Genomic DNA, 576,716 nt, shown 5'->3' with positions numbered 1-576,716 from the left:
TTATGTGCATTTATTTGCAATTTTAAAAATACAGTTTTAAATTAAACCTCATAGCAATCAAAAGATTTTTACTAATTTATTTTGCGGTAGAATTAATATGTGTGCACCACAATCTAGTTGTATGAATCTTTCATTATTAATAGAAGGCAAATATTATATTATTAAACAACTGAATCTATATTTTAAAGAAGAAGAAATAACCTTTTATCACATGAGAAACGTTTAATATATTTAAGGTCATTTTATGTTGTAGACTTCTAATAACTAAGTTTCGAGAACAGTTGCAAATATATATATATATATATATATATATATATATATATATATATTTGGGCCAAATTAAAGTGACTAAGAGCGATGCCGAAAATAATTCGCTATAAAGTCTGATAGAATTAAAAACACATTTGTTTTCAGTCTGAAAAAAAAAGAAGCAAGACAGTAAGAAAAGCATTCATTCATATGCATTGAAAATATTTTATTATTCTATTCTGTCCTCGGTCAAAAACGTGTCAGTTTCACCTCAGATATCGGCAATAAAATGTCAATGTTCACATTCCACATAGACAAGAATCTCCTCTTGTTAGTAAAATGTAATGCATAAAATGCATGTTCAATTAATCAGCTATATTAAGGCTTTAACGACTTATTACTACAGCACTGATTGTGTTGCTTATTTCAAGTATAGGATCTGCTGTAAAATGCCTTATACACAATTTGTTTTCTTGGTAAACAGTAAATATTATTGCATCCTAAGTAAACATTTATACCGCGGGATACATATACTAAAATAAAACAAGCTGCCTGGTGACTGGATAGTTTGAACTTTATAAATAAGGACCTGATAATCATCTGACACGGAAAGGAAAAACAGTCACCTTAACCAAGAAGAGATTATATATCAGAGGCTCTTCATGCAGGTCCCTACATGGACACTCCTCTAATCTCTTTTTACAAGGAAAACTAAACAGATCTAAATTTGTTTGTGTGCTGCGGCTATAAAAGTAACAAGTTGTTTCACAGTTGTGTCTAGCTAATCGGTTTTACACAAACAGCAAATGGTGCATGATTTGTGCAACACACGCAGAGGTTATTTCTATATTTAGCTGATACCCCTGGGAAAAGAGAAAGGAGGCTCTTCTTGAATTCACTTTTAGGCTCAAGAAGCTGCTGATCCAGAGCTTCTAACTGACATTGGATAACAGGGGGCTCATTCCATTCCTGATCCTTTGTTACTTATAAAATTACTCCCTCATATTTCCGTACATAGCAATAATACCTCCCGGCCCTGCATGTGTGTTCAGAACAAGCAGCAGCCTTTAAACTGGAAGGCCTTTTCGTACTATTTATTAGGCAGACGGGGGTGGGAAGAAGGCAAAATAGCCGGCAACTTTCTTCCCAACTAGTTTCCTTTGACACGGAGATTGGAGACATTTCTCTTTCTTTTCTTTCCCCCCCATGATCTGCATAACAGGCCAGCAGAGCTATCGCAGTAGTGGCGGGGGGGGGGGGGGGCGCTCGGGAGAACTGTCGTTTCTCTAACGCTGCTGAATAGTTCTCTTTAGATTCCAGAGACCAGCTACTTCTTTGAGAGAGAAACGTAAATATCATTACAGTGTAAACGTTTTAGGCGCAGCAAGAAAATGTGCAAATCGAATTAGAAAAACAAACATGGTAGAGGGAAGCCCAAGTATATTCCCCACTGCTTGGAACATTACAGTAATTTAAATTAATAGGTTATAAAATAATACGGAGTTGATCAATTGTTCTCCTAGGTTCTTTATTACATTAAGAGTGGATTCATTTTAATCGCGTTTGGTTTGCTTGTAATGATGGGATACGTTATGTAATTATTACGTGGATTTTTTTTCCGAAGGGTTTATTATAGCGTCTTTGTCTCTCGGCCCCTATGATCCGCTACACACGCCGCTGACTCAGACCTTGCTATTCTAGCTTCTGCTGTTGCCGTCTCTGCAAAGCCAACGCCAAATGTCCCGTTGTCCTGTATTACACAGGCAAGAGGCACAAGGATATTGCAGGGCAAAGAACCCATCACCTAAAAGTAGGACGGGAAGAGAAATCATTAATTCAAACAGAAAGGAATTAGGGAGCATTGCAAAATGAACCCAGAGGCCGCAGGTGAAATGTCACTTTGGGGCTCCCAGAGGGTCACAGAATTGTAATAGCGGAGTGCGACCTGTAGGGGGCGTTAGGTAGATAACGAATTTCCCAGATGTCTGGAGCAGCTCCAGACCCCCGCAGTCTATCTAGCTGCTTCTCTAGGCTTCTTTCCCCTCCCTCCCCCCAGTGATATACAGAGGGACTCCTCGGGGAAAGGACTGTGAGAGGCACACTCCAGTGTTGTAACTTGGGAATGGGACAGATTTCTATAGAGGTCTGGAGGAGGTAAGCGGGTTAACGCGGACGATGAGAAACGGACGACTTTGAAGTGAGGTGTGCAGAAAAGGGAGATCCTTTATTTTGATAGTCCCGTGAATAGCCATAATATTTTGGGAAGATCCACAAATAACACATAGGCAGACAGGTCCACACATCACTGAGTTCAGCAGCTGTGTTTTTTGCATGCATTGTACAGTATTTCCAAAAAGCACTTTCTGATCTTGCTCCCTCTCAAGTCAGCGGGAACATTACCATTAACTCGGATACCAGCCGGATCGGGCCCTTCCTTTGTATATTTGTCCTTTCGAGTGGCTTGAAAGAAAATAAAATTTCTGGGCACTGATGCAGCTGGATGCCAGAGAAATATATAGCATTCCTTTATTAAACAGGGTTTAAAAGAATCCCACGAAGAACAGACAGGGAGGAGAAGAAACATTCCTAACCCATTGCCATAGATTTTCTCCAAGATGTTCGGCAAAAAGAAAATCTTTCGATTGCTGAGTCAAAAAGCAATTTGAAACGTGGGGGATCTCCTATGACTTCTCGCACTTCTTTAACTGCACCGTTTTACATTGGTGGAAGCCCTGACACAGCTATGAACCCCATCTCCCTGACCCCTGCACATAACCATCCCAGCAGAGTAGGAAAGTTTCCACAATGGACAGCAAAACCACGCAACTCAACCAAGCAACGAAAGTCTTATTTGCTGGGGTTCCCCATCCTCCCCCCATTTCTACAAACCGTCCGACACATATGGCAAAACTTGACACGGTTGGTGACAGATGCCTGTTAGTGTAAGACATGTCATGCTGGCCTCTGGGGTGTATTAAAAGTAACCAGATCCTAAACACTGGGAAAATGACCACGCTCTGCAGTTGCTGTAGTTATCCAGAGCCAATTTTTTCTCTCACTTTGGTTATTTATTAAACATGCAGTAACATTCTTCATTCGCCACAGGGGAGGTTTAGTGGAATATACAAGCCGCTAGCAATAACACTTTAATAATACTAGTACTTTAAATCGTTTACATGGATGGAAATTGGGAACACACCGTCTAAGGAACGCCCTATTTCCTCCATTGCTGTCAATCGGTGTAGCGCTGCGATTGACACCAGCTGAGGATCTGGCCCTTACTTTTACAGCCGGTTTTATTTAGAAAGAAAAATCCTCGGGCACTCTTTTGAGTTCTGGCACTAAAGCGGAAATGGCTCGCTGCAGACCCAAGCGCTGTTTTCCTCCCTCGATACGGTCTCGGCGCATCGGAGTTACATAATAATTGATCTGCCACCGGGCATGACGGCAGAGGCGAGAATCCCAGCGCTAGGGTCATTCAAACGGACCCCCGGCGGGCTATTCCTCGCCACTGAAATCAGAACCCCCACAAGGTCTAGGCCTTGCACGGGGAATCTCCCCTCTCGTGCGGTGCTTTCACGGAGGTGACTCCCATCCTCAGCGGGAACCGGAGGAAAGCGCCCGTCTTAAGGTGCTTCTATAAATCGGGCTTTGCATTTTCCCACCGTGGGGTGCGGCCCCTCGAGCTTCCCCTCTGTCTGGCTACACTGCAAAGGCGAGGCTGCCAGCTTCAAAGTCTCACCGCACACACCAGGCTGCCCATCTCTGGGGACGCAGGATCGGGTCCCAGAAAGGAAAAGCACGAAAGAGGCTTATATGTTTGTGTCTGTATTTTATATGGGTCCAACTACTCCAGCAATTACAACTCTCCAAAGAAAGGGTCCCCTGATCTCTCTTTTCTCCCAAACTCCTGTATATGGGAGGAGGCCCCTTTGAACCTTGTTAATGAAATAGTGGCTGGCTAACGCACTCAGCCGGAAGGGAACCGATTACTACATTTATTTTACACATCAAAGTCAGGCAACTAAAGGTTTAAGATGAATAACTCCTATCCAAATCCCAAAGGACTTGGATCCTGAAGTTTCTCCCTTGGCAGGGTGGTGGGGAGGTGGAGTTTGCACGGCACCTTTGATAGATGTGGAGTCCTTTCTTCGTGTCCTTGTCCTCCCCATGCAGACTCTACGTTTAATCAGACCATGTATTTTTATCAGCTTTTCCTTTCTGTGAGCAGTGTCGCCTAGTCGTTGGAAGGGGTTTTGTCAATTGGAAGAGCGTGCGGCACGCGTTGGCGAGCAAACCTGGGAGCAAAGATCACGGCTGGCAAAAGCTGCTTTCAGCTGGGTACAGAAGGGGGAGGTAGGGGTGAGTGGGAATTACCCTACAAAGGGCGCGAAGCCAGGACGTTCAAAAGCGGGGCTCCCTTGCGGTCCTCGACTCACCCAGTGATCGATCAAAAGGGGCATGTGATAAAGGCCCAGGAGCGAATGAAAAGGTGGGCGAAGTCCGGAGCTATGAGCCCCTCACCACGAATTTTAAGGGGGGGGGCGGACTATCTTGCTTATACGTCTTCTATATTTGTACTATAGTTCATGGCAGGCTTTGCCTTTCCAACGCTATAAGAACACAAGACTCTTCCCTTGGATGATGGAGTAGGAGAATATCATTTACTAAGGCGACTGGGAAATATCCGGTCTCAGTGAAATCTCTAGTTAGGTTTGTGCAGTGGCTAGTGTTTAGGGAGCGCTACAGCTGCAGGGATTTTTAAAAATCTACCTTATTTACACAATAAAATACATGCTTTGGGGCGGGGGTGTGTGTGTGTGTGTATATAGACCGTGCTGTGCATGATTACTGAAGTATTTTATGAAAGGGCCATTTGGTAGTGATAGACCATGGCTCCTGTGTAAGTTTTGTGTAAGGAAGGTCTGCAGGAATGGCTTCTATAAAGTACTGACTCAGCTGCATAGTCTTCTTTACAGGCATTTATCCGCTATCACGTTAATAAGCCATATTCACTAAATTAAAGTGCTAAAAGCCTTTAAAATTGTAGTTGAAAAACTTTTCTTCCCCTCATCATATTTCTTAATATAATCCATAGGTCACTCTTTATTTTTCTCCCATGTTCTGGTTTGAGAGCTCTCAAAAGTAATATCAAACCTTCACCTTCTAGTTGCTTAAGGCAGAATTCTTGGTAGCACTCCTGCAACTGAAAAAAATATTGTAAACTCCTGCACTCTTCTGATACCTTTCTGGAAATAGCAGCACAGGACATTTTTAGAGGAAACCTCAGACCAGGCCCTGATCCCTCTTGCCCTTCCAAAACTCCCATTGGTACACGATAGAGCCCATGACCGCTGAATATCCAAGTGCACTTGCTGCAAATACAGGGCATTGGCCCCTGGGTAATTCCTTAATCTAGTAATTTTCCAATTACCTAGACTGGGTAATTAAATTATGCCTACCTAATTTCCTCTGTTTTAATTCATCTCTTAAAATTAGCTGTTTGGCGTTACTGTGCTCTGTTACCCTCAGAGATATGGCCCAGAGAGAGCTGGATTTATGTTAGTGTGCAGTGATTTCCATATACTTACATGGCCACATCCAGCTGGCTTTACTAACTTCTGTTCCTTCCATTGACTTCAGTTGGACCACTGGCAGGAGCTAGACATGCAGGATTTGACCTACAGACCTTGAAGCAATTTGGATACTTCCAGACAAAAGGTGCTTTAGTATATATATGGAATGTATTATGCATATATTTATCCATGGCCACCTTATAAACCTCAAAACAGCATTTTGTGAGGAGAAGTTAGCACTAAAGGTGCCCAGTAGTATCACGCTAGTTAAGGGGGCTTGCCAGGCTCCTTATAGTGCAACAATCTGTCAGTGTTCCCAATGCAATAGTATTTCCTATTTTCAGAATTGCTCCTGGGACAGAGTAGACAAATATCCTTTGGCCTGCACAAAATCTCAGGCTGACCCAGGATTTTAAAACGTATTTGGAGCCATTCACTACCTTCAGTCTGCACACACATCTCATTGGCATCAACCAAAAGTTCCACAGCAGATGGAGGACAGTGGGTTTATGTCATTTTGGTCATTTTTAGGCTACAGTAATGCAAAGGAGAGGGGGGGAAAGGAAATTGGGTGCTTTGTTTTTAGTTCCTTATTCAAAATGGTCTAGAGTTTAAAAAGCACATTGTGCATGTTGTTGCTGGCAGGGCAGGTTCATTAGAGAGGCCCCGGGTGCAATGAATAGCTAGAGGGGAGGCTAAACCACCATCTCTCTACCTAGGTACTGATACAGCTTCAGATTTCTGGTACATACAGGTGATCATTGTGAAGAAGATCGTGCACCTGCTGCTAATCCCCTAGCCTTCTGTGAATCAAGGACATTGACCTTAAAATTAATCACAGGGGGAGTCATTCTGGCGTCTAGCATGAGACTGGAGGATGGAGTTATAAAGTGGGATTTTCAAAGGAATAAGGCACCCAGTTCCCATCAAAATTTCCCAGTTCCCATCCGCTCTTTGGAAAATCTCATCCATAAGCAAAAACTTTCTCTTGTTTATTTGTGGCATACAGTGGACCTACTCCTACTCCTACAGGGAAGTGAATAGGAAGCCATTGGCTTCAATAGGTGCAGGAGCAAGCATTATGTCTTTAGGGTATATTTTAAAATATTTTAGATAGACCAGATAGTGAAATCTGAAAATGATGCACTGCAATTACTTCATCAAACATCTCTTGAGTGCACAGATTGGAGAGATGCAGTTTAGTTTATCCATTAATTATAACGATGTTTGTATGCAAGCTCTTTTGGTACACTCTAATATTAAAGTGCATGAAAACACAACATATCACATTTACTTGAACCAGTTGATAGTCTGCTAGCGCTTCACAGGTTATGTTTAACACACTCCGACCTAATTTTCCCCTCTGGTTTCAAAACCACCATTGAAAACAAACCCTGAACTGACAAACTCACAGCATCAAGGAGATTGCTAGGTAAAATCTCTACTCTGTTCAGACTGGAGCATTTAACCTAGTGATCTTAGAGCCATGCCAGGAGAATTCAGGTGGGAATGGGAGCCTTACCTCTGATCCATTTGCTTTGTTAGTTTAAGACAGACTGACAACCTTACTTTACCATAGTTTGTGTGTTGATTTTCAAAATCTGGTCATCTTGAGATACCAACATCTGTTAATGGAGCAAGGAATGTATATAATTGGCCAAATATGAACAATATATTTTTCTTGAGAGACCATACTTACATTCTAGGGACTTTTATTGAGTTACGTTTTACTAGTCCTAAAACATTTAGCGTTATGCACTTAAAAGATACAGATCATAGGTATTACATCCACAGAAAGTATTTTAGTCAGTGAATGTTCAATGTAGCAGGTAGAGATGAACTTAGCACGTCTTTGAGACTGAACTGGGAACAGACTCTTCAGCCATAAAATGCACTTAACAGTCTATTTAATAGTGGCGAGGTCCTTGAAAATGCAATATCCATGCTAATCTTGCCTTTTTCTAAATCAGAAATAAAAAATAGGTCAGTAAGGAAGAGCCTTCCCCTTCCATTTAAAATGTGACATTTAATCTATTTAAATAACTAAGTAAACTTTATAAATTCAGAATTTGGTAAGCAAGCTGAGAAAGGAGGCACTCCGCAACTTTATTAAGATCACAAAATGTGAGAAGGAGTGTCCTTGGACTCAAGGTTTAATACAATCCCTGCTTACTTAAGCTTCAACAAGATGGGAAAAGCCAGGGCATATGAAAACAACTCAGCCTCTCCTCTCAATTAAGCAGTGAAATGGCTGAACGTCAAACATACTTTCTTTTACAGAGGTAACAATGTATCCACAATGGAACAGAGTATGAAAGAAGAAATATATTTCCAGTTCAGGAATCCCTCCCCCAAATTAAAGTTCAAGTTCTAGAAGCACATGGAGTTGTAGCATTAATGTCAAACAGGAATAGCAGCAGCAGGCCGGCTGTGCTTACATACAACTCACAGCGAATGGTTAAACCCATCGGCACTGGTTTTAATTTGGAGTTTGAGAATTATTTGAATTTAATTACAAAATAGTAGTAGGTCAACCATGCCCTTCTAACTAGTTTATTTATTTAACTAGTAATTATTATAGCACAATACCAATCATCTCTCAGGTGGATTATGGTAAAGATTAAAAAGGAGAAATAAGAGAAATTATAAAAGTCAAGATGCAAAATAACTGTGGCTAAACCGCTGTTTAAAACGAAACAATCAGTGTGGTGGTTTTCAGTGTTCCAGCTTTTTTGACCAAACGCGTGTCACATAAGGACAAATACTTACAATTTTGACAGGGTTGAGGGCCCAGTAAAAGGTCCAACTGAAAATGTCTCTACAGTGTGTTTTCCCACTCCCTCCTGCGTCCCAGCTCAGTTCAGGAATTAAATCCTACATGAGCTGGAAAGCAACTTTTTATAGCTGCAGCTTCGTCCAAGCCTCTTTCCCTCCTATCCACTAAAGGAAGGACTTTTCCATCATTCAGATTGCATTTCATTCTAGAGTTATGGAACACACTAGCGATATTTGTGTTTCGACTGTGCAGGTTTACGTCAATTGTAATAGCTGTAATTAAAAAAAACAAAACAAAAAAACCCCAAAAAACCACCCAGCAAACTCATTCAAACGTCATGAGGACGTGAAAAGGGTTAATAGAAACGATCTTTCTGATCATTATTCGTTTCTCTCTCCTGGTAAGAACCAAAATCAAACCCCGCTTGTAACAACCCCGTTGTTACGATGTGTCCTTAATGCCTTTTCCAGTCATTGATCTGGTCAAAGTCACGGCAGAAGTACTAGTGACAGAGACTCGATTTCAGGCAACGTGGCCAATACAAGTATTTAGAAAGCATTCAATAAAAAGCTTTCCTGGGGAAGTGAATGATTTCACCTTGCAACAAAGGGAGCTTAGCTAATTGAACTAATGCACTTGAACTTACAGCAATATAGCCTAACACTCAAATACAGAGCCCTAAGAATTCTCTCTCAAATGTACACGTGAAGATAGAGTGCCCCAAAATGAAGAAGAGTTAGGGAATAATATCAATAACCTAAAGGATATAGCTTTATTGCTTTCACTGCTGAATTAGGAAGTTACTAACTCAGATACTATGAAGGATGCATGCCATTCTTGGATTTGTTTAACATTGCTCTGCTTTATTTGAGCATAAGCTTTGTTATTCTAAATAAGGAATAGCTATCAGGTAATTGTAGAGGCAAAACCATGAATCATAGAATCATAGAATCATAGAATATCAGGGTTGGAAGGGACCTCAGGAGGTCATCTAGTCCAACCCCCTGCTCAAAGCAGGACCAATCCCCAATTAAATCATCCCAGCCAGGGCTTTGTCAAGCCTGACCTTAAAAACTTCTAAGGAAGGAGATTCTACCACCTCCCTAGGTAACCCATTCCAGTGTTTCACCACCCTCCTAGTGAAAAAGTTTTTCCTAATATCCAACCTAAACCTCCCTCACTGCAACTTGAGACCATTACTCCTTGTCCTGTCATCTTCTTCCACTGAGAATAGTCTAGAACCATCCTCTTTGGAACCACCTCTCAGGTAGTTGAAAGCAGCGATCAAATCCCCCCTCATTCTTCTCTTCTGCAGACTAAACAATCCCAGTTCCCTCAGCCTCTCCTCATAAGTCATGTGTTCCAGACCCCTAATCATTTTTGTTGCCCTTCGCTGGACTCTCTCCAATTTATCCACATCCTTCTTGTAGTGTGGGGCCCAAAACTGGACACAGTACTCCAGATGAGGCCTCACCAATGTCGAATAGAGGGGAACGATCACGTCCCTCGATCTGCTCGCTATGCCCCTACTTATACATCCCAAAATGCCATTGGCCTTCTTGGCAACAAGGGCACACTGCTGACTCATATCCAGCTTCTCGTCCACTGTAACCCCTAGGTCCTTTTCCGCAGAACTGCTGCCTAGCCATTCGGTCCCTAGTCTGTAGCTGTGCATTGGGTTCTTCCGTCCTAAGTGCAGGACCCTGCACTTATCCTTATTGAACCTCATCAGGTTTCTTTTGGCCCAATCCTCCAATTTGTCTAGGTCCCTCTGTATCCTATCTCTGCCCTCCAACGTATCTACCACTCCTCCCAGTTTAGTATCATCCGCAAATTTGCTAAGAGTGTAATCCACACCATCCTCCAGATCATTTATGAAGATATTGAACAAAACCGGCCCCAGGACCGACCCCTGGGGCACTCCACTTGACACCAGCTGCCAACTAGACATGGAGCCATTGATCACTACCCGTTGAGCCCGACAATCTAGCCAACTTTCTACCCACCTTATAGTACATTCATCCAGCCCATACGTCTTTAACTTGCTGACAAGAATACTGTGGGAGACCGTGTCAAAAGCTTTGCTAAAGTCAAGAAACAATACATCCACTGCTTTCCCTTCATCCACAGAACCAGTAATCTCATCATAGAAGGCGATTAGATTAGTCAGGCATGACCTTCCCTTGGTGAATCCATGCTGACTGTTCCTGATCACTTTCCTCTCGTGTAAGTGCTTCAGGATTGATTCCTTGAGGACCTGCTCCATGATTTTTCCAGGGACTGAGGTGAGGCTGACTGGCCTGTAGTTCCCAGGATCCTCCTTCTTCCCTTTTTTAAAGATTGGCACTACATTAGCCTTTTTCCAGTCATCTGGGACTTCCCCCGTTCGCCACGAGTTTTCAAAGATAATGGCCAATGGCTCTGCAATCACATCCGCCAATTCCTTTAGCACTCTCGGATGCAACTCGTCCGGCCCCATGGACTTGTGCACGTCCAGCATGAAGAAAACAGAAAAAGGAACAGCCAAAAGGAGGAAGAGCTGGCTGGCTGGCTAGCTAGCTAGATTAAAATAGTGCTTTGGCCTATCTATTTATTTGCAGGCTCTGCCTCCTACTTTGCTAAATTTGGATCCAAACAGGCAATAGGCAAAATTTCCATTGACATCAACCAGAGCTGTTTTTGAAAACTGTATCAGAATTGATAGCATTGTGGCACAGTCTTGCTGGATCAGTAATCTCAGGGAGTGGTGGCTATGGAGATCTCAGATAGATTTGAAATTACAGTTTTGTTTAACTCACCGATTTCCAACTGCTATGTACTATGTTAAAGAAACTATAACATCTGTGGGGATTAACTCTTCACACAGAATTAAAATAATTTTAAAAAGGGGACTGCAAGTTAAATAGCTATTGTTGTTAGTGGTCTTTATACTTCGTAGCATCTAATACCATTCCACTTCTAATTTATTTGTTCTTGTAACCAATATATTTTTGAGTCTGAGTTTGTTATAGATTCATGTATTTAGGACCCAGTCAGACATTCCTTAGAGTCCTGGTTCATCTCTTGCACAACTGATTATTTAATTATCAATATGAGTCCATAAAGTTAGCTGTTTTATTAGCTTTTATTGTAAAAATCTGATGCTCTGATAATGTTATGATGTTCTTATCTATATCTACTATCTTCAGCTAGATTCAGAGATCCAAAGGTGCTCAGAGTTCTCGTGGTTTAGAAACCAATAAGTGGTTTATATGTTCATCTGTAAAAGATCCTATAGTTTCCATCTTCTAATACTTTAAGAACACACTGAGTGGGATGATACGCGAAGAGCAGAAATTGCTTCAAATGGCTAAATAACTACAATTTGGTGATATGTTTGTTGCTGAATTCATTTACCCTCGGAAGATATATGACTAGGAATGGAAGCTATATCCTGTCCTATATATTGCATTAGAAAATACTTTTGGGAAGTAGTCAAAAGGTATTTCTGCTGGTGGATAAGAGTAGACTAGTTAAAATACTATTATCACATGTCAAAATTTTTCCAAATTTTGCTTTTTTTGACAAAAAAATGAATTTTGGGGGGAGGGTTTCCCAGCAGATCTATTTATGTTTATTGTTATTAAGTATTAATTATTATTATTAATTAGTAATTAATTTACATTATAGTACCATCCAAAGGCCTTATTTGGGTGTGGAGCTCCATTGAACTGTGCTCCAGAGGGATTACATTCTAGAAGACATAAAATAGATATAGGATTGAGGCTGGAGTTACAACATATGGCCAAATGAATATGGTGAAAAATTGGCATAGCTTGTTAGTTACAAGCTTTTTGCTGGTTTTTAATGTTTTTTAAATTGGGGGTAGAGGTAGGGTGAGGAATGACAGGAATGAGGAGATTAGTGAGAGTAAGGAAATGTCCTACAGGTTGCATGTATGTCCTTGAAAGATTCTCTCCCTCCTCCCCACACTGCCACCTAAGGCCCTGATACTGCAAAGACTTAAGCAGCTGCTTAATTTTACCACCATGAGTACTTCCAATGAGTCTTCACTATGATAACAAAGTTAACTATGTGCATAAGTCTTTGCAGGATTGCCGTTTAAAATTTTAATATTTTATAGTTGTAAATTAAATAAATGAGTTCCAGGTAATATTTTCCTGAAAAAGTGGTTAAGGAAGTGTGTCATCACATTGATAGTTTTACCTGTAGGTCAGGAAAAATGAAGTCTTATATATTTCTTAAAATGTATACGCTGCTCATAAGAGGGTAATTGCCAATATAAATATCTACCTTCTGCAGCATTCAGGCTCAAATCCTATAAAACTCCTCAATTTGGAACTCCATTTCAGTGAGAGTTCTGTGCCTGGAAGGCTTGTAGGGTTGGGCCCTGAAAATCTTACTATCTGTGCCTTGTATTATTAGAAGAAATAATCTCTGTTCTGCTAAAACCACTGTCCCAGGAATGAACACACACACAAAAGACAAAAACCATTAATCAAGGAAGAAACTTGGAAAACAGATCAATTCGTATTACTGTGTTGGAAATAGGTAATAGTCATGTGAATCTTGTCTACGACTATCCACTGAGTAATGTTCTTTAGGTTAAGTTGTCAGGTCCCTCAACAGTATTAGTGAGGGTAAAGAAATAACTAGAGTATGAAAAATTTGAAAGAGATGGTTGATGGTAGGTCTCTACTTTGCTCCCAAACTGCTCCCTAGATCCTTTCTCTCTGATGCACACAGATCCTCAAGCTGCTACCTTCCTTTGGCAAAGAACAGGACTCCAGACTGCTCCCAGGAAGGAAGCCAGGACCAGATCTCTGGGAATTGGATGCCTAAATACCTTTGAGGATCTGCACCCCAGTCCCTAGTTGTGTCTACCCCACCAGGCGTTTTGCCAGTAATTTCCCACCATTGTAACATTTCGTCCCCACTAGTTGTGGCAACAGGAGCAGCACTACAGCAGACCAAGTTTCAGGTGGGCATCGGTTTTTTAAGTACCGTCATAAAGATCTGAGTATGATAAAACAACAAGGTGCATAAATAGCTGGCAGCTGCCTGAAGCCATAGCTGCACTAGTGCTGCCACTAGAAGAGCTGAATGCTCGGTGAATGACAGGTCCTGGTTTTGGCAGTAGACAAGGCCTGTGTGTCGTGCCTGAGGCAGCATTAATGTTATTCTGAGTGTGAATTTTGGCACCTTCTGACATGTACAACCTGCGTACCTTCAGGCCAGGATGCTGTGTGCTCACGTAGATGTTTTGCCTTGAGGAGGTGCCGGGGTAACAAGCCCAGACTAGGGCAAGAGGTGCCTTGCTAGCACCGGTTAGCTAATACGATGCAACCGGCTAGCGCAGAAGAGGAGCACATGATAACCTGGTAAGTTAAAGCCCTGGTGGAGCCTCCTCACCTGGTTAAGAGGAGGCCACAGGAGAGCCGCCTGTAGTGCCCCACGCACTGGGCCTTGTAGTGCTTAGGGCTGGTGGGGCTCTGCTTGGCAGGTCATGTGTTTACCCTTGACTCCCCATTCCTCTGGCTGCCCCTTATTGTCCCCCCATGTTTCTGACCCCCATTCCCCCGGCTGCCTCCCTCCTACGGTCCCTGTTCTCTCTCTGGTTTCAGAGTGGTAGCCGTGTTAGTCTGTATTCGCAAAAAGAACAGGAGGACTTGTGGCACCTTAGCGACTAACCAATTTATTTGAGCATAAGCTTTCCAGAGCTACAGCTCACTGCATCTCCCCCTCTTCGCCATTCTCAGCCCTACGTCCTCGCGCCCGCGTGCACCGGACTACTACGTGCGCGCCCCTGTCTGCCAGAACCGGAAACAGCTCGACTCGAGCGCGGAATCGCCGGGGGACGCGCGCGTCAGGGTGAGTCCGTCGGTCCAGTGGGAGCCGCGGGCTCGCGCAGGAGTTGCGTGCTCCCGCAGGAGGGAAGGTGGGGGGAGGCGGGAGCGTGCTCCCGTGCTGAGGGAGCGGGAAGCAGGAAGCAGCGCTTCCTGGTGCCCCGCGGGGGCGGGAAACCCGCGCGGGGCGCTTCCTGGATTCCCAGTGGGTGCGCGTGAGGCGGACCGCACTCCACGCGTGTCACCAGGGGGCGGGACCTCCGGAGTCGCGGCGGGGGGTTAACGGGGGGCGTGGAGGGTGCCCGAGCTGCCATACGTGAAGGGGGCGCGCGTGGGGCCCGCTGCTGTGTGACGGGCAGGGGAGGAGGGGCCCTCCGCAGGGTCCCGGGGACGAAGGGCTGGCTGGGCGGGCACGATCCTGTCCGGTGGGGCGCACGCCCCGCAGTGCAGAGCCCTGAAGGGGAAGGGGGGTGACAGGAGGAGCGTGTGGGCAGGGCGGGCTGCCGTTGGGCTCAAAGAGGAGTCCCCTCACTGCGCTGAGAAGCGGGTGTGGGCCTGTCCTGGTGGGTGTGGTGGGGACGGGGTCCTCTGCACACCGAGTAGATAGAAAATCGACCCATCATCGGAGAAATCAACAGATGGAAACATATTATTGGTAGCCTTTTCCTCTGGCCATGCTGAGCAGCCCTTGGATTTCATCACAGTGCTCATTGCATGCCCGATGATGACATCACACACAAACATATGGGGGGCCCGCTCATTAGAGGCCATTAGTCTAGGGATTGTGTCCGAGGCTTTTTCTTCCTTTGCCTTTTTTATTAAAAAATATTTGTCTGAAACTGCCATCTTTGTTCAAGTGCATCAGCGGCTTCTTCCTCTCCTTTCTCCTCGTACCTTTATTTAGGGAGTCACAATGGGAAAGGACTGGAAATGGCTCATACAAAATTATAACTGTAGTTGAACAAAACTCATCCATTTCTGTTTACGAGGGTCCAAGCCAATAGATTTTCTTGGGATAGATCCCAGAGGCTTGCTGTCTTGACCTGTGATTTTGCCTGGTCCATTTATAAATGAACAGTATTTCATAAGATAGCACAGAGAGAAATTAATAATTCATCACTAGCAAAATACAACCCTAATTTGGCAATGTTGCTTAATTTTTTCAGTCATGGTGGTTTGTGAGATATCAGCACTAAAAAAACATCACTGTGATTCCATTTTGCCCTTTGACCCCTCCGCTACATTGTAATGTGATTTTAGTGGCTGCAATATCAAGAACAGAGATCTAGAACTAACACATTATACTATGAGACCTTGTAATCATAGCCTGACTGCAGAGAGTATAAAACATGGGTCTATAAAACCATGCTGGTATTGAAATGAGGGTCAGGATAAGGAAAATGATAATCAGAATGACTAGATTTGATAAGTTGGGTGTCACCTATTTTGTCATGTATGTTCAGTTTTTTTGGTGGTATTGAATGTGGTTGAATGATTTCACAAAATGTTAAAAAATGCTAACTATTGCACCTCAGCTACAATTTCCTCTCTGGTCAAGGGTTTAGAGACTTTTGGTGCTGCTGCTGACATTTAAAGTATTTCCTTTTCTACATTTGACAGGAGCTTCAACAGTCTAATGAAGTTAAAATTTTACTTAACATTCAGTAACAATAAAAATATTAATGACAACAAACTGAGGTGTAAAGTTTCATGGCTTGGCAAAACAGAGAAACACTGTGGTGGAACAGTGCAAGTGCTTTCAGGACTAGTACCTTTTCTTAAGCACTCGTCCTGAACTGGTAATCAGAAAGGAATTAATTTTTTTTCTGAGTCACAACAGCATTATGCACCTGCACCCAGTCAGGTGGCAGATTCCTGTTCAAATTCTGTCTCCTCATCAGGCAGAGGGGGGACTTAAACCAGGAGTCTCCCACATCCCAGGTGAGGATCTTTAGCCCAGTGGTTAGGGTAATAAGTGAGGTCCTCCTTTCTCCCTTCCCTCCAGTCATTTTGTGAAGTTAGGTTGTCTCTGAGCACACTTACTGGATTGGGCCCGATACACAGTTTAGGCAGAGGAACACCTATCTTCCCCCTGATTTGTGGATCACTTAGTTGGGAGATTTGCCTCTAAATGTTCAGAGGCAGGAATGTAGATGCCTAGGGAACTTTTACTGCAAAAACTTAGGTGCTGGGTGAGTTTAGGTACCTATAGGGTTAGACTGAAGCTGAGTGGGAGTTGTGTGGATTGCAGTGGTGCCTAAAAATGGGACTTCGGTGCCTGAGTATATTTGTGGCTCCCACCATAGGTGTTTTGTATTGTTATTACTACTATTTATTTTGCCTCCTATACCTATGCAGCACTTTCCTTATCAAAGTATGATGTGTTCTGTGCTTCAAGGAGCTTAGAGTCTAGCACAGTCAAAACACAGGGTAACAGTTTAGGTAAAGGAAGATATGGAGCGATTATTAACAAGGAAGATAAAGCAGTATGGAATTCTTTAAGAACTGGGTTTTAAGAAGAGAGAAAGAGGGAACTTGATAAACAAGAAAAGGGAGATTGTTCTAATAATAGGGAATTGTACGAAGGACCACGAAGGCAAGAGTGGCAGCAGAAGATGAAAGGAGCAGGAGAAAATGAGAGTCTAGATATACGCTAGGATGGGGTTATTTAGGACTTTACAAATATCTTAAATTTGATGGGATAAAAGAGAGGAAGCCAGAAAAGGGATTCATGATGGGGGCAGTTGTACAGCATGGATGGAGGTGAAGATTACTTGAGCAGTGGTGTTTTGACTAGATTGGACCGAGGGCACATTACGGAGGAGAAGCTCATTGTTATCCATGGCAAGGTGAGAAAAGTAAAGATGGGTTTTAGCTGGGATATAGAGATTTTGGTGTAGAAAGTTTCACTCTGCATATCTTCTGTGGAAGGGGAGTATGATGGGTAGAGTGCCTTAAGTGGGAGGCGTGGTCCCTAGTTCATTTTAGAATTTAAAACTGGTGTAAAAGAAGAACTGTTACACTCTGCAGGTAACATTTGTAATCCCTGTTTATAGAAATGGGCTTCAAGTTTTAATGAAACTTTAGAGCCTGAGGGCCTAGTGCAGCCCTGGTCAGTGTCAGACTCGTGGGGCCAAAAGTACGTTGGCTTCAGAGTATTAGTACCCACATATACCAGGACTGAATTTAATCCTGTGTTTCCAGGATATTAAAGATTTATTTATTTTGTTTGCTATAAAAAAGGTGAGGAATCTTAGACTGAAATGAAAGGCCTGGAAATTAAGGAATAGTTTCTTAGTTGGGGCAATGCTTTTCACACCGTTGCCTGATGGGATACACTGTGGAGTGTATATAAGAACCCAAACTAAAGCCAGAGGCTTCTCATTGTCATGGCTTTCCTGTGCTGTGTGGAGCTTACCTCTCAGGGAGACTGCAGAAAGACTTGAGTTCTCATCCTCATAATTGGGTAAAAGAAAAAAATATATAATACTTTTTCTTTCATGTTCTCTTTAATAAATGTCTTATGTAGCAAACTTCATAATTTGTCTCAGAACTTTGGAATTAAACAGGGTACTCAACATAAGTCATCAGTAGCTGTTAAAATTTTTCTCTCTTTTAACTCTGTGGGGGAAGAGAAGGAACAAACAAATGGGAACATTGCTGACGTTTAAAGATGAAGTGTTTTTAAATAAAAAATACTTGAACTTGTTGGGATCTTAAATATTTTTCCAAATACGTAGATCGGCTAAAACTCAGCATTTTGTAGTCAAATCCTCTTTGCTTAGTAGGATCTCAGGTTAGTTTTCTTCTGGTAGAATCAATTATGTTATAAATACCTAGTAAAGGGCAAGGGATGCAGCCTCTTGCTTAAATTTAGACTTTAATGGATATCATCAACCAAGTAAAAATCCTTTTGACTTCTAAAATGTGTTTATTTGTAACTTTAAGGCTTCAGGTGTATCTGAAATCCTGACTTTTTTGTATATGTATATTTAAAAAAAATAGGATTTATTTATTTTAGTGAAAGTCTCAGTTTTTAAAATATTTTTGTAAGAGACTAGAGCCTGATCCTGAAAACAATTAGTACCTAGTTGTGTAGAGTTTGCTGCAGCTAGTAGTCCTGTTAATGTAAATGGGACTACTCATTTCAGTAAACGCTACTTCTGGGCATAAGTGTTTGCAGAATCAGGCCTGTATTGAGTACTGGCGCAGTGACATTAATCAAACATCCGTTCTTAGCCTATGTCGTCATGTAAGCAAAAGATAATGCAGTAGAAAAAGTGGTTAAATGTCACACTATCAATTCTGTGTTTGCTATTGCTAATTGATTGATAGTCAAGGAATTGTATAGAAATCTTTGAATATTTTTGCAGGATTTCAGTAGTAAGTAAGTTATTGAGCTGCTTATGGATATGAGCAGCCTCAGTATTTTCCCTCCTCAAACTAAAACACTGTAACAGGAAGTTTTTCAAATAACAATAATCATGCATAAAGAAAGAACACTCCACCTGTATGTATTACATATACAGTCCCCAACATACTAAGGACATGGAGTCTAATAATGTGTATGTGTGTACAACATAATGTTGGTTTGAGATCTAGGTTCCTCTCAGTAGTTTGAAATCTTACACTCTTTCTTTTTCTTTTGCCAGAACCCTAGTGAGCTTGTGGCTCAGAAATGGGAGAAGATATTTCTGTGTAGTGTTTGGTTTTATGCATAGAAACTTTTCAGTGCTTGGAATAAACTGTCTAATCGCAGCATGCAGAAAGAAGCAATATTGCAACATCACATTTATAGTGTGGGGCAGAGTGAGACTATCATCAGTGTCACTAAATTATGATAGGACTCCAAATGCAAAAAGGAACAGAAACATAGGCAGAGCTATAATAGACTTTGTTTTCTTGTTTTCAGGTACCTTTGACTTGGTTTGAAGATCAGCTATGGAAAAATGGAGCTTAATAACAATTACTGTCTTACTAGGACTTATTGTACGCTGGTCGGTATCATTTGGTTCTTATTCAGGTAATGTATATTCACAGTCTACAAAACAAATATATAAAGGTGAATTGCAAAGCTTTTGTTAAGAGTTAAAAACTGGTTTGTAAGGTCTCATACAACAGAAGTAGTATAAGGCCATATTATAATAGCCACTGTGCCTCCCTAAGGTTCTTCCATGGCAGCGCTTTAACGTACCTTGTGTGGTCGTGGTGCAGCGCTGGGTGAGCTCTCTCCCAGCACTCTTAAAAATCCACCTCAACGGGGGGCGTAGTTCCCAGCACTGGGGTACTGTCTACACTGGCACTTTACAGCGCTGAAACTTGCTGCGCTCGGGGGTGATTTTTCACACCGCCGAGCGAGAAAGTTTCAGTGCTGTAAATTGCCAGTGAAGATAAGCCCTTGAGACTCTTGAGCTGCCATTTTCTCTGTATTTAGCAATGAGCAACATCACAGTCACCACAACCACAGTGCTGAAAAAGCTATTCCATTCTAATCCCCCTATTTCTGTTAATCCTATTTTACAATGTCCCCCACTAAAATATGCTAGAAGGAATAAAAGAACAGCCAGCTTTCCTTTCCTACACCTTAGATAGTATAGTAGTTGCAGAGTAGCAATACAGCCTCATAGTACAGTTGGTCAATATTGCTCCTCAAGCCTTACCACAAGTAAATTGTTCATTTAGTTAAAGCTGAACTGGTAGTAGTGAAGGAAGGGTTAGATTTTTACACCCAACATCCATATTTGCCTGAATGTGTTATGAGATAAATCACAGTTGTATCATTTATTGGATCCATTTCTTCCCTCCACCCCCACCTCGTGCTGCCTGCAAAAGAACTAACATAAGTCTTTTCAAGATCTTCTGATGGCTCTTCTAAATTGGCTGTTGGAAGCGTCAGTCAGTTTGTACAAAGCTTGCTCTTTACTCCTTTGGTTAAATGCATAACACTTCCAATCCCTGCCTGCCAGGAGAACCACAGGGCAAGTCTGGGATCAACCCGTAATTTCTTTTAAGGTAGCTCAGAGCCTCACATTAAAATCACAAGAATTGTCCAGTATTTTTTTGTGACTAAATTGATGGATGACTTTTTGGTTTCATTTACTTGGAGTGATCACTTGAAGTTAAACTGAAAATTTTCAAGCATGATTGTTTGATTTCATAATTTTTAGTAAAGATAGTTGACTTGAGTGCCTTCTAAAGATCTAAATTTGAAACCTTTCTGTTTTGTAGATAGCTTAGGTCTTTGAGAATTCATCTATTTAAACATTTCTATTGCCACCATTGTATTAACTTTTTATGTTGCTGTGCTGGATGCACTCACCCCTGTTAAAGGGACGCTGTTAATTAGATTTTTTTTAAAATGGACTAATTCCAGAATGATCCAAGTTCTGAGAGAGTACCCTTTAAATACTGTTTTGAGTTTTAAAAATTTCCTTAAATTTTTTCATAAGGATTTTGTTGTTCCATAATTTATCCTTACGAAAGGATTTTGAGCAAGGGAGCAACTGAGTAAGGCCTAAATCCAGGAAAGTATGTGCTTTACTTGAATCATGTGAGTAGTACCATTGATTTTACTGGGACTATTTGTGTACTTGTTGGATCAAGGCCTAACTGACTATTCAGGGGAAACAGTAAACCTGATTATAAACCAGTGCTGTCAAATGCATAAAGTACATTGGAAAAAATAGATGTTTTTACGGAATGTAATTTTCAGGATGACGGAGTCCCTTTACTTTGCTTTGTCACTGTTGCTCAGTGTGCTCACACATTTGATCAAGAGATTAAAAGTAGTTCTTTGTTGCTCTCTGAAGCAGACTATTAATGCTGATTCAGCATAGTTCAGAATTGTGTGGCATGAATGACCAGACACAAGGAGGTTATTTCCACTCCCATTAACTATACTAGTGTTCTGTTGCTACATCGTTTTATTTATCTTGTTGTTTGTCTTGTGATGCCTTTTTGAGGCATTGCTAACCTTGTTGAGTTAGGGTTATGTTTGGGAGAGGACAGATAACTAATGCATGGCAGTGAAGGTCACCATCCAAGGCAGCATGGTCAAGGCTAGTTGGTTTTAGACGATTAATCAGAAAAAGTCGTTTATAGTACATTTAGAGTCTAAGGACCAGATTTTGTCTTCTGATACATTTGCAAAGCTGCCATTAAGTGAGTAGAAGCCAACTGCGTGTACCTGAAGGCAGAATTAGGCCCTTGAAACCTCAAACTTCCGGGCAGCAATAAAACTGAACAAAGCAAGGGTTGATTTAAAGTACCTGTATCTAGTATCTGGTGCACTTCTTATAAGAATGGAAAATTGGAATGCATGTGAACAACAATATATTTTTCTTAAATTCTAAATCCTAGTTGGCTATATATCTGCTGCCAGCTTCAGAAAGGTGCATTAATTACTGTGGTAGGATTCCTTTTGCCTTTCTTGAGTAAAGATCCCTTAGGTATAGTTGACTTGTTCTTCTGGGCTGGCTTTAGAGCATGCTAGTATTTAACAAAATGTGAGTACCAGTTCCTGAACTAGCAAATTACTTAATTCACCAGCTAGCTGAATATAGAAAGTGGGTCAGACTATGGATTAGGAACTAGTTTGCCATTTCTAAAATGATCTAATTCCCTTTCTTCACCTCTTTTGAAAATTCCTGCACATCCACAAAAATCTTGAGATGGTTAGAAAAATCTGGTTAATACCATTCCTTATATTTAGTAAATTCTGTGACAGATTCTTTCTGTCCAATAGATTTGTCATTCCAGGGTGGGCATTGATGAGGTTTTTAGTCCCTGATGACCTGACCTGTTTGGGATCTGAATGTCTCTTATTATAGAAATAATGTACTCTCTTTTTGTGACCACAAACAAATCACATATATCTGTGCTTGTGTGAATCCCACAAACATAGATCATGTGAAAGAATTATAGATGGATTTCCTATATCTAAAGGAAACTCTTCAATCTCCATGAGGTTAGAGTCAATATCTCAGTGGAAGAAACTGTCTGCCTAGTTTCTGTTCTCAATAGGTAATCACAAGATAAAGGCAGTGAATAGTATGCACACAATGGCTGCATAATGTGGGACTACCACAGTTAGATCACTTTGAGGAACTTGTTTGTGAACAAACCTATGAAGACTGCATTGATAAAGATTTTTCATGGCATACTGAACTAACTTCCCAAGAGCCTTGTAAATGGTGTATGTGTGTAAGAAGCTTCCTTTGACTTTGGTCATCACTCAGAGCTACTACATAACAATCATTCAATTGAAAGATGTGGGGAAAAAAAGATTCTAGTAAACAAAAATGGAGCATAGACAGTCTGGTAATTCAGAAAGCTTTGTAAAAATGAATTTTTCTTCTCAACCCACTCCATATATGGTGCCGTTTTAATAGAATGATATTACATCGTATATTAGAAATAGGTAAACTACTTACAATGTTAATTCTCTGTTAAGAACTGTGGGGGAAGGGCAATTTGTACAAAGGCGAAGGACAACTCATTTGCTCTTTTATTTCTGAAAAAGTAGTAGGCATATTCACACACAACAAATGTGTAAGAATGCAGTAATCCTACCTGGTCTTATTTCTGAAAAAATGCAACACTTTTCATGCTATACTTGATAACATTACCAATGACTTTATGAAATGATCAGGCTACTGTATCTGTTTCTTGAAAATTGTATAAGTTGATAACTACTCCTCTCAGAAATATTCATAACACCAAAAGAATACTTGTACTATGTTACATATGTATGTTTTTTATAGGAAACATGATCCATTGCTTTATTACTATCTAAAATTGGGACAGAACGAACAATGTACCCAGAATAAATATGATATTAATTTCCAGATGCATTCTTGGAGGAAAAGCAGTGTCAGAAACAAAAAATAAATGTGTAGGCACTTTTTGCCATCTCTTGCTTTCTTAGGTGCAGGAAAACCACCTATGTATGGAGACTATGAAGCTCAGAGGCATTGGCAAGAAGTTACTTACAATCTACCCATCAAGGAATGGTATGTATCACTTTTAAGCTTCAGCCTACGATGTGTAATGAAAAAAATCAACTTTAAGGTGCATAAAAGTAAGACTTGAGATTTTTAAATCTATTCAAAAGCTTTTTACCATTCTCTGAACTACTCTAAACAACCTGCTTCTCCCTATTCTTAGACTAAGATATTATTTTTGCTTAAGAAATGTGCAAGTGTTCAGAACTTAAATTTGATTTTTTAGATTTTTGTATATAAAACAGAAAAGTTTGAAAAGCAATAGTCTAAGAATGCAGTAAAGATGCAAAGAATGTGCTATGTCTTAGCTCATCCTGTGTAAAAGTAATAATATGAGCAACTGCCACTGGAACTACAGGAGACCATAGTCTTCAAGTTTAAAATATACAGTCTTCTATATCTGTTGAATGAGGGTTTTCTGTTAAACAAAACAGGCCCTTGGGTACTGATGATATTTCAGAAAGTGTATACTTTACATTATCTGGCTCATAGCTTCATGTATTATGGCAGAGTCTGTTGTTAGTAGGTAATTAACAATCGTTAGAATTATGAAGAATATCATACCTCTGGAATCTGCACCCTTGCAAAGACAGCCCACTTGTATTAATTTTTGGGGACACCAGGAGACTAGTATCTCAACTGATATGTTCAATGGCTGAGTCTTGGAAGATTAAGCCTTGTTTTGGATAGGAGGGAAATGTCCAATATGGAAGGTTGCTACACTCCAACGTGTAAAAGAACTGTTAAACTACAAAGGTTAAGAATCTGAGTAATTTTGGTAGCACTCATTTAAGTTTGCTATCTAATAGAACTGTCCATGCAGCAACAAATGAGTTGCAATATAAATTTGTTTTGCCTAGCTACAGGGAGACGTTCTCTGAAGTTGCCGAGCTCCTAAAATATCTCTTGATATTTTCATAGACTTAAATCCTAATTTAATATTAGATATGCATGTACATGTAATTTTGCTGTGTTCCATGTTTATTCCTTTTGTTCAGAAACAAAGTATATTTAAAAAATTGCTGCAGTAAACTACAATATGATTTGTATATAGTTTCCTTGCATGAGATTTCTCTGAGCCAGAGGCTAGAATTTAAATCTTTGTGTTTTTTTTCTGTCTTTCTCTAGAACTCATGCATATTTATCCAAGGCTACGTTAATGACCTCCTGTCTTCTTGTATTACTAATTAAAAATGTGGCAATTGTTACCTTGTGCTAAGTATCAGCTGATACATGTACTGTTTTCCCATTGAAATACAAGTTTAGGGAAGGATAAGAGTAAAATACACAAAGTAACTGGGAAGCTTACTAGTGAATTGCGGAATATTAAAATCCATGTGAAAGAGCTGAACTGTCTTGGCATGAGAAATCTTGAGAGGTAGGAGAAGAAGCAGAGATGCATCTTAAAGAAATACGATTTATCATCAATTGTTCATAAGATACTCCAGGCAGCTCATAAGGAATTCAAGAAATATCATTTACTGTAATAAATGTCAAAAATTGGCTGCATTGGAGTGGGTAGTCTGGAAAAGCCAAGAACTTGCCCCTTGGCAATTATAAAAGACTAGTCAGTCTGTTTCATTCTGAGATTTAAAGAGTCGATGTCTTATTTTTATAACTTTTATTTTCCTTGAATTAAAACTTCCTCCTTGCATCTGGAAGATGTGGCTAAATTCTAACGGCTGCCAGCCTTCCACAGAAACATTGAAAAAACAGAATTGTAGGCAGGAAAACCCTTTCCTTGTGTACCCTCACATATTATCCTCCAGAGTTTTCTTTCTGAGGTAGAACTAGGTGAAATGGTTATTGCTGACATCTCTGATCTAGGTTCATGACCTTGTGTCAGCTATTTAGAAGGTATTACTTTAATAACTCAGTTATATCTGCTGTCAATTTTCCTTTAGGCCTTTGTTTCTTCTACATACGGGTAGAATTACCCAGATGTGAGTGTGAACTCCCTCTGTATGAAACTCCAGTTTGTGTGTATATATGTTCTTGTATGTCTGTCTGCCCCAATTGCTTATGGTATACTTTTTAACATAAAAGCATGGGTTACAAGGTTCAAATTTCTCTAACAGTTGCTGTCATGCTTCACAAAACGCAATATAATATCAAAATCCCACTTCATTTGTCATTTACTCATTCCTGTCACTGATGATGAAAGGCAAGAATCTGCCCTCAGACTTTAACAGCAACTCAGGACTAGGGTATTACTCTCTGCCTCTGTGTGAGGAATACCTGTTGATGTCCCTAAGATTTCCTTGAGTAGAGGAAAGCAGAACTGGACCCAAGATCCCGCATGTGAGTCAGAGAAGGTGGACTCTTTCTTACAATAGTTCTGTGTAAGCTCTCTACCTCCTTGTTTCACTCAGTGATGAGATAGTCCAGCGTTGGGGACATAATGTTTTCTGCTAAAGTAACCAATTGTGATGTCACAAAAATGGACATTGCAAAATGAATGTGTCAGGAGAAGCAGTCTTGATCACAAAAAGGTTTCTTCACACCTATATCATGCTGGGGCTCATCAGTGAAATAGAGTGCTGCACCTGACTATTCAATGAGATTTAGGTACTATATTTTAACAAACTAGTACATATGTCTGTGTCATAAATATAAAAGGAAGGGTAATCACCTTTCTGTATACAGTGCTATGAAATCCCTCCTGGCCAGAGGCAAAATCCTTTCATCTGTAAAGGGGTAAGAAGCTAAGGTAACCCAGCTGGCACCTGAGCCAAAATGGCCAATGAGGGGACAAGGGTCTTTCAAATCTAGAGGTGGAGGGAACAAAGGGTTTGGTCTGCCTGTGTGATGCTTTTTCCGGGAACAGATCAGGAATGCAGCCTTACAACTCCTTTAAAGTTAGTAAGTAATCTAGCTAGAAAATGCGTTGATTTTCTTTTGTTTAATGGCTTGTAAAATAAGCTGTGCTGGAGGGAATGTATATTCCTGTTTTTGTGTCTTTTTGTAACTTAAGGTTTTGCCTAGAGTGATTCTCTAGGTTTTGAATCTGATTACCCTGTAAGGTATTTACCATCCTGATTTTACAGAGGTGATTCTTTTACCTTTTCTTTAATTAAAATTCTTCTTCTAAGAACCTGATTGATTTTTCATTGTTCTTAAGACCCAAGGGTTTGGGTCTGTGTTCACCTGTACCAATTGGTAAGGATTATTATCAAGCCTTCCCCAGGAAAGGGGGTGTAGGGGTTGGGGGACATATTTTGGGGGAAGATGTCTCCAAGTGGTCTCTTTCCCTGTTCTTTGTTTAAAATGCTTGGTGGTGGCAGCATACTGTTCAAGGACAAGGCAAAGCTTGTACCTTGGGGAAGCTTTTAACCTAAGCTGGTAAGAATAAGCTTAGGGGGTCTTTCATGCAGGTCCCCACATCTGTACCCTAGAGTTCAGAGTGTGGAAGGAACCTTGACGGTCTGTGTAGGCAAACATTGGGTATTGTATTGAAGAAAACATATACATTTCCTTTATAGGATCTGTTTAAATAATTAATTGGCTCTTTGGCTGCTTGTCTGCAAATGTTTTGCTGCTTTGGCTCTGCCAGTTATTGAGCCTTCTACTAATGTGTGACTTTGCCCATCATGGAGCTAAATATGACAGTTGTGCAATATGTGAATTCAGCATGGTTCACAAAGCATGTGAAAGGTGGCTGCATACATCTTTATGAAGTAGGAGGGTTCTCCTGTCTCCAGTCAGGAACAAAACAGGTGAGCTGAAGAGTCCTCTAAAGGTATAAATGGGCTACCTAAGTCCAAAGAATAGAAATTGAGAACCTTAATATAAGGAAAACCTCTCTATAGCTGAGGTCAAATCAATACTCTTTAAAAACTGCCTTTTCTTTGAGCTCTGCTAAGTCTGTGTTCTCTTTTTGTGGTTGGGCAAACTTTCTATTTCAGCCTTCTGCTGGAATAGCTCCTGGATCTGAAAAATGTAGTTCATGACTGTGGATGGAGTTGGGGATGATCCTATCAAATCGGGAATTGTGGGCTTTGGCGGATGTGGGGAGCTCATTTTGTACAAGCATCCTATGGCTCAGTAGGCTCTGGATCCCTCCAGCTTGGCTCCATGTAAAGGAATTTTATTCCTCGATGAATATGCTTAGTTGGGTATAGAGCCAACATCTCTTGCAGCTTCTTACAGTCTTCACAGTTGCCAGCAAATGTATATTGAATCCTTTGTTGGTTTTGTTTTAGTGTTTGCAGTTATTTCTAGTAAAACAAAACAAAAATCCCAATGGGCAATATTTAGTTCCTATGAATGTTTGACTATATAGTAGAGACACGGTTGGCTTAATATGCAAACTCTTTAGGTTGAAATGAAGTTACAATGCTGGAATCCTAGATCCATTTTTAAGTTTTCTTTTGTTTTTCAGGTACTTCAATACCAGTGACAATAATCTGCAATACTGGGGCCTTGATTATCCACCTCTTACTGCTTATCACAGTCTCTTGTGTGCTTATGTGTAAGTTAATCATTTTAGGATTATTTTAAATGTTTGCTATTGGTGGAGAATGAAAGAAAAAACAAATGCATTCTCCCCCTCCTCTCAGAGGAGAGGAACAAAACAAATGGCAGGGATTTGCCTCTTTGGTATAGTTCACTTATTATGTGCAATTATGGAGCCGGAGAAACAATAGAATAGATGTGGCATTATTACTTCAACCCTCTTGCTTCAAACCTGATCCTGCATTTGTTCCACATTGAAATCAGTTACAGGGCTTTGCCTATAACAGGACTGCAGGATCAGTTCCTCTTGTATTCCAGTGCCTCCAGTGGGTGCAGATTACATTTTAGCCAATGGGTCATAGTTATAGCTTCCTGAATAAGTCATTTAGGGTTAGCGATGCACATAGTAAGGCACGTCAGAGGTTGTTTCCAGCAAATGGAAAATTAATCTTGTATTGAGAACCCAAGTGGCATTTGATGAGTGGATCCTACGTGATATCTTGTAAATATAATTCTGTTATTGGGATGTTCTTCCTGTATGGCCTTTAACCATAGAAAATTTTTAGAAAATTGGAGTGTTCTGTTCAGGGGCAGACAGAAAAAGGGTGCTGCAGGTCAGGTTATGATGCACTGGCAGAGCTATGTGGGGAAAGTTTGCTTCACATCTGGCTGCACTATGCCTACTTTCTGTTAACACTTAAAAAAAAATCATAATCACAAGTTTGAGAAGTGCCAAATGACAGTAATAGAATTAAATTATAGTAATAGAATTAAATCTTTATAAGCACAAGATAACTATTTTCAGTTTTTGTATTGCTGATTAGCAGCTAAATACGATAAAATAAACTGGTCTAGTGGTGAGGAAACCCCTTCCCTGGTCACTATTGCTTTTGATAAAGTTTGCCTCATTTATCTTAATCCTCTGAATATGTCCCTGTGCATATCATTTTTATTGCTGAAAAGAACGTAAAGGGAAATGAGAACTGTCTACATTTTGATGTGTCTATACTTTGTTTTACAGTGCAAAGTTAATAAATCCCGATTGGATTGCTCTCCACACATCCCGTGGGTATGAGAGTCAGCCACATAAGTTATTCATGCGTGCAACAGGTAGAAAAATTGCATTTCCTTGACATGATCTTCTACGTTTTTCTAGCTCACTAATTTAGCACATTTAATTTGGCATCCCTTGGTGTGTTTTTTTTGTTTGTTTGTTTGTTTTTGTTTTGGTCAATTTCTGCTGCAAAACTGACTGATTTGAGGGTATTGCAGGTCTGGCACTGTTAACTAAGCCTCTGTGTCTTCAGTTCTGCTCACACTTGTGAAAGTAGCAGAATCCTTACATTGAACTGGTTTTAGTAACAACTTTAAAAGGATACTTTCCAGTAGTTTGGGTCTCAAATTTAAATTTTAAAGGTGACCTGCAAAGGATTTTTTAAAATGGATTTGCAACCTTTCTCGTTCTTTATGATGCCTAAAGAAGGCCTGAAGGTTTTATTTTTTTAAATTCTGCTTGCTTTTTATCTTGGAAGTATCAAGTGTATCAAGACTGGCCTTTAATGAATTTGGAGAAGGAACTCTAAAGGGTTTCAAGGATATTTACTGTGACTTTTCATATCTTAATTGGAGGGGCAGGTATTTAATCTTTATAACTAAGACAACCTTTCTCCAAAATGGCAGGTTTCAGAGTAGCAGCCGTGTTAGTCTGTATCCGCAAAAAGAAAAGGAGGACTTGTGGCATCTTAGAGACTAACAAATTTATTTGAGCATAAGCTTTCATGAAATGAGTTGTAGCTCACGAAAGCTTATGCTCAGATAAATTTGTTAGTCTCTAAGGTGCCACAAGTCCTCCTTTTCTTTCTCCAAAATGTTTATCGGCCGCTGGAATTAAATAGCTGTTAACAAAAACATGCAAAATCAAAATGTTTTAAACAGTGTGATTAAAAATCTCAAAATCACTTTTCTGACCATATCAGGCCTTTGAACAGCCTCTATAATGAAAACGTAATGTAATATATTCGGACTCCATTAAGATAGCAAATAATTTCATTTCTTCTCATGGACATGTTAGTGGAACAGCTGCTGATGTGGCCAGTGGCTTCTAGCAAGTGAAGAATACTGGGAGTAGTGATGTGACAGTAGCCATAAGGCAGCCAAATCACCCCATTATTTTTTAAAGTTTAGTTATACCTTTTGCTTCACATGGCAGTGCAGAGTCCTATAAAATAACTGTGCTGGGTGAGTATCCTTATTTGCTGATTATATTGAGCAGAATCTGATGTTCATCAATAGCACTTTCTTGTGTTGCCCACAAACCTTTCAGTGTGGTTTCTAGTAATTGATTATATTTAGAAAAAAATCACTAGGACGAAATTACCCTTGAAATGGTCTTTAATAATGTTCAAATCAACACGCTTGACAAAACATTGATGTACAAACTAAGAAAACTGGTATACGTTCTTTTAACAATAGCCATTCAACTTGTGCATCAGGATTACAAAATTCAGTACCGTTGAATGTTGACCATTGGTGTTATACTTTTGTTTTAAATTTTGAACATGTACATTTGAAAACATTTTCTTTATGAAGTGACAAGTTGATAATGTTTCAAAGACTGTGTTAGCCCTGTGGACTTGCTCATTTTGGGTTTGTTCCTTCAGGGTGCTGAGCACTAGGCCCCAGATCCAGCAGAGCACTTAGCAGAGTCTTAACTCTAAGCACAAGTAGTCGCATTGAATTTAATGGACTGTTCACATGCCTAAGTGCTTTGCTGGATTGGGGCCTTAGTGCAGGATCAATCCTTTGTTCATTCTAGATTGAAAATAATGCAGCAAGGCAATTATGTTTTTGTAGAGAAACAGGCCAAGATTTTCAAAAGTGACTAGTGATTTTGGGTGCCTCAATTTCTTGGTGCCCAACATGAGACACCTTAAAGGAGCATGATGGTCAGAAAGTGCTGAGACAAGCACTCTGAAAAATAGGTCCCTTCAAGTTCTCTCAGGTTCACCACCCCAAATCACTAGTGAATTTTTAAAATTTAGACCCCAATATTTGAAATTTCAAGTCCCAACGCTTCAATAATTGAATCACAGAAATGTTGGACTGGAAGGGACCTTGAAAGGTCATCAAGTCCAGCTCACTGCACTGGGGCAGGACCAAGCAAACCTAAACCATCCCTGACAGGTTTGTCCAACCTGTTATTAAAAACTGTTCCATAACTTAACTACCTTTCAGTTAGAAAGTTTCCTCTAATATCTAGCCTAAATGTCCTTTGCTGCAGATTAAGCCGGTTACTTCTTGTCATATCTTCAATGGACATGGAGAACAACTGACCACCGTCCTCTTTATAACAGCCCTTAATGTGTTCTAGAGAAACAAGTCACAAAACTGGGATCTTTATTCTGCTGGTCTCACACCTTTCTTTCCTTAAAAGAATGAAATCTATTCTTCAAAGTCAGTTTTTCTTTAAACTTTATTTCCTTTGAATATCTTGTTTTGCAATATTGCTTCCTCTCATCAGAAGGGTAAAGGCTCAAACAAGATATTACTAGAATATTTGTAAATATACTCTTACTTATATGAAAGGAAATTTTGGGATGCAAAAGTTTTGAAGAATGAGTCACTTTTAGAAATATTTCCAACTGTATATAGGGCTGTATGGAAAAACAAAAGAATTAAGAAAGAATAAGTATTATCCATAATGACAGAAATACTGAGACATTTTAATCGTACAATACAGATGATGTTTAAATAAGTGCTTCCAAAAACACCAACCTTCCCCCATTTATGCAAAGTTTGAACTAACTTATAGATGGTACCACTAAGTTGTACTTTCAAGTATATGAATGCTTTATGAATTAGTACAACTTATTTGCATAGGCCATATCGCCTCTTTTTTGTATGTGTTATGTCTGTTTTAGGCTGCTATTTACATCATGATATGTATGTGCACATGGATGTAATTCCAAACAAATTGAATTGAGATGTGTGGTTAAAACTTTTCCCCCCTCTCTCATGTGATAATTATACTATGTAAATAGTAGGTAGTGAGAACAAGGTGAGGTATATGTTTTTTGATTTTGGAAGAGATACAGTAAAACCTGCCAAGAGCTACCACTTATGGAAGTTAGCAAAAGTGGTTGCTTTGAAGAGAAACTACCTCTTACAAGGTTTGCTGTAAAATTGGCACTTTTACTATGTACAGAAAGGCTAAAATTGTTACCAGTGTTTCATGTTTAATTTTAATTGTCTTTTAAATGAACATTACATACAGTATACAATTCAGTACTGAATTTAAAATCTCTTGGTGGGTTTATTAATACAGTAGTACAATGTTTGTTCCTCAAAAGAGGAAATTCAGTACACTAATACAAGTGCTTATTTTCTAGACTGAAGCTGAAAGAAAATTAGAGGTACCTGTGTTATCAAAAAGTCCTGGTTTCAATCTACAGTAGCCTGCTTTTATTTGAAAAAGTTCACTTATTCTTGTCTGCCTCTGCAACGATAGGAGCATGTTTACTATTTCTTCTGCATTGTTGAACAGCTCTAAAAGTTGGTTGCTGCCCTTTAGAATGGCAAACACTTTCATGTCTTTAATCATATTCTTGGCTTCAGGCACAAATGATTCTTCCTGGGAGTTCAGAAGCACCATTGCTATCCCCTTCATCATCATTAGTTTTTGTGTCACTGTGTTAGTCGTCACATGGCTTGAAATTTTCTAGGAGTTTTTAACTGACTGTGACCAGTCTGTGACTTCTTCAGTTGTTGCAAGGTTCTCATCAATCTGGTAGGTCTTCTCAATCAGCACACCAAAAAGACTTAGCAACATGTTAACTACTGCAAGAGGGAGCTCACGTTCATCTTCTGGATGAACATCTTCATTTGATGAATCCGCAGTTGACTTGGCAATGGTGAATCCACATTTAGCAAAACATTTTTTTTGATGGTGCTTGGCTCAATCTCACTTGATGCTCAATGACCCCAGTGTACTGCATTCAAGAGTGAAACCCTTTTCAGAAGCATTGGGCCCAATTAAGTTAAGTCAGATTTCAATTATTCTTCATCAAATTGATTTTCCTTTTCCGAAATTTCAGTTTTAGGGTTTGAATAACCCCAGCATCCATAGGTTGTAACATGGAGGTGCTGTTTGGGGAAAAGATGCAGAGTTTAATGTTTGTATGTTTAACAGGGCAGTGGCATGGCGTGTTATCCACAAACAGAATTTAATGTCCCTGTAGTAGCAATTTGCTATCAAATCTTTGTAATCATTTTTCAAAAAACGAGTTTATTCATGCTTTTTTGTTGAATTCATATTTCACAGGCAACTCCTTGATATTCAACTTGCCAGAGCATTGTGTGCATTGGGATTTACTGATCAGTATAGGCTTTTCTTTATCTCCATTCATGTTGGTGCATAAAGCAAGCATGATTCTTTCCTTTGAATGTTTCCCATTTGAACGTTGCTCACCTTTGACAAGGAGGGTTTTGCTGTTGCTGCTGTCTAAAAAACAGTCCAGTTTCATCCATGTTGTGGATTTCAGACAGTTCATCATCTTGTATGAGTTCAGGTAATTTTTGCTTCCAGTCTGAAACCACACTTTGGTTAATGTCTCCACTCTCACTGCATACTGTACAAAAGGCAAGGTTGTGCCTCCTCTTAAACAATTCAGGTCAGTGATTGCTGGCTTTAAACTCCCTGTTTTCCAAGTCCTCTGCAAATTTCATAGCTTGTGCTTTTAACATTGGACCACCAAAGATATTTACATGACCAACGACAGTGGATTTAAACCACTCGGAAGTGAGAAAATTGACGACTTAATTTCCAGTTTTGGCATGTTTTAATTTTCATTGAAGAATTTATACTTGACTCATAATCAGCGAGGATTTCTGCCTCTGTTTTAATGGGTTTTGGATTTGTGTGTTTTCCAATTCCAAACTGTTCGGCAATTTGACAACTGGTATCTAGCAGTGATATTGCTTTAAAATGTTACTCCATTGTAAGAAACACTTCAGATTTGCATTTCTCTTTTGCTTCCATTTTGACTTCTTTTAGTTTTAAACTGTAACTTACAATAGTGTAGACCTTTCATTTCAACACGTTCATGTCTTCCTTTCAAGTTCAACTTCTGGTTCATACACAGACTGATAAGTAGGGCCCTATCAAATTTGCGGCCATGAATCATGGAGCATGAAATCTGGTTTTGGTAAACTTTTACCCTATACTATAAGGTAAACATTTACAAAAATATACAGTGTTTCTCAAACTGGGGGTCCCGACCCAGAAGGGGGTCACAAGCCTATTGTAGTGGGGTTGTGGAATTGCCACCCTTACTTCCGCGCTGCCTTCAGAGCTAAAGGGCTTGAGATTGGTGGCTGCTGGCCGGGCGCCCAGCTCTGAAGGGAGTGCCGCCTCTAGCAGCAGTGGAGAAGTAATGGTGGCATCAGCAGTTCCCACTCTCTGCTTTGCCTTCAGAGCTGAGTGGACAGAAAGCGGCAGCTGCTGGCCGGCTGCGCTGTTGCCAGTAGCAGTGCAGAGGTGAAGAAGATCAGTTTCTCCGACGGGTTTGTTTTTACGGATAGGAGTAAGAAAATGTCGTTGCTGGTCACAGATGACTTGTTCAGTTTTTTCACAGTTAAATTATAGGGGAAAAACGTTCTGTGGCCTCTGCAAGTAGTCGCTCGAGACAGGTGGTCTCTCTTCAGAGGTGATCATTAAGGCAGGTTTTACTGTCCATATATATGAGAGAGACAAAATTCTAGGTTTAAAACTAGACTGGCTGCATAAGAACAGTCTCTGAACAATTTCTCTAGCACCTTAAGCATAAGTAGGGCTTTATCCAACACATAGTAGGCAGCCCTCCTTGTTCCAGCTCTTCTTTTGTCCCCCTCCAGACCACCTTTACAAATATTTACTGTGGGCAGAGCAAAGAACACCTCACTTCTGTTTGTCTCCTAGTGTTTCTTCTGTGAAATATTAATGCTTTGGCAAAGTACAGGACTGTGTTTATGAATCCAGACATGCTTCTCTCTCTTTAATCTGCCTTCATCCCCCCCCAATTCCTTAGAACAACTTGCAAGAATTTATTTGTAGGTGATGTCTTCTGAAAGTTGAGAATGTCTTTTCTCTAGCATGTAACGATCTAGAGCATTGCTCATTTACTGAGTGAGGCTATGCTGGGGCCTAAACAGTCTAATGCATGCAAGTTGCAGATTTTGGGGTATATTTGGAAACATTAACATTTCAAATTCTGTACAGCCATTTTTCGTAAGCTTTAAAGTTGAACTAACCCGTTTCTATATCAGACCTTATGTTTATGTATTTCCTTTCTTCCCAAACACTTTACAAACTAGATACACATAATGTGATTTGTAAAGCCAGAGCCCTCTCTGGAGTCAAATGCTGAAGAACAAAACAACACTACATGACAATTTAAGACAGAAAATGAAGACTACTGTGGCCAGCTGAAACTGTAGGGAAACTTCAGAAGACATGAATTTGATGAGGAAATAGGTTTCCACTGTAGGGGGTAGATACAAAATATACATTAAAAAATTTGTGGACAGCTGGACCTACCCATCCATGTATGTGGCTATATAGTTTGTGGGTTGTGTTTGGGCTAAACAATGTGCAGGCATTGCAGCCATCTTGCAGGTGCATGTGAGACTTAATCCTTCCTTTTCTTACTTGGTTCCACAAAACATCAGATGCAAGCCATGTAGGTTGGAAGGGAAAAATGGAGAATAAAGTCACATATTGACCATCCAAAGACAAATTATAAATGGAAATAGGTAATTTCAGTGAATTCTGATGAGCTATACTTGTTTGGGGAGATTCTTATGCATAGTTAATCTTTCTGTTTTTCAGTTCTTATTGCTGATTTGCTGGTTTACATACCTGCAGTTATCTTGTATTGTTGTTGTTTAAAAGAAACATCAACTAAGAAAAAGGCAAGTATAACTCTATGGTGTGTGTGTGTGTGTGTGTGTGTGAGAGAGAGAGAGAGCGAGAATAAAAATATTATTAACTGGAATATAAATTTAAAAAGCTGAAAAGAAAGTTAATTAATGTTACAAAACCACACAGTGCTTTCCGTTTACATAAAATGGACGCCAATCAGTATATCTTGCATTAAAGACTTTTCAGTAAGAAAACATGAAGTTATTTTACAGCAATTATTTTAATGCCCTTCAATAGCAATAACAAGGTGCACTGGAGTTTAGTAACCATGAACTACTGAATTACACTTCTTGTCAAATTTATTGCTTGGGTAGTAAAAAAAAGATTTGTGCTGTGACGTGGGGGAATCAAGGAACAGCCTTGGGTCTTGCACACCTCTTTAGACAGCAGAACTGAAATGCGTTGTGAAAGTGACACCATGCTCAGGGTTTTTAATGCTCACTGGTCTCAAGCATCTGTGGTCTGTCAAGTCATGGAGCAGTTCCCAGGGTTAAACTGAGCACAGTCATCTTTGTGAATTGGCTGGCAGAAGACACCCTGATGCTCCTTTTAATACTCTTTCCCACTAGGGCTCATTCGTCCCTTCCCACATCACTGGGGGAGGAATAATTAGAGGAAAAGAGTGTTCCCCAGATGAATGAGGAAGGGATCCACAGGAGTTTGGCCGGGCTTGTTAAAGGAGAACGAATCATGTTCTGGTTCCAGGGTGAAATGAATTGCTATAAAATGAAGTGCCTTGTTTTTGTGTGTTTAAAGATTTTTCTCTTTCTCTTTCTCCCAGATTGCCAGTGCTCTCTGTATATTGCTTTATCCAGGCCTCATTCTCATTGACTATGGACATTTTCAGTATCCTTCCATTTTCTTTAAAACAAAAGAATTTCAGTTCTAAAATAACATGAGTCCCTCCTACAATAACTTTTACTGGGAAGGAAGTTAGATTTGTTAGCTGAAAGTTGAGGGCCGCCCCCTCCCCCTGCAAAAGTTTTGAAAGGAAACAGTAAGCCTTAAATGGACTTGGAGCAAAAGATTGATGTGAGGCAAATCAATCCAACATGGCATAGCTTTTCTTTGCATCCCAAGTTCACCTTTATGCCACTCTGCCTTGTTTGAATAAATATTGATGGCAATCTGGCTGTGGGGAAAAAATGGATACTCGTGTGATTTCTGCCTGGATAAGAGAACCATCGTAGCTCTTGTTGGGAGGTGGTGAGGAGTGTCAGACACAGCCATGCTGTTCTGTTCTATAAAATGTGACCTTGTCTCTAGCTTTTGCAACCACTATCTGACTACAAAGAATGGGAGGAGATCATTAACATTTATTGAGTGTCTCAGATGCTTCTGTCCAATTTCTAGCAGCCATGATGCTTCACAATGAGATATATCTGTACACCTGACTCACTATACAACATCAATAGTAAATTAGAGTAGACTCTGCTTCTTGTGTCCTCTAATAGCCTTTGAGCCACTGACTCCCATGTTTATAGGTACCTTTGAAACAAATGGTGAATTTGTAAGTTATAGGTAGAGCTGAGTGAGTTATTTCCAAAGAATAACTTATCTAACCGGTATAGCGGATTGACTCAAAAATGTTCGTATTTCAAAATGCATTCAACACTTTTAAAACTCTGAATTGATTGAGTATTCATAATTAGAGCTCTTTGTTAGTGTTTCTGTCCCCAGATCAGAGGAGTTCACAAGTACTTCTGTTGAGAATACCTATATTTAAGATTTGTTTTCTGCTAACATGTGTACAACTTTCACATTAATGGCAACAAAAGTTGGTATTGTGAGTGTTCATAGGGAAACTCACATGATTTGGATTTTGGCTTTTAGCTGACCTGAATTTGTAACAGTTAACTTATCGCCTTGTAACATTGAAACACAGATGTATTTGTATGTTGGTACGCTCCATTACAGCACACATGACTATATTATGTTTTTTGAAATTCATTCTGGACCTTCTGACCTCCTGAGTTTTATGTCCTGTTATCCTTGCCACCTGGAATATTCCTTGCTCTGTATTGTCAGTTGAGCCATTGCTTGCTTGCATATCATATTAAATGTATAAAGTTTCAGAAGTCTTTTAAAGCAGGGGTGGGCAAACTACGTTTTAATCTGGCCCTCGAACTTCTGCCGGGGAGCAGAGTCTGGGGTTTGCTGCATTCCATGTGTGCTGTGGCTCCCGGAAGCAGCAGCATGTCCCCTCTCCCGCTCTTATGTGTAGGGGCAGCCAGGGGGCTCCGCATGCTGCCCCCCCAGCCGCCACCCCTGCAGCTTCCATTGGCCAGCAACCATGGCCAATGGGAGCTGCAGGGGCAGCACCTGCGGATGGGGTAGCGTGCAGAGCGGCCTGGCTGTGCCTCTGTGTAGGAGCCAGAGTGGGGACATGCCGCTGCTTTTGGGAGCTGCTTGAGGTAAGCCTGCACCCCTGACCTCCCTCCAGTGCCCCATCCCACTCCCACCCTCCTGCACCCCAGAGCTCGCACCCACGGCTGGAGCCCTCTCATTCGCACCCCAACCTCCTGCCCCAGCCGGGAGCTCCCTCCCGCACCGTGATCTTCTCATTTTTGGCCCCACCTCAGCGCCCGCACCCCCAGCCGGAGCCCGCACACCCTTCCACACCCCAACCCCCAATTTCATGAGCATTCATGACCCGCCATACAATTTCCATACCTAGATGTGGCCCTTGGGCCAAAAAGTTTGCCTGCCCCTGTTTTAAAGCCTCCATATCAATGTTGATATACCCACAGTCTAGGCTGAGATTTTCAAAGCCACCAAGGGAAGTTGGAAGCCAAATTCCCATTAATTTTAATGAGAATTGGGCATGTCAGATTCCTATGGCAGGTTTGAAAATCCAACCCCTAATGGTATTCATGCAGGTGTGTATACTTTTTTAGCATTAGTTTACAATGAAATATTCACATTTAGGTCTTGGTTGCAGCTTATATTAGAAAATTAGCTATTGTGCATATCCATAAGCAAGTGCAGTAGTTGTTCAGTCCAAGCTGTAGGAAGGTGCACCAGGTAGCCGAGATGTGCGGAAATCCTTGGGCTGTGATAAATGTGGACACTTTAAAATACGCTGTTGGGTCAAAACTAGGCATATGAAAAATCAAATTTTGTTAATTCATCTCTAATAACATACTAATTGTGGTGTTCCCTCTAGAACAGTGGTCCCCAAACTGGGGGGGAGGGCACAGAAGAACATTTAGGGGAGGTGCGGCGGAACCTGGGGCAGCCCCCATGGGGGGCAAGGAGGGTGCACCACCGAGGCCCACTCTGCTCCCAGCTCCGCCCCGCCCCCAGCTATGTTCATGGCCTCAGCGCCTGGGCCTGGCCCCGGCCCCCAACTGCGGCCCAGCTTGCTGCTCCCAGGGTCCGGCCCTGCTCCCAGCCGCAGCCCTGGCTGTAGCACTGGTGCTGGCCTCGGTCCCCTGGCCCCCAACAGCAGACTGGCTCCCAACCCCAACTCCTGACTGCAGCTCCCAGGGGAGGGGCGTGTATAGATTACATTATGAGTAAGGGGGGGAATGCAACATAAAAAGTTTGGGGACCACTGCTCTAGAAAATGCAGCTGTCAGGTGAGAGGCAGCAGCAGAAACCAAACTTCTAAGAAACACTCTACTTTCATAAAAGATTTTCACTATATTTTGCTGCTTCGATTTATCCTGAAATCATAGTTTTGGCACTGATTCTGCAAAGACTTATGCATGTGCATAACTTTATACATTGTGACTAGTTCAACTGAAGTCATTTGAGGTACTTAGAATGCAGAAAGTTAACTGCTTGTGTAAGTCTTTGTAGGATCATGGCCTTTTGGCATCATAGTTAGTGCTATGAAAGTGATAGTATCACAAATACAATTATGATTTTTGATTGGGGAATAAATAGCAGGTTGAGAAATGATTTATAAAACCCAAATGTGTTGTCATGTAGCTATCTCTACTGGCCAACACAGAGTAGGGAGAGAGACATACATTGTTTCAGTATTTCTTAGGATATCTGTGGCATCTCTCTAATTCAGTTTCTTTTATTACACGTTAATTGCTGCTTGTGATGCATTTAGGTAGAGCCTGAACAATAGCACATCAAAGTCAATGAGAGTCTCTTCATTGACTTCTCTGGGTTTTGGATCAGGCCTCAAGTGTCAAAAGTAAATAACAGATTTTTTTTTTTTTGGTTGTAACTATTATTTGTTTTGCAGTAGTGTCTAAGGGTCCTAATCATGGATTGGGGCCCCTTTGTGCCAGACGTTGTATAGACACATAACAAGAAGACAGTCCCTGCCCTGAAAAGAGTATAGTCTAAATATGAGCATGTTTAAATATTCCATACAAAGCTGTACTGCAAAAAAGATTTAGGGCTTTTGATAATTTTATCCATAACCCTGGAAAATATGAGCACAAGAAAATGTGGAATTGCCACTAGTTGTATCCTACTAAGTCCTACTATGTCAGTGTAGATTTTTTATTAACTCTGGTTAAATGATTGTACTATACTATTGTAATAACAATCTGTGCAACCACAAAACTCTCTTTAAGAAGTCTTTCCTTCTGACTCTATGGACTTTTGATCAGGCCCCCAAATGCAAAGTTACAGTTGGCTAACCTGTTTAAATAGAATTTAAAATATGTCTGTGTGAACTAAATAGTTGCATATTTGGCACTAGATTTTTAAAAATGAAGACTAACTTATAAAACATCTGTTTTGAATATATTTTACACTAATCACCGGTGGCTTTAGTTCACTGTTAACTTGTCACAATGCTCCGCATGTTCCCTGTCTTGTACATCTTGTCCTTAACATAAAAAAACATATATAACTCTGTGAGCCTGGGCTTTGCTTTGTGGGGTGTACTTTCTCTCTCTTACGATTGGGACCTTTTAGGATCACTGGCATTTTGCTTGGCCATAAATTATAAACAAATGGAACTCTACCATTCACTGCCATTCTTTTGCTACCTACTTGGAAAATGCTTCCAAAAAGGCCTTACAGGAAAGGGGTGAGTATCTTTAAAATTTAGTATCCAAACACTAGCTCAAGAATGCACTTAGGCAGCCTAGCCTTGGGAATTTGATTCAACCTATTTGTGTTTTCATTGTTTCTCTATGAAGGGAAGGGAAGGTACTGATGTTATAATTTCCTCTGTTCTTGGAGAACAAGTCTCTTTTTAGCCGTTAAATGATACACTAAATATCTAACTACTTTTAAGGCATTAGAAAGTAAAATATATCAAACTTAGAGCTGGGTGAAATTTTTAGACCAAATCTGTTTTCAGCAAAAAATGCAGATGTGGTGACACTGAAACGTTTCATGAATTTGTCTGTTTTCCCAAATTGTTGATTTTCTTTTTCTTGGAGGGGGGGAAGGAGGAGGAGGGAGAAAAACCTTTAAAAAATACTGAAAGGCAAAAATTTTGTTTTGACATTTTTCAAAATGTCACATTTCAATTTTTTGGTTCAAAACAACTTTTTGTTTAGAAATTTGCTTTAATTTTATTTTAAAAAATTCAAAAATGATAAATGCTCAAAATAGAAACAGTTTCATTTTTGGATGAAGGAAATATTTTGTTCAACCTAAAGTGGATGTTAAAACTAAGTTGCCTGAAATTTTGAAATATTTCATTTTTGGTTTGACCTGAAAATGTGTGAGTTCCAATATTTTGGAATTGCCAGTGAACCGAAAAAACTCTTATTTTGCACAGCTGTCATTAACCATCCTTTTTCTGCACACCTTCATCATGCTGGAATCAAAGTTAAATATGGGCCAAAAGTAGACATCCAGATTAATGAGACAAATGCCAGTAGAAGTGACACAGTCCTAGTGGTTTTCTTGTGACTGATCTAGAGATGATGACATACCTTTTCTCTAGTACTGGTAGCTCTTCTCAAATTTGTCACATTTGGCGATCTTATGCACATTCAGTTGTGTCCTGTAAATACACTCTACGTTTTAAGCCCCAAGTGCCTGATATTTTTTAATATATAATCAACTGAGTTTTTGCCTCTTAAATATCTCAATGTAAACTCTTCTCTGTATTTCAGGTTAGTGTTGTTAATTAAAATAGCATTTACGGTGGTTGCTTCTTTTGCGATTTGCTGGCTCCCATTCTGCACAGAAGTGGAACAAATCCTGCAAGTACTCAGAAGACTCTTTCCCATTGATCGAGGCTTATTTGAGGTATGTGGGTTGTTTTGTTTTGTTTGTGTAAATGTTCTGTATTCTTAGATCCCTTGAGAAACCTTCATCATGACCTTTAGGGATTTCATGTGGAAGACACACCACAGAACTAGTAATCTGATCTGCCTTCATTGGCAGTCATTTCTTGCCAGTTATTTAATCCAGTATTTAACCCCTAGCTCAGCTGGCATCTTCCAGGATATTATATGAGTAGACAACACTTATCCCATCATCAAACCCATACTTCAGTCGTACATTTTTCCATTGACATAGATTCCATAGTAATTGACAGTATCAGAAGATACAATGTAAAAGTTAACAGCTTCAGAATCTCCCCTTTGGTTAGTATAATACTCAGCTTTATTGAAAAGAATTATTTTTACAACTAGTAATGGTTGTAGTGTTTCAGGTATAAATTAAAGCCTGCTTTGTGTCCTAGCTGATATTCTCAGTAACCACTTTCTACAAAAGTTGATTTAGACCAGTTGTGCTTTTACTATTCCTAAGTAGTAGTTTGATTCAGCACAATGCTCTTGAGGCTTGATCCTGCAAGATGCTGAGCACTGTCACCCCAATCCAGCAAAGCAATTAAGCACATACTTAAATCTAAGCACACAAGTAGCCTCACAGATGCCAGTGCATCTACTACTTATATGCTTAAAAAGGCACTTCAATGCTTTGATAGATTGGGGTCAGAGTGCTTAGCTCCTGGCAAGATTGGCTCAAGTTTAAGAGCAAGTTCTATACCACAGGCTTCCCCACAGTAGAAACTAAAGGGCTTTATTCAGTAATGCTTCAGTGCTTTGCTGAATCTGGGCCTCAGTGACTGTTAGTGTAAATGGTTTGCCTTATATATGTGGCTTCTGTTAGCAGTCCTTCAGTTGATACAAATGATACCACAACCTGCAATATCTTTGCCCTGAAAAACTAACATTATGGATACACTGAGGGTGGCATTTAATTTAGATGCAGCCATAGGAATATTTTCAGAACATAGTCTCCAGATGCTTGTTAAAAAATAATTGAAGCTTGGGAGATAAAGATATTTACAAACCAAAATACCTTTTGTCACTTTGCATTTTTTACCCTTTGCTAAGTTTAAAAATAAAAGCTGTAAATGTCAACAAACAATGAATCCAAAAGAGCCCAAGGATTTTAGTCTAATATTAGACCAAATATTTTCAGACTCAATAGGGGAGTGACTTACTTGGATACTAATCTGGATAAACTGAGAAATTGTCTATGTAAGCAATGCACAGTAAGTTTATACTCTGTTGCCTGTAACAGGTTCTTTGAATTGATTCCCATTTACAGAAACAGCAACAAATGCTGATGGTTGTAAAATCTTATTGGCTATGAAGTAGGCATCTTATATGTTTGCTGGTGCTGCGAAACCCTCTGTTCACTTGTAGTCCTCAGCAAATTTGAAGAGCATATTCTGTATTGCTAGTAAGCATACAAGAAAGATGGCTTAGTAGTTGGTGCTAGTAGCTTTCTTGTTATGTCTACACAGCTGTGATTCTAGCAGCTGTTTAGGGATGAGTTTCATGGGCATGATAGCTGTGGTTACAAATGTAATTTTGAAAGTGATCCTAGCACAACTGCTAATGTCTTTAGACTTCTTGATTTATTAGTGGTTAACTCTGTCATTGCTAGTAAGCAGAGCTAAATACATTCAGGTATGTAATAAATGTGAGAATATATTGAATGTAGCGCTGTCAAGCGATTAAAAAAACTACTGCAATTAATCGCACTGTTAAACAATAATACCATTTATTTAAATATTTTTGGAGGTTTTCTACATTTTCAAATATATAGATTTCAATTACAACACAGAATACAAAGTGCACAGTGCTCACTTCATATTTATTTTTGATTACAAGTATTTGCACTGTAAAAAAAACCAGAAATAGTATTTTTCAATTCACCTCATACAAGTACTGTACTGTAATCTCTTTATCATTAAAGTTGAACTTACAAATGTAGAATTATGTACAAAAAAAATGCATTCAAAATTAAAACAATGTAAAATTTTAGAGCCTGCAAATCCACTCAGTCCTACTTCTTGTTAAGCCAATCGCTCAGACAAACAAGTTTGTTTACATTTGCAGGAGATAATACTGCGCAGTTCTTGTTTACAGTGTCACCTGCCAGTGAGAAGAGGCTGGAATCCCAAGATATTTATGTGCCAGATGCACTAAAGATTCATATGTCCCTTCATGCTTCAACCACCATTCCAGGGGACATGCGTCCATGCTGATGACTGGGTTCTGCTCGATAACAATCCAAAGCAGTGCGAACCGACACATGTTCATTTTCATTATCTGAGTCAGTTGCCACCAGCACAAGGTCGATTTTCTTTTTTGGTGGTTCGGGTTCTGTAGTTTCTGCATTGGAGTGTGGCTCTTTTAAGACTTCTATGCTCTACACCTCGTCCCTCTCAGATTTTGGAAGGCACTTCAAGTTCTTAAACCTTGGGTCGAGTGCTGTAGCTATCTTTAGAAATCTCATATCGGTACCTTCTTTGCGTTTTGTCATATCTGCCGTGAAAGTGTTCTTAAAATGAACAACGTGCTGGGTCATCATCCAAGACTGCTATAACATGAAATATATGGCAGTATGCGGGTAAAACCACATAGCAGGGAACATACAATTCTCCCCCAAGGAGTTCAGTCACAAATTTAATTAACTCATTATTTGTTCAACGAGCATCCTCAGCATGGAAGCATGTCCTCTGGAATGGTGGCCGAAGCATGAAGGGGGCATATGAATGTTTAGCATATCTGGCACGTAATACCTTGCAATTCCGGCTACACAGGTGCAATGCTAATGCCTGTTCTCACTTTCTGGTGACATTGTAAATAGGAAGAGGGCAGCATTATCTCCTGTAAACAAACTTGTTTGTCTTAGCAATTGATTGAACAAGAAGTAGGACTGAGTGGACTTGTAGGCTCTGAAGTTTTACATTGTTTTGTTTTTGAGTGCAGTTATGTAACAAAAAAAAGAAATCTACATTTGTAAGTTGCACTTTCATGACAGAGATTGCACTACAATACTTGTAGGAGGTGAACTGAAAAATACTATTTCTTTTGTTTATAATTTTTACAGTGCATATATTTGTAATAAAAATAATATACGCTTTGATTTCAGTTACAGCACAGAAGACAATATATATGAATGCAGAAAAACATCCAAAATATTAAACAATAGAATACCAATTCAATTTTAGAAACAGCGCAATTAAAACCGGAATTAATCGCAATTGATTTTTTTTATCGCAATTAATTTTTTTGAGTTAATCGCATGAGTTAAATGCGATTCATCGACAGCCCTAATTGAATGTCTTCACATTTGAAAAAAGTTTCACAGGTGCTATCATTTTGATGTAAATTTTCCTAGAGATGAATGGTTTCAGAGCTTTATTTTCACAAAATGTGTGGTCTTGACTTAAGACTGATGGTGTCTTGTGTTCGAGAAAGAAACTGTATTAAAACAACTGAGAAATACTTTCAGATTATAATTTTCTATGTTTGAGCCAAGGTCACACTGACCCAGTATTGCCTTTCATTATAGCATATGACATTTGTGTGTCAAAATGTATTTTTCAGTGAAATATTAAATAATCCTCATATTATTTGAACAGCAAACTAACATAGATACAACTCATTAAATATCTTTTCAGGATAAAGTAGCCAATATTTGGTGTAGTCTAAATGTCCTTATAAAGATAAAGAATGTGCTGTCACCTCAAACCCAGCTTAAACTCAGGTAAGAGAACTGAAGGCTTTTAGGTAACTTTTACTTTTATTCATATCATGGGGGATTTTCAAAAGCACCTAAGTGATTTAGGAGCACAAATCCTATTGAAAGTCAAAGGGACTTGTGCTCCTAAGTCACAAAGATGCTTTTGAAAATCCCATCCATTAATTTTTGGGAAGAATTGAGAGAGGAAATTTTCAGAGTTCTTAAAAAGACTTTTGTTCATAGTGTATTTTTTAGTTCCAAGTAATACAAATAAAATTTAAAGATTTTCCCCAGGTGTGTATGTATGTTTAGAATGTTACGAAACTTTTTTCTGTGTGATCTGAGCTGAATAATTAGTTAAAATTGGGATGCTAGATAAAAATAACAAACACATGTATTTGACTTTTTCCATTATATCTTCTAGATGTTTTAAGTTTGCATAATCCAAAATATTTCAAATAAGCAAGTAGTTCAAGATGAGGCTTTCAGTATGGAAAATGGATAAAAAGTTACTGAAGAGTAAAATTTTCAAAAGCACCTAAGTCAATTAGGAGCATACACCACACTGACGCAGGCTCCTACCTGATTTGTGCTTTTGAAAATGGGACATGGGTCCCTTAGTCACCTTATAGCTTTTGAAAATATTATCTGAAAACATAAGTGGTTATCTATACATTAAAGAATAAACTTAATATTTTTTAAAAATAATCTTTTAGCTTTGGTTTTACATTTCTGACCCTGCTTCCGGCTTGTATAAAACTAACCCTCCAGCCCTCTCTCCGAGGATTTAAATTTGCTCTGGTAAGTGAATTTTTGTAATTGTTTCTTATTTAAAATCTGTCATTGAATGTTGGAGAATGGCCAACAGTTCTCCTTAAAATTGTCCCACTGTGTAGAGTTATGTATGTTGTTAAATGTCATTTGGTATCTGCTGAAGAGACTGTTTGTTTAAAAAGCATATCACCAATAGAATTGAATATCAAAATTGTATCGGAGGACCTAACTAATGTCTTTTAAATCTCAGGTTTTCCCCTTGTCTATACTTCTTTATTTCTCTTATCCTCGGTTTTCTTTATTTTAATTCTGTATTTTTATTATTTTCCTCTGAAAAGCCGTTTGAAGATTCTCCACACAATAAAGCTTTGTATGGGTTTGAGATTTCCTTTCTCTTTCGTTTTGTTTCCAGAGTGATAGTTTTTTTTTTTAATGCACTGGCTGCCAAATTCAATAAAAATTCCCACAATAGTCATTGCAGGCTCATTAGTGGTTTGAAAAGGAATGATCCTTTTTTTTGTTTTTAACAAATGTTTGCTTTTCTCTCTGTAGTGTAATATCATTGAACATAAATTTTAGGCATATTTACATGACATGAATTTAAAATATTCCTTTTAAACTAAAAGCACTTTTATATCAAGACAGATATCACTAAAATTTAAACAGTAGTTGATGTATATGGTTTAAAATATACAATAATTTCTAAGTATTATTTGAGTTTATAATAGTGATGCCTATAACTAGGATTAATCCTTCCCGAGAATTGTCTTGTAGTTTAATTCTTGCTCAATATACTTTTAGTTCAGTAAAAAGAATGAGACCTTTTGTTGTTACTTCTGAGGCGCGGGTTGTTCATGAGTACGGTTGACCCAGCATAATACAGCGTACCTCAGGTATGGTAGTTACATAGTTCTGACTTTATATGGTGGGGCCCCAATCCTGCAATCACTTATAAATGTGAGTAATTCAGTTTACTTTGATGGGATTACTCATGTGAGGCCAGTTAAGCACATGTGTAAGTGTTTGCAAGATAGGGGTCTTATTACATGAGTCATGTTCTGAATACTCTGGGTCAAACTTTCAAAAGGCTCCTTTTTGCAGCCACAGTCTGTTACAGGTGCAGCTCAGTGTACTTGTCCCTCTAACTATATTGAAAATGCAAATTGCTCTGGAATTGAATATATTTAGTACAAATTAGATACTTTAATTTATACTGGACACTTCATACTGATGCCAGCCTTTACATAAAATTAGGCCAACTAAAAAACTAAAACCTACACTTTGCATTGGGGAGATATATATTAACCTCTTCTACTTGAATCTTTTTAGATTAGTTGTGCATTGTCATTTTTCCTGTTCTCCTTCCAAGTACACGAAAAATCCATTCTTCTAGTATCAATGTAAGTAATTTATTTTTAGAAAATATTTTGATACCCTTTTCCCCAATTTGCATGATGCCACAGGCTTCTTCCTCACTTAGAAATTATGTATGTATTGGAAACAGACTTTTTAAAAAAATTGTGCATATCATTTTCATTCCGTAAGAACTTCTGAATGATAGGTAATTTGAGGCTATGAAAGTAGAAATTTCCTTTTGGACCACTTTCATTATCTAAACAAGATGTACTAATGGGGTTAACTAGGGTCCACTCAGCACAAAATATGCGTGACTGTCCAGGTGGGGGTTGACTGATTCTGGGGTGGGAAGGGTGACACTGCCATGGAAACCAAAGAAAAGCCCCAGACATGTAGTTGTCCAGCAAGGTAAGAAACTATATATAAAGTAAGAAATAACGATGAGTGAAATAGGGTGAATTCTCCCTCATTTCTCAATAACTAGATGGCAAGGGGCCTCCTGTCTTGGAAATAATGTATATATTCCCCTTCTCTTTCCTTTGTTGGGAGATGAGTCTTAAGGCTGAAGGTCATCTTCTTCCCCTTGGATGAAGCATAGCCATCATGTGGGAGGAATCTGAACACTGGCATGGTAGCACCTTTAATATTCCTCTCCTAAGTTTACATTAGAAAGCTCACATAGAGGCCCACAGGGGACAATTTTATCTAGATTGGCCACTAAGCTATTGTTTCTAGCTTCCTGGCTGAACACGCAACTTTACCATTCTTCCTAATGTGACTAGGGACGGATGCTTATAAACTGTAACTGTTCCTTTTGAATGCATATTGTGCTGCAAATCAACACACAGGGCAGAATATCTCTTGTACCAGAGCTCTGCTTGGTGTGGTCACAGCTTCTTTGGTTCTTGAGGTCAGCCTGTCACTGCGTTAGGGCATGTTTACACAAACACCCGATGCGTGGCAGCTACCGTGTTCCAACGTGTAGCACACTAACTGTCTGTGTGGACCCTGCTGCTACGTACTAAAAGTTCTCTAGTGTACACACACATACTGCAGTTTGAATCAGCAGTAGGTCAGTGCACACTAGGGAACTTTTAGTGCACAGCAGCAGGATCCATAGGGACAGTTAGTGCATGGCATGTGAGGGCACTGCAGATTTACACCTCAGCTTCTGTGCACTGAGTCTTCATGTACACATACCCTACGGCAGTGAAAGGCTGATGCCAAGGATCAAAGAAGCTGTAACCAGGTGCTACATCAAGCATAGCTCTGGTGCAGGAGATATTCTGCCCTGGTATATTCTTAATGGATCCTGTGCCAGTGGAGGATAGACAGAGGGAAGTTCTGCCATGTCTCCTATGCTGAGTGAGAGGGTGGTGGGCCCAGTACTGGCACTCTTGCCCCAGGAGGGAGTTCTACCATTTTCAGCTAGTGTCTGGTTCCAGATGGCAAAAAAGTGGCCAGATCACAATAGAGTCTCTGGCCCAGAATAAGTAAAACTTGTGTATAACAAAAGTCTAGCGAGAACCAGCAAAGCTGTTGTCATGACAGTGTTTGTACACCTATTTTTTTTTTTAATCGTAGACCAGTCTGCTTAATGATAAATGAAATTCCGTTGATGTCTACATGGTTTTTACTTGTGTCAACCTTCAGGTGAGTCAGACACTATTAACTTCAATACAGTATTTTTCCTGCCTTGATTCTCCTACATCTTTCTAAGCATATTATTTTTTTTCTCACCTTTTAATGTGTTACTTAAAATGTAAATTTGTTGGAATGTAGACTAATGCTTTTCTGTTTTAACAGCTTGCTGCCTCTTCTGTTGAAGGATGGCCTGCTTCTGGCCTATGTGGTGACCACACTGGCGTTTCTGATCGTATGTTTGACTTCTTTTTCGATATTTGAAAAGACTTCAGAGGAGGACTTGCAGCTGAAGTCACTCTCCCTTTCTAATAGGGGATACATTCCTTCATTTAAGGCATTCTCAAAGATTATTAAGAGTCTGGTAAGAAACTTTTAACTGTTCATAATATGTTGTTTTTTAAAGTCATGATAAACCAGCTTTATGCCCACAATTATGTACATTTGTGTGGCCACAGGATTTATATACTGTTTATAGAATATACTCTTGTTTGCACATTTGTTCTTAGTAGAAGTTTCATGTGAACAACTTCGTGTTGAAAACCACACAAGAGACCCATCTGTCTTCTTCCAAGATGTTTCGATATATGTAATGCTTTCCCAGTTCCAGTGTGAGCCCCTCCCCCGCCAAATCTGCTCATTCAAATCCCTCCTAAAAGCCCAGAATAAGTAAGTTATGAAGAAAGGAGAGAGCGAGAAATCCCAGCCTCTCCTCTTTTAATGACAGTATTGTCGAACCTTTTAGTTTCAAGCCTTTGGGGCCGGGACTGTCTTCACACTTCCCTTAAACAGTTGCATACGCTATCAGTGCTTAATAGTAATGAGATCATCCTTACTTGGCAGCAACATGTCAAAAGACCCTGTTCCAAAATACTCCTTAATGTATTGAATATATAGTAGGAAACTGTCTAATCTCTGGGGGGCGTTTTGCGGTGATTAGCGTGACTGTATTTATATCCGCTTAGAGAATGGCACACAAGATGTTCGTATAGATGCACACGGTATTTTATAAGAGGTCATCCATATAGAGGATGAGGAACACAAAGCACCTAAGCAATGAAAGTAACTACTTAGTCATTTGACACTGTAAATCAATGTTAACTAATGTATTATTCTTTATCTTGCAGTTTATTGTCTCAGTAACTCTGATGGGCATCCTCACTTTAATGAGTGCCACACTGACTCCTCCACAGAAGCTACCAGATTTATTTCCTGTATCTGTGTCTGTTGTTTCCTGCCTACACTTCTTATTCTTCTTGATGTATTTTAATGCTGTTGTACTGTTGGACTCAAGAAATGGTAGAAATCAGAAGAAAATCAACTAGTTAAATCCTAACCTGTGAAAACTCAAGACTAAACTGGAAAGAGAATATTTTCAGTGAAAATATCAGTTACAATAGGCAGCTCTAAATCACTGTCTTATTTAGTATATTTCCCGTGATCTAATGAAAACCAGGAAACAAGCAGTTTTACATTTAAACACAAAGAATAAGTTAATGACTTTTATTTTAAGGAGGAAGAGTAGCTACTATCAAACAGTGTTTGAAATTTAACTTGACTTGTTATATTCTCAAGAACTTCTGATATGGTTTTGCAATATGAAAAGGCTATTTGTAAACTGAAAATAATTAAATGCAGGAAGTCTTGACCCTTAACTAGCAGTGCCAGTTTAATTTAGCAAAGCCATGAATATAATTTGCTAGTGTCGAGTCATACATTTCCCAGCATGAAATGTGGAAGAGATACAAAGTAATATGGGTTAAACAATAACTCTTGGTTGCTGCTTCTAAGTGGCATCTCTTGCTGGCCTCTTTTGATTACATAAATTAAACTGCCTTGTATACTATTTCACTGTCATCATGTTTTCATATGATATACTTAAAATCATCAAGGCCACTGCACTAATATCCATGACTCACTATCATAGTTCATGGTAACATCAACATCTTACTCTGGCAATAACCCATTTACCAGCTGAAGTCCATTTTTATTCTAAGAGTTTCAGGGTGCTGTGGTTGCTGCTATTGTTTTTCCTACATCTTTTTTCATATGGGTAATATAAGTTACAAACTACACAGCTCTGTAGATAATTGTCAATTTTATGACCTAAATGGAATGGTCAGTTTTTAAATTAAAATCTGGTTAAACTGCATTTTCTTCTCCAGAATGTTCAAAATGTATTGTAGGCCAAAGTCCTGTTTCATCAGCCACAAGCTGAACTGTAGGGTTTTGCTGAAATAATATGAAAATGACTAAATGGGCAGAGTAGTCCTTGCATTATTTATGCTGTCCCAACATTCTGGGTCACAGAACTTTTGTACTGAAAAATGTAGAAATGCAATGTAGAAGTTGATAGACGGGGGAGAGAACTGGAGTTTTGGACAGCTGGCTATGAGAGAGTTGATGCTGCTTGCACATGGGAGAGACTGTATCTCTCTCTACTGCTCCCTTCTCGTTCCTGGTAGTAGCTACCTCACTTACTTCCCTATGAACAGCCAGAACTGCATCAAGCAATACTGGATAATCCCATTTACAGAAAATCTGTTACAATGTTCAATAGCAAAAGCTAATTTTGACATGTATTCTGTTAATATTAGGTTTCAGATTTAATGCTCTACTGAGATGAACTGAACCAGTCTATACTTCTATACAAGTTATTGTTACAAACGGTCAGCAGATGCAGGAAGACAACACTGCCTAAGTTTACACTGTTCACCTTTAGCTGAGTTCCTGTTCAAGTGATTAATACATCTAGGATTTTATTGCATTAATGTTGTGTTAAGGCACCAAGAGCCTTGGGTAAGTGTCTTTTAAATTAGTATTTGAAAAATAAAAAGGTTTTATATAACCAAAATAACAGCTGAGATACTACAGCATATTTCTGAAACAAGGAGTGAGTGGATTCTGTTGCAAATCCTATTGATGTGGAATAAATTCCAGACGGAGCTACTTGTTTGTTAACTTTATCTGAATGGCACTCTGCATAGTATATTAGTAGCTCAGAGAACACAAACTAATTAATGTAATTTATACAGCACAAAAGCAGAAAGCATGAGAACCCATATAAAAGGGCTGAATGGGGGGGAAAAGAGCCCTTGAACTGGTATCATTGGAGATAGGTACAGCCTAGAAGCCGAAATCAGATTGGGCACATGTGAAAGGATGAGCCATCCTTGTTTAAGAGCATTCTCATATTAACCTGATTACTCTGAGCACAATATCATAGTGTCATTGACATTAAAGTATTCTAGAGCTGTCACTGGTGTGTAGCATAAGACATGAATGTATGCAGCAGGTGTTTTATGAACTAACTTCCCCATGTATGAATTATGAGGTCACTTAAAAGAAGTGTCTACCCACTGAGTTTACATTTCTTTAATTAAAAGAGGCAGTTTACGTGTTGGTGCAACAACTTGTCTTAATCTTTTCAACAAGTAATTACCAACACTTTTAGCAGCTTTATTTTATACAAGGTAAAACATTCCACTTAACATATAAGGCATTACTGAACTGCAATTATATATGTAGACAGACAGCACTTGACCTAGCGTATGACAGTTTATTCCAAGCTGTAACTGTAACCTTTCCATAAACATTTAACATTCTTCTGAGAGGGTGCTACCATGATAATTATCCATGTGTAAGGCATGCAGTATTTCCATCCACAATAAAGTCTTTTCTTTCTTTTAAAAAAGGAGTGGGTAATTTATGTGCATCAACCATAGAAAGAGGAATCATTGTCCACAGTGACTTTGAGAAACACCTACAGAATTCTGCACAAATAAACTTAGTGAAACACTACCAAAAGTTAAAGCAGTGTGACGAACCTCTACTCTCAATAAAAGAATGTGTAAAACATCCAACTAAGATGGAAGAAAGTGGAATGGTTTCACATTTCAGTTAGTCTCTTCTGTCTTGTGTTCATCACAAGATTAGGGACAAGTGCTTCCCACCATATAAAAACATTAGTTTTGTGTGTATCTCTTTTCTTTGTCCTTCAGGTGGCCTCTAAGGGTGATAAAGCATGCAGAATGTAGAATTGGGAAATGGTTCTTACCAGACCCAGCTGTTTCTGAAAGGCAAAAGCTCAGTATACCAAGAGGTCAAAGAAACAGTAAGTGCTTTAATAGCATTAAGGTACACATAGAGTAATATCTGGAGCAACATCTTAACATATATAGTCTGGCATTTTCTGTTTTCCTTAATAAAAAAAAATTGCTATCCTTTGTTGTTCTGACATTATGAGGTCAAGGTAAAAATCATTTACTAACTTGACATCAGTTGCTGACTGTCCCTTCTCTAACTTAAGACATTCTGTGTTCTCTTTGCACACTAAATGCCTTTTTGAATCAGGTTGCATACCCATTAAAAAGGGATGTTTCTGCTATTTCAAAAATATCTACATTTCCAGAGTGGTTGTAGAGTATACAAAGCTGGCAACATCTCTGCACCACTCATCATTTTAGTTTTATCTAACTCAAAACTTCAGTTGTAAAATGCTAGTTGCCTCCTGGTTTGAGAAGCACTACTCTACAATGGTGGAAAGGAATAATATTCAGACTCCTGCACCTTTTTTGTACATCTCCTGTACTTGTTACCCAGCACACAAGAGAGGCCACAGCTGCCTTTACAAATTTGGCAACTCTGCCTGAAGGTGGAGAGTTTTCAGGGTAATCAGAAATATGTAAAGGATGGCGCAAACAACAGCAAACCCATTTTTACACCAACTCTTCCCTTATGTTACTAAGTATGTACACTAGACTAAAGTAAGCACTTCATCATTCTCTAAGTACATGCATGTAAACAGTGAGGGCCTGCCTCGGATACCTTTACTAATGTTCAGTTATGCCTTACTCTACATACATTCTCATTGAAGTCAATAGCATCCACTTGTGCAGTATAAATATGGCCGTGGGTTAGGGAACCTGTCTGAAAACAAATTGGACTTGTTGAATATACAGAATTAACCCTACCATAATGTAATTTCCCAGGTTATATGATCACAATCAACCAAATATATATAATTTTGCAAACACCCAGTTTGGAGTATGTCCGCATTTGCTGAAAATGTCATGGAACTGCTGCAACTTATCTTATATAGCATCTCATTAACTTTTGGGTGAGCTGATGAACTGCATAAGCAAAGCCCTACAAATTGTCACGCAGTCGTTGCTACTCATGGTAAAACCGGCACCCACTGCTAGAGATGGAGCATATCATTACTGTGAAATTTTCAGTCTCTCTGAAGGCCTGGGAATCAGTATTCATCCTTAAACATGCAGCTTCTTCCTGCTCAATGCTAAAAACATATTACAGTCTTTACACCAAGGCAGCACAACTACTGTTTGTAATAACGCTACATGGCAAACGTAGTTTATACTCTGTACAGCAGTAACTCTACATCAGCTTGTGGTACATAAACATGCATAAAAGAGCCATGAAGAAATGAATTATTTACATTGAGATCATCTGGTTGTGCACACTGTAAAGTTTAAATTAGATACCAGAAATTTTATCTAGATGTGCACCTGCCTAGTGCAACGAGCAATCCTTCATTGGTATTTGCTGGGGAAGATAGATTTACAGGCATTTCTTCTCTCCTTTTAAGTACAATAAAGCAGATGTAGAACTTTGTGTTGATCCGGTATGCACTTTTCCCATAATGCCTGTGGGGTTAAAAGAATGACTGAAATAAGACTTAATTAGACAACTTTACCATATGCATATTCTGTTCACAATAACGTATCTGCCTAACCCTAACTCATTATGTAAAAACACATAATGCAACAAAAAATGAACAATTCTCTGTTTCTCTTACATTGGAGTAAAATGTTTTTGATGTTAGAAGATAAAAGGGTGTTTTTTATTCATAATTCATTCTCCTGGTACTGTTGAAAGTCAAAGTGGACAATCTAATACTGCCAACTGCAGAAAGCTTTTTCACCATTACCAGATTTACTATTTGCTTTTTTATAGTAAGAACATTAATGGACTGTATGTTTGTCACTTACACAAGAACACAATAAAAGCAGGAAAAGGTACATGTCTTTAGTAGGCACAATTGACAGAGGTTGATATCACTGACTACCTATTAGAAAGCTTCAACAGTGTCCTGTCTTGAAGACATGATTAAAAGTTGCACTGTAGATTTGTGGCATTTTATTTTTTTAAATATACACATTCTGTGAATATCTGTGAGCCAGCTCCCCCTTCTTCATACTATATTATGAATATTCAGAATAACCTGACTTTATAAAGAGGGGTATATGCTCATACCTTCCATCAATCCCCATTAATCTGCAGATAAGTCTCTATATCTAAAGATGAAAATATGTCTGAAAAGAATTTGTGAAACATGATACCCTGAGCAGACAGTTTTCTTATGCGTAAGTGGTGTTTTGCTGATTGACAGGGTCAGTCTCTAGTTGGGCTTTTGCTTATGTCACTGGAACAGGGAGAAGAAGCCAATGGAATAACAGAAATTGAGCACCCCCAAAGCTTGCCTTGTGGCTTCTGTTAGCTCACCAGTGTGATTGGCAAAAAATAGAGTATAAAAAATAGGTGAGCGGCTGGGTGATGTGACATATCTGGCTTAAATTAAATTAGAGAAAGAAAGGAACTTTGTTAAAAGGAAATTTTGTCCAGAAAGTGCAAACAGTAAATCATTAACACACTGTCCACAAACAAGAGAATTCAAAAATAGGCTAGCAGCAAACCCAGGACATTGCTAAAACATGTGAGGGTGGAGCATAAGGAAGTGGCATTATCAGGTGGAAATGGTTCCCTACACAAACCCTCCCATTGCCCTTTTGAGCCGAGGAGATGGCATCACTACTCAAACAATGGCCAGCAATGTCTCCCGAGCAGCATAGGCCTCAGGAATAGAATAGAATAGTAAATTTATTTGTCCAGGACAGGGGCAGGCAGTCCTCTTTGAAGTACCTCATTAGGAGAGTCACTCATAATTTCTAAGAAGGTATAACCTGTTCTAACACTCAAATTCTCTTATTCCTTTGGTCACATGTGCCTATTCAAGTGTGGAATATTTGAAAAACCTTCTAGTTATCACCTGACCTTGGTGACTTGGAGAAATCCTCCTATAAGAGTCTCCAGTAAGATTGGTTCTTATTGAACCTACAGAAATCTATTTGCACAGCAAATCAGCAGAAATTTTAAGAAGTAGATTAGTTTTTTATTATTGAGGTATTGCATTCATGAGCAGCAATTTTCTTCAAATCAAAATACGACAATTTGATCATGCACATTTGTACCTACTATGATCGTTTGCAAATGCTTAAATAAATTCAGTCCTTATAATTACCATTAATTGTAAACATTAGTTTGTGTAGTCAAACACTAAAGTGAGAAAGCTTGCTTACCTCAGTTAATGAGCGATTTAAGGAATTCATAGCTGTTACCAGATTGTACATATTCTGTGGATGAAACAAAGCCAAATTTTCACAAACAGAATGATGTTTTATTTGTAAAATAGAAATCTCAAAATCAACATGCTGCTGAAGTAAGATTTCCAGAGTTCATAATTTGTCAATATTGTAAACTGCAGTTTTTAGAATGTATGTTTTGCTATTTACATTTTCATGATTCCATTACTTAACTCTGACCACTTAAAAATACATTAAGATTTTAAATATATAAAGGTTTGGATAAACACCAGGAAATATAAAATTAAGAGTTACAGTAATTTAATGTGTATTCTATCAGGGCTTGAATGGAAATATTGACAGATAAAGAGAGACTAGAACTGCTCATTTGTTTACATGCTTCTGCAATCTAGGATTAAGTTGTTTGGGGTGGAATCTTAAATTAAATGCAGATGCACAGACAATATTAAGCGAAGTCTTATAGCCTATGGACATTTTACATATGGGGCACGGTGGGCAAGGTTTCCTGTTCATTGGAAGGGTGGAGTTACCAGTTTCTTGGGGATTCTCTTACTTTAAGGGAATCCCACAATAGGGTAGGGCTAGCACAGGTGGCCTTATGGAAAAGATGTATCAGAGGCAGGGCTTGGGGCCTAAGAATGGTCTGGAATGCTGCTGTATACTTGCAATCTGGAATGGCCACTTAGTGGTCTGTGGGAATGTCTGCATTGCTGCCAGCTCAGGTCATACCCGCACTCACTGATTTGTATTTGCATGCTAAAACTAGAAGTGTAGCCGTGACAGCATGAGCCTCAGGCCGGGCTAGCAGTGTACATATGTGCCTTGGACAGAATTGTACTCTGGGCAGTTCACTTGTGCCGCCACAGCTACCCTTCTGTTTTTAGAAGCTAGCTCAGTCAGAACTTGCATAGGTATGGCTACCTGAGCTGGATATTACACCTCCAGCGCTAGTGTAGACACACCTTGTGATGGGGTATACAAACCCTGCTCTAGACAAGAATGGGTTAAAGAGCAGCTATGTGCTCAGCCCAACCCAACCCACCCCACCCCACCTGAGAAGCATGCCAGACGTAGAGGAGGAGTCTTAAAAGGGAGAAACCCAGCTTAGAACTTCCTAGCCCCAGTGGGGGACGGACCTCTCATTCTCAGCTCCAAGAGGAACAAGCTGCCTTTGGTAGCCTGTGAACATGGAGCAGTCATACAGATGGCTGAAGGACCATGCAGGATAGAAGGGCTGATGCTGCTCTCTATTTCTGTTAGTTTAATATACTTTCTTTTGTTACACTGGGAATTGGGAGAGGGGTCTGGCCCCAGGGCAGACCCTTACTGAGAATGCAAGCTCCCCGAGGAGATAGGCTAATGTAAGAAGTAGCCTAGGGAAGAAGCAAGAGGTCTGACAAGACAGACCTTAACTGCTTGTTAGAGGGCGCCTGGGCCTGGGTTCCTCTACAGTGTCACTGAAGAGGCGAGCATGAAGAGCCCAGACACAGGGGCACAGTAGCTCTATTGGGCCTAGATCTGGGCCACTGACCTGACGTGAGGTTGTGGGACTTTGAGTGTACTCCAAAAGGGGTGAGACTACACATGACCTTGCCAGAGGGCTGAGTCACAAGATGAAGGAAACCAGCTGTGGACCTGGCCAGCTAAGCTACGAAGACAAAAAAATCCTACAAGGCCACACTCAGGCCCAGTGCAGCGCTTTGAGTCACTTTGTCACAGAATCACTGCAGCTGAGCAAGGGTTAGAGCAGCTCTGAGGCCCGTAACAGGATCGCTGCATTTTATGTGCTAATGATTCTGCAGATTTTGTTTCTGTCCTTATTTTGGGCAATGAGCCAGTCAGAGTGAGCTCAAGATCATGTATGGCTGGAACATCTGGCTATCACTCACGCTGTGTGAGAACAAAAAGGGAGGGAAGAAGGGGAAATGCAGATATCATGAGTGGAAGGCTGTTAGGCCTTCATGGTCTGTTTTAGCCAAACTGGGTGAGAATTGATGGAACCTGATTGTATTAGCTTCAGAAACGCACAAGATTAGATATGACCACATTCACACTCAGGAGAGAATTTTCCCCTATATTTTCCACCATACTTTGGCCTGCATAAAGTAGTTTTTGCTTTCAGTGGATTTCTACCTTACTCTAGGTTTCAGTAGCACCAGCCACTTGTATATTTACTGCACAGTTTAAGTATTTTCTTTTCTGTTTACATCCAGTTGCGTAGGCTTTGGTGATACATGGTCTAGGGGAGTAGGGAAGTAGCTGGTCCCTGCATGACTGAGAGGAGTAGCTCAATCAAGTGACTCCATCCTTAGTGTGCATATGCTTACACCTACCATCTTTCACAGACCAAGGCTTCACCTTTACGAAGGGTGCGGGGGAAGAGTGCACACGTATGAAGGTCCCACATTCCCAGTTTGGCTGTTGTCCGCAAGGCTCAGGATGCCTGTCCCAGCAGCCCAGTGAAAGAGTACAAGCAATGGACTCACAGTTTCCAAAATAGTGCCTGGGTCTGGGCCAAACCTGAGAAGGAATTCTGGCCTAGTCTAGGTTTGATAAAGTTATTTCATAAAAAATACATCCAGTGTGATTTACACCATGTGTATCTTTATTTATAGCCTTCTACCTACTAAACAAATTTTCCTGTTTACACAAGGAGCCATTAAAAAGAAAATTCTACTGACAGTTGCCTGTATTTAGAATAGGGAAATAACTGACATCACAGATTGTATGGTGTGGTAACTGACAGTAACAGACTGATTTAATAGTGATCACTGTATTTCCAAACTGCTGGTTTCTTTGTGCTAACTGTGATTTCTGAATAAAAAAATCCTTACTTGTAATAACTCTTTACTTGCCCAAGTGCAAGTAATTGCATAAGAAATCCACCAGTGCAAAGAGATACAAGTTACACAGTCTGAAAAAGTATCTTGATAAAATATCTCACTCACCCTGGGTTAGACTCAAACTGCATTCATTAAGTGAGGTTTTTCTAAGAACTTTCAGTCTAGCATCTTTGAAGAAATATCTGTATTTATAGTTTTCTTTATACACATAGTATTAAGGGTTACGTATTTAAATAACCAACAAAGAATATGACCTATTATAAACCCCATAGATGCTCACATGACTTACTATACCTGTCCTAAGTTTGCATTTTTCTTCTTTGTGATGCTAAAAGGACGATCAGGTCCATCCTATTCTCTGCCTGTGGAACATAATAGTCTAGTCTCCTGTGGGCCTCATTTACTTTACTCTCATTTCTGTTGCTGGGTTTTGTGTGCGGGTGTGGGGTGGTGCTGGTAGCCTGTGACACACAAGAGGTCAGGCTAGATGATCTAGTGGTCCCCTTTGGCCTTAAAAGCTATGACTCAAAACATAACAATGAAGCAGCATTTTCATAATTGTCAACACCTCTACAGACATACATCTTAATTATGATCCTCTCCCCCCCCCCCATTTTAATAAATACAAACCTAGCAAAATTTACTTAACTTTCACTAAGGTCAAATCCTGTCTTGGTCACTGCAGCTAGAAGAAATGTTACCCAGTGCATCCCCTGCAGCTGAAAACCCATACACCAGCGCAGAATTCTCTGATGTTGGCCAGAAATGCAGAGGTGGGAGGATTATCACATTCTTTGCTCCAGTAATAGCCCCCAGCTAGCAGATGCTGCTCTCTGCAGCACACACACCAGCTGGATAACAGGGCTGGATATGATACCCTAAACTAAAGTCCTTGGAGTTTCAGTGCACAGACATGCATGGTAGTTGCCTGACTACTAGGTACAAATCCTGCCCTGCTGCTTCTGTGGTATGGCAGAAGTTCCCAGGTGCCGTTCCCTCCCAATCCACATGTATAGCAAAAGGGCAGGATCTTCCCAAGGTCCGTCTCCCGTTCCTCCCTCTATCTCTCCCCCACCACTAAATTGGACATTTACACATCTAAAAAGGAGAGAGAAAAAAATGTTCACCTGTCAGGTGCTATAAAACCAATCTTCTCCTAAATGTGCCAGAATAATTTTTCTCTACCTCAACCACAGTTAAAACCTTCACTCTATTCATTACTGTCTTTTTATAGTATTTTTATTTAATAAAACCTATTAAGACTACCATACAAATCTCTTTACTTATGCTTTTATCTTTTAACTGATCAATTTTTATATTGCTGACATCCCTTCTTCACCATTTGCTCATTTAAAAATTCATAGTATATGAGCTATGTCTCTGGAGAAAATGTCTATAAAATTTGTTACAGCTGGCAAATGTGTATGAGTCAGTGATAGCACATGACTAAATGCTTCACAGAAAATAAAATTTGTTTCTGTAGTAAGCAGAACTGTTTAAATGTTATTTATTTTTATGTTTCAAAGAAAATATATTGTGAAGTGCTGCATTGATTTAATACACAACAATGTCTGTGTACACGCTGTACAGGGAAAATTTATGAAACCTTTGCACAACTCCTTTAATTGAATTTTCCAAATCTCTCACCACACACAAATAATCAATATCTTCTGCAGAGAAAACCAGTCAGAATTATTACAGTCTTTCTTTTCAATTTTGTTGTCATCAGCACATATAGAGCACCTGGATATTTGTAATGTCTGGGTAGCAAGTTATTTACACCTCTTAAACATAAGATTGCTATTAAGTGAGTTCAAACTGTTTCTTTATTTAAAATAATTATATTCCCAGGAGAATACAGATAGAGTATTTATAGTCATGTAGGAGTTGCTATACATATTCATGTTGTAATGAAGCAGTAGTTCTTTTTAATTTTTCATTAAGCTTCATACTCTAAAGCCTTGATCTGTCAGATTATTTTTTTTAAATTGATTCTGAAAAAAGTAGATAGGAATATAGGGAATAAACAAAGGTGTGAAAGTTCATGAATCAATGTGGTTGATACCCACACAGAGAAGGTAAGTTGACAGTCCAGTATATACATATGTCTGAAGTCTATAGCCGTGTATCTCATGTGCATTTCTGTCAGCCAACAGTTAATAGCTTAATATTTCATCTGCATAGCATAGGATGTTAAATCATTGGAGAGGTTTGTAACTTACTCCCCAAAAAGCTCATGTCTCTGACCTCAGACACTTTCCAAATTTCAAAATGTATTTTATATTTACACTCTAAGGTGCACATGCAACACAGTAAAACCAGAGCCTGCTGGGAAAGATTAAAAAAAAAAAAAAAAACAACGAAGAGAGAAAAAATAGTACACTCTGAGTCAAAAGAAACGGTCTACAATCCTCTTACCCATCAATGGTAGTTCTCAAATGGACAAAGTTAGTCTCTCACTTCAACCAGGACAACCACGTGAACCTAACTAAAAATTCAATGGCATTGCAGAAGTTGGGCACTGGTCAAGGCACTTTTTGCTTTCTCCAGCCTGTAAGGCCATCGAATTTTCCGTAAGTACAATTCCGAGCTTGGGGGAGGACACTTGGATGGAATGAGAAAAGAGCTCTATTCAAGCTTAGCCAAAGGAACAGCTTTTATCCAGACAGTGCAAGCTACAATGAAGCAAAAATCTCTGAACAGCATTAATGACTCAACTATACAAACAAACAACAAAACGAAGGGGAAGCTGATCTTTGTCTACTAAAGAAATCCCTTTTACAGTTTGCTTGTTCTTAATTGTCTGTCATGAAAGTGGAGGATAATGTCCAACTAGTTTAGGTTTGTAAACACTCCCTAAATACAAGAGGGTGGGATTATTTCTTGAAAAGAGAAGGTTGGACAACTCTGCCACAGGCTGTTTGTGCAGAAATACAAGGGTCAAATTCTTTCCTGCATCAAGGTGAAGGCAGTCAAGGGGCTGGTTTTGGCTCCTTAATTCTCAAACTGTTCAATGAAGGTCATAGTTTGTAGCTGAGTTCACGCTCTGAGACTCTCTTTCATTGAACAGTGACCTGAGAGTATTTAAAGACAAGCTTTAGATGAGACAGGGATCTGAGACAATTTAGCTTGACTGGTGGTAAAGGTGAGGTTTTAACTATAGGTCTCTCTCCAACCCAAGAGGCTTTTTAGGTTTAACAAAAATTATCTAGCCACATTCTTAGCCTCCACAAAGGTGATGGCCAATACATCTGGGAAGACAACAGCATGTCTCCTGATGTAAATCTTGTTTGGGTATAATTGCAGGCTACTTGAGTACCTTGGGTTGCTAGAGGCAACTTCTTGCTGGCTGATGTTGAGGCAGTGAGTTTGAGCAGCCGTAGTCTAGTAGCAACTGATGGTTGAGAGCAACTGATGTTTGAGAATTTTTGCATGAGTGACCGAAAGACTCAGTTGGAGCAGGGTGCACTGCTTGCATAGAGGAGTAGTTATTTGTCTTTTTCTCAGCCTCCTCTGGTATACCAGGTATAACCAACTAGAGCCAAGAAAACTGCACCATCCATCCTGTGAGGCACAGCAAGACTGTGGAGGCTAACAGGAACCTTGAAACCCCCTAGACTGATGTCTCATACAGCTGTAACTTCATTAGTTGCACATGCCTGTTCCCATGTGATTGAGTGAAAACTCATCTGGTTAAAGACTGACTTGTTCACCTGAAAACCAACATTGTTAAAGACTGTGTGCAAGGAGAGGCAGAAATTGGTTCCATTACGCTGTACAAAAAGAGGTAGGAAGAAAAACTTCCTTATTGGTGCTGAGGAAGAGTAATTGTAATACAAATATGAAATTTACCCAACTTTTTGCAAGGATGAGTATCTGGAAAATGGGCTCATTTTCCTATTTTAATATAGCCTGGAACTTAAGGCTCTGAATATATTTTTTCTTGATACTGTAAATATATGATCATTTGAGAATCTTTAGCCAGAAGACTCTCTATTGCGCCTTGCAGAACACAACAGACTCATTCATGGGCATGGTTCATGCTCATTTTAGTGCTACACTGTTTTTCTTTACAGGAAATGTAGAGAAACTATTAATATTTTGTAACTGCCAGCTGAAGTTGCTTCACTGTTTAGAATTGTATCATCGTCAATCCTCTAAATGCTCAAACTGTTAAGCGTTCTTTAAAATATGCATAGTGCAACCTATATATTTATTCTCAACACACAAAGCATGTTTTGGACTGCAGCAAACTGACTAGATTTCATCTCTTGGCAGCTGCTCTAGAGTTTGCTTACATTTTATTCAAAAACATTTTGTTTACTGTAAATGCTAGTCATGGACAAACAATGATGCCATTTTTTATGCTGATCACACAAAATGATATACTGAGTTCTACATAATGCTGCCCATTGACTAAGGAATTTTCTGTATTAAGTTGTTTTAAGCAGAGGTTGTTTATGTAAAGTAAATAAATTTCATGCCTCACCATGTGATGATAATGTGACATTCCATCTGTATCAAGCCACAGAATAGTCATAGGTTTCAAGTTTTGAGCGTAACTAATTAAAAATAATTATGAAAAAAAACCACATCCAAAACTAAAAGGGTAAAGTAAAAAAATCTCCAAATACTTTCTTGTATCACACTTTTTCTTTGCTCCTCTTTTTCCCATATTTTTAAAGAAAGCAAAATGAAGCTCAGTCCTTGTTGAAGCAGAATTAAAATAGATAAAGTTGTAACAAAGTTGATAAACTTATTAAAGTGGTAACTATGCTTCTGCCCTACTTTCAGACAATGAATTCAGATTCAGGGTGAAAATCTCATCTAACAAGCATGACAGTTGGCATGGGCTAGTTTCTGTAGCACAAATGGGCCTATACATTTGCTTCACTGTGGCAGCTAGAAAGCATTTCACAAGAGATGTTTCAGAGTAACAGCCGTGTTAGTCTGTATTCGCAAAAAGAAAAGGAGTACTTGTGGCACCTTAGAGACTAACCAATTTATTTGAGCATAAGCTTTCGTGAGCTACAGCTCACTTCATCGGATGCAAGAGAGGCACCAGCTGCCTGCCAGCAATGCTCCAAGATGCTCTCCATTGGTTTTCACTGGCCAAGAGGCTCAGGAGTCCATTGTGAAGATAGCAGCGCAGACTTCCCCTCACGCTTTTCAAAACCTCAGCTTACACAAATGATCAAATTCCACCATAAAAGATGGTGCAACTTGTTCCTTTTCTCTCTGTCATAGTCTCCTCTGAGCCAGCAAGACTGTCTTGAATTTCATTTTTTTTTTCCACTGTAGGAGGAGAATTCCCCACAGCAGGAGGTATAGGGAGGGATTTGCAGCTGGGCAGAGGCAATCCACGTTGATTTGATGGCTTGCTATCTGGAACAGTTTCTGTTGGTTGGAACTTATGGTGGACAAAAAGTTCATCTTCCTTTTGCCGTTACAACATAGGATAGTAGAAATTCCCTCCTTTTTATTTTTTTCAATTACACGTATCTACATTTTAAATTAATTGATGGGCCTTAGAGCACGTCTCTTACCCTCACATTTATCTGTCATCAGAGAATAATGGGTACTTGATAGGGGGTGTGGGGGGGAAAGCACGAAGAACACATGTAGGGGTTAGTGAGTCAATGGTAGTGGACTGACTACTAATGGCTACAGTGTTTCATCGGATTATTTCTTCACCAGGGAATTTCAGAAGTCCATGAAAACTCAAAGAACCTGTGTTCTTATCCAGCTTTACCCTTCATGTTATTAGAAATTACTACTCCCCTAGTGAGACTCCGATCATACCTGTCTGTTATATGTCTCCCTAAATTCCATCAGGTAAAACAGAGAGGGAAGTTTGTTTACATCTGAAAGAAACTTTGTAATGACAACATACTTGAGTTATGAAATGAACAGAGGCACTAGAAGCTCTAACTTAGTATGCGATGCACGTCAAATATTTTATTGGATATGGATCAACTATTGTCCAGATTCATGATGGTTGTTTACACCTTTGCTACAGAAAGATGGACTTTTTTTTTAAAGTTTAGAATTTGCAGAACATTGTAGAGATTTGGGGGGGAGGGATTGAAAGGCCTGTTGCTAGGAATTTAGTTTTGCTTGTTGTATACATTAGAAGATATTCATTATTATTTATTAAACACAGTAAAAGAAAGGAGAAAAAGGCAAAAAAAATGTAGCTTTAAAAAACCAAGTCAGTCTTCATATTAAATTCCTTTATAGTCTCTTCTCCCTCTCTCTATATTGACAGATTTTAAAACAAAAAATTCTTTCTTGGATGGTTTTTTAAAATGACATTAAATATTTTTGTTGGGGGGAAAAAAGTATTAATTATATACTGTAGCTCTCAGGTTTTGCAGTTTAAGTCTGATCCTGTTTCTTCCTAAAATAAACCAACTGCACAAGAGAACAGAATAACAAGAGACGGGAAAAGGCATCTCTGTCTCTGTGGCTTGCAGGTTGGCTGATTGAAGACTACAGATACATGACCCAGTTAGCTCCTCTTGGACACCAGCTCTACTTACCTGGGCCTGGTAAATGGTTGGCTAGGATCGTCTTATTTCCCTTTGGCCAGTATAGGGGAGGCACAAATTTTAATTTTGATCAGCCCACTCAGGAATCATTTTTATGACCTTGCCAAACTGGATATGCCCAAGAGTGGCAAGGTTATATTTACCTTGGCTGGCTAAGCAAGACTCTTTTTAGAGAGCAAGCAAACAGAGAAAGAGGACAGGAATAATAATACCAGCTAGCTCTTATACAGGGCTTTCCATCAAAGTGCTTAAATAGCAGGTCAGTATCATTATCCCCATTTTATAGATATGAAAATAAGGCACAGAGAGGGGAAGTGACTTGCCTAAGGTCACCCAGCCAATCAGTGGCAGAGCTGGAGCCGGAACCCAGATCTGCGATTTCCAATCCAGTGTTCTATTCACTAGGCCACACTGATGCCTAACAAAGACAGGAGTGGAAACTGACATGAAGGAGGGGGTTTGCATCTTGGGAGTTGCTTAGGGTACAGCCTTGGAAATGGATACTGTTGTTTTGGTTCCCTTTCCTCACTTGATCCAGTCACAACATCTTTCAGGATCAGCAAAAAGGCCCAGTGATGAGATGGTAAATCTCTGGTTCCCAGAGTGCAGTGGAGTGGAGTGCAGGTTACTTTGATGGTGATGCTGCTGCTCCAAAGCTTCCTGCTACAGTAAGTGCCATGCGCTTTCCAGAAAAGAAGTTTCCTTAAATGGTGTCAATCTCATCTCATCAAAGTTGTGCAGTCAGAACAAATTTACAATAGTTATATATTGACACTTCTTCTTGTCTTAAAGATGACACTGGTCTGCTGCTGTAACAATTCACCAGAAAGTTTGGAAGCCCCCAATCAACAATACATTACACTAACTCAGTTCGCACCATTTCTTTGTTTTGTACTCGCCATTTGTTGTAGTTAGAAACTTCTTAGCACGTCTCTTTCTCTACCCTACAAAGGTATTCATTCTAGTGTCCTAGGGCACGCACATTCTTTTTCCACTGCAGTTTCAATTGAGTTTTTAATCAATTCTATAAGGATTTGTATCTGTCAGAATAAGTTATGAAATGATGTAATATTTAGTATTTCAGTGTCCTCAGGAGTGTACTAGTCACCTCACAATTTAGATAAGGTGAGATGGTCTCTGACTCAAAAAGATGCAAAGAAAGTTGTGTGCGAGGGAAGACAGGATGAACATGAGCAACTGCTGGATGATATGTTTATAAAGAAAAAGGCTAAAGGGCCTGATTGACTTCAATGGCCTTTGGATCAGGCCCCAATACACTACTAATATGTAAATGCCCTCCTTATGCATTGTTTTTGCAATAAGAACTTCTGTATATAACTAATCAGGCTAAAAAGAAACGAAGTTTCAAAGAACTTAAAAGAAAAATTAATTTAGTCTATATATAGGAAGGAAACACAAATCTGATATGGTTCTTTGCTAAAGGTTATTTGAAGACTTTCAAAAGGAAGTCACTGAAAGGAACCCAGTGATGGATATTAACCATCAAAGCAGATGCTAGATAAATTAAAAAATAAATATTACCTCGGGCAGAATGTTTTGCATTACTCCTCCTCAGCAGCTTTTGTTTTTCTGCTTGAGCCACTAATGAATAAAACACATTTAAAGGTCAAGAAAACTTTACTCTAACGATTTTAATGAAAGCAGATAAAGACAAGTTACCTCGTCTTTACCCGCCTCCGCCCCCCAAGCAGATGGATTTTTTAAAAGGATAATAAAAACAGCACACATTGTTGGCTAAAAGCCATTATAAAAAACAATCTGCAAAGCCCAAGCACGTCGTCTCAAATTAGTGCTTATGTCCCACCCATTATTTTTCTTCCAGTCTTTCCCTCTGATCACAACATGGCACTTTGTCTCAAGTTCAGAGGTGAGAGGAATGGTTCTTCTCCCTGTTACGGTCAGCAGAAATGCGTGCATGCCCCCAGACAAAGGGTTCTGTAGGTTCATGTAGGTTTGACATCTTGTTTACATCAGTCTCCTGGACCTGGCAATCTCATGCCCTATCCTGAATGGAGTTGCTCTGGTTAGTAATGTAAGCATAAAGACAGTATCGAACACTAGCATTCTATTTACAAAAACTTCTGTTTGTATTACAGTAGCACCTAGTATTAGTGATTGTATTCATGCAAAATTTAAAATTAGCATATTTGGAATAAAATCTGATAAGTGTTAGTTGTCAAATTATAGTAAAGAGATAAAAATTGTTGAAGCTTACGTAGAACTTTGGTCTTCTGCACTTCAGCTTTCAAGTTACAGGATGAGTCTGAGATGCCAAAAATATTTTCAAGCTCTCTACTGCCCTCTAAAGCCTGAAAGCAGAATTAAAAACAATATTAATTTTATTCCTAAACCAACAAATTGCTATATAGACTGACAGAGAGACAAGGTAGGTGAGGTAATATCTTCTATTGGATCAACTTCTGTTCATGAGAGAGACAAGCTTTTGAGCTTACACAGAGCTCTTCTTCAGGTATTACCTCACCCACCTTGTCTCGCTGAAGTCCAGCGACCAACACAGTTACAACACTGCATAAACAGTCTAACAAACATTTTCAATGCAACTTATAATTAACAACCCACTCTAGCAAAGGGTAAAATTTTCACAAACATCTAAGTAACTTAAGTAAATGAAAGACACTAGGACTTAGGCTCCTAAGTAAGTAGGTCACTTTTGAAAATGGAACTTGTGTGTTTCTGAAAACATTATTTGAAAACTCTTGTTATGGTTTGCTTCATTTATATATCTTCAGCTTTTTAAACAAAGAGATTCACACCTGATCCCCACAAAAACCAATTCTGGTACTTGTATAAATTTGCCTTAATATGTTACTAAAGAAAGAAAATCTATCAGCTTTTAAGATTCTCTTGCATATGGTCTTCAACAATAAATCTAAAAATCCCCACTGTATCAATTTCATTAGCAAGGCCAAGATTTTATTTTTAAATGTATTTGTAAAAGCCAAATTGAAAATCTTTAATTGAAGAATTTCAAAAATAGTGCCAGGGTGTCAATCTAAATAAGTCTTTTTGAAACAACAGTGTGTGTGTAACAGCATGAGTAAGTAAAATAAAACAATTTGAATAGGCTGAATTATTTCTGAGGACTTTGAAGTACACAAGAGAACTCTGTCATGAATTTATTCAGTACAGAGAATATGAATAAACCACATTGTGTGTGATAAACGGACTCCATCAAAAGTTGACACATTAACAATGAATTGAATAGTATGACGACTTCAACACAAATAGATGTTTAATTTTCAAGTCCTTACATACAAGAGTAGGACTGACAGAAGCTAGGACTGGATGACAAGGGCTGAATCACTTGATAATTGCTCAGTTCGGTTCATTCTCCCTGAACCACTGGCCACTGTCAGAAGACAAGCAAGATGGACCATTCTTATGTTCTAATGAAATCTATGCAGCAATAATTTATAACTCTGTCAATACTACTTAGTAATGACCTTACATAGTATAATTTCTATACAACTTAGACACAGGGATAAAAGTTAAAAACAGATCTTTTGGCTAACTGGTTTAGAGGTATAAATTTTGCTCTGGCTGCAGGATTTGTTCAAGATTCAAATCCTGGACAAGCAAAGATGTTCCCATGCAGGGGGTCAGACCAGATGATCACAATGGTCTCTTCTGGCCTTGGAATCTATGAATAAAAAACCTATTGTGCCAATGTACTTTGAAAAGTGACTTGGGAAAAAAAATTAAATGGTATGGTGAGCTTCTATATTTGTCTCTCAATGATTTTCAGGTCAAAAGCTTTGTTTTCTTGCCTTTAAATCTCAAAGAATACTGTATATAAGATTTTATTTTCTTCAAGTTTATTTTTCAAGTACATTAAGAAAATTAATGCCACTAGAAGACAGACCTGTAAACTTGTTAAGCTTTGTCTCATTTTCAGAAATCTCACCAATGAATATTCAACTTCAGACTGCAACACCATAAACCTACATAAAAGAGAAATGATTTAAATCAATGATGTCAGGATCTATTGGGAATAATTATTTTAAGTCTTTCTTAGAGGCCCCCCCAACAACAGTATGGTCTCAGCACTAAGTAAACAATAGTTAGTTTATCCTGATAACACTACTGTGAAGTAGGAAAATATCATCTTTGTTTTAAAAATGGGGAACTCAGGCCCAGAGAAATTAAGGCTATGTCTACACTACAGCTGAACAAGCCTCCAAGCCCAGGCAGACGGACACATGCTAGCGGGCCTTGAGCTAGTGTGCTAAAAATAGTAATGTGGATGTTGCAGCTCAAGCTCTCAAGCCTAGGGGGTCAGGTGAGCTTGAGAGCCTGAGCCGCAATCTCCATACTTTAAACAAAAAAAAAATTTTTTAACCTGTTTACTCGAGCCTCTCTAGCGCGAGTTTCAGAGTAACAGCCGTGTTAGTCTGTATTCGCAAAAAGAAAAGGAGTACTTGTGGCACCTTAGAGACTAACCAATTTATTTGAACATAATCATGCATCCGATGAAGTGAGCTGTAGCTCACAAAAGCTTATGCTCAAATAAATTGGTTAGTTTCTAAGGTGCCACAAGTACTCCTTTTCTAGTGCGAGTCTATCTACTGGAGTTGGGAGGCTTGCTCCCACTTCCAGTGTAGACATACCCAATCCGACTTGCCCATGATCACATAAAAAGGCTGTGGCACAACCAGGAATTGAACCCATGCAGTCTCATTTCAGTGACTTAACCAATAGACCATTTTTCAGTCCACACACTTGTTCTAATACTAATGTAAAGATTAGTCAGTTTTTAGAGGTTGATGAGTTTAGTAAGAAAAGCAAAGTAGTACACAATTGGATCAGGTTCTAAATGGCAGATTATTCAGTGTACGATTGAGGATTTGCACTAAATACTTATGAGGGAAAACTGTCAAATGTTCTTCTAACAAAGACTTAGAACAGGTTCTCTTTGTAGCATGTCAGCATAGAAATCAAATATGGACAAATGGGAAAACATCCATTCACTTTTTTTTCCCCAACAAAAGGAAGGATCTCATTGTCATACTGAGCCTTATGGAAAAAGAAAGTTATTATTATTGCATTTTTACACAGCAACAGATGGTTAGACAGAAGAGGAAATGCCAATGTCAGTGTATCATACAATATATTTTTCCCCTCAGAACATAAAGCGTATGGAAGTTCACATAAAATATTACTATGTAGGTGTTTGTTTGTACATGTGCTTTATTGACATGTCACTAACTGCTGTTCGCAAATTTTGCAGTTATTTTTGAACATATTGAATACAAACATTTACATGTCGAAAGTGACTATGCTTACTTGAATGGGTTTGCATTTGCAAGGTTACCACCACTTGGAAACAATGGTATATACATTGACCAGAGATTTCCTGTATCATGGGATTAAGAGTACTGTATTTGCGGGGATTAACAGTTTTTCACACTAAAAACAAGACATTTGTAAATATTTGCCTAAAGAGATTATGACTATTCAAAGATCATTTTTTTTAAGGTCCAAAGGGAGCCATTATGATCATCAAGCCTGGCCATACAACCTCGCTCAAAAGTTTCTGCATCAAGCCCATAATTTCTTTTTGAGCTACAACATACCTTTTAGACCATACCTTGACTTAAAATCTTCCAGTGATGGAGAGTCAACCATGTCCCTAGGTTAATTATTCCAATTGTTAATTACTCTCTTGGGGTTTTAGTTTAAGCATGAAGAAAAAAAAAACCTGTTTCATATGAAGGCACTGTAGTGAATTCTTCCATAATTGAAAGCATTTTAGTTGATTAACTTTGACATTCATTTGTGACTTCCCCACAAATTCCATGTACCCAGTGGTGAGCTGGAGCCGGTTCCCAGCGGTTTGCTAGAACCGGTTGTTAAATTTAGAAGCCCTTTTAGAACCGGTTGTTCCGCGAGGGACAACCAGTTCTAAAAGGGCTTCTAAATTTAACCGGCCCAAACTGGCGCCTTAGGCGCCGACTTCATGGGTGCTCCAGCCCTGGAGCACCCAAGGGGAAAATTTGGTGGGTGCAGAGCACCCACCGGCAGCTCCCTGCCCCACCCCCGGCCCCAGCTCCCCTCACCTCCGCTCTGCCTCCTCCCCTGAACGCGCCACCCTGCTCTGCTTCTCCCCCCCCCCCCATTTCCCGCGAATCAGGTGTTCGCGCGGGAAGCTGGGGCGGGCTGAGAAGCAGGTGGCAGCTTTGTGCTCAGGCCCAGGGAGGCAGAGCAGAGGTGAGCTGGGGCAGGGGGGCACGAGGAGGGCCACCCGCACCGCAGCAGGTAACCCGGGGGGGGGGGGGAGTGGGGGCGCGCAGGGGAACCGCTCCCCGCCCCAGCTCACCGCCACCCTCAGCCTGAGCGGGAAGCCGCGGCCTGCTTCTCAGCCTTCCCCGGCTTCCCGCCGAACAGCTAATTCACGGGAAGTGGGGGGGGGGGGGGAGCGGAGAAGCAGAGTGGGGCGGTGGGGTTCAGGGGTGGAGGCGGAGCGGAGGTGAGGTGAGCTGGGGCCGGGCACAGGGTGGGGAGCTGCCGGTGGGGGTTCTGCACCCACCAATTTTCCCTGTGGGTGCTCTGGGGGCTGGATTGGTGGGTGCAGGGAGTCGGTGCCTAAGGCGCCACTTTTGGTGTGATCAGTGGGGGAGCGGCCGCTCCCCCGCAGCTACACTCCCACGTCCCTAGGAGCCAGAGGGACCTGCCGGATGCTTCCTGGGAGCTGCCCCAGGTAAGCATCGCCTGGACTCCCCACCTCGCCCCCCAGCAGGTGCCTCTGACTCTTAGGGGTGGGGTGGGCACCCACTACGGTGGCCCACGAGACCCTCCTGCCCGGTTCTGGGGGCAGTCAGGGGACAGGGGAGGGGGGTGGATGGAGCAGGAGGCCCCGGGGGGCGGGGGTGGGCAATGACCCCCTTGTCAGGTGAGGAGGGAACCTGTTGTTAAGATTTTGGCAGCTCATCACTGCATGTACCTTTAGTAATACATGTATGCAGTGTAATTGTAACCATGTAGGTTCCAGAATATGAGAGAGATAAGGTGGGTGACGCAAAGTCTTTTATGATACCAACTTCTGTTGGTGAGAACAATAAAAGATCCAATAAAGGATATTACTCACCCATCTTGTCACTTTAGTAAAATGTTTTCCAAAAATTAATAAAACCTACAAGTAAACCCACAGCTTGTAGTTTAAAAAAATTAACTATTCATTAAAGAGGATTTAAATGCCATGCTCAAAATGAAAAAGATCAAGGTAAATTTTAAAATTGGTGTCCCTTTATCATAAGTCAAAGCAGGTTAAGTTCCAGATCTGTATGGGAATCTACTAGCATGGTCCCCTGAGTTTGTGCAGATTGAGATGAAAGGTCAGGACATAAGACACTTTTCTGGCATTCTTAAATTGTAAGGTAGGTATCAGGGTCAGTGTATGTGGATCTCTTTGCAGGACTGCGTCCGTAGTTTTCAATGATCACTTAATGAATTACAGTCACTGATATAGCTGAAGGATTTGAATTCCAAACAACTAGAGTGCTGCTTACTGTTCTAGTGGGCTCCACCACTCAAATGATATTTAGTATCCTGCAATAAAGGAATCCCACACTTAAGCAAAAAGATGAAGCATCTAGTAAAATAAAAAGAACCTTCTGAAATACCTTTATCAAAAGGAAGAGCTCTAACTCCAAGCATAAGAAAAAAAAATAATGCTTATTTAAATAAACATTGCATTTTCTGAAAAATGATAGAAACTACTTAAGATTTGGAGGAAGTGAATAAAAATTCCTGTTTGACTGAAGCTGCTAAACTTTCAGTTATAGGCAGGGCTGATAGAGCCGCCTATTATTAAAGTTGCCTGACAATTATCAGACCCTTTTTTTCAATTGCTTATAACTTTACCAGACTTTAGATTGAAATTTTTCATGCCAGGTGTCGGCCTCACACTGAACTTTTTAGGAAACTTTCAGACAGAATGGTTCTGCTGTTTCCAAGAATGAGGCTAGGAAAAAATAAATTTTGCCCATTTAAAAAAATTCTCATGATCTTTTCTTTGAAAAGCTCGAGTATCCCCATGCTTTGGAGCAAGTCCTTGAAAAATTGGCAGAGGGCGGCCTTTGTGTCACCTTATGCCTTTTGTCACCCCTATGAAAATCCACCCAGATCTGGCTGCATTATAAATCTTTGAAAAAAAAATCACAATTTGCACATGCTCAGTAGAGCCTACTTAGATTTTAGCATCTAAAATCTCTGAAAATTCTATCCTTAGCGAGCATGCTTGAGCCTCGCAGATCTCCTAATGCTGACCAGACTGCACATACACCATCCACAGGATTCTTGCCTCATTCAGTGCACAGGATGGGTGGACCAGCTCTGGAGATGAGTCAAGGTTGTATAATGAAGGAGACCATTGTCTACAGGACAAATTGAACAATGAGGAAAAAAACAAAATATTGAATAGCTGCTCAGTAAGCAAGCACTGTCCATCCTGTGCACTGTATGAGGCAAGGGTGCAGTGGAAAAAATAGTATGCAATCATGTAATTAAATACTGTATCAATGCATATGCCCAAGGGGAATAAATTATATTTGCACAGGCATTGACTTGGCAACCTCACTAGTGTTTTTTAATGGTGTTTTTTTGTAATTTTCTAGGTTTTTGTTTTTATTTTAAACAAACTGGAAAAATAGATTCCCTCAAGGCATCATGACACCCACATGGTTCATCAGCAGGATGGAAACTTGAGATCCACCACATAGACTTTTCCCAATTGAGTTAACAGAGTAACTGACAGCAGCAGTAGATTGTCATTCTTTATGTGGACCAGCACGGGAGGGAGAAAAGACACACCCTTGACAGTAGGTTTCACAGATATTTGCTGACAGCAGAGGAATGATGAGACTCAGAAATCTTTGGTTTTGTTCCAGGCTCTTGAGGGGAGCATACTCTAGAGAGCAGACTCTTCTGCCCATTCCCCACAAACCAGACATCTTCTGTACCTTCCCCTCCTAATTGTCCCTGTCCCAGTCTCATTCTCCTAGTCAGTCCCAGTTTTCACTCCTCAGGTTTCTCATCTAGGCCCTATCCCCTTTGCTCAGACAGTCCTAGTCTCTCCCCTCCAGGCTTGCTCTGAGTCCTAATCTTCCTCCCTACGCCCAATCTCTCCCTGTCCCCACATCCAATCCCAGTTCTCCCCTACCTATCCCAATTCTTTGTCCCCAATTTCCTTGCACAGCTAGTCCTAGTTCCCTCGTTCCAGCTCCTCATCTGACCTCTCTCCTTCCCCCCTGCTGACTCCTAGTCCTACTCTCCTCATTCAGTCTCCCCTCCCTTACCTCCTCGCTGGCTCCTCATCCCAGTCTCTCTGCCCAGCCAGTTCTAGTTCTTCCTCTGCACCCGAACTCCCCATCCAATCTCAGTGTTCTCTGCCACTGCAGCCAACTGGTTCCTAGTCCATGTTTCTCTAACCAACTTCCAGTAGCTTCTCTCCCCTCTCCCCATTCCAGTCCCAGTCTCACCAAACTCCTTGTTCCAATCTATTCTTTTTCCTCCCCCTCTGCATTTCAGAGCTTTTGTCCCCTCTGTATTTCAGGTGGCTTCCTCCTCCATGCTGCCAGGGTGGTAGCAGAGGGGCGCTTAGAGCACAGGATCCCTGCTTTCAGTTCCAATGCCCAGCCCCAAGCAGCTGGGGGCAGCAATAACAGGGAAAGTCCAGCTTGACCCCTGTAGCCCTGGCTGGAAAATGGTTAGTTGCTCTGTACATGCACAGTCTGGTCACACACAGGAGCAAGGAGGGGAGAGAGCATGATCAATGGGAATGGAATCCACCAAGTCTATTCAAACTGCAATTTTTCAAAGGCTTATACCTTGGCAAAATCTGGATAGATTTTCAAAGGGATAGCAAAAATCACATTGCTGACACAAAGGCCATTACCTGCCAAATTTCAAGGCCCTGCTCCAAAGCAAGGGGCAATAGAGATTTTCAAAGAAAAGTTCACCCAGCATTTAACATAGGCACAAACAACATGTGTCTTCCCTAGCTTCATTCTTGGAAACAGTGGAACCATTTTGGATGAAATTTCCCCCCAAAATTCAACCTCAAGCAGATACCTGGCATGGAAAATTTCAACCAAACTGTTAAAGTTTGGTAAAATTATAAGCAACAGAAAACAGAGTCTCATAATTAAGGCTAAGATTTTGTCAAGGACATTGTTAGTAAAAGTCACAGACAGGTCATGGGCAAAAAAAAGAAAATTTCAGGGAAGCTGTGACCTGTCCATGACATTTACTAAAAATAGATCTCACAAAATGGGGATGTTCAGGTGCCCGAAGCAGGGCAGATGCGCAGGGGCTAGGAGCTGCCTGCAGCAGCTAGGGGTTGCGGGGCACCCCTGTCGCATGCAGCTCTGGGGGCCCCCCGCTGCCTGTGGGGGTCAGGAGCTGTGGGATGCCCCCATCTCCCATGTCGGCTGGGAGCTGCGGGGTAACCCCATCGGCAGCAGGCCAGGAGCTGCGGGGGTTCCCCTACCGTGGCTAGGAGCTGCAGGGCTCCCTGCCGGTGGCGGCGCCTGCAGGCTCAGGGATTCTCCCAGCCCTGTGGCAGCTGGGGGTTTGGGGGTCCTGTACCAGGGGCTCTGGGATTCCCCAGTTGCCCATGGAGGCTGGGAGCTGGGGGTTCCCCTGCTGCCTGCGGCGGCTTGGAGCTCCAGGGGCCACCAGAGGCACCAGGCATACCCTGCAGTTCCCTGCCCCCGCTGGAGACGGGGGAACCCTGCAGCTCCCGACCACCACAGGCTGAAGTCACAGAGGTTGCTGCAAGTCACGGATTCCATGACTTCCGTGACCTACATGACTAAATCACAGCCTTACTTATAATGGGCAGTACCAGACAACCTTAATATGTATCACGCTACCACCCCACCTATAATATATTTTACCAACTCTGACTCCTATTCAGCACAATACTTAAGCATTCCTTCTTTATGCACACCTTATGTCCATCCCTGTTTAACAAAGCACCTGAGCAGCCACCTAACTTGATGTACCCGCTTAAGTGCTTTGTTGAATTGAGGCCTATAAATGTCCATCACTGTCAGAAGGCTTATGTACTAAAGTCAGCAAGAAAAACAAGATTCTTATGGGAACGTTTTAGCAAAACAAATATACATTTGAAGTCAGAATCATGACCCATTGTGATGAGAGGTATCAAAATCAACCACTAGAATTTGGCAATGCATCTTTACCACAAGCAATGCTTCCAGCAAAATCTAAAGAGCGTGCACATGTGAAACAGTTTGGAAAAACAAAACACATTCCTTAATTAGAATATTGCCATTATGGGTGGGATTTCTAATAATGGGTACGGGAGTTAGGTTACCAAATCCCATGGAAAAATCAGAGTTGGGTGTCCAACTCCCTTAGCTGCTTTAGAAAACCCCACCCTGGATAATCTCGAAGTATAAAAGAACAATCATTCCAAGCTTTATTTCTCTAAGGAAATAGTCACTTCCCTCATAACTGAAAATGATGCCATTTTATCACCACAGACTGGTATACATACTTATCATACTCTTCTGTTTGAGATTGCCCTCTTCTGGATAAACCGATTTCTGAGTCGTTCAGCTCATTTCTGTCTCCTAAGAAGCCCATATTAAAGAAAGAAACAAAAATACAGATAAAAATGAAACAGGTGTACTGTATGTAGTTGGAAGCAGTAGAAAAAAAAGAGGCGTTAGCATGCATCCTGACTACAGAGAAATCTCTTAAAAACAGCTTGCTTATGAAACAAGGATCACGGTCCCACTAACAAACACACAAACTTTTTTTTTTTTTTAATTTGTCACCTCAGTGGCTTCTGTAGCTTTTAGATGTAAACAATTTGGAACTACAGTGTCAGTGACTGGAATTTGGTATCATTCTGTCAGAAATTAGAAGATCAAAAACTGTTGAACATCTTGTTTAAGAATATTTTTCAAAATGCAGCATGTTGGAGAAAAATCTTTATCTATAAAGCACTTCTATGACTGAGAAGTAAAACCTCCATTTTCTTTAACAAAAAGAAAGCCTGTGCCTCTACCCTGAACCCCATCTTGTATGAGACTAAAAGGAGACAGTGCAACTTCTTTCCAAATGCTCTGACATAGTACATTGATATTACAGTATTCAAGCCAAGTGCCTGTCACAGGACAGGATGTGAACAAGTCATATTTCTGTATTTCAATGTACAGATTCTTAGAGCAGTTGCATGTTTCTGTCAGGAAATGGGATGAGGGAGGGAATCACCACAAAACTCCACTGCTATAGTTTTGCTAATTAAACTTGAATTCAGATGTGGTGCAAAGAAAATAAACTGCCTTTTGGATAAGAAATCTGTATGGCCTACAGTGATTACAGCTGAGCAATTATAGATCACAAGCTTTAGATTGGTGTATGTTCAGATCAATTTAACTGGGAAAAAGTTTTTCAGTTGAACAATCAAATGGACAAGAATTTAGAAAGCTATTGTAGTACTAAACTAAATCTACAGCTTCTTGAGTCGTATCTGCTGGGGCTATTCTGATAGCCCTATATAAATGTCAAGAAACATACAGCATACTTATATTGAGGAACAAAAAAACAACCTTAATCAAATACTATATGTAAAGTTCCTTTCCGTGTATATTCACAATATATCTACCAATACCACTTTAGGAAAAAAATTACATTTGAACAAAATTAGGTACACGCCTTATACTATATATCAATTTCTATATTGGCTTTCTAAGGAAATACAACACTAGCCTGAGCCCCAGGAATCACTGTAAAAGATATTTCCCGTGAGATTTTATTATAGCGATGGCAAAATATACAGTCTATCTTTACTGTGTTTAAACTTCACTTCCATGCACTTCAGGTGCACAGCAAGCGAGGAGCTGTATGATTATTCTCTCCCCCTCAACAATGATTTATTCTGAAGATTTTATAGAAATCCACCATGATGTTTTCATAACAAAGAAATAATTGCATGAGGATCAAAAGTTCTCAAAGCCAGAAAGCTCTCCAATAACCACACCCAATATAATGTTGTCTTTGAGTGAGAGTCCCTACAAAAATGAAATTCTATCCAGATAAAACAGTGATTGTTCTCTGACAGGTGATGGGGGGATGGTGCTCCAAGAGAAAAATTGTACTAAATGGCAACAGTAGGGTGACCAGATGTCCCGATTTTATAGGGATAGTCCCGATAATTGGGGCTTTTTTTAATATGGGCTCCTATTACCCCCCACCCGTCCCGATTTTTCACACTTGCTATCTGGTCAACCTAGGCAACAGAGATCTCTCTTCCCCGCCATTCACGTTCTTATGTCAGCTGACCTGACCGCTCCAACAGTGAATACATTATTTAAAATATAAATATGGCTTAAAGCACATTTACAAAAGGATAAAAAGTGAGACCTAGCTTTTTGTCATATCTTCAACCATATTAGTGACTATCATCACTATGAACCACAGAATTAACTTTTAGTTCAGAGATTTAGTTTTGTTATTTACATAGTGCCTTAGAAGTACACAGCATTTTACATATGTGCAGGAAAAAAGTCCCCACTCAAAGGATCTTATAGTGTAAAACAGATTGATACAACACAGATTATAAAAGGATTAGTATGAGGGTGGCAGCAGACAGCCCTGGAAAGGATACTAGTGATGAAAGAATAAGTGGAAGGATCAAGTTTTAAGGAAGGATCTGACAGTGGAGAGGAAAAAGCCATAAAAATTAGGGCTGTCAAGCGATTAAAAAAATTCATCGAGATTAATCGCACTGTAAAACAATAATAGAATACAATTTATTTAAATATTTTTGGAGGTTTTCTACATTTTCAAATATATTGATTTCAATTACAACACAGAATACAAAGTGTATAGTGCTCACATTATATTTATTTTTGATTACAACTATTTGCACTGTAAAAAAAAAAATAGTATTTTTCAATTCACCCAATACAAGTACTGTAGTGAAATCTCTTTATCATGAAAGTTGGACTTAAAAATGTAGAATTATGCACAAAAAAAACTGCATTCAAAAATAAAACAATGTAAAATTTTAGAGTCTGCAAGTACACTCAGTCCTACTTTTTGTTCAGCCAATCACTCAGACAAAAAAGTTTTTTTACATTTGCAGGAGATAATGCTGCCATCTTCTTGTTTATAATGTCACCTGAAAGTGAGAACAGGAGTTCTCATGGCACTGTTGTAGCCAGTGTCACAAGATATTTACGTGACAGATGCGCTAAAGATTCATGTGTCCTTTCATGCTTCATCCACCATTCCAGGGGAAACGCGTCCATGCTGATGACGGGTTCTGCTTGATAACAATCTGTGACAAAGTTCCTCCTCTGCCTTGGTGGGTCCTGCGCTTATTGGCGGATTTGCTTGCCTCAGAGATTCACGGCATCCCTCAGTTTGGCCACTTTTGCTAGTGGCTCAAACCTGCCATTCACTCAGCTAACCTCATCACTGGCCAGCATGGGGAAAAGGAAGGGGAACAATCCCCACAGTCTTGCTGGTCCACCTAGTAGGTTGGGGGACAGGCCAGGGACCTTCCCCTCTGGTGGGACCCACAGTCCAGGTCAACTCCTCCTGTATCCTATAGGGAGTTGGGGGGAACCCAGGCCCATCCTCTACTCCGGGTTCCAGCCCAGGGTCCTGTGGATCACAGCTGTCTACAGTGTTTCGTGTAACACCTGTGTGACAGCTACAACTCCTTGGGCTACTTCCCCATGGCCTCCTCCCAACACCTTCTGTATCCTCACCACAGGACCTTCCTCCTGATGCCAGATAGCATTTGTACTCCTCAGTCCTCCAGCAGCACACCCTCTCACTCTCAGCTCCTTGCGTGCCCCTCACTGACTGAAATGAGGTCCTTTTTAAACTAGGTGCCCTGATTAGCCTGTGTACCTTAATTGGTTCCAGCAAGTTCCTGACTGTTCTGGAACTGCCCCTGTTACCTTACCCAGGGAAAAGGGACCTGCTTAACCTGGGGCTAATACATCTGCCTTCTATCACTCTCCTGTAGCCATCTGGCCCAACCCTGTCACAAATCCAAAGCAGTGCGGACCAATGTATGTTCATTTTCATTATCTGAGTCAGATGCCACCAGCACAAGGTTGATTTTCTCATTTGGTTATTCGGGTTCTGTAGTTTCTGCATCAGAGTGTTGCTCTTTTAAGACTTCTGAAAGCATGCTCCACACCGCGTCCCTTCAGATTTTGGAAGGCACTTCAGATTCTTAAACCTTGGGTCAAGTGCTGTAGCTATTTTTAGAAATCTCACATTGGTACCTTCTTTGCGTTTTGCAAATCTGCAATAAAAGTGTTCTTAAAATGAACAACGTGCTGGGTCATCATCCGAGACTGCTATAACATAAAATATATGGCAGAATGTGGGTAAAACACAGAGCGGGGACATACAATTCTCCCCCAAGGAGTTCAGTCACAAATTTAATTAACGCCTTATTTTGTTAATGAGCATCATCAGCATGGAAGCATGTCCTCTGGAATGGTGGCTGAAGCATGATGGGACATACAAATGTTTGGCATATCTGGCACGTAAATACCTTGCAGTGCCGGCTACAAAAAGTGCCATGCAAATGCCTGTTCTCGCTTTCTGGTGACATTGTAAAGAAGAAGAGGGCAGCATTATCTCCTGTAAATGTAATAATCTTGTTTATCTTAGCAATTGGCTGAACAAGCAGGAGGACTGAGTTGACTTGTAGGCTCTGAAGTTTTGCACTGTTTTGTTTTTGAGTGCAGTTACGTAATGAAAAAAAAATCTACATTTGTAAGATGCACTTTCATGACAAAGAGATTGCACTACAGTACTTGTATGAGCTAAACTGAAAAATACTATTTCTTTGGTTTGTTATTTTTACAATGCAAATATTTATAATAAAAATAATATACTCTTTGATTTTAATTACCACACAGAATAATATATATATAAAAATATAGAAAAACATCCAAAATATTTAATAAATTTCCATTGGTATTTTATTGTTTAAGAGTGTGACTAAAACTGCAATTAATTTTTTAATCATGATTAATTTTTTTTAGTAAATCGCGTGAGTTAACTGTAATTAATCGACAGCCCTAATAAAAATATAAGAAAATTTAAGCTAGATTTAAGTTCAGGAAAAACAAGTTCAAATCCATATGACTTCAATAGGTTTTGCTTCATGTACAAATTCAGATCTTCTATTTATAGACTCAAATCCTCTCTTCTCTTTTTCTATTTGACTGGGTTTTGTTGTTGTTTTTTCTGGGGGGAGAGGGAGGATAATAAGTTTATAGTGACTTGTGGCCCAAGAGCAAAGAGTTTTTTCTTATTGAATATAACAAGTCCATTCAGGCTCTCTTCTAATTATTGGACTTTCTTTTCCAAATCAGTTGGTCCCCTTATTAAATTATCCCTTGGATCTGCCATTTGTTATGAGGAGATGATGCAAGGGTGATGCATGGTATTGTTCTCCGATATAGGATAGCGGGTTTTTTTTTAAACTTGGTTATGTCAATGGATGCCTTAGAAGCCCCTGTAACATGTCAGTCAAGTTTAGTGTTCACAGCACTTTCAGGTCAGCAGACCCGATCAAATACAATGCCTAGTTCTTCTATTTTCAAAAATAGTAAAGATCAGTATTATTTTTACCAGAACAATTTCATACAGAAGCATTTTCACTTAGTTCTTAAAATACCTACCCCTACCTCAACACACACAGCTTCATTCCCAAAACATATTACAGTGTCTCATTGCCTCTGTAAGGTGGAATACATCCTAGGGCGGAGGGCTTGCAGCAAGCCGTGGGCCCTTAATGTGGGGTTTAAGAGGTGCATAGGTACCAATGCAGGCCCACTGCACTGGGGTGGATTTCACCCTTAGCTATTATATATCACCTTTTTGACATGAGAAATGGCCCCACCTTCCCCTTGATTCAGTGTAAATGTTAAGTGCTTTCACTTCTTTTCACTGACTTTTAAATTATTGCATGTAAGTATTAGCTCTGTAGGATGGATTAAGTTTTAATTTTAATGTTTTGTAAAGCGTTTTGAGATTCCTCAGCATGACAAAGTGCTATAAAAGTTTAAGTTGTTCCACAATAGCTGAGGGCCCTATCCCCAAGTTATTTAAAATTTAAATTTAAGTACTTGTAGCAAATTGGCTATCATTTATGAGACTGAAATTACCACGGGACTAGTGACGTACAAGAGCTGAAGTGCATTTGAAAATTAGTAAATTAATTTAAAAATGAATCTTAAAAATATACTAGCCATTAAGGAAGAGGAACTGAAGAAGGGATCATATCATTTATTTAGAATGTAATAAATGGGACATGCACTTCAAGGTAGTCTGCCAATGCACACGTAAGTTATCATGCAGCTCACCAGAGCATTGCAACAATGAATTCTTGACATCATAAATGTGTACTTACATCAGGGTGTTTAGATTCTGAAAAATACAGTATACTTTTAACCAACAGTAGCATGCTCTAGGCACTTAGACTTCTTGAGGGGCTTACTTAGTCACTCCTATTCAAAGGAAAAACAATATTTACAGTGTTCTTAAATGGACAGCATTTATATATGGAACTTCTTATACTTTGTATAGTGTAAATAGGAAAGTCTTTAAAGCTAATAAAATACATTTTGTAACACAATTCTCTATTGTTGTATTCTTACATTACTTAGTAAAATCCTAAGACATTTAAAATAAAATTTAAAATGTCTTTAGGGAGAGATTTCAGAGTAGCAGCCGTGTTAGTTTGTATTCGCAAAAAGAAAAGGAGTACTTGTGGCACCTTAGAGACTAACAAATTTATTTGAGCATAAGCTTTAGTGAGCTAGAGATCAATCCGATGAAGTGAGCTGTAGCTCACGAAAGCTTATGCTCAAATAAATTTGTTAGTCTCTAAGGTGCCACAAGTACTCCTTTTCTTTTAGGGAGAGAGAAGCACTCTGTTGAAAGGATGTGATGCAGCAGTCAGTCTTTGCCACCATTTTGTAGCAATATGAATGTAGAAAAAGGTAGTTAGTGCTCCATTACTGAATAATTATCCATCTAAATGTCAGCTGTGAACATGTGATCAGTCTTTTTATGAGCCAAAAGAATGTTCCCTTATGTCCATATTTAATTTCAGTATGGAAATATAGTACATGCTCACCTTTCCCATTGACATCTCAATACACAAGCATTTTAGCCCTCAAGGCATTTTTTCCTTTTTATTAAAAAATCCCATATAACGCAAACCTAGAGTTGTGCAGCTCTGCAGAAAATTGTTTAACACCTGCAGTACAGACACATTTATGTATGACTTGATGAAGGTATTTGCCAACATCCAAATGAAAGAGCTGTTCAAAAATGTACATGCATACACAATGGGCTAGTCACTAATATTGCATATTTTAAAAGCCCCAGCCTGTTAAATTTTTGAAAGATTTTAAAGCTGCATATAATGCTAACATCAGGTATAAAATGTATGTATTAACCTTCTGGGGTATAAATCCAACAAGGCTGAGGCACAGCTTCATTATCTGCAGGCACCCACAAAATCTGCAACTGCATTTCTGTGCTCACAAGAACAAATTCCTTTTTGTTAGTTGCTTTCTAAGACATGGCAACACTGGAAACAGATGAGTCCTCCTCATCTATCAGTCTGTCAAGATGTAGCCATTAGGTTACAGGATTTCTAGCCCATTTCCTTTTCCTTCCAGGGTGCAGGCAAGTTTCCCGTGTTAAGAACACCAAAGCCTGAGCACAATTATGATTAGTATACACTGCCCTATCTAGTCATTTTGCCCAAGCCTGATTCCCGACTGGGTTACTGTACATACCAGTGCCGCCACATTATGGAAAACAATTACCAAGGTATGAGAAATCTGCATTTCCATGAAATGACTACTGCCATTATGGACAAACTAATCTGACTAGCAATGACCACATTCAGGGAGAGAAGGAGTAACTAGCCTAGCCCAATTTAGCTTCGCCATAAAGTGGCAAGAAGGAAGAAACTGACAGAAGGAAGTGGGTAAAGAACACCAGACAGAGCCGGTTGGGGTAAGTAGACCTCCCAAGAGCTGCTTTGGAAGGACCCCTCTGAAAACTTGCCGGTCAAAGGCCTAGTAAAATCCTAAAACATTTAAAATAAATGTAAAATGTCTAGGGAGAAAGAGAAGTGGTCGGTTGAAAGGATGGGATGTAGCAGTCAGTATCTGACAGCATTTTGTAGCTATATGAATGTAGAAAAAGGTAGTTACGGCTCCTTTTACACATCAGCTAAAACGTACAAAACTTTTCATAGAACCATGTCAGTTTGGGAGAAACTTCATCGGGAAGGTTTCTCAGGTCCAGGATGGGATTTCTGGTCAAATAGAGAGAGACCCACCCTAGAATTGCCAATAGCCTGGTGGTTAGGGTACTCATCTGGCTGTGAGACACCCTTTGCTTGGTTCGAAGCAGGGGCTTGAACCTGGGTCTACCACCTGGGCTACTGGCGATTCAGGGGGGTGTCTGTGTCTCATTTTTTTGGTGAAATTTCAAAAGGTCTCAGTTTCATCCTGATGAATGGGAAGGAGAAACATTTTCGAAATCTCAAAAACTTTCATGGGATGGGAAAAGATTTCCACTTAACTCTAACATGGAGATTACAAACCAAGGCTGGGAACTCCCAAACTCTCTGGCCCAAGTCCTGGCCACTAGAAAGGCTACTTTCCACCACAGGGAAGAGAAAGAAGAATAGTGAGGGTGGATTCAAAAGGGTCCAAGCAGAGAGCATTTAGAACTAAGTTTAGGCTTCAAGGAGAATCAAGTAGTTAACAAAGGGACAAGGTAACTGCCTTGAGGAACCAATTGGGTTACAATGGAGTAGAATTCCACAGGAAAACCTCCTACAGACCCCCTGAGAGGGACCTGTATTTTACAGGGCTAGCAGATATTTTTCATAGGAATTTTGGAAGAACTGCAGAATGGAAGGGATAGTGGAGATTCTGTGGGATCTATATCAAGAAGACAGGCTATTCCCCATAGTAAGCAGAGAAGTATCTTTTCAGGTATTGAGATCCCTGACTTAGTTTTGACAGGAGGGAATGTTCATGAAGTTAAGGAGGATAAAGGTCAAGGTGAAGGGCAGGGATCCTGATGTTGGCAGCCTTTGTTTCTAGTAAGTGGAGGCCGAGACCTCAGGACAGCTAGAGATCTATGAAATAGGCCCACCTTGGCTACTCAAGCTATGAGAGGTACTGATGCCTTTCTGTTTTCTTCAAAACCCACCATGTCAGGGGTGGGGAAAGAAGGCATAAGCTACATCCCTTTCCTAGGACATGGAGAAGTTATCTTGTGGCCTGGGGGTCTAGGTATTGGCTCTCTGTACCTGAAAACTAGGGAGCTACATTTCGGCATGAAGTAGTTAGCTAAGGGAGGCCAACTGCTTTGTTGAAGACCTCCCAGTAATGAGCTCATTCTCCCACAAAGAGAGGGCTCTGGCATAGACACTTCGCTTCAAGCATGACAACTCAGTACATGTGGATGTGGAGCTTTTATTCCCACAGGGACAGTGTTCCGTGTACAGACTGATGAATACTTGGCTCCACACCCCCAATCTGCAGATGGCATTTGTAGTTTTGTAGAGGTAGAGGGGTCCTGAAGTAGACCCTCATAGTGTGAGACCTGCACAGCCAATTGAGAGATGAATTCAGTCATTGAGGGGAAGGAATTGAGCACTCTGCCTGCTCCTCTGTTGAGTATAGGGAGGATAATAAAGGCTTCCTGCCTCATGCAGCTCACAGTTATTTTCAGGAAGTTCTTTAATGCCAATGACAGACTGATGGGTAGAGTGCAGAGAACCTGTGGGTATGAAAAATAGGGATGGGAGGGTTATCACCCTTCCAGTTCTTGAGCCACTACCATTGAGTGGAGAAAACCAGAGCACGGTCACCCAGTTAGGAGCTGCTCCTACCATTGCTTAGACCTGGATTCAACACAAGCCTGTGGGGAGTGGGAGGGCAAGATGGGTAGGAGGGAGAATATTTTTTCGCCTTCCTCTGGCTTTTTCCGGGAGGATGTTTCCTTTAATTTCCTGTTCCATGTTGTTCTGGAGTTCCACTGAGACTTTAAAGAAAGATGGTGCTTCATCACAAAGGCATCAGCGTTAGCTGCTTCCGTTAAGGCAGGAGGACAACTGGGGATGCCCAGCAGCAAGTTGAGAGGAAGACCTGGACACAAAAATCAAACAGCTGGACTGGCTTCTGCCTGCCTGCCTGATATTTCTGTGAGGAGGACTCAAACACTTGTCCATGCTAATGGCAGCACATAAAGGGAAATAAACTCGGTCCAAATAGAGTAATTGTGTTTCTGTCTCATTTGCTATCAAAAAAGTTTAGAGGAACTAGTAACCACAAAAAGGAGGCTGGCCTTCTGAAAATATACCTTAAGAGTATTTAACTCTACAAGAATCTTGGAAGTGAATGGCTATACCTTCTAGGGCTAATTGGTAAAACTTATATACGCAAAATATAAAGTAAAGACAACTATTCTGATAGCTAATGATCTTTGGGTATGTATTAGCATAATTAAAACACAGTTAGTTAATATGCCTGACTATGGAAACAATGATAAACATGAACAGATTCATAGATTCCAAGGCCAGAAGTGACCATTGTGATCATCTCGTCTGACTTCCTGTATAACACAGACTATAGAACTTCTTCAAATAATTCCTAGAGCAGATCTTTAAGAAAAACATCCAATCTTCATTTAAAAATGGTCAGTGATGGAGACTCCAGGGAGGGTTAGACTAGATGACACCTTGTAGTCCCTGCTAACCCTGGTAGATTCATAGAATTCACAGAATCTACCAGGACCCTTGTAATGGCTAACAAAACAACAAGAAGGGGTTCTTCAAATATGTCAGACAAAAAAGAAAGATCAAGGCTGGTGTGGGTCCACTACTCAATGGAGAAGGTGAGCTGGTAACGGAAGTTGATAGGAAGGCAAAGCTGCTTAATGCCTACTTTGCTTCAGTCTTCTGACAAAAAATAACATGTGATCGGACGACTAGCGAAGTTACCATAGACAATAAAGAGGAAGAGATGCAGATCAGGATAAGTACAGAATACGTCAGATCTTCTGATCAATTTGAATGAATTCAAATCAGCGGCACCGGATGCTATTCACCTAAGGATACTGAAGGAATTAGCTGAAGAAATCTCTGAGCTACTGGCAATAATATTTGCAAACTCATGGATACGAGGAGAGGTCCCGGAAGACTGGAGAAGGTTAACATAGTGCACATCTTTGAAAAGGGGGAAAAGGAGCTGGGGAACTATAGACCAGTCAGCCTGACTTCGATACCTGGGAAGCTACTAGAGCAGTGTATAAAACATTCAATTTGCGAATACCTGGAGGATGAAGGGGCAATCACTGGCAACCAGCATGGATTTATCAAGAACAAATCAGTATCATATACTGAGGTAAAAGAACCTCTCTTCTTCTCCTTGAGATTCCTGTTTATGCATCCCAGGATCACGTCAGCTCTTTTGTCCACAGCATCAAGTTGGGAACTCACATTCCACTGATTATCCACCACAACGCCCAAATCTTTTTCAGAGTAGCAGCCGTGCTAGTCTGTATCCGCAAAAAGAAAAGGAGTACTTGTGGCACCTTAGAGACTAACAAATTTATTTGAGCATAAGCATCAGATGAAGTGAGCTGTAGCTCACGAAAGCTTATGCTCAAATAAATTTGTTAGTCTCTAGGGTGCCACAAGTACTCCTTTTCTTTTTGCAAATCTTTTTCAAGTCACTGCTCCCCAGAATAGCGTCTCCCATCTTGTAAGGATGGTCTACACTCTTTGTTCCTAGACATATACATTTACTTTTAGCAGTGTTAAAACACATATAGTTTGCTTTTGTCCAGTTTACCAGGTGATCCAGATCGCTCTGAATCAGTGACCTGTCCTCTTCATTATTTACCATTCTCCCAATTTTGTGTCATCTGCAAACTTTATCAGTGATGATTTTCTTTTAACAATGTTAAATAGCATCGGGCCAAGAACAGATTCCTGCAGGACCTCACTGGAAACACATCCACTTGATGACCCCCCATTTACAATTACATTTTGAGATCTATCAGTTTGCCAGTTTTTAATCCATTTACTGTGTGCCATATTAATTTTATATCATTCTAATTTTTGAATCAAAATGTCATGTGGTACTAAGTCAAACGCCTTACAGAGGTCTAAGTATATTATATCAACACTATTACCTTTATTGACCAAACTTGTAATCTCATGAAAAAAAGATATCAAATTATTTTGACAGGAACTATTTTCCATAAACCCATGTTGATTTGCATAAATTACATTAATCTCCTTTAATTCCTTCTTAATCAAGTCTCATATCAGCTGCTCCATTATCCTGCTCAAATCAATGTCAGGCTGACAGCCCTATAATTATGTGGGTCATCCTGTTTATCCTTTTAAAAAATTGGCACAACATTAGCTTTCTTCCAGTCTTCTGGAACTTCCTCAGTGCTCCAAGACTTAAGGAAAATCAATGTTAATAGTCCGTGAGCTCCTCTGCCAGCTCTTTTAAAACTCTTGGATGCATGTTATCAGGACCTGCTGATTTAAAAATGTCTAACTTTAGTAGCTTCTGTTTAACACCCTCCAGAGATGCTAGTGGAATGGAAAGAGTATTATATCACCATATGATGAGACTACAAATATGGAACAGAAATATTGATTGAAAACTTCTGCCTTTTCTGCATTATTATTGTTAATTCTACCATTTGCATCTAATAATGGACCAATACCATTCTTTTTATTCCTAATATATTTTAAAAACTCCTTATTGTCCTTAACTCTGCTCGACATAGATTTTTCCATGTGTCCCTTTTCTTTCCTTAGCAATTTTCTACAATTCCTAACTTCTGATTTATATTCATTACTATCAACTTTCCCTTTCTTCCATTTGTTGTTTTATATTTTACAGCTGCCTTCACTTCCACTCTAAACCAGGTTGTTTTTTTAAACCAGCACAGCCTTCTTCCTCCATTGTGGGATTGTGGCTTTTTAGGCATCTAGTAAGGTGTTCTGAAATGATTCCCAAGTATCATACAAATTTTGTCTGATTAAACCCTCTCTCCTAGCTGACCAGGCTCATAATTGTTTTCAGCTTTGTGAAACTGGTCCTATTAAAGCACCAAGTATAGATATTACCAGTCTGGATTGTATTCTGCATGCACAGCTTAAATGTTATCAAGTCATGATCACTCATACCTAAGCTATCATTAATTTTTAGTTCTATGATCAGTTCCTTTCGATCTGTAAGGACAAGGTCTAATAAAGAATTCCCCCATGTTGGCTGCAACACTTTTAGAGTTAAGAAACATCTATAATGTTTAGAAATTCCAAAGATGCTTTAGTAATTGCAGCATGAGATTTCCAAAATATGTCACTCAAATTCAAAGTCCCCTTTGATCACGCAGTTTCCCCCCTGTACGTTATAGATAGGTGCATAAGGAGGTGGTCATCCTATTCCCTAGTGTGATCTGATGGTTGGTAGCAGACACCAACTAATTCCTCATCTTGTACATGATCTGTTAGGGAATCGATCCATAAGCAGTCAAGATCATTTTCTTCCGCGTTACCAGTGACTCAGAAACAGGTAATGCCATTTCTGACGTACAGTGCCACTCCCCTTCCCCTTTTGCCTACTCGATCCTTCCTAAATGGGTGATAACCATTGATTTTAACTTTCCATTCATGCAAATAATCCCACCAGGTTTCAGTAATACCAACTAGATCAAATTTATGCTAGTAAATGAGCAATTCCAGTTCCTCTTGTTGTTACCCATTGCTCTTAGCATAGGCAATTCAAGAATTTCTTCTCTTTATGTCCGAAGGCTCCTTGATTTTGTTCTGAGCATCTCGATTTTTTGCTGAGTGCTCACATCTTCTCTCTTTTTATCCTTCCCTTTTGCTACTAGTTTAACACTCTCCTGAATACTCTAGTCTGCCTGCCCCCAAGGAGATTGGTCCCTGTTCTACTGAGGTGGAGGCCATCCAAACTATACAGCCCCTACTCCCCATAGAAGGTGGCCCAATCTACCACAAAACCAAAACCCTACACCACTTACCTAGCCAGCACATACATGAAAGAAAGCACAGGAGTAGAGTTAACTAACTGTACTTCTATATCATCTTTGATCAGAGAATACCAAAGCACCTTTCAAATATTCATAAAGACTCAAAACCCCCACAAGAGAAGCACACACTACACCCATTTTACTGACAGGTAAACTGACATACAGAAAAGGTTAAATGACTTGCTCAAGGTCAGTGGTAGAACTGGGAATACAGCTCCTCTATTCTAATCACTAGATTACACTGCCTTCCAAATTATTAAAACATGATTTCTTTTATAACATTCTCAGGTAATATGCAGCAACTCCAAAATATATGCTCCCTTTCATTCACAAAAGTAGTACCCACTGTCACTGTAAATGAAAGCTGGGAGTTGGAGAGAGAGAGAATGGGCAAAAGTTCATTGTGGGCAAAAGTTGGTCTAATTCCAGGAAGGAATGGAGTTGCCCCCACACATGCTAGTGGTTCTATATTGAAGAAAAGAAAAGAAAAGCCTACTACAGGATGGTCATCATAATTACCTCAAAAGCTTACATTTATGTGATGAGAGCCCTAAAAATGTTGGATTTCACCATAAAGATCAAAACTCCTTAAGAGAAAAAAGAAATCAGACATACCAGATGAGACATAAATTACTAAATCAAGACCCTGATTTAACCAATAACAAGAAATTTTTTGCAATAAGTAAAAGAGAATGTTCAACTAACCATTTGATAGACCATTTCCGAGCTTTTGTACATTATGACTTGTGGGAGATGAAAATGCACTGATTTGGCATGTTCCCGTTGTTGGTGAATATGAGCTTAAATTTTTCTTTCTGGTCTTCGAAGGTGTTGCTTCATGTGGCTAAACAAAGTTTAAAAAAAGAATAAATAAATGTTGGTTCATAGGGAGGTCCTTCCATATCCCTTATGTAACCCTGACAATTCCAATTCCTCCCTCCAATTTCCATTCTCAATGCTTCACAATTACAGCCTCCACACTTCCTGTTAAGGTGGACCACACAGTGCTCCCAGAACCAGTCAGCATACAGTCTCTTAAAATGGCCCAATTTACTAATGTTTAATCAAGCAGTAGAGGCCAAGTTGTAACTGTATTTTCAAAGAGATTCCTAATTTTGAGTGTCCCTGTTCACGAACATCCCCAAATGTACACGCAAACAGCACTGAAACATGCAAATTGAGCTGTTAGATGTCAACCTCTCAGCTTTCATACACAAATCCAACTTGCAAGGTACCTAGAGATATAGATGCCTAAACTGAGTGCCAAGTCCTCTTTTGAGCAGTTAGTCTAAAGGTTAATTTTACTGGGAAAAATAAGTTAATTTGATGTTACTATGGCATGCGCTTTCCTTTCTAATCAGAATTCGTTATGGTTAAAAATCATGGTCAGAATTTTTAGACTTTTTATTTCACTAAAGATTCATCTTATTTTTATCCATTTTTATCAAGTGTTTGATTTCCTAAAAACAAAAGAAAAATCAGTGTTAAGACAGCAGAGGTCAATTAAAACCAAAATTAACTCTCTAGTTTAAAGTAATATGATTACTAACCTAAAGGGAAAGGAGTACTTGTGGCACCTTAGAGACTAAAAAATTTATTTGAGCATAAGCTTTCGTGAGCTACAGCTCACTTCATCGGATGCATGCAGTGGAAAATACAGTGGGGAGATTTTATATACACAAAGAACATGACACAATGGGTGTTACCATACACACTGTAAGGAGAGTGATCAGGTAAGGTGAGCTATTACCAACAGGAGAGAAAAAAAACCTTTTGTAGGGATAATCAAGGTGGGCCATTTCCAGCAGTTGACAAGAACGTGTGAGGAACAGTAGGGCGGAACAATAAACATGGGGAAATAGTTTTACTTTGTGTAATGACCTATCCACTCCCAGTCTTTATTCAAGCCTAATGTAATGATGTCCAGTTTGCAAATTAATTCCAATTCAGCAGTCTCTCGTTGGAATCTGTTTTTGAAGTTTTTTTGTTGAAGAATTGCCACTTTTAGGTCTGTAATCGAGTGACCAGAGAGATTGAAGTGTTCTCCGACTGGTTTTTGAATGTTATAATTCTTGACGTCTGATTTGTGTCAATTTATTCTTTTACGTAGAGACTGTCCGGTTTGGCCAATGTACATGGCAGAGGGGCATTGCTGGCACATGACGGCATCTATCACATTGGTAGATGTGCTGGTGAACAAGCCTCTGATAGTGTGGCTGACGTGATCAGGCCCTATGATAGTGTCCCCTGAATAGATATGTGGACACAGTTGGCAACGGGCTTTGTTGCAAAGATAGGTTCCTGAGTTAGTGGTTTTGTTGTGTGGTGTGTGGTTGCTGGTGAGTATTTGCTTCAGGTTGGGGGGCTGTTTGTAAGCAAGGACGGGCCTGTCTCCCAAGATCTGTGAGAGTAATGGGTCATCCTTCAGGATAGGTTGTAGATCCTTGATGATGCGCTGGAGAGGTTTTAGTTGGCAGCTGAAGGTGTGGCTAGTGGCATTTTGTTATTTTCTTTGTTGGGCCTGTCCTGTAGTAGGTAACTTCTGGGTACTCTTCTGGCTCTGTCAATCTGTTTCTTCACTTCACCAGGTGGGTATTGTAGTTGTAAGAATGCTTGATAGAGATCTTGTAGGTGTTTGTCTCTGTCTGAGGTGTTGGAGCAAATGCGGTTGTATCGTAGAGCTTGGCTGTAAACAATGAATCGTGTGGTGTGGTCTGGATGAAAGCTGGAGGCATGTAGGTAAGTATAGCGGTCAGTAGGTTTCCAGTATAGGGTGGTGTTTATGTGACCATCGCTTATTAGCACCGTAGTATCCAGGAAGTGGATCTCTTGTGTGGACTGGTCCAGGCTGAGGTTGATGGTGGGATGGAAATTGTTGAAATCATGGTGGAATTCCACAAGGGCTTCTTTTCCTTGGGTCCAGATGATGAAGATGTCATCAATGTAGCACAAGTAGAGTAGGGGCATTGGGGACGAGAGCTGAGGAAGCGTTGTTCTAAGTCAGCCATAAAAATGTTGTTGTTTACCAAACTAGTAGTCAATATTTTTACATGTGTTAGAAGAAAACACATTGACTGGAATTCACTGGTACAGTAGAATCTCAGAGTTACACAGCTCGGGAATGGAGGTTCTACTGTATACATTTTGCTTCCTGGACCAGATGTTAAACTGTAACCCTGAAAAAATTGAGCTCCACTGCATTACCACTACACAAGAAATTAGGAATCTGCCTGTACATCAAGGACCTAAGTTCTGATGATGACTTGCATCCTACTAAGGAAGAAAATAGCAGCTTCAAGTAACACCAGTAATGATTAGGTCAAAAACGAAACACACGAAGACACCATTAAACCCAAACAACACTAAAAAGAAAGCCTCCCACTTCACTGAAGCCAGGATTTCACCCTTATATCCTTAGGGGTGATATAAAGCCCCCAGACACTTTCAAATGGTATAGCGACCACCAGTTTTTACCTCTGACTGAATTTTAAGTATTAAGCAACATGTGTAACAGTCAACACACAATCGTATATTGACAGCTTCAAAGTAAAATAAGCAACCAGATGACCCAGCAATTGAACAAGGGGCCATAAGAATGAAACACTGAACCAATTGGAAGTCCCAGCTTCAAGATTTGCATAATAATGTTTCCCTTATGTCTAGCAGATATCTAGCAGCTATCATACCAAAGGACCTCAAGTCACCAGGCAATATATCTCTACCATACACATTGCTGGCATAGAAGATGGAAGCAGACTGGTGCACAACAGGTGCTCGCACAGTGAAGAGAAAGGGACATTTTGGCTAAGGACATTTTTTCCCTGAAGATATTTTACTGAAAAAGTTTTTCATATTAAATTTTTAAGCCATTAAATATACCACATCTAGGTATTTGACAACTTTTTCCTCTCCTTGGAAACAAGAGCTTTCAGAAAGAAACCCTCACAGACAAGCAGAATAAAAACAAAAAGTGCTTTTTGTCATTTTTGTTGTTTTAATTGTTAAATTTGGTTTAGAAAGTTAGGCAGCAACTTAATTTAATTGATAATCCACACTTTCACAAATATAAAAACAGCTCACAAAACAGGAAGCAGCCTTCTCTCCTGTCACTACAATGTACTGTACACCACAAAACTCAATATCTATAACCTGTGTTTTTTCTGTGTATTACTCATACCATTTCTTCAATTTCACACATTAGTTTACAGCAATGTTACTAATCATGTTTATAATCTCTTCAATTAAGCACCATACATTAATGATAGAAAAAATAATTACAGGGCTTTATGCATATTACACAGTTTTGACACCATGAATAAAATGTAAAATCAGTCTTCCCCATTTTTGCTCATTAAAGATCCTCTGATACTTTACGCAGTATTCTAGCTGATTTCAACTTGATTATCTGTATTTTGCTTACCTAAGTTTCCCTGCAGTTTCAAATGAATATAGTATTCCTTACTTTTTATTCTGAATTTGTTCAACGTTGCTATGCACAAATGTTCTTCTGGGGCAAGAACCTCACCTCACCCTGACTCCTTGAAACAAAGAGCCAGAGCAGCGTAAAGGGCTCCAGAGATACGTCTACACTGCACCTGGGTGTGAGCCTCCCAGCCAAGGTAGACAGACTCGTGCTAGGGTGCTAAAAACAGCTGTATGGACATTGTGGCTCCAGCAAAGACTTGAGCTAGCCACCCAAACTAAAGCCCCCCCCAATCCTCTAGACTTGAGCTCAGGTGGCTAGTTTGAGTCTCCACCAGAGCTTCAACGTCCACATGACTATTTTAGCATGCTAGCTCAAGTCCCTCAAGTCTGTCTACCAGGGCTGTGAGTTTCTCTCCTAGCTGCAGTGTAGGCATACCCTGAAAGCCCATGACCCAGCCAAGGGAGAATTCCCCAGTGCAGGAACGTCTTGCATGCTCTGGCATAGGAGCATGGGGCAAGGCTGGGAGCAGGAAGGTTGTGTTGGGGGCAGGGCTGCTACACAAAAATCTAAGGAGAAAGTACTGAGTCTAAGTTATGCATGGGGCCTCTTCAGCCTTCAAGCAGCCCAAGATCAGGAGGGCACAAAGGTGGCTTCAAGACACTTTTGCTGCTCCCTGCCTCCCCCGTGTGGGAATTCAGTGTTGCTACTTTTAAAGAAGAGGCTACATTTCAGCAGTGGGTAGAATAATGTGTACTATAAACTAGTTAATATTTATTTATTTACAGGATTCTAAATGTTTTTCAGACAAGGATACGTTCTTATGGGGAGCATCCTTGTTGTCACAAGTCTACAGAGACGATAAACATGAAAAAAGGAGGATGGGTGTGTACCAAAATGCCTAATGGTCAATTATGTAACAACCTGCCCATAGGAGAAGTTTCTTCCTAACTCCAGGCAATCAGTGGTTGGTTTATGTCACATATGGGTTTATGTCCCTATTTTTTCCTCTGTGTAGCTTTTTATGAGTATTCTCATTATGCATATTAATGTCTATTTATTTATTTATTTCTAAGTTCTTTGCCCGCAGCTGTTGGTGAGGCTAGGAGTTCCACAGGTTAATTATGTGTGGGGTAAGAAAAAAAAAATCCTTTTCAGTTTTAAATATGCCACCTTTTAATTTCATTCACTGTCCTCATGTTCTTGTATTATAGAAAAGGATAAATAGGAACGCTCAATTTACCTTCCCAATAACACTCATTATATTTTTATACCTCTATCCTATCCCCTCGTCTTCATTTTCTTAAAATAAACAGTCCCAATCTTTTAATCTATCTCTATACAAAAGCCTTTCCATGCCTCTCATCATTTTCACTATCTGGATCTGGAACCCTTCTCTTTCTGCAATTCCTTTTTTAACAGGGTGACTAAACGATGGAACATTGTTTTATAGAATAGCCTTATATTTTAAGTAGTGCTTTCTATCTCAGTCCTTGCGCATTATAACATTTTGTTTGCTTTTTTTTTTTTTGACCGCCTTTGCAGACTGAGCTGAAGTTTTCTCTGAACTACCCACAGTGATACACAGGGTTTCTGAGCAGTTACTGTGGGTTTATAACAAAGCAATGTTTATGAGTTGATCTAATTCATTCTTCCAATTTGCATTATCTTGTATATATTAACACTGAATTTTGATTTGGTGCTCATTCATCTAGCTTTCCTATATATCTCTGAATTACTCAATCTTCTCCATTGTTTTGAGTAGCCTAAATAATTTTGTATCATCTGCAGATTTAATAATTTTATATCATCTTTGCATCCTTTTTTTCCAGTTCATTAATATTTTAAACAACCCCTGTCCTAGTAGGAAACCTTGGGCTACCCTACTGCTAACCTTTTGCCACATTAAGATGAACTGAGCCCATCACTGCCAGTAAAGACAGTTTTTCAGAGAAATATTAGTTACAAAATGCTATCAATGGTACATTACGCATTTAACCTACATCCACTCTGTTTTGCAAGATGGAGATCCTGTGCGGCCCCACTGAAGCCTCAAGGAGCCCTCTCTGTTTAACCTTGAATGCCTGACATTGCAGCCACCATATTTCTGGACATGAAGGAAGTCTCCTTTGAGCATCTACCTTGGAACAGAGTTACTGCAGCACACAACCTCTGTGGCAATCAGAGTTTCTCTTCAGGGAAAGAGAGTCCAGATCTGTTGCACAGCTGGGCAAATCCTTATGATGTCATACCAAAATGACACAGCTTTAACCACTCATTCCTGACTTTTTAAATACAGAAGCAGAGGTCACATCAGGTGAGGGCATAGTGGGAGAAGTTTGGCATTTTGTGGCCATGGAGATGGTCCTGGGAGACAAAGGAGAAGCAGCAGTATGGGATGGGGATGCAATCTGTGCAAGAGGAGAAGTGCCATATAAATTAAAACTTTATTGTAGTCACGTTACAGTTCATAGCCCCCCAATATATAAACGACTTCAAGTGAATATTTTAACCCATCATATTCTGAAAAGCTGATGTAAACAAGGGCTTTTATTATAGTCATTTTACTGCAGAAGGAAAGTCTAATCTGAAATGCAATTCTTCTCTGTTAAACCATTTTTGTTGCCATCTCAGAAAATAACAGCTTTAGGGTAGGAAAAAACTGTGTTTAATTTCAGGCTGGACCACTCATCCACAACAATGCTACTCCGACCCAAGAAACAGATGCAAAATTACAGTCACAGCTGCATTCTCCGCAGAACAAGTTGGGTAATGGTACACTAAACTGCTAATTAAATTGCTAATGATTTTTTTTAGTGCCACTGCGGTATTTTGCCACCTTTATTTAAATAAAAAAGTATCCAGCAAATTTTTAAAATTGCAAGTTTCTATTTTGCAAAATACCAATGAGACTTCTAAATATGTATCACATATAAACAAATCTCTCTAAAATGACATAGCCATGTGGAGATTTACCAGAGGCTCATTTACGGACCAGCTATTTTTTCTAATACACTTTTCCACTAATTTTCCTTCCCTTTAAGGCTACCATCCTCAGGAACTCCTCCGTGATAGCGTTTGTAGCAACACCCACTGTTGGTACAGGTAGATAATAAACCGACATATGTCATGACATGCTGGCACTGAGAATATACAATGGCTGCATTTACAAAAAATAATAGCAACAGTACAATTTTATTTTTATTGTGATAACTGTGGTGAAATTTATTGCAGCGTTAGTATTTTATTGTTTCATTATGCCAGATTAGCTGAGGGATGTAATTATATCCTTGACATAAAAATGCTTTTAATGTTTTCATTTCAATTTCGCAGCTTATAATATGAAGATTATAGCATTATCATAATTCCATATTGTTACATGTACAATTAGATGGCAGAACATTTGCTACCATAATTATGGAGCTAATTTCTAATAAATGCTTTCAACAAGGTTCCTAATTCATTCAGCTCTTGGACAAGTAGCAAAGATAACCAAAAATATGCCTATTTCTCCAGTTATAGCCAATATCTTCATGCAGATAAATACTTCACTTATTGACAGGCAATGTATACAAAAACAATAATTTCATGCCAAAGATTTTTAGCAATCACTTCTCCTTAGTGAGACTTTTGTAGACTGTCAGCCAATCCGCTATAACATAACCCTAATGAAATGCTGTGTATTTATGTAAATTCCATATAATTCCAATCATAAAAGTGAATACAGTACTTACGTTATCTTTCGCAAGGGTCTCCAACTTCAGTGCTCTCTTAACTCTGCAAGCAAAAGACAGACAAGTTTTACAACTCCTTCAAATACAAAATGTATAGTAACAAGATCAATCATCTGTGGTCTTAAAATAATTATTTTTTCTTAGTTATGAATGCATTAAATCTTCTATGCATTAAATGCTACTTGAGGGAAAGTAATCTCAGATACAGCAAATTTATTAACTGATTCAAAGAACGTGTAAAAAAGGTTGCTTTTTTGGAAGCTGGAACACAAGTGTTTGTACTAAAAAACATCCACCTCTCCATTATTTACCAGTTTAAACCAAGAGACTGAATTATATATTAAAAAACAGGCATTTGTCTCTTTCAGACAAAATGCCAATTATTAAAATAACTGTACACAAGTGCACTCCAACTTACATACCTTCTGGGTAGGTGTTATAATTATTTTGCCATTAGTAGAAATAATGTATTAAGTATTTAAACATGGATACAGCAAGGTGAAAAAAGTAGTTCTTCCCATCATTTTAGCTCTTAACATGATTCAATGCTACCAGACTATGACTTAACTGGGGAACAGATGCTCTATGTCTTTACAAGTCCCCAAACCATAAGAAACTATTTTCTAGTCTTCTTCACTATACTGATTCAGGAACATGCCAAGCTCTCTCTGCAAAATTTGCTCTGCTGAACTGAATGCCCAGCTGTTAATGGCAACACTAGGAAAGGAAAGCTGAATATTTATAATTCTTATATCGTACAGCTGTCTTCTAAAGAGCAGTCATCAAAATTTTATTGAATGCAGGCTAAATACTCAAAGGAAAGAAAGGTCAACATAAATTAAGACTATTTTACCCAGAGACAACTGCAACTTAAGTACTTTCTTAAATCTTAAACAAAGCTTAAAGCATTATATAAAGTAACTAAAAAATTACGAAAATCTTTATAAAGTCATTCTATAAGAACTTTACACATTCATTTCAGATTAAACAAGCTTTGGAAAATGCACTTTACTTCAAAATGTAACTGCACAGACTTCATCTTCGAAAAGATTGTTTTGACTCATTAGCAAGTAAGATGACCTCATTTAAAATATACCGTTGTTTAGAGTGTGCCACTATTTCTGTGTTTCAAATGTGAAGGCATTCAAAAATGAATTAAAAATGCATCTTTGAAATATTATTCATGTAATATGACTGTATGAGATAACACTGGTTTACAATTATCTGTATTTTAAAAAGATAATAGAAAAAATACTATATTAAAAAAGCCAAACATGTAAGATTTACATTTTCTGTATTAAAAAACCCCAACAAACTCTTGCCAAGGGACAGTCAAAGGTGTAACAGTTTGATGGAATTCTTTGTGTGTGGGTTGTTTTTTTTTGTTTTAATATAGTGACCCATGTTGCTTAAGGAATGCAGACTCCATTATATCTTCCACCCCAATGGCAGCAGAAAAACATTATATACATTAATACATTCTCTCGGTTAGGGTGCTCTGGGGGCCAATGCATTTGCATGTTATACTAAGGTATCCCTTCCAGCCCTACATTTCTGATTCTATGTTATGATGGAAGTTTTTATGATGGACTTCAAAAGGAGCTGGAAGCCAAAGTACAGCAGAATCTGGACTTGAGATAGCTTTATGATGAGGACAAATGAAAAACTGCATGAAAATCCTAAATTATACGGATTTGGGAAATTTCTCGGAGAAAAAGTTGTAGAGTGGTCAGCCCCACGTTATTTAAAATCTGTCAGATATTGCATAGAGCAAGAGTTCCAGTTGGCCCAAATTTGCCTCTGTTGGCCTGTGGAACCTCTATATGCCCCTTGAGCTATGCAGCTGTAGAGGCAGATTCTCAGGTAAGTACTTCTACATCAGAAGGGGCTGTGTAATGATAATTTTGGCCTTGCTCTTTCCAGTGAAAGCATTAGATTCTATCTCACCTGACAGTATCCCCTCTGATGCCCTAATGAGGGGCAAGTAAATCACTAGTCAACTATCATTCAATCAGGATCATGTAAGACTGGAGGTGTTAAAGTCCAAACCACTGTCCTTGGCTAAAAGCTCTGAAAAAAGTTTATTCGGAAAACTAAAAAGGAGCCCCATTGGGCCACAGGTATCTCCCTCCCTCCCATGTACATGCAAAAAGGTGCATATGGGGGAGAGGAGAAAAAGCTCAACACAATCTAAACTGTGGAAATGAGAACCCCACACTACTTTACGATATAGAGGGCAGTGGGATCACCTCTGTTAGTTCCCGCTCTCTTCCTCCCATGGCTGGACAAAGTTACTACAATACCAGGACAGTAGTAAATGTCACAGTCTGCACAAGTAGGGAAGAGGAAGGAAAAACCAAGCACATTAAGGTGCAGTGTACAAGAGCTCATTTACCTGAGTCCCCTACCCTCAAGTGATCTAAAATCTCCAGGGACAGAGCTCATTTTGTTTTCTTAATTGTGCACAGTAGATGGTGGTGTATGTTTATTTAAGTATATGCATTTTGGTAATTGGTACTTTACACATAATATTTACCCATCTAGAAAAAAAGTCATAACTATCGTTTGTTATAACATATTGGAAAATCCCTTTAGGCCAGATTGAGAGTCTCTTGTTAACACTGGTGAGCATTTACTTACAAAAGTACTCCTATTTACCTCAATGAAACTATTCATGAGAGTAATTGCTCATCAGAGAGAGTATGGGTTTCACCATCTAGCCCTTGATAAGGAGTGAGATTTTACAGTCTCCTGGTACACTACGATTTTTTTTTTTAACTTTCCATGTATTTAAGCAAATTGTATAAGAAATAAATTGAAGATGAGTGGGGAAAGGTATTTGCAAGAGGCGCTAATAAATAAAGAAGGAGTATATGGCATGATGAAGTGGCTGTATCGCTTAATGGAAAATTTATTCTGAAGAAATCACAATGCATTTTTGGGTGTTATATAGACTCCATTGACACAATGCATTTTTGGGTGTTATATAGACTTTCAACCTTACTATTTTCTAACTCACTTTGTAGACAGACATTAAATTTTAGAAAAACCTGGTATGGTAAGTGATTAATATTGCAAGGAACTAACTATACAGAAGTCACTCAGGAGGTCACTGATTGAATCACAAGCCTCAAGTCCCACTATACCAGTGGTTCTCAACTTATTTATCATTGTGGGCTGCATATGCGGCACACAATGTATTACCTGGGCTGCAGGGGCTGGATGGCAGGGCAGCAGCAGCCCAGACCCCGACCCCGACCCAGGGCCCCTGCCATGCAGGGCCGGGTGGCTGCCTGACCTCAACCCCGGAGCTTGCGGGGCCAGGCAACTGCCCGGATGCCACCGTGCTGGGCAGCCGGGAACCCCACGGGCCAGCCGTTAGTGCACAGCTGAGGTGGGCCGCAGCTGCGTGCTAACTGGGCTATGGGTTGAGAACCGCTACACTATACCATAATCCTATTCTAAGTAATGACAGCATGAAGACTAATAAGGAAGGTACATTTTTAGTTTAAATACACCTCTCTCATTATTAGTGGAAATAAAAGATTATTTTGGGGGTATGCTTTTGTATTTAGTTTCCACCCTGAGTACCAGTGTGAAAACAGCATTTAAACTGAGGAAATCTGTATGTCATATTTTTCTTACAATGTGGGTTATAAAATTTTCAGCCCAATGCATTCTAGTGTAACAGTAAGACAACATAATAAGACTTCACAAAGTTTTTAGTTGTAATTGACTTTTCAACTGGCCACATTGCTAACATCTATTTGGCTCTTAGTAGAGAAATAATTAGATAGTATTTACATATATTAGTGAAACAGGAAGAACTAAAGGAAAAAATGGTGTAACGGCTGGGAAAGCTTGAAGAAAAAACATTACTATTTTCCAGGTTCAAAGTGAAATGTAAAAGACAACGTGCAAGAAATAAAATGAGGAATGCACTCAAGTACTGCAATCCAAGGTTAGTACATTTCGTAAAAAGTTTAGAATGATTATTGTCTGAGATCACAAATTATTTAAGCCACACTTGTCATTCTTCTCTCTTCTTTCAGGTTCTAGAATAGAATCATAATTTGGGCTTGAAGAAGTCTACTTCCAGTGGTCGACAGGAAGCTTTGACTTGACTAACAAACATTGGGGCCTAAGTCATCAATTACTGAAGAATTTAAGCTTTCATTAAATATGAAATCTAATGTAAAGAAAATCTATAGTTGCTACGATAACTATCTGTGAACAGACTGTGAATAGATGCAGTGTTGCCTGCCCCAGTCTGCAGGCAGACTGCTGCAGAGCCTCTATTGCTAGTCACAGCCTTGCTAAGCAGCAAAATGAAATTATGAAGACTTGATTCACTTTCTCCACTGGTATTCAGAAGCCTCTGCTGTTGGTTGGGAAGTTACCAACAACAGGAGAGGTAGGAACTATAGCTACTCAAACAGAAAGGATTTAGAAAAAAGTCTGTGGAAGCATAGTATAGTGGAGATCAACCCTTATAACGGCAGCCAGGAAGAGCCCAGAGCAGCTGTCCACTAGAATCTGAAGAACCAATAGTGGATGTCACAGCCCAACAGCTACCACTATTACATCTCAAGCAGCTGCTGTCGGTTTCTCACTTTCATGGGCATGAAAAAGTCACACACGCTTTACCACCATGTTCTTCTACATCACCATTTATCCAAGGATTAATCATGCAATAGAACACATTTTGGAGGTAGATAAGTAGTAGCTTCATCTGGGGTACAAAGAAGTTAACTGACTCAAGGTGACTTGGTGAGAAGACTGGTAATAAAACCCACGAGTCCTCTCTTTCATTCCAACTACTAAAATACCCTTGCCTTAAAAAATAAAAAAAAAAATCTTGCCTTCGGGCTAACATTATATACAAAACTGATATTTGTAGGAAAACATTAGTCAAATAAAAATTCAGAGATTCCTGTTTGTTGTGGCAGAATTGTTTAACTATGTTTTAAATCTGTTCCACATTGACGTGAAATATCCCACACGCTTTCCAAGTAAGGGATTTGCTCTAGTGTTCCTAATCAAAATCTCCTCTTCTACCCCTACTACTGTGCAGTGAGATGTGGGCTGGTTAGCAGTCCTCGTGGCTGAATTCTGGGGGCACTCTATGTAGAAACACTAACGTTTTCAAATTTAAGCACTTCAGTAAGTGGCCTGCTTCTCAGAGGCGCTGAGGACTCACTTCACTGCCGTGGGTGCTACAGGGAATAACCATTTGTTTAGGTGCTGAACTTTTAAGGCACCCATAATTGAAAGTGTTGTCTTCACACACACACTGGCATCTGTGTGGGGCTCAGAGACGCCAGGAGAACCCGACCCTCACCCCTCCAAAGGGGCAACTTATTTAGCTGGTAACTTTAAGCAGCCAAGTTTGAAAGTTTTGGCCGCAGCCTGTACAGCCCTTTCCAAGCTGACGTGGAGATGGAAGGGAGACGGGGCTTGATTTCAGGGCAGTGTTCGTGTCTCCCAGCTCCTGCCCCCCAGCTCTTGTCCCCTGGCTCCCAGACCCTGTCCCCAGCCCTTGTCCCCTCCCACCCCCAACTCCTGCTGTTCCCTCCCGCCCCTCAGCTCCTGTCCTCGCGCCCCCCCACACCTGCCCCCTTTCTCACCGCCCGTGCCCGCTACCTACGGCATGATTGCAGCGCCGGCAGCCGCTCCGGCACCCCCCGGGCTTGCTCGGTTCCCGCCCGCCGTGCACCACCCAAACCTCACCGGCTGGAAACACCGTCCACAGGAGGCGGCCGGTTCCGTTCAGGCCGGGGCGGCCGGTACCCGACGCCCGAGGCGCAGGGCGCACGGCGGCGGCGGCGGCAGGCCCGGGCCGGGGCAGGGGCAAGGGCAAGGTCCAGGTCCGGGTCCGAAACAAGGAGTCCCCAAGGTCAGCACAGGAGGGGTCACTCCATCCCCTCCCCATTCCTTTCTGCTCTCTGCCCCTTCCCATGCGCGGTCTCTGGGGGAGCCCCCGGCCCTTCTCCCTTCCTCCCTCCCTCCTTTTAGGGCCTGGGCATGTTCGTTTACAAATTAAACCGGGAGAAAGGAGAAAAACAACCCCAGCTGGAAAGAGAACGCGTCCGCCACTGCCCCTTGGTAACAGCCTCGGGACCCCGGGTGCTGCCTAGAGCTAGTCAGTGAAACATTGGGAGGGGGGTTAAATTGCCCCAAACTGGGCTTGAAATCTCACTGAAACACACAGAACCAGGATTCCGTGGGCAGAAGGGGAGATGTTTCGGAAGTGGCTTAACATAATGTCGTAAGAGAGAGCTTCTTGCTTCCAAATGCGTGAGATCTGGTAGGTTTGCCTTTCCTGTGATGAAATGGTAGACACTAGAATTTTCATCAGAGAACTCATCATAGAAATGTAGAGCTGGAAAGGGCTTGGAGAGGTCATGTAGTCCAGCCCCCTGCCCTAAGGCAGGAAAAAGTAAACCTACACCATCCCTGATAGGTGTTTGGCCGGGGGCATGCCACAACCTCCCTTGGAAGCCTATTTCAATGCTTAACTACCCTTGTAATTAGAACGTTTATCTTAATATCCAACCTACATCTCCCTTACTGCAGATTAAACCGATTATTTCTTGTCCAACTTTTGGTGGACCCGGAGGACAATTAATCACAGGTTTTAGCCCACGAAAGCTAATGCCCAAATAAATTTGTTAGTCTCTAAAGTGCCACAAGGACTCCTCATTGTTTTTGCTGATACAGACTAACACAGCTACCACTCTGAAACCCATCCTCTTTGTAACAGCTCTTAACATAGTTGAAGGCTGTTATCAGCTCCCACATCAGTCTTCTTTTCTCAAGAATCTTGGGGAGAGCTGTTAGGTCATATAGTCCCTCTCCTTTCCTCTGATGCACAGTTATTCCTTACTATATATATATTTTAGTGCTTCATCATCTGTCCAGTTGAGATTTTAATGACCCAAGCCATGGAGCTTCCACCAGTTCCCTTGGAAAACTATTGCACACTAGACTTCAAATAACATTGGCAGCACCTTTGTGCTGCACAAATTGGCAGCACCACCTGCTGCACAAATAATAAATCGGTTGGTAATGAGTGGGCTGAGGCGCATAAACAACAGTTCATATTTTATAAAGCTAGTTACTGGAAAATTAACATTTATTCTCCTTTTCCTCCTTGACTTTAACCCACTTCCATTTTGTGAGTGTAACACTGGTGCTTAATTATAGTGACACCCGTTTGCAGTACCAGACTGAATCACTGTGTCCCTGTGGGGTCTTTCTAATGCCAGTGTAATATGAAAGTGTCAGGCAGGCGGTCTGTGTATTATAAATAGGGTACTTCATCCATGATAAGCGATTATTATCTTTCTTTCCCAAGTGGAAAAGACCTATATAACTCAGGAAAGTGCGAGTGATTTAGCCCTCTTGAGTAAGAATCCAATGAGTCCTGAAGGGGACCCTACCTATGCCGTTATCTTGTTGTTGAACTTGAGATATTCAATTTATTATACGGGAATATATTTTCAGAAGTCAAAGCTGGGTAAAATAATGTAAGAGGCTGTTAGGCCAACAGTACAGCACAATTTAGTGTACCTCTGTGGTGGCCTTCTAAAAACCTTAATCACCTTTGGTAAAGAAGAAAACCACTGTTAAAGTTCACTGCCGTTTATGAGCAAAAGGTGTTATTGTCTTGAATTATTTCAATTATTGAAAAAAAATCCGGATTTTTCCCCACTCTGTTTTGTGTAGTTTTATGGTGGTATGGTGGTTTAAGGTCCTAAATGCTGCAAACGCTTATGCCATGCTTAATTTTAAACATCCGAATAGTTCCATCAATTTGAATGCATATGCTTAACTTTACGTGTTTGAAGGATAGGTGTGTAAAATTTTGACAGTGTTTCCACTGTTAGACATGCTTTTAAAGAAATTATAGCTAGGAAAAAAATTCTTCTAAATATGGGCTTTAAACCAGATAAATTACTTTATTAACTTAAATTTTTTTATCTTGAATGGAAAAAAGATTTTTTTCCAGTAGGTTTTCCCTGCTGAAACAATGTGGAACTGATCAGCCTAATGGTTTCTAAATCTGCTGGATTTTTAGATTTGGGAGGATGAATAAAACCCAATAGTAAAAGCAACAAAGTATAATCTTTCAGTGCACAGTTACTCTTACTAAATATGTCTCTGGATACAGCAAGTCTCTAGTAATAAGAAGCTTGCAAAACAGCCAACATATATGCCATACATGAGGACTTTTAACACGTACATTTAATTACAATGCTTATCTTGTTATCATTGTTCTCCTTTTCCTGCGTCCCCCGACCTTTCCAAATATGTGTTACACCTACATGTTGCATTTTGTGCTAAATCTGTAAGCTTTTTGAGTTTGAGACTGTCTTACTCTGTTTGTATGGAACCTAACATAATTGTGGGGGTTCATCCCTGATTGGGGCCTCTTGATGTTACCCTTACAGCTGTGCAGTGTCACTCAGGTCAGTCAGACTCTGGGCATAAAGACTGCCCTGATCACTTTGTATGAGCTCTGTATCTCTGTGGCTAAAATTCTGATCAGCTCTGAAAACTCAGACTCCCAAAATTCCATTTTTCCTCAGGACACTAGTATTTGGGTACTCATTTGTTTCAGAATAGTTGAGCAAATACTCCATGCTGGATCTCTATATCAGTCGATCTCTGGAAATATGTTGCCTGTTTCTTTATGTTTTAAGCAGTCATTTACAGAGTGGTGAAAAACCGCATTCCACACACTTTCCACTTCCACTAGGGTGTATCCACATCAGCATCTTTCCCCAAAAGTATTCCATCTTTACTACTACCGACTAAGTTCAACCAGTAGCACTAATAATGAGAGTGCCAGTATGGACGAGGTGGCTGCTGGCCTGCCGGTGGTTTTTTTTACCACTGTTCTGAATAACTCTGCCCACAGCAAGCCTAGACAACAGTGGTTAAAACACTAGAGGACACTAGTACCTTGTCCATACAAGTGCTCCCACTGTTGCTATTCACAGATGAGTTGAGCCAGTGATAGCAACAGTAGGACATTTTAGGAAAAAAGTGTAGTGTAGACAATCCCTAGAGGCTTAATTCTAATTTTGGCTAAGGTATGCATCACCTCGTATGGTATCTTGGAAAATTTGCTACAGTGTAGATAAATAAATAATAATGAATAATACTTAGCACCTACATAGTTTAAATTCATGGATTTCAAAGCACTTTACAAAGGCAGTTAAGTAGCATTACCCTCATTTTACAGCAGAGAAACAGATTCACAGAGAGTTTAAGTGAATCTGTGCCTGAGGGGACAGAGCAGAGACATACTTACGCACTATGAAAGCAAAAGCAAAAGACTTTAAATATGTTTGTATTATTCACAGAATGGCCAGCAGTCCTGGAAGTAATGCATCCCTCTCCCGTGAGAAAACCATACTCTCAGAAAGTTCTCAAGCAAAGAAATCACAGTATTCTGAAGAGGAGTCCTTTTATATGAACTGCAGAGCAGCCTACCTAGCTGTTTTTAAAAGCAGCTTAGAAAATATTAAATCAAAAGAACAACTATGTTTAGGTAATGGGTAGGAGATAATTTTCTTTACTTGAATTTTGTGTGTGAAGATTACAGTAGTTGATTTTCAAACCAACAGCCAGCATTTCACTGGTGGAAATACCCCAGCACATAATGGAGCTTGGTCACAATAGCTTCTTTTAAGGATTCAGGCAGTTCTTGGTGGGGTTTGGGTTTTCAAGCATCAGTGGCTGTATCTATAAAGACACTTCCAAGGTTTATACCTATTATAAAATATATCATCGTTTTTCAAATAGTTTACTGAAAGTATTTTTTCTCAATATTTTTCATTTTCCTTAAATTCTTAATCTATATTACTAGGTATTGGATAGTTCGTGGAAGTGGGAATGATATACAGAGCCTTTCACCTCTAAATCACCACTCTGAATGAGCAAAAGTCAATACCACCTAACAACTATTGGGGGGCCTAAGTGAGTTATTTAACAGCACCACATTTGATGGTGGCATCGTTGCCTACTTGAGGTGGGCCTGGATACTGCTTTGTGGTGGTGACATTTTTCAATAAAGTGTTTCCCTCTCTCTGACAAGTGATAAATTACAATGAGTTATTCTCAGTTCAGTTTCTAGTGGACAAGTGTCCCTAGCACAGAAAATCGCCATGGCAACCGGCATTAATTGTCACAGGGGTTTGCAGTCTCATCAGAAAAGTTGTTAAATGAGAAATGGAGATTGACCTACCCTTTCAACCCAAGACATGGTCCCCCAGAACAGGGTTGAGAAACACTGACTATGTGGTACATGAAAATCTTTCCCTGCCTATGCTGAATGTGTTTTGTGCATAAATGGATGACTTCAGTGTTTCATAAGAACTGCATTAATTTGTAAAAAATGTAAATGTACCTTAAGTTAAAGCACTTCTCAATTTCCTAAATTTCAAGCCAGATGTTTTATTCTTTTATCAGTATTATTTTGGGCTGTCGATTAATCGCAGTTAACTCATGCGATTAACTCAAAAAAATTAAACGCGATTAAAAAAATTAATTGTGATTAATCGCAGATTTAAGTGCACAGTTAAACAATAGAATACCAATTGAAATTTATTAAATATTTTGGATGTTTTTCTACATTTTCATATATCTTGTATTATGTGTTGTAATTGAAATCAAAGTGTATATTATTTTTGATTACAAATATTTGCACTGTAAAAATAACAAACTAAAGAAATAGTACGTTTCAATTCACCTAATACAAGTACTGTAGTGCAATCTTTGTCGTGAAAGTGCAATTTACAAATGTAGATTTTTTTTGTTACATAACTGCACTCAAAAACAAAACAATGTAAAACTTCAGAGCCTACAAGTCCACTCAGTCCTATTTCTTGTTCGGCCAGTTGCTAAGACAAACAAGTTTGTTTACATTTACAGGAGATAATGCTGCCCGCTTCTTATTTACATTAATAGTTTAGAAAGTTTAGTGTTCTTTTTCTTTTGTAGAGAAGCAAAGTGTGTGTTGTAAATGGCTTATCTAGTTTTAGTAAAGTCCAGCCACGAGGAAGTTTGTGTGGAAGGTTTTTTTTTATGAGAGTATCCATTTTTGAGAGCTCATTCTTAATCTTTCCCTGTTTGCTGTAGAGGATGTTGATCAGCATGGAAGCTTGTCCTCTGGAATGGTAGTTGAAACATGAAGGGATATATGAATGTTTAGCACATCTGACATGTAAATACCTTGCGACGTCAGCTACAACAGTCGGTTACAAATACCTGTTCTCACTTTCTGGTGACATTGTAAATAAGAAGATGGCAGCATTATCTCCTGTAAATGTAAACAAATGTGTGTGTCTAAGCGATTGTCTGAACAAGAAGTAGGACTGAGTGGACCTGTAGGCTCTGAAGTTTTGCATATTTTTGTTTTTGAGTGCCGTTACGTAACAAAAAAAAAATTTGTAAATTGCACTTTCACGACAAAGAGATTGCACTACAGTACTTGTATGATGTGAATTGAAAAATACTGGTTCTTTTGTTTATCATTTTTACAGGTCTCACTTTCAGGTGACATTGTAAACAAGTAGCGGGCAGCATTATTTCCTGCAAATGTAAACAAACTTGTTTTGTCTGAGCAATTGGCTGAACGAGAAGTAGGAATGGATTGAGCAGACTTGCAGGCTCTAAAATTTTACATTGTTTTATTTTTGAATGCAGGGTTGTTTTTTTTTTTTACATAATTCTACATTTGTAAGTTCAACTTTCATGATAAAGAGATTGCACTACAGTACTTCTATTAGGTGAATTGAAAAATACAATTTCTTTTGCTTTTTTACAGTGCAAATACTTGTAATCAAAAATAAATATAAAGTGAGTGCTGTATACTTTGTATTCTGTGTTGTAATTGAAATCAATATATTCGAAAATGTAGAAAGCATCCAAATATATTTAAATGTATTCTCTTATTGTTTGACAGTGCGATTAATCACGATTAATTTTTTTAAACACTTGACAGCCCTAGTATTATTCTACTTCATTGTGTGATTAGGTGACATCCGCAACAGTCCAACAATGTATCTTTTTTGTTGGGTAAATGCAGTTAGTAGTAGTAAGTATAAATACTTGATTGAAAATTATGATGCTTAGAAAAAGTACAAAAATAACTCGAAGTTCCACAGCTAATTGTGTGGAACTATGAAAACGACCAGTTTACACAGTAAGTTAGTGAAAAAAATGGTTTCTAAATTGGGCTAGGGACTGGGAATTGGTTTACTTAAAATGTTTTAATTAGTTATTCTGTTAAATGGATATTTGGAATAGGTTTCATAGTTCCATCTAGAAATCTGTTCAGCTTCAGTGTTGCCAACTCTTGCAAGTTTATCATGTATCACAGTATTTGGTGTTTTTCTTAAAGCCGCAGCACCTGGAGTCCTATGATTAAGAGAAAAATTTAGCTTACTTTTAAAAAAAAATAAAAGTTTCTAGGCCTCATGGTTGCAGAGAAAAGCTTGAAAACATGAACTGTAAAAAGGATAAAAACCAGAAGGCATATAAAAAGAACACAAATCTATGTTTTTTTAAAAAACCCTCATGATTTTGAAGCTAATATGATTTTTGAACACTTGGAATTGTCAGTGCTGCAGTGTTGCTTGCTAAGGGTTTATCAGTAGTAGATTATGGTGTCAGGGAATAGCATCTTTGTAGAAGACTGTAGAGGTTATGTAATCACAGAACAAACAAAAAGTAAATAGAAAAGCATTCTGACACTATGGTCAGTCATAATATTTAGGGGCACTGTATTCCTTTTCCTCAGCTTAAAATTCATTACCTCCAGACTTTCATTCTCTTTAATCGTAGTCCATACCTACAACATGTGAGCTGTTTACCAGGAAGCCAGTTAGCATGTAAATCTGATGGTTTTAGATTGACAGCTTCTCTCCAAATACCAGTACTTGAAATACCATTCTCTAACAAGCATACTCTTTCAGCATATGACTCAGTCTTCTGCAGACTGACAGGGTTAAGATAGAAGCCCCTGTATAACATCATAATTATGGTTTTAAAATAAGAGTGGTGTGAACAAATGTCATCTCTTTTATATATGTGCTGTGCCTTTCATCTCTATCCATATGCCACTTGGGCACATAGCAAGTGTTTAGGCATTTTGGTTTCAAGGTCAGCTAATAAAGGGCAATTACTGGTTCAGGCTCCCAGTCTTCTCAGAGCTGCGTGTGAACTTTTTTTCCCTTTTAAACTTGTAAGTGTTAAGAGTCATTATAGGCTTGTGTAAAAGCTTAGCATAAATCCTGGCAAAGAATCAAATCAGTGGTGTTGAAGCATCTGTAGTTACATGATGTTTGGTTAATAACACAAACTGTGCTATTAATTTAGAGCCTGCTCCGACAAAACCTTAGAGGAGTCATAGTTGCTCACTGAATGTACTATAATATAATGTTCTATCTTGTAACTCAGGTATTTAGCAGAATCCAGTTAAAGAAACAAAAATAAAAGATGCGATTTAAACAATCTTTCAAAAATATAGTCTTGGGAGATATGTTTGTAGCAATCACTGATCTCCCTGGAATGATAAATGATACAGGTAGCAGCATCTTGCAGTATATTTATCAAAAAACATTTATTTAAATACAAGTGAATAATCAGCTCATGAAGGGTGCTAGATTGACAGCCCGTGAGACTGGGTTATCCACATAACAACACACATTGAGAATGATTGCCCTTCCTTAGCTGACCTTGAAACAGAAATGCCAAAGCAGTTGCTATGTGCCCAAGAGGTACATGAATAAAGACGCAAGCTATCCCATATTCACCAGCCGACACTCTGTGCCCATTTGGTCCTGGGGGGGGACTCACACCTTAGATTAGGAATAAAGGTGCCAATTATGGAAAGGGGTTCTTTGGAGATTCTTTCTTTATACTGCCCACCTACTAAGAATTGTGATGATACCACCAGTTTATTTCAGACAGGCTACTGAACAGCTCTGAGCTGGTAAAGACTTAGTTATTACAGATGTGGATAAAAATCAAACTACTGACCTACCTAGAGAGTTTTCCTAAACCATCTAATTCTCTGAAGTGGGTGGGGGTTATGACATCGTATTAACTAGACAGCATATTTGAGTTTAGCTTGAATTTAAGATAATACCGTCTTCACATTATAAACTGATGAAAGCCTAATGTAAGTGAAGATTTTTCAGAAGCTAGCTAGAAGTAGCAAATCCAACTTCTGCAACTACCATGTACAGGAGCAGTGGGACTTGTTGCAGACATGTTATCGGCTTTATTTTATTATTAATTTTACTATCTAACAGTTTACTGGGAATTATTTTTTTTTTTTTACATTTGAAATTCATGTTGTACAATCTGAACTATTTGGTTGATACAGAAATAATTCTACAGCTCATTTATGGTAGGCTGTGCACTGAGAGCCTGACCCAATTTCTATTAAAGTAAACGGAAAGACTCTCATTGACCTCAGTAGATGGATCTGGCCCAGAATTTGTGGCTTTACAAATAACAGGTTGTTATATTAAATCCTGCGGATTACACACAGTGGGCCAAATCCTACATTTACTACTGGGAGTGGGGGGTTAGGGAGGAATTTCCCTTTCAGGTCAGTGGGTATTTTGCCTGATTGAGTGTCTGATCTTGCAGGTCTTACTTTTGTGAATAGTCCCATTGAGTTAAGTGGTTCTACGTACACAAGTAAGAGACAGCTGCTGACCAGATCCTATGGGCTAAATTGTGGCTTTGCCACACCCCTGTGTATGAGGCAACACATAGTTCTAGTAGCACTTACACCCAGTCTGTGACTCTTTAGGTGGGAGGAGGAGTACTCTGTGCTAACCCTGTACCTGGCACAGTGTACTTCCTCAGTATGCCAATGAGTGCATTGGGAGGGAAAGAAACCAAGGCACTACCTATTCTCACCAACATGTACAGTGGGGATGTAGTACCCATCAGAGGCTTAAGCTTCTCTTGCACCCTCTTCCTTCCCAGTGCGGATGTGCAGGATGGTCCACCGTGTAGCATTAAATCAGGAACACAGGATTGAGTCTACATCCATGTCCCAGCTACTGCAGTTAAGCAAAGGTTTATCATTCATGCCTACTTTTGCCTTTGATTGATTGGATTAAAAAAACCTGTCTTAACCTATGAACTGATTAAAGGATAGTTTGAAAAAATCATATATATTTTGGCTGTCAGTGTCAATGAAGAGTTGATATTATATTTTATTATGCAGTGCTTCAACAGGCTGGAAGAAATCCATCTCAGAAGACGGTTAATCAGTACTGGACTCCCCAGACCACCACACTGAATTTTGATGATTTTTGCAATATCTTAAAAAAAGAAAAACCAGCTACAAAAGCAGAACTGCTCAAAGCATTTTTAAAAGTGGATACAAATAATGATGAATATATTTTGCACACTGAACTTTATAAAATTCTTACAATGGTAAGTATCTTGGAAGGTAAATTACAAATTTTGATATAGAGCTATAATTTTGAAAATTGGTATAGTAGAAGAACCAATCTTTTTAAATTTTAAAAATCATAGAAACAATCCTGAATATTCAAAAATTGATTTTTAGGGGGAAACAATCTATATCTGAAATATTTTAATGATTTCTTTTTAAGTGTCATACTCCCTTGGCTATCTTTCTCTCCCTCTTTCTTATTTTTTTCCCCTTACAGTCCTGAAATTGTATGGTCAACCCAACTGCTTCTCTCAGTTCCAGCCCATAATGAATGAAGATCAACTGAAAAATAATTAAATTACTTTTTTATAAGAAAACACTACCTATCTGTCCCGCACTGATGCAGCAGGATTGGAAGCATATAGCCCTTGCTAAGTTCAGTGCCTAGTTCTGTTTTGTTCCAGCAACTTCTATGCAAATCCCTTGCTTTTGAAAGGGCCTTTTGCAGTCCTATGGGACAGTTTCATTAGCTTAGTAAAGTTTATTCAGTTATTATCCTCCCTTCACACATTTTGTCTCATTCCTGCATGCTCAGAAATAACTTCCCCCGACCCTTAACATAATGATGGGGTCCATGATCCCTTTACAGCCATGACAAAAATACCACATTACTGCAGCCATACCTCTGAGCTCAGGCTCTTACCTCATCAAGTTGCACAATGTAAACTGTGATAGGGCTAGAAACATAGTGCATAGCAAGGTTGTGTGTGAATTACAGTGTAATAGCTTGTTGCACACTAAGTGGCCAGGCCATGTGGACCGGGCTGCTGCTCACTAAAAGTTCCATAGTATACTTCGATGTGTGCACTATGGAGCATTTAGTGCGAAGCAGCAGGGTCCAATTGGACAGATGGCAGGACCCTTAACAATCAGGTGCTGTATGGGTACAAATATCGATAGTAGCAACAACAGGGAAATGATCTTTGTGTAGTACAAGGTGAAAGGAGCAGGTCTTGAATGTAGCTATAGCCAACACCATGAAGGGCTATAAAATCAGTAGGTCTAATTTAAAGTAAATCCACCATTTTATAAGGAACCGGTGTAAAAGAACTCAGCATGGGCTAAATAAGTGACTAAAATATAGAATATTTTTAAATTAGCTCTTGGTTGTAATACATTAATTAGAGTATATGTAACAGTGGGATTGAACCTAGGACCTCTGGAGCTAAATGCATGAGCCTCTACTGCATGAGCTAAAAGCCACCTGTCTGTTAGTTAAGATGGTAGGAGACTCATTAATCTCTAATGGTCTAGTTGCCACTAGTGGGGGACAGAGCACCACACCCAACAGGCATGGGTTACATATAAATATTAATTTAATTGACTGGGAATTGCTATGCTACAAATCCTCAGTGCCTGGTACACCAACTAAAGTCAACGTTAGTTCCACACATGGAGGCTTGTAGAATGGGACCTTGAAATTGCATGAGCTTAGTTATTAATCTTCCAAGTATTTAGTAGTGTTTCAAATACATTAAAATATCATTTACAATGCTGATCACTATTTTGAGGATTTAAACTCAGACCAATGTAAATGTGCTGCAGATAAGATTTCTGGAAAAAATGTTAAAGTATTCCTATTTCCTTTGTATAATCTTCAAACCAGTGATGTCGGTGAACAATGTTCTTTAGTAGGAACTGATATTTATACTGTTTATCACAGAGAGGTGAGAAGATGACTGTAGAGGAAGTGAATGCCATCACTAAATTGGCTGATGTAAACAGCAATGGCAAGCTTGATTATAACCAGGTATGGTAAACAAGGTGACAATACTTTTGTATATGATGTTGGATTAATCAAATTCTATAGCTATTTCCTAAGACACACTAACAGGTTTTAGTGCAGATATTTTAAGGTTTGCAGATTACTAAGTGCTGGGGGGAGGGCTAGTTTAGGTGATATGGTTCCCAAAGGACTTAATATTGTTATTATTTATTTATTATTAGTATTGCCATAGTGCCTAGGAACCCTTGTCATAGACCAGGACCCCATTGTGCTAGGAGCTATACAGATAATATGGGAGCACCATTTCCCTGGCGTACAATGCGCTTCCTTTGATAATATCCTCCAACAAAGGTCACTTTGTACTGGGGAACCTAGCTATGCTCAAGGATGCAACCTGGTTCCAGGGGTGGGACTGGCAGCAGTAGCAGGTCAAGAGTGGCAAATGAGAGCAAATCTGGATATTCAGCATGGATTAGCACTGTAATGCCTTTTTATTCTATATTATAAGTACTTTCTTGGATAATATGCAATTTCTTTTGTGGGTGAGGTTATCGCATGTACTCGGCATCTATTTTTCAAAGTAAAATATCTCTTCAGTTTTATGTTATTTCAAACTGCACCTCTAAGCAATGTCTAAATTTTAAACAGTCAAAGTCCACAAAAGACTTGCACCATAAAAACAGTTTCACAGAAAAACAGCAACCCTCCATTAAAAATTAGACATAAAAACAAGTCCGCAAATGTCTAGCAGATAATATAAATCATCTGTTGGGGTGAAATTCATATTTCATTTTCACTTTATAGTGTGACCTCTCTACTGAATCATGGCTCCATTTTTACTATGTCACTTGAGAGTGGTCATTCTGATTCATGAAAATAAAATGAGCATTGTTCTTCAAGAGAAACTAGATTCCATCTATTGATTTATCCTGTGCTTACTAATGTGTGTGTTTTCCCCTAAAACTGTATTAAAGAATGTTTCACTTTTTCATTGTGCAAAGTTTTGTAAATTATACATGACAACCAATGAGCAATGTCGTAAGACTGCACTAGAGAAACTAGAAGTTGACAGTAGACTGAGGCGTCAGCAGTTTGGAAGTCAAGTTGAAACCTCCTCTGAAAGGGCAACATCACCAATATCAAAACCATCATCAAGGACCACGAGGAAAACTGATCACAAGCCAGCACCAAAGAGAGGTATTACTTTTTATGCGGGGAGGCTGCATTCCAGGAGACAGGGCCCATTCTCCCAAGTGAATCAGCAGATTGAGTAACTTTTTTTTTTTTTACTTTTCTCATACTAGCACAGACTTGACTAATAATCATTTTGACTGTGGCAACCACAGAAAATCCCCACTTGGATTTCAGAGCCCCTTGCTCAAACAGACTTTGGCTGCATCTCTTATCTAAGACCATCAAATTTTTCTTAGGACTAAAATCAGTTGATTCTTGTGTGACACGGTCCAGAGCAAAGAGAGAAAATGAGCCTACAGATGTTGCAGTATGTCAGGGTATTTATCTCATATCCTGATAAGAAGTGAATCCTAAAACATTTATCAACAGGAAAGATATTAGCTTTCATTTATAAAGTAAGGTATTTAAACATGTGAGTGGTCTTATTGACTTCAATATGTCTACTCGTGCTTAAAGTTACACAAAGGCTTAAGTACCTTACCGAAGCAGGGCCAAGATTACAGGAATATAATGACAGTATATGAAATATCTACACTTGTACATAGAGTATATCGGTCACTTTTGGTTTCAATTCAAGGAAAAATCATGCTGAAATTGAAAAAATGCAAAGAAATGTGACGAGAGGAAATGAAAAGACTGGGACTGTGTGGTCTAGAAGGTTAAGAATACTTGCTTGACGTGTACAAGGAGGGAGATGGTAGTGGGACTAGCCCACGGTCATGTGATTAAAAAATCATAAGGGAATTCTGTTCATTAACATAAAGTTTTGTCATGTAGTTCTTTGTGTGTGACTTTGAATGCAAAGATATACAAATAAATACCATTTGTAACATTCTGAAACAATGGAAAACAGCCAGTGTAAATAAATAAATATCTATGTTATAGGTGACAACAGAACTTCTTCAAGGCCATCATCAGCCCAAAGTTGCAAAGCATCTGTTTCTTCCACTATCAGCATGGGCACCAGCAGTAACACAAATTCAGAGCTAATTGAGCCAAACACAGTAAAGGTACTCTGTATGTTAGTTAGTTCTGTTTAAATTATGCTGTTTTAGTTTAAGCACACACACTGTTGCATTTTAAATAGAAAGAGTTTTGCTCTGAATTTTGTCTCTTGTGTTAGTAGTTTGTCAAGGACAGCTATACACTACAGAGATTTCATGATGCAAAATATTATTAATATTTTTATATATTGTTGGTTTTGCTGACATCCAGTTACTGAAAATAATTTTTCAGGTGTGAAGGTTTAATAGAACAAAGTATGTTTTTATAAATGAAACCACTGTTGGATAAAACATATAATGACTTTTTGAGAAATTTAAAATTGAATAATTTATTAGATTGGTGAGAACTTTAAATGCTTAAGTAGTCTGAAAGATTTGTATCATAAACCTTTATAAGAATGGTAATTGGAAATAAATAACAGATCTCCAAACATATTCAGTTCAATGAACATTAATTTGTAAATATATCCTGTAGCCTGGAAATATTGATTTTATATTTAGACTAATATGTTCTATAAGTATTTTTGTTTAAATAAATCACTCATTCAATATAAATTCCTGTGGGAGAAGGACAACAAAGTCACTTTGTTAAGTCAATATTTGTAGAGTGTTAATATTGATCTTTTTCCTTTGTTTTCCCTTTCTTGACTCAACCTTTACTAGTTTTCTTTCAACAGAAAATAATAGCTACAGAAATATAAAACATTACCTGGAAACTGCTAGGGTACATTAAAAATGTGCATCTTGAGACCTCTGTGTAAAAGGGAAAAAATGGTTATGACCACATAGTATAACTACTGCTGGAAAACGCAACTGATTGTTCTCATGAGGTACATTTTGTTTCAAATAACAACTCTGTATTTGTTATTGAACTCTGAAGTCCTTTATATCTTTAACATTGCTGGATAGTGACATTTGTTCTATATTAAAATTTAAAAACATGATCTCTGAGGAATTTTTTTCAATCTGTTTAGGTACCTGCACCCCCATGCAATTTAACCTCACTTCCAGCATGTTCAAACATGATCTGCAGTGTGCAAAATCATATAGTTTTCTGATATTGGATCCCTCTTTATTTTCACAACCAAATAAAGTTTTGATGAAAAGCAGTTTTAGAAAGTGACCATTAGTGATTAGCAGCATATCTTTCCTCAGAAATTAAACCAAATATTGGTCAATAAAAATAAACAGATGTCAGTGGTACTGCTAATTTGTTGCATCCATACTACCTAAGGGCCCTAGCCAAAGCCCACCGAAATGAATAGACAGACACCCAATGATTTCTTGGGCCTTGTATCAGGGCCTAAGAGCATACATTGTTCTCATTCATTTTATATACACATTTATTTTTCTCCAGAGTTCATCTGTTTTCTGGGACAATTAGAAAGTGTTGTTTTGGTGGACTTGGACCAACACTGGTGTTACTGGTCTGATAGCTGAACATAGTGTAATTAGAACATTTTGAACCTTTATACATTAAAATTGCCATGGACAAATGTAGCATATTGTACCCTATGCACAATATAACCCTTCCAACTATTCTTTATTCAGTGGAGCTGTGAGACAAATTCAAAGAAAGGCACGTCCAATATTTTAAGGATCTAACAAACTGTTTTAAGGAACACCACAGACTCCCAGCCATTTATCATCTGTGTCCACAAAAAACTTTAAAAGGGGCCTCTTTTATCAAAAGCAAACTGTATAGATAATCTTCTCCTCCCTGCAGTCTGCACAGATCATGTTCTATGTGACTCCCACTCAGGAAAGAATAACAATAATCAGGCATCAAGTATATCCAGGTAAAAACAGTTTGCAAAAAATTAAATATTGTTAAGTCTTATGAGGGCTGAGGATGGTCACTTGGGTCAATTCAGGCACCAGTTTGGAGTCAGGAGATCTGTGTTCTGTTCTCAGCTCTTCCAAAGACTACCTGTGTGACCTTGGGCAACTCACTTCAGCTCTGTGTGTCTTAGCTTCTCAACTGTAAAACAAGGATAAAGATGCTACTAATTCACAGGGGTGTTGTGAAGCTGGTCACATTAAGGTTCCATTTCTAAATAGTTTGTAAAGGGTACATTCATAATCTGTCATGAGCATGTTCCAGACATGAATAGTATTATATATGGTTATGATCCTAGTAGTGGAAGGTGTATAGATGGTGTTAAACAACCTGTTGGACTCTATCTGTATGTGTACACGGCCTGTGGGAAGTGTGATTCCCAGTGCGGGTAGACAGACTTGAGCTAGTGCACTACAAATAGCAGTGTGGACTTTGCCGCACTGACGGCGGTTCAGGCTAGCCACCCGAGCTCAAACCTCAGGGGACTGGGCAGGCTTGTATTTAGGTGGCTAGCCCAAGCCAAGAGTAATGCCATGACGTCTGCACTGCTATTTTTAGTGCGCTAGCTCCAGCTGAGCTAGCACAAGTCTGTCTACCCGCGGTGGGAATCACACCTCCCAACTGCAGTGTAGACACACAACAACAAACTGTAACAACAACAATGTAAAACATTTCTTTATTTCTACGGACCATTATTATTTAGTTAGTTCTCCATGCAGATTTAAAGCAAGACTAAATAAAAAGCCTTTTTTTAAAAAAAATGAAAGCATTGTATCCTGTTTGCATATTGTACTGGTGTATCTGGCAAGTGAATCACTGAGAACAAGCTTCTCCCGCCAAGAACGCGCACCTTCAACATTCTGCTCTCTGTGTACGTGAGAAGCTCTCCACTGACATCAACAGGAGACCTGGGCACAGAGCAGAATACTGAAAAAGAGATCTGAGAGAAGCCTTCTGCCCCAAAGCAACATAGTTATATACTTTTTTTATGCAGTTCATGTCCTTCATTGAAATGTAATGGAGAAAACAAAAAATAAGCACAACCAACTCAATTCTTAGTGAAGTGTGTGCCAAGATACTGCTGTGACCTATTCCTGAAGGGATAAATCCTACTTCCTCCGTGTGGCAGGGCCTCTTGCAGTGGAACTAGTCAGATTCTGTTTTGCAAGAGGACAGTAGGAATAGGATAGGTGTTGGCAGATCAGGGCCGGGTACTGATCTAAAGATTTGGCTTGAAGTGTATGAATAGTCCCTTGCACTAAAGATGGCTTTTATTTGCATTTATGTGTAAGTAACTAGACATTTCCTATAATCCCCGTAATGCTTTAGAATTGGAATGCCAATATATAAGATTTACATAAAATTAAGTATTCTACAGTGATGGGTATTGAAAGCAATAAACACTTTTCTGATGTCTTCTCACTGATTAAAGTAAATATAAGTGTATGTTTTCCAGTTTACCTTATATTTTGTGCTTTTCCATTTCACATTCTCCATTATGAATTGAAATAAAATACACTGTATGTAGGCTGAAAATCAAGCCGGGAAGGTATTCTTTAAGCGTTTATAATGCACATGTTTTTGCAATGTGATATTATTGATAAGTTAAAGAGAGTATAGCACCACCTCATGCTCTGTTTAAGCATAACAAGCCAGTATTTGAATTCTCAAGGGCTCTCAAACTATTTCATAGTGTTGACTGCATCTGAATGGAGAAAAATTGTCTCAAGACCCACTTAATTCCTACATTTTGGGATTATAGCACATCCTTGTGATAACTACCTAAATTACTTAACATGAAAAAGTAATGGTAGGAAAGTAGTAGCTGCCTTCCATGTGATGTTACAGTTGGAAACAAGGAGAACCACCAGATATGTAGTGAGGTGGCTTCCCACAGATCAGCAATGGTCTATGGATCAGTTTGTGAACCTCTGTCCTAGTAAGAAAGGGGAGGTAGGAAATTATTTTTAAAGAGGCATTTTTGTACATGATAATTTATTGTATCATTTTGAAAGGATACAACACTTTTGGGCTGCTCTTTAAACAATTTACTGTGTACCTTGAAATCTCTTAAAACCCAGTCCTACTATTTCATTAGTTTAACCCTTGAATTTCATCTCGCCTGAAATGTTGATTGTTTGTTTTTCAAACATTTGTGTAAGCTATTAAGTTTAGAGACTTAAGTGAGTTAACTGAAGGCCTGTGTTTCATTTCCTCAGCTGTGTCAAATTTCAAGGACAAATCTCATTTTGCGGCATAAGGATTTTAGGGTAAATAGAAGTTATGTGCGTACAGCAGTTCACCTGGGGAGGAATATTCTCCTCAGTAATGATATAGGGGGCTAACTTGCACATTCTTCCTTTAGCACTGATTTATGTTAACACTAATCTTAGAAAAAAAAGAAAAAAAAACCAGGAGTACTTCTGGCACCTTAGAGACTAACACATTTATTTGGGCATAAGCTTTTGTGAGTTAAAACCCCACTTCATCGGATGCAAGTGGGTTTTAGCCCATGAAAGCTTATGCCAAAATAAATGTGTTAGTCTCTAAAGTGCCACAAGTACCCTTCGTTTGTTTTTGGTTTTTTTGCTGATACAGACTAACAAGGCTACCACTCTGAAACCTGTCACTAATCTTAGTATAATTTTAAAATGTTGACCCTAACTTCTTTTATAGGTTTATGGAACTCCATCTTCCACTCAACCTCAGCCCCTTCACCGTTGATCTCCAGTTGTTTTTCACCGCTCTTTCTCTCTCTGTCCTTCTCTGTCTTTCTGCCATTTGTTCTTCCCCATCACATTTCTAGGGGGCAGGGTTTGTTTGGCAAAGGTCAGCGTAAAACGTTGAACAGACTCTATTCACGGGTCTCATTAAGATCAGGTCTTTTTCTTTCTACAGGTAAAAACCAAATAATTAACTACCTCTCTTAGTTCCTGTTAAAATGATTTTAAAAATATGAAGAACTCTAGAATGTTAGTCTTTTATATGGGTAGAACTTTGCAGTAAAGATGGTAGGTAAGAGAAGGGACTTGGATACCTAGTTCCCATTAGGGATTGCATGTCCAGATACCTATGTAACTTTGCATATCTGAGCTTAGAGGTTTTGGTACAGTGTAGGTTGAGGAATTCTGTTTAAATGGAAAAAAGGATCTGTAAGAATTCTAAAACATACAGTTTGTTAGCTTCTTTTCAAGGGCTAAAAAAAAAAAGTGAATTGAGCATAGTCTCAGTTACCACTAAAAAGTGATCTACGTTACAAACTGTAAGTTATCAGATTTTGGCATGATTGGCAGGCTGAAATGAAGATAATGTATATCCTACCAAAGACTCTGGATGATGAGGCTGAAATAATTGTCACTGGGGTCAAGTTTGAGGTCATTGACATGGCAGTGTCAACATGCTTGCATCACAGATGTACAATAATAAAGTACTTAGAGTTTACAATAGTTTCCAGATGCTTCCAGTATCATAAGATTCAGAATGATCAGTATTCACCCATATTAGCTTATAAAAATAAAGCTGTTTCCAAAATTTTGTTAAGAATATTTTTCTTCCTATAGTTTTAAGTTATTGTTTCAGTTGGATTTGTTTCTCTGGTTTCTTTTTGGGGTGGTTCTATTATTTTGTATAATTGTTTCTTAAAAAATGAATGATTCAGAGGCTGTATGTGGAAGTAGAAAAGTGTTTTTGATAGGATCTGCAGAACTTTTTTTCTCCCAATAGCTGTGATGGAAATTTTACTTCTCTGTACTTTTATATTCTTTTTACAGATAATTAAAGCAAATGTACTTATCTCAAAGTGATATTGTGAGTCTTAATTTGTTTGTAACATACTATTAGATCCTCAAATGAAAGATGCTAGCTATAAAAGAGCTTGATCCTGCTTCCATTGTCTTTGTGGTACAGTATTGGGTCCCAAAGGAAGACTTATGTTACTCAGTGACTGATTAGAGATATGCAGTTATGAATGGGCAGATCTACATATAGGGCCCAATCCTGCAAACACTTCCAAGTGTTGTACTTGGTGCCATGAGTCTACTTAGGGTAGCAAATGCTGTGGGCCCAATTCTGTGTTGCCCCTCACTTCGTGTAGTCATTACATCAGTGCAAAACACTATCTAGTCAGAATGGCTATAAATGGGTATGAAACACTATCTAGTCAGAACGGCTGCATTTTACACTCACTTTTCACTGATTGTAAATAGTTACATAAGGTGCAAATAATTTACTGAGAGAAAAGCATTAAAGACCAAGATGAACTTCTAATATACATTTTTGGTTTTGTTTCCAGGATTGGCAGTGTGCACAGTCCAAAGGATGCTTCTTCTTAGAGGAAGATGGTGAAATCATTACTCATAAATATAGGTTGTACTTACCTCAGAGGTCAACAGTATATATCACCATTAAACCTTTAAACCTTAGCCAGTTAGAAGGTAAGCATATTTATATTTTGTTTGGAGAATCACCAGGGAGGTCTGAGAAACTGACATGTCTTGCAGAATACCCTATGGAACTGGAATTGCTCTGAGACAAGGTGGATGAGGTAATATCTTTTAGTGGACCAGCTTAAAGTTCAAAAGCTTGTCTCTCTCACCAACAGAAGTTCGTCCAATAAAAGATATTACCTCACCCACCTTGTCTCTCTAATATCCTGGGGCGAACACAGCTACAACAACCCTGCATAAAGGGCCAGATCTCCCTACAAAAGATCTAGTATCTCCAGTAATGCAGTAGTGGACACCAGTGGTTGATGGTCATGGTCTAGCCTCGGATTTACAGGAATGTTATTACCTTTTTACCTAGCAGCATGGAAAAATGTGGGTGGCATCTGGTCATGGGTGAGTTGAGTCCTCCACTGTCCCTCTATCAAGTTATGACGTTAGGACTTCTGCCCCTGAGTTTATAGTCTCCTGTTTAATCAATAAGGATATGATCTGAAGTCACTGGGTAGGCACCTGTTACTTCAGTGTGCTTTGGATCAGGCCCTAAATTTGTAGCTTTTTCTGATCTGTCCCTGTTGCCTGTGTCTTTTTCATACACTGGATAAGGAAAGGTTTGTGTGTGTTTATATATATCACCCATATATATCTATAGCTAATGTGGGTGATCAGTTTGATGCATCTTAAAGTATCCTAATTTTCAGAAAGTGCTGAACACCCATCCTCTGAAAATCAGGCTCCTTTAAAGTGTCTGAATTTGGGCACCCAAAATCACTGGTTACTTCTGAGTTGTCCCACCAGTTGTAAGCAAGCACATTTATTTACCTAGGTTATTAATAACACATTAAGAATATTAAAAACACATGAGATGAACACCATCAACTTGAAGTCTCATCAATTTCAAAATATGAGTTTATGGTAGCTTCAGTTACTGCATCTGTCCCCTCCCAATTTCTTGGGCTTTTACAACCACATTTTTCTGTTTACATTTTTTCTCTCTCCTCTGTTGTTGTATGAAGAGCTCCAATATAAACTGACTATCATGAAACTGATTATGTGCTGACAGATGCACAAAATAAACAGGAAAAAAATAGAGAAAAATATTTTTCTCTGATCTCTTTCAGTAATAGCTGTCTTAGGTGTTACTTGTAACAATAGTTGGCTAAAACTTTTCAGACAGGTGTGATTTTTGTGTTGACCATGTCCCTTTAAAATACAGTTTGCTTGTCACTATTTATGCTCTTTGTTTACTGTGTGCATTTCTCTTTGCTTAGTCAGTGAACATCACTGAAGTTAGGTATACTTCTGTTCATAGTCACCTTCGCTCTTAGGTTCTTAGTATTGCAGTGTTGCTGTCCCAGACACTTGAGCAGTGTGTTTATTTGCTTAAAATTTGCTTTCAGTGGAATTTAAAAAAAATTCTGTAGACCTCAGATTTGATAAAAGCTTGTTATTTTAAAATTTAACTATTAGCAACAAATTTGATAATATCCCTTTAATTGTTTTTTATTTTATTTTGCATGTTTTCTGGGAAACAAAGATACAAAACTCAGTTAGTGCTTCTTGTTTGTGCAGAATGTCTTGTACTCCCAAATGACTGTGGTAAGAGCTAAAATGTATGATAGCATTTTATGATATTAAGGGTCTCTTCATGTTTCTATTATAAACCTTGTCTGAAGGGTTTGTAGCTTGTCCATTTAAATTTTCATCTGTCTGAAGGTAAGGGTCGGAACTGGGCAAAGCTGGAATATTTGACCCCTCTACAAGCATTCTGCGCTCTATTCCTCCTACTAGCTCACCCAGCAGTGCATCCAGTCCCCTGGCTTGGACATTTTTCTCCAAAAAGCTGTCACTTTTTCCTGCTCTGTCATTTGTAACGGATGCTATTGCGTCCCAAACATGCCTGAGAAACTTCTGTAGTGGCGGCTGCTATGCTGCAGATGATTCTGAGACATAGCTGAGAATCGAAAGCTTCTATTGCATCTGACAGAGAAAAAGGAGGTGGTGTATTGACTACATTTGAAGCAGGAATATGTCTAGTAGCACAGCAATTACTTTTTTATGAGAACTTCAAAAAAATCTTTGAGGTTTTAACAAAGGAGAGGGCAGTGCTTGTGGTATGTAGCAACAACCTAACATTAACTCACACAGAATTGCTAGGTGGGAGGGAAACTAAAGCCTATACTGTGGTTTTGCTTTTGTTGTTAATTTGAAGACCACTAAGTAGCTAATTTGTTTGAGTGCACCAGGGCTTGAGAAATTGCACAAAATCATATGGAATAAAATGGAATTATGCATAGTAGCATATGTAGGATCAGACCTCCATTCAAACTGGACCTAGTACAAATCAAATAGAAGTTTTGACTGTGTGCGTGTCAGGTGCTTGCAAGGTAAATCTCAACAATTATTGTGTCATATCCTTCAGAGACTTCTGCACCCCCAGAATGGTAACTCCAGGTATGTGATCCATTGTACAGTAGCTGAGTATATGTTGCAATTGTGAGTTATTTGAGGACAATCATGCTGATTTGGCATTCCACTACCCAGGGATCTTCACTGACAGTGTATAGTACGAATACACATTGTGCTGTTTATTAAGATATTTTCTGCTCTATTAAATAAACAAAAGCTAGATTTCTAATCAAGGTAAATTGTAACAACATTTACAGACCCTCAGAAGATGGACTTTCAATTGCTGACATAACTTTAATTGCAAATGCTAGGAATGTCTTGTTCAATAACAAAAGTAATAAACTGTGTTATTATTTATTGGTAGAAAGGAACTAGTGCAACTTCTATAGCTACCAAAACACTTGGTGTTTGAGACCTTTTAACAGTAATCACTATGTGTCAAAAACTAAGGGCAAATTCTCTACTCTGATATACCCTGGGGATCTCAAAAGCATATTATAAACTCATTCTGTGTGCAGCTCTTCCATTGAGGTCAACAGGAGTTCTGCATGTGAAAGGAACACAGAATATATAATAGAAAGGTCCACAGTGTAGAACAGAAGTGAGAATTATGCCCAAAATTTATGCAGTTATCAAATATTTGGCTTTTTTGGAAAGGAGAGGGGTGTTGGGTTTTGGGGGCGGGACACGGGGAGGCTGGCTGGTTGGTTAAGGGTTTTTTGTTTTGTAGGAAAAACTTCTCCATGGTTATCAGTGGACACGGCTTTGTATGTTCTCAAGGAAAATGAAAGCCAAGAAAACCTACAGCTCATGAGCTTTACTGAAGCACGAAATAAAGAGGTCAGACATTTTCCCTACTTTTCTCATGTTGATTTAAAAAAAATCTTTATGTGTCAACACAGCACAGTTTGGGGCTGCACAGATTTGGGAGGGCGACATGCTGGGGTGTGAGAAGGCAGAAATGAGGAGCAACTGCTCTGTGCATTCCTGTGCAAAACTGTCAGGACTGTTGCCACAGAAGTCAGCAGAAGCTAATGTTACTCCTAGCAATATTACCTTCAAACCCCAACACCTGAGTTGCAGGGAATTGCAGTGCACAGGTAAAGAAGAGTTGAGGTTTCTCCTGGAAGAGCTGTGTTCCCATGGGGTAGGCCAGGGAGAAATGTTGAGTTGCTGGTTCTCTGTACAGATGTTCCAAGATTCAAGGGATTTGCCTGGGGAAGCTCAGTTTCACCCTCAAAAGCCACCTTCCCTCTGTCTGCAAGAGGTCAAAACGCCACAAGGTCAGCTCAAGGACTTTCCCTTCACTCCTCTTTCCCTCTGCCATGGGTATGAGTCCAGCCATAGTTATGCACTGGTACGTGCTCTTCTCCTGTGTAAAACCAACAGAGGGAGAAATGTTAGTGTGAAATCATCTCCTCAGCTATCAAGCCACAGGGAAATGAGTTTGGGGCAGGGTTGTGCTAGGGGGTGTCCAGTAACAGGCATATACCAAGCAACACTCTCTGACCTGGAGAATTTACGATCTAATAAAGAAGAGAGAACCATTATGTCCACTTTACAAATGGGGATCTGAGCCAGAGAAAGACTAAGTGACTTGCACAAGGTCACACTGGGAGACTTTAGCGGAACTAGGAATTGAACCTAGGTCTCCTGAATCCCAGCCCTGATTCTTAATCACGTGGCAAGCCTGTCTCTTGCACCCCTTGTCGCTTGTGAACATTTACAAGGAACCACGCAAAACTTGTGTTGCAAATTTGATGCAGGTTGATGAATCAGGGCCAGATTGTGAGCCAGTCTGCAGCTGATTTACGCTCTGAGGGGGAAACAGTGAGAAAGTCGGTGGGGTTTTGTCAACCTGCGTCCGCTGGCAGGAAAAGTGTTTTTGTTTTGTTTTGTTTTTATTTTCAAGCTTAAAATTTTAAATGGGTTAAAAATCTGTGGGGCAGCAGAAATGTTGAACAGTTCCAGTCAGGCTGCTTGTAGGCCTACACAGCTGTGTAAATATTACTACAACTAGCAGATCCATCAGTTCTCGTGTCTATATATTGGCATGAAATGCATCTTGTTGGGATTTGCCATCTCTAAGGAAAGAAAATATAGGGGCTCTAACAGTGAGTACCTTCTGTTAATTGATCATTATTGTGTAAATATTAATAATGAAGGCAGTCTTTGGATAAACAGTGGCTCACAGATTTCTCCATTTTCCATTGAGAATAGATGTTTAGGTGGAAAGGTGAACTGGGATCTGGAATTTATTGGCTAATTCCATTCACAACTGGCTGTAGGCTCAAGAAGATAAAAAAGCAAATTACTGGAGAAGCCAAACTGGTTTATAGAAATGAAGATGGAGAGCTGGCCCTTACCAAAGAGTTCAAGTGAGTCATGTTTGCAAGGAGGCATGCTAGCTGTCATAAAAGTATATATTCTCAGTATTCTTTATGCTGCTGAATTCATTTCTGTCTGGATGCCATTGCTTTGGAAAAGCATTTTTCAACGTATTAGATCATTCACTGCAATGGTGTGGGGAAGGAAGCTGAAGCATTTCAAAACTGTCTTGTCTTCTCCGTCTTTCAGAGCAGCTTTATCCGACATATTTGAAATGATTGATTTAGATGGAAATGGCCTTCTGAGCCTGGAAGAATACAATTTCTTTGAACTGAGGACAAGTGGTGAGAAATGTGAGGAGGAAGCCTGGGCCGTATGCAAGGGTAAGCTTGTTACTCTGCTTAATTAAACTGACCAGGAATGTTGAACTTTTGGTGAGAAGTTACCTACATTCATATACAACATTATTCTTAATATAGATTCATGCATAGATATATATATGTACACTAATTACTGGGAAGCCCAAAGCAAGATAGTGTGATAAGATACTGTTCTCCTTCCCCATTGTTTTCTGTCCACCACCACCTGTCTTCTCTCCGTGTTTTCCTTCCCTCCAGTCTCCTATCACTTTATTTTTCTTCTGTCCTGTTTGCTTGCACTAATCGTGTTTAATAGTCCATCTATAGAAAAATGCTTCTCATGGCTATTTGTGCATTTCAAGTTTTGTGCGTGAGGGACATGTTCTGAGTAGAGAACTGAGTGCCAAGAACTATAAAGTTCTAATTGTGGGTCTTATACTAAATCCACCTGCTGCAGTTACTCTCTGTCACAGTTTACTTGACTGTAAAATAGAGATGGTAATCCCTTCCTACCTCACAGGGTTTTGTAAGGGTCAGTTAATCAATGGTGTGTGAAAAACAGGACATTTAGTGCATATTATTATTGTTTCCACTAAAAAATATCAATTGGAGCAATGCTTCTCAGATGTAGGTATTTTCCACTGGAAATCAATCTTTTAAAACTTCATAAACAGTACATAAAATTGTCCATATTGTCCTTCTCACAGCTGTAAACATGCTTTCTGAGACTTCTGTGCCTGGTGTTAAAAACCTGCCAGATTTTTAGGACTCTTACAGCCATATATTGCCCTTGATCTGTAGGCACAGTTCTAATTAATGTCAGTGAGAGTCCTGCACCTTTTGAGGGCAGTATTTGGCCTTAAACATCAATTGGGGGGGGGGGAAGAACCCACATTTTTGTGGCATTGTTTAACATTCAAAATCAGTTATATTTCAAAGCCCTGATGACACACAGCTCTGCCACATAGGGATAAATGCATTAATGATTTTGTGGTGCTCAGACACTACAGTGATGGGGCGGCATAAGTGACTAGATAGAAAGATAGGTCAGAGTTAGTTGACAGTGGTGATTTGGCTACAACCCCCTCTTAACCTATGACACACTGCTTAATTCTGGCCACCACATTTTAAATTTTGCAGGTCCTATTGAATATGTCTGTCTAACAGTCCCACAGTGTGTCTGGAACTTTTTCTGAATGATAGAGAGGTCATTCAAATACTGTTCTCCTGTAAATCAGTTTTTCTCCTCCTGTTTCTTTCCCCTAGATTCTGCACCACCTTTTATACCTTTATTTATATTTGTGTGTGTCTGTGAGCGAGGAAGTGTCAGTGAACATGGTGGATGGATTACCAGACATTAATCAGTCGAAGGATTCAGATGAATATCATAAATCTTGAGAGCAAAGTTCAAGCAGTTTGTAATAGCATCTCAACCCTGAGATAGATTTATTAAATTGGTAATCCCTTTTTAATAATATACAGTCAAGATTTAACATTGTTATGATGAGAGAACCATTTTTAAAATTCTCTGACATAGGAACATTTCAATTATATGTTTGCTGACGCTAGAGAAGTTGATCTGCCATGTTCTATCAAGAGTGCTCCCAAAGCACTACAGCTCCACTGGACTTTCATTTCCTGTTCCCAGTACTCTCTTTTCTTAAAATCTTACTCCACTGCAGATATTGCCATGGGGGGAAATATCATACAAGCCAGACTCTACATTTTGAGACCTCCCCCTCTCTTGGGCCAATGAGCCTGCGGCCTCTGTCATTCCCTAAAATCCTAGGGGAAGCCCTGTAAACAACACACATTTCACTCAAGGGAATCTTTTACCATTTCAGCATCTTATAATGAAATTTGGAGAAGTAGAGGCTGCAAGACTAATGGCCAAATCTTGCAGCCCTCACTTAAGTCAATGGGAGCTTTGCCTAAGGAAGGCCAGGGTGCAGACTGCTTGATTGTATGCCTGAGGAAGAAGTAATTTAAGAGCTACCTTGTTTCCTTTTATACAGAGAATTTTGACACAAAGAAGAATGAGCTAACAAGACAGGGATTTATGGACTTGAATCTCATGGAGGCCAATGACCGTGAAGGGGATCCTAGTGACCTCTGGGTCACTTTACTGTCACTGGGCTACAATAAAGCACTGGAAATGACAGCGGTATGATTGTTGTGTATCAAAAATACACAACTTCCCATATAACTTGTTGCATGTTTAACAGCAACACTGCTTCTGTCCTTCATAAATTGATTTCAGTGGGCCAGCAATTTAGCTCAAAAGGTTTCCACTGTGCATTTCAGGTCTGGCATTCTGTTCCCTGGGCTAGCACTGTTGAGGGGGACAGAGGAGGACGCAGAGATCGGAGCTGCTGCAGTGACAACCCTCAGTGTTTAAAGAGAGAACTAGACTATCTTGCAGAGGCTGGATACCAGTATTTTACAGGGCCAGTTAGAGAAGGGGACTAGGGACCAGGGCCAGCTCCAAGCACCAACGTTCCAAGCAGGTCTTGGGGCGGCAGTTAGAAAGGGGCGGCAGTGTTTCCGCGGTGCTGGCAATTCAGCAGCAGCTCCTCTGTTCCGCCAGCCGCGGCGGCAAATCAGCGGCAGTTTCTCCCTTTTGCCGGCCGCGGCGGCAGTTTTTTCACTGCTTGGGGCGGCAAAAACTGTAGAGCCAGCCCTGCTAGGGACATACCTGCTGGAGGGCTTGGTGTGACCTGCTGGGGAGAAGCAGTTCAGTTCTCAGTGAGGTGGTGGGTGGGAAGATAGAGGCAGAAAACTGTGGCCTGTCAACGCACCCAAAGGTGCAGGGCTCTCACTGTCCAAGCTCTGAATCTGGTTTCCAACATGGCCTGGCTAACTGGGAAAGAATCCCACCCCTAGTCCAAACTACAAGGGAAGCCAAAAAGCATCTGTGTGTTGCTGTGGAAAGTATCCCTTAAAAACAAATAAATGGCTGCCACTTGTATTCATTCCAAAATTAGCCATGAAGGTGTCAGGTGCAGAATGAGGTATCAAGGATGGAAGCAGGGGATGTGGGAGGGTGTTTGCACTGAGCAGGACAAGGAGAATCTACCCACAGGTGAAAACAATAACAAATACACCTTTCAGGTAATGTGTTTTTACATGGACTCAGAGGTCAAACTCTCCAGACAGGATTAACTAGCTATTTTAGGGTTTTTACTGCTGCCTCTCACCATAGTGTCATAGCAAAGTAATCTGTGTCTATTGTAGGATCAGGAATTCTCTTCCCCATGCACCCATGTGCCAAAGTGGCATTGAGGTTGGTTTTAAAGGCCCACTCTTTCTTACCACTGTGTCAACAGAAGATGTTTTCAAAGGGTAACTCTAACAAAGGATTGGGGAAGAAAAGCAAAGCTAGAAAGACACAAAAAACCCTCCATCAAATATTCAGGAAAGTCCAGTATTTATATCTTATTCCCAAGAAAAGCTGTTTTTTTACCACCCCGTGATCATTTTCTTTTCTTTGTTTACTTTCTCTTAAACCAAAGCAACTCAGGGCCATGAGACTATGTAATTGCCAAAAAAAACCCAATCCCATTCTGTGCACATGAAACAAAAATATACTAACACAAAAACACTGATGTGGTAGTGTTTTGGGATTTGGGAGGCTAGAATTAGCCATTCTCATATCAATGAGAAGATTTAAAAAATTAGCAAATGATTGTGAGCAATTTCTCACTGGGTTACACTTCACCACTTGTCCTACATAAATATCCCTAACAAAGCTGGAAAGATGTGATGCTCTGTCTTTCTGCAGTTTGGACACTAGAGAGAGCTGTTCTCTAACAAAGAAGGGTTCTCTGCCTTGCACAACTGTGGTTTGTGGTTAGAAGCTTTGTTTCCCAAAGGATAAGTACAAACTATATATTGTGTGCTTGAACCGTTTGCTTCAGTAGCACATATAATTTAACCCCTCGGTTCCTGAATGACCCTTTCAGCAGCACTTTCAACAGCAACTACAGTAGAACCTCAGAGTTACAAACACCAGAGTTACGAACTGATGAGTCAACCACACACCTCCTCTGGAACCGGAAGAACACAAACAGGCAGCAGCAGAGACCAAAAAAAAAGGCAAAGTACAGTACTGTGTTAAATGTAAACTACTAAAAAAATAAAGGGAAAGCAGCATTTTTCTTCTGCCTAGTAAAGTTTCAAAGCTGTATTAAGTCAATGTTCAGCTGTAAACTTTTGAAAGAACAACCGTAACGTTTGGTTCAGAGTTACAAACATTTCAGAGTTGCGAACAATTCCTGAGGTGTTCGTAACTCTGAGGTTCTACTGTATAAAGTAAAAATGGCAGTAAAAATGTGTTGGTGCTAACAGGCAGCAGATCCTGATGGTCATTTGAAAAGCAGATGTACTCTTACTGTACTCCTACTAAAAGTAACGGAAAATCTCATCTCCTTGTTGGCACGCATACTAATCCTAACCAACAAAATAGAAGCGCAAGGAGTGTTTCCTGTCACAAAATTTCAACTATTTTAAATCTGTATGCAAAAAACACTCATTTGAATGGCAAGAGTTTGCCAAAATACTGAAGAGGAAAGGGTTCTTTCTGGTGCTCAAATACCCTAGTACTTCATCTTCGGTGCCTGATGCATGTTGTGATCTGAGAAGATGAATGGTACAGTATATTTGACTGCATCAAGGCTTGCACGATCAGTGATGGCTGTGTGCTGTGTTGATTTATCCTAATCTCTGAATTACCAAGAAAGGTTACAAAGAACAGGAGATCTAGAGTTTTCTAAATCTATTTTTTTATACCCAATGGTGAACATATATTTGGATAATTCTGCATCAGAGCATCTGTGAAAACAGAGCTGGGGATAAAAATCCGAGGAATAATTTCAGCATAAAGTAACAAGAACTAAACAATATGCTGTATTTTTCTTCTATAACAGGCATTACTGTATTTTTCTTCTATAACAGGCATGCCCTTTTGTCATTAACATCTATGCAGAAAAGTGCAAACCCAGAATTAAAGCCATTTATCTGGAAGCAGGCAGCAGGCAACTTAACAGGGCAATTTGCAAGTCTGTTGTTAACAAAGGAGATGCTAAAGTACTGGATAGTGGTGAAAGCATAATTGTCTATACCTACAAAAGTGATACACGGATCACTTCTGTTATTGAAAATAAGGTATTGTGTGATATTTCTCTTATGCACATTACACAAAATAATTTACATGCTAATGTACATCATTGTTGTTACTCCCTTCTCATTAAGCTTTCTATAGTAACATTTTTTGATATATAGATTCTGTACCTACTTAATAAAAAAAAGCCCCTTTTTTAAGGGATTGATCCAAAGTCCATTGAAAACAATGGGAGTTTGTCCATCTACTCCAATGGACATTGGATCAGGCCTAAAGAAAACACTCATTTACTAAAGTAATTTTCCCTCTGCTGATACTCACACCTTCTTTTAGAGTAACAGCCGTGTTAGTCTGTATTTGCAAAAAGAAAAGGAGTACTTGTGGCACCTTAGAGACTAACCAATTTATTTGAGCATAAGCTTTCATGAGCTACAGCTCACTTCATCGGATGCACACCTTCTTGTCAGCAGTTTGAAATGGGCCACCCTGATTGCATTGGCCTCGGTAGCACTACAGAAGTAATTTTCCCTCCCTTGGTATTCACCCCTTCTTGTCAGCTGTTGAGAATAGGCCACTTCCACCTTAATTGAATTGGCTCGTTAGCACTGACCCCCCACTTGGTAAGGCAACTCCCATCTTTTCATGTGCTATGATATATATTCTGCTTACTGTATTTTTCACTCCATGCATCTGATGTGAAGTGGGTTTTAGCCCACAAAAACTTATGCCCAAATAAATTTGTTAGTCTCTAAGGTGCCACAGGGGCTCCTCGTTATTCATTTACTAAGAAGATGTAGGGTATTTGCATACTGTTTCATCAGCTGAATTCCTATCTGTATTTACAAAGGCATTGCAAGTTTGTAGTGTAAAAGATGAGCAACATTATGTCTTCATGATTAGAACTGATCAGGAATTTTTCAATAAAGAGTTTTTGTCACTGGAAAATGCTGATCAGTTCAAAGCAAAACTGTTCCCAGAAAAGGATCAGTTTCTACAAATTTTGCATTTAGAAAAAATGTTGTATCCTAAGAGTAAACAGTGATATGCACAGATTTTGGTTTTAGGGCCTTATTATGGATGAAGCATTAAACTATTAGCTTTAAAGGTATCTTTTTTTCTGTATCCTCCAGCCAGAGTCGGATTAGGGGTTTGGGGGGGTCCTGGGCCAGAGCAAGTGGGAGCCCCACCCCACCCCTTCCGCCTGCAGTCCCCCCTGCACACACACCCCTGGCGCTCCTGCTGGGAAGCTAGGTCAGGACTTGGGGACTTCCCCCGCCTGCCAGGGACTCCTGCCAGGGAGCAGGGTCAGGGCATGGGGCTTGCCCTACTCCATCCATCTGGCACTCCTGCCTGAGAACAGGATTGGGGTGGAGGGATTTCCCCCGCCCACCTGGCACTCCAGCTGGGGAGTGGGGGCTTCCCCCACTCCCTGGTAGGCATGCCGGGCAGGCGGCATGGGTCAGGGCATGGGGCCACCCCAATTGGCCAGGGCCCATGCCAAGTATAATGGAAATAATGTTTTGTTATTTCTAAAGTTAATTATATGCTAGTATAATTAATATGCTAGTAAGTAACGGATCGATTCTGTCTGGCCCTTCCCAGCAGCGATAGGTGGAGTAAAAGGCCTATCTCCCATCTTTCTGTGGTCTGTGTCAGAGCTTGGCAGATTTTCTGTCCCTGCACACACAGCCACAAAGGGCATAGAGAGTTGGTGGAGCCATGGTTCTTTCCTGCCCATATATGCCCTAAAATCAACTCTGTTATGAGGTCATAGCCTGCAATTTGAAATAAACATTTACTAAATATTCCCTGCACCTGTTTCCATGTCCACATGTTATTCGCACATAGTACAGAATACTTTCTCTACGAACCATCTTCATCTCGCTTCCCATGTAGAAATGTAGACACCTCCCAAAGAAAAGATCAGGACATAATAATAATAGTAATAATGAAAAGATAAACACAGAGTGGTGTTTCTGTTTTTACAGCCTCAGGATATTTCAAACATAATTATATTTGCATTCTAATCTAGATAGACCTTTTGTACTGTGAGAATCACAGACAGCATTTCTGCCAATCCTTATCTTTATAGAGTCATAGGTAGCCTTTAAGTAGGAGGAGGAGGCTGCTGTCTGATATAATCGTATTTCTATTCCCTTTCACAATAAGGAGCAGCAATTGTTTGTTAGCATTCTTCTAAGAATCTCTAGCATTTCTCAATGCCCACGTTAAATCCAAATTTATCTAAACATGAGTGAATGACAATACACACTAGCATGGCTTTAATTTAAGTCTTGCTTTCCAGTTTGAAATAGTTACTTTGATTGTTTTTCTGAGAGCATGTAACATGTTAGATCAGCAATATGGGTCCAGTCTGAGCTATTTTGTATAGCAATAAGTAGCATGTTGAATATACCAGCTCTGCACTGGGCCAGTTGATGATTAGGCTCAACCCATAGGGGCTTTGTAATTTGATTGCTATCCATAGAAAAGCTTAAAGTTTCTTCTTATCCATAAGCTTTCCTATGTAGATTTTGACCATCTCTACTCCCCACTGGGATGCAGAGGTTACAGAGGAGGGCAGGAGAGAGAGTTGGAGATGAGGTCTTACAAGTTATGGGTTACCTCTCCCCATTCTCTGAGTGGAGTCAGGAGGGATCTTCAGCCTGGTTGACTGACAACTCCATTCCAGAGTCATTCACTGGAAGTCGGGAGCAGCATGGCCTGTTCAGTCAGACCCAACCGCACTGTTGCTCCAGTGTCCAGAAGTCACTGTGTCCCTGACACGGTGCCTTGACTGTCAGAGGTGGCATTTGGGGTCGTAATCCTCCCCCTGTGGAGTTGGACAGTCACTTAGCCTCTACCCAGAAGTGGGGGCCTGCTCTCCCAGGGTTTGCAAACATTCCTGTCTTTGGAGCTAAGTGGCACCACAGAGCTCCTTGAGGTTCTGTGCGGTGGTTGGGCCATAGCATCCATTTATTAAAAACCAGTTGGACTCACTGTCTCCTGTTGTATTTCATTCACAGAAGTGTGTGCACAGCTTCAGTGAGTGCCATGGACACACACATCAAAGGGCAGGATTTAGCTCATTATTTAAACTGTTTTATTTACATTAATTTTGTTGAATATTTAAGAATTATTTCATATGAAGGCAAGTTGTATTTTGGAAGAGATTGTTTGTAATGAATCCATGATCTGCAGATAATGAACATAATTACCACAAATCTGTGTGTGTCTGTCTGTCTCTTTCTCTCTCTCTCTCTCTTTCACACACACACACACACACACACACTCCAACTCTCTCTCTCTCTGTCTTTGACTTGTATCTTGCTCCTTCAACTCCCAAATCAGTCCTCTACTGCTTGAGCTAGAGATCTCCTGTAGTACATCCAATATCTTGGATATAGGGCTGGCACCAAAGCATAGCATTGTTTACTCATGTATGCCAAACAAGTACATTGTGCACCAAATTCTCTGGTGTGAATTGGTAGAGCTTCAATGAAGTTAGGGCCTGTGCCAGTTTACACTAGCAGAGAATCCAGCACTGTGGGTAAAATTTTCAAAAGCAATTGTGTCGCATAGGAGCTCAGGTCCCATTGACTTTTAATCAGACTTGAGGTCCTAAGTGACACAGGCACTTTTGAAAAAGGACTTAGGTCCCAGGTTACTTAGGTGCATTTTAAAATTTTGCCCTACATATTTAAAACTTTCCATCCCATTATAATAGCAATTTCAGATGAAATAACCAGCATCATTAAGTTGTCTTATAAGAAGCAGCCATTTAATCATGAAGACTAATGAGATCTCTAACATTTTTCCACTTACAGTCTGAAAACAAAGTGGTTATTCATGTCAACAATGAGCAGAGTAAGAACTGTGTAAATAACAGGGGACTCAACATTTTTGCTGTTGAAGTGGCACCAAAATCCATGATGGTAATGTTATTATTTCCCTAATTTAAAATCCTAGTAAAAATATCATATGTGACACTTTTAGAGTTTGTTTTTGCAAATCTTTCTGTATTAATACTGAGTATGTGGACATGAAGCAAAAGGAGAAATGTCCATCTACATGAGAAATGTAGTTAAGATGATGGGCCTGATTTTCAAAATTGTGCACCTACCTTGTATGTGCAGGTATTTTCGAGTGCAGATGACCAGATAAATGTGTAACTAGCCAGTTTTTGCATGCAAATGTCTGATTCACTTGCCCTTTCACTGTAACTGTACATACTAATTATGAATACCTTTCAGCATTCACTCCTATTTAAAAAGCAAGCCCCTATGTCAATAAAAGAGAGTTGTCATAGCAGATTGGTCACCAATTAATAAATATTGTAAATGCTAATGCAAATCTAACAGACTTATTTTCAAAGCAGGAGATGTTTTGCCTGTATGAACCGTCAATTATAATGACTATACTTCTTAAATGATTAGTGTAAATTAAATTATGTTTTATTATGTGTGCTGTTGCAGTAGAGTGATGTATGTTCGTTATACTATGGTTAAAGAGAGACAGTTAACCTAACATCCATGTGCTGCAAATGAATAATGTTGTTTATATTATTAGTGACACCTTAGATTATTAAAAATGAAAAACTTAAAAATCCAATTTACTGTAACTAGGCATTTTCACTTTCAGATTTACTTCTAACACCTGCAGTGGCATGTTTATTTGTTTGCAGTGGCATTATCATCTTAGGTTTGTTTTTAAAAGAAGCAGCTCTTAAACATTTTAATTTTGGGCCAAATTTAAGTTTCTCTTCATCTGATGCATTCCATGATCATGAAGCACAGACTTAATGTGTGCTTTAACTAGTCCCACACAAAAATACGTGTATATGATGTATGTTATGAACAATATAATTTCCAACAGGCAGAAAAACGTAATTTATGGACAGTGCTTAAGCCAATTGGCAATTTGATTGGCTGACTCCCATTCTAGAAGTTGTACTGTTTTTAGTAAAAGTTGAAATAAATATACAAGTTAAAATAACCTACTCTATATAGTGCAAAAAGTGCAGTGTCTCTCTTTCAAATGCAGCTCATTCAAACGATATTACTCTGTATTTCGTCATTATCCAACCTATGGCCCCAATCCTGGCATGTGCAGATGGAGTGCAGGATTGGGGTTATTCTAACACTGCTGCTGCTACCTTTGATCAGATAGAGTAGGCTCCATGCTGCAAGGTGTTTTATTACCTTCATTTTCCACTGGAATCAATGAGAATTGTAGGCTTAGAGCCCCTTGAAGGATTTTACCCATAATGTAGTTAAATGCAGTAATAATACCTATCATTACACAACTTCAGTTTTGCATCAGCTAACTTTTCCAATATGGGTATTAGAAATGAAATGATTAATGTTTTCTAGGTGGCATTTTAAGTAGTAAATGTTCAGTTGGGTAGGAATTAAGGAAAGAATGGTAACTAAAGATAGTTCATTATATTGTCCCTCTTTTTACATGCAGGTTTGTCAGCATGTGATGCCTTTGAAAGAGCAAGAAGAATGGATATATAATTGTGTGCATTCTCTCATACCTTAAACACCATGTTTAGAAAAAAGTCCACTCTTGGAGCTACTAAAACAAGAACTAAATCAGGACTGTCCTGTGATTAATAGATAAATTGATTAATCTTGTCCACTTCAGAACCAAGACTGATACAGATCATTTATTTCAGATCTATGCTTTGCTTCCATGATTTCAGCTATTCAAGCCAATGAATCACAAGGCCTGACTTCAATCCTGTCCAGTCCCTCAGATCTGACTGCCAGATATGGCTTTTTGTGACTGCAAAGCCTGCAGCCACAAGCCCCTGCACGCACTCTGCCGATTTGAGGGAATTTGAAATATATATGCTTTCCCTTGTTGGAGGGGAAGACAGCCTTAAAAGCATAAATCAGGGTTGAAAGGAATAATCATCTGCAGAAAGAACACACACACTTTTTACATAAAATGAATCATTTATGTTTTGAATGTATCCCAAAGAACCAGCTTGCTACACCCTCTCTCACATCCTTAGCTGGTCCTGGGCATAATGGTAAATAGGAGTCATTGACATGTAGTGGAAGTGCAAGTTATGATTTCTCAGCTGTGCCTCACAAATGCCAAGACTGGCTCAGCCAGCAGTCTTTCCTATAGCTTTCTGTGCTGTCCTACATATGCAACTGTCTCTCCATCCAACTGCTCTCTCCTTTTGGATATCCCACCACTATCCCAAACTCCTTGTGTCAAAAACTGAGCTTCTCTCTCTCCTCTTTGCCTCATTGGTACCATTGACACCTTCACTCCATCCATGTCACGCCACTTCTAATTTTGATGTCAGTTTTGACTCCTCTCCTTTATATCCAGGTTTTTCACATACCCAATTTCTTCTTCCTCTATATCTCTAAAATCTGTCCCTTCCTGTCGCTGACACTGTGTTAAAAATCTGACCAGTTATCTTTTACCCTAATTAATGTAACTTCCACCTCCAGGCTTCTCTCCTCTCTACTCTATCCAGAATCCTGCAACTAAAATCCTCCTCTCTCTTGAGCTAACACTCCGTTGAATCCCTTCACTGGCTTCCACACTTTCCACAGCTCAGACTCCCTGTACTCCACTTTCAGTGCTATGCTTCTCCACTCCTGCCTTCGTCTCTGCTCCGATTCCCAGCTGCACCCCTTCCACACACTCTGCTCAGTTCTTTCTTCTTCGAGCTTCCTTTAGTCTCCTACTTCCCACATGGACGTCATGCCTTTTTTTCATGTTCCAGTCTGTGTACGCCTACACTACAAAGACTATACCAACAAAGCGGTGTAGCCGTAGCTATGCCAGTAGAACCCTGTAGCGTAGATGCAGCTTACACTAACAGAAGGGATTTTTCTGTCCAAATTCCACCTCCCCAAATGACGGTAGCTACATCAATGGAAGCACTCTTCTGTCAGCATAGCTGTGTCTACACTGGGGGTTAGGCCCTTCTTCCTCCAGGGCCTCTGACAGACTCTCTTTATTATGAACAACATTTGCTTTCCTAACAGAACAAATGCGTAGTTATTCCTATGCAGTCTCTTTCTGAAAAATTACTAGTGTGCAGAGTGAGCCATACCGGAGGAATGTTGAAAGTTGTATAGAATTATGTAATCATGTGTATTCCTCTCTCACTTTCACCACTTCTACACTCTTGACTTTATTATGCAGCTGGCCAACATAGCTATGTTGAGCTACCTTTTAAGTGTAGACCAGGCTGTATTTCATATAGCTTCCGCTTTTTTGTGTGCCAGATGCCATCCCTTTGCTCCTTCTTATGCTGCCCTCTTCCCACCCACACCTGATCCTTAGCTGTTTGCATTGTGTTTAATTGACATGATCAGAAACTTCTTGAGGCAGGTCCTTGTTTTCCGACATGGCTGTAAAACGTCACTGGCGCCACAATCATCATAATGCGTATTTCCATTTTTGGTGCTGTACACTTTACAATTAAAATATGAAGCCTTTTTACATTTGTGACGTTGTTTCTCTACTTTTGGTGTGTGTCTGTAAAGCAGGTTCCGTGCTACAAATACTGCTGCGCTCAGTAATAAGAACAGAAGATTGCAATATATCGTTTATAAAATATTGCGGCCAAGGCACTGCATTCAGTTGATTTCATCTGCCTTAGTGGTTACGCTTGGAAATATTGAAAAGGAGCCATTCCTTATAATTACACTATTGTGTTTTTACAAAGACTGGGTTCTGTAAAGACGATAGTGCAATCTGAAAATCTGTGCTGCTTTTCCATCTGTTTGTAAACACGTCCCTGAGGAAGAGCTTGCTATCTCAATTGGGCCTAGGGGCTCTTGGGGTTTAATATGCACATTTGTGGTTTTGATTATGTGTGGGACTGTTATCTTAGGTCTGGTCTACACAACAGACCTATGTTGGTATAACTACATTGTCAGGTGTGAAGAATCCACATCCCTGAGCAACATAGTTATACCAACCGTAACCCCCCGTGTAGACAAAGCTTCTCCTAGGACATAGCTACTGCCTCTTAGGGAGGTGGATTAACTGTGTCGATGGGAGAGCTCTCTCCCATTGGCGTGAGAGCATCTTCACTTAAGCGCTACAGCAGCGCAGCTGCACCGATGCAGTATTTTAATTGTAGACGTGCCCTAAGTCTTGGAAATATTAAGAGCTGGGACTCTTGGTTTTATTTTTCCGATCTATCAGTGATTTTATTTTTCCCCTTTAGTGTTTGATGCTGTTAGTACTTAACTTACACTTGCTCTAATTGATTAAGCCACTGCTTGTTTTTTTATTCCTTTACATTTTAATAAAAAATCTGGCTATAAAGTGTCACAGTTAAGCTCCACCTGCTGGACGCTTACAAAACTGTTGAATATGGGGCCCAACTTGCTGGACCAGTGTGCTTTTAAGCTCCCCTTTGTCACTGGGTGAGCTCCAGCCACTGTCTCACACTTCAGCCTCTCTGGCACACTTCCTGGGTGTAAAAAAAACCAAGGAGTACTTGTGGCACCTTAGAGACTAACAAATTTATCTGGGCATAAGCTTTCGTGGGCTAAAACCCACTTCATTGGATGCATACAGTGGAAAATACAGTAGGAAGATATATATATACAGAGAACATGAAAAAATGGGTGTTGCCATACACACTGTAAAGGGACCAATCAATTAAGGTGGGCTATTATCAGCAGGAGAAAAAAAACTTTTGTAGTGATAATCAGGATGGCCCATTTCAAACAGTTGACAAGAAGGTGTGAGTAACAGTAGGGGGGAAATTAGCATGGGGAAATAGTTTTTACTTTGTGTAATGACCCATCCACTCCCAGTCTTTATTCAAGCCTAATTTAATGGTGTCCAGTTTGCAAATTAATTCCAATTTTGCAGTTTCTTGTTGGAGTCTGTTTTTGAAGTTTTTTTGTTGGAGAATTGCGACTTTTAGGTCTGAAATTGAGTGACCAGGGAACTTGAAGTGTTCTTTGAATGGTTTTTGAATGTTATCATTCTTGATGTCTGATTTGTGTCCATTTATTCTTTTGCATAGAGATTGTCCAGTTTGGCCAATGTGCATGGCAGAGGGGCATTTTTGGCACATGATGGCATATATCACATTGGTAGATGTGCAGGTGAACGAGCCTCTGATAGTGTGGCTGATGTGATTAGGTCCTATGATGGTGTCCCTTGAATAGATATGTAGACAGAGTTGGCAACGGGCTTTGTTGCAAGGATAGGTTCCTGGGTTAGTGTTTTTGTTGTGTGGTGTGTGGTTGCTGGTGAATATTTGCTTCAGGTTGTGGGGCTGTCTATAGGCAAGGACTGGCCTGTCTCCCAAGATCTGTGAGAGTGAGGGATCGTCCTTCAGGATAGGTTGTAGATCCTTGATGATGCGCTGGAGAGGTTTTAGTTGGGGGCTGAAGGTGACGGCTAGTGGCATTCTGTTACTTTCTTAATTGGGCCTGTCCTGGAGTAGGTAACTTCTGGGTACTCTTCTGGCTCTGTCAATCTGTTTCTTCACTTCAGCAGGTGGGTATTGTAGTTGTAAAAACACTTGATAGAGATCTTGTAGGTGTCTGTCTCTGTCTGATGGGTTGGAGCAAATGCGGTTGTATCGTAGAGCTTGGCTGTAGACAATGGATCGTGTGATGTGGTCTGAATGAAAGCTGGAGGCGTGTAGGTAAGTATAGTGGTCAGTAGGTTTCCGGTATAGGGTGGTGTTTATGTGGCCATCGCTTATTAGCATGGTAGTGTCCAGAAAGTGGATCTCTTGTGTGGACTGGTCCAGGCTGAGATTGATGGTGGGATGGAAATTGTTGAAATCATGGTGGAATTCCTCAAGGGCTTCTTTTCCATGGGTCCAGATGATAAAGATGTCAACAACATAGCGTAGGTAGAGTAGGGGCGTTAGTGGACAAGCGCTGAGGAAGCATTGTTTTAAGTCAGCCATAAAAATGTTGGCATACTGTGGGGCCATGCGGGTACCCATAGCAGTGCCGCTGATTTGAAGGTACACATTGTCCCCAAATGTGAAATAGTTATGGGTGAGGACAAAATCACAAAGTTCAGTCTCCAGGTTTGCCATGATATTATTGGGGATACTACTCCTGACGGCTTATAGTCCATCTTTGTGTGGAATGTTGGTGCAGAGGGCTTCTACATCCATAATGGCTAGGATGGTGTTTTCAGGAAGATCACTGATGGATTGTAGTTTCCTCAGGAAGTCAGTGGTGTCTCGAAGATAGCTAGGAGTGCTGGTAGCGTAGGGCCTGAGGAGGGAGTCTACATAGCCAGACAATCCTGCTGTCAGGGTGCCAATGCCTGAGATGATGGGGCGCCCAGGATTTCCAGGTTTATGGATCTTGGGTAGCAGCTAGAATACTCCTGGTCGGGGTTCTAGGGGTGTGTCTGTGCAGATTTGTTCCTGTGCTTTTTCAGGGAGTTTCTTGAGCAAATGCTGTAGTTTCTTTTGATAACCCTCAGTAGGATCAGAGGGTAATGGCCTGTAGAATGTGGTGTTGGAGAGCTGCCTGGCAGCCTCCTGTTCATATTCCGACCTATTCATGATGACGACAGCACTTCCTTTGTCAGCCTTTTTGATTATGATGTCAGATTTGTTTCTGAGGCTGTGGATGGCTTTGTGTTCTGCATGGCTGAGGTTATGGAGCAAGTGATGCTGCTCTTCCACAATTTCAGCCCGTGCACGTCAGCGGAAGCACTCTATGTAGAAGTCCAGTCTGTTGTTTCAACCTTCAGGAGGAGTCCACGCAGAATCCTTCTTTTTGTAGTGTTGGTAGGAAGGTTTCTGTGGGTCAGTATGCTGTTCAGAGGTGTGTTGGAAATATTCCTTGTGTCAGAGACGTCGGAAGTAGGACTCCAGGTCACCGCAGAACTGTATCATGTTCGTGGGGGTGGAGGGGCAGAAGGAGACTCTCTTATATCCCTTCTGGAACTTGAATCACATAGTTCAGCTACTGTAGGCCCTCAGGACCAGGCCAGACCCCCGAAGACATCCCAGTAGCTTAAAAACAGCCACTCCCAGAGATCCCTCCTTGTGGGCACTCTGATTTATAGTTTACCCCTTCAGGGATACATGGTACTTGAAGTAAATAGGCACCGATTTTGCATAGGGTTTCTAACATAATTACTCTTACTTCAAACAGCATAAGAGATATACAGATCTAAGCAAAACAAACACCTATATGCCATTCCTTGCCTCAGTTTCCTCACCACTCTTGAGTGTTTTTCAGGATTTGGATCAGTGTCCTTTCAGGGTTCCAGGTCCCCACATCATTAGTCCTCCAGGTCTGGCACCTCTTCCAAATCATGGAGTGTCTCTCTCTCTGTGCCCTGCGTCAGTGACAGTGTCCTTCACCTCTGGCTGGCTGCAGTCAAAAAGGTTCCCTTACTCATGATACATGCCCCCCCTTTGTCACTCTCCCTTGAACTTCTCCACCTTTGCATTTTTAAACACCTGCACTAACACCTGATTTCTTTGTTCCCCTTCTGGGGATTTTCCATTCCTCCAAATCCCCCTCCCAGCAGATCACCCAGAGGTGAAAGTAAGCCGGTACGCCCCGGTACAGTGTACTGGTAAGAGCCGGTGCGCCGTACCAGGACCGGCTTTCCGAGACGGCAATTTAAAGCCACTACCACAGCTGGAGCCCCGGGCCCTTTAAATCTTCCGGTTAAGGTCATGTCTCTTCCAGTTGAGGCCACGCTCCCTGCTCAGGACTCCGGCATACCAGTAAGTCCTGTAACTTACTTTCACCCCTGAGACCACCTGTAATGATGACTGCATTCTTCCGATTTAGGCACCCTCCCCCTTATCACACTCATTTTCCTTCCAGTCATTAACAACTTCTTTTGTTTGTTCTGTAGCTTCTTCCAGACAGGGGGATACATGATAAGCCCTTATCAACCTATGTCTGATTTGCTACATGTAGAGTATTGGAGTTATCCATAGAGTTCACAAAATCATCCATAATTCATAGGTTTTGTCACATAAGGTCATAAAGTAATCAGCCCTGTAAGAAAGATGAAGGCTTTTCTCTGCGTTCTTAGCTGCTGACTTTAACCAACTGTCCTCAGGGTGAGCTGGAATAAAGAAGCTGGATGTGACACCCAGAAACAAGCTGAAACAGAAATTACACAAAAAATTCCGAGGCTGTCGGACATTTTGTCTATTGCAGTTTTTATGGTTATGCTAAGTGTCAACATAAAGAACTGTGACACCAGCGACTGGCTTCTTAAAAGGCGTCTGTTTAAATAGGTATTAAATTTATGTGACCTTGTCTGACTGGGTAGCAAGTAGTCTTGAAAAGCTATATTTATCCACCAGCAACTCTTGTACTCTGACTTATTCTGCGGTAACTGTATATTAGGCAGGGAAAGGTCAGTTCTGAAATGAGAGCACTGTTACAGGCCTGCCCAATTTACATACTGTAGGTACCAGTGCTTAGACAGATCTTACTGTGATCTGGTTTTCTTTAACCTGTAGGACAGACAATAAAGGTCCATTTTCAGTATCATTTGGAAAAAGTATAAGTTGTAACAACATGCATTGTAAATATTTAACCTCTTGGGCCTGACAAGCTAAACCAGCCAACATTTAGAACCCTTCTGTAAGGGCACTGTGAAAAGATGGCAACTGGACACATCTTTGAAAGGCTGCCCCAGGGTTTTGATAGTACATAAACAGTTGCTGAAAGTTTCATATCACTAAAAAAAAAGCCGGTAGATTGGCTGGGAAACAATAACAAGACTTTGCTAGATAAAATGGTATAAAATGCATTACTCCTGTCATTGCATTCCCCATGCTTATAAAATCAAAGTCCAGCTGGTTGTAGCAAGAATCTGATACTCCTTGTATTCTCATTTCAAGACTGTTGTTAAAAAAACGTATGGACAAATTTTCTCCCAATTTTGCAGAAACCATCTCCTTTGTCTTTGGAGAGTAAATCTGCCAATTTTCTGGCCATGGTAGTTTTCCAAACCAAAGTTACAAAGAAGCTGAAATGGGCTTGGACAATGGTAGTAGATTGCCAGCTTAGCTATAGACGGGGACCTATGAAATCCCCATGATAAATGGAGGAACCGGTATAGCTCGTGCCCATCCAGGCACTGACATCTTCAGAGGCTACTGACTGATATGGACAGCGCTAGGTCGATGGGAGAATTCTTCCGTCGACCTAGCTGCCACCTCTCGGAGAGGTGGATTAACTAGCAATGGGAGAACCCCTCCCGTCACTGTAGTGAGCATCTAAGTGCTACAAGCAGTGTAGCTGCCGTGCTGCGGCTGTGCACTGTAGCATTTTAAGTTTAGACATAGCCTGAGAACCTCATTTCATCTGAAGAACTTCCTTGCAGCGTTGACTCCCCGCTATCATAGCATCGGCCGGATTTGCGGGTTGGCCAGTACGATCGTGTCTTATGTCCAGCAGGTTGCGGGTCTCCAGAGTTGATGATTGTATCTGGAAATCTGTGACAGACACGGCTTGGCTCGGTGTTGTTTCTGTAATGGAAAGCATTTTTGCGTGGACAGGTTGTTAGCCTGACTCACAGTCCCCTAGGGGGACTGGTGGGACTGCCTTGAGTCTGGCTCCTACCCTTCGACCCATCTGGCTTGGGTGACCCTACCAGGACTAATACTCCAGCAGGGATAGCTCTCAGGGTCATCGGAGCATTCAAACCTTTCCACCCCATCAAGGCGCAGTCCTTGAGGAGCTGCAGGAGAAAATGGAGGATCCTGGACACCCTAGAGGACTCTGACTTAGGCCCAGAGAACACACAAGGGTGGCAAGAAAACTGAAGCAGGGAAGGTCGGGTAGGTGTTGTACTGTTTTGTCCAGATCTGTGTATCTCTTGTGCTGTGTACAGTGAAGAGTAACTCTTTTAGAAACGCTTTTGCAGAGACTGTGTATTATGTGTTTCAGTCATTATGTGTCCCTGGAGAGAGAAACTACAAACCAGTGCCCACAAGGATGTGCTTAAGCAACTGGAGTTTGGGGGTGCTGGGTGATCAGCATGAATCAGGGGGCCTACGGCAGCTGGACTGCAAGGTCCCATTTCAGTGAAGGGGTGACTGAGAGTCTGTGCCCAGGAAGTGGGCCAGAGAGGCCAAAGAAAGAGAACGTAAGAACCTATTCAGACCAAGAGAAGCTTAAAAGGACCCAAACACTACAGCCTGGTGATTGTCTAGCTGGGGAAGCTTAACCAGGGGTGTGACTGGGTAAAATGCTGTTTCCATTTAAGTCAATGACAAACTCCACTGACTTCAGTAGGGTCAGGACTTCACCCAAGAGCTATAATCTCAAAGCACGCATAGGAAACAAATAGCAATATGTATCGTCCTTAGCTCTTGTGGCTTCGTTGTCTCCCTTTGCCCACCCCTTTTCACCCCAGCCCCCAATCTTTCTCTCTTGGAGACTGGTTCCTTTGCCAGAGCCTGATATTTAACCATTGAGGCCCAAATCCTGCAAAGACTTATGCATATGCGTACCTCTGCAGCCACCTCTGGGGGGACTGGATGAATTAAATTAATTCCTTGATTTCAGAATGAAAATTAGAGCCTTCCTGCTCATGAGACAGAAGCACATTCTAAGTGCTGCTTCACCATTCAGAAAGTTAAGAGTAATGCTATAAATAGCTGTAGATTGAGCTTCCACTATGTTCATTTCCCCTCGAGAACAATAATAATAAAACATGGCACATCTATAGTGCCTTGCACCTGAGAATTTCAAAATACTTTGCAAACAATTAAATATTCTCATGATGTAGGTATTATTTTAGCTGTTTTACCCGGAGAACCAGAGCTGTTAAGTCACTTTCCTAAGGTCACATAGTGAATCAACTGAAGAACCAGGAACTGAATTTAGGAGTCCTGGCTTGCAATCCCCCTGGTCTAGTCTTTAGACTTACTGGGTGAAATCTTGGCCCTTCGGAAAACAATGATAAAGCTCCCAGTGACTTCAAAGGGGTCAGGCTTTCACACACTGCCTACATACATCGTGCTTATAGTGCTTATAGTAAGCTTATAGTGTATTTTCAGAAAATAAATAGTTACTCAAATGCATATTGCACAAAAAAATGTGTAATACAACTGGTACAGTAGGCATACCTAAGCTCAAAAGTAACGTGTATGTTGCAATAACACTGATTGTTGGTATCCATTTAAAAGAAAGAAAAACAGACCCATTGTTGCCCAGCCTTAGGTTAACAATGGCCACTGACTTTGGCAACACGCTGTAAGAATAGGAAGAAATTAATCAGAGGAGTTAAAATAAATACTTTACCTTTTAATGTAAGCTCTGGTAGTGCTGCTCCCTTTTCCAAATCTACATTTTAAAAAAAAATCACCTTCAACTTTCATTTGAAAGAATCCTGTTCCATTTGGGTGCTGTAGTGCTTTAAAAACTGGTATTGATAAAAGTATTGATAAAAGGTCCCACAGAAGGGTAGTGTAATAGACCCCTTGCCATCTAGGAGCTTCTTGATTGTCATTGTTTATGGGTTGGATTAAACCTCACTGTAACTGGGGGTTGTAACTGTTGCCGGCACCCAGTGCCAAGAGGCTGAACAACAGCTTGAGTTGGTTCGCTACCAGGTGTTCTACACCCAATAATCACAACGGGGTGGAGAAGCAGAAAAGTTTATTTGAAGCTTCAAAAAGGTACAGGGAGATTAGAATCTCAAATCCTGTACACAGAGCAGGACGTTACACAGGCTTTTATACATCCTTTTCCCCAGCATACTTATCCAATAGCAAGCTGCCCTGAGTATCCATATAGCCAGCCAATCCAGTTCCCAGCTAGTTCCCTGGTTCTCTGTATCATTTGTTAAACTATACATAAAGCTGCTTTATTCAGCATTGTTCTTCCATATCTGCCCTGTTTGGCCTTGCTTAGTTTCAGGCAGTCTGACTCTGCAACATATTGTTGCAGATTCTCAGCATAACTGCTGCGAGTGCCTCCAGGCGGGAGGGGGGCCAAGGACACCTGGGCCTAGTGCGAGGGAGCTTCATCGACACTCGTGGTCTTCCATCCCCTCAAGTTACCTAGTGGCCATGCCCCAGTGTCCCCAACAACTCCCCCCTTTGAGAACACTCAACAACCTTGGCTCTGAGTTTTCTCACTTGGGCTACTTATTTCTTTACAATAGGACTTTGCATAAGCACTTTGTGATAGCCCTGAAGAGAATGACTTATTAACTTCTGCAAAAGGGCCCTAACACATGATACTGGACAGCATAATACCAGTAATACAAGCAATACAGGAAAGAGAAGTTTCAATAGCAGGGTAAATAAACCACCAAGCCAAAACGACAAACCCCAGCCTGAAAACAAGGTTTGCAACCAATCGCACTTGGGGGCAGTATAGGCAACCTGTGCTCCGGCTCGGGCATGGGCCTCAGCCTGTACCACCTTTTCATAGATTTCATAACTGCTATCATTTACATATACACAACATCGGGGCCCGACGAGGGCACAAACCCCTCCTTGGGATGCCAAGAGATAGTCCAAAGCCAGCCTGTTTTGGAGGGAAAACGTCCTGAGCTGCTGTACCTCTTTATTTAATGTTTTTACTGCCGACCCTACATCACTAACCGAGTCCTCTAACTCTAAGGCAACTTTCTCAAGTACCATTTGCAGCCTTACAGTATAGCGGCCTATGCATGCCATGGCTGGCCCGGAAAACAGTGGCGCTATTCCCAGTACAGAGCACCCTACAAGCGTCTCGGTTGTGAGGGAATTCTTCATATTGCCCTCCAGTGCTGTAGTCAGTCGCCGCAGGGTCTTTTCTCGTAACTCAACAGAGGTGTCTCGGGCATTTCTAATCTTCCCTTTGGGCAGTGTGGCAGTTACTGACAGATGAGGAACTCCGTGAGCTATATAACAGCTACCTGTCCAGTTGGCTGGCAGCACCTTTTAAGCCTTTCGGCCACATACAAAATAGTGACCCGATAGGGCCCAGTAAGGACTGTTTCTTAAGGGGATTCCTGGGATATTTAAAGCTGCTTTGGCTGCTTTTCCAAACAGTTCATATGCCCCTAAGGGGGCATCCCATCCTCCTGATTGGGTACAAGTGGGGGCGTTTCTAATTGTGCCGTTCAAATCACACTCGCCATAGGGACCACTACAAACCCACCATTGGCTTGCTACATTGGAGATATTAACTGGACGGCAAGTTATATTTCCAAACCCCTCTTTTGTGGTAAGATTATTTGTAAGAGTTTCCCTAAAAGGGGAGGAACCATTACACCCACACTGTTGGCCTCCCCTGTTGGTCTTTATCCAATACCCATCAGCCCACTGTGTAATAACACAGGAGCTTTTTCCCACAGGACGCCCATAGTGATCAGATTGGTTTTGGGTAAAACATAACACTCCCTCAGTGAGTACTGCAACTGAATACTCCTGGTCCTGATAGGTGGCCTGCTGTAAAGAGGTCTTATTCCAGAACGGCGAGTCCGTTCTTTCCTGCTCTTTGGTGGCAGCTAATTCTGCTAGGGTCAGGGGCAGCATGTCAAGGGGCATTCCCGTTTGGGGGGACAGTGGAGTTGGAGCACATACCCAGCAATCAGTCTGGTTTGTTAAAGTTGCAACATGGTGCGCAAGCGAAACAAAGGAGTTATGCTCCCAATATGCACAGTTTGGAAATAACAATACAGAGAATAACAATGTTACCCAATTAATTGTCACCAGAGTCTTCCCAACCCAGGGCCTTCAGTACCTGGGTGGGCCCATTTTAGCATTAAGGTGCCCGCTATTTGTGTCTTTTAAACAGTAGCTTCAGCCCGAGATCGTCACTAGATGAGGAGTCAGCAGGTTGGACGGTCCACTGTTCTGCTGACGAGGGGGCGGGTACTGCCTTCAGACGAGAGTGATGGATCCAGTTCTTGTGTCCCTCGATCTTTGCCACTGTATGGGAGACCAGCAGGACGGCATAGGGTCCTTTCCACTTTTCCTGGAGAGGCTCGTCTTTCCAGGTACGAACAAGCACAGAGTCACTGGGCTGTAAGGATTGGACGGGAGTGTCCAAGGGGAGAGGCTGGGAATCCTTGGTATACCTGTGAAGAGACAAGAGAACAGCAGACAGGGAACACATACACTGTGACAAAAAACCATTACCCAACTCCCATTCCCCTGACAGAACCGGGGTGCCATTCATAGGCCATGCCCTTCCAAACATAATTTTAAAGGGACTGAGCCCTAATCTACCCTTTGGGAGAACGCGGATACGGAGTAGGACGAGGGGCAAAGCATCAGGCTATCGCAGTGAGGCTTCTTGGCACACTTTTGAGAGATGCCCTTAAGGGTCTGATTGGTACGCTCCACTACACCACTGGCTTGCGGTCTCCAGGGCGTATGGAGTTTCCAGGGGATCTGTAAGGCATGTGAGATGCTTTGAATGATTTTTGACGTGAAGTGTGTCCCGTTGTCAGATTCCATCCACAGGGGGAATCCAAAGCGAGGAATGATCTCCTTAACAAACTTGAGGGCCACTGTTCTGGCAGTGCAGTTACGGCATGGGAAGGCTTCTGGCCATCCGCTGTACCGATCCACTATAACAAGGAGATATTTGAACCCTTGGGTCCGGGGAAACTCAGTAAAGTCTATTTGCCACACTTGTCCGGGGCCCGGAGTGGGTTCTAGGGCAGCTGGTGGCACAGGATGTCCCGATCGGGGGTTATTCTTTTGGCAGACTAAGCAGTCCGCTTGTACCTGGGCAGCCAGGGGTCGGAGTCCGGAAGTGATAAAGTATTTTCCCATTAGTTGGATAAGTGCTTCCCTGCCAGCATGAGTGGTTTGATGTAGTTTCTGCAGCACTGGCCAGATTAGGCCCTTTGGTAAGAGGACCTTCCCTTCTGCGGAATGGAGCCATCCCTCCTTTTCCCGGAGACCGAGTTTGTCAGTTAGCTGTCTCTCCTCCCCAGAGTACTGAGGGGTTGGAAGCTCCCCTACTGATGGGATAAGGGCATGCATATGGGCGTTCTCAGTCTGAGGGGATGGCAGGGTGGCAGCATGCTTAGCCTCTCTATCTGCCCGGGCGTTACCTCTGGCCACATCTTGATCTCCCCTTTGATGGGCTTTACAGTGTACCACCGCCACTTCCGAGGGAAGTTGTACGGCTTCTAGGAGCCGGAGGATTTGGGGCCCGTACTTGACTGGGGAGCCTTGGGCTGTCAGCATTCCCCTTTGCTTCCATAGGCCAGCATGAGCATGCAGCACACCAAAAGCATACTTTGAATCAGTAAAAATGTTGACCCGCTTTCCTTTTGACAGTTCAAGTGCACGGGTCAGGGCTATTAGTTCGGCAAGCTGGGCAGAGGTCCCAGCAGGCAAACCTTCAGCTTCCACAGTGTCATGGAGGGTCACAACAGCATAACCCGCCCTCCTTTGCCCATCTATTACAGTACTGCTACCATCAGTGTACCACTCATAATCTGCATTTGGGAGGGGTACATCCTTTAAATCCGGACGGCTGGAGTACTGGACATCTATGATCTCTAAACAGTCATGTTTCTGTTCCTCTGTTTCTGGCAAGAGAGTGGCTGGGTTAAGGGAGGGGCAAGGCTGTAAGGTGACTTCAGAGTTCTCTAACAGCTTAGCCTGGTACCGAGCAACCCGAGCCTGGGTGAGCCAAAGCCCTCCCTTTGCATCCAATAAGGCTCGGACCATATGGGGAGTATAGATTTGCATAACCCCTCCCAATGTTAGCTTCTCGGCTTCCTCAAGCACTAGGGCTGTAGCTGTGACTGCCTGTAAACATGCTGGCCAGCCCTTTGCAACCTGATCCAATTGCTTAGAAAAATAAGCCACGGGACGTCTCCATGCTCCTAACAGCTGTGTAAGCACTCCTAGGGCCACCCCGCTTCGTTCATGTACATACAACTGAAACGGCTTAGAGAGATCCGGCAGGCCCAGAGCCGGGGCTTCCATCAATTTTTTTTTCAGGATTTTAAATGCCCTGTCAGCCTCTGGGGTCCAATAGAAGGGGTCATGATCTGCTCCTTTTACACAGTCCTACAGGGATTTAGCCCACAGTCCAGACTCTGGGATCCAGATCCTGCAAAAGCCTGCCATACCCAGAAATGCCCTGAGCCGCTTACGAGTGCTTGGGGTAGGAACTTGACAGATAGCTTCCTTTCCTTTTTTTTTTTTTTTTTCTTCGCTTGAACGCTGACGCTCCCCTTGCCTTAGCTGTAACCTGATTCCTTTACCTCAGACAACAGAGTTCTTAGGAGGATATTACAGTCGTCTCAATCCGGCTTGTGACTACTGAGGCACCCCTCAAAGACTGATATAAACCTGCTTGGGTTCATTGAGAATTCCCCAGCCTGTGTTTTAAAAGCTGCTAAGTCTATTGGATTGAATGGCACATGAGTGTAAACTTGCATAGTGGTAGCCTGACGTCCGTCTGCCCCTGGGCAAGCCACAACAGTCTCGGTAAGCAAAGGATAGAGTCCCACCGAGGGGACAATCTCTGTAACCCGAGGCATCCTACCCTTATAAGGTGGGGGTGTGGGGGCCGAAGGGGACACCGGCTCTGCCATTACAGTGGGGGTGGGGGTCTGGGGACTAACATTAGCTGCTACCGAACCAGTCGGAGTCAGATTACAGTGCTGTAAAATATCTGGTCGAGTACATAAAGTCAGAAACAAATGCGCATACATATGTTCATTCCATTTCCTTGTTCTCTGACAGAACAAGAGTAACTGAAGGATCGTGTTGTAATTAATTGACCCTCCTGGTGGCCACCACTCCTGGTCCTCTAGTTGATTTTGAGGCCAGTCAACTGTACAGAATCGTTTTAATTGGCTCTTAGTCATCGGATCCGCACCAAATACCTTTCAGTTTGCTAGAATGCACTCTAGGGGCGTACACCGTGCCCTAACCCCGAGCTCTGTCCCTGTCCCATACCTACAGGGTAACTCTGGGCGTCCCCAGGTTCCAACAGAGCATACAATCCGGATTTCAAAAGGTTCCTACCTTATCCAAGGGACCAGCTCTTCACCATCGTCCACAACTGCAAGGGACCAGTTCTTCACCGTCGTCCACCACAACTGCTTCTCCACTATACGAGTGCGTTGCACCGTTGTGCCCTCCGGGGTCGATCAAATCGCGTCTCCTCCGAGGCCCCCGATGAACTCACCAGTGTGCGCTGGGCGTCGGTTCTCGCCGCAATCCTCGACCTCCAGGAGGGGTCTGGGCAAGGCTAAATTGCAGCCTCCGCCCACCCAGGGACGCCAAAAGCTGTTGCCAGCACCCAGTGCCGAGAGGCTGAACAACAGCTTGAGTTGGTTCGCTACCAGGTGTGCTACACCCAATAATCACAACGGGGTGGAGAAGCAGAAAAGTTTATTTGAAGCTTCAAAAAGGTACAGGGAGATTTGAATCTCAAATCCTGTACACAGAGCAGGAAGTTATACAGGCTTTTATACATCCTTTTTCCCAGCATACTTATCCAATAGCAAGCTGCCCTGAGTATCCATATAGCCAGCCAATCCAGTTCCCAGCTAGTTCCCTGGTTCTCTGTATCATTTGTTAAACTATACATAAAGCTGCTTTATTCAGCATTGTTCTTCCATATCTGCCCTGTTTGGCCTTGCTTAGTTTCAGGCAGTCTGACTCTGCAACATATTGTTGCAGATCCTCAGCATAACTGCTGTGTGTGCCTCCAGGCGGGAGGGGGGGCCAAGGACACTTGGGCCTAATACGCAGAGCTGCTGCGAGTGCCTCCAGGCGGGAGGGGGGGCCAAGGACACCTGGGCCTAGTGCGAGGGAGCTTCATCGACACTCGTGGTCTTCCATCCCCTCGAGTTACCTAGTGGCCATGCCCCAGTGTCCCCAGCATAACCACTGTCCATCATTTAATAGTTATAAGAAGCCCTTAATGTCCTTAATAGAACCCGGTGGCTTACACAACAGGGGCCCCAAATCAAACCACAGGCCACCTAGGAATTTGAATGATGTGGGCAGATGGCTGTAAACGATCTCCTGTTTGATTCCTGCTGTGCTGTATTCAAGGAAGCAGGACTGTGTATATTCTTTGTAAGGAAATAGGTGTTTCTTTGGTGCAATCCTATCACCAATTTCTCCCCCTAAATGGAGCTACAGTACCTACAAGACCTTGAATTTTCAGCTAACTGCTCAGGTCACCATGGCTACTCAGAACTTGATGAGCTAGATAGCAGAACCTTGTACTCCAAATGCTCAGCTCTGTTCCCCATGAGCTAAAAGAGAATTGGCTCTAGATGTTACAGCATAGGGCCTATGTTACAGTTGTGCAGTTCTGATTTCAGCAATAGAGGGCAGTGGTGCACCTACCTACACACAAACAAACCTTTTTATTAATTAATAGAAGCAGAAAGATGGGGGCATCATGGACCTGGTGCTATTTACTGTACTCAGACACAGAAATACATGGGGTGTGCCCTAAAGAGTTTCCAATCTAATATATAATAATATGTTGTCCTTATGTAATGCTTCACATCTTTTAATTGCTTCACAGCCTTCACTGAATTAGTGCTCACTTTCACGCCACTTTGGAGGGAAGCATTATACAGATAGGGAAGAGAGGTGGGTAGGTGATTTATCCAGGATCTCAGAGAATCAGGGGCAAAGCATGTGGTTGTGGTATAAATATATGTTTTTCACTGAACAACACTACATTCAGACAGTAGAGGTCCATAGTGCCAAGTGTCCATGCCCACACTGTATGCCTTTATTTGAAGAGCTCCACAGTGTTATTACTGATTGGTACAGGCAGGTTAATCACAGGTGTGGTGACTGTTGCCAGTCCATGACTGGGCAGCATCCCCTCCTGACCTCAAGTCCAGTCTTCAGAGCTTGATATACAAGGTCTTTGTCTCTGAGGCAGGCAATGTGACCTAAAAGGACCAGCCAACGGTGGCCAACGATGACTTCCGTCTGCTCGAGGTCAATTCTCAAAACTATATCCTTATTACTGATCAAGTCAAACCATCTTATACCCACCAGTCGCTGCTGGCAACACATATGAAATGCCTCTCACCTTCCTGATGTCTTGTTCAAGCAACGTCCATGTTTCACATCCATATGAGATCCATGCTTTTGGATATCATTTCATCTTTGTTTGGTTCCAGACCCTATGCAGGTCCTTCATGACTGAGGCTGCTAAACCAGTACTCCTTAGGACGTCTGGCTGGCTGCGTCTGTTTGCTGACAGTTTACAGCCTAAATAGATTAATGAAATCATACGCTACACATGGTTTGTCCAGAAGCACAGAGGTCTGATATCACAACTTTGGGCCAACCCTCTGGATTCTTGTTTTTGCCCAAGAAACTCTCAGCCCAGAGTAGCTGGGTCTTGCTGGAAGCTCTCTAGTGCAGTGGCTCTCAAACTTTCCAGACTACTGTACCCCTTTCAGAGTCTGATTTGTCTTGCGTACCCCAAATTTCACCTCACTTAAAAACTACTTCCTTACAAAATCAGACATCAAAATACAAAAGTGTCACAGCACGCTATTACTGACACGTTGCTTAGTTTCTCATTTTTACCATATAATTATAAAATAAATCTATTGGAACACAAATATTGTACTTACATCGCAGTGAGTATAAACAAGTCATTGTATGAAATTTTAGTTTGTACTGACTTCGCTAGTGCTTTTTATGTTGCCAGTTGTAAAACTAGGCAAGTATCAGAATGAGTTGATGTACCCCCTGAGAACCATTGCTCTAGTGCATCTCTGAGGGCTTGTCTTCACAACTGCACTAAATCAGCACTGCTGCACCAATGTGGTGGCGCCGATTTAGTGCTTCTGGTGAAGAGGCACTTTGTGGACCGTCGAGGTAATTACTCCACCTCCATGAGAGCATCTCCCCTTGAAATAGCACAGTGTAGACGCGGCTTTAAGTCAATGTAAGTTACCTCGCTCAGGGGGGTGGTTTGCGTCCTGACCAAAGCGTGCGATCACCCGCATAATCCAGGTCAGCAAAAGAGGCTGCATATCAGTTATACATAGGGTGACCAGATGTCCTGATTTCATATGGACAGTGCTGATATTCAGGGCTTTGTCTTATATCGGTGCCTATTACTCCCCACTCACTGTCCCGATTTTTCACCCTTGCTGTCTGGTCACCCTAGTTACACAGTTCTGCAGGGACTATAGAGGATCAGTGCCAAAGATCACCCAGGGGAGATCACCCAGTGGCCTGATCTCATCCCCCTGTAGCTCCTCCAGGGGTCGCCCTTCCCCACTCAGCGCAGACATGGGGCCCAGGCCACGGGGCGCCGCCAGGAGGCCTCGGCTCCGGTGTCTGTAAGAGGGCGGAGGAGAGGGCTGCGTGCCGGAGGCTGATGACAGCGGCAAGCTCCGCCCAGCGGCTGCTCCGGGAGGAGGCAGGGAGCCGCGCCGCCGCCCGCAACCCGGACGCGCTCGGCCGCCCCAGCCCGGCAGCATGGTGCAGATCGTGACGGTCCGGACCCAGGCCTACGCCGACCAGAAGCCCGGCACCAGCGGGCTCCGCAAGCGGGTCCGGGTGTTCCAGGACAACGCGCACTACGCCGAGAACTTCATCCAGAGCATCCTGGCCACGGTGCCGCCGGCCGAGCGGCAGGAGGCCGCGCTGGTGGTGGGGGGCGACGGCCGGTTCTACATGACCGAGGCCATCCAGCTGATCATCCGGATCGCCGCCGCCAACGGGGTAGGGGGGCCCGGCCCGCGCCCGACGTGCCCGCCGCAGCCGCTGCGCCCAGGCACGCCCGGGGCAACACCCCGTGCAGCCCCCCCCCCCCGCTGCCCTCCCCTTGGACTGTGCATCGTGGGGGGCAACGTGACCCTGAGTTGTGCCCCCCCCCAGCCGGCGAGGGCTGCCCTGCCGCGGTCCCCACTCCCCGTGCCTGGCATGCACGGCGGCAGCGGGCGGTGCAGCTTCTAGCCGGAGCCGAGTCACGGTGACAGCGGGGGCTTGATTCCCCTTTTCCCCATCGCACGTCTCCCTCCCTTCCCGCCCCGCCGTCCGGCCGGCCTAGCGAGACTGAGAGCAACAATCTGCAGTTGATGGGGCGGGGGGAGGCTGCAGGGGGCAAACAGTGGCTGGGGGGACGAAAGCCCTTGTTATCTTGAGGGTTGGAATCGCTGTGCCCTTCAGACACCGCCTGTCGGCGGACAGGGTCTGATTGCGCATTGCCTAGGTGTGGATGGGTGAGTTACTGAGGGGGTTTGGTTTGGTTTGGTTTTGGTTTTTTTGCACTGAGATCCCTGCTCGCGGGGGGAGGGGTGGCACTGCTCTTGCATTCACCTTGGGGGAAAGCCTTAGGTCTGATGCTCTTTGACATTTAAGTTAACCTTTCAGGCATTACAGATACAGTTTCCCTAGCTTGCTTCAGCAGTGCATGCTGCCCTTACTTAGACTGGCCAAAGGTTATTCTTATTGACTTTATAGGGCTTCTGTAACATTGCAAGGCAGGACTGCCTAGCGCCTTGGAATCCATCTGATCTGCATGGCAGAAACTTTTCTTGTTAGACACAATGGTTTGTTTACCCAGTTGCAAGCTCACACTATGGCCTGGATGTGCAAAGGCTACAATGTTCCCACCCCACCTGCATTTAAGGAAACAGCTCTGGTCTTGTTATGCTGCTAGTTCCTCACCCGCATTAGTTAGTACATCAGCCTTGCACTAGAAAACAGGGCCTCAGGGCCCGTTGGCTTGGTATGATTGTGGCAGAAGGCAGGAATTGTCTGTCCCCAGCAGTGAAACTGGCTCCTAACTGCTCACGAAACTAAAGTAGTAATTGTTATTAGGCTGTGAAGAAAGTTCTGTCCAGGCTTGCACTTTACACAAGTGCTAATGGCAGAAGCAGGAAACTGATGAAATTTTCTGCACCAATACAATGGAAGTAAATTGACTTATACAGCAGGCATTGTTACTAAAACTGTGAAACTGGGCGTATGGATTCTAATTAATGATCTCTAAGATAACTGGAAATTGTAGTCTATTGATGTGGATATGCATAGAGATTCAGAATTTTAGTTTCATTGCTGAACTGTAGAAGCAATCAGACATCTGTAATTAAAGATGGATGTATAACTTTGTTAGCAGCGTTCCCTCTAATTTTTCCCACCCGTGTGTGGAATGAATTTTGCTACGTGCACCAATGTGGAGGTGATGTGTGACACATGACCTTCATATTGGTGCACATAACAAAATTCATGTGGTGGGGGTGGGGCCGTGGGGTTCAGACTGTGGAAGGGGGCTCAGGGCTGGGGCAGAGGGTTGGAGTGCAAGGGTGTGGGGGTCCAACTGGGGGTGCGACTCTGGGGTGGGGATGAGGGATTTGGGGTGCAGGAGGGTGCTCCAGTGGTGAGAGAGGACTCTCCCCAGCAGCACCTGGGCTGGGGGGGAGAAGCACCTCTCCCCGCTGCGACACCTCCGGGGCAGGATAGGCACCCCGGCCCTGGCAGGTCCGGCTGGGTTTGGGCCGGGGGAGGGGCGCTGCAGCCGGTCCAGGCTGGAAAAGAGTTGGACATTTGAATTCAGAATGTGGGACTGCTTGATCAATGTTAATTGTGCCCCTTGGCATCTTTCTTTGCCTGCCAGGTGTGGATGTGATGCTGCTAGGATAACTCAGTAGATGCTAAATCTGCGGAGATGAGCCTTGCCTCAGCCGGCTAGTTACATGTAACCTGACAAATGGACCATGTCATGCTGTTCTGGGCCTCCTGGTTGTTCAGATGCCTCTCATCAGCAAGAGACGCTTTCCTTTGTAGAGTGGTGTGTAGGGTGAGCTGAAGATACTGGCTAGTTGCAGACTGTCACTGCAGCAGTGTAGGAGCATGGGCAGTTAAATCCACTTGAAGCCAATAACATCTCACAGGGTAAAAATGTAATTTACAAGAAAAGTCAGATAGAACTTTGTCTTTTATATTCCCCTCATGGCAGCTGCTCACTTTGTAACCTTCAGTCGGTGCCTAAGCCTGTCATTCCTTAACCGCTTATTTTAATTTAAAAAAGAAAAGAAAACCGCTATGGTAGAGCCGAAATTTTTTTAGAAAAGGGGTAGAGCAGGAATGTAAACCTCACATGTGTACGGAGCTGCACTGGCAGCAGGGAGCACTTCAGAGCCTCATGAATAAACAAATAATGGAATTAGTTTTAGGAGGATAAAGGACTGGTTTGTTCAAGTTTTTGGAAGCACACCCAGGCGTCCAGTGGGATCTGGCGCTTTTCCAGGAGTCTGATCACCACACCATTGGTGATGCTTCCGCCCACTCCAGGGCCCACAAGAGGTATGGGGAGAGGGATGGAAGCTAGGCCAGCCTGCATCCTAAACGGTCCTTTCGTTAGTGTGTGGCTAGCGCTCTTACACTTCCCAGTAACTACTGCATCTCTGAGTCTAGGGATAGCTTTTTATCTAGGGAAAGGGACCCTCCTTAGAAAAAGTATTTCTGTAGTTTGTGGTTAGAGGGTTTTCCTTGTAATGTGCTTTCTGGGGGACTGGGGAGAAAAAGCCGGTGTGTTGTTCTTGCACCCTGGTCCTGCAAACACTTATATGCATGTGTAACTTTGTGCACACGAGTAATTCCTTTTAGTTCACTGTGTGTGTAAAGTTATGTGTGTCCAAGTGTTTGCAGGAGCAGGGTCCAAGTGTTTGCAGGAGTAGGGTCCAGGATTAAAGCAGTCATCAGCCTGTGCTTCCCATCCCCAAAAAGCACATTAGAAGGGTAAAACTATAACCCCAACTACAGAAATATTTATTTTAAGGAGGGTCCCTTTTCCTAGGTAAACTGACACTACAGTACACATAGCTGGAGCAGTTATTTGGAACCTTTAGTCAGACACAGTTGCATGTCTTGAGGGGCCTGTTTGCCAAGGGATGTTTACTTTGCTTAGTAATTGGTCTGAGTAGGTTAAAACTGTTTGTTAGGGCAGAATAGGGCTCTGAGAAAGAAACAGGGAAACACGAAGCAAAGGAGGAAGAAAATAACTGATACAGATTGTGTGGGCTAGGAGGCTAACGGCTGATTATGTGCAGAAAAAAGGTTTACTTTATACAGAGCAAGGAAAGGTATTAACTAACTTAAAAACCAAACAGCTACTGCCAAAGACATCAGCAGGCTGATCATCGCTGAAGATTTCAAGCAGGAATATTGTGGTGGTGCAGCTCCTTGAAACTTCTACTGGGGCAAGCTCTGTATACTTTCCTTTGTGAAGGAACTGAAAAAGAAAACCACCAAGGAGAAATTTTTTTGTCATACTGAAAAGGAGAACTAAATTTCACACTAGCAGACCAGGTCTTCACTACAGACTTAAGGCAGCTTCTGTCAACCTACCTCCATCTAATAATGTATGCATCTTACACTACCAGGTCCCTTCTGCCGACCTAACTCACTGTAACGTTGACTTAATTACTCCACCTCTGCGAGAGGTGTAGTGCCTGATTCACTGTTGATGGGTCGACAGAGAGGCTATATAGATGCAGCGTTGTGTATGTTGATTGAATTGGACTCCAGGAAGTGTCCCACAATGCTCTGTTGTGACCGCTCTGGAGATCGTTTTCAACTCTGCTGCATAGCAGCCAGGTACGCAGGAAACAGCCCAGGAACTTTTGAGTTCTCATTTCCTGTTTCATCAGCGTGGAGAGCTCGCCAGCCCAGCTAATCATGGCAACTCAATGCTCCAAATGCACCTGGAGTACACTGGAAGTGGTGGATCTTACTGGTCTGTGGGGAGAAGAGTCTGGGCAGGCACAGCTCCGATCCAGCCAAAGAAACATAGACATGTATGAAAAGATCACATGGGACATGGGGGAGAAGGTCTACAGCAAGGACACGCAGTAGTGCTCCATGAAAATCAAAGACATTCCAGGAGGCAGGGGGTGGGTGGGAGGTGCACTATTCCTTCCACTCAATACCGGGAGAGGGTACTCAGAACAAAAGGCAGCCATTCAAAGACCTTTGATGGGCAAAACTATTTTGCTTTTACAGACAAGCTGACTTGGTTTCTTCCCTCCCAATTTTATCCCACCATTTTTCCAAGGTTAAATTATTTTCCTGTTCTTTCAGTTTCCTTGTTTGTGCAATAAAAGTCAACGTTTCAAGAATGAAATGCTCTATTTATTCCAGTCATGGGGGTTGAGAGGAAGAGGGGTACAGGGAAACTGATGCAACGGAAGGGATGGTATGGGAAGGCACAACACAGATAAGCATCACTCATTACTGTGGCTCATTACTGAAATGGGTTTTCAAAGCCTTGTGGAGACACAGAGCTCTTCACTGTGCTCTTCTTATTGCCCTGGTATCTGGCTGCTCAAAATTAGCTGTCAACCTATCTGCCTCCACCGCTGGAGAAACTTTTCTCCCTTTGCCTCACAGGTATTATGGAGCCCACAGCAGGCAGCGATAACAATGGGGATATTGCTTTCACTGAGGTCTAACTTAGTAAGCAAACTGTGCGAACAACCCTTTAAACGTCCAAAGGCACATTCCACCATCATTCTGCACATGCTCAGCCTATTGTTGAACTGCTCCTTACTGCTGTCCAGGTGGACGGGTATGGCTTCATGAGGCTGGGTCTCCCAGGATCACTCTTGGCATTTCAACATAGTCAATGGTTGCATTGTTGCCCAGAATTACAACCCATCTTAGCAGAAGTCGATTAATGGCCCTGCACACTTGGATCACAACAGCTTCCATGGTGGATTTACCAACTTGGAATTGATTCCCCACTGACTGGTAGCAGTCTGGCATTGTTTGCTACTCGCTTCTGCATTGTCAGAGCAGCTCTCATTTTAGTGTTGCTGTGCTTCAGGGCCAGGGAAAGCTCCACACAAAGTTCCTGGAAAGTGGCCTTCCACATTCGAAAGTTTTGCAGCCACTCCTCGTTATCCCATAGCTACATAATGATGCAATCCCATCAGTCAGTGCTTATTTCCTGGGACCGGAAATAGAGCTCTACCGTGTTGCTGCTGCGTGACTGCCAAGAGCAACCGGGAATTGTTTCATATTATGGCTTGCCTCAGGGCTGCTCGAAGGAAATCACAGTGTTCCATGCAGCGGCTCCTGTCTCAGCTCTGGAAATACTGCAGGATAAGGCGCCAAGGTGTTTGTAATGATCACAGCAAGAGTGCACAGCTCTGCAGAGTCCATGCTTCTCGGGCTATGGCTAAGGCTAAGATTTAGTCACCGGTATTTTTGGTAAAAGTCATGGACAGGTAACTGGCAATAAATAAAAATTCACGGCCTATTTCCTGTCCATGACTTTTACCAAAAATACCCCTGACTAAATCTCTACTTGTGGGCCCCGCTGCTCTGGAGGGCTGCTGCTCTGGGGGGACCCTGCTCCAGTGCTGGGGGTTGATTGCCCCGGCTGCAGCTCCCTGGGGACAGCTCTCCAGACGGCCTCTGGGTGCCCCTGAGGCCACTGCTCTAGCCACCCTGGGACTGCTGCTGCTCGGGCGGGCCCTATGGCGCCCTCAGGACCGCTGCTCAGGTGCTCCCTGGAGCCAGCCGCACCGGCCAGTTCTTGAGCGGTCCTCGGAACCAGCTGCCCGGGGCCGCCTGAGCAGCGGCCGGTGCAGCTGACCCCAGGGACCACCCGAACAGCTGTCCCTGGGTCACTCCAGCAACGGCTGGTGGAGCTGACTGTGGGGTGCCCTGGAGTCAGCCGCATCAGTTGCTGTGGAAGTCAGAGAGAATCTCAGCCTTAGTTATGAATGCATAGCAGGGCTTATGGGCCTGCTGTATGTGTGCTAACAAATTAGAGAAAATTGCTAGAAATTAGAGCGGGGAACACACTGAACATTTCATGTTCCCATGCTGTAGATACTCATAGTCATCTTGTGTGTAAATGTGGAGCTATATAGACTGTAATTCACTTGGAATTCTTGTAGTTAATTAATCTTAAGATAATTTCATTCCATCTGATCTAGAAAGAAAGGCAGGTTCATTTGTTCTTCTTTCTCTGGGCTTTCCCAAAACCGTTATTTGATTCCAAAATGATTCTTTCACTTTAGAACCGATTGTTGTAAGTCTACTTTATACAGTAACTTATGCTCAGGTCTCTCATCTCAAAAGATTCTCTGCCAGAAGGTAAATGTCTTTTATAGTACAGGGTAAGATTCACTGTCACTGGTCATATAGAACTTATGGAAAGGTGACTTTGAGAATCTTAGTACAGAAGGCTAATGGCAGAATTTGGTTCTCTGCGTTTTTCAGAATCACACAGGCTTAGTTTGATACAGTTTGTGGTACTAAAAGCCAATATGTAGAAATAGCAGGAAAATGACCTTTTGACTAAGACTCACAGTCTAAAGTTTAAATTTTCTGAAAACACAATCTTGTTTTGTCTTTTTTATCATTAACCAAAGTCAGCTCTTAGCAGGAAAAAGTGCATAGTCCTGGCCACGTTCTTGCATGTCCAGTTCCTCTTGGTAGCAAACTAGAAAACTGCACCAGGAAATACTCCACAGCTTTTCTATCTTTAAAAACCAGGGGTGAAATCCAGGATTTTGTGAGAGGTGCCCTTCCTCCCCACCCCCATTCATCCTCAGAACAAGGATGGCATGGGCAGTAGCAGGGGAAGCTTTCCCACCCAATCTCCACTCTGCTAAGGTGGAGACATTGGGCAAAATCCTGGGCCCATTGAAGCCAGTGGCAGAACACCCACTGAGCAGAATGGGCTCAGGATTTCGTCCTTCATCTCTAGTTCAGCTTCAGACCTTTTTTCTTTCTTCTGGGTCTGTCCGAAGAGGTACTGATTTTAATGGTGGTATTTTTTTTTTCATACAGACACTTGCCCATTAAGGGATAAGCTGTGAAACAGCCGTCAGGTGAAAAATAAAGGTAAAAGGTCTTGTATTCCATGCCCAACCCCAACCAGTCACTGTTGATCGGCACTAACATCAAAGTAAAGTAAAAGGTTGATTCCTGTTATCTGGAAACTTCTAAAGTACCTGGTCTAATTTCAGGATGAGAACTCTGCTGGGGCGGCCTGAGATGCCTCTGAAACTTTGTGGTAGAAAGTCAAACTAAATGATGCCACGGGAGATGTATTAGACTTTGGTAGCTGAATTCCACTGCTGCTTAATTATACGTGCATGGGGGGGGGGGGGAGGAGGTTGTTGTACAAATATAAATCACTGGGTTCATAGTGGCCTTTCCCCCCTGCTAATGGGTGCGTAGTTTCATGTAAATCTCCCCCATCCAATAAAAGGGGAACTTGTTCTAAGAGTTTACTTTTTGCATGTGCTTGAATAATGAGGCATTTCAAGGGGTTGGACATCCTACAGTAAGTTGAACTTACAGTGCCACCTGGGAGCGAGAAGGGAAACTGCTTGCCTAGGTGTTTTAATAAATACCAATGGGAATTTCCGATGTAAATCCTCCTGCAGTGATCAGAAAGCAGACCTGCTGTGTGAACTGAGTACAAGTAGAACCTTGTTAGTTAACCTTGGGAATTGTTTTTCCACTTCTGTACCACAAGAGGGAAACCTCTACCTAAGAACTTAACCACAGTGCCTATGCATTTCAGGACACCAAAGTAAAGATGAGTTAGTTAATACTAATCCAGAGCTTTAAAGATGAAAAAATATTTTATTTGGCTTCTTAGCCTGTTTGTTCTCTCCAGTTGCAGAGCTGAGACCTCAAGAAATCATCCCCATAGAACACTTTGCAAATGGTCACAACAATCAAATTGTATTAAAAATTATGACTTTTTTTTTTTTTTTTTTTTTTTGCTTTAATAGCAAGTAGGCTGGACTGTAATGAAGTGTGGCTTCATAAATTGCTCAATTAATGTTTGTTAAATGTTTAGAGATACTTGGATAAAAGACTCCACAGAAGCACAAAGTATTATTCAAAAGCATTGTTGGTTATTTTTAACCAACATGTTAACTTCCCAGAATTCAGAAGGATGGTACTGCATGCATTTTAAGAAAGTTGGCATCTCGCCAGTCCAGATGACATTTTCTTGGGATTTCAAATAATTTGGCTGCCATACTCTTCTGCCAGAGTTAATCATGTTTCAATATTCACAGCTTTATACAAATGTAGTTTTTCCAAAATAATAGTATTTTGTAAAGACCCTAGGGGTAAATTCTGTTCCTAGTTGGACTGTGGTTAATCTGGAGTAACTCCATAGAAACCATTGCAGTTACTCTGGATTTTCCAAGTGGACTTTGGCCCATAGTGCCCAGCAGGTAACTCCAATGTTTATTAGAGGAAAGCCATTCAATTAAGCACTATAGAATACTGGCAATGGAGAAGTTATTGGCTGTCAATGACAGTAATATAAGGAAACTGTAGGTAATGGAGATCTTCTGATTGCCATTTTAAGAGTGACCTTTAAGTTGCTGGTCTCCACAAAATAACTTTAGCTGTGTACAGCCGTGCTTCCTGAACACTTACCTTCTCAGTATTCACTTCCCAATGAGGACTGAGTGACAGTGGGAGTTACAACTGGCAGACCTGGCAGAACTTTATGAATCTGCTTGTCTGTCTAAAACGGTTCCAGCTCTGCATTGGTTTAGAAAGCAGAGCCTGGCAACAAATCAATGCTTTTGACTGAAAGGCTGACCTACTAAACAGCCTCTCTTGCTATCCCCATCCTAACAGATAATTGGACAGAATTAACACTGTTGTGGTCTAGTGTGTGATAATACAAGAACTGCACAGAACTACTGCTTCACAATCAGAAGACCTAGAGAAGACAAATCTCCTTTTTCTTTCCGTTTTCATGAGGGATTGCAGTGTGGAATTATATGTATTCTCTCTGACAGTGATCTTGCAGAACAAGTGCAAGAAAACTTCTTCAGTTACCGAAACCACATTCAGCACAAGGTTCAAGGAGCTATTTTTGGGCACTTGACTGCTTCACAGAACTTCTAACTAGTAGATGTGTCATTGCTGGTGTCAAGACTGAGTTTTCTTTTATTTTCACCATAATTTATTTTAAATGTATTTATATGAAAAAGGAACATGGAAGACCGTCCTCTGCTTATATTGACTTTGCCAACAGCAGCTTATTATGACCAGAAACCGGGAACCAGTGGATTACGGAAGAAAAGCTATTATTTTGAGACCAAGACAAACTATCTGCAGAATTTTGTCCAGAGTATATTTTTTTCCATAGATCTAAGAGATCGACAAGGATCTACTATGGTAGTTGGAGGAGATGGGAGATATTTTAATAAATTGGCAATAGAATTGATAGTTCAAATGGCAGCTGCCAACGGGGTTGGTATATGATAAATATGACTAAATTCCTAGTACTGTAGCTGATCTAAGCAGAAGTATAAAGTCATAGTAGTTAAGAGGTGTTCTAAGTTTTAATTAACTAATTTCCCATTGCCTTTTAAATGACTGCTATTGGTTAACTGAGAATTATGGATCATTGTTAAGTGTTTTAATGAAAAATTACCTTTAGTGATCTTGAAATTACCCAATTTAATTTTTTAAAAGCAATTTTGTCATTTAGCTTTGAAGAGAAGTGAAAATACATTTGCAATCAGGTAGAAACATGTAGAAATACCAGTGTGAAAATAAATATTGTTAGTTTCTCATTAATGCTCATTTTGTTGGTTTGCAGCAAATTATTGGCATTTGTGCTTATCATAACTATCTTCATCAGCTCACAATGCCATTGTTAGTAAGTAAGTGATTGGTAAAGAGATGGGCTCTTTGTGCTCAGAGACAACTCTGCTTTGCTTTGCAAAAACAGTTTCATTATGGTCTGAGCTGCTCAACAAATGAAAAGGCAAAACACAATGTTTGCAGTTTCTCAATAGATATAAATAGCTATGTCATGAATGTCGCCAGAGCATTTGAAAATAAGGATATCATGTGTTTTAGCAATACAGCTGGACCCCTTTATAGTGAACTCCAGTTGTGGTGACATTCCACATGTTGGCGTTAGAACGAAAGTCCTAACACCTTTAATGCAATGCAGCTCGCTTCAGTTTTTAATGGATTTCTGGGTATGAAGTTTTTCTGTGAAAAAGGCAAAGATTCCACTGAAGATTTTATTTTATTTCTAAGGCAGAGAGAAAATAATACTAGCTGCCTCTACTGCTATTAAAATCGCTCATGGGGAATTTATGTGACCAAACCACTGATCTGATAGTATCATAGTTCATAGCAAACAGGTAGAGAGAGTTCAGTCCCATCCCCCCCGATCTCTTGATCAACAAAATAATTTGTGGGGAGGGGGAGAGGTGGGTTTAAAAAATTAGAAATAGCAGTCCACCTCATCTGCCATTGTAAATCAGTGTAGCTCCATTGAAGTCAATACATGGTCCAAACAGAAGATCTGTAGGATGCAAATTTACATCAGGTAATGATCAGGCCCACTGTTTGGACCATAAATATTATGTCAAGTGTCTTTGATTTCCAGTTTCTTTGTAGCTCATTCACTATTTTAATAAGAAATGCTAAGTCTCAAAAAGTATAAAGCTGTATCTCAGCTCATCTCCCGTGAAGATGAAGCAGTACCCATTTACAGTAGCTGAGGATCTGGCTCTATATTTATTTCCAGTAAAATAGCCCACACATGTCTCTTAAATTTGATTTTATTGTAGTTTTTATATTTTCAGTAATATTTTTACATTCTGTCCTTTCTGTCACTGGTTAGCAATGCCGCTTGGTTTATTTATCAACTTCATGCTAACCCCAGTGTGTAGAATATAAAGTATAATTCTGAGATAATTTTCAAGTGTAAAATTATTATAACGCACGCATAGCTCATCTTAAAAGTGTAAAAGGCAGTTCTGTTAGTATGTCATGTAGGTGGGTACTGTCACCTCTATGAATGTGTGATCAGAAGGATTTCCAAATAAGACCCCCACACACTTGGTATCCCAGTAGTCTAATTTATATTGCACACTTTAAATGTGATTTATTTAATTAAAGGAAATGACTAAGCTAGTAGTCCACTAAACCTGGCGTGTATAAATAAAGCCATCTATATTTAGAGGTCATAATTATGGCATGGTGTAAAGGATTGGTGAGTCTGCATTTAGTCCCCTTCCTGTTGGATAGATGTACTGAAGATGGGGAGGGTGGTGCAGACAGCCACCTGTTTTACTGAGAGAACAAGTCCTTGCTATTTTAGAGCCATAAAGAGCATCCACCTGTATTGTCAGTGAAGAGGAGAATAAGAGCTGGATTCTAGCATTTATCTAATTTTTTTTTTTATTATAAAGGACTTGCATCCTATAGATTTTTCTGTATAACAAGAGGGGGTGTGTTTGTGTGTGGCGTGGGGGGGGGCAGGGGAGTTACATGGTATTCCTTTAAAATGTTGTGATCCAACACTGGCCTCTCAACAAGTTTAACTGGTGTATTTGAAATTCAACTCTGAGCATTGTGGGGAGGGGATTCCTATATTATGTACAATATCGTTCCCTTGTAACAAGAAACTCAGTAAGTTAAGGCTTTATATGCAACTTACACAGTAGCCTTCCACAAAGAAACAACTTTCACATTGGGGAGTGCACAGTAACTGCTTGGTTATTAAGTGGGGAATGGATGATATTTTGGCATGGGGTCAAAATCAGAGGTGAATCTAGATGGTGTACCTTTTTTCCACCCTCTCCCTTCCGATGTGTACATTACACAAATGTAGACTCTCTAGACTTACTTTGACTCGGATACATTTATCAGTATGTAGCTTACACTCTCCCTTACACATTGCTTCCGAATTTGGCCTGCTGAGCTTAAGAATCTAAGGGAATGTCTACACTGCAATAAAACACTCAATGCTGACTCATGTCAGCTGACTCGGGCTCATGAGGCTCACGCTGCGGGCTATAAAGTCGCAATGTAGACATCCGGGCTCAGGCCGGTGCCTGGGCTTTAGGATCCTGCAAGGAGCTGGGATTCTAGAGTCCAGGCTCCAGCCTAAGCCTGGATGTGTGCACTGCAGTTTTATAACCCCACAGCCTAAGCCTAGCGAGCCCAAATCAGCTGATATGGGCCAGCCCATGGGTGTTTTATTGCAGAGTACACGTACCCCAAGGGCATATTGCTATTCACACTCCTGTAGTCCAACCTGTGGGGTAGAGTGTTCCACGGTAACTCCCTCGTGTGGACGTGGTGGGAGCGAACTAAGGTCTCATTTTCAGTATGGGGAGATCGATGCTGCTGCAACGGATGCAGCAGGGATCGATCTTAGTGAGTCTAGTGAAGACCTGCTAAATCGATGGCAGAGCGCTCTCCGGTCGACCCCAGTACTCCACCTCTCCAAGAAGAGTAAGGTTAAGTCGACCGGAGAGCATCTCCTGTCGGCACAGCGCAATGAAGACACCAAGGTAAGTCGACCTAAGCTCTGTCAACTCCAGCTACATTATTCGCATATATGGAGTAGTGTAACTTAAGTCAAAATACCCCAGTAGTGAAGACAAGCCCTAAAAGTAGGCTTGGAAGGATTAGGTTTTTATTGGTAAATGTCAGTAAATGTTGATTTCACGCACAAACAGATGAAAAAATGTTTCCATCGATAATAATCGAAATTTCCAGATAGGCAAATAAGAAAAATGTGGCTTGAGAACTTATTAGAGTTTGATTTAAGGATATCTTCTTTGTATATTTTGACATTGGCAATTTGTGTTTTTAATAGTTGTTGAGATTCAAAAAGTTAAATCTTTATAACTATTGTCATTAAATAATTACTTGCCTCTCCCCCCCCACATAATTTCCCTCCACTATGAAAATTTGTCTATAAAAATAGAAAAAATGCTTAAAAATAAATATTGATATCATGTTTCAAAATTATGTATATAAAATAATTCTGCCAAGTCTAAAATTTACACACAACTATGTGAGAGTTCTATAAATATTTGCATCTGTAAAGTTGCCATTTCTAACTTCCATGCTCTAGCAGTCTTTAAAATTGTGAATTTTTTTGATAGTTTGTTTTAAATCTTTGTTTTAGATTGGTCGTTTAGTGATTGGACAGAATGGAATTCTCTCCACCCCAGCGGTCTCCTGTATTATTAGAAAAATCAAAGCCATTGGTGGCATCATTTTGACAGCCAGTCACAACCCTGGTGGCCCAAATGGAGACTTCGGAATTAAATTTAATATTTCCAACGGAGGTAAAGTTTTCCCTGGTGGCCAACATTTCTTACATCAGTGAATATACCGTCAGTATTGTCAGAAGTATATTTCACTAAACGAAACAAGCGATCTACTTCCCTTGTAAAATCATACTGTTCCCAAGAGAAACATTCTCATCCCTTGTCTTCTGATGTACCTATGGAATGCATACTTGTAGCACACTCTAAAAACTTTCCTTTCTTTTTTACTTGTAGGTCCTGCTCCTGAAGGTATTACTGATAAAATTTTCCAAATTAGCAAGACTATTGAAGAGTATGCTATCTGCCCAGATCTGAAGGTGGACCTTGGTACCATTGGAAAGCAGCAATTTGACTTGGAGAACAAGTTTAAACCATTTACAGGCAAGTGACACATTTATTCTTGTATAAATGTAATTTTTACTTTCATGGGGCAATTACATAGTATCTTAGTGCCTTCATTTGGCAAGGTCATTTAATAGATTTTTAAGGCCAAAAGGGATATGATCTGCCAGTCTGGCCTCCTGTATAACACAGACAACAGAATTTCACCCAGTGATTCCTGCATCGAGTACAACAACTTGTGGATGAACCAGAGCATGTGTTAAATTTTCAGACGTGCCTAAGTGCATTAGGGCCCTAAGTCCCACTTTCAAAAGTGACATAGGCACTTAGGAGATTACATCCTATTGACTTCCAGTGAAAACTAGGTTCCCAAGAGCCAGATTTTCAGAGGTATTTAGGTGCCAAGTGAGATTTTCAGAAGAACCTAGGTGCCTTAATACTGTTGAAAATCTGACCTAAGTGCCTGTCACTTTGAAAATGTGACTTCTGAAAATTTACCCCCATACCTTTTTGTAAAGGCATCTGATCTTAATTTAAAGGCTCCAAGTGATAGAGAATGCACCACATCCAATCTTTGCAATTTAAAATGTCTTATCATAGAAGATTAGATTTGGAAGAGACCACAGGAGGTCATCTAGTCCAACCCCCTGCTCAAAACAGGACCAACCCCAACTAAATCATCCCAGCCAGAGCTTTGTCAAGCTGGGCCTTAAAAACCTCTAAGGATGGAGATTCCATCACCTCCCTAGGTAACCCATTCCAGTGCTTCACCACCCTCCTAGTGAAATAGTGTTTCCTAATATCCAACCTAGACCTCCCCCTCTGCAACTTGAGACCATTGCTCCTTGTTCTGTCATCTGCCACCACTCAGAACAGCCGAGCTCCATCCTCTTTGGAACCCCTTTAAGGTAGTTGAAGGCTCCTATCAAATCCCCTCTCACTCTTCTCTTCTGCAGACTAGATAACCCCAGTTCCCTCAGCCTCTCCTCGTAAGTCATGTGCCCCAGCCCCCTAATCATTTTAGTTGCCCTCTGCTGGACTCTCTCCAGTTTATCCACATCCTTTCTGTAGTGAGGGACCCAAAACTGGATGCAGTACTCCAGATGTGGCCTCACCAGTGCCAAACAGAGGGGAATAATCACTTTTCTCGGTCTGCTGGCAATGCTCCTACTAATGCAGCCCAATATGCTGTTAGCCTTCTTGGCAACAAGGGCACACTGTTGACTCATATCCAGCTTCTCGTCCTCTGTAATCCCCTGGTCCTTTTCCGCAGAACTGCCGCTTAGCCAGTCGGTGTCCAGCCTATAGCAGTGCATGGGATTCTTCCATCTTAAGTGCAGGACTCTGCACTTGTCCTTCTTGAACCTCGTCAGATTTCTTTTGGCCCAATCACTCTGGACCCTATTTCTACCCTCCAGCATATCAACCTCTCCTCCCAGCTTAGTGTCATCCACGAACTTGCTGAGGGTGCAATCCATCCCATCATCCAGATCATTAATGAAGATGTTGAACAAAACCGGCCCCAGGACCGACCCCGGGGCGCTTCGCTTGATACCGGCTGCCAACCAGACATCGAGTTGTTGATCACTACCCATTGAGCCTGATGATCTAGCCAGCTTTCTATCCCCCTTATAGTCCATTCATCCAATCCATACTTCTTTAACTTACTGGCAAGAATACTGTGGGAGACATATCAAAAGCACTGCTAAAGTCAAGGTATCACGTCCACTGCTTTCCCCATATCCGCAGAGCCAGTTATCTCATCATAGAAGGCAGTCAGGTTGGTCAGGCATGACTTGCCCTTTGTGAATCCATTTGACTGTTCCTGATCACCTTCCTCTCCTCCAAGTGCTTCAAAATGGATTCCTTGAGGACCTGCTCCATGATTTTTCCAGGGACTGATGGGAGGCTGGCCAGTTTGTAGTTCTCCGGATTCTTCTTCTTCCCTTTTTAAAAGATTGGCACTGTATTTGCCTTTTTCCAATCGTCCGGGACCTTCCCCGATCGCCACGAGTTTTCAAAGATAGTGGCAGATGGCTCTGCGATCACATCAGCCAACTCCCTCAGCACCCTTGGATGCATTGCATCTGGCCCCATGGATTTGTGCATGTCTAGCTTTTCTAAATAGTCCTTAACCTGTTCTTTCGCCAGTAAGGGCTGCTCAACTTCTCCCCATACTGTGTTGCCAAGTGCAGCAGTCTGGGAGGTGACATTGTCTGTGAAGACTGAGACAAAAAAAGCATTGAGTACTTCAGCATTTTCCCCATCATCTGTTACTAGGTTGCCTCCCCCATTCAGTAAGGATCCTACACATTTCCTCATCTTCTTGTTACTAACATACCTGTAGAAACCCTTATTTCCAGTTTGAACTTTTCTGGATTCTATTTATTCAGTCTTCTTGTGGCTTTGTATGCTAGCTTAAAGCATTCTCTAGTATCTGATATCTTCTCCCTGTATAGGTATTTATAGAACCATGATTGAATCACTTCTTTGCCCTCCAGCAGGCACTCTTTTCATGTATTGCATATAGTTCATAACGAAAAATGTTCACTTTAATTTAAATGAGACTGTTGGGCCCTACTAAAATGGATATGAATATTATCATTCCATTTGTGCTACAGTATGATGGTACCTTTTGAAAATGTTAGGAAAACATAGGCAATTTGGTACTTATTTTTTTCCCACAAAAAAATCTAAAATTTTTCCAGGTGTTCTTTAAAATTTTGAATTGATTTTTATCTCTGCATTTGCACTTTAAAAAAAAATCCGGTATGTTACAGGTTTTCTGTAAAATCAGACCATTTTTGCAAACTAGCAATGAAATGTTAATTTTTTTTCAGATTTAATTGCACATCGTTCACACTGTGTGTGGGGGGGGAGAAACAATTTGAATATTTTTATAACAAGGAACCTGGTAGAATTCCTACTTCCTTCAACCCCCAGTGTTAGCACACTGGGACTTTGCAATAATACATTTTCCACCACATTGCCTTTATGTGAACCAAATTCCGTTCTCAGTTACACGGGTGCAACCTTTTTCAAAGGTACAAATGAGAGTTAGGTGTCTGATTCCCACTGACTTTTAGTGGAAGTTGTTGTCTAACTTTGGTAAATGCTTTTGCAAGTTCCACCCTCACTGTAACTGAGAGCTGAATTTAACCCTCTGGAATGAAGAACAGAGAGATTAAGTTGTACTGGGAGCTACTTTTACCTTCAGGTTTCTGGCTGTGTTGATTAGGCTGCAAACCAATAGGGAATGGTAGTATATAGTAATATTGAGAATCTTCTAGAAAGTAGGACTGTAACGTGTGCTGTTACCTCAGACGGTTTTCTCCATTGCCATTATTAGGAACTGATGCTATGGGATGTTCAAAGACCTTCTTATTTTGAATGGCAGGCCTTTGCGCTCAGGAATGTCATCATGTTGTCATAAGTAGCAAAGTTACCGTTTTGAACAGGATTTTAGTCTATTTGATCAGTCTGGTCATTGCTAGTCTCTTAGTGTATTGGGTTGTTTGTTTTTTTTGGCTCTGCAGTTGAAATTGTGGACTCGGTGGAAGCTTATGCGAACATGTTGAGGAACATCTTTGATTTCAGTGCGCTAAAAGAACTACTTTCAGGACAAAACCACCTAAAGATTCGCATAGATGCTATGCATGGAGGTATGAAATAATTACTGTCTCTTTTTTTTTTTTTTTTAGCTATTTCTTGGAGGGAGAAACTTTAATTTAAGGACTAGCTCACTCTCTTTTTTTGCTATCTTTTATTTTCCTCTGTTTGAGAAGTGCATTGCACCGTCTTTCGTCACCATGAATCCTCATTTATTCCAGCAGAGCTTTTGGGAAAAATTTTCAAAAGTGCCCGAGTGACTTAGAATCCGGAATGTAATTGACTTTCCTTCCCCCTCCCCCAACCTCCCACATGCTAATTTTCAGTATTTTATTTGTAATGGTGGCAAAAGGGAAGTAGGTAGCTTTAGAGGGGCTCTTATAAACCGAGCTACTTACCACATCAAGTGGAAGACTCACTTCTTGCCTTCTCTAACATAAACACAGAGCAACATGTTCATTTAAATGCAAAACCCTACACTACACAAACAAGTCTCCCTGTGGGGAGAGGATGAGAATGAACCACACATGACAGATCTTAGTCACATTGCTTAATGCCCTATGGGAAGGTGCTCAGATACCACAGTGATGAAGTCAGTGTGAGAACCTGTGTAATACAATAGATATAGTTGTAGGTATGTCATGGGGGGGAAATCTTATTTAATGAGATTTGTGTTTTTGCCTTCCTCCCCCTCGTTTGGCATACTGGATGGAAGAGTTGGAGACAAAGAATTGAACATCCAGTTGGTCAATGCTGTGGCTGACTGATAACCTCAGAACCCTGGGACAAAAACATATTGCATATAACATGGAGTAACGCCTCCTAGCAGTCTAGAGCTGTATTTCAGAGGGAGATTGTTGGTTTTTTCTCTCTCTGCTCTAGAGAGATGAGCCAAATTCTGGGGAGATGGAAACATCTGTGTAAATTACACCTCTGTGTAAGGAGGGGGGGGCAAGTTCTGCACTGTGGAGGAGGAAGGGCAAATGGCAGCAGGGAAAACAACCAAGAGGAGAGTATGATGAGGTGAAAGATTAAAGAAGGGGCTTTGTTCCACCTATTCAGAACTTGCCCCTGCTTGTTGAGGTGAAATTTACGGCATCACTTACATCACTACTGAATTTGGCCCCTTCTCACTCAGGCTGCGTCCCTGACGACAATGGCATCACTATGGTCTAATGGCAAAATTTGGCCCATAGTATAGAGAACAAATTTTAACTTTCTGCGTTTCAAGACAGTGTGCAGAAAGCAGCAAAAGCTAACTGGGGTCTTCAGGCCTGTCAAAACTGCAGAATCAGCTACATAGTTGCTGGACCAATCTCAGTTGATGGCGAATTGACAGCTGCTGCTGTAAAGAGAGTGTCATGATATTAGACCCGGACAGACTTCAAAAGAATCTTGCTGCTAATCTCATGGTAAATAGAATACGTCCCCTAATAGCAAGGTTACTTCCGAACTGCACTGAAAAAATTTAAGTTAGGGATGTCAGATATGTTGAATCTTTCAGATTTAATTTTTCAAACTTTTGTGTCTGATTTGAGTATTTAACATAATAAAAATACTGTGATCCAAGAAATGAGTGAGGGGGAACTTTATGGTGGCCAGTGGAAATGCTGCATTGCTCAGGTGTGTCGCTCTCATTAAAACGTGAGGCTTTATTTTCTTGAGAGCGAAACAAGGGCGTAGCCCAACCTGCAACCAGATCCATGCAGGAGGAATTTTAAATCCAGGTAAAGTCAATTGAGCTCCACAAAGTGTCTGTCCATCTCAATCTGATTGCAGGATTGGAGCCTTAGACTGTAACTATATAGTATAGAGAGAAATATTTGCTTTAGAAGGCTTGTGTGCCTAGAGCCCTAGTAGATAACCTGCTCATGACGTTGCTACAGTAAAGCTTATTCTGTGGGGCATTCTTAGCACCCTTATTCCATCTTCTTCGCACCACAATCATGCTAACTCTGAAATTCCATGCTAACTTTTTTTTAAAATTGCTTTGCGTACTGGTGTGTGAAACACAGAATATCATGCTACATTGTTAGATGTTTAGGGCCAGCCTTCCCATTTTCTCTCCTGTTCCACGGAGCCATCACAGTGACCTGTATAGATTGTGAGCTTTTGGGAAGCAGGAAACCTCTTTTTGTTGTGTTTTTGTACAGCATGTAGGACTGTGAGGTCCTGGTCCAGGACTTGGACACCCAGGAGCTACCACAATATAAATAACACATTGAGTAACTAAGTGCTTGATCTTGTCAGTGTAGCCCCAATCCAGCAAAACACTTAAGCTCTTATTTGACGTTGAGCACATGAGTAGTTTCATTGAACACTTTGGGCAACTTGTGTTTAAGTTCCTCAGGATCACAGTGCTCAGCACATTGCAGGATCAGGCCTAAGCGTTGCTCTACAGTCAAAAAACCCATATGCTCCCAGTGTATTAAAACGGAAAGATCTTTTGATAGTAGACGAGCAGCCTCTGGCTGAATCATAGTGTGAACAGAATGTGCCACTGGTTGAAGTTTAATTTAAAAAATAAAATGTTTCGTCGTTTCCCTTTTTTTCCTCTGTTAGTTATGGGCCCCTATGTGAAGAAGATCCTGTGTGAGGAGCTTGGAGCTCCTGCAAATTCTGCTGTGAACTGTATACCTTTAGAGGACTTCGGTGGCCACCACCCAGACCCAAACTTAACCTATGCTGCTGACTTGGTCCAGTCTATGAAGACAGGAGAGTATGACTTTGGAGCTGCCTTTGATGGAGATGGGGTAAATGAGCATGTGGCTGTTCTACAGAACCTCCCACCCCCACCGCACTGTCTAGCTACAAACACTAGGGCACGAGCCTTAAAAGGCAGTGCTTTAATTGGAATAATGATTGTTGGATTCATTGATGCATAGTCTGCACTGGATTTATCCTGGGCATAAGCTGATAGAATTCCCATGGATGTCAAAGCTGAATAGGTTGTTGCAGTCTAGTGATACTTGGCAAATGGTAGCTCATCCACATGTTATGCAACGATGCCAAGACTAGACATTTAATAATGAGGCTCCTGTGGGTGATTGGGAGTTTTGCCTTTGATTTCAGTGAGAGCAGAATAGGACCAAAATGGGTTACAGCAGCACTGCACTAATGCCTATAGTCAGATGCTCAAACAGTGCAATTGATAGGAGATCAGGGATTTCCCTCCCATTCTATAGTTATGTATGAACAAAAATTGCTTGCTCTCATTTGTCACTATGACAATAGTTGGTTACAAAGTTCAGATGATACTTAACAAGCTTTGGAGGTTATGAAAAAACCAAGATGTTGATGAAAATACCATCGATACAATGCTGCTTAAATGATTAAAAACTCCACGCTCACTTTAATCCAGTAGAAAGTAACTCTGTGGTGCTGTGTGGTTTTTACATCGTGTGCCTGAAAAATAATGTTTACTCTGATACCTGTGTGCAGACAGTCGTAGCTAGAACTGAATTGTCCTCCTTTGTCTCCTTCGTTAGGATCGGAACATGATTCTAGGGAAGCATGGGTTCTTTGTTAACCCTTCGGACTCTGTTGCTGTCATCGCTGCCAATATTTTCAGTATTCCTTACTTTCAGCACACCGGCGTTCGTGGCTTCGCGCGAAGCATGCCTACCAGTGGAGCAATTGATAGGTAGGACTCAGGGTATGGGGGTTGACAACTGTTCGTGTCATTTTTAAACCTTTTCGTGGTGGGTGAATTGTGCTGTCCCCCAGCAGTGACCATATTAAAACATGCCTGAAACAATATCTTTAGTGGGAATAATGTTTACAAGCCATTTTCATACGATACTGTTTCAAAAGCTATTGAGATCTTGCAGTTGGGTTTTTTTTCAGCTTAGACCCTGGTCCTGAGAGATGCTAAGTGCCATCAACACCCATTGAGGCCAGTAGGGACTGAGGACACTAACCACCAGAAAGGGGGGCTGGAACGATTTGTGTAGTGGGGGTGCTGAGAGCCATTGAACCAAACTGTAAACCCTGTATATAATGGAAACTACTTCAAGCCAGAGGGGAGCAGCATCCCCAGCCCCCTAGTTCCAGCACCTGTGCCACCAGAGAAGAGAGGGTCAGCAGTTTGCACTCAAATGATCAGCTGAAACCTATTCACTAGGGGAAGCAGCACTGGACTGGGACTTGCGGGAACTAGGTTCTGTTTCCAGGTCTGCCGAGTGGTAAATCATTTAACCTCCCTGTGCCTCAGTTTCCTCATCTGTAAAATGGAGATAATGATACTGGCCTCCTTTGTAAAGTAATGTGAGCTCCGCTGATGAAAAGTACTACATAGGAGCTAGGTGGTTTCTTTTCTTCTTCTTCTTCTGCATTTCCCGATCAGTCGCCTCACCCCAAGGTAACACAAGAATAAAGTAAGGGACAAATATACAAAGAGTTGTTGTTTAAAAAAAAGCGGACTGACTTGCCTTCACTGTTACGTTAAATGAGATGCTTGATAACAACTAATGATAACAACTAATGTTACTGTTGCAGCATTTCACAAGGGTGTGCTAACAATCCAGCTGTGATATAACTTACCTTCCTTGCCTTTGAAGGGTGGCCAAAGCTACAAAGATCGCTTTGTTTGAAACTCCAACAGGCTGGAAGTTCTTTGGAAACTTAATGGATGCAAACAAACTGTCTCTGTGTGGAGAGGAAAGTTTTGGTACTGGTAAGTTTTTGTTCCTAATCTCGATGATGATGATATTCCTCGCATTTAAATGCAGTTTAGCTCTTTCTGGAGAGGTGGGATTTATCTTTCACGTATAGGAGTTAATGTTTCCTGAATCATAAAAACAAAATTTGTTTACAAAAATTACTGATGAAAATATACACAACTGTAAAAGTTCCTTGATAAGTTGAGTCAGGGGAAAGCTAGTTTTCCTTTCAGGAAGGCCTATTCAGGAAGTTTAAGGGCCCCTTTACTAGCCGGTCATTGGGTCTGTGGGGATTAAATGCAATGCTAAATGTATTTTTTCAACTCTTGGTGGTCAGGAAAACCTTCTAAATGTTTTCATTTCTCGGAAGAAACATGGTTTGGTGAATGTGGTTTTATTAGGGGAGGTTTCAGATTGCTATTAAATCTCTGAGCTTAATAGGACCCTGGTTTTCCTATTCTAAAAACAAAGTTTGATTTATAAAGGTTAAATTAACACTTGCCTTTGAACTGTCGAAGCAAGGTGAATTGAGATACAAAATGAATATCTTAGTAAATCTATTGGGGGTGGACATGTGACTTAATACTGCCATTTGCATAGGGAAATTAAAATGTATAGAATTCTCTTTGCATAAGATAACGTGCTGCAAAGTGTGTGGTATTCCAAGAGAAGTTTCAAGGCTAACTATGTATGTTCTTCTGCATCCATCACATAACATCTGAGTCCTCCTCCTTGCTCTAGCAATGCTGATCTTCAGGGTCTTCATTGCTATGCAGGAGATCAGCATCCGAGTCACATAAAAGATATCTTGCTCTCCCTGATTCAGCAAAGCACTTAACCATGTGCTTAGAGGGTTCGCTGAATAAGGATGGACTTAATCGTGTACTTAATGTCAAGCAACATATGGTTGGGACTTGTAGTGGCAGCTGTTTGACTGAAGTGCCATCAGCCTCTGATGTGAACACATCACAATTGTCTGGCCGTGACTTCTGGTGGCTGAACAAGCTGCATCGTGGATGAGCCTCTGGTTGAAGGGTGTTTGCTGCAGTTCTGGGTCTGTCTGTACTGATGATGATGTTTTTGGAGGGCTAGTGCTATTCTCTGGATGAGAGGGAGGAGGACAGTTTTGGAAAAATCAGGGCCTTTCTATAAAAGGTGCAAAGAAATCTTGGCCATTATCAGAAGTAAAATGTTTGAGTCATTGCCCTGGGTACCTATATGCAAATGCCCTAGTGTGTGGGTAATGTATGAGAGAGCACCAGAATTGAAGTAAATGACAGTACCTAGAAAGGAAGAGAACTGGATGGCCTAGGGAGTTGCTGGTAGGCTGTGGGATGGTCTCCAGATCAGCGATTTTCAGGTGGTGTCGGATGAATAGTGTCCTAAAATTGTTGTCATCAGATGCCCCATGTGAAATGGCTTGGTGGTTTCCATCCAACCCAGGAAAGTGCGCGCCACACTATAACTGGCATCTTTTGAGAGCAGGCAAGAGAGTGAAAGGTTTATGATTCTATGACTCAATGGCCATGAAGCCTCTCCTCCCTACAGAGTGACATGCTGGCAGGGTTGATGCAGAAAGCAGGATCGCATGGGTTGCACTAACACGGCCTGCGTTGTATCTGCTTTGTGGATAAAAAGAGGATACATGCCCAGGGTTGCCAATCTAGCACATAATTCACTTCAAAGAATTAAAAAGGAATGAAATACTCTTTATTGTAAGTTACTAGGGGAATATGGAGCTTGAGGGAGCATGTGGGTCATGTATAACTGCTGAGGGAATGTTACATATGGCAATTATATAGTCCAATAAAATGGAAACAAACATGTACCTTCTTAAATCAATCAGAATCTAGACACGACCTAAAAAATTCTGCATAATGCAAGATGACAGAATTTCAGACTTCGTACTTGAGCACTTTATTCCAGGGATGAGTGGATACATTATATAGGACCTTTATTTGGATGTGTGCACCTGCTGGAAAAGGGTGCCTGTCTACATGCTCTAGGCTGTCTTGTTGTAACTGTAAAGTACCATCAGAATAAAACCCCAGTGTAACTAAAGTGCAGCAGTGCAATTCAGTATAACTCCTCAATAGTAAACCAGCCAGTTTAAGGAGCTACAGGACAGAGTTTTAAAGGTATTCAGGCACCTAGTGGGATTTTTTAGGTATTTTGAAGGTATTTAGGTGCACTAGGTACTTTTGAAAATCCCACTAGGCACCTAAATACCTGTTTTAAAAATCTGTCCCTATATGTCTAATTCATAGATTCCAAAGCCAGAAGGGATCACTGTGATCATCTAATCTGACCTCCTGTATAACATATGCCATAGACCTTTCCCAAAATGTGTGTGTTTTGGCAGAGGAATTAATTTGTCTTCTGTTTTTTAACTGTTGTTTAAATACATGATGAGCTCTGTAAATATTATAATCCAGAGGGAGTAGTTCTTAAAATTTGTCATATGTGTTGGTTTAAATTTGTGTGGTTGGCAGCTTGATGGACAAGAGCTTTAACGCAAACTCTCAAGTGAAGGAAATTGTTCAGTTTGTTTCTGCTTTTGCACGTTGTTAGGGGGCTTATTCCTTCACCCACTTACTTCCCTGGTCCTTCTCGCATGAACAGAGAGCAACAATACCCGAAGTCCAAAGGTGCAAACGATTCAATGTTTATTGGGGTGAACTTCCAGCAAGCATGATTCCAGTTTCCTTCCTTAGTATCCTCCTTCCCAGCTCTGACACCACAGAGCCTTACACCTGTGTCCCTGTTCCCATTCCTGCCCTTAGCCAAACATTATTCCAATTTCCTTACTCCCATTCCCTGTTCCCATTTCCCCCTTTAGCCAAACAGGATTCCAGTTTCCCCACTCCCATTCCCTGTTCCCATCTCCCCCCCACACACACACACCCCCTCCCACCCATGCCCACTCACTTCCTCATTGACTACAGATTATATAGTAAAACTTGAGTTCTGCTTAACTATACCTTAACCAATCATTTTCCTGAAATTTAACTGACCAATCCTAACATATTGTAACATGATTATGTAACCAATTATATCCCACCACCTTAATTAGTTTACACCCAGCAAAATTAATTATACAGCAGACAGGAACAATCACAGAACCAGACAGAGATTATACAGACAAACAATAGCAAAGTGGGAACTATAATGACAAAACAATACAGAAGTGAGGATTTCACATCCCAGTATTGATAAGTGAGTTCTTGCCAGACAGGATGCTGTTTCCTTTTACATTTTCTAGGCACTTCCCTTTCTCTGGAGGTGATAGGCATTATCAGGACAGGATTGTATTCCTAACAGCCCAATAGCACCTTCTTTCAATGTGACTAGTTTGGAATGTGAGGATGTGACCGGTCGCTTCCTAGCTTATGGCTGCCTCTGCTGCTTAGCCAAAGGCCTTAGCCTAAGAACAGGGCCTCAGACTGTCACAGTAAGAGAAGGCCCTTACACCAGCAGACAGTGATTTTGATTCTTTCTTTTATACCTCTATAACTAGCCAAGTGATAAGAATACACCTAAATTCTTAGAGTATAGGCCTTTACAGACAGGCCTGAATATCTATATTCTAACACACGTTGCAGGCTCTGATCATATCCGTGAAAAGGACGGGCTGTGGGCTGTCCTGGCGTGGCTGTCTATAATAGCTGTCCGCAAACAGAGCGTGGAGGACATCCTGAAAGATCACTGGCAGAAATATGGGCGGAACTTCTTCACAAGGTGAGGGAAGAGCCAGGTGATGGCTCACCATGATGAAGCAGGACCCTTTGCGGAGAGCAGAACGTGCTCAGTCCCCAGCCCTGGGACAGAAGGGAGGGAATGCTAAGAAGGGTCAAGTGCCCTGACTGCTAAATACTGAAAACTTCTTCAAAACCCTGTGAAGTGTGTTACTTACACTGGGAGAACCTTGACCTCCACAACTAGGATGGCTTCTCTGTCCTTAACTCAGCTTTGTTATTTCTAGGGCATTGTCAATGTCTCAGCAGTTCAGTTTTACGTGCCATGAATATCAAAGCATCTCTGGGTAAATTTAAAATGCAGGACTGTTAGTCTTAACTCCGCTTTCTGCCCAGTTTAAATTGACGCCTGTATGTTGTTTCAACACAGTCTTTTGGGTATTGATCTTTAGGCAGGATTTTTATCTTCTATTAGACTAGCATCTGCATTGAGACCACAAATGGCAAATTAATTTGTAACCTCTTCAGTGATAGAGCTGTACAGGGTGTGCAGCTTGTAGCACATCTTGTTCCCAGTGCGGGGGCCTCTGGCAGCACTGACATACCAATAACCGATATACCTGAAGCCAGTGCTGTGCTGTGTTTTACTTCTATAACTGCTAAATTTACCCGCTCCAGCGTATTCCTTTGGTACTGTTTGTGGGATTTGCTTAACCAGCTCTAAGACTCTTGGGTGCCTGGAACTGCAGAGGCCATTTATAAGGGACTAAACCCAACCTTTAAATCAAACAAGATATTTTTAAACGGGTGGCTCCCGAAACATTGTTTGTCACCACAAAAAAGCCTCCCTAACTTTTCATTCTACTGTGGCTGGTTCTAGATATGACTATGAGGAAGTGGACGCAGACGGAGCTAACAAAATGATGAAGGATCTAGAAACCATGATGTTCGACCGTTCCTTTGTGGGGAAGCAGCTGTCAGCTGGTGATAAAGTTTACACTGTTGAGAAAGCTGATAACTTTGAATACAGCGATCCAGTGGATGGAAGCATCTCCAGAAACCAGGTGAGACTGGGAAACTACTTTGTCTATAACTTGCAGTGCTGTTTTTGAAGAATATGTGGTTCTGACTAGATATTTCCAGTTAAAATTTCAACAAGGTTATCCTTGCCTTTGTGCCAAAAGCTTTATCCCGCTATTAAAAACCTCCCCCCCCGCCCCTAATTACATGCGTTTTATAACTATAGGCCAGACCCTGGCTTCTGGTTGGTGCTGCCGAGGAGGGATTGAAGGAAGAGAGGGCCTGAAGGCTGTTCTAACCTGACCCAACTGACAGTGGCCCCAACACATTGTCAGGGCAGCCAGGGATCACCACAGTGCAATGGTGACCTGTTCTGGCCTTGCCCCATTCCGCCAGCTCGATGGAAGATGGTATAAGAACTATGATGATGACTTTGCCCTACCTAAGGATTTTTCTGTGCAGGGGAGATCCTTCAGGAGTTGGATTTGCTGGGCTTAGGGCTGCTTTGCACAGAAAGAGTGGCACAAACTAGATGAAGCATGGCTCAGGTCCATAATCTTTAGTTATAGGTTAGTGATTCCAAAGGGCAAAAACGTTTGTTTTATATCCTGATCCTGTTGCTTTGTTGCCATCTTGCAGAACGCAGGCAGCGCTGCAGCAGCTGTCAGAGAGCAGCGGTAGCTAAGGACTGAATTCCAGCATTTTAAAGTCAAGGAGCTATTGAATATATACAAGATGAGTTACCCGGTACTATGCAAGTTATTTAAATAAAATTGTCCTGTAGATGGGTCTGGTTTGCAGCATACTGGGGAAAGAGGCATACTAACTGGAAAGGAATCATGGACAAAGGCACTGAGAATTGTTACTTTGCATTTAAAATGTTTGAATTATTTTCTTTAAATGGAGTTTGCCCGGAAGTGCAGTGGTAGCATGACAGGCTGGTATGCAGAGAATCAGAGTTGGTCTCTTGCTCCCAAGCCAGTAATAGGACTCGGGTCTTCATGATACTTTGGATTCAAAAGCTGTCATAATCTAGGAAATGCTCAAGTGTGGCTCAGGAGGGACACATAGTCAGTCGGGGTAAGAGGAACAAACAGGGTGCTATTGGCAACTTCTGTTGCCCTCTGATGAAGAATGACCGGAGAAATGACATGACAGGTTTGCTGGAAGGTACATCAGGTATTTGAAGAGGCAGATAAATGAGTGTGTATGTATTTTGTTCTCATTTGCACTTGCTAGGGTTTAAGGCTCATCTTCACTGATGGTTCTCGCATCGTCTTCAGACTAAGCGGTACCGGCAGTGCTGGAGCGACCGTGCGACTATACATTGATAGCTATGAGAAAGATGCTCCAAAAATATATGAAGATCCACAGGTAACTGTCGTATCCAGACTTTTGGTACCACTCTGTTCTCCCTTTTCCAAAAAGTTCCCTTTGAGGGGAGCATGACTGAGAGAGCCACTATGAGCATAGGTGCTGGAACTGGGGGTGCTGCCTCACCCCTTGGCTTGAAGTGGTTTCCATCATGTACAGGGTTTACAGTTTGGTTCAGTGGTTCTCCCACTGTGCAGATTGTTCCAGCCCCTCTGACTATGAGGTGATAACTATTCCAGAAACAGATGTCTCAGTTCCTTAAATCTCTCTACTCCATATGGAACAAGTAGTTTATTATTCAGAATTCATCACAATTTCCTCCACAACTGCATTTTATTTTGTCTACCTATCTAAGTGGTACATAGCATGGTTGAGTATTTGGTTACAAGTTGGGGAAGGCACTGCTTCAAAGCTGAATTATACTTTTGGTTGGAGAATTGAATCCCCAAGGATCAGAACAACATTGAGGATTTGTTTTGAAATATGTATTTCCCAAAAAATCCCTGGGGCATGGAAGACTGCGGCCCTGAGATAACAGAATCTGTTGTCATGTTCTGCACTAGTTTTAATGTACCTTCTCCAAGGTTCCATTAAAAAAATGGTGGTAACCTCTCTTGTGCGCCTTCTTAACATCTCCCGTCAATGTCTCTGAACTCTTTTAGACAACCTGTTAAGCCAGAAAAAAGGAAACAATGTGGTTATATTGGGGATGGGGTATTGTGGTTGAGTGAGTATCATTTGCCATTTGCGGAATATAAGAAAATCATGATTTCAGAACAGCATAGAACTGAGAAGTATAGAAGTCACCAAAGTAGCAATATTTGTTAGTTCACTTTGTAAAGTTCCATAGAATTACTACATCTATCTTCCTATCTGGGGCCGAATTCACAGTTTGTCTTGGTTGTGTAGCAGCTACGTTTCACAACGTTGAAATAATAGTACTCCAATCTGTTGTGAATGAGTGTTCAGACTTTTGTGTTTTAGGGCCTCAGATCAAACGTCCAACAATCCGTTAGAAGAGAATGAGCCCTAAAGGTTCAAGCGATAACATGCCATTGGTCAGTGGTTTTGATCTCTCTTTCTCCTTTCGGCAGGTCATGTTGGCTCCTCTCATTGGCATTGCACTGAAGCTTTCACAGCTCCATGAAAGAACTGGCCGCACCGGCCCCACAGTCATCACATGAAAAGGCTAGGACCTGATGCTAACTGTGTGCAGTGCTGAAACGGCTGGCTGTCCTGAATGAGTCAAACAAAATCGTCCAGTCCTCCTTTTAATCAAATTGGTCACTAAAAGCAATGTTAACTCTATTTAAAAGTATTATTTAAACTGATAAAAGGCTAGATGTTGTTAATAAACCAAAATCACCCATGTTTACACTGTGTATACTGATGCATTGCCTGTTTATGTCACATGGCACTGTTATAATTTGGGTATAGTCCTCACTTAGCATAGCCTTTTGGTTTAGCATATGTAATTTTTCTTTCTCTTGCTAAAACAAAAAGCTGTGAAGAGAACAATGAAGCTAAATTCTTCTGTGATAATGGCCTTGTTTTCTGTCTCATGATAGTGCAAGTACCTTTTCTTGATTATACAAAATTTCTTTTACATTTTATGTCTCAGGGCTTGTCTACCTGGCTCCAGCAAAGCGCACCAGACAGGTGTGATTTGTAAACCTCTCTAACATGTTACACTCTAGCTGCTCTATGTAGACCCCCCACTCTAAAAGATACCTAGTTTGTGTTAATACATTCCTGTTTCAAACAGAGCACACCAGAAGGGTTTACATGAGTGCAACAGGTTAGTTGATCTTTACAAGTCACACCCTTCTGGCGCACTTTGCCATGCCATGTAGACAGGTCCTCAGAAAGTGCAATTGTATTGCTGTTTGGTACTCCCCACCCAGGCCCCGCCTGATAGCTTTCTTTTTTAAAGAAAGAATTTATATAAATTGATCTTTCTTTGCCACATTTGGTGATACAATAACCCTTCTATACAATGCTAATAACAAGCATGAGAGGCTATTAAAGTGAAATGGACCGGTATTACTGTTCAGTGCTTTTTTTTTTTTTTAAATTGCTTAAAATTGTAATAGGTTTGTTTTTTGAAGAAGAAGAGAGACACCCTGAATGTAACTCATCAGAATGTAGTATAGCGATAAGAGAGTTGAAATAATAAGATTTCAGACACTAATAACTACTTTTATACTGTTGAAGCCATTAAGCCCAAAATGGTTGCTCTGTGGATGGGGATGTCTTGAATTGCTTTTCCACCTGTGACTCATATGCTCATGTAACCTACACTCAGACAATATGGTGCTCTGCCCCTTCTCGTGGTGGCGAGGCCATATACAGAGGTTGATGAGCTTGCTACTGCCCCAGTTAACAGACCTGGATCCCATAGCTCAGGCTGTAGAAGCTCATGCTTCAAGATCCTGAGGTTCCAGGTTCAATTTCAGCTGCGGATGATCCATGCAAAGGTGTGGTATTACACAAGCATCGGGAATTCTTTTTAAAAACTGCTATGAGACTCTGAAGTGGATGAAAACTGAGAAGAGATTCCCCTGGTTTCTGGCTATGAAAGTGAGAGAACCCAACTACAGCCAGCTCAGAAAGATGATAGGGGATCTGAGATCTAGTCAGCAGTTCCCCCAAATAGTCACCTTTAACACCCTCGGATACAATTTAGCCTCTTAGGAACCAGCCAAGGACTGTGTCTTGAATATATTCAGCTCAGCAACACTTAACAATGCCAAGTGACAATCTCCCCTTTCCTCTGGTCTGATGAGGTGATGCACCTCCATTACCTAATATAGTCTGTGGCAAAATCCTTAACAAGAGTCCCTGTTTACTATGAAAACCGCTGTCAAGAATATACATGTTCCTCCGCAGCTTTCCGTTTTTCTTCCCCAAGGAACAAAAATCCAAATTCATGGTGTCAGACCAGGCTTTCAGTCTGCTTGGGGCTTTTTGTTTGGTTGGTGGGTGTTTTGCAAACTTCATCAGAAACAGGTATCTAAAGCTAGGTTTCAGAGTAACAGCCGTGTTAGTCTGTATTTGCAAAAAGAAAAGGAGGACTTGTGGCACCTTAGAGACTAACCAATTTATTTGAGCATAAGCTTTCGTGAGCTACAGCTCACTTCATCGGATGCATACAAGCCTAAGTTGAATAGAGACTGGGAGTGGCTAAGTCATTATGCAAGGTAACCTATTTCCCCTTGTTTTTTCCTACCCCACCCCCCTTCCTCAGACGTTCTTGTTAAACCCTGGATTTGTGCTGGAGATGGCCCACCTTGATTATCATACACATTGTAAGGAGAGTGATCACTTTACATATGCTATTACCAGCAGGAGAGTGGGGTGGGGGGAGAGAAAACCTTTTGTAGTGATAATCACCCATTTTTTTTCATGGTTTGTGTGTATAAAAACGTCTTCTGTACTTTCCACAGTATGCATCCGATGAAGTGAGCTGTAGCTCACTAAAGCTTATGCTCAAATAAATTGGTTAGTCTCTAAGGTGCCACAAGTACTCCTTTTCTTTTATCTAAAGCTAGGCTCCAAAATCCATATTTAGGTATCTCGATAGTTATTCAAAAAAATCAAGCAGCCAGCAACTCCCATTGTGGCCAATGATTTTAATACAGCTCCACACTGGTGCAGGTACTTGCAAATATGAATTGCTTGCAGGAGTGAGACCTTAGTTCATAATAAGACTGACTTACTTCTGGTACATTCTGAATTATAATTTACTATATGTTGGGACACTATTGACCTTTACCTTAGTTTTACAGTGCATATTATAAGTAGTATCTCAAAGGGGGTTTTGCAGTGGTGAAAAGGGTCTGCATACCTGTACTTGTTGGAAAGAACAGAAAAAAACTTTAACCAAATAAGACTGTGCCACAGTCATTTAAAGAAGTACAATTGCCTTGAATCTAAAAGCCAAGCAAAGTGTATAATTTCTTCCAAAGCAATTACAGAAAATACATGCTGCATGTGTCAAACCCAGCAATTAAAAGTTGCAAATGAATGTGGTCCAACCCATTCTTAGGTTTTGGGTTTATATTATCAAAGCAAATAAAATCACAGTCCAAGTGCAGTTACCCCATTGTATCAAAGAGATGCAACTATTTGGCTCAGGAGATTGTTTCAAATCTTGCTCAGGTTGGTAACTGAAAGTAATCCTCTGATGGCTGTTCAGTGGCTTATGTGGAATGAGTTGGTAGGCTCAATCTAGCTCCTAAGGGACAGATGTCCACAGTATGGAGATCCCCATCACAACTTTACACAATTTTGACATAGGACTATGGTAAAGAACTATGAATCCATTTACTCATGGCCTGTGCTCTACAGGAAGTCTGACTAGATGATCACAGTGGTCCCTTATGGCCAGGGCCGTCCTTACCCATACACAAAGTATGCAGCTGCGTAGGGCACCAGGAAATTCAAATTTCCTGGTGCCTTGCGCAGCTGCGTGCTGCTCCAGCCCCTGCTCCACCTCTTCCCCTTGGCCCCAGCCCCTGCTCCACCCCAGCCCCACCCCCATTCCCCTGAGGACTCTAGAAGCGCTCGGGCCTGCACTACCTGGCCCCAGCCTGCTCCGCTCCCCTGGCTCCCAGCCATGCTGCCGGCAAGTGCTGGGAAACGGTTTCCCCCGCCCCCCAAGCCTGGGAGCCAAGGGAGCAGAGCAGGCTGGGGCCAGGTCACTCCACTTCCCACAGGAAGTGGCCAGCCCCCGTCCCCCACGGAGGCCTGCGGCCAGCTCCCTCCCCTTGCTCCCCTTCATGGAAGCCTGGGGTGGGGGGCTGCCTAGGGCACCAAAATAGCTAGGGACGGCCCTGCTTATGGCCTTAGAATTTTATGAAAATTAGCACTTATGAAAATTGTAAAGTCATGCCCGTGCTGCAACTCACACGATGAAGTTTGCACTCCGTTTGAAATTTGTACAACTGTCTCTCCTGGTTGCCAACTTAGCTACTTTGTCACTAGATTTAGCGACTTTTTGGTTTCACTAGCAAGAAAATGAGTATCAAAGTGACCAGTGACAAATTTAGCGACTTCTACTGCCAATTACAGTGACATTCAGAGAAAGAAGTCACCAATATGTATAGTCACAAAATCATTCACAAGCAGCTCAGTAGTGTTAATGAAATCCATGCTCTTCTTACTACTCTCCCTGCACACCCTGTGATAAACGGAAAGCTGGCTAATGAAGCGGACAGGGCAGAGGGGACGGGTTAGCCAGCGAGGAGAACCACACAATGGAAAGTGGGGTGGGATGAGACAGGGGCACCCAGGTTGGCTGCGGTTGCCAGTCTGGGTTTGAGCCGACAGGTTAGTGAAAGGGAGGGCCTGGAGCCAGAGAGGAGAGGGCATTCGCCTGACCTGAGCTCGGCGCTGACGGGAGCCAAGAAAGTAGATTTAAAAACAAGAAGCTGCTAGCCAGATCCCTACCCCCTGCTTCCAGGGTTTGATTTCTGAAAACAGCTGGGCAGCTAACCCCAGGCCAAGCCAGGGAAAGTAATAAAGGGGAGCCAAAATCAAGCTAGCTTCTCCTTTGATCTTGTAGTAAGGAGACACGTTGCTCCCCACCCCCTTTGGGCACATGGCATCCGACCCCACCTTCAATCCATGTGGCTCTCCTCACTGGCTAGCCTGCCTCCCCAACCCTGCCTGCTTCATTAGTCATCTTTCCCTGCATCACAAGGTGTGCTACCTATTACAATACATAGCAGCGCAATTTGGCTAAAAACAAGCCCTGGTTAATGTGTTGCTCTCTCCAAAGTGCACCTGGCTTTAGCAAAATATTTAATAGCCTCTACAAACTTCTTTTCCTCGCCTGCAGATTATAGTGATCCCAGCCCAACAAGCCCTGGAATGCAGTTCCTTCCGAGGAGATGCTCAATTGAGATGTAATGATATTGACTTGGTGTCCAGCAGAATGTAGTAAGAAGAACATGGAATGGATTTTATTAACACTATTGCGCTGCTTGTGAATGATTTTGTGATTATACTTGCCTGGTTTTGTATGTGTGTGTGTATAATTCTCCGTTGAGTTCTCTAGAAATTTTGTTTAGTGACATTTTTGACTCCTTTTGAGCGCTTAAACAGCTACATCTAGCGACTTTTCAGAGTTTGTCTGGTGACTTTCTGCTAAGTGGAGTAGGCAACACTGTGTCCCGCCCTCTGCATAATCTGTGAAAGTGGGGGGGGGGGCAGTATCTGACACACTATGATCAGTGATGCAGCAGGTGCAGTTCAATAGAGAGATCAGCATCGTGTTTGTTTTTTTAAAGCTTAAAGAACAAAAACAAAGCCCTACCCATCAACAAGAAAAGCTGACCCCAGAAAATTAACCATTTTAAGCTGTTGTGTATGTGGCATGTGCCCATCTCTGCCCACAGGCTTACTTGTACTAACAGCTGATCAACAGTTGTTATACATGTGTGCTCAGCATTGTCATCCAGCTACCAGGCATTCCGCTGATACCGCAGAAGCTTATATCTCAGTATGGGAGAATATTATTCCCTATGCCACAGGTATATACATGTTACTGTTGAGTTCAATCCTTTAGTTTCCGGCCTTGGTCTCTGATCTTAAAGGGAGGGTTGCAACTTGGACCGCAAAATAAAAAACTAGAAATGAAGTTACATTGCTGAGGCTACTGGGGAAAAACAATTCAGCCTCATCTCTCAGCCTGATCTGTTTTTTTACGTTCTTTGTTACCAAGTGACCCTACAGTTTATGGCTGGCCTCTTTTAGAAGCAGATCAGTCTTGAGTTCCTTTTCATGAAACTGGTGCCAGTTTCAATAAAATACTACTTATTAAAAGCTGTTCTCTTTTAAAGAGCCTAGCCTAGTGGAAGTGTGATCCAATCATCTGAAGGGACTCCAGAATTATTATAAACATATCCAGAACTTGATTCACAGCTTGCTTCATTGCTGTTGCTTTATTTGAGAGGCAATACAAATAGCTGTGAGGTGATTCCAGTTGTTTCTTTCCAGTTCACCTTGTTGTATTACAAAGTAAAAATTGAAATGTTCCCCTCTGTCATTACCCCTCCCCCACAGTGGCAATTTGTCATTTGTGCTTGTTCTGAATATGGCAATTTAGGTCAGTTGCTTTGGATATATGAATGGGACAAGGAAAATGCTTTAGGCAAAAGTGGATCAATAACAATTCCATGCTAGCTGCATATATATAACCACCCAAAGGTACCTTATGAGTGTTTGCTGTTGGTGGATGCTTTAGAGCAGTCACCCTTGCAAATTTGCCCATTTGGTCTTAGAAAAAGACTTTGTACCTCAGTATTTCTATTAGTGCCAAAAACTCCTCTTACTGTAGGGAATCCCTATAATGCTGCAAATACAGAGGTACAGTCATGGTACTCAGATTAATCAGCTGGCCTGGTACTAGGGGTAACTGGTCTAGCCCAGAGTGAGTGGGGACAGCTTTTCTAAACCATTATGCTCAGTTATTCAGAATTTCCTCAGGGGAAAAAAATGGGCTAGAATTCTCTGGTCTTAGTCCAAAAGTGGATTTTTCGGAAGGTTTGAGCTAAATCCATTCAACTGCTTTTAAATTATGTTTATGCAATGCAGTATATATTTCCTGGATTCTCTTGAGCATTAGTAATAGTAATATGAATATTACAAACTGAAAAATCTGTATGCCAAACTTCACGTGTATTCCTGTTACTAAGTTTTCTTATACAAAATGCTGATCAAGTTCATAAAAAAGTAGAGTTCTTGACATCACGTGACCCTTCTGCGTCCTGGAAAATGAAGAATTAGAATTTTCAGACCGAGTCTTGTACCACAGAGTGAAAGTCGTTAAAGAACACAGTGATATGTCAAGGACTACGGATAGATCATGGACCTTAATTTCTTGCAGACATAGAAAACAAATGCCAGCTGGATACAGGCAGGGGTTTGTGTGGTGAGTAGAGTGTGTCTTCCACATGGAATCATTCTCTGCCAATTATGTGGAAGCCCTGTTGGCCTCACAGGCTCCATGGATTGGAAGGGAACCACTGTCTAAGGCTGGCCCAGGCCTACAATATTATCTCCCTCAATCCTGTAGGAGTTCAGTGAGTAAGTTAATGCTGATTCAGCATCTAATTACCAGATTCCTCCTCCATCTTAGGGAAGTTCTGGGACAGTAGCCCACGGAAGAGACTCTGTCAACATGGTTCCTGCAGGAAATGTGATGCCCATAGTCCAATAGGTGCCAGGAGACAAAGGCCTCTGCACAGACGGCCCAGACTACCATCTCCCACCGTTGTCAATGGAACTGAAAAGCAACAGCCATGTGCATTACTTTGCATTTATCAACACTGAATTTCATCTCCACTGTGTTGCCCAGTCACCAAGTTTTGTGAGATCCCTTTGTAACTCTTTGCAGTCTGCTTTGGACTTAACTATCTTGAGTAATTTTGTATCATCTGCAAATTTTGCCACCTCACTGTTTACCCCCTTTTCCAGATCATTTATAAATATGTTGAACAGCACTGGTCCCAGTACAGACTCCTGAGGGACACCACTATTTACCTCTCTCCATTCTCACCATTTATTCCTACCCTTTGTTTCCTATCTTTTAACTGGAGTGCCTGCCAATGCTTTCAGGATCATTTAACGATCCTTAATTTACTTTAATGATCAGCCTTTTGTTATCTTAATCACCCTGCCTCTGTTTATAAACAAACTCCCTGCCCCAAAGGTTGTGCTGCTCCCAGCTTCCAAACTCATCACATTTAAAAATTTTATTAAAGCTAACGTTAAAAAATTATATAGTACACAGGTTAAGAAAAGAGTGTCTGTACATCTGGGTATAGTGTTTAGATTATCCATAAATACAAGGTTTGGTTTTAAAATCATAAGATACATATAGTGCATAATCAGCAATAGCCCAAATGTAGGTGAATAAATTTAAGAATACAATTTAGATATTAGCATCCAAGTATTCGGGTACATCACTCATGAAAAATTATACAGAGAGTTGGTTGTGGAAAGCAAATATAGCAATGAGTGAGGAAAGTCCCTAGTAATTGGAAATATAGACAGGTTTCAGAGTAGCAGCCGTGTTAGTCTGTATTCGCAAAAAGAAAAGGCGTACTTGTGGCACCTTAGAGACTAACAAATTTATTTGAGCATAAGCTTTCGTGAGTCTCTAAGATGCCACAAGTACTCCTTTTCTTTTTGAAAATATAGAGTAGGTTGTCCATTTTCAATCCATGAGGAAAGTATTTCAGTTACTTTCCCTACTGCGCTTCTCATCGGCACTCCAGCTCATCCCTCCTGGTATTGCCGATGTCCGGTGATGCATTCTATGTAGATGACCCTCGACCACCTGATGGCATCCAACACCATGAGTTGCCGCATCAGCTGAGCGTAGCATTCTGTCAACACTCACTTGTTACTGGGGTCCCATGCGCCCAGAGCTCTGACAATCCGTGTGTCTGAGTCTGGTAACCCTAGCTCTCAAGGTTTCGGCCAGAGGAGGATATTTCTCTACCTTTCGAGCTCGGGTGTTGTGGAAGACTGGAGTTCTGTTCTTGAAGGGCACTGTGACATCCACCATCATGATCTTTTTCTGGTCCTCACTGTTGATGAGGATGTCCGGTCGCAGTTGGCTGTCAGTTCCAGGGATGGTGGAGTTCACGGCCACTTTCCCCCTGGGTGGTGGTATGGCTCTGACTAGGCGAACTTGGATGGCATTATGTCGGAGCTGCCAAGCTCTTGAATGGGGCTTGCAGCTACACAGAACGTGGGGTAGCGTCTTGTTGGCGTAGCCACACTTGCTGCATCGGTTGTCCCGATTCCCGTGGTGGACGACTCCATTCAGCAGAACGCAGATGAGCCAGGCCCTGTGAATGAACTTCCAGTTGGCAAATTGGGTGAATCTGCCCTCAAGGAGGAAGTGGTTGCTGGCGTCCCACTTGCATGTCACCCCGAACGCCTTGCCCTCGTCTGGCTTCCGTTTCAGGTTTTCCACATACTGGCAGCGGATTGCATCCTTCAGGGTCCTCTCCAGCATGGTTCTAGCTTTCGGAGTGAGGATTGTGTGCTCTGCATTCTTCACCCGTGGCACCAGGTTTCCCGCCTCCTGGCGTTCCTTGCACCACGTCTAGTGGCAGCCGATACGCTTCTCCAGTCGTCGCATAGCATTGTAGGCATGAGTCCAGAGTGAAGCAAAGTCTCCCCCATCTCTTCCAAATTCACCTTCCAGCAAACCACTCAGGTAGGTGTCAACATCTTGGTTGGAGGGGATCCTGGCAATTTGCTTCTTGATGACATCCCACATAGCACTTTCTGTGATGTTCCTCACCATGGCACGGACATGTCAGAAGGCAGAAGGTGTGAGTGATCACAGCAACGTTGCATAGATCACCCATATGAGGGACTTTGATGCCACCCTGCCTATGCAAGATGTACACCATTTCATTGCTGGTTCTCGGGGGAAGAAACATCCACTTCTTCACCAGCTGCCTGATGGTGTTGTCTGCTTTGTTCAGAGCTACCTTCGCCATGGCAAATCCCCTCAGGACGAATGAGATACGGGGGATCAGGAGGGAGTTCAAGGCATTGATCTTCTGCCATGGTGCCAGTAGGGAGGAGTCGCTCCTGGCCGTGTGAATGGCGGTCTGAAGGACAAAGTTGTGTTCATAGCAGCCTTTGCATGACATGAAGCCTTTCTGGATGGAGCTGATGGCTCCTCCATTCACAGACCACCCTGCTATCCTAGCCGTGAGGCAGCTGGCATACAGTTTGTACGTGGTGGAGCAGAGAGAGATGGGTCTCCACTTGCTGGGTCATCTCACTCACTTTTCTTGTAGACGAGCACTGTCATAGACTTCTTCCAGGAGCTGGCAGAATTGTTTGCATTTGTTGAAAAGGGCAGTTAATACCAGGAAACTGGGGTCTCATTTTTGCAGGAAGTTATAGCGAATGCCATCCTTTCCTGGGGCTGTGCTTTTGGTTTTTGTAAGTTTGATCATTACTTCTTGTGATGTAAAGTCTTGTTCCAGGTCCCCTGCACAGGCAATGTGGGGTAGAGAATGAAGGCACCCTGGATGCTGCATGACGTTCTCAGCTACATGCTCAAATACCCCCTTGAAGTATGAGAATGGTCTCTCGGATGGGATTGCACAGTAAGATGAGGGCCCATCGAGGATCTCTCTCATAGCCTTATGACAGTTCTTATCTAGTTCTTATTGGAACCATGTTATGGTTTTGACCATCACAACTCCCCTAGCATCACAACTCCCCTAGTTTGACCGGTAGAGCTTCTGGATCCTGGATGCTGCTGCTGGATTGTAGTGGGGATTGATGTTCCTTCTCCTGGCTTCTCTCCTGTTATTGTATTACACTCAGGCTTAGCTGTGTTGCAGTTAAAAGCTCCTTCTGGGGCTAGGGTGAGTAGACCTCTGGTATGAAACTCAGGGGAGAGCTAGAGCCCCCCCCCCCGGCCCCCTAAATGGTGCCCCTGCTTCAGCCCTTTTGAGAACAATGGGAGATGGTGGCCATTTTGAAAGGGAGCAATTCTTCGTGACAGATAAACTTTCTGTTATGAAAAATAAGCAAACAATGACCAGGGACCCTAAATATCTTTTCAAAATCTGCCCATTGCAACAGATCTGCTCAACAGGTAGGCAGAGCAGAAAGGGGGACACCAGGTGTATGTGTGAGTGTGTGTGTGCGTGTGCAGTGGAATGTAGCAGGCTAGGAAGGACGGGGACTGCTGTATGTGTGTGCGCGGACACATGCACTGCACAGGGCTGCTTCTAGGGTGGGCAAGAAGGGTGGCTGTCCAGGACACCAGCTTCCAGGGAGCATCATATGGCTGCGCTAGTCAGATGCTTTCCCCCCAGCTGTTTGGCCAGCTGTGGTGGGGTTTTGTGCTCTGCTGCTTGTGTGTGTGTTGAAAACATTTCCCGCCCTGGCCAGCAAAATACCTACAGGCATTCATAGAATCATAGAATATCAGAGTTGGAAGGGACCTCTGGAGGTCATCTAGTCCAACCCCCTGCCCAGAGCAGGACCAATCCCCAACTAAATCATCCCAGCCGGGGCTTTGTCAAGCCTGACCTTAAAAACTTCTAAGGAAGGAGATTCTACCACCTCCCTAGGTAACGCATTCCAGTGTTTCACCACCCTCCTAGTGAAAAAGTTTTTCCTAATATCCAACCTAAATCTCCCCCACTGCAACTTGAGACCATTACTCCTTGTCCTGTCATCTGCTATCACTGAGAATAGTCTGGATCCATCCTCTTTGGATCCACCTTTCAGGTAGTTAAAAGCACCTATCAAATCCCCCCCTCATTCTTCTCTTCTGTAGACTAAACAATCCCAGTTCCCTCAGCCTCTCCTCATAAGTCATGTCTTCCAGACCCCTAATCATTTTTGTTGCCCTTCGCTGGACTCTCTCCAATTTTTCCACACAATTCTTTTGTGTGCGTGTGCGCATGCACGCATGTCTGTATCATGCACAGTGCCGGGGGATATAGGGAGGTGCTGGAGGTAGAGGGAATTTGGGAGATATGTACAGGGTGATGTAGGAAGGTGCAAGAGGCAGGGAGAATTTGGGGGACAGGAAGGAAGGGGAAACCATAGTGCACACTCTGGCTGTTCTCCACTGCTCTGGGAGTTTAACTGGCTGCTTTGCGCTGTTCCAGAATATGGTTAACTGCCAGAGTGTAGTGGTGAATCTGGCAATAAAAGTTTAAAATTTTAAAAATAATTTAAAGTTGATACTGCATAGTTCAGCCAGTGATTGATTGCACAAGAGCAGAAAAGTTTAGTTAACCTCAAAGACCCTTAACAGGCCAAATTTGCCAAGCACGTAGCAATAGAGGTGCTCACTGAGACCCAGTGTCCTGGAACATAAGAGTATTCACATGAGCAATTAGTTTTCCTCCTCCTCTGCTTCCTCCCCAACTAATGCTGTAGACTCACTTCCCTCAGGAACCCACTTAGATCCAGATGCCTTGCTAATTGTGTTAATCTCTGTCCCAGATTTACATAATACACTGATGTCTGCAGGCAGTTTTCACCATCCAGAAACTAAAATAGCAAAGATCTCACCTGTGAAAACAAACACAAAGGAAGGCAAAGGCCATTGCACAGCCCGTCCCACTTCTGCTCCACTCCTGCCCTTCTCATCCCCACCCATGGGGCATTACATGAGATTATTGCCCAGAATGACGGCAATGGGATCTGTGACATTGGTAGACCCCCTACAGGAGATGTAATGCTTTAGCTGAAAATTCCAGGATCTTGTATCTTAGAGCCTAGGTAACACAGCAGGGCAGCATTCTTGTCCAAGCGGTGGAATGGCTTTGAAATCCCTTGGTTTTCTATGAGCTGGTAAGTGTGTAATACTTAATATTGCTCTCTAGGTGGCAGCATTGGTAAAGAGTCCCTGCCAAGCCAACCTGTGGAAAACAGATTCAACCCCCTCTCCACCCCCATATATTTCTGTGAAATTTAATCTGTAAACAGTGAGTTTATTCAGATTTTAAAATTACCGTATATCTTTGAAGTGCCTAAATGACTACATAAACTGTGAAGCCAACTACTAGCTTTTCATATTGAAGTGTGGTCTCCCGATAATTTTGTTTTCAAGCCTGTTAAGTGTTTGTACAAAACCAAAACCGAGCCTGTTAAATCAAAGGTCACTTTTATGCCTGTTAAAACATTTAAGGAAAATGAAGTGTCATGCCATTTACACAGCACGTTGCCACATGGTAAGTGCAAAATGTCAAAAAGACTACCACATGCGACATTTCTAGTTACCAGTGGGGAAAACTGTGTTCATCCACACTAGCCATGAAATATGCAGGGTATTTAGCATGTTTCACTTGGAATTATGGAGAATTGCTGTATATTTTGTTTAATGGCTTTAAATTGTAGTTCTGTTTGCACAGGCTGCTCATAGCATTCCTCCTGCATTTTAATTCTGTAAATTCTGAGTTCTTCCAAGGTCTAAATTGTCAAGCATATACATGTTAACTTTGATCATAGGTGACTAATTAAGTGTTTATGAGGAAGAAGGCTCATGAAAAGTACCAGTATTCTCTAGTATATATTAAATATTGCAATCTAGCCTTGAGTACCTACAGTAGAGATGAACCAAAGCAACTGTAAAGTGAGATTGGTTTTATCCAGTAAAGTGATGTTATTAAACATCCATTCTCACACTATTTTGAATATGTTGCAATTCATAGATTTTTGTGTCTACATGTTAAATAAAACCCTGATTATCTACATGAAAAACAGCCACATGCTTAGATTCTGGGGTGCACTATCAACCACAAAGCAAAGAAATAAGCAGGCCTGTTGGGGACTGACAGGATTCTCTGACCATTTGTTTCTGGAGCATCTCTCTAATGATGTTGTGGGCTAATTATTAATGTTGAACCTGTGGAGGTGAGACGCTATCATGGAACCATGAGACATCACACAATCTAACTGGCTTATGGACAAATCACAAATTCACTATACATACCCACTGAAATTGCATCAACTCAAAGCTTATGGGTGAAATCCTGCCCCACTGAAGTCAATGGGAATTTTGCCATTGATGTCATGGGGCCAGGATTTCACCCTATATATATCCTTGTGTATTTTCATCTCACGGTAGCAATGTAATAGGTAATGACTTCAGTACAGGGCATTTCCTGGGGACTAATGACCAGCCAGAGTTAAATGTCCCAGCTGAATCAACTCCGATGAAGTGAGCTGTAGCTCACGAAAGCTTATGCTCAAATAAATTTGTTAGTCTGTAAGGTGCCACAAGTACTCCTTTCCTACTGGCTAATCATTCATTAACAGGAAATCACATAGCGGTTTTTACACACACACCCCTAGGGAGAAGAGTTCATCAACCCCAAAACATCCCCCCCTAACCACACCATATAAAAGGTTATCACAATAAATAAACGAATAAATAAATAAAAAAACATTGTCAGAGTCAGAGTCTTAGTGAATGACAGGAACCTCATGGCCAACTTTGTTCTCAGCCTTTTAGCTCCTCAGACCCTTCTTTATTCTGAGGAGGACTGAGCTCCCCTTCATTCTTCTTAACTGAATGCATCAAATTTCTGTCTTAAAAACATGGTCCTTTGAGCATGTGGATGTTTATGTCACTTCAATTGGTGCTTGAACTATGACATCATGCGAAGAATTCCCACATGGCTGGAGAGACTGTGTTCCAAGCTTGTGGGCTTGTGCAACCATTGACAGGTTTGGCCCTTTTTTGTGTAGGTTAGACATGGTATCTCCCACATTAAATTCACACCAATTTAAGATGAATTCAGAACTGTTTCAAAGACATCTTGGAGACGTTAAAACTTTTTCAGGCTACGTGAACCAAATACCCTATAATGTTTTGACACCACACAGGGCCAGATTTTTAAATGTGTTTAAGACTAAAGATGTAGATAGGCATCTAATGGGATTTCCAAAAGCGCCTAGGTGCCTAACTCCTTAGACTTGGCACCAATCTGCATCTTTAGGTACCTAAATACCTTTAAACATCTGGCCCATAATACTTGTTTGCTTGTGCAGGATAAAACCTGTAGGCAGAAGCTCTACACCTTGACTTATACTTAGATTGTAAACTCTTTATAGCAGGGATTGTCTTTTTGTTCTGATGTTTGTACAGTGCTAGCACGATGGAGGCCTGGTCCATGACTGAGGCTCTTAGGCACTATAACACAAATAGTAATAAGAAGAAATGAATTCAGTCAGAGAAAGATTAAGGCAGACTACATTATACTGGTGCCAGGATCTAAAAAGAAGTGCCTCACAGCTAACAATAAGCATTTTTTTCAAGAGCTAACTCCTATACAATCAGACAAAACAGAACTTGTAACACTATCTGTAATAGCACCTCTGGTGACTTCCAAGCATATTACAGTCCCCATGTTGCCCAACTATTCTCTGGGGTAGCAAATTCCCACATGTGCAGCCTGTCATTTTAGCTGCAATTACATTTCAATGTGTTAATGTCTTATAGCAGGGTAAAAATAATTACCAGTTGAGGGGGGAAAACATCCAGGGAAGAGTCATGTGTCACTGTTAGTGAGTATGCAAAGCTCTGAATCATTTGATTCTGTTTATCTACTGTTCCTTTGAGAGCTAGAAGAGTTTAGGAAGTTAGCAAGCAGAGTGCTGAGGTTGTTCCTGGCATAAAATCACTCTGTACTGGTCATCTGTGTCCATTCACAATGCCTTTAACCTCCCATGGTTAGTCTTATAGAACTTCAGAATATGATAAACTCAGCTGTTGTTTTTAAATACTAGGCACTTGACTCTGGCAGCAGTAGTGGAAGAGGTGTTGCGGGGTGAAGTTATTCAGAATAAATCTGATAAATGCAGGTTAAAATGTTAACGTTTGAGGTGGCTGCTACTGAAATGAGAAATGGCTCTCTCTCTCTCCAAACAATGCCAGACTTATGGAATTACAAGTTAGTAGGAAGGAATAGAATCCATCCAATTCAATATAGAAGCATCAGAAATGAAAGAGCTGGTTTGGATAAAGAAATTTCTTGTGTAATGAAACAATAATATGCTGAAGCTGAGTGTGGACTGTCTTTAGAGCAGCATCCAATGTGCAGTGTTTCACTCTGAGATTGTCTGTGTGTAACAGTTGTAGGGTAATGCACAGATGACTCTAATTAGGGCACATTATCTGCATGATGACCCTTTACAACTAGATAAGAGGAGGCAGAGTGCCATTATTTAAGTGAAGTCTAGAGCAGAAGCAGCTTATTCTCTGTCAGTTAAACAAGCTCCTGGGTTGAGGGATTGACCAAGCAGGTAATGTTCTGCCGTTTAGGAGCAGGATAAAAGTTGCTAATATTTACCTTTTACATGTAGAAAGTTTGCTGTTTTATGTGTGAGTAAAACCAGCTACAACAATACAGAGAGAGAGAGACAAAGGCTGGGCGAGGGCAGTGGGCTAAAGATTTATCCTCCCTCTAGAAAATTGCCCAAACCCCCATCTTCTTTTATTGTCACTCTCCTCTCTTTTCTTATTTGGTTTTTCTCCATGGTTGCTGGAGTGTACTGTAAAGATAAAAGCATTAAACTGCAATGTAATTGTAGTTAGCTTCAGAGGAAAGTTTATGATGGCAGTTTTGAGATTCTTTGCTTTTAAGGTCTGTGGCACAAAATGAAAGAATGTAATTCTAAACAACCTTGGGCGCTTAATTCTGCTTAGCAGCATTTTAAAAATCATTCTACTTTGGGTAGAAATTTGAAGTGGCTGAAAGATTCAAACCACTTGAGGGACAGCTAAAGTACCTTTTTTTTTTTTTTTTTTTTATAATTCATGACCTCTATCTAGGCCTGAATAAACAGGTGCCTACATCACAAGAAGCACATCATTTAGGGAGGAACACACCCCTTTGCAAGAAGGCTGGAACAGGGCTAATGCATTAGTTAAATCCCACTTAAATCTATGCACCACTTAAGTTCCCAGACGTTGTGTTGGCAATCTGAAAAGGGGTGAATTTCACCCTTAGTTTACTAAAACTAATGTACAAGTACTGCACGCTTAAGGTCTGATTGTGGTTTTTTTTTTTTTTTTTGTTCTCCCCAAAGGTGGGGGGCACTTGGACTCCCATTGACTCCACTGAGATTTTTGTGTGCTCAACACCACCACAAATCAGCCCACTAAGTTTTTTAAGACAAAATTCTGAGTTGAAAAGAAGCTACCATTTTGGAGGTTGGAATCATGGATTATTGAGTTTCTAAAATCCACTCTTATCCAGTTAGTTTATAGAATTTAAATGTAGGTTTCCATTTATATAAGATTGCAATGTTAAGCATGCTTTAATTACCCAAAACTTCTTTTCTTTCTGTGTTCTACGGTGCCATTTTCAAAACAAACAAAACCTATTGTCCCTGATTACATGATCTCATTAGATGACCTGAACTTGATTCACCAACCAAAAAAAACTTCAAAAACAGACTCCAGTGAGAAACCCCAGAATTGGAATTAATTTGCAAACTGGACACCATTAAATTAGGCTTGAATAAAGACTGGGAGTGGATGGGTCATTACACAAAGTAAAAACTATTTCCCCATGCTAATTTTTTCTCCCCCTACTGTTACTCTCACCTTCTTGTCAGCTGTTTGAAATGGGCCATCCTGATTATCACTACAAAAGGTTGGGGTTTTTTCTCCTGCTGATAATAGCTCACCTTAATTAATTGGTCTTGTTACAGTTGGTATGGCAACACCCATTTTTTCCTACTATATTTTCCACTGCATGCATCTGATAAAGTGGGTTTTAGCCCACGAAAGCTTATGTCCAAATATATTTGTTAGTCTCTATGGTGCCACAAGTACTCCTTGTTTTTTTTTTTCTAAAGCAGCTAGGAACTCAGGGACATGTAGTGTTCCTTTCATAACTAAAGCATCACGTCAACAGTCTTTGAAGCTTCAGTTTAGAAGAAGACTTTTATTTTACTATCTTCACATACTTTGGTTTATACAAGTGCTGTATTGAGCAACAGGAATCTATGAAATTTAGAAATAAGAGTAGTAATAACAATACCCAGCTCTTACATTATGCTTTTCACTGGTAGAACTCAAAGTGCTTCACAAAGGAGGTCGGTATCATTATCTCCATTTTTACGGCTCTGGAAACAGAGGCACAGAGAGTGAGGGAATCTGAATGGGTTTATTTTCCAGATTTATCATCTTATAGAGATAAGCAGGTGAGCCACACATCTTCCTTCACTATCAACTCAAGTGTCCTGATTTTTTTTTTTATAAACACCCTTAAAAATGGTGTAAGGGTTTTGCTGCTTCCCATATGAACATAAGAATGGCCACAGTGGGCCAGACCAATGGTCAGTCAAGCCTAGTATCCTGTCCTTTGACAGTGGCCAGTGCCAGATGCTTCAGAGGGAATGAACAGAACAGGGCAATTATTAAATGATCCAGTCCTGTCGTCCAGTCCCAGCATCTGGCAGTCAGAGGTTTAGGGACACCTAGAACATGGGGTTGCATCACTGACCCTCTGGGCTAATAGCCACTGATGGACCTAATCTACACAAACTTCTCTAATTCTTTCTTAAATCCAGTTGTACTTTTGGCCTACACAAGATTCTCTGGCCACAAGATCCACAGGTTCACTGTGTGTTGTGTGAAGCAGTACTTCCTTGTTTGTTTCAGACTTGCTACCTTTTCATTTAAAGAACTCCTGATTCTTATGTTATGTGAAGCGGTAAATAACACTTACTTTCTCCACACCATTTATGATATTAAAGACCTCGGTCATATCCCCCTTAGTCATCTCTTTTCTAAACTGAACAGTCCCAATCTTATTAATCTCTCTCCATATGGAAGCTGTTCCATAATCGTAGTCATTTTTGTTGCCCCCTAAGTACTTTTTCCAATTCTAATGTATCTTTTTTGAGATGAGTTGACCAGCATAGGCACACAGTTGTCAAGGTGGGGAGTATTGTGAATTTATATAGTGGCTTTATGATATTTTCTGTCTTCTTATCTATCCCTTTCCTAATGGTTCCTAACATTGTTAGTTTTCCTTTGACTACCCCAGGACATTGAGCAGATGTTTTCAAAGAACTATCCACAATGACTCCAAGATCTGTTTCTTGAGTGGTAACAGCTAATTGAGACCATCATTTTGTATGTATAGTTGAGATTGTTTTCCAATGTGCATAACTTTTGCATTTATCAACATTGAATTTCATCTGTCATTTTGTTGCTGAGTCACTCAGTTTTGTGAGACCCTTTTATAACTCTTCACAGTCTGGTCCCAGTACAGATTCTTGGGGGACTCTTCCCCCCCCCCCCCCGAACTATTTACCTCTCTCCTCTGTGAAAATTGACCATTTATTCGTACTCTTTGTTTCCTAGCTTTTAACCAGTTACTGATCCATTCGAGGCCCTTCCTTCTTATCCCATGCCTGCCTTCTTTGGTTAAGAGCCTTTGGTGAGGTACTTCATCAAAAACTTTCTGAAACTCCAAATACACTCTATCCATTGGCTCACCCTTGTCCGCATGTTTGTTGACCATCCCCTCAGAGAATTATTGATGAGTCATGATTTCCCTTTACAAAAGCCTTGGACTCTTCTCCAACATATCGTGTCCATCTGAGTGTTTGATAATTCTGTTTTTTTACAGACAGCTGCAGCAGCACAGGAGCCAGCAAACAGAACTGTAAACAAGGGAGTTTGAGGGGGAGTTTGTATTGCGGTGCTTGTTTGGGGTGGGTTTTTGCTGTGGGTTTTGGTGTGGTTTGTGTTTCCCAGATTAACAGGATTAAGGTGGGAAGGCTATGACAGATACAGAGGCAGCAGTGGGAGTGACCCATGTAGTGGAAGACACAATGAAGATGACTGGATGTGGAAGTTGTGGTATGTACATGATCCTGGAGGGGGTATCTGGAAAGAGTTTTGTCTGCATGAAGTGCCGTCTGATCAAGTTGATGGAAGAAAATATCCGAGGATTGGAGATGCAGGTGGAAAGTCTGGTTGAGTTTAGAAGGGGGTTTGAGTGGATTATGGAGCAAAGACATGAGGCAACTGAAGGGAAAAGCTCAGACTTGCAGATGGACACGGGACTGAAGAATTCTGAGGGGAGACTGCTGGGAGAAGAAAATGGACAGTGGAAGCATGTGACTAAGAGAACCAGGCAGAGGAAACGATGGGCTAGTGAAGGAGAAATAGAGCTCAAGAACAGGTTTGCAGAGTTGGAAAATGAAGGGGCTCAGCAGGTGGTCACTGAAGGTGAAAGGGCAAGGAAGAAGAGAAGAGCGGCTAGTCCTGTAGGAAAAGGGGAAAAGTCAATGGAGACTACACCAAATATGAGCCCCAAGAGGATTCAGGATGTGTTGAAGAGGATTACAAGGGAGAATAGGAATTGAAAGAACTTGCAGCCAGAGGGAACAGGGGATAGACCGGAGAATCTCACAGTCACCAGGAAAAGGCAGGTCTACGTGATCAGGGACTCCTTACTGAGAAGAATGGACAGGCCTGTAACCAGAACTGATCCAGAGAGTAGAAGGGTGTGCTGTCCTCCAGGTGCTAAGATACGGGATGTGGTCCTGAGGTTGAAAAGGATCCTAAAGAGAGTGGAAAAGAATCCACTGATTATCCTTCATGTGGGAACAAATGATACCGGTAGATTCTTGCGGGAATGTATCAAGGGAGACTATGCCAGGCTGGGGAAGACGCTTAAGGAAATCGAGGCTCAGGTGATCTTCAGTGGGATTCTGCCTGTTCCTAGAGAAGGGCAACAAAGGTGTGACAAGATTATGACTATCAACAGATGGCTAAGGCAGTGGTGCTGTAAGGCGGGTTTTGGGATGTATGGCCACTGGGAGGCATTCATGGACAGAGGACAGTTCTCTTGGGATGGACTTCATCTGAGTAGGGAAGGAAATAGACTTCTAGGATGGAGGCTGGCACAACTGATTAAGAGAGCTTTAAACTAGAAATTGGGGGGAGATAGTTGGGACATGTCCAGGTAATCTCCACGCCGGATTTTAGCATTGAGAGGGAAGAAAACAAAGTAAGAAAAGATACAGCCGTGGATAGGAGAATGGACATAAGGAGGAAGGGCAGTGTGGCTACCAGTCTAATAGGTCATACTGGCTGTAGAATGTCCGTGCCTAATCAGGTAAAGGCCAAACAACAAAAATTAAGATGTTTGTACACCAATGCAAGGAGCCTAGGTAACAAAATGGAGGAACTAGAGCTACTGGTGCAGGAAGTGAAACCAGATATTATAGGGATAGCAGAAACATGGTGGAATAGTAGTCATGACTGGACTACAGGTATTGAAGGGTATGTGCTGTTTAGGAAAGACAGAAATAAAGGTAAAGGTGGTGGAGTAGCATTGTATTATCAATGATGAGGTAGACTGTAAAGAAATAAGAAGCAATGGAATGGATAAGACAGTCCATCTGGGCAAAAATCACACTGGGGAAGAAAACTACTAGAGCCTCCCCTGTGATAGTGCTTGGGGCGTGCTATAGATGGCCGGGATCTAATTTGGATATGGATAGAGCCCTCTTTAATGTTTTTAATGAAGTAAATACTAATGGAAACTGAGTGATCATGAGAGACTTTAACTTCCCAGATATAGACTGGAGGACAAGTGCTAGTAATAATAATAGGGCTCAGATTTTCCTAGATGCGATACCTGATGGATTCCTTCATCAAGTAGTTGCTGAACCGACTAGAGGGGATGCCATTTTAGATTTGGTTTTGGTGAGTAGTGAGGACCTCATAGAAGAAATGGTTGTAGGGGACAACCTTGGTTCAAGTGATCATGAGCTAATTCAGTTCAAACTGAACGGAAGGATAAACAAAAATAAATCTGCGACTAGAGATTTTTATTTCAAAAGGGCTAACTTTCAAAAATTAAGGAAATTAGTTAGGGAAGTAGATTGGACTGAAGAATTTATGGATCTAAAGGCAGAGGAGGCCTGGGATTACTTCAAGTCAAAGCTGCAGAAGCCTGCATCCCAAGAAAGGGGAAAAAATTCATAGGCAGGAGTTGTAGACCAAGCTGGATGAGCAAGCATCTCAGAGAGGTGATTAAGAAAAAGCAGAAAGCATACAGGGAGTGGAAGATGGGAGAGATCAGCAAGGAAAGCTACCTTATTGAGGTCAGAACATGTAGGGATAAAATGAGAGAGGCTAAAAGTCAAGTAAAGTTGGACCTTGCAAAGGGAATTAAAACCAATAGTAAAAAGTTCTATGGCCATATAAATAAGAAGAAAACAAAGAAAGAAGAAGTGGAACCGCTAAACACTGAGGATGGAGTGGAGATTAAGGCTAATCTAGGCATGGCCCAATATCTAAACAAATTCTTTGCCTCAGTCTTTAATGAGGATATTAGGGATAATGGTAGCATGACAAATGGGAATGAGGATATGGAGGTAGATATTACCATATCAGAGGCAGAAGCGAAACTCAAACAGCTTAATGGGACTAAATCGGGGGGCCCAGATAATCTTCATCCAAGAATATTAAAGGAATTGGCACACGAAATTGCAAGCCCATTAGCAGGAATTTTTAATGAATTGGTAAACTCAGGGGTTATACTGTATGACTGGAGAATTGCTAACATAGTTCCTATTTTTAAGAAAGGGAAAAAAAGTGCTCCAGGTAACTACAGGCCTGTTAGTTTGACATCTGTAGTATGCAAGGTCTTGGAAAAAATTTTGAAGGAGAAAGTACTTAAGGACATTGAGGTCAATGGCAAATGGGACAAAATACAACATGCTTTTACAAAAGATAGATCATGCCAAACCAACCTGATCTCCCTCTTTTGAGAAAGTAACAGATTTTTTTAGACAAAGGAAACGCAGAGAATCTAATTTACCTAGATTTCAGTAAGGCGTTTGATACGGTGCCACATGTGGAATTATTAGTTAAATTGGAAAAGATGCGGATCAATATGAAAATTGAAAGGCGGATAAGGAATTGGTTAAAGGGGAGACTACAGCGGGTCATACTGAAAGGTGAACTGTCAGGCTGGAGGGAGGTTACCAGTGGAGTTCCTCAGGGATCGGTTTTGGGACCAATCTTATTTAATCTTTTTATTACTGACCTTTGCACAAAAAGTGGGAGTGTGCTAATAAAGTTTGCAGATGATACAAAGCTGGGAGGTATTGCCAATTTAGAGAAGGACCAGGATATCATACAGGAGGATCTGGATGACCTTGTAAACTGGAGTAATAGTAATAGGATGAAATTTAATAGTGAAAAGTGTAAGGTCATGCATTTAGGGATTAATAACAAGAATTTTAGTTATAAGCTGGGGATGCATCAGTTAGAAGTAACAGAGGAGGAGAAGGACCTTGGGGTATTGGTTGATCACAGGATGACTATGAGCCGCCAATGTGATATGGCTGTGGAAAAAGCTAATGCGGTCTTGGGATGCATCAGGTGAGGTATTTCCAGTAGAGATAAGGAGGTGTTAGTACCATTATACAAGGCACTGGTGACACCTCATCTGGAATACTGTGTGCAGTTCTGGTGTCCCATGTTTAAGAAGGATGAATTCAAACTGGAACAGGTACAGAGAAGGGTTACTAGGATGATCTGAGGAGTGGAAAACCTGTCTTATGAAAGGAGACTCAAGGAGCTTGGCTTGTTTAGCCTAACCAAAAGAAGGCTGAGGGGAGATATGATTGCTCTCTATAAATATATCAGAGGGATAAATACCAGAGAGGGAGAGGAATTATTTAAGCTCAGTACCAATGTGGACACAAGAACAAATGAATATAAACTGGCCATCGGGAAGTTTAGACTTGAAATTAGATGAAGGTTTCTAACCATCAGAGGAGTGAAGTTCTGGAATAGCCTTCCAAGGGAAGCAGTGGGGGCAAAAGACCTATCTGGCTTCAAGATTAAACTCGATAAAGTATGTGGAGGAGATGGTATGATGGGATAACATGATTTTGGCAATTAATTGATCTTTAAATATTCATGGTAAATAGGCCCAATGACCTGTGATGGGATGTTAGATGGGGTGGGATCTGAGCTACTACAGAGAATTCTTTCCTGGGTATCTGGCTAGTGAATCTTGCCCACATGCTCAGGTTCAGCTGTTCATCATATTTGGGGTCAGGAAGGAATTTTTCTCCAGGGCAGATTGGAAGAGGGCCTGGGGGTTTTTCGCCTTCCTCTGTAGCATGGGGCATGGGTCACTTGCTGGAGGATTCTCTGCACCTTGAAGTCTTTAAACCAGGATTTGAGGACTTCAATAGCTCAGACATAGGTGAGAGGTTTATTGCAGGAGTGGGTGGGTGAGATTCCGTGGCCTGCGTTGTGCAGGAGGTCAGACTAGATGATCATAATGGTCCCTTCTGACCTTAATATCTATGAATCTATGAATTTGCCTGGGACTGACATTAGGCTTGCCTCTGGAGCTTTTTTAAAAAATTGGCATTACATAGCAATCTGCTGGTCGTCTGGTACAGAGTGTGATTTAAGCAATAGGTTAATAGTAGTTCTGCAATTTCATATTTGCATTCCTTCGGAACTGTTGGTTGAATACGATCTGGGCCTGGTGACTTCTTATTGTTTAATTTATCAATTTGTTCCAATGTCTCCTCTATTGACACCTCAATCTGGGGCAGTTCTTTGGATTTGTCACCTAACCCTTTCCCACCAAAAATTTGGGTTTTGGTGAACTGGCATTTTTTGCGCCCCCCCCCCCCCCGCTCCCCAAAATCACCTAGAAATTCCAGCCGCTTCTTTTCTTTGACACCAGATCTGGCTTAGCTCCTGCCATGGCTCACCACCCCCAGAAAGATTTTTTTTTTTTTTTTTTTTTTAAAGATAGTTCCTTTGGCCTCAGGATCTGGGATTTACAGTCAAGGTAATTCATCTTCTAGCCCCTAAGTACCTCACACAGGGAAGATGTGAAGTTATGAGATAGAAGGAAATCTGGCAGAGCAGAGTGGAAAAGGATAGAGGAGGGAGGATAAAACAAAAGGGCATCTTATCAGGTTGGAAAGAGTTTACTATACAAGTACAACAAGGGTCTGTGTTAGAACTCTGATAATATACCAGGTTATTTTTATAAATCATTTAGATTACAGTAACAACGTGGCATCGTATGCAAGATTTCCATATTTGCAGATGATTCTTTGTAATTAAAATCCCCATGTACGGAGGCAATGTGTGATCCCTGGTAAACAAAGGAGACAAAGCTGGAACTCTAGCTGTGTGATAGCCTCTTTGATTGTCTGTGGTTGGAAACTATTTTCTTTAAAAAGCATCTCCTGTTTAAGGAGGATTGTGATTCCATCTATCGTGGCACTCCACGTCCAAATTTCTAAGGGCAATCTCTTTTTATGTTGTTTTTTACAGGTGAGAGGCCATCACCTCTAGTTTAAGTAGGTGTTTCTAGACATGAATTGAATGAAGAATGTGCATTAGAATTTTTGAATGCATCTGTGATGAGGATGTAAGTGAGAGGTTGCAGAGCCCTAAACCTTGAAATCGGGTTTGTTAAATTAAAGTATTACCGTTTAAGGGTCCAGTCCTACACTTACTGCTTGTGCTTAATACCCCAAATGGTCCTCACCTGCCAATTTGCAGAATTCAGTCCTTAATTAGCATCAGGGCTTTGGCTCACCATAATAGCATCTGCAACAGAGTTTCTGGCAGTGTTTCAGATATAAATTTTCATTTTAATACTTCATCTGTTTCCAAGCATACAGAGCTGATAATTTTTGTACTACCTTCCAGGCAATGTAAGATTTTTTAAATTGACTTTTATAAAACAATGGTGATGGATTAAATCATTCCAAACTAAAGAGCAGCAAATGAAACTACATGTTGGTGGTTTCAAATTCCCAAACCATGCTTGGGAAAAGTTCTCATTCCTCCCATCCAGAAGGGAACAAAAAGTCAGTGCTCAATCTGCTATCATGACTTCTACTTCATCCTGATTATTATAAATGTTTTATAAAAAGTAGCTGAGCGGCATTTTTCAATGTTATAGTGAGGGTTTGAAAGCCACTAACTAGCTAAATATGTGTGTGCATGTGAAACTTATCGCATGATGGATAATAAGGAAACAGGACTTTCATATCTTGCAATATCCCTCCTAGGAGAATGGATTTCGGCTCAGACACATAAATAAAATAAAAATATTTTTAGACAGAACTGAAAATGTTGTTAGGTTTTTCTCATGACATTGCAAAGCGAGAGATCTGGGGTTCCTGGTGCTATGTGCTGCTGGCAATTGTAGCAAAACTACCTTTTGGGCTGTAGTGAAGGGTCCTAGATTTTTCTCTCTCTGCTTCCCACTCACGAAGAATCATGTGCAGTGATTTTACAGCACAGTGACTACATGTTTCTTCTATCAGACTCTGTTTTCCTGTATCTCTCTCCCTCCTTTGTTTCCAGCCTTCTCCCCACTTAGTTTAAAATATTTCCCCAGTCACTTCCTTACATCAATCCATACTGTGGATCACCACTCCCACCCTCCCCATGTGATAAGCAGTCTGTTCGTTCATAAGTACATTACATGGCAATCACCTCCCACCCTCCACAAGCACATTCATAAAGCTACTATTCCCCTTTGCCATTGGCCCATGCAAGTCCCTAATGTGGCTGCACAAAGCATCTCCGATTTCTGTTGCCAGGGTGCATCCAGCTCCAGCTGTGGTAGGTGCGCTTTCTGGCTGAGTGTACTGGCTCAGCAGCCTCTCGCTGTCATAGGTCCATTCAGGGGGAAATGGCTTACCTCTGGATTCAGACAGATTGGGAAGAGCACAACAAGCCACAGTAACATACACAGCACTGATGACACTGGCATCCAAACGGGTCTGTAGACATCTCCAATGGGATTTCAATCTGCCAAACGCTCATTCAACCACCATTCTACATCGCCTGAGCGAGTAATTAAACCACCTTTTGCCAGGGCCTCTGATATCGGGGCACAGCTTCATAAGCCCAGGCAACAGGGACCCCTGAATAACAGAAAGGGCGGTAACTCTGTTTATGACAACGTTATTTGGCAGAAATAGTGTCCCAGTCTGTCTGGGAATGTAGACTCTTGATTGGCGGAAAACTCTGGCAGCATGAACTTTTCCAGTGCAATCCATGTTGACATTCATAAATTGACCTCTGCGGCCATGAGAGCCTGATAACAATGGAGCAGTATTCTCTGTGGTTTATGTACTTGTGCTCCTTGAGGAGGGAAAACTATGGGTGCATGAGTCCCACTGATGGCCCCTTGCGCAGTTTAGAAACCTCATTCTCTCAAAGCCAACAATTGCTTCAGGAATATCTTTTACTACCAGCACGTGGGGTAAACGACACACCTGACTGCCTCTGAAACCTCCACCACCACTTTACCCAGAGTCGACTTTCCAATACCAAACTGGCCGGCAACAGACCTGTAGCAGTCTGTGGTAGCCAGCTTCCAGACAACTGTAGCAACCGGCTTCTGGACCAGCATGACTTCCCTCATGCATGTGTGTTTGTGCTGGAGGGTTGGGGTAAGCTGCTCACAGAGCTCCAGAAATGTAATTTCCTTCATGAAAAAGTTCTGGACCCACTGCTGGTCATCTCGAGTCTGCATGACAATGTGATCCTTCCCAGCACTCTGTGCTGGTGGTCCTGGTACAGAAGCACTGGTTTTCATAGGTGGCATCAGTGGCTATACTGAGTATCATGAGCTGCATCAGACAGTTCGAGTCTGCCACGTTTAAGTCCTCATCCGGCTCCATCAGAAGCTCTGCCGAAATGGCCACCAGCGTCACTGTCCATTTCCTGACAGGAGTGAAAGTGCGAATGAGAGAACTTCTTCAAACGATGCCTTCGCCATATTACTGGTTTCAGATGCTGAGCACACAGACCAAAAGGACAACTTGGCAGGATGAGTTGGCAGCCTGTTCAAACTTTCCTGTAATGTGCAGGTGGGGCAGTCACTATTTCCCAGGCTGCACCACGGTGAAAGGGTTGCAGCAACCACGTTTTGGGTAGGTCATAGGGAATCTGGGCTCTGGTTGGTTGGACTCAGTTCTGTGTACTGCAGTGTGTAGGCCAGAGCCCAGGGTTCAAGCCTGGATTAGAAAATTCTTAACTGAGGATTGACAATCAGTCTAGACGCTCAAGCCCTGGGCTCTCTAACCTGGGTCAGCTGACTCAAGTCCCACTAACCATGGGCTTACATTGCAGTTAGATATATCCACAGGGTATGTCTGGGCTGCAGTAAAACACCGCAGCTGGCCTGTGTCAGTTGACTCAGGCTTACGGAGCTCGGACTGCAGGGCTATAAAACTGTAGTGTAGATGTTTGGGCTTGAGCCAGAGACCAGGCTCTGGGACCCTGGACTCCAGCCTGAGCTTGAATGTCTACACTGCAGTTCTATAGCTATGCAAGCCTGAGTCAGCTGATGTGAGCGGGTGTTTTACTGCAGTGTAGACATACTTGAGGAGACTATGCTTTTCTGACTGCACGTGTGGTTGCGCCGATTCAAAGCTCTGCAGTAAGGACCTTGTGAACTGGGTACAGCAGCTCCTTGGCTGAGCTGACCCTAAGAGAATGGGAGAAAGCCTGCCCGCTTCCTAAAGCAGCCCGAGAACTAGGAACACTTCTGCTTGGGGTCAGTTTGGAGGCTTTCTTAAAGGGGACATTTTTGTATTAGTTTGGTTTTGGTCTGACCCCTTTAGGATCCTGTTTACCCTGGCTGGGAGCTTCTTCTTCAACTCTGTGTAAGCTCAAAAGCTTGTCTCTCTCACCAACAGAAGCTGGCCCAATAAAAGATATTACCTCACCCACCTTGTCTCTCTAATATGCTAGTGGGATTTTCAAAAGCACCTAGGTGCCTAAAACTCATTGATTTCAATAAGTGTGAGGCACCTAAATGCTGTTGAAAAACACGCTAGGCACCTAAATACCTTTAAAATATGGCTTTAAGGAACTGTCAAGTCCCCAAAACTTATCCATATGTGTTGCTAAGATTTGTGGGTGTCCTTCTCTAGTTCTCCAAAGGAGTGGGAAAAGGATGAATTGGAGAAATTAATTCTAGTTTATAAAACTAATGGAATGTTTTTATTCCTTAGGCAGAGGCTGGCTCAAGTGACTGACTGTGTTTCCCAACAGCAAAGCCAACTTCAACTTTCACAGGCTGACAAATGGTTGCATAAATTACCAAAAATCCAAGACTTCCAGCTTAAACTTCTCCAATTGTTTTCACATTATGCAACTTTAAATCTCTCTTTTGAACAGTATTACATTTCCTTTCATTCCCATAAACTTCACAACAAGTTGACTGTTCCCACATTTCAGACTGTGACCTAGCTAGCTTGCACTTCCCAACTCCACTAGTCTGGAGAAGGGTACAATGAAATTCAGATAACAGTGACCAAATGTGCTTTGTAGAACTTTCCTCTTACAAAACAAATGAATGCTCCTGGGGTCCAAAACACTGCAGGGAACAAAACTTTCAAATCTTGTAGATACAAAATAGTGAGCCTAAGTGGTGACTTCATCTCTTTTATCAGATCAGAAATGTTTTGACAGGCATTGAAATGAAAACCATTTTTTAAAATGATAAATAAGATAAATGAATTTAAAATTCCCATTAAAACAAGTAATTATTAAAATAAAGTCTGCTTTCCAGAAACACTGTTGCAAGAGTGGAAAATGCATTTCAGAGCACTACAGAGAAGAAAATCTTTATGTTCATAAAAAGAAAAGGAGTACTTCGAAAGCTTATACTCAAATAAATTGGTTGGTCTCTAAGGTGCCACAAGTACTCCTTTTCCTTTTCTTTTTGCGAATACAGACTAACACGGCTGTTACTCTGAAACCTGTCTTTATGTTCATAGTCATAACTTACAGAACTGATGTTGCTGAATATAAATTTGCTTTTATAATGACCAGAAAAATAAGTGACTTGACTTGACAGCAGAGAAATGTACTTTATGCTCCGATTCTGACAAGGGCCTATAGAAAATTACTATGGCTATGCTCAGTGATGGGCTGATCCTGCAAGATTTGGAGTACTTCTTGCAAGGTGCTGAGCACCCTCAACTCCCATGGAAGTCTGTAGGAGTTAAGATAGTCAGTACTTTGCCAGATTGTCCTCTACACTTACGCAGCAGGAAATATCCACTTTGCTCCAACATCACTGCTGGTGCAATTCCAGTGAAGTCTACTGTAAATTTAGCTATTTGAGTCAAAACTAAAGAAGCCAAAATGTATAAACCAACAGAGAGAGTTTATGGAGATCTAAACTAAACACTCTGCCTACAGGATTTAGTGTTGCTAAATTATTATAATTAAATGGGGTACCTATATCATATTGTCTCCTTGGGGCCTATTCTCTACTCGAGGTATGCTGAACTCGCATTGATATCAGCAAGAGGTGTATGTGCAGAATGAGTGGAAAGTATGAGATGTTAGATAGCATGCTACAGATCTATAAAGCTATCTGATACCTAAAACCTGCCACTTTTTTTGCCGCCCCACCACTAACTTCCACGCAAGCTCTGCTCATGGCTCTATGGCACAGTTTGTCTTAATTTAGCATCTGAAAGGAGAACTGAAATACCATTGGAATAAATACTTGTTTGAGGTGCCAACTCCTTGACTGGATCTCTGTGTAGATTACATTTTAAAGGTGAATGTAAAGAAAGGCCTTTTTATTAACCTGCCAAGACACAAATTCAGGAATCTTTATTTCTTCTGCAAGCGTTGTGATGTTCCTGCTCCCCTACGTACCGAAGCATTGTACTATTTCTGTTCCTGATGGTAAATCCTTTGAGATGTACCGATGAAGTGCTAGATAAAGGATAGGTATTAATTATTCTTGCTTACGAAGGTGTTGAGACACTGCAGTGGCACTTCACTAATGACTGGAAAAATCCATTGCCAGTGATGGCATTTTGTGAATTGCAAAGCTCAGATGCCTCAGCCCATACTGTCCTGGGTGATCCCACTGACTTTGTGAGCTAGAGCTACTTTCAAAATCTTCTAGCACAGTATCATTTCATCAATCAAGATATTAGACAACATTAGTTCAGTCTCCTAAAAGATTATCTCAGTAACTTACTCCTCTCTGTGCTGAATTGTTGAGGGTTTAGATGCATGTTTTTTTAAACAAGTAAGATGACACATTGGCTCCATTGATGTCAGTAGGCATATTGCCATTGGCTTCAGTGGGGGTCAGGATTTTGCACCATATGTTTTGCAACAGTGTAAACCCAATATTTTAGTTTAGGCAAGGCCGCCTTCTTAAAGCCATTACCACCATCTTTTCAAGCTCCACTTCTGCTGATCATAGGAAGGTCAGAGGCAAAACAGCAACAAAATACACACAACATTTGCCTCCCAAGACATCACTAAAAAGCCAGATACTTATAATTGCACATAGGCTAGCTAGGCGAACATTTGAAAGTATTACCCACATCTTCCTTCCCCCTTTCACGCCCCTAGCCTGTCGCGCTCACTTGCCATGTCTTGTCTTAAGTTAGTGTTTGTCAAGCGCCCAGCACAACGGGGAACCAGTCCTGAGCGGGGCCCTAGGGCACCACCACAATACAAAAAACAAATAAGAATAATGAATGATGTGCATGTGTTACAGGAATGCAAACTTGCTAATGAGGTAGCCTCAGCTTCCATTTCTTGACTCTCATTTCATCCCTGTATTAATACCATATATTTTTGAGATATTTATAAAATGTAGAGCATAGAGTCCATGTGCTATACATAAAATTCCAGTATAGTATAATTTATCACACATACCTATGAGGGGGAGAGAGCTGTGATCTAATTTTGTCTGTTGTGTTTTCTGTAGTTTCTTGCCAATTTTCAAAATATTCAGGATCACAGACTGAAGTGAGCTAAAGTCCAGGATTATACTGAATACTCTAAATGTGGTTTGTTTAGGGCTAGATCCTGCCCTCTCTCTTCTGGTACAGGGCAAGGGTCCAATCTAGCTGTGAAGGAAGTACCTGTCGCCCTGCCCCATTTCCCTCCACGTATACATGCACCCACCTAGCCCACTCCATAGGATCCTGCCTGTCCATAATGATTCAGACAGGGAAGGGTGGTATCATCAGCCAGCATCTGAGCACTGACCATGCATGACTTGGCTCTCAACAGTGGCGGATCAGCCACTGGGCCAAAGCCCCCAGTGCCCCCCCCCATCCCGGCCCTGGCAGAAGCTGGGCGGGGACAGCAGAGGAAGTCCTCAGTGCCACCCTGACCCCATCCCCGGCAGAAGCCAGAGGGCAGCAGGGCAAGCCCCAGCCCCAGGACCCCTGCTGTGACCCTGGGATTGGAGGAGCTCTTGCTACCTGATGCAGCCTCAGGGCTGGGGGAACTCTCACTGCACGCTGCAGCCTGGGGCCATGGTGGGGGACAGAGCTTCTCTGGTCTTGGGGCCACAGTGGGGGGCGGAATGGGGGGGACCCTGGGTGGAAGAGGGCAGGGCCCTGGGGAAGGGACAGAAAGGGGTGGGGCCGTGGATGGGGTCACATGTAGCGGGGGTGGAACAGGGGTGGGACCACAGGTGGAAGGGGTAGGGAGGGGCCCTTCACTTGCTCTGGCCCAGGGCCCCAGGAAACCTTAATCTGCCTCTGGCCTTCAAGTTCAACTACAAAACAGTAAATCAAGTATAATTCATTGTCTGCAAAAAGAAAAGGAGTACTTGTGGCACCTTAGAGACTAAGAAATTTATTTGAGCATAAGCTTTCATGAGCTACAGCTCACTTCATTGGATGCATTGTCTGTCTTTCAACACCTGCTCCTATTAAAAACACCAGCATTGATGCCAATGGCTAAATGAAGGCATTTGATTAAACAAGGGATATTAAATATATGAGGTTAGATGCCTTAATAGTACGGAAAGCGAAAGGAAAGTCTCTGGAATATTGTGTTTTATCATGATAGCCAGTTTGAACATTGTACTCAAACAATAACAACAAACTGATAAACACAGTGCTATAATGTTTTACTATAAAAACAATGTACTCTCATTTCTCAGATTGGTCATCTGTATTTGTTTTCTTAAACACTGTCTACATCCAACACTCACAAGAAATTTAACTTGCTGAAAAAGAAAACATAGTAATACGTAAACTTTTATTGTCTGAGTCTAGTCTAGACGTGGTTGATATTTTCAAAACAATCTAGAGGATCTAGACCTATAGTTTCCACTAATTTTAATGGGATAAATTATTCTTATTGTTTGTGATGCAGTAGTGCCTAGATGCTTCAATTGGATCCTTTTTGCTAGACACTTTGTGTATATATAATTATAAAAGATAGTCCCTGTCCCAAAGTGTTTACAGTCTAAGCAACGATCCTCAGACTGTTTGGAAAATGTCAACCATTGTTTTGAATCTTATACTAGGATTTACAAATCCAAGTAAAGGCCTTGGATTAATACTGCACATATTTTCTCTCCCTTAATCTTTGGCATTTCCAGAAGCAGAATGAACCTTATCCTAAAATTCTAGCTTATGTAAATGGGAGTTTTGAATGAGCAAAGAACGCTGGATCTGGCCCCAAATGATTGAAACATACCAATAAAATATGGTTTTATTAGTGAGATAAGGAACTATGAAGTGGACAATGGATTTGGGAAAGGAAAACAAGGACATTTTTGTAATGTGACATGATCCTAAGAACCAGCTTTGCCAGTATCTTTGTAATGTTGCTCTTTTAATGTGTTGTACTTCTGAGAACATTCTCTTACAACATTTTTCTTAGCATCCCCTTGTTAGCTTTATTGTGCTTACAAATCATTCCCAGACAGTGGGCTTCTTCACTCTCTTTTCATTTAAAAAAAAAGTGTGTAATGCTTTTTCTCTGCGGGAACCAATTCTGCAACGATATCAACTACAAGCATTTTGTTGTTTTAAAAACATGTAGACGTGCATAAAACAGTTGCTTCTGCTCCCCAGAGTGACCCTTCTGAAGTTTTATCTGAGCATTACATCACCATGGAATCCAGTGGATTAGGAAGGAGAAATCTAATCTAATCACTATAGCCAAGCAGTGGGTTTATGTTTGCCTTGGTTATTCTTTGCCATTATGTACTTATGAATACTCTGTGCTATTGGTTTTTCTTTTTTAATATTCAGAGTCTTGTGTTTTGCTTATCTAGTTTAGTTTTTGTCTTTAATATATTTTTAGTTCTTCCACTGTGGCACATTTCAGATTTCCTGACTGCGAAATGTTAAGGGAAAAATAGGAAAAATATTTGTATTGACTTTGGAATGCTTCAGATTAAGAGCAGATGTATTCTGTATTCCCAAAACGTCATTTTAACTTTCATTTCTGTGCTGTGCTGAACTGTCTTCAAGCCAGGAAGTGATTTATATTTGCTAATAGAATGCAGTTTGGTAGACATGCAGCTAAAAATAAGTGTTTTTATGTTTTATTGCTATACATTTATTTGTTCCTCCCTTCACATTGAATATATCTGATCTATTTACTTCATAGATCTCTTTCATATTAAATGCACTGCAGTGATTCCCAACACAATGGCTGAGAAGAAGGGTTGTCCAGAGCTGACCTGTAGTTCAGTTCCCTGCTCTGCACAGACTTCCTGTGTAATCTTTGGCAAGTCACTTAGTCTAATTTACCTCTGTGCCTCAGCTTACCATCTGCAAAATGGGAATAAAAATACTTCAATACCTCACAGGGGTGTTGATATTAGCATAAATACATTAAAAGACTGTTAGGTGCTCAGATACAGCGGTAATGGCAACCCTATAATTACTTGAAAATAGATAGTGATCATCAACGTTTTATATGCTCATGCAGCCTCAGTATTGTCTTCTTATTAAGAAGGCTGATATGGTTTGAGCTAGTCTTTAAATGCCCATTGCAGATAATGAAGATATATTATTGTTACTCCTTTTGACCTGCATGGTTAGCCAATATTCGGGTCTTGTGTTGTTTCTGTTAGGAGCAGAAATTGATGATGGAGTCAGGTATTTATTTGATGCAGTCCTGTTTATTTACAAAGTATGTACACAAAGTTCTGTTTACAGTAACACAGTAGGAAGCAAGCAACAGGAGCCAGTATTTTTGCTCAATATTCCAAGCCTCTTGTTCCAGACAGCATTCCACCCAAACAGCTCTCTGACTTAGTTTTTTTCTCAGAATCATACTACAGGTCCTTCTCTGCCTGTCTCTGATGCTTCCTTCCTGCATCCCCTGTGTGTGACTCTGGCGTTTCTGACTGCATCTGTCCACACAGAGCTCTAACAAAACAATACCCAGCCCTCTGCATTTGCATTCAGCCCCCATAACTCAGCTCCTGACCAGCCTTGCCAACTTCATGGTTATAAACAATGATGCAAATCATGGACCCTTGGAATTTTATGTTGGCAACTGTGATAAAACTAAAGGAGTACTTGTGGCACCTTAGAGACTAACAAGTACTCCTTTTCTTTTTGCGGATACAGACTAACACGGCTGCTACTCTGAAACCTGTGATAAAACTCTAACCTTCCTGGTCTAGGAGCACAGGCCCCCAGCCTGAGATAAAGGAGAATCACCATTAGAGTACAGGCACAAAGTCACATTGTGATTGGTTGGCTAGCCCCTTTTTATCATGTGCACAAACTTCCACTGGTGCACAGCTGGAGTCTCATCACAAATACCCAAAGAACACCTCCGCCCATTATATTAAGTGTGTGTGTGTGAGGCAGGGTTCGATCGGTGGTGGGGAGGAAGGGGAGAGTAAAAAGTGTGTTAAAATGTCACTCCCCATTCCCAAAGTGTAGGGTGACCATATGTCTCATCTTGCCGGAACAGTCCCCTTTTTGAGCCCTGTTCCAGATGTCCCGATTTGTTTGGCAAAACTGGGCATTTGTTCTGTTTGCTCTTGCTAGCTGATCATCAGTTGTCAAAAGCAAATGGGACAAATGCCCTGTTTTGCCAAAAAAGTAGGGCGCTCCCTCCTAGGGGGATGATGAGGAACATTCGGTGGGGCAAGCAGCGATGCCAGGCAGCAGGACTCGGGTCGTCAGTGCCAGCCCCAGGCGGTGGGGCTCAGGCAAGCAGCAACGACAGGTGGCTCGAGCCAACCCCATGTGCGTGGGGTGCTCGGGTGAGCAGTGACACCAGGTGACTTGGGTGAGCCCCATGCGGAAGGGAGTGGAGGGCCTTGGGCCAGCCCCTCATAGTGTCCCATTTTCACTTTGGGAAATATGGTCACCTTACCGAAGTATAAGGCAGCACTTTGTTTTCCTTTCACGAACATTTAACTCACTTTTTAGTCTAAAAGCTAAATTGGAAGATATTGAATACATTACTTTTTTTTTTTTTTTTAAATAAAATGAGTTGAAAATGGCTGCTGGGCTGCAATCTGATGCTGAAAAGGCAGTGGGCCCTCCAGGGACCTTTAGGTTGGATATTAGGAAAAACTTTTTCACTAGGAGGGTGGTGAAACACTGGAATGTGTTACCTAGGGAGGTGGTAGAATCTCCTTCCTTTGAGGTTTTTGAGGTCAGGCTTGACAAAGCCCTGGCTGGGATGATTTAGTTGGGGATTGGTCCTGCTTTGCGCAGGGCGTTGGACTAGATGACCTCCTGAGGTCCCTGCCAAACCTGATATTCTATGGTTTTATGATGACATGACTGTGGGGACAGAGAGAAGGGGCCCAAATAGTCTAGGAAACCTAAAAAAAACAAAAAAAGAGAGTTAGAAAAATTAACACACAAATATATTCAAATTAGCAGAGAAAAAGTATTTATAGCGTTCTCCTAACTACTAATCCTGCTTTTTCTTTTTACTATAAACTATTTTTAAGTGTGGGAGAATACACCTGTACAGCCCCAGCAGACTATTTTTAAAAGAATTTTTTAAAAAGATGTAACATTAACCAGCCATGCTGCATTAGCTCTCAGCCACTCCAAGATGTACATTGTAGCAAATGGTGTACTTTTCAGGTATGGAAAAGCAGTCAGCTTTCTGTGTTGTTTTCTCATACATGCCCAAACTATACACTAATAGCCTCTGAACACACATCATCTCATGGATTATTGCTACACTATTAGCTATATAGGACCCATGATCCACAACTGAATACTGCTTATTCTATTTAGAGCATTGTAGGTGTGGTTTTCCATATACACAGTAGCCAGCTTGTCCTAGCACACTAAAGCCTGCTATACCATAATACTGTGAAACTGCTTAACAGTTTCTAGATAATGCATTGTCAGTATTGTTTTGATGTAGGGGTTTTGAGATTCGTTCTTCTAAAAACACCAAGAGATCTGTAGAAGTGATTTTTGTCTGTCAGTTTGGAGTTGTTCTGGGTCAATTAGGAGATAAAGGTGAAATATCCAGATGGATGCTGCAAGGTTCAATAAAGTAGAAATTCTTCCTCAGGGCAGGCAGAGTTGAACCCACGTTGTTTAGGGTCAGAGACAAAATAACCTTTTCCTGCAGTTGTGAATTAGCTCAGAGAAGATCTTTGTGTCAATTTTGCCTCCTCACTTTCAGATAAAACAGCATCCACTGGATCACTAACAGAGCCAGTTTTATTTAACATTTTAATTAATAAGCTGGAAGAGGGAGTAAACAGCTGCCTCAGTGAAATTTGCAGATGATAATACAGGTGTTCCAGATAGGTGTTATACAGATAAATTTTATATAAATATAAAATACAGATAGGTGTTCCTAAACCCATCAAGGTCAGAGAAATAATAAAAAAAGGTGCCTGGAAAGATTAGGAATATTGTCAGCAATAACAAAATAAAATTCAGCCTGGAAAAATATAAATTAATACATCTTGGGAAAATAATCTGGAACATGGATATTTAATGGGAGGGAGATGCTTAGAAAGATGAATGGATTGCAAGCTTGCATTGAATTTGCTACGAGTTATCATGACAGCAAGAAAAAAGCTAATGCAACTTTGGGTTGCAAGTGCAGAGTACTACTGAATACAGAGGCAGCAGTCCCTTTCTATTTGGCTACTGAGACCTACAAATGTGTATTTAATTCTGGGCACCTCAAGTGCCAGAAAGATGTTGACAAATGGGAGTGAATTTTGAGAAAGCAACCAAAAAGAAGGAGATGGATCTGGAGAGAAGATTAAAAGAACTAAATACACAGCTTTATTAATAACTAAGGAGGATGCAACAGACACAAGTATCTGAATGTGTAAAACAGACAGGAAGAGTCAGAGTTGTGCAGGGTAATATAGTGGAGTCTAGCTGGGAGTAGTGAGATTAAATTTAATCAAGGGACATTTTGGCTGCATATGGGGAGAAGGTGGGATCTATTAGACTTAAGGCCATGCTGGCACTGATACCCTAAGCAATGATGGGACTGAACCTCTCTCCATCATTTCCCACTCCCTTCCGACCAAATCACCCCAGTCAGCAAGCTACCACATCTCCTATTGTTGCTATTTCTTCTCCTTGAAAGTTCTCCTTGCCTTGGCTCAGTTGTGTGCAGGGCTTGCATTTAGATCCCAAACATATACCAGAATCCTTTGCCTTAGGATCCTTAGCTTTGAATAGAGGTGACATGTAACTGTTGATAATGAGAGGGAGGGCATAATTTAAAGGTTCTGGAGGTATGCAGCAGAATTCAGGGCCGGCCATATAAACCCTGGCAGAAATCTGGGAGGGGGATGTGACCCCATGTGCCCCCCGCACATGAGATGCTCTTGGCTTTGAAGTGGATATTGCAGCAGCTGGTGCAAAGGATTCTAAGGCATATTTGGGCATTAAAGTTTACTGATGTACATGACTAATAGAGGAAACAGGAACCAGATGGCAAACCATCCACAGAAAAACAATTTGGGACTAGTTTTGAGTGAGTGATCCTGGGAGTCCCAGTGACATTTTAGTAGTGCCTTAGGTGGACAACTGCTTAACCTATAGTCATCTATGATTAGAGCAATCTCTCCAGAAAGGAAGTACTGGAAACTCCCGAGACATTAGAGGGGACAAGGAACAAGAAAGTGGCCAAAAGAAACAATTCTGTACTGGATTGGGGCTCCTTATCCTATGGAGTGTGACCCCCCAGGGGTGCCTGGAAGGAATTCCCAAGGATCACACCAGTTGCTTGGGGAAAGCAGCATGTGGTAGGACTGGGGTGGGGCCAGGTCCTTCCTGCTGCTGTAACCACCCTTCCCTGCCCGATCCACCCCACTGCACTACTCTTCTCCCCCTCCTCAGCGCAGCCTTCAGCGGGGGCCAAGGTGAGTGCTCCCAGAGGGGCGGAGTTGCCCCAGAGCTGAGTGCTATAAGGGAGAGTAAACCCACGCCATTCCTTCACACAGCCACCCCCACCCCCCTGCTGGCAATCAGCCCCTGGCTCCTCGCCAGGATCCCAATTTGGGTGGCTCCTGGCCCTGGCAAGAAACCCGGGATGGTTTGAAGTCCTGGGGGGCACAGAGACTCACTGGACCAGATGACCCTATAGGTTTATTCCCTCTCTCATGGCGGGGGGAGCGATCCAAGGGGAGGAGGCTCCCAGGCACCCCAAGTTCTCCCTCTCCCCAGGGGGGCTGGAACAGTGTTTATAGCGGGGCTGCTGGGAGCCATTGACCCAAACTGTCAACCCCATATGTGATGGAAACCACTTCAAGCCAGGGGGTGCGGCAGCTCCCCTACTTCCAGCCCCCGCGCCTTCCCTTTCCCCGCTCCTGCCCGCCGGGGCTGACCCTGGGGCTGTGGGGAGAGGCTGGCTGAGGCGCAGGCGGAGGCTCAGCCGGGCCGAGGTTGGGCAGGGGCTCGGAGTGACTCGGCAGGGCCGGCAGGGGGCGCTGCTGGGCCAGGCTGGGCCGCCCGCCGGCAGGGGGGTGCCGGGGCCGGGCTCTGAGGGGAGGTTTTGGAAAGTGACAAGCGAGGGGCTGAGGGAGGGAAGCCGCCGCCCCCGCTCAGTGCCCAGCCGGCGTGGGGAAGGGCTGGGAGGGCAGAGCCCCCCCCCCCTCCTCCGGCACAGCGCGGCGGGGAGAGCTGGCCCGGGCTCCGAGCGCTGTCTTGCGGATGTCGGAGTAGCGCGAGCCGGCTCAGGAATGCCCCGGCCGGGCGGCTGGGAGCGGAGCCTCCCGCTGCTGCTGCTGCTGCTGCTGCGCGCGGGGAGCCTGGCGGAGCTCGGGGGCGCAGCCCGAGGTAAGACGCGCCGCGCTCCCCGGCGCCACCTCGGGCGGGCCCTTGGGACAGTTACCCGCCGCCGCGCCTCCCCTGAGCCTTCCCCAGCGCTCCCCGCTCCTCCATCCCCTGCGCCCGGTGCCCCAGCCCGGCCCCCCGCGGGGCGCCCTGCCGCTTTGCGCGGGGCAGGGGGCGCGGGCGCCGGCCGGGGCGCGCTCCGCTGTCATCTGGGCGGAAAGAAGGTGTTTGGCTTCGCTCTCCCCTCCCCGCCGAAGAGCCGCAGCCGGCTTGGCTTGGCCCCGCGCCGGGGCCGGGGAGTGCGGGAGTCTTTCCGCCGGGCTTTGCCTTTTTGTGAATGAAACTGGGTGACCCACGAGCGGAGGCGACCCCAGACAAAGCCCCGATTCACCAATTGTTCCCTTGTCGCTTCCAGCCCGGAGAGGTTGGAGGAGGAGGAGCAGCAGCTGTGTGTGTGTGTGTGAGTTGTGCACTCTTGCATTTGCAAAGTACGGTAAAAACGGGGTGCATCTGGGCAGTGGGGCTGAATGTGGTTTCTAAGCCGTAATCTGGTGCATACTTCATTTGGACCCTCTTTAAAGACAATGGCAACATTTCGAGTAAAGCTAATAAGAAAGGCAAAGCGTATTACCTTCCCCTGCGGGAAGCCGTCAGTGCTTCCCTCTCCTCTCTGTGCTGGGACACAATGAAAGGGAAGATGGGCTGCTCCTGTGGATACAACTGATCCTTTCTTTGAGGAGGGGTGAAAAGTTGATTCAAGCCGTCAGGGTGTTGCGCTTCGCTTTAATATGCAATCTGCAAGAGGCAACCCAGTTTGAGTCTCCTTGGCAGGATACCTGTGTCTGGTTAAGACGCCAGAAAGAAACCCCTTTTTGATTTTGTTTTTAAGCTGTATTTAGAAAAGCACCGACACAGCATAAGGGTACCAAGGAGAAGGAGAATATCTTTTCAAGGGGCAACACTGAACAAGAGGCCTTTTCAACAATCCATAGACATTAGAATGTAATTTTTTTTATTAACCAAGACTAACCTGGAAGCTGCTTATAACAGAAATTGTATATATCTTTGGGACAGATTCTGATATCTTTACTCCTTTACTGCATGAATAGTCCCATTGATGTCAGTGAGGCTATTTACATAGTACGGAGGTATTCATCATAACTAAGGGTACTAGAATCTGGCTGTCTATGATTAAATGTGTATCAGTTGATAATTTATTAACTGGGTTTTGGAATGAAGGGGAGAGTATAACCAGGAAGCAGACAGAAGTAAAAGCTTTAACATCAATTTGTTCATCCTGAAGAATATCCTCTGAGGAATTTTAAATCTACAATTTACCTTTCCCGAATTGCAAACATTTTAATCCAGTAGTTAGACAAAGTTCTGTTAGGATTTTAAATTTCACATCAGTATTCTTCTTGAAAAATAGAGTAACCAGGCTCTTTCTTAAGAAACATATTTGGCTTATTTTCCTCTGATTCCAAGCATTCCTATATTCCAGTTAATGAAGTCAAGTTTTATACTTGATCTGTACTTAATTGCTTTATAAAAACATTTTGCAAGAGTTTGACTGAGTTAGCTAAATGTAACTATTCTTAGGCATTTCATTCTGCTTTTGATATTTGACTTAAGGTCTGTAAGGTAATATTGTCGATGATGATTTGTCTTTTTAGTTCCAGCAATGTGGAATGCTTTGCCATCTTACTGCATATATATAGTTCAAGGGCAAATTGTTAACAATGACCTTAAAGCAAATCTCTTGTTTAGTTTTAACCAACAATATTTGTGATCCTTTCATTTTAATATTGTTTTGTTTTATTTTTAATTGTAGCCATTTCAAGAATTTTAGATATGAGTCATCATATAACATATACATAAAAGAAATGGAGGCTGATAGCCTGGATTGGCATTTGGTAAAGTTTGCATATTTAGGCTAAGATATTTAAAATGACTAGCGATTTTGCGTGATTTTTGAAAGGCTTCAAAAAATGCTGAGCACGCATAACCTAAAACCAGGCCCCTGGAAAGTGTGTCAAGTTGGTCAAGTCACTTTTGAAAATCTTGGCCATAATGTATATTCAAAAAAGAAAAATGTACAGTAATGCCATGTTAAATACTCAGAGGTCAAGCAATGAAAAAGTTAAGGTTTTAATAAAGAGACAAGGTGGATGAGGTAATATCTTTTATTGGACCAACTTCTGTTGGTGAAAGATACTAACTTTTGAGCTACAGAGAGCTCTTCTTCAGGTTTTAGGGCCAACATGGCTACCACAATGCTGGAATCAAGGTTTTAATAACACCGACGGCCATATTGCACATGTTATGGAATGGTTGCCATTAAGAAGTCAACTGTTATCAACAGTTACCACACAGTAGTCTGAGATTATCCCTATCTTTCACTATGGCCCTGATTCTGCTGTTGGATCCGTGTAGATGGATCCTATTGATGTCAATGTGACTGTGTGGGTACAAGGGTCTAATCGTACACATTTAATTGCTGGCCTACACATTTCATTGGTCTAGCCTTAGAAAAGGAGTTCTCTGACATCTGTGTGGTGACAGCTGGTAATGTTGAATTTGAATGTCTTCTGTGGAATATTTTATGTATATTTAACAACATAAACTTTAAAAAGGCTAAATTAATGTTACTTTTTCATTTCCTGACCTTTTAATGTTTAAATTAATAACCTTAATGTTACCTTAACATGAGGGTTTTTTTTAAATAAAGTAAAAGTTAAAAAAAAACCAAATCCAAACCTTATGATGATCGATCAGCAGAGTTTAAGCCCACAATTTGCTCTCTTGGATTTACTATAAATTCTGTAGGAGAGAGGCTCTATTTGTACTACTTACAAGCTGTGTAGGATCATAAGGATTTAAATACAGAATCAATGTCTGCATTGAAATATTGTCTGTAGAAATATTTGCTATATTGTAAACTTTTCTCCTAGATATTAATTAGTGTTAACTTGGTGCCAGATTAAGTATTGTATTGCCTCAGATTGGAAAACATTATCATCATGCAATGAGAAATTTTTTAATACATGTAATTAATTTTTGTTCTGAACATGTAAGGATCTAGACCGCAGTGAAGATTTGCTAACCTGAAAATCTTGAATGATAAAAATTTAGCAGATTTTGAGTTGTGTAAGCAAAAAGATATATTACCATTTACTTAAACTAAGTGTATAAAACTAAGTGTAGAAGTGTATAATTTAATTTTTCCATAATTCAAAAATGGGTGAATGGATTTCTCCACTCCTCACCCCTGACTACCACCACCAAAAAAAGTCCATGTGATTTGACTGAGACCAAACATGGACATTTCAGATGTAAGGGAGGATATTTTTTCAGACCTGTGAAAATAAGACCTTTAATGAACATGCTTATATACTGGTAATTTTAACAACTGTAAAACTTTCACTATCAGGAAAGCTTTAATATTGATTGATTGGGAATCCAAGGTCCACCTGCCCATTCATCTACATGATTATTATTTAATATTCACATTACAATAAAACCAGAACCCCCAACGTGTACAGAAGCTACCATAATAAATCCTGTTCAAATATTTATAAAGACATGGTTTTTGCTCCAAAGAGTTTATAATCTGACATCCTGATCCTGCAAGCTCTTCAGGATGAGTGTAAATTAATTCATGTCAGTAGTCAGTTCACTAGGACAACTCATATGAGTAAAAATAAGTGAGTCTTCAAGCATATGTAGGACAGGGGCCTAAAAGTCCACTCATGTCCACTTTGGGTTACCAAATAATCTAGTTGAGACATGATCATGTGATGTAAACTAGCTTGCATAGTTGTCTTTCTAGCCATGCTGTCTAATTGTTTTAAAAATCAACTGTCTGGTTATTGACTGAGAGAGGGTCACATGATCTTGTGAGCTAAAATAGAAGCATTTTGGCACATCATAAGCCTGCTGCATCATATTTAGTACAAAATCATCTTTGTGACATTTAAATGTAACTCAAGCTCCCTGCAGAATTCGAACAAAGTTTCTTTGCTCTTCTGGTTTTTGTTTTTGAAGGGTTGGCAGCCACAGTGCAGGAAACAAAACATAGAAAAAGCAAATTAAAAGCAGCATGCACATAAACGTAAATAATTTATTTTTAAATGCTCTTCCCAAGTGCACTGAGAGGTTGGCCCAACAATGAGTAAAACCACAAAGTTAGTGTGAATATGAGGAACAGGAATTCTATAACTTGGCTTTTTCCCCTCTCTCGTCACAGTATCTGTGATGGCTATTGTTATTACAGCTCCAGCTTTATTATTGTTGAATATCATGTAGCTCTGTGAGCTAAAGTAGAATCATGGCAGAAGCACCATGAATAGGGTAATACAATTTTTATGTATAAAAACATAGATCCATAGACTGCGTATTTTAGATAATAGGAAAAACTGTTGCCCTTTTTGAAAATTACCTCTAGTGGATTAGCATTCCTCCACCTTTGATTAGGAGTGCTATACCGCAGTTTTTCATCCATAGGGCAATAGTTTTCTATTTCAGTCAGTATGCATTATATGTTTACAAACAAATAAAATGTTTCTATCATTGACTAACAGTGAATGGAAAGATGGAAATACGTTTTGGAGCTGTTTGACTGACTGATTTTGGTATCTGGCACGTCTATTCAAAAGTTGCGCTAACTACAAATGAATGATTAGAATAATAGTTTGTGTATTACTGTAATTATGTCCACAGAGAATGGCGTGCTAATTATATACACATAGGACATTTTATTTAACTTAAGCCTTTGCAAATGAGATCTAGGCAGAGGTCTACTTAAAGATTCCTTATAGCTCTTAAATACAAATATCTAAAGCTGGACAAAAAACCTTCCCTGAGGTGTGACACTAGATACTGTTCTTCAGAGACATGCACAGAAATGCAACAGCTTTCTGAGACACTAAAAAGCACCTCAGAGTAGAAAATTCTTCAAAAATCTCTAACTAAATGCAGCTGCTTGTAACATATAAGCTATCTTGCATGCCAGAAATATCCAAAAAGGTAACTAATACAAAATAAAAAATAAATAGTGTATCCCTTCCAGGTCCTGTCCCACACTTTCATCTTGCCGTAGTGAGCTCAGTTATGAATTTTATGTTTAGAAATGTGTGTGATTTTTAGAAACATTGTTTCTAAATTTACAGATTTAAACAATGTTGTTTAGAAATCTGGTAAACTGTGGTCTACTTATAAGCCAGTTATTTTATGCTGCTAAAAAATGTGTATTATTTATTTTGTCAGTGTAATGTACCAATCTTGCTATAACTATTAGAATAAAGCTGAGCAGAAAATACCCACCAGTGTTTTATTGGTGAAACTGCTATGTGAACCATAGATAAACTAGGCAGATCATATCATGGTCTGATCTTGGCAAAGGTAGTAAATTTCACACCTTGTCATTCATTAATAAAAAGAACAATACAGTGATAAAATAGTTCACTTTTAAAAAATGATTCCTACATGTTAAAAGTTCTCTTAAACGAATATATTAAATATACAGTCATATTTATAGAATTATATTTTTATTTGGTTAAAGTAGCAGCATTGAAAAACTAGCAAATCAGGCCTTACTTTTTTATGTTGTCTTTTGTATTGAAGGCAGTCATACTATTTATGTGATTAAGTACAAGCACAACTCTCACAAGTAAGGGTTTGAAAGACTAGATCCATACTTAGTATTATTAGAGCACTGTACAAATGTTAATTATCAAATACCAGCTCTTTAGAGCAGAGATTGTCATCTTTGTTACTTGTTGGCATTGTGCCTGTAATATTCACAGACATTTAACTCAATCATTTATAATATAAACAATACAGATCTGAATAGATTAGAGCAATTTTCAGTGACGTATAAATTATAGCACAATATTTTGATTAACTGAAGTACATCTCTCTAGTTCCTGTGAGAACAATTTTACGTGATAAATAAGAAACATTTCAAAGTTTCAGTGATTATTTTGATGTTTTGGTGTCTACAGCATGATCCAGGAAAAGAAATCACACCTTTTGCTATATAGTTACTAACAATATTACTTTCATTGTGAGTACTGGTGTAATGTTACATAGGGGAGACTTTGTCTTTGGTTTTATTAAATTTCTTTTATATGTCCATTTTGAACTATATTTGCACAACTTTAAATATGAAAAGCACATAGGAAAGTGAGAGAGTCTGCTCAGCTCTGAAATGGGGATACTTTTGGCTCACATAGGTACTATTAAAGTATGTTTATAAAGCTTTTTGAGACCCTCTTGTGAAAGGCACTGTAATAAGTATATTTCAGATCTGCAATGCAGTGATGTTAGATTCCCATTCCATTCAGCCAGATTTGTAAAGCTTTGAAACAAAAGCTATTTAAGAAAAGCAAGCCCTTTATAATGACAGAAAGCAATAATGCAGGGTCCTCAATATTCTCCTTGGGTTTTGTAGTAAAATTCCTTCCTGAAATGGAGCCAGTTGAGCTCCCCTGCCTCCAAATAATTTTGCAGAGTAATATTTGAAAGGAAATGGCTAGCGACTTGCAAAAAGAATCCCAAGGTGCATACTGGTAAGACAGACACACAAATCTGGGGAATGATTAAATGTTGTCACTTGAAAACAATCAGTTAAATCCAGGAAAAGCACTAACAGTGATGCAAGATGCCACTGTCAGTACTGAGGAGTTGCATCCTATCTGACACATGAGAGGAGTAGAGGTTTCAGAGTAACAGCCGTGTTAGTCTGTATTCGCAAAAAGAAAAGGAGTACTTGTGGCACCTTAGAGACTAACCAATTTATTTGAGCATAAGCTTTCGTGAAGTGGGCTGTAGCTCACGAAAGCTTATGCTCAAATAAATTGGTTAGTCTCTAAGGTGCCACAAGTACTCCTTTTCTTTATGAGAGGAGTAGAAATTCAACGTGGCTCCAATATCCCTTTTTTTTTTAACCAATGACTATATTGCTAAATCTGGGCAAAAATAGGGGGAAATCACCAATATTTTATTTTTAAAACACAAAATTCCAATATTGGCTTAGTGCTGTATGCTGGGAGTGACATTTACCTTGCAGAGGGGGCTGAGCAAGGGCTATGCACCACTTAAGCCTTGCTGTGTGCTGGCCTAGAACTGAATTTCATGCTAGCTGAGTCATGTGGAAAATAAATATGCTTTGTGCAGTTTATTCCAACACAAAATGTTTAAATAATATTCAAATAATTTATCCATCAGCTGTAGTTCATACAGCTGCATCTTAGCTATGTTAATGAACATATTGAAAAAATTGAACAACCCTTTGCATATATGTTCTCTGTTTTTTCTCAAATGTACATGTACATCTGTGTGACACTGTAAACTATGGGTTGTATTCTCGTCTTAGCCTCTGTAATGTTTAACTTCCACTACTGTTAATTGGAGTTGGGTATGTGAATGCATTAAGGGGAGTAATGACCCTTAATTTAGATAGTGTGTTATTACCTGAATTCCTACTTAAAAGTAGAAATCATTTTCTGCTACTGATCTGTTTTTGCAGTATGTTGCTATTAAGATATGATTTTAGTCCTCTTCAGCACTTGCCCTGCTGGTAACTCCATGCTGGAGATCCCAGCAATTTGAGTGCTCAGTATTAGCGCTTCTTGACAGGATCAGCTCCTCTTATGCAGCAGGTTCATATAGCAGCTACTAGAGACCATGGCATAAACCTGCATTTTATTAAAAGGGTTTTCCAAACCTGCCGGGTCATGTGTTGAAACTGATACTTTACAATAGCTTCCTGCGACCTACTGCTCTGATCCTTCGAGGGATGTCAGTGAACTGTACTTCTGTCTCTTTCCCAGATGCTCTACTTTTTCTGCTGCTCAGGTCTAAACATCTGCTCCAGGAGTAGTGAAGTAGCTGGGAAAGAGACAGAATGGTGTAGTCCTGTGTCAGAGCACAGCAGCAGGCCATGGGAAATCAGAAGCTCAGAGATAAGAAAGGAAAAATGTTAAGTAACTTTATAACCTCATCACATATTCCCTCCAGAGAGTGGAAATATATTAGAAGACACTTTGTCACTCCTAGCACTCAGGATTGACTTTGGAGGGATATACTCTTTCACATTCACAGCATGGGAATTCCTCTCTGGAGATAAACATCTTGGTTTCATCTACAGGCAGCGTTTTCTCTTATTGCTGTGAAACCTTATTCTCAAAGGCTGGAGATGTAAGTGTAACATGCTGGCTAAGAGTGTCATGCTCCTGCCCATCTAGTGGTTGACCCACACATTGTGTAAGGACACTACTACCTAAAGTACTCTTTTGACTCAAGTGGTAGAGGTCTGTGCTTTTAGTGCTGAAGGTGCCAGGATCAGTCCCCACTAGTAAGCCATGATGGGGAGGGGCATTTTGATAGCTGTTAGTGAACCTCAAAGGCCTGACTTTCAGAGGTGTTGAGTATCTGTAGCTCCCATTGACTTCACTTTCAATGGTGGGTGCTCAGTACTTCTGAAGATCTGGCCTCAACAAGGTTGGAGGCTTGGTTCAGCAGTGAGAATTCAGACCATTATTCTCACTAATCAAACTGCCAGAGATGGTAATGCTGGGCTGGAAATATCAGAACAATAACCTTTTTATGAGATATCTGGTACTTCCTATCTGCTGGTGCTGGTTGGCTTAATATTACTCTGCAAAGAGCCTTTTGTATGTCAGTGCACCTGGCCAGAACCAGAAAAATGTCTGACAAATAATGGTGCTGCTTCTAGTGGAAAATATCTGGATCTGGCTCAGTTTGTGTTTTGGGCAAAGGTTTGGGTAAATTCTTCATTTGCCTGAACTTTTCCCCCAGCCATAACTGCTATGAAGAGTTCACTGTGAAAGTTTTAACACAATCCGGCTCTCAGATTACAATATCCTAGTCAAGACAATGAAGATATTTGCAGCAAAACTGGAAACCATGGATATATAACCTGCCTTGTTTTTGCTTCTTGTAACATACTTAAAATTCATACCAGGATTGTCAGAACATTTGTTAAGGTTCTTGAACCTATTCAAATAACCTGGGACCAGTTTTAAATGAACCAGGTTGGTTTATGGTTTCATATTACATCTGTGCAAAACATGCTGTTTGTGCTGGTTTCAGATGAGTTTCACTTTGAGTTATTGGTTATGTTTGAACACCAAACATACAGGAGTGTGGCGGTTCAATGATGAGACAGAACACAGCTTTTAGCAAGCAAGCAGGCTGGTCTCTGCTAACGGGCTTCTGCCTGTCAGCTTTCCACCTTCCCCTTTATTCTCTCTCTCTCCCCCCGTGCATTACATTCTCCAACAGATAAAAGGAATACACTGGCTTTGTTTAACATTCTTATTTACCAATTTCTATCTACCGCATTCCTTGCTCTCGGGCCTTGAGCCCAGTCCTGGGAGGCTTCCCATGGTTCATATCATCTTGGCGAGATTCCAAGGTTGATGCCCTTGAAAGAAGCTGTGTGTGCACTACTCCTACACAACACTCCGGGTGTGCCCTGAATGTTGCCAAGCGCATAAACCTTTATGAATCCTACATCCCCTCCTTTTTTGTTTATTTGTGCTCGGCCATCTCATGGTAGCCATCAATTTGCATTTGCAAGCCAATTAACTCCCGGACAGACAAGGTCATAACTCGTGGAGCCTGCCAGGGCGGGTCTCAACAAAGCCTTAACAAAAAGGAATACATTGTACACAGCAGCAGCAAAAAATAAGCTTAAGAAGGTAAAGTGTGATTGGCCTGGCCCCGATTAGCCATGCTAGAGTACTGGGAAGAGAGGTTTGAGTAAGCGGCAAGCATCATCTCATTCCCAATTTCCTCAGGGTGATGACATACTGGAATAAGGCACGTACCTAACAATTCTTCAGCTGCTACAAAATCAAATAAACAAAAGTGGGTAACATTTGCTATTAAAGCCAATCTTTCCCATAGGTTATATGTCATTCGGGCCTGTAACGGAGAAAGCGCTCCCGAATCAACCCCTCCAGGAAATAGCAGGTACAAAAGGCATACAATCAGTACAGAATTAGCAGTAATTTGGGCGAGAATTGCCACAAACAAAGTCTCAAGAGTCTCTGGCTGTTGGTTTGCTGCCAGTCTTCGTTGAGCCGCGGCGACCAATGCTTTTACTGCTCCCCATGTCACGGGCTGGCTTGGGACGCTACGCCTCTTCTGTTTCCGTCCCGCCGTTGTCGACCCGGGAGGCACTGCGGTCTCCTCCAAGGTCAGCTGAAAATCCGGTATGGGGTTTGACAGCCCTGGTGCCACGCCATGCTGTTTCAGTGCCGGTCGCACACACCAGGCCGGAGCCCACAACGGTCCTGCAGGGAGAAACACAGCAGCATATCCCCGACCCCAAGTGATTAGAGGTACTGGGCCCAACCATTGCGGATCGGGCAGCTGATGGTAATAGACACGCGGTCTTTCCATTTGTGAAAATGCCGATCCGCGGGGGTCTGCTGATCTGCGTTCAGCGTTAAATTATTTAAAGGAAACAAAAGGATATGCAGTTGTTGCTGAATGTCTCCTAAGGTTCGGAGACGCAGCTCCCCTTGTTTTAATAGTTTGTCAAGCAAGGTTTTTAGCGTGCGATTTGCACGTTCAACAATGGCTTGGCCTGTGGAATTATAAGGGATCCCGTGTTTGAGATGGACGTCCCATTGGGCACAAAAGGTGAAAAGTGCTGTGGAGCAATAGGCTGGGGCATTATCCATTTTAATCTGGCTTGGGTGACCCATAACAGCAAAACAGGCTAGCAAATGGTGAATAACTTTGGGAGTGGCTTCCCCACGCTCTGGGGTCGCCCAAAGGAATCCCAAATAGGTATCAATGAAAACATGTAAAAACGAATAGGGGTGGAATTGTGGCACGTGAGTGACGTCCATTTGCCACAGCTGATTCGCTGCGGTACCTCTAGAGTTAACGGCATAAAAAAAGGTAGGGGCAGCAGCGGCACAGTGGGGGCAGGAATGAACAATAGAACGCGCATGATCAGCAGGAATATGAAACTGTCGGGCCAAAACAGAGGCAGACTGATGAAAAAAGGAATGGCTTTCAATGGGGTCAGAAAAAAGGGAATTTACCTGACCACGTAACGCGCGATCGGCGCGTGCATTGCCTTCAATGAGTAGCCCAGGCAGAGGGGTATGACTGCAAATATGAGCAACAAAATAAGGGAAATTACGAGTGGTGATGAAATACTGTAAGGACAAAAACAGGCGAAGAAGGTCCGCATCGACCTGAGGGGTAATGAGGGCAAGGGGTAAATGATCAATTACCTGATAAACATAATGCATGTCCATGATCAAATTAAAGGGACAATCAGCAAAAAATTGAAAGGCCAAAATAACAGCAGCTAATTCCAAGGACTAGTAAAGCTCTCCAAGCGCTGTGCATGCAAATATTGTTGTACAAGTGAATGAAGCGCTTTCAGCTTTTCTAGAGGGAGCGGCCACTGGTCAATCCATACGGGCTCTAAGGATTGCCATACCAATGGTAATGCGGATGGCAAGGTGGGTGAGGGAGGATTTTGGGCGGATTTGGGATTTTGGGAGGATTATATATTAATATCGAGGGTGGTGTCCAGCTTTGTAAGTAAATCGCGGCCCCAAATATTGAGGTGGACAGGGAGTACAAAAGGGCGGATTGTAGCAAGGGCACAGCCTCCTGGTTTAGAGACCGTGACCCAAGACAAACTTTGGCGCCCAGGTTTGCTACCCCCGATCCCCCACAACTCTTTAGAAGGAACTGTTGGCCAACCGACTGGCCACTCCGGATCACGAATCACCGTAACGTCAGCTCCAGTGTCCACCAACCCTGTAAAAGGAACATTATTTAAGAGAAGTGTTAACTGAGGTTTTGAGGGGCGGACTGACATTGTCAGAGCAACAAGTGGAGAGGACGTATTGTGAGACGGTGACTGAGACAGCGTCGATCCAAAGCCGTTCCCGCCCCGGGTTCGATCCTCTGCGGCTGGCACCTGATAGGGGACTAAAATCAATTGTGCAATTGACCATCCACGCGGGAGCGATTGCGGAAGATGGGTCCACACCTGAACCTTAATAACACCAGTGTAATCAGCATCGATGACTCCTGGGATGACAAAAAAACCCTGTTTCCCAGCGTGTGAGCGAGGGAGAACCAGACCCACAAATCCGGCAGGGAGAGGTCCCGTCACCTGTGTAGGTATGGCGCAAACCTCCCCTGGCAACTGAAAATCAGCGTCCTCCTGCATAATCAAATCAAGCCCTGCACTTCCAGCAGTCGCCGCCCTCATGGAATCTATGGATTGTAAGGCAGAGGAACAGTTGTCTGAGTGGGAAACACCCCCGTTTGGCCCTGGGTTCGGGGGGGACCCGTTGTGCGGTTTCCCGACCCGCTACGACACTGATTAGCCCAGTGATAGCCCTTCCGACACTTGGGGCACTTCTTTGAGGGGCGGGCGGGCGCCGTCGATGAGCGGCACTCCCGCTGAAAGTGACCCTCCTTACCACAGCGGTAACAACGCTTCCCCTCCTTCCCAGTTTTTCGCAGGGCGGCAGCCAGAACTCCAGCCTTATGTGCTTGGGTTCCGATGTTTTGGCACGCCCGCAGCATGTCCGACAGCTCTAGAATTCCAGAGGCTTGTGCAGCCTGGAGAGCACGGCGGCAATCCTCGTTCGCATTTTCAACCGCCATTTTTAACAGGATCTCCTGAGCTGCCACAGGGTTATCCACCTGTCGGAGGATAGCCTCCTGCAATCTGTTGGTAAAATCCATAAAGGACTCTGATGCACCCTGACGGATACTGGCAAAGCTTTTGGTAGGCTTGCCCGAATCCGGGACCTTCCGGAAAGCATGCTGGGCGCAGGTGGAAATAATGGGGAAGACGGCCTGAGGGAGTTGAGACTGCAGCTGAACAGTAGCAAACTGGCCCTCCCCTGCCAAGTGCTCATAAATGATACCTTGCTCTCTATATACCTGGGCTTGGCGTTCCGCCATCTGCCGATACTCACTAAGCCAAATAACATACTGACTGGGTGTCAGCATCATGCGCAACAGCGCCTTCCAGTCTTCAGGGATCAGGAAGTACCCACTACCTAGCCCTTCAATGAGACCACGCACATACGTGCTAGTCAGGCCGAACTCGCGAATCGCTTTCTTTACCTCTCTGATCACCGAGTAAGGCAAACTGACCCAGTCTGCAACCTGGTTGCCCTGGCCATCATCCTGCCAGGTCACCGGACAAACTGAGACCAGATCAGCCAGCTCCTCTGCTGTAAGATCTGAGCGAGTCTTCGCTGCGTGAACCATTTGTTGCACCAGCGAAAGCCTCTGAGCAGACGCAGACGACCCCCGGGGGGGCCCCGGAGCATGGGGCCCCACGGGCGGAGAGCGATCACACACCGGCTCCGGTGGGGAAGGCCAGGGAGGCGGTGGTAATAGAGGCACTGGGGGCGAAGCAGGGGGAGGGATGGTTGCAGGAGCGGACAGGGGTGGCGGGATCGGCAGCCCCTCTGTTGGCGCGGGAGAGGGTCTTTCTGAGGTGACACACCGTGTTGCATCGGTAGGAGGGGGGTGGCTGCAGGAGCGGACGGGCGTGGCGAGATCACCAGCCTCGCGAGGGAGGGCCTGTCCGGGGCGACACGCTGTATCGCGTCGCGGCAGAGGTGCCAGGCATGTAAAGCCTGCACGGACGCCCGAGGCTCTTTGTGCAATGTCTGGCCCAACCGCTCCCAGTCCGCTAGCTTAAGGGTTCTGGCTTCAGGGTACCACGGGCATTGGGCACTCACCTCCTGTAGCAGGAGAGTGAGTTCTCGAGTGGGGCAGTCATGCTGAGCCTTACGCAGCAAATACTGTAGCTCATTGCGGTGTTGCACTTGCAAAGCAGAGAGGGAGCTTCCCATACTTACCACAACGAAAAATACTCACCGGGATCCACGAAGCGGATGAGTGACGCGTCTGAAACCCTTGCCGGGCGAGGTGAGTGCTGAGGGCCCCATGTTTGGGCGCCAGTTGTGGCGGTTCAATGATGAGACAGAACACAGCTTTTAGCAAGCAAGCAGGCTGGTCTCTGCTAACGGGCTTCTGCCTGTCAGCTTTCCACCTTCCCCTTTATTCTCTCTCTCTCCCCCCGTGCATTACATTCTCCAACAGATAAAAGGAATACACTGGCTTTGTTTAACATTCTTATTTACCAATTTCTATCTACCGCATTCCTTGCTCTCGGGCCTTGAGCCCAGTCCTGGGAGGCTTCCCATGGTTCATATCATCTTGGCGAGATTCCAAGGTTGATGCCCTTGAAAGAAGCTGTGTGTGCACTACTCCTACACAACACTCCGGGTGTGCCCTGAATGTTGCCAAGCGCATAAACCTTTATGAATCCTACACAGGAGGTACAAACCAAAGCTTATTGGAAACCATCTCAATCAGCCACTGCATAGAAAAACCTAAGTTTCACAGAGCCCTAAACTTATAAAAGAGAATACTACCTTTTGAAGTGCATTATGGTGTTTCAGTATGGTCTTGGTATTTTTTCTCACAGTAGCACCTAGAGGTCCCACTGAGATCAGGGCTTCCTTGTGCTAGGTGCAGTATATTACCATGGTATCAGCAAGACCCTGTCCAAAAGCATTTAACAATCTAAAGAGACCAGACAAAGGAAGCATTATCTGTATTTCACAGTAGGGAAACTTAGCCACAGGAGGGCCAAGTGACTTCTCCAAGCTCACACAGGAAGTCTTTGGGAGAGCTGTGAATTGAAACCAGCCCTCCTGAGTCACAGTTGAGTGCCTTAAATACAAGACCACCTTTCTAGTCTGCTTTGGTTGAAAGGCAGTGGCGTACCTGTGATGTTCCTTGACCGTAAAAAATACAAGGAGGAAAGAACGGGTGCTGAATACCTGTGTAATGACGCAGGGCTTCTGCTGAACTCTGTAAAGAGGTGGGGAACCACAGAACTTTAAGGGCTCTAGATCTTAGTGTTCACCATACGAACAGATTCTTGTTTGTTATTAAACAGATTGTTTTTATTCTGTCTTAGTTTCAGTCCCAGCCATTGTTACGAAACATTATACAGTGGGTATGTTTGGTTAATCTAAACCAGTTTGCAAACTGCATTTTTATGCAAATATGAACATATTATGGAATTGCTAATCATTGAAGTCTTTCAGATATCCAGACATCTGGCTAGAGCCAGAATGGATTAACCAGGGCTGAGTGTAGTCCCTTGGGGGTAAGTGGGTGGCATTCCAGTCTCTCTATTACAACAAATTGAAACTATTTTGAGTTTTTTGGTATTATTTTTTTAAAGATTTGATGAAGCTTTTAAGTGTTTTTGCCCCTCCACAGAAAAAAATGTCTATACCAGTGCTGTGTACACACAGCCTGTTTTCGTATGCTTCTTAAGAGCAGTAAAATCCTTAGTCTTTTCACTTGATCTGTAAAGAAAAATACTGAGTAGAGGTGGTTTGATGTTGTAGCTACCACCATATACTGGAATGACTATGGCACACAAGCTGTTTTTACTCTTTTTTTAATAAAAACCCCCAAGCCAGTCCTTTGAACCTGTTTTAATCTGACTCTTCAAATAATGTATTATTCTGAATATTTGTAATCTCAGTAACTATTATTACTGTGAAGATATTTATAATCTAAGACTATTTTCCTAATCTCATCTCATCTCATCTCTGGTATGTATACAATGTTATTGAACTATCTGAGTGCATCACAGCCTTTAATATATGTTTATTCCCATTTATTGCCTCTACAACTTTTCTCTTAAGAATGTCTTTTTCATGTGTACTTCAGAAAATTTGATCTAGAGCTAGCAACTAGTGCCAGCCAGATGGTGGCTTTAGTGATGTGGACACTTGTCCATTAGGAGTTGGACTGAGATAATTACATGTAGGCCACAGAAAAGCACCATCTGGGTCCCTTGATTTCAACCAGTGACCAAGAAGGAGGGCTTGGCATTCTAATGCCTTCAGCCATTTTCTCCTTCTCCTTTTATCATTTTCTGAAAAACAAATTTTGATTTGCTGTTAATGATAAACTGAAGGGCACACGAAAGCACCCCATGACCTCAAGACCTATAGATTTCTGGTGGCTTAATAATAATCAACCAATACTGAGAGAACCAAAAAACAAAGGTGAAGACCCTGTCATTCTAAAGCTTCTGCTAGTTGGTTACAGTGAATGGTTATATATGGCGTGAGGCTGTGGGCGCTCTTCTCTACTATGATTATCTATTCCTGTGTTACTGCCAGGCTTGACCCTTGAAATATGTTCTGATAGGGCTGTGTCTGAAGCCCACTCAGGATCTGAAGCTAGTACAGAATGCAGCTGCCTGCCTTCAAGTGGCACAGACTGGTATGATGCTCAGTTCTCTTCACTAGCTTTCTGTTAAAATCATGGGGCAAATCAAGCTGTTGCTGATCCGAATGGTCTGGTATCTGTTCTGGAGAGCAAAATTGCCTTTTACCTCAGATACCATGAAAACAGTTATGATCAGCTGGGAAACGCTTGCTGTCGGCACTTTTAAGTTTGAAACCCTTCACATCCAGTGATGGCTCTTTCTGAATTGAAGTCTCCCCTCCTTTGAAACTTATTCTTCTTGGCATCTTCTCAGAGCCCAAGGCTACAGCCTCCATGGGCAAGATGCAAGCAACACTTGTTTTGCTTAGCATGTGGTTAACTGTTGGGCCTCGTCTTTGTGGTTTTAATTTACTATCACTTAATTTAGTAGCCAACACAATGGTAGAGTAAATTAATATGCTGTGAACATTTGGATAGGCTTTGGAGGTCCATCTCAGTGCAAGCTCAGATGGACCTCCAAACTTTAACTCACACCCTCTGTGAGATTTAGTTGCATCCTTTAAAATAAGTACAGCCGAAGTTGAATAGGCCATGGAATAATTGAAACCTGGTGTGGGATAACAGAGCACACTATGGAGTGCAGTGGTAAGATACATGCTGCTTACCCAGGAGAGTGGAGGGCCATCATCACTTGGAGTTCTGCCTCTCATAAGTTATGGGTCTTTCCACTGGTCATAAATTGAATTATACCACCATTATTTATGTTATCCCTTTATTTTTCATTCACACTGTATGCTGTGGAAAACGTGTGAAGAACACAGGCTCTTTGCCGCATTAGGAGAGGGAATATCTTACATCTATATAAGCCAGATTTTAGTACATCCCAGAGCTGTGACTAAGATATAAATGGGCCATCTGAAAAAAAAATTGTCAAAGACTCTTTTCTTTGCTCTTTCCCACCTCTTCTATTAGGTGAGATCTTATAGAAAAAGATCCTGGGCAAGGGAAATATTCACAAAGGTCCATTCTCATTATAGAGGATCTGTCTGTTCATTAGTGAACTTCTAATTTCAAAAGAAGTTTCTGTAACTTTTTTTTTTTTTAAATGTATGGGCAGATGGTATCTGGTTTGCTCTTGTTACTGGTGAGAGTCTTTTCCTGGGGTATGACAGACTCTTACGTCATGATTGTAAACATGTTTTCTTCAACATGTTTGTGTTTCAGTATCCCCTGCTCCCATGACAATGGTGAGAAATGTGAAAATACAATTTTGTGGACTTTCCAATGAGAGAAACTAGGTCAATTTTTCACACAGTCAAGGGCTGACTGTCAAAATATTAGGAGGGTTGCTTTCTTGACATCTCTTTCTGCCAGGTGACTTACATTTCATTCTATGCAAGCTCCACTCGGGGTTGATCTTTAGTTTGCCACTCCTAACAACAATAAAGAAAAATCTTCTTGTCATGTGGCTAAGCCAAAACTTCAGCTTGAAAGCTACAGCCCTAGGGCAAATAGACCAGGTGGAAATGTCAAAGTGGAAGGTGCTAAAAACAGTAAATAGTAATCAATAATTTGCTATTGGCTCTCTAGTGCTGTACGGGACATGTTCGGTTAACTTACCAGTTTTTTCTGCTGGGGCTGGCATTAAAAGGGAGTGCTGCAAAGGAGATAAGATTAGATGGTCCCTTCTGATTTTAATATCTATGAATCTGTGAAGATCATGATGTTTTTGTGGAAGTTCCTTGACCACTCTGGAAAGTTAAAGGGACTCGATTGCTGGCATCAGAGGGAACACCTGTGAGTTTTCCCCAGCCAGAGGATTAATGGCTTGGATGGGGAATCTCATGGGTCAGTGGTATAAAAGCCAAGTAGAAGGCGGGGATATAAATGTGAGAATCCAGAGTTCTGGCAGCAACCTAGAGGACCCTGGAGTGTGTAGGAATGCTTTCTTTTCACTGGAGTAGTTCATAGGATGTTCACCACCCCCAGGTAATTCTGTTCTTAGTGAGATCATTATGAAGGCCTTCGACTTGATGAATTCTTATGCACTGGGAGAGCCCTTGAACACTGGGTGAAAGTCTATGGTCTGCTTTATGCTGAAGGGCCCATTAGATAGTCTTCTGGCCTTAAGATCTATAAATGAATTTAAGCCACTTGCTTTTTCAACAAGTGTGTGACTAAGTCCAGTGGGAGGCCTTGACTTGGCGGTTGCAAGTGGGCTCTTCCAGATTGCTGTAGTAAATGACTGAGTGGCTGCATGAGGCACCATGGATGTCATGGGAAGAGCAAGGCTGGCACTGCAGGGGACTTTGGAAAATAGCACTAGGGAAGCGTACCTACATGGTTTTCCATTTTTTGTTGGATTTTTGGCCAGCTCTATAGCAGTCCCATTTTCAAATCACTCAGTTGTCAGTTCTGTGTATACTCCCCCCCTCCAAATTATTATCTCTAATGATTATCTGCGGTAATGTCACATGGACTGATTGTAATAACTGAAAAGGCCTAAGGGGAAGAATTCCATCTCAGCTCCTCAAGCAGGGGATTAAGTGCGTACACATTCAATACAATTTGTTAAGAGGTACTTATATATGTATTTGTTAAAGAAACTGTAAAATCATTTGGAACAGTTCAGAGAATAGTTATATAATGATAGCGAAGCTCCAATTTTCTTTTACTTTTCTATGGATTACCTCCTTGCAGTTATTTTTGTATCGTAATCCTTCTTTCCTCCCGCCAAAGCTACATGACTGTTGTAAGATTCCATAAGAAAATGCTTATATTCTTGAAGGATTATTGCAGCTAATTTTGCTCTGCTTCCTTCTGTTTGCATGAGGTGTTATCCTGCAGTTTGATACTGTAAATTACTGACCCCAGAAATGTTGACTCATAAAAATTAAAATCCCACAGGGAAGGGGAATATTAGTTTTCAAATTTTCTCCTTTACTGACTCTGTTGCATTTCTGATTTTTTTTCACATCTTAAAGATCTCACATCGAAATCGGGCTCTTTGAGAGATGGGGCTGAATGATCACTTATGCAAGGTAGCCTATCTCCCCTTGTTTTTTTCCTACAATCCCCCCCCCCCCCCCAAGACGTTCTGGTTAAACTTGGATTATTGCTGTGCACATTGTAAGATGAGCTATTGCCAGCAGGAGAGTGAGTTTGTGTGTGTGTGGTTTTTGGAGGGGGGGTGTGTGTGTGGGGGGGGTGAGAAAACCTGGATTAGTGCTGGAAATGACCCACCTTGATTATCATGCGCATTATAAAGAGAGGTTTCAAAGAGGGATGGGCTATTACCAGCAGGAGAGTGAGTTTGTATGTGTGTCTGTGTGTGTGTGTGTGTGGGGGGGGAGATTGAGAAAACCTTGATTTGTGCTGGAAATGGCCTTCCTTGATGATCACTTGATGATCACTTTAGATAAGCTGTTAGCAGCAGGACAGTGGGGTGGGAGGAAGTTTTGTTTCATGGTCTCTGTGTGTATATAATGTCTTCTGCAGTTTCCACGATATGCTATGCATCCGATGAAGTGAGCTGTAGCTCACGAAAGCTCATGCTCAAATAAACTGGTTAGTCTCTAAGGTGCCACAAGTACTCCTTTTCTTTTTTCTTTTCACTTAATGAGGATTACTCATACTGATGGTATCAATAGGATTTGATGGACTTGCTGCTTGAGTACATTCACAAATATATGACCCCCTTTTTTAGGATGTTTGATTGCATTTTAGCAGTTATCAACCAGAATCTTCCCTGTACGGGGGCACTTCCATGCTGGACACATAGTGAGGGTGCTCTTCTGCAGAAAAGATCCCAGTTGACTGCATTTTACAAGCTAGCCTACCTTAAAGACATATTTAATATTTTCTGTGATCTTGTCTGGGCTTCTGTTGAAGCCTGAATAGTCATTTGTTTTAAATTGTATCTTCCTTTAAAGACATCATTGAATTTTCAAGTGTTTAAATGACTTAGGAGTCCAAGTCCAATAGGACTTAGACTTAGAAGTCACTTAAACACCTTTGAAAATTTGACCCATCATCTTTCCATCCTCTATCTTGGATATCCCAAGAACTAGGTCCAATGACCTAGCTAAACTTAGAAGCCCTGCCTTGGCTGAGGTAATTGAATAAATGGTAGTTAGTAATAAACTTACACACTTTTCAGTACCCACAATCTATAAAAATATTTTATTTAAAATCTGTTAAATAAATGAAGGTGATTACCTTGCTAGCAATGTTGGTTTTTCGAATGGTTAAAATTATTTTTTAACAAATATATTCTGTTGTACAGAAAGCTACATAAGTATGTTCCTTTTGAACTGGAACTGTAGGTGCTACAAGGGGCAGAAGCTATTAGTGTGCCCTTTTAATACTGCTAAGAACTAAAGTACACATTAAACAGTTAAAAAGACTTAATGGGACAAATTTTGCCCTCTCATGCACCCCCTACAACTTCAGTGAGATCAGTCTCAAAGCTCATTTGATGGGGTTTTGTGAGCATAATTGAGAGCAGAATTTTATTCAGCCTTTGAATAAAATTCATCCTGTGCAATATAAATCCATGATTTTAGTATGCTGATGATATCTTTACAAGAGCTGGTTCTTTATTCAGTTGACAAATATTGACTTAAATTAGTGACAGTTTTATTACTACTGCATTTGGGGAGCTAGTTTAGAAGTTATTTTGCTGTTTATATGTCTGCCAACAGAACTTGGTCATTTATAGATCATTAATTTTTGTACAAAGAAAACATAGTATGCAAATAATAGTCTATCTGTGGAAGTCCGAACAATCCTCTGGTCTCCCTTTCTCCATAGCTATCAAGTAAATTTTTGCAAAAGTAAATTTTTTTTTCATACAAATAGAGTACAGTGCAATTTCTGCTTCCTGCACTGAGTACCATGGCAGCAAACATGGTTTTAATCAATACAAGGGTCATACCATTAAGCACAACTTTCTCATCCCCAGGATGAATCACACTTGAAGCACATAACATAATGGAAAGGATGTGCAGCTTCTGTTTATGCATAGCGGCCTGGGGACAGGATCAAAGGCAGTACTTTTCATACAGTAATATATATGCACAGAGACTATTCAGTTTCCTTAATTAAAATATTACCTATTATCATTGTGTGCCCTTTTATACCACAGTGGACATCATCTTTCTCATTCTGGGTGTGCCTTCGCCACATTCCGAAACACAGTGTTCTATCTGTTTTTCTGAAAGAAAAATGTGCTAATGAAATGAAACTTCATTTGCATAATCCAGAATAGTTCAAATTGAATACAGATCCTAATGAATGTACAGTATATGTTTCTAATAAAAAGTGTACATAAAACACTTAAAATCTTTCCCAGATTTAATGTTTGACTTGAAATAAGCATTTTCATTTCCAATTTTTAAATCACACTGTACCTCAGGGATAGCATTGGTAGCATTTGACGAAAGCAGTTGTTATTAGATGTAATCCTTTTGATTGAATACTACATTATATAGTTGCATAAACCACATAAGGCCAGGCAACAAATAACAGTCCTCTAGGCGCTAGCTTATGGTTCACCATTTAGAGGAAGAAAATATAAAACAAACCAGAGATTCTAATTTATTTTATTTAAATTGAGTATTCACTCTTTTTTTTCCATTTCCTGTGTGGCCTCTTTGTTTTTATTGGCTTACTCACAACTTCAGGGCTAAGTGAAATGATTTATTTTTTAGAAAAAGGGGTTTGTTAAGTAGGGTTCTGAATTCTGTTCATTTTTTGGCTTTATAAGGCTTTGTTCAAGTAAGTCAAAAGGGAAAGGATCTTAGTGCATTGTTTATATTTAGGCTTGGCAGAATTCAGTTTTTAGTTTTTATAATTTTAACAGATAATATCATTGGTTATTTTAAAGCATTTTATATTTTTTATCAATGTTAATTTTTCATAGTTGTGCAAAATTATCAATTTTAAGATTTTCTAATTTTAATTGGTTAAAATGTTTGTAGGTGGGGGAAATTATTGGGCACAGGCAATAATTGTGTAATGACGATAGGTGTTGAGATTAAAAAAAATAAAGCTTTATAACTGTTAAAACACAAATTTTCAACATCACATGTCAAAATATACGAAGTAAATATCCTTAAGTCAGACTCTGAGTTCTCAAGCAGCATTTTTATTACTTTATCTATCTGTGAATTTCAATGATCATCGATGGAAAACTTTTTTTTGGTCAGTTTGTATGTGTATGGTGAAAATGACGTGTACCAACATTTACCAATAAAACCTGTTTACCATTCGGATGCACAAGACACAGCCCCTTTTGGAGGATCTTACAGCCTTGCAAAATTTGGTGGTTTTGACCCCAAACCAGGAGGAACTTGGCAGCTTCAGATGAGTTTTCTTGGAACAATCTGGTAGGTCTGATTTAATCCAAGATTTTAAGGTGCTTATCCCCATAGTATCTAGATTTTCGTGTGTCCAGAGTTCTCTTCTGCAATTGGTTTTGCAAATGAACTGTGGGGGCCTTTCCTCTACACCCCCACTGGTGAGCTCTATGCCATTTTCTTAGTGAGGATTTGAAAATGGAACCCGATACAACATACATTGTAGTTTAGAACTTTTTTGGTAGCAGCTTGCTGATGGATGCTAAGACTACTGGGAAACTTCATCTGGTCCAGAATGCAGCCATCCTTTTGCTTAGCAGTGCTTCTAAAGCATTACACTTTGGTTCTGTACCATATTCTATCCTGGCTTCCAGTCCATTTCTGTGGGCAATTCAAAGAGAGGGTTTTTTGACCTAGTTGGCTCATGTGACACTGATAGCTGCTGATATGTTTGAGTTAACATCATCTTAATGTTGATTGGGATAAGGTTTGAGGCAAGATATTTTCACTGAAGAGTCCATGCTTCAAGAACTCACTGTTCCTTTGGTTCAATAGAGCTCAAGTCTGTTGGCCTTCAAAGTGTGCTGCAAGGTTTACCTGTTCTCCCAGGCTGTTAAGTCAGGTACGTCTTTGGATTAGGGTAGCTATTACAAATAATGAATGGGGGTGAGGTGGAATTTGTCAGTAATACTGGTCCAAAATTGTTGCATATTCTGTGTTTTCAAATCAGTTATTTGTACATGTGCCTAAAACATGGGATAAGTGCATTTTTATAAATCAACACTAAACTTTCACCCTGATCTGGTGCTTAAAAACCTGCTATGTGTCAGTTCTCATGTGCACATGATAAACAACAGAAAAGCATAATGTAGCGTGTTATCGTCCAGCAGTGCCAGCTCCTCAGTTGTTTATATGTATAAGCAGATGCTTATGCGTGGGGATCATTGACGTATTATCCACAGGGTGACTTGATTTACCAAGAGGTGACATTGATTTGGTTCCAAGCACAGAGATATCTGTAATAAAGATAGGCTGGAGACAAAGGAGTTTCAAATGTTTTTTTTTCTTATTTTCCATTTTTTAGCCATTAGGGTTATTAAAAAAAATTCATCTGCAGCTATTTATTTCAAAAGCGACCCTAACAAAATGCACTGGGAAGCAGGAATACAGATGTCCATATAGCCATGTCCTGTAATGATTTTAGCAAGTGATAGGTAGGACTGCAGCTCAGTGTTGGCTGGTAAGCTAAAATCAGTGACCTGTATGTCTTAAATCTAATCCGTTGAGTATTTTTTTTCCAGCACTTATCCTCCTTTTATTTTCTTTTTAAGAATTCTGTTATGTGTCATGATTTTATTGCAACAGCAATTATATTTCTATCTAATTTTGAAAAGTGATATTCATTTCACAAAAGATTTCTGGTCACCACTTTACAATATCATAGAAAACCTTTTCTTGAGGCTGGATAATGTCTCAGTGTGACTTTTATTGCAGCACACAAATAGGAGTGTCTTGACGACTTCCAAGCCATTAATATCTAACTTACGTTTAAATATATGAATAAAAGCACAGGTTTTCTAGAGTTTCATCTTTTTTGTAATGTATTTAGTTCTATAACATACTATAGCCAGATGAGCATTAATCCTTTAGTATTTTGAAGAATGGGAATTTCTCCTTTTTGAAGATTTTGTTTCCCTCTATCAGGGAATACTTTATTCAGCCAGAATTATTTTCTTTTGGCTTACAAGGGCGGCAGTTAATGGAGCACATGGCACGTCTTCCTCCTTTCCCATCCTCGTTCTGATGCTTTTGTTTTTCCTAGCCTCTCCTGCATCTGTATCTCCCCTTTTTAAAGTCCCTGCAGGCCTCATATTTCCAAAATGATCTTCCTCTTGACTGTTTGGGATCTCTCTCTGAGGAGCTACTCCATCTATAACTTCAGAGAGGCTGTTCCTTTTGTCCACTTCTATGTAATTTCATTGCTTTCCATGTGACCAGCTCCTCTTAAACTGAAGAGTTCTGGGAAGAACTGGAACCTGGGAAGACTGACAACTATTTGGGACAGTTATAGTGCTGCAGTGTCACCCCACCAGATGTTTTTGTAAATCCATGCAGTTCAATTAACTAGTTAAAGAGTCAAGTAACTAGTTGGCACCAGGATTGCTCATGGTCAAGGGCAGTAATTCTGTGCAGCCTGGTACTTCTGATGCTGCGGTACTCTGCTGCTGGTGTCTCTGTAACCTCTTGGTGTATGAGACCAGAGGCAAATTCTGTTTTGTTTTGTGTTGGTTTTTTCCTTACTTGAACATTCCCCCACCATTCCATTCATAGGTGCAGCTGATAAGGAAATGCTGATAAGGAAATGCCCCAAACTTATTGTTACCCTGTGGTTATCTCCTTTATCACAGCTGCATGTCTTATGCATTCTTCCGCTTTGACTCTCTCCTCCCTTCGTCTGCCTCACTCACTCACTCACTGTGGAGGTTGAACCTCTGTTTCTATTGATGTAGAAAGTCACTTAGTTTCTCTTGTGCCTTAAGAGAAAATCTACTGAAAATAATCCTCTGCTCTTAAACTTAGTAGCTATTAGACCCCATGGTACTACAAGTGGAGAATTTGAGATGTTTAGACATTGACAATGACTGGGAATGTCCTTGCCTTTGCTACAGTTAGGCTATGTCTACACTACACAACTTTTAGCAACATGGCTGTGTCACGACAGCCGCGCTGCTAAAAGTTGCACCGTATAGCCGCTGTGTGTCGGAGCTGACAAAAAACTTCCACCCCCAACGAGTGGCGCTTGCATTGACGGCAGGAGAGTGCTCCTGCCGATAAAGCGCTGTTCAAACTGGCGCTTGTCGTTGGCAAGACTTTTGTCTTTCAGGGTTTTTTTCTTTCTTTTTTTTTTTTTAACACCTCTGAAAGACAAAAGTTTTGTCATTCACTTGCCAGTGTAGACATAGCCCTAGTGTGTTTGCTCAAGGAACAATGGGGTATACAGCAGAGAGAAACTGAAAAGATACATTCTTGATGCTGAGACATATCATGTTAGTTTCTGATACACTGGAGAAAGTGTTCAGAAATAGCTAAATGTCACTTCAGGCCCCAATCTAGCAAAGCACTTTAAGCACACATCTTAACTGTAAGCACTGATGTAGTACAGTTGATTCCAATCAGAGTATTCACGTTTGTGCTTGAAATTAGGCATGTGTTTGAGTGCCTTCCTGGATCCAGGGGCTAAGCCCTGGTCTACACTAGGACTTTAGGTCGAATTTAGCAGCGTTAAATCGATGTAAACCTGCACCCGTCCACACGATGAAGCCCTTTATTTTGACTTAAAGGGCTCTTAAAATCGAGTTCCTTACTCCAACCCTGACAAGTGGATTAGCGCTTAAATCGGCCTTGCCGGGTCGAATTTGGGGTACTGTGGACACAATTCAACGGTATTGGCCTCCGGGAGCTATCCCAGAGTGCTCCATTGTGTCTGCTCTGGACAGCACTCTCAACTCAGATGCACGATTGTCTGCCGTTGCTCTGATGCAGGGAGGGGCAACTGATGACATGGCTTACAGGGTTGGCTTACAGGGAGTTAAAATCAACAACGGGGGTGGCTTTACATCAAGGAGTATTTCAGGCAGGACTTCACGGAGGGTTCCAATAAGAAATGGTGCACCTAAGTTATTGTTCTTATTGGAACAAGCAGGTTGGTCTGGCCTCTGATTGATACATGGCTAGATTTACCTCGCTGCACTTTCTCTGTGAGTGACTGCAGTGTGACCTAGAGGAGTGAGTCCCCTAGACGGGGGGCGAGCGGGGGTTGCAAATGAGTACAAAACAAATCAGGTCTATTTCTTGTTTTGATACACTCCATCTATCTTTTACATCTTTGGCTGGCAGCAGACGGTGCAGAAGGACTGCATGCCATCCACATCTCATGGCTGCTCGGCAGAAGATGGTACAATAGGACTGCTAGCCATTCTCATCTCTTGCCTGCCTGGCAGAAGATGGTACAAGAGGACTGCTTGCAATCCGTATCGCCTGCCTGCTCACCATAAGATGGTTCAATAGGACTGACTGCAGGACTAAAGAGAATGACCTGATCAGGTCACTCCAAATTTAGTCCCTGCACCCATGTCTGCCCAGGCGCTCCTGATCGACCTCACAGAGGCGACCAGGAGCACCTCGGACACGACGATGACGGCTATCAGTCCTACTGTACCGTCTGCTGCCATAAGGCAATGGGTTGCTGCTGCTGTGTAGCAATGCCGTACCATGTCTGCCAGCACCCAGGAGACATACGGTGACGGCGAGCTGAGCGGGCTCCATGCTTGCCGTGGTATGGCGTCTGCACGGGTGACCCAGGAAAAAAGGCGCAAAACAATTGTCTGCCCTTTCTTTTACGGAGGGAGGGAGGGAAGGGGGGCCTGACGACATGTACCCAGAACCACCCACGACAATGTTTTAGCCCCATCAGGCATTGGGATCTCAACCCAGAATTCCAATGGGCAGCGGAGACTGCGGAACTGTGGGATAGCTACCCACAGTGCAACACTCCGGAAGTTGACGCTTGCCTTGGTACTGTGGAAGCATTCCGCCCAGTTAATGCACTTAATGCACTTAGAGCATTTTCTGTGGGGACACACACACTCGAATATATAAAACCGATTTCAAAAAAACCGACTTCTATAAATTCGACCTAATTTCGTAGTGTAGACATACCCTAAGTGAGGGCAGTCTTGGGTTGCTTTCCCTTAAGAGATTGACAAGTAAGTGAGACCTGGTCAAGGGTTCATAGTCTAACTTGAATATTAAGAAAACCTTTTTGGAGCTGTCTACCTGAATCTTACTTCTCTTACTCAGATTTGCAAGTTCTTTTCCTCATTCTCTGTCCCATTTATTTTATCCTTCTTCCCAGGGACTGAATGATTTTGGTGAAACTTGAGTATAAAAGATGTGCAAGTAATTTATCATTGAAGACATTGATGTTAGTATGATCAATCACATTTTAAAATAGACTTCAGTGCAACTGTCAGTGCTGGGGGTGCAAGTGCTGAAGTTTAGAGGTCTGTCTGATTTGTTGGCATAGATTTGCATACCTAAAACTGAAGGTCAACTTTTTTAAGATGTATGTATGCTATATGGGCAACTCATCCCTCAGTTACCCTCACTGATACATGTTTTAAGCCCAAATCTCACAAGCCCAGTCTCCTTTTTGGGGGTTCATTTTCACCTGCAAATGTTATACCCACATGTTTTGCACCACTAGGCAGCTCAGTTCTTGATCTATGCCTGGATTCAGGCATTTAGCCGGGTAAGTGGTAAGATTTGTTCCTTGATTTACCTGTGGGCATGAACAAAAAGGTACAAAACTGTGCCCTCAGCACCACTAAAACTTGCCTGAATAGCCTGCTTCTAAGAGAGACTTTTGAAGTGAGAAGCCCTTAGAACCAGAACAGCAAGTACAGGAAACCAAGTTCAAGCTGAGAAGAATCTCTTAGAATATGCAGCCTATTCCACTACTAACATGTTCTCTAACTTTTCAGCATGAATTTACCTTGATCAGAGTCACTGTACTGGATTTCAGTTACTCCCCCGTCTGAATATCTAATCCATTCCACACAAACTGCTGAAAAGGATCAGGAGTTTTTCAAACAGTTATCCCCATTGGACTTTTGTTATTAGGAGGATCTCTGTTAAGCAGCTCTGTCCCTCAGACCCTTACTCCTGTGAGTCCCCTTTATTCCTGGGGAGTAGACTATCTGTCTCAGTAGGGATTGGAAGCCATGAAAATGCCATTTACTCCCACTTCTGCCACTGGCTTGCTGTGTGTGACCGGGGAAAAGTCTCTAATTTCTACCTGCTTCTCAATTTGTAAAAAGTAGGTCAATAACTTTTACCCACCTGTGTAATGCATGTCCAGATCCTTGAATGAAAAGCGCCACTGTATAGAAATAAAAGGTGGCATTATTGTTTTTTTTAAATAGTTGAACATTTTGACTGGTAGATAAAAGTTTTCTTGTACAAATAGGTAAGATATTAGTGGTTTGAGAAGGTAAGTTCTGTTACTAAGGCACTCTTCTTGTAATAGGGAATAACACTAAAGCCTGAAACATTTTACTTACTGGTAAAAGACAACTTTCTAATTGTGCCCACTGATGGAAATACAGCTTCCTACTGGACAAGTCTATTTCAGTTAAAGCCACTGTCAAACCCCACCCTTCATCTTTATTGTGTGTGTGATTTTGACTCAGTGTCAGGATGGTTCACTCTTCCAAGGAGAAAGCAGAATATATTTGCTCATTTTGTCACAATTTTGTTTATTTAGTGACTTTAGTGTTCACAAAATGGGCTGGGCTGACACCTGTGGGCCCCACCAAGACTTGTGCTCCGGTGTAGGCACAGTACAAACACATAGTAGAAGACAATCTTTGCTCCTTAAGAGCTTAGGGCCAGGTTTTTAAAGGATTCAGGTATTCATCTGCTCAGAGTTACAAGGCCTAACTCACGCAGAAGCTTATGTCTCTCTCTTTCAAAATTGACTTCATGAGCTAAATCTCACCAACTTGCAGGTTCCTAAGCATGTTAGGCATTGCAGCGATGAGTAGAGCAACATCTAGGTACCTTTAAACTCTGAGCCTTTAAGTCTAAGGGTAAATTCCTGGTGACACTGAAGTCAATAGCAAAACTTCCATTGACTTCAGTGAGGCCAGGAGTTTGCCTTAAATATACAAGACAGAGGTGGGAGGAGAAACAGAGGCATAGAATAGTGACTTGCCCAAGGTCACACAACTTGTAGTGGCAGAGCCAGGACTACACGCAGCTCTCCTGAGCCCCAGCCCAGCCCTCTGTCTGCAGACTATGCTGCTTCTCAAGAAACACATGGTGAAATAAGTGACTCTACTGCTAATCTTTCATCACCAGTCCTGGTTCTGTGTGTGTGTGTGTGTCCAGCATACTCTGTAAAGGATCATATAAATGTTGATAAACAAACACGAGGTCAAGAAATGCACCTGACAAAGCTACGATTTGTAGAGCAGCGCCGGGTGCCTTTTCATAAGGTGGTGTTGTGTATTAATTTGAATTTCTCTGTCTTCCTGCAAATTTTCCTACAGCATTATGTGCTCAAACTATGTCTGTATTTTGGAAGATTCAAGTTTGACCACTGTAAATGGGTTTATATTTCCAACAGGGCAGTTATTTAATTTCCTGTTGGAAGTCTACAAATATTGGCTCTGTTCACTACTTGGGAGGAAGCCAAAAGAGAGTACAGTATCATTAACATGCTCTATTCTATTGGAGATTTTGCTTAATAAGAGTTTCATCCATACTTAGGACTGGAACATAATAAAACATATCTTTCTAATTAAGCCCCATAAGTGTAGTTAATAGCATTAACTTAGAAGAGATGGAGATGGAAAGGTTAGCATGAGGACAAGTATTTTTCATTTTTTCTTAGTCCTGATTTTACTCACTTTTATTTTGCTGTGGACTTTGTTGTTGCCTTTTGCAAATAAAATACCAGAACTAAGGTACCAATCCTGAAATTGGATGCATAAGGATAGACATATATTGGCCCTCAGGCCATTGACTTTGGGATACACTTGCATGGTTTTGATTGAAGGATTGGTGCCTAAAAATGTATTGGTGATATTTTGGATAAAATTATCAGAAGTGTCTAAGTCATTTAGGTATTTTCAAAAATGTCACTTAGGCCGTTAAGTGACTTAGATGTGTTTTGAAAATTTTACCCTTAGAGGAACAAAAAAGCATAGAATTTTTTTGCAAGCGAATACTATTGCAAAAAAATATCTTTTGTTTAATGATCAGATGAAATAAATTTTCTTTAACTGTTTTTAAAACTGGAAAAAAGGAAACAAGTTCTTCTTTCATTTACTGATTTTTAGCAGTGAGGGTAACTAAGCATTGGAACAGATTACCTAGCAATATGGTAAAATTCTCCGTCACTTTGAGTCTGATCCTGAGTAACTATGCTGGCTTTGGTACAGTTATTCTGGATTTGCACTGGTCTAACTGAAGGTAGAATTTCCCCAAGGAACCTATTTGACCTATGATAACTGCAGAATGCAATGTATGCTGGATCTACTGCCTGCTGACCTATTCTGCACAAAGGAAGACCTGCTATGGTGGGGGAAAAACCCAAATGCTGTGTGCCTGGGAATTCTGAATCCGCTTGGGTGTCAGGATGGCGAGGAACTCATGGAAAAACACATGAAACTTGCACATTTTTGTAGATATTTGTGATCATTTACTTCTGGCTCATTTACAACCTCATCAGAAGTAAGGTTACATGACAGATGTGATGCCAAGAGCAGGAAGGAAAAGGCATGTTATGCATAGCTGTCATGCCCCGTATCACATTCTTCAAGGCCCCTATTGGCTGATGACAATACGCAGTTTAGGACAGTGGTTTGGATTGAATCAAAATTGGGTGTTGAATAACTTGCATGTGTCAAATGATCAAGATTAAGTTCTTTTTCCTTGGCCCCCCCCCAAATGAAATTAAAAATTCCTTTACATAGAAAATGCACATAAAAATCCACATATATAATAAAGTGGTATGTGGGACAAAAATTCATCAAACATATAGAAATATACTGCTTTATTAGGTCCAGTTTGGGTGGATTCTCCATCACTGACAATTGGTAAATGAAGGTTGGATGTTTTTCTAAAAGACATGCTCTAGGAATTATTTTGGGGAAGTTCTTTGGCATGTGTTATACAGGAGGTCAGACTAAATGATTGCAATGGTCCCTTCTGGCCTTGGAATCTATGAATCCCTGCTACCTTCATATTTTTATGAATGATTTTTAGTAACATTTGTATCTGTTATACAGCATACAGGTGAAGACTATTACATGCATTTACTTCTAGGTAGACAAATGTGAGTCTGGTTTCCTTCCCCCGGCCCCCCATGTGCCCACTTAATTCCCATTGTTAATAGCAGTTACATTTGCATATGGACAGTAGACACTCTGGTCCTTATAGTTATTTTCCAAATGTTAGGGAATATGGTTCTTATTCCAGTTCAGGAAGCTTTGCGAAAAATCTTTTGGATGGGTCATAGGAATAAATATGGCTCTTTCAACTTTATTTCTCTGACGTCTGAGTGATAACATCCAGTCGTTTGAATTTCTACATTAGGTTTCATCCAAGGATCTCAAAGTGCTTTATAAGAATGCTATTATTTAATTACCACAATACCCTGTGAGTCAATTAAGTCTTTGAGATCTGGTGATAAAAAGCGCTACATAAGAAGTAGGGATTATTATATTGGCTACATATCAGCATCCCCATTTTAGAGAGGGGTAAAGTATGCAACACAGGTTAAATGGCTTGCTCAAGGTCACACAAGTGAGTCAGTAGCAGAACTTGGAATAACACCTAGGAGTCCTGATTTCTATAGCCCTGTGTTTTACCATTAGACCACACTCCTTCACCTATAATAAAGAAACGTGCCATAAAATAACATTTTGCCTTTTAAAATGCATGTAATAGGGTTTTAGGGCGGGAAGAAACCCATACTAGTTCCTCTAGACCAGTGCTACTCAAAGTGGTGGTCCACAGACCATCGGCTGCTGGTCTGCGCACACACTGGAAAAAAAACTTGCTGGTCCCCCACATCAGATAGCTTCAGATGCACTGATCTAGACCATAAGACTACAATAGGCATTTATCTAGATGTGACCTGATATTTTCAAGGGGTTTTGATTCCACAAGCTCTTTCAGAAGTAGGCTCTTTTACCATGTAAATATGTGTGCTAATGTTTTTTGGACTTGTGCAGCATGTGAAAATGGGCTGAAGTGCTGTTTTTAATGTAATATTGTACTCTGATCCAACAGAATATAGTATAGTTCAAATTAAGGTGACCAGATAGCAAGCATGAAAAATCGGAATAGAGGGTGGGGAGTAATAGATGCCTATAAACACTCAGAATATTGGGACTTTCCCTATAAAATTGGGACATCTGGTTAACCTAGTTCAAATTAATACAGTGTACTACTGTAATGAGCTAGTATGTATGTGTGCCACTGCCCACTGCTGGACAGAATTGGAACTACTCAGCAATGTGCCCTAAACTGCTAACAGCTAATGGAGATTGTCCTGCACTTCTGAGTTCTATCCCAACTATTGTGAAGAAGTTTGAAGGGATCATGTTGTGCAGCAAAGTGACAGCCATGGAGTCCTATGTGGTCCTGGATTTGTGCTATACAAACCAAACTAGTAAGAGATGGAGAAAGCGGGGAGTTAGTCTACTAAATCCAAATTTAACCAACTTCTGTTGGTGAGAGAGAGAAGCTTTCACACTTACACAGAGTTCTTCTTTGGGTCTGGGAAATATACTCAGAGAAACATTTTTCCTAGACCTAAAGGAGAGCTCTGTGTAAGCTCAAAAGCTTGTATCTCTTACCAACAAAAGTTGGTCCAATAAAAGATATTACCTCACCCACCTTGTCTCTCTCATATCCTAGGACCAACACGGCTGAAACAACACTGCGTACATAAATCCATGTTTAGGCACTTAAATAATTAGGCCTGTTTGACCAAGGCTGGGGGAGGGGGTTGGGATGACATCTCACGTATAAACTCTCATTTACTGCTAAAAAAATAGAGGGCCTTGTCATACTATCTGTAGGGCGTAGCTGGCTTTGTTTCCTGGTGCTCAATGTAAAGAATAAGGTGCTGTGTAAGAACTACTCAGTGTATATCTGCCTAGTCAACAACTTGAACTATGTCTTTACTTCTAGACACGGGTTTTCCTGTGAAGCTGGGAAAATTTATTTTTGTATCAATTTTAGCCTTTTTTTGCATAACCAAGAGGTATAATCAATTTGGATTAGAGCCTGAATGCTTAAGTTCTGTTGGGGTCAGACCTAACTTAATTTTGTAAAGTATTTCAGCCTTCGTATAGTCTGTGATCTTCTTGTCTGCAAGAAGAAGAAAAAAAATCAAATTCCAAATCTAGGAGAAAAAGCCTTGTGTGCTTTTTGAAAACTATATATATTTCTTCATATATGACAATTATAATATGTAAATAAAATAAACTTGTATCCACAGAACAGTAAAAGTACAAATATACTACCCTCCATTTAAAACTGGAGGTTTGGATTTTCAAAAGTATTCAGTGCACAGCATAGTACAAAGCAAAGAGGGAAGACCCAGTCTCTTCCCTAAGGTATTTACAATCGATACAGGATCCTGCAGAGTACAGCACTCATGTTGGAATAATACCTAAATTATTTTTCACGTAGGATCTGCCTGTGTTCCGTATAAATATATGGGTATTTGCCTTTGGGTAGCTCCAGGCTCAGGTCCACAGCCTACGTACATTACTCAGACATAGACTGTAAGGTATGACCCTGAAACCCTTATTCACATAAGCAGTCCTTACTCATGAGAGTATTCAAGTATTTGCAGATGTGTGGGTTCGATGTCTGAGCTCATACACACCAGATTTTTACTGTTGTTTTTTTTGACTGATGTGCTAATATTCACCCATGGTGGTTCTTTAAAAGCCAGTTAAGTCTCTCTTCATTACAAAGTACATTTTTAGTTCTGTCCAAGGAGATGACAAGTATTGTCTACTTCAGTAATCACATAAGTCACTTAAGAACCAAAACTTGAAACATTGTGAAAATGTGAAACATCAGAATTTTTACTGTTTTTTATTTATCTGTGTAATGGACTTCCATGCACTTCTCACTTCCCGAGTGGTTCAAGTCTTCCAAGAAACTTAATCAGCCTGCCCCCCAAGACTGTATCTACTTGAGTTGACTATTGTTTTGAGGTAATATATCATTGAGTCTGGTCCAAATGGAAAAAAACTTGTCTTTTAAAACCAGTGTGAGCCATCAGGAGGGTGAGCTCAGCAGGGACTAGTTCATGTATAAGTTAAATACCAGCCATGAGGGGTTTCCGATGCTGAAAAATAAGCAAAATCTGCAGTTATGTAGAAAACAGAGGCCCGTTTCTCCATGTACATATGTCTAACTCAAAGTTTAGCCTCTAAGGGATTTGTCTGCTGAAAAGAGGAGGCCAAGGTGGCCAAGAAAGAAATACATGCCCTGCTCAAATAACTGGAGTATACAAGAACAATCATCAACTCTCTTTTCTTCATTCAAATGAGCAATTTCCCCAAGGGCACCTGTTCTAATCCTGTACTGTTTAACCTTTATTCCTTCCATTGCCAATCCAAAAATGGTTTTGCTAGAGTGACTCCCAAGTAAAATGACACATGCTTTCTGAAGTGCAGTGGTTTTTATCATTCTACAAAGAGCAGATTCTTATTTAGCCTTTTAATACAGATTCATCAGACTTTAAGGATTCTGTGTCATACCTTATGGTACAAGTCCATGGGCTTGACACATGCTCTTTTCTACAATGTAAAATATCCATGTTTTGCATGCAGTAACTTTATACACCATCTGTTCATTCTAATTCTCTCTTCTTCCTGTCAGGCTTCAGGTATTATCTAATCTATTTTATCTATCTTCCTTCTAGTGGCTCCTGGAGGCCCCACTGTACAAGGTATGATGTAAACACATTTTAACAGGCTGTTTAATGCCCTGGTGAGCTAACAGCCTAAATAAAAAAGATAGGCAAAGGTGGGAGAGGAAACAGCCACAAAAAGGTGAAGGAACTTGCCCAAGCTCAAAGTGCCGGCCAGTGGCCACAAATAGAACCCACAGTTGCTGCTTCCCCAGTCAGTACCATGATCCCTGGATTGCACTGACTGTTAACACATGTAGGGCCCATTAACAAAGAAATTGCACATGCCTCATTCAAAAACACTGTTGATCTCCTTTAGAGGTAAACATTGGATAGGTATTTGTTTTGGTCATGGTATTCCACTGTTTATTTCCCAACATTTGTCTTTCCCATTTTGAGTCCTCTTCTCTCTCCTCTGCCTGGTGCAGGGAGGCCAGATCATCTATAACGTAAACTCATCCCAGGGGACCTCTGATAAAAAGAGTCAGTGGAAAGGCTAGCTTTCCCTTACCATTTTTTTGTTGGTTTATAAAAACATGTTTAATTATTATGTGCTGGTAGAATTCAGTTCATTTGGGCATATTGTATTCTTACACTGTGCATCTCGTTAAACTGATGATAGTGAGGATAGTGAATAAACCTTCAGATTTCAGAGTAACAGCCGTGTTAGTCTGTATTCGCAAAAAGAAAAGGAGTACTTGTGGCACCTTAGAGACTAACCAATTTATTTGAGCATGAGCTTTCGTGAGCTACAGCTCACTTCATCGGATGCATACTACAGAGGAGTGTTGCCTCCTGGCCACATGTGATTTCTGCATCTAAGCTCCATTAAAATAACATGAACCACAGCTAGTCACTGGGAGTGATGTACGTGGCATGGTGTAATACCAAAAGAGGAGCTAATGGGTGATAGTGAACTGTTAATATTGATTTGCAACACCCTACAGTGGCAGAAAAGCCTGTGTGATTTCATTGTTGGGGCTGAAGAGGAACTGCAAACAGATGCATTAAGTTATAGACTATCAAGGTGATTCCTCCTCCTTTATGGCTTTTGTGGGATGCACTTAAAATATTGTATTCAGTTCTGGGAAATTCAATTCTGTACTACACACGTTTTGGGGTGGGGACTCAGAAGAGCAATCAAAATGACCGAGGGATTGTGTTTCAAGGAAAAATAATTATATAGAACCTGGTCAAACAACAACTAAGAGAGACGATATAACTATGTATGGAATGGAAATATCTGATGGGTGTTAACAGGGAGAAGGGTGGGGTGATGCAGTGAGGTATAAGTAGAAGTAATGGGAAGAAAATAAAGCAAATGGAAACTTAGGCTAAATTTCAGGAGCAGTTTCCTAACAATGATATCTATTGAACTGTGAACAGTTTTTCAAAGTAAGTCATGGAAGCCACATTGCTTGAGATGTTTAAACTGGATTGGACCAAACTGTTGGAAACCATATTGCTGGGAGCAGGCCTTCCTTGGCAGAGGTCTGAACAAATAGGCTGATCCAACTTCCAGAGAAGTCGATGAGAGTCTCTGCTGATCATGGTGAACTTTGGATCAGGACCTAAAGGACATAAGGTGTGTCTTCTGTTTCTGTGATTCAGACTGTGTTAAATGCCAGGTTTCATGTTTCTTGGTGAATTGTGCATAGAATTCCAGTGAAACAGAAAAGCCATGGAAACAAACTTGTCAGTGTTTTTTTCATTAACTCAGACTGCTGGCCAATAAACTCTTTGCTTTTAAAGTTTCTTTTATTGGAATGAGAGTAAAATATATCTCCTCAGCCAATTCTTCTTTTTTCTGTGCTCTATTCCGGCCCCCCCCCCCCCAGATTCTCAAACTTTTTTTTAGCTATATCTGTTCTATTGACTTTAAAGTTACAATAATTTTATTTTTGCTTAAAAGAAAAAAACACATTTAATGTACATTCCTTGTAACTTGAGCCTTGGTGGTCTTGGAAGAAACCTAAAAAATAGTTTTGGTTGATAATGTGTAATATGAATGCAATTAGCTGGGGGCTTTTTCTCCTTTTCAAAAAATTGTAGAAAAATAATGCATGGCAAATTTAGATCGGAGCTAGGTACTCTCTAAATCTTTATTTTTGTTACCCCAAAATGTATGGAAATTTGTAATTATTAAATTCCAGGCTATCATGCACACATTTACTGTATATCAGAAATCTTGTTTGGAGGTCACAGTGCTATCTTTATATATGGGAAAGGGCCGTCACATATTGTGTGTTTCTTCTCTCATTTCCCCACCATATGTAGTCAACAGAAAAAAAATAACGTGGTGAAGGGCTCTTCTTGGATGTACATTAATGGAAAATAAGGAAGAATAGAGGAGGCCTTTGGCTTCAGTAGTTAAGCTGTCTCAACAATCAGCTGCTGAAACAACGGAGCAACTTCATTATAGATAGGTAATCTCATTATACTGGCACGTGGCAGCCTGGCTGCAGTCTAGCCTGTGGGCATAGTCTGCTTTTTAGGTTTTTATAACTTTCCAATTTCAAACTGCATTATGCTGAAACTTATTAAGCTTTTGGCTTTAATGCAATTTTTTGTCCTTCTAGGAAACTTGCTCACATCTACAAATCCTAATCTTTATTTGTAGAAGGGTTTTTTGGGGGGGAAAAAGCAAGAGGTTTTTGGTGGTTTATTAGTTGTGCTCAGGGTTCTGGGATCTCTGTGACAGTTCAGTGCTTAGTTCTGTGGCATGGGTGAGAGACTTCTGCTGCTGCAGCCATTTCATGGGGTGCTCACAGCATCCACTGCTACTTAAAGAAGTGCAGACAACCTAAATCCATCCATCCTATCTTGTGTGATCCATGAAGTCCACAGCTCAGATCTGTGGCCACCATTTTGGACTCTCTCCTCAGAGCGCAAATCCCCACACGCCATTTAAACCTTTGCAAACTCCTGTACACGTCACTTCCTCACCACTGCTGATTGCATCTGATGCATTGGCACTCAAGATGCTAGCCTGGGGGCAGCAGTAATTCTACAGAAGGCCTTTGAATTGTTGGAATCAGATGCAAAAATTTTACCAGGGTCAGAGTTAGGAAGACCAACGACTGTTAGGAGTGGTAGCACAGTGAGGCAGTATCACATTGTTACAGGGAGAATTCTGCAGCCTGGGGAGAGTCATTTGCTGTCAGCTAAAGTAGGAAAGAGAATTATTAATTAACCATTATCTTCAATATTGTTGTTGACTGAGTCACATTTCTCTTTCCTTTATCTTTGGCACTTACATGGCCTCCATCACTGTAATTTCTGAGCACCTCACAATATTTAATGCATTGTGCAGGAGGTCAGACTAGACTATCATAATGGTCCTTTCTGACCTTAAAGTCTATGATTCTATGATTCCACTTATCCTCACAGCACCCAGGTAAGGTAGGGAAATGCTATTATCCCCATAGTACAGCGGCTAAGTGACCTGTCCAGAGTCATGCAAAAAGGAGGGACTTGAACCCCAGTCTCTCATTGGCCAGGCTAGCACCCTAACCACTGGACAACCCTTCCTGTCTTTCTTGTGTGGGAGAAGGCACAAGTTCAGAATTGGAAGGGGATGGTAACACTGGAGGGACAGATTGGCACAACATACTGTGAGAAAGTAGGGTGCTAGTAACAGTTGCTAATATTTGAAAATTTGTTTCCAGGGACAGTTTCCCCAGTAAACCTGGTGTCTGGGAGCCAAAGGGCAGTGTACATCTTGGTGAGTTTTAGCTTTATTTGGGTGGCCTCAAAATTGTGAGACAGCTTTCAGCCTGCTCTACTACAAGCTCCCAAACCTGCTAGATCCTCCATCATCAACTTTGTATTTTGCACTGGCACTGATGTTTGGTGATTCGTTGCAAAAACATTTCAGAGTAGGAAAACTCTGCCTTTGTAGCCAAAGTGCAGCGAGGGGTGAAGGCCAAAGGTTCAGAGCGGGATTAGGCATCCTCCCCTCAATCCAATTTATGGGGTGCTTCCACCTGGCCTCATGACTCTTCCTCACACAGTCACCTCTCATCTATCCAGCCCCTGGTTCCACCAGTCTGATGTCATCTTCCCAAAGGAAGCCGAATGGCTTGTTACCCCACCCAGTGTGATATTTGGGGGTGGACAGGCCTGCTCTGTATTCTAGCATCTTTCTAAGGTGTATGGTATTTCTCCTTCCTTCCTCTGTTCCCCTGAGCTTTCTCCTTGTCAATTTTTTCCTATAGTGTCCCCCACACTTTCTCCTTTCCCTGTGCTGCCTTTGGTGTGTTCCCTTTCCCCCTCTTCCCTATTCTTCTACCTTCTGTGGAGTTCTTTTTCCTTTCCATCCTAAGAGGGGCTGAGCTGAGGCTATTGCCTCGGTGATGGTTTCTTTGGCTGTGGAAGCTGGCAACAGAACTGGAGATGGGCAGCCTTTGGCAGCTGTAGAAAGTGGTAGGTGTGCAAAGGTGGGGGTGGGGGGATGACACACGAGTACAACATGAGAGGGAGGAAGAAAACAGATTATGGGATGGCCCCTGTGCTTCCCAGGCAATGCTATCTCCTCCTTCTGGTGCCCTCTCTTACAGGCTTGCAATGCAAAGAGCTCTACTTCGTCCCATCTTGGGTGTGACTGTTGGGCTGGTGGAACATTTTCAGTCTAAACTGTTTTTCAATGGAAAAGTGGAGTTTTGGGCTGTACAGAATTTTTCACGAAAAGTGTCTGCTTTCAGTTGGAAACTTGGAGTTTTGACTGGAAATTTTTTAATTAAAATTTGAAATTTGCCAAAATTTGAAATTTTCTACTGGGGGGTGGCATGCCAGTATCTGTTTTCTGACTACCTCTAGTGCATATGTTAATTTTAGTTATTTGGCATTTAGATGCCAGATTATATACACCATAGTCACAGTATAGCTGGGTAGAGAGATACTAATTAATTCAGAACTGCAAATTTTGCAGTGTGGGGAGGTTGGTTGGTTAGTTTAATAAAACCCAAGAAACCCCTTTTAAAACCATTCATTCATTCATTCATTCCCCCAAAAGATTGCTCTTTCACACCTGGGACTGTAGATTTGCAGGTAGTTAAGGCAGGTTCCAGATTTGTCCCACCAAAGATCTCTAAAGTTAAAGAATGAGTATTGACAAGGGAATTTTCAGAGAGCTAATATTTGCAAAGTGCTTTGAGTCTGGCAACTGCTGTGGATTTTAATAATCTGCTTTTTCTTAAAGCAGTTACACAATATACAAGATAAAGTGCAGATACCCAGTTCCTTTGTCTGTAGGTAGCATGCAAAAGCAATTTTCTAGACAGATAGAGCAAACCACTAATATTTCAAGTATTCTGTGTCTTACCTGTGCAGCTCTAAGATCTTATTTTATTAAAATAACATCATAGTGTATAGTATCAGGGGATAGCCGTGTTAGTCTGTGTCCACAAAAACCACAAGGAGTCCGGTGGCACCTTAAAGACTAACAGATTTATTTGGGCATAAGCTTTCGTGGGTAAAAAACCCGTCTGAAGAAGTGGTTTTTTTACCCATGAAAGCTTATGCCCAAATAAATCTGTTAGTCTTTAAGGTGCCATCAGGCTCCCTGTTGTTTTCATAGTGTCTATGAGCTTTAGTACTGTGTAATCTGCAAACAATACAATTACAGCACTAAATTAATGCAGTATAAGTACAAGCTATTACTCTGTCAGCACAGGAATACAGCACAGAAATACAGGTCTTCCATACTGTATGAGTATAACACAAATTGTACTTAGAGATGTATGGCACATTGCAAACGTGGCTTATGATCAGTTTTCCTGTACAAGATCTCAGTCTATGCAATTGAACTGATGATTTAGAACAGGGGTTGGCAACCTTTCAGAAGTGGTGTGCCGCGTCTTCATTTATTCACTCTAATGTAAGGTTTCGCGTGCCAGTGATACATTTTAATGTTTTTAGAAGGTCTCTTTCTAGAATTCTATAATATATAACTAAACTATTGTTGTATGTAAAGTAAATAAGGTTTTTAAAATGTTTAAGAAGCTTCATTTAAAATTAAATTAAAATGCAGAGCCCCCCCGGACCGGTGGCCAGGACCCGGGCCATGTGAGTGCCACTGAAAATCAGCTCGTGTGCCGCCTTTGGCATGCGTGCCATAGGTTGCCTACCCCGATTTAGAATAATTCTTTAAGTAATTGGCTTTCACAAATTGTTGTTTTGGAAACTTAGTGCTTTCAGGAAGGTAGTAATACTGGATGGTATTACTGTACATACAGCCAGGTATGGCAGCTTGCTATGAAGAGTGTGTGGTGTCAGTGAGCCAGTTCTGTTGTACAGCATGAAGAGGGTTAATGCTGATAACACTGGAAAAGTCTCTTCACTGAGTGGCAATGGGAATCGACCTACCCTGGCTGGAACAGCAGGAAACTAATAGAACTTTTCTGCTCTATTCAAAGCAGGGTAGTCAAGCATCTTAACTTCCCATCAAACTCTGTTTTCTGTTGTGCTTTTTAAATTCCAGTTTTCTGCAGCATTTGGAGCTGGAAGACAAACAATTGCAACTGTATATGGAACTGTAATGTTAGTTCTAAAAATTGTACCAATATTTATCTTGCTTCAAAGGACTATCTTTGTTTAGGAAAATTGGTTTTATAAGGCATTAGTAAATATATATCATACATTTTCAGTGTATGTACAAAGAAAGCACGTAAACATTTGTGTTCAGTGATTTTACTTAGGCTGGATTTAATAGTGCATCAAAAGAACCTTGACTAATGTTTTAAAATGTAAAACTTTTTGATATAGGATGAATGTCATTTTTATTTGTCTCTTAAGTGCCTATCATACTACTTATGCTGAATAAATAACAAAGAAAAAGGGCCAAATTCTGCTGTCAGCTACCCCAGTTTAAACCTAACATAGCTCCATTGACTTCAGTTGGAAGTACTCTAGATTTACATCACTGTAACTAAGAACAAAATGTCACTCTTAATTTATGGTGCCCAAACTATTCTGTTTTTCCTGAACTTTGTTACATCACACACTCACAATGTTTTCTCTTGCAACTGTATGTGAATTAAACGTTAGTTTAAGGTACCCAAAGAAAATGTATATAGACAGGTATGTGGATAATTTGTTTCAGTAGCAGAAATAGTGTAAATACTCTTCAGGTGAATCACTAAACATATAGGTCACACGTTTGAGCTATAAAAAAATCTTGTATATTCTGTGAACTGTGTGTTTTCGTGTGTAATGTTGTCTAGACCATCAAAGTTCAAGCATTTTCTGAATGCATGCGGAGGACTGCTAAAAGTGAGCCACATCGTCAAAGGTATGTTGCATTTGGATCATATGAATAACTCTTGACACAGACAACTGATTGACATAATGAACAGGGGGTATACCCTGAGCTCAAATAGTTGGCAGAAACAAAACTGCCTTGTCCTGACTTTCTGTGATCCCTCAGTTGGAGTCTTTTTGGAAATCATAAGAATGGAGATCCTGTGTTGAAAGACTGTTGGGTGCAGTTTTTTTGAGGTGGGAGGGGAGAGCACGGGTTTTGGTGAATTTAGAGCCCTTGTTGATCTACTAACCATATTGAAAGGACTAGTTGAAGCAGAAAGCCCCAAAATGGGTAAGTGGAAGCAGGTGTGCAGTGGACATGATAAGCTATATCCCTCTCTGCAAATGTCTTATTTCTTCTCTGGAAAGAAGAAAGAAATGAGTCTAAAAACTTCTTTATATCTAATCACTTTCTTAAGGCTGCTTAAGGTGTCCTGAAGCCTGTTGTAAATATTTGCATTGTAAGAGAAAATCTAACTAGCTTCAAGGTAGGTGAATATTTACTGACTAAATAGTGGTGGGATTTTAAAATGAAAAGTAAATCATTCGATAGGAGTGGAGTATGAGTAAACGGATTCATTTTATCCGACAAATGACCCGCAGTGCTTGCACATCTCCTGCTCTAATTAAGGGCAGTTCATGTTTCGTGCTGCAATCCATTTCAGCTCTGTAGTGTTTTCTCTGTGAAATGCTTAGTATGAAGCACTACACTAAATCTACTACACAGATGTATCCCTTCCAGAGGAGAGATACCAACAGGCTAATTCTCAGTGTTTGAAACCATATAAACAAGAATGGCTATTCTAGTCTACAAGGAGCCTGTCTTAAATGCTTTACTGAAAGTTTGTTATAATAAGCATGCTAGAAAATATTCCCTTCGATTCTCCCAGTTCACATTCTTGTGTTGTGCTTCCTGCCTGGGACAACATGCAGGAGCGAGTCCCAAAGCCAAAGCTTTGCACTCTTCATCCTGCAAGGCTCCCCCATTCACCTGGACTCTGGACTTATTTTACACACAAATCCTTCTCCTTTCCTTCCTCACCCTCCTGTTTTATTTCCACCATTGTTTACCAGGTGTGGCAGGCTGACTGAGGGGCTTTGCTCCCAGCACTCAAGTCTCAAGACTTTTCCTATGCTCTGTTTTGGCTTTATCTGTGTATCCAGCAGCACTAACACCTCCCTGCTGGTTCTGCTGCTTTTCTCCCTAGGGCTCCCAGAGCCTCTCCCTCAAAGCTGAGCCCAGCACTGCACTTTGAGTCTGTAGGTGATGGCTGAAAACACTTAACACTTATTGTGGTGTTATTCCCTACATATGAGGATCTTATTGAACCTGGTGAAACTCCTTATGTATCCCAGAGGCAGGACAGTGGGCTCTGCAGATTACATCTGGTTTCACATACATAGTATGAGAAATAAATTCCTATTTGTGCTAGAAGAAAAGGAGTACTTGTGGCACCTTAGAGACTAACCAATTTATTTGAGCATGAGCTTTCGAAAGCTCATGCTCAAATAAATTGGTTAGTCTCTAAGGTGCCACAAGTACTCCTTTTCTTTTTGCGAATAAAGACTAACACGGCTGTTACTCTGAAACCTATTTGTGCTAGGTTACCTAGTGTCTCAATAGTCCTCCTCTTGTCTCCTAATACTACAGCATTTTCAGTGTGGGTACTCTAGGTGTTCTTTATTTTTAGTAGAGCTGGTAGAATTTAAAAAAAAATCAAGAAATTATCAGAGTTCTGAAGCTTTTTCCATTGTGTAGGATTCCACCTATTTGTCACTTGGTGACATTTTTAATTGAAAATGTTATTGTGCGTGTTGTTGAAACCATTGTCAAAATCATCCTAGACATTTTTCATTTTGCAGAAAATAGATTTTCATTGATCAGAAACTTTAGTCATTTTTAGGAAAGCACAATGGGTGCCCTGTGTTTGATTCTACTGCTAGCTCCCTGCCATGACGCTGTTGTGAAGGATTGGTTTTACATGAAGCCTCTTGTAGTTGGGGAAAATGAATCTCTTGAAATACAAAACTCATTAGCCTGGAGGCATGTCCATCTTCAGAAACTTCAAACCCCACTCCCTGCCTTTCACGGATTTGGCTGTAAGGCAAGCTAGTCATAAGGGAAGAACCCTTATTTTATTGGGGAAAACAACACAAACCTACCAAATCAACCAACCCCTAAAACACTCACGCTATAAAGATGCTTCCTCCTGCTGGAGGCCTACTGAGCTGGAGCACTCTGAGATTTTTCCCATGGGTCAGGAACATCAGGGTAGCTGTCTGAAAAGATGTGGCTTTCAAACATTGTGGCCATTGTTTAAAGAACCCCAGGAGGGTAGTGGTGTGTTTCTTAACACTATGGTTCTATTGCGGGAGCGGGGGAACTGGTGATATTCAGGCATTGTTTTTCCTCTTGTAGTTATTACAGTATTTGCTGTATTTTTTTCACTAGGATAAATCAGTCAATGCGAATTTGTGCAGATTAATCAGTGGGAGTAAGGGTGGTAGGTTCTGGCCCTTAAGGAATCAGTGGAGACGTAGGAGATTTGTTGCACGCTGTTTCAGGTGGGACAGGCTTGCTGTAGCAGCAGTTTGGAGTACTTGGGGTAGTAGGTTATATATACTAATTACTCCCCCCTTCACACATGTACACTTCTGATTTTCAGAGATGATTTAATAAAGGTTCCTGTTTAAGCATTTTAAGTTCTACCAGGTTATTGTTTGGGAAGCATTGTTGCCCTGCATAGGCAGTCAGGTATCCTACTGAAGGACTTCAAGACCTTATTAGTTTGGAGATAATTTGCAGTTTGGTCTCTTTCCACCAGCTGCCTTAGAGGAAACATAACCCGTTTGAATTGGGTGGTCAGAAACCAGCAACTAAGAAATATACTGTTTCCGTGTTGAACTAAATGGTATTTTGTCCAGTAAATCTTTCATATAAAATGTGATGTCTGAAGTAATATTCGTAGTAATATGCTATATTAAAGTATTCCCCAGTATACACATTTTACAGCTGTAAACATACCAGAAATGAAATCCTGCCCCCGACCCCCAAAGTCAGTGGCAAAACCATTGACTTCAGTGGAGCCAGGATTTTACCCCAGATCTCTCAAGTTACTTGCTTATCTAGTCTTTGTTGTAGATCAGGGATAGACTATGACACAGGAGCCATTTGGCGCATGTGTTAGAAAAAGGGGTTAAACAAAACTCTCCCCAAAGAACTCCTGATGTATTAGTGTAAATGCAGAGTACTGTCTAATAGGAACTGCCATTTATTGAATTGTTGATCTTTTAATCATAATTTGAGGAGACTTGGATGATAGTTAATAGTGGCTCTGCTTTTCAGAGGTGCAGAGCACGCACAACTGCCACTAAACTCATTGGGAGCTAAAGATGCAAAACATTCTCTTCTGCAAAACGGGCCACAAATACTTTGTAAAGCTTGTCTGGAATGTTATGTACATAGTGTCATGTCCTGTGGGGGAAAGGAAGATTTTCTTTCTCATTACTCTGCAGGAGAGCTGAACTGGAGAGTATGACACTTGCAACTTTTAGGTGGGACTGTTCGCTCTCTTGCTTCGTACACACAGAGCAGAACTCCACGATAGATTTAATTGAAGGATTTTGGCTTAAAAACTGATGGCACGATATGGCCCTTGATCAGGTAGGACTTGCTGTGATCTCTGCCTTGCTTTAGGTTTAGCATTGCTCTTCCTAATTCTTCCCATTAGAGTTACTAAAAGAGTTGATTGAAGTAGCATGCTGGGGAGGAACAACTGACTGCGATTGGGCCTACTTCCTCTCAACCATGTCGCAGTAGTGCCCTAAACTAGGGTGGCCAGGTGACCGGTTTTCGACCAGAATACCCAGGTGAAAAGGGATCCTGGTGGCTCCTGTCAGCACTGCTGATCGGGCTGTTGACTGTGCGGTTGGCAGCACCGTGTAGTGGGGCTGGCAGGCTCCCTGCTAGCCTCCACTCTGTGCAGCTCCTGGGAAGCAGCCGGCATGTCCCCCCTCTGGCTCCTAGGTGTAGGTCAGGGGTGGGGAACCTAGGGCCCACAGGTTAATTTAATCTGGCCCGTGGCGCCCCCCTGCCCCTGCGGGGCTGGAGCCACAAGCGCCAGCTCACCATGCTGTGGGGGGAAGCCCCGAGCCTCCTCACTCCCTTCTCCCCCCCCCCCCCCCCGAGCAGGTGAGTAGCTCACAATTGATTTTTTTTTTTCTGTGGATCAGTGACCCACGACAGAAAAAAGGTTCCCCACCCCAGAGTCTGCACCCCCAGCCGGAGCCCTCACTCCCCCGCCCCATGCCCCTTCCCCAGCCCTGATCTCCCTCCTGCCCTCTGAACCCCTCAGTCCCAGTCCGGAGCACCCTCCTGCACCCCTAACCCCTCATCCCTGGCCCCACCCCAGAGCCTGCTCCCCCAGTCGGAGCCCTCACCCTCTCTCGCATCCCAACCCACTGCCTCAGCCTGGAGCCCCCTCCCACACTCTGAACTCCTAAGGAAGGAGTGAGCAGGGACAGGGCCTCGGAGAAGGGGTGGAGCATGGGTGGGGCCTTGGAGGAGTGCGGAGCAAGGATGTTCGGTTTTATTTGAGTGGAAAGTTGGCAACCCTAGCCCTAACCACTTTAGATTGGGGTTGGTCATACCATCCTATGCCAGAATCTGTGGAACCTGAGTTATTGTGGGTAGAATGGTAGAAAGAATTTTGCAGAAATTGCAGTTCCAATAGTAGCCCAGGATTTTCTCCAAATACCAGGAAACCCTCACTTAAAGGCAACCTCCAACAGATAACCCTAAAATGTTACCAGTACATATTTGTTGGACCTTTAGTTAAAGACCAAGACTGATAGGTAATTGATTTATTTTTCATTGCTGGTCTCTGAGGTGGTCTCTCCAATTCCAGACTAGAACTGGTTGGGAATTTTTTTATGAACCAGTAACTTTTTGCAGGAACTTTAATTGGGAAATCTTTCAGGTGAAAAAGAGAGAGACCCTACAATAGCCAATAGCTCTGTGGTTAAGGCACTCACTTGGCTGATAGGAGTCCCAAGTTCAAGTCCTTATTCTGCCTGATTCAGATCAGGGACTTAAATTGGTTTTCTGTCATGCCATTTGAGTGCCTAAACTATTGGGCTATTCTGAGGGGAAGGATGTGTGTCGTAATTTTTGTGAAACTTTGAAAGGCTGTGGGTTTGCTCCAATGCAGGATGGGAAAATATTTTGAAATCTTGAAAAGTTTAACAGGACAGAAAATCTGTTTTCTGCTCAGCTCTACTCCAGACTGATTTCACTGTACCTACGTACTGGGTCACTGACGCGCTTAATGCTACTTAGTATTTTCCAGGAATAGCATCTCACAGTGGCAGCCAGTCACAATTTTCCTTTCTGCCCCCTCATTTCCACAAGGTGGATGTGGTGGGTGGCTGAGAAAAACAAAATGTAGTGTCAGTAATAGGATAAAAAGAAAACAAGTGGTGGCCATCACTTTGCTGACAAAGTGAAGTAGGTGGGCAATTTCATGTGGCCTTTTAAGCACTACTTCTTCCTTCCCATGTGTAAATGTTTCAAAACTGGTTTAGCCCATCTGTAAAAACTGGTTTAGCCCATCTGTAAAAACTGATTATTAACTGCATCCGATGAAGTGAGCTGTAGCTCACGAAAGCTCATGCTCAAATAAATTGGTTAGTCTCTAAGGTGCCACAAGTACTCCTTTTCTTTTTGATTATTAGTAGTAATTCATAACACTTACACAGTGATTTTGAAGTTTCAAAGTACTTTATAAACATTAATTATCCACACAAGCCTGTTGGCAAGGTAGGACTGGCAGCAGTAGAAACTAGGGGTTCCTGGTTCCTAAGTCAGTGCTCAGACCACTGGGCATACTGCAGCATTTACCAATTTGTAGAATGATTTTTAATAGTTTAGGATCTCCTCACTTTGTAATAAGAAGTTTGTCATAATTAGTCTTACTCTAGCAGCTTATGTATTTTCCTACTTTTTCTTTCCTGAAGGCCATGAATAGTTCTTATAATTCCTGATATTTAATATATTATCAATGTAAGCATGTCATTAAAAACATGATGTATCATCAGAGCTTTGTCTGAGGGCTTTAATTTATTTATTTATTTGATCTTTAACGTAAATGTATCGCAATTGTGACAGAGAACTTGACATTATTCTATCTGTTCCTTATTAATCATATTTGGACTTGCACTCTTCTTAAACTTCCTTGGAAGTAAAAGTTAAATCCAGGTTGACCTGCCTCCCAAAATGTTGGGCTGCATTAATTTAAACCCTCCTCCATGTTGGCTAAGAACAACTTAACAAATATTAACACACAGGATTTTGAAATAGGACAAGTGACACAGCTCCCTGCACCATCTGACACAGGAAATGCACTAGATAAACTCAGTATGTGGCCAGTTCTGCACCTTGGAAGTCTGCAGGCAGGCAGAAGTGGCTGTATCGTACTTTCTATCCAGATGCACAAAAAGCAGATGAGGCACATTCCTATCATTACTTGGCAATGAAAAGATCCATTAAGCTAATAGAACAATCATTGTTTATTATGCTGATTCATAGGTGCATTTTGAAGCAGTTCATTGATTTGATATGTTCAGGTAATTATATGGTAGAAAGTGTTCTGTTAAAAGAACCAGTAAATACATTTTCTTCATGCATAACTCAGATAACTTTGAAGTATAAAGTAAGTATGTCTCATTCATTCCCATGGTCGAATAGTCAGTTTCTATTTCTAATTACTCTGTTCTAGTAACTATTACAGTAAGGCTTTGTTTTATACAATTATAAATTAAAGCATGCACCATGCCACCTAATAATATTGTGCCTGTGGACAAATATATTACACCTGTTGAAAGGCAGTAGAAGCTAAACGTATTTCAACAGGACACCATCAATGTAAAAAACACACGTTATTCTGAACATTTTTATTTATTTATTCTTAAAATTAGCACCAAAGATCACTAGAACTGAATGGCAGTTCAGAAAAATAAGTGGTTTTCTTTCATTTTTCAATTTGTTTACTTTGTGCATTTGACAGCCCTTTGTATAGTAAATTTCCCCTGTTCTTGATGAGGAACTTTTACAAAAAAGTGGGGAGAGAAATGTTTTTTCTAAAACATGCACCCCACAAAAATAAAATAAAATAAAATAAAATTGCAAAACCACAAAAAAAGGCAGGGGCAGTCAGGCAGCTGCAATACCTGAAACTGTTTATAACGCCTTTGAAAACAGACTCTTTCAGATTGACAGTTTCTCTTTAAATCCTATATAAATTGAGATTTTTATTTATAAAACTGTGTAGGTGTTTTAGTCCATTGTATCACTTACACTGTTGAGTTTGTTGTCACAAATATTCATATTTTACACGAAACTCTTGTGTGTAATTTGCTTGTAGGTTGTTCAGGCAAATAAGTTGACTAAAAGAGAGACAATATTTTAAATAATAAATCCAAATCTATTATTGATAGTAATATTATACCGAACATATAAAGCACATCTATATCATCCAAGAACCTCAAAAGGCTATATGGACATGTTACTCCAGTATTATCCCTATCTGACTTTGGGGAAACTGAGGCACAGAGGTTATGTGATTTTTCCCAAGGCCATACAGTGAATAATTTTGCAGAAAGGTGAGAACGGAATGGCTCTCCCTGATTCTTATTCCTTGTTCCTAACCACATCCTTTCTGTATAATTTATAATGAAAGTGCTGGGCCTTGTCTACTTGCACTTCTTGTAAATATAACAAGAGATGAGGTATAGAAAAAAGATGGGTTTTTAATATCCAACAATTACTCATCTACATTAGAAACCAAAAAAAAAATTTTTTTTTATAGTTCAAGCTTTTGATTAGAAACAAGCTTCCTAAGCAAGAGAAGAATTGTAAGGCACAACAATGTGCATAGAGCCTACCCATTTGATAAACATCCATCTCAGCCTTGGAATTGTCAGGTTATTTCGCCTAACTACCTGTGCAAGAAAAGAAATAAAATGATGTGTTTACATCAAGCTTCAAATCCTAGTTGCAGTAACTTTCTGTGAGCAGTTTAAAGAGGATGATGGTAAATGTTGAATACTTCGGATGTTAAAAATCATCTTATTGGTAAAATAAGATATGATGGGAAGGAAAATGATGCTTTATTTTATTACAGTCAATAGCACAGAAATGTTTCGCAGTCTCCTCCCCTTTATGTGTAGTTTTCTGTTGAGGAATTGCAATGAGATCCTATTACTGATCTGAAATAAAGGAAAACCTAGTTAAATCCACTCTCTGATTATTCAGCTTTAAAGGGGTGCTATAAAGCAAATGGTTGGATTACATTTAAGTCAATTAATGGAATTTTATGAGCTTGCAAAAGATAAACCGAAATCGTGCATCACTTGGGGAAGTAGGGTTCTTGTGCTGTGTTTTTTTTATGTGGACAGTAATTAACCACAAATTATATATCAGCATGAGCTTAGTAAATGTAATTTTTGTTATCAGATATTTTTAAAATAACCCATGTTATGGTTTTAAAAAAACCCCTCAGAATACTACACAATAAATACACATGGCAGGGAATTCCATGCATTCACTGAAGAGCAAACAAGCACGAATGAATCCTAGATGCTAGTTTCTGACAAATGCAGATCTTGGTGGTGTTATACAGTGGTCAGGATTTTGAAATTGCAGCCGTTATTCAGTATACCCTTTGTCACAACTAGGATTGTCAGCTTGGTAATATTTAAAAAACGGACACTCCAGCAGGAGTGCTGGAACCTCCCCTGCCCTGCCTCTTCCCCCAAGGCCTTACCCCTGCCCCACCTATTCCCCCCCCCCCCCCAAGCCTTGCCTCTGCCTGCCTTTTTCCCCTGAGACCCTGCCCTGCCTCTTTCCCCTGAAGCCCTGCCCCCATCTACTCATCTTTCCTCCTCCCTCCTGTCCCTCCCACCCCCCAGCTCGGGTCAGGAGAGACTGACTTGTAGAGCCAGGGGTGGGAGTTGCAGCTGTCCGACACAGGTAGGGGGCGGCCCGCCTGAGTAGGGGCTGGCGCAGGTGATGACCCGGTGCCTCCCTGACACCCCCGCCTGCAGTAACTGGACATTGGGTGTCCGGTCAGTAGATCTGACCACACTGTCTGGTCCAGGCACCTGGCCACTCTAGTCACAACATGCTAGATTCTGTTATTTTTTGTCAGGTTGGGAATTACAGTTCAAATCGAATGTGGTTTTAAAATCCCAAAGCACCCAATAGACACAAGTGTGTGGTGCTGTGGGAATGCTTCATCTAAAGAAAGAATTAAACATCAGAAGAACTGTTGACTTATTTAACTCTACCAGGGATCATTGCTACTCCAAGGGGAGCAGGATCAAGCCAAATGCCAGTCAATGTTTTGTCATTGACTTAAATGGGAGTATGACTTAGGTCTTCAAGAGTGGAGAGCAGTGGTCTATCTGCCTGTCTGCATAGGTGGCCCCCATTATTGTAGTATCTGAGCACCTGAACATTGAAGTTTGTAGGATCCTGTATTTGGGTCTGGCAGTAAGCAGCCATTGTAGGCACCCGTACTCTTCAATACTATAGGACGCATATGGATAAACCGAGAGGAAAAGAAGGCACATGAGCACTCTGAAAAATATCTTCTTACAATTCAGTGTTATAGTGGAGACTTAACAGATAAGAAACTAATCTGGTTTTCCCACTTATTGTTTCCAGAGTTGTTAAATGAGGATACAGTGGAAAAAAGCAGCCCAATAATTATTATAGTGGCCTCAGACCAGCTCCTACTGGGACAGGTGTTTATATCACAACACCCACCAAAGTGGGTGCTAATTAGCACCTTTGTGGGCTGTCTAAGGAGAAGCACCAAGGAATAAACAATGTTAAGACTGAGGCCATGTCTGCACTACAGGTGCAATTCTGCTGCAGTGCCACAGCGTAAATACTTCCTACAGTGGCAGAAGGGGTTTTTCTGTTGCTGTGGTTAATACCTCCTCTCTCTGGGTGACAGTAGCTGGGTCAATGGAAGAATTCTTCTGTCAGCCTAGTTGTTTACACACCAGGGGTTTGGTCAGCTTAACTATGGTGCTCGGGATAGGGTGGGGGGTTGTGTATGCATTGTCCACACCCCTGAGCGAGGTAGCTAGGGTGATCTAAATTTTAATGTAGGCCAGGTCTGAACTATTCTCTCATCTCCAGAGGTGGTCCCTCCAGAAGTGAGGGCACTGTGGGGAAGCTTGCAGTGTTGCTGCTTGTGCTGTATCCCTGTTTTATAATTAAAATAGGTGACTTTAATCTCAACAGTTCTGCACATGTGCTTAAAGTTAGGTACTTGTGTAAGTGCCTTGGTGAATCGGGGACTTTGCTATTAACAGCAAAAAGCAAAATTCATTTTTAAATATTCGGAGGAACCACAGTATCCAACAAATAGTACAGAAATCAATGAAAACTTCCATTGACCACAGCAGAGCTAGGTTTTTATCTATGGTTTCTAGCTAGAATTTATTTTCTCTGTTTTCTGTAATGTCTGGCAGACTTTTGAATGTTAACGGAGTCCAAGTGCACCTATTGCCGTCTGTTCATTTTTTTGGGGTACTGAACTTGATTCTTCTCTGCCTCAAAATCCTTCTACTAGTTTGCTCTAGCTTTCGCTCTTTTCTTTCATGATGCCCCAGCACCAGCTAAGTTGCGAGTTGCTCTATTGGGTGGACCAAAAATAAAAAATTAACTGTCGTGGATCCAGCTGTGTTTTGAGTTAGGGGGAGATGATGAATTTTGCAACCCCTCACTTAAAAACATACTATTTAAAAGTTCTAAAGTAGAGACATAGGACTAAACTGTGACTAGGCGTGCGTGGCATGGCGTGTGGGAGGCAGAGAAGAAGGTGCACGAAGTGCTTCTTCTCCCCACAATGGGCCTGCAGTATTGCTGATCCCACACAGTGAAAAATCATGTCAGAAAATCAGAAATTTGACTTGAAAATCTTGACATTTAAAAAAAAGTTGGACTTTCTGGAGTTGGAACCTTCAGGATTCACTTTCTCAAGCTTTTCTTGGCAAACATGGGGGATAGAAATATACATTATTTTTCCTTTAAATGAACGTTGAGATTCTCACATAATCACATGACTTCAGCTGGGCCTTAAAGAAAAACACCAAACATCACAAGTCTCGCGATAAAATTGTGAAAGTTGGCAACACAACCACCAGTGCCATAGTCAGTCCTTACACTCCCATCACATAAGATCTAGAACCACATTGCACCAACCAGCAGAGAAGGTTGTTGCGGAGGAAGGTGTATGCTGAATGTCCCATTTTCAGCTCTGGTTTTCACGGCGCTAGTTAAAACATGTTCCTCCCTTACCCCTACTCCAGCACAGACAGCATGCTTCTCATACCCATTCTCCAGTGCAAATAGTATGCCTCCCCATTGAAGATTCTGGCTGTAAAGATCAGAACAGAGAACTATTTTGAACTTAGTCTTGTTGAAGAGTAGGGCGTGTTGATCTACTTTATCTGGATGGTCCAACCAGTGGGCCAAATTCGGTGATGAATTCTGGTCATGTGCTGGGACACATTGTGTGTATGCTAAGAGTCTCTTAATCACGAGAATGAAAGCAATATTTGACCTACCCTTGGCCCATATAGATTTTTGAAGTGGTTATTACATATTCGTCTCTTGTAAATGTAAAAACAGTTTCTTAACTCTGTGCGACTCAGATGATACTGATCAAATACGCTGTTGATCATTTTAGTCTTCCCTACATTTCTGTTAGTGGTGGTCCTTGGCTGCCCAGAGTGGCCATCTCTATACTCTCCTCTGGATTATTTCATTGTTGTTAATTCAGGAGAGCTATGATTTATGAGCTGTGAGTTGTGTTCATGAGTACTGAATTCCCTCTTTTCTTGTACTGAGCTTGTCCAGATGTATCAATATTTGTTTTATATAATAGAAAATAATAAATTGTTGAAGGTAGTTGATCTTAAATGTGAGGTAGAGATTTATTCCTATCTTGGGAGGACTTTATTATTTTTAAATAACCCAGATATTAAAGTTGGCAAAATGGCTGTACAGCATGTGCACAAGTTACTTTCTGTCACGCTTTTGCACATCTCTTTGTCATCACCATTACACTGTGAGAGGACCATGGGGAATCCTGTTGTGATTCCATTGTGATAAAGACCTCAGATTATGTAATGATGATGTAAGTGTGAGATGACATGGTAAAACTTTTTCAGTGTTTGCCTATGGACAGTCCGCTATTACAATATGTTATCTGGGAAACAATTTGGAGACTCTGGTGAGAATGGAAAAAGGGATTAAACTGTAGTGTAATTTTTATTGCCATTACTAATGCTGGTTCTAGCAGAGTAATTCTGATAAGGCTGCCCCACGATCTTTACTTTAGTCTATTGTGCATATGTACAGTAATTGCCGCTGTTGTTTGTTATGGTAGTTCCCCTATGTACTAAGTGCTTTCCATGCAGATAAGAAAGAGTCATCCCTGCCTCAAGATTCTCACAATCCACAGGATACTCTCAGACAAACAGACAAAGATTAGAGAGAATAGGAAGCATTATATATATATTTCAATTATCATTATAGGCAGCACGACAGAAGCTAGTCTTAAAAACAGACTTGGAAATCTACAGTGTCTTTTGCCACAGTGAAATGTACAATATCTTACTGGAAACCACTAAGTGAATAAAGCTTATCTCCAAGGCTGCTCTTGATACTCATAGCAGGATTGTATGCAGATGGACACTGATGTATTTTAACTTGGGTCTCATTTTTATTCACATTTCCCAGGTTCATGCTACCAAATCCCTCGTGTTTGCTGGTTTTCTCAAGTTCTTTGCCCCATTTGGTCAGCTTTATAGTCCACAAGTGATAGTTTGCGTCTTGGTTTTGTTTGGGGAATTTGTTTTTCGTACAAACTTAGGTATGGGAGAAATGGTATATTAATATATTCTGGAACTCCCTACAATGATTTAAATATATACACTATTAAACTAAGGACCACCCAGCATTGCTCTGACACACTCATGGGACTTATTCTTGATTCCTAAGAGCTATATCCTGCGCTCAGGTATGTGTGCTGCTCCTGTGTACCACACATGCATATCCCAGGGTGTAATGGGGCCTTAGACAGGAAGTTTGTTTAGTATGGTCTGGATTCCTATGTCACTTGGTAGAGCCTCTTTAAAATGACCATTTTACTTGGTTTTTCATATGATGTCCCAGGAATTTCTCCCAGGACACCCAAAATCACCTGATTTACGTTTCATCAATCAAATTTTTTTTTTTTTTTATAATTACAAGGTGTCTGTTCAAGATATACTTGTGTTGACCAAGAACAGCCCAGCAATATAAGTATTCAATGTTGTGAACAGTGTTTGGAGTAAAGGGAGTGGATGGAATGAGTGCAGACTCTTCTTTTGCTCAAAGCAAATATTAACTTTTGTTAAGTATTTCATGATAAACTAATTCAAACACTGCAATACTGGCAAAAACCCTCCATTCTGAGAAATGTGCACATCTTGCTGTTGAGTCAGGAACTGGCAGTAGTTATACCAGCATTTTTATTTCTGAAGTAAATTTTTGTCTTTTGTTTAAGTATTTTCTGACCTTAAAATTGTCACCACAAAAGCATCCTGGTTTATTTTGAAAACATGGTCAGTTTAATCCTTCTAAATGTATCCTTTGCCGTGTACTACCTGCACTATTGGTGATCTGTTGTAATCTTTCACAGGAAAAGTATAAGCCAAAGGTGTGGGGTTGTTTTGTTTTTTAAAGGAGCAGTTATGTGATTTACAAGGGTATCATTACAGTGAGAAGCTGCATCTTGAGTTTGAAACAGATTATTTAAATACAAGTGTTTGAAAATTGAACATATTTGCCTGAACTTTTGCAGTCTGTTTTACTTTATTTTGTTAGGTTTACTAGGTCTTCCTATACATTTGACAATAGTTTAATTGAGAAATTCAGTTTGTGTTTATGGGAAGTGTCCACATGCTGTTTTTTGTGAATGACAAAAGAATTCAAGAAGGAAATACAATGCATCCCACAAACCCTGTCCCTCCATAATTCCACGGCCTCTCAGCAGCTGTAATAGAAAGCTCTTAAGAGGAGTTGTGTTTAATTACTGAAGAGAATCTTGCCAGTTCTCCTAGCTTACAGTTCATGTTAATGCCTTTTGAGAACCAGTCATTCAGTGGAACAGTCATACACAAATTAAAAATTCCTTTTATTCCATTTGGCCAAGATATGTTCTCTAGTTTTCTTCTTGCATCTCCCCAGACAGATTACACAGGGAAGTCACTTCAATGAGAGATACCCCATTGGAACTTGACTTCTGCATTCTCATGGTCTCCTAAAAGCCCCTGCTGTACTGTGCCCCACCTCCAGTTCCTGGGAAAGACAACTCCATCATAACCATGCTGCCTAGCAATCCTGTATAGGCAGCTGCCACTAGACACTCTCCTTAGAGGACGTTGCCCAGTTCATAGGGTGCTTTTACACTGATTCCTTGTAGGGCTTGGGAGGTGCAAAGCACATCCTCACCCCGACCCCTTCTTGACCCTGTGGAGACCTATCCATGGGGATCCCAGGAATGGGAGGTGCTGCTACAGAAAAAGCTGAGCTCCCGTGTGCTGAGAGATATTCATGCACAGAAGGTCCTGTCCATGCCTGCATCAGGAGGAACAATCGAGCCCTTGTAGCTTTTTAGCCTTATTCTCCTAAAAAAAAAAAAAAAAAAAAGATTGAGGTCAGATAATGGAATTCTGATCTTTTTTTTTAAATAGAGTTGATTGCAGTGAGGACCAATGAAATGAGAATTTTTTCCATGCAAGGAACAGAAATTGCCCAGTGATTCGTTTTCAGTGACTCTAGCTGTTCTTGGAGATGCTTAAAAAAATATCAGGAAAGCACATATTGCTTCAAGCTGACTGGAATATCTTCAATGTCTACAGGCTCAAAGGTCCGGTGGCCTTGAGAGCAGGTGATATAATATGGCAAGCGGGATTAAAAACAGTGCCTTTTCCCCTTCTTTTCAGGGTATATGGGTAGCACATCACCAGTCTGAGTGATCCGTATTTTTACTTTAGACTCTAGGAGGTTCCGAGGGGTTGCAAGGTTACCAGCCCCATTCAATAATTTCCTTTCAAGAACCGCCCTGTGTCACTATTCTGCTGCAAGGCACCATTGCTGTTTGGCTGTCTCCTCTTCTCCCTCAAGAAGGCAACATGTTAAATTGGTAGAGCTTACTAGATCTGACAGAGAAATTCTTCATGTGTGGACTGGATGTCTAACTAAATTTGATGTGTTTTTTGCGGGCTAGGGCAAGTGCTGGAAGCTATTAGAAGGCTGAACAAAAAGCTCCATTCAAGGACTGCTAGCTTCCCGCTGGGCTAATCCAGTATCAAAAATTTTAAAATATGGGGTAGAAGACTGTGGTCTCCACAAACAAGAACTTTTAAAGGTGTCTAGAACATCTGCTCATTTTAATTTAAAATGTAACTTCTGTGGCGTAACAAAGAAACCATATATGTAAACACACACCCACTTTATTAAAAGTCTTTGATTTGATTTTTTAAAGTATAGTTGCAAGCTGGTAAAAATCTTCTCTTGTCACTCAGAGTTAGGATAGGAAAACTTTTCTTTCCCTTGAAATAGCTGTATTTATTATATCTGTATAATATTATATATTATGTTCTAACATCTCTGGTTTGACTTGGGAACCAGAAAGAAACAAATGCTTTTCATTGTTTGATGCCTTTACGTAGCATGAAAATGAAAATGGTTTCCAAAACAAATGAGAAACTACTTGTGGAACATTTGAAAAAAAACCAAACTCAACTGCTTTATGTTAATGAACTATTTGAATAAGTTATAAACTGTTTACTTTCTGGACAGCAATTTTTTTTACTAAAAATGGCAAGTGTTTTGGAGTGACTTTTTTGTGTATAAGGATTTGTTCAGAGCAGATGAAAAGTTCATTTAATAAATGCTTTTTGTAGTTAGAGAATACCCATTAAAACAGATCACAAACTGATTCATCTCCTAGTCAGATTATATTGTATAATAAAATAAAGTGATGACTGTTGTTTGCAGGTGAAAATGTTATGGACAGTTTGAGAAACAGTGAGGTCTGCTCTGTGCTCAGTTTACTTTCAGACCATATTATTGACAAACGATGTCTCTCTTCCATCTTCAAAGGTGAGAATTCTATTTGTTTCAGAGTAGCAGCTGTGTTAGTCTGTATCCGCAAAAAGAAAAGGAGGACTTGTGGCACCTTAGAGACTAACAAATTTATTTGAGCATAAGCTTTCGTGAGCTGCAGCTCACTTCATCGGATGCATTCAGTAGAAAATACAGTGGGGAGATTTATATACACAGAGAACATGAAACAATGGGTGTTACCATACACACTGTAACGAGAGTGATCAAGTAAGGTGAGCTATTACCAGCAGCAGAGCGGGGGGTGGGGGGAACCTTCTGTAGTGATAATCAAGGTGGGCCATTTCCAGCAGTTGACAAGAAAGTCTGAGGAACAGCGGGGGGAAGGGGGGAGGATAAACATGGGGAAATAGTTTACTTTGTGTAATGACCCATCCACTCCCAGTCTTTATTCAAGCCTAAGTTAATTGTATCCAGTTTGCAAATTAATTCCAATTCAGCAGTCTCTTGTTGGAGTCTGTTTTTGAAGTTTTGTTGTTGAAGAATTGCCACTTTTAGGTCTGTAATCGAGTGTCCAAAGAAATTGGAGTGTTCTCCAACTGGTTTTTGAATGTTATAATTCTTGACATCTGATTTGTGTCCATTTATTCTTTTATGTAGAGACTGTCCGGTTTGGCCAATGTACATGGCAGAGGGGCATCGCTGGCACATGATGGCATATATCACATTGGTAGATCGTGCAGGTGAACGAGACTCTGATAGTGTGGCTGATGTGATTAGGCCCTATGACGGTGTCTCCTGAATAGATATTTTTGGACACAGTTGGCAACGGGCTTTGTTGCAAGGATAGGTTCCTGGGTTAGTGGTTCTGTTGTGTGGTGTGTGGTTGCTGGTGAGTATTTGCTTCAGGTTGGGGGGCTGTCTGTAAGCAAGGACTGGCCTGTCTCCCAAGATCTATAAGAGTGATGGGATAGGTTCTATTCAGGATAGGTTGTAGATCGTTGATGATGCGTTGGAGAGGTTTTAGTTGGGGGCTGAAGGTGATGGCTATTGGCGTTCTGTTATTTTCTTTGTTGCGCCTGTCCTGTAGTAGGTAACTTCTGGGTACTCTTCTAGCTCTGTCAGTCTGTTTCTTCACTTCAGCAGGTGGGTATTGTAGTTGTAAGAATGCTTGATAGAGATCTTGTAGGTGTTTGTCTCTGTCTGAGGTGTTGGAGCAAATGCAGTTGTATCATAGAGCTTGGCTGTAGACAATGGATCGTGTGGTGTGGTCTGGATGAAAGCTGGAGGCATGTAGGTAGGCATAGCGGTCAGTAGGTTTCCGGTATAGGGTGGTGTTTATGTGACCATCGCTTATTAGCACCGTAGTGTCCAGGAAGTGGATCTCTTGTGTGGACTGGTCCAGGCTGAGATTGATGGTGGGATGGAAATTGTTGAAATCATGGTGGAATTCCTCAAGGGCTTTTTTCCATGGGTCCAGATGATGAAGATGTCATCAATGTAGCGTGAGTAGAGTAGGGGCATTAGGGGATGAGAACTGAGGAAGCGTTGTTCTAAGTCAGCCAAAAAAAGATGTTGGCATACTGTGGGGTCATGCGAGTATCCATGGCAGTGCCGCTGATTTGTAGGTATACATTGTCCCCAAATGCGAAGTAGTTATGGTTGAGGACAAAGTCACAAAGTTCAGCCACCAGGTTTGCTGTGACATTATCGGGGATACTGTTCCTGATGGCTTGCAGTCCATCTTTGTGTGGAATGTTGGTGTAGAGGGCTTCTACATCCATAGTGGCTAGGATGGTGTTTTCAGGAAGATCACCAGTGGATTGTAGTTTCCTCAGGAATTCAGTGGTGTCTCAAAGATAGCTGGGAGTGCTGGTAGCATAGGGCCTGAGGAGGGAGTCTACATAGCCAGACAATCCTGCTGTCAGGGTGCCAATGCCTGAGATGATGGGGCACCCAGGATTTCCAGGTTTATGGATCTTGGGTAGCAGCTAGAATACTCCTGGTCGGGGTTCTAGGGGTGTGTCTGTGCGGATTTGTTCTTGTGCTTTTTCAGGTAGTTTCTTGAGCAAATGCTGTAGTTTCTTTTGGTAACCCACAGTGGGATCAGAGGGTAATGGCCTGTAGAAAGTGGTGTTGGAGAGCTGCCTAGCAGCCTCTTGTTCATTTTCCGACCTATTCAGGATGATGACAGCACCTCCTTTGTCAGCCTTTTTGATTATGATGTCAGAGTTGTTTCTGAGGCTGTGGATGGCATTGTGTTCTGCACGGCTGAGGTTGTGGGGCAAGTGATGCTGCTTTTCCACAATCTCAGCCTGTGCACATCGGCGGAAGCACTCTATGTAGAAGTCCAGTCTGTTGTTTCGACCTTCAGGAGGAGTCCACCCAGAATCCTTTTTGTAGTCTTGGTAGGAAGGTCTCTGTGGGTTAGTAATATGTTCAGAGGTGTGTTGGAAATATTCCTTGAGTCGGAGACATCGAAAATAGGATTTTAGCTCACCACAGAACTGTCTCATGTTCATGGGGGTGAGGGGCAGAAGGAGAGGCCCTGAGATAGGACAGCTGCTTCTGCTGGGCTGAGAGTATAGTTGGATAGATTAACAATATTGCTGGGTGGGTTAAGGGAACCACTGTTGTGGACCCTTGTGGCATGTAGTAGTTTAGATAGTTTAGTGTCCTTTTTCTTTTGTTCCTCAGATGTTCTTGTCAACTGCTGGAAATGGCCCACCTTGATTATCACTACAAAAAGTCCCCCCCCCCCCCCCGCTCTCCTGCTGGTAATAGCTCACCTTACCTGATCACTCTTGTTACAGTGTGTATGGTAACACCCATTGTTTCATGTTCTCTGTGTATATAAATCTCCCCAGGGTATTTGCCACTAAATGCATCCGATGAAGTGAGCTGTAGCTCACGAAAGCTTATGCTCAAATAAATTGGTTAGTCTCTAAGGTGCCAGAAGGCCTCCAGTTCTATTTGTGTATATACTGTAATAGGCTTGCACAGATTTGACCTGTCACATGCCATGATTAAACATTTTAGTCACTCCACAGCCAGAAGCACGGTTAGTTTAGATTTTTTGCATTTCACTTGATTTTAACTGCCTAAGTGTCAGCCAGCCAGCTATAAAACTGACACCCAAGCAGGGCTGGGGAAAATCACTATTACTGTGGTTATATGGGCCAAATTTTGGTGCCACTGGAGTAAACTGGGAGCAGCTCTGTTGGAGCCAGTGGAGTTATACAGATATAAAGGAATCAAGTCCTCTTCTGGGAGGCTGTTTTCTTCACACAAATTGAAAATCACACCCAATGGTATTGGACAAGTGCAAGAGAATGTTGTTTCCCACAATTTTTGAACGTGCTGCTCATAACACTACTCCTCTCCCCATATCAAATAATGGGCCTGGTCCAAAGTGCAAATGAGTCTTCCCATTGATTTCAGTGAATGTTGGGTCCGGCTGAAGTCACCTTCCCCTTCCAGTTTGGAACAGACTTTTAAACTATTATGTATAAAAAAAAGTTCTTATACTTTCAAATTGCACGTTAGTTGAGTGTGTTCATGAGAACCTATGTCTGTCTTATTGAGGCAACACAGTTATACAGGAGTTACTCCTGTCTCTAAGGGTATGTGTACACTGCATATTAAGCCCGTCTCTGTCAGATCCAGGCTTGTGGACTTGGTGTTTCCAAGCCCTCACTTAAGCATCCACACTACATTGTAAGCCTGGGTTTACAATTGCTGGACCTGGGTCTTACAGTTGTATTAACACATCCATACATCACTACACAGACTTTCTGATTCAGGTCTGCCTTTGGCCACTTGGCCCTGTTTATTTTCTTGTAACCATTTAGTAAGGTTCATAGGGACAACATACACCCTGGGTATAGGGCAGCTCCTTTGTTTTAGCTCGGGTCTGTTCAAGCTTGATCCAAAGCCCACTGAAGTCAACAGTCTTTCCATTGACTTCAGCAGGTCTTGAATTAGACCCTTAGTATAGATGTTGAGATTGGCTGTCACTGAAGACATTGATAATTCCATTTAATAAATTTTTCTTCCAAAAGTAGGGATTCTGCCCATGGGTCAAAAGTGCCACAAAGTGTCACAGTTCAGCACAGCTACTTGCCTTTACTTAGAAGAAACGTGGCAATGAAATGGAAAAGGTGAACTAGGTTAGGACTAAAGTAATAATATAACAATACCACGCTCTTGTCTAGCACCTTTTATCTGCAGACCTCCTAGTGCTGTAAATAGTGACTCTGGAATATATATCATTGCCCCCATTTCACAGATGGGAAAACTGAGGCACAGAAAAATGACGTTACTTGTCAAGGGCAACACAATGAAAAATAAGCAAGTTGGGAATGGAACCCAGGGATAATTTTCATAGATGCAGAGTAACCTCAGCTCTTATTGACTCTGTTTGGAGCTTGGTGTGCTCACTACTTCTAAAAATTAGGCTCCAGCTCTCCTGAATTCCCTGTTCGTAACCTATTGACATTGCCTTTCAAGAGGTACTGGTAGGGATGAGGTTGTGAATCAAAGTCCTGCACAGAAGTTAATAATTTTACCTTTCCATAAAAATACTAGAAGAGGTGATTGGTTGATATCCATATTGAGTATGTATCTATGCTCAGTGTGTAACACATAGTTTGAGCAATACTAAAGACGTATGTCTAATGGTGTATTAAATCTATTTTTACCATTAAGATTCAAAACCTTTTCCCTCTGTCCCCTCCTTTCTTGTCTGCTTTTCCATTGGTCCCCTATTTACCTCTCCTGAAATTTGTGTCACTGTCCCTGTTTTTGAGGCATTTGTCCCATGTCCTGCATCCATGTATAGGTAAAGTCAGAAATGTGTTTTAGCGTTTGCATTGTTGCAGTCATAAATGTTGAGGATATCCTGTCATGATGAGAGAATATAAACAACATATGTAACTTAATAGTTTTGCTTTGTGTGATTAAAACCCTCCTCCTGATTAAAAAAAAAATTAATATTAAATCTTCTTACCTCTCTGCTGCTGCTGCCTTTCGCCCTTTTTCCTCATTTGGAAATTTTTTAATGACTAGAAGATTTTCTGGCTTTGTTCCTGCTGCTATTTTGCTGGGCCTGCGTGGTGCAAACAGACCCTTGCGCTGGCTTGGATTTGTTTCAGTGGTTGATGATGATCCAGGCACTACAATGTTGTAACCCTTTGGGCAGAATAAGAGTCATAGGTTGAGATAATTTTGCAAGCCGCTTTTGCACTGGTATGTTGCCAGTGTAGGTTTTTGGGATCTGTTTTGTTTCAATTTAAAAAGAGAATATAAAGTCATGGGACGGGTGGAGGGGTGTGAGTGCAGTTAGAGGTTAGTTTTTTCCTTCTTGTAAATAAAACTGTGTTTCTGGTTTGTTGGAAACTTTATGAATCATTTACCCCATCCCTAAAAACTCAAAGCAACTCTGAGTGGACGTTTGTATGGATAATGATAAAGTTCCCTGGCACATTAGAAAAGATTAAAAATAAGGGATATAAACCCCTATGCTTCAGGGAATAACCCAACTGCCTTTGTTTAGGAAGACGCTTCCCCTTTGGACAGGCTATTCTATAATCATCCATTATAGGGTTTCTTGACCCTTCCTCTGAAGTCTCTGGTACTGGCCACTGTCAGAGACAGGATACTGAGTTAGATGGATTGCTGGGCTGATCTGGTATGACAATTCCTACATTCCTGTAGTCTGTAACACTGCCACATTATGTCTAGGTAGTTGCAGTTCCTTTCTGTGTATGAAACCCAGTGCTGCAAACCTTCAGTAAAAGGACTGTACATCCTGCAGCAAATAGGACAAAAAGACAAATTAGGTATAATGGTAGCCTTAGTTCAGAATTTATTTATTGTTTGGTGAGGCAATGGCAAAATGTTAGTTATGAGTTTTTTCCAACTCTCTCTATGAGAGATCAGATGATCCCTTCTGCATTTTCCCTGGTGTTATATTCATATACACACTTCCTGATCACATAAAAATGATAAACAAAAGAAATAGTATTTTTCAATTCACGTCATTCAAGTACTGTAGTGCATTCTCTTTATCATGAAAGTGCAACTTACAAATGTAGTTTGTTTTTTTGTGTGACATAACTGCACTCAAAAACAAAACAATGTAAAACTTTAGAGCCTACACCTCCACTCAGTCCTACTTCTTGTTCAGCCAATCATTAAGAGAAACAAGTTTGTTTACATTTACAGGACTTAACGCTGCCCACTTTTTAATTGCAATGTCACCTGAAAGTGAGAACAGGCATTCACGTGGGAGTGTTGTAGCTGGGGATCGCAAGATATTTACGTGCCACATGCGCTAAAGATTCATATGCCTCTTCATGCTTGGGCCATCATTCCAGAGGACATGCTTCCATGTTGATAATGCTCATTTAAAAAAAATGCATTAATTAAATTTGTTATGAACTCCTTGGGGGAGAATTGTATGTTGTCTGCTCTGTTTTGCTCACATTCTGCCTTATATTTCATGTTATAGAAGTGTCAGATGATGACCCAGCACATGTTGTTCGTTTTAAGAACACTCACTGCAAATTTGACAAAATGCGAAGAAACTCTCAATGTGAGATTTCTAAAGATAGCTACAGCACTCGACCAGGGTTAAAGAATCTGAAGTGCCTTCCAAAATCTGAGAAGGATGAGGTGTGGAGCATGCTTTCAGAGTCTTAAAAGAGCAACATTCTGATACGGAAACTACAGAACTCAAACTACCAAAACAGAAAATCAACTTTCTGCTGGTGGCATCTGACTCAGATGATAAAAATGAACATGCGTTGGTCCTCATTGTTTTGGATCATTATCAAGCGGAACCCGTCATCAGCATGGATGCGTGTCCTCTGGAATGGTGGTTGAAGCATCAAGGGACATATGAATATTTAGCGCATCTGGCATGTAAATATCTTGCGACATGGGCTACAACAGTGCCATGCAAACGCCTGTTCTCACTTTCAGGTGACTTTTTAAACAAGAAGCAGGCAGCATTATCTCCTGCAAATGTAAACAAACTTGTTTGAGTGATTGGCTGAACAAGAAGTAGGACTGATTGGACTTGTAGGCTTTAAAGTTTTACATTGTTTTGTTTTTGAATGCAGGTTTTTTGATACATAATTCTACATTTGTAAGTTGCACTTTCATGATAGATTGCACTACAGTACTTGTATTAGGTGAATTAAAAACACTATTTGTTTTGTTTTTTTACAGTGCAAATATTTAGTCAAAAAAAGTGAGCACTGTACACTTTGTATTCTGTGTTATAATTGAAATCAATGTATTTGAAAATGTAGAAATCATCCATAAATATTTAAATAAATGGTATTCTATTATTGTTTAACAGTGTGATTAATAGTGATTAATTTTTTTAATCGCTTGACAGCCCTAATACTAATACATATGAAAATGACACTCTTAAAATAAAAATAATGTATTTACCTGGTACTAATCCTTTAGATTATTAAAATTTAAAATAAAAAAAATCTAAATTACTTTAAATTAATTATACTGTTTTCTATCCAAGCTGAGCAAAATGCAAGAAGTAAGATGACTTGATAATTTCAGTGTGCTCACAGTGGGTTTTATTTGTACCCATGTTGGGAGATAGTTGTATTCGGTGTCTTTTCACCATTGTCAGAACTGGCACTCTAGCCTCACTGTTGAGGTTTTCAACAAAAGCTTGAATAGGCCATGAAACATTAAATGCTTTGGCTGTTCATGGAGACACACATCTATCTGTAGAGTTTTGATATAATATCCAATTATGATTGCTACCTTTGCCTTAACTGGCAATGAAAGAAGGGAATCTGAAGTAGCTGGTACTTGTTTAGGGTTAAAATATTGGCTGATTATATATGGACCAGAAAACAATGCATAGTCCTATGAACATCCACACAGATGCATACTCCAGAACACAGACACAAAGTGATATAGGAGAAACTTTGAGCTTCTGTTACTCATGCTGAATCTGGACTGTGGAGTAATAGACATCTTGTTTGTCCAATGTTGTCGGCCCAGCTATTCTTACCAACACTAAACTCAGCATCATCAATACATATAAAAATCTAATTTGTATACATAAAATGTGTGTGTGCGTATATACATATCTCTTACACACATTACTGCATGCTCTCTCTCGATGGATAGACACATTCTATACAATTGCAGTACTGTTTAATCCAGAGTAACTCCACTGGCTTCAGTTTATCCCAGTGCTCTATAGCAGGGGTTCTCCCAACTAATTTGTTAGTGGCCTCAGAGTGAGTTGGTGGCTGCTCTGACAGTTTTTCCTAAAATACTCAGTGGCATTTGTAGACTTGGGCCCCTTCTTCTGTACGTGTTGAAAAGGAGCAAACCCCTTCCTGTAAGTGGCAGCAAGGAAGGATTCCCCTGCACTCAGGCTCACCCCACATCACCCATGGTGCTCTTGATGCTAATGAGAAGGGGTGATCTCAGCAGGTTGCATGCACCCCACAGAAACTTAGGTGAGAGCCCATTGGTGGGGCATGGCCTCCCTGCAGTGGGGCTGCTCCGGGACTAAAGCCTGAGCCCTGCTGCCCTAGGGAAGGATCCCTGTGCCCAGCTAGGTGGGAGCGAGGAGCTACCCAGGGGAGTGCCCCAGTAAACCAATGCCGCAGCCTCCTGCACTGACAAGAGCTGTCTCCGGTGGCACACACACCAGCCCCACATGTCTCTAGAGGCGCTTCCAGAGCCCCTGAAGAGGCTGTGCGGTGTAGGGTGCCAAACACTGCTGGGGTGCAAACACCAAGGCTACTCATCTTGCTGCCCTTGGTAACAGCTATTCAGGAGCAACAGCTGGGCGCTGCAGGGACGATTGCTGCTTTGCCCCCCAATCTCTGCCCATGCTGTGGAGGGTGTCATGGCCACAAAAAATCTGCTGGTGGCTGCATTTGAAGAACACTGCTCTATAACCTGTTACATGCTATGGCTTCAACTCTGCAGACACTTATTCACTGACATGTAAGCATTTGCAGGATTGGGCCCATCTAGTGTTGAGAATGTATTTAAATATAAAACAGTTGTATAGGATCAACATAATGTTGAGCACCTGAGATGCATTTTGAGCCTACACTTATTTTGACTGGGGAAATTTTATGAGTTAATTTAAAAATGAACAAAGTTCAAGAAACATCATTGCTTCAGAGCTAATTTTATACCTAAAACATTGACAGTTGAAGAGTTGCAATAACTCACTGTTATTGACTGCTATACTAAACTGATAGCAGCCTGTCATAGCTTGAGGAGGTAATGTTTCTTATGGGACAAGCAACAGGATTTCTCAGATATGATCTAATTCTTGAGTGATGGTACATGAACAGTAGTTGTTTTGTTGTTTTTATCAGATTTGTTGGATTCTTTTCCATAACTATTTTTCTTTTGGTTGGCATTATGTTTGACATAGGGCCAAATTATCTCATAGCATGAATTGGCACAACTCCACTGACGTCAACAGAGCAACAACAATTTACATCACCAGGGAGCTGAACCTACAGATTCTTATTTAGCCAACATAGAGGTAAATGTTTGGCAATTACCACAAACTTTGATGGGAGCAGAATTAGGCCAATATTGAGTGCTTTTGAAAATTCCATTCTTATTAATTGTATGTGTTTTTCATGGTTTGTAGAAAGACTAGGAAAAATTTTAACCTCCCCCACACATTGGACAGAAAATCCAAGTTTCCCTTTGGATTTACACATAAATTGATTATTTATTGCTCTCTATTTCTGAGTGTAGAACACGTTACCAGGATGTGTGGTAAAGATATGATTGATTTTATAAATCTACCACAATTTCTTTCCCTTGTATGGCATATTTCTATAATACTCTATGTAAGCAACAATGAGATTCTTTGACTGTAAATCACGCATATGAACTTATGAGTTAAAAATTCAAACAGAACTCTCAGATCCTTTGTAACACAGGGCAATACTTTAAGCTTCTCTAGTGGAATTTTTCCCAAGCAAGTACAGCATGTTGTTTTACGATGATGCATTGGGAGCAGTTTGATCCAGTTCTGAATCAGGTTTCCAGATTTCACTTCTCCTGAGAGCAGCATTCCAGGATTTTCTCTGTTTTTTCCATTTGAAAAGAAATGTATTTTTCTTACCAATTTTCATTCTCCTTTCCTCCCCCCACAAAATGTAAAACTAAGATGCCTCTGAGGTTCAGATCAAATCCAATCAAATGTCAGAAATCTGGCATTCTGGCCTTTATGATCACACCAAAAAAGAAGCTGTTTCAAACTCTACTCTTAATGAACTGTATTTATTTAAAGGTCTGATCCAAAGTTCACTGAGGTCAATGGAAAGACTCCCATTGATTTCAGTGAGCTTTGGATCAGGCCCTAAAATCTTGACCATTCTGAAATGTAGCAACTTATTTCCCCATTATTCTTTTCATGAAGGAAAGAGGTGTTTTTTTTTTTAAGTGACAAGAATAAATCTGAAAGATGAATGGAGGTCGGAAGTATTCACAGGTTGAGGGATTGATTCTACCATCAGCAATACAGGTGTGGGTCTGTGTATCTTGTAAAATCAGATAGTTGCAAGGCTAGGGTACTGATTTTACAAGATATGTGATGATTTACACCTATGTACCTTGAGGACAGGGTCAGCCAAGTGATGCACACCTGTGTACCTGAGAAGGAAGTCAGTCCCCCGTTGATTGAAGCTATGTATATCTCACTTTGCCAGCATTAAAGTAGTGCTAATATAAAGAATGTGCAAAGGAGGGAGAGACATTTGACAAGAAGAACCCATAAAGGGGACATGTCTGGAGAGAATAAATAATTAAAGATATCCATTGCCAAAGGACTGAAACAGAGATCAGACTGTCTTTCCTAAATCACATGGAATTACAGGTTCTGGAACAATCAGATATACAGTGGAAATTCTTCATTCAAGGCAAAATCAAGAGAATCATTTTCCGTTAGGCTGCATTACAAGAGTTCTGTATATGATGGAGATTATAATAGTGCATTCACATAGATGCCATTGTAGTGTTTTATCCCACAAGACCTGACACTGTAGCTGTCTTATTTACAAAGTCCTGAAATCAGGTAAATGCCAAAGTAAATATTCAAACAGGAAGTCTGAAATGCTGTGGGGTCCTTTTTTGTTTAATACATACCAAGTTTTCAAGGTTTTTTGTATTTCTGATAACTCACTGCCATTTCCTGTAAGTATTGATGGCAGATCTTTGTGGGGCCTGGAATTCACTGTGCGTCTAAAATGAGTGATGGATGTACCTGATAATGTTGAAGGCATGGGCTCCATGATGGATAGATCAGTGATGTCCATTTATATAACTGCCCAGAAGTAGGACTGGATGGAAAATGCTCCCATTTCACAGAATATTTTAAAGTTTTGGAATTTCATTTTCTCTATCTCCTTTTTGTATTGAAGCTGTTCCAGATTGTGTTAATAATTAAATATTTATTAGGTCAATGGCGAGACTGGCTCTCTTTAGTCTGGCAGTTAGGATGCACACCTGGGATGAGGGAAACCTATGTTCAAGTCCCTACTTTGCCTGACTCAGAGCAGGAACTTGAAACCTTGGTCTCCTACCTCCCAAGTGAGTGCCCTAGCTACAGGGTTATTGGCTATTCAGGGCTGGATTTCTTTCTCTCAGGTTTTGGTTTCCATGAAAAAATGTTTAGTTGAAGAACTGTTGACCAGCTCTACCTATCTCTCTCTCTTACTCACTCTCACACACACACTTACTTACTTGCTTACTTATAAGAAAGAATCCAGCTTAGGGGCATGGCCCTGGAATCCCAAATTTTGCCATTTCCCCCCATTTCACAATGGAGAAATGGGTCTGACACACTACAGGTTGGGTTGAGGTGTGGCTCCACTATGCCATTTGCACTGAGTCCTTTTAACTAATCCATGAATTCTGTAGATTTGTCCCATGACTGAAGCTGACCCTTGAGTATCTAGGGAAACAAAGAAAAAAGAATTTCAAGGACTTGCTCCTTTTCCATATAACGGGACAAGCAGGTGTTTATTATGGGGATTCTGTAGCAAAATGCATCCTTGAGTCCTACATTGATTTCAAAGGTGGGGAGGATGCAGGAGGAGGGGAAAACCTTCTGAATCCAAAAGACAGCTTACACAATAAATTACACTGTCCTGGATCCAACACCCAATTCTGTAGTTAGAGCTTACTCCATCTCCCCTCCTGGCAGTAGAGAGGTTGGACCCAGCAGAGCCAAACCAGAAAAGTGTGGAGTGGAGATATAGATACCAGGTATCTTACCGTTTTTTCACTTACTTGGTGAGGCGCGGGGGCAAGCCCCAAGGGGCTCTCGCTTCTGGCTCCAAGCACCCAGCGCATGCCGGGCACGACCCGCTCCAAGGATAGTGTCAGGTGGGGAGTTTGACTGGGGTGGTACACCTGTCAAACCGTAACACAGGTGTCCCGTGGAGCAGAAGGGCAAAAGCTCACTTGATCTTGATTTTCAGTATGAATACAGACCGTGAAAGTGGGGCCTCACGATCCTTCTGACTTTTTGGGTTTTAAGCAGGAGGTGTCAGAAAAGTTACCACAAGGATTACTGGCTTGTAGGTGGCCAAGCGTTCATAGCGACATCGCTTTTTGATCCTTCGAAGTCGGCTCTTCCTATCATTGTGAAGCAGAATTCACCAAGTGTTGGATTGTTCACCCACTAATAGGGAATGTGAGCTGGGATTGGACCGTCGTGAGAGAGGTTAGTTTTACCCTACTGATGATGTGTTGTTGCAATAGTACAGGCCATCCCGCTTTGTATGTTGCAGACCTCTGCTCCTTTGGGGGACAATCTGCCTCCAGCATGCAGGCAAGATTATGAACAGGGCAGGCTGGGTAAGAGGTGGGGAACCATCACTGGTGATTCTGCCCTATTGGGATGGAGTGTACCAGCGCTGGGGGCTATCACAGCCTTGAGGCTGCACATTAAAAATATCAAAAGTGCTTTTCCTGGTCTGTGCTGTTAGTCAACTTCTAGACTTTTTTTTTCCTGCTTGGACCTTTGGAAATTGACCAGTTTCACTTTAGTCAAAAGTGCCATGTGATTTTTTGTATTTGATTTTTTTTTTTAATGACCCAAGTGGTCAAGACTGATCTCCTTTGGCAAACAGCATGTGCAAGAGCATGGTAACTCCTTACATTATTGGCCTAGCTCTCCACTATCTTCATGAATTCATTTACACTCACATTGCTTACTCAGAGGGGTTTGAGATACTTGCACTGAACTACCAACACATTTCCTGCAGCACTTTGGTTTTCTTTGGAGGTCTTCATCAATGCACTGATCTAGTCTGACCCCTATCACCTTGTGTGACCATACCAAATCCCCGCCTGTGATGTTATGATTGCGAGAACACCTGTGACACTTTTTTTTTTCCAGTGGAGAAATAGCTCTTTTGGATCCAGACCATGAAATAAAATAATCATATTTCCCTTATTTCTGTAGTTATGACCTGAAATTGCTTGATGCTCCCAATCAAGACAGCACTTAGAATTTAATAAAGAGTAAATTGGCTGAATAATAATTAATAACAATAATCTCATGTTAGGACTGTTAACAAAAGAGGAACCTGTTGGTCTGTTTACCTGCTTCAGGAAGCACTAGGCCTTCTGCCTGCTTTTTTAAAGACATGGAATGTTTTATCTTTGTTCAAACTTGTTAAGTCCTGGATGAGTTTAAAGCCCACTTAAACTTTTTTCTTGTTGTTCCTCCTTGCCTCTTGAGGTTGAGAGAGAGAGACCTTTTTGGTTTGGGTATAAGATACGTATATGGTGCACATGATTAATAGATATAACTAGATTGTTTATATGATGAGATTTGTTATATTTCCAGTTTTTGTTTATTTAACCCCTTCAATACTGTATCTTAAGCTCACCCATTGAGCCATCTTTAGAAAGGATAGCTGTGTACTGAGCATCCGCAGGGGTGTATAATGCCCAATTGTAGTCTAGGCACAGGGTATTTCCTGAGGATTAATGATCAATTCAGAGATTTGATGGCTTATGGTGAAACCTTCAGAAAATGTCTCTTGTTTCCATTCAAGTCTGTACTGTCACTGACTGGCTGTCAGTAATGGGACATGTTCTTCTGAGGATGAATGAAGAAAGACTGCACTATTCTCAATGCTTAAGAAAAATCTACACCTGTGTCCCCTTACTCAGGCAATTCTCCCATTGGAAAAGGGCGTTTGTCCAAGTGCAGAGCACAGGGTTGGTCTCTGTATGTCTAAACTACAGCAAAACACCTGTGGCTGGCCCAGGTCAGCTGACTCAGGTTGCAGGGCTATAAAATTGCAATGTAGATGTTTGAACTCAGGGGACCCCGCAGGGGGAGGGTCTCAAAGCCGAGGCTCCAGCGGAAGCCTGAACGTCTACACTGCAATTGTATAGCCCGAGTCAGCTGCCCAGCCCTGAGTCTATTATTGCAGTATAGACATACCTTACTAAAGTGTACTTTACAGTAGCCTCCAGGTGACCTTTTTTTTTTTTTTAAACAAAAAAAGACTTTAATCAAAACAGAAATTTCTGTGGGAAATGCCCACTTTCAATAATTTTTTCCTCTGGTTCTTCAAAAAGAAAAAAAATCAGCTGAAATGTTTTCGTTTTTGTCTGCAATCTTTTTGGTTTTGGAGGTGGACAAAAATCTGAAAAGTTTTGAAGGAAAAAATTCAGTGATCATTGACATCCTTTGTGGGGACAAAAAACATTTCCTGACCAGCTGTACTTATAACACATACCCACTCAACTATTAATATTAATCTCTCTCTCTCTAGATCTCACTCCCTGGGAATTTTCACAGAGGGCCAGATTTTTAATTAGGCATTCATATGTGCACAGAAGTTTGCGCCAGCAAGTGCGTTTCACCCCATTCATATGTAAACGTGCCTCTTTGAACATGCATTTTTGTGGGTAGGTTTATTCCACACATGTTAGAAAGTTTGGCCCATGCTGTAGTTTCCTTTTGAGTACTGGAGCCATAATCTCCTAAGGGAGATATGCTGCAACAATTGCTCTGATCTGACTGCGAGTACAGTGATTGCAGTTAGAGATAGCTGGCAGTGTCTTTTTAAATTAAAGGTCTGATGGAGAACAAAAAACACTATGCGAATTGCCATAAAAACTATTACTGCTGAGAAATTATAAAATTATATGCTTTGGCACAAATAGTATGTGCCCGCTTACAATCTTCCCTCTAATAGTTTACATCTATGTGTGGAATGAATTTTGTTATGTGCACCAATATGGAGGTGATGTGTGATGGGGGTGGGGCCGAGGGGTTCAGAGTGTGGGAGGGGGCTCTGGGCTGGGGCAGGGGGTTGGAGTGTGTGTGGGGGGTGAAGGCTCTGGCTGGGGGTTCGGGCTCTGGGGTGGGGCCAGGGATGAGGGAGAGGCACCTCTCCCCACTGTGCACCTGCACGGCCATGCAGCTTAGAGGGAACTTAGCACCTACATCCATGCTTTCAGGTGTTTGTTCTGCCTCATCATCGTTTAATTGTTTGTGTTTGCAAATGATGGGGTAGTTTTTTTTTTCTTTCTCATGTGATTTTCTTTCCGCTGTACTTATTGTTTCTAGGGATTTTAAGCCTCATGTACCAGGCAGCAAGAATTCTTGCTTTAGTGTATAATGTTCTCTCAGACTTGTGACCATACATAATACATGGAGTAGCAGTGATTGCAGTACATTTTTCTGGGAGCTGCAGCCTACCTCTTACTGGACATATACTTATTGCATGTCCTAGGGAATTCAAGTGATTCTAATTTTCAAGTTATTTAAATAGTTTTGATGGACTATTTTTATATTAGTTATATATAACACAACTACAGGTCATTTATAAAAATAGTTATTAAATATATATAATTTATATATAAATGTATTTAAATATTGTATTGATTTAAAGATAGGATTAGCTCTTTAAAGGGGTTGCAAATTAAAACCAGTTAAGTGAGGAATTTGTATCCAGTATAGCTTTGGAACACTTCAGAATCCTAAGTTTATGGCTTTCAAAGCACTTGCCTACTTTCAAATGTTTCTAATAAGATAGTGTGGTGATTTACACCTCTTGGGATATTGAACTCTGATCCAAGAATGCTGCTTGGCTCTTAAATAAAGAAAGCACTGATGGGCCTGATTCAAAAAAAGCCTATCTCTGATTTCCTTGTGACACACGCATTATGCAAAAGCATTTGGTATTTAACACTTTCTCTGCATACTGTACATGTATTTGCAATTCGTTGGGTGTTAATTTCTTCAGAGGGAGCAAGAGGGGAGGAGACAGGAGGAAAAAGCTGCAAATTACCTCATTTACACTGGTCTCAACAGGGAGCACTGCATCAGAGAGAGAAAATTAGGCCATGTTCCTGCAATGGGCTTATTGTTTGTGGACTCCTAAGCTTGTGTGTCCACTGTTGACTTCAGTAGTAGTTTGTATTAACACAGAAGTTCACTTTTTGTGCAGGATAAGTTGCCTTTAATTGTAAGATCCGGGACAGGGTCTGTCTCTGACCTGTGTTTGTATAGCACCCAGTACAATGAGACCTACATTGCGATTGGAGCTGCATGCTGCTACTCTAACACTAATAATGATAACAGTAACGATCTGTGGTTTGACACAGATGATTCACAGTTATGGGAGAAAAAATTGGAAACGTTTTTTATAAAATAGGATGTGTTCGCTCTTGCATGCTCAAGGGTGTGTATCAGCCTAGAGGCAAAGAAATTAAGCAATGCTAAGGGAAGGAGAGAAAAAGAAAAAGCATTGCTCACTTTGTGGCTCATAAAATGTACTTGTTGGAATGGTTGCCAGCAAGAAGAAACTATATGTCTTGGCTTGGAAACCTGTGACACATTTCTCAAGTTTGTTTTTGTGGGGGGTGGAAGGCTTTCTGTATAAAATATGAGAATATGTAAATGAAGAGTTCTGGAGCTGATTTTTGTGGGTTTGCTCACGTGCCATCCCTATGGACCAGACTGCTTCCTTTATAGCCTGTGCCCTTGCTGCCTTTCATTAGAGGTTATCCAATTACATGTGTGAACCTAGTTACATATTATATCAATCCGTTCAGTTGGTTAGAAGAAAGAAGGGAGGGGGAGGAGGAGCCCAGGTCTGTCTTGGCTAGTATGGTTCAAGTTTTAATCAGTATGGTATTTCCTCTTCCTGAAGGCCAGAGGGAACACCTGTGTTTTTCTTTAAGTATCACAAGAGACAGTAGACGGAATCTATCGTTTTGAGAAACGGATGGTTCCCCAGTTCAGAGGGGAAATGAATTAGAGTCCATCTGCATACATTGTCTTCAAAGAGCACACACAACACTGACTAACAATTTACAAAAATTAGAGAGTGAGAGTGAAACCCTCTGACAGTGCTAATAAGATGTCTGGTAAATTTCTTTTATGAAGCATCCAGCCTGTACAGGAGGCCTGAGGGTTTCTATTAAAGGTCAGGGAGGTTTTGTGTAACACAATTTTAAAGCATTTTTGAACCATCAAGGCAGATTTCTTGTGTCAGGGATATGCTCTTTACTTCAAAGGACATTTTCATTCTTAAATTCGTTCTGTGTTTTGTGTAAATCCACCTTAGAACCTGAGAAAAATGTATATTTTTTTCCTTTCTGATTTCCTCCCCCATCCCCCACACACTCTTTTTACACTTGGCAAATGTTCTCTTCCTTGCAACACCACCCCAGAAATTTGAACGAAGCTGTGATTAACATGGCTGTTTTGCAGCTTCACAGTTAAGTGTAGCAATGGATCTTGCCAAAATCTCTTCAGCATCTTTGATGTCAGCACATCTCTGGTTTGATCAGTGTTAGTGCAGGGAGAACACACACACTGTGGGCCAAGTACTCAGGGAAAAACAAGTCCATGAAAACCATTGGAATTGCACTGGTATAACAGAGAGGAGAATTTGGTGCCATGTGTTCACAAGCTACAAAACTGGTGACTGTTTTAGTTTCTTGTCCATGATTTAGTAATTTTTTTTTAAGGTATTTAAAACGAGCTGTGGGGAGAAAGGTAATTTTGTGGAGGATTTTGATATTTTGAAATTCTCTGCAAAAGGGAATAGAGCCCACCTTCTGGAGCAGTCCACCAGGTATGCCGTCCTGGAGCTGTGAACCCTGGAAGGAATACCTGGGAGCCCAGTCCGCCAAAGAGTGGAACATGGGAGCCATAGTTGCCGGAGCTTCCCAGCTCTCATCATCGCTTGCTGTGAACTGAAAGGGCTCAGAGCCTTTGGAGCCGGAGCTCCTAGTGTTTCCAGACTCTTGGTTCCCTGTCAGCCAACATGGCAGGCTGAAGGGGAGATGGGAGTCTGCAAGCCCTGCTTCCCAGTGGCCTACTAGACAAGCTGCAGAGAGACCTGGGAGCCTCAGAACTTGGGAGCAGGAACTTCCAGGCTCTCGAATCCTTGTCAGGCAGGCTGCTGAAGAGTCAGGAAGCCTGGGATGCCGAGGAACTGGGAGAGCTGGCAGGAAACCGAGCAACTCTACTGAAATGAACAGTCTTCACAAAATGTTTTATTCTGGTGAACTGGCATTCTCCAATGCAAAAATATTCCATTGGAGAATTTCCAGCCAGCTCTATTTATAAATCAAAGCTTTTCCCTAACATCTAACAACTTGAGGGTAGACTGGGTTTGAGGCCCAGACCCCGGTCTTGACTTTTTCTTTTAGAAACATGCCTGAACCAGAACTTTGCCTTTTAGAATCATCTTTAAGTTAAAAAAAATATGGAGAAGAAATGGAAATTCCCCAGAGGTTTTTTATTACTTTATCTCCATTTATTGTTTGTATATCTGTTTTTAGTTCTTCATCGCCAAATATCCAAGTGGCAGATAAATATTTTTCAGTCTGCCAGAGGAATTGATTGTGTTCTTCCATTAGTCTGAATAACTGAGCCACGCTGACAGGTTAATTCCAGTCTCTCTGTTTCTATGACACCAACTAGAACAACAGTGAGTAGGACTGTCTGGAAACCATGGGTGGAATCCTGGCCCCCTTGAAGTCAATGGGAGTTTTGCCATTGACTTCATTGGGGCCAGGATTTATCTCAACTTGCCATAACTGGTGATTTAGGCCCTGATCCTCTCACTGGCTCTCTAGTAGCGTGGGGCCTTGGACCTACCCAGAACCTCCGATTCAGTCCTTTAAAAATATTTTGATCTAATCTTACAGAAAACATAGCTTTTCTGAGCTCCTCAGGTGAGAAGCACAGTGAATATTATTATCCATCATTATAGTATTAAATATATAGAGCACCGGCAGGCTTTTCAGTGGAGAATGCAGAAAGGCAGGGCCACAGTATGTCTTCTAAGCCTACAGAAAACTCGTAGCTGAGAACTCCGTATGTTAGTTGCAGTCAAACACATTCTCCTAGGTTTTGCTGGGTGCCATATCCATCAAGCCTGTTGTGCTTACGCACAGGGCGGAGATGAGTAGAAAGGTATCCAGCATTGCATGAACATGCTTACATAGAGAAGTGTTGAGAATTTTATTGGATAGTAAATCTCTCTAGGGTGGTTGGTTTCCTTTTCCAGAGTCAAAATTATGGCTCTCGTTACTGATGCCTTTAGCGTTTGTTGTTTCTGCCTTCATTTTTTCCACTTACTTGCCTGAAAAATCAAGCCCCTTAAAGAGATGTTGCTCCATTGTTATATGCAGATCCTCAGCATTCTATAATCTTCTCACCATGGAATTTTCCATTTGGGCCAGGATCTGGCCAATGAATGAGTGGAGACTCACACTCACACTCACACCCACACCCACACAAAATTATATGGATGAAACATTCCCCCGTCCCTCCCCATTTCCCTTCTTGGGATTTGTCTTGATTTTTTTTTTTAAAGGAAGTAACAAAAGCCTTACATGATGATTGTGCATACAAACATGAGAGGGCTTCCCTGGTCCTTCCTCCAGCTCTTGTCTTCTAGGGGCTACTTAGCTTGTTACATTCCTGAGTTGGAGTTCATGAGACCAGAACACTGACTCTCCCCACAGGGACATAGTCAGCTATCTGACCTGTTTTTTTTTTTTTTTTTCAAAAAGGGCGTGGGTGAAATCCTGGCTCCACTGAAGTCAATGGGAATTTTCCCATTGATGTCAATGTGGTCAATATTTTCCCCTGTGTTTTCTGTGTTGGAGAAGTTACTGCCTATTGTACATTCTAAGCAGAGAAGCATCTTACCAGGTAGGCAATTAGCCTGGAAGCTTAACTTGCCAAAAGCTTTCAACATAGCCTACAACAGCCTTTCTGAACCATTTTAGAGTGTCTTGCGTTCTTCTCTCCTGCTCCCTTCTCAACTTCCTCCTTTCCTTCCCCTGTCAATGTTCCCCCAGTTGGAGTGCCCATCAAATAAAGGCCCCTTCATGGAGCTGATCCATCACTGTGTTTTTACTCTTTGCTCCTTTCTATAATCCTTGCTCTTTCAAGCGGACAGTTTCCCGTCAGATGGTTTGCCAACAACAGTTCTGAGCCTAATATCTTATGCCAGGCTCATCTTGTTGTCCTTGCTGAACAAATGAGGCTTATGTACCCTCCAAAGAGTACTTCTTACCTCTTACAAGGCTACAGTTTACCGCAATTAAACTGCCAGCCTGAGAGTGATAATTAATATTATTATTATTGCTACAATATAAAAATGTGACGGCTTTTAGAACACCTGAGTAACGAGGGAAGAGCAAATCCAAAATGCAGCTTTCTGATTACTGTCTTTAAAAATAATCTATTTTAATCACCTGTTTGCCCTGGCAAAAATGTTTGTTTTAGATAATGAAATCAGTGGAAAGTATACCAATAGGTTTGCCTAAAATGTAATCAGCCATCTGTTCCATTCTTCTCCTCTCTTTCAGTCCTCCCATTTTCCCAGATATGTTACATTGCACCCTATATATGAAATTATAATTTGAAAAATATGGATTTCAAGAAGATTTTAGCTTTTTTATGAAATTTTTCTGTTGTGTTTTTGTTCTTATTGTCTTGGGATCTAATCCTACAACAACTTACACGTGTGAATAACTTTGCTCGTATGAGTAACTCCACTCTGCTGAGTTACCCATAAGCATGTTCCCAGAATCTGGCTCTGTGTGTGGGTGGTGTATGTATAACATCATGTGTGCATGTGTTTTAGTCAATGTGCACACGTTTCCTGCCATATTTTAAATAAATTGTTTAGAATGTAAAGTTTTGTTTTGGTAGTTTTCATGTATCTCTCTAGTAAAGCCAAGTTCTCTTAGTTTCCAGGTCCCAGCCTTGCTGTGAGAGGAAGAAGTACAAAATAATAAAAAAAGAAGCCCTTTAAACAATGATCTGAAATAACTTTTCTGAGAATTAGGATATTGTGATCTCAGCATTCATGGGGTATTGTGGCCATGTAATCTTTTATACCATATGTTCATTATATTTTCTGTCTCTCTCTCTGTAAACACATACATACACATGTTCTGACACAGTGTGTAATGCATATTGGTGGAGATTTGCAAAGCCATCTAGGGAATTTGGATATCCAGTTTCTATTAATTAATTAATGGGGCTTGGACATCCAAATCACTAAGTCAGATTTTCACATCTCAGCCGTAAAATATAACAACTTAATCATGTAAAGCCATTTTGGTTCCTTCAAATCTACTAGCCTTTTTTTCATTCCATTTGACTGGCATCTCAATCAATGAAATAGCAGCCAAACTTATCACTCCATTATGAGCTATATCTTCCCCTCTCTCACGAGTGTGGTCTCTGTATCAGGTCCTGACAGTGACAGAATTTCTTCCAGTCATTTTCCCTTTGGCTTTCAGGGTTTCTTCACTGGAAAAGATAGCTGTTTGTTGTATTGCAGGGCCTTATTTTCCCAGCTTGCTGGATATATTGTGTGTAAATATAAATTCAGTGTAACCAGCATCCATAGGCATCTTCTTACCCACTTTGTTTCATTATTATGGCATGCTGTGACGTTCTGTACCTCGGGAGAACACCCAGCACCCCCATCTTCATCCTTATAATATGACTGTGTGGTATCTAATGCAAAGTTTGTCATGTCAGGTGTCTTCGGAAGGCTCATGATGCACTGAGCATTGTTATAGTAATGTTAGAGTAATCGTTGTTATAGTAATGTTATAGGTTGTAATTTCATGTATATAGTTATGATACTGAGAATGTGTCCTCATGGCTTAAAGCAAGCCCAAGCAAAAACTCTCCAAGAGCGGAGGGGAGTTCACACCTCATCAGGGCATGTTTGGGACAGACCCAGCCCAGCCTCACAGGAACAAAGGACACTGGCCTAGGTAGCAACAAAAGGATCTGTTGGACTCTCAAGTGAGTCACCCCCCTTCCCTTGATCAGTTAGGGACTACAGTGAGGTAATGCTCACCTGACCCTTAAGGGGGGTGGGGTGCAAAGCCAAGAGGAAAGAAAGAGCATGATAAAAGGGAGAGATGTTTGCCATGCTCTTCCCCTCTCTTCCACCTACATCTACAGACACCACCACCACCAAGCGACTGAAGCGCTGATCAAAGGCGAGAGCCTGGCTGGAGGGCAACCAGCCAGTCTGTGGAGAGAAGCATCTAAGTTTATAAGGGCACTGAAAGTGTTAAAATCAGCTTAGAATGCGTTTTGCTTTTATTTCATTTGACAAAATTTGACTTGTTGTGTTTTGACTTATAATCACTTAAAATCTATCTTTGTAGTTAATAAATTTGATTGTTTATTCTACCCGAAGCAGTGTGTTTGGTTGGAAGCATGTCAGAGACTTCCCTTGGGATAACAAGCCTGGTATATATCAATTTCTTTGTTAAATTGACAAACTTATATAAGCTTTCAGCGTCCAGTGGGCATAAGTGGACGCTGCAAGACAGAGGTTCCTAGTGTTGTGTCTGGGACTGGAGATATTGGCTAGTGTCATTCGGTTGCACAATCCAAGGAGCAGCTTCCATGCCAGAGGCTGTGCGTGAACAGCCCAGGGGTGGGGGTTCTCACAGCAGAGCAGGGTAAGGCTGGCTCCCAGAGTCAAGGATTGGAGTGACCTAGCAGATCACCGGTCCAGATAACACCAGAAGAGAACGTCACCAGATTAAACAAAAAGAAAGTCATAAATAAAGTGCCAATCATAATTTGCCCAGTTTGTCTTAGATGCAGCAACCTTCTTGCTCACTCTGAAAGCACAGATGGGCTATGGGGGAAACTTCATCTCGCTACTAAGTTCTTGATCAGAGAAGGTTCCTGGCATGGAAACTGGGATGGCCCATCAGAAGGAGACTGCAGTGCAATGAAGGAAGTAGCTATAGTTTTCACTCTCACCTCTTCTTCCCCATGAAATCTCTGTATATTTTGAGTGATGTGTGACAAGTTCTTGATGTGAGGTTTTATATACCTAGTCAGTTCAGCAAACTTTATAGTCTTTCACCTGAGAACATTCAACTGTAATTTACTATTCCAAAGGTGGACTGAGCCACAGCCTGCTAACTGATCCTCTTTGCCTTGCAGCTATACAGGGTCCTGACCATACTGGAACCAATGTTTCCTCTGTGCTAAGGAAGTGAGAGAAGATGACAGGACTCTGTTAAGGGATTCTACCTCCCCTCCTGTGCATAGCAGAACATAGCTCTGTGGGGCAGAAATTAGTTTGGGGCTTGCAGGGGCAGGCTTGGAAAATAGTGGGGACAGGGCTGGTAGATCCATGAGCAGAGAGACCCACTGAAACTGTCTTCCTGAACGCCTTATGTAGAGATGGCAGGATTTCATCTTCCAAAGATATGTGTAGACCTCCTTGCACACAGCACAAGTGACCAGGCTCTACGAAGCTCCATAATAAATAAAGACCATTTGTAATCTTGCTTAATGAATATTGAGCACTGCAGGGATGTGGTGTTGGTTGAACCATGTGTTTGAATAGAAGAAGAGATTTTATTTCTTTATTTTAATCGTGGGCCAGTCTCTCTGCTTAATGGTTTAAGCAATAGGGTTCTCTGAGGATGTAAATTCTGTTCCTAATTTAGTGTCCCCGTTGAAACAAATTGAGTGTTGCCATCCTGTTCCCAAACGGCTATAATCTCCCTTTCAATAAAGCCTGACTTAATTCCCCTCCCACACCTACACTCCCCTGCTCTGGAAATCATCTTTGTTTAGGAAGAAAAGCCTACAAATAACATGGAGACTGCAGTCCCTCTTCTCTCCAGGTTATGAATGTGTTCAGGCTGGAGGTCACGAATGTAGCTGAGGAGGCTGAGTTCTTTGCCTAGGCTGGGGATAAAGAGCGAATTTCAGTTCCTCTCATGACTGGTTCCTAATGTTTCACAAGTACACATTTTTCTTTCAGAACTTAAGAGAAGAAAAACTGTGTTTTGACTAAGGAATGCAATTCCCTCTCCCCCAAAAGAGACATTTATTCAAAAGTTGGAGCAGGTCCAGCTGAAATATTGAATAGTGAGCCAGCACAGAGACATATAGCACATGTTCATCCCCATGCAGGTGTGAGGGGAAAGGGAGTTAGGCTTGAGCAGTCTTGAAATATTATATTTACCTACATGTTTGATGTTTTCTGGCACTTTTATAAGGAGTGATGGTAGGCTACGTTTTTCCTCCTTGAATAAAATGAATTTCTTGCTCATTAAAGGTGCTAGATTGACAATCCTGGAGACTAAATTCTTCTGTTTACCCATAGAATGAGCACAGCATGGGAAGCAGCAGTGCTAGCCAAATTTGCCTCAATCCTGACCTGGAGGGACACTCTGACAGCGTGTGAGAGTCATGCATTCTCTATGCTTGTTAAATACTTAGCTTCCGTGGTCAGGGAACAATGGAGTCAGATCAGTTCCAGTTCTGTCGTTGTTTCTTACAGAACTTTATTATAATTAAAGCAGACCACGTGACATGCTATCTCACAAACATTATCAATAAGCAGAATATCATTGTCCTCTTCCTTTTCACTTGCACTTCAAAAACAACACAAAACCTTTTAAACATGACAGGCTAAACTGCACACACTGAAACAAAAGACAAGTGCCAGGAGAAGCTGAACTGAACACATCTAGTGAGGAAATCCAAGAGCACTTTCCCTTGTTTTTCACCTCTGGTATTAATCATTACTATATCAATTCCTTCATAGTTACAGAACTACTGAGGGGCCCACATATGCAGTCTGAGTAACAGTAAATAACATCACTGTGGGACGAGAGGAATGGCCTAATGCCACAAAGTACAACTTTTCAAAAGAAAATTAAGTAAAAGAAAAATACACCCCAGGACAAAATTAAGAAACTGAGATGTGTACAAATGAGTCATTGCAATCCCTTGTTTCACTTCCATGTAATATTTGGTTAGAGGTGCTCAGACAATCCTGCTTCGGAAAAGGATCTGATGTATAATTTAATAGGTCTTCTCTATCAGTGGTTTTATAATCACAGAGTACTGCTACTCTCAACGGCCCTGATTCAGCAAGTTACTTAAGCAAGTTAGTTTCTTAAGCCTAACTTTAAGTATGGCAGTAGTGCAGTTGATTTCACGTGCTTAAAAACTTGCTGAAGCAATGGCATGGATTCTCAATATGGTTACACACTAAGTTCATTTAAAATAAGGAGTTATTCTCAAAATGGTCTACTTAACTTCGTAGCGTCTACAGAGTTAAAACAATTTACTACATATATTTAGGTTTTTTCTTTTTTAAAAAATGTCTTGAGTAATGGTTTCATTACAATGCACCCCTAGAGGCCTGATTCTGATCTATAGTATTAATTTTCCAACAACAAAATTCCCATTGACTTCTGACTTACACTGGTAAAAATGAGATCTAAATCTGACCCTTAATCTATAGACTTTTTTGGATCTAATAGACTTATATCTTCAGAGGAATTTTCTTTCTCTGGTAGGAATTGTTCATTTAGTGGGGTTGTGATTAAAATTTCCATTCACTCGGTGCTTTTTGCACTACTAGTGGAGAAATTGTAAGCAGAGAAGACAGTCATCCAAATTTTGGAAGCTGTGTCCCCCAACTTATAGACTTCCTGTGCAGTGCTTGCCCAGACAATTCTCAAAGAAGCTTAGTTTACCACCCTCCAGTAAGGAGAAGATTTAACCACGGAGACAAATCTTGCTGACGTTATCTACTTCAGTGAATGTTGTCTTGGAGCCAGAATTAAGGGTGATAATTTGTTCCGGCACTAACCCTTAGGCTGTGATTATGCTAGACTTTTTGGAGAAATCTCCCATTGTTGCACTACAACCAGTACAGCTCCACTGGTGATAGCGACAGTAGAAGTGCTGTCGTCAAAAGAACCATAACATCTTTGCCCAAAAGACCCAGCGCAAAGGGAAAGAATCTCACAGCACAAGGTAGTATTGTAAAATAACAGAATTACTTGCTTCTGTAGGAACAAATAATATAATTCCCATTAAAGAGGGGGAAATATGTTCTTGTTAAGGCACTGGACAGGAACACAGGAAATCTGGATTTAATTTGAGCTTCCCCACTAACTTCCTAATTAAGTGACCTAGGGTAAGTCACTTAATTTTCCGTGCCTCAGTTCCCCCTCTGTAAAACGGGAATTATTTTTAAAATAATCTTTGTTTTATCTGTTTTGCCTGGAATAGTTTGGGGCAGGGACTGTCTCTTGCTATTTGTTTGTACAGTGCCTAGCACAATGGCACTGTATTATAGTACATTTCATATTTCACTCATCTCTTTCTGCAGAAGTCATTTAGGTGTAAGCCTTAGAAGCTGTCGAAACATTGTCACCTTCCTTCCAGCATAAAAGAAAGTGATGGAGCAAATGTCCTGAAGCCCATAAGATCCATATAGGACACTATTCTGGGGATGATAGGATAATCAAGGTTATATAGAACACGCTGGGGGGCGGGGGAGAGGAACCATGACTAAGCTCCTGGAGGATGATGGAACGTCTATTAATACATGAACTCATGAGTAACCAACGGTGAGGAAGGATGGTCTTTTGGTAAGATGCTAGCCTGATACTTGAAGATCTAAGTTCAGTTCCTGGTTTTACTACAGGATTCACATGTGACCTTGGGGGAAAAAGATCTCTTTATCTCTCTATGTCCCAGTAATATATGTAAAACAGGGGTGAAAATACCTTCTTTTTTTCTCCCTTTGTGTATCTTGTCTCTAGATTATAAGCTGTTTGCACAATGCCTAGCAAAATGAAGGCTGGTAAGTGCTACCATAATACAGATAATCAAATAAATAATTTAGCCATTGACAAAGCATCACCTCCCCATACGTGAAATCCTAGACCCTGAAACCTCCCTTTGACTTCAGTGGGGCCAGGACTTCAATTATATTTTTAAACCAACAAAGACCTATGCTCCTATTGATTTTCATTGGGATTTTTGTATAAGGATATCAGGATTTGGTACATGGTGGGAAAATGAGAAACTAGGAACCCTCAGAGGTGTTCTTCATTAGGAAACAGCATTCAGCATGTGTATTACTTCCAGCGTTAAGAATGACCTTTTACTGATGGAGCACCATACTTATGCTGTTACGTTAATGGTTTTCCAATAAGGTTTCCAGACATGAGTTCCGTGTCAGGTTTGCCTAGTACAAACAATCGTATGCATAAATTTATTTTTATATTATGTAGATAAGTGGTGTTATAAATGTACCTTTTAATTTTGCATGTCAGAGTGAATAAGACACATTTGGACTAATACTACTGTGAACTTGCTGAGATTATGAACTTTTAGATGGGCAGTTTTACATGTCAAACCAAAAAGAACGAGGAGTACTTGTGGCACCTTAGAGACTAACAAATTTATTTGAGCATAAGCTTTCGTGGGCTAAAGCCCACTTTATGCTCAAATAAATTTGTTAGTCGCTAAGGTGCCACAAGTACTCCTCGTTCTTTTTGCTGATACAGACTAACACAGCTACCACTCTGAAACATGTCAAACCAAGAAAGGGAAAAGCAACCAAATGCCAGGGACGGGAAAACACTTAAAGGCCATTATAGCTACCATATGGGAAAATTACCTTTTTGACAAGTTTAAAAAGATAGACTGATATGATCTTGCACCTTCTAAATTGCAGTAAACATCTATCATCACATCATAAGGAGTTGAGAAAAGTATTGGGAGATTTGAGATTCAGGCTGTATTTATACTATGGAGACTAGCTATGTTGACATCACTATGCCAGTGTAACCTTGTAGCGTAGATACAGCCTATACCAACGAAAGGAGATTTTCCATCACCTGTACAAACACTACCTCCCCGAATGAAGTTATCTTCATTGACTGAAGAATTCTTCCATTAACATAGCTGCATTTACAATTGAGGTTAGGTCAGCATATGTATATTGGCCAGAGGTCTGTTTTTTTCATACCCCTTACCGACGTAGCTATGACATAACTTTAAGCGTAGACCAAGCCTCGGTTACTGCAAGTGTCTGACTACTAAATTCAGCACCACAATAAATTTTCTTAATCTTACACTTTTTATTATTGCCATTAGGTTCAGTTGGGTTTGAAGAAATATTCAAAGGAAAAAATCATGTTTTTTTCTTTGCCTGATTTTGTAAGGTTTTCTTTCAATACAGGGTAGCTGTGTTACTGGTATTTATTATTGTTAGAATTTTTGAAACTAAAGGAATGATGCTGTCATTTCTTTTCAGATGTACTGGTTACTTTTTCCCTTTGAATTAAGTTTGTATTACCATATAGTAATTTGGTAAGATCCACAAATCTCTAAAACTCTTATTCATCAAAACGTTCACCCTAGCATCTGTTAGTGTTGTTGACTGAAAGGAAAAATAAAAATGGGAATGAGTTTCCTTTAATTAGACTGGATCTGAAGTCATAATGATTTTTGTAAATTGTTCAAATCTCTGTAAAATCCATATATTTTGATAACTGGATCATTGGAAGTCCTCTGGAACCCCTACATCGATTACTTTGCAACACCAATGTTACCATTTAACCACGTGTGCTCTTAGCTGGTACAGCGCTGCTGTTATGTTACAAAATAAGCTATGGCTTAGGATTTGCAGAAAACTATTAATTATCAAGTATGAAATTCATACTTGTGACCCACAAACCCTACTTTGAGTGCTTAAGTAGGATACAAGTATACATGACACTAGTGCTGGCCATCTGGATGGGACAAATTCCATCCCATATGTCAGAAACTGGCAAGTCTGTATTAATGATGATATTTCCAGTTAACTAATAATACTTCAGATCATAGCTATATTCAATCTCAATTCTATAGTTACTGTGTTTGTCCTGATTTCCATTATCCCTATTATCCAGGATATGCTTTAAGCTTTCACATTAGAGTGCAGTATGGTATAAAAGGTATCAGTCACGGAATGTGCATTTTTGTGCTACACCAATTAGAAATAATAAAAATGGCACTGTCTATTTCTTAATGTACAAGGATAAAACAAGTAGATCCTGGCTGTTGTTTTACACTTTTATATATAATTTGACAGTCTCTAAGGGGGATGCTTTTCTGGCATTGTGCTGGCTTTTATGCTCATAACTCCCATTTTGATTAACTGGTGATAAGCATCTAAGATCCTTCACTCTACTATGAAACTTTAAAGATAAATACAGAATTTTCACAGTGAAATAGCAGTGGTTTATTTGCATATTTTAGAAAATGGATGTATTTCCATAATGTCAAACCATCATTGCGGGGGGTGGGGGAATCCATGGAAATGATGATCATATTCTGAGGTTTATTTTGGGCACAGTGTCCTAGGAATCAGATGCTCAGTTTCCATTAACTGGAGCTATATGTCTGACTCCTTGTACACTGCATCAAGAACATACCCTTCAGTGCCTGAGACATATCTGCAAAAGATCACAGTTAATAAAGCATCTGTAATCATCAGCATTTTGTGTTTCATTGAAGATAGGTTATAGACTTCTAACTCTTGATTTCTTGGCTGTGCAGGTGTGTCTGATATTTTTAAGGTAACGTTTTCAGTTAAGGGTTCTCAGCTCACACCCATTGTGCCTGCAAATCCCACCTTAGCTTGAGTAGACAGGTGTTTATACACATATGCAGTAAGAGTAAGCTTGTGTACACAGTTAACAGGTTTATGTGCCCTAAATGTCTGTTGTGCATAAGATATGTGCACACACAATTTTGCAGACTCTGTATGATAACTTGGCTCTTAATAATGTAGTAGCATAATATTGCTTTGTAAGGGAAAGTTACTGTTCTTCAGTCAGCATGGTGGATCTTTACTGCATATGTATAAAAAACAAGGTTTTATATGCTATAGTGATTCCTACTGTATACAGGAGAGTTATATCCTAAAATAATATCAATACTGCACAGTGGACTTGTAATTCTTTGATTTAACTTACACACTTCCATGATTTGACTTAAACTGTGAGGGCCTGATCCTGCACCATTTAAGTCAATGAGTGCTTTACCACTGACTCCAATGAATGTAAGATCAAGCCCTAAACAAACAGATACATAAAGCAAGATGACTGAGAATATTAATAGGACAAGTGTAGAATGTATATATTTTATACTGTGAATTTTTATAATAACCTTTGCATCAGTTTCCACTCTACTATTTATGGTTCATAGTTCTCACAAGATCCGTTTTTAGAACACTTTCAATAAATTTGATCCACTACCGCTGTACTACTTGCTGGGGAGGGACAATTAGAATATTCAGAAAAACAAACGGAGTCTCCTGAGCATAAGTCTAACGGCTTAGAAGTGAGTTGAGCTGCTATGCTGGCACTTACTAATTATTCTCTAAGTCAGCAAATTGATTTCTCCAAAGGTTATACAAGAATGCAGTAAGGAAAAGTGATAGTGTTATTAGTGTATAAAGTACTATTTTGGTACTTAGAAGGCCACAGCGCTAATTTTGTATTTTCTCCCTATTTGTTTAGTGCCTTTATTCAACACTCTTTCTTAAAGGGTTTTAGCCCCAGTTTTGTACCTTGGCAAAACTTATTTCTTTCTAAATCTAAATATAGGAATTGTTGATGGTTTATGGACATCCTCAGTGGTTAACTTTTTAGAGAGGAGAATTAATCATAATGTCTCCAGTATAATGAAGCTTACTTCCTTATTTATAGAAGTAATAGGTACCATAAAATGTTGAACAGTTTCATTGTTTGTTTTTTTCATGTTTGTTTATTATTACCTTAGCATTGGTTACTTTTAACCAGACTCTTTGTATGTGATCTTCTTTTATAATACTTTCCATAGCCCCATATAGCAAAGCAATTAAGGGACATGTGTAAAGTTACAGTGCTTTTCTGGGTGGATTTACACACATGCTTAAAGTTAAGCATGTAGATAAGTGCTTTATTGAATTGGTACCTCTTACACCATATATGACTGGAAATTGCTATTTACAGTGCCCCTAAAGGTGCATGTGCAAATGTTACAGATTGCAGTGAATTATGCATATACCAAAAAAAATTAAAAGCCAGTAATATATAAATATACTATAAAGGAGTGGGACTCAGTCAGGTCTGCCTTTAAAAAATCTTTTCGATTGTGATTTTCCTTAATGAAATAAAAGTCACAAAAAGGCTAAGCAAGAACTATTAGAGGGAGGCATAGTACGTAATGCAGGGGTTAATCATTAACATAATTCCTATATGTGATCTGAGGACTCAGTATGATAGAACATAAATGTGTCCAAGAAAGAAGGTAAAATAAACAAACAAAAGGACCTGCTCCCATTTCAGTTGAAGTTCCATTGACTGCAGTTGTAGTAGAAACAGGCCCAAAAGACATTCCCATTTCCTACAACATTGCTCCTTAATCTGACTAGATTTATATAATTGCTCCTGTAGTCTAATTCTTTTACCCTATCTTCCATCTCCTGGATCTAAGCCTTCCCACCTTGTTTTCTAGGGAAGATACAGGGGATTAGTCCAATCTCTTTTTTTCCCTCTCTTTTTAGTTTTTCTTCAAACAGAATTCATCAAGAGTTCTTTGAATGTATTGGCTCTGTTTTTATGTTAATAAAGAAATGCTAGAACTCTGAAAACCACAAGTATATTTCCAGTGTTTGAGACTATATAGAATAGGATAACGGACCTGTAAATTTTACTCATGACCTGGCTACCAAACATTCTTTCACTCATAGACCAATGTCTTTATTAATCCCTCAATCTCTCCTATATGTTGTTTTTATTTTCAAATTGGAATGGGGGGAAGCCTTTTCATGCTCGATCTGTAATTCTCCTGAGCAAATGTGTGAGGCAAAGTGCTTAGATGCATTTTGCCTTACAGAGTAACCTTTCAAAGAATTTCATACACATTCTGGATACTCAGTCACTTTCCATGGGCTTATCCTTAAGCGCAGAGCCATATGTGTTATGTAAGCAATCAACAAGCTAGCTGTATGCTTAACCCTTGAGTGCCGTACCTGTGACAGATACCTTAGTTACACTTCTGACAGTCAGTGTATTGCCATGCTGTACAGTGACCCTATCCTGCCAGGTGTGTTATGCCTCTGGACAGCTTCTAAGAATGCTTCACACCTATTAAAGTAAATGGAAGACTAAATGGATTAACATTGCAGGATAAGGCCCTATTTTATAGAATTGTTGTTGTTTAGCTTTGTTTTATTTGTTAGAGCAGACCAGAGGCTGCTCTAAATTATACCAGCTGCCAACATTCTCCTAGGAACTATGCACCAGCTGAAAATTGGCTTGTAACATCCACTCCCACCTCCTATGATGGGAGGGACAGGAGCCTGGTACTAGCTCTGAGCTCCCCAGGCCAGCAGAATTCTCAGGTGCTCAGATCCAGCTGTTTTCTAGCTTCACTGTATCACTTGAACATCAAAAAGAGACTGGAATGCACTAGGCAATCTAGCTCATAGGCAGCATGTGGGATAGCCTTCTAAATATAGCCGATATAAAATGATCATCTGGTAGTAATAAACGTTGTTTTCTAGAGAGAGAGGTTGAGTAGAGAGTTATTTGTGTGAAGAAAATTTGGAATGCTCAAAATGTGATAATTTGTTGGGAATGTAAAATTGGTCCCTGTACCTCATGTCTATGGATGGAAAGTTCTATATCTGTGCAAAGTAATAGTATTATGATTACATATCATGTGTCTGCAAAGCAGAGACATAAGCAGATGAACTGCAGAGCCTAATATGGGTTCACTGGTGACCATGAGGGACACATTTTTTTAAAAGGCCTCTGCAGTTGAGCCTTGCTTTACAGACTTTCTCATGGTTTGAGGCTGTTAAGAATGCATAACTTTTTTTTCGTTCTCTCAAAGTTTAAGGTGGTTGAACAATTAAATGTAACCATCATACATCAGGCAAAAACCAAAACTGTAAACAGCTTCCTTGTTCTTTTAAATAACAGCTCTTAATATGAGTAACAGAATAATACAGAGCCTCATTTGGCCTCTTGTGTAACAGGATGTGGGGAGGGAAGAGGGCAAAACTGAAGGAGGCAGTTTTCAGCCAAGGCCAGATCCTCAGCTGACGGATGGAAATTGTCATCGCTCCATTGAATTTAATGGGGCTATGCTAATGTATACCAGCTGAGGATCTGTCCATGAACTTCTAATTACATCCCTGAAAATACTCCCCACCAAGCTTGCTTCCCATTTCATAGCAGCTGCTAATCACAAACTTTCACATGTCACCAAGGGGTAAGACACCAATACTTATTGTCTATAATAAAAAAAAAAAAGTGGGAGGGAAGACAGAAAATACTGGGAACAGTTGTCCCATATCAGTTCTGTGACCCAGCCGGAGTGAGGATATATATAAACTGAAAATGTTTGCCTTTGACTGGACAGAGCAAATACAACACACCTTGAACATTAGTAGCCCTGTCTAGCTCTGTTGTACCTGAGAAAGCAAACGAGTTTTTGTGCTAAAGAAAATTTTTGGATAGACTTGAAAAAAAAAAAAAGTCAAGACCATTTTTCAATACTAGGCCAGAGGCACATATGGATCTGTTTTATACCTATTTCATTACTAAATCAGCAGGAATCATGCTACAGTGTGTGAGACTTGGATGTTGAATGTCATTAAGCTATTTCCTCACTTCCCCACTTAATATATTAACTTTTCTGACATTCCCAGCAGTCTCTGAGATAAGAAACTTCAAATGGAAGAAGGTTTCAGGCATTTTATAATACCAAGACACTGACCTGTTCAGTTTGACTTGGGCTGTGTTTTGAAAGGAGCATCAGCAAGCTGCATAACTGATGCTTGCTTTTGTATTCATGCTCATAAATTCACGGGGCACGCCCAAGTATTGGGAACAGTATAAGGACCTAGAGTGAGAGCGCCTTAGTTTTCCCATGCTCAAAACAGAATTAATACTATGTACGTGCTACAGCGTATGTTGTATGTCACTCAGGGCTGTGAATAAGCCACCCCCTTGAGCGACATAAGTTACACTGACCTAAGCGCCAGAGTGAATAGTGTTATGTTGGTAGGAGAGCTTCTCCTGCCAACATAGCTACCGCCGCTCACGGGGGCTGGAGTAATTAAGTTGACGGGAGAGCGTTCTCTCTCTTAGAACATCTGCACTAGCAGTGCTACAGTGGTGCAGCTGTAAGCTTTGTAGTGTAGCCATAGCCTTAGTGATATTTGGTTAACCTGCTGCTGGACTTCACGCTTAAAAGAAAACCACGCAAGTGCATTTTTCCCCGTTGAAGTCTGACTGAGGAGTAGGATAGTGCCTCTATATTAACATGTGCATAACTTAAAATGGCTTTTCTTTTTCTAATAGAAGATTTTCTCTTACTAATGCTACTGTGGTTAAAGGTCTGTCAGCTTTTCCATTATAAATTCCTATTTTCAGGGTTTTGTATTTTGACTACAAAAATGTTTAGTGTGTGGAAAAAGCAGAAATTGTTTCGCATGCTTTTTCTCCCCGTCTCTAACTCCTATAATACTGGTTTTGTTTCTAATATTGGAATTATTCAGGTAATTAACTCACTATATGGACTCGAGTCTTTGGGTAATTTGAGGAGGAAAACAACATGAGACTAAGTTACTCTCTTACTTTTCAACCTGCTTTTCAACCAACATTTAATAAGGATTCATGGCACTTGGGAATCATACGCATGCATGACGGCCAAATAAATCATGGATTTAAGACTCCCTAAATAATCATTGGCACAATACACTGTAACTGCTTCAACTCCATGAAACCCAAAGGTCACAAACTGCCTTTTAAATAAGTCCCTGAATACAGATTTACACTTCAGAGTTTTTAAAGTCTATTGGGTACATAATACGTGTTAGGAAAGCTCTCTTAATGCAGCATGGACTTGACTGAACCTTTCAGCTCAGTGCTGAGTGAGGAGCTGTGTTGAACTAAGGTGACCAGATGGGGTTTTGTCTTATATAGGTGCCTATTGCCCCCTATTCCTTGTCCCGATTTTTCACATTTGCTATCTGGTCACCCTATGTGTAATGGCTCTGCCCAAAGATCAGTTCTGGGAAGCAACTGACTTGGAGAGTTACAATTCCTCCCCTGTTCTCATCTTGCCTGGGCAGCAGGGGGAGCAGCCAACAAAGGATCCTTCTTACTTTCCGCTTTGCACCTGGCCAACTACTTCCACCCCTACCCACCTGTCCACAGAGTATCTGGCCATCCTTTATGAAACCTAATATCTGGGTGAACTAAGCAAATGGGTAGTCTCTCTTTGGATTATGATACATGAGCCAGGAACAATGCAGCTTGTCTTTCAAATCCTAGGTTGAATTTGCTGGACTGTCAATTTTTTTTAAAAGACGTGTAGGGATGGGTCAAGTGCAGTTGAGGGTCATTTTAAAAAGAAAGAGAAATAAAGAGTAAACAACAAAGTGAATTAGTGCATGTGCATGCACTGATGTGCATGCTTGTGTGTTCTCTCTCTCTTAGAATTGAGATTTTGGCTAAAATGGCGTTGCTGAAATGGCATCCCTGCCTTGCTGAAGATATGATCTTCCTACCAGCCATCTCAGATCAGGAGGTGATCATACGAACAGTGTGAGTTGCAAAGACAAGGCACACTGCTGGGGAAGTGAAAGGATTGAATTTCAGCCTTCACTGCAAATTCTCTGGCTTCTTGGGGTTTCATTGGGCCCTGCAATGTTATTGTAACATTGCGTTCTGTGTCAATTCATTGCATAATACTAGGATCTCAGAGGACACTTGGCATTCTTGTGCTCAGAGTTGGATATAAAAACTTTTATGATATTATTAAAAAGGAATGAGTTTAATTGTAGTTCTTTCTAAACTGATTTTTAAAACTGTTTAATAGCAGCTTTTTCTTTTCAACTACACAATCCCATGCTAAACAGTATAAGTGAAATTCTGGCCCCCTTGAATCAGTGGCAGAAATCCTTATGACTTCAGTAGGGCTAGGATTTCACCTCTGTTTACTGGTGCATTTCAACAACGGATTTTAAAAAAAAAGTAAAGGGCCAAGTCACTTTACCATTTCCCAGCAGGTGGTTTGGATGAATAGTATTAATGAATAAGCCCATTGGGAAAAAGTATAAGGGGCTTTTTGTGTAGGGTGTTAGTGTTTGTTTTTATGTTTTTCAGTAGACATGGGGATCCTAATTTTAAAACCTGCTTTCTTAATTTTTCAACTCTACACTAGGGAAACAGAATCTTTGTCCATGGTATTTTTAAGACCTGCACCTGCTCTAAGTTCCAATGGATATTTGGACATTGAAATGCCAGTTTGGGCATTCTAAACTGGAATTTGAGTATCTAAGTACTTGCCTACTTCAGGGATTTTTGCACCCATAGAACTACACTGATGGAACCCCCTCCCCGCCAAATCTAGATGTGTTGAACTAATGTAAAGTAGAGCTTGCACCAGTGCAAAATTCTCTAATGTTGACACACCCTGAATTTAAGCAGCCATGTATGCAAATTGGGCCAATTATGTTTATTAGAGAATGAATGCAAGTTTTGGTTGCCACATTCTTTGGCCTAAAAGAGAGCTGTACAGATACAAAGGAGAAGAGACAGTGTTGAGTGAAAATAAATGTCAAAAAAGAAGGAATGGAAATAGGAAATGTGCCTTTAATGAACCTCTTTTTCAGTCATCTCTCTCCTGGGTTTGTGTATCATCTCTTGCTCTCCACAGAATGACGAAGATATCAGACATATTGAACACCCATACCGTAAGCATTAGTTATAGTACATTCCTGTGAAATGCACCTAGACTGAGAGCTGTAATTCTACCCTGAACCAGCCCCAAGTAATAACTGTTAGAATTACATTCCATTGTGGGGACTGGATGCCTCAGGGTGTGTGCAAGTAACTGAATCTAGCCTAGGCTGGTTGTGACTCAGAGTTCCTTCAGGTGGCTATCGGGAGGTATATCTGAAATGAGTTTGGTCTCAGTCCAGTTTCTAATTGACAGGTGTCTCCATTAAAAAAAACCCAAAAACTCAGTCACCACAATTGTCATTTAACAGTCCATGTTGTTGAGTAGGTATGGAAATTAAACCAGCTTACATCCTCCTGAGTGCTTCCTCTGAGTTCAGGATGAGGACATTAACGAAGTAGTGTGAGAGACACTGCACCTTTGCTGCTCGTCCTGTTGTTCTGTTGATAGAGAATTTCATTTTCCAAGACTGTGAATCTGACACCCTCTACAAGCATCCAAATTATTAGGTGTAGTGTGTGGGTGGTGCCAGTGGCCCGTGTTACACAGGAGGTCAGAGTAGATGATCTGGTCTTAAACTCTGTGACTCTGACACGAAACTATATTTTTGCTTTAATAGAGCATTAGAATGAAGTTATGAGATCCATGTGGGACAGGGCTTGGATGGATTTTTGTACTGATGAGTTGATACGTTTTCTGATGTAGCACAGTCATCAAACTGCCAGGCTGTTGCATGTCTTTACATTTCCAGTAAAATAATTCTAAAAAAAAAAGAAAAAGAAAAAAAGGAAGCTCAACCGCTAAAGAAAATTTAGTTTAATTCCACTACGTGTGAACTCAGCCATCTCCGTCTGGGATTTTTTTAAAGTGCTAACTGTAACTACTAATACCCTGTGATTCTGTCATCGCCACACTTTGTGTAGGTAGACCTACGCAGAGTTCTCAATAAACAAGCAGTCAGGGTTGTTTGGATAAGAGCTGGGAAAGGGACAATTATAAAAAAAAACATGTAGAAGAAGATTGGAAATGCTGAGGTGGGAAGGCCATTTATTACAAATGTTTATTTCACAAACACAAAGTACTTTATTTTCTGTGTTTCAAATAAATATCCAGAAGAGTGCAGGTCTGTAACAACTGCTGATCCTTAGAAGTTCAGCCATTTATGACAGCTCCTTGAGTTCTTACGAAGGGTGCAGCATGGTGTAGAAGAAAATGACTTCTACACTTGTCCATTTAAAATGTAAATAAAAGCTGTAGGTCCTGGTTGTCTTAGAAGGTGCAGGTAAAATATTGCATTTTACAGAGGAGAAGGGATTTTGATGTCACATACGTATGGGACAGGGGCTATTCGTAAAGTGTACAACTGCCGCATTTGAAACTGAGTAAAGTCCACTCTTTAAAAAACAAAAAAAAAAAAACTTTGTCAGGTCTGTTTTTTATCATTTTCCTACATAGACTAAATAGAAAGAAACCCAAAATGAACACCATATTATTCAACAGGGTCAGTAACAAGTTTGTAGTTTTATTAGAAACAGACCTTCCTGTTGTGACAAATCACCTGCAAACTCTGTTTAAAGGCCTATATGAAACTCTGATGCTTTCAAGAAATTTGGACTGCAGATGGTGAGGGGGAAGGCTCCGGAACAATGTATTTTTCATGACTACTTTGAACAGAGGATCTTTAGAGATCATTTGAAGGAGCTGTGTCCTACCACTTCAGTTCCTATCAGAGGTGATGGAACTGGAGGTTAATGGAAATATTGTGGGGGCTGATCTATGTTTCCACCCCCATGTGTCGTTCCACTGCACATTCTGGGAACCAACGTTCCCAGTAAACTGCACGTAAGTGGGGGTGGTGATAGCAAGAGTGGGACCCAAAGGGCCTGGAGTGGCCATCACGGCAGCTGGGATTGGCGCAGGGAGCAGGTAGGAATCAGGGTAATCAGGCCGAGACCCACTGAGAGAGATGCAAATAGCTGAGACCCCGAACCCTAGTGTCAGTAGCTCCCCTCATTCTCCTATACCTCCACCCTCCCATTCGGAGTGACTTTCTGCCACCTCTGGTCTCTATTCTGGCAAACGATTCTTCTGCAGATGTTTAGAACTATTTTTGTACTGGTCAATTACTCTCCACGTACAGTATGTCTTTGGCTTATTCCTGTTTTTACCATAACATTTAATGGATGTTGCCAAAGGTAGATTTGAATGACTGAACTATAAATGTACTTCTCTGAATCAAATGTAACACACAAAACAGAAGTCACAGCACACTGCTACAATATTAGTGTATTTGAATGTGCTGTTTTTCTGTGTATGTTCTCTCTCTCTCTCTCTCTCTCTCTCTCTCTCTTTCTCTGAGTGTGTGTGTATAATATACACGCATCCAATATACCACATATAAAAGACTGGTTTCATTATTCTTATCCTGAGCTGCCAAACACAGTTAATCATTGTCATGTTTTAAGCAGGTACCTGTGTGACATTTCTCTTTATTTGGAACAAGTCACTGAATTCCCATATTGGGGTCCCCCGGAGAAGTGGGAGCCTGCTGTCCCAGTGGCCAGGAGGAGGACCTGCCAGGAAACCCTTCTGGGTGTTGCAGATGTGGTCCACAGGCATGACTCACATGAGAAGCCAGACTCCTGACAGGTTTCTTGGAATTAAAGATTTATGTATTCTATCAAACATGATCTGGCTTTTAAAGAGCATTCCCTCATGTTTGTTTTTACCATCAGTAGGTTTGTTGACATTAGAACATAAGAAAGGCCACACTGTGTCAGACCAAAAATCCATCTAGCCCAGTATCCTGGCTTCCGACAGTGGCCAATGCCAGGTGCCCCAGAGGGAATGAACAGAACAGGTAATCATCCTCTCTCGCCCATTCCCTTCTGGCAAACACAGGCTAGGGACACCATCCCTGCCCACCCTGGCTAATAGCCATTGATGGACCTATCGTCCATGAGCTTATTTAGTTCTTTTTTGAGCAATGCACCACAAACTGTAAAATGGAGCAGAGTGGCTGTATTCATCAGAGTGGATAACTGATAAACAGTTTTCCTCTTTGTCAGGCAATGCTGATTCTCTCCATTCACATTAATTCTTCACAGTGCTAGCTACAGAAATCCCCAGGTGGCCTTTGGCAAGAAGGATGCAGTAGAGCGACTTAACTAGTATTGCGAATCAGTCACTGCTGATGTCTAAGCCTAGATCTGGACTTGGACTGAAAAAATTCTTTTGTTAAGTGAGTAAAGATGATCTTGTGGATAAAGCACTGGACTTTGACTGTAGTGATTTGGGTTCAGTTCTCAGCTCTAACACCTACCTCCTGTGTGATATTGGACAAGTCTCCTAATCGCTCTCTGCCTCAGTTCTCCATCTGTAAAATGGGGATAATAATACTTCTTTTGTCCGGCTTATCTGTTTAGATAGTGAACTCTTTGGAGGCAGGGCTGTCTCTTACTACTTGTTTATATTGAGCCTTGCACAGTGGGACCCTGATCTCTGTTGGGCCCTGTAGGCAATACTCGAATACAAATAATAGGTAACGTGTCCCTTTGGAGGTGATAGGATGCATGGCATAGCCCAAAAGTGAGTGCTCTTCTGGGTTACCTTATCCATTGGGGGGGATAGTGCAGACAGAAATGACTATTGATTCTGCATGCTCCCATGTTGTGAATTGTAGGTTATTTTTCATAGTCCTGGGTAGCAGGATATTGTATATCCCATCTCATCACTCCACCTTTTCCTACTCTTTGCATAGAAGTCAGGATTGTCTGAGGGAGAGATTTTTCCTGCAATACCATATGGCCCCTTGATGAGCTTTACTGGCAGTTGTGTTAGAGACTTTGAAGTTTGCTCAGAGTCCTGTCTAGACTCCTTTCCTTCAAAACACTCTCTTTTCTTTTGACTAACGTTTTGATTTTCATAGATTTTTTTTCATACTTTTGTTCACTGAGAAATCACTTTGCATAACCAGCCCTGGCCAAAATTTGTCTTAAGGCCACGTTATCACGTAAAAGAAAGGTGCAGTAGTGACTCTTGGTGCAAAACATTTGTTGTTGAAATCCATACAGTGGGTTTCAGTTATGCTTGTGCTAGAGTCATGGATTCCTCTTGCATGACTTGCTTGGTCAAGCAGAAGTATCTGTGTTTAGATATTCTGTTCTAGTCAAGCTATCCATTCTGCACAGTGGCATTTTAAAGGGACAACATCTCAATTCTGTCTAAACAGTTTTTGCCTATTATTGTTACAGATAACACTTATGATTGCCATAACTGAAAGAGATTAGCGGGAACATATTTCTCAATTTAAAAAATGTGCTTATGCACTTAGCAGCACACTGTATATAGTCAATTTCATTGTTTTTTCTCTGTTTCCCCCTTTTTCTTGGTGAGGTTTGTTCCCGTGGCATAAGGAAATTGGGGTTGGGGGGGGTGGGAAAAGTGGTGGAGACATTTTTTAAAAAAGGAAAACAGGCAGTGGGATTCAGAGGCAGGTATAGTACCTTAAAATTTTTTTGTTTTTTAATTGGTCAGATTTCATGTTGTTCGTGTCCCTTTTAATATTTTTAGCATGTATGTGCAGCCATTATTTCCTGGTGGTTACAGTTGCTAGTGTTTGTTCTAGATTTAAGTTTGCTATTTATTCTTGGTTTCAGAGAATACATGTCTATATTATTAATACTTTTTTCAACTAAGGTTTTCATCCATGAAGCACTGGTAGGTTTTTTAGGAAACACTGTGGTTTACTCAAGTTGATCTATACAACAACACAGTGTCTTACGGTGAATATCTTATTTTAAGAGTGCTTGTTAGCAAGCTTGTACAAGTTTAGCACACTAGAACAAAGCCGAAACAATAGGAAATTGTGTTATAGCTTTTGGCAGACTAATATGCACATTCCCCGGGGCTCTCGATTACTTCTGGGAGACTTGGATCTTCATTGTGAGTGGAGTTCTTCGGTCAGTTTCTGATGTTAATGCTTGAATGGAGTCACGAACTCTTTCTGACCCTTCAAAGTGATACTTGAAACTTGCACAAATTTCATCTCTCATAAGAGAGTAAAACATCTTTCCTTTTTCTTTCCCCCCAGCCTGAAACTTTTCACAGTTCCAGGTACAATGTGACTTGAGTCAAACATGTGTACCAGGTTAGAGGATAATAGGAATTGGATGCCAAAAGCACATTTAGGATTAATAATAGATTAGCACTGATTTCTGTTTCATGTGCAAAACTCCAAAAGGCAATGACGAATTTGTTGACATTTCTATTAACTTAGAAGGCTCTTGAATGATTGTGACCACCTCTAGCCTTAATTTATTTTGGAAGCAAGGGGAGAAGTAGAGGAAAGTCAGTGGAGCTCCTAGGATTATAATGGATATTGTCATCCTGACCCAAAAGACTCATGAGAAAAGAGTTCCCTTCAGATTTAAACAGGAAACGTGTAAAAGAATGCTTTGTACCTGTGCAATTTCACTGCATGGTAGAAAGCACAGTCCTGGTAATATAATGCTGCTCTGGATTGTTTGGAATGTAATGTGCAAAGTTCTGTTAAATTAGAATAATCTTCACCTCTAGTCTGTTTCTTGTCCTCTAGCTCATCACTCACGCAGTTTTAGTGGGTGGCCAAAGAGGACTCTGTTGAATAAATGAAGGGAGAATAAAAATAGGAACCAGGCAACCAGAGGATATGAATATGTGCTGTTCTCTTCTACTGCTGTGAATCTGAATCCCTCCTCAAAGGACCGCAGTTCTACAGAGGTGCTCCTTTTCCACTTATTTATTATAATTATTGGTATTGCAGTGGTGCCTGAAAGTGGTACCTCAGTCAGGCACCATATGAACACATAGTTCCTGCCCATCAGAACTTACAATCTAAATGGATGAGAAATGGGAGAAACAAAGTATAAATGCCCCAATTTCACAGATGGGGGAGCTAACACAGAGAGACCACTGACCAGTGTAGACATACCCTTAAACCTGGGTCCGTGTTACCTGCACTTGCAAATCCGTTGTTTCCAAGCTTTTAGCGTCCACACTGCAGTGGAGCTCCCAGTGCTTCCTGTTGCTGGAAGTTTGGAGAGAGAAGAGCTGGGATGCACAGGCCCAGGGGATTGTAGGACAGCACAATTGTGGGATAAGCTCCATACATGGACTTCTGCTATGTCCTCACAGCAAAGTGAGCAGACTTGGAGCTATGCTACAGCGGGATGTGAGCTCGATCCATATCCCTGGATGAGTCAGCAGGCCCACATTCTGAGAGAGTTCTGGCGTGTATCGGATGGCTTTATGTATGGATGGTAGGGGGTTGAGCCTTAAACATGAGTCAGAGCCCAGGTTACTATGGAGTGCAGACATATCCACAGAACTTGGCCACACAAGAAGTCTGTGGCAGAGCTGGGAAATGAATGCATATCTTGTGAGCCCCAGTCCACTTTCCTTTCCATGCTGCAGTTCATTTCCCTTTGTCACCTTCTGCATTATTTTATGTTGCTGAGGGTTTGTCCTATTAATATGAGCTAAGCATGGACTGGAAGACCAGTCCATGTGGTCTTTCAGGAAATGGGCAAGCTGTGCTGTGGGTTGTACCTCTTTCGGAAACTTTAAAAAGAGAAAAGGAGTACTTGTGGCACCTTAGAGACTAACAAATTTATTTGAGCATAAGCTTTTGTGAGCTACAGCTCACTTCATCGGATGCGAGAGAGAGAGAGAAAGAGAGAGAGAGAATTTGAAAGGAAAACATAACAAGGAGAAAAAGAATGAAATCAGGGAGAAGCAGGTGTAGAACAAATGTTCATACTTCATAATATGTCTTAAAACTCTTTGGAAGAATATTGCAGTTAACTGAGAATGTTTTCCCCTTAAATGTTTTCAAATTTAAACTTTCACAAAGGTTGCTTCTGGTGAGCTGTATCTTCCTCTTGATTATCTTTGCAGATAGGGTCTGTAGCCAGACTGCAAATGAGAGCTCTATCTTCTATACAAATAAATACAGGGATAGGACATGTTTTTAATTAGGACAATTGACTTTTGTCTTGCTTTTTTGGATGTAATAAAGACCTTATTTCTGTAAAGAGAAGAGGGCTTCAGGGACTACAAATAGAAATGACACCTACTCATTTTGATGTCTTCTTTTAAAATCCATAAAGGTAGTTTTAGTATAAAGAGCATGTATCTCTCTGACAGCCCTCTGATTCTGTTTTAAAGTGTATTGGGAGATGTAGTATAATGGGCCCAATCTTGCTCCCATTGAAGTTAATTTTATCCTTGACTTCATTCGGTACAAGATTAGGCCCTGTATCTCACTGACCAAATGTAAATATAAAATACCAAGTTGCTACAGGCTGACCATGAAACACACACACCAGTTAGTGCTGCTGATTCAGAGAGTAGTGGCTTGCTAACCTGCTTGTAGCATTTTGCTGAACCCAACACTACTGTAATTAAACAGAAAGGGTTTTGGATAGCAAACACGTAGACTGAACCTTTTCTGAATGTCAAATACAATCTGTTTTACATCAATCGCTCTGGGTTATTTTGGTCATGTGGTGTCACACCCACAGTGACATGATGTGTTTTGACAGCCAACCCGATCGTGTTGCATGTTACGGAAGGACATGACAACTTTTTAAGGTGGATTCTTTGTTTTTTAAAGGAAAGCATGAGCTGTGCACAAAAAAAGTTTGGCAGTATATTTGCTGTTGAAAACTTTGTGGGATTTTAGCCCCAGAGGTTCCATTTAAACTGATGTTATGATACCAGCAAAGTAGCATTTCTGACATGGAAATATATTTTCTGGAAATGCTATATCTATGGACAATGCAATCCTGCAAATTATGATTAGTGGGGTTTGCGGGAAAGTCATTGACTCATGAGTATTTAGCAAAACACCCAAACCTCCAGCCAGTCACAGCTGCCCCTTTGTTCAGAGTACACCATTTTATGTAGTGTCTCTCGCATGGCTGGGTGGGTTACCTACATTGACTGCTAACTGAGCGGTCAACCATGCCAAATTCTTGGCACTTTTCTGTCAACATGTTTAAAGAAAATTGAGAGATGGTGACAGCAAAAATGTCTCATTGTTTGACCATCATTTTATATAAGCTTTTATTTCTGTCTTGGATGGAAACATAGTGAGATGAAGCTTGAAAGGGAGCAGGAGGATGGCCTTGTGGCTAATGAATTAGCCTAGGACTGAGAAGACCTGTGTTCAATTCCAGATGAAGCCATAGACTGGGCAAATGACTTAATCTCCTTGTGCCTAATTTTCCCATCTGTAAAAATGGAATAGTAATCTTTCATTTCCCCACCCTTTGTGTGTCTTGCCTGTTAGGCTATAAACTCTTCACGGCAGGGACTCTCACTTACTATGTTTCTGTACTGTGCCCTACATAATGAAGTCCTCATACCTGGGGCTTTCAGGTATTACCATAATAGTAATAATTAAAGAGACAGCAGAAAGAAGCAGAAACCAAGGCAAAGAGCTATAGAAAGATTTCTGATAATATCCAGAATTGTCCTGATTCCTTTAACAATGACACAGGCAAGTACCAGAGTAGCATTTTTTTTTATTGAACCTGAGTTGGCATAGTTATTTCCTATTAATCTGTACTGTAGGTAAGGAGATCTGAATCTTATGTGGCATGTATGAGAAGCTATATCTCTTTAGTAACTGTTCACTAGTGTAAAGCTTTCTTGGTCCTTTGCTAGCCCTTCAAGCATAACATATCATAGGTGGGTTTACATATAGTATTATAGCATATCATAACATATCATAGGGGCAAGAAAGGGAGGAATACATTTAACCTCCATTTCATGCTAATACAATAGTATGTAACTCTAGTATACCTTTATATAATGAACTGCTAATTGGATACTAGAAACTGCTAACTTTATAGTCTTGTAAAACTGCAATAAGAGAGGGAGACACATTTGTTTAGAGCTACCAAGGAGAAAAAATTGTTATTCTTGTAAATAAAGGTAAAAACTGTTGAAGGAGCTGTTGTGTTTTGATGTTGGGGTGGGTTCTTTCGTTATAAAATTTCTAGATGTCAGACTGTGTGTTTTAAATAACAATATTGTCTGACAGAAATGTCATGCAGTTGGTTTCATAAAATGGGCATAATTGTACGTGTGTTAAGGAGAATGTAAATATAATTTTAAAGTTGCGTGTTAATTAATTAGTTAATATTTATAATGCTAGAGTGAACAGGGCTTTGGAGCGGAGCCCGTGGAGCAGCTCTGGAGCAGTGGAGCTGCAGGTTTTTGCCTGGAGCTGGAGCACAGCTCCAAAGCCCTGGTAGTGAACAAGGGCCCTGATCAGGATGGGAACCCTGTTGCCAGGTTCTGTACAAATACATAGGAAGACATGGTCCCTGCCTAAGAAGACCTCACAATATAAGAAGACCAGTAAGACAAAAGGTGGAGGAAAGGGCATCAACATGCAAACAGAGTGATGGTTGGCAAAATTCATGTTAGTTCCATTAACCTATTCTGTGAAAGAAAGCAGGAGAAGGAAGGAAGGAAGGGAAAGAGGGGAAATAGAAAGGGAGAGGAATGAGGGAAAAGAGATGGAGGGACAAAGAGTAGGAAACAAAGGAGAGAAGCATGAAGGTCAGAGAGAAGGGAGGCCGAAAACAGAGGGAACATGAGGGAGAGTGCAGGAAGAGATTGGAGCTAATAGCTAACCAGCAGGAAGGAGAAGTCTAGTGTTTACGCTGTAGAAAGTGATCTGGGACCATCAGTTGTGTCCAGAACTGGCAGTAAGGATAAAGGAGGTGTTTGCTATTCTTTTAAAATGTAAGCAAAATCTGGAAGGAAGTATGGTCTCATGGCTAACGTCCAGGCCTGGGAGTCAGGAGATTTACTTTTATAGATCCATGCTTCTACTATTGGCTTTTTATCAGACCTTGGACAAATCATTTTATCTCTCTGTTCTTAAGTTTCTCTGCCTACAAAATTGTGCTCGTAATGCTTATCTGCCTGCTAGGTGTAACCCAGTAGTGTTGACGAGCACTTGGAAAGGTGAAATGGAAGATGGTATAGATGTGCAACTTACTGTTTGTTAAAAGCGATCTTTACAGTACTGCTAAAAACAGGTGAAAAGTGTTGGATTTCCATTCCCTCTGCTCAGTTTGGAAGATTCCTGCAAGAGAGAGTGGGTTCTGTACAAAACATGGACCAGCAGATGCAAAAGTACAGTCATCTTGTTTTAAAAAAATAAGAATAAGATTAAATAAGATTCGAAAATGAACAAAACCTCTTTCACTACAATTCTACAGGTTTTGGATCTCCTCAGTCTCCTAAAAATTGCAGGGAAAATCCCCTATGGATATTGTCCCTGGCCTGGTAAAGATGATCAAAACCTAATTTTCCCATTTAAGGAACTTATTCAGCTTCCTGTCCATAAAATTAGTTTTTCCTATTTCTGCACTAAATGTGGTATGTGCTGGATCACAAGGAAAAACCACAAATGTTCTCTCTGGACATTATCCAGAAAGAGAACAGCTCTGTTTGTGTCCACTTCCAGTACCCATCCTGCTGCTCGTTCAATTCATTCTTCTGAGCCTTACTACCCTGGGGAAGGGATTAGTGCAAATACTGCTTATAAGCCCCATCCCACCTCGCCCCAGGGCACAGCTAACCACACTAACACAGAGAGGTGCAGTGTTACTGATGTGGGCCATCGTGAGTGAAAAGAGTCCATTGTGTTCAGAAAAGTGCAAGTATTCACGTTCTGCACTTTACCTTAGGGTTGCCAACTGTCTAATCGCACAATCCCAAACACCCTTGCCTCGCCCCCCGCCCCACCCCTTCTCCTAGGCCACGCCCCTGCCTGCCCTTTCTCTAAGGCCCCGCCCCCACCCACTCCATCCCCATTCTTCCGTTGCTTGGTCTCCCCCACCCTCACTCACTTTCACCAGGTTGGGGCAGGGGGTTGGGTGTGGGACGGGCTGTGGGCTCTGGGCTGGGGGGTGGGGCCGAGGGGTTCAGAGTGTGGGAGGGGGCTCCGGGCTGAGCCTGGGGAAGGCAGGTGGGGTGCAGGAAAGGGGGTGGGGTGCAGGCTTCAGCCAGGCAGCGCTTACCTCAGGCGGCTCCTGGAAGCGACCGGTATGTCCAGCTCCTAGGCTCAGGGGTGGCTCGGGGGCTCTGAGTGCTGCCCCTGCCTGCAGGCACAACCCTCGCAGCTACCATTGGCAGTGGTTCCTGGCCAATGGGAGCTGCGGAGTTGGTGCTCGGGGCAGGGGCAGCGCGCAGAGACCCCCTGGCAATCCCTGTGCCTACGAGCCAGAAGGACATGCCAGTCGCTTCCAGGAGCCGCGGGGAGCCAGGGCAGGTAGGGAGCCTGCCATAGCCCCACTGCACCGCCGACTGGACTTCTAGTGCCTATTAAAACCTCCCAGATTTCTTTCAATAGCCACCGGGAGATCGAGGCTGATTCCAGGAGACTCCCAGTCAATCTGGGACGGTTGGCAACCTTCCTTTACCTGTATAAATAACGAAAGTGACAGTGAAACAGCCCTTACGATTTTTATAAATCAAATCCCTTGGAGAGAAAATATATCATTTCCTTAACTTTTAAGATGTGTTAAGCGTATATAAATCTGTATATTGGGCCTTGAGGGACTGCTCTCCTGGACTCATACAGGTGCACACAGTAGTAAAAGCAATAAAACACATTAAGGGCTTGGTGTAGTTTTGTTTCATTCAAATCAATTAGCTTGTCTTTACGTGCAGAAACCTCCATGCTAAAGATGACCTAGTTCCTTATAAAAAATAAAATAAAACGCTGTGTTTCTGAAGAGTGTAGGAGGGTTAGAAAGTTGCCATTTCTAGCTGTCTGATTTGTCCTTCAGGTTCTTCTCAGGTAAAAGGCAGGTGTAACTTTTATAAATAAAGTAGCGTGACTGTTTTTAGTTTGGAGTACATTGCTCCCATGCCCATCCTGTTTATTGGGACTCTCTAACGGCTGCAGTCAGTTGTGGTTTTAAACGGAATGGCTAATACTTTGGAGCGGCATGGGGAGTTTTATTTATTCAAAGAGACATGGTCAAGTATCTTGAACTCAAAATAGGATGCGCCATGAGGAAAGGGGTGTAATATGATGAAGAACATTCTCCAGATTACAAATATGTGTGTTCCTTTAAATCAGTCACTCTGTAAATGAGGAAATAAAAACAAATAAATGATGTTTTTGTGGGTTTAACTTTTCTTGTTCTCTGCTGATTGTTTAACAAGCACACGTATCCACATGTGCTTGCTGACATTATTGATTCTGGTAGATAAAGAAGTAAAGCAAGGAAAGCCATGTTGGCTTCCTTTTTATTAGAAACCTTCAGGAAAAAAAAAATCCAACATACGTCAAATGGAAAAAGGTGACATCAGGGAAAGACATATTAATTAAAAAATTCTTCGCATTTTCGAAACTGTGGGCAAGATTCATTCCTGCACCTCAGGCATGATGCAATTTAGACAGGCAGCTCTAAATTATGCCAAGTACACAGTGTCCCTTAAAGACCCCAGACAGTGGAGGATAGGCACAACAGAGCACACACCTGAATTGCAGGTCTGGTGCTAAGTTCCTCTACACAAGGGGAACTTTCTGCTGGGCATATGCTGCTAGATTACAGTCCAGATGGTGCAAAGAGACCTTAAATTCAGCAGTGTGTGGTCATTTCATACCCATTCACGTAGGTGCTGGAACTAGGGGTGCTGTGAGTGCTACTGTACCCCCTGGCTTGAAATGGTTTCCATCATATACAGTTTGGTTCAATGATTCTCAGCACCCCCACTATGCAAATTGTTCCAGCACTCCTGCCCATGCACTTTATGTACATATAAAAAAGTAGGTAAGGCTTAATAAATATAAACCTTTAGTTTGCTATAGATAGTGTAAATGCTTTGATGTGACACTCTAAGAGTATTGCCTTGGTTACGTGATCATATATTCCTTCCTTGCGGTTCTTCACCTGTAATTACTAATCATCTGCCCTGCCTTGAGTAGTTTGTTATAATTTTATTTATATTTCAGAAAGCTTATTTTTTAATTATTTGGCAGCATCCATATAAGTCATGATCATTCTGTATGCATGCAAGACTGTACATAGGCAAGCCCACTATCAAAAACCCCATGCAGAAGAGTTAAGGAACAGGTGACTTTGCATTTAGAAGGCACCAACTGAAATGCATTCTTGTAGGTATAATATTTCCTTTCATGGAAAGTAAAGGCAATATTGTGCCTTTCACCATAGGCTAACTGTAAGGGTGTAGAGACCACAGCCACAGTACTTCCTAGGTGAGCTTGCTACAGCTATCCTTGGAGATGGTGTAGAGTACTCCTTGCTCCATACTCAACCAGCTCCTTAGGCTAGAGCAAAGGGACCTTGGGGCCATGGCTTCATCCTCACCATTCCCCTTCCTGTCCCCACTTCAGCATCTAGCACATATGGGGGTGCCAAGAGGCATCAGGACCAGTGTTCCCCAGTAAGATTCTGGCAGGCTCCCACATGAGGGTGCCCTCCTGTCCCCAGCTTACAGGTTGCCCAGAATCTGCCCCAACTGTGTTTTCAGTACTTCCAGCATGTTTATTTTGTATAGCTGAATTGGGGGAAGAGGATGATCTTACATTTAGGGTACTAAGCAAAGAGACTTGAGGGAGGACTCGAGAGTTCTGTTCCCAGCTCTACCACATGCTTCCTTTCTGGCCTTGGGCAAGTGCCTTAATCTATTGGTAATTTTGTTCTCCATGTATAAACAGGGGGACAAGTTGCTTTGCTAATGTGATGGTTCTTGGGGTACCCAGGACCGTGAGTCATCTTGTTACCCCCTGCCACCAGTATGAGGAAGTCTTGCTTGTGTCAGCTCCCTAACAACACCAGCCTGTTAGTTATTCAAGTACTTTCCTCTGGGCCATACCAGCCCTTATTTGCCTTGCAGGTTAATGATAGGTGCATCCAAGTCTCTTTGAAGCATTCCCCTTTGATATCCAGCTCCTAACAAATGGTTACACATAAAACAAAATCATGACAGGCTTTCCAGAGACTAAGTTTAACTGTCAGATTAACCTCTCATCTAAAGAAGTTAATCTCACCCAAAGTCTTTTGCAGCGTTTTCTACCAAGGTTGGTAGAGATCCCATTTTCATGACTGGTTTCAGAGTAGCAGCCATGTTAGTCTGTATTCGCAAAAAGAAAAGGAGTACTTGTGGCACCTTAGAGACTAACCAATTTTAAAAGTTAGAAATGGTTGCAAGCAAATGAAAGTGAAAACATACATCTAAAAGTCTAAAATTTAATTGAGCACATTTTGTATTCACAAAGGCCTCTCTCACCCACTGTCTTCCACCAAGACGGCGATAGACCACGCTCCCCCTCACCTCTGGTCAGGGCCTCAGGCTCTCTTCGAGGGGCCCAAAGGTGCTGATGCATTTGTCTTCTTAGGTGAAAGAGGTAACTTGGGGCTTTCTGCCCCTTTCTTTCATAGTCCAGTGAACCTGTGAAGTGGATTCTTCTGAAGGTTATCTCTGAAAGCAAAGTTCTTTCAAGCAGTAAGGAAGGCGAAATGGAGTCTGGTGGTGGAGGACGCTCCATGCTCTTTTGCTGCCTCACCCCCAAAATTTGTGTTTGCTGAATTGCAAATTGTTCTGTTTCTGCCATCTCCTCCCTCTGCTGTCTCGATGATCCTGTTTGCTACTTATATGTAAACTGAGGTAAACAAACATTTATTTGTTTAGGATAGACCTATTTAACAACTTTTACCTAGCCAGGGCTATGTGATTTTGAACATGTGATAATAATTTCAAACAGGGGGAATTCATAACTTAACATATTATATTGCTACATACCATGATATTATTGACCAGCGAGGTATTAGTTTTCAAATGATACCTCACAAGGCAGATTTTGTATGAAGATTATTACAATATGCTTCATCTCCTACCTATACCCCCAATACCTATACCTCACTGTCAGTACTGAGAGACAGGATAACCAACTGTGGCTTGTTTTTTCTTGTGTGCTGCTTCCCTGTTGACTGCAGAGCCCTTCATTAACATTTGATTTTGTATGTCAATGGGCATCCATTGTGTTAGTATACAATGCTTACTTTACATCACAACACAGAGAGAGAGAGATGCATTCCTTACCTCCTGTCTGGAGGAAACCTGTTTTTTCACCTCTGCTCTCGACTAGTGCCTTGGCACAGACTTCAAAAACATATTGTGTGTGTGTGTGTGTGTGTGTGTGTGTGTATAAAACTCCTTACATAGTATCTGTATATACATTTCACAATGATATTAAGGACCGCAGTGTGACCCCCAGCTTTCATATAAGATCTTGTGATATTTTTTGGTAAAGCAGAATGTACATACCAGAATCAAAATATTCCTGTAATTCACTCCCCAGCTGGCATCTAGGGTCCCAGCTACCACACAGGTATGTTGTGGGTTAAATACATTGACGTATTTATAGATAGTTAGATACCACAGTGACGAGCATCATAGAAACGCCCATAATAAAAATGTGTCAGTGCAGTGCACAAAGTCACAAGACTGTCTGTCTGTCTGTCTCTCTAAAGGCTTTTAGATTGCTGCTCATCATTACAGTATCTGAGTGCCTTCCAGGTAAATCAATAGGAATGGCAAAGTCCCTAGGGGACTGCATGGAGTCTCTGGCTGGCACTTCAGTGAGTTACAGTAATCCACCCTGGAGTGACTAATGCATGGATTACTGTGACCAGGTCCTCATCTGGGAGGAAGGGACAGAGTTTCCTAGCAAGCCAGAGGTAAAAGAAGGCATTTTTGGAAATTGAGGCTATAGGTCATCCAGGTTTAGTGAGGAGTCAAACAGGATCCAAAGGTTTCATGGTAGACAAATGGGGTCTGTCTACCTTCAATGGAAGGTGGAGACAACATGTTGGCCAGCTCACTAGAGGCATATTCAAACTGCATGCATAGCTCCTCAAATACCCACGATTTTAAAGCAAATAGATATCTTACAGCTCCTCTAGGTAACTGATGGGAAGAATTCAAGAAGAGCCCTCAGTCCCTTCTCTGCCCCATCCTCCCCACGGCCCTGCACAAAAGGCTGGTGCACTCAGCTTCATAAGAGTGCCATTTTTTTGGACGTAAGCCAGATGTCTTGGAGGACGTAAAGGTCTAAGCCATAGTAAATCATGCCAAAAATTATTCTTAGTCAATGAAGGAAATGAATGATTAAGTGTACATGGGATTCATGAGTGGCTAACATGTTATCAGTGCTGGTATTTAAACTATGTACGGCATATCAGAGAGAAGTAAAGCATTTCCTTATATCTGTGTCTGCCTTTCTTCTTGGCTTTGATTTGAAGATAAGACTTGGACTATAATGAGTACTATTACTAGAGATAATATGATTGATTAGGCCTATTACTGAACAAGTAGGCAAGATACTTGCAGCACAAAGTTTGACTTAAACTTTGATAACTATAGGGCTGTGGTTTCTTTTAAAGTTAGCTTTTCCATCTGTAAAGTAGGATTTTTAACTCCTTAAACCTGTCTGGTTGTCTGCAGAGTAAAGAAAGGCAATATAACCAAATACACTAAATGTTCTGATCATTTTAGACTTTTTGTGTTAAGCTTAGTTACATATTCTGTGGATATTTGACACCAAGAATATGTCTACACAGAATTTGAGACCAAGCTCGATCAAGCCTCTGAGCTTGGGCTGACAGACTCGGGCTAGTGGAGCTCATGTTAGCACCCTTAGAATAGCTGTATAGGTAGCACTTTGAAGTTGTGGCTTGTGTTGGAGCTCAGGCTCTGCAGCCCATCCTTGTTGCCAGGCTTTAGAGCCCAAGCTCCAGACCAAGCTGCAACTTCAAAGAAATGTCTGTGCAGCTATTTTTAGAGCACTAGCATGAACCCCACTAGTCTGAGTTTGGGAGGCTTGGTCCCACCCGGTCCAAAATGCTGTATAGACATATCGCCAGGTGACAGAGGCCAGGTAAATATCTAAAATAGATTCCTTTGTTAAGTGACATTCTTTCCTCTCCATTTCCATTTCATTCAGAATGTGGTGAAGCTTAAATGTTTACATGGTATAAAACTATATACTGATATAGAAGCTATATTTTAAAGGTGTAATTCCCTGAAGGAGGTGATCGGATTAGGTAGATATTTCTGCTCTGCTCACCTTTCAAAACATCAGGGATTGCCCCTTTGAAAGTGTGTACAGGGGATGGGCAAGAACGAATGAGATGCCTTCCCTTGCTTTACTGGTGATTCTGTCATACCCAAAGGACCAGATCCTGCAACACCTACTAGTTCGGGTAGTTCCTACTCCCATGATTAGACCCAGTGTGGTTAAAGGGATACTTGCACATGTAATGGATCAAGCCCTCAGTCTTTGCATTTCTGAGAAGGACTGTTCCAAGTCTAGCACCAACAGTAGCTGTCATCCCCACACTTGTCATTGTGGTTGGGCAGCACAGGAAGAGCAAACACTGGAGCCTTTCAGAGCCTTTCATAAAACTCACTTGTATCTGTATTTTCCAGACACACTCAGATGTCCTGTGAGGTACAATGTCTCTGGAAGCTCCTGCTGGAGATGGTGCATCTCTGCAACCTAACACTATCACCAGGTGGTGGTTCTACTACATTGGCCTAATTGTTCTGATGTTTCTTGTGTCCTGTAGCAATTAATCCTCAGGAAAATATAACCCAACACTCAGGCTTGAAAACACTCTCTCAAACTTGTCTTGCAACATGCAGGGAATCCAGGAGCAAATTACTATTGCCCATTGTAAAAAACGCCCATGGTGACTCTTAAAATGATAGACTGAAGACCTGCTTCAAGCAAATAAAGTTGTGTCAAAAATGTCCTGGAAGAGTTTGGGGGTAGCCCAACCAAATAAGGTGAGACAGGCAATTAATAAGCTACATCAAGGAATCAGTGGAGGCAGGCGTAGCTGACCTCCAGTGCATCCATACTGGGGATACTCAATTGCTTTTGCCAAATTGAAGTATTCTTTTTTTTTTCCATCCTGTCCAAGTTGCTTTAGGCCTGAGATCCCAAGCTGATTGAGAAGTCTTTCCAGTGAGCTTTGGGTTATGCCCCAAAGGAAGATAATACTTCAATTATAGGTTTGAGGAATGTAATATACTTTATAAAACAGGCAGTATATTTCTGAGTCATACTGGAAATACACTCTTGGCGTGAGGCCATAGGTTTCCCAATACAGAATCAAACATAAATCTTATTGAACTGCTGTATGTCTCCACCTACATACAATTTATGACATTTTGGTGCGGGCATAATTTGCAGCAGTAGTGGTTCCCTGATGCATTTGCTTTAGGGATATGTCAGGGTACAGCTCATCTGAAAGAGATTACAAGTACAACAGCCAGAATTAATCAAGTCTCACAAGAGAATCTTCATTTTGATTTCATGTCACTGATTCTCGGAGATGCTAGGCAATTCCAGAACATGTTTCAGTCATGGCAAATGATGTTTTTTGTGAACTAACTTGGCTGTAAAGATCCTTATTCTACCTGAATGGCAAAAGTAATGTATTATCCTGACTCTAACTCTCTGCTGCAATATGGATTTGGATATTGCTGAATTTGAAGGGATGCACATAGTGGTAACTTTTTCTAGACAACAAAAGTAGGACAGATTTGTCTAACTTTAGCTGCACTTATGTGACGTAGATAGTAATAATATGGAACTCTGAAGTTGTTACATTTTTGTTGGCTTAGATTCCTACTGGGGTAGGGATGGAGTTCCTTTCACGTTACCTGTCTCAGGAATTCTAGCAACGCCTTCGTAATTTTACATTTCCATTTATTATTGAGCATTTGTTTTGTCCGTGGTTTGTTCTGTCTTGTCTGCCTAGCTGCTTCTGTAAGATATGTGGTTGTTTGACTTGATTGTCTGATAATATTAATCAAGGGATGTTTCTGTTCAAATTTGTTAATGCATAAATACAGGAAGCTGTTATTTGTAGAACCTTTGTGATCTGTGTTCTATGTGGTATTGAGATGCTAGTATCATTCCTATTATGGAGCAAAATTGCATGCCCCTCTCTTTATAAACTTGATATAAGTGATTTGTATAATTGTGCCTTTAAAATAAAATTTTAATTATAAAAAAATTAAATTATGCAAGTAAAATTGAGGCATTTACCATTTGGGGCCTTTTTTATGCTCATGTAAATCTAAAGTGAGTTTTATAAAAAGTAAAATTTCTCAAGTGATTAGAGACTCATTCGTACTCATGGATAAGAGGGCAAGATATGGCCATGAATGCGCTCCTCATGGAATGTAGCAGGCTTTGGAAGAGTTTAAGTCTCTTGGGTAGGTGCTCACAACTCCTCGCTGTTGTGGACCCAAGAGCCAACCAGCATAATCCCCAAAGTGGTGGTTGTAACCCTGAAGAAGGCGTGGCCAGGATGCCTGAGAGAGATGCTGAACGGAAATATATCTTTAGGCAGTCTCTGCCAGTGGGATTCCTATTAGGTGTGTTACAACAATCTATGGCCACATTCAAACAAACAAAAAAAGTAAATTAAAAACTTAATACATAGAAAGACATTCTTGTTGGTCTGTTTAAAGCAAAGTGAATTCTAGGGTCCAATCTTGTGATCCTTACTCACCAAATTTTTCCTTATTTACCCAATTACGTTGTCTTATTTCAGTGAGATTACTCACACGGGTAAATGTTACTTATCTATATAAAGCTTAAAGGATTGGGTCCTAAGTTTTCACGGCTGTACTGCTGTTAAATAACAGTTTCATTTCATGCTACTCCATTAAATGTAGCTTTGTTACAACATGTTAAATTGCTTTAAGTGTAATCATCCTCCACATCATGCTTTGAGTTGATCATTGCCATATTTGTAAAAGTTGTGGTATAAGTACTGTTGAAAGAATTTTCTTGGCATGTTGCAGCCTATGTAGTACAATGCATAATGCAGCCATGTACTGGAAGGGCGTCGGTTCTTTTAATAAAACGATTACAGTGCTGGAAGTCTGTGTGAAGATGCTGAAATGGGTAAGTCTGGAATTAGCAATGATGTAAGGACTTCTAAAACTGAATCTTAGGAAAGTAAACCAACTTCACTGAGCTAGATTTAGACCATTTTATTTCCAAGATCTTATTAGCTATTGTTCTAATTACTTAAAATGTCCCGTGTCACACAATCTAGATAAAGCTAAGTGACTATAGTTTACTCTTGTTACTATGCTCTGGATTTTAAAGGATGTTTTGAGGATGGGATATGTTTTTTCCTCGGAGCGCAGCAGCACAAAAAAATGCATTACCTTGATAAAGGCAGAATGTCTGAGGTAGCTATGAACTCCAAAGTGGGTCAGAGCTGTTTTTCATAAATCCTTAACAGACTTTGAAAAGGGTGAACTCCAGCTGGCTATGAAAGTTCAAGTCATAAAGAAAGCTCTGAAATGAGCACACAAGATTATTGTGCTTATCCTGTAAACCTCAAATCTCATTTACCAGCTCAGATTTTTAAACATATTTTTAAATCTCATTGTGGGCAAGAGATCTCAAGGCCAAATTCTGGCTTTCTTCAGATTTTAACCGAAGACAACTTCACTTGAACGTGCATCAAATTCTGGCTAACTGAGGTGAATAAATGAAAAGAGGCAGATGCCATTTTCTGTTCAGATGAAGCTAGCGATAGAGAGGAGATGCTGTGCACTCTTGTGGAGACCTTACCTTTGTTCTTCTTTGTTTTCTTGATAGAAAAATAAAGGTCTGCTAGACTTGAAAGTATATGATAGGGTCATAATCTTTGTGTATGGGCAGACATAACACATAATTATCTGACTTGTCCAGCATACAGATAGAACTAGTATTTGCAAAAGCAGCTGGTGGTTATTCATTAACCAAAGCTCGGAAATAACTAGCAGATATCTATTATTTTAAACTCCATGAAAATTAGCAAAACCCAAGAAGAGTTTTTGGTCTGTTCCACTGTGGATAGTAGTTTCTGAAAGCAGTGAAGCTATAGAATTGCTTTATCTGTGTTCAGAATGAAGATGAGGCACTTGGTATTTAAAATCACATTTTGTTTAAACCAGCTGAAGAAAAACATCTCCAAGGTGTCAAAGAACTTATTAAAAGTCCACTATTCATATATCTTTTCAAAAGTGAATGAATGTCCATGGAACTCCATAAAGGACTAATTCACCACAATCAGCATTTAAGTCTATCCCCAAGTCAGGACATATCAAAAATGTTTTATGATACTTACCCACCATCCTGGCCTGTAGTGCAAAAATTAATTTCATTTCTAAACTGGAAAACCTGTACTATAGAGAAACACTATAAGAATGTTTAAAGACAGATATATTTATTTTGAACAATGAATTTGTTCATTCCCATCAGCAACTTCTGAGATGCCATGGTTTCCAGCCATGACAGTATTATATAGGTAGCTATCACGTTTGAGTGTATTAAACATTTGTCAGACTGCCTCCCTTTCAGATTCTCTCAACGAGCATGTGCCGCTCTATAGTCTGACTTTATTGGACTCTGTTGAGATATGTGTGGATGAATGCTCTTTTTGTATTCTATTCTACTGTAATACAGCACATGGGAAGGTAGGAATGAGGGATCATTTTTGCCTCAGCAGGTTATTGTTAGTTCTGTGACTCCTTAGATTGTGCTAATATATGAGTTCCGCATTTTCTTTTGTGTTGTGATGGACTCTCATATATCAGGGTGAGAGGATAGCTATTCGGCTGGTAATTAATCTAGCTTTTGATTCTTGTCTCTTTAAGAATTTACTTCTTTCCCCTAAATATACACTTAAACCATGATATTAGGGGTTTTGTCTTGTATATGGAACTATACCCCTTCCCTCCCGAAAAAACAGCATCTTGATTTTTCACACTTGCTACCTGGTCATCCTACTTTCAGTACCTCTTAGAAATTCTTCTGCATAACTGTTATGCAGCTGAGACTGGTGGGAGCATGCTGGGTTGTGAGAGAGTAAGCCATTTACATTGAATGCTTTCCTGGAGTGCTTGGATTACTCACAGAGAATGTAAAGGTGCTAAAAACAACTGTAGTTTGGAGCCCACAACTTCAACTCCCCACAAGGGAAGGGGACCATAGTTTGGGGAGCCTATGCCTGTCTACTCAGGGGCTGTACTATCAGCTGAGGAATGGAAAGCTTGGCTGGACATTGAGAGAGTGACTGTTTGTGTCCACATTTCACAATATGTATGGATTGTGATGAATTTCTCCCAGGATCATTGGGGGGGAGCGTGCTCTCAGCCCCCCATGATGAGAAGATACCTAGGAGTATCTGTGGCTTCAAAGCCACCAATACTTTGCATAGTTTCTCTCCTCCTGTGAGATTCTGAATGGTGAGTTTTTTGTCAGAAGAGTGCATGGAGACTCTTCTGAACTCAATCAGGAGGAAAGGAGAATGAAAAGGAAATCCTGCCCTAATTCATACACAGTCAAGGCACCTTAGAAATGCTGAAGATAAGCGTATAGATTCTTTAGATAAAGGCAGGCCATGTGTGATGTTGGTGACAAAGAATAGCATGGACCTTGAGTCCTTCTCCTGTCCCTTGAACGCACCATGATTGCTAAAGGAATTCTTAGAGCAGTATGAAACATGACTGAAGGGCGGGAGGGAATTGAATTAGGTGGAAAAATCTGAATACGTACAACTTGCTTAAACAGCAATGACAAAGTGAGACGAAAGGAATGTGTTACATAAAACTTCAGTTGTCCCTATTAAAAGTTCAGCATTGCTAATAGTTACCATGCAGCATTGTCTCAACACCACATATTTCCCCTACGTTTAGCATAGGAAAGAACTATTTGGGAAATAACTTTTGAAGTGGGCAGTATTGGATATAAAAGGCAAACCCCAAGAAGCTAAACTCTTGAGACATTTCAGTAGGAAACAGTCCTGCATAGTTAAGAGAATGGAGTAGATGACCTCCCATGTTTTTTCCATTTCTAACTCTTTGATTTCCCAGCATAAAGTGTCCCAAGTTTGATGCTCACTGGTCTACGTGAGTCTCAACATTATTTAATGTTACAACTGTTTAACCAAATAAAAAACATTTTTTGGCCTGGTCTGGCCTGGCCTACCAGGGTTGCAATTTTTGTCTTTTAAAAAAAAAAGTTAAACAAGACACTGACTTACATCCTGTGTCTAGGACAGAGATATACTGATCTGAAAGGACTGGAGGCCTTGAGGCTCTGTTCTGCCTTATTGGCACTATCAGCATAGGCTGTGTGGTCATATCTCCTTTAGGCATTTTGACAATTTAAAGGGCAGTTAGAACAGCCCACATAGTTCATTTTACGTTTTTTTTTAAATTTCAAAGGGAAGGGAGAGCGCCAAGGGATAATTTATTAGAGCACAGAGTGCCCCCCTTTTTTAAAGTAACCCCCCCACCCCACCCCAAACATACTGGGTTAACTCAGAATGATTTTTGTTAAAGTAGGTAACCTGTTACTTTCCCACACTGAAATGGGCACAATTTACTCAAAATGGTTAACTGTTAGAGAAAGGAGGTAAAAGAAAGGAGGTAAAAATTGCTGGTTTTAACCAAAAAGAATCATAGTAATAAGGTTGCAACAGTCAAAAAGCACCACTGAAAAGCAGAAGAGTTCTTTAGGCATGAAAAAACAATCATCAAAGAAGCTCCAAATTGGACTACCCCGCTGTAGCTGCTGGAGGCTGCAGAGACCTCCTGACCCCCAGATCAAAGGCTAATTGAAAATTCTTTCCCATGCCATGCTGAGAAATTAAAAGTCAGCACCTATGCTGTGGTTGCAAAAGCAAAATACAGTAGTAGGAAAAACATAGGATGATACCTTTTGGCCTGAAGAACAGAGAATTTCCATTGTAGAAAAATAAAATAAACAGCTTTTACTAAAACAGCTCAACTGCTCTTCCATCAGCCCGGTGAAATAATAGTGAAGCAATGTTATATACATATTTATCATTTCAGTCCAAATATGAAGCTCAGGGCACACATTCTTTAACTAATTTTTTTATCATCAGGCAGGGCAAGTGTATAGCAGTTTACTAGATGTAAAATGCAAACAGACAGAAGGTAGGAAAAAACAAATATGTTAAGGTCTCTAGGCTAGCACCTGAGCTGCATCAGAACTACATCTCCTGTCTTCCACTCCCAAATCCCAGAGCTAACTGGAAGCTTGTTTGGCCCCCGAATGACTGAGAGCAGCCTTGAGTTAGTTCAAAATTGTGCCAAGCTGCAACTGCCCACCAGGAGCCATTCTAGCAGCTGGGGATCACCAGAGCACAGCAGTGCTCCAGCCACACTTCCCTGGCCATAACTCTGAAATACCCCCTACAGTGGGTAGCCAGCTGAGCAATTCTAAGGGCATGTCTACACTTACCTCCGGAGCAATCGATCCAGCGGGGGTTGATTTATCACGTCTAGTGAAGACACGATAAATCTACCGCTGAGTGCTCTCCTGTCGACTCTGGTACTTCACCAAAGCGAGAAGCGCAGGCGGAGTTGCAGGGGGAGCATCAGCAGTTGACCTACCTATGTAAGTAGATCTAAGTATGTTGACTTCAGCTACGTTATTCACGTAGCTGAAGTTGCGTAACTTAGATCGATCTCCTCCCCCCCCCAATGTAGACCAGGCCTTAGTGTGTTTTATGCAACTGGAGCAGTGCCAAGCAACCTTAAAAAAAGCCATGGTCTGGCCTGTGTGTCTACGTTTTAAAAAACCCAAACAAACACAGCTGAAAATAAGCTAACTATGTGTTCTTGGAAAGTCTGACATACTGCAAGTAATGTTTGAAAACAGCAGCGTCAGTACTTCTGACAAAATGAGTTCTTAGGATGCAGTGGGTAATTGCAACATAGAAGTAATTCCCTATATGTAGGGATTAAAATGAAGCCATGTACATTGAGAGAAAGTTTTGGTAACATGACCAATATGGATATTGTTCACCTTTCTGAGAGGGATAAAAGAAGATTAACAAAGAATACATAGGACACTTAATTAGACATATTACTAGAAATCCCATTTAGTACTTGCTAATAGAAAGTGATGGTGAGAAAGAGATGTTACAAACCATCCTGCAAAGAGTATCAGTAATGTGCTTTCTGATGGATTTCACCTTGTTTCATTGCCGTGGAAAACACCCCTGGTATTTGTACAAAAGTTTAAGTTTGGGGGGTGTAATTGGTTTCACGGTAGACAGAATATTTTACATATTTGTTTCTTGCCTTTTCTCTAGTTAAAACTTCTCAAGTAATTGGTGTCTGGCTGAGAGGCAATATGCCTAGAAATAAAGTTCTTTGGTCCATATTCATTTTGGGTAATATACAACCCCTGCAGATAGCCAGCACCAGTTCCAGGGGGTGGAAGTGGGGTTTAAGCAGTGCATAGGTATTGTGCTATCTCTCTGCAGTGGAAGTGAATTTCACCCTTAATGTTGAACTTAGACTGAATATTGTTCTTACAGCCTCACTGTATAAGGACTGAATAAGGACCTATGGACTTGGCCCAAGTTTTGGTTGCCTGAAACAGCACCTCCTAAAATAGTTGTGACCTCGCCCCATATATCTCAATCATTCTAAGCTCTGAAACCTGATGATGCCACTCTCCGGTTCAGGTTATCACACCAGTAAGGCAAACAAGAGACCACCTATTTTGCCCAGGCATGTACCACAAATGAAGTAATTCCACAAACCAATGGACACATAAACAAATACAGAAATAGTGGCATTCCTAAAAAGGCCTTGAATCACTTTTTCCTTTAAATAATGCTGAATGCAAATGCTAAATACTGGAATATATGACCTCTTGAGGTCCCTTCCAGTCCTACAATTCTCCGAGTCTATGAATACGACAGTACTTTTCCTAACTAAGCTAAAATATAATAATAAGCTTCTTATAATAATCTAAAAGTTTAGTCACTACAGAAAGACAGACTCTGTTTTCTTCCCATGATATTTCATAGAATCATACAAATGTAGGACTAGAAGGGACCTCGAGGTCATCTAGTCCTGTCCCCTGCACTAAGGCATGACTAAGAATTATCTAGACCAGTGGTTCTTCACCTGGGGTGCACGCACCCCCTGGGGATGCGAGTTGCCCTTTCTGGGGGTGCGAGACATGCCAGATTTTTTTAGAAGGTAAATCATCGAAAACACAAATTAAGCACAGGCACGTAAGTACAACTACTTTGTTTCATCAAACCTATGTATTTATTAACATTATACATTATGAAATATCGAGGTTTAAAGAACTGACCTACTTCAACGATTTTTGATAAGGGGCGCGAGAACATATTCTGAGAGCCAAAGGGGTGCAGGCTGCAGTAAAGGTTAAGAACCACTGATCTAGACCATCCCTGACAGGTGTGTGTTCCTTTAATTGTCACAAGTGGGAGATGAGTGTGGATTCAGGGTAGTATATAACCATAACTTTGTATACAGACTGTAATTAAAAATGTAATAAAGCTCTGTCTACAGAGTGGGTCTGATACTCTTGATTGAACCATAGTTCCAAATTTGTTTTTCTCCTTAGAATTCTTTTTCAGATCTTTCCCACCATCACTGAGTGTACTTATGATGATGAATCTTTTGTATATCCCTTATTATGCTAGAAAGTATAAATAGAGGGTCAAATTTAGCTCTGGCATAAACACTGACTTCACTGGAGTTGTAGTTACTAGTGCCAGGTCTAAATTTGGCCCTCTGTATCAAACTCTTACTTAAATTTCCCTCCAGCAGTCCCTTTTCCATCTCTATTAAAATGTGACTTAAGATAGAAGTTATACATGTAATTTCATAGTTGTATTGAAAAAATGTGGAAATCCTTTCCCATTATCTCTCTCCTCTGCTGCATAGAAATTCTCAGCCTTGAGGAACCTGTTTCATAGGCATGATCTCCTTTTTTCCTGCAAACTTCTAATTCCCCAGATTGATTTTGTCATTGTAATTCTTGAGAGTTTACTGAAGATAAATGAGGCAACCCCTTAATGTGACTCCAGAAAATAGTTTAACTAGTGGTTCCAAGCTGTGGCCTGTGATGGTGTGGCCTGTGGAGAGCTGTCCTAATCCAAAGCCAATCCAAAATCAATGGAAAGATTCCCATTAACTTCAGTGGGTTTTGGATGGGAGCCATGGTGCTGGCTCTCAACTTGTTTCCAGCTGATAAATTGCATTTAAAGCTGCTAAAAATATATCAAATACTTTCCTAACATTACTTTTCCATGTAAGTAGTTGCTGTAGTTGGCACATTCTGTATATTGCAGAAAACAACAGTTAGCATTATACTTATCAAATGCCATCTTGATTTCTGAGGGCACAGGCTGCTCTTGGAACCCTCACTGTTGCACATATTGAATGCTACTCTTTCACTGATCCACTCTCATTTTGTCCAGCATCCCCTCCTCCAAGTGGTTTCCATTACTAAATGATATAATGATATCTACCCAAAATATTGATGATAATGGGTGATCACTCGTTACCGAGTATGATCATCTTCCATGGGAGTTATGGATCCTCAGGTGGCTAATAAGGCCAATCCTTGAACCACAAGTTCTATTGCAATGAGGGCAGATGTTTTCAGGCTCAGCAGGAGGCTGTTGACCATGACTGGAAGTCAGTCTCTCTTTCCTTCTGCGCCTCTTGTCCTCTTCAGCTTGTTGGCAAACAAGTTCAAAATACAGGGGACCATCACGTAGGACTTCATTCCATTTTAAGCTATCCTGGGCAAGTGTCTCCCAAGTGTCAATGTCAATATTACACTTTTTTAGGTTGTCCTTCAGTAAGTCCTTATATTGCTTCCATTGTCCACCCACGTTACGGTACCCATCTTTCAGCTGAGAGAACAGGACCTGTTTTGGGAGGCGATGGTCTGGAATCTGAACAATGTGACCAGTCCAGCGGAATTGCTGATGGATTATCATTGCCTCGGTACTGGTGGTCTTTGCCTCTTCCAGGACACTAATGTGCGCCTGTCTTCCCATTTGATCTTCAGAATCTTACGAAGGCAGCATTGATGGTGCCTCTCAAGGGCTTTCAAGTGGTGTCTATAGGTTGTCCAAGTTTTGGACCCATACAATAGTGCTGGGAGAATAATAGCTTGATAAACAAGAAGCTTGGTGTCTCTTCGAATGTCGTGATCTTCAAAAACCCTCTGCCATAAACGAGAAAAAGCCACACTGGCACAGCTCAGGTGATGCTGAATTTCTGCAACAATATCTGCCTTGGATGAAAGATGACTTCCAAGGTAAAGGAAATGATCAACATTCTCCAGTGCCACTCCATTGATTTTGATAGATGGGGCATGTAATACCCCATTTGGAGGAGGCTGATGAAGCACTTTAGTCTTCTTGATATTAAGAGTGAGACCAAGACAGGCATAAGCATCGGCAAACACATTCAAGGTAGTTTGAAGATCTTTCTCAGAGTGGGCAAAGATTGCGTTGTCATCAGCATACTGAAGTTCCACAATAGATGATGTGGAGATCTTACTCTTGGCTTTCAGCCTGCTAAGCCTGAACAGCTTTCCATCCATTCTGTAAGTGATTTCAATGTCAGCTGTAAACTTCCGAACAACTAGGTAAAGAATGACGGTGATAAAAACTGCAAACACGGTTGGAGCGATGATATAGCCTTGTTTTACTCCTGTTTGTACTTTGAAAGGTTTGCTCTCGGAGCAGTGCTGCTCAGAACAGTCGCTTTCATGTTATCATGAAGCAATTTTAGGACATTGATGTATTTATCAGGACATCCAATCTTAGAGAGTAGAGTCCAGAGGGCACGGCGATTCACTGAATCAAAGGCTTTAGTTAAATCAATAAAAGCCATATACAGTGGTTGGTTTTGCTCCCGACACTTTTCTTGCAGCTGCCGTGCTGTGAAGATCATATCCATGGTTCCACGACATGGTTGGAAACCACTCTGTGACTCCGGTAAAATTTCTTCTGACAGAGGTAGAAAGCGAGTTGCAAGGATCCACGCCAGAACTTTGCCTGTAATGGCTAGGAGGGAGATACCATGATAATTTCCACAATCTGCTTTATCCCCTTTCTTGAAGAGGGTGACAATCAGGGCATCCCTCATTTCACTGGGTATCTCCTCCTTTATCCAGATTTTAAGGATAAGCAGGTAAAATTGCCGAATTAGCTCTGGTCCACCGTCTTTAAAGATTTCAGTGGGGATCCCATCTAGACCTGCTGCCTTGTTGTTCTTCATCTGCTTGCTGGCATTGTGTACCTCATACAAATTAGGAGGGTCTCCAAGCTCATCCCTAAATGGTCGTTGAGGGATTTGCTCACGGACTTCATCTGCAACCATAGCATTACAGTTAAGGAGATCTTTAAAATGTTGTTGTCAGTGAGAATTGATGGCTTCGTTGTCCTTCAGAAGTGTGGTTCTATCCTTAGAGAGAAGAGGATTCATACCATGGCAAATTGGCCCATAAACAGCCTTGGTGGCACTAAAGAAACCACATCTATTGTGGATGTCCTCGAGATGTTGGAGTTCTTGCGCTTTCTCAGTCCACCATTTGTTCCTGAGTTCTCTGGTTTTACTCTGGACTTCCATCCTCACCTTGGCATGGGCTTCTCTCTTTATATTACAATTTATGTCATTCTGCCAGCATGAAATGCCATTCTCTTCTCATTAATGAGTTGCTCAATTTCAGCATCATTATCATCAAACCAGTCCTGATGTTTTCTGGTTTGGTAGCCTATGGTTTCCTCACAGGCATTGGTGATTACTGCTTTCAACTGGCTCCAGTGTTCCTCAGTTTCTTCCGGAAACTCTGATGGGAGCTTTTCTTCTAAGACTGCTTGGAAGTGGTCACGCTTAATAGGGTCCTTCAAATCTAGAATCTTCATCTTGCGCCTGACCTGCTTCTTTTGCAGCCTCCATTTGGGAGTGATCTTAATTTTCATTGTGGATCGAATAAGGCGATGATCAGTCCAACAGTCATCAGCACTTGTCATTGCTCTTGTGAGAAGTACGTCACTGTGATCTTGGGCATGAGCTATAACGTAGTAGAGGAGATGCCAGTGCTTTGGCCGGGGATGTCTCCAAGATGTTTTGAACTTTTCCTTTTGTCGGAAGAGAGTGTTCGTAATAATAAGTTCATGATCAGCACACTTGGTCAGGAGCAGAATTCCATTTGAATTGCTTTTGCCAATTCCTTCTTTCCCGATTGTTCCCTTCCACAGGTCTGAGTCTTTTCCCACATGTGCATTGAAATCCCCCAGAAGGATGATCTTGTCTTCTGTAGGGGTCGCCAATAAAATGCTTTCCAACTGAGAACGAAAATCTTCCTTTACATTCTCATCGGCATCTAGTGTTGGTGCATAGGTGCTCACAATAGTTGCCTATTGATTTTTGGTGAGCCTCAATTGGAGTGTCATAAACTGCTCATTGATGCCAACGGGTACCTCAGAGAGGCACCTTATGAGCTTGTTCTTTATAGCAAAGCCCACTCCATGCAATCGGGGTTCATCTTTAGATTTTCCCTTCCAGAAATAGGTGTATCCTCCTTTCTCCTCCCTCACCTGTCCTTCATCAGTTCTTCTAGTTTCGGACAAAGCAGCAATATCAATGTTAAACTGACTCAATTCACGAGCAATAATGGCTGTATGTCGCTCTGGTCAGTCGCAGTTTGAGTTGTCCATCAGGGTACGTAGGTTCCAAGTTCCAAAGTTGAATGGTTTCTTACATTTTCGACCGCTGAGGTGGTGATCCTGCTGGATGCAGCTATCCAGACAGGAAAAACAGAGGCAAGACTATTTTTAGGGTACCCTTTCCAACCCCCTCCCCATGTGGGGTGAGCAGAGTGGATCCTAAAAAGGACTGCTCAGTTGTGGGTGCAGCTGCCGAGATGCTCGACCCGCCTCAGTCCTTGAGCAAGATGATTGTATCACACACGCACCGCCTGTGTGTTGGTCTGTAACTAGGAACTTCCGGATTTCACTATCCTGTTCCCATCGCCACTTGCCGATCGCCACCAGACTTTTGACTTGTGCAATATTATTTTTCCCAAAAACTGAAAGATTCCTGTGCGGGACTTCTTTTAAAGTGGGGAGACTGGTGCACAACAGTCACCACACTATCCTTGACAGATAGAGAACTTGAAACCAACGGCATGGGCACCATGACGATTGGAGATCCTCTATTTGCTGCAGCCTTCATCCACCTTCACAGTCGTTGTAACATTACACAACAGTTTCACCTCCATTGTGCAGTTATCCTCCATCTGTTCTGCTGTTAGGGACTTCTTGGTCCTTCTTGGATCACACTTTTTCTGGAACCTCGCCCTTGACTGTTCTGCCATGGGTAGCCCTAAGGGAGTACATGACTCCAGGCAGCATCGCTCTCGGGGTCATTGAGACACGCAAGCCACTACAAGGTGGTGAGTTTCAGAGTAACAGCTGTGTTAGTCTGTATTCGCAAAAAGAAAAGGAGTACTTGTGGCACCTTAGAGACTAACGAGAGACTGCTGAATTGGAATTCATTTGCAAATTGGATACAATTAACTTAGGCTTGAATAGAGACTGGGAGTGGCTAAGTCATTATGCAAGGTAACCTATTTCCCCTTGTTTTCCTACCTCCCCCCCCCCTTCCTCAGACATTCTTGTTAAACCCTGGATTTCTGCTGGAAATGGCCCACCTTGATTATCATACACATTGTAAGGAGAGCGATCACTTTAGATAAGCTATTACCAACAAGAGAGTGGGTTTGTGGAAGGGGGGGGGGAGAAAACCTGGATTTGTGCTGGAAATGGCCCACCTTGATTATCATACACATTGTAAGGAGAATGATCACTTTACATAAGCTATTACCAGCAGGAGAGTGGGGTGGGGGGAGAGAAAACCTTTTGTAGTGATAAACACCCATTTTTTCATGATTTGTGTATATAAAAACAAACATCTTCTGTATTTTCCACAGTATGCATCCGATGAAGTGAGCTGTAGCTCACGAAAGCTTATGCTCAAATAAATTGGTTAGTCTCTAAGGTGCCACAAGTACTCCTTTTCTTTTTACAAGGTGGTGATCCATGGAGAGGACCCAAAATATTACAACCACATTAACTTCATTATCTACAGCAATGCACAACATCCCTTTGTCCATGATATTCCCTCTCAGTACTTGTCATAATGATCCAGCTGTCATGGCAATACATAGCAGTAGGCCAAAATGGTCTTAGCAGAAGCAACCAGTGCTGTTTTCTCTCCCCATCAAAATCCACTGAAGTCAATAGAGTTTCTCTGTGGACTTTGGATTAGGCCCCACATGACCTTTAATTTCATGAGTGGTACACAGTTCATAGTAAACCTCCTTAGCCTTTGGATACTGTAGACAGACAGAGACATTTTTCAAAGCAAGCATCTGGCAGTTTGGAAAATGCATTGTTCTAATGGTTAATGTGCATGATAGTGATTAACTTCCCCATTATTGTTGTTCTATATAGTGTCAGAAATTTCCATGGCACACACAAGCTACGGAGTCCATGTAGCAGCTCCCCTTCCTTTTTTAACCTAATAGTTACCAACTTTTATGCTGTTTGGGATATGTGACTTCTTATGTACCAAATGGGTTTCTTTGTATCTTCAGATGTTGTCCAAAACTTATACCAGCTTTAGCTACTTGTTGTAAGAGCTTCTGAAGTAATTTCTCGGATCTGCTGATAAGGACATCAAGCAAGATACAGTAGATTGCAGCACTTGCTTCCACCAGTGCTAATGCCGTCATTGTTTCCATCAAGAGTAAAATGTAAAGGTTAAGAACTGCTGTAGCGAACTAAGAAGTGGTTTTCTGAACTCATTCTCTCCATTTAACAGTGGTCTCTTGTTTTTTCTAAGTTCTTTTCAGTTGTGACTAAACCTGCACACCAGGAGGAGTAAATCCCATTCTGGTAAAGTGGTGCGGGGCTTAACCTGTCCTGCTGAATGAAAAGATATTATGTATATGATAAAACACATCCACTATTTCTTCTGTCTGCGATTCATCCTTTGAGTCATGTTCTAATATTGCCCCCTGGCAGAAGTAAAATCGTAGCTCTTGTGAAATGGTGATGTGCAGCGTATTTGCAGCTCCCTCTTGAAATCTGGCCTTTCAAGATCACCTGATCATGTGTTTCCACAAATCAGTCTGTGTGTGTGTTATTGTGACAGTTTCTTATACAATGATCCATTTCTCACATGATCGACAACGTCATTCTAGGTCTCATGCTGATCCCCTTTCCTTGACAGAGCAATCAGTCATTCAAGCCATTTCCTGATCTTCTGTCTTGTCCCACAAACCTAATGTAAGATGTCAGCACCTTTCTCACCAGCAATTACTATGAATTCAGCAGGAATAGCATTATATTCAGAGGCTTTCCTTTTTCTTCTCTTTGACTGTGTTCATTGCATTTTCAATCTGACTTCTTGTGAGTGACGTTTCTAATCCAGCAGTAGCTCAGACTTCTAACTATATAGAAATGACAGGTTTCAGAGTAGCAGCCGTGTTAGTCTGTATCCACAAAAAGAACAGGAGTACTTGTGGCACTTTAGAGACTAACAAATTTATTAGAGCATAAGCTTTGTAGGCTACAGCCCACTTCATCGGATGCATAGAATGGAATATAGTAAGAAGATATCTATACACATACAGATAAGTTGGAAGTTGCCATACAAACTGTGAGAGGCTAATTAGTTAAGATGAGCTATTATCAGCAGGAGAAAAAAACTTTTGTAGTGATAATCAAGATGGCCCATTTAGACAGTTGACAAGAAGGTGTGAGGATAGTTAACTTAGGGAAATAGATTCAATATGTGTAATGACCCAGCCACTCCCAGTCTCTATTCAAACCCAAGTTAATGGTATCTAGTTTGCGTATTAATTCAAGCTCAGCAGTTTCTCGTTGGAGTCTGTTTTTGAAGCTTTTCTGTTGCAAAATTGCCACCCTTAAATCTTTTACTGAGTGGCCAGAGAGGTTGAAGGTTGAACCTCTTAATGTATTAGGCTTAGACTTGAGTGTTTTTGCTTTATTTTGCTTGGTGACTTACTTTGTTCTGTCTGTTATTACTTGAAATCACTTAAATCCTACTTTTTATACTTAATAAAGTCACTTTTGTTTATTAATAAACCCAAAGTAAGTGATTAATACCTGGGAGAGTAAACAGCTGTGCATATCTCTCTATCAGTGATATAGAGGGCGAACAATTTACGAATTTACCCTGTATAAGCGTTTTACAGAGTAAAACGGATTTATTTGGGGTTTGGATCCCATTGGGAACTGGGTGTCTGTGTGCTGGAGACAGGTAACCTGCTAAGCTTTTTTCACTTGAAGCCTGCAGCTTTGGGGGCGTGGTCCAGACCCTGGGTCTGTATTGTAGCAGGCTAGTGTGTCTGGCTCAACAAGGCAGGTTCTAGAGTCCCAAGCTGGCAGAGAAAATGGGCTCAGAGGTAATTTCAGCACATCAGGTGACAGTCCCAAGGTGATCTCTGTGACTAAACCCGTCACATGGGGATTCTGGCTTTTTCCCTAGCTGTACTCATTTCTCTTGCAGGGATACCTACTCTTCCTTCATGATCTTTGTATGCAATTAAATATGGTTTGTTGCACATGCTCAGTGAGGGATACACAAATGTCATACTGTATAATGAAGACATATGTATGACTTGTCACTTTTTCCTGTCTGCAGTCCTTGTTATGTAACACAGAAGACATTCAGCATCTTTTCTGTAGTCCAAGGAGAGAAATAACATATACATTTTACCCCTTTATTCACCCGTGAATCCTGAAATACTTTCTCAAGGTTAGTCACAGGATTGTGAGATGCGCTGGAATTCATTCAATAAGTGAATGAGCTTTGCTGGTCCACTCCACTGACTTACAATCAAATGTGGAACCATTAAAACATTAATGCTTTTAATGTCATTCTGATTTAAGCTGGCAAATATTCAACTCCAATGTTTTCAGCATTGTCACCTTCATAAGTGTCTACGATTAAATGAGGTAAATCCTGCTTGGCTTAATCAAATGTATAGTCCCATAGTAAGAACTAAGGCTAAGATTTCTAAATGTATTTAAACATTGTGGCACTCAGTGGTGCAATGCTTACATTTCATTTTCAAAAGGGATTTTAGGCACTTAGAAGCCTAAATCCCATTGACTATTGCTCCCATTGCCAATCATTCCATCCAACTCCAGCTAGAATGTTTACCCATTTTTAGATGCTTTGGGCCAACAAAGGTATTGGATAATCACTTTTTTGGCTTGGCCTCTAAAATTGTATTCCTTTTACACTCAGTCCAAAGTCTATGATGGGGAAGGAGTACAGGGAGACTGAGTTATTGGAGATAAGGGCACTGTTGGGGATGGGAAGGCTGGCTGGCTTAAAGACACATGACAGGTTAGAATTGGTGAGAGACTAAATTTCAGAAACATTTTTGTCTCTGCCCTACTCACCTTTCCCCTTTTTCTGATCACCTGTCATTGCAAGAGAGGGCAGATCATGATGAAAGGGGGTGGTGGTGGTGAAGGGAGCATTGAATAAGATGTGCCAAACTTCACCTCAATCATTTTGCTTCTGTACTCTTTCCTTTTCCCTTCTCCTTTGTCTGTTTTATCAATTTAGACTGTGAACCAGTGGTGGGGAACCTGTGGGCCGCATGCAGCCCATCAGGGTAATCTGATTGTGGGCTGCAAGACATTTTGCTGATGTTGACCATCTGCAGGCACAGCCCCATGCAGCTCCCAGCCAATGGGAGCTGCAGGGGGGCCATGTCTGAGTATGGTCAACGTCCGCAAAATGTCTCACGGCCTGCAATCAGATTACCCTGATAGGCCGCAGGTTGCCCACCACTGCATGAACTCTTTCAGGTAGGGATATGTATTGTTTTTTATTAGTGAAGCATCTGGCTGTCTTCTGGGCACTCAGTAAATAATACTAGCGCTAACGTTTTCTCACACAGTGTCTGCAATGAATGCATAACCAAAGCCCAGAGTGTCAGGTTCCTGCTGTAATATGAGCATGGTTAAATAACAGTAGAGACCTGGCAGTATTTCTGATTCATTCTAGAGATGGGCCAGACCCAAAACCAAGGATAGGGCCAGCCCTGAGCCTTGAAAAAGTTTTGATTCCACTCTGAACTCGCAGCTGGAGCCTCTCTCTGGGCTGAACACAAGCCCTGGTTCTGGGAACTGTGGAAAAAGTTCAAAAACCAGATATGCACTTTGTGACTCAGGCCTGGCTCATTTCTAAAGTATTTTATGGCCTTGGTTATCTGGCTGCTTCCTGATGCCTTTAACAGCTTCCTGATTGCGAGTGAAGTTAGTAAATTTACAATCACTGTTCTTGTGGAAGCCCCAAGTCAACATGGATTAATCACTTTCTAAAATAATCTTTTAACTTAATGGGCTAGTCGTTCTGCCATCTGACCCATGGCCCTAGCGAGGGATAAGCATTCACACGGGTATTGGTAACTTTTTAAAATTGTAGCTGCTGAAATGCAAAAGGAGAAAAATTGACAGTTGGGAAGAGTATATCCTCCAGGATGCTGAGTGTATCAGTCATTGAAACATTCCCAAATCCCAAGGCTTGGGAACCCATATTCCTGAGACTATTCCCAACCAGAGGCCCCTGTGTGATAGTACAACTTGTTAATCATCACACCATTGGACTAGCCAGAATGCAGCTATTTAACTTAGTCTTTTGTGTTATGGTGGATGCTGTCTGAGCGTTCCTGGAACAGTAATTTCCTTTTTGACCTCCATGGACATTACTTATAGAAAACAGTCATAAAACAATTCTTAAAACGTCAAGAAAAATTGCATCTAATGGTGGTAGTTTAGCCAAAGAAAACATACTTTAGTTTTGAAGCAGTCCCACCAAAACGTTGAAATCTTAAAGCTACTAATAGGCCATGCATCAGTGCCTGAGCACTTTACCATGACAGTTAATAAAGTATAATTCATATACCAGGTTTACTGAAATCATAATATTCACCAAGCCATACGAAAGGCTTTTTCAGAAGAGATCAGAAAAGAGATAAACCCACGTTAGAGCAGGGCCAATTGGAATGCCTGCCTTAATGATAGAGATATATGTGTACTATCAACAAATCCAATTTATTGTAACTATAGATGTCATGAAGAGAAGATGTGGTGCCTTGTTTCACTGTTATAACCCTCAGATAGTTGGACTGAACTTATATACATGATGTGCTATGTATTGTTTTTCTAACTGCTATTTGAAAAAAATAAATAAAATTATTCTTACAGTCTTGCTGATCAGCTGTATCACCACATTTTAGAAAATTTGGGAAGAGAGGAAATAGTTTCTCACATGTATTGCAAATTTTCACCTTGAAAGTCCTTTCTATTTTAGTGAATTTAATGCTGGTGAAACATGCCAGATAAGTAATCACAGCTCATTTTGCATCTAACCTAAATTTTGTTTCCCTGAACAGTCATTGGATAATAATCTTGCATCATTACTGATCAATATCAGATTTGAACCAGCAACTCATATCCCCTTGCTAATACTCTGAACCCTACAGTTCTCCAAGAATGCCGAGGAAGAAGTATGCGAGTCCTCTGGCCCATAAGGCACACTGACCTCTTCTGGTCAATATATAGTGCAAAATAGGAAGGAAGAAGGAACCTTGATCAGTCAGGACTCATTTATACCCATAATAGGCCAGATATTGCAATATACCAAGAGATGCTATTCTTCATCAGCTTCCATTGAAGTTGAAGATAGGGCTGTTGGTGCAATTTCATTTCTGCAGATGTATGTTTATACAATGCCAGGAAAATATGTCAACTATTTTGGAGAAAGCGACATCTACTGTACTCTGAGCAGCTGGCAAGCCTCCTGCTGTAATGAATGGTAATGCATATGAAGCCGTGATGGGACAAACTTCAAAAGGTTCAGAGATTGGTTCATACAAGTACACAAAGGTCTCAGATGCTTATGAGAAGCCTATCCAACCATATCAAACTCTTTTGGTCTGGAACTTGGGCTGGGCATCTTTCAGAAATAGGCTTTTGTGAGAAGAACAGTAATTCCTGTTTTCAGAGAGGCTGGAGGAATACCTTGAGAATACACTTCCTTGCAGTGTTTTGGAAGTTGAATTTCCATTACAGAGGATCCTTGATTGAAATCAAATAGTATTGATGGATGTGAGAATTAAAAGAAAAAAACATTTCACCAAACTTCTTCACATCTCAGCCATGACTCAGGTGTATTTCAAGTTTTAGGTGAAAAGAGTAGGCTTACTCTTTTTTCAAAGTCGGCTCCCCAGTGTCAAGGTTCTGTGAATATCTTGTGGGCTCTTGGCTTTTACACTTTTTTTGCTTTATCTTGCAGTGGTCTTTAGGCTGCCCCCTTGTTCTTTTTTTAATTATGTAAAATACTCTATTGTACCAAACAGAATCTGGAAAGCTTAAAAAAAATCAACATATCACTCTTGTGTAATATTTTAAAATATTGTTGGCTATTTTAAATAATTGATTTTGTGAGTTTTTATTTTCCCCTTTTAAATATCTGCTGCATAGTAATATCTGCCACAAATTTTAGATATGATACTTAACCATTTACATTTGTTTTCTTTGCTTAAAAAAATCTGAAAATTGGAACTGAACTACTTATTTCAGTTTCAGTGTAGCTGATGTGGGTGTAAACTTTTACTCCTGAGCAATTAAAAACATTTATATTCCTCTTATCTACTCTGTGGATCCAGAGACCCTGGTTGTATGTTTTCTGGAGAGAATGATTTCATAATGGATGGATCTTTTCCATTTGGATTTGTTTATTTTTAAGAACAGAAGTTATCTTTCTTTTCACTGGCGAGACAGCTTAAAAATATCTGCAATTATTAGATGGAAAATGGGGTAACTCAAAGTGGTTAAAATAATAGATCCGATCCATTTTCTCTTTGCTGGGTGTCATAGGAATGTAAATGATTAAATATATGAGAAAACTCATGAACATGTGAAATATTAACAATAGCAATAAAGGGACATGAAAGAGGAAAGAAGGACTAAATTGCATTGCAAGAAAAATGAAATATGTAATTAATATATCTTTTCCTCTCTCGAGTTACCAACTTGATATTTCACTGGAGTAATTAGGTTTTGTTTAGAGCAACTAATCTGTTAGAAAATTACAACATGATTGATAAACTAATATGTGTGTACTTCCCGTTGATCCTTCCAGAGTGAGGTTGTAAGTTCCTTAGCAACTGGCTTTCACTGTCTCATGGCCTAGAACAGAAGTCCTAGTAGAACATATGTGTCCCAGTGCGGGGAGGGGACAAGTAAAAAGCCAAGAATGGGTCACTAGCAGGAGCTGATTCCCTGGAAGCCCATGTTTGGGCATGGGGAGGATACTGGGCTCATTGGAGAAAAGTCACAGAGAAGCCTGCAGTTGAGTGTGGGGAAGGAGGTAGTTTCTCTTTCAGAAGTCTGAAGGTGGGAACATGGTGTTGGCCCTGGGGAAAGCCATCACGGGAAGCCCAAGGCTCTTGAGGCTGGTAGTGTGGAAGCCCAGAGTAGAGGAGTTGACTGCTGGGGTGGAAACGCTGGAAGTGAGAAGGAGTTGGGGCTGTTTGGCAAGCCAGGCTGGAGTCGGTCTCACAATGTTTGGCAGGATCATGGGTTGATACATATGTGCCTCCACAGCAACTGAAAGGAAAAGGTAACTGTCATCTAAGGCTAGCGGTGTCAGCTGAGGGAACATAGTTAAAATTCAGATCTGAGAAAGGATGAAGTCTTCGATTTTAGAATTTGCTTCTCTTGGGTGGAAAAAACAGCAGTTGATTGGCATTCAGGGCATAGCTCAGGTCATTGCCTGAGAAGGTGACGGGAGAAGTGTATGTGTACTAAGATAAGGAGTACTTGTGGCACCTTAGAGACTAACCAATTTATTTGAGCATGAGCTTTTGTGAGCTACAGCTCACTTCATCGGATGCTGTAGCTCACGAAAGCTCATGCTCAAATAAATTGGTTAGTCTCTAAGGTGCCACAAGTACTCCTTTTCTTTTTGCGAATACAGACTAACACGGCTGTTACTCTGAAACCTGTATGTGTACTGTTACTGCTATGATCTGAAGAAGTTGTTTTTGAGCCCTTTCAAGGTGACAGTGTCAATTAGCACTCATTCAAAAACAAACTGAAAACTTGAAATGTTGAAAAAATTCAAGGAAACCTGAATTTTTAACCAGCTCCTATTAGTTCTGCTATAAATATTGTTTTTATAAGTGATATGCATGGGTCTGGGAGTAGCTATATCCCATTATATAAATATGAAAATTATTTAAATCAATACGTTCTCTATTTGTGACATTGCAAATGCCACGTACAGAGGCTTTCAAGTGAGGAGTTTGCAGCAATGGCCAGCAAACTCTCCAAAACAAAGCTCATGTGTTTAGTACCAATGTCCCTAGGAAAGAAACGAAAAAGAGTGCAAAGAAATACTGAAAATGTATCAGCAGGAGTGTCTCTAGTTTCAAACCTCACTGAGCTCTGATATTTAAAGCATCTCTTTCACTCCACAGAGTCGTCCCCAGTTAGCAATCTTGATGAGAGCAGTGTGCGATGTGTTTTAGAACAGCCTTGCAAAATTCTGTTCTTTCTCACTGGTAATATTTTTTGATGTCCGAGTGATTTATTTTTAGTAAATGAGTAAAAAAACTTTATATTCACTTTTTCATTATCATCTTTATTGTGCAAGGCACGGGCAAGTAAACTTTGTGCATGGGCTGCTAAATTTTTAGACTGTTTTCAAGGTTGCTGTTAGACGCTGATAAAATGAGTGCTGAGACTGATAACTATAACTATGGACAACTATCCCTACAGTATCCATGGCATGGACAAAGTGCCACACTGAATACTTTTTACTTCAGAATGTGTATTCCTTTCTATTTATTTCTTCTAATGTTTTAATCATTGAAGTCCTGATTCAGCAGACCACTTAAGCACATGCTTAAGTCGTGTTGAGGTCAAGTTTGCTTAATCAGGGCTTGAATTCTGTTCAGCGGAAAGTTGAGTCTTAGAGAGTAGCTTTGTTTTATTGTTAAAGTTTTACCAGGCGCTTGGTGTTAATTGTGCGTCATGCATGACTTTGACTGAGTAATTAAAATTCCTACTAAGCTTCCTTTAAGAGTTCAAAAAAACCTGTTTAAACCTTTGACCTGTCAGAATATTTCCAATTAATTACAAGGTTAGATATGTATAAATTTAATTCTTCTAAATTGCTCTTTCCCCTCCCACTCCCAATAAAATATTGTACAGATCTGTGTGGGGCAGTAATTTCCCCTCTTCAAGTAGATTCATTGGGAATGAAGAAAGGATTCATTGGGAATGGGGACTCTCTGAGGGTCTCTTAGCAGTCCCTTCCTAGGGGCAACATTTGCAAGGTTTTCTACCCATCCACTGGGCGGAAAAGTCTCCTCGCTCCCCACCCAAACCCGGTAAGTTATATATTCCAACAAATAAATGAGATCGGATGAGGTCCCTCATGTGGAAACCTCACACCATAGAAAGTATTTATCCTCAATGGAGCTAGAGAAGAAAATGTCACTTTATTGAATATTAATGACAGCAAGACACATTTCAAAGAGTTATCAAATTATGCTCATAGTTATGACCTAATAGGTGCACATGAAATTAACTGTATGTATCTGCACAATAGCATGTATGGGCTTTTAGTGGTAAGGCTCAGATGGATAGAAATATACTGTAAAATAGCCAAACCACCATGATAGAAAAACTTAGCTTTGCCCACAGAAGAACAGCCAGCTTCTTTATTGCTTCAAATTGCATACAATTTTTTGCTTCGAAAAGTGCTGGAGGGGCCACAATTTCATGACATCTGACAGACACAAACACAGAAAGAACAACAGAGAGATATTTTACTCTTTTTGGCTAATCCTCTAATAGTTGAGGTAATTTAGTATTTTGTTTCAGATGACTGAAATTTTTGTTTCCTTTTCTGAGTGAGTGGATTGTCATTCTCTTAAATATTGACGTTAATCTCCCAATTTGGAAGCAAACCAAGCTCCTGTATTTCTAATCCTCCCAAATAGTCTATACTTCAGATCAGTTTACCAGACCAGACTATATCACCTTCCCATAAATGCCTTAAGTCATGTTTGCTATGATATTTATTTATTAGGATTAGAGAGACCAGATGTCCCGAATTTATAGGGACAGTCCCAATATTTGGAGCTTTTTCTTATATAGGCACCTATTTCCCCCCACCCCCATCCTGATTTTTCACACTTGCTATCTGGTCACCCTAATTAGGATGCAGCCATTTTCTACATCACTTATGCTACGTCTCAGCAGACAGAATTCTCTTTTTCAAAGGAGATTGAGTTCTTTGGACTTCTTATGTAAAAAAAAATCTTGAGAGCCTCTATATCGAGTATTCTGCAAAACTTTTCTCAAATATGAAATATTTAGGGAATCTTTTCGCTCAAAACATTTTGGGCCATATCCTGACATCGGTTTCCCATTACCACTTATGGACTAACAGCAGTGTATGGCCCAAACTGCTGCAGTATAAAGTTTTTATGTATAAAAATGGGTCATGTAGGCATTTTAACCCATTCCCCCATTGAACACCTTATATTGGGTTTTATGTGCTCATTTAAAGTCTCTGCTGTGCCTTTCAATGCTGCGTACTGCGGTGGATCTGCACTGCACCACCAGGAGCTCTAGGAGGCATTGGGCCTGCTGCAGGACACTTCTCTTGGCAGCACAAGGGGACCGTGGTAGCTGCCCAAGTCTAGAGCAGGGTGCCAGTGTCCACTCTTCTCTGCACCCAGCGGCCTCTGTTAGCCAGTGTTGGGAGGGACAGGACATTTTCATGTCTCCCCCCACTTTGGAGTGGTCAGTACCAGCCATATCAGTGGCCTCATCTTGTCCTCACTTTTCAAGGAGGGCAGGGACCACTTTGTGCTCAGCACCTTTGTCTATGAAATTGCAGACCCTATAATCTGGATATGTACTAGTTCAACCACAGGTTACTGGACTCATGGCAGGAATCACTGGGTGAACTTCTATGAGCCTGTGTTTCTTCAGGACAGACTATTTACAGTGTTGCCAACTCTACAGTTTCATTGTGGGTCTTATGATATTTATTGTTATTGTCTTCTGATTACATGAGTCTTTCAGCTTTCATTAAAAAGAAAAGGAAGCCTCTAGCCTTCATGATTGTGGAGAAAAGCTAGCAAACATGACCCCAGTGCACCCTAAAGGCTCAAACCCCAAGTAAACAAGAACCCTGTTACAGGAGGGCTGAGCCTCAGCCCCACCTGTGACAAGCTTACCTCATCTCCCCAAATGGGGAGTATAAGTAGTAATCAAGGCAGCCATGTGATTGAGTAAAGCAAGGTCTGGGGAGATAAGCAAAGACAGGCTCTAAGGGTAGTCCCTGTGGAAGGGAGCTCAAGTTGGACCCTAACACTGCAGTTAGGCATGGTTTGATGAGTGCACCAGGCAGGTCAGAAGCTGGGAAGCAGTGCTGGCTGGAGAAAGCAGCTGAAGGTGAGTGCTGCAGGGAGCAAGATGGGCTCCTGCAAAAAGTGGAAGGATCTATCTGATTATATCCCAGCTCTGGGAAAGAGGGCTGGGGCTCCTCATTCCAGGAAAGAGACTGAAATGAATCCAGACTCCTGATTCAAAGAGGAGCTTGAGTGAGAGCCAGAGTCTCGAGAAGGGAGAAGGCAAGTTGTTTGCATTGCAACACCTGTAGCAAAATAGCAACAAATAAGAAAATTGCTTCATTAATGAGAAGGACGGTTAACTTCACCTATTTGTGCCTTGGGCTATGCTGAATGTGCATGGTTTCTTGCAGAACCGTGGAAAATAACATCACTTTTAGGTGGCTGAAACCATTTTTGGTTTTAAAAAGGAACAGCCTGAGAAATGCCTGCCAGTTGCTGTTACCAGCTGATAGGAGAAAATAAGATGCCAAGGGGGATTTTGGTCAGGGAATTCTACACACTAGTTAGCTCCAAAAATTAGGGTCATAGGCATACCTAGTCTAGCTCTTTCCTCAGATAGCTGGACTTCTATTATTTGTTTTTGTTGTGGAGTTTAACTGGAAATAGAACATCTGCTTTTGTTCCACACCCCACTTCCCCACCAAATTACAGTTCCTGGAGATGGCCTAAAAATGGGAATATATTTCATGTACATTTTTGCCAAAAAATGCCCCTCTTTTTCATTGATAACTTGTGAAATTAAGGAAATGTCAGCTAGGTCGAATAGTTACATTAATGGCCTGATCCTCTTCCCACTGGTGTTCATGACAAAACTTTGGGAAAGCAGCATTAGCTCCCAAATGGTGAAACTAGCTTCCTCTCATGGTGAAACTAGCAAGAGTGGTTAGGAAACTAAGAGGGGGAAGGAAATTCTTAGGATTTCTTTGCTGTTTTTCTTCAATGGCTCGGCTAGGTATTGGATGGGTTCTGAAACCCTCAGAATGAACAAAGGTTCAGTTTGTGACACCTGGGATCCCCCCATGTTTATCCTCTGCATCAACTATGGAACCCCGGTGTCATCTTCCTTTTTGTTTCCTGGCCATATAGCTCCAGTGATGGCTGAGAAGGACAATAGGGGTATGTCTACACTACGGAATAAGGTCGAATTTATAGAAGTCGGTTTTTTAGAAATCGGTTTTATATATTCGAGTGTGTGTGTCCCCACAGAAGTGCATTAAGTGCATTAACTCGGCGGAGTGCTTCCACAGTACCGAGGCTAGAGTCGACTTCCAGAGCGTTGCACTGTGGGTAGCTATCCCACAGTTCCCGCAGTCTCCGCTGCCCATTGGAATTCTGGGTTGAGATCCCAATGCCTGATGGGGCTGAAACATTGTCGCGGGTGGTTCTGGGTACATATCGTCAGTCCCCCCTTCCCTCCCTCCCTCCCTCCCTCCCTGAAAGCAAGGGCAGACAATCGTTTCGCGCCTTTTTTCCTGAGTTACCTGTGCGGACGCCATACCACCGCAAGCATGGAGCCCGCTCAGGTAACCGTCACCGTATGTCTCCTGGGTGCTGGCAGACGCGGCACGGCATTGCTACACAGTAGCAGCAACCCATTGCCTTGTGGCAGCAGACGGTACAATACGACTGGTAGCCGTCCTCGACATGTCCGAGGTACTCCTGGTCGCCTGTGTGAGGTCGATCAGGAGCGCCTGGGCAGACATGGGCGCAGGGACTAAATTTTTAGTGACTTGACCAGGTCATTCTCTTAAGTCCGGCAGTCAGTCCTATTGAACCGTCTTATGGTGAGCAGGCAGGCAATATGTCCTTCTGCACCGTCTGCTGCCAGCCAAAGATGTAAAAGATAGATGGAGTGGATCAAAACAAGAAATAGACCAGATTTGTTTTGTACTCATTTGCCTCCTCCCCTGTCTAGGGGACTCATTCCTCTAGGTCACACTGCACTCACTCACAGAGAAGGTGCAGCGAGGTAAATCTAGCCACGTATCAATCAGAGGCCAGGCTAACCTCCTTGTTCCAATAAGAACAATAACTTAGGTGCACCATTTCTTATTGGAACCCTCCGTGAAGTCAACCCTGTAAGCCGTGTCCTCAGTCGCCCCTCCCTGCGTCAGAGCAACGGCAAACAATCGTGCATCTGAGTTGAGAGTGCTGTCCAGAGCAGTCACAATGGAGCACTCTGATTGGGCTAAAACATTGTCGCGGGTGATTCTGGGTACATATTGTCCGGCCCCCGTTCCCTCCCTCCCTCCGTGAAGGCAAGGGCAGACAATCGTTTCGTGCCTTTTTTCCTGAGTTACCTGTGCGGACGCCATACCACCGCAAGCATGGAGCCCGCTCAGGTAACCGTCACCGTATGTCTCCTGGGTGCTGGCAGACGCAATACGGCATTGCTACACAGTAGCAGCAACCCATTGCCTTCTGGCAGCAGACGGTGCAGTATGACTGATAGCCGTCCTCGTCATGTCCGAGGTGCTCCTGGCCACGTCGGCTGGGAGCGCCTGGGCAGACATGGGCGCAGGGACTAAATTTTTGGTGACTTGACTAGGTCATTCTCTTTAGTCCTGCAGTCAGTCGTATTGAACCGTCTAATGGTGAGCAGGCAGGCAATACGGATTGCTAGCAGTCGTATTGTACCATCTTCTGCCGGGCAGGCAAGAGATGACGATGGCTAGCAATCGTATTGTACCATCTTCTGCCGGGCAGGCAAGAGATGACGATGGCTAGCAGTCATATTGCACCATCTTCTGCCAGGCAGGCAAGAGATGAGGATGGCTAGCAGTCGTACTGTACCATCTTCTGCCGAGCAGCCATGAGATGTGGATGGCTTGCAGTCCTTCTGCACCGTCTGCTGCCAGCCAAAGATGTAAAAGATAGATGGAGTGGATCAAAACAAGAAATAGACCAGATTTGTTTTGTACTCATTTGCCTCCTCCCCTGTCTAGGGGACTCATTCCTCTAGGTCACACTGCAGTCACTCACAGAGAAGGTGCAGCGAGGTAAATCTAGCCACGTATCAATCAGAGGCCAGGCTAACCTCCTTGTTCCAATAAGAACAATAACTTAGGTGCACCATTTCTTATTGGAACCCTCCGTGAAGTCCTGCCTGAACTACTCCTTGATGTAAAACCACCCCCTTTGTGGATTTTAGCCCCCTGAAGCCAACCCTGTAAGCCGTGTCGTCAGTCACCCCTCCCTCTGTCAGAGCAATGGCAGACAATCATTCCGCGCCTTTTTTCTGTGCGGACGCCATACCAAGGCAAGTATGGAGTCCGCTCAGCTCACTTTGGCAATTAGGAGCACATTAAACACCACACGCATTATCCAGCAGTATATGCAGCACCAGAACCTGGCAAAGCGCTACCGGGCGAGGAGGCGACGTCAGCGCGGTCACGTGAGTGATCAGGACATGGACACAGATTTCTCTGAAAGCATGGGCCCTGCCAATGCATGCATCATGGTGCTAATGGGGCAGGTTCATGCTGTGGAACGCCGATTCTGGGCTCGGGAAACAAGCACAGACTGGTGGGACCGCATAGTGTTGCAGGTCTGGGACGATTCCCAGTGGCTGCGAAACTTTTGCATGCGTAAGGGCACTTTCATGGAACTTTGTGACTTGCTTTCCCCTGCCCTGAAGCGCATGAATACCAAGATGAGAGCAGCCCTCACAGTTGAGAAGCGAGTGGCGATAGCCCTGTGGAAGCTTGCAACGCCAGACAGCTACCGGTCAGTTGGGAATCAATTTGGAGTGGGCAAATCTACTGTGGGGGCTGCTGTGATGCAAGTAGCCCACGCAATCAAAGATCTGCTGATATCAAGGGTAGTGACCCTGGGAAATGTGCAGGTCATAGTGGATGGCTTTGCTGCAATGGGATTCCCTAACTGTGGTGGGGCCATAGACGGAACCCATATCCCTATCTTGGCACCGGAGCACCAAGCCGGCGAGTACATAAACCGCAAGGGGTACTTTTCAATAGTGCTGCAAGCTCTGGTGGATCACAAGGGACGTTTCACCAACATCAACGTGGGATGGCCGGGAAAGGTACATGACGCTCGCATCTTCAGGAACTCTGGTCTGTTTCAAAAGCTTCAAGAAGGGACTTTATTCCCAGACCAGAAAATAACTGTTGGTGATGTTGAAATGCCTATATGTATCCTTGGGGACCCAGCCTACCCCTTAATGCCATGGCTCATGAAGCCATACACAGGCAGCCTGGACAGTAGTCAGGAGCTGTTCAACTACAGGCTGAGCAAGTGCAGAATGGTGGTAGAATGTGCATTTGGACGTTTAAAGGCGCGCTGGCGCAGTTTAGACCTCAGCGAAACCAATATTCCCACTGTTATTACTGCTTGCTGTGTGCTCCACAATATCTTTGAGAGTAAGGGGGAGACGTTTATGGCGGGGTGGGAGGTTGAGGCAAATCGCCTGGCTGCTGGTTACGCGCAGCCAGACACCAGGGCGGTTAGAAGAGCACAGGAGGGCGCGGTACGCATCAGAGAGGCTTTGAAAACCAGTTTCATGACTGGCCAGGCTACGGTGTGAAAGTTCTGTTTGTTTCTCCTTGATGAAACCCCCCGCCCCTTGGTTCACTCTACTTCCCTGTAAGCTAACCACCCTCCCCTCCTCCCTTTGATCACCGCTTGCAGAGGCAATAAAGTCATTGTTGCTTCACATTCATGCATTCTTTATTCATTCATCACACAAATAGGGGGATGACTACCAAGGTAGCCCAGGAGGGGTGGTGGAGGAGGGAAGGAAAATGCCACACAGCACTTTAAAAGTTTACAACTTTAAAATTTATTGAATGACAGCCTTCTTTTTTTTGGGCAATCCTCTGTGGTGGAGTGGCTGGTTGGCCGGAGGCCCCCCCACCGCGTTCTTGGGCGTCTGGGTGTGGAGGCTATGGAACTTGGGGAGGAGGGCGGTTGGTTACACAGGGGCTGTAGTGGCAGTCTGTGCTCCAGCTGCCTTTGCTGCAGCTCAACCATACACTGCAGCATACTGGTTTGGTCCTCCAGCAGCCTCAGCATTGAATCCTGCCTCCTCTCATCACGCTGCCACCACATTCGAGCTTCAGCCCTCTCTTCAGCCCGCCACTTACTCTCTTCAGCCCGCCACTTACTCTCTTCAGCCCGCCACCTCTCCTCCTGGTCATTTTGTGCTTTCCTGCAGTCTGACATTATTTGCTCCACGCATTCGTCTGTGCTCTGTCAGTGTGGGAGGACAGCATGAGCTCGGAGAACATTTCATCTCGAGTGCGTTTTTTTTTCTTTCTAATCTTCACTAGCCTCTGGGAAGGAGAAGATCCTGTGATCATTGAAACACATGCAGCTGGTGGAGAAAAAAAAAGGGACAGCGGTATTTAAAAAGACACATTTTATAAAACACTGGCTACACTCTTTCAGGGTAAACCTTGCTGTTAACATTACATACATAGCACATGTGCTTTCGTTACAAGGTCGCATTTTGCCTCCCCCCACCGCGTGGCTACCCCCTCAACCCTCCCCCCTCCCTGTGGCTAACAGCGGGGAACATTTCTGTTCAGCCGCAGGCAAACAGCCCAGCAGGAATGGGCTCCTCTGAGTGTCCCCTGAAGAAAAGCACCCTATTTCAACCAGGTGACCATGGATTATATCTCACTCTCCTGAGGATAACATACGAACAGATGTTGCTTGAACGCCAGCAAACATACACTGCAATGCTTTGTTGTACAATGATTCCCGAGTACGTGTTACTGGCCTGGAGTGGTAAAGTGTCCTACCATGAAGGACGCAATAAGTCTGCCCTCCCCAGAAACCTTTTGCAAAGGCTTTGGGAGTATATCCAGGAGAGCCGCGAATGCCAGGGCAAAGTAATCCTTTCACATGCTTGCTTTTAAACCATGTATAGTATTTTAAAAGGTACGCTCACCGGAGGTCCCTTCTCCGCCTGCTGGGTCCAGGAGGCAGCCTTGGGTGGGTTCAGGGGGTACTGGCTCCAGGTCCAGGGTGAGAAACAGTTCCTGGCTGTCGGGAAAACCGGTTTCTCCGCTTGCTTGCTGTGAGCTATCTACAACCTCGTCATCGTCATCATCTTCTTCGTCCCCAAAACCTGCTTCCGTATTGCCTCCATCTCCATTGAAGGAGTCAAACAACACGGCTGGGGTAGTGGTGGCTGAACCCCCTAAAATGGCATGCAGCTCATCATAGAAGCGGCATGTTTGGGGCTCTGACCCGGAGCGGCCGTTCGCCTCTCTGGTTTTCTGGTAGGCTTGCCTCAGCTCCTTCAGTTTCACGCGGCACTGCTTCGGGTCCCTGTTATGGCCTCTGTCCTTCATGCCCTGGGAGATCTTGACAAAGGTTTTGGCATTTCGAAAACTGGAACGGAGTTCTGATAGCACGGATTCCTCTCCCCATACAGCGATCAGATCCCGTACCTCCCGTTCGGTCCATGCTGGAGCTCTTTTGCGATTCTGAGACTCCATCATGGTCACCTCTGCTGATGAGCTCTGCATGGTCACCTGCAGCTTGCCACGCTGGCCAAACAGGAAATGAGATTCAAAAGTTCGCGGTTCTTTTCCTGTCTACCTGGCCAGTGCATCTGAGTTGAGAGTGCTGTCCAGAGCGGTCAAAATGGAGCACTCTGGGATAGCTCCCGGAGGCCAATACCGTCGAATTGTGTCCACAGTACCCCAAATTCGACCCGGCAAGGTCGATTTAAGCGCTAATCCACTTGTCAGGGGTGGAGTAAGGAAATCGATTTTAAGAGCCCTTTAAGTCGAAATAAAGGGCTTCATCATGTGGACGGGTGCAGGTTTACATCGATTTAATGCTGCTAAATTCGACCTAAAGTCCTAGTGTAGACCAGGGCTAGGTTATTAAATTAAGCCCAAATGTAGGGTGTGTGACTTCCCAAACTGCTTTGTGCTGGAATATCTTTCTCACTCACTATGTCATAGTGGAGTACAGATGTTATGCACATTTAACTGTACAACAGTGTGCAGAATTTTCATTTAACTTGTCTGGATAATATTTATTCAAGCATAGACAACTGAAAAGTAGGGTAATTTGATTGCTCAGGTTTAAGGAATAGATTACTACTGTATCCAGATGTGAGAAACAACAGACCAATGATTCTAGACCAAAAAAAGAAAAGGCGACAGCTCCCAGTAACCCCCCCCCCGATCATTACATTCATAGTAAATCTTTTGAATGTTGAAGTCAGTTTAAAGATTTGTAGTTTAAACTTTTGCCAACCCAGCCTTGCAAAAATTTCACCCCCAAATAAGCTTGAAAATGAATGTTGTCAAAATGCTGACTGCTCAAAAGAGCAGTGTTAGAAAGCAAAGCTGTAAATCAGCCTTACTGGGCAAAACAAGGCCAAGAAGAAAGGAAGCAATAGAATGGGAAGCGAATGGGATTTGATGCCTGATACAGTCTATACAGGATTTTCAGCAACAGTTACTAAGCCAAAACATTAGACAGTCAGCAATAAAGAAATGCATGATCTGGCTTGCAAAGCTTTCTTCTCTCTACCTCTCCATTTCCCCCCAAGCTAAATGGGTTTTTCTCTGCTTTGACTTCACAGGAATCATGTAATCTTCTTGACCCTGAAACTGTTTCTCTCTTTTTTCTTTTGTTGCTTTTCTTTAGTTAGGGTGACTGATAGCCTTATGTTCAATAACCACTCTGACACTTACTCTTCCTCCTCACTGCAGCAGATTTAATTTATTGATATATAGAAATACAGCAAATGGCCAATCAACTCACATGACAATATCAGACAGCTTATCTGTATCTCAGATGTGTTGCCTACTAACAGTAGGTTAGCAAAAGTATTAGTTATTACCTACATAGTTCTGTCGATGTGCATAGTTACCATAATGTAAGTGGAGAGGAACATTTTTGAATGGAAGTCACAAGCAAAACACTGTAATTAAGCGGTCACTTTTTCAAAAATGGCTTCTAAAATGCAGGCTCCATTTTGTGTATGTCCAATTTTCCATCCATCAAAAGTTTGTACAAACAAGATGTCTTCATACGTGCCACTTTGGTACTTAGTATTAGATTTCCACTATCTGCTTTGTATGTACAAATCCAGTACCCCCAAATCCAATGTTTTACTTGTGAAAAATCACTTGCCCTGTTTTAGAGAGAAGATTAAATCACCTTAAAAAGAACAGAATTTGTCATATTGCATGTAAATATCATCACCAAACTGTCAACTGGCTGTTCCTTTCACTCACTGGTAATGAGCTATTTAATCTTTTCTTTTTGTGGTGTTCACATTTTATAACATTTTCTTGTGAAATTCAAAGCAATAATCAAATATATTAAGATTAGAAAGGTGCAAGGAACACACAGTGAGAATTATCCTTCTGTTACAGAAGACTGCAAACATTGTGGGGTTTCTCAGAACACTTAGAACTAGTTTTGAAGAAATGAAATTAATGTTTTTATAACAAACTGAATGAGCAAATGTTATGGGTCATAGGGGAAAAAAGTCTTAGTGCTGGATCCCTTAGAATGCCTTTTGGCTTTGCATTTCTCTCTAATGCTCCTGGGTTTTGTTCCCAAAGCTACGTCTTTTTGTTCCAGGGATCAAGGAAACGCTATTTGTGCCCCCGCTCCAACTGCTTCCTCTCCCCCAGTCCCTAGAGTTCTCTCTGTCCTGTGCGAGTGACTATATTCCCTTAATTTATTTCCCTATTTCCTAGTCCTTTACATTGAATGTCAATGGGAGTTAAGTGCCTAACTGCCCTTTGTGCCTTTGAAAATCTTCACATTGTGCCTGTGATGGGGTCCTTCCAGTCACAAAGTCCTGCCTCTTTTCCATAGGGTCAGTGCATCATCCAGAGCCATTTAGAACTAGATTACCCTTCATCAGCCTCTCAATCTGTTTTCCTCTTACCCGCTACCAAAGACCTTCATGCTATAATCAGGCCTTCAGAACTAAACCCTGCTACTTTACAAAACCTTGATGCTTCACTGTGGACTTCTGACATCTTTCCTTCTTGTCTCACCAAATGTCTGCTCCCACCATCATGCCACATAGCAAAGGCTATAATACACTTCAGCCCTGGGTTTGGTGTTTATATAACAAGCCAGTCTAAGTAAAGTGGGGATGCACTGAGTCTTTGTTGCTTGCTTTTGTGAGCTATGACTATTCCTAACTTTTGAAGATAGCACCTTAATTCCACTCTTCCTTTCACTTTGCCAAACAACAATGGACCTCGCATTTCACTCCTCTTTCCAGCTTGTATCACTACTCTGGCCAGAGTCGGGTAGACATACTTCATAGACATTGATTCCCACTTTTAGGCAGCCACACTTGAATATCTTGGTGTATATACATGTTAATTGATGGCACTGACTTAGTGTTTTAATAGCAGCACGTTGTGTAACTTACAGTGCAGTGGCCAGCATGGGGGCAGAGCCCCCTATAAAAGGAGCATGAACGGTACTGGAAATTGTAACTAAACAACAGTCTAGTTAAAACAACAGTCTTGGGTTTTTTGTCTGCTTTCTACCAGTCCAGAAATTGTGCAGAGTTCTCTTGTTAAATCTCCAACTATGCAACACTGAAAGATCCTTGGATACTGAATTTGCTGAATACACACTAATGGTGCCACAGTGTCCTCGCTCTGTGCCAAAGCAAATTTCTGAGAGTTATGTAATTCTCCTCCCCAGCATCTGAGTTAGGTAAAAATGTTCTGCACATTTGAGTTGCTGTAAGAGCATGTAATCTGCAGGGTCCTGGAGTTTATCAGAATTCCAATGGCAGACATCATGGCATCGGATTTCACAAAGCCTTCCTCAGAGGGCATTAGCCAGCTTGGCTTGTAATGCCAATGCCCTCACTTATCGTTACTGCATTAGCTTCTACTTCTGATTTCTAAAAATATAGTTCAGCCTCAAATGAAGCACAAGGTCAGCAAAGCTTACAGAAGGTGACGACCAAAGGATAACATTTGAATTTCACTAACGGTGATTTAAAAAAAAAAAAAAGTCTGCAGTGCCCTTTTCAGAGGACCAAATAACTCCTTGAACTCCATAGATCCCCATATTACACTCTTCAGAGTATTTTACTTCAGGAGTCCGAGCATATACTGTTCCTTTAAGACCTACAAACTTCAGCAATGGATCCCTAATGTCTTCAAGGCAGATTTTTTTTCTCATTCACAGATTATGTGTATAGCACATGCCAATAAAAACCATGCAAATAAACATTACAGATGGGCAATCAATATCCCCAGACTGCTGCCATGCAATTATTATTAATTAAATTAATTATTATTAATTTATTTAATTAATTATTAAAACAGAGGTTAAACAGACACATCTTGTAGCATGCCATAATGGACTCCGGTGAATTGTGAGGTCCAGAGATGGCCTGGGATCCAGGCCTACCTCTCCCCCATTCATGAAAAGTTCACCTATGGGACACAGAGCAAGGTTATCTCAGCTGACTACTGTAATATTAGCCAGTTGGCGTTTGTGGTAGGTTAGGAGTGGCGGATCTTTCAGATGTCTCCATCAGCTTCTTCATTTGGAAACACCTTTTACTGGCAGCTAACTACTTATAGGGTACTTCTGACTAGCTGATCTGGAGAATAAAAGTGGGATTTTCAGAAATCCTCAGTGTTGCTTCTTAATTGGAGTTTTACCATTGACTTCAATGACAGCAGAATGAAAACAACAGTTAGTATGTTTGAAAATCCCACCCTCTTAAAGATAAATTTCCTTTTACACTTTTTAAAAAGATAATCTCAGGAGTCAAGTCTTTGTCATTGAGCATTTACAATTATGCAAAGTTTCAGCTCTTGTTTTCCTTGCAGGTCATCTCATCAACTTTAGATAATCTGTTTATTGGTGGGGGAGTGATATGAGCAGGGGAACATATAGACATTTACTGCTATTTAATCTTTCAGCAAGCTTGCTCTTTTCTGTGTTTTCTGAGATCAGAAGATGGGATTTGGTTTAAACAAACACAGACTGTTACTGTAGACACCTTTCTCTCGCACTCAGGAATCAAAAGTGGCTTTTTATGCACATCATACTCACTCATCTAAAAGTACAAAGCAATCTTGACTGTTTAAAAGAACAGGAGTACTTGTAGCACCTTAGAGACTGACAAATTTATTTGAGCATAAGCTTTCATGGGCTACAGCCCACTTCATAGGATGTACAGAATGGAACATATAGTAAGAAGATAGATATACAGAGAACATGAAAAGGTGGAGTAAGAGGCTAATTAATTAAGATGAGCTATTATCAGCAGGAGAAAAAAACTTTTGTAGTGATAATCAAGATGGCCCATTTAGACAGCTGACAAGGTGTGAGGATACTTAACATGGGGACATAGATTTAATATGTGTAATGACCCAGCCACTCCCAGTCTCTATTCAAACCTAAGTTAATGGTATCTAGTTTGCATATTAATTCAAGCTCAGCAGTTTCTCGTTGGAGTCTGTTTCTGAAGCTTTTCTGCTGCAAAATTGCCACCTTTAAGTCTGTTACTGAGTGGCCAGAGAGGTTGAAGTGTTCTACCGGTTTTTGAATGTTATGATTCCTGATGTCAGATTTGTGTCCATTTATTCTTTTGCATAGAGACTGTCTGGTTTGGCCAATGTATATGGCAGAGGGGCATTGCTGGCACATGATGGCATATATCACACTGGTGGATGTGCAGGTGAACAAGCCCCTGATGGCATGGCTAATGTGATTAGGTCCTATGATGGTGTCACTTGAATAAATATGTGGACAGAGTTGGCACTGGGTTTTGTTGCAAGGATAGGTTCCTGGGTTAGTGTTTTTGTTGTGTGGTGTGTGGTTGCTGGTGAGTACTTGCTTCAGGTTGGGGGGCTCTCTGTAAGAGAGGACTGGTCTGTCTCCCAAGATCTGTGAGAGTGAGGGATCATTTTTAAGGATAGGTTGTAGATCTTTGATGATACGCTGGAGAGATTTTAGTTGGGGGCTGAAGGTGACGGCTATTGGCGTTCTGTTATTTTCTTTGTTGGGCCTGTCCTGTAGTAGGTGACTTCTGGGTACTCTTCTGGCTCTGTCAATCTGTTTTTTCACTTCAGCAGGTGGGTACTGTAGTTTTAAGAATGCTTGATAGAGATCTTGTAGGTGTTTTTCTGTCTGAGGGATTGGAACAAATGCGGTTGTATCTTAGAGCTTGGCTGTAGACAATGAATCGTGTGGTGTGGTCTGGATGAAAGCTGGAGGCATGTAGGTAGGCACAGCGGTCAGTAGGTTTTCGGTATAGGGTGGTATTTATGTGACCATTGCTTATTAGCGCAGTAGTGTCCAGAAAATGGACCGCTTGTGTGGATTGGTCTAGGCTGAGGTTGATGGTGGGATGGAAATTGTTGAAATCATGGTGGAATTCCTCAAGGGCTTCTTTTCCATGGGTCCAGATGATGAAGATGTCATCAATGTAGCGTAAGTAGAGTAGGGGCATTAGGGGACGAGAGCTAAGGAAGCATTGTTCTAAGTCAGCCATAAAAATGTTGGCATACTGTGAGGCCATGCGGGTACCCATGGCAGTGCCGCTGACTTGAAGGTATATATTGTCCCCAAATGTGAAATAGTTATGGGTAAGGACAAAGTCACAAAGTTCAGCCACCAGGCTTGCCATGACATTATCAGGGATACTGTTCCTGATGGCCTGTAGTCCATCTTTGTGTGGAATGTTGGTGTAGAGGGCTTCTACATCCATAGTGGCTAGGATGGTGTTTTCAGGAAGATCACTGATGGATTGTAGTTTCCTCAGGAAGTCAGTGGTGTCTTGAAGATAGCTGGGAGTGCTGGTAGCATAGGGCCTGAGAAGAGAGTCCACATAGCCAGACAGTCCTGCTGTTAGGGTGCCAATGCCTGAGATGATGGGGCATCCAGGATTTCCAGGTGTATGGATCTTGGGTAGCAAATAGAATACCCCTGGTCAGGGTTCTGAAACTTGACTGTTTAACTGCTCTGTGTGGGAATCTACTGCTTCTCTCAATGTCTCCCTCCAACCTAAACACTGGTTTGTAAATTATACGCTTACACCCCTACCTCCTGGAACTTCTTCCCTATCCAATGCATCAGGTGCTTATTCCATGAAATCTTTCCCTCTAATTCCCCATGCATAGAAGTATGTTTTATTTATTTACTTACACAAACAGACCAACCTGCACTACCAAGTGCTCTGTGTCTGCCACATAACGTTTGTCTATTTGGGGCGGGAACCACGTCTTCTTCATTTGTTCTGCACAGTGCCAATTACTATGATGTTCAGTAAACCAGTCCTGAAGGCTTTATGCAGCTTTTACTTCATCCTTGCTTAGGCAGATTTCCCACGGTACAAGTTTATTGAATCATGACTTAAATGCTGAAGGGAGTTTATATAAAGGTGCTTCTCGTTAAAGGAAGAAAAAATTGTATTCGCTTACTTTGACATTAGATACTTCAGGTTGGTGAAACGTGAGGTTAAGAATGTCATTTAAATCTTTTCCTCCTGCTGACTGATCTAGGCAGAACTACCTGATGCACAGCAGAATTTGGCAGATATGTTCCAATAGTTTATTGGTTTCAATGGACTTTTAGGCCACAGCAGCACAAAAGGGATGGATGGGGAAGGACCAACAGTAAAATGGCCATTAGTAAAAGAAGTGATCAGGTTATATAATGAAAATACCTTTCTGTAATACAGGGGTGGCCAAACCACGGCTCATGAGCCGCATTGCGGCGCTTTTACAGTTAAAGTGCAGCTCGTGGAGCCCTCCATGTCCCTCCCCCCATTCTCTGCCTACCAGACTGGGGGAGGGGTGGGAGCTCAGGACTTCTTCCCTGTGGTGGGGCTTCAGCCCCATGGGACTTGTGTGCCGGGCCTCGGGACTTCAGCCCAGCCAGGCACCTCCTGTGAGGCTAAAGCCTCGAGATCCCCCTTCCCACAGGGCTGAAGCCTTGAGCCCCAGCTGGTATGCCTGGCTCTCAAACTTCTGAAGATTATTGTATGTGGCTTGGATGGTCAGTAAGTTTGGCCACCCCTGGTAGTTAGATCATCTGACTGAGAGTGAGGATTCCAGGGTTCTATTCCCCAAATGTAATGGATCTTAAGTGCTTTGTTGAATAGGGATGGTTTGAGTAATTTGGTGTGTTGGTGCCTATTAACTTACAGTGCCATGCCCTTTAACTACTCCAGATCTGTGTCCATTGAGACTCCTGGAGTTCCAGAGCTGATCAGGGTGTAAGGGAATTAGGGTGAAGTTATATACCTAAGTCACTGAAAGTCAGTGGGATTTGGGCATCCTGCTCCCCTTAATACCTTTGAAATTCTCCCCCAACACATATACACTTTATCCCTAACCTCATCGTATAGAATTGTCATTACATGTGTTCTGATTGCTATTAGGCTGTGTGCAGTTAAACAAATACATGTATCAGTGTGTTAAAAGGCCAGACACAGAATGAAATCATTGCAGTCTCCATGAGAAATGCTTCTCCAAGAAGTTAAAAAATGGGAAAATAGTATGTTATCATGTACCCACCTGCAGCAGAAATAATCCTTGGTCAGAGATGAGAGGCACAGGATATATATATAAGGTGATACACAATCTGTGGTACATTGCTTTATGTGTGTGCACCCAGCAAAACTCAAAGGGGTTACATTACCCCAAATCAGTCTCAGTTAAAAAAATATATATATACAATATAAAATCCTATGGTTACAAAGTTTAAAAGCCAGTAATGCAAGGAAACCAAGATCATGGGCTACACTCTCCTTTGTGGTTTTGAGGGAACCACATCTCTCCAGAATTCCTGCCTTCAGCATGCCAAGCCAGAAATTTCAAAGAAGATCCAATTCACTGAGAACTGCAGTGAAAAAGACACTTCTACATGATTGGTATTTACAATTTATACATTTTTGGAGGAAAAATAGTGCGTTTCCATACTCACTTCATTGCCCATGGTTAGCGGGAGTATTCTGATTGCTTCTCTCTGGAAAAGCCAATACACTGCTCTTTGGGGATCTGGTCCTACAAACTTTGTATGTGCATAACTCCTGTTGAAGCTTGGGTGGTTTCATATGTGGAGTTCCTACTGGATCTGGCTCTTCCTTTGTAATGTGCTTGAGTAAAAAATACAGATAATTTTTCGTGTGCATATCTGAGGGAATGTAGTACTGGTGAGAAAAGCCTGACTGGCAGTCCTGGGAGCTGAAATCCACCATCCACAGAACACTTACAGCCCAGACATCAGGAATACAAGAATCTCTGCCCTGAGCTGCCAGTATGCCAAATCTAACATGGAAGGGTGGCTCACAGGGTGAGAGAGAATTCCAGCCCTTCTATTGAGTCCTTGACCTCCCTGCTTTGGTTGCCGACACAGTTACTAATGCCTGCTAGTTGTGATTTCTGTGATGTAGACATTCGGACTGAGACCACCAAACGTAACATCATTATCAAGTCAGGTAACCCACAAGGAAATCCCCCTATGTCTTCTATACCACTCTTTCTGTATCTTACACATATATATATATTTTAGAAGCTGTTTACAAAATGTCACAGTCTATTATCCAAAACCCTGTATACAACACCATTACCAACAGCAGCACACGCAGCCTCAGCCAAAGATCGTTATGTTTGGGACATTATTTTGAGTAAGAAAATACACAACTTGGCAATTTTATCGTTTTAGAAGGATTTAAAGAAATCTACAAACCTGAGACGGCATCCCAAGCCATTAACTTGTGCTGGAATTCCAGGTAATGCCCTGGACTAAGCTCAAATAGTTCTAGAACATCCACATAATTAAATAATGTAAAGTATCTAGTCTTGTAAAATAAAAGGCCAGATTCATTAATTCAGAACCTTTAAATAAAACCAAACTTGTTAGGACACTTGATCAGGGTCACCAAAAATTAGAAGAGACTCTCTCAAGTTCTAATGGACAGTACAGTGTTCTCTCATGGGTTTTTCATATCTCTGATTGAATCAACTGGATCTCCCCCACTCAATGCCCTGAATCCTTCAGACATCAAATGAGGCCAGAGTCCCTTTCCCAGAAATGCAGCCAGCCCCCTAACGGGTCCAGAAACTATACATATGCACAGTTAGTCCGTCTCACAGTCCCAGAAACCCCTGTTGCGTCCACAGTGACTCTCTTGACATTTTCCTCTCTAGACAGAATGGAAACTTGTGCAGAAGAATGCTCAGCGGGGAGGTGTGAGGAAGACACGGAGAGGAATGGGGCTTATGGGTGAAGGTGTTATAGTTGAGCCAGAATTGTAGTGGGTTTAAGAAAAGAAACAGTAAAGTAATTTGGGTTTGAAAGAGAGGGATGGGTCAATAGCTAGTAATGGGTAGGAGGAGAGGCATGCAGGGCATAGTTTATATAGACAAGGAACTAATAAGACACCTACCGTGCATCACCATGGTCATTTTACATGCGTGTTGTATCCTTCTCTCCACCCTTCTGTAAGTTCTTCAGGGCAGAAGCCATGGCTTCCTATATTTCTGTACAGTACATAGCACATTTCTCATTGATCCTGTAAAACAGATAATTGATAAGATTTGGTCTACACTTAAAAGCTAGCTCAACATAGCTACGGCTCTCGTGGGGGAGGGGAGGAAATTCACATACCCCCAGGGCTGTAGCTATGCTGATCTAATCCCCAGTATAGACATAGCTAGGTTGACAGAAGAATGCTTCTGTCAACCTAACTCATTTCTCGAGGAGGTGGAGTTCCTCCAGCAATGGAAACACCTCTTTTGTCACAATAAGAAGTGTCTACAGCAAGATAGCTACAGCACCGTAGTTGTGCTGCTGTGGTGCCATACTGTAGATGTGACTTAAATCTGCAGAATCTCCCTTTTTGGTTATGATCTTTTTCAATCAAAGAGGAAGTCCCATTGGAGCTTATTAATGCTGCTCCTTAACTGATGGTGAAGTGAGACTGTGGGTCAATTTCAAACCTAACATAAGTGAACACAACTCATTTGTACTCTGTAGAACTTGCTTAAACCTGGGCAGAATTTGCCCCACTGTCACCATCAGCTTCTGAGCCTGGTACCTATGCAGTGTTTTGGACCAGGGACCAATAAATTAGGAACAGTAATTGAAACCTATTTTTTGGTAAGGCAGTGCAGTGAGCTGCCTCTAGGTAACCAGCTGGCCCAATGAAAATACACTTCGATCAGCTTGATTTGAGTCATCTTCCCTTCCCAATAAAGCCTTGCCTAACCAGTTCTCTAAAGTGTGGCAGTTGCCACAGCTTGAAATATACTCTCTGTATATTTGTAATAGCATTAAATCAAATATGTAGCTGCTGTTTTGTTGAAATAATAAAAGATCATCAGTGGTTATCCTTCCATTAGACTTCAGTGGCTGCAAAAGCAATTAAGATTGTACAAGCCAACTGTCTGCTTTTCTCTGCTCATGTTGATTTCTCATGCATAAGCCATCAGCGTTAAGGTCTGTTTGTGTGACATGGACTTTATAGTGCCATATGCAAACTAAAGAAGCTTACTCCTGGGTCTGACTGAGATTGAGAGGCTTGATTAGTATTAGGTTTATAATTCAGAAATAACATGAAAGTGTTTTTTACGTTGATTGTTTCCTTTGGACCTTTGCCGTGATTTTATTTAAAGGTTCTGAATTAATGAATCTGGCCTTTTATTTTACAAGACTAGATACTTTACATTATTTAATTATGTGGATGTTCTAGGACTATTTGAGCTTAGTCCGGGGCATTACCTGGAATGCCAGCACAAGTTAATGGCTTGGGAAGCCATCTCAGGTTTGTAGATTTCTTTAAATCCTTCTAAAACTATAAAATTGCCAAGTTGTGTATTTTCTTACTTAAAATAATGTCCCAAACATAACCATCTTTGGCTGAGGCTGCTTGTGCTGCTGTTGGTAAAAGTTTGTTTGAGTGCAGGGACTATTCCCTCCCAATTCCACTGGGAACACCTGGCATGCTGGAGAGGGCCAGGGAAGGGGTTACATAATTCCCCCCGCCCCACATACACACCAGCCAGTGGAGTAGGCCTACCGTTTGCAGAGAAGTGAACTGCATCCTGTGAAGGTGCCCAAGTCCTGTGATGCTGGAGCCTTCTAAGTAGCTACACAGAGAGTAGTAGTGAGCATGCTGTCTGCCTGATCAAGAAGTATAGGAGGCATTCTGGGAAGAGTGCCTTCCAGTGTTTCCCCTGGCATCCCCAACTCAGAGCTGTGCCCTCTCGGCCGAGCTGACCTACAAATCAAGGTCCAAATCTGAAACCCTTACTCACACTGAATGGCGCTTACTCACACACATCATCAATGGGAACTGCAAAAATCAGACCCCTAGAGAGCAGCGGAACATTTTTTAGTTTCACTTTTAAAAATGTGAGTCTTTTCTAAGACCAGTGATTCTGCAGTTTTCGTTCCTCTTGCATGATCAATGTAGCTCAGTTCCAACTTGGCCAAAGCACCCACCTCTGGCATCAGTTAAATATTTACATTCCCCCATTTTTATATAAATTGTGCTCTCTTAGCATACGCTTACAGTATATCCTTGTATTTCAAACCTCTTTATAAATTTGGCTGTTTGTACATGAATCAGCGTCAACCAACGTAAAATCCTAGGTGAGAGGTTGAGGCCATCAAATGCGCAACATATACTGCTTTGTCATAAGCAGGCAATAAGTCATTCTGAAATGTACGCCTTGTACCAAAAGGATATGGTATAAAATAGAGAGTGTTTACACTAGGGAGACTTCTGTGTATTTAAGCTGTAATTGTTTCAGGACCATTCATTAATTCATGAGCTGACATTGGTATGTTTTTTTCCCTCCGCTACAAAAATAATCATTATGCTAAAAAAAAATGAATTTGAACACGGAAAATATTTATTGTAATTTTCTTCACAAATTAGCAGTGAGTCTAATTGTAGATCAGTTGTAGCCCTGTCCACCTCAATCATCTGTGGTCCCTCAAGCACTGAAACTCAATGAGCTACAGTATTCTGCATGTGGGGTGAGGGGAATGATTTCTTGTTTATCTTCCCTATAATTGGCTAGGATTTATTTCTTTTAAATTTTTTGTGAGCAAATTTAGTGCCGTGGTGCTGACATGAGCTTGGGACAGTGCAAGCAGGCGCAAAGCACACCTCTGTCAATGCACTTTAGCCTTGGCCTGCAGGCATACCTTCTTTTCCAATCCTGGGCCTCTCCTCCGCAAACACTGCTAACTGTATCAAAGTGTGCACTGGTTTTATCAGGTGGGCAAATGGGGACTTTTCAGATGTTATGGCAGTAGAGTGACAAATGGCCACAGCAGGAGCCAAAAAGGACACACTTCTGGGTAGTGGTAGGTGAGGGGAACAAATCCTTTATTTAAAATAATAAGCAAAACACTCATCGGTCCACATTGGGTATGGGCTGATGTCAGTTTCAGACTAGCTGTGAATTATATGGGAGTAATTTCACCCCTCTGAAACTGACCCAGCCCATACCCAATATTAGGGTGACCAGACAGCAAGTGTGAAAAATCGGGAGAGGGGGTGGGGTGTAATAGGAGCCAAAATAAGAAAAAGACCCAAAAATGGGGACCGTCCCTATAACATTGGGACATCTGGTCACTCTACCCAATATGGACTGATGGATGTTTTGCTTATTTTAAATAAAGGGTTTGTCCCAAAGGTGTACCTCATAGGAGCTGGTGGCAGGGCTTTGACAGTGATGGGTCCATGTTTCGGAAATTCACGCCTGCCAGAAATGTATTGAAGTGTGATTGTAGACACACGTGCACACAGTTCACGTGTACAAAGACTCATTGGTGAGCTCTGAAATCATAGGCACTCGGGCAACTGGCACAGTTCTTTTCTTTTTTCCCTGTCTTTAAAGCTGTGGGCTGCTGGAGAATGGGGAGTTTTGCTCAGAAGTATAAATGCTAATGACTCCAATGTAAGCAGTGGGCCCAGATTCCACAGTGATTGTGATTCATAAATCCATATAACATAAATCCATAATGATAACCTGTAATTAATAACTCTGATGAAAAACATGTATTAGCTAAGTATTTAGGATCACAGGAGTAGAGTACTTAGAGATAGAAAAGACCTATTAAATGATTGGTAGGTACATCCTCCTCCCAGGGAGTGACCTAGCGCCCCTGACAGAACATATGTTCAGTATTAAACTGATATTACATTTGACCTTAACCAAAGGCCACGTTACTAAAAATATCTAAAGTAAATGATGATATGTACATGCCATAAACCAATCTGCTGGAATACATCAAGGTACTTTTACAGTTATGAGTATTGTGCATGCAGCGGTTACAGCTGTTTTCCTCCGATTGCCAAATAACTGACTGAATATACCCTGATTAGTAGCTTTTATCGAATCAGGTTTAAAAAAACAGAACTTTTAGCTGCAAAGCCTCATCCAGCAGGTAGAACTTCCAGGACAGGTGTTCCTGGGGTCATATTCAGTGCAGTGGGCCAAATTCTGCCTTTACAGTCCATCTTGAGGCCAAATTCTTCTCCAGTGTAACTCCATTGAAGTCATAAAGAATGAGAAAGCAGACCTGCAAGCAATTAGGTGGGGGTGTTCAGTGCATTCAGCGTGTTGGTTTCCTGTGCATAGTCCCCATGACAAACAATTTTGTGATACATCATCATAAACAAATACTACAATTCATCCATCACCCACAACAGTAGCTTTAGGCATTAGTAATGGTTGATTGTAAAGGTTCATAGGTAGAAAGGTTGCTTATTGTATACATAATCATGACAGGTCCAGTGGCACTGATAAGATGCTCTGATAGATTTAATCTGATGTGGCGTAAATGGAAGTTTGTAACAATTAGCCATATTGCACTACATTAGAACATCTTGTTGTGCTTCTGGTTTTAAGTGTGTTCTCTTAATTATATTTATATTCTAAATCCACAGAGCTGGAAACATACATATCTGTTGAAAGGTTTCCCTATGTAAAGCTAATTATTGATATACCCCACACATACACAGCAGATAAGTAGTAGATAGATAGATTAAACATTTTAAATCTTAGCATTTTGAGCAAAATTAATGATTTGAAAGCTGCCAGACACCACTATCACATCATACCCTTTCCTGTCTGGCCAAAATTATATGAACGGCTTGAGTGGTTCGTGAATCCTATTAACTTAAACACTTATTTTCTAAAGACATTTGCTGGATGGAGATATGGATCCTAAGGCAATGATACTCTTTGAGGATAATAGCTGCCAGCTCTTCAGTAGGGCTAGTTAAGCATATCTGTCAAGACTTGCTTGTGCAGGACTTTGGCTAAACAAGCGTTTGCGCTTAGTTCAACAACAGCATAGGAACCAGATAGGAACAGGGGAGCTACTGTAACTCTGAAATTTTGTGGAGAAATGCTGTGGTTCGGAATTTCCGCTTCCTTACCAAATAGCTCTTCAGCTAAGATCTGTTCACGTCCAGTAGAGAATTATATGGGACTTGTATGCTTTTCTCTTTCAAAATGTTTAAAGTGACACGGTCAAGGTTAGCAGGCCTAACCTTACCCCTTCCTGCACCCAAGTACGTACGTGTAAAGTAGAGCCCTTTTGCCATGAAACAGCTTACTTTTTAAAGATTAACTTTACTATAGATGAGGTTTGCTGCATTTTTGTATACCAGAGTGCACAGTAGAAAGGAGGTGGGGGGGAAAGCATGTGCTAAAGGGACACAGGTATTCCCCCCTTTCCCCCCCGCCATTGGCCAGCCAGCCAGGAGGAGGAGAACTGGTTGGTCCCTTGCTCTCCCCTTTCATTAATTTAAACCATAGCCAAGGCCATGAAGGCTGTGCTGGGTGTCTTCCTTAGTAATCGCTCTTCCATCTTCCTTTTTTGTCTTTTTGCATTCTCTTCTCACCCTATTACATTTGCAGAAACTAAGGCACAGCATGGAAAGGACTAATTAATTTGGTCACACAGCCAGTGGCAGAGCCAAAGGTAGAACCTAGAGTAATCTGTGGTGTTGTCCTCTTTCTAATGGACCAGTCCGTCCACACCCATTCAGTGGGCCTACTCATGATACTGAGCATTACAGTAGGAATAATTGTTGCCCATGATGAAAGAAAGGCAGGAGTGAGTGTGTGTGTGTGAGAGAGAGAGAGAGAGAGAGACAGAGAGGGGTAACCCTGTGGTTTGAGTTCAGAAGCAGATTTATTTAATTTGCAAAGTTTATTTGGTCACAAAGGCTCTTACAGAGTTGACTTGTGTGAAATTCAGTCTACACACATGCAATATATTAATCAAATCAGACATTAGCCAACTTCTCTACAGGGAGTATATTTGAACACACCTTACTTGGCTTCCTATCAAGTGTGTATCTGACTGTAGTTATATCTCATTAACCAAGACCAACATTTTAATGAAAGTAAAGGTTTTAGCAGATATTTATCTTCATATATAAAGGTAGATTTCTTCACTAATTTGAAATGATTGCTTTTATAAATAAAATCTTAATGCGATAGTGGTTCTTTCTAGTGATCATAATCCATAGGTTGGCTTTTTTATTAAAATCAGCTGCTGATATAGTTAAGATTTAAAGCAGGATATAAGAAAAAAGAATTTTAAATACTGAAATCTGATAATGGAGGATTCATTTTTAAACTCTCCTTTCCATGTACAAATGCTGAATAATTTTTTTTAAATGGCAAGAGTGAGTGCACTAAGACAGTTCGATACCCCAGACGTATACCAGTACGTATTTTTCTCACACACGCATAACACCTTTGATTCAAAATCCAAATGAGAATCCTATGTACATGATGGAAATATTCAATTCTAGAAAATCTTTAACATAATCCAGTCTGTACCTCAGGAACCTCAAATTCAGACAAATACATGTCAGAGGAACTTAAGCTCTATTAATGATGGTGATAATATAATCCATAAAAATATGTCTAACCAGGTGTACTGTAAAATCTCAAACCTGTAAAAACTTAAAATTCTGCATAACTTTGTCAATAGGAATAGTCATATGTGTAAAGTTGAACATGTGCTTAAGCGTTTGCAAGACTGAGGCCTAAATCCATACACCCTCATCTGCGTGCATACCCTTTGGGCCCAGATCATGTGAAGGCTGCAAGAGTGGTTGTATGCATCTTAGTGGTTCATTTGAGTTCAGTAGGAATACTCACCTGCATAAGTTTTTGTGAGATATCGCAAATTTCTGGAGCCAGCTGCGTCTATGAAAAATATTAAAATAACTGAGTGGTTGCTGATTTTTCGGTCCCTGACTCCCTTATGTTCTTTTCTCCATTTCAGACACTCCTGGAAAGTTTTCAGTACCTGGAAATCCAGATCATTTCTCAGATCTCGAGTATGTTAAGGCCCAGTTATTCCCTGATCAGTTATAGATAAAGACAGAATTAGAGGAATGGTTTTTCCTACTAATTCTGTGGATTGAACTGAACTAGAGGGAAGTAGTTCCCAGACTATTTTATTTATTTCACCCCATCCCAGGAAATACTTCTACAAAGACATCTTCTGGCTTACGTCAAGAGTTTACTAAATATATTTGGAGGGGAGAGAAAGCCAGGATCCAGATTAACAAACTTTGGTTAAGGAAGGAGAGTGCGGGGGTGGGGGCTACTCATTCCTAATCTAATATTTTTAATGCTTCTGCATCTGGAGGCATAGTACCAGGCAGAACAGAAAGAAATTGTGATAGGAAGAACTGGTTTGTCCTTAGGTAGCTTTGATCAGTCTCCCATTCATGAAGCAGGCTATGTCTACACTTTTGTCAGTATAACTTATGTTGCTCAGGAGTGTGAAGAAACACCCCCATGAGCAAGATAAATTACACTGACAGACGCGCCGGTGTGGACAGCGCTATGTTGACAGAAGAGATTCTCCCGCCGACGTAGCTATCGCCGCTCGTAGGAGGTGGTTTAATTATGTCAACGGGAGAGCTCTCTCCCATCGGCATAGAGCGACTACACGAGCGATCTTACAGCAGCACAGCTGCATCGGTACAGCTGTGCTGCTGTAAGGTCACTAGTGTAAACATGGCCTCAGTTACCTCCTTCCGTTAGAAACTGGCTGGCAGCACATCTTTGAAATTTGGCCTACAGCTTAAAACATCCTGTGTTTTGCAAGGGGGTGGGGTGGGGGGGGGGTAGATATCTCTCCTCCCGCCTTGATTTACAACAACCCTGGCTTCCCCAGTCAGACCTTAGAGTGGTGTATTCCACCATATTTTATGGAATATTTTCTTAGCTACATTGTTTTTTTCTGTATGTACTAAATGATTGTGTATTCCCACCACATGTAGCTGCTCTGCATGTTCCTTTCCTTCAGATAAAATATTTACTTTAAACAGTAGTAATATTTTGCTCATAAATAGCATAGCAATTTTATTCCTGGGCTATTGAAGCATTTTACACTGACCCAGGAAACAAAAGACCCAAGAGGCAGAAATGTCTTTTAAAATTTGGCTTACGATGAAGCCTATGCTGAGCAACCACCCAAGAGACGAGCTAAAGCATGTTAAAAGTCGGACAAGATTGTTCTTTGGCGAGAGCCTAGCACTGCTGACTTTACACTATTCACTCTTCACCGTAGATAGACAGGCCAAGTGACACACACCTTGCAGATTATATATGAAAGATTGGTCATTGGATTCTCCCTCACCCGGTACCCTGGGGGAACATAAATTTAACCTGTAAGCCAGCTGCCCATGAGTTTCTTGTCCTAGATTTTTTTTTACTCCTACTTTGGGTGAGGCAGGTATTGTTCACCCATATTACAGATTAGAAATTGAGTGGTCACACTAGATCAAGGGTGGGCAAATTTTTTGGCCCGAGGGCCACATCAGGGTTGCAAAATGGTATGGAGGGCCAGGTAGGGAAGGCTGTGCCTCCCCAAACAGCCTGGCCCCCACCCCCTCCTACTTCCCACCCCTGACTACCCCCCTCAGAACCTCCGACCCATCCAACCCCTCCTCCCCCTCTCCTTGTCCCCTGACTGCCCCCTCCCGGGACCCCCCGCCCCAACCTCCCCCCCCCCCCCCGATACTTTACCGGGTATTGTTACACTTGGCTTTTCTGTCTCTGACCCTTGGACTGCTCTGTTCCCAGATGCAGAAACAGAATGCTGATTCATAGATTCCAGTGTCCAAAGGGACCATAGTGATCACCTAGTCTGACCTCCTGTATATTGCAGGCCATAAAGCTTCCCCACAATAATTCCTAGAGGTGTATCTTTTAGAAAAACATCCAATCTTGATTTCAAAATTGTCACCATGATCTTGGTAAGATGTTCCATTGGTTAATTACTCTCACTGAATTTGTCTAGCCTCAGCTTCCAGCCACTGGTTGTGTTATACATTTCTCTGCTAGATTGAAGAGCTCATTATTAAATATTTGTTGCCCATGTATGTACTTATAAGCTGTAAAATCAAGTCACCCCATAAACTTCTCTGTGTTAAGCTAATGCCCAGCATTCTAAAGGCTGTCTCACAAAAAGTGGCGTAACCCACTGGTAAAGTATGTGTTGTGTCTGCCTCTGACGGTTGGTCCTCCTTGGTAACAGCCTGTTTCCTCCACCAATTACTCCTGTAGGTCAAGTGAAAGAGGATCTGAAGGTTGTGTATTCAAAACTTGCTGATGACCCATATTGGGAAAATATACATTAATGTGAGGATAGTGAAATTGCTGAAATGATTTTGAATGGCAAAACATTTTATTTAGAAGTGAATTTCAGTGTTGTATTAGTATTTAGTTTTGGGGGCATCTTTAGTGTTTATATTTGCTTACTAGGGGTAGTTGTTTCTGTTAAGAGTAGGGTTGGTTGTAGGCAGTTGGTTGTAGTGTTTTCAGGAGACCGAGAGAGATGTATGGGAGGTTTTGCCTGTGGGTGCAGAGTGGAAGATGCTATCTGGGCGAATTCTGAAAAGATCAGAACTTGTCTTAATAAGCTCAGTGTTGCCAGTTCTTATGATTCTTTTACTGGAAATTTCATGATATTTGGCGGTGTCCATAAAGCCCCAGTTCCTGGAGGTACGTGATTATTAGAGAATCTCAGCTTTCATTTTAACACTAAGTTTCTAGCCCTCTTGATGGTTGAGCAAAGCTTGAAAACTTGGCTGGAATGTGCCCCGAAGTCTCAGAAGCCAGAGGGCAAATACAAACCCTCAAAAATTAGGTCATATATCTCGTGAGTTTTAAACCAATCTCATGAGTTTTGTGGTGTGACTCATGATTTTTGAATGCTTGGCAATATTGCCTTTCCAGAAAATAAGCCTTATTCTCAGAGGGTGTGTAACATTAGCACTGCCTGGGGGACTGGATGCTTCAGGGCAATGCTAATTAGCTACAGCACTTTTCATTTGTAGCTCACCAGTTTGAATCAGGCCATCTCAGCAGAAATTAAAAGTTGTTCCTATCTAATGGATGACTGGCAATCCCTACATGAGATGAGCTGGGTGATTCACAGTTCCAACTCCCACATCACGAACTCAGCACCACAAATTTGCACTAATTGGCAGACCCAGCAAAGTAGCCATGGAGACTGAACTACCACTTCTACCCCAGAGGGGGTCCCATGCCCCTCAGAAGAGAGCCATCTTGGCAAAGCAGCGTATGTGGATTGCTTCCGTGCCTGCTTCCCTGTAGGTAAACAGAGGACTTCATTCACCAGGCGCTCAAGCCAATGTCTCTCACCAACACTACATCCACACAATTTTTGCAAAGTTGAAGGCTGTGTATATATGGACTAGATATGCAGGGGGTTGGACTAGATGACCTCCTGAGATCTCTTCCAACACTAATCTTCTATGATTTTATGATTGTAACCCTTTCAGGTTTTATTGGATTTATTTTTGTTCAGAAGGCCCATTTGGGGCTGTAACTGACCCCGGTCCTAACTATCTTTTTAACGGGGTCAACCAACCCCAAGCATTGAAAAATCACGATTCAGGCCCCAAAACAACAAAGAAATGGTCTTCAAAGTCATGACATTTTTTAAAAAAAGTAATACATTTGGGATTTTTTGCCACTATGTGTTTTGAGCCTGTATGGTGCTCTGGGTTTATGTTTGTGAACTTTTCTCTGAAACCGTGAGGGCTAGAACTTGTCAAAATAATTTCAGTGAAACATTTTCATGTTGGAAAATGGTGCTTTGTCAAAATAGAAATTTTCAATGAGGAAAGACTGGGTTTCACTGGAATTTTCTATTCGGGAAAGTTAAAACAAAATGTTTTGTACTTTTTCATTCATTCCACAAAAAGTTTCAATGTTTCCCATTTGGGATAAAAATAAATGCTAAACTATTGGAATTTTCCACAGGACAGAAATTCAGTTTTTTGCTCAGATCTACTAAAAACATAATTTTTTTAAATGAGAGCCAAGATTCTTCTGTAATCACATCACTCTGGAAGGTGGGGCATTCAGCGGAGCACCAACTATTGCAAGAACTGGCAACACTGAGATTACAGCAGCACTTGAAATGAAGGTCCAACATGTGTCATTTGGCTGCAACTTTAAAGAGGGGAATGGTAATTTCTGAGGAAGCAAAATCTTTGAGGCTGACTGGAAAAAAGAATCCTTTTTCCCTTCAAGGACCAACACATAAAAGGATAAACCTGAGCCATGAGAAGTGTTTTGGCTTCCCAGCTGTACTTTAAGTTTCCAGATGGATTCTGCCTAGTTTATATTATTATAATAAAGACACTGCTCAGTGCTGTACGTGCATCACAGGCTATAACTGTGCTAACCCTAATGACCAATTGTGCAGCAGCAATATGTATCTCTCAGTACGCTCAAGGCAATATCAGACACAAGTTTAGTTAACAACGTGACTCACAGCGCTTGTACTCCACCAAACATGTATATATTTTCTGGGGATTAGGAGGAAACTTTCAGTGTTGCCAACTCTTGCAATTTCATTACAAGTCTAATAATATCTGGGGTGTTTTCTTAAAACTGCAGCTGGTGGAATAAGGTTATAATGATGGAATCTTGGCTTTAATTTTGTAAAAAAAAAAAAAAAGTACATTTTTAGCCCTTGCAGCTGTGAATAAAAATTTGAAAAGGTGAACCCTAAATGCTTTAACATCAGAAGGGGAATAGATGGAACCCAAAATGTATTATTTTTGAAATCTCATTTTTAAACCGATCTCATGATTTTTGAACTTCCGGGGGTCAGCAATATTGTTTTTCCTGGGTGCAGATTATCCCATAACTACCTCCTGTAGGATTTCTTGCACCTTCCTCTGAAGCACTTGATACTCACTACTGTCAGTGACAGGATACTAGATGGAGCATACTGATCTGAGTCAGTATGGCAGTTGTTCCCAGGTTTATAGTAGTTCTTTCCGATGTAATCAACAACAGGTTTGTTTGTTTTTCTCCTAGTTTGCTCTTCTTGCAGAAGTCATTTAAGCTGTTACATTTACACAACAAATGTTAATCCCATTTCGATTTGCTTATGTTGTCACTGCACAGTAAAATGTAATCATCAGTATTTCTGAAAATATTCATGAGATCAGTTTTCACAGGATCCCTAGTTTCATGGGTTATTTGTTGTGTTTGTTTTTATTCTAATGCTCTGAAATGCAATGGTCACGCACTCCTCTCCTATTCTTTGTTCAGTGCTTGCCTATATTATAAAGCTCAGACCCTGGCCTGTGGGACATTCAAGATTGCATGTTAGTGACACAGTCTCCTCAGCTTGTACTGAGTGAGACAAGAGTTGTTCTGTGTTCTGGAAGGTATGTGACTGACCCGCTAATGCTCTGTGACCTACCAGCCTATCTCTTCTCTGAAAAATACAGTAGGCAATTCCCCCCACCCGCACCCCAGTGGGGTTCCTAAGAAGTGATGTCAGTGGTGCAGATCCTCCTCGGATGTCTCTTATTGTCTCAACTGAGGAGATACTTAAGGTGCCTAGTAGTCCCAGCCTGAAGGGCTGATATCTGAAACACAGCTGCAGTTGAATGTCCTCTTCCCAAGGAATAGGACGTGGTGATGGGGGGAAGCAAAGCACCTCAAACCACACATACAAGCACCGATTTGGGGGGGAGGGCTCATAAAGAGCACCCCAGTCCCTGTGTTATCCTCTCTCTTTCCTGCATGTGAGTCCACGAGTTTATTGCCAGAAGTTTACAGAAGCCTCTAGGCTCTCTGAGCAGGGATGACCCAAGGGTCAGGTTCCATGAAGGATGGACAGTGGAGAGGACAGAGAGTAGCTCGTTTTCATGAACTCCGCCCACTTCTTTTGAGCCGCATCAGATCCCTGCAGAGTGCAACCTAGCATCCAAGCCTGAGAATGAGGCTTCTGTGGAGCTTCCCTGAGTGGGAAACAGGGACCATTTTCACCTCAAGGTTGGCCCATTGTCTGTTTCTCAGTTGTCGCTGCCTCTCCGCTATTACCATGAAAACCAAGAACTAATTATCTCAAGGTCCAATACAGTCACTTAATGTATCTCTCCAAAGGGATTATCTCCATTACAGCCTCAGTTCTAAGGCTCTCTAAGTAGTACAATTAGTGCAGGGAGGTGTACGGTGATCATGTTTGCTCTCAGCAATGCCATGGGTCTATTCAGTTGTCAGCAGTCTGACACTGCATTCAATCAGCAAGACGGACTACTGTTGGGGAAGCCATGAGAAATTCAGAGAACTTGTCTCTAAAATCAGTATGGCATGGTAGGTATATATGGCAATTGATTATTAAATCTAAGCGTTAACATGAATAATACAAGAATCTGGAACAAAGTCAAATTTAGGTTTAATCCCACAAAATCCAAGAAATTCAGACAGATCCACTATGGCATCCTGAGGCAAATCTCTCGTGTTTAGGCTGTGCAGCATAGCTAAGAGTGCACAGGGATGTACAGGCTTGGCCAAAACTGCAGCTGGTGTAAATAGATGCCTCCACTGATTTAGGTGGAGCTATGCCAATTTACATTAGCTGAGGATCCAGCCCCACAAAGTGTGTTTCTATCTTATATATCTAGTTAAGCCCCATGAAAATGGATGACTTATAATGCCTTCAAATACTGTGTTTACATTGGAAATGCTTGACAGACTCTTAAATAAGCAGTGCTACCAGGTGGGCTTTTAAGAAAGAGGGTATTTATAAGGAAAGGGTAGTGGCCATATCTTATTACTTCATGCATTTGTGTGAGTTTACGCATATAATTTATTAAATAAAAAAGCCACTTAACAGATGGAATAAAAGTAGAATAGATTTGAATATCTTTGTGCCGACAATTTTTATCCATGAAATTATTTTCTAGGTATAGAAGACCTATTCTGTTTTGATTGCTTGGAACATGTTAATAGGGCAGTGTCAGAATACAAATCATATACTTCAAAATAAATATATTTGTATCTATATTAACATCTTAGCTTCCTGATCCTGCCTTCTATTCATTGGCCCTACTGAAATCAGCTGAAGCTTGGGTGCACAGTGAATGCAGGCTCATGCATTGGGTGCACAATGAATGCACAGTATTAAAACTGAAGAAGTGTAGAAATCTTGTTTACTTTCCACTATTTATTCTGGAAGTTTCCTGTGTTTCAGTTTGGAAAGTGAAGCTGAATTCAGTTTCATTTTTGTGTTCTTCCCACATGCATTAACTCAATGCCACTGTAATGCATCTTCCATCACCCTTGGGTGGGTTATCAGCAGTGAACCTAGACCTCTGGCTTGATCCTCTAATGTTTCAGCTAAAAGAGGTGATTCTTCTAGCTCAGAGGCTATAGCAGCCTCATAAACTCTGGGCCAGCCACGTTAGGGGGGCACTCTTTGTAGGTGTGGGTTACACCCCTACAGCTCTGATCCCGCTACTGGACCTGCGCAGGTGGAATCCAATAGTGGGCTCCAAATAGAGATGCAGTACTCTGCCCCCTGGATTCTTTGGGCAGAGGATTCACAGCAGTGCAGTGGAGTTTGCACATTTTAAAAAAGGCTTCATTGTTTTAAAATGTAATGGAAACATGTGTGTTCATACTAGGGGTGTGTTTTTAAAACAAATTTGGGGACTGAACTGAGTTGTCAGTTTTCTTTAGCAGGATTCTGTGTAATGTTGCTGTGTGCACTGATAGTATAAGATTTTAAAAAAAACAAACAAATACGAAGCCCTGTAGCAATAAATGAAAGAGCCGAGGTTACTGAAAAACATGCACAGATGATGTTAAAAATGAAGACTTTTCAGCTTGACCCTGCAAAATAAAACTTATCCAGAGCCTTTTCTTTTTTAAAAATAAATTAGTAGTAGCAACTAGACTTTCCAAGAGCCAAGTGAGATAGGATATTGTTGATGCACAGATCAAGCCCTTACCCATGTGAGTAGGGATTGCTCTCACAAGTAGTCCCATTGACTTCAGAGGGATTATTTGCATAAGCAATGTCTATTTCTGTGAGCGTGGGCTTGCAGGAGTGGCCCCCTTAGAAATATTAATTGATAACATGTTCAGCCACCTTGTAGCATCTACGTTTTTTTCTTGTCAGAGTACTGGGTATGATACTGTAATATTCCACCTCCAACAACTAGAAGAGACAAGCTGACTATTTCCCCAAAAATGTGTTGCTCAATTAATATGAGGTCTCACAGTCATACATTTTAAACAATGACTGCATTGGAAAACAAAATTCCAGGCTGACCTTGCCTTTTTCCCTTGACTAGTACTGTTGTTCATACACTTCAGCATGGCAATGTGACGCATCCATTAGATTTTAAAAAACAGTGGTATTCAAATTATCTTGTTCATAAGGCATTGTCTTTGGAAAGATCAAGTAATTCTGTAAATTAATATATTAACTGTTGTATTTTTCCTCTCCTTTTCAGGCACAAATTTGTCAGTCTCTGCTGAATTAATGCCTACATCGTCATGGAACATTTCAAGTGAACTAGACAAAGGTAAGTGGAGAGAGAAAACAAAAAGATGTAAAACCAGGCTTTATTCCTCACATATGCTTTTTGACTTTCTTGTTCAAATCAGCAAGTAAACAGGGGAGGAGAGTGGAACTAAGACAAACCTTGTTTGTCTCATGATCATGCAATTCTGTGATTTTTTTGAAGAATGTTAGGTTAGTGGGTTCCTCCCACCACCAACCAATAAAATGTTCCACATGGTAAAAATATTTCAAGATGTGAATTAAAGCAGTTTATGACCTGTCTGACATTTCAGCTGGTGGATCTTAGGATCTGGACTCAAAATTAATAAGAATTGGCCAGAATCAGTTTGCCTGTATGTGTTTACTATGAAATTTCAAGACATTAGATCAGTAGAAGAGAAAAGTACTTCTAAATATTTGTAAACAGTCATTATGTGAGAGTTTGAACACACAGAAGGACATAAATTGTGAGAAAAGAAAGAAATTATTTCTCATTCCCTTTCATTTCATGAGTTACGCAGCATAGATAATTTAAGCCAGATTGTTCAGCCTCTTTTAGTCTTTATTGGAAGCCTGTGACCTACATCTTTCTGGACCAATCTGGCCTCACAAATACTTCTAATGTGATTTTTTTTTTTTTAAGATGGCAATGGTAGAACACATTTAGTTAAGTTTGCCTAACACTTTCATTTAAAGACCCTGTTTTCAGTTGCTTGTAACTTTGTCAGACTTTAATAATTTGGGTTGAAGTGTCCCATGACAGGTGTCTGCCATTTCAGAGAACAAAATTAGGGGAAAATATGTTGTTTTGCCCATTCTCAAATTTTTTTACATCTGTTTCATCCTCTTGTCATAGATGTACTTTTTGCCATCCCTCTGAAATTCTGCCAAAATCTGACCACAGTAGAAACCTCTGAAAAATCACAGTTCACATATTCTCAGTAGAGTCTTGTTAGAGTTTGCCTGCTAAATCCTTCAAAGATTCTATCTGAACTGAGCATGCTCAAAACCATCCTAGCTCCTTTGTCCTGGCCAGGCCAGACTACACATGTATCATCCCCACAGAGCAACTGCAAATGTTAAATTGCAGTGCTGCAAGGGCTCAGCATGACTTTCCCTGCAATTGCATCTAAGAGAGAGAAGTGCCAAGCAGCAGAACCGAGAGCAGGATAATGTTTCTCATGTACTCTCAATGCACCGACCACTGGCACCAAGACAGCATGGAGGAGAAAGAAGTAGCCTTTGACTGCGATGCAGAGGGGTGTGCAGGAAGTGGGGAAGATGGCAAGAGTTGTGAGAAGAGGGGAGAGGGAGACTGGAACAGGAACTGGTTTTGTGGGAAGAGGACTGAGACTGGGTGGGCTGAAGAGGACATGGGTAAAAGGGATCAGGCTTGTTGGGGGACAGATCAGAAGGGTTTTGTAAGCTCTAAAGCACAGGATTCCTGAGTCTCAATATTCCTCAGCTGTCAGCAAAAATAGCTGTGAAACCCACTGGCAAAATGTGTCTTATCTCCCTCCAGTGGTTGGTCCACAGAGGATGACAACCTATTACTGTATCAGTTACCCTCTTAGCTCAAGTGGCAGAGGCCTGTGCTATAGATCTAAAACTCTCCAACACTGCTGATAGCCCATGTGAAGGTTAATATGGTTCCACATGAAGGAATTTCTGGTTTGGGTGATTTGTTTTGGGTTTTTTAGAATATAGGAAACTACATAGAAAAGATAGAAAAAGTGCATTAAAAATGTAAAGGTCGCAGAGTCAAGCAGTCAAAAGTTAGGAAATTCCAGAATTATGGTTGTTTATGCAACCTTACTTTGGGCCTTTTGTGTGTATGCATTATGATACAACCTTTATTAGGTGATCCCATACTACTTTGTTCCTTAGGACCCTTACACAGGATGAACCATGATCTGGGAATGATTCAGGGTTGTGTAGTGAAGGAGACTGTTGTCTGTAGAATCCCAGCTTTCTTGCAGAAATTGGAAAGTATATAGCCAATGAGGCACAGGACCGCAAGAAGAGTAAGGTTTCAGAGTAGCAGCCATGTTAGTCTGTATTCGCAAAAAGAAAAGGAGTACTTGTAGCACCTTAGAGACTAACAAATCTATTTGAGCATAAGCTTTCGTGAGCTACAGCTCACTTCATCGGATGCAACACTTCATCTGATGAAGTGATCTGTAGCTCACGAAAGCTTATGCTCAAATAAATGTGTTAGTCTCTAAGGTGCCACAAGTACTCCTTTTCTTTTTAAGAAGAGTAAGGAGGGCCTTGTGGCTAAGGCAGTTGAATGCTGCCCTGAGGAATTGGATTCTGTCCCAGTGCAGAGTTCCTATCATGCTAAGCGAGTCCCTTAATCCAAACTTTTCACAGGTTGCCACCTCATTTTCTGTGTGCCCAACTTGAAATACCCAGGGTCTGATTTGCAGAAGTGCTGAGCACTTGCAGTTGCAACTGAAGTCAATGAATGGTGTGCTTGGATTATAGAAAAGTAATTTAAAATGCTAAATACTCTAAAAAATCAGCTCCTGGCCTCATGTCCGGCTGCTGGGCACTCAGAGTGGGTACCAAACTTAGTGGACACTTTTGACTTTATTCTTTCTGTCCTTCAGTTCCTCATCTGTAAAATGTGGAGGAGGAGAAGGATAATATACCTAACTTTTGAGCGCTTGACTTTTCAATCTTACATTTAAAAACCTATGTTAAAGAACAGTAATAATGTATATTAAATTGCTGCTTTTGCACAGACTCCAGAAGCTCATCCTCCCTATGTGCTTCTGCAAAAACATATTCAGAGGGCAAAGTTCAGAAGCTATACGTAAGATAGAGTAAATTAACCTTGCACTAAGTTAAACCTAGTCTACACTGGAGAACTTTGCCCTATATATTCTTACTATTGTTAGCCCTCATGGGAGAGTTTGTGTAGGCAAGATTCCTTTGACCAGAGCCATTTTTATCACTGTTTTGATTAGACTTTTCAGCTGGTAGCAAAAATAGGTCTAGCCACCAGCCATTCTTCTACAGTAGGGTTAATACTGCTGAGGATTTTTTTTTAAGATGTCTGCAGTGTTGACCTGGCCTATGACTCTCTTAGACAATTTACAGCCTTTGTACTGAGATTCAAAGCTATCTAAATTGATAGCCAGAAGAAAGTAAAAGGTGTGGAAATGGTAAAGGTGTGGGCTACTGCCTACCTCACTGTACACCTTCTTCCAGCTCCTCAGCATGCAAGTTATGCCAATTAGAGTCAACGTTTCCTGCTATTGCTACCAACATTTCAGTTCCAACAGGAAGCGGTGGTGGGAGTGTTAATGTAGACAAGGCTCTGGCTGCTGCCACCATTTTGAGCGTCAGGTAATTTTATTGCTCAGAGTAAGGTTTCTGTGATGGTGCTGAATGTGATTGGGTCCTGTCTACGCTAGCGGTTAAACTGTTTTCAGCATTGTTTCAGTGGCACCTGTTAATAACAGCCATGGCTGACAATGGGTAAAAAGTTCAATGTGCTAATCTACTTGGAATGCAACAGTTATCACCTGCTGAGGTAAATTCTGCATTCCAAGGGGATTACAACTTCATCATTATCCTCAACTCTTATTGTCATTTCTACAGAACTATACATTTACACAACTAAAACATAGATTTACAGACATGGATTAAAAAACATTTGCTACCCAAAAAGCTTACAGTCTCAGGGCCTGATTCTGTAAACATGCATGAGAACAAAGTAACATATGTTTTGTCTTGTATAGGATAAAAAAGCTGGGTTTTTTTTAAATGTTAGCTACCATTTCCTAACTAATATGCTCTAAAATGCTAGCTTAGGTAAGGCAAATTGAACTGTAGTACATGCTAGTTAGTCGAGTTGAAGCCTAGGAGGAGGAAATTACATTTTCACTTCAATTTCCACCTCACTAGCACCTAGGATTTCAAGAAATCAGCTTCCACCTGTCTTTCCTACAATCTGGCAGGAGATCTCAGAAGTCCCAATAAAACAGATTTTAAAGCTTATGGTTCCCAGCCAAGTTTCCCAATTAAGCAACTGTTCCTATTAAGTGGTTCTTACTGTACCTACTGCTGCTTGGAAGTTAACATCTCTTGGTTGAATATTTCTTCTTTATTGTTTTTTTAACATGGTATTGTTAAACAATATTACAAAACTCAATAAGTAATCATTTTAAAGTTTTCTCCCAGCTTGCCGGCTTCTTCAGTAATTGACTCACAACTGAGCCTCGTTTAAGTTTCAATTTCTATTAAATAAGCCAAATCGACAGCATTAAACCATTGCCTGTTTATTCTTTTTAACAGGAAATGAAATTTAAAAGAGACGCAGTCACCCGTGAAGAGCTGTTGAAAGCAGCGATTGATGGGAGGGAGAAGGTGGTTTCTCACCAAAACCTTAAAACAAACAAACTACACATCAAAATAAAAATAATCACTTTTAAAAGTAGCAGAATCTCAGCCAGGACCATTTTTCTCTTTTCTTCTACCCTTCAATTATGGTGTGTTTCCTGCAGGGAAAGAATGTCATGAATGAAACTGAAAAACTAAAATGTGATCAAAAAGATATTTTATTTCAAATGAAAACTACTCCCATGCACACTTCAGAAAAAAGGACTTTGTGGTTGGGAGACAGCCTGGCTCAGGGGAATCAGTAACAGGATACAAAGCCCTTCATCCCTTGGTTGCCAGTTCAAATATACTTGAGATGAGGAGTAGCTACAAGCTAACACTGTTAGGAGAGATGTCTGCATATCTGTAAATAGTCAAGGTGCCCATAGAGGGCACTCAAGAATATGTAGAGTAGATCCTGGGGTTTGTAAGACCAGTAAAACTGCTTGTTGTTGTGTGCTGCAAATGGCTTCTTTTGTTCTGCAATCTGTTCTTTACATCAGCTCATAATGACCACCAGGTGATGGCAGTCAGTGTCTTGGGTGAAGTAAGTTGGTGGTCTAAGTCCACCTCCCGATCAACAAGTTTGGCACATCATCAAATCTGGACTGTTGCAACATAATATATACCTGGGGATAACCAAGAAGGCCGTACAGATCTACAGTGTTTTAAATGTGTAGTAGCCTGGTTGACAGGGAGGGCAGGCCAGTGAGAATGCATTACGCTAGTGTTCCTTACTACACTGGCTGCCAGAGAGTTTTGACTTGTTATCACTGAGGGGCTGTCACCCTGCTTGGTACAATAGCCTGAGAGGTAACCAGAAATGATCCCCAGTTGCAGAGACAGAGACCTGCAAAGGAAAGAGATTTTATAACAGAGGATGAGGTAGAGGAAGAAAATACATATCAGGGGAGAGGGAGAAGAGAATGAGAAATACTATCTGGGAAATGGAAATCAACAGTGTCTAGGAAATCAGAGTTAAGCTAATGCTGGGCACTTTTGAAAATGCTCCCATAGTGCACTTGGCACAATCTCAGAATCATACTTTCCAACTAAGGTGATTTGTAGTTCTGGGTAAGAGGAATTATTTTTGGAATGGGAGGCAGATTAATGTGGGACCTTCACACATACAGTCTAATTTTCCAATGCTATTGTACTTTCCCAACAGCCACACTCTAGCCTTTCTTCTGTATAGTTATAACGGTGCTGCAGCTTCAGTTTTCTTTGCCATAACGAGGGATTGTTGTTCAGTTCAGGGGGCTGGGAGTTAGTAATTCTGTGCAAGATACTTAACCTTTCTGTGCCTTAGTTTGTCCTTTTGTAAAACAGGAAGTAGTGTAGTCAAGTTGGAATGTGCTGGAACACTGTTCCAGTACTATTTCAAGATTGCCAAGGTAGTGGCCCATGGATTTTTCTGCTTGGATTTTTTTTGCAGAGTGCACCACATGGAGGTCGCTTTTTTGCAGAGCATGCTGTCCTTCCCCCATTGGCATAAATCTATTATCTATAAATCTGTTATCAATTATAATAAACAACAAACCCATAAGAAAATATATAATAAAACAAGCAGGCTAGCCCTATGGGCTACAGATTGAGCGTGTGAGGTCACGCTGCTGGGGGCAAGCCCACACCGTTCCAATACCTTCAAATTTAGGAGTACACCACAGAAAAAAGGTATAAAAACAACACCCGTTTCCTGAGGTGATTGTGAGGCTGATTAATGCATGTAAAATGCTTTGAATGCCTCTGATGAAAGGTGCTGTGCCCGTGTGAAGGTGGATTAAAATGGTAGCTCATGGGGGTTATTCTCTCTGATATGCTCACCTAATGCCATGCCAGAGCCTTGGGTCAAGGCTTTCAAAAGTGACTAGTATTTGAACACCTTAGTTTTTGGGTGCCCAACTTGAGACAACTTGAAGGAGCCTGATTTTGAGCAGAGCACTCTCCCTCTGAAAACCAGGCCCTTAAAGTGTCTCAGGTTGGGTACCAAAAAGCACTAGTCACTTTTGAAAGCCCTGGCCTTGGATTCTAAGCTCCATCTTGGCTTTTGGACCCACAGAGGTCATCTCACAATGAGGTCAAAAGCAGTCTGATGCACACCAATCTTCAAAGGAAAGACCCCTCAGAATGGGAAATACTTCACCATTTCTGAAGCAGGAATTCAAGAACCTGGAGAAGAAGCATTTTGATGGGCGTACGTTCCACCTTTCACATAGAAAATGAGTATGTATCCGCACAGGGAACATACTTTTTAAGACAGGCTTGGAAATTCTTCATTCCTGTGCCAGGCAAGATTTCGTACATAAATCCTGAGAAGCCTGTTAATTACAGCATATCTTTAGAACAAAATGATATTACTTCAGGGCAGGTCTTGTCACAATTACAGGTTTAAATATCACCCTTTTTGGATTTCTTCTAGCTTTTTAATTCAAAACAACAACAACAAAAAGTCATTAGTATGTTGTTGCAAGTTATCCCTTGCTACAAGGCACTAACTCATGGAGAAATGACAGGTTTTTATGTAACTTTTTTTTTTTTTTTTTGAGACCAGTATGAAGTAGAATATTTTCTCACTTGGATCTAGCTTTAGGGTGATTGATGCCTTAGATCAGTTCTTCCCATCTCTTGAACTGGAGCCCCCTGTTTGATGTATCCATTACTGGTCTCCAGAATGTACCCTCGTACCACTTCCTGGCTGAGTCTTACTTGTTTTTTGTTTCCTCTCCTTCTCCCTACCTCTCTTTTTTCTTGTCTTTTTCTTTTTTGTGCATTTTCCAATTTTCATTCTTTTCTTTCCCTTCCTCTACCTTCACTCCTTCCTTTCTCTTCCTCCATCTCTCACCTCTCCCCCCCCCCCCCCCCCCGCGATCCCTTTTTCTCTTCTCAGCTCATCTGTTAATGGCTTCTCTCTTTTCTGCCCCATCAGCCTCCACTGCCCCATAAGATAAACTCACTGGCCAGAGGGGAGTACATTCTGCTCTCTGTACTGGAAAATATTGTAGTGGTATGATGGATTTTTCTTTTCTGACCTGCATTAGAATAGACAACTGAAGTTGGTGACCTTCATTCAGCTGCTTCTCCTCCCACAAAATGCTGCACGCTGAAAAGGAAGAGCTGGCTTTTCCTTTCATTGGATGCCTGTTTATTTAAAAGGCGAGAGAGAGGCCTGAATATGAAGAGGAGTCTGTCTGTGCCTAATACAGTAGAGGGATTGTTCAGGAGCAATACATCCTTAGATAAAGATAACATCAGTAACACTGCTAAGGAAGAGTCACCTTTGAAATATTGGCCCCCTCCCCCTTCTTTAATTGTAGATATCATTTAACCTTTGCAGATGTTAATTGGAAAATTGGCACTTCTGAGCCACTCACAACCACTCTGTAGTGGACCAGAGGGGCCACTGCTGAGAAAAGCCAGACCCTCCATCCCCCCCATCCCAAGAGCCACACCTTCCATCTCCACAGCACTCCCCCACCTTTGCTAGTCTGAAGACTGGGAATGGCATCTCTCTGTTTTCATTTGTCTCCAGCATCTCTGAGCTGTGCATTCCTCTCCACATACCAACCGAGTATCCCATTGTGCAGCAAGAAGCCAGAGTGTCTGCCACTTTCTGACACAGTAGAAAAGAGAATCATGGTCACTTTTCTGTTTTAAAATGACACAAGAATAGGTCAATAGCATTACCTGCTACAGAGCTTCTGCCCACAGAAGTGAAAGATCTCCAGGGACAGTATCCACTCGGGTAGCCATTAAAAGGTTTGCATTTATGAATCATCTGAGTAATTGGTCCATTCACGCTGGATATTCCTCTTCTTCTCCATACTTTCTTTGAGATTTCTGCAGGAAAAGCTAATTTAGGGTGACGCAATTGGCAGTCTCATTCTGCTACTCTGTTTCTTTCACTGAATGTGAACTGCATTTCTGCAGAGTGCATGTTCAGCTCAGACAGGACTCATGGGCCAGATTCTGCTGAGTCTTTATCTTCATGGGAGAATCTCCATGGGGCTGGTGATAGTGACTCCCCTTCCTCCCCTCAGCCCATCTGTTGCGTCTCTGCTTCCTCCACGCAGATCCCTGAATCCTTGAAGACCTGCCTTGTGCACCCTGCCATGGAATCATGGAATCCCTCCTTTGCATGTGGGAAAGGGAGATGCTCATGTAGACTGTGACCTCACCCTACAGGTCTTGGAGGCATGATTGGCCCCAAAGTTAGGGATCAGTGTTGCAATAATACGGTGAATGTTTTCAGATCATTGACTCCTTGCAGTCTCAGCAGCTATTTAGTTGTGTTTCCAGTTTCTACAACAAAGCAGTGGCCTGTGACTTTTGCAGCTGTTGTTTATCTACTTTTTGTATTTCATCGCTCATCTGTTTTGGCAAGGAGGTGTGAAATTGGACCACCTTGCCTGGCTTAGGAGCCATTTTTATTTTCTGACTAGCAATGGGCCCAAGCCACAGAATTCAAACTCCCCAAAGTTCAGAACTGTCCAGAGCTAGGGTTTTGTTTTCAGCCCATTTCTATCTGACAGGCTCATTATTATTATTACTAAGTTTTTATATTATTGTTGTGCTTAAAGGTCAGCCAGATCGGGTTGGTTATGCTTGGTCATTATGCTTGGTCAGGGGTTCTCACACTGGGGGTGGTGACCCCCAAGGAGGCTGCAAGGTTATTACATCGGGGGGTCACAAGCTGTCAGCCTCCACCCTCAAACCCTGCTTCACCTCCAGCATTTATAATAGCGTTAAATATTTTTAAAGTGTTTTTAATTTATAAGGGGGGGTCACACTCAGAGGCTTGCTTTGCGAAAGGGGTCACAATACAAAAGTTTGAGAACCACTGTGCAAGGTGCTGTACAGACATATAATAATTGACAGTCCATGCCCCAGAGAGATAATTACGTGATGGCAAGACTCAAGATTTTCCGTTGAGGCCAAAGGACATGCCACAATCAATCAACAGTTGGTTAAGCTAGCATGGGCCAAATCTTTGGGTCCCAAGGGTGTGTGCACCCAAGGGACCCTCAATGCATTGATCACACCCTCCCTATGAGGAATGCAGGTTCATTCATCTCCGTAGCAGTCATCCCACACTTAAGCATGAGTGGGAAAGAGAGAGGGAAGAGGAGGGAAGAGAGCAGGAAGTGGAGGAGGACATCTGCTGGAGAGATGTGTTGTTCATTCCTGTTCCTAATGCCTACACACAAGGAAAGTAAATACAACCTGATGCTGTATTAACTTTTCTGCAGAGCTCTCTCCACGCTGAGGATCCCTCTAAAAAGGGAGCCCCAGAGCTAGGCACCAGCAGGGAGCTTGCTGGCATTGTGGTTTCAGAATTATGGTGGCCCAGAGCCAAAGCTGATGTGCAGGGCCTCTGTGTGACTGTAACTGTACTGCTGAGGTGTACTTAATTTGTTTTTTTCGTGGTGAGAAGCAAACCCTGCCCACCCTACTGAAGAACTCAGAAGCGACTGTCCCCATGGCAAGTATGTCCAAGAAGGGTCAGTATCTGGCCATCAGTTTTTGATCTCAGTGAGAATTAGGCCTCAATGAGGAACGCCTTTTTAAAAAAAAATTAAGACCCTGTGTATTTGGCTCCATATCCTCTGGGGACTCTAGATTTTTCCCCTGAAATCTCTGGATATGAATTTGATTCACGTGATGAAAGGGAAAGAATTACAGCTTTCACATTCATGCACAATTTACCTTTTTATTTTCTTTTATTATCTGGGGATATTCAGTAAATCAAGTTCTCTGGATATGTCTAGGGATTCTGATTCTATTTGTGGGGTCCCATTAGTAGCCAAAGCAGTAAATTACTGCTGCTGTGTTTGAAAATTTGTTTAGCTACAGTACATTAGCCCCTTTTGTTTGCTTTTCCACTGATGGAGTGTACATTTTTATTTGAGAATTTGTTTCTTGAATGTCTCATTTATGAATAATATAGGGTGTAAAATGGGAAGGTCGTAGAACAAAACCTAAAAAAGAAAGCACCCTAAGTAGCATGCAGAATTCATCTTAAAGCCTTTCACAAAACGTTTAATTTGTATTGGGGTTTTTTTCGACCCCAGTGTGAGTAATGAAAGTCTGACCATTCTACATAAGGTAACTATATATAATAACCTTTTCCTGGGTCATCCAGCTATCTTTGTTTGTTTGAAAGATTGATAGATCACAGGGTCAAGGGACGTGTTTTATTGTAAGTTTCTGTTCCAAATTTCCTGACATTTTTCGTTTAAAAAAAAAAAATAAAAGGACCTCTAAAAGGCAGAATAGGGGCTAATAAGAACCAGATCCTAAAGTGATTGTATGTCAAAATGTCAAAAATAACAGCTTTTCTTTGACTTCATAACATTAATCTTAAGGCACATACTTTTACATACACACTGTTTTAATAGGTTGAGTTTTTGTATGTGACCATTTACTACAGAGTGACTTCTAAAGTGACAACAAAATCCCTTGATGGTTTTCAGTAGTTTGGTTTATAGCCTGATATGGACATTTGTTTACCTATTCCAAATCACTTCTTTGTGATTAAAATTTAGAGGTCTCCTACTTGTGCTGTAAAACTAGATCCTGAGTAAAGAAAAGCTTCATTTCCCCCTTGCTGGTTTGTAGTGTCAAAGTTATCACCACAGCAGCAGACCTTAAACCTGAAAGTTAACTTATAGACGGGAAGACAGAATGCATATTAAGTGGGAGCTTTCCAAAGGCACCAGGGGCAGAGAGTTGCCCAACTCCCATAGAAAGTCCACGGGAGTTGGGCATCTTACTCCCACAGGGTCCTTTGACAATCCCAAGGGGTTTTTACACGATAGCATGTTGTTTTCATTTGTCTAAAAAAAGAAACTGAAACCCTAGATAAATATAGAAGTGGTATTCTGTATTAATTCTGAGCAACAATTGTAACATACACTGTGCATCTAAAAGTCATAAAGCCCTGCACAGCCAAAAGAACTGTAAGTGTGGTGAGAGATCCTTAGATGGTACAGTCTACCATAAATAAGATCTGAAGGAGGAGAAAAGCAATACACAGCTCTAGAAAGTGTTCTGCATACAGTGTTACATACATGCTTTACTGAGGACCTTATTTAAACAAACAAAACTAAGCTGGGCAAGCACAGCCAGTAGTGAACTTCCTGCTGTCCCCATGCAGCTCATATCAAATATTTAAGCTCAGTCCTCTGGGCCTCTTTAACTCTCTGATATGTTTCAGGCAGAGTTGCAAAATAATAAAAGTACAATACCCCTTCCTGTATATAGTCATTGCTCTACTTTTATTAATTTAAAACAACGGAGAGAGCAGCCAGGACTCTTTCGCCCACCCCTTAAAAAACATGGCTTCTGCTGATCATACCCACTACTTTGGGCTGATCCCCTTCAAATATGATAGATAGGCAGATGGACAAATGAATGGCTAGAATTTTTTTTCCCCATTGAGAAGAACGCTCACCCCTGTTTCCACACTTCAATGAGAAATCCTGCTGACTCCTTCCTTAGCATAACTGGAATAATTTAAACCAAGAGTTTATTGAACATATGGAACAAACAACAAATCCATCTAACACATTCGGACTGGATGACTCCAGATTGTTGTATCTTGTCAGACTAACATAGTTTTCATGAAGAAATTTCCACCAGTCTGGACCGATGAGCTCTGAAGTGTAGTAGTGCTGATGCATGTGGATACTGGAGAAGAACCATGGTAGGAATAGCTCTGCATCCAAATGCAGAACTGAGGAGACTAACATGGTTAATCCACAGTGCTAAATGAATGCCAGTGATGAATTCCGGGTTGTTGCTAAGAAGTCTATTCAACTGAGGCAGATTTCCTGACAGCCCATGATATGGCCAATGGCCATAGTGGAACAAGCATTTACCAGTATAGACATAGGATCTCTTCTGTTTAAGTTTTATTGATGCGCAGATGTATCCATCTTTTGAGCCCTGAGCGAGATAGTTTGTTTCTCCTTATCATCAACCTACACTATAAAAAAGAAATTAGAGTTTCTATGGTACAACCAAGATAAAGCTTCATGATTAGTATGTGGGGCCAGTTTTCAGACGTCATTGGTCAGGTAACTATTTTAGGATTCTAAATGCAGATTTGAATTTCCAAATCCAGAATTAAACATTTTTTCTGGCTCCTGAGTTTGGAAATTGGTCTCCTCATGTCTGTCATTCTTTCTTTGAGTACAGGAAGAAGGATTTGGAGAGCAACTCCAAAGGGACATTTTATGATGTATACAGAATTCTGAGCCACCTTGGTGTATGGACCTGTCCATTATGCACAATCCTACCCCTAGGATACAGCATACTGAACCTTAAAAAAAGACACAAAGAGAAGGACAAATCAGACAACCTTTCTACTCACAAAATGAACATAAAAGGGCCTAATCCTGCATTCCCGTCATGCCCTAAACTCCTACTAAAGTCAATGGGAGTTTTGATTGTAGAAGAACTGTAAGATCAGACTTTGAGAGATACATCATATACAGTGTTATTGAAAAGACTGTCTCAGTGTGGCAGGCAAAATCCTTCAACTGTGTTATTGCTTTAAGATGTGACTTTGGAAAGCTAAAATAGAGTAACTAGGGGGTTGCAGTGGAGATTAACATTCCCTGGGCAGAATGGCAAGCTTTTATTTTGAAAGCCAGCTGGGCTCCACTTAAAGCAGTAAAATATATAAGAATTTATTATGACTGGGAAAGTCTCCTATTTAACCAAGTCAAGACATAACTGTGGCAACGTGTGCACGTTTTGCCTTTCATGACACATAACGTGGTATATTTTGTCTTTGCACAGTTACTTTTAGAGCACAGCTGTCATTATTCTATAACATCAAAACAGCACAACGTTTCAATATAAAGGATACATAATATTTAGATTTTATATGCAATGTCTCCAATTTATGTTCTTGGAATCATGAAGATGACTTATGATGTGTTGTGTTTGCATTGGCAAAGGCTCAAAACCAGAAATATATTTCAGGCTAAGCTCTGCAGATATTATCTCAAGTCATTTAAAAGTTCATTATAGGGCACCCGCTAGTGCTGCTATAGTAAAGGATCTGTCAGCATTTTTCAAGGGTTTGTAACTCAGCCATTTTAAAAAAAAAAATCTCTGTAGGCTGAAACTTGGCATTCAGGGTCTGGATGTCCAGCAGCAAATTATTTTTACAGATTAAAAAAATCAAATAGAATATTTTTAAATTATAGGTGGGTTAATTGTTGTTTTGAAATTTTCTACTTTCAAACCATTTCCCTCTACTTCTCTCGCTTAAAATGTTTTCAAAAATTGTTTTATAGGGTGCTACTCTAAAATACGGACAAGCTTTCATTGTGTGTTAAAGCTAGAAAAGGCAGAGATTTAACTCAGAATACTTTGCACTTGCACAGTACAGCACTTTTCAGTTTCAAAGTGCTTTACAAGCATTATCTAATTCATCTGCATAGTGTCTGTGATGCAGGGAGGGCTTATTATCCCCACTTTACAGTTAGAGAAATTGAGCTAGAGACCTTAAAGCTAATTTGTTTGTTTGTTTGTTTGTTTTAAAGGAGTTTGACAGGTGCATAAATCCCATGTGAATTTCAAGTGGATTTGTATGTCTAACTCCCTTAGACCACTTAGAAAATCCCAGCTCAAGTGCTTCATCCAAAGCCACAGAAGGCATCCATTCAGAGCCAGGATTAAAACTCAGGAGTTCCAGGTTCCCAGTTTTGCTGCTACACCATTCAGTTCTCACAAGCACCGTAATTACTTCGCACAGAAAAATTCAATTTCATTTTTAGTAGCTTCTCATATATAGCAATGACACTCGAGCTGGAGCATCTAGAGGGCTGCTTCATCACAGGAAAGACCATCAAATTAGCCATGTCAAATATGGCATTGTGCTGTTTGCCCCGTGAAATGCACAGATGTGTAACAATATAGCATTATGGCTATGTGTTGTCATCATCTGTGCACTGGCCGTCATAATAATATTTCATCAGCACCTTTCAGTCTGCTGCTAAAAAGCACTGAAGGAGGTTCTCCTTCCAAGGAAGGGCCTCTGCTTGTAGAAAAGGTGAGATTAGGTAGGGCTTTGATGGAGGTGCAAACTAGATGGTTTGGGAGGTGCCTGAATTCAAGAGAGGAATTGAGCTATGTATATTAGTTGATCAGTGCTCATTGAAAGAGTGGGATAGATGCAGCAATGTTGTAGGGTGGAGTAGGGAGGGAGTCAGTAGTCTAGAATAGATGCTATGAGTCACAAGTCTCCTTATTAGGGCTATTAAACAATTGAAAAAATTAATTGTGAGATTAAAAAAAATCGTGATTTAATTGCACTGTTAAATAATAATAGAAAACCATTTATTTAAATATTTGTGGATGTTTTCTACATTTTCAAATATTGATTTCAATTTCAGCACAGAATACAAAGTGTACAGTGTTCACTTTGTATTATTTTTATTACAAATATTTGCATTGTAAAAAAGATAAAAGAAATTGTATTTTTCAATTTACTTCATACCAGTACTGTAGTGCAATCTCTTCATTGTGAAAGTGCAATTTACAAATGTAATTTTTTTAAAATAACTGCACTCAGAAATAAAATAGTGTGTAAAACTCTAGAGCCAACAAGTCCACTCAGTCCTACTACTTGTTCAGCTAATCGCTAAGACAAACAATTTTGTTTACATTTACTGGAGATAATGCTGCCTGCTTCTTATTTACAATGTCACCTGAAAGTGAGAATAGACATTCGCATGCCACTGTTGTAGTGGGTATTGGTATTTATGTGCCAGATATGTTAAACATTTGTATGCCCCTTCATGCTTCAACCCCAATTCCAGAGGACATGCTTCCATTCTGATGAGGGGTTCTGCTCGATAATGATCCAAAGCAGTGTGGACTGACGCACGTTCATTTTCATCATCAGAGTCAGATGCCACCAGCAGAAGATTGATTTTCCTTTTTTGGTTGTTCGGGTTCTGTAGTTTCTGCATTGGAGTGTTGCTCTTTTAAGACTTCTGAAAGCGTGCTCCACACCTCGTCCCTCTTAGATTTTGGAAGGCACTTCAGATTCTTAAGCTTTGGGTCAAGTGCTGTAGCTATCTTTAGAATATCGTTGATCATCTTCTTTGTGTTTTGTCAAATCTACAGTGTTATTTGATTTAAGAACATATGCTGTGTCATCATCCGAGACACAAAATATATGGCAGAATGCGGGTAGAACCATGGAGCAGGGGACATGCAATTCTTCCCCAATGAGTTCAGTCACAAATTTAATTAACGCCTTATTTTTTTCACAAGCATCATCAGCATGGAAGCATGTCCTCTGGAATGGTGGCCAAAGCATGAAGGGGCATAAAAATGTTTAGCATATCTGGCACGTAAATACAAAAGTGCCATGGGAACACCTGCTCTCACTTTCAGGTTACATTCTAAGTAAGAAGCAGCAGCAGTATCTCCCGTAAATGTAAACAAGATTCTTTGTCTTAACGATTGATTGAACAAGAAGTAGGACTGAGTGGACTTGCTGGCTCTAAAGTTTTATATTGTTTTGTTTTTGAATGCAGTAATATAACAAAAGAATCTACATTTGTAAATTGCACTTCCTTGATAGAGATTGCACTACAGTACATGTATGAGGAGAATTGAAAAATACTATTTCTTTTATCTTTTTTACAATGCAAATATTTGTAATAAAAATAATATAAAGCAAGCACTGTATACTTTGTATTCTTTGTTGTAATTGAAATCAATATATTTGAAAATGTAGAAAAACATCGAAAAATATTGATAATAAATTTAAATTGGTATTCTACTATTGTTTAACAGTGCGATTAAAACTGTGATTAATCACAATTAATTTTTTTAATAGAATTAATTTGTTTTGAGTTAATTGCTTGAGTTAACTGCGATTAATTGATAGTCCTAATCCTTAATAATGATTAATAAAAGAAAATGGAACACACCTCATACTTCTCCAATCTGGGTAATTCAATAGTATAATACCTTTAACATATACCAATGGAAGATCTTTCTTACCATACCTCTCTCAGTAAGTAGGTACAACAGTGTGGGATTTTTGGAAGTGTTATCAGACCTTTATTTTATTTTCACTTATAAAACTACTTTAATCTATGTAAAACTGTCATTACGAAATGCCAAATCACGTGAAACTTTCCCAGGTTCAAACTTTACTAGAAACACAAACCTCTGTTCAGGTTCACAATTGGTTGCTGCCTTGTCTGATTTATGCGTTGGATGCAAAATTTATGGATGTGAAGCTAAACTGAGTTAAATTGGGCAGATTCACCGTGTGTTTTACGGTTAGTGTGATACTTGGGAGGGAAGAAGCTAAGCACTAAAACAAACAGAAACCTTAGAAACGGTTTGGACATTCCTCAAAACCAAAATCACCGTCTTTTAAAGCTCTATTTCCATTTATAACTTCAGGATAACCTTTCTGTACCCTCCATATAACCAGTACTACATCACTGTCAATTATGACTACTACCTTGGTTTTTATACTCTGATTCTCAAGCTTATTGAAATCTACTCAACACTCACTTCATTCCTGGCATCTCATGCCTTGCTTCTTAAGAAACATTGTGTATGTGGTATTAGTTGTCTATGGTGTGGTCAGCAAGATGATCACAAGGAAATTAATATTCCACTTTCTGACTGTATTGTATAATAGGCAGCTAAATCGCTGCCTTTGAATACAATGAAGAATTATATAGATTAGCATGGTATAGAAATGTTATGTTGGATAATTAAATGTGGTTATTCAGAAGTTTCATACTATTAATGTGATTTTATTAAATGCAGACTGCAGTGAGAACCCAAGAATGTGTGAGCTGATGTAGATTACACTTCTGTGTTTTGTAAGATAGTGAGTCAAAAGTATTTCTAGTCCTGCAGAGAGGCATGCAAAATGATTAAATATGATATTAGGCTTGTGTGGAGAACTGACTGGGAGTCGGGGAACTGAATCCTCCTTCCCAGCCCAGAGTCAGAATTGCAGAGAAGCACGTCTGTTACCCACCTTGGTGCCTACTCTTACCTGTGGGCTGGAACAGGGATTGCTGCCCCTTTGTACTCATTACACAGGAGTTCTTGGATCACCATATCCATGACAACACAGATCCACTGTTGTCTCGCCTAGCTCTTGTCAGCACATTAGAAGTTCACCTAATTGGCACAATGAGTGTGCGGAGATTTCCTTATTATTAAAATTAATAATGCCTAGGGACCAACCAAGAGTAGGGATCCATTGTGCTAGGTGCTGTCCAAACAGTGGCAGTCTCTACCCAAAAGAACTTACAGCCTAAATAGTCTAAGGGTAGGGGGAAGAGGTAGAACACATAAGCGGAGTGAACAATGTGGGCTGAAACGTCGTATTGGCGCCCCAGTTTTTGGATGTGGTTTAGTTAGGAAGGTATTAGCTAAATGGAAAGGTGAAGGAAGGAAGAGGGGGCAGCATAGAGGGCAGGGAGACTGAGGTGATGAGACTGAGCAACCACAATAGAAATAAATAATAATAATAGTAATTAATAATAGATTAAAACATGTGTTCATCATTCCTGTAAAGACAAAGATGGTATTTAATGGAGTTGTACAAACCATGTTGATCATTTTGCCAGTAGTCAGTATATGCTGCTTTACCAACCTTTTCATTGGTTTTTAATTCTGAGATTAATACATGATAATCAAAGGGTTTTTTTATTGTAATTAAGTGGGGTTAGAGTGCAAACAAGGAGATTGAAGCATTCTGGTGGGGAAATTTCTGATGCGTTATTTATGTGGCGCCCATTCTATAGATACCCAGAAAAGTTCAATCTTGACCTGAAAGGTTTATTCCCAAGTATACGTCTTACGTCTCATTCATTCCTTGGCCTAGCTGCTGAGACAGCCAACAGATGGTAATACCTTTTGGGCACTAGTGCCCAAAGTTGGCTTTGAACCTGTGACATTGAGTTGAAAGGCTGTGTATCCCATTACTAATACCCCAATCCATCTAGGTCTCTGATTTGAAAGGACTTAATTAAACCTTGAATACTGTTAACCAGAAGTAGTATTTTTACTGAGAGATGCTGGATAAAACAGCCGCTTGACAGAAGAAGACAATGTTCACAAATGGATTAGAAAAGATTAACGTCTCCAAATTTTTATTTAACATTACTCATCTCCAGAAAATTAAAGAACTCTTCATCTTATAATTACACCTATCATGTGAGCTACTTCAGAGTAAAACCTGACTTAAACAGTCTTTGCAAGATAATATCCTGAAATACCAAAATATGTCCCCATCTCCCCCATTTTGAATTTTGCCTTTATTCCTTAGGACACTTAAAGATTATAACACTTATAAAGTGCTTTGCAAACATTAATGAAGATGTGTTTAAATCTCATTTTTTCTCTAAAATGTATGCTATACTACAACTCATATTAAAATTGCTCTTTTTTAGGGTCATTTCATATTTCATATTTAGATCCTAATGCATAAAGCGCCAGATTTTTAGAAGAGCTAAGTACCCACTTAATCAGCAAACTAAGTGGTCAGATTTCAAAAGAGTTCAGCACATTGAGCGCTGGGCTCTTTTGAAAATCAGTCCAGAAGCGTCACACTAGGAGCTGTTGGGTGCTGAGCACCTTTGAACATCTGGCTCCAGTTGTGGGTGCAAAGCACTTGAAAATGTGGTCCTGATCTTATTTGAAAATCTCCCCATAATTGTAAGGCTACGAAGTGAGGCAAGAAGTGCAATGAGGAGCAATGAACAAATTACTCAATGCTTGTTATATTATGAAGCGAAGTAATATAACACTAGGGAAAGCTGAGAGAGAGCGCTCACAGTGCCCATTTTTCTGACTACGTATCTGTGCGGAGAAAAGAAAGGTTGCAAGAAGTATAGTGTGCTTCTCTAAATAAGATACATTGTCCCTAGTGAAGGCACCTGAGCTTGTTCCTTTTACTACTACACAATGTTATACTGGATATAATGCTGGCTGTGAAAAGCGTGGCCGATCTACTCAGAAATACTGAAGTTTGTCATTGTCTGATTTTGTTTACACTCAGTTCTCTCGTCTGCCTACATAAGGCAAGAATGAGATTTCTTTAAAACATTGTTCTGTAAGTTGGAATTCATTGTTCACCGTCTTTCCCTGTATTTATTAGATTACTTCTTGACGCTTGATGAGCCTATGAATAACATAACCACCACCCTCGGCCAAACTGCAGAACTGCATTGTAAAGTCTCCGGCAATCCTTCTCCAACTGTGCGTTGGTTGAAAAATGATGCCCCAGTCGTTCAAGAACCCAGGAGGATATCTTTTCGTGCAACAAGCTATGGGTCTCGATTACGAATAAGAAACCTTGACACTACGGATACTGGCTACTTTCAGTGTGTTGCTACTAATGGGAGGAAGACTGTTTCCACAACCGGCGTGTTGTTTGTGAAATTTGGTAAGATTTCTCTCTCTTCAAACTTTCTTGTTAAACAATTGCTTATGAAAATTGCCAGGTGAACAACTCTGGACACAACAGTCCTGTTAGCTGAAAACGTTACACAGAGCCCCAATTACTCATTTGAAGAACTAGGCAAATAATATGTATGAATAACTTATTTGATTAATTTTTAAAAAAATTCATAAATTATCCAGATTTTCCTCAAATTTACTGGGGGGGTTTTTTCAAAAATTTTCACTGAATAATGTCTGTGAATAATTCTTGGCTATTAGATAATTCACAAATAGTTGCTTCTGAGGATGCGGTATTTGAAAGTCAGGCTATTTTGTTTGGACAAATACATAGAATTCTCACTTTTACAGAGCACTCTGGTAATAACAGACACCTGGTATGTTTCTGTTTTCTGACAGGAGCAGACTAAATCTCATAATCAGATTTCTGGAGCAAATACTTAATAATATCAATTTGAAATATTACGCAACACTGATTAAAATTTGCTGATTTAGTGAGCATTCCTACCAGTGAACTCAGTTGCTAGAATATTTGCAGGAAGCAAACACAAAAAGGGGTGTGAAAACAGTCAAAGGCCCTGATCCAAAGCCTGTTGAAATCAATGGGAATCTATCCATTGACTTCAGTGGACTTGAATCAAACCTAAAGAGATTTTTTTTAAAAATTCAAAAGAATAGTCACATGAAAAAATGATGCAGTGTTCATCCAGTTATAGTTTCTAGGTGTTGCAAGTGCATAGAGTCCTGCATGGATACACATTTGTTTCCGCAGATATAAATCTGTGTCCACGGAGGTACAGGGCCCTACAGGGAACCGCAGCGGGGAAAGGAGCAGCATGTCAGGCCACCACTCCCAGGAGCCAGCAGCTCCTTTGGCATGGCTGTACCGCCCCTATTCCTGCAGACTGAGATGGGCACCAGGCTCACCGACAGCTGTCCCTGGTCATGCTCGTGTGTTCAAGCGGCTCGCACACTCCCAGACAGGAGTTGCTTCCATGCAGCTGTCTGCGTCTCCTCTTATGGGAGAGAGGGTGAGATATAAGACCTGGGGACTGAAAGGACTGTATTGAACAGTGTGCTACACAAGCATGGACTTTTGGAACAAAAGTGTTAAATGGATTTCCTGGGGAATGTCTAGGGAGAGGTGAAGCTATGCCCTGAAAAGGGGGGCCATTATCTGCTGATTATCTGTGATTACATGAGGCTAAGATCAAATGCCAAAGCTGTATAAAGGAAAGATTGAACTATTCATGGTGGTTCTGACTCTGAGACAGTTATGAACTTGTGACTCTGGGGAAAACCCAGTTGTGCATTTTGAAGGACTGACACCAACCAGAGTCCAAGGCTGGAGTTGGGGTGACCTTCTGTAAGCTTTTTAGTGTGCATGTATATTCTTTTATTGTTTGTAATGTGTTTTCTCTGTAATGCTTCACCTTAATAATAAATATGCTTTCTTAAAAAGAGCTTTGTGGTAACTTGTGATTGCTGGCAATTATAGCTATGCATAGCCTTTGGAGAGACAGCAAAGCAGAGATGCTGGCCTGTTCAGGCAGTCTGGCTTGCTGGGGCTATAACAGTGTAGACAGGGAACTCTGGTCAGGAGGGAGAGAGGTGCAGGTTTTCGCCCAAGAGAAGTCATGGCTGAGGATCCGGGAGCCTAGAGTGGGCTCCCTTGAGGGACCACAGAGCGGGAATAGAGGTGCAGTTTCCCTGAAATGTGACAATTTGTTAGACAACTTCTGGTGTATGATACAGTTTTGTCTTCTGCTTTTGGAAACTGAGAATCGTCTGCTAAAATAAATAAACCACATTCCATGTGATATACCATTGCTTTCATCTTTAAAAAGGTTTGCTAATACTGTGTGTCAGTTATCCCTTCATAACTAATAACTGCTGTTTTTATTGTGTCATTTCACCAGGTCCCCCACCAACAGCAAGTCCGGGATCATCGTAAGTTGTTTCATGTCTATGATACTGGTTTATTAATTCTGGATTTGAGCAGTCAAACATTAACTCACCATTTTCTATGATAGAAGCAGTTATACATTCTGCTTAAATTCAGATAATATATAGTAATTTAGGATAACTGTATGATCTATTCCGTAGGTACATTTTTCCAGTATGGTACTGATTCCTATTTCTTACACCAGACTATTTTAATTTTCAACATTATTTTCTTTTTTAAGTGCTTTGGACCCCATGATATGCTTAGTGTTCTCACAGCAGTCCCATGGACTTCAGTTGGCATAATGAGCATGGAATATGGGTAGAATATGGCCCTACTATGTGTTAGAGCTCAATCTTGCAAACAGTTGCTACTGGGTGTAGTTCTTACTACCGCGAGTAGTCATACTGGTACTAGAGGGACTGATGGTAGTAAGCACTATGCCTATTAGAAGTGTTCACTGGAGCAGGTGCTACGCATGAAATGTGCACTTGGAAGTGGTGTTTCATTATGTCATGGCAACATTACATACTAGAACGTAGGGTATGTCTTCACTACCAACATGGCTGTGGAGTCGCGGCACCACGAGGGGAATAGCTACCAGCGCTGGTGCACTGTCTACACTGCCACTTTACAGCGCTGAAACTTGCATTGCTCAGGGGGGTGTTTTTTCACACAGATGCACCCTCATATCTGTAGGCGGCGCCATTGACTTCAGTAGTTCTCACTGGCATAAGGATCCTCCCACATGGATCCAGTTATAGGATAAAAGATGCAAATTGCTGATCTTGTATTATTACCCTAACTTTTTCTTTTTTTAAAAAGTATCTTCAACTGTTCTACAGTTTGAAGTCAAGTTGCTGGCACTGTATTATGTGTTCAGTTTATTACCTGCGTGCACAGGGGGAATAAAGCTGAAACCTGACCTGTTGTGACATTGAAGAAGCTGCATGGGTTAAAAAACAAATGTAAGAGTAACCAAAACAAATACACTAAACCACTAAATACATTTATTAGGTGTGTGAAATCTTGAAGCTGGTGAATATTCAATGTATAAAGATGATCAGGTAACTTTGGCCATATTGCAGAGAATAAATGTGGTTGTTGCAATCTAGGGAAAGGAAGCCTGCAACCGCAAAATGACATGCTATGATGCCCTCTAATGGAATATCACAAAATGTGTCTTTGTCCCTCTTTCTGAAAGTAATTTTAAATAAAAGCACCTTGGTTTGTTTAGGAAGGGAGAGCTTTTTGTTTCCACTTAGACTTCTTTTGTAGCTTTCTAACCTTGAGGAAAGTACTGTTAACTGCCCCTTAAATCCCAGTGCTGGGTAAGGTTGTGTTCCTCTGCAGTTCAGGGGACTTGATTAGTGACTTGCAAAGACACCATCTTCTGTACTTTTGTGTTGGGCTTCTATTGAAAAGAGGTTTTGAGGTTTGAGTGAGTTAAACTGGGTGTCACTGTCTGGTGACGAAAATGTGCAAGAAAACAGAGGTGGAGCAAAGAGATAAGAGGAAGAAAGACTAGCTTTTCACTCTCTTTCATTCAGAATTTTAAGTGAAATCTATTTGAGGACTTCTTCCAGCCTCTCTCTTTATGGTTTCAGAGTAGCAGCCGTCTTAGTCTGTATCCACAAAAAGAAAAGGAGGACTTGTGGCACCTTAGAGACTAAAAAATTTATTGGAACATAAGCTTTCGTGAGCTACAGCTCACTTCATCGGATGCATGCAGTGGAGAATACAGTGGGGAGATTTATATACACAGAGAACATGAAACAATGGGTGTTACCATACACACTGTAACAAGAGTGATCAGGTAAGGTGAGCTATTACCAGCAGGAGAGCCGGGGGGGGACCTTTTGTAGTGATAATCAAGGTGGGCCATTTCTAGCAGTTGACAAGAACGTCTGAGGAACAGTGAGGGTTGGGGGGTGGGGGATAAACATGGAGAAATAGTTTTACTTTGTGTAATGACCCATCCACTCCCAGTCTTTATTCAAGCCTAAGTTAATTGTATCCAGTTTGCAAATTAATTCCAATTCAGCAGTCTCTCGTTGGAGTCTGTTTTTAAAGTTTTTTTGTTGAAGAATTGCCACTTTTAGGTCTATAATCGAGTGACCAAAGAGACTGACGTGTTCTCCGACTGGTTTTTGAATGTTATAATTCTTGACGTCTGATTTGTGTCCATTTATTCTTTTACGTAGAGACTGTCCAGTTTGGCCAATGTACATGGCAGAGGGGCATTGCTGGCACATGATGGCATAGGCAGTTTCTATGTGCAGCAAGCTAAGGCCCTGATTTAATCACACTGAAATAAATGGGAGTATTCCAACAGATTTCAGCGAGTGCTTTCTGAGTTCTAAGGGACTAATCCAAAACCCATTGAAGTCTATGGAAGGATAGTCACTAACTCCAAAGTACATTACATCGGGCACTAATTTAGGAAGTGAAAATTTTATTGTTTTCTCCTTAATAATTATTTCATTTAATTTTCAGCACACATGACCCATTATTTTGCATGTGTACAAATACAGAAGTGTTAAAAAGAGGAAATTAAAGTGAGACTTTATTTCCAATAGCTGGGTTTTTATCAGAAAAGTGTAGATTGACTCTTAAGGGGGATTATGCTGTAATACACATTGCGGAAAATATGAAATATGAAGAGTAAATAGAGTGTGCTTTGATTGTAAAAAATGTGTGCTACACCGAATTTAACTGTGTAGTATATTTATTGGGGGTGGGGGGCCAATCAGGGAAGACGCTTATGAAAAAGGAATGGTAAACTGGTAATCCATACTAAACTAGAATAACCTCGACAAGGGTTCCTGAACTCAGTGGGACAATTTTGCTGCCAATTACATGAGTGCACATTTATGTGAGTGACAGCAAAGTTTGGTTCCAAGAGTATTAACTCGATAACTAGGGAAAACTTAGTGTGAGGGGAAAAATTAAGGAAAAAGAGAGGGGTAGTAGACCCCAAAAATGAAATCAACATTGTTTTTCTTATTATTTTTCCAAACATGTTTTTCTGGAAAATTGTTTAATATATTCAAACATGTTCCTCTCATCGCAACCAAGCAACTAAACCAGTCTGATTAAAATTTGAATTAAACCAAAATGCTAGCTCCTCAGTAGGGAAGATCCAGTTTTAAAAGTAAAAGCACAGTGTATAAGTAAAGTGCCATGTCTCTTGCCTGAATCTGTGATCCGCAGAGTTAAAGAACACAGTGCAAATCTCCTGTACAGGAACACTGAGCATTTTGTCCAGTAAGATAAATCTCATGGTGGCATATTTGTCTGTGTAGAAACAAAAATTGTCCTGGAGTGTCTGATATTTTGGTTGACACCTTCTTCAAAGACAAATAAGTTCTGGAGCCTGTCTCTTCTGTGTAACATCCTTTTCCATTGATTGCATCTGACCTCAGATTATTAAATTGGCTCACAATCGTGAGGTTCTTTTGGAAACTTCACTGCTGTTGGATGCCCAGATAGTCATGAGTGTGAGTAATGCCTACTTCCATCTGTGACTGGCCAGAAAATTCAGCCCGACTCAGTCTGACTCAGAACTGTGATTTGGTCGATGGTCTGCTTCCCTTTGAGTTAATGTGATACTAGGGAGTGTATTACCTTGCTACTGGAGGTTCTTTATTCCGGATGAGACACAGAACTGAGGTCCTGGCTGCTTGGACCATATAGATCACATGGCGGGAATTAGTCCTGATGTTCTGGCCAAATTCAGTTTGGGTAAATGCATTCAGCTAACCTAAGATCCCCATAGAAATGGCAGTAAGATTATATTCTTCTTCCCTAGCTGTCCAAAACTGTTGTGTAGTGTTGCTGTGCACTGATGACCAGTATTTAGCGGCGATTGTCTCTGTGAATCAACATTTAAATTTGTAAAGTATTTTGGGATCCTTCTGGATGAAGAGTGCTATATATATGAAAGATATTAATTCAACAACAGTTCAGTCTGATCTAATTGTGTGTCTCCCCTCACCTACAATAACACAAGCTGCACTGGTAACAAAATAGATTGAGGATAGTGATGTGCTTTAGTGGGCATGTTTTCCCCGTTGTCTTTATTTATCTTCCACAAATGCCTGATCATTCATGTATTTCTTTTGAGAGCAATATGTAAAAGCCACACGCTCAGCACTCTTTCTTCACATAATATATAGGTGCATAACTCTGCAGTGATGTGGTACCAAAAAAAGATGGCCTAGCTCTTGCATAAGATTTTTTTAAAAGGGAGCTAGAAAGCTCTTCTGTAAAAGATGGCAGCAGTAATAGATGTCTTGACAATTCATGCATGCTTTACATTGTTATTTTCTCTGCTTACATGAACAAATTGCATTTTCACTTACACTACTGCCAAATACCTGTAATCATTCATTAAGTTAAAAAGCAGATAAATAAAAGAAACCCCAACAAGAGCATACCACTGCAGGTTATAAGCAATCCAAGAAACCATGGTACTTCTGTGCTACGGCACTGACAGTCCTTTCTTTCACGTTGTCTCTTATTTTAACACAGTTTAATGCTCTTTTTATTTGTGATGTTCTAAGGATACATTCCTGCATGCTGTTGTTATCTACTGTGTATACCCTGGTTTGCAAACGAAACTTGTATTTTAAAGAGTTTAAAATGAACAGTGCGATTAATTGCAATTAATTTTTTTAATCGCTTGAGAGCCCTAATTATTTTTCTACTTGACATTTGTGCTGTTTCTTAAATTTTCTTTTTTTAACTGAAAAGCTTGAGAGATTAGATTTGGTGGGAAAAGGAGCAGGCCCTGTGGGACAATGTGAGAGAGACTGACAATTGTGTGCACGCATGTGCAATCTAGAACAACTTCATTCTATTTTATCCCATGCTCGTCCCCCAGTATCCGAGTAACTAAGCCACCATTGCTGTCACTGTTCCTGGGGAAGTGTTTTAAAGTCAGTTGGAATTAGGATCATTCAGCACCTCCCACTCCAGCACACTCAAGGCTATGTCCTAAAAGAGCCTAAAACCTGCTAATTGCACAGAGCTGCTGTGTCTCACATTTGTTTTTGGGACAGACACGTTTGGATAAATTCTCAGCCAAGTAAAGAGGCTCTAAGCCACAATTCTGCTCCCGGGATTGTGGGTGTAAGTATGCTTTACAGAAATGAATTATTACAGCACTTCTTGAAATTTCTCTTTAGTTTCCATGGCATATTCAGTTGTCTGTTCTTTTAAGCGCCTCTGAACTGTGCCACTCACTTAATCTTTGGGCTATTTGGCTGCTGCTGTGATAAGAGTAGCAGACTGGGAAGAGACAGAACAGCTCAGTACAGCAGCAGACGTTGGAGACATGGCACAGCAGATTCCAGGAGATAAGAGGATTTAAAATATATAAGATACTTCAGCCCATGGGTGCTGACTTTTGGTTTTGCCTGTGGGTGCCCCATCCCGGCTCCACCCCCCTTCCCCAAGGCCCCACCCCCACTCTGCCCGACTCCACCTCTTCCACCTCTTCCTGGCCTCGCTCTACCCCCTTCCCTTAGGTCCTCCCCCTGAGCATCTCCTGCCCACTGCTCATGCCTTTCTGCCCTCTCCTGCCTTGAAGGCGAGGTGTGTGTGTTGGGGGGGGGCTCAGCCCCCCCCAAAAAAAGACTGGCAGTGTTCAGCATATTTATACTCTTCTTTTATTAAATATGTGTCTATCATTGGCATCTTAATAATGTAATCATTCTTAAAATAGTAATGAAATATATCATTACATTATCATGAATTACAATGTATTAAAATCATTACACTCAGCTACAAGCTGTCTTCACTAATATCCCAGTGTAAAGACATTATGTTCGCTCTGGGCTTCACACCGCTTAGGGCCTGTTTGGGAGCTGAGGCCACTGATGGCTGTGGGAAGAAGGTGGAGGGGAGGGATAAGCAGCGGAGAGTCTTTCTCCTCTCCCTGCCCCTTTCTCCTCTCCCTTCCTTTCACTCTCCCTGCCCCTTTCCCTTTCTCTTGTTTCTCCTCTAAGTTCTTGCTCCCATTCCTGATGTTTCCCCCTTCTTGCTTCCCACCCATGTCCCTTTTCCCATCTCTCTGCTCCTCACCTCCTGGTGGCTCTGTCTAGTGCCTGCTCCCACCCACCCACCCACTCAGAGTGACAGAGGAGGTTCCCCCTCCTTGGGTGGGAAAGTTTGCTTAGTGGTTAATACCCAGGCTTGGGCTCAGGTGTTCTGGGTTTGATTCTCTGCTCTGCCCCAGGCTCCCTGCTTAGCCTTGGGAAAGTCACTTCACCTCTATGTGCCCTAGATCCTACCTGCCAAATGGGGCTAATGGTATCCCTGCCTCCAAGGCTAAATCCATTCATGGCTGTGTGATGATGGGGGAAATGGAGATACCAATATGGGTAGATTTGGCCTGAATTTCTCCACAGCCAGAGAGCGAGAGCCAGCTCCGCAGGGGGGATGGGAGACAGAGGAGCTCAAGCCAGTGGGGTCGGGGCTTCAGTCCTGCAGCTTCTGTCACTAGGGTAGCTGGGGCTCCTGAGCCATGGACTTCAGCCCCACATGTTCTGCCAGGGTCCAGGGCTTTTCCCGCTCCCCCTGCACCGCGGTTCCTGCCGGGGTCCGGGACTTCTCCTCCCTCCCACTCCCCCCAGTGCGGCTCTTGCCGGGGTTTCTCCTCCCTCCCCTCACAGTGTGGCTCCAGGGCTTCTCCTCCCCCTAATCCACCACTGCACCCAGCCCTAGCCTAGCTGGGCTCCCTTGGGTCACCTGATACCTGCTGTGGCCGGACGGAGTCAAGCCTGGATGGCAGGGAGCAACCATACACGTGGGCGCCATGGCCATCAGCCCAAGAGGTGTGGGGTGGCCCTAGGTGAGCAGGGGCTGGCTGTGCTGCTGCTGATAGCCCCGCCCACGCCTAACCTTCAGGCTTTTTTTGTGTGTGTGAGACTCACTCAGCCCCTGCCAGAGCAGGGAGGTGGGAAACATCTGATCTGAGCCTGCCCGCCAAACAGCTGATCGCAGCTGCGTGCAGGCTACCCGTAGGAAACAGCTCATTTGCCACAAAACAGTTGATCCCTGGCTGCCAACAGCTGGTCGTCCCAGTGGGTGCTGAGCACCCTCTATTTTTTTTTCCGTGGGTGCTCCAGCCCTGCAGCACCCACGGAGTTGGCGCCTATGCTTCAGCCCTGGAAAGTAGTTGAATCCCCTTCCCCCTCCCTTGTCAGGTGGTTTTGCCCCCTGTTGTCACCTCTCCTGATTTCCATTAGTTGGAGTGATCTTTTTACACTGGTTCTGATTATGTATTTGCTCACTCCAGGATAAATCAGGAGTAACTTATGAAGGCAATAGAGATGTAACACATTTACGCTGGTATAACTGAGAGCAGATCTACCCCAGTGGAGTTCATGGGTGTAAAACTGATGTGAGAGGAGAATCAGGCCCATTGTAATGAGCCCTTTCACCTAGTAACCGTGCTTCTGTTTCAACCTCTGTCATTTCAAGAATGTAAGTTGGCTCGGGACGGGAACTCCATTTTCAAACCAACAGATTCTGTGCATAATGAAATTCAGTCAGGAACTAATGGTGCTGACAATTTCAGCATGGAAAAAAACATTTTCATTTAAAATCAGATCAAATTTAAAAACCAATTAAGATTAAACATGCATGCATTTACCTGATTGTGAAGAGGTTCATTTTAAGGAAGCTTAAAAAACATTGTATGTGTTTTGTGCAGAAGCTCTGCAAACTGTACAAAAATCACAGACTGCCTATTCCTTGGAAACTTTTTCTACAGTTGCATGCCAAGCACAGCTAAAGAAAGGCCTGTTATCCTGCTATGACTGCACATTTTAACTTTCCAAAGTGGAATTTTGATTTCATCATCCTGCTAACATTGCATTAATGATGTGGCGCCACTTACACATATTTTGTAGGTGTAGGTCACACACAGTTTTATATTTTGAAGAAGAAAACAGTCCAGTTTATCTATATTATTAACCAACTCTTGGAACTGCAATGCACTGAAAAGGCACAAGGGCACCTCCAAAAATTAAGTCAAGTGTGTATATCATGCATAGGGCACCTTCTTGTGTCCGCTTAGCTATTGAGAGGTTCTCCTATCCTTAATATATAGCATAGGCTCCACATTAGCAAAACAATTGTTTTTAAATTTAAGTGCTTTGGAAAAATAGGTATGAGCTGTAAATAAAGGAGGAATTGGGTCTTAATCTCCAACTTGTTTTGTGAACCACAGAAACCACAAGCTCCATATGGTCTCCCCATCCCTATTTTCTAATGATCAGTGTTTGTTTAGTTAAACTCATCTGCAGTGTCTTTGCTTTTACACAGTGGCTTTCTGTGTTTGGATGTCAGCATGGTTTTCTTCAACAAGAAAATGCATAACCACTGGCTGGCATCCAGGTGGGGCTTGGCCAACTATGTACTTCATCATGCATTTCAAAGAGAAGCAGATAGAATCATCTGTGTTGACTACAGAAGCTACTCTTTATAGAAGAAAGAACACTGATAAAGAATCAAACTTCAATCATGTGCAAGAGGCAACAGATTAGCTTCAACTGACCTCCTCATTCTGATGTTTGTCAGGCTCCCCAAAACTAGTACTTCCCAAACATCTGCCATTAGTGCCCCTCTTCACTTGGGCTGTGAATCAAGTGACATCACACAGATCATCAGCTGATGAGGATTATCCAATTCTAGACATACAAAATATTGTTGCTGAAAATGTATCTATAGTCACTGTTTCTCCGTGACAGTGAAGACTTGAAGCGGGATTGAAGCTTGGCATTTTAGAGCCAGATCTTTTACAGCCTTAATGCACTGTGAGATAGTAGCCTGTATGTAAGACATATGGGATCTCAGCTACAAGTGGAAGGTGGAATATTCTTGGCAGAGGCCAATAAAATATATTTGTGCAATAAAATAAAGTGGTGTGAAAATGAAGACTGAATGCCTGATGCTGAGAGAAACCATGTTCTATTCTAATACATTACTTCATCCTAGTAAAAATAATAATACCACGGCCCTGCCAATGTCTCGGCGAGCCAATGTTACCTGCTGTGAGAGTCCCAGCCACGTAAATTAAACTTTCCCGGGAGATAGTTGAACTCGCACAGTTGGGAATGCGTTTGCGCTGGTGCACATTTCTTCGGGATGCCACTTCCTCACCTTTCCGTTTGGTTTGTTCTTCCAACTCCACATGAAATTCCTTCTCCAGCCCTGCTTCCCCTCCACCACCCAGTATGCACAGGAGTGTAATAGCCTATGCCTCAGCTGTGCACATTTTGGACAGAGGCACGTCCTTTGGCCTTTCTGAGCAAACTACAGTATATGAAACTCCCCCAGTAAGTATAATACTGTACTTAGGAAAACATTCTTTGGTATTATAACAAGTGCATTCTTATTGTATTTCATGGCACCTGTAACCATGCATCTCCATTGGTTTTAGTGGGGGTCACTCTGCTAAAACCCAGCAGATCCCTTTTAAAACATGAGGGTATTTTCAATGTAAATTGTGCCTGCAATTCAGGGAAAATTCTCTGCTACAACAGTCAAATGTTTTCATCTGGGGTCTGTCATGGTGCTCTACTCTCCGCAGGGTGGTGCCTCTTTCTGGCGATTCTGGGAATTAGCTCCACCCAGTTCAGAGCCCCCTTTCTTCTTTGCCACCGTTGCAGTTCTCCTTCTGTCCATAGAGTCACAGCATAGCTGCTTTGTGACGAAGCCCTCCAGCCAGGTCACACTGTGATTTGCCTTCCGGGGGTGTCTTTCAAAGTCTCTCTCCACTAGCAGCATCAAGCAGTCCTTAAACCCGCTGCCCTGACTATGTCACTCCTGTATTGACTCGGGCAGTTGTCTCATTCATTGCCCTATGCCATAGCACTCTGTAGTGGATAGTAGGGGAACCCAGGCCTGCCCGCTACTCTGAGATCCAGTACAGGGCCCTATAGTGAGGCATTCAGGTCTGTAGCTACATCTACCTAATTGTTCTTTCCCCTGGAGTACTTCCTGTTGTGCTTCTCTAAGCTTTTCTTTCTCTAGTCTTCCTAGTCAGACCCCTCTCTCTTAGGCCTACTAGGTAAACTCTTTCTCAGGGATTCCTTTCCCCCACTTCCTTCTCCCTTACCTTGGGGAGAGAGATGGCAGACCTCCTCCCGGTGGCCTAATTACTGTTGCCAACCTCCTAACTTTATGGAATCCCTGCCTGTTCCCTCATAGGTGATCTTCCTTTTAATTAGCAGCCTCCTCACAGCCTAAGCCCTGGTCTACACTAGGGAGGGGATCGATCTAAGTTACGCAACTTCAGCTCCGTGACTAACGTAGCTGAAGTCGACGTACTTAGATCAACATACCATGGTGTCTTCACCGTGGTGAGTCGACTGCTGCCGCTCCCCCATCGACTCCACCTGCACCTCTTGCGGCGGTGGAGCACAGGAGTCGACGGGAGAGCGCTCGGGCGTCGATTTATCGCATCTAGACTAGACGCGATAAATCAACCCCCGCTGGATCAGTCGCTGCCCGCCGATCTGGCAGGTAGTGTAGACATATCCTAAATATCCCCTGTTCGCAGCTTAAATGGATAATTGGGCCTGCTTGGCCTAATTCAACTTTCTCAGGTCCAGTGTGGGGGATGCACCCCATCACAGGGTGCTAATGTGTTCATATTTAATGCACTGGGTTGAATTCTGCTCTCAATGACACTAATACAAATCCAGAGAAACTTCACGGAAGCATGGCCAAGGGCAAAATGTGGGCCACAGAATATTCTTCATTTTTGAAGGGAGATTTGATAAATATTTTCACATCTTTTTTAACTGAAATGTTCCAGTGGTAATTTCCCCTGTTGTGCAAATAAGAAGCCCTTCTGTCTTGGTGCAGCAGTTCTTGAGAGAAAGGGTAGAAGAGAGAGAGGTGTGTTATTTGAAGATGAATTAACCAGCTTCATGTAAATAAAAGTGGGAGTGAGGAGAGGATGGTAAATTACTGTCAGGCTTTGATGGCAGGATCCCGCATTTCCTCAGGGAATGTGGAAATAGGAATTGTATTCGTTTCCACCCCACCCCAAGTACCCACATTTAACATCATCTATAGAGAAAAATGTTTCTCATAAAAGCTACCTTCTTGGAGTCCTGTACACTGTACTTGAAGAGGAGTTGTATGTTTATTTCTATTACTCTCTCGGTAAACTCAGTTGCATCTTCAGCAACTGCTGACTTAAATGTACCATCACGCACACATCACAGTCAGGTGCTGTGAGATTGATACTAGGAAAATTGATCGTAATTATTTCATCTTTATTATGAAGCTGACCCATTAGTTCAAAAATGACACTGCTACCTGCCCACCAGGCCTTTTCCCAGCCATCAGATACATCGTGGAGAAAACAGACGCAGACAGTAAAGAGCACGGCCAGACTTGAGAAGGTATTCAGGAACTATCCAGGTTTATTTGTGCAAATGGCATGGTTGCAGGACTAGCTGCACCTATTTTCCTTCTGTTCTCTCTGAGTGCACCACCTCAGGTGTAAGACTTCTTCTTCAGGGTGGAAGAATCGGGAGGAGGGCGAGAGCCTCTGTAATGGAAATATTCAGGGAGTGGATCTGTGTTTCGACACCCTCAATGTCCCAGAGAGGCCAGAGCGGGACCCAGCTATGTTTCACTCCTGCTCGCTTGCGCCAGAGGTGAGGTGGGGAGGCAGAGATAAGAGTGCGACTGGCTGAGGGGCTGGAGCAGCCACTGCAATGCATGAGATCAGGCCAGCCACCAGGAAGCAGGAAGGACTCCCTGGCCCTGCCCAGTCTAGCCTCAGAGCCACCATGGGTCCTGGCGAAGACACCTGGCCCGGGGGAGGGACAGGAGCACTTTAGCCAGCTGCCAGGGTGCGGAACAGGACATGACACAGTCACCTAGAGGGGGGGTGGCAGGTGGGCATTGGCACATAGAATGCCAGCTATCAGGGGATGGGAGGGAAGCAGTGGGCACCAGCCACCAAGGAACTGCCATAGGAAAATCAGTAGGAACTGCTAGGACCCCACACCCCTTCCCAGCCTACAGCCAGCTGCCTGACTCCCCCAACCCGGGGCTCAGTAGCTCCCCTCATTTCCCTTCCTATCCCTTGGTCCCCCATTCACAGGGAGGTTCCGACACCTGGGCCTCTTACCCTTACCTGGCTTAGGGAAGAATGTCACAATTCTTCCCCTCTTCGATGAGGACTAGGGTACACTGCCCTGGCAATACTACTGCTTATCATCCTCCACTCTGACTGGGTTGTGGATCCCTGCATTTCCTCCCTTCGGGAACCAGTGCTATTAACTAACAGCCTCCTTCAAACAAAGTGTTTTTTATTTAGCAGCTGGAACAATGCATTAGAGGGGAAAGGACTTTAAATAAGCCTCCACACTTATTTAGGCTCAGCTAATCTGATTTTGCCATAAACTATGTTAGACAGGCTTTCCTCCTCAGCTACAGGAATAGAACTGATTTATATTCCATAGCAAGGCCAGATCCTTCTGTGACCCACAATGGTCACCACGCTCAGCATGCCAGCTGTTCTTCACTGCCACTCCCCACCCCCAGCTTGTCTGAGAGTGTGTCAGCCTGGCTTTCTGTCTGACCCACCCTGTTCAAACTGGGTTGAGCACTCAATCGAAGAGAAGGCTAGAGCCATTAATGCTACTTGCTCTGGCTCTGTCTCTTAACATCTTTAAATGTAAGCTGTTAGGTAACTACTAGAAATGCTTGCCTCTCTCTATGCTTAGATGGATAGGCTGGCTCCAACTCAGTCAGAACCCCAAGGGTGAAATATCCACCCCCATTTATGGGACAGATATACCAGGACAGATCCAGACACCATATTAATAGTCACCAAACAGCACCTGTCGTTTTGTCACAACATGTTTCTTTGGTTTCCTTTCTTTCATATCCTCCACTCAGCTGAGATTGATCTGGCATTTCCCAAGCTGTGAGACACAACTGGCCAGGGTGGTGCTGACAGACCTCTGAATTGTTCTTTTGTTTTATCTTTTGTTAAAAAAGCAAAGCATGTCTCTAGCAGTTATGGTGGCAATGAAAACTTTTGAAATGTGAAGCAAGAATAACTGAAACATGGATGTCTGCCTGACTTTGCTAAGAGCCTAAAACAAGAGTTTTGAGATGTTGACTGTCCCATTCATTTCAATTAGTTCTGTCACAGATAGCAGTAATGATACTTTATATGTCAGTATTGTTAACTTTGCATTTCCCATCAAAATATGTAAGAATAAAGAGGCAGTATCATATTATGAAGAACTACGCTAGTGTTTCTCTGAGTGGAAAGAGATGACACAAAGGAGAAGCGGAGCTGGAAGGGGATGTGGAAAGTGTTAAAAATTAAAATATGTAGGCCTGTAATAACCTGCAGTGGGAATGGGGGCAGCGATTTGTTTTATTTTCTTGGAGAGAGGCTCAGCTTTTAAGAGTTTGGGAAACATTGTATTAGTGCTTGTGTTTCTTTGTGCTTTAACTGGTTTTGCAGAATACCTGTGTGTCCCTCCACGGGCAGGGTGAAGTCATCTCAGGTACATTTATGCCCTGATGCTGTTTAGTCTTGTTTGGCAAACGTAATGGATAATACTGAACAGTGACTTTTTAACACGATGTATAGGAACTTTGAAATCAAGTGTATATACACATACCTACACAAAAGGCAGCATCTACACAAAAGGTAACATGACCCGTAACTGACTGGCACACAAAGTTAGGGTCAAAGGTTAGATTTTCATTTTTTTAAGGAGTTTCAACCAATCCCTTCAAAAGCTAGCAAGCTACACCATCAGTGAGTATACAAACACTGAGGAAATCCTATAATTATATATATTTGACATCTGTACTTAAGGCAAGGCAAAGATTATATGTGGTTTTTTTGGTGTGTTTAGAATGATACAGAACAAGAATGTTATAGAGCTTGCAAAACAGAAAAAAAGTTGAGAAAAAGCTGAAAGCTTCTTTGTTTATCCCCACCTTCTTCTCCAGTTTTTTATTCTATTTTTTTCTCCAGGGATTTATCTCTGAATTGTTGCCAAAAAATTTGGCAATCACCATAGTAAATACCATTATTTCTTTCCCTCCCCATATCCCGAAGGACCTTCCACTCCTATATTCCCCAGTGATAACACCTGCATTGACCTTTTTGACTGTGTAAGGAAACACATTTATTTAGCTTCTATCTCTACCAGTTGCCACATTGGAAGCATATTACAATGTTTGCAGGTCAATCCAGGTGTTATCTCTGGGGAATATAGTAGTGGAGAGTCCTTAGGGATACGGGGAGGGAAAGGAAATAACGTGCTAAGCAATTTGTTGTATCTCCTTCCTGGATAATGTTGGTGTTGTCACCTAATGAACACAGTGACAAGTATAGCTAAGTGGGCCAAAGGGCTGGCTTGTTGAAAATGACAATCAGTCATTTTCCTATGAGTTTCCATATAATAAAATTCAAGCTTGTCCAATGAGGGCAACCGTGTTTGAGTCTTGGATGCTCTCACCTTCTGCCTGGGGAAGGCTCTTTCATAACCTCGAAGTACAGGGATCATCAACCTTTGGCACACGGCCCGCCAGGGTAAGCCCCGTGGCGGGCCGGGCCAGTTTGTTTATCTGCCGCATCCGCAGATTCAGCAGATTGCAGCTCCCACTGGCCGCGGTTCGCCGCTCCAGGCCAATGGGGGCTGCAGGAAGCGGCAGCCAGCACATCCCTCAGCCCGCGCCGCTTCCCGCAGCCCCCATTGGCCTGGAGCGGTGAACCGTGGCCAGTGGGAGCTGCGATCAGCCGAACCTGCGGATGCAGCAGGTAAACAAACCGGCCCGGTCTGCCAGGAGGCTTACCCTAGCAGGCCGCATGCCAAAGGTTACCGATCCCTGCTCTAGTATCTGGTTACACAGTGCTCTTACAGCTGAGAAGAAGGTTGACTGCCATTCCAATAACACAAAAAAATGCAGTGATCCTGATTGTGGATCAGGCACAAGGGATAACAGAAGAACAGAGAGGTGGTTGAAAGTCACCAAAGCTAATTAATTTCTTAAGTTACGCCCTTGAAGTGATGTTTAGCTGTGGCATTGTCATTTGTGAGGATTAATATGTTAATGAAAGTCTTTGCTTAAAAGCCTAGAGCACTCTGAAATAGCAACAAAATGTGATAGGTAAAGGGGTAACAGAATTCTGATGTCCTTAGTAATTTTAACTCCTTCTTTTCTAAGGAATAAAATACTGGTTGAAATACTGTGTTGACTGGGTCAGGGATGCTTCATAAAAAGCTCCTCTCTCTTGCTATTTTCACTTCCTGTCATGGTGAATGCAAGAGCAATCAGAAATGTGTTTGGGTCCCCTGCAGTCATAGGACATGGATCCAAAATTTCCTGCCTTAATCATTCCCTATATAAATATAGATGTTCTTGCTCTTCTGAATGATCATGGGGTGACAGAACGGGTCTCTTCTACCTTCAGTGGGGCAGCTAACTCCCTTAGCCTCAACAGGATTTTCACATCCATTTCTAGAGAATAGACCCCTTGATCATTGAGAGAGAATCATTACAGACCCAACTACAAATGTACCTAAATGAAAGTATTTCTTCTCTGAAGACCACTAGAATACAAAAATGCACTGCACCTTCATCAGAATGAGCATTATACAAGGGTCAGTCTTTTGGAGCATAGTGCCATTGGCAGATCCTGTATAGTTAGCTAACATCAGTGAGTGTTATAATAGAGAGTCTTGCAATGAAGGTGCTGTAAAACCTAATATGAAACTGAAAAGAACAATTCTCAATTTGAGCTAACAATGCCTCTCGTTATAAAGAAGTATAAGTCATGTGGTCCCCAATTTAAAAGTTTCCCCTGTGCTTCTGCAGTCTTTAGGGTAGGCATTGGTTTCAATCCTGGGGAATGTGTTTATTCAGTCTAGTAAAAACATTAAAAAAGGGGATAAATCTCCACTGACCCAAAATGCTTTTCATTACTGCTATAAACTATAAAACATTTAGAAAGGAGTTTAGAGTAAAGATAATATAGTTTGCATAGCCAGAGTGTATGACCTTGAGTGGTAGTTACAGAGCTCAGTTGCAACTTATAGTACTTCATCACAAAATCATTAAGGGCAAGGGGGAAGATTATAAGGTGTTACATTGATTCTGATAATTAAAAACATGCATGATGCTACAGGCTTGGCCACTGAAAGTAATAAAATTGTGTAAGTTCAAATCCTGTAAAAGGGGTTAATCATTGATTTCAGAATGTGGCAAGTTTATTGATCTTGTTAACAGCAAAAAATGTGTGTGGTTACCTCTCTTGGAAAGAAAAACAGCTATCTGACCTGTTACTAGTTGGATGCTGTTATTGATGCTTGAGCCAACAAGGACCCATGCTAATCAAAAATGAATTGCAACTGTTATTCCATTCCGTTTCCTGCCAGAGTCCTTGCATTGGTGAATTACTTAAATCAGCACAAGCCATCTTTCAAGACCAAGCTTTGTATTCTTGTGCTACAGTTCTGTCCTGTACGTAAGGGCAAGGGCAAAAATTCTTAGCCTTTAATCTGTAGCAACGTTGTTAAGACTAAGGGCTAGAACTTAGATTCATAGATTTTAAAGGCCTGGTAGGATCATTGTGATCATCTAGTCTGGGCTCCTCAATAACACAGGCTGTAGGACTTCCTTGAATTACTTCCCGTGACAAGTCCAATGTCGTTGAACCTAGAGCAGTGGTTCCCAAACTTGTTCCGCTCCTTGTGCAGGGAAAGCCCCTGCCGGGCGGCGCCAATTGCTTTACCTGCCGTGTCCGCAGGTTCGGCCAATCGTGGCTCCCAGTGGCCGCGGGTCGCTGCTCCAGGCCAATGGGAGCTGCTGGAAGCGGTGCAGGCCAAGGGATGTACTGGCCGCTGCTTCCAGTAGCTCCCATTGGCCTGGAGCAGCAAATCACGGCCACTGGGAGCCACAATCGGCCGAACCTGCGGACACGGCAGGTAAACAAACTGGCACGGCCCGCCAGGGGTTTTCCCTGCACAAGGGGCAGAACAAGTTTGGGAACCACTGACCTAGAGCATATCTTTTTAGAAAAACATCCAGTTCACCACAAGCCTTAGTAATTTGTTCCAATGGTTAACTACCCTCACTGTTAAAATTTGCAACTTATTTCTAGCCTGAATTTGTCTAGCTTCAAGTTCGAGCCTTTGCGTTTTGTTTGCTAGATTGAAGAGCCCTCTATTATAAAATTTCTGTTCCCCATGTAGATATTTATAGACTGTGATCAAATCAGCCCTTAACCGTCTCTTTGGTAAAATAAACAGATTGAGAATTTCACTATGGGTATGTCTGCACTGCAGCATGGAGTGAGCTTCTCAGTACGGGTAGGTTTCAGAGTAGCAGCCGTGTTAGTCTGTATTCGCAAAAAGAAAAGGAGTACTAGTGGCACCTTAGAGACTAACCAATTTATTTGAGCATAAGCTTTCGTGAGCTACAGCTCACTTCATCGGATGCATTGAGCTGTAGCTCACAAAAGCGTATGCTCAAATAAATTGATAAGTCTCTAAGGTGCCACAAGTACTCCTTTTCTCAGTACAGGTAGGCAGATACATGCTAGCTCTACCTAAGGTAGCACACTAAAAATATCAGGGTAGCCACAGGTAGTACAGAGATAATATAACTTCCCTACTCCTACTTGATATTCCCCAGTTATACATCCAAGGATTGCATTAGCCCTTTCGGTCACAGCATCGCACTGAGAGATTATGTTCAGCTGATTATCCACCATGACCCCCAAGTCTCTTTCGTAGTCACTGCATCCCAGGATAGAGTTCCCCATCTTGTTTGTGTGGCCTGCATTCTTTGTTCCTAGCTGTATGACTTTACACTTATTAGCCACACCGCAACAGATATTGTTTGATTGCTTATCAGTGGCCTGTCTTCATCATTATTTACCACTTCCCCCAATGTTTGTGTTATCTGAAAACTTTATCAGTAATGGTTTTGTTTTCTTCCAGGTTACTGACAAAAATATTAAATAACATACAGCCAAGAACAGATCACTACAAGAAACACACCTATTCAATGATCATTCCCCATTTACAATTACATTTTGAGACCTGTCAGTTAGCCAGTTTTTCATTCATTTTTTATGTGCCATGTTGACTTGTATCATCCTAGCTACTTAATCAAAATTTTGTGTGGGACCAAGTCAAATGCCCTACAGAAGTTGAAGTACTTTACATCAATGCTGTTATCTTTACCAACTAAACTTGTAATCTCATTTTTAAAAAAATCAAGTTAGTTTGACAAAATCTATTTTCCTCACATTTGAAATTTTGATTTGGGCAATGAGTCTTGTTAAAGACTGCCACTGTGGTCCAAATTCTAATTTCTGTTGTACCAGTGTAAATCAAGAGTACCTCCTTTGACTTTGGTGGAGTTGCTCCATATTTGCAGCCATGTGAATGATATAAGAATCTGCTCCTCCATCCCTGACATATAATGAACCTTTGTGAGAATAATAGGAAATAGTGATTGTTGCCTGATCTATTGACTGTGTATGAATTATATTACTGGTAATTATTTAAGAATTCCCAATTAACACTGAGGCTTGGTAGGTTCTAGTCCTGAGATCAGGCCCGGTGTTAAAATTTGCTGTTAAGTTGGGAATCCCGATGTGAATGGTTGCAACACACTCACTTAGGAAAAACCTGCTGTATTTGTAATAGTTTTATTAACAGTCAGCAAAGTTACAAACACTCCAACCCAGCAAAGTAGAGATAATACAGAATATGCATTTGAGCATCCGTAGACTCACACACCATCCCTTGCTAAATAACTTGAAGTGTTAGTTATCAACTTCCTCGTCATCATCGTCAGTGGGCATCCTCATGGCATCTCCAAAGAGCTGAATCTCTCAAGGCACACACGGCCAGGATACAACTTTTATAATGTGTTATACTACTGCCTCTGTGCCTAATGCATATTCAGTAAGGGTTTCATCCCCTTTTCTTTATTTGTATTTCCTCACCTTACTAATAGTGGGGTATCTTCTCCCACAGTTTACATCCATTACATCCATCAAGCTTATTAGCATATACATCAGTCAGTTACCAGGCTATTCCTGTGGTCAGACATCTGCTGTTGTTCCTAACTTTAAAACAGCACAGGCTGGTATAAACTAGCGTCCGGTGGTTACCTGTCAGGAGTTTAGTCATTACAACATTCTGTCTGGTGTTTTATGATCTAGTGTTACTCCAGGTTATTTGCTTATGCTAAAGCTTTGGCCATGATTGCTTTAGCTAAGCTATTATCTTACAGGTTTTGAGGCTTGTAGGCTCATTGTATTACTGCCTTAACTTATGACTATGCCTGGCCCATAGGCTTACATAGTCATGCCAAAATCAAGCCTCACGGTTGGATAACAGGAGCAAAGGTATGTAAGTATCGGTGCTTCCTTTGATTTGCATCTCAAACATAGTAAGTATAAATTGCTCTGCTGTCTTGATAGTATATATGTATTCCTTTAAAAATAATATTTGGCTTAAACCTCATTTAATTTTTTTAAAAAGAAAAGGAGGACTTGTGGCACCTTAGAGACTAACAAATTTATTTGAGCATAAGCTTTCGTGAGCTACAGCTCACTTCATCGGATGCATTCAGTGGAAAATACAGTGGGGTGATTTATATACACAGAGAACATGAAACAATGGGTGTTACCATACACACTGTAACCAGAGTGATCAGGTAAGGTGAGCTATTACCAGCAAGGGGGCGGGGGACGACGACGACGGGACGACCTTTTGTATCGATAATCAAGGTGGGCCATTTCCAGCAGTTGACAAGAACGTCTGAGGAACAGCGGGGGGGGGGGATAAACATGGGGAAATAGTTTTACTTTGTGTAATGACCCATCCACTCCCAGTCTTTATTCAAGCCTAAGTTAATTGTATCCAGTTTGCAAATTAATTCCAATTCAGCAGTCTCTCGTTGGAGTCTGTTTTGGAAGTTTTTTTGTTGAAGAATTGCCACTTTTAGGTCTGTAATCGAGTGACCAAAGAGATTGACGTGTTCTCCGACTGGTTTTTGAATGTTATAATTCTTGGCGTCTGATTTGTGTCCATTTATTCTTTTACATAGAGACTGCCCAGTTTGGCCAATGTACATGGCAGAGGGGCATTGCTGGCACATGATGGCATATATCACATTGGTAGATGTGCAGGTGAATGAGCCTCTGATAGTGTGTCTGATGTGATTAGGCCCTATGATGGTGTCCCCTGAATAGATGTGTGGACACAGTTGGCAACGGGCTTTGTTGCAAGGATAGGTTCCTGGGTTAGTGGTTCTGTTGTGTGGTGTGTGGTTGCTGGTGAGTACTTGCTTCAGGTTGGGGGGCTGTCTGTAAGCAAGGACTGGCCTGTCTCCCAACATCTGTGAGAGTGATGGGTCGTCCTTCAGGATAGGTTGTAGATCCTTGATGATGCGTTGAAGAGATTTTAGTTGGGGGCTGAAGGTGATGGCTAGTGGCGTTCTGTTATTTTCTTTGTTGGGCCTGTCCTGTAGTAGGTGACTTCTGGGTACTCTTCTAGTTCAGTCAATCTGTTTCTTCACTTCAGCAGGTGGGTACTGTAGTTGTAAGAATGCTTGATAGAGATCTTGTAGGTGTTTGTCTCTGTCTGAGGGGTTGGAGCAAATGCGGTTGTATCGTACAGCTTGGCTGTAAACAATGGATCGTGTGGTGTGGTCTGGATGAAAGCTGGAGGCATGTAGGTAGGCATAGCGGTCAGTAGGTTTCCGGTATAGGGTGGTGTTTATGTGACCATCGCTTATTAACACTGTAGTGTCCAGGAAGTGGATCTCTTGTGTGGACTGGTCCAGGCTGAGGTTGATGGTGGGATGGAAATTGTTGAAATCATGGTGGAATTCCTCAAGGGCTTCTTTTCCATGGGTCCAGATGATGAAGATGTCATCAATGTAGCGCAAGTAGAGTAGGGGCATTAGGGGACGAGAGCTGAGGAAGTGTTGTTCTAAGTCAGCCATAAAAATGTTGGCATGCTGTGGGGCCATGCGGGTACCCATAGCAGTGCCGCTGATTTGAAGGTATGCATTGTCCCCAAATGTGAAATAGTTACGGGTGAGGACAAAGTCACAAAGTTCAGCCACCAGGTTTGCCGTGACATTATCAGGGATACTGTTCCTGACGGCTTGCAGTCCATCTTTGTGTGGAATGTTGGTGTAGAGGGCTTCTACATCCATAGTGGCTAGGATGGTGTTTTCAGGAAGATCACCAATGGATTGTAGTTTCCTCAGAAAGTCAGTGGTGTCTCGAAGATAGCTGGGAGTGCTGGTAGCATAGGGCCTGAGGAGGGAGTCTACATAGCCAGACAATCCTGCTGTCAGGGTGCCAATGCCTGAGATGATGGGGCCTCCAGGATTTCCAGGTTTATGGATCTTGGGTAGCAGATAGAATACCCCTGGTCGGAGTTCCAGGGGTGTGTCTGTGCGGATTTGTTCTTGTGCTTTTTCAGGGAGTTTCTTGAGCAAATGCTGTGGTTTCTTTTGGTAACCCACAGTGGGATCAGAGGGTAATGGCTTGTAGAAAGTGGTGTTGGAGAGCTGCCTAGCAGCCTCTTGTTCATATTCTGACCTATTCATGATGACGACAGCACCTCCTTTGTCAGCCTTTTTGATTATGATGTCAGAGTTGTTTCTGAGGCTGTGGATGGCATTGTGTTCTGCACGGCTGAGGTTATGGGGCAAGTGATGCTGCTTTTCCACAACCTCAGCCCGTGCACGTCGGCGGAAGCACTCTATGTAGAAGTCCAGTCTGTTGTTTCGACCTTCAGGAGGAGTCCACCCAGAATCCTTCTTTTTGTAGTCTTGGTAGGAAGGTCTCTGTGGGTTAGTCTGTTGTTCAGAGGTGTGTTGGAAATATTCCTTGAGTTGGAGACGTCGAAAATAGGATTCTAGCTCACCACAGAACTGTCTCAATGAGGGGCAGAAGGAGAGGCCCCGAGATAGGACAGATTCTTCTGCTGGGCTAAGAGTATAGCTGGATAGATTAACAATATTGCTGGGTGGGTTAAGGGAACCACCGTTATGGCCCCTTGTGGCATGTAGTAGTTTAGATAGTTTAGTGTCCTTTTTCTTTTGTAGAGAAGCGAAGTGTGTGTTGTAAATGGCTTGTCTAGTTTTTGTAAAGTCCAGCCACGAGGAAGTTTGTGTGGAAGGTTAAATAAATAAGTTAGTTAGTCTCTAAGGTGCCACAAGTCCTCCTTTTCTTTTTGCGAATACAGACTAACACGGCTGCTACTCTGAAACCGGTGGAAGGTTGGTTTTTTATGAGAGTACCCAGTTTTGAGAGCTCATTCTTAATCTTTCCCTGTTTGCTGTAGAGGATGTTGATCAGGTGGTTCCACAGTTTCTTTAAGAGTGTGTGGTACAAGCTGTCAGCATAGTCTGTGTGGTATGTAGATTGTAATGGATTTTTTACCTTCAGTCCTTTTGGTATGATGTCCATCTGTTTGCATTTGGAAAGGAAGATGATGATGTCTGTCTGTTTCTGTATGAGTTTTTTCATGAAGTTGATAGATTTCCACTCCATACGGCTAAATTCAGTGCCTTGCATAATGACAGGTTTCAGAGTAGCAGCCATGTTAGTCTGTATCCACAAAAAGAAAAGGAGGACTTGTGGCACCTTAGAGACTAACCAATTTATTTGAACATAAGCTTTCGTGAGCTACAGCTCACTTCATCGGATGCATGCAATAATAGCAATATTGATTCTTTTGTGCTAACAGGAGTAAAAAAAAGCAGGAAATGTTTATTTTTGTCTGATATAAACAAGTGTTATGATGAATACTATAAATTCAGGGAGCAGAAAGATGCCACTTTTTACATGGTTACTTTTCTAATCATTAGCACTCTTTCAGAATTAAAGACTACATGTCTTCTCAGGGATCACTGAAATATGAAACTTGGATTTAAATGTAGCTGCTTTATACTGGTCCATGCAGTCTAAGTAGTGCAACATAGTGCTTTTAAAGAAAACAAATACGTTCTTCTTGCCCTAACCAATTACCAGTAGTGAGTGGATAGACAGGTGTTAATTTTCACTGACACATGTTTTTACAGATGTTTGTTGCTTTAAGAATGAGTTTCTTATCTAGAGAGCAATCTTTTTCACAAGTCATTCTACCTCGATTTAATAGCGCTCATGAGATCCTCAGAGTAGACTGCTTATTCCCAAATGAGTAGCCTCTATTTATATGTGTCTATCAGCAGCAGAATTTATGAAAGATACACAAGTTATGTGAACTTTAAATGTTTTCACAGTTGTTAAACTAGTCCAGCTATTTCAACAACAGTCACTGCTTAGAACAGTTTTGGACTCACTAGCTGCTCAGCTTAAGTTTGAAAACCCTGTGTGTAAACCAAGCAAATCCCAGATTGCTTGTCAACTGCAAAAAACACATTCTCGTCTTGACATTTCCTACTGAGGAAACCACTTAGAAGATATTTTCTGTTTGAATTATTCAAACCATCCTCTTCCACGCCCACTGTCCACCCGTTGCCATGGTTTTGCAACGAGCACAGAAGAAAAAAAAAAGTAAGCCTTACTGGCAAAAAACACAGTATGGTATCGGCAGACTCAGAGAGAAGAAATTTCTACAAAACTATGCCACCACCATGAAGGAGGCAAGAAGATCCTACCTGTCCACTCCCACAGAGGCAGCAAGGTCATGACTTGTGGAACTTTTCTGGCAGCAGTAAAAGGGTTCAAGACCCTCATGGGTCTGTGTGCTAAAATGCCTAATTTAACCAGGTTTTCCCACATGTAGGCAGCTCTTATAATACACTGTGCATTTCAGAATACCTTCGGACATGCTTGGAGATGCATCTTGGATTGTGGTTGGGTATCTTAAAAGGAATCTTTGAAAATTGAGCTGAATACTACTGTTAAATAAAAAACAGAGGTTAAAAAATAGCTAATTTTTGCAGTAAGCTTTTCCTTACGGTAGTAACTGTTATTTTTTTCAGTAATTCTGGCTTATAGAAGTTACCAGTAGATGCAATTTTTCAGTTGAATAATAGTTTAAGCAAGTTAACATATATATTATTTTTAATTAACTTGTGCTGATGCATGTATTTCACTTCTAATACAAGTGTCAGATTTATGTCATTTGTTTATCATGTTTAAGTTTAAAATATTGACTCACCAACACACAGGACAAATTAAACGTTAGCTGTAAGACCAAATCAATTCTCCCCCCCTCACCCCCCCCAAAAAAAGCAGAGCAGGAAGGACAATAAAATTAATCAGAATGATAAGATGAGGTATAAAAGTTACAAACAGATGGACTCACTCAGGTCAATCTAATTTCTAGTGTCAGCTAGTGACATCACAGAATTATTCCTCTCACCAGGGGCCAATGACTGAGTGGACCATTCACCTCTAGAGATGGTCCCTTCAGGTACAGTTTCCATAGATAACCGAAGGCAGATTGTTTGCTATCAAGGTAGGACAAGAACTTTAGGATGGCAATATCAAAAAGTGGGATAATTGATCACTGTTTCATAGGAGAGGAGGAAAGAAAAGCATTGGGTAGACAAGCAGGACAATCCTATGAAAGTAAGAAACTGTCATTCCACTGAGACTTATAAGTGTATTTACAATGTATTTATTTAAAAATTGGCACTTGGATTAAATGTGCCTTCCTTTTGATATAGATCTGTTATACCTAAACCTCTACAAATTCCAAGGTTTTACTAAGGTTTACAGAAATAATTGTATATTGTGTTTCAAGCTATTATAGAGTTGTAAACCAAAAATCATTAGTATTGGTAATTGCAAAAACCTGTGTTGTTCTAACTCCGCAGTCTTGTCAGTTGTCAGCAGTGAGTACAGTAGTTCTGAGAGAGACAGAAATCAGTACTAGAGCTGTCGGAAATTTTTTTGAATTTCATGCATTTTAATGCAAATAGAGACAGTTTTTCACAAAAAAATTATTTACTTCAAATGTGCCCATTATTCTGACCAGCTCTTTCACTAAGCCTTAGAAATATCCTTGTCTCCATTATTCCGTCAGACCGTAAGACCTTCAAGGGCCTTAACCTCATATATACTAAGACCCCTTAAAATGGGTGTTAATTGTATGTACACCCACTCTAAGTCCCCTTTACATTGCCAGAGTGGAATAAAGAGCCTTAGTGTAAATGGAAATTAAGGCCTAGATTCACCTTACTGATAAGGTGGTCTAAACTATAACTGAATTTTTTCACGTTTCCTAACATTCCTGTTGTGTTTAAGGGTTTGATTTATATGTTTCACTGAGACATTTTATGTAAATTCCAAGAGAAATATGGGATCTGTGAGAGAAACATGGACTCTACAAATAAGTTTGTTTCTGTGTTCAGTCTTGTCTAACTGAACTCCTTTTTGGTTGCATACAGATAGAAAGATGGGCCTTATCTGCCCACTCTTGCTAGTTAATATTATCCTTTACCATGGGGTGAAAGCAGTCCCGACTATATTAATATCTATTACAAAAACAGAATTATAAAAATTATAGACTAGATAGTTAAAAGGTCAAATCCTGCAGTGCTAACTATAAGGGAGTTTTGTCTGAGTAAAGATTGAATAAAATCTAAGTATGTACTTAGGGATTTGGTCCAGTGTTTGTAATGAGATATATAGATATAGATATCCTTCTGGGAAAACTCTGAGAGGTAAAAGGTATCCTGTTCTTCACCTCCTATGCTAAAAAATGTGCAAGTCTCACACTATGTTAAGTGCATGTATAATAATTCTCACATATGGCAATAGTATACATGTGTAGTATCCCTCTAGGGAATATCAGCTTCCTGGTCAAACAGGCCCTTTAAACAGCTTTTGTGCATGTGAAAACAATTAAATGTTTAACTAAGGAGATCCTCAGATACACTGAACTGATATTATTTGTCTTAAGAAAGCTACACCAAGCCGTGAAAGATTTGAATCTGGGTGGCCGTTGAAGACACAGCAGTTTGACTGTAAAGTTGTTACAGTTTGTCACTGTTAATAAAAAGTGTTTTAAAATGTATCATGTGTCAGCTATTAAGGATTTTGGAAGAATTCATTGTTAGAAACAACCTCCGAGGGGTAAAGCTTAACTAGTTACACAGGGGAAGTTCCTTTCTCTCAAATTTCCATTTTAATTGGTGTTTAACTTAGACTTCCTAGACTTCCTAGGCTGAGTGGAAGCATTCCGTACTGTCACATAAGAGACTCTGGCTTGAACTTGCCCGCAGTCCATCAGGTATTGGGAGTGCTATAGAATCAAGGAGCCCATCTCAAAATGGGTGGAAAGTGAGTCTGGTATCACTCAGTTAAGACTCATTGCAGCCAGTTGATTGGAGTTCCATCAAATAGTCCTATCTACAGGTCAATGTCCAATGAGAGTTGGATCAGTAACATATATGTGGGATCATCAGAACTGTGTGAGAGAGAGCCAAGGATAAAGGTTTGATAGAAGACATGGTGGTTAGCACTTATAATTTTACCCTATTTGATTAGTCCTCAGAATCTTTGTATATTAGTTTTTCTTCTACATCCAGAATTTACCTTCCAACATAACCCTAAAATATCTTTGTCAAATAAAACATGAGCACTAGGAGTTTCCTGCCATTTTCATAACTGCAAGCACATGATATAAGAAATCTACCAGGAAAGATCCAAATACTATTACTAGTGCTGTTTCATAACCAGTTACAGCTGCTGCTCCACTGAGTAAGAACGCAGTTGGCTATCATGTTCTGTGCCTCTCCTGCTTGCAAGAATGTGACTTGAGTTTCTAGAAAGAGTTTTAGTAGGGAAGAAATTATTGTAAAGCATTTTAGAGGAGTGAATCTCAGATCTAGAATTCCAGCTGAAAAAATTTGTCAATATTTAAATCGAATGCATGAACACCAAATGTTTTTACTTGTGAATGTTACTGGGATTTTCTTGGCAGCTTTTTCTTTCCAAAAATGAATTATGTAGATAGAGGTACTGTAAAACTTTCTAACGATGACAAAGAAAAACATACAGTAATTGCTAGTATATCCTTGCCAGGAGATTAATTGCGTAAGAAATATATTTTATTCAGCTTCCAGCACTGCCTTGCTTTCACTAGTAGAAAACACATGTCAGCTCTCACCAGTGATGTTTATGTCTTTGCACAAACCTGCCTTCTTTCAGCAGAAAAATGCTCTAACTAGAAATGACTGCAGGTTACGGGGAGGGAGTGAAATGTTAGGTAGAACTGAGTAATACTCAGAACAATATGCTGGTGAAACTGTAAGAAATGTAAGTGACTGTGTCACTGTGTTTTCACAGGGCCAAGCACAATGAAGGTCCCAATCCTGATCTGTACCACTGTTCATTAAATAGGAATCTGAACTCACCTTTATTTTTAGATGCTCTATCTGCCCATGCATCTGAGGCAACATGTTTAAGGTGCCTATCAAGGTGTAATGTGCAACAGTCAACAGCTAAGTAGAATAATAAAGAAGCCACCTGTCAAGGTAATATGTAAAATTCACTGAAGTTAGGAGCCTGAGTATTCATTGGTACCATAAAACCCGCCCCCCCCCCCATACATTAATGATGACAAAACAGCAACATTATTCCTTCTTGTTATTGGTATCCCTCTGTTGTAGTTTTTTTTTCCTGGACACTAAAACATAACTGCCTTGTGATTTTAAATGGGTTTCTAAACTAGAACAGAATATATTACCCCAGATATCACTTTCCCTGAAATTGCATAGTGACATACAAGCCTGGGCAATTCTTTTCCCTTTCCAAAGTGAATGCAACCCTTGCATTTCTGAAATATTGTTATGAAATAGGGCCAATATGTTCCCATTTTCTAAATTAGACACAAGTAACTGTTTTGTGCTCCTTTGGAAAGTATGAGAGAATATTATTCATCTGTTTGCTTTAATGGATTCCTGCCAAGTAAAAACATATAAATTTTATTTTATATAAAGTTGGAACAAGAATATAGATAAATTGTATGATGTGGTTAATAATGTAAAGATAAATTATGCAGGATTAATCTGTATATATGGGTATACTTTGCCATACATAATAATAAAAGTAGCCCATCTGATTGCCCATACAAATAATTATACAGTTAAATGGAGCAGATTTCTCTTTTCCATTCTGTCATTTCTTACTATTTATTATGAACTCAGTTCCTCTAAAGCAAAATATCCCTTGTCTCGAGTCACATGTTCTTAAGTGTGTAACTTTTGGGAAATAAAATTAACTAATTCTTAGTTACCCTCTACTCCCACTTCTCCAAGGGAAAAGTAAAGAATGCTTCAATTGGGACAACTCAAAGTTCAAGACCTTTGAAGGCTCAAATCCTGTGGTCCTCATGCAGCCAAACCTCCCATCAGTTTTACCGTGAGTTTTGACTGCACTCGGAGGTTTGCTGATGTGAGGACTACAGGATCTGAGCCCTTAAAGCTCTTGAACTGTCTGTTGTCTCTCTTGAAATATTCTGCATTTTTCCCTGAGAGAAGTGGAGTCATAGAAAGTGAATTAGAACATTCAGTCATCTGTGCTTGGCAGAATAGGATGTATTTTCCCATCAAGGCTCAGCTGCTTGATGTAAGTAACTCATATTAATGCCTGGGTCTGTCTAGTTTAGTGGTGCAGTAAGACAAAAATAATTCTTTAATTGTTTTTCTCTGTCGATAAACAGTGCCTCCAGTTTGCAGATTTACAAGTGGGGTAAAAAAGCAAATAGGCTATATTTATGGTTAAAGTCGTTCCATCTATCCGCTTGGCATATCTCGGGGATAAATTCTGTTTCTTTGCTTTTGCCCTCAAAACAGTTAAAAATAAAGCATTTTACTTTGCACATGTATTGTAGCTGTCTGTGTGTTTTTTGCACTTTCATTGTTGAATTTCACTGGCCATCATGTTACCCATTCACCTACCTTTGTTACATGGTTCTGAGGTTCATCTCAGTCTCCTCTAATATAGCCTACATAATTTAGTGCTAGCTGCTCATTTGGCCACCTCAGTATTGGCAGCCCAGCTGTCTAATTTAACTGACCAATTATATATCCAAGCTTTTACACCTTATTCATCACACTAGCATCTGAGCTCAACACAATAGTAGGCCTAGATTCTTCCTTACTTCATCCAAGATCTTTGGGGTATTTTCTTCCATGTCTTCTCCTTCTCTTCTTTTTCTACTTTTTATCTTCAGGTACTGTCAGTAGCTTAAGTACGTAAGTTTCCAACTTTCATTAGTGATATGACAAAAATAACTGACCCTGCTTATACTGGTTTCTATGTTTTTGCTTTTAATGCATTGGAATTCAGTAGTCCACACCAAAAAAAAAAAAAAAAAAAAAAAATCCTGAACCTTCTAACTCCAGTTTCTCTATTGGTTTAGTAAATACATCTAAAGTTAACTCACATTAACATCTTGATCTTAAAACAACAACTATTGCTAAAGCAAATCCCTAGATCTAGTTCCTTGCATTAACTTTTGCTGAAATTAATGACCATATGAAAAACAGTGTTTTATCGGATGTGCTTTAATTGGAGTTTGGCCATTTCTGATAATATAGAAAAGGACTGGAATAGAAAGGAAGTATTTTAAAAAAACTGACTTTAAAATACAAATCTGGATCTGCAGTGGCATTCATATTTCTAAAACGGAGTTGGCAGACTTGTTGGATAAAGTTAAGAGAGAGCTAATCTAAATTCAGACTACATCATTGAATAGAAAACAATAAATGGGGTACTTAATATTGAGAACAGTTTGTCACTGAAACATGTTACAAAGTTGGATATTTCAGCCCATTTCTACTTAACTTATTTTCTGCTATCAGCATATTAATAGGGTTTGTCTGAGGATACTAATAAAGGAGCAGTTGTTTCATGTCACAAGGTACACTAAAGGCCATTTAAACGTTCACAGTGGCATCACACTGCAACAAAAAGGCAGTGAGGCAGTTTTGGTTCAACAGAGCAATAGTGCAGTATGCTGAGCTGACAAAGAGCTTTCCAGTTATTTGTACCATTGGACTAACTTCTGTCACAGTGCACCAATACAAACGCATTGATTTCAGTAAGAGGAGAATTTGGCCTTATATCTTTTTCCATTCACCCCCCTTTGATTTTTATTTTATTTTATTTTATTTTGTTACTTTTTAAACCATATCAAGTCTCCATCTCAAATAAAAAATGACCCTTATGAAAAGCCCTTATTTATGGACTGCCTTTCTATGAGTGCCTGCTGCACTCAGTCCTTCTACTTCTTTTGTATGTTACTTACACAGGGTTCACCTGGAAAAGGGCCAGAAAGTTATGAGGACTGAATGGAACTGGAGTCATTCACAACTGAAAAACCTTTTTAAGAAACAGCACCATGAATTCACATCACAAAGCACCTTTGCATTTTGACATCATAGTGATGTAGCTGAGCTATAATAGTGTTTAAACCCAGTGATGGATGGCTTTACATTCTGAAACCATTTTGCCTGTTTGAATGTGCCTTTTTATTCTTCATAAGATCCTTATGTAAGGAACTATAGCTTATAAGTGCCATTGGGCTTTGTTATCCTTCCTGTTTACGTTTTTAATTTGTCAAACTCAGATGGAGTGAAACAGGATATTCGAAATGGGAGAAATTAGAGCAGGACAAAACTACAAAACATATTAACACTGAGAAAGCATTAGGAGCGTCCCTGTGTGAGAAGCAAAGAGAGAAACTGAGAGTATGAAATATTCTGGATTGGTCATTTTCTGATTTGGGGGCTTTATTTTGTGTGTGTCTGTGTGTTATTACATGGTAAGGCCTCAACTGGAGCATTGTATCTAGTTCTGGGCACCATATTACAAGAAAGATATGAACTAATCGGCGATAGTCACAAGGAGGATGGTGAAAATTTGTTCTCCTTAACCTCTGAGGATAGGACAAAAAGCAATGGGCTTAAATTGCAGCCAGGGAGGTTTAGGTTGGACATTAGGAAAAACTTAAGCACTGGAACAAATTTCTGAGGGGGGTTTTGGAATCTCTGACATTGGAGGTTTTTAAGAACAGGTTAGACAAACACCTGCCAGGAATGGTCTAGTTATTACTTAGTCCTGCCTAAAGTGCAGGGGACTGGATTAGATGACCTATTGAGGTCCCTTCCAGTCCTACACTTCTATGATTATACGATTACAGCAAAGGCAGCTAGTGCCCAAGATTGATATAAATGTTGCCAATGGAGAGAATTCTTTTTTTTGATCCAAAAATCAAAAGAAAGATAATGGGAAAAGAACATCCCAAGAAATTATAGTAATTTATTTGCCAATGGTTCTCAGCCTTTTACATGCCGTGACCTTTCCTCAGGCCCATCTAGCTGGAATGTAGTCAGGACTACCTTCGTATCTACCAATATGGAGAAGGGGGAAATGTTTGCTACCCCTCTGACATGTTTTCACAACTGCAAGCTTGCAAACCCATGCTTTGTATGATGATCTTGTGTGGCAGTAGAGTAGGCATGGAACATGTTGCATTTGCAACGTGAAGACAAATTTCTCCTCTCTACTCAGCACTAGAGATCTCTGCTGCATGTTCGGCATTTGCTTTGCTTACTGGACTTCTGTCACCATCAGTAGGAATTCCATAAATGTAATAAGTGCAGAATATTCAAATAAAACCCATACTAAGTTGAGAAATCTACAATGCAGCTCCAAGTAGTGACTTTTACTCTTGGTCTTTTAAAATGAATGTGCATTTTTGTTTAAATCAGAAAGGTGCGGGTCATTTTTCAGAGATACCAAATGAGACATAAGGAATAATATGCAAGCAGCTATCTTTAGCAAGCTTTGTTCAATCAAATGTTACTGACACCTGAGTATAGTGTAAATTCAATACAGGGTGCTCTTATATGTAGCTAAAAGTAATGACACATGGGAAACTCCAGCAGAATCCAAATGCAGTGGGAAAGTTCCAAGATAAACATCCATGCTTTTGCAAAAATATTAGAAGGAGCAAATGAAAAAGAAATGGAAAGTAATTTTTTAAAAAATCACCTTAAAGCAGTGGTTCCCAAACTGGGGTTCGTGAAATGTTACAGGGGGTTCTCGGGGGAAAAAATCCCTAATGGCGGAGAGAGCTGTCCCTGGGGACCCCGGGCAGCATGGGGCCAGCAGCCTGGAGCCTCTGGACTTCCAAGAGCTAAGGAGATCAAAGCAAGCATATCTATTACACTGAGGAGATTTAAACTTCAAGACTCCTTATAAGAAATGTAAAGGGAGGTGGATATTTACTGCTGTTTTTAAAATTAAATAGGCAGCTAGTATAGTTCTTAAAATTATTATGAAGAACATGTTTAAGCTTTGTTGCAATATGTGTTGTTTGCCTGGACTGCTCAAGACCTGAATGCTTGTGTAGGAGGAACTCCTTTGAGTTGGCTTCTTAAATACCTTCATGCTGTTTCACATCTGATACTCCTTGGTGAAACATAGGAGCCTTGTCTTATAACAGGCTTATTCAAAACGATACAAGCTACGAAAGTGAAATCTTGGAAGATTGTTACCATTTTCATAATGTAATAAAAAATACTGTAATGATAAATAATAATTAATAATAAATAGTGTGTAATAATGTCATGACATGTCATGAAAACAAATTTTATATTTCCAAGATCACTGCTTTTATAATTTATACTCAGGTAAAGGAGAAAATCCCTGGAAATATTCATTTTTAGAAGGGGGTTTGCAAGACTTGACATTTTAGTGAAAGAGGTTCACAGGTTGTTAAAGTTTGGGAACCACTACCTTAAAGCAATGCAGGATCATCTGTCTGTAGTTAAAGTTCAAGCCTTCCCTTTTACTGTGCTGCTCTTAACTGACATGGGAACAACATATAAGTTGCCATTGACATATGGAGCACTGGAAGTAAGAGATGCAAAATCAACTATTTTTATGTATATATATGTGCAGCACCTAACACAATCAGACTCTGATCCTGATTGGGTCCTCTGAGTGCTACTGAAATATTAATAGTTTAAACTAATAAATGAGAAATAGAGGCGGAAAGTACTTACTGTAAACTGACCTTTGTGACTTCTAAATGCCAAATAAGGTTAAAGGCTCTAATTCAGCAATGCACTTAAGCACATGCTTAGGTCCCATTGACTTTGACTTCAGTGGGACTTAAGCTTGTGTATAAAGTTAAGATGTGCTCAAGTGCTTTGCTGAATCATGTCTTAAAGATCTCATCCATCTCCCATTGAAGCCAATGGGATCCGTTCTGTTGCTTTTCACAGGAATCGGAGATCAGGGCTCAGAAACATATAAACATTTAAATAGCGAAGCAGTGATTAGATTACCAAAAAGGGGTTGAAATACGTAGTACGTAAAATGAATTGGTGATCTCAGCCCAGTTCCTAGTGAACAGATATCTGTGTCTTAAAGCCAACCATCACAATTTCTCGGTCCTTCTCAATCAGGGGAGGGACTGGGGATGGGAAATGTGCATTGCACAGCTAGTGTGGTCTTTGTTCCATGGCTAAATAAATAGCTTCAGTTCCAAGGAACATTGACACTGCACCTTTCCCCAAAGATGAGCTCCCTCCAGTCACATTTGAATAAGCTATAACTTTCCATACTCATAATGTAACATGTAATTTTTGTTTAAGTGAAAGAAGTTGGCTGGAACATAAAGATCCATAAAGCATAATAAAGTATTACCAGGATCTAATCAAGAGTCCAGTTTTGAACTGTTAATGGTAGTTGATACAATAGATATGCATGTCATAGTCCATTACCTCCTAGGGCTTCTCTTGTACTATCTCAGTTCACGCCTCCCCCCTTAGGCTGGGGGGCTCTCAAAATGAAGTCCAGGTGGTTTTATAATCCTCTCTTTTTTTCCCAGGGATGTGTCTGTCAGACTTCAATACTTCTGTTTCTTCCAGTTGATTTACTCCACTGCCCTGTTACTGAAGCTCATTTCCAAAATACCCCAAAATAGTGCATGTACCATTTGAGCTACTAATCCTGTTTTGTGTAAATGAATTCTCCTCTGGTCACCAACATCCAGAGGGAGGGCCTTTTGGATCCAGTCTGTTCCCTTTATCTGTAACCTTTATATACCTAAGGTTAACTCTTTTTCTTAAAATTCTGTACCTCGGGGCATTGCCAACAGATAGCAATGTGTGTCCATACTCCCTACTCATTCACATTCCTTTCAGCATTCAGCCACTTACATTAGGTTAAATTTTCTTTAGTACAAGTGTGAATTTGAGAGTGAGGTGGGGCAGCCTTGTTAATAAAACTTTTCTTTGGCTATGAATTGAAGTATTTTATACATCCATCAGATTTCTTTCTAGTTGTATGTCTCATTCCAATGCTTGATCACCTTCAAAAGGACTTGCTAACTTATCTAGTTGCTAGGTAAACTCCAGTATAAACTAGAAATATGTATGATTTGATGGAGAATTGACTGGGAAAATCACCTCTAGAGTCTAAAATAGATGTTTGTTTCTTTCAGTCCAGGTTCTAAATTATATTCTTTCTTTAGTTCTTCAAAAGTTAGCAGTGGGTCACATTTTCAAAAGTACATAAGTGCCCTAGGACCCTAAGGGCTAGATTTTCAAAGGTATTCAAGTGCTGAAAGATGCAGACATCTACTGGGATTTTCAAAAGTGTTTAGCTCCCACAGAAAACAAAGGGAGTTAGGTGCCTAGGTGCTTTTGAAAATCCCAGTAGGTGCCTCTCTGCACCTTCAGGTGTCTGGATTTATTAATGTAACGATAAGAGGTGAAGCGTCACCTGAGCCTTTCTCACCACGCTTCTATATTTTTACTGTGAGACAGAGCATGTCAGTTGTGATTTTATTTCTAATAGAAAAAGAAGAACAAGGCATGAAAAATGTCATTACTTGTAGCTTATATAACTCTTCACATGCCAGGCATGCTTAAGCAACACAACTGTTCGATCCCTTTGCATCCATCGCTCCATGAAGCTGAATCTGTAGGCCCAGTAATTTTAAATAAGGGAGAGCATCTCCTCAATCCCTCCCTTCCTTCACAGTTACTCATTACCTAATTTGATTTGTGGCTTCTGGTGTCTCCATGTGAATGTAGAAAGCCTGCTGTGTTCATCCACAGGCACTGCTGTCGGGATAGTTACCAGAAAGTGCTGCAAAATACATGGGGTGGCCTGAAAGATGCCTGAGGCCACCTCCATTTTAGTCCCATGAACTCCCCCAGGTCACTGGGCAAGACATTGGGCAATCTAGGTAATAAGTTGTGCATATAAGTGGAAGGCATCAAGGAGTCAAGCTATAATTTTTATTTCCAAGCACTTGCATCCAGTGTCTGTGAGGGAGAGGAGGAAAGTATCTTTGTTAAATGGCAGGCTGATTTAAAAAAGCATCTGATTTCTTCCTATCTGTCATAACCTGATGATGAATAGAATGTTTATAAAAACCTGCACCCAGAGGAGGATGGATTTTGCATGGTCTATGTATATATAGGGCTACATCAATGCCCTCTTTCCACATTTGTAACCCATGGATAACTTGGATTGTACTTCCTGCCTGCCCCAGGATTCAAATGCCAGCATGAACAATAAGGGTGGTAGCCAGGTGTCTTGCTCATATATTCAGTTAGGCATGATCTGTGTGTTGAGGTCTCTGTATAAATGTTTTATCCATCTTTGCAAGCTTTCCCTCCAATATCAGATTTTCTCAAAATGTGAAATCAAAAGGGCCACACAGTGCACATAAGTGCTTTTTCCACATCAAGTGACCCACACAATCCTCTCCATGATTCCTTCCAAAAAGGAATTGCATTACATGCCTACTATTAGCTGTTGATTCTCTGTTCAATCTAAGCAGCGTCTGGTCCCTTTGTCTGAGGTTTGGTAACTTCCTTTCCTAGTCTTGTTTCAAGAATATTGGCAAATATTTTCACCTCTGTATTTATGTATTAAATGCCTAAATACAAAGTAATTAATGAAGCAAATGTGTCTGTGGTGCTCCCATTCTAGCTCTTGCCCTGTTTTATGAAAAATTTTATAGCATTTGCTAAATGTGGGAGGAGCTCCTCCCCATTTATAAGTATTAACTATGAGTAATGAGAGGACTATGATATTTTATACACCCTTCTGTTTCTTTCTCTGTCCAACATTGCTTTTACTGCTGCATTTAGGTTCAAATGATTAAAGTAGAAGATTTGGAAAATGCTTTCCCGACATCACAGTTTAAGTAGTAGAAATAGCATCTCTGTTATTTAAAATAAATGTAAATCCATTTTTTCAACCAATCCAAGTTTACTTTTCTGATTGTGGAGGGATATCATTCCTGAATACAGTCTTTCCCTAATGTACAATTCATACACTTAAGACAACATTAGTCTGGGTTTTGTCTGACCTGTAATATTGTGTTACCTGCATTCACAAAGATTAAAGATTGAAGAATAAATGTGTATGTTCCGTGTATTTCACTCTGTGGTGCTTTTTTGGGATATTGAAAACCACCAACAGAATCTTTTACCATTTTATTCAGCCGGGGTATGAAGTCTGTGCAATGCCCTCTGCACCACTTAAATACCATTTAATCCTTTAACACAGTCTTAAGTGGTGTGGCAGGCCATATGCAGGCTCTCTGCACTGCCAGACAAACTTAGTAGAACCCTCAAAGGTACCTATAATAATATAAATGTGAACTCCCTCTAGTGACTTTTTGCTACTGATTCCATTTAAAATATATTGTGTTTTAGCCTTTTGTGTGTATGATTGTTTTTAGTGACGAGTATGAGGAGGATGGTTTTTGCCAGCCATACAGAGGGATTGCTTGTGCAAGATTTATTGGGAATCGAACAATTTATATGGAGTCTCTACATATGCAGGGTGAAATAGAAAATCAGATTACAGGTAGGTAAAGCATGTTGCCCCTAGCTCTCAAAAATACACATCTTTTTCCAGAGAACTGCTATAGCCTTTTGCCACTAACATTATTTTTTCCTTATATCTTCTTTTGCTACCTTCCCACTTGCTGTGAGTTTTGCCAAAGCAAAGCCTAATCAGGACTGGTATATAACATGTTTTCAGTGGAATGGGTCATATCAAACATGCACAGCTTTTTAATATGCTGTGTGTCTCTGCTGATAGACTTCCTCAAAAAAGAGTGTGTGTGTGTGTGTGTGTGTGTGTGCGCGCGTGTGTGTAAATAAAAGAACAAGAGTAGGTATGGCTCACATCTGGTCTATCTTGTGCTGTGATCCCAGCATATTTTAAAAGCTAAGCAAAGCCAAGCTGGGTCATTACTTGGTTGAGAGACTGTTAAGGAAAACCCCAGGTACTGAAGAAGGTTGTGTAAGTAATTCAACAGGTGGCATTCTTGCCTCTGACTTAGTAAGGAACCGATGCCCCAGCACTATGATAGGGGGCACTGTGCTGAGGGAAGTGCCCTGTGTGCTACGAGACATGAAACAAAGATCTTGATCTCTTGTAAAGATTTCATGGTACTTTCCCACAATTTTAGGTGTGTTGCCCATGGCCAGATTCCAGCCAAGCTAATGACTTTCCAGTGGTCTAAAACCCTCCTGTGGTTTCAACTGGATACTGTGCTTGACTTCTTGCCATAAAGTGTTATGCAGCATTGCCATGCACTGTTAAAACATTGCAACACAGCGGTGATGGAAATGTTCCTTAAATATACAGCAGCTCATACGCTTGATCAGTTTGTTTATAAAGTGATTTGGGATCCTTTGGGTTGAAGGATGCAATATGTAAGTGTACAATACTTTTGTTGTTATGCATTCTGTAGAACCTGCAGTTCTTACCTATCAGGTAAAAGTAATCCAAGAAACAAAATATTTAAACGACTTTATGAACTATCTGGGAAAAAAGCAAAATAAAATTAAAATTTAATTTGTAGTTCTGAGACAGTTTAAAATCAATGCAATGTTGACACCAAATGCAATTTCTTTTTCACTGAAATGAATGTCATACCAACTTTTAAAATAATTGTTATCCTGTATTTCTCAAATGTGCATTTGTCCCTGCTGGAATCTTAGAGTTCTGTAATAAATAGTTACTATTGTAATTCTTGAGAAAAAGAGTTTGTTCTTCTTACTTTCGTTATTTGCCATTGTCAAATGTGTACAAAGTAGGGATTATGCTGTTGAGTCTAAAATCCTGTCATGTTAAATAAAATCCTTTTGTGTGTCTTACAGCTGCCTTCACTATGATTGGCACTTCCAGTCACTTATCTGATAAATGCTCCCAGTTTGCCATTCCTTCTTTGTGCCACTACGCTTTCCCATACTGTGACGAGACCTCACCAGCCCCAAAGCCCCGAGATCTGTGCCGTGATGAATGTGAAATTCTGGAAAATGTCCTTTGTCAGACAGAGTATATTTTTGCAAGGTCCAACCCTATGATTCTGATGAGATTAAAGCTGCCGAACTGTGAAGATCTTCCTCAGCCAGATAGCCCGGAAGCTGTAAATTGTATCCGGATTGGAATCCCCATGGCAGATCCTATAAATAAAAGTAAGTGAAAGTTGCTGACTTAGTGCCCTGTGCAAGAATTATCAGGTCAGCATGTAAAGGTTTTATCTAATCACTCTCTGCCCCCAAATGGGTTAGTCATGAACTCTGAAAACTCACGATCATTATAGTCTTGCGTCAGGTTGGTGGAAGACTGAGCTGGTTATTCCAGAACCCAAGGAAACTCACAATAACTTTTTCAATATTTTCTTAAATTGCCTCTGGATTTACGCTGATAGCAGTTTATTGGCTTCAGATTATTTTTGTTAATATTAACTAACAAAAAGGATGTTTTCACTTGTCACATTTTAAGATCAGGTTTCAGAGTAACAGCCGTGTTAGTCTGTATTCGCAAAAAGAAAAGGAGTACTTGTGGCACCTTAGAAACTAACCAATTTATTTGAGCATAAGCTTTCGTGAGCTACAGCTCACTTCATCGGATGCATACTGTGGAAAGTTTAGAAGATCTTATTATATACACACAAAGCGTGAAAAAATACCTCCTCCCACCCCACTCTCCTGCTGCTAATAGCTTATCTAGAGTGATCACTCTCCTTACAATTTGTATGATGATCAAGTTGGGCCATTTCCAGCACAAATCCAGGTTTTTACACCCCCCCCACACACACACAAACTCACTCTCCTGCTGGTAATAGCTTATCTAAAGGACCACTCTCCTTGATTATCATACACATTGTTACCAGCAGGAGAGTGAGTTTGTGTGTGGGGGGGGGGGTGTGAAAACCTGGATTTGTGCTGGAAATGGCCCAACTTGATTATCATACACATTGTAAGGAGAGTGATCACTTTAGATAAGCTATTACCAGCAGGAGAGTGGGGTGGAAGGAGGTATTTTTTCATGCTTTGTGTGCATATAATAAGATTTTCTAAACTTTCCACAGTACGCATCCGATGATGTGAGCTGTAGCTCACGAAAGCTTATGCTCAGATAAATTGGTTAGTCTCTAAGGTGCCACAAGTACTCCTTTTCATTTTAAGATCAGTGAACATCTAAGGTCCCGGTCCTGCAACCCTTACACATGTAAGACATCCTTGCCGCAGTAGTTCTATGTATTCTAATGGAACTGCTGGTGTGATTTAAGGACTACTCAACATGAGTAAGGCTCACAGGATCAGGCCCATGACTGTACTTGCCTAAGATGTTATTCTAAGGCATAACTACAGGCATTCACAGGAGCACAATCTTGATCACTGAGTTACTGCAACATCAAATGTTTATATGTCCAAAATAGGAAATATTTATTTATTTATTGTGTCCCACATATTCTCTACCTTTATTTCAAAACAATGGATGTGATTCAGGTTCCCACTGTAGTTTTGACTCTTCTTCTGTATTTTATATTAAAAATACTCGGAGTAAGCTGTTTTCATTACTGAAGCATAAGCTTTAAATCCTCCCAGGAATGTGAATGCAAGGCAGGCCCAGTGTTACAGCCGCAACAAATTGGGACCCCTTACCTCTTGAATTGGGTTTCCAGGCCCCAGGCCAGCCGAATTGTGCTTAGTCTCTGGGAGGTTATTTATGCACTCCTAGATCAACTAGTGGTCAGTATGTATGGTAGCATTCTGACTTGCCGCAATCATCTATTGCTTTAATATTGCTGTAGCTCACGAAAGCTTATGCTCAAATAAATTGGTTAGTCTCTAAGGTGCCACACGTCCTCCTTTTCTTTTTGCGGATACAGACTAACATGGCTGCTACTCTGAAACCTATTGCTTTAATGTTTTTCAGATCACAAATGTTACAACAGTACTGGAGTAGATTACCGTGGGACCGTCAGCGTAACAAAGTCTGGCCGTCAGTGTCAGCCATGGAATTCTCAGTATCCGCACACACATACCTTCACCGCCATCAGATATCCAGAGTTAAACGGGGGCCATTCGTATTGCCGAAATCCAGGGATTCAGAAGGAAGCCCCATGGTGCTTTACCTTAGATGAAAATTTTAAGTCTGAGCTTTGTGACATCCCAGCATGTGGTAAATACTGCACTGTCCCATTTTATTTCTAATTGTTTTTTAAAGGGAAAACATTGGAATTACTTTTATTGAAGGAAAAAGTGTAATATTTGTCTGATCCGTATAGTTGTGCTCCATCACATACGTTCCGTGTAGCTGTGCACAGAACGCCTTTGTTGTGTCTGGAAAGGGAGCTCTGGTAAAGAAGACTACATATAGTGTTTTTACCTAAAGCCACAGCATCTGAAACAGGAAATTCCCTAACAAGGGAAATCTTACAGTTCTTACCTGTGCATCTGGTAAGCAACTGGAGCAACAGCATGAAAATATTTTAGTAGGAAAGGTTGTAAAGATTAAACCTCCTCAATGATATGTTGAAGCACAAGTGTTTCTAGCATGTCATGTGTTCTACATTTTCAAAGTTATCATTAAAATTAATATCACTTCTTAGTGCAGTAGAATTGGCTTTGTGGGCACTGATCCTAAATGCATTATAAAATTGTTTCCCTTTGATTTATTCTTAATCATTTTAATAAATGCAAGTCTAGCTTAATACAGTTCAGCCTTCGTTTAAAAAAAAATGGGAGGAGATGGTTTTGCAAAACACTTGTCAGCTGGGTTTTGGTTTTGATTTTGCAAAACTTCAGCACCTGGATTTGGGTTTTACAAACTCAGAGTTAGCTGAGATCCAGGTCTCATTTTTTCTGAACTCCTGATATTTGGAGGGAGTGGAAGGAAGATCTGACTAATAGTTCCCATTTTATTAAGTCTTCATTAAAACTAATAATACAGATGTTCTGTAAAGAAGAAAACACTGCTACTTGCGGGTACATGTTGGAAAATGCACCTAGCAATGAGCCTTATGACATAGACTCTTGTTCTGGTAATTTGTGGTAAAAGGTTTCATGCAAATGATAATGTTGCACACAAGTGATGGCAATAATGATCACTTTCCCCTTGGAAGTAAGGTGCTTTTTCACGTTCAGTAGCCAATCTTGAGTTAAAATTAATTTTGATTTTGGTTACGAACATTTTTTAAATCAGACTCTCTTATGGATCTTGTGCATTCTGGGTCTGATTCAAAGCCCATTTAAGTAAGTGGAAAGGTTTCCAGTGACTCCAGTGGGCTTTGGCTCAGGTTCGTACTTGAGATTTTTTGTTAAAAAGGGAACATATACATTACATAGTCAAAACTGTCTCTCTTAATAGTTGTAATGCCCTGTGTTAAATTCATATGGTGGCTGGCAGGCTGTTCTCTGTGAGGGTTGCAAGAGTCTGGAACTTGCTCCCTTCTAGTCTGAAATAGCCCAAATTTGGTGACTTCTAGGGTACACTATAAAAGACATCTGGTTGATAGAGTCTAAGGAGAAGGCTGAGGTTGTGCTTCCTAGATGATGAAGGGGTAGGTGTCTGGCTGGCCTGCCCACAAAATTCCTGTAGAAAGATTTTAATGCTGCTAAGGTTTAATTGTATTTACTGCATGATTAATAATATTAGGGTGTCTAGATCCTGAGATGGGGTCCCTATTTAAAATATAAATAGAATTCTATGAGGTGGCTGGTTGTTTAGTTAATGGTGCAATCGTTAGGTGCTGTTCTGCATTTTGAAAATGTAAAGAGCTGGGTAGGTAAGAAGTATTACTACTCAGCTCTTTTTGTACTTACTGAAAAAGCCAATTCAGGCACATTTTAAAAAATATCATACACTCTACCTAATTGGGACTTTCTTAATTGGGAAACTAACTTAATTGGGATGTCTCCCAGGGAACCAATTTAAGCCTAATGAGGCTTCATGGTAGTGACTGCTGCTTAATAGGAATGGTAATTCCACTTGATTGGGACACTGCAGGAGATGAACTGGTGCCTATGTCTCTGCGTGTTTGCCTCATGTTGGTTGTAACCGGGGCTTAAAATGGTCTGAAAAAAGTGGTGGTGGGGAGGGGGTCTATCATCACCGTGACATCTGCACAACAATTAACGACCTCCAACTCCAAATCAATCCTTCCCCCCATCAGTTTTGCACCCACATCTGTTCTGTCCCACCGCCCCACACACACCTCACCTCCACTCCTCCTTCAGCTCCTGGGGCTTTTAACCCCCTCTTTCCCAGGATGGGGAGGGGCTGCAAGAGTTCCCTCTCCCCCTTCCCAGGTTGGGTACTGAAAACGGGGAGAAGGAGAGGAGCTATCCCCTTGTTCACCTCACAGGAGGGAAGGGGAAGGAGGAGGGAGCGGAGCTACCCTGAGCTGCTGGGCAGTTTCTGCTCCCTCCTCCCCTTCTGTGAGAACAGCTTGGGCTTCTAAGGGGAAGGAGGAGAGCTCTGCCTGCTTCCTGCAGCAGCTCCAATGGGTTGCTCTACCTCAGGAGAGGTGGGCAATTGGTGAAAGCAGCCACCCCGAAGCGGTTTCCCCCTCAGCAGTACTAAAAACAGGTGCCCCTTTAGCAACCTTGCTGGCTTTTTAGCCATTTTATTTCCCAGGTCTGTGACCCGTTGTGACCGGGCCACTTCAGCTGTCACATATGCAGTAGTTGATAAAGCCTGTGATGTCTTTTGCAGACAAATCTGTTGCGAGGGACAATAATCCAAGTGCGAGGCTGCGGAGAGACAAGTGTAGGAAGCCTCGCCAGAGGAGTGCGGGGGGAAGGGCAGGGTGTATAGTCACCAGTGTGGAATAGCATGAAAGGACACATGAGACAAAGTGTGGTGTAGAGACTTCCTTAATGCAGTTGTGAGGGGAAGCAGAGCCAGGGACAGTTGCAGTCCTTGTACTAGGTGGGAGCACAGGGACTGCTCCCTTCTAGCAGTCCTGGGGATGGAAGTCAGTCCCAAAGGAAGGGATGAGGCTGTGGATCAAGCCACTCCTCACCAGTCCATAGAGCCAGCCAGATGCATGGGGAACTTTACACTGGAGGAAGGACTGTGCCTCAGTCTCCTCTCTTCACCCACTGCTGTGGTGCTGTGGCCCTCGGCCAGTGCCTAGATGCCACAATCTGATCTGAAAGGAGCAATTAGGAGAGAGGATACAATGGCAGCATAAGGAAGGGGAGAGGGCATAAGATGGGATAAGATGGCAAATATGGGAAGAAGAGCTGTGCAAAGTTAAATCTGAATCCATTTGAACTTTGCCACCCTCATGATCTGAACTGATCCCAAATTTCAGCTCAAGTGTGTATTTAATTAGATTTGTAATAGGCATCTGTATGGCCCTCTCAGCACTTGCACAAATCCAGCTTTGAAAACACAGACACACTCAGCTGGTCCAGTGTCAACAGTAGAACACTCCCTCCCAGCCCTTCCACAAAATACTACATGCTATCCTGCCTCAGCCTATTGACCCCACTGAATTAGTCCTCTCAGAAAAAGCTGGGGCCTACAGGTCAAGAGACTTACACGCTGACAAAATGTGTATGATCTGCATTTGAGCCAATAAAATCCACTGCAGTTGCCCTAAAAAAACACTGATTTAAAAGACAGTAGGACACACCAGAACTCCCCAAGAAAGATGATGGCCTTCAGTATGGCACTAAGAACATGTTAGACTAGGGAGGCTTCCAAAATAGAATAGTTTTGTTTTTGTTTTTTTCCTGCCAGGAAAAGTGAGGAAGAAGGGAGAACACAGGTGAAAATTATCACAATTTTTGCTGCAAAAAGCAGGGGCGCCATTTAGGGGGAGCAGGGGAGGGCTCTCGCTCCCCTCCCCCCGAGTTTCAGAGGGGAGGTCTACTCACCCTACCCCCGACAGAGCTCTTAACTGCAACAGCTTGAGTATGATATGTAATGAGTTTGGAAGCTGGGAGAAGCACAGTCTTTGCGGCAGGGAGTTTGTTTATAAACAGAGGCAGGGCAATTAAGATAACAAAAGGCTTATCATTAAAGTAAATTAAGGATCATTAGATGATCCTGAAAGCACTGCAAAGCACTTCAGTTAAAAGATAGGAAACAAAGGGTAGGTCTAGAAGGTGAGAATGGAGAGAGGTAAATAGTGGTGTCCCTCAAGAGTCTGTACTGGGACCAGTCTAAGGGCAGGTCTTCACTAGCAACGCTGTGTAATCGCGGCACTACACAGAGATCTCTCCCAGTGCTATAAAAAAACACCTCCACTGGCGCACTGTCTACACTGCCACTTTACAGCACTGAAACTTACAGCGCTCGGGGGGGGGTGTTTTTTCACACCCCTGAGCGAGAAAGTTTCAGCGCTATAAAGTGGCAATGGAGACAAGGTCCTATTCAACATACTCATAAATGATCTGGAAAAAAGGCATATGCAGTGAGGTGGTAAAATTTGCAGAGGATACAAAATTACTCAAGATAGTTAAGTCCAAAGCAGATTGCAAAGAGTTACAAAGGGATCTCACAAAACTGGGTGAGTGGGCAACACAATGGCAGAAGAAATTAAATGTTGATAAATGCAAAGTAATGCACTTGGCAAAATATAATCCCAACTATATGTACAAAATGATGGGGTCTAAATTTGCTGAACCCGTCGATAAAGAGATCTTGGAGGCATTGGGGATAGTTCTCTGAAAACATCTGCTCAATGTGCAGTGGCAATTAAAAAAGCTAACAGAATGTTGGGAACCATTAGGAAAGGGATAGATAATAAGAAAAAAATATCATATTGCCTCTATATAAGTCCACAGTACGCCAACATATTGAACAGTGCATTCAAATTTGCTCATCACATCTCAAAAATGATGTATTGGATTTGGAAAAGGTACAGAGAAGGGCAACAGAAATGATTGGGGTATAGAACACCTTCTGTATGAGGAGAGATTAAAAAGACTGGGACTTTTCAGCTTGGAAAAGAGATGACTAAGGGGCAATAGGATAGAGGTCTATAAAATCATGAATGGTGTGGAAAAATTGAATAAGGAAATGTTATTTGCTCCTTCACATAACACAAGAACTAGGGGTCACCAAGTGAAATTAACAGGCAGCAGAATTAAAACAAACAAGAAAAATTATTTCTTCACAGTCAACATGTGGAACTCTTTGCCAGGGGATGTTGTGAAGGCTATAACTATAACAGGGTTCCAATAAGAACTAGATATGTTCATGGAGGATAGGTCCAGCAATGGCTATTAGCCAGGGTGGGCAGGGATCCAACACCATGTTCTGCGTGTCCCTCGCCTCTGTTTGCCAGAAGCTGGTAGTGGGCAACAGGGCAACTTAATGATTACCTGTTCTGTTCATTCCCCCTGGGGCACCTGCCATTGGCCACTGTTGGAAGACAGGATACTGGGCTAGATGGACCATTGGTCTTACCCAGTATGGCCATTCTGATGTTCTTATATAAAACCCAGATGTATCTGCTCCCTGCTGTTTCCCACTAGACCCCGCTCTCCTCCCAGAGCTAGGATAGAACCTAGGAATCCTGATGCAGGTCTCTCTCTCCGCAGAGTTAGTAATAAAGTAAAAATATACATTAACATTTTAAACCTAACCAGTGTCCCTTAAATTACTTGCCACAAGATGTCAGAACATGTTCTTATTAGAGCTGAGTGAGTCTAATATTTATTTACTTTTCTTTCTTGTATAAAGGAATTAGATACAGGGCTCCTGTCAGCTAATTGCTAAGTTATCTGCCAAAAAACTAGAGTTTTCAAGTGCCTAAGTAGCCCCAGGAATCACTGTTAAGGTTGCCCCCACTTACCAAAATCTGAATTGGCACTCCTGGCAAAAAGCTGTTTGACAGTTTCAAAGGTCTCACTTCTTTTCTTATCCTTGATGATCTATCAGCTGCTTCTTGTGCTGGTGATCAGTCCCTTCTCCTTCGTTGCCACAGCACCTGTGGTTTCTTTGAATTAGTACTTTGGACATTCTCTTCTTACTGAACTGGCTGATGTTTCCAGGTGTCTTGTCATAATGGCCCTGCTCTCACTCAGCCTCCTTTGGTAGAGTTTGATTTGGACTGGGCTCCAGCAACATGGCAGCATAACACTTTTGGCAGCAGGCCCTTACAGGCACTTACGTTCTATCCTGCTCTTTCTGAGGCAGCTCTTCCAGATGGCAAATTCCTCCACTATCCCCAAATGGATTGGGGGATTTGCCCCTGCCCAGAGTGTTTTTTAATGGGAGGGACAGTCATACACGCATGTACACACAAAAACATTATCTATAGAAAGCACCCCCTTTCCATCCCTTCTGCAAAAAGCCAGATCAGAGGGACTAGTAGTGACTCTTCAACCAAACCCCGCTGCAAGGGAATAGGTAGCAGCTAGCAATAGGGCAGAACAGCTAGCAATCCAAAAGTGAAGTGTGGGCAGCAGAAGCACAATTTTCTGTGAGCAGGGAAACCAAGTAAGGGGAGTCAAATGAGTGGAGTTGTCAGTGCTGGGAGGTAGGGAAACAGTGGCTTGCATGAAGGAAAGAAGAGAGAGATTGAACGCTGAAGTGGGTGGCATGGAATGATTTTAGAGGAAGCAGAGCAGTGCAGAACCAGCAACTTGGAAAGCAGTGCAGAGCCAGCACTCTCAAAGGTATAGATAGACTAATATCCAGAAACATTTGGAGTAGGAAAGAGTGGGTCCATAGCTAAATAGACATGCATAGAGAGTCTGTGGCATGCTTTTGGGGAGGTAATGTAAATTTAAAGTCAGAATCCTCCAGAGGGAACTAGAAAGAGAGATGAAAGCGATCTAATGAATAGCTGTCTGCAAATTATTTGGCCACCTCAGTATATGAGCCAGCCAATGTCCATTTAGTTCTCTACAGCGTTATAACTATTCACTACAGGTTTTCTTTAAAAACTGTGGGAATTTTTCCCATTGACTTGGTTTGGCTTAAACATTAACAGACTGTTGGGCTTGTCTGAATTTATTTACATATCCCCAGTGGAATCAAAATGTCTCAGCCAAATTTGACTTGTGTGTAAGGGATATGGATTCCTAGGCACCTGGCCATCCTGTGGGATGCATACAGGATTTATATGTGTAGCTTATGTTAGCATTGAAGAGGAGCTGCTTGCATAAGTCCCTTGTGCACTGAGAGGAGAAGAGACTCCTTTGTTACTAAGTCAGTTATAAGCTGCAACTTTCTCTGCCAAAACATGCATTATAAAAATAATTAGCTTTGCATTTAGCGCTAAATGAGCCTTGTTAATGACTACTGTCACAGGGCAACCACATCCTGTTTGGAAGGAAGATGGGCTTTCTTGGCCTACCTCATCTCATTTTAACTCAACTGTCAAGTCTTCACCAGAGAAATACACTATATGGCCTCCAGCAAGTGTCATGTCCTATTGGAGATACATGAAATTTGACACTAATAATGTGAATAATTATTTGCTGGGGATTTCAAAGATATTCTCCAAAGTTCACTTTGTACCCTGTAGCTACTATATTAATTCATTATATATAATCCCACTCTAAGCTCTTTTTGGCATGCTCTTGCAAAGTGTCAGATTGACTACTTTGGAGACCACTGCATGCCTCCATGGTAGTTGTCTCCATGCTGGGACCATGAAAGGCAGCATAGTCCACTGGAAAGGGCACTTCACTGGGATTCAGGAGATGTGGGGGGGTCTGTTCCCAGCCCTCCACTGACTTGCTGTATTCAGAGACGACGTGTGGGAGAGGCATGGTCATGTGCCCCCACCCCACCCCAAGATTTGCTGTTTGGCTCTTACTGAGCATGCTCACATGGTCTGAGCATGCTCAGTAATACTGCTGAAGCCAGTGGCTCTCACTCATTTCCCCCCCCCCACCCCGTATCGGCAGGCACGGGTCATTATGATCTTGGGCAAGTGACTTGCTCTCCCTATGCTTCTATTTACTACCCACTTCCTATCCCTTCTGAAAACAGATAGAGAAGAGGGCCTAGTGACCCTGATGACAAAACTCTGGTGGGAGAGTGGCAATCCAGCTTTCAGTCTAGAAGCATTTGGCTTGTCTGTTTAGGTTATAAGCTTTTCAGGGCAGGGGCTGTCTCTTAAGTGTTGGTGCAGTGCCTAGCACAATGGGGCCCTGATCTCAGTTGGGGCCTCTAGGCACTACTGATATACATAATAAATAAAATCTGGACTTGATACTCTGTTTGCTACTGAGGCTGCCAATTAATGTGTTCATTCTGAAGTTACTTTTGCCATAGGCCTCGGTCCACTAGGAACTAAAGCCATACTATCAACACATTTCACACCAAGTGGTTAAGATGATAATGACTTGTAGCCATTTTATGACCAGGACCAGGTTCGAAGTGATACCCAGAGAAGAATGTCTCCTTGGCCCTATAACTAAGTCACCCTGCTGATATATAATTGTTGAGTAACAAATAAAGTAATTATGTTCATATAGCAATACAACGCCAGCAGTAAGTGTTCCTCCTATTAAAATGTTTTTGGTGTAGGAGTCACTATATATCATAATAATAATATCCACCATTTGTTTTATCATTCTCAAGCATTTCCAGCACGTACAGGAGTTTACTATTTTGCATGAGATATTTTATGCATCATGTGTTTTCATTATTTTCACCTTCTTTTTCTTTTCTGATCCAGATACCAAAGATTCCAAGGAGAAGAATAAAATGGAAATCCTATATATATTGGTGCCTAGTGTTACTATTCCCCTGGCTATAGCCTTGTTGTTCTTCTTCATCTGCGTCTGCCGCAACAACCAGAAGTCTTCCTCCCCTCCAGTACAAAGACAGCCCAAACACGTCAGAGGGCAAAATGTAGAGATGTCAATGCTAAATGCATACAAACCAAAGGTAATCGTGCACCTGATTTCTGCCTTGTAAATTGCTGTCTCTAAGATCATGGAATTAGCATGCTTTGCTCAATCCAGAATTGGAACATTACCCAATTGATTTCCATCACACAGTCTCTGTCAGTGTCGTTGGCTGCACTTTTTGAACAGCTTCTGTTGTCATCAGCGTACTATATGTCGTACTGTGCAGCATAAAGCTAACGGTCTATATATCTTTGGATGAAAAGAAACTTTAATGAAGTAAGCAACTGCTTGTGAAGTGGCATGGAGGCCTTGTTCTAGTTAGTAAGTAAGCGGGGAGGAAGATGCATTCTTTCATTTGATTGGCTGTTTCAGAAGGCACTTTTTAACGGATAATTTGTATCCTTGCCTCACCTGTTATTCAGCTGAAATCACTTTAAAATGATCTCCTCCTTGTATGTTCAAGTTTACACATTCTTTAGAGATATTTGCAAAATGAAGCACCAAAACCTATTCATATTTACAGCCTGCCTTATTGAAACATAGGGCCTCTCTTCACTGACTCTTAATATTGTTCCTCTTTATTGAAACTCCAAATTCATGAAGCACTTTTTTCCAATTAAAAAAAAAAGCCTCACCAAGCAGTTAAGACACTGCAAAAATTATTAGCGATGACCTCATTGTTTATTAGCAGAGCAGGTGCTGGAAATGTCCAGAGAAGCCACCTGCATGGCTGGACGTGAGCCTCTGCCACATCCAAGCAGGAGAATATCCGGAGTATCTAAAAAATAATGCATTAGAAAACTGTGTAGAATTATTTACATCAAACTGTCTAGACATACCTGTTGGCAGGTTGTTATTTTAGTTAGAAAATAGCAAAATGAATCCAAATTCAGGCATTAGGAGCAATGCAAACTGTGCATAACCTTCCTTCTATAAATATTGCTGTACACGCCAAAGATATTCTTTCAGAATGACGGCAGTTTTAGTCGCTCAGCCTAAGAAAAGGAGGTTACGCTTACGTTTCAGGACCTGTGCTCTCCATATGTGAATATGTTTGTAAGTAGAGATCTGTTTTAGGTGTGATATAGCAATCATGAGATGTGCCTACTGCTTGCTCTTGAGTGTCAGGTTCATAGTCTTAGATTATGAAGAATTAGTCAGCAGAGGGTTCAGGCAAAATTGTTTAAATAATCCATTGTGCTTTGAATTTGCAATATGCTCATGTGACAGGGAGTTAGGCTTTAGGACCTCTCAGAGAGAGGGAGGCAGAGCTATTCTACTGACTCATGTTGGAGGTCTGACCAGGGATAGTTTTTCTCTCTCTCATGGGCAGAAGCAACTGTGGGAAGAGACAGATATAAAAGGACCTTGCAGGGCAAATCCTAGGAGTAAGCCAACTCTGCAGAAAGTTTAGATTGAAGTTTATATTTCATCATTAAGTTAACAATAAAGGTAATCCCACAGCATCCACTGTGTGGAGAGAACAGAATGCTGACTTTGTCAGTTCAAGTCATTTGTTTGTGAGGTCTTGTTATAATTTCATTATGTGAACCTTACTTAGAAAAATTTAACCGTGAAACCTTATTTAGAAAAATAGGTTTGTGGATTCAAGAAGAAAGATGGGTTATAAGAAAACAAAAGGATAGTGAAAATACAGAGTTGGGGCCCAAACCAGTAAGCATCTGGTTCTGAACTTCCCCAGGTTTCAGAAGTGTTTGAATCCAGGATTTTCATTTGGGTCACTCATCAGTGAAAATACATAACTGAAGAAGGCAGAGAAGATGGCATGCCATGGCTGACCTGCATGGTTACACATGTATTGCGAACAACTGGTTTTGGTTCATATTTTATTTAATCCTCCTTACCTGGGATTCCATGTGAATCTTTATACCATCATTTTATCATTCATGGGTCAAAAAACTATGCCAGGTCCTCCTCTTCAAGATTTGGACCAGGGACAGGGAACAGTAAGAGGTTCAGAGGTTTCATTACAGCAAAGCACTCAAACGTTCTAATGTCAACCAAGTCTTAGTCTTTAAACTCTAGAATCTGCAAACATTAGCTGGAAAGTCTAGAAGAAACCTTCTTCATGAGATTTCTGTTTGTTTCTAACTGGTTATTATAGCTGCTGGAAAGCAGTCCATTCTAACCAGGTATTAGACCATTTGGGGAATGTTTGTTTTCGGGATGCACTATTCTACACAATTTATAAACCATACATGCAGTCTCTTGCTGGTGTGTTACATAAGTGCTAAATCAGCCAGAATTTGATCTATTGTACTTTACCTTACAAATTAACTGAGTCCAATAAACACACAGCACAGGGGGTTAGTTTTTGTTTTTCAAAGTACCGACTTTTACTTTAAGGGGCAGAATGATGAAACTGAGGGACTATCTGTTAATACCCATAGAAAATCACAATATAAATTTCGTGTGCAATACACATTAGATTAAAGATGTGCCTAAACCAAACCCCATGTCCAAACCTCCCCTTCACTGGATCCAAATTTTGAATATTATTCCTTTCCCTGTATTAGATACTTGTGAGGAAATGCTGGAAATGGGAGTTTTGCCATTGACTTTGTGGGGTTCAGGTTTTACTCTTGACCACCAACATATTAATACTTTATGCACAGAGCGTGGGCAAAGTGTCTTGCCCATAAATGTCTGGAAATATAGACCACAGTGTTTCCTTTTCATGTTTAAAATGATATGCTGCAGAAAACACCTGATTTCATTTATGACAATTGTATATTTTCCTGTTGGGAGAGTGGCTGGCTGTCCCACTGACACAACTGTTTTGGCTGCCTTTCAAACAAAATTTTAAAAAAGAAAGGAAGTAGAATTCTATTTTAAAATATTGTATCCAATACCAATGTCAACATTGGTTAAAAACGTTCTAGCTCATACTGAGGTGGATGTGTGTTTACTCTTCCAAATAAAAATGTTAACATTTAAACCAAAAGCCTGTTTCAGTTTTAAGGTACTTAATTGCCTTAGAGAATATAATAAACTGAGTCCATCTTGTCATTCAACTAATGGAAGCAACTGATAAAGAGATAGAAGCGGTGGGCTTCATTCTTTCTATTTTTCCTTTGTACTTGGTTTACTTTGGCGTGATGCCTCGTATGTATTTTACACTTCTTTACATTTTGTACACCACTGTATGACAAATACTTGTCAAACAAAAACTAAGCAGATTTATAACCGCTTAACTTGAAATGAGCCCTTCCTGCCAAAACTTTATGACTTCATTTTCTTTCATAGTTTTCCACTATGTTGGTTCAAACAGACAAACCCTGTCTGAGGTCAGACAGAGGTCATTTCACTTTCATTACTAAAATATAATTTACAATATGCCAGACCTAAACAAGTTTTAGCCTAAAGGATTTATATAATATAAACCATCTGTTCTTCAACAATACAGCTAATTTCCTGCCATCACCATACAGTCTACTAGCTGCTTGTTTAAATGTCTTTATGATTTTATTTTTTTACTTATGAAATATTTATCTACAATTTGTAAGTGGTCAGTACAACTAGAATTTGTTTACTCTGAGTGCGCAACTTTAAAATGATTTTTAATGTCAATTTTTCCATATTACTCATGCAAAACTGCACTGACAATATTCCAGGAAAGCAAATGCTAATGTTTCTGACTACGCTGTTTTACTGAATGTGGATTCCAAACTCAGGTGCCTACCTTTAGGCTACCAAGTCCATAATTTAGGCATCTCAGTAAGTGACCTGATTTTCAGAGGTGCTGAGCACCCGCTGATGTTAACTTCTGAAAATAAGGTCTCTTATTTAAGTGTCTAAATATGGATGTACCTGCCTAAATTAGGCAACCAAGTCTGAAAAAGATTTGGCCCTCGTTTCTATTCTCCTTTGACCAAAGTCTGATGTTTTTCCAGCTGATTCTACTTTCTTGATTTGGGGGTAGGGGAGGGCTTGTACACTCCCTCAAGTATACAGAGAACTAATCTCTTTTGTACCCCAAGGAGTTAATAACTAACTCTAGGATGAAACTTAATGGAGTCCTAAGTCAGGGTTAAAACATAAATTTGCACCTAACATTATATGACCCGGTCTCTCAAAGCTGAACTTAAGCATGTGTGTAGCCCAGCTGAAATCAATGGGACTAGTCATGTGATTAAAATTAAGTCCATGTTGAAGTTCTTTGCCGCACTGTAACCATAACTGATCCTATACTCAGTCTTTGTTCACCTGCATCTAGTCTTGTGTAAAGGATGGAAAGTTATTCTGTATTTTGACATGGGGAAATCCTCCTCCCTCATACACAGCGGGAGTAAAAGACATTCAGTGAGGAACTGCATGGGTACTAGAGTATTGGAATCCCCAGCCTCAACCAGGTTCCCAATACATCTGCAATGTGGTCCCAGCAATATCTCTGCTAGTGGTGGCAGCCCACATTCCTGTGGACAGAGCCACTACAGAGCTTGGATCAACAATACAGAGTGTCCCTACATGGTATCTTCACTGCCTGGTCTCCCTATACAGCAGAAGCACAATATTTCTACTGCCATTTGAGTTATAGATACTATTGCAGGGAGCTGCAGGTTTGTGGCCTTGCTGAGAGAATAGGTCTCTAATTTAGGTACCTTTTTGACTCTATTTTTATAACCTACTCTTTGATTTGCTGTTTTAACAGAGCAAAGCTAAGGAGTTACCTCTTTCTGCTGTTCGTTTCATGGAAGAACTGGGTGAATGTGCTCTTGGAAAAATCTACAAGGGGCACCTCTATCTTCCAGGCATGGATCATGCTCAGCTTGTTGCTATCAAGACATTAAAAGACTTTAACAATCCCCAGCAGTGGACAGAATTCCAGCAAGAAGCATCTCTTATGGCAGAACTTCATCACCCTAACATTGTTTGTCTCCTAGGTGTTGTGACTCAGGAACAACCCGTCTGCATGCTTTTTGAGTACATGAACCAGGGAGATCTCCATGAATTCCTTATTATGCGATCGCCACATTCAGATGTTGGGTGTAGCAGTGATGAGGACGGTACTGTCAAATCCAGTCTGGACCATGGGGATTTCCTGCATATTGCAGTTCAAATTGCGGCAGGAATGGAATACTTATCCAGTCATTTTTTTGTCCATAAAGACCTTGCTGCTCGCAACATTTTAATTGGAGAACAACTTCATGTGAAAATTTCAGACCTTGGACTATCAAGAGAAATATACTCAGCAGATTACTACAGAGTTCAAAGTAAATCCCTGCTGCCGATTCGCTGGATGCCACCAGAAGCAATTATGTATGGCAAGTTCTCTTCTGATTCAGATATTTGGTCCTTTGGCGTGGTCTTATGGGAGATTTTCAGCTTTGGACTCCAACCATATTATGGATTTAGTAATCAAGAAGTCATAGAGATGGTCAGGAAACGACAATTATTACCATGCTCTGAAGACTGTCCTCCCAGAATGTATAGCTTGATGACAGAGTGCTGGCATGATCTTCCATCTCGGAGGCCAAGATTTAAAGATATCCATGCCAGACTGCGTTCTTGGGAGGGACTTTCAAGTCACACTAGCTCTACTACTCCCTCTGGTGGAAATGCCACCACCCAAACAACTTCACTCAGTGCAAGCCCAGTTAGTAACCTAAGTAATCCTAGATACCCTAATTACATGTTTCCAGCACAGGGTATACCACAAGGTCAAATTGCTGGGTTCATTGGACCACCAATACCTCAAAACCAGCGATTTATTCCAATCAATGGATACCCGATTCCTCCAGGATATGCTGCTTTCCCAGCTGCCCACTACCAACCACCGGGCCCACCCAGGGTAATTCAGCACTGTCCACCTCCAAAGAGCCGTTCGCCAAGCAGTGCAAGTGGATCAACTAGCACAGGTCATGTGACTAGTTTGCCTTCTTCAGGATCCAATCAGGATGCAAATATACCTTTGCTATCTCATATGTCAATTCCAAGTCATCCAAGTGGAATTGGTATAACAGTTTTTGGAAACAAAACTCAAAAACCATACAAAATTGACTCAAAACAGTCATCCTTATTGGGAGACCCCAATATTCATGGACCTAACGAATCTATGATTTCAGCAGAGTTGTAAATAAGTCAGGCCTTTGTACATATAACTATTTACAGTACAAATAGAAAGACGTAGAAAAGATTTATATTCAAATATTTTATTAAAGATTTTTCTGGTTGTTTAACAGACTTTTGCAACAAGTATCTTCTGTGAAGTTTAACTGTGTTTAACAGGATAGGCAGACACCAACCAGATAAAAATCATTGTGGTATTAGCACGAAACAATGTGAACTGACATTTTTTCGAGTACCAAACTAATCTTTATTCTAATAAGGGACAAAAACAACAACAAAAATTTTGTGATGACCATCACACACTATCACAGGTGTTTAAAGCTCTGATATGGTTTATATCAGTGATTCTCAAAGCTGGTTCGCCACTTGTTCAGGGAAAGCCCCTGGCGGGCTGGACCAGTTTGTTTACTGGCCGCGCCCACACGTTCGGCCAATCACGGCTCCCACTGGCCGCGGTTCGCCGCTCCAGGCCAATGGGGGCTGCGGGAAGCGGTACGGGCCAAGGGACGTGCTGGCCGCCCTTCCCGCAGCCCCCATTGGCCTGGAGCAGTGAACCGTGGCCAGTGGAAGCCGCAATTGGCCAAACCTGCGGACGCGGCAGGTAAACAAATCGGTCCGGCCCGCCAGGGGCTTTCCCTGAACAAGCGGCGGACCGGCTTTGAGAGCCACTGGTTTATATCACAGAAACTTTATTATTCTGAAAACATTTTAATATTTGTCAATCACTTTTTTTAAGAGATGCAAATATTCAGAGATTTATTGGGTATGCAATTCACTTCCAATAGCTTAAACATCTGTAAGCTTTTTTCAGTCAAGAATGGTGTTTCAGATACATGATCCAATGTTGACACCTGATGGCTGGATTAATTATTTCAGGTAGGTTTTTGTTTTTCACCTGAGGTGAGAGTCTGAGTTCATATTTAAACCAAAAAAAATTGCGTAAAATATCCTGACATTCAGTAGAAGCCAACTCACAGGCTACTAAAATAATCTGGTAATGTCTGCTAAAAATAGATGGAGTTATAAGAAATTGCCTTTAAAGGAAATTAAATTAAGAATTTTAATTTCAGAGCATGAATCAACTGGTTCAAAGTTAACATTTCATAATTTTATATGTGTAGTTATCAAAGAAATTTTGTGTCCTTTTGTTGCTATGCAACTGTTTAATGAAAAAGCTCCAAACCACAATTTTATGTAAGACAATCAGTTTTCCCAAGAAGTATTTATTGTTTCAAAGCAGTACATAATTTCAGTGACTATGACTCCAGAAACCCCTAAAAATGGGAAATCCACATTCCATCAGCGATTGAAAACTTTTATGGCAACTTTGTCTATCAGTTAAAATAATGTGAATTAAAGTGAACTTTTTACTTAGAAAAATGACATTTGTATTATTACTGAAATTAATTCAGGTATAATCAATCTAGATTATTCATTTTGAGACCACTTCAATGATTTACAAAAGTACTATGTACATTACATCTTTTCACAATGTTATTTGTATTAAAATAATATCTTTTGTGTCCACACAATGAAAACAATCCTTTGCTCAGTTGACGATGTTGTATGATATGACTTTATTTTTCACATCTTTTTGCACAAAAGTGTTTTGTATAGCAGAAGTGAAACACATCTCTGCATTTTATATATTGGTCTGTTTCTTTTTTGTTTTTAACCTGCTGTAGATGTTCTTGAAATATATTATGGTGATATTCAGCCACTACCTTATACATATATTTTGTTTTTGTTTGTTTTCACTGCATGCATTTAATCACTGTATTACTTGATGATTGATTTATTAATTATGGGCATTTCAATTAGGCAAGCATGAAAATGTAATACCAAAGGCTATTTTATACTGAAGATATGTGCATTTTTGTATTTCACACACCAGAGATGATATTAAACACTGATTATTTTATGCTGCTGTTTATTAAAACATTGTTTTAATATAAAAATCAGTATTTCCGGAATCTTGGTATAATAGGTATTTGGAAAATCTAATCTGATGGAAGGCCAAATCCTGCTCACCTTACTCAAGCAAGGAGTCTATTAAAAGCCAGAACATCTCATCGTCTGAGTAAGAGAAGCAGGGTTTTGCACATAATATTTTATGACAATTGATGTGGAAATATACGACTCCTTAAGCTTTATTTAAAACCTGACCACGCAGATATTTTGGGAAGATACTGAAAAGACAGCAATAATAAAATTTCACTGAGAAAATAATGCATTCTCTGCTCTTCTCTGTGGGTGAAGTTCAACCCTTGAACAGAACTCCAGCATACCATTTAAGCTCCTTGTTAAGGTCTTAAGTGAGACTTCAGTGCTGCATACATGCAAAAGCTCTGCACAATGTGTATGTGTGGGGATGTATGGCTCAGATCTTCAAATGTATTTTGGCACCTAACTTCCATTGAGTTCAGTGGGAGTTAGGCACCTAAATGCCTCTGAGGATCTGGGTGCATGTGTGCAACAAGAACCCCATTAATAATTAAGCAATAAGTACTTTTATGACCACCATGTCTTCAATATTTCATATATACTGAGGCCACGAAGCTGACATGTCATGTCCAGGTTAATTGTATTCAGATCTGGAATTTTAATTAGGATGTTTGCTGTATTTAAGGTAAAGTTTCGTTTTTGAGGCAAAGATCAATCACTAATTCCATCTATACTAAACTTCCACCTGGCTGCAGGCTGCTATTGCTCCAAACCCTAAGTGTTAGAAAAGGGATATTTTGAACACTGGAGTTTTGTGTCCTTTGATCAAACTTTTATCTCTGTGCCAGTGCATAACAGACTATCATCTCATTAGCAAAATCAAGATGTTTGGGAAGGTCATTTCTCGTGCACATGTGAGGCACACACGTTTTTTTGTTTTGTTTCACTATTCTATTGATGTCCTGCTCAATGCAAGATGAATGCATTCCCCTGCCTACCTTCCACTTTTTTCCCCACTCTCCTCCCACACTTTTATTAAATAGTTGCATCACTGCAAACATCTTATGCATCCTAAGCGTCAAACATGCTGAAAAAGTGGAAGCTAAAATTTTCACCAGGGTTTCAGCTGGAGGTTTCTTGGCCTATGGCATTAAGGGCTTCAAAAAACAACAGTGCCATCTTGAAGTCAATCTGTCCACTTTATAGGCATCTGTTCCAAGTACAAAGGAAAATGCATGCAGGCAATTAAGCGTTGTGGTACTGGAGTTATGTTGCTGTTAGAAAATCTTCAATAAATAAGAACACAAACTGTGACTTAAAAAAAACAAACCACCTTTGTACTGTGACTGGCGCATGGCTCTCCATGTAAAAAGCTTGTTTGAAAGTGATACCAAGATTCTTAATTTTGCTTACTCATATCAAATGAATGCCCTCAGTGAATGAGGGTATGAAGAAACCAAGAGCGTCCTCATAGCAACTCCTACCACCTACTATACTGCTACTATTACTACTAGATTCATTGGTTTGAGAAGAAAGTAATGGCCACGTGACAAAAGAAAGGCCCTACTTAGCTAGATCCATCACAACTGGTGTGCTCCTGACATATACCACAGCAGGCTATCTATGTCCCTTAGTTGCTAAAACAACCACCAATAGTCATATCAAAAACTGCTGGGAAATCAAGTATAAACCACACATAAGCAAAAATGTACAAATAATAATGCTGCAGATGCTTAGCACCCCAAGAAACATATCGCTTGTTTAGGTGCCTATGGATATAAGTGCTTAGCTTTAAACGTACCAGTTTGAAAACGTGTCTGCTGGAGCAGCAATGGCAGGCTTGAAAAAAATCTTTCACATACTTTTTGGTTTTGCATAGAAATACATTAAATCCAACCGCCACCTACCCACAGTTATATGTCGTTTTTTCTTTACTAGAAGCTTATCCGCAGCAGAGATCTGTCAAAGAATCATATACACTTACAGCTGTTACAAAATGGAAGATCTGCTTTGAGCAGAAAGCCTGTCAACCCTCAAGGAGAGTTTTTTTCCCCTCAGTGAATGAAGTTTGTGAATTTTGGGATTCAAATCCTCGGCTTGACTCATAGCTTGCAGTGAGTTAACGAATGCTAAAACAAAGAGACAAGAATTCACTTGGGAGCTAAAAAGAAAAACTACTAAAATAAATTGGCTAATGTGGAAATTAAACTGCCAAAAAGTATCGGAATGTTGGGAATTCCTGTTTGGGTGGAAACTCAGAGAACCAAATATGGTTTTTGAATCACAGACAAAGGAAGAGAAAATGGTAGAGACTTTCTAATGGTAGACTCAGTATGGCAACTTCCGTCAAAGAACTATTATAGTTGTTTGTGAATCTCTGGAGGTTTGGAAATAAAACTTAAGAATTGCAACATGAGAGGACAAGATACTGTCTGTTCAGTCTGGCTTCTCATCCTTCCCAAATTAGTCTATCCTTACATAAAAAGAAAGAAAACTTTTGGTGTTTAAAGGCCAAAATGCATGTCAAAATGGGAGTTAGCATTATGGTGTCCTCCACAGATAAGGATTAATTATGGTGGGTTTGTACAGAATGAAAACTGCAGATGTAGCAGAGAACTATTCCACAAAAACTGGGTTGGAAGACATGGATATAGAAGAACTGCTAAATGTGTATTCCAGGGTCTGAGATATTTAACAAGAAACCAAAGAAGCGTCCATTAGTGCCTTGCATGAATGAAATTGTACAGGAGTTTACAGGTTTAGAATATCCCTACTACATTTGCTAGTTGTTTCAGTATTCTTCTGTTACCTTTGCTCATCAAGAGAATTTTAAAAAGTTCATCTAACTCAAAGTACTGCAGATGGTATTCATATATTCATACTTCAGTGCTGTTATAAGTACTGTTACACTGGTCAATTTGGATCCAGTACTGCAAGATGTTGAGTTCCCTCAACTTCCATTGAATCCAGTGGGCATTGAGGCCACTGGCACTTAGTGGGAGATATGTGGCCCTTTGCCTAATCCTAATATAGGATTAGGCCCTATATTTCTGAGAATCTCGAAGGCAACTCTGCCTCCTCACAGGACCTGTATTAAGACAATTGGCTTGAAAAATGCTTGAGAGATTGCAGCTTGCATCATTGTGCCATGTCTATTCAAGGTGTAAGGGTACTCTGACATATCTATCACTTTAGCATCATCTAACAGATATGCTCTAGGAATTATTTTGGGGAAATTCTATGGCCTGCATTACTCTAGTGGTCAGACTAGATGATCATAGTGGTCCCTTGGAAATCTATGAATCTCTCACAATAACCTGTGAAACATATTGATGGATTAACAGTTTATACATGATACTTAGATTTCAGTAATCAATTATGCATGTGATACAACTGCAAGATGGGAGGGTGGGAAATCTACATATGGCCCACGGGCTAATCCTGAAGGATGGACTGTCTCGCAAGGAGCCAGTTTTCTTCATGGTCTCTTCCTGACTTGATTCAGAACCCACTGAAGTCAATGGGAGTCTTTCCCTTACAGAAAGTGTTTAGTGTGTTTCATGCCCCAGGTGAGAGCTGGTTCTCAGTTCCGTATGGATGATAAATACAATCTTGTATGAATGCCTTTGCAAAGGGTACTATTATGTATACTGGGATGTATGACAGAACAGGTTTAAAATCCAGTACAAAGAAAAATTAAATCATTGTTCAAAGAGGATAAGCTATTTTTTATCTCCAGGATGCTTAAAAACTAATTAGTTGAACATGTTTTTGATTTGCTACCAAAAAACAACGGCATTTTAACTGAGCTTCACAAATTTATTGCAGTACCAAAAATTCTTTTATTTAAAGTATGAATTGGCAAGACCCTACTGTGCTCATGGGACAGAAGGGTGCCCTAAGAGCTATCATGCTCACCCCTGGGCTCACAGAACAAAAGCCCCTCTGTGAAAAACCATCAGAGCTGCAATTCTGTGTGGATTGAGTGGGGCATGGAAGACGTGGGATGGCACCATTGTTCCCAATACAGAAGCACTAGCTGTGTTACAAAAATGGAACATAACTAAGTTAAAGCACTGTGAGCAACCTTCTTGTGCTAGCAGCTCTGACTGTTGACACTGTCTTCTGCAGCCAGCATCTTAGTTCCCTGTTGAGCAAGTACTGGCAGGCATCAGAGTACGTGGAGAGCTACAGATAGATGGTATGTACGCTTGCACCTTTGTCCCCTTGTCTTCTCTGCATTTGCTCTGGAATGAGCAACCACACTTTATCCGATCAAAAGGAAATAAATTATTTTACAATGTTATGCTTACAGAGCGCTGCTTAACCAAGATGGTTTTATGAAAGGAACCAATCCTACAGCCCGTAGTCACTCAAGCCATATCTATGGGTTCTCTGAGAGCACTCTGTCCTCTGGCTGTATCTTCAATGGCTATGGTTTCTTGTGGCCTCAAACCTACTTTCTCTGTGGGCCTGCAAACATCTCCCTTCCAGAATATAGTGTCCATGGAAGTAATTTTTACCCTCGTGTAGGCTTTTTTTTATGAGAGGAGAGCTTATCACTTCCAAGTCACTCAACATATAACCCATTGTATTTCTTTCTGTTTGATCTTTAAAGATTAAAATTTAGTATGTTTTAGGACAGTTATATTACTGAGGTAATATAAAATTATTAAAAATAGAGAGACACAATCTTCTGATTATACACCAAGAAGGTCTTTAAGATGGAGGGGGAAATTGATTTTAAATTGGAATTATTAAAAGCATATGTGGTGTCCCTTTATTTTCTGTTTATCTGTGCAACGCACTGTAGAACAGTGTCTAAAATACTTTTAATAGCTGAGTTAGTGCAGGTTTTGCATTTCAGAACCTGCTCTAAATGAGAACTCCTGCTCATTGGGGGAAATTCAGCTCTGCAGACTGCTGTTGGGTAACCAGTGTACCCAAAGTTATATAATCAGAGCAGCACATTGCATTGCTTTAATCTGTAGACTGTGTGAAGAAAACGTTGGGTTTTTGAGATTGTTCAAAGAGTCTAAATAAAACTGAAACCATCCGTTTGAGTTGTAAGAAATAAATGAGTTCATTAAACATTAAAAGTGCTTGGAATACATATGCATATGTGTTTACACACACACACATATTGTTATAACTGATATCCATAAATTACAAAGATATACATAGATGCAATAATATTTCGAAAAAGTACAATAATATAGGATAGTATTTGGTTCCCAATCACCTTTACAACTTCTATAAGCACCAGTGACATGAGCTTGTTTGAGCAGACCTGGGACTCCTGAAGGTGGAAAGTGCTGGCTCCAGGGCATTGTCCCTAATTTCTGGCTCCTTTTTACAGAAGGAATAATATCACACAGATTCACTGGGATTGGATTTTGGGATTCTGTGCAACAATCAATGGTCAAGTTAGGCATTAGGCTGCCAGATGACTGGGGAGAATGAGCACGACCTCCTTGAGGGACATTCTTTCATGGATACTTCTGCCTTGATAACTCATTGATTTTAAAGCCAAAAGGGACCACATTCCATTACGGTCATCTAATCTGACTTCCTGCACAACACAGGCCACAGAATTTCAAGAAGTGATTCCTGCATCAAGCCCATAACTTCTGGTTTAGCTGAAGCATATATTTTTAAAAGCCATCCAACCTTGATTGAATGACTTTGTGACCGAAAATCCACAATATCCCTAGGTAAATTGTTCCAATGGTTAATTATCTTCTTTGTTAAAAATGTGCATCTTATTTCTAGCCTGAATTTCTCTGGAGTCAACTCCAGCCATTAGAGCTTGTTATGATTTTGTCTGCTAGATTAAAGAGGCCTGTACCATCAGACATCCCCTCTTCATGTAGGTATTTAGAGACTGACCAACTCACCTCTTAAATTTCTCTTTGCAGACCCCCCCCCTTACACATTCCAAATCAGCCTCCTGAGAGAGACCAGCCATAGAGAAATGGCAAAACAATCATTCAGATTTTCCTGGCATGAGCATCCATTCCTAGATGTGTCTCTGCAGGAGGGGATGACTGTGACCCTAAAACATAGCTGACACTTCAAGGAAAACTCTAGAGACAGTTTTTTTCAGTGAATTTCTTCAGATGCTTGGGGCGGCATTCAGAATAGGGTGGCAGTCCGTGTCCCACGGCAGCAGTTTGGCGGCAGCTCCGCCTCTGTTGCGGCAGCAGCAGTTCAGCGGCGACTGCTTGGGGCGGCAAAATTGGTAGCGCCGCCCCTGGTTACAGTATCATATTTTCGGGTATGTCTGTGTGTGTCTGTGTGTGAAGATCGTCTCCTTATTCCTTAACATCTTGTGCAGGATCAGGCCCCTGGTGTGACAAGACTGTGGGAACCTAACACCAGTATCAGTGCAAGGAAGGTACAATATCTGTGCAAGGAGTGTTAGATCTCTACGTGCTGGTCAGAACATCTGGGCCAGCTTCTGGACAGTGTGGAAAACATACACTGCACCTTGCAAAAGGATGTAGTAACAGCAGATGTAGCCATTCTGGGCATTCACCCAGTCATCCCTGGTGGCATTGTATCTAAGCAAACACACTGTCTCAAGGACCTGCTACCATTGTCCCTCCTTCCTCTCTCTCCCTGGCTCCAGCAGTGTCTTAATGACACACCTAGCCTTTATGCTTTACTTCTGGGATTCTGATTATCCTCCTACTCTGGAGACAACAACTAGATTTTATCCCAATTATATGGATACAAAACAGCCAAATTATTTTCTGATATTACATGTGCAGAGCACTGATAAACCCAGAGGGTTTTGTAATGTTGAGGGCCCCATCTTGCACAATTTATTCCTAGAAGTAGCCTTATTTCAGTCAATGTTAGAACTCTCCTCGCTTAAGTAAACAGATGGAGAACTGGGCCTTTTGCAAGCTATATCCAACATGATGCTAATTCTCCAATTTTAACTAAGGAAGGATTATTTATGTTCCCTCCCCCCGCCCCCCGAACTGTATGAGCATTATTCATGTATTTAATAAATAAACATGAAGATATTAAACTTAGCTGTAACAGAGTCTGCCCAGATGTCAGAGCAATTATTTTCTGTAATCAGCTGGCTGCTGTATTAAATAAAGCCTGTCATTCCAGAGCTAATGCAGAAGAGGAGGTAACGTTGCAAAGCAGTCAAACTACAGGATGCTGGGAGTCAGGAGAAAGCAGTTGTATGCTGAGCTCTGCCCTGATTCACTTTTTATGTGACCTTAGGCAAGCTGCTTTTCCTCTCCCTCTGGGGACAGTGATACCTAACCCTTATTAACGTACGTTCAGATCTGAGGAGAGAGTGCTCTGTCAGTGCTGTTCCTAGCACAGGCAGATTTATAATCTCTCTCTCTCCCCCGGCGATGAAGGGTTTGCTGTGTGAGCATGACAGAGCTAAACAGCCGCATTTTTTTAAACTCGTCTCCATTCACATTTGACCTGGAAGCTTGGGCCTGAGGTGTTTGGGAATAAGGCAACTAGATCTGGCTTGGGCAAAGGGGTGCACTTCAGGATAATAGTGTGGGAGCTGGTGGAGTTGTAACCAGACATAGTTTTATTCAGTGGTACAGACTGTAAGTGGTGCGTGTGTAATTCTTACCCTATAAAACTCCCCAATCTTTAAAACTCATGATGACACTTCCAGGGGCAGAGCCAATCTCCAGCAGCCCTTTGCCCAGGCAGTTATCAACCCAGGAAGATGGATGCCCCATAAGGGCATCTTCCTAGGCTCAGGTTCGGCCTCTAATGTCAAGACTTGGCCTTTGCCTCTAAGCAGGGATCGGCAACCTTTGGCACGCAGCCCATCAGGGAAATCTGCTGGCGGACCAGGGGGGATTGTTACCTGCAGTGTCTGCAGATTCGGCCAATTGCGGCTCCCGCTGGCCGCGGTTCTCTGTTCCAGGCCAATGGGAGCTACGGGAAGCGGCGTTGGCTGACGGACGTGCTGGCCACTGCTTCCCGCAGCCCCCATTGGCCTGGAACGGCGAACCGCAGCCAGTGGGAGCTGCGATTGGCCGAACTTGCGGATGCTGCAAACAAACCGTCCCAGCCTGCCAGCGGATTTCCCTGACGGGCCGCGTGCCAAAGGTTGCCGACCCCTCCTCTAGAGTCATGGCTTGGCCTCTAAGCTTTGCCTCTAGTGTCATGGCAGCTGCAGCCAGGGGGAACTGTCTTTTTTAAGTGCTGGGTGAAAGGCCACTTGTGATTGGGGCAAGCCGATTAATGAACTAAGACCTCCTGTGATTGGCTGGGCGGGAAACAAAGCCATAGCCTTTCCAGCTGCGCAGACCAAGGAATCTGTTGCTGGGTAACACTATACACAGAGTCCAGCCTATTCCTTGTACCTCTGCTATGTGCTGCGGGGGCTCCCAGCTGCCCTGGCGCTCCTCCTCCGATAGACACTGTCCAGCCATATAAGAAAATTCAGTGGATCAGGAATAAGCTCCTTATCTGGGTTTGTTTAGCCTCTGCTACTAAGCATTCACCAGCTCCGTGTGGTGCTTTTAGCTCTGACTGACCCCTTTGGATTTCAGCTCAGGGCCATTAGCCTCTTTAAACTCCATGCAAACCCTTTAGAAATTATGTGCACAAGCCACTAACCGCTGTGAGGCAGGAATTAGAGTGGGAGGATCACCTGCCCTTTTGCAAGAGGACAGCTTCTGTGAAGCAAGAACTATATTGTGAGGGGAAGGCAAGAGAGAAAGAGGCCTGCGCAAGTTCTCTTATTGCTATGCACTCCAGAGCTTACTTCTTGTTGGAAAGAGAGTATCTGGAGTATAAAGAAGCCAACATTTTTGTGAGTAGTATCTTTGTATATTTTCCAATATCTAAGCTGGGTATAACCCATTAACATGCAACTGGCATCTTTTTTACATCCTGCGTCTGGCTTTCCCCCATTTTGTGTTAGCATCCCTTCCCACACCCCTCCTCAACAAAAGAAGTAAAACCACAAATTATGTACAGAGTACGTATCTAGAGTCTTGTCCAGAATTGCACTTGGGTGGGCAGCCAGTCCCACCCCTTGCACCACTGCATCTGCATTTCTATTTTTATCAAGCTAGCTTGATCAGAGCTAGTGCAGGTATGTCTATTTGAGCTGGAACCTACACCTTCTAGCTCCAGTGTAGACATATAATTCTTGAGTGGTGGTTGTTGTGATTTTTTGGCAGGGGGAGGAGGGTTAACCCTACTAGCTTTCATTTTCAAAGTTAGTTCCACAGATCATCAGATGAAATTTAATGAACTATAACTGTACATGGTTTCATAATAGTGGAGCTTTATTCTTTTGGGATTTCATTGGTAATTAGAGGAAGTGTAATAAGAATCCAAATGGACAACTGATATTGCAGTCCCCATATGCATGCAAAAATCCCACTGACTTCTGGTTAGCGTCACATGGTTTTTTAAGTGCCCCATTTGTATTTCTCCAGTGTGCACACAAAACCCTTAAGGGAACTTGGGAAAGGAATTTTGGTGTCAGAGTCCATGTGGCAAGTGAACTACTTAACAAAAATTTAAAACAAAATATTTGTGTCGACTGGCTGGCTCTGGGACTGATAACTAGTCCAAATCCAGTGCTAGCTGATGATGCTTGGCAGTTTTATTTTCATAAAAATATAATCTCTGTAGCAATATGCTATATTTCCTACCCATCCACCCTTCCCAAAAAAGCCAGGTTGAAAAGGACTATGACCACATTACATATATATGCTTATTTTTGTTAGGTTTCATAAGAATCCTTCATGTTTCCACATAGTATTTTCATGCATCCAAAGGTCTCAAAGTCCTTTAGAAACATTAATTAACTAATTCTCACAACTCTTAATTTTAACTTGAAAAGTAAGCAGGTATTTTTTTAAGGGAACATGTCAAGTTCATCACGTTCCACACTTTATCTTCTTTTTGTACCTTTGTTTTAGGGCATCTTTGTCACTCCTATAAAGGATAATTTGCTAGAATGGCTAGCCGAAGTCCAGGGACTCAAGGATTCTCTCTGGGAAGGTAACATATAAAGATTTTACCATACCATGTGATTTTATAAGTGTTGTGTGTGTAATGTTATGTCTATCCTTCCATCCTTCTGGCTATTTTAAAAAATTGATAATGCAAACAGTTTTAAGAAAGCATACAGAACTTGACTGGCTTTTCATTATTAGCTGCACATTTGTTTTTAGTACCCCTCCATGACTACATTAACACTTTGTAAATTATGTTTGTTGTTATTCAATGTACAACTATGTGAATATTTTACAAAATAAGGGATGGAATTTTCATAGGAGGCACTGAATTTCAAATCCCAGCCAAGAGATCTGTGTCTCAGGAAATCACTAATAACCACTTTATCTGTAGATGGTTGACTCTTACTCATCACAGGTAGAGTAAGTAGTGACTGAAAGTTCTTACCCTCTGACAGCAGTTTGGTGGCCACAGTCCCATCCTATTAAACAACCTGTCCACATTAAAAAAAAAAAAAAAAGAAACAAAAAACTCTACTGTTTTTGGTCCTAACTGACTTCCTTTAAGGCTGTTGATAGAGGGTTCAGGCTTACAAGGTGCTGAGCTACTGAACAGTGCTATTTTACAGGGGTGTTCAGCACCTTACAAAATAGAGCCCAGAATAAAGAAGGAGTCTAACCTCCTCACTCATCCCTAGCCATGGTCCTTACAAGACAACGCTGAGGTACACTTATGTGGTAGTGTGGGGAAGCTTACCCTGTGTCAGGACTGGATTGAGGCAATCATGAGCCCTAGGCAACCATGACATGGGGCTCCCTGTGGCTTCATTCCCACAGTCTGGCCCCCATACCATGACCCTTCCCCCGACCTTGAGAGATTAAAGAAGGGATATGAAACGCCCTTTTCTCCCCAGGAGAAGCATCAGGGGCCCTCACACTTATTAATGGTAGCAGGGTATCCCCAGAACTCAGTGACTCCATCTTGAGATGCATCAAGCAGTTTCCACTTCTCAGGCTGTCTGCAGCGGTTACAGTCAGGTCATGTTTTCAAGGGTTTCTTTGCAACCCTTCGAAGAGTAGAAACTTACTTTTTTAACAAATAAAAGCTGAATCCAGGATGTAATCCCGTAAGTCCAGGAACTGGGACCCTAGGAGTAGGTTTAGAGTGTTTCTGCCTTATTCCAGCCCTGCTGTGCCTTGGCACATCAAGTACCTGTTCTGTGAATTGATTTCAGCTTCCAGACCTGTTCATATGACACTCTTCAATGGCACTAAATTCAACTGATGATGATAATCCAGCAATCCAGTAAGTATATGTATTATTAGAGATAGTTTAAATAAGCATTTTCATCTAATGTGAAGCATCCTGCTTCACCTGTTGTTTTCCAGAGCTTGTTAACATTAGCACAAGGAACACAACTTTCAAAAACAAAACAAAAAACCTATAATAGCAAAGCCTTCATTGGACAAATGCAACACAGGTGTGCTTGTTAAATACAAGATAGTACATTAGTTAATGCCAATCTCTTTCTCATAATAGGGGCTGTTCTCCAGCTGTCAATAAAGTACACTGAAGAGTACAATAGTGTCCCTCCAACTGTTATGTTCAACACCATTCCATTCCATCCCAATGGTAAGGACCACGTGAGAAATTGTTTGATCATATAGTTAGATATTTCAGATACTTGTTTAGCTTGACTTTTATTTCCTGTACTATCGTTGCTCCAACAGAAACCTTGTTCAACCCCTCCCAACAACTCTGTGCAATTTTCAGGCCGGGAATTCATAAACCATGTCTAAACCATGCATTTGAATGCTCAGGTTGTCCCACAGGTGCATAAATCTCCATTTTCATGCCTCAATGCCCAAATGCAGGATTCATTGATTAAATGCAGGATCTGGGTCTTATTAAGACTCATCTGTTTGAAAACTGGGCTGTCTCTGGGCTCAGCATGCCCTTAGGGACAACGAAAGCACATGTCCCTTCCTAGAGAGTGTCTGCTGCTGCAGCAGGAGCTCCCTCTTCCCCTGTGTCCTGCATAACTTCCCATCCTGCACAAAGTGAAATGCAAGAAAGAAGTCTACATAGCCAAAGGCTATGTTAATAAAAGCTGAGCAGACATATAGGATCATAGCTCACATTTGCCAAGCATTACAGCGCCCAGCCAGTACCTGGAACAAAGTTGTTTAAATTCCCCTATACAGTTTTATTGTAATACAGCACATCACTCTGACCAGAAGAGGTCCCCTCCACAGCACTGACAAGTTGGCTCTTCACCTGGGTTTTGGTGGTATCTCTGGTGCTCTCTGCCTTAGGATTTGGTGTACCAAAGAGATCTTGGCTGCCTAGGGGAATAGCCTCCTGGATGGGTTTGTGGTCATTTTAATGCCTTCCGATGCCTTGGCCAAACTGTCCAGAACCCTATGATGGGATTCACAGATAGTGTCCTCATCAAAAATCTAGTACAGCTCCTCATAGTAAGGGCAGGTACCGAGAGCACTACCAGAGGTCCTGTTTGTGTCCCTAGTGGTGTAGTAACTCTGCTGCAGCTCCTTCGCTTTAGCACAACACTGGGCTTTGTCCTGTGAGTGCCCCTTCTCCCACTCTTGCTCTGATGGCCACTTGTAAATCAGTGTAAAACAGTGACTGCTGTTAAAATGGGACTGGACATGTCCCTGTCCCCACAGGGCAAGGAGATCCAGGACTTCTAGACAGGCCCACTCAGAAGCACAATGTATGGCTGCCATAATGGGTATGGGACTCTGGGTGTGTGAACTTGCTACAAGCTGAAATTGTAAAGGGGTGCATCCAGGTGTGTGCCAGCATTTAAAAAGAGGTGACGTCCGGTCAAGCTAAGCCCTGAAGCAGTAGAGGACACACTGGTAAACAGATGTGAAGCAGTGCAGTTTGGGATGGCAGTGGGAGGACTGCCAGAAGTAGTGGGTTTATGCAGAATCGAGATGTGTCCACACAAATCTTATACTAGTATAACTCATTTTGAAATAGTTATCCTGCTTTCAAAACAGATTAAGGAAAATGGGATAAAATGCCAGATAAATCAAAACTAGAATTTTTCTATGTGGACTTGTGGCAGTGTGTGCCAAAAAGACTGAAACTGTACAGAAAAAACTTTCCCATGTAGATAAGCCCTTAAGATTGCACAGGTAACCATACATCTGGCATTTCCTAATTTTTGAATGCTTGACTTTGCAATGTAAATGTTCTTTTAACATACTTTTTTATGTTATTTCAATAATAAACTTTGACAGACAGAATTTTTTGTGGCCAGCTTTAGTCCTGGAAACTCATACACTTTACAAATTAGGGGCCAAATACTAGCCTCAGTGATACCTTTGAATCCCCAGTGAAAGGATACATTGGTGCTACTCAAGAGAGTTTAGCCCACAGTTTGATACTTTGGTGATTCAGTGCACTTCAGAAATAGAAAGCAAATAGCTATGATGATCAATGTAAATCTGTATTATTGTTTAGTATGTGAATTGCAGCTATGCCAAAGGCTCGACTCAGAGTTTTGGCCCTGTTGTACAGACACCATACAAACACAAAGTAAGAGTAATCTAACTGAACAATCAGAGGGAGTGTGGAAGGGAGGACAAGCTGTGACAATAATAGGAACATCCGGTTACCTTGATTTGCCCTGTGCAACACCTGGGTAGTCTGAGTAATTTAAAGCTATAAATAAAACAGTAACTCTCCCTCGTTCCTCTAGCATACAACAGCCATGTCGCTGAACTCTTTTGAAGTTACACAACTGTTTTTTTTCAACACAGTGGATCAACACTCGGGGAGACCTTGTATAGATTTTCTAGAAAACCCTAAAGAGTGGAATGGAAAGTTAACGATGAGTAGCATTTTACTCGCTGTCCAGGTAAGAAAAGGGTATTGTAAACTACTGACTTTAAATCTCTTTCATAAAAGAAAATACTAAAATGTACTTTACTTATATAGTAGGGATTTCAAACTTGCAGACTGATTGTGTGATGCAGGATTATTCATTTGGTTTAAAATTAAAAATGCAAATGGCTGGATGACTTCAGAGCCACAGCAAATATATTCTGTGGAACATCTTTTTTTTAATGTTTACTTTATTTTTACTTCGGTATTTGTTCCCTGGTGTCTCATTTGGCAGCACATTACTTCTGAGTAAGACAGATAGATAAATGAATGAGTATGATTGAAGCTGTTGCCAGTGCTAAATATTTTTGACCAGTAGCTACTTTGATCTTTTGGATTTATGCTTTCTTATCTTGAGTAAGCCACTGCTCAAGACATGTGTACTCTGCCTGATTCGCTGTACTTTAAAAAATACTTTTAAAATGCTGATAGCTCTACTTTTAAATTCCTGAATTATCTCATGGTCAAAGTCTTGATCACGAGTGTTGGCATAGGTCTTGAGATTCGTGAGTAACTCAAAGCAGCTACCTTCATTTTTAACACACAGGCCTTAATGTTTCAAATTTACTGCCTTTTCTTCCAAGAAAAAAATTCATACAGCTTTCTCCTTGGAGCAAGTCCTACCCCTTTTTAATGTCTTTCCCATCACTATGAAGGATATCCTGCCCTCTACTCATGACTGAAAATGGCCCCCAGATGTATGCGTGATTTTTGTGGACACCCTAGTATTGGTTATGAGTAAAACAAATGGCAGTCATGTATCATTCATGGCTGTCTGCTTGGAATTACACAAAAACCTGAGAGAAAACAGGAAGAAGAGAGCATAGGTTATGACCATGTAGCCCTTTTTTAAGGAAATCAAAATGAAGGGCCCAATCTCAATCGTAACAAAGCACAAAGCAGCCTCGTTTTTGCTTTGAATTTAACATACCAGTATGATTGTTATTAATTCATTGTAAAACTATGAAATCAACAATTTTGATGGATTATGTGTTCTGAGAAGAATAGATGTTTTAGAGACCAATATGTACTCTCCCTCCCTCTCTCTCTCTCTCTGTATGTGTGTGTGTGTGTGTGCATGTTTATACCTTTATACAGGTCATGCTTTCTAATCCAGAACTGGAAAATGCAGTGAATGTGGAAGCAGCAGAAATGCTGAAAAACAACATATCCTTGTACAGACAAATGGTTATACAATGTGTTAGAACTAGCCAGCACCTAGAAGGTAATACTGTACTTGTTTTGTTATTACCCATAAATATAGTCTTGTTTCTTTTAAAACTCCTTCTTTAAAAAACAGTTTATTGTATGCACAACAGTAAATTTATACTAGTATGACTGATAATTTAATGTCAACAAACACCAGTTAGTGTTTTGAAAGGGAATATGCTGGGCCAAATTCGGAGCGAATGTAAGTGGTCCTGTAAATTACACGTTGGTGAGTGAGAACCAGTGTAATTTACATAATGATATTAGGGAATGTCAGATTTGTTGCAGGAAAAGTAAGTAAGAGGAAGGGTGTTAGATGAATCAGGGAGCCAGAGAGCAGAAATACTGCTATCCTTTTCATGACTTGCCTGCCTAATATGAATTGTACTTGCCTTGTAAATCTTCAGTGTGCTATGGTTATGCTATACAATGACTACCCTGAAAAAGCAACTACAACTAGGGTATAAATTGGGGCAGAATTTGGGTCAATGTATTTCATGTTGTTGGTGCAAGCAGAGGAAGTGGCAGATATGAAAGGTTAGTACTGTGGCTGTACTTGCTCTCACTGAGCCAAATTCCAGCCGACTCTGACCACTTTATGCCACTCAGGTGCCACAAAGTGGCTGTATTCTGGCAATAATGGGTTGGTTCCTAGAGGAGAATTTGCCTGTTGCAAAGGACCTTCCTGCTGGCACAAAGTCATCAGAATCTGCTGCTGTGCCAGCTGCCTACCCAAACCTCCGGAGTGTAAGTCTTATGTCCAACTGAAATGAGTTCCTCACCTACCGGCATATAGCCAGGAATTGTGTCATTGTTGGGCCAAGTGATATTTTGGTTGGACCTAGTCAATGACATTTATTCCAGGAGATTATACATATTTTAGGTCATTTATTATTTTAGTAGTATAGGGAAACCAATAAACTCTTTCTAGAATACACTAGACTGTTTTTATTTTGCATTTATTTCTATAGTGCTAGAGTTGTGCATGACGTTACTATTGAAATAATTCTCAGGTTAAATTTCAAGCTAACATACAGCGCCCGGTTCTCTTCCTAATTCAGGTCCCTTTGCACCACTCCAGAATCTGACTGTATCTGGTCACCTGTGAATTCCCTTAGTGTTAGGGTTTGAAGCTAGTGTATTGAGTTCCTACCCCATCCCTATCTCCAGGAACTAGCATTTAGGGTGAGTCTAGCACAATAGGGGGGACGGCTGCACTCCTTTTGGCTGCTGTTATTAATGAAAGGGACAGGAGGAGTGGTGCACATGCAGAGGGGAATCAAACCCGGTATCTGTACCATAGTGCAGATGTGATGGGTTGTTAATTGTATGAGTACTGGGGGGGAATATAGGACCAGATCTTTATCTGATATAAATCAACATAGCTCCATTGAAGTCAATGGAACTGAACCAATTTACAGGCTCTGAGTCATAAAGTTTTTTTTTTTTAAATGTTCATCTTCTCCTTTGCAGACCTTTCTAGCACTGGGAAAGTTTGTGCTTCTTCTCCGAAGTATTACTTGCCATCTGAAGCATCTTCTCGGGGCCATGTCAGGTAACAAGTTATGATGAACTAAGAAATCTTGGCCGCACTGAAGCCAATGAGAGTTTTGCATGTGACTTTAGTAGGGCCAGGATTTCACCCCTATTGTGCTAGACTCACCCTAAATGCTATTATGGATCAATCAACATATTATGGATCAATCCCACCTTCTTTGGACACCCAGGGCTTCCACTGACTGAAGTGAAAGTTCTGGGTCTGGAATGGAAGGAATTAAGTGTCAAGCTCCATAATGGAATCATTTCCTTTTCAGGATATAGCTTTAAATATTGGTAAAAGCAAAACACCTCTGAAGAGCTGCTTTTGACATTTTACAGGACCTCAAAGGCTAGGGTGTGGCAGGAGGACACTGGATAGATAAAAATAATGGTGGTCACTGAGCTCAAAGGTCCATGTTTTCTCACAGGCTGGTTTCCTCCCTCTGAACTTCACTATTGCCTCCTGAATGTCTGACAGCAATGGGATTGCAGCAGTTTTCCTGGTTCACACGTACAATTATCTCTTGTTATCTATAAAACTATATAGAATTACATAGACCGATTTGTTTTATTTGACTTTTTTGAGGATTAAATTGTAAAGGTATCTTTATTGAAACAAGAGCACCTAGCACAAGACAATACAGTACATAATGAAGAGCCAAGCAAGACAATAAATTTGTGGTGTTCCACGTCCATGTATTCCAAAAGGTGATGCCATTGGGTCGGATTCTCAAAAGCACTCAGTGTTGGCCTAAATGCTCTCGTGGAGGGTTTGTCTACATTGTGCTTTAGTCCACACCAGAGGGGTATACATTTTAGTCCACACTAGCATGTTGCACACTAACTGGCCTATGTGGACCCTGCTGGTACGCACTAGATGTTCCCTACTGCATGTTAACATATTACTGTTTGAAATGAGACTACATTAACATATACTAGGGATCATCTAGTGCAAGGGTCGGCAACCTTTCAGAAGTGGTGGGCCGAGTCTACATTTGTTCACTCTAATTTAAGGTTTCGCGTGCCAGTGATACATTTTAACATTTTTAGAAGGTCTCCTTCTATAAGTCTTTAACATATAACTAAACTGTTGTTGTATGTAAAGTAAATAGGGTTTTTAAAATGTTTAAGAAGCTTCATTTAAAATTAAAATAAAATGCAGAGCCCCCCCGGACCGGTGGCCAGGACCCAGGCAGTGTGAGTGCCGCTGAAAATCAGCTCGCGTGCTGCCTTTGGCTCGCGGGCCATAGGTTGCCTACCCCGAAGATAGCGCATGCCAGCATGGTCCACATAGGCCAGTTAGTGCATGACACATAGTGTGAACTAAAATTTACACCCCTCTGGTGCAGACTAAAGCAACATGTAGACAAGCCCTAACACAAAGGGTAAAACTCCACTGATTTCAGTGGGGGCAGAGGTAGGCCGACACTGGGTGTCTGAAAGTTAGTAGTGGTAGTCGTATTGTGGTAGCATCTGCAAGCCCCACTCCTGGACCAAGACCCTAATGTGGTAGGTGTGGTATAGAGGTAGAACAAAAAAGACAGTCCCTGCCCCACAGAGCTAATAATCTAGGGAAAATCACCTCCACCATGTTAAAATGAGTTTACTTAGCTACCCAAACAATTGTGCTTAAACATGTAATGGCAAGAGAGATAATACATTTCAAAAGGCTAATTGATATTCATAATTTTGAACAAAATAATGTATTGTGAAGATATATTCGTATAAGGTCGCAACCAACTTTTCTTTTTCTATTTTTTGGCCTTAACCCCCTCTTCTAAATGCCTCATGTGAAACCTCTGTAGTTGATGTCTAGTATAAATGGTCTTTGACCAGATTTTTGGGCCAGAATGAAGTGGTCTGACGTACTGTTTCTGAGATACGTCACCAGCAAAAAGGATGTATATTTCTCTTTTTCAAAATTTCTTTTCATGTTTTTTATGCCACGTTATTTCTGAGGCAGCTGGGCCATGAAACCCTACACTTGTCTTTATTCTAGAGTCTGTATAGAGATTTGGGGTGAAATCCTGACTCCATTGAAGTCCATGCTAAAACTCCCATTGAGTTGAATGGGGCCAGGATTTCACCTCTTGAGCTTAATCCTTGGTATAGATGAGGGGGTGGAGCTGGCTGGGGACTGTATTAGCCTTGGTGCAAGTTAGAGTGAGCACAAAGTTTAACTGGGAGGAGAATTTGGTCAAGTGTGAGTGTGAATAAACCAGACAGTAATACAATTAATAGTCGGAAAATGCAATATTGAAATAACAACTTTGCTTCATTTATATTGAATATATGTGTAATAGTTTTGAGACTAAAGATATAGCCATAAAACATATAAAGAGGATTTTAAAAAACTCTCTCCTGTGTTGTTTGTTGGTGAGTTATGATAGCTATTTTAGAAGGTATATATTCCTGTTAGCTATATATTCCCTTAACCAGATCTGCTTTATAAATAATCAGAAAATTGGTTCTTTTCTGCTAAACTAATCCCTGGAAGGGGCTGTGGGGGAGAGGGGGGCAGACTATGAAAATAATCCATCTGGTTGTCTCATAAACCCGTAACATGTAAACATAGCTAAAACGTCTTTAAAATATTAGTGTTTGCTCTTGTTTAAGATGGCTGCTTTACACACTAGTGACTCTATTTCTCTGTCATTTGCAAGCAGCCAGTAATGCAATAATTTAAAACCCTTTTTATTCATTCTGTTGTTTTGTGGAAGGTTATACATGAAAATCTTTGTTTACTACCAAATTGTCTGATCACCAGAAACTTTACTATGCATTTATATTTTCAGAAGGATTACAACCATTTCGTTTGAAGATTACCACAGGATGTGGTCAGGAATAGCCACATCAAAAGCAGCAGAACATTTTAAAGCCCCATGTAAGATGATATGCCTGATTTAGTAAAATTAAACATAATGGCCCTGATTCTTCTCTCCTGCAGGATTTACACTAGTGTACAACTTTGACTTCAGTGGCATTGTTCCTGATGGTGAGATCAGAATCAAGCTGTAATATCTTAAGCATCCACAAATTAGGGTCAGATCCTCAGGTGATGTAAATTGACATAGCTGTAATGATTTCAGTAGAGCTATGTCAGTTTACACCAGTTGAAGATCAGGCCCTTATTCTTATTTATTGTTGAATTGTCCTAGGAGTCCCAGTCATGGAATCTGCCTAGCACAGCAGGTCCAATGTACAAACATGGAAGAAAAAGAGGGTCTCTGCCCCCAAGAATTTACAATCTAAGTAAGTTCTTGTTAGGAAGTTTGGAAACCTAGGTTTGTACGGAAGAAAACGTATTAAGGAGTCATTAGTGAAGTGTATACAATTATGACGAGTAGGAAAATGTTTGGGAGGATGATAAGATCAAAACAAAACAGATGTGGACCATGGCCAACACATTGCTCTGATGATAATGCGGTGTTCCACCACTAGAGTCTGTTGTAACTAAGTTACCAGCACACTTGGATGCATGACAGTGTTTTAATAGGATTTTAGGGGGATTACTTATTGGAGTTTCGGTCTGCAGGATCAGGTTTATATTGTTATTTATTATATATTCTATTCCAAAGAAATGTGTATCATATAATCACCATTTTATGTTCATGCATTTCAGTGGTAATTCTTGTCCTATTTTGTTGTTTTATTCGTAATACTTTAAAAATGCACATATAGTGTTGCTATCCACCTAAGACAAGAGATCAAAATTTGCTCTCAATTACACTAGTGTTTATTGGAGTAACTCTACTGAGTTTCATGGAATTACTTCAAATTTACCCCATTTTAACTGAGGTCAGAGTTGTTAGTGGTTTAAGTCATGATTCCATTGACTCTCATTGACTTTAATAGTGCAGGATTCTGCTATAAACTTCTCTAAGTGACGCATATACTTGTACTAATCTGATATTTACTATTTCTTTGGGGAATGTGATGACTGGTGCATCTTTTTCTCTAACTGTAACTTTCTGTAATTATGCCATTATAGTGTTTGAAGATCCAGCATTTATAGGGAACTGTTATGGCTGGAAGGCAAAAAATGTGAAAGAAACAGGAGAATGGGATGAGAATTCGTAAGTGTCTTAAATCCACTGAGCTTAAATTGTTATACATTTAGGCCCAGGGTCTTTGCATATGCAATGGCAACATTTGAACTGTAGTGCTTTTGTTATCGTTTCAGGCTGTCCATATTGGTACCCTATAAAATGTTACCAGATGGTTGATAATTGTTCTGAATGGTGTCTTTGATTTTGAGGTTTAGGGCCAAATCCCACCCTGTGTTGTGTGGATGGTCTGAGGGTAGAGGGCATTGGGAACAGAAGCAGTGTAGGATTCCCACCGACTAGTGACCAAGAAAGTTGTAGGACAGGGCTCTACTAGAATGGATGCATGCTGCTTTTTTATGGACCAGCAGTAAGGTGAGCCTCTTGAGCACCAGAATGACTCTGGGACTCACACAGGTTCTCCACCGCTTCCTTCCACCCTGCCAAACACAGCTCAGGCACGTAAAGTCAGCTGAGGATCTGGGCCGAGGCCCTTACATTTTGAGTGCCTACTCTCATTTCACTCTAAGTTCCCCTGTGACTGAAGCCCTGTTTCCCAGCAGCGTTTGTAAGGAAAAGGCAAAGCAAAATGCAAGGTCATTGTGCTGCTCTGTAATCTTTCAGATCAAACTGGACTTTCTCACTCTTTTTTATTGCTGCTGAACCTTTACAACAGGCCAAAAAGTTAGGAACCGCTTTTACCGTTCAAGTCCTATTTGCCTTCAGCATGAATTGGAAGAAAATGAATGGGTAATTTCAGGTTGAATTTGAAGGACAGCAAGTTCTTAACCCAAATTAAAAGCTTATTTTTCTTTCTGAAGAAACCTCTAAAATATAAGGTTAATTTTCATTTGACATGACTTCCTTGTTTTATTTCCTTCAACAGAACTCCTTTGTTTTCTATGTTTGATAATTGTTTCATTATGTAGTGCCACAGCATCCTACATGACCCAAGAAAATATTCAGAAAAACCAGGAACGTGTCCTTTTAAACTCATCTGTCCATTTTTGCATATGGCTCAACAGTCAGGAGTTGTTTCAGAAAGCTGTCTTTTTCACTGTCAAGCATAGCACATTTTTCATGTTAGTTTCATTGGAGCTGGAAAGGAAATTACTGTGTGGTTTTTCTGGGGGGGGGGGGGAGTGGGTAGAGGAGGGAACCTATTGGTTTGAAATAGCCACATCTCACTGCCCTCTGGTGGTAGGAGACCATGTACTTTTAACAGGTTTTTTTGTCTTTTTGAACTTCTGGGTTTGATTAATCAAAGGCAGGTTCAAATGCCCGGAACCAGGTTCAAACAGAGTTACCTCTCATACGGTATTCTTTCCCCAATTGCAAACAGCTCACAAAACATGTTCATGCTTTAAAGCTTGCAATATGTCCTTCACTCGTAGCATTGGGTAGGGAAGTAAGAGGCCAAATTTTCTGACATCAGTGCAGAAACAACCTTAATTGTTGGCTATATAATAATATAGTTGACGTTTTCTTATTAAAGTTGTAACTCATTCATAAAACATAAAATAGATTGCAACACAGTTTGCTTTTGTATAACACTATTCATATAAAAGGATTACAAGATGTTTCACAGCTGATTATGTACATTCATTTACTACACTAGTGTGTATGTAATTAGTGTTGAGTCAAATTCAGCTCTCAGTTACACCAGTAAAAATCTGGACTAACTCTGCTGAGCCTATGATTTACCCTGAAGTAGCAAATAGCTGAATGTGGCACATCATTGTTAGATGAGATAGTTGCCAATTTTGGTCAGATGAATTCCTGGAGGTTTCATCACATGATATACTTTTTAATTAAAGATTAATCTTTAATTCCTGGAGGCTCCAGGACAATCTTGGAGGGTTAGCAACCCATAGGGCAGAGATACAGAGAGAATGGTTGGTCACAAGGGACACCCAGGTACACGATATGTTGTTTATAATTTTAGTGAAGTTATAAAATCATAGGCCAGAAAGCAGAGGTGGATCTTGAAATGGCATTGAAAGCAGCCAGAGAGTCAGATAAATGGATAAATCTTCTGATAGTGGGAGAAGGAAGATAGTGTGCAGGGACAAAATGGGTGAACAGTAAAGAATTAGTATCTGGAGGGCACATGGAAAGGCCTGGAATGTTGGAGGATCTTGAAAATTAATGGTTAGGTTTTATGTCAGAGTGAAGTTTTCTGAAGATGAGAATAAAAGGAATAAAGAAGTTCCCCAGCACACAGCTATAGTACTTGTTCAGCAAAGTACTTGAGCACAAGCTTTCAGCTGAAGATCTCAAAGTGCTTTACTAATTAATGCAGCTGCACAATTCCCCTGTGTGGCAGGTAACTCCATTACCTTCATTTTGTACATGAGGAAACTGAGGAAGCGGAGAGGTTAAGTGACTTAATGTGGTAATGAATGTGTAAAGATTGATCCTTTTGTATTTTTTCTCCTCTGATGTGAAAAGGCATTCAAATCATGTAGACTAACTGAGCACCATTTCCTTTTTAAAATTCACTACTGCTGGGTTACTTCGAAAGAAAAAGTACATAAAGCGAATACACTTCTACATTTTTTTTAACTCTTCCTACCCCTGAAAACAGTGGTGCAATTTTATTTATCAAAAGCTAAAACCTTGTTTGCCACCTTCTGGCTGGAAAGAGAATGCATTGAACAAATGTTCTTTTTATGGCACCTTAGAGACTAACCAATTTATTTGAGCATGAGCTTTCGTGAGCTACAGCTCACGATGAAGTGAGCTGTAGCTCACGATAGCTCATGCTCAAATAAATTGGTTAGTCTCTAAGGTGCCACAAGTACTCCTTTTCTTTTTGCGAATACAGACTAACACGGCTGTTACTCTGAAACCTGTTCTTTTTATGTAGTTGAACTTTCAATTTCATTTTATCAAAGATAAATTAAAAGTCCCATTAACAGCAGCCCATTCTATAGCCTTTTCCCCAATGCAAAGAGATCAAAAATGTTCCGGAAGGTATGAATATATTAAATATTCTCTACCAGCCAAGAGAAAATAACAAGACATTAAAAAAACCATTGGAGTGGCATCCTATTATTCCTATGTTTTAAAGTACATCATACTGTGAATTTAATTACTCCAACAGTCTTCCCTCACACACTTAGTTATATTCTAATGGTGCAGACAGAAAGTGGGGAGGAGTCTGAGACATTAACAATAGTAAACGAATCTTTGAGGCAGAATGTAAGTGTAGGTGTGACGTACCAGGGTTCAATCCAGATTAATGAGTAGCTGTGCCACCCCTGCCGTGTAACCTGGGGTGCCCTGTACAATGCTTTGTGGCTCATTCTAACAGCCTCCAGCACGTAAGTCACTCCCAGCTATGTCTGTGTGTGTGCTGCAGCCGGCTAGCCACACCTTGGCTCTTACCAGCCTTAAAGAACACCAGCCCCAACACACTCCCAATCTCAGATTTTCCCCCAGAAATACATCTTGTACTCCCCAGCCCTCTCCTGGGCAGTGCAAATATACTGAGTCCGTTATTCCTTTAAGGGAATAATATGCACACGACTTGTTACCCCAAATGGAGTTACCCAGGAACTTCAACCTGAACTGACTGTTTTATCTAAAACAGTAAAACAAATTTATTAACACTAGAGAGAGATTTTAAATGAGTACAAGTAATGAGGCATAAAAGTCAGAAATGGTTACCAGGAAAATAAAGGGAAGACATTTACTAACGCCTAAGTTAACAAACTATCTAAGATTCAAGCAAAGTTTCTCACCACATGCTTCAGCAGATTACTGATCAAACTCTCAGGTCAGGACCCCTTCCCCAGAGTCCCATGGTTGCTTCCTTTGTCTCTTCAGGCGCAGTGAATGCGATAGGCAAGGAGAGAGAATAAGGTGCCGGGGTGGGGAGGGGGGGTTGTCCCTCCTTTTATAGTTTCAGTCCCCTCTTGAAAAACATTTCCAGTTGAGACCCATTAGCCAAAGAGTCTATGTGGAAGGATATTTCCTCCTGTTTTTTTCCATCTGTTGGAACTTTCTTTGTTTTCCTTCCTGCTTGATGATTCTGTTACTGCTTAAATGCAAATTAAGCAGAGCATACATTCCTTTGTTTAGGACAGACCTGTTTGCCAACTTCTGTTTGGGCAGTGGTGTGGTGTTTGGAACATGTGTTAACACCATACAGGGGAATCTTATAACTTCACATACAATATTGTCACACATATTTTATCAGGACAATACTGACCAGCAAATTATGAGTTTTCAGATGATATACTGCAAAGCAGACTTTGTACAAAGATTATTACAATAGTTTGCAGGGTTTGAATACAGTGGTGTATTCTGTTCCAGTAAGAAACAGAAACAATTACTTTTTAGAGTTGCACTTAATTCATTTGACATCCTGTTTAAAATGGCAGGCAAGTTTTTTGAATGAGAAGGCTGAAAGGGACATTGTCAGCTTAAAAATTATACCATGTGCTAGAAATTCACATGTTTTTGTACTTGTGTCACAAGTAACACCTCAGTGCACACCAGCTGGTCTACATGGACCAATTAATGCACAACCTGTTAGTATGCTTTAGAAATCACAAACCCCCATAGAGTGCATTACCCGACCAGTGTAGACAAGCTCTCACTTTTACATACATCTATAAGGCTCAATTCTGCAAAGTGCCAAACACTCAGATCCTGATCCAGCAAAGCACTTAAGCACATGGTTAACTTTAATTATGCGAGTAATCCCATTGACTTTAGTGGAACTACTCACATGTTTAAAATTATGCATGTGCTTAAGTGCTTTGCTGGATTAAGGCCAGAGTTACAGAACCATACCGATAATCAGTGTCACTTTCAGGTTCTTGTTTATTACAGCTTCTTAGTGCTTTGCTGACTAGGAATGGGCTTAAGCATGTTTGAAGTTGAGCACATGCTTAAGTGCTCTGTTGATTTGGGCCCTATTTAAGTTAGGTTTAACCAAATTTATGTTTGATAGTATCCATTAATTTACTTCTGTTTCTGCTTACAGATACAATGCTATTGTCTCTCAACTCATCAGAAAGCAGAGGCAGCAAACAATAGATGAGAAACTGATAGAAATTAGGAAAATGGAACAGGACAACAACCTGCTTTACCAAACTCCAGGTAAAGAATCAGTACCATACAATGTAATGTTTCTGATATGTGCACGTAGAACCTGATTTACTGTTCACTTACACTGGTGTAAATCAGAATTAACTCCATTGTATTTTAAAACCAATGTGAAATTTGAATCAGGCCTGAAGAGTGTTGGCATGATGGATCCAATCCTGCTTCTGTTGAGGGTAAAACTCCAGTTGACATTGATGGAGCAGTATCAGGTTCAAGGGCAGAAATTGAGTCTATCAGTATATGCCTGGATTCAAATCTCCTATGCCCTTGTACGGGTTGCAGTTTTTATTCTCTGTTGACCAAAGCATAAATGGAACTTGCATATGAACTTCTGCCCTTCAGTGACAGCTGACCAGGCACCTGATCCAAACCCACTGAAGACAATGGGAATCTTTCCATTCACTTCAATGGATCAGGCTCCAGATGAGAATCAAGTTTACAGGCCTGATTCTCCTGACTTGCTCCAGTGAAAAGTAGGAGTAACTCCACTGAAGTGAGTGAACTTTCACCTGTGTAAAAGAGAGGAGAATCAGACTCTACATTTCTAGGATCAGGAATTAGGTCACATTTTCACTAGTACAAGATACAGGGCTGGCTCTTAATGATGATGTGGAGAGCTGAACCATAGCTGTTATAGTGGGAGTCAAAAGAGCCCTACTGACACAGTCTTTAATACCATGAGTGTGGTGGTGTGAATGGCAGGAAGAACTTGTCACGGGTCCAAGACAGAACATTGCCTTGTCCTGAGCCTGAGTCCCAGTGTAAGATGGGGGAGAAACTCCACATTTGATAGGTTGGGGTTTTCGTTCTAATTCTATGGCAGTTGATTAAAGCAGTTTGTGATATTAGAAGTAGTCCCCGTTTAGATGGGATAGTGGTCAGAGTTAAGGAGAGGCAGACAGAGCTGTATGATAATTGTGGTTTATCACATGATTCTGCAATTTTTTCACATAGATATATGTGATTTATATTATGTGTATATACATATGTACAGTCTCTATATATGCCTAGGAGATATGGATCCAGAAATCAGAGCAAATTAAGATCTGCATTTGAAAAATGAAAAATGTGACTGTGGCTTGTTTTTGAAAGCTTATTTGTACTTACCTGTTGTCTCCTTTCTCTTTATTAATCTGTTCTTCTATGCATATTTCAAACCATCCATGTGACTGGTCCAGAACCAGAAAGTCAAGCAGCAGGTGAAAAGAGACCCCTCAGCAAAGAGGAAGAGCCGTGGGAGAGTGAAGTGGACAATCTAGTAGCCTGGACTAACACTCTTTGTACCAAAGGATTAGAGGATTAAACTGTGAGATCACATATACAGACCCGGAAACACTTTTTTTCTTACCATTTATCAAAGGACTTCTGTACCAGTCCTATGGGGTGAATCCTTAGTTCTCACTCATTCCTTATTCAGGCAAATTCCTATCAGCTTCAATGAGAAGGTGAGTAAAAACTGAGCAGGAATCTCAGTTTCACTTGTGTGAACTAGATTATTCGCTGATACCTGCACCACCACATTGTCTTCAGTGGATTTGCTGCGGAGTTACCGCTTGGATCTTATTACATCTCTCTGTTGGTGCTGCCCAAGACTCTGCAGTGCGCTCTCTTAGTTATGTTCACTCTAGAGGACTTAACGGAGTAAAAAATGGGTTGGTCATTACAGACAGAAGATCTGCTCTCTGTGTGTGTTTGGAGTCGGATCTATTAAGAAGAGACCATTTCTCCATAGTCATTTTTATAGTCAAACCACACTTTAAGGTTCTGTCTTTAAGCACTCAAAAACCAGAAAATGGCAAAGCTGATGTTGCTCTTGTAACCTTAATTCTGACCGTTCATGCTTATGGGTTATGATGCAGCCTTTAATATACATGATCCCTAAACCAATGTTAGCTGAAAAAGGAGTGAATGTTGTACAGCTTCTGGGAAAAAACTTAATGTGCCTCTTAACACTAACTTTCTGGCTTATCAATAGTGGCCTTATCTAGGTTATAAAGGCAGCTCAATTTATGCCTACTAGTCTGGTGGCTAACAGTCTGGTAAATCATAGGTATGTGAAAAAAGAGGGGAAAGATTCATAAAGGAAGAAATAAGGCCTATGGCCTGAATCCATACTACCTAGATTTCAAGACCCAATCAGGTTCTCTTATTTACATCAGCAGGGGCTTTGCTGACTTAGGGACTGCAGAGTCAGGCCCATAGAACCGTCTAGTTTTTACTGGCGCTTACAAAAGTTGTAGATTGTAAACTGCTTGAGCCAGGGACTGTCCTTTTGCTCTGTGTCTGTATAGTGCCTAGTACCAGTCCTGACTGGGGCTTTGAGATACCACTATCATTTAACTAATCATAGTGGTGCACTGTGTGTCATAGGGGAACCTAAAGCCAGAGAGGACTGGTAAGGGGTACAAATGATAGTGTGTGGTGGAATCAATTAGAAATGTCAGTTATTTGGTAAACTTTGAAAAATATTTGGAATCTAGTACAGCTTTCCATCTATACAATGAGGATAATAGACTTCCCTACCTCACAGGAGTGTTGTGAGGATAAACACATGAGATATTGTTAGGTGCTCAGCTATTACAGTGATAGGGCGGGGGGGCTGTGATGGGGCAGATAGGCCCCACACTGGCAACAAAAGGGTTAAAGAGAGCCTGGGGAGCCAATGAGCCCCATCCTACTACACTGGCAGCAGATGTGAAGCATGAAGAGAGGAGTTAAAAGGAGGAGAACTAGCTCCATCAAATCTGCTTCTCCTGATGTGAGAAGCCTGGCTGCAGCCCAGAGACTGAGCTAGCTTGTCGGTCAGACAAGCCCCCTTAGAAGGGACGACCAGACCCTGTCGGATCAGCTGAAGTATGGACTGTTTGAAGACAAGCCCTGAATAGAAGGGAGGGTCCCACTGAACATTCATCAGGAAACCCTGTTTAGAGCTGTGGTTTCTTGTTCCTGATTTCTTTTGGACTTCAACAGCCTGGAAGGGGTAGGTCTGAGGTGCGCCTTAGCTGGAAGGACAGCTGGCCTGCAGTCAAAGACCTGGGGCTGGGTGAGTCATGCCCTGGTGGGCCGCAAGGGCATACCACAGAGGCATGCCCCGTCACAGGGGCGTTGTAAGTATCTAAGAAAAATGGATGGTGCACTGAATTGGGACGTAAATGACCTGGGATCTCTTCCTGGCTCTGCTGCTACCTATTGCATGCTGTGGACAATTCACCTCTTGGAGCATTTCTTTCCTGCCCCATCCTTTGTTTGCCTTTTCTCTTACGATTGCAAACTCTTTGGGGTGGGGGTCTGTGTCTCTCCATGTGTTTTCACGCTGCCTAACCCAAAGGGGCTCTGATCTCATTTGCCGTCTCTAGATATCTCTAAAAATGCAGGCATTTAAGTTAAAACTTAAAAGAAAATTATTGTCTTGTTTCTAAGACAAAATAACAGACATTTGGAACTCCCCAATGACTTTCATAAACTATAGGTTAATCATAGAATCATAGAGTATCAGGGTTGGAAGGGACCTCAGGAGGTCATCTAGTCCAACTCCCTGCTCAAAGCAGGACCAATCCCCAACTAAATCATCGCAGCCAGGGCTTTGTCAAGCCTGACCTTAAAAACCTCAAAGGAAGGAGATTCCACCATCTCCCTAGGTAACGCATTCCAGTGCTTCACCACCCTCCTAGTGAAAAAGTTGTTCCTAATATCCAACCTAAACCTCCCGCACTGCAACTTGAGACCATTACTCCTTGTTCTGTCATCTGCTACCACTGAGAACAGTCTAGATCAGGGGTTGGCAACCTATGGCACGCATGCCAAACATGGCACGCGAGCCAATTTTTAATGGCACACTGCTGTCTGCCGGAGACCCCAGCAGACAGCAGCGTGCCACTGAAAAGCCTGCCCAGCCCGGCCCGCTCTTTTCTGCCCCCCACCCACCACTCTCTCCTTGCAGGGCAGGCAAGCTTCCCCTTCCCCTGCCTCTTCCCCTAGCGTGCTGGGTTCCTGCCCCTCCTTCTCTCCCTCCCTGTGGCCAATCAGCTGACGGCCCTTGCTATGGAGGGGGAGAGGTAAAAGCGGAACCGCAGCGCGCTCTCTGCTCCGGGGACCTTGGGGAAGGGGATGGATCAGGGCATATCCTCTCCAGCCTCCTGCCATGAGCCGCTGACCCCTGCCCTGCTGACCTCTGCCCTGACCCCTGCACCCCCCCAAACACCCCAGCCCTCTGCCCTGACCCCTGAATCCTCCTCACACACACCCAGCCCTCTGCCTTCACCCCTGCACCTCCCACACACCCCAGCCCTGTGCCCTGACCCCTGCGCCCCCCCGCCCAACCCCAGCCCTGATTCCGGCATCCCCCACACATACCCAGCCCCTCCAGCCCCTGCCCTGACTCCTGCACCCTCCTCACACATACCCAGCCCCCCCATGCCCTGACTCTTGCACCCCCCACATCCCCACTCCCACCCTGAGCACCAAACGGGAGCTCCTGCACACCACACACCCCATTCCCACCTGCACCCCTCACACCAAATGGGAGCTGCCCAGGTAAATGCTCCACACCCAAACCTCCTGCTCCAATCCTGAGACCTCTCCCTCATTCTAGCTCCTGGCCAGACCCTGCACCCCAACCCCCAGCCTGCTCCTTCACCCCCAGCCCTGTTCTCAGCACACTCCCACCCTCATCTCAGCGCAGAGAGAGGAAGAGAATGGCTAGAACCAGGGAGAAGGTAGGTACCTACTCTGTGTGGACAGGGCTGGGACTCCAGACTGGCAGCAGGCTGAGCGGGGCTGGCAGCCGGGACCCTGGCTGGCAGGAGCTGGCGGACGGAACCCCAGACCAACAGCGGGCTGAGGGGCAGCGGGCTGAGCTGCTCAGTCCACTGCCAGCCTGGGGTCCCGGCCACTGGCCCCGCTCAGCCCACTGCCGGTCCTGGGTTCTGACTGCTGGCCCCTTGCCAGCCGGGGTCCTGGCCGCAAGCCCCACTCAGCCTGCTGCCGGCCTAGGTGAACAGAACCCCAGGCCGGCAACGGGCTGAGCGGGCTGGCGGCGTAAGATCAGCATTTTAATTAAATTTTAAATGAAGCTTCTTAAACATTTTGAAAACCTTGTTTACATACGACAATAGTTGAGTTATATAATATATAGACATAGAGAGAAACCTTCTAAAAACGTTAAAATGTATTATTGGCACGCGAAACCTTAAATTAAAGTGAATAAATGAAGACTCAGCACACCAATTCTAAAAGGTTGCTGACCCCTGGTCTAGACCCATCCTCTTTGGAACCCCCATTCAGGAGGTTGAAAGCAGCTATCAAATCCCCCCTCATTCTGCTCTTCCGCAGGCTAAACAATCCGAGTTCCCTCAGCCTCTCCTCATAAGTCATGTGTTCCAGTCCCCTAATCATTTTTGTTGCCCTCCACTGGACTCTTTCCAATTTTTCCACATCCTTCTTGTAGTGTGGGGCCCAAAACTGGACACAGTACTCCAGATGAGGCCTCACCAATGTCAAATAGAGGGGAATGATCACGTCCCTCGATCTGCTGGCAATGCCCCTACTTATACAGCCCAAAATGCCATTGGCCTTCTTGGCAACAAGGGCACACTGTTGACTCATATCCAGCTTCTCGTCCACTGTAACCCCTAGGTCCTTTTCTGCAGAACTGCTGCCTAGCCATTCGGTCCGTAGTCTGTAGCGGTGCATGGGATTCTTCCATCCTAAGTGCAGGACTCTGCACTTGTCCTTGTTGAACCTCATCAGATTTCTTTTGGCCCAATCCTCTAATTTGTCTAGGTCCCTCTGTATCCTATCCCTACCCTACAGCATATCTACCACTCTTCCCAGTTTAGTGTCATCTGCAAACTTGCTGAGGGTGCAGTCCACGCCATCCTCCAGATCATTAATGAAGATACTGAACAAAACCAGCCCCAGGACCAACCCTTGGGGCACTCCACTTGATACCAGCTGCCAACTAGACATGGAGCCATTGATTACTACTCATTGAGCCCGACGATCTAGCCAGCTTTCTATCCACCTTAGAGTCCATTCATCCAGCCCATACTTCTTTAACTTGCTGGCAAGAATACTGTGGGAGACCGTATCAAAAGCTTTGCAAAAGTCAAGGAATAACACGTCCGCTGCTTTTCCCTCATCCACAGAGCCAGTTATCTCATCATAGAAGGCAATTAGATTAGTCAGACATGACTTGTCCTTGGTGAATCCATGCTGACTGTTCCTGATCACTTTCCTCTCCTCTAAGTGCTTCAGAATTGATTCCTTGAGGACCTGCTCCATGATTTTTCCAGGGACTGAGGTGAGGCTGACTGGCCTGTAGTTCCCAGGATCCTCCTTCTTCTCCTTTTTAAAGATGGGCACTACATTAGCCTTTTTTCCAGTCGTCCGGGACCTCCCCCGATCGCCATGAGTTTTCAAAGATAATGGCCAATGGCCCTGCAATCACATCCACCAACTCCTTTTGCACTCTTGGATGCAGTGCATCCGGCCCCATGGACTTGTGGTCGTCCAGCTTTTCTAAATAGTCCCAAACTACTACTTTCTCCACAGAGGGCTGATCACCTCCTCCCTATGCTGTGCTGCCCAGTGCAGTAGTCTGGGAGCTGACCTTGTTCGTGAAGACAGAGGCAAAAAAAGCATTGAGTACATTAGCTTTTTCCACATCCTCTGTCACTAGATTGCCTCCCTCATTCAGTAAGGGGCCCACACTTTCCTTGACTTTCTTCTTGTTGGTAACATATCTGAAGAAACCCTTCTTGCTACTCTTAACATCTCTTGCTAGCTGCAACTCCAAGTATGATTTGGCCTTCCTGATTTCACTCCTGCATGCCTGAGCAATATATTTATACTCCTCCCTGGTCATTTGTCCAATCTTCCCCTTCTTGTAAGCTTCTTTTTTGTGTTTAAGATCAGCAAGGATTTAAGCCAAGCTGGTCGCCTGCCATATTTGCTATTCTTTCTATACATCGGGATGGTTTGTTTCTGTAACCTCAATAAGGATTCTTTAAAATACAGCAAGCTCTCCTGGACTCCTTTCCCCCTTATGTTATTCTCTCAGGGGATCCTGCCCATCAGTTCCCTGAGGGAGTCAAAGTCTGCTTTTCTGAAGTCCGGGGTCCGTATTCTGCTGCTCTCCTTTCTTCCTTGTGTCAGGATCCTGAACTCGACCATCTCATGGCTTCCTTTAGAAGAGCTAACATTTCTGTTTAGTGCATTTTATAGCCTCTATTTACTTAGGAAGTTTCATGAGTTCTGAGATCACCCAACTTAAACAAGGAACATAGATGTGGGAGGAACAAAGTTTCAAGCTGTGCAGAGCTACACATGCACATCTGGAGTGATTTATAAACTCTTTTGCCAAAAATAATATAAATATTTCCACACACTGCAGTCAAAGGACAAGGAATAGTCCTGGAAAAGAATTAGCCCCAGCAGACTTGCATTTGAGGAGAGGGAAGGTCACTGTTGCCTTGATGTTGACAATGTCCATTCAGACAACTCTGTACATGGCTTTAGAATGCAGAGGTTACGGGACTGTGTGAAGCTGTAGTTAGAATTTCAGTTTGTGAATGCACATCTTATTTTAATCCTGTCGAACATATGTGGAAAAATGATCTTCAGCAACAATTGCCTTCTATAATTTTCAGTATAAATCTAGCCCCAATGTTTCCAGCATAAACGTGTCAGGGCTCTGCACTGTAAGTTTGAGAAGTCCCTTAAATTTTGGATCAGATTTTTATGGGCTCTTGTGCGTGACCTTTGTTTCATATGCCATATGTTGAATGGGAGGTGTTCTCCCTACAAGGCATGTGTGCGATGCTATGCGCTCATATCAAGTCTGTCTGTAGTGGGAAATAATGGGATACACAGTCAGTTGTGCATACAGAGAGAAACTTGCTAATTCATTGGTTTGTCTACATGCATTAGATACAAATCAGCCAATAATACTCTTTGCACCCAATTCTGATTATACATGCATTGGCTTTACACCAATGTAATGCTAGTGGAATGACTTCAGATTTACACGGGTAAAAGTACAATCAGAATCGGGTCCTCTGGTTTTGCTTTTGTTTTTTTTTAAAGCACAGTATCCTCTAGATGGCGCTATATTACTATGTAATACACAAACTGTTGCATCCTCTTCAGAGGGATCTGCATTTTATCTGGCTCTTTTTAGTGACATCTTGGGTGTTTCTGTCTTTAATTGTTTATAACTGTGACTCCTTAGCTGTATGTTAGAAACAGTGTAGCCTTTGGTGTGGGAGGCTGTTCAATGCAGCAGAGTGGAATGTCTCTGTGACAAAACTTCTGTTGTGCTTTATCATGGCAAGTAAAGGAAGTTGATCCCATGCACGTCAGTTGATTTATGCGTGCTCTCTCTTTTAATTAAGTTTCACCCAGTAGGAACATCGGGTTCAAGAACACTGGCAAAAGTTGTATATAAAGGCAGAATTATATTTTCACAAAGGAGCTGCTAACTGCCTACTGTGTATAGGTGTGCAACCACTAAGAAGTTGTAGGGGGAGCAACCAGAGACCATGGTGATGAGCATTATATAAAAGCATTGAGAGAAAATGCATGACTCCTGTCATCAACAGGATAGTAAAAATACAGGGGAGGGACAGATCCCTCCTCAATGGATACATCTGTGACTGTATCTCTACCTAGAATTTGTGTGCAAACCATCACGTAGGGACCATCTACTGTCTTCAGTCCACAGTGTAATTCACACTGATGTCAATGGGGGTTACCCATAAGGGCTGAGGGCAATGCAGAGACCTTATGCCTCCGGCGCTGCTATACTTTTCTGTGGTGGCATGCAGTGTTGTAGCCATGTCGGTCCCAGGATATTAGTGAGACAAGGTGGGTGAGGCAATAATTGCTCCAATAAAAGATATTACCGCACCCACCTTGTCTCTCTAATACTTTCTAATGGTCACAGTGTGAGAACCTAACTTTGAATAGTACCTTGCATCATGAATAATCCCATTGACATCAGTGAGGCTACTTGTGGAGTAAGGTACTACTCATTGTGAATAAAGGTATCATGGTGACACTTTACATTAAGGGTACATTCAAAATTAGTTTAGAGGGAGTCAGTGAATGATTTAGCATGCTAAATGGACAATTGTTACAGAGTCCAACTGGTCAGTAGATGGCTTATAACTATCCATAACATCTTACACTTATATATAGCCATGTACACAGTACTTACTACCTGTGTGTAACATGTTTATAACATCAAGTAATAAGGTATTAAACGATCTATAAATGTACTACCCTTCATATCAAGGATGAGCAGCCCCACAACCTGGCCCTATGTTTGTAAAAATCCAAATGATCTGCCTAGAGCACCAGAAAGTTCTGAATCTGGTGGGAATTGTGCATGCCGATCACTAGGGATTCTTGAAAGGGCTGGCTCCCTCCCTGTTTTCTTTCTCACCAGTGGTGTCCCTGTAGCTCAGCATCCAACAAGCAGTCTGATCAAAGATATCCAGTGAGAAACAGCATAACTGGCTTGTCTAAAGGGTGAGAGAATAAAAGCTGAAGGTTCTCTTATCTTGAGCACACTGTAGGATATGTTAATAATTTAGAACAGCCAAGGACAAAAAGATAGCATTTTAAAAGAAGGCGAGATAAAGGTAGACATTTATAAATATTATTTGCAATGCAGTTAAATCCAATAAATCTTTCATTTGACTTCAGATGAAACAAGAAAGGGGTGTGAACAAATTCTTAGTTGGATCAGTGCCAACAGCAAAGTGCCTATGCCCAACTTATGGTGTATAGTTTAAAAAAAAAGTTCTAAAATCAGAGGGTCGGGTCCTCTGCTGTGCTGCAGCTGATTTGTGCCACAGTGCTGGTGCAAACTAGCCCTAAAGGCTGCATAGCTTGCCACAGGAGGAGCAACTTCTTGTAGCGGGATCTTCTGGCAACATAATGGCTGCTAGACCAATCCTTCCTTCCAGCTACCTGTGCAGTGACTTTGTCTATGCCCTAGGGACAAGGGATGTGGCCAGGGCTTCCCTGTGCCCCAGTGATCTCCAGCAATTATGTCAGCTCCATGGAGATGGCAGCAGCTAGCATATGTGAGAGCAGATTTCAACCAGGGTCTGTGTTAACTCTTCTTTGGAGCAGCCATCACACATCCCTTCCCATACAGACAAACCAGGGAATGCTGAGGACTGCCACAGCTAAGGTGGGGACATCCCTGTTAGTGCCTCTCCAAGGGACCCAGGGAGTGTTGCTGAGAACCTATGCGAAAGCATAGGGCCTCCATGCAGATCTCCCCAGCTCTGGAGAGGGCATCCGTCACTTTGGATGTAGGCCCTATATTTGCTTCCTGGAGCTTGCATACCCTGCTCCCCTGCTATGATTATGTAAAAGAAATCCACATAGGGATCCTTACCTGTCCAAAGTCCCTCCTGCAGGTTTCGTCACAGGAGGGGAAGATGAATGAGGGTCATTGCAATTGCTCTAAATGATTTAGCAATTTCAAATACAAGAACTATTCAAGTATATCTCTCCGCAGTGCTTGCTATTTTTGAATAAATCTAACATCCCCGTGTAACAGGTGCGTTAAGAGCAACATTACAGCTTTTCCTTGCTTTTGTCTGTAAGTTGGTATTCTGCCAATATAACTCTAACACTCACTTTTTAATGTGTTGACTTCAGAGGTTTCAACAGCCTGAACATACGCAGTTCTTTATCACTAATAGAGAAGAGGGAATTGGTATCCCCCAAATATGTGATTAGTCTTCCTTGGTCACAGATAATGATTTTCCCATCCCCTCTACAGTGATGCTATTAAATGGAATGGAATGGATTGGTTAAAAAGGGGTGTCATAGTTGGGCAGATGAACTTCATAGAGCCCAAGGCTTTGCAAAGCTTTCCAGCTATTACCCTATTTCTGGTGGGTATTGTAGAACAACTCTGATGTTTTCTGAGGGTCTGCAAAGCATGGATTTTAAAATAATGGCACATGGATTGTTAAATTCCCAGTTGTTAATGCCACATTAAAACCCCATTAATTTATCATGATTAAATGTGCAAGGAATAGCAAATGAATTATTGATCAGCTTCTTATTACCACAATAGCTGTCCATCATCATTATGGCTGGTGGTTTGTTATATGTATTACTCCAGTCAGGGTCTGGGGTAAAACTCTCCGCAACGGCCCACAATCTACATACTATTTGTGGATGTCAGCGTACTGTTTCTGGTGGGTTAGCTGCACAGGAATTACCTATAAAGTTTAGCCTGGGTGTAGAATAAACACAACCAAGTATTGTTTTTCTCCTCAGTAGCAGTTAGCCGTACAGCTAAAGACAGAAGGAGTAAGCACTCCCAGAAACACCCCCAGGAAGAGAAACAAATGCTTCCTAATGTGCCTATTAATTCAGCTCCCTAAACTCGGCAACTGCTGTGTGTCACATACAAAAGCTAAGAGGTTGCTTTTGCAGTCCTTGCAGTTAGTTCAATGGGATTATTCATGTGCGTGCTATGCAACGAGTAAGGTTCGGAGAGAAGGCGCAGGCGGGGAGTCCTGTGCCGCACACGCATCAGGACATGTCTCACATACGTCCGCATTGATTTTCTTCTTGCTCCCTCTCTCATCTCCTGTGAAACTGCGGATAGCTGTTTTGTTTGGGATCATGTGAGCCAGTGTCCTTCAGTCTAACTCCCGCCACATACCCATTTTTGTAGTTCTTATTACAGCTTGTTAAGGGCTGTCCATAGGCAGAGGGAGGTGCTGTCCCAGCTCCAAGGAACTTAGGCCCATGGTCAGCAAAGCACTTCAACCGTATGTGTAACCGTTAGTTAATGTTACAGTAAGCTGTCTATTTCTGATATTACTGCACATTCTGCCAAGGCCTGACCAACCATAGTGCCTGTTACCAACTTTCTCTTGGTTTTCTTTTTTGTTTGTTTTGGGGGCGGAGGGGGGTTGCTGTTTGTGAGTGAGCTTTGTTTGACTCTATAGTAACAAACTGGTGAGAGGAGATGTGCGGGAGGATTATAACGTATTGAGATGGTGTGACTAACTGCAATGACAGGGCAGTGCTGGTGGATTCACTGCAGAGAAATTTAAATCCCTGATCAGACAATGCTATGGAATGCACGATGGGCCCCAGAGAAAGACGGGGAGGCATATACCAAGTGGGAGAAAAGCCAGACATCAGTGATTACACCCAAATTCCCAGCTAGCCAATCATTTATTTAAATTGGTAATTATACTCATGTATGTGTCTCAGCATGAGTCAAACTGATTGATTAGTGAAATAAAAATAAAAAATACATGAGCACAGAAGAGCAATGATGGTTTCTCAGGGCACATTTTACTTACCCTGTTTTGAATCAGCTACATTACGATCTTTACCCACTGTTCTAAATGGGTTCTAAAGCTAAACCTGCATCAATTTTGCAATATTCTCAAACTGGCAGCTATAATTTCCAATAATACTTACTGGCTTTTTATCAGTAGGCCTCAAAGTACTTTACCATGGAAAATATCATTATCCCCATTTTACAGATGGAGAAACAAAAGCCAAGAGAGGTGAAATGACTTGGCAAGGGCACCTGCCTGCTAATTCCCAGACCAGTGCCCTAGTCACTGGACGATGCTGTTATAGATACAAATGACCAAATTCTGCCTTCCGTTACATCCTCGGTATAAATTCGGAATGACCCCATTGACGTTATAATGGGCTTCATTCAGAAGGCAGCACTTTGCACCTAAAGGGTCAGTTAGGCACTTAAGTCCAACATTTAACGTGCCACTGGCATTCCCAAAGCCACCGCTCAGCTGCCACCTAACCCTATGGCACCTAAAGTACCTAAGTGCCTATGTTTCTACCAGGGAGTAGGTTGGTGTCTAGCTCATGCCCAAGCTCTGGGGGAATTCACAAACTAGGCATTCCCCACTTGCAGGGTCTGATACAGTAGGTATAGTCTGACCATGTATGACGTGCACCACAGGCAATGGGGAAGAGGCTGTAGTAGTATTCCCAATAGCCTAGTGATTAGGCCATTCACCTGCTCTGCGAGAGACCCAGGTTCAAATCCCTACTCTGCCTGATTCAGAGTAGGGACTTGAACCCACCTCCCTCTCAAAATGTATTTCAAAAAATGCATTTGAAGTGGTACCAGTTAAATCTGTAACTCTGCAGTAACTGCTGGCAGAATTTGGCTCAGTGAGTATAAAGTAATTAAAAGAGTGGATGACGCACAGACTGATTAGGCAGATACCCTCCATCTTATATACTCAACTTTCTTTTTCTGGTGTGGGTGAGAGCACCACTGGAACCTGAAATGGCACAGCGGGGAGTCTCCAGGGAATATTAAAAACAGAAGATAAACGTATATCAGAAAACCCCAGCACAGGAGTAGACAAAGTTCAAAAAATGAATGGTATTGCAAGGCACAGCTGGCCTTGATAGAAGATCCAATTACAGCATTCAACACTATCTGAGTTTCAAGTGACTAGATAGTGTTGGCAGGTAGAAAAACACATATTATTTGAGGTATCTGAGAAATATTCACATTTGTGACAACTTTTTCAAATTACTTCTGTCCAACAATTAATTCACCTCCAGAAATGAAGCCTGAATCACTGTCTTCAGGATTCGTAGCCAACACTGATAGGCCTCAAAAAGTCCAATTTTCCTAATGAAAATTCCAGTAGCCACATTAGAATCCTTCAGCTGATCCTTTGATTTCCACTGGTCTTTTCTGGTTTCTTTTGCTTTCAGTTGAAAGCGCAGTAGGCATAGGAAGCCCTGAGGCCCATTTCTTGCTTCTAAAACCTAACTACTCCTGGGAAGCCGCTGACATTTTTTCAACTGGCATTTCTATTAGAGGTAAAATATTAAAATAAAGTGACCCCTTAGGTCCCTAGATAGTTTGACAGAGGTAAAACAGCTTCTGTATAACTTTTTTAAGTAGTGAATTCAAAAACATACGAAATACTTGAATTAATTCATCAAATGTTAAAAGTGAATTAAATAATAAATGCACATTTGTGTTTTAATTTACCATGGAAGCATAATTTATTAAAGAAAAATTCCACAATAACTTTTCTTCCATAATAAGACTGAAAACACAGCCAATTAAGTCCTTTAAATATTTTTATAGTTGCTAGCAGAGACTCATTTGACACTTTCAGAGCAGCACAATGATCCTGGAGCAGTGCTGACCTAGAAAGTTGAATGGTAGGATATTTTTAACATGCATTTGCATTAACATATAGTTTAAAAGCTACCAGTGGGCCAGATCTTCAGCAGCGACAAGGCAGTGACGCTGTTGCTGATTCCAGTGGACCAGTACCAGTTTACACTGAGGACCAGTTCAGTATTTTCAAGGTAAGTATTGTACGGTCACTCTGTAGCATGGTATCTGTTTATACAAGCCTTCCAGTGCTCAGAACTAAATTATAGGCCACAGTCAATGGTAAAAGTCTTCAGTGAGGTGAGACTGGACCCATCTGTATGCTTAACAATGGGAATGGGATCCTCCTAGATCTCCCTCCCCACTAGGGCCACCTGGGGGAGGTAGCAAAAGGGGAAGTGTGCCCCAGTCCCTCAAAATGACAGAGAGGCAGCTGGGCCACATTTGAGTGAGAGCCGTTGCAACCTGGCACACCAGATAGCAGCACCAGTCAGGTTTGGTGCCTGAGGTCCACAGTGCGTGGAATGACTGACTCACCCACCCCAGCTGAGCATCATCACCACACCGAGCCTGAAGTGACCATCTAGGCTGAGAGCCCAGAGGTAGGAGTGTGGTTGTGGATACTGCTCCCACCCGCTAGAGCTCAGGGAGGGGTGGGACCAGGAGGGACCCCCGACTGCAGGCAGGTCAAGCCACCTCCTCATGAGGAGGGCCCTTCCTAGCCCTTCATCCTAAGGGGGGCAGTGACCCCACAAGCCTGGGCATCTTATCCCCCTTCCATCCCTATGGAGAGGGCAGTGACCCCACAGGCCTGGGGCCTCTCTGTTTCCCCCATCCTCTTCCTGGCCCCCCTCAGCTCCTTGGGGGATGGCAGTGACCCCACAGACTTGCGCCCTCTTCCCCCTCCCCCACCAAATCTCCTTTCCTCTTCTTAAACTCTTTCATCTCCATGGTAATTTTTTTGGAAGGGTGGGGGGCATCCGGTTCCGATTTTCTCCCAGGTTCCCAGAAGAAGGTTCTGTGTGCTCCTGCTCCCCAGCATAACTGTAGAACAGCAAGGAAAAATTCCTGCCTAACTCCCATGAGCACATTAGGCAGGCAGGCTGGCTGCCATACCTGCCAGTGCACTGTATCCCTCAAAGAGGTGTGTGTGTCCTTCTGGCCAGCAGCTCTGGGCAGCTTTCCAGCCAGCCAGTGTACATGATACAGCCACGCAACGTGTGCTAGTTGGGGACATGCTAGTCTCCTTTTCGGAGCTGTCATAAAAGCTATAAAGGCAGCCCCCCCATCCCCGACCTGAGCCATTCAACCCTGCAACAGCAGGATGGCTCTTGGCCTCTATGCATGGGTGGTACAGCCATACTCTGCTCCATCCCACCCTCCACCGCTCCCAGCTGGAAGGGCAGGATTTTGACTTAATATTTTTCATTAAAATTCATTTTCACTTTGATCCAAATGATCTACAGCTGCCTCTGTGGGAGGACTGGATTTCTATAATTGCCATTATCAGAGGCCAGCCTTAAAACAAGAGACAAAAGGAAAAACAAAAGCAAGAAGAGGAAGAAAAGGGAAGACAAGCAAGTAAATGAGGCATTTCTGTGACACTTCTTAAAAATGTGATTCAACAAGTAATGAAGCCCAGCTGCTTTCTCTGAAGTGTCACGGCAGGGAGGAGGCCAGTGTGAAGGAGGCGAGCTGAAGAGCTCAGGCAAACTCAGCCAAGGTTATTATTAAATGATTAACTTTTCACAAGAGGAAGAATGTCTATCTACAACAGCTAGAATGGCTGAAGGATAAACAGAGCTGAAACCTTCAACAAGCAGGAGGAAATGGAGACAGACACCGCCACTTAGTGACAGGGAGAGCCGAGGTAGCTGGAAACATTTTAGATTTTTGAAGGATAACTCCGAGTTCAAATCTCACCTCTGCCAATTTATTCCAAAGGGCTTGCATGACTGACCATGGACACGTGCACTTTCAAGAGGTCAATCATTAAAATACTTGCACAAGAACAAACAGGTCTAGACTTGTGTGTGACTTTCACACCGAACAAAAAAACACACACACACAAATAAACACACCAAACAACCACAGCAGAGAAAAAAATACAGTGCAGCATCTTGGAGCAAATTCTGCTCTCGTGTACTTCAGATTTACACTTCGGTAAGTGAGAGCCATTCTCGATGAATAGAAAAATGGACAGGATCCTGACTGTGAGGAAAAGTATTTTTAGAAGCCAGTGGGCCTGATTCTCCATATCGTTGCACCATTTTTATGCCTGTGTAATTCCAGTGAAATCAACTCAAAACTGAGTAAAGACAACACAAATTAGAGAAGATTCATGAAGACCTTGAAACGATGCAATGAAGACATCCAGTTGGCAGGCTCAGAGACAGACAGCTCAGAAGTTGCAGGACACACATGAGTTTCTACCATTAATAAAGTCTAATAAAGTCATATGTTTTCACAGGACAGACTAGAAAGAAAGGCTGGTGCAAAGCAAATAATGACTAAATATTACCCCTTTCTGACGTTACATTACCAGACATGAGTAGTTTACACCAGCATTCTTACTTCTGCCAAAGAATAACAAAGAAAACTAATGCATATAGACCATTAAGATGATGCAGAATGACTTAACCAGCATGTTACTCCCTTTACTCGGTTTGTCAGGCAGAACACACGAGGATTCTTTTGCTAACATTGTCAAATACTTGTTGAAGTCATTATTTGCAGTTGCTATGGGGCTGCACTCCAACTTCTCACACTTCTGCAAGTCCCCATCAGGGCAGTACAGGAAATCAGGAGTAATTCCAGGGGAATTAACAGCGTTACAATGGGATAAAACTGGTCGAAGTGAGAGGGGAACCAGGCCCCCGCATCTCTCTCATCTGTCAGATCAGATCTTACAGAGAGAGAGAGCCCCTGTCTACTCAGAGAAGATATTAGACCTTGTGGCACTCAATGCTAGCAGAAATAAATGGAAGAAATGCAACAACCCTGTGGTATACTTTCAGGGTTTGACTGAGCAGCCACTTTCTTAAGTGCTTATATGTCCCCTATTATGGTCATATCTGAGCACCTCACAGTCTTTAATACATTTATCCTCACAACAGCCTGTGAGGTAAGGCAGTGCTGTTACCTTCATTTTGTAGATGGGGAATTGAGGCACAGAGTGACTAAGGTAACATTTTCAGAAGACCCTTAATAACTTAGGCACCAAAGTCTCATTTTCAAAAGTGACTGTCATTGACACTCGGGCTATGTCTACACTAGAAAGCTTACAGCAATGCAGCTGTATCGACGTAAGTGCTAGTGTAGACGTAGCCTTAGGCTCTGACGTGCTAAGTCATTTTTGAAAATGGGACTTAGGCAATTATTACCCTAAATGTCTTGCTCAGGGTCACACAGGAAGTTTTTTCCCAAGTCACAGGCTAGCAACCTAACCAAAGGACCACCCTTCCTCTGTTAACCCCACTTCAACAGAGATTTATAGATTGAGACTTTTTAAACTATATAAGTAAGTTGGCAAGTCTTAGGCCCAGTCTACAGTAGAGTCTCTTGCACTGGCATACTTACATCAATTTAGTTAACAGCAGTGTAAATTTGTCTATTGTAAATAGTCTTCCTGCTCACTTCACACATTGCATTTGGCACCAAAGACTTCAGCTGGAATGAGCTGTTGTATGTTATTTATCATGTAACAATTTACTAAGCATCCATAACCCTGGTCTCTGAACACATTACCTACTCTTTGTAAAGCCACCCAGTTGCTCCCTTATCAAACACCAAACACCCACAACCACCAGATAGAGAACTGGCCAGCATCTGAGCCTAAAATCAAATATGTCGCCAAAAAGATGATCCCTTCACTTAGACCTCATGTGTCAGCTTCTTATGTTTGTAGCCTGAAATGCACAAGAAAAGCGTGTTCGGACAAAGCTGGACTAGAACAAGTTCATTGTTTTTCTATATAAACTCTTTAATATTTCTGTATCAAGGTGAGTTTTACCTGGATTAGTTTTCCTATATGTTCCCACAGACAACTTCTCGCTCTCCTGCAAAACCCTCCTTTAAACCCACTTCTGTTAGGAATATTTCCTATTTTCTCTTCTTCCCCATTAATCTTTCCACATAACCCCTTTCCATTATCCAGTCCACAACCTATCATTCATGTCGTCCTGTCTTGAGTTTGTTCTGTTTGTTAGATTGTAAGCACCTCAGGGCAGAGGACATGCCTTACTCCATGTTTGTAAAGCGCTGTGTACATTTCTGAAGCTATATAAGTAATTTGTCACAATAATGTTTTCCATGATAGTCACATTCTTTTAGAATTTGGTGCCTCCATCATGAACCAGAGGAAAGCCTGAGCTAGAGTCAATCTATATTTTGCTGAAATGTTACATGCTGGGATTTGCTTTTCTCCTGTCCCTCCACACATGAATAATGTATATGTTAAAATGTCCGTCATACAATAGTATCACAAAATAATTTTAAATCTGATGTAAAACATAGAATTTTACAATCATGAAACAGACAGGAGATATTGATGAAAGTCAAGGGGCGGGGGGGAAATAGAACCTCTAGAAAGGGGCAACCCTGGCCTGATTCTCCTCTCTCCTCTGACATAGCAGAAATCAGGAGTAATTCCAATGGAGTTACAATGGTGTAAAACTGATGTAAGTAAGTGGGGAGTCAGGCCCTTCATCTCTCACCTTTTCAGATCATGCCTTAGAAAGTGAAATCCTGTCTGCTCTGGGAGGGTAGTAAAGATCTCATGGTACTTTTCTGAAGAGATAGTTTGTTCCAATGTACTTGGACAAAAGTTGCCTTTCCCACAGCTAATCAATTTCTGTGCCAATTGGCTGCTGTCCTGCAACCTAGAGGTGGAAGCGCTTCAGTGGACTTGTGTGCATCTAGTTTGTGGAGCACTTTAAGATTGGTCAATATGAAAGGCACTATACACATGTACAAACACAACTTCAAAATTAAGTGTGAAGCAGTCCAGAAAAAGTCCAGAAAAGGCAGACAAAAAAACTGCCTTTCCAGGTAGAACAAAAATAAGCTGAGATGGTCAGTGAGAAAGACTTTAGAGGGAAGTTGTCCTGCAAAGAACGATAGGCAAGTTAAGGTTCTACAAACGTCACTGGAGATGTGGTGAAACAAGCCAAGAGAAAACCATAGCTCGCTGAATAGAAGAGCAGGACTATGCTTCAGAGATCTGAGAAGGGATCCAACTCTCCTAGAAGTTGGTGGGAAGATTCCCGTTGACTTCTGTGAGAGCTGAGTTGGGTTTTTTGTATAAAGAGATTTTGTTTATAAAAGAGACATAGGATTAAAAATAATTTATCTTTTAAAAACACAATTTGTAACACAGACAAGGAAGTTTATCACAGATTATTAAATGCAGAATTTTTCAAATCTAGTTTACTCTTTTTTGTGTTGTTTATTTTCTACATTTCTTAAGCTTGGACAATGAAACTAGCCTAGTCACTATCACTTTTTAATAGTCAGGTTTTGGTTAATTTCACTCTAAGCTTCTTATGAACAGCCAGGGGACATTTGTGTCTATGTGTGTGTTAAACTATTTCTCTTGAAATGATTAAAAAAAACCCCAACAACTTGGAAGCATTTCTGTTAGTCATAGGTTATGTAAAACGTTATTCATACAAAGCCTAAATTCAAGGCCAAAGATGACCTGAGAGCATTCCCTTTAAAGTGTGTTAAAGCATCTAATCTGTGATTAACCTGGAGGGAAAAGAAAAAAAACACCTCTGAAATCATTAGAGTAAATTAATGGAACTTGGAAAGGCTAAAGCCCATGATGTTCATCTGGTAGTTGTAAAGCTCTTCCTGGAGGACTTCAAGGTTAACATGCTTCAAAATAATTTTCAAAGTTTACATTTTTTGTTTTCGAGATCTGGCATAGCACTTTAATTAGTCCCCATGATGTAAGCCATACAATTAGGCATAATGTAGCAATCTGTACTGAGGCCAGCAGAATTTTCCTCTCATCCCGTGGTGTTTTAAATAAGAGCTTATGATAACTGCAACAGAGAGAATGGAAACAAGTAACCACAGGACTTTTCTCTTTTTTACTTTTCTCTCTTCTCTATATTTACAACAGGTTGTGTTGTAAATATAGGGACTCCAGTCTAAAGGTAAACTAGCAAGCTTTCCTTGGGCAGTCTCCTCCTTCCTCCCACCCCCTCCAGTTTAGACTGGTATTTTGTACTATGGCCCTGAGCTGTGTCTTTGCTATATCTTTTACTGTCAATATATTTAGGGGGAATGCAGATTATGGGGTGGAGAAGGTCTCTGTCTATACAAGTTTGCAGATTTACATTGCTCTGGCTTGTCAAGCCTGCCGTGCCTTCAGCTCATTGGATACAGGTTATCTAGATTTAAACAAGCAGGATTTTCACCTGTCAGAACTGCTAAAACTGCCAGACAGATTTGAGAATCTCAAATCCTGGGGTATTGAAAATCTTCCATTTGAGTCTTCTGCAAGGTAATAGTGTTGTACCCAGTACTGGTGTTACACTCAACCATCTTGTACATGAGCAAGTCACCTGCACTGACCAAGTTAGAGGAGCTGCCAAGCATCGTATGCCTTTTGGATTCATTGTTTTCAAGACAATGCTAATTCACTGATTTGGAGCATCTTTGGTATGAACAATGCTTGCAGCTTCATTGCCAGATGCTTCAGTGTAATTAACATTTATATACAACTTTTCATCTTCAAACCACTTTACAAACAATAACACACAGATTTATAGATACCGAGGCCAGAAGGGACCATTGTGATCATCTATTCCAACCTCTTGTATAACACAGGCTATTATTATCCTCATGTCATCCCTGAGGAGCAGGTAAGTATTACCACATCATCTCCTTGCTAATATCGATTAATCTTCTGTATGGAGATGAATACAGAGAACTATTCTGAATGGTTGTCTTTAGCCTCAGAGTGTGTGGTTCAAGATTGCCAATGCCAGGATCTGACCCTTTTCTTTTATAAGGCATGTTGTCAGAAGAAGTCTTACTCTCCTCTCCCCAAAAGCCAAAGAAACAAACAAAACAACTATTAAAAAAATCCCAGCCCTTTCACTCTGCTTTCTCCATTCAATTCACTGGGACCATCTGTCCCAAAAAGGTAGTCCTTTGCCACAATCTTGTAATGTACGACCAGTATTATAAAGAACACTTAGAATTATCTCAAACTTTTTATCTGTCGATCTGAAAACGCTTCAGAGCTGAGTGAGCTTTTTTTAAGCCCAGTTTTACAGATAGGAATACTGAGGCTCAGTGATTTTTCTAAGGCCACACAGCAAAGTAATAGGAGAGCCAGGAGTAGAACCCAACTGTGCTGCATCCCAGTCCACTGAATCCCACTTCTTCCTGACTGTGTTAGTATATTTTATAGGGGAATGTCATATGATCTTCCTATAAAGGAGCATCCACATACACACATACTCTATGTCCTGATTGCCACAGTTCTGTGCAACTGCATTTGTTTTAGCCTATACAGGCCACCAAGGGCACCCACTCTAAGGCATCTGCTCCCTGGCCTCACCTCTCTTGGGTGGAGAGTATTTTCCTCTCATCCCTGGGTGCTTAAAATAAGAGCTTATGATAATTGCAACCGAGAGACTGTAAACATGTAACCACAGGACTTTTCTCTTTTGCAGGTTGTGTTGTAAATATAGGGACTCCAGCCTAAAGGCAAACTAGGAAGCTTCCCTTAGGCAAACCCCACCCCTCAGTTTAGAGTGGCATTTGGGCATCTCTCTCTGACTGAGGTATTTCCAGGCTGCACGGTTCCCTGCCTTCCCTGTGTATTTGCCAGCACAGGCAGGTTGCCGAAGGGCATCTGCTTGCTTTCTCTTCAGAGATGGTTAACAGGTGTAGTTGCTGCAGTTACAAGGGTACCACACAGGGTTCCTAGGAAAGTCTGCTTTATTCTTAAGGTGGCTTCAAAGGGTTGGTAACAAAAGAAGTGCATGAGCATTCCCCATCCCTGTTAGAGAAGGAGCATACAGTGCCACAGTAACACACATACAATTGCTTTTTTAATACAATGTACCCCAAAGGTCTTAGCCTTAATTCAATAAATTTTACTGAATTAAGCTAAACCTTATCTTAATTCCATAAGGTTTGTTCAGGATATTGTCAGTCTGTCACAGGGGTTAATTTTTTGGATTATCTTTAAAAGCATGGAGATGGACGTACGAGGGGTTAAAGAAGGCAGGGCCAGTGGAAGGAAAAAAGGGGGGAAACTATGAATTAAAAGTAAAATCTTAGTTTTCAAAATTACAGGCATATTTGAATAAGAGTCATAATTTGTAAAGTATTTTGGCCCATGTTATACAGGAAATCAGATTAGATGATCATGATGGTCCCTTCTGGCCTTGGAATCTGCATTCTGGCAATGAAGTTACTCGCTCTTACATTATCCAAGAATTTTCAGGAGTAGGCCATTACATTGTTATCTCATGGTAATAGTATATTTACTAACATATTGTGTTAAATGTACTAAGAATTTATAACATATTTGAGGCTAGCTTGACATGGGTGTTTATATCATTCTGTGAAACCAAATTAATTTTGATTAATGTACACAATATAGCACATCTAAAATCAGTTCCTGCAGCTAATAAAACACAAGGCACATCAGACCTGATTCTGCCATCCGTACTCATGTTGAGTGGTAGCTCATTCCATGACTAATACCTTACTCAATAGGAGTAAAAATAGCAGAATCAAGCCCATCATTTTCCCCCTACTACAGGCCATTTTTCTTACAACTATAATGCCAGAAAGATCTTTGACATACTTTTAAATGTTTTTGTTAGTTTTTAAAGCGTGTATTGACAATCCATTGCAGAGCGTCAGTGGGTGGTATACATTTGCATGAGAAGGATTATTATTGAAAGCTGAAAAATGACTTTGTTTCCTTTCCAAAGAAAATACAGGCAAATAAACTCAAGTTAAAACATGCATATTTACCTCCTCTGCATGTCTGACACCAAAAGTCACGGATTACAGTTGTGTTGTAGCAGAAAGGTTCATATTCGGGAGACACATTAGCTGCAAAATTCAGACTCAGATTTAGCTATGGAAATGCACTGTTCCTCCTAGTTTGGGGGATGTTTGTATTGTGGGAAGGCATAAGGCCCAATCAAAGACTTGGATCCAGGTTTGGTTTTGGAACTCCTTAAAATTCCAGGGGTATCTAAGCCAAGAGATTTTGACTCGTCCCATTGCTGGTATATAACTGGTCATGAATACTGTATATGCAATAGATAATTCATGCTCCAGCTAGAACAGCGGTTCTAAACTGTGTGTCAGGACCCCAAAGTGGGTCATGACCCCGTTTTAATGAAGTCGCCAGGGCTGGCATTAGACTTGCTGCAGCCTGGGGCTGAAGCCTGAGCCCCACTGCCCAGGACTGGAGCCTAAGCGTGAGCCACACCACCCAGTGTGTGCTTTGGCTCTTGAGACTCTTTTTGCCACTATCTATGGGCTGTGCTTGTGTTGCTGTTCAGAAATTGAGACTGCTGATCTGACCTGTGGAGGAGAAAGTAATATTGTCTCATCTATTCCTTAACATAGATCAGGGATCGGCAACCTTTGGCACGCAGACCGCCAGGGTAAGCATGCCAAAGGTTGCCAATCCCTGACATAGATGTATAGTTGGGTTATTCAATACTGGGCAGGAGACACTGTGGAAATCCCTGTGAACTGTAAATTGTGGCTTTTCTATTTTCATTTGCCTCTTGCTTCTTTTTCTTGCCCTGAGCACATTTACCGAATGACTATATTGGGATTCTCATTTTATTGACTGAGAAGTTATTCTGGGTGCCTGGAGAAGACAAACATGAGGTTTAGATCAACAGTGTTTTGTTTAAGTAAAATAGGCTGTTTAGTCATTTGTAACTGATCAACTGGGATTGTGTGGAATGGATTTCTGCTACTCCCTTTGGCCTTGTTTGCATTGGGGAAACTTAGAAAACAAATCTTCTGACTACATTAAACTTATCATGTGGCGATCATATGCTTACACGTTAATATATATATAGAGAGAGAGAGAGAGACTAAATAATATTCCTTTGTTCCTTCCTTAGGGCCAGATTTTGAGAACATATTCATGCTGACTCCATGAATGCTCCCATTGAAGACAACAGGATTACTGGTGCAGTAAAATGCTATTCAATATCAGCAAAGGCAGCAGAAATCTAGTCCTTTATGTTTGAGAGAAAGCACTATAGGGGGACTTTATGAGACTATATAGCTACAGCCATTAGAACTCCTGAGGGCCTTGCCTGTTGAAAATGGTCTCAAGCATTGACAGAAAGAAAAAAAAAATGTGAATGGAAAACTGGGATTATGCTATTAAATTATATTACAAATGAATCAGTATCATTTCAGTTTGAATATGTAATTTGGCATTAAAATCACATAACAGGCTTACCCCATCACTCCGACACACTGCAGGCATAATCTTAAAGGAAGTTATTTATATGGAGAAGCCAGGACATTCGTGCTTTTTTATGGAAAGATAATGGAGACTGGGAAATGATTTATGCCAAATAGAAACAATCCCTCATAATTGCATGAAGTGCTTAATACCTCATTGCCACCTTCATGAGTAGGAAATTGACTCAGTGACAGATTTAGTATTACTTGATCATTAAAAATTATCCATAAATTGAAATCTCAGCAAATCATAGTCTGAAATAAAATGAAATATTTTCCCCTGAGAAATGTCACCAAAACCCTTATTGACAACTCATTGCCAATGGCATTACTTCTTTTCCATACAAGCTACACCTTTAATAGACCAGTTCTTAATCATATTTAACTTCTCCACTCAGAAACTAAGCCTAAATATTCCCCTCTGTTGTACATGTCTCTTAGCAGGGCAAGAATTGGTAGCACACCACATTCAAATAGCAAACCTGGAGAACACACTCTTTTTTTGTTATAATAGTCTTTGTTGCTTTACAGCACATTGCAAAGCAAGAGAGACTATAGTTTAGAACCCCTGGGCCAAATTAATTCCTTATGTAATTGCAGTGATTTCAGTGGGCTTGCATTAGGGCTGACTTTTGTCTACTGTTTTGCAAATAATTCTATACAAACCACCAGCTTGGGCTGTCCCCTTTGGTTTGTTTGGATGAAGAATATAAGCAGGAGCGGTATATTTCATTACACACAAAGAACAACCATCTTTGTCAGCAGGAACTTTTTTATATTAAGAAAATAAGAGCAAGGTCTCCACGAGAGAGCACAATGTGCACATCACCTCTGTAACAGCTGCATCTGAATGCAAAATAATGGAGACAGGGAAGTGGGACCTCTCTCCACTTCAGTGGCACAATACACTGAAAACAAATCATAACAAACACGTTACACACAATGCAGGTGTCACATGAGAGATATGCCACCAGGCAGAGCTTACTCACCTCTTGTTTTGTAGGCATGAATTCACCTGGAAAAACTGAGCTAAATTAGGGGTTCTCAAACTTTCTGAAGCTAAGGACCCTTGTTCTGAATAAAATCACAAACTCTAATTTAGTGGAAGGGCTTGAACTCCTAGCTCTCCTCTCCAGCAGACTTTGGCATTAGCCAGCTTCCCCACTGTCTCTTGTCACCAATATAATTGTAAACTACAAATAGTTGCAGGGTATAAACACCAAGGAGGGAGAGGAATTATTAGGGTGCTGTGGAAAGGTTTGTAGCCAGAAATAATGAGCTGAGAAATGGATCACTTAGGCTGAATATTAGTAAAAAATTCCGGATGGTGAGATATGAGGCTGTTTAATAGTCACCCAAAGGAATAAGGAAAGACCCAAAGCCTGGAGCTTTTAAAAATAGAGTGAAAAATAATACACTAGAAACTATACCAGAGGAAACAATGCTGTATTTACTCCCAGAGAGATGGACAGGCTAATTTAATAGGTCTCCTTCATAGGTAACACCAATGGATGTTCAATTGGGCCCGAAATTGAAATCTTCATTAGGAACCACCCTAAGGGAAGAAAAGGAGTACTTGTGGCACCTTAGAGACTAACAAATTTATTTGAGCATAAGCTTTCGTGAGCTACAGCTCACTTCATCGGATGCATGCAGTGGAAAATACAGTGGGGCGATTTATATACACAGAGAACATGAAACAATGGGTGTTACCATACACACTGTAACCAGAGTGATCACTTAAGGTCAGCTATTACCAGCAGGAGAGCGGGGCGGGGGGGAACCTTTTGTAGTGATAATCAAGGTGGGCCATTTTCCAGCAGTTGACAAGAACGTCTGAGGAACGGTGGGGGGTGGGGGATAAACATGGGGAAATAGTTTTATTTTGTGTAATGACCCATCCACTCCCAGTCTCTATTCAAGCCTAAATTAACTACGTAAAAGAATAAATGGACACAAATCAAACGTCAAGAATTATAACATTCAAAAACCAGTTGGAGAACACTTCAGTCTCTTTGGTCGCTCGATTACAGACCTAAAAGTGGCAATACTTCAACAAAAAAACTTCAAAAACAGACTCCAACGAGAGACTGCTGAATTGGAATTACTTTGCAAACTGGATACAATTAATTTAGGCTTGAATAGAGACTGGGAGTGGATTACTAATACAGTGAGTGTGTTTAAACTGTTCCCTACCTGGAAGGGTTCAGCTGGAGAGTTCCTTGCTGTGTCTTTGAGCAGGGCCATCCCTAGACCAAATGGTGCCCCAGGCAAGGAGTGTCTTCAGCAACCCCGCTCTGTTTATTAACTTCTGAATACCTTCCAGCCCCCTGAGCCTGGCGCCCCTCCAAGCCAGGCATCCCAGGCAGTCACCTGCGTCTCCTGCCACTAAATCCGGCCCTGTCTTTGACTGAAGACAACACTTCTTGACCTCAGGCACAGTGTTTCTGCAATCCTTGTATAAAAGAAGACCAGACTGCAAGTAGCTCTCTAGCCATCTCCTCTTGAATCTTACCTCAGCTCATGCAGGCCACTGCTAAACCCTGGGCACAACCAGAATACAGCAAGGAACCAAGACAGTAACAATTTCTCCTAGCAGCTGGTGATAACTTCATGATCCGATTGACATTGTGGTTAGAAGTCAGCTATGAATCAGCAGCTGTAAAGAGTTTGCAGAAATTAATGAGTTCAGGTTTCAAGTCTGTGAATAAATAGGGCTGCTTCAGCAGAGGCATAAGCATGTACTAAAACACACACAGTGAAGACTGTGCAACCCAACAGGAATTGATCTGACCAGTCAGAATACGAAAATGTTCCCCAAAGACCAGCCAAGCATATGGTTGACCCTCGGTGAGCTTGACTTAACCCTCCAGAGTCCACTGTATATAGGAAAAGAAAAGTCTCCCACATAGAAGCTGGCATCTCAGAGGCCAATAATCCTTGAAGACCCCATAGCAAAATACAGTAATAGAGAATTTAGTCATGAAGACTTCCATATAAGCTGGTGGCCTAAATACCAATGAGACCATGAATTCTGGTCCTTCCCTGTGGCACAAGAAATGGCCACAGGATCCAATAAAGCTCATTTCTATAGTTGATCAACTTATGTCTTGCCACCAGCATGAAAGTATCACAGTTACTCCATCATCTCGTTATTCACTGAATGCCTGGCCTGAAACAATTTTTGTAGACCCTTTGTGGACCCACTTACAAAGTTTTTGAGGCTCTCCGTTCAGTTGCAATCCATCGACCCAGTTAGGTTTATGGATCCCTTTTGGTTTCAATCCAATACTTGTCTTGGTAAATCTCCAGAGGAACTGACCATTTAAAAAACAATAAATCTTCTGCCTCTGGCTTGGACTAAAAGGATAATGGCCTCGAAAATAAACTTTAACATTCTTCTACTTCCAGGCCTTTTCTCTGTAAACAAAACAGACTGCTGGCCCTTCCCTTCACCCACACATCCTTCAAACAACATTATTGTTTAAGGGCCCCAGGAAGTATGCAGCAGCACACAAGGGAGATGCCGTTTCCAGCAGAATGTGCTGTTCATAATGACATTATGCAGCAATTGCTAAAAGGGCAAAATACACCAGTAAGTCTGAGTTATGTAGGTTAAATTTGTTTGATCAAAAGTGAAATAAAAGTTTCATCCAAGAAAAGATGCAACCAAAGCCCCAGCCTCGTTTATGCCGTTATTGTCCTCTCTTGCCACCTGCTGATATCCCTAAATACTGTGGCTGATTATACAGCAATTGACCGTAATAAGCTGCTTTTTGGAATGGAAGTCTATAATCACTTTTCCTCATGGTCATTAAAGAATATGGGAAGCCAGCTAAATGAAACCAATTTAGTCATAGGGTAAACACCTGCTGTTGCTGTATTCACAACAGGCTAAACCCACATTCCAGTCCTAACATGAAAATATCTGGAGAGAATGGCTTCGTGGTTTAAGTTTCAGCTGTAAACATCTACACTTCCTAGAGCCACGAGTCCTGAATGTTTGTTCTTACAGGCAGTCACACAGATGTGTGACACTTGTGCATTTTTTCATTACTGCGCATAGTGAGACACAGTGGTATGAAATGAAATGGAAACAGAAAATCAGTTTCCTTTCCTGAATCCTATTGAAACTGATTATTATTAAAATTGAGAGTTAGCATTAGACAAACACACAATACCAATGTTCAGTAGCTAAATGACCTGAGGGACTACACAATACCAGGCTGCAATCTGATACTCTTCTGTGTCTTCCCTACCACCATCCCATCGTGCTTGATCCAGACACTGCCCATCTGAAAAGAGTCTGTATACAGCAACAGCCTCTCCGCTATGTTTGGTCTACTTCTCCTGTGGAAGGAAAAGGTGAAAATGAAGCAGGGACAGAGCTGTTGTCATTTGGTAGTGATTTGATAAACTACTATGTTAAACTACTCTCTCACGCTCTTTTTCCTCCCTCCCACTATCTTCACAAATGGTTGCCCCAGCTGTCCTTCAGACTCCTGTGTTTCTCTAATCCCTTCATCGTGCTGTTGTTTTTAGGGATGTGTCTATGGAACGGTGTAGTGAAAAACCTTTCAATGGATGACATTGTGATCAGCGAGAGTGAAATGCACCCCAGAGAGAGAGGGACAGCCAAGACTCATGGCCTGAAATGGGATTTAACTGGTGCATAGGCCTTGAAATGGCTTTCTGCACAGGAGAGAATTGCATACAGGAGGAATAAAAATCAGGAGCTTTTATTAACCACTGGTTAGCACAGAGCGTATAGCATTGGCTGGCACATTCGGGGCTATCCTGAGCAGTTTGTATTGAGTTGATCTAGTAATGTAATGTTAAAACTACCCTCTGACCTTGTGCAGCTCCTGCAGTTACTACAGTAGAACCTTGCTAATCCACATACCACCGAATCTGCTCAAAAAACCCTGCTATCTCACCCCAACTCCAAGCAAAGATTTAAATAGCAGAGGCTGCAGCGAGGTGTCATATTACTAAGAATTAATCCCTTTTTATAAAATGCACTACAGAGCATTTACTGGAACATAGAGAAGTATTCGCACAAATAATTAAAATTGAATTATATATGTACAAAGGGCCGAGTTGCTGATGTATTTTATTTGAGCCCAATCTTCTGCAGGCTGGGTACTGGACAGCTAGTACAGGGAATGTGGGAGAAGGGAGGATCAGTGTAGTGGTGGATACACCAGTCCTGCCTTTGTCTGTTGCCAGCAGGCTCAGGCCCCACTCCTGTGAGACGGGGAGCTTGCATGGAGCAAAGCTCCGCACTGCAGCCACCCCTCACCTGCCACCTGTGTAGCTTGGGGAGCCTCAAGGGACTGGGCTTGGATCTGTGGACGGAAGTGAGCGAGATACCATTTTGCACTCACACATGCACGAGCCATGGATCACAATGCTAATTCAGTGGTATATCTCTCCAGTGTTGATCAGACCTCTTCTGCCCGCTCGTCTCTGGAGGTGTAGTCCACTGATCCACTATTGCTTTCAGCTGATGAGGAAGAATTAGCCATTTTTTAGTTCTTCCACCCCAGAGCTGTATTTTAGCCAATGCCGGCCTGAGGAGTGTGGACTCCAAACCTATAGATGTGGCAACAGCCAATATGTAGCATATTGTAGAATCCTGAGTACGTAGCCTGTCTTTCAAATTCCAGCACTGTCTGGGATTTGTCAGCAGCTATACAATTCTTCACAGATGAGCACCCAGCTCGGTGACTGATATTTGATAGACGAGGTGAGTGAGGTAATATCTTTTATTGGACCAACTTCTGTTGGCGGAAGAGACAAGCTTTCAAGCTTACACACAGCTCTCTTCAGGTCTATGGCATTCAGAAGGTTGTGTCTTTCACCAACAAAAGATATTACCTCACCCACCTTGTCTCTTTCATATCCTGGGATCAACACAGTTACAACTATACTGCAAACAACTGGTATTGTATAGCAAGTTACCAAATGAGTGATATGAACTCTAGGCCACATCCCCAGCCTGGTGTATATCAATATAGCTTCATTTGAGTTAATTGAGTTTTGCCAATTTACACCATCTAAGGATCTGACATGCTAAGTGTAAATAGGATTGTTTGACTAGATCTTGTGTGCATCATCTTACTGTTGAGAGCTGTGATCATGGAATGTAGATTGCTATTGTTCGCTGTTAGTAATGAAGGTATGCTTTCAATAAGGAGCCCTGCTCTAATATTGCACATTAGCTGAGTTATATCCTGCCTGGTGGGAGGCATTTCAATGCCTGGTGCTTGAAACTAGGAAACTTAGAATGTGACAGTGCATTTATCTTGCCCATCTTTTTTGCAGATGTGCCCAACCTAGCTAAAACTGGTCTCAGTTATTTTTCTCATGATCCGTGTCACTTGTGATTCATTGTACAGTTTTATTTCCTTGCACACAACCCCTACTGAGCAGTAATATAATTGAGTTGCATGTATGTCAAACAAATCAGGGATCTTTATCCCAGTACACAAAATCCTTTTGTTGCTAACACAGGCCTTCTCTAAAGATTCCTTGCTAATGTTATGAGTAAAGTAAGCAAATGTATTGTCTTTTACATGTTTCTCAAATATGCCCCTCTGCTGTGCACTTTATTATTAGATAACTGACTAAAATATATGCACCAAGATGGGAATAAATGATGGCACAAAAGTCCATTACGTGCTCATAGGACAATTGCTATTACTAAGCACTCTTTACAAGTAAAACTATTGTGGATTGGTTTTAATTACTGTTTAATTGTATTCAAAATAATTATTATTATTATAATAAGAAATGTCAGCATCATAGAGGAAAGTAGTGACATAAAGCAAACAGCAAATGTTCTCTGGATTTCTAATATGAATTAAAGCTCATGGAGATGAAAACTTGATGGACCACTTTTCATATTGTTTTCAGAGAAATGTTACATTTCTGCCTGATGGTTATGAAGTAAGTTTCAGTACATTTGTAGACTCTATACTGCAGTATTTAAACACACTGTTCTCATTTGGCTTCTGCTTCAAAACAGAAAACAACAAAATTCCAAGTAGTTATGCACATGGCATTGTGTTAAAGAACTTTGATATATTCATAAATTACTAAACATGTCTGTGAAAATGCAGTAGAGGATGATGTCAAGAAGGAATCCAGATTTTTATTGGCTGAACATATGTTGTTATAGCAAAATAGAACAGAACAATCATAAATATTCCACTAACATGAAAGACTGAACTTTGGTTATAAAATCAACTTAGCCAAACTTTAATCATTTGGACTGAAATTTTCCATACCAGTTGCCCATCTCAGGCATGAAGCAGAGGGCCTGGGGAAAAAACTGTATGTGATCCTGTAATTAAACACGGTCTCATAATGCCTACACACAACGGGGCTGAATTAAGGTTGGACAGGCTACTTTATTTCTGGCATTTGCCAACTTTTGAGTGCTTGACTTTGTAACTTTAATAATGTTCTTTTAACCTAGTGTTTTTGTATATAAGAAGTAGCTGCACCTCAGAGTCTTAATTGCCTTTAACAGTGGTAATAGATAAAATAAAATATACCTTGTAATTTTCAAACATTAACTAATTAATCCTGACAACACCCTTATCAAAGGGGTGGATAGTGCTATTCTACTATCCTCCCCCACATTTTTTTAAAAAGATCGAGAAAATGAGGTTAAGTGACTTGCCTAAGGCCACAGAGGAAATCTGTGTCAGAGCTCAAATTCAGATTAAGTAGTTCACGTGTTTAGGAAAAGTAGGCCTGTATTTAGACCATTATTAATCCATGCCTCTCTCTTTGAAATGTATTGGAGCTCAATTCAGTAGTACTTGTGTACCTAGACTCCAGCTGCAATTAATGAGAAACCCCATAGCACTTTCCTATATGCTGTTTATCCACCTGGCAGCTATAGCACACTTTTCTTCCCTTATTATTGGACAAATTCTGCGTATATCAATAGTAGTCCACCAGAGGGGGTACACATCTGCTTTTTAAGTTTGTGTTAAGAGAAGGATTTGCACTGAAAGGGATTCTAATCATGTTTTTATTCTCCCACAGCTAGTATTTTGCTTTTGAAAACACTAGGTTTGTTGTTGTCCTTATAACCAGGTGGCAGTTGTCATTTAATATAGTGAAATTTTTGCTTTTGTTACCTATACTCAGAAAATGTCAGAACGTGTGAAGGCCTTACACTGTGTTTATTCAAACTTTAATCAGGCAAAACTCTCGACTGACCTCAACGTGAGTTTTGCCTCAGTAAGGACTCCAGGATTTGAGAGAATAGGTCAGCCTGGAGTCTGCCACTGACACTGTACGTTTTTGTTTCTTGCAAAACCAGTGCACTTTATAAAAAAGATAGAGCAGAGTGGAGCCTAAGATATAAAGTTTGGAGGGGCTCTGAATTTTCTAAAAGGTGAAGGGCATTTGAATTTATTGTCAGGATTAATTAGTTAATATTTGAAAAGCACAATATAAATTGTAATGTATCTGTTAACACTGTTACAGGCAATTGGGACTCTGTAGTGCATATACTTCTGATATACAGAAATACGATGTTAAAAGAGGCATGGAGGGGAATGCATGTGTGTGTCCATTACAGGTGGACTTTTCAAACTGAAATGATCACACGCGTATAGCCAACAAAATAGAGAGGAGTTAAAAATTCAGGAGAGAGACTAGAAAAACTGGCTTGATTATGTTTTTGTAATCTCATGATTTTTTGGGATCTGGCTCATGGATTTTTGATCTTTTGAGGTCAGCAGTGCTGCTGACTTGAATCCACCAAAAGGTTCCTCTTTCCATTCAGTGGGTGCATCCCTGGATAATTAAAACAACAACAATCCCCATTCTACCACGTTCAATGTAGGGATATAGATTCAGGAAAAGGTACATGAATGTTACGGATTTTTCCCCTCCTGTTGTTTCTTTTCAGTCGCAGCACTTTCAATTAGAGATGAGCCTGAACCAAAATGATGAATCTGAACAACCTGCAAACTTTGGATCAGGATACATACCCCAGTCCTGTGGCTAGCCCTATCTCTCTGGAGTGCTATAAGGCCATAAACTGAAGGCAATGTTCGGCCGCAGGAGAGGTCTGTGTCCTTAGCTCGAAGGCTGTCACACACACACAGCTCTGCCCAGCCCTTTAAATTGCAGGAGTGGAGGAGGCTCTCCCGTCATGATGACAGCTCCTCCTGCAGGCTCCAAAACGCTGTGAGAAAATCCCACAATCTAGTTAAATTAGCAATACTGTAACGCTGCCTTTCCCTGGCTGCTCAGAGGACACTTCCCTTACACACCATTAATATTGTTATAGAAGGATATAGCTTGCTCAGGAAAAAAGGGGGCGGGGAGGGAGGAAGTGTTTCATTGGGTATCAAAGATGCATACGGTTGCACTGAGGTTGACATGGAAGTAGGAGACAGGCTTGTTGAAAGTCTCTGGGTAAGGATAAAAAGGGTTAAAAATAAGGGTGATATACTGGTAAGTGTCTACTATAGACCGCTTAACCAGGAAGAAGAGATGACCGCTTAACCAGGAAGAAGAGGTGGATGAAGCTTTTTTTAAACAACTAACAAAATCATCCAAAGCACAGGACTTGGTGGAGATGGGGGACTTCAATTACCCAGACATCTGTTGGGGAAATAATACAACAGGGCACAGATGATCCAACAAGTTCTTGGAATGCGTTGGAGACTATTTTTTATTTCAGAAGGTGGAGAAAACAACAAGGAACTGACTGAGAACTTGAAAGTGGAAGGCAGCTTAAGTGAAAGTGATCATGGGATGATAGAGTTCTTGAGTCTAAGGAATGGTAGAAGGGAAAACAGCAGAATAAAGAAAATGAATTTCAAGAAGGCAGACTTTAGTGAACTCACGGAGTTGGTAGGTAATATCCAATGGGAAGCAAGTCTAAGGGGGAAAACAGTTTGAGAGATCTGGCAATTCTTCAGAGAGACATTATTTGGAGCACAAGAGCAATGTGTGGAAGTATGACAAGAGACCATCCCGACTTTACCAGGAGATTTGAAACTCAAAAAAGAGTCCTACAAAAAATGGAAACTAGGTCAAATTATGAAGGATGAATATAAACAACAACACAGGTGGGTAGGGACAAAATGAGATTAAACTAGCTAGAGACATAGAGGGTAACAAGCTGGAAGGACATATCGAGTGGGGACCTGCAGAAATCTGTCCTGGGTCCAGTTCTGTTCACTATCTTCATCAATGATTTAGATAATGGCATAGAGAGTACACTGATAAAGTTTGTGGACAATACCAAGCTGGGAGGGGTCGCAAGTGCTTTGGAGAATAGAATTAAAATTCGGAATGCTCTGGACAAACTGCTCTGAAGTAAATAGGATGAAATTCAATAAAGACAAATGCAAAGTACTCTACTTAGGAAGAAACAATCAAATGCACTCATACAAAATGTAAATAACTGCATAGGAAGGAGTACTGCAAAAAGGGAGCTGGGGGTAATAGTGGATCAAAAGCTAAATATGAGTCAACTATGTAACAACTGTTGCAAAAAAAGCAAACATTATTCTGCAATGTATCAGCAGGAGTGTTGTAAGCCAGACATGAGAAGTAATTCTTCCACTCTACTCCATGCTGATAATGCATCAACTAGAGTATTGTGTCCAGGTCTTAGCACCACGTTTCAGGAAAGATGTGGACAAAGTGGAGAAAGTCCCAAAGAGAGCAACAAAAATGAGTAAGGGTCTAGAAAACATGACCAGTGAGGAAAGATTGAAAAAATTGGATTTGTTTAGTCTGGAGAAGAAAGGACTGAGAGAGGACATGATAACAGTTTGCAAGTACAAAAGTTGTCACAAGGACAAGAGTGAAAAATTTGTTCTCCTTAACTACTGAGAATAGGACAAAAAACAAAGGGTTTAAATTGGAGCAAGGGAAGTTTAGGTTGGACATTAGGAAAAACTTCCGAACTGTCAAGGTAGTTAAGCACTGGAACAAATTGCTTAGGGAGGTTGTGGAATCTCCATCACTGTCTAACCTGTCCTTAAAAACCTCCAAACACCTGTCAGGAATGGTCTAGTTATTACGTAGTCCTGCCTTGAGTGCAGGGGACTAGATTTGATAACGTATTGAGGTCCCTTCTAGTCCTACTCTTCTATGATTCTACTGCCAGGCTGGGTAAGCTACCATCCATCCACTCCATCTCCCACTCATCACTGTCCTCTGCGCACACACCCTCAGCGTCTTTTCTGCCACCAAATTCCCACTGAGCTCCCTAATTCTGCCTCCTGCTTTGCCAGTGACGGGCCAGTGACGTATTCCCCCTCATTCTCCCTATTCACAGTGTCTCTGCTGCTCCTCACAGTCCCTGTGTCCTGTCCAGCTCCCTGAACCACAGAGCAGCAGCCATTTTTCTGTGGGCATGGCTTCAATCTCACTGAGAACATTGAGAGGTGGCAGTCAATATTAGTTTCATGACTACATGCAGATAGGCTGTAGGGAAATGGTGGCCATCTTGCTGGCTTCAATCCTATTTTAGCCATTTTGAATAAGGGAAAATTCATGTGTTGGCAGCCTTTTACCATGTTTTTATGGGGACAGGTAAAGAACCCCCCAAAATTGCTGGAGTCACAATAAAATCACAAGAGTTGGAAATACTGAGTCAGTCACTAATAGATTATAATGAAAGATACATACAGATAAATTCTCCTCTCATATGCAGCCCCATAAACTTCAAAGGGATTAACCACTGGTGCAGATGGGAAGAGACTTTGGATCACAATATGAAAAATCTGGGACCTATCAGAGTCCTTTCAAATCACTGGACTCAAGACCGGCTCTAGGCACCAGCAAACCAAGCATGTGCTTGGGGTGGCACAATTCCAGGGGCGGCATTCCGGGTGGGTTTTTTTTCTTTTGCTTCAGCAGTTGCGCTCTCGGAGGTTGTTGGTTTTTTCTTTTTTTTTTTGTTTGCGGGCAGCAAAAAAGCTAGAGCTGGCCCTGACTGGACTGCTGTCTTGTTGAACGTCTACACCTGTTGGCTGAGACAACAATAGAAGAGATGTGAACTATCTATCTCCATTCCCCTTACTGGAGAGTTAATATAAGTAGTTTGTATAGTTAAATTTTCAAGGCGATGCTGTTGAGAAAGCAAATATGTCCTGTAGCAAGAGTCACTGCAAATGCAATTCTAAACCAAAGCTAGATCCACTTGTGGTTTTCAGTCTGTGTGACTCCTTTCCCTCAGAAGAGTTTTTTAAACTATTGCTTCTCACCTTTTGTCTGAGCTTAATAGATAAATCACTGGTGTTAAAGGTGTAGTTTAGCTGGGGAAAATGTTTACAGGGACAGAATCCCCTTTCCCCACCTTTGGGGGTGGGTGGGAAAGAAGTGTCCACAATCAAATTTAAAAAGTAGGGAGCAGAGATGACCCATGCCTGCCAATAGTGGAGGAGCAGAGTGAGGATAGCCACACAGTTACCAACTTTCACACAGTAAATAAGCACCCAGACTTTCACAATAAGCCAAAAATCAAGCTAATCCCATTTCAAAACAAGGCCCAAACAAGCCAATCCCGAAGAACACTCTATGTGACTAGATCCGCCTGGCATCCAGTCTGGGACTGTGGTGGGCCCGCTGTGCACCCCTAACTCTCTCCCCCCTTGCCCCTGCTTGCTGGGAGCTGATCAAAAAAAAGAAGCTACAAGCCAAACAAGTAACAAACTACAAGCAAAGAACTAGCCAAAAGCAACTCACAAGCCAATTAAGCCAAAAACAAGCCCAATTTCTGCTGGGGTTTTTTTTTGCAGGTTTGACATGTCTGGATAGCCGGCTTCAGCAATGTTACTTAGCATGCTCAGTCCATGTGAGCATGCTCAATACAAGCCAAGCAGCAAAACTGGGGTGGCACGTGACCCCAGATGCATCGCCTCTGGTAGGGAGGGGAGAAAATGAAGAAATTATTCACACAAAATGCAGTCTTGGGCTCAATTCAGCCCTCAGTGGCTTTAGTTTCTACTGGTGTCATCCAGGTCAAAGTGCCTTTGGCAATAGCACATCCCTCTGGAGTAAGATTGTGGCCAAGCCCTCGCTCTGCTGCAGGGCCTATTGTTGGCCAAAACCCACCCACAAGTGGGTGGCTCTGTCCAGAAAAGGGCCAGGGAGGCCAAGGGCTGCAGTGAGTCAGTTCGTCACCCACGCAGCTTTCCTTAGTGAAGCTCCTACAGAGCCCCAGTTGCAAGTTTAAAATGTCCTCCTTTGGGTGAACCCCCAGGACAGGTAGGGATACAAACATTACTTCCGCACCCCCGGAGTGACTCCCTCTGTGGGTGGAGGTGCAATGTGCCAGCAGGGCTGAACTGCGTCCTGGATCTTTACATTCTATCTGTATGGCAGGCCAGAGTCATATTCTTTACGGATAGAAACAGCAGATGTGTGAGACCATTGCACAGATAAATTGAACAAGGACAATTCACCATTATCGCGCAATGTATGTTCACCAGGAGACTGATTACTTTCTGAGGGCTAAAGCAAGAGTTGTGCCTAAAGTTTCTCTGCAGGATTGGAAGAGTGGAGATCTAGCAGAACTGTGGAGCTCTAGCAGAACTGCTCTGCAGCTTGTTTCTGAAGCCTCAGCGCTGGATAATGTCTATGGCTTCCTTGGGGTTGGGGTAGATTTTGACCAATGAATACCTGAATCCATTTATCACACCTCCCACAACCGCTCTTGTGCATTGCAGTGGAGAAAGGACTATGGAACACATGCAGCGTCTGCTTTCATAGGTTCCCCTGCCATAATCCTGCACAGTGAAGCTATGTGGTTTCACCTGCATTCGGGGCTGTCTGTGCCTCTGCGGGAGGAGTGGCAGAATGTCACCATTAAGAAACCGTTCTGTGGTAAGTTAGAGAGAGGCTCTGGACATAGGCCAAAGTGAGCATTCCCATCAGTCTGGGTAGTGTGACAGTCAGGCCGGAAGGCTGCAAGAGGGTGCTCTTATTGTGTTCCACCCGCCCACTGCTGAGGGACCCTCCCGCAGCCTATCGGGTGCAAGGGGGTGCTTGAAAGCAGACACATTAGCCCCAGAATGTTAAAGGCCCTCTTCCCTAGGAGCTGAGAAGGGGTTACCTCAGGTTAATGAGGGACACCTGATTCCAATTAAGGCCTGCCTGAGGCCTTTAAAAACTCTCCTCTGGGGAAGAGAGACAAGCAAGTGGCTGCTAAGCTAGTGGTAGTAGGGAAACAAGCTTATCCAGGGTAGGAGGCTGGTCTTCTTCCCATAGGGGAAACTGCCAAACCTGAGGCTTGCTGGGGGATGGACTGACACCCCAGGGCAGCCAACAGGGTGGCACCCTGCACCAGGGAGAAGGCAGTGAAAGGTACCCCCCAGGGCTTTCTTTGGTTAGGGGACTGTTTCCTTTTGTTTGGGGGAGGATCAAGCCTTAGGCCAACCTTCAGGCCTATCCTCAAAGTATGACTAAAGGAGCACAGAATGGGGAAGGCAAACCCTGCTGTGAATGGGGCTGATTTCCCCAGGCCCACTGAGCCAGAGGGGGAAGTACTAAATCTTACAGGAAGAGTCTGAGGTCTCTCTCTAGGGTTATTGGAGGGAAATAGTCCCTTGAAGTACTTTTTCCTGCTTTTGAGATATAGATAGAGATAAATGCTGCTTTTTTCCCTGGGACAATGTCTGTAACAATTGTTTCTCTGATGCAGTTCTGTAAAGGGACTGGACATGATACTAAAAACTGGAACCTCTCCATTTTGATTGTCATCTGATTAGATGACTCTCTCTTAGAAACATAAACCAGTTCATTATGCTCATGATTAAAAAGCAAATTAGCTCTGCACTGATTAAAGGTGAATGTTGCAAAAGCAAACAGTGGAACCATTGCTTGTTTATAGAATAAGAACAGGGTCAGAGGTGAGCTGAACTGGTTTGGCAGAAACATCAATGACTTGGCAAGCCTGAGAGTGGCCAGAGGTCAAACTGGCTTGATGTTTTCACCTCTGCACCCTATTCAACTCCAAAGGGTTAAGAAGCCCAGACTTCTCCCAAGACTTTTGGAAAGTGGGAGACTTCAAGACTTTTTTTGGTGGGGCGGGGGAGGGAAGAGCTTGTTCTATGCCCATGTAAGTACATGCCAGGCAGGAGGAGTTGTGAAAACACCTTTCTCTGAAAGAAGAGGATTAAAAATAAGCCAATACCTGTGCCACCCTTGGAACTTCACCAAAAGAATCTTAGCAGAAACTAAATAAGACAGTAAGGTTATTTTATTTGAACAAGCTGGAACAGGATGCCAGTGCTCTCATTCCAGACTGATACACGAAACCAGGGCAGATACTGAACACACTATTTTTCAACATTTATATGTATCTTCTCTCAAATTCAAATGACAAAAACAAATTTCCAAGCATTTTCTCTAGCATGACAGCTGTTCCTGTGCTAATATTTGCTTTCCTAACAAGGTCACATGATTTTCAAACTTATTTCTTAAATTTCTAGACCAATTCCCCTCAGTCTCTCTGCTTCCCTTCCCGCATCTGTAAAATGGGGATGATAGTACTTCCCTACTTCACAGTGGTGTTGTGAGGGGCTCCTATACCATGGTGATGAGGGTTATATAAGTACCTCGGATAGGCTCATTAGAGAGTTAGTGAAATGATGACATCAGAAGAGCTAAGAATGTGAACAATAAGCAATTGGAAAGGGAAACGATTTTTCATTGAACTGTTTAAAAATTTTGTTTTTGTGATCTTGTTTAAAGTCTATTTAACTTCAATGGCTAACTAGCAGTTTGGATAGAGGAAATCTCTGTTAAAGATTAAACGTTTTCTTTTAATTAAGGAGTGGTCACAATGTACACACGTTGAAGTATCTGGTACATACTTCAGCAAAACCAGGGAGGACCAGACTTGACTTCTTGTGTTTTTATAAGGTAGAAAACATATAGGAAATGATGATGATGAAGAAGAAGATGATGACTTTCAGGCTTTAATCTTTTATGAAAAAGCAAAGAAGGCACAAATGTAATTTTTAGTAAATTCTTTTTCAGGTCATCTTTTAAATAGTCTTTTCCAATCATAATCCAGCAATTCCTTGATATGGAATTTGAAAACAGCTTTTTAGGTCTCAGCACTTGGAAAGCAGAAATTTTCCCAGATTGGAGGCAATGCCCCTTACTTCCTTAGTGCCCAATATGCAGTTCACTAAACAGACTTAGCTCATTCTTTTTCCATCACCAAGCCGCAGCTGTTTTTAATTCCCCAGATGGAAAATAACGATCCCCAGATGTCCATCATAATCACTTGGTCTCTTCTAGTTTGAAATCAGCACTGTCCATCCACCATTTAACATCAGCAAGCAAAGTCAGTGCGGTACTGGCCAGACACTGAAGATCATGTTCTGCCCTCCATCTCTCCACACATCTCCTGGGGATATAAATGGTGTTGCCTGCATATGGATCAAGAGCGCATATGGCTGTAACATTCAAACCCAGTAATTACAAACAAGAATTGACAAGCCTAATGAGGCCACCAAGATTTTTAAACACTGTTTTGGAGGTTTATAAATGCATTAGCTAACAGTGAACTTTTTTTGCTCATTATTTATAATAGTGCTACCTGCCTTGAAATGGGAATTCCAAACATTCTGCCAATGGTTAATAATAATACTTTGCACTTCTATAGCATCTTACAGCTGAAGTTCTTAAAATATTTGACAAAAATTAGCTAATTAAGCCTCAACACACCTCAGATAGACAAAGGGATATATAAAGGGAAAAAGAAAAACGTCACCAGCATTGGAATGCAGCCATATTTGGGGTGGAATGCAGCAGCTAATTAATGGGATGCAACAGTTTTTTGGACAGAAAATGAAGGGCAGCAGCACATCGCCTTCTCACCCTGCACTAGGGCACATTGGTTCAGCAGTCTCTCAAAAGGAAGGGTATCTCCTTGGAGGTTTCCCATACAAGAACTGACCCTGGTGGGTCTTACGTGGAATGTGAGCTCTAACAGGGTCACTACACCCAATGGTGTGGCAATTCAAAGTGCTGAAAGGTTGGTTAGTTTCACTGCAGCTCCTCTGGGCACCTCTATATCCTCTGTTGAAATTCTCTTTTGTAATTTCTAGAGCAATGTTCCTTCGTGCATCACAAGAGGAATCCCTGCAGCTTGTGCAGAAATAGTAGCCTCTTTCTGCAGCTCTGTTAAATTCAAGATCTGGCCTTTTATCCATAATAATACACATAGGCCTGGCTCTTAAAAGCACTTAACCCTGTGCGTTCAACTGCTGAACTTAAAATACTAAAGTTATATAACCTAAAACCAAAACAACAATAATCATACTTGTGACAAATATTGTAAATACATGCAAAATCTTTGAGGACCCTACTGTATTAAATGTCTGAATGGGTTATGCATCTCTGTCGACCAGGGATTGTACACTACGCCACAGGGGAAAGGTTGCCACATTTCTTCCACGAACTGAAAACTGGTGGATGATTAAGGTGAATCACTTAGGTTGTAAATACTTCCAAAGAGGTACCTTCCACTAGGGTGGCTGGCATGGACTGGTACAAACTGATTTTTTGAGAAAACAAGAGACAAAGGCCTTCTGATCTAAAAAAGCTTGGTTAAATTGGCTCAGGGCTTTCTAACCCAGCAAACAGATAAGACCTTCTGCCCAAGGGACCCATAAGACTGATGGGTGACTCCTGTTACGTTTACTATTTGTTTAAATCTGCTTATTGCTTTAATATGTTTTCTTTGTAATGTTTTTACCTTAAGAATAAAGGTGCTTGCTGAGGAAGCACTGTGTGGTAACTTGTAACTGCTGGAAATACACTGTTCATAGCCCTCGCAGAGAACGCAAAGCACAGGGGCTGGCTGTTAGGCAGACTGGCTTGTTGGGAATATCCCAGTGGAAGGCAGGGATCTGTGCAGCCTCAAAACCCCATGGTAGGAAGGGAGTGGGACAAAGGCCCCTGTCCAGAGACAGGTGACTGCTGGAGACTTGAGACCTGATTGGGCAATCCTGGAGTGGACCATGGGGGGCAGGGGGGGGGGTGGACATACAGGTGAATTGATGATGACCATGATCAATAACCATAGCCAATAGCAAAAAACCCATCCCAACTATTTGAGCAAACTTGTAAAATGTTACATTTTCCCCCACTGTAAATACATTTATTAGCTTCACCAAAGCCCTCAGTGTCCCTAGGGGACAGTGAATCGGGGTGACCACTCTGGGCCCCATGCTTTGGGGGGGGCCTCACAGACCGGTGCAATTGGCCGGTGCCACTGGCTGGGGGAGGCTACCCCAAGCTTCCACCCAAGAGAGAGCGCATGGCACTGCAGCCTCCCCAGTCCCTGGAGCACCGGAAGGGAGAGCACGTGGTGCCATCGCAGCATCCCCAGCCCCGGAAAGGCAGGTGGCATGGCCCCAGCCTCCTGGAGCCCAGTGGCGCTGCTGAAGTGGGCCCCAGGGGTTGGCGGAGTGTGGGTGGGGCCAGGCTGGCTGTTTGGGGAGGCACTGCCTCCCCTACCCACCCCCGGTGCAGTCAGTCCCAGAAGTGATGTCCCTTTCACTCCAGGCCCCCGCATCTTCCCTAGGGATGGCCCTGCCTCTGTTACAGGGTTTGCGTGCACTCCAGACCAGTAATAGGGTGTGTCACCACTTGCCCTGCAACCCAGGGTTTCTCCCAATACCTTGCTGCTGTAAGACCCAGCCTGGGATGCTCACAGCCAGCCTGCAAGCATGCAGGGCACACCCTGAAGTCTCTGTGTGCTGCACAGCCCTGGTTCAGCAGCTCTGAGCCCGGGAGCCTGTCCACAGCTGCACTCTGGCTTCCACAAGGCTTGGTGATCAGCCAGGTGACCCCGACATATTCCCAGTCCCAGATTTTCCCCAAACCATGTGCTCTGCAATGTCCAGCCCTCTCCCGGACAGTTCAGAGAAATAATAAGGTTTGTTCTTGTAAAGAGACAAAAGCACATTACAGCTGATTAACTTAACAGAGGCAAATATACCTTTCCCTTTAAACATAGCACTGAGTTGGCTTATAGTAAAAATAAAACAAATTTATTAACAATACGACATAGGTTAAGTGATGCCAAGTAAAAGGAATTATAGAAAGGGTTACAAGCAAATAAAAGCGAACACATGCATCTAAAATTTAATCTGGTAAAGGGCAGATATTCAAGATGATTTCTTGCTTAGATTCAGTTTCCAGAGACTTCAACGCCCCCATTGGTTGAAGGACCCATCTTTCTCAGTTTGCAGGAGTTTTGTTTCTCTAGTGATGGATGCCAAAGATGGCTTCTGTCTTTGCGGATATCTTTCAAAGTTCAGCGACTTTGTTTCAAAGGGCAGGATGACCTCATGCTATTTTTCCCTTCCTGTGGGATTCCCACCTCCCTGTGTGAAAAATTGGGCTTCCATTGTTTTATTCCACCATGCTTAATTTACAGAGGAAACAGGTAAATAGTTGCCTTCTTTCCTGTCTGAGGGGGAATCTGTTTCTCGATTTGGCCACAGAATCTAAAGTATAATATCATTAAGTATCCATTTTTCCTTGAATAGTGTTAATAAATACATTTTTAATGCTATTAGTCACCAGTGTGTCATTAGCTTCCAGAAAAAAACCACACTCTGTTATAATACAGTAATATTATATACAATCAGTTGATTCAATTGCTTAGCACTTGAGGTTCAGACCCCTGTCTTTTACCCCATGACGTAAAGTTTATTCAAGCTGTGAGTAAGATAACATGGAGTCTGGTGGTTAAGGAAGCTCCATGCTCTTTCTTCCCCCGCATGTTAGCTTAATAGCTTTGTTTATCTAATATGTAAAAATGGACCTTCATTATCTTTGCCTGAAGATCAGGCTTGTTAGAGAAGCAAATACACATTCCTTTGACTAAGGCAAACCTGTTTACCAACTCTCACTAACATGTGTGGGTTAAGCACACTTTAGTAATGATTCCAGCATACTTCCTAATAACCACCCACACATATACATCACACACAAATATTAACGATCAGTGAGTTTACTTTTCAAAGGACACTTCACAAGGAATATTTTGTATAAAAATTATTACAATAGTGTGTAGGGTGTGAATACAGGGGTGCTTAGTGTCACAACCTCCAATCAATATGCACCTACTTTGCCCTGTGGTAGCTTTGTGTTGCTGAATCATTGTTTTACTTGTTCTGATTTCTGTAGGTCTTTTTATGTGTTCTGATTCACCACATTGTGTGGCTTAAGTTTGACTACTCTCAACCAGTTAGCAATGTCCATTCATGGGACTTCAGAGGCTTCTAGTCTTGTTCTCAGAAAGAGACCAGAACGCTGGAGCTACACATTATGATTTAATCACTTTCAGCAACCTCCACTAGGCTGCTTTACAGCGCCATCGCAGGGGCGGATCGATGTGTTCTTCAACAAGCAGCACTTTCCTCAGCACCCTCCAGTTTACCTCAACTGTTTACTCTACAGACGATCAGAAATGTTGTTAATGGAAAATTCTACCTAGATATTTCAGGAGAAAATGAAAAAAAAAATTGATTGAGAAATGCTGCCGTTGCGGGGGAATTATAATTCTGGTGCTTCGTGTTCCCATTCTCCTCTGTTGGTTGGGCTCCCTGGCAAGACTACATCTCCCACAATGTACTGTAATGCGGGGCTTGCCCTTAAGAGCTGGAGGGCTTGGGGTGATTCAACCCAGATTACTAAAGAGGTACAGCTGGGTTGGATCAAGTAATTTCCTGTTAAGGGTAGCAAGTGGCTGCAGTGAAGGGGAAAGCCCAGGTACTTGCTAGAGTGATGGAAGGACTTCTTCCACTGCTGTAGTAAATCCACCTCTCTGAGAGGTGATACCTAGGTCAATGAAAGAATTCTTGCATCAACCTAGCAGTGTCTACACTGGGGCTGAGGCTGGCTTAACTACATTGCACAGTGTGTGAAATTTTTCACAGCCGTGAGCGAGGTGATTAGGCCATCCTAACTCTGTAGTGTAGACCAGGCCGCAGAAACCAGAGGCTCCAGCCAAGGAGGGTCTGGGTGTGGCCTACCAAATCACAAAAGGCCCCAATGCAGGAAATCTTGGGAGTAGGATGAATTGGAGACTGCTAGGAGTGAGCAGGCTCCAGCAGAAAGACCTGGGACATGGGGTTTCCCTGTTGAGACTACAGGCAGGAAAACTGACAAGAGCATAAAACTGAGGGACTTTGTTTTGAGACTGAGTTTTATTTTGGAGCTTTATGTGAACACACATGGGTGGGCCCTGAGAAGGAGTGGTGAATAGACAAGAAAAGCCTGTGTGGAGTTTAAGAAGGCTTTGAGGGAGAAATTATTAGCAGGACATTGCAGAGGTACCCCCAGCCATGAGGGGGTACACAGGGGGTGGCTGACCCTGCTATAGCACCATGGTCTCCCCTCTGGGGAGGCAGTGCATTGTGAGAGTAACTGGCCATGGTGCATGAGGGACCTAGACAAATTAGAGGATTGGGCCAAAAGAAATCTGATGAGGTTCAACAAGGACAAGTGCAGAGTCCTGCACTTAGGATGGAAGAATCCCATGCACCGCTACAGACTACGGACCGAATGGCTAGGCAGCAGTTCTGCAGAAAAGGACCTAGGGGTTACAGTGGACAAGAAGCTGGATATGAGTCAACAGTGTGCCCTTGTTGCCAAGAAGGCCAATGGCATTTTGGGCTGTATAAGTAGGGGCATTGCCAGCAGATCGAGGGACGTGATCATTCCCCTCTATTTGACATTGGTGAGGCCTCATCTGGAGTACTGTGTCCAATTTTGGGCGCCACACTACAAGAAAGATGTGGAAAAATTGGAAAACGTCCAGCGGAGGGCAACAAAAATGATTAGGAGATTAGAACACATGACTTATGAGGAGAGGCTGAGGGAACTGGGATTGTTTAGTCTGCGGAAGAGAAGAATGAGGGGGATTTGGTAGCTGCTTTCAACTACCTGAAAGGGGGTTCCAAAGAGGATGGATCTAGACTATTATCAGTGGTAGCAGATGACAGAGCGAGAAGTAATGGTCTCAAGTTGCAGTGGGGGAGGTTTAGGTTGGATATTAGGAAAAACTTTTTCACTAGGGGGGTGGTGAAGCACTGGAATGCGTTACCTAGGGAGGTGGTAGAATCTCCTTCCTTAGACGTTTTTAAGGTCAGGCTTGACAAAGCCCTGGCTGGGATGATTTAGTTGGGGATTGGTCCTGCTTTGCGCAGGGGGTTAGACTAGATGACCTTCTGAGGTCCCTTCCAACCCTGATATTCTATGATTCTATGGTCATGTGAGATATACATTGGCAAAGGAGCCTGACCCATAGTGGAGAATGGAAGCTGCTACAGTACCCAAAATATATCTCCCATGGGTACTGTAGCAGCGTATCCATATTGAAATAATTTGGTTTGGAGTGTTTAATATTTTTGATGAAAAATCAGAATTTGCCATGGAAAGGAGACACTTGTGAAAAAAAATCACTTAGTTGAAAACCCAATTTTCAAAAATGGAAAAATTTCAACCAGCCCAACTTTACTCTCTGATTCTTTATCAAAACTCACTCTCTCATACTGATCTTAAGTGCTTTGTTGAATCAGGGCCCAACTCATTTGAAAGCATGGTCCTAGGGCAACACTGGGATCAAATCCTTTGTCAGCCTTTACAAAACTCCCAGTGAAGTCAATGGGAATTTCACCTTGGTAAAGATAGTGAGGGTCAGCCCACAGTATTGAAAGCTCTAATCAGGAGTTCTAACGAGACTACCAAATGGATTGAGGCTACAGAGAGTTTATGGAAGCATTTTCTCACAACACTGCGTCTCCTAGCATCTTAAAAGACAGATGGTTGTATGGGCCACCTTCCTTCCCATTGACAATCACATATCATCCCTATGATGACTACTCCTCAGCAATTGCTTACAAGGAAAAACAATATTCAGAAAGTGTGTGTGTGTGTGTACAGTTATCATCAGTGTAGTAAGTGCGTGCATTTTTTTGGAAGCAGTTGCTAATGCTTTCCAAGCTTCCTCTTCATTTCATCTCTTCTTCCTGTCTGGTCTCAGCTGAGCCCCTGGAGGAGAGTTACAACCACATAACCAACCTGCTCTCCTCAGACTACTAGCAAGCGCTTCATGGATGACAGTTTAAGAACCTCTACCCTAGCACATCGGTGCTGATTATCACACAACATGATGCAACCAGTAGAATATCAGGGCCCATCAATCTCATCGGTGCCCAAATGTCTGGCTTGTCATGGCAATTCCCTTGCCTGATGATTTACTTCTTTTGGCAGCCTGATGAATTTTGTGTTCACTCTCACTCAGTCTTACTGCAAATCATATCCTTTCCTGCCAGAGAAGCCTGTTACAGAGTATCCAAAACACCTGTAGGGGATTGGGTTTGTCTTCCAACATTTTAACAAAAACAAATAATCTTTTAAAGAAACTGTTCAGAAAGCTAATTCTCCCTGAGCTTTTCAGAAAATGAAGAGAATGAGGGTGATTATATAGGCCTCTGAGCCACAACCCTGCACTGGGAATGTGCCAAATTTCACTGCCGCAGCAGAAGCACTAGTAACCATTGTGCTTCACGGAACTGCCCAGCATACAGTACGGATGCACCCATTTCTATACTCCATACAGGGTTGCGGCATATGCTCCCCTGTGCAGTCAATTCTGCTAGTGTAGAGAGTTGGGTGAACAGGACCATGGCCTTGCCTCCTCCCTGCCATCTTTAGGGGTGACTAGTGTCCTGGGGCAGATCCTGCATCAGTAGTAAAGAGATGGGCTTGAAGCTAGCCCCCACTCAGTGGTCACAAGGGCTGGAACTCCCTAAACTTTCCTCTCTCTTGTGTACCCAATGTCTGCCCTAATCTGGCCAATGATGTTCAAAAGAGCTGGAAATGTGGCTGCGATACCTCTGGCATGTTTTTCCTCCCTCCATCCTTCTCTCTGGTCTCCTCTCCGGAGCTGGTCCCTGCCAGTTCCACTTTCCTCCTCCTGCAACTTGCTGGAGGAGAAGGATAAGTGCTGCAGCTTTGTCTTCTTTACTGACACTCTATAGGAGAGGCAGCAGGGCCAGGACCAGCTAATGGAATGGAGGGGGAGGGTGCTGAAGGTCTGTGCTGGCCTTCTGAGTTCTGCTACAGAGAGCAAAAAATCATTAGCTCTGGGGTGGAGCTCCAACACACAAAATAAATCATCACTCTGATGCTGACGATTAGGAGCCTACAAAGGTGCTATAGCACGGATTCTTTCTCAACCAATGCTGTCCACACATTCATTGCACGACTGAGAAGACTAAAATGCAGCAGGTTTACCCACATGGCTGTGTGGTACTAGTTATTTTCTGTGCCCATTACTGTGGCTTCTGAAGAATGTAGGTTTTTTGGTTGTGTTTTGTTTTTTAAACAGGAAGTAAATTCATGTTACTTGAGGCCTTCAGTGATTCAAGAATCCAGAATCAGAGCAATAGCAGTAAAACATGAATTGTCCAAAAGCTTTAAGTACACCAGCCTGATAATTTGTATGGAGCAAGGAAATCAGAAAGGCCCCTCCGAGACTGTGTTCCTGCTGCTGCAAATGTTCTCAATATTTTAATACATTGAGACTGTGTTTATTCCGAAAACAACATATCTAATACTGAAGTGGCATATTTGGGAGTTGAGAAGGATTGTGGCTCTCCATCTTCTCTGTGTATCTCTCATCTATCTTTGTGTTCTTTATCTGTCTTAGCCTCCATCATGATCTGTGAAGTCTTTCTAGGTATTTCAACGAGCGGACAAGACAATTTCATCAGCAATTTCTATTAATGCTTATTCGTTAGGCATATCTCCCTACTAGTTTCAGATTGCCCAATGGATATGCTTGAAAATGAGTTGATAGAACATATCAGAATACACATACAATACCAGCTACCCCGTGTAACTCCTGAGTATGGTAATTTATATCAGTGGAGTTATTCCAAATTGACACTGGTGTAACTGAGATCAGAATATCTGACCCAGTGAACTCAAATCTGTTATGGTAAATATTAATTAAATAAATGGCCCAAAATTCTTATTTAAAAATAGCTTTTAATACCACTCCAGGGGGAAGATTCTGGCCAGCATAGGTTACCTTCCATGTGGTGTCCAATCAGTAATATTAATGCATCAGTCTTACTGGTGTCCATATAGGGAACCAAAGGCAAATCAACGTCATCTCAAACAATAGAAGGGCACTTGCAAATGTCTGTGTTTAATCTATTATCCATTGTTTTAAAGCCTCATGATTAACAAATAGCTATTTAATATAATCCAGTCTAAATTCCCATATAATTGGCAGACATTCCCTGTGAGCCTGTCAGCGTATCTATGCTTTAATGCGGTAGGAAATGGCCAACATTCCACAGCCCTTTTTTGGTCTCAGGTCTAACCATACTCCGGTGTGGTCAAACCAAATGACTCAGATACAAAAGGTTTTTTAATTGGTTATATGACGTTTATTGAAACCTCCACTAAGTGGATGATGAGTGGCGGGCGGGGAGGGGCGCTCTGTGTACACATAAGCAATTGGCAGGACCTCCCACTACCACAGCAGAGAACTGGAATACTACAATAAAAGAAGGTAGCCAAAATAACAGACCAGTCTTTATTTTTTCCAGCAAACTGTTTCATTTCTTCCACTTGATTTAATTTCTGTGCCTCTACTACTGTCTTGAGATCCATTTTTCCCCATCCGTATCCTAAATGTATCACTCCTCCAAAATGGAGTCTTTAACATGCTTACATCATGCTTTGTTAATGCATGAGAACATAGAATAGGAAAAATGTTTCTTCCAGGAAATGAGCTATGTAGCCATCTGTCCTTTGGTTTGCTGCACTGATCCTATCTGGTTCCACCAATGTAGAGGGTCCCTTGATTTAGGAGTGCAAATGGAAATATAATGCATACTGCCAGGGTCTCCCTTAGCCCCTTCGTGCACCCCATACCCAACCTTGCAAAGCCTGTGGCTCCTCCTGCTAAGAATGATATGGTATCATAGAGCATTTGGGAAATATCAGTCTTAGTGTGCTTAGGAAGTCGTATTGTATCTTCCCACAGTGGGTGGGCTCTCCTGAGCTGACTGCATAAATGGATTTAAGTGTCAGTCATCAAATGAAAGACAGTTGAAAAAAAGAGTGATGATGATTATGATGAACAGAAAGCCTTCTACTAGACCAAGGGAAGAGAGAGAATTCCCTCTGGGTAGAACACCAGGTATTTCCTTTTAAACCTTTTGTGTTAATTTAGGCTTGGGTCATTGGACTTGGTCCCTGATCCACAGCTGCATGGGAGAGCACCTCCCCTTGTTTTTGGATGGAGTAACTCCCCAGCCAGTCAAGAATTCAATCTGCATCTGCAGCTCACAGCTTAGGTGGATGATGCAAAGATCTCTGGAACAAAAAGAGGTTGTTAGTACAGATTCTCCTTTCCTTGTGCAACATTGTTCCCTAGACCTGGATAAAAGAAAAAAGAGAGATTTTGATAGGCTAGCCTACATCCCTGCTGAATGTGATGACCTGTAAGAGCACCAAGGTCTCAAACCTGTTGTAGCTTGCATAGAATAAAAAGCAGTAAATCATTGCAGATGGGGAGAGAGAGAGCACGCTCTGTAGCCTGTTATCTCAGTCCATATCCAAGTGATCTGCCATAGCCTATAATGAACTTTTCTGTTGGCTCCCTTATCTGCATAAATATTTTGGGTTGCTTTTTTTTATCTGACCCAGATGGTCTATAATAGTTTCCCAATATTCTTTTTCTCTTTTTTTTTTTATCTTTTATGTCAATCCAAACCATTTCTGCACTACTTGCCAAACTATATATTGCATGACATTCATTCTTTCTTCAGACACAATATCCTCCTTGACACATATTGGCATGCTTCCACCTGCACTGTTGTGTCTATCCCGGCTATAAACTCTCTAGTTCAGCATTATCCCATCTGGTTTTGCTTTTTTCTGTTCTTTGTTATCCTTGTTACATAATATATCTGTTAGACACAAGGGGCCAAATTCAAATTCCATTGACACCAGAAATGAATTTGGACCATTACATCCCTCTGCATTTACTTTCATTTAGTACTTGTTTGGTGCAGTATGTATATTCCATGCGTTTACCAATGTGCCTGCTCCTCTTGAATGTAATGGCTTCATTCTCGTTGACTTCAATGGAACCAGGAACAAACATTTCAGCCCTTGTAATTTTTTTAAATTGTAACAATCCACATGTTAATTATCTATTTCCCCATACACCCAACCCATCCTTCAGATTGTGTTGCTTACAGTTGTGTACCTTTGTATGTGCCAAAAAGTAATATTTAGAACTACAAATTGTATGCTGTATAGCATGTTGCTTCTCTGTTAAATTGCTTAGGTACAAATCACTTTTCCTGTTGCAGTCTGCTTTAGCCCCTGAGAATTATCTCTGTCATAATTTGTACCAGTTCATCATTCTCCAGTCTTACTTTCTATTGCTAGAAAATCCGCTTGTGAAAAGCCAGTATATTTTCTGAATATTTGTAGTATAATTCAACTATGCTCTAGCATTATATTTGACTCATACTAAAATAATAAGCAGATTTTGACTTCTGTTGTTGATTTGTATTACCATAGCACCTAGGAGCTCGTCATGGACTAGGACCCCATTGTGCTAGGTGCTGTACAAAAGGACAAAAAGACAGTCCCTATTGAGGTAAATATCAAGGTGTATTGATCAGAAAGGTAAAAAGTAATTGGGGTACTGTCAATACAAGTATTCCTGTATATAGTGACTGATGATCAGTAGCCCAACTCCCATTCATTTCTCAGCACCTCTGAAAATCCAACCCATGGTACTGTACATTTATGAGTACATTAATTCAAACTGATGAGTCAGAATTCAGTTCACTGGATTAGCTTTCAGCAGATTTTTTTTTCTTTGACATAGTCCAAAGGGGAAACAAATTCAGAGGTCCAGCAAAAGCCTCTTATTCATCGCTACCTAAGAGGTTTCAATGATCATTTCCACTGAACTCTTCTGCAGAACCAATTAAAGCAAATCCAAGCCATTCAGTTGCCCTCACAAGCCCCAGGGGCCATGATTCAGCATTCATCCATGTCCAAGGGTCCTAGGGCATGTCAGCTGGGCCAGGGGAAGGAGGTTTTCAATGCCATAGAGAAGGAAGGAGGAGAGAAAATAGTGGGCCAAATTCATCCCTCGTGCTTGCAACTCCATTGACTACAGTGGAGTTACAGTAGGAATGAATCTGGCTCATTGGGTCCAGGTCTGGTGCTTGTTTCCATGGAGGGAGTATGAGAACAGTTCATGGAGTTTTCCCTTTTAACTGGAGCACAGGAGGAAATCTATGATTTGTCCCAGCCACAGCTCGGATAAAGGGGGAAATAGTCTACTTCTTCATGAGGCTCACATTCCCATACTCACAGAGCACAAAGCAACCAGTACCACACAGCTCCAGAAGTGAAGGCCCAGGATCCCATTGCCCACGGGTTTTTACAGCATTGTCTGAACCAGCCCTATTCAGCAGTAGCCTATTAGGGTGTGCTATTTTGTATATATCAATGGATTGACTAGCAATACCTCAGTGTTACTGACCTCTGAGACCTAAACAAGAGAAACTTACTGATTCACCATGTGACTGTTTGCAGCCAGTCTTAAGCCAGGATTGTTTTATTGTGTGTAACTGTAACAGGGTGCAGTATAACCTATAATGCAGCATGAGAGAAGAACTTTAAGTAAACTTAAGTTTGTATTATGTTTCAGTCATGGTAAAATATATGCAGATTTTGGCTTCTGTAGAGGTGGATGTAAAGGGTTATTTCTCTAAGAAGTAAATATGGACCAAGGCCAAACTGAGCTATTTAAAATGTGGTTCTGCTGTGAAAAGTTTCTTTGTAATATAGCACCTTCTTATGTCTTCCTTTTGTGCATTCAGAATTAGTCTCTGACTTTAGTGACAAAATAAGGGCTTGTTTACACTGGCACGCTAAATCAGCACCACTGTGATTGATGCAGTGGCATCAATTTAGCGGGTCTGGTGAACACTCGTTAACGGGAGAGCGCTCTGCCTTCAACTAACTTCAGTACTCCCCAAGAGGCGGAAGGTAAGTCAGCGAGAGAGCGTCTCCCGCCGACATAGCGCGCTGCAGACACCGTGTTAGGACAATGTAAGCTACGTCACTCAGGGGTGTGATTTTTTTTTCCCCCTCCAGACTGGCTGAGCAACGTAACTTACATAGACTTAAGCAGCAGTGTAGACCAGGCCAAAGTTTGGACTGCTTTTTACTCAACTTAGCCCTGCAGAGACAACACACCTAAAGGAGACCCAGATGGATTCTATTCCATCTTGAGCATTATCAATGGAATTTTGTTAAATTCCAATCAGTTACATCTGTGTTTACCCAATGGGCCAATGCAACCCTTGATCATGTGAGTAACCCTATTTACTTAAACAGGACTGCATGCTTGAATAAGGGTGAAAGTTTGAGGACAATGCAGGCAGTGTCCAAGTAAAAATGGAGGACCTAGTTTCAAGACCATACAGTTTCACAGAGATAAGTCCATAATTTCAAGACTATAAGGATACAAAGGCATAATTGAGGGGCAATCTATCCTTGATGATCTTCAAGAAGGCCTTGTCTATTTTAAATAACTTGCATCAAAATTGATCTTATTGCACTTGTGCAAGCCCTTAGAAATGCACTTAAACCCGTTTAAGTAATCTTTAATCTTAATGTGATCATTTAAAATTTATTTAGTTATACCATTATAAGTTTTGTAATATAGACATGGCTTTTGATCTTGGGTTAAATTTACTTTGCTGGCAACTAGTAAAAATGCCTCTTGTAAACTGAGCACATTTGAGCAGGAGTCATTGACAGACAATAAACATGAAACACATCCATGCCATCTTTTACAGACATGCTTTATATTAGAACTGCACTTTAAAATTACTACTGTATATTTGCTAAACAATACACATCAAAAGGCAAAGAATTAATAGCCTCATAAGCCCAAACCCAAAACATGGCTCTGCTAAAAGATGGACTAATGGTGGTTTCCCCTTGGCATATCTGAGTCTGCTGTATGTGCGCCTCCTTCTTACCTAATTTGTAATTCACACTGCGTAGTAACTAAAAGATCTGCTGGGAGATCTTCAGAAAACCGAGACCATTTTCTTTGCCTTGTTTACACCAGGAGGCGGTATGGCCTTGTCAATCAAATTTAAAAGGGCCATTTGTGACAATATGATCAAAACATTCCACTTCTTGTGACAGCTGGAGTTCAACACTGCTACATATCTATTGTGGTGATTGGATTATTATATCTCTTGTGATTTAAATATACATTCATTTCCAATAATACTGTCAAATATAAACACATACTGCAGAGTACATACAGGAGCTGTATAGTATGTTTAAATGGCTAATAAATCTACAAACAGGAGTATTTCATAATTACTATTTCTCTGGCTTTTATGCATCATTAAAAGGTATCCTCTAAAATGTTTTTGGGAAAGGGCCTATTGTAAATCATATCTTCAGCTCACAGTGCAACAACATTAGTTTCCTACTCTGGGGCAAATTTTGGATACCACTATGATGGTACTTTGGGAAATACCTTACATAAAATTTACATACTGATAACATTACATTAAGACCAATGCACGTTAACTTTTCCATTCTGATTAGAATAAGGATCATTATTCTATTATATTCCTCAGAGAGCATCAGACAATTAATTATATAATGAGATAAGCGAGTGCTATGAATGAAATGCAAATACCTTGTAACAAATCCGTGACCAATTCATGGTTGTCCCAATGGCAATTCGGAACTTCATGGTTACAACTGGGCTAGAATTCAGATCCTTCCAAAGCACAGGTCGCTCTCGCGGGCGCGAAAGAAGAATCTGTTAATTGTCAGTAGTATTGGGCCTATGCATGCGCCTACACATCTGAGCAGTTTTGGTTCTATGATGTGGAGGCAGTGCTACGTATCCCCACTAGCCAAATCAGTACAATATTTGCTTCAGAATTTTGATTTGGTAAGTAATTGTCCACATAAAATTCAAATGGATTTGAACTTCAATCCATTTTGTCCCCATTTTCCCAGCAATGAATGCCTGAGACAACTTTACATTAGTTTGATCACCTACATAAAATAAACAATTTAATTCTACATTACATTTTTTTCTCTTCCTTTTGGAGTATCGTAGAGCCTCCCAGTTTCTACAGGTTTACACTCTTCAGGCTAAAGCTCAGAACCTCCTTCTTTCTATCTGAACAGGGGATGCTGTTCAGAGCCTTCTAACACCTCTCCTTAATCTGCTGAAGGGGCAGTGTTGAGCGCTGCAAAACACTTCCTCCCCAACAGGGAGCGAGCATGCTGCCTTTGCAGTATTTCCAGACCCTGCCAGCACAGGGAGTGAGACTGTGTGTGAAATCAGTTTGTGATTAGATTATTAATTCAACTTGCTGTCAATTGCAAGACCTGCCACACGCATCTGTAAAAAGCTTTCTATCATTCTCCCCTGCCTGCCTCTCTGCCCCCATTTGTGGCCCCAAAGAATGATAAGAAGGGCTGCACATATTGTACCATGATTATTTATATGTGAGCAACCAACAAACTGCATCTGAAAAATACGTGTTAGATTTACCCTTCATGATTAAGGGCATTCAGAGCTGGAAAATAAAAGTCCTTTTTTTCTGACACTTTTCAGCTATTCATTAGCTGGCGAAGCTGAAATCTGTGATAAGAATCTGAACGCAGAGCAGGACTGATAAGTATTCTAATCCTATTGATGGGGAGGAGAAGAAAAAGAAAACCAGCTGGGATTTTTCACTTTTTTTGGTTGCTTTAGTTAAATCTAGATGTGTGCCATGCAGTTTGGAAATGTGTATCAAATGGCATTCTGATTACTATCTCAATAATCAAACTGAAAGAATTAAAGGATAGCTAAACAGAAAAGGTATGTCACTGATAAGGATGCATATTGCTAAATGGAACATTACTGTAGCTTTAACATGGAAATGAGTTCCCATCCCTTTTTTTAGAAATAGAATGTTCTAAGCAGTGCCTGGACTGGATCTCACGGAACTGGAATTCTAAACTGTCTAACACTAGAGCCTTAAAGTGAATAAGACGACCTCACATCCTGCTCCAATCGCTCTTTAATTTAAAAATAGGCTGTTGCTTTAAGGCTTCAAACAAAGATTTATTGAGTTGATGTTAAATATTACAAATGTAGGAAAATAACAAGTGTTATGATTTCTGGTGAGGAAGTATGGACAAAATATTTTTTCTCTACAGATTATATACAAAGTATAAACATTTTCTTGAAGAAACCCACAATTCCTTTAGAAATAGATTTGAGGTTCTTAAGGAAAAATACCTCCAAAGCCACAATCTTATGATGACCTATGCATGTGCTTAACTTCAAGCACATGACTAGTTCACTGAATTCAATGGGACTACTCACACTCTTGAACCATTTGCAGGATGGGAGCTTTATCTTGGGTGTGTATTGTTATGATGATGAGAAAAAGCATAGTGGAGAAAGGAAACAGTTACAAAAAATAGAAAAGGGGAGACACATACCATGATGATCTGGCATGCAAAAAATAAATAAATCCCAATTTCTCCTTTAATCTATAGTCTTTAACAACAATAACTACACTGAATTCTTTTTAAAAGGATGATTAAGATATTAAATTGGCTTTATTACATGATACATTTTTTAAAATATTAACAGCTAGCAGTATCATTTAGCAATATATTCAAAGTCTAGGGGTAAATATAATATCAGTATATTTTAGGGGAGTGTTTCTATCACTGAAAAGACTGTCACCAAAGATGACAGTGTTATTTGCTCCTGTTTTCTAAACCAAAATCTTACATAACTAGATAGTGGATTTGTATTCTGCTGGTTCATATTGCAAGGTAGGTATCTTGACTGTCGTTTAACTTGACTATTGATGAGCTGTTGAATAAACACCTAACCTACTTGGTTTATAATAGATTATTATATTCTATGAGCAGACTACTTAACCGATTTCTTTGATGGATTTTATTTTCTCAGTTCAGAAATGCTTGTTTACTATATCAGTCTAGAAAATGCAAGTCCAAGGTGATAAACTATATCAAGATTTTATGATATTTTAGTATTAAACTAGAAAACATTTTGTGCAGAAGAGAAATAAGATTATTTTCCCCACAGTGTTTAAAATACAGAATTGTAAGCTAATGTACATGCCTATTTATATCACCATCTTGCTGCCAGATCAGTGTTTCTTCTACTTCTATTACTAGTGAAAATAATTATTTTAAAATCTGTTCCCCTCCTTTGCACATCCTACAATCTAGGCTTTGATGTTGTAGTCCCTTATACACATGAGTAAATTCCGTTGATATCCAAAAACTAAGATTTTGCAGAAGTCTTAAGACAGATAAACATGATGAGTAAGAAATCAAATACATGATGATGGGGGTGAGATCTGAATTGAAAGACTTCACAAAAAGGAGTCAGAGTAGCAGCCGTGTTAGTCTGTATCTGCAAAAAGAAAAGAGGTACTTGTGGCACCTTAGAGACTAACAAATTTATTTGAGCATAAGCGTTCGTGAGCTACAGCTCACTTCATCGGAGTGAAGCTTATGCTCACGAAAGCTTATGCTCAAATAAATTTGTTGGTCTCTAAGGTGCCACAAGTACTCCTTTTCTTTTTACAAAAAGGAGTGAGTTTTATGGAAGGACTGAAAGAAAGGATATTTCACAGACAAACTGTGGGTTGCCATTCCAACCTAAGGGACAGCAACATAAAAGATGATGTGAAATAGAAAATGGGAAAAAGGAATACTAGAAGAAGATTGAAATTATACTAATTTAGGCCCTAGTCCTGCAAACTGTTGCATGCACGCAAACTCCCATTGACTTCAGAGGTGCTCCCCTTAGAACAAGAGATTGCTCACAAAACAGTTTTCAGGATAAGGGCCTTAAAGACATTCAGATTAGTAAGTCTGTCTTCCAAACATGCAGTTACAAAGTTCATCCACTCTCTACATTATTCATATATTTTTACTTGTATCATGGCATTTCCTAGAGGCTGGGGCCAGGGCTCAGAGCTCCAGTGTGTTAGGCACTGTACACACATGTGGGATAATGGGAAGACCAGACCCAGATGGTATTCATCTGGCAGCTCTGAAAGAACTCAAATATGAAATGGTAGAACTACTAACTATGGCTTAAATCAGCTTCTGTATCAGACGACTGGAGGATAGCTAATGTAATGCTGATTTAAAAAAAAAAATGGTTCCACAGGCAATCTGGCAATTACAGGCCAGTAAGCCTAACCAGCCAAATGAGTTGAAACTATAGTAAAGAATAGAATTATCAGACACATAGATGAACACGATACTTTGGGAAAGAGTCAACATGGTTTTTGTAAAGGGAAATTATACCTTACCAATCTCTTAGAATTCTTTGAGGGGGACAACAAGCATGTGGATGAGGGTGATCCAGTTGCTATAGTGCATTTGGACTTTCAGAAAGCCTTGACAAGGTCCCATACCAAAGGTGCTTACACAAAATAAGCAGTCATGAGTAGGTTAAGATTTTGTCACGGGTGTTTTTAGTAAAAGTCAGACAGGTCATGGGCACTGAACAAAAATTCATGGAAATCTGCGAGCTGTTCCTGGGGCCGCTGCTCTGCTGGCAGGGACTGACCACCACGTCATTGCTCTGGTGGCCCAAAGGCTACTGCTCCACCGATGGGTTGGCCGCTGGCCCGCTGTTCCTGGGCAGGGGCTGACAGCTGCTCCAGCCCTGCTGCTGCGGCTGGCTGAAACCGAAGAAGTCATGGAGGTCCCAGAAAGTCACAGAATCATATCCTTAGTCATGAGATAAGAGAAATGTCCTCTCATGGATCAGTAACTGGTTAAAAGATAGGAAACAAAGGATTGGAATAAATGGTCAGTATTCATAGTGGAAGGAAGTAAATCACAAGGTCCCCCAACTACCAACTGATGCGTGAAAAGTAATACACATTGGAAACACAATTCCAATTATACGTACAAAATGATGTGGTTTAAATTAGCTGTTACCACTCAAGAAAGAGATCTTGGAGTCACTGTGAATAGTACTCCAAAAACATCCATTCACTGTACAGCAGCAATCAAAAATGCTAACAAATGTTTGGAACCATTAGGAAAGGGATAGATAAGACAAAGTATCATAAAGCCTCTATATAAATCCATGGTATGCCCCCACCTTGAATACTGCATGCAGTTCCGGCCACCCCATCTCAAAAAAAATATATTAAAATTGGAAAAGATACAAATAAGGGCAACAAAAATTATTACAGGTATGGAACAGCTTCCATATGAGAAAAGATTAATAAGACTGGGACTGTTCAGCTTGGAAAAGAGATGACTAACAGGAGATATAATAAAAGTCTATAAAATCGTGACTGGTGTAGAGAAAGTGCATAGGGAAGTGTTATTTACCCCTTCACATAACACAAGAACCAGCGGTCACCCAATGAAATTAATTGACTGCAGGTTTAAAACAAACCAGTAAATACTTCTTCACACAAGGCACAGTCAATGTGTGGAACTCATTGCCGAGGCAAGTTGTGCAGGCCAAAAGTATAACTGGTTAAAAAAGTTAGATAAATTCATGGAGGAAAGGTCCATCAATGACTATTAGCCAGAATGGTCAGTGATGCAATCCCATGCTCTGAGTGTCCCTAAACTTCTGACTGCCAGAAGCTGGGACAGGACAACAGGATGAATCACTGGATAATTGCCCTGTACTGTTCATTCCCTCTGAAGCATCTGGCACTGTCCACTGTTTGGCTAGATGGACCATTGGTCTGATCCAATATGTTCTAATGTTAAGTTCTTAAAAATAGTCCCTGCCCAAATAGCTTATGATCTAAGTATATGACAAGAGGCAACAAATACAACAAATAGATTGGGAGTTAGAGTGTATTTTACTAAAAGAAAAGGAGTACTTGTGGCACCTTAGAGACTAACCAATTTATTTGAGCATAAGCTTTCGTGAGCTACAGCTCACAGCTGTAGCTCACGAAAGCTTATGCTCAAATAAATTGGTTAGTCTCTAAGGTGCCACAAGTACTCCTTTTCTTTTTATGAATACAGACTAACACAGCTGTTACTCTGAAACCAGTGTATTTTACTGTTTGTTAGCAGAGAGTGCCTCTAAAATTGCAGCTGTTTTGTTTGAAATTAAAGGAATCTTAGATATCAAAGGCAAATTTGCTTTCAATCTGACATTACATGATCAAAAATATTAAATCTGTTTTAGGCTGTAACCTAGACCTAATTTTTACTGATTCAAACATGGCAGCTTACATGCATATATATGCAAAGAAAAACACTAATGGAAATGTTAAAGATGAAAGAAATGTTAATGTATTTCCAGGTTTAAAAATCCTTCAGGGCAGCAATTCAGCATAGTTATGATGATTTCTACAGGATCTTGCAAATCCCTCCCTGCAGGATTCTGCAGGGAAAACCAGCTTTGTGCCTGACTTCCTACAAATTCAGTTTCCATATATAGGTATGTTTTGTGTATCTAAATACTCCTTATCCAGAATTATTGTTTATCCAAAACACTGTCATGACAAATGACTCAGATAATGTATTCGAAGGGGCAGGGTCAAAGGGCTAGCAAAATGGAGATCAACATTTGAGCCTCATTGACCTTAGAGACTGATGGTTTCTCAGCTATCAGAGTTGGGAAGTGCTGACTCCTGGGAGGGAGAGAAGATGCTAAAGAGAATTCTCGGTTTGCTAAAGAATGACCTGTTGAGTGTATTCAGTTACCTCTGAACCTGCTTAAGCCTGATGAGTCATTCCTGACTCAGATAGTGTGATTCAACCAAGATTCAGCCAATCCATAGGCAAGGATCCACCCAGGTGATCCCAAGACCGGTATACAGGCTCCTAAGGGAAGCAGTCTCTCTAGTCTGCTCAGTGTCAATACCTAGCTAGGAATATTCGCTCATGTTGCCAGTAGTGTCAATAGACTGCTCCTACTCTAGCCTGTGCCAGTTTCCATGCTAGCCAGGCCCTGTTCCAGCCTGCCTCTGTTCCTGTCTCAGCCGGCCGGCTGGCAATTTTGACATTGAGGAAACCAATAAATGCATCTGGTGGAAAAATTATGGTGTTGCTTGTTGGAGAGGATTATTCCTTAGTGGCAGGGAGATGGAGTATTAAAAGCGAAAAATAGTAGATTTTGGTGAGCATTTTTAGTCCCATACCTGATAGGGAGAAACAGAATACAATATGGTAACAAATAACCACTGCTAATGCAGTGACTGACACACCATCATTTGGACTGGTAACTTAAACCATTATTTTGGGAACTAGCTTCCGGGTAGAGATGCATAAAGGGGAAGAAAATGAGGCCATCTTGAACTGGTATGAAAGATCCAGAATGATACAAACACTGCTAGGTACTTAGAAAGCAAGTTATCTCCCTTGTGGCTGCATCTGTTTCACAGGGAATGGTAAAACCTTTTAGCAATTAAGCTCTTACTGTGCAGATCTCATAGTACTTGATTCCCACTCTTCTCAAGTTTTGTTTATGTGTTGGAGCTAAGAGGTTTAAATGTTGTATGTATGCTTTCACTTAGCCTTCTGTTGCCGATCACCTCTCCCACAGCCTGCCGACACTACCACACCACTCTCTGTTCCCAAGAGTTGCTTGACACTTTGCCCAATTAGAAAAGGAGTACTTGTGGCACCTTAGAGACTAACAAATTTATTTGAGCATAAGCTTTCGCGAGCTACAGCTCACTTCATCGGATGCATTCAGTGGAAAATACAATGGGAAGATTTATATACATAGAGAACATGAAACAGTGGGTGTTACCATACACACTGTAACCAGAGTGATCACTTAAGGTGAGCTATTACCAGGAGGAGAGCAGGTGGGGGGGAACCTTTTGTAGTGATAATCAAGGTGGGCCATTTCCAGCAGTTGACAAGAACGTCTGAGGAACGGTGAGGGGTAGGGGGAATAAACATGGGGAAATAGTTTTACTTTGTGTAATGACCCATCCACTCCCAGTCTTTATTCAAGCCTAAGTTAATTGTATCCAGTTTGCAAATTAATTCCAATTCAGCAGTCTCTCATTGGAGTCTGTTTTTGAAGTTTTTTTGTTGAAGAATTGCAACTTTTAGGTCTGTAATCGAGTGACCAAAGAGATTGAAGTGTTCTCCGACTGGTTTTTGAATGTTATAATTCTTGACGTCTGATTTGTGTCCATTTATTCTTTTACGTAGAGACTGTCCAGTTTGACCAATATACATGGCAGAGGGGCACTGCTGGCACATGATGGCATATATCACATTGGTAGATGTGCAGGTGAACGAGCCTCTGATAGTGTGTCTGATGTGATTAGGCCCTATGATGGTGTCCCCTGAATAGACATGTGGACACAGTTGGCAATGGGCTTTGTTGCAAGGATAGGTTCCTGGGTTAGTGGTTCTGTTGTGTGGTGTGTGGTTGCTGGTGAGTATTTGCTTTAGGCTGGGGGGCTGTCTGTAAGCAAGGACTGGCCTGTCTCCCAAGATCTGTGAGAGAGATGGGTCATCCTTCAGGATAGGTTGTAGATCCTTGATGATGCGTTGGAGAGGTTTTAGTTGGGGGCTGAAGGTGATGGCTAGTGGCGTTCTGTTAGAATGTAAGTTCTCAGAGACAAAGAACTTGACAGTCTGTGTGTTTATAAAACACACTATATGCCTATGGCACTAGATAATAAAAATAACATAATATTGGGCTTAAAGTCTATGGGGCAAACTTACCCCTGTGCAAAGTATGAAAGAATAAGATTTGCTCAGAGGCTTTCTGGCGCAGAGATTGGCAGTAATAGCTGTTCCCCTATGCCTTTTTCAGTGGAAGGTAGGCCAATGCATTCATTAGCTATATATTTATCCCTTCCCAATCCCACCTCTACCCAAAATCCTACACCTCCTTTTTTCCACCATTAAGATCTTTCTCGGTGCTCCAGTTTTCCCCCATTACACAATGGAAGCAACATGCTTTCATTAATGCTCTCTGTTCCCATGGGGAGATGTTGATGAGAAACCCATGACATCAACAAGAAGCTAAAAGAGGGAAGAAGGACAAAAACAAAAAACAAACAAACAACAAAACAGACAGCCCGAGGAATATATAGGTAAAGCTAGTAATTCCACCTGTAATTCAGATTGTCTGACACTTCTCATTAGAAAAGAATATCTTCAATTGCTTATAACTTGGCCAGACTTTAACTGTGTGGGCTAAATTTTTGCATTCTGGGAATCTGCCTCAGGCTCATTGTTTAATTTCAGATAAGGGTTCAGCTGTTTCCAAGAATGTCTTTGTAATGGTCTCCACTCAGAGTCTTGTTGGGAAGCATGGTCTAGTGGTCACAGCCACAACCCTAGACTACCAAGGGAGTTATGGGGAGGGGAGCCCAGGCCCTCCCACTCTACCAGGCTCCAACCCAGGGCCCTTTTAGCTACCAGTAACCTTGCAACCAAGACTACTTAAGGCTGTCCTCCCTGGACCTCTTCCTCTCCTCTCCTTTCCTCAGGTCACCTCAATCCAAGGCCTTCGCCTGATGGGAAAATCCAAATCCCAAGAAACCAAGAGGGAGTTGCCACTGTCCAGGACCACAGAATATGTCCCTCTCTGATTGTCTCTGTGGTGGGTCTTCCCTTTCCTCACAGAGGGCCCCTTTGGGCAGCTGTGTCAGAGCCTTCAGGTTTCACTCTGCTGGAGCTGTGGGCTGCAGGTCTGCTCACCTTCCACACTGCTCACCAATTGAGCTAATTTGATGCCTTTTAATTCCTCCAGCAAATGGAGCATTTGCTGCAGGTGTGGCAGGGCAGGGCTGGCTGAACCCAAAATGAGCCTTTACGCCCTTGTTGCTCAGTGTGGGGTTTGTACACCCCATCACAGTCTTGCTCATGTTAAAAAATTCTGTTTTTTCCTTTGAGAAAAGAAAAGTTCCCCATGCCTTGGAACAAAGACATGACATTTGGCTGGGGCATGGCCTTTGTTATCTCTGTGAAAAATCCACTCAAATCTGGCCAAATTATAAACTTTAAAAGATTGTGCTTTGCGCATGTTCTGTGAAGACTAGCTAGAGCTTATCAGCTAAAATCATAAAAGATTCCATCCTCACTGAGCATGCTCAAGCCTCTCACCGCCCCTAGTGCTAACCAGACTGTTGTGCACCATCCCCACACAGTGTTATTGACCATGCTCCATCCTCTCACAGCTATTGTGTGTGACCAGCCTGTACACGTGCCATTCCTTACACAGTGACTGAGTGTGCTTCAGCCCAAGGCTATGGGGACTCAGAAGGATTTTCTTTGTAATGGCTACTTCAGCTGCTCTGTGACAAGGCGGGGTCAGGCACGGATTGAGAACAGGGAGTCTGTCTCTCCAGTGCTGTCAATGACCCTCTTCCTGAATCTGTCAGATTCGTATGGGAGGAGGAGGGAAGCAGACCGGGGGAGGCAAAGGATGGGGATAAGGAGTCCGGTGAGATTGCGATTGGAGGAGGTAAAAAGAAACTGATGGGGAGTTGGAGTGAGGAGAATGGGATTGCTTAGACAAGAAGAATGGGAGCCAGTGGGGGGACAGCAGACTGAAACTGATTGGGCAAGGAGACTGGAACTGGGAGCCTTAATGTAGGGTTTTTTTGGTGTGTAAGAGATATAAAACCCAAAATCCACCTCCACAGACTTTATTTATATACAAGCTTTGACATATTTAGACTAAAACAGAACTGAGATCTCAGGTTAGAATTAGTATGAACATAAAGGACCATTTCCTCAGCTGGTGTAAATCAGTGTCAATGTGGAAATGAGACTGTAAAGCAGGGTATTTAGTGGAATGTAATATCCAGCTTCACCAAATGCCTTACGATCTTTGGAAAGGTTACACTGTTAACTCACATTTAGTTTGTGATCCACTATGTCCCTCAGATCCCTTTCAGCAGTACCCCTTTCTATGCAGTCATTTCCCATTTTGTATGTGTGCAACTGATTGTTCCTTCCTAAGTGGAGTACTTTGTATGTGTCCTTATTTAATTTCATCCTATTTACTTCAGACCATTTCTCCAGTTTGTCCAGATCATTTTGAATTTTAATCCTATCCTCCAAAGCACTTGCATCCCCTCCCAGCTTGGTATCATCTTTATAAGTGCACTCTCTATGCCATTATCTAAATCATTGGTGAAAATATTGAACTGAACTGTACCCAGAACTGATCCCAGCAGGACCCCACTCCATATGCCCTTCCAGCTTGACCGTGAACCACTGATAACTGCTCTCTGGGAATGGTTTTCCGACCAGTTATACACCCAACTTATAGTAGGTTGTATTTACCTAGTTTATTTATAAGAAAGTCATGCGAGACAGTATCAGAAGCCTTAGTAAAGTCAAGCTATACCACATCTACCGCTTTCCCCCTATCCACAAGGCTTGTTACCCTGTCAGAGAAAGCTGTTAGGTTGGTCTGATAATGATTTGTTCTTGACAAATCCATGCTGACAGTTACTTATCACTTTATTATCTTCTAGCTGTTTGCAAGTTGATTGCTTTCTAAACTAGTTTTAATTCAAGGCCTGAGTTTCACAGCTCTTATAGTTTTATGAGTAGCCCATGAAGGAAACTGACCCTTCAAGTTCCGCTTAATATTTTTTCCTCTAAAGAAATGTCATTGTATTATCTATATTGTATTACTATTGTTACTCTGTTTTCTATCCTTAGGGACGTCTTGGCCTGGTGAGTAATGTCCATTGTTGTAGTTCAGGAAGCTTGATATTCCTTGATAAGCAGTTCTGGCTTTTATGTTTAATATTATACTTATGTGGACAAAAAAGATTTCAAGCATGAAACTACTGAAAACAATGGAAAGGACTTAAAAGAGGAGAAGAAATCTAATGCAATTTTAAGTTGCAACTTCCTATGAGTCAATTTCCCCCAAATCACATCTTTATCACAGGGTGTAAATTAGAGATACATGATGCTCATCCATTTTGTTAGCTTATATTAGGTTTTTCCAATAGATTTGTGAGGGGACTAAACAGAACAAAAATGTGACTCAGAAAAGCTGGTTAACTTTTTGAAAGTTAACCTTTAATTGCTACAAGCATGAAAATGTTAAATGTTTAATAATTCTGATGCCCTTGATTCAGGAAAGAACTGATGCACATGCTGAAAAGAGTTGCTATTCAGGAAAGTACTTAAGCAGGCACTTTAAATTTAGGTTGATAAAGTTCAGCATGTGCTTGAGAGCCCTTCCTGAATTGGGCTACTTTCCTGTATTGGGGCCTATACTTGTAGAGAAGAGTTATTTACGTTAGTATACTTGTATGTACAATGGGTATCAGTGTCTATTTACATACTGACTACTGAAGATGTGTTTTGCCAGCTGCCTTCCCCAGATACAAAGAAATGAATGTGTGTCTGATGCCCTCAAAATGCTAAATACTAGAAGTTATACTGTTTATTAAAATAGACAGAGTGCTTCCAGTGGAAATATAGTACACCTCAAATTATAATACTAGTTGGCTTTCTATAGACACCCTGCCCTCCACTCCAGCCAATCACAAACTTCCTTGGCTTTTAACCCCACTTCTGCTGGGTCACTAGCCTTCTTGAAGACGAGTATCACATTTGAAATCCTTCTTCTGTTGTCAGTGTTCTGGCTTCTGGGAATCAAGCCTCTTGTTTCTTTGTAGATCCATGGTGGGAGAATATACTCCAGCCTCTTGGTTTGCAACACCTTGCAATCACTGCTCACTGTGGTATTGAAGCAGTGGAGTGAAGTTAATGAGCATTTCTCCTTAAAGGCTGTGGTTGGCTCAATGGGTCCAAGATTTCACTCCATAAACAACATGGCTAAGCTATAGTATTTCATCATTGTTTCACCCTTAGATATAAGAGGCAGAAGAAATGAATAAAGGAAGAAGGACTGACCTAGACAATTTACTGACCTGCTTTTTAATAGTCTGCAATTACTTGGAAGTCCACCTGAGCATGCCTCCATCCTTAATATCACTCTAGAAACTTGCTTCTTCTTTAGGTTGCCAAATCAACATTTATCTGGCTTGTTACCACATTCCCAATTTGTGCTTTTCAGGGGTTCTTTCTGCACTAGCCTAGATATTTGAAAACTGATGTGGGAGTAGTCTGAAGACTCCCTAAGGTCCACGGGTGCCTACTGCTTTTGTTTATTGTTTTCTTTATTGCAGCACCTTTGAACAAGTAGAATGTGGTGCTGATTTTTAAAGGAAACTTTTTTAAAAAAAGGAAACTTCCAATATGGCTATGCTGCAAATATGTTGCTAACTTGGAGCTTGTGTCAATCCATGATTGTACAGCTGGACACCACACAATTACTTTGAATCCCACACCACATGTTCAGAAATTACATAAAATGATGGTTTGGATTAAAAATATAGTTTAGTAATAAATTGTTTTGTGGAAAGAATGTTCTCAAATACACAGTCACAGGCCAGTTTTTTCTGTTTCCTTTCCTTGCTATAAACTACAGAGAAAAGACTGCTTAGGTACTATCAAAATTGGAGTAACTGGGTGAAATGTAATGGGCTGTGATATACAGGAGCATAGACTTGATGATCTAATGGTTTCTTCTGGTTTTAAACTCTATGAATCTATGAACCTAAAGGATTCCATAGATTCTGAGATAAAATTTCTGAGTGGAAAGGGCCAGACAGTAAGAAACGTATGGCTATGGATTCCAAATCACATGCTAACAGGTTTATATAACTGCTCTCTTGATCAGGAAAAGGATGCTGATGGAGATCAAAGAGGCAGCTAACTCTAAATAAAACAGTAACAATGGGTGACCTGCACAGAAACTGATCAAACGTTACCACAGAACAAGGTTTAGAGGAGCAATTTCCTGACATCTTAAATGACTGCTTCTTGGAACACTTAGTTCTTGAGCACAGAAGAGGTGATGCTATTCTCTGCTTAGTCCTAACATGTAGCATTTAGTTCAAGTAATCATAGTGGAGCTGCTAAATAAAAGCAACTATAGTATAATCAAGTTCAACATTCTTGGAGGAAAAATCATACCCAAAAGTAGCACAAAAAGACACTAAACTTTAGAAAGGGGGATTCAAAGAAAATGAGGAAACTAATTGAAAGCCCTGAAAGTCCAAAGTGAGGAAATTCAACTCCTCAGATTGAACACGTGCACTACTTAAGCATGCTTGCACAGAGCCAGAGAAGGAAGGCAATCAGAAAAGGAAGCAAAAAGGTAAGTAAAAACACAATAAGGCTAAATGGTAAGGTTCAAAAAATTATTTGAGCCAAACAGGAATCCTTCAGCAAATGAAATCTGAATGCTATTAAAGCCAATAGAAAGAAACACAAACTATGGCAGGTAAAATGTAAAGGCTAAACGGGAATTTGAAAAGGAAATAAAATAGTTTTAAAAGTAATAAGCAATTAAAGAGGGTAAGGACATTGCAGAAAAAGTAAATTTTTTTTTCCTTCAGTCCTCACACAAAAGATGCTGGGGAGATATCTACCTCTCTTCAATGAAGCTAAGGCACTATCAGAGATTGGGCTGACAAAAGAGAAGGTGCTGGAACAAACATAAATTAAAGGACCACAATGCATCAGGACTGGAAGGGTTCTGAAGGAATGAAGTAGCTCAGCTGCTTACAAAAACCTGCAATTTCTCATTAAAATCAGCTACTGCACTGAAGGACCAGAGGACCATACTTATATTTAAAAGAGGATATAAGGGGCACTGTAAGTCTAGTAGATTAGACAGGCATGATTTTATTTTACAGAATCTGTGCTGGACTAGAAGGCCTCAACAGAAAAACTGGTTGAAACAATAATTAAAATGAGAATTATAAATCATGCAAATGAACATGATGTGATAGGGACAAATCAGCATGGCTTCTGTAAAATTAAAATCATCTCTCTCTCATGTACAGAAGTGGTTGTGTATAAATGAGAACCTGCTGACATAATTTATTTGGACTTTAAAAAAACCTGTGACAAAAGCTCTTACAAGAAGTTGTTTAAAAAGTGATGGGATGAAAGTCAAGTACATACAACCAGATTTCTGTGCTCATGCTGAACCCCAGTGACTTCAGTATGTCTATCTGTGTTATATGGCCCTCATCACAACAGTATCTTCAATCAGTGGGTCTGAAGATGAGCCCATGTGACAGAAAACAAAGAGTAGGGGAAATTACTCAATTATTAATATGGGAACAGGTTACCAATGTGGTGTCTCAAGGTTCTGTATTAGAATTGATGTTGTTTAATTTATTTATCAGTGATCTGGAAAGCAAGGTTAGCAGGTAAGTGGCAAAATTAGCAAAAGACATAAAGTTATTTAGGTTAATCAATACTAGAGAAGATTGTGAGGAATTTCAGAAGGACCTAACAAAGGGAGGTGAATTTCAGTGTTGACAAATGCAGTGTGATGCACATTGGAAGGTAACATTTGCATTATTCGGGTACCTTGCTGGTCTCTAAACTAACTATAACCTTTAAGGAAAAAGACCTGGGCATCACTGTGGAGTGGTCAGTTGAAATTCCTGCTCAATTTGCAAAGTTAGTCTAAAAAGCAAACTAAAGGTTAGGATGGACAAGAAATGGATTAGAAAATAATACTGAAACTATAATAATGCCACTAGGTAATACTCTGTTTATTGCTGGTCAATCTGTACCAAAAAAAGACATTGCTGACGAAAATTATCAGTCGCATGTTAAGGCTATAAACAAAGAGAAACTGAAAACACTGGGTCTGTTTATTTAAAACAATGAATCAGAGAAGATACCATAAAGAACATGAGTACTATAAAGAAGGTAGATCCCACTTGCCCCTTCTCATAGTACTGGAAAAAGGATATAGTCAATATAAATGAAAGACAAAAAAATTAAAATTGATAAAAGAAAATACTTTTTATACATAATGTATTATTGTGGAACTCATTGCTGCAAGATATCACGGATACCAAGAGCTTAGTATGATTTTTTTTTAATTAACTATTTAAATGGATATAGTGAATATCCAGTTACAGTAGACAGGATGCTTTTTTAAACAGTTTCAGGACATAAACCAACTGTTAGTTGATGGAGATGAGAAAGATACTTCCCTATGGAAGGTTATTTCATAATTGGGGTGTCTAGCACCTTCCTCAGGATTATGTGGTATGGGGTCACCGTCAGATAAAGAATATTAAATAGATGGACCACGGGTCTGATCCACTATGTTAATACTTCTGTTTCTATCTTCCTAATTTACAACTCCGATGTGGACATTATGCCTCTCATTTATAATAGTTCCTCTTCTTGACATGTGATAGAAAAGTGGTGTAATAAAGGTATGATTAGCGGGAATGTTGGAGAGGCTGATCATTACTTCCTGATGCCAGTCACAAGAACTGGATTAAAATGTTATCTCATGTGGCAGGGATCAGTATCCACTGATTCCAGTGGTTTCTATTAAAGTGGTTAAAGAGGTTTCTCTGCATCACTTTCAAAGTGATTGTGTTCCCATAAGAGTGCTTCACTGCTTAGAAGTCAAAGGAGATATTTTGCCAGAGTTTTTGGCCTGTTATATTTTCTCCTCTTTATGCTGCATTACCCAGGAGGAAACTTGTCATTCTGTGTTGCTGACTTTAGCATGCATTTTTGTTTTTCTCTGTTGCATCATAAATATTTTCTTAAGACCCATTGCTTGACACCAGTCTATGTTATGCTGTGCCACATTGGAATGGGTGTTTTATTGCTCAGGGCTTCAAGAAGAGACGAAGTCACACATACTTGCGCACTGAAAATTTTAAGACGTGTGGTGATATTTTAAGAATATGCTCATAGAATATTAAACAAACAGCATACTTTCCAGTGCTGCTGCCGAGAGCCCATACTTCATTCTCTATTACGTGACATGACTGTTTTGAATTTGTTTTTTCCCTGTTCTGCTGCTTGCAGTCTGTACATAGAAACCTAATTTTCCTAGAAGAATATCTGTCCCAAACCCCGTTTTGTGTACAGAAAGTATAGTGAAACTGGTCCACACCTAGAAAGAGAGAGATTTTCACAGGTTAAACCTATACCATTTATAATTAATGATAGGAA

General features: G+C 41.3%; 7 protein-coding genes across 10 annotated transcripts; 5 read left to right on the top strand and 2 right to left on the bottom strand.

Moving 5' to 3' along the window:
• The first annotated feature begins 16,598 nt into the window (after positions 1-16,598).
• On the top strand, positions 16,599-53,716 carry ALG6 (ALG6 alpha-1,3-glucosyltransferase). Its single transcript, XM_074961603.1, has 15 exons — positions 16,599-17,296; positions 19,360-19,470; positions 23,374-23,458; positions 27,831-27,920; positions 28,926-29,014; positions 35,769-35,851; positions 36,643-36,707; positions 40,678-40,863; positions 41,906-42,041; positions 45,724-45,809; positions 46,502-46,586; positions 47,889-47,959; positions 49,500-49,568; positions 49,722-49,920; positions 50,684-53,716. Exons 2-15 carry the CDS (start codon positions 19,389-19,391, stop codon positions 50,879-50,881), a joined length of 1,524 nt encoding a protein of 507 aa, XP_074817704.1. The 5' UTR covers positions 16,599-17,296; positions 19,360-19,388; the 3' UTR covers positions 50,882-53,716.
• ITGB3BP (integrin subunit beta 3 binding protein) lies at positions 52,961-105,386 on the bottom strand. 2 transcript variants are annotated; one of them, XM_074961604.1, is made up of 9 exons: positions 105,328-105,386; positions 99,681-99,723; positions 92,229-92,367; positions 77,914-77,989; positions 70,258-70,336; positions 68,590-68,683; positions 67,896-67,955; positions 56,936-56,989; positions 52,961-55,222 (listed from the first exon to the last, which is right to left on the bottom strand). In XM_074961604.1, exons 1-8 carry the CDS (start codon positions 105,330-105,332, stop codon positions 56,937-56,939), a joined length of 549 nt encoding a protein of 182 aa, XP_074817705.1. In that variant the 5' UTR covers positions 105,333-105,386; the 3' UTR covers positions 52,961-55,222; position 56,936. The 2 variants fall into 2 exon arrangements, with proteins under 2 accessions (XP_074817705.1, XP_074817706.1); XM_074961605.1 differs by lacking the exon at positions 67,896-67,955.
• Positions 105,387-105,468: 82 nt separating this feature from the next.
• Positions 105,469-143,079, top strand: EFCAB7 (EF-hand calcium binding domain 7). Its single transcript, XM_074961600.1, has 14 exons — positions 105,469-105,576; positions 109,052-109,239; positions 114,940-115,151; positions 116,837-116,923; positions 117,901-118,096; positions 118,979-119,103; positions 125,229-125,370; positions 128,519-128,628; positions 130,009-130,166; positions 130,366-130,499; positions 132,491-132,639; positions 135,429-135,638; positions 139,422-139,529; positions 141,064-143,079. The coding sequence occupies exons 2-14, from the start codon at positions 109,053-109,055 to the stop codon at positions 141,136-141,138; spliced, it is 1,893 nt and encodes a 630-aa protein (XP_074817701.1). The 5' UTR covers positions 105,469-105,576; position 109,052; the 3' UTR covers positions 141,139-143,079.
• Positions 143,080-159,855: 16,776 nt separating this feature from the next.
• Positions 159,856-189,981, top strand: PGM1 (phosphoglucomutase 1). The gene is made up of 11 exons (XM_074961602.1): positions 159,856-160,258; positions 173,484-173,646; positions 173,863-174,009; positions 177,507-177,632; positions 180,142-180,332; positions 181,068-181,222; positions 182,139-182,254; positions 185,843-185,978; positions 186,816-186,999; positions 188,195-188,329; positions 189,424-189,981. Exons 1-11 carry the CDS (start codon positions 160,013-160,015, stop codon positions 189,511-189,513), a joined length of 1,689 nt encoding a protein of 562 aa, XP_074817703.1. The 5' UTR covers positions 159,856-160,012; the 3' UTR covers positions 189,514-189,981.
• A 38,795-nt stretch (positions 189,982-228,776) lies between these two features.
• Positions 228,777-477,396, top strand: ROR1 (receptor tyrosine kinase like orphan receptor 1). Its single transcript, XM_074961595.1, has 9 exons — positions 228,777-228,943; positions 400,020-400,091; positions 419,622-419,909; positions 421,843-421,873; positions 458,654-458,781; positions 460,086-460,403; positions 462,154-462,399; positions 470,873-471,084; positions 475,720-477,396. Exons 1-9 carry the CDS (start codon positions 228,847-228,849, stop codon positions 477,142-477,144), a joined length of 2,817 nt encoding a protein of 938 aa, XP_074817696.1. The 5' UTR covers positions 228,777-228,846; the 3' UTR covers positions 477,145-477,396.
• LOC141992466 (uncharacterized) lies at positions 373,325-374,878 on the bottom strand. The gene is made up of 2 exons (XM_074961599.1): positions 374,136-374,878; positions 373,325-373,556 (listed from the first exon to the last, which is right to left on the bottom strand). Exons 1-2 carry the CDS (start codon positions 374,716-374,718, stop codon positions 373,405-373,407), a joined length of 735 nt encoding a protein of 244 aa, XP_074817700.1. The 5' UTR covers positions 374,719-374,878; the 3' UTR covers positions 373,325-373,404.
• Positions 477,397-487,465: 10,069 nt separating the features above from the next.
• On the top strand, positions 487,466-507,012 carry UBE2U (ubiquitin conjugating enzyme E2 U). Of its 3 annotated transcripts, none has more exons than XM_074961597.1 (10): positions 487,472-487,896; positions 489,020-489,101; positions 490,596-490,688; positions 492,848-492,945; positions 494,070-494,196; positions 495,654-495,735; positions 498,518-498,603; positions 499,711-499,795; positions 504,762-504,877; positions 506,062-507,012. In XM_074961597.1, the coding sequence occupies exons 1-10, from the start codon at positions 487,831-487,833 to the stop codon at positions 506,184-506,186; spliced, it is 960 nt and encodes a 319-aa protein (XP_074817698.1). In that variant the 5' UTR covers positions 487,472-487,830; the 3' UTR covers positions 506,187-507,012. The 3 variants fall into 3 exon arrangements, with proteins under 3 accessions (XP_074817699.1, XP_074817698.1, XP_074817697.1); XM_074961596.1 differs by having other exon boundaries at positions 487,474-487,896; positions 498,515-498,603; XM_074961598.1 differs by lacking the exons at positions 498,518-498,603; positions 499,711-499,795 and having other exon boundaries at positions 487,466-487,896.
• The last annotated feature ends 69,704 nt before the right edge of the window (positions 507,013-576,716 follow it).

This window comes from Natator depressus, chromosome 8 (genome assembly GCF_965152275.1).
Source record: "Natator depressus isolate rNatDep1 chromosome 8, rNatDep2.hap1, whole genome shotgun sequence".
Lineage (NCBI taxonomy): Eukaryota > Metazoa > Chordata > Testudines > Cheloniidae > Natator > Natator depressus.
The sequence above is the reverse complement of the archived record's forward strand: the minus strand, read 5'-3'. Positions and strand labels throughout refer to the sequence as shown.

Coding starts and splice junctions, on each gene's coding strand:
- ALG6 (XM_074961603.1), top strand. CDS start 19,389: ATGGAAAAATGGAGCTTAATAACAATTACTGTCTTACTAGGACTTATT. Junction 23,459..27,830: donor AATCTACCCATCAAGGAATG/GTATGTATCACT, acceptor TTTGTTTTTCAG/GTACTTCAATACCAGTGACA. Junction 40,864..41,905: donor AAAGGCCTTACAGGAAAGGG/GTGAGTATCTTT, acceptor TCTGTATTTCAG/GTTAGTGTTGTTAATTAAAA.
- ITGB3BP (XM_074961604.1), bottom strand. Junction 92,368..99,680: donor AGACCCTTGCGAAAGATAAC/GTAAGTACTGTA, acceptor AACTTTGTTTAG/CCACATGAAGCAACACCTTC. Junction 56,990..67,895: donor TGCAAAACATTCTGCCCGAG/GTAATATTTATT, acceptor TTTCATCCACAG/AATATGTACAATCTGGTAAC.
- EFCAB7 (XM_074961600.1), top strand. CDS start 109,053: ATGGCCAGCAGTCCTGGAAGTAATGCATCCCTCTCCCGTGAGAAAACC. Junction 125,371..128,518: donor AAACCTTAGCCAGTTAGAAG/GTAAGCATATTT, acceptor TTTGTTTTGTAG/GAAAAACTTCTCCATGGTTA. Junction 130,500..132,490: donor AGCCTGGGCCGTATGCAAGG/GTAAGCTTGTTA, acceptor CCTTTTATACAG/AGAATTTTGACACAAAGAAG.
- PGM1 (XM_074961602.1), top strand. CDS start 160,013: ATGGTGCAGATCGTGACGGTCCGGACCCAGGCCTACGCCGACCAGAAG. Junction 173,647..173,862: donor ATTTAATATTTCCAACGGAG/GTAAAGTTTTCC, acceptor TTTTACTTGTAG/GTCCTGCTCCTGAAGGTATT. Junction 185,979..186,815: donor GGGCGGAACTTCTTCACAAG/GTGAGGGAAGAG, acceptor GGCTGGTTCTAG/ATATGACTATGAGGAAGTGG.
- ROR1 (XM_074961595.1), top strand. CDS start 228,847: ATGCCCCGGCCGGGCGGCTGGGAGCGGAGCCTCCCGCTGCTGCTGCTG. Junction 421,874..458,653: donor ACAGCAAGTCCGGGATCATC/GTAAGTTGTTTC, acceptor GATTGTTTTTAG/TGACGAGTATGAGGAGGATG. Junction 458,782..460,085: donor AATAGAAAATCAGATTACAG/GTAGGTAAAGCA, acceptor TGTGTCTTACAG/CTGCCTTCACTATGATTGGC.
- LOC141992466 (XM_074961599.1), bottom strand. CDS start 374,718: ATGCAGAGCTCATCAGCAGAGGTGACCATGATGGAGTCTCAGAATCGC. Junction 373,557..374,135: donor AGGCGGAGAAGGGACCTCCG/GTGAGCGTACCT, acceptor TTTCTCCACCAG/CTGCATGTGTTTCAATGATC.
- UBE2U (XM_074961596.1), top strand. CDS start 487,831: ATGCACTCCAGAGCTTACTTCTTGTTGGAAAGAGAGTATCTGGAGTAT. Junction 494,197..495,653: donor AACTAGCCAGCACCTAGAAG/GTAATACTGTAC, acceptor TCTCCTTTGCAG/ACCTTTCTAGCACTGGGAAA. Junction 504,878..506,061: donor CCTGCTTTACCAAACTCCAG/GTAAAGAATCAG, acceptor TGACTGGTCCAG/AACCAGAAAGTCAAGCAGCA.